Source organism: Neovison vison, chromosome 2 (assembly GCF_020171115.1).
Source record: "Neovison vison isolate M4711 chromosome 2, ASM_NN_V1, whole genome shotgun sequence".
Classification (NCBI taxonomy): Eukaryota; Metazoa; Chordata; class Mammalia; order Carnivora; family Mustelidae; genus Neogale; species Neogale vison.
Genome location: NC_058092.1, coordinates 156,591,219 through 157,167,934, shown reverse-complemented (window position 1 = coordinate 157,167,934; position 576,716 = coordinate 156,591,219). Strand labels below are relative to the sequence as shown.

General features: G+C 44.5%; 2 protein-coding genes, 1 long non-coding RNA gene and 1 pseudogene across 3 annotated transcripts; all 4 read right to left on the bottom strand.

The window, feature by feature from the left end:
- Positions 1-201,491: 201,491 nt before the first annotated feature.
- LOC122899229 lies at positions 201,492-254,115 on the bottom strand (annotated as a pseudogene).
- A 5,288-nt stretch (positions 254,116-259,403) lies between these two features.
- LOC122900614 lies at positions 259,404-450,850 on the bottom strand. The gene is made up of 17 exons (XR_006383272.1): positions 450,307-450,850; positions 441,002-441,105; positions 431,707-431,810; positions 415,681-415,784; positions 406,393-406,496; positions 397,101-397,204; positions 381,075-381,178; positions 371,785-371,888; positions 362,492-362,595; positions 353,198-353,301; positions 337,186-337,289; positions 321,146-321,249; positions 311,839-311,942; positions 302,534-302,637; positions 293,238-293,341; positions 277,214-277,317; positions 259,404-260,460 (listed from the first exon to the last, which is right to left on the bottom strand). It is a non-coding gene; the product is annotated as an uncharacterized LOC122900614 (long non-coding RNA).
- A 15,377-nt stretch (positions 450,851-466,227) lies between these two features.
- Positions 466,228-467,559, bottom strand: LOC122898884 (zinc finger protein 33B-like). The gene has a single exon (XM_044236551.1). It carries the CDS (start codon positions 467,547-467,549, stop codon positions 466,494-466,496), a length of 1,056 nt encoding a protein of 351 aa, XP_044092486.1. The 5' UTR covers positions 467,550-467,559; the 3' UTR covers positions 466,228-466,493.
- Positions 467,560-536,128: 68,569 nt separating this feature from the next.
- On the bottom strand, positions 536,129-536,676 carry LOC122900613 (ubiquitin-60S ribosomal protein L40-like). The gene has a single exon (XM_044239388.1). It carries the CDS (start codon positions 536,605-536,607, stop codon positions 536,221-536,223), a length of 387 nt encoding a protein of 128 aa, XP_044095323.1. The 5' UTR covers positions 536,608-536,676; the 3' UTR covers positions 536,129-536,220.
- Positions 536,677-576,716: the final 40,040 nt, after the last annotated feature.

The window sequence follows — 576,716 nt, the reverse complement described above, 5'->3', positions numbered from 1 at the left end:
AAGCCTCAGTCTGGGTGCAGAAGCTGAATAAATTCCCCCTTGTCCACTGGCAGTGCAGGTTCCAAGTTGCAGACCCTGGGGGCACAGGATCTTTTGCTTTTACCCAAAGCCAAGGCAGTGGCGGCTGTCTGGGAGCTCCCAACCACCAGAGAGGTTCCAAGCCGCAGTCGCACACTGAGATTTTGCCGCCGGCCTGGGCTGGGAGTGCCCGGCTTGCGCGCACCTCTTTTCAGAGGCGACTGTGTGTTGGGTGCACGTCTGGGGCACTGAGAACGGGGCGCTGGTCCGTAAGCCCCAGGCTGGGCTTTTGTGCGCCTCTGTCAGGGGAAGAGTTTCGCGCGCACGCGGCTTAGACTTTGAAACAATGGCGTGGGTCAAAGAGAGCCGGCCAGGCCTCTGGAACTCAGGGGAGCTTGAGCGACGTGTGCTCTTATCTCGAGCTTCATGGTAGGGCTAGCGCGCGTTCTGCAGACTCGCACGGCTCCCATCCCTTCACAGGAGCTGGAAACCACGCGCTCTGGGGCGTGCTGGCAGCTTAGGGACCAGGAGCTGGTTTCTCCGCCGCACTCTCTCTGCCTCAGCGCCGGTGAGGCCATCTGGGACCGGGGACTTAAACCCCTGTCCCTAGCTGCCCCGATTCCCACAATTTCCCCCCACGATCCTTTGCTCTTTCGGAGTGCTTTCAACAAGTCTCCAAGTTAATGCTGGTCCCCAGACGCAGGGCACTCTCGCTCGTATTGGGGTATTACTTTCCCACAGGTCGCCACTGGTGGCTCCCTCCCCCTTTTGTTTATCTTCAGATATCAGTCCGCAGTTCCCATTCCGCTTTACCTGCCCACTGGCGTCTTCTGCCCCTGTAGAGATCCAGACGTGTATAATTCTGATCTCAGGCTGATTTCATGGGTAATCGGAGTTCTTTTGTAGGTAATCAGCTCACTTTGGGGTACCAGCTGAAAAGGCGCCTCTTCCTATTCCCCGCCATCTTGTCCCTCCATATGAAAGCCTTTTACTGAAAAAGTGTAAGTCTGCTGTTCTTCCCTGTCCACTGGCTGAAGTAAGGTGAGGTAGTGAGTGATGCCAGTTTGTGCAACGGTAAAGGCTGAGGTGTAATCATTCAGGAAAAGGTGAAGCTCTGGGTCTTTCATCTTTGAAAAAAAGAATGCCATTATTTAAAATGTTGAATAAACAATGTAGCTATTAGCTCATTAACTGGAGATTAATTTCGCAAATCTATTACAAAACTATGCATGACTATAATAGTCCAAAGATAAGATAGGTTTCACTAGACATTCACTCATCACTGAGCTGAATTATGCAAAGACAATGACCACTTTGTGGAAAACACCATAGCAAAGTGAGTACAAGTACACTTAATGTAAATAAAAGGAAAAGAATAGGATAGGTAACAATCCAATTGAATATATTCTTTTTGGTTATTTAATATCAATATTCTCCAGAATTTCATCGGACTTGAGGAATAAGAAATAAATGCAAGAAAAGAAAACTGCAGCCCCAAATTTTAGCTGTAGGATTGTACAACTACTTCATTTGTAGTAATAAACTGCACATATGCCTATTACTCTTCTGTTTTCACATTTAATGTAAAATAAATAAAATGGGTTATGTATAATTCATTACCTATCAATGTTTGCTTTTTCTTATTTTAATGCTGCAAAGACTCTCCAAAGGGAAACATAATGTTTATTTTAATTTAAAAATTTCAGATGATTTGCCCACGGAATGGGAGAAGATATTTGCAAATGACAGTACAGACAAAAGGCTGATATCCAGGATCTATAATGAACTCCTCAAACTCAACCCACAGTAAACAGACAAACACATCAAAAAATGGGCAGAAGATATGAACAGACACTTCTCCAATAAGGACATACAAATGACTATCAGACACATGAAAAAATGCTCATCATCATTAGCCCTCAGGGAGATTCAAATTAAAACCACATTGAGATATCACCTTACACCACTTAGAATGGCCAAAATTAACAAAACAGGAAACAACATGTGTTGGAGAGGATGTGGAGAAAGGGGAACCCTCTTCCACTGTTGGTGGGAATGCAAGTTGGTGCAGCCTCTTTGGAGAACAGTGTGGAGATTCCTCAAGAAATTAAAAATAGAGGGGAGGAGTCAAGATGGCGGAGAAGTAGCAGGCTGAGACTACCTCAGCTAGCAGGAGATCAGCTAGAGAGCTTATGTAAAGATTGCAAACACCTGCAAATCCATCGGCAGATCGAGGAGAAGAAGAACAGCAACTCTAGAAACAGAAAAACAACCACTTTCTGAAAGGTAGGACTGGCGGAGAAGTGATTCCAAAGCGACGGGAAGATAGACCCCGGGGGGAGGGGCCGGCTCCCGACAAGCGGCGGAGCAACGGAGCACAAAATCAGGACTTTTAAAAGTCTGTTCCGCTGAGGGACATCGCTCCGGAGGCTAAACCGGGGCGAAGCCCACACAGGGTCAGCGTGACCTCAGGTCCTGCGGGGTCACAGAAGGATCGGGGGTGTCCGAGTGTCGCAGAGCTTGCGGATATTGGAACGGGAAAGCCGGCTGCAGAGACAGAGCCGACAGTGAGCTCGCAGCTCGGAGTTGCCTTGAATCAGCCGCAAGCTCGGTGAGCTCCGAGCGCGGCTGTAGGTTGGGCAGACGCGAGTTACTGGGAGCTGTTCGCTGAGGGCGCGCAGGGGAGCGGGGCCCCGGGCTCTCGGCTCCTCCGGGCCGGAGACCAGGAGGCCGCCATTTGTATTCCCGTCCTCCGGAACTCTACGGAAAGCGCTCAGGGAACAAAAGCTCCTGAAAGCAAAGCCGAGCAGATCACTCAGCCCGGCCCCTGGTAAGGGCGGTGTAATTCCGCCTGGGGCAAAGACACTTGAGAATCACTACACCAGACCCCTCCCCCAGAAGATCAACAAGAAATCCAGGCAAGACCAAGTTCACCTACCAAGGAGTGCAGTTTCAATACCAAGGAGAGAGCAGCAGAATTCCAGAGGAGGAGAAAAAAAACCACGGAACTCATGGCTTTCTACCTGTGATTTTTTAGTCTTGCAGTTAATTTAACTTTTTTCTTTTTCATTTTTTTTCTCTTCTTCTGCTAAAATTTTTTATAACTTTTACCCTTTTCTCTTTTAACGTTTTTTAACTAGATTATCTAATATATATATTTTTCTTTTTTATGCTGGTCCCCAGACGCAGTTTATTCATTTTCTTTTTTTTTTAATTCTTTTTTTTTTCTTTTTTTTCTTTCTTTCTTTTTGAACCTTTTTTTTTTATCCCCAAATCAGAAGAGATCCTAATCTCTTCAATCTTTTTTTCTTAATTCTTTTTAAATTCTTGATTGAATTTTTAATTCAATCTCTTTTTTTTAATTCTTTTTTTCTTTCTTTCTTTTTCAACCTCTTTTTATCCCCAAATCAGAAGAGATCCCAATCAGAAGAGATTGGGAGATCCCAATCAGAAGAGATTGGGAGATCCCAATCAAAGGAGATCCCAATCAGAGGAGATCCCTCACCCAATCGTGAGGGGGGAGAAATCCCCCCTCACAATTTGGGATCTCTTCTGATTTGGTTAAAGCATATTTTCCTGGGATTGTTGCCACCCTTTTAGTATTTTACTTGCTCCTTCATATACTCTTAGCTGGACAAAATGACAAGGCGGAAAAATTCACAACAAAAAAAAGAACAAGAGGCAGTACTGAAGGCTAGGGACCTAATCAATACAGACATTGGTAATATGTCAGATCTAGAGTTCAAAATGACAATTCTCAAGGTTATAGCCGGGCTTGAAAAAGGCATGGAAGATATTAGAGAAACCCTCTCCAGAGATATAAAAGCCCTTTCTGGAGAAATAAAAGAACTAAAATCTAACCAAGTTGAAATCAAAAAAGCTATTAATGAAGTTCAATCAAAAATGGAGGCTCTCACTTGTAGGATAAATGAGGCAGAAGAAAGAATTAGCGATATAGAAGACCAAATGACAGAGAATAAAGAAGCTGAGCAAAAGAGGGACAAACAGCTACTGGACCATGAGGGGAGAATTCGAGAGATAAGTGACACCAAAAGACGAAACAACATTAGAATAATTGGGATTCCAGAAGAAGAAGAAAGAGAGAGGGGAGCAGAAGGTATACTGGAGAGAATTATTGGGGAGAATTTCCCCAATATGGCAAAGGGAACGAGTATCAAAATTCAGGAGGTTCAGAGAACGCCCCTCAAAATCAATAAGATAGGCCCACACCCCGTCACCTAATAGTAAAATTTACAAGCCTTAGCGACAAAGAGAAAATCCTGAAAGCAGCCCGGGAAAAGAAGTCTGTAACATACAATGGTAAAAGTATTAGATTGGCAGCTGACTTATCCAGAGAGACCTGGCAGGCCAGAAAGAGCTGGCATGACATTTTCAGAGCACTAAACGAGAAAAACATGCAGCCAAGAATACTATATCCAGCTAGGCTATCATTGAAAATAGAAGGAGAGATTAAAAGCTTCCAGGACAAACAAAACCTGAAAGAATTTGCAAACACCAAACCAGCTCTACAGGAAATACTGAAAGGGGTCCTCTAAGCAAAGAGAGAGCCTACAAGTGGTAGATCAGAAAGGAACAGAGACAATATACAGTAACAGTCACCTTACAGGCAATACAATGGCACTAAAATCATATCTCTCAATAGTTACCCTGAATGTTAATGGGCTAAATGCCCCAATCAAAAGACACAGGGTATCAGAATGGATGAAAAAACAAAACCCATCTATATGTTGCCTCCAAGAAACTCATTTTAAACCCGAAGACACCTCCAGACTTAAAGTGAGGGGGTGGAAAAGAATTTACCATGCTAATGGACATCAGAAAAAAGCAGGAGTGGCAATCCTTATATCAGATCAATTAGATTTTAAGCCAAAGACTATAATAAGAGATGAGGAAGGACACTATATTACACTCAAAGGGTCTTTCCAACAAGAAGATCTAACAATTTTAAATATCTATGCCCCCAACGTGGGTGCAGCCAACTATATAAACCAATTAATAACAAAATCAAAGAAACACATCAACAATAATACAATAATAGTAGGGGACCTTAACACTCCCCTCACTGAAATGGACAGATCATCCAAGCAAAAGATCAACAGGGAAATAAAGGCCTTAAATGATACACTGGATGAGATGGACATCACAGATATATTCAGAACATTTCATCCCAAAGCAACAGAATACACATTCTTCTCTAGTGCACATGGAACATTCTCCAGAATAGATCACATCCTCGGTCCTAAATCAGGACTCAACCGGTATCAAAAGATTGGGATCATTCCCTGCATATTTTCAGACCACAATGCTCTGAAGCTAGAACTCAACAACAAGAGGAAGTTTGGAAAGAACACAAATACATGGAGACTAAACAGCATCCTTCTAAAGAATGAATGGGTCAACCGGGAAATTAAAGAAGAATTGAAAAAAATCATGGAAACAAATGATAATGAAAATACAACGGTTCAAAATCCGTGGGACACAACAAAGGCAGTCCTGAGAGGAAAATATATAGCAGTACAAGCCTTTCTCAAGAAACAAGAAAGGTCTCAGGTACACAACCTAACCCTACACCTAAAGGAGCTGGAGAAAGAACAAGAAAGAAACCCTAAGCCCAGCAGGAGAAGAGAAATCATAAAGATCAGAGCAGAAATAAATGAAATAGAAACCAAAAAAACAATAGAACAAATCAACCAAACTAGGAGCTGGTTCTTTGAAAGAATTAATAAAATTGATAAACCCTTGGCCAGACTTATCAAAAAGAAAAGAGAAAGGACCCAAATAAATAAAATCATGAATGAAAGAGGAGAGATCACAACTAACACCAAAGAAATACAAACTATTATAAGAACATACTATGAGCAACTCTACGCCAACAAATTTGAAAATCTGGAAGAAATGGATGCATTCCTAGAAACATATAAACTAACAAAATTGAACCAGGAAAAAATAGAAAGCCTGAACAGACCCATAACCAGTAAGGAGATTGAAACAGTCATTAAAAATCTCCAAACAAACAAAAGCCCAGGGCCAGATGGCTTCCCGGGGGAATTCTACCAAACATTTAAAGAAGAACTAATTCCTATTCTCCTGAAACTGTTCCAAAAAATAGAAATGGAAGGAAAACTCCCAAACTCATTTTATGAGGCCAGCATCACCTTGATCCCCAAACCAGACAAGGATCCCATCAAAAAAGAGAGCTATAGACCAATGTCCTTGATGAACACAGATGCAAAAATTCTCACCAAAATACTAGCCAATAGGATTCAACAGTACATTAAAAGGATTATTCACCTCGACCAAGTGGGATTTATTCCAGGGCTGCAAGGTTGGTTCAACATCCGCAAATCAGTCAATGTGATACAACACATCAATAAAAGAAAGAACAAGAACCATATGATACTCTCAATAGATGCTGAAAAAGCATTTGACAAAGTACAGCATCCCTTCCTGATCAAAACCCTTCAAAGTGTAGGGATAGAGGGCACATACCTCAATATCATCAAAGCCATCTATGAAAAACCCACCGAGAATATCATTCTCAATGGAGAAAAACTGAAAGCTTTCCACTAAGGTCAGGAACACGGCAGGGATGTCCATTATTACCACTGCTATTCAACATAGTACTAGAAGTCCTAGCCTCAGCAATCAGACAACAAAAGGAAATTAAAGGCATCCAAATCGGCAAAGAAGAAGTCAAATTATCACTCTTCGCAGATGATATGATACTCTATGTGGAAAACCCAAAAGACTCCACTCCAAAACTGCTAGAACTTATACAGGAATTCAGTAAAGTGTCAGGATATAAGATCAATGCACAGAAATCAGTTGCATTTCTCTACACCAACAACAAGACAGAAGAAAGAGAAATTAAGGAGTCAATCCCATTTACAATTGCACCCCAAACCATAAGATACCTAGGAATAAACCTAACCAAAGAGGCACAGAATCTATACTCAGAAAACTATAAAGTACTCATGAAAGAAATTGAGGAAGACACAAAGAAATGGAAAAATGTTCCATGCTCCTGGATTGGAAGAATAAATATTGTGATAATGTCTATGCTACCTAAAGCAATCTACACATTTAATGCAATTCCTATCAAAGGACCATCCATCTTTTTCAAAGAAATGGAACAAATAATTTTAAAATTTATATGGAACCAGAAAAGACCTCGAATAGCCAAAGGGATATTGAAAAACAAAGCCAAAGTTGGTGGCATCACAATTCCGGACTTCAAGCTTTATTACAAAGCTGTCATCATCAAGACAGCATGGTACTGGCACAAAAACAGACACATAGACCAATGGAACAGAATAGAGAGCCCAGAAATAGACCCTCAACTCTATGGTCAACTAATCTTCGACAAAGCAGGAAAGAATGTCCAATGGAAAAAAGACAGCCTCTTCAATAAATGGTGTTGGGAAAATTGGACAGCCACATGCAGAAAAATGAAATTGGACCATTTCCTTACACCACACACAAAAATAGATTCAAAATGGATTAAGGACCTCAATGTGAGAAAGGAATCCATCAAAATCCTTGAGGAGAACACAGGCAGCAACCTCTTCGACCTCAGCCGCAGCAACATCTTCCTAGGAACATCGCCAAAGGCAAGGGAAGCAAGGGAAAAAATGAACTTTTGGGATTTCATCAAAATCAAAAGCTTTTGCACAGCAAAGGAAACAGTTAACAAAACCGAAAGACAACTGACAGAATGGGAGAAGATATTTGCAAACGACATATCAGATAAAGGACTAGTGTCCAAAATCTATAAAGAACTTAGCAAACTCAACACCCAAAGAACAAATAATCCAATCAAGAAATGGGCAGAGGACATGAACAGACGTTTCTGCCAAGAAGACATCCAGATGGCCAACAGACACATGAAAAAGTGCTCCATATCACTCGGCATCAGGGAAATACAAATGAAAACCACAATGAGATATCACCTCACACCAGTCAGAATGGCTAAAATCAACAAGTCAGGAAATGACAGATGCTGGCGAGGATGCGGAGAAAGGGGAACCCTCCTACACTGTTGGTGGGAATGCAAGCTGGTGCAACCGCTCTGGAAAACAGCATGGAGGTTCCTCAAAATGTTGAAAATAGAACTGCCCTATGACCCAGCAATTGCACTACTGGGAATTTAGCCTAAAGATACAAACGTAGTGATCCAAAGGGGCACGTGCACCCGAATGTTTATAGCAGCAATGTCCACAATAGCCAAACTATGGAAAGAACCTAGATGTCCATCAACAGATGAATGGATCAAAAAGATGTGGTATATATACACAATGGAATACTATGCAGCCATCAAAAGAAATGAAATCTTGCCATTTGCGACAACATGGATGGAACTAGAGCGTATCATGCTTAGCGAAATATGTCAAGCGGAGAAAGACAACTATCATATGATCTCCCTGATATGAGGGAGTGGTGATGCAACATGGGGGCTTAAGTGGGTAGGAGAAGAATCCATGAAACAAGATGGGATAGGGAGGGAGACAAACCATAAGTGACTCTTAATCTCACGAAACAAACTGTGGGTTGCTGGGGGGAGAGGGGTTGGGAGAAGGGGGGAAGTTTATGGACATTGGGGAGGGTATGTGCTTTTGGGTAAATTGGAAGGGGAGATGAACCATGAGAGACTATGGACTCTGAAAAACAGTCTGAGGGGTTTGAAGTGGCGGGGGGGTGGGAGGTTGGGGTACCAGGTGGTGGGTATTATAGAGGGCACAGCTTGCATGGAGCACTGGGTGTGGTGAAAAAATAATGAATACTGTTTTTCTGAAAATAAATAAATTGGGAAAAAAAACAATGAATACTGTTACGCTGAATAAATAAATAAAAAGAATATTAGTAAAAAAAAAAAAAGAAATTAAAAATAGATCTTCCCTATGACCCTGCAATTGCACTCCTGGGTATTTACCCCAAAGACACAGATGTCGTGAAAAGAAGGGCCATCTGTACCCCAATGTTTATAGCAGCAATGGCCACGGTCGCCAAACTATGGAAAGAACCAAGACGCCCTTCAACGGATGAATGGATAAGGAAGATGTGGTCCATATACACTATGGAGTATTATGCCTCCATCAGAAAGGATGAATACCCAACTTTTGTAGCAACATGGACAGGACTGGAAGAGATTATCTGAGTGAAATCAGTCAAGCAGAGAGAGTCAATTATCATATGGTTTCACTTATTTGTGGAGCATAACAAATAGCATGGAGGACAAGGGGCGTTAGAGAGTAGTAGGGAATTTGGGTAAATTGGAAGGGGAGGTGAACCATGAGAGACTATGGACTCTGAAAAACAGTCTGAGGGGTTTGAAGTGGCGGGGGGATGGGAGGTTGGGGTACCAGGTGGTGGGTATTATAGAGGGCACAGCTTGCATGGAGCACTGGGTGTGGTGAAAAAATAATGAACACTGTTTTTCTGAAAATAAATAAATTGGAAAAATAAAATAAAATAAAATACATATTAGTTTTTTAACTAATTAATATGTACAAAGAAGTCTGATTAATAAATGTTCTTTTTTCCTTCAGACAAATGGTAGATTATTTTGTCTAAAGTATACATTCGGTATATATCATAAGTATATCATTTCACTGATTTGTGTATTATTTTCTGGGAGGGTAAAATAAACTCTAATGTTCACTTACAGCACAAAATTGAAAAAAAGGAAGGGAAGGTAAGCATATATGCAAATGTAAACAAAGAGGTGAATGTAGAACTAGAAATCCCATCATATAGAAGAAAGACATTCAAAATAATAAGTAATTGGATTAAAGCCAACTTTGGGTTTCCAACAAGAATTAAAATATCATATCACACACACACACACACACACACACACACACACACACACGTTTATATGCATTCTCATATATTTATATGTATATATAACACAGAAATGTGAATATATGTGCATATACATACATATGCATACTTATGGGCATACATAAATTATAAAGTATAATAACAAATAACGAAAAAAATTAATCTCATCTATCAATTTGAATTGGTCAGCAGTGGTTGTCTTCAGAGAAACTTGTTCAAAAAGGTTCAGATCCTGAAGCTGTTTCAAATAATTGAAACAAAAGGAAAACTTCCAGACTCTTTCTATGAAGCCAGCATTACCCTGATCCCCAAACCAGGAAAGGATCATACCAAAAAGGAGAATTTCAGACCAATATCACTGATGAATATGGATGCTAAGATTCTCAACAAGATCCTAGCCAACAGGATCCAACAGCACATTAAAAAGATTATCCACCATGATCAGGTGGGATTCATCCCTGGGCTACAAGGATGGTACAACATTCGCAAATCAATCAATGTGATACAACAAATTAATAGGAGAAGAGAGAAGAACCACATGGTCCTCTCAATTGATGCAGAAAAAGCATTTGACAAAATCCAACATCCGTTCCTGATTAAAACGCTTCAAAGTATAGGGATAGAGGGAACATTCCTGAACCTCATCAAATCTATCTATGAAAGACCCACAGCAAATATCATCCTCAATGGGAAAAAGCTAGCAGCCTTCCCATTGAGATCAGGAACAAGACAAGGATGCCCACTTTCACCACTCTTGTTCTACATAGTATTAGAAGTCCTAGCAACAGCAATCAGACAACAGAGAGAAATAAAAGGTATCCAAATTGGTAATGAAGAAGTCAAACTCTCTCTCTTCGCAGATGACATGATTCTTTATATGGAAAACCCAAAAGACTCCACCCCCAAACTACTAGAACTCATACAGCAATTCAGCAGCGTGGCAGGATACAAAGTCAATGTGCAGAAATCAGTGGCTTTCTTATACACTAACAATGAAAATACAGAAAGGGAAATTAGAGAATCGATTCCATTTACTATAGCACCAAGAACCATAAGATACCTGGGAATAAACCTAACTAAAGAGGTAAAGGATCTATACTTGAGGAACTATAGAACACTCATGAAAGAAATTGAAGAAGACACAAAAAGATGGAAGACCATTCCATGCTCTTGGATCGGAAGAATAAACATTGTTAAAATGTCTATACTGCCTAGAGCAATTTATACTTTTAATGCCATTCCGATCAAAATTCCACCGGCATTCTTCAAAGAGCTGGAGCAAATAATCCTAAAATTTGTATGGAATCAGAAGAGACCCCGAATCGCTAAGGAAATGTTGAAAAACAAAAATAAAGCTGGCGGCATCACCTTACCTGATTTCAAGCTTTATTACAAAGCTGTATCACCAAGACAGCATGGTACTGGCATAAAAACAGACACATAGACCAGTGGAACAGAGTAGAGAGCCCTGATATGGACCCTCAACTCTATGGTCAATTAATCTTTGACAAAACAGGAAAAAATATACAGTGGAAAAAAGAAAGTCTCTTCAATAAATGGTGCTGGGTAAACTGGACAGCTATATGTAGAAGAATGAAACTCGACCATTCTCTTACACCGTACACAAAGATAAACTCAAAATGGATAAAAGACCTCAACGTGAGACAGGAATCTATCAGAATCTTAGAGGAGAACATAGGCAGTAATCTCTTTGATATCAGCCACAGCAACTTCTTTCAAGATACGTCTCCAAAGGCAAAGGAAACAAAAGCGAAAATAAACTTCTGGGACTTCATCAAAACCAAAAGCTTCTGCACAGCAAAGGAAACAGTCAAAAAAACAAAGAGGCAACCCACAGAATGGGAGAAGATATTTGCAAATGACAGTACAGACAAAAGGTTGATATCCAGGATCTATAATGAACTCCTCAAACTCAACCCACACGAAACAGACAAACACATCAAAAAATGGGCAGAAGATATGAACAGACACTTCTCCAATCAAGACATACAAATGGCTATCAGACACATGAAAAAATGCTCATCATCATTAGCCCTCAGGGAGATTCAAATTAAAACCACATTGAGATATCACCTTACACCAGTTAGAATGGCCAAAATTAACAAAACAGGAAACAACATGTGTTGGAGTGGATGTGGAGAAAGGGGAACCCTCTTCCACTGTTGGTGGGAATGCAAGTTGGAGCAGCCTCTTTGGAGAACAGTGTGGAGATTCCTCAATAAATTAAAAATAGAGCTTCCCTACGACCCTGCAATTGCACTCCTGGGTATTTACCCCAAAGATACAGATGTCGTGAAAGAAGGGCCATCTGTACCCCAATGTTTATAGCAGCAATGGCCACAGTCGCCAAACTATGGAAAGAACCAAGATGCCCTTCAACGGATGAATGGATAAGGAAGATGTGGTCCATATACACTATGGAGTATTATGCCTCCATCAGAAAGGACGAATATCCAACTTTTGTAGCAACATGGATGGGACTGGAAGAGATTATGCTGAGTGAAATCAGTCAAGCAGAGAGAGTCAATTATCATATGGTTTCACTTATTTGTGGAGCATAGCCAATAGCATGGAGGACAAGGGGCGTTAGAGAGTAGTAGGGAATTTGGGTAAATTGGAAGGGGAGGTGAACCATGAGAGACTATGGACTCTGAAAAACAGTCTGAGGGGTTTGAAGTGGCGGGGGGATGGGAGGTTGGGGTACCAGGTGGTGGGTATTATAGCGGGCACAGCTTGCATGGAGCACTGGGTGTGGTGAAAAAATAATGAATACTGTTTTTCTGAAAATAAATAAATTGGGGGGGAAAAAAAGGTTCAGCTCCACACTTAGAATCTTTTAAAAAGAATACTGTGATGAATTATGCATTGTTGTCATGGGCTGCAAAAACATTTAACAGCTGAATAGTCTTTGCTAAAGTTCAGCTGCACTTTGGGTTCTGCACAATTCATTCTACTCTAACCAATAACATGAGGAACATACATTTCAATTACATCTACAAACATATACATATTTATGGTAGTTGTAGGTTTCTGTATAAGTGATCATGAATTAACAGTCTACTTGTTGTGGTAGAAAATCGAAAAAGAGCTAAGAAATAACCACAGCAATTCACAACAAACTCAAAATAAACACCCAGTACCTACAGGAACTCCACCAGTTGGGACCTATTTGCAAATTTAACATCAAGAAAAAATAATGTAAGCATATATGACCACAAACACACATATGGCATCCAAGTATACACTAGTGAGAAACAGACAACAATGACATTTTCTAGTACATTTAAACTAATAACTTTTTTCAACTTTTTTCTTCATACTCTGACATAACTTACATACAATGGCATATCAATATGTATAAAGCATATAAACACATATCAGCACCTTGAAGTGTTTTGTACTAGAGTCAAGGATGTCTTTATCTCGAAACAGTAACACTTGATGCAGGAACATGAACCCAGCTGGAATTGTTAAGTGACTCACTGCCTTTCTAAAAGCTGAATGAGTAACCTCTGTTGATTCCTGTTCCTTGTTACTTACTTATATTTTTGTAACCAGAATTCAAGAACCAACTTCTGGTAGTTCTGCTTCTGAAAACCCAGTGGTTTCTGACATCCTCCTGAAAACCTTGGCCATGTCTTGTTTACCTATCTTCTGAGCTATTTTGAAAGTATAAGCTAAGAGTACTTGAAAAAAAACACATAAAGGTGATTCATATCTCTCTCTGTATATAATATATGTATCTAGATGTTGCTATTTATAAAACTATGGAAAAGAAACACTAACACAATTTTTGTACTCTTTTTTTCAGGTTCATTGTGACTCAAGATTCTCTCTGACTCGGAACATACACCATTAATAACACCACAACTCACCAATCCTTGCTACTGTGTTTTAAAACTTTGTCTTATTTTCCCCCGAGTTAAAGGAAAGAAACAAAGCTTCATTTTTAGACAAATAATCCAAGTCCTTTCTCCTCTTGGCATATGCCCCGTGGTAGAGCTATTCTTGAAACAACTCAGGAAACTGACTGCTACCGTGAGGACTTCTTTTCATGCCTGATACGGAACCTCCATTTCTGTTAATGACGTCTGCATGTGGTGACATGTCTGTCTTTATTCGTAAATCCTATTATCCCTGTCCTGATTGATTTCACTAATTCTGACATTCAGAAACAGCAAGAATTTACCATGCAGTAAAATTCTTGCCTGTGAACTACCAGGGCCTTAAAATTTCTTTTGTTAACACAGACCTTAAAGTAACCTAGCAATGAACATATTTTACTTTTTAAAAACAAACAGTAGTTGGCCTGGAAAAAGAGATGATTCAGAAGGACATCAATGTATCTTGAAACATATTAGTGACTATTCTACAAATATATTCTGTGTGCTGCACAGGAAAGCTGTAAGGAATACTGGATGAACTCCAAGAATGTTAGTTCCAATTCAATATGACAAAGAGCTTTCTAGGAATTAGTCATCCAACCATGGAATGGGGCCATGTTGTAACACAGTTAAATCAATATCACTAGACTTTTTTAAGCATATATTAGATGTCATCATCCCTTTACTCATGCTCGAATGCATGAGCTCATTAAACAATCACTAGAACCTATTAAGTTCTGGGAACTGCATTAGATCTTCAAAATACAGAAGTCACTGAGATGTAGGCTCTATCCTCCATTTATATTCAGAGGGAGCAAGGCATCTACAATGATGTGAGTAGAGCACTAGAGAAATGCACAGAGGTGAGAAAGTCAGCTTATCTGGGAGGAAGCAGAGTCTGGACAAGATGCTTGGATGAGGGAAAGTCTGAGTGAAATTCTAAACGCTGAGCTTAAGTTGTCCAAGTCAGCTTGGGAAATGAACGATTAAACATTTCAAAACATGAAAATGTCATAAACAATGGAAATGAGATGAGAAGCAGGTTGGCATGTGGAGGAGACTACAAGTAATTGTTAAAGGTAACAGGTGAGCCAGGGAGTTTGAGCACGTGATGGGGTAGGAATGCTCAGGCATTGAGCAACACTGTCCATTCTCTTGTATGGGGTATGCAATGTCCCACCAGCATGCGAAGCAGACAGATGGCACAGTCCCATGTGAGCTCTTGAAGAGATCACCATTAGTGGCCAGGTGAGAGAGAGGCCTGAGTCAGAAAAAGATACAATGGCAAGCACGTCAGGAGGCAATTCTAATGAGAGGCGAGTAGGGTGATGGTTGTAAAGATGGGAAAAGAAAAGAGAGTCGTGAAACATTCAGAGGACAAAATAGGAAGGATGTTTTGGAAACATTTATAACTAGATTAGAGATATTGGTTCCCTTTCAGGGCACCTCATGGCATTCATTGCTATTAATTTCAGAAAGAGGATGGGCCTACATAAGAAATGAGTGGCCAGATACACAGTGTTCAAGTATGTGATATTTTAATGAGATGTGGTAATGGCGCCACTCTCCATCTGTATGGCCTCATCTATGGGAATGGTGCTCTCCCCACCCATCCACACCAGCCCCGAGTAAAGTAGCAGGCCAAGGCAGCGATCATTGACCTTTTGGATCACAGGTGATTAAGCAAATGGAGCAACTGGTGAAGCAACTGGTGAATGAGAGCCCCTCCATATGCTACAACCATTACGCAGTAGGACCAAGAGTCAAACAGGGCTGTTTAACTCCAAAGCACAAACTCCCCAGAACCACAGCCCGCTGCCCCACCCCTGGAAACACCCAGATCATTTAATAGGCTCACTGGATTTGTCAGCGCTCAGAGCACAATGTTAATCATGTTTCCCAGGTGTTCTAGACACAGGACCTCTTCCACATGCTTCAGTGACACCCTGCAAGTCCCACCATTCTTGATAGGTTCTTAGAAGCAATCTAAAAATCTTTAAAGGGAATGATAATGCAGAAAAGTTGGCCTGTACACAAGCTAGTGTAGGGCTTAGTGTGCAACCATTCAGAAATATAAATACATCAAGCAAAATAATAATAATAATAATAAATACATCAATGAGTACAGACATGTACATTTTGAAATTATGGAGAAACTAAAACTTCTTCAGGATTTAGCCTTTTTTTTTTCTTCAGGACTTAGTTGTTTGTTTTTTCTTTTTCTTCTTCAGGATTTAGCTTTTGCTTACCACTGTGTTCATGAAGGTGTGACATAAACCATGATAATCTCACAAATTAGCTAGTCACTGCTCAAAGTATGATTATGAATTCCAATTTAAAAATGAAATAGGAGCCATACCAAGATTTATGGGACAGCACTCGTTCTACCAGTAACTTAGCCTATATAAAACGTTATTAGGGTGACTCTGAGTTTTCTAGCAAGCATTCACTAAATGAAGACATTCAGGGGATCCCTAACCCCTTAAAGCTAGGATGGGAAGTTGTGCATGGATATGCACTTTTTGGAAGAAATTCTGTAGCATTCATCAGCCATTATAATAGTCAGATTAGAGCCAGACCATAGCAAAGAGATAGGGGCTTTAGTTTGGTGCTTAAAATCAAGAACTTCACTTCCCATAGACCTTGGCTCAAGGACCAGCTCCACCATTTATGAACCCTGTGATCACTGTTAGGCATTTAAAATAGCTTCCATCTCCCCTTTTGCTATATGGGAAATTGCATCTATTATGTTTGCCATGAGATTTAAGAGAATTAATACAAGATAAAGCAATTACTATACTGTCTGGCAGGTACTTAGCACTCAGTGACAGCTACTGCTGTGATATTTGTGACATGTGATAACATGATGAGATGGAAGAGGATAAATAAGAAAGACAAGAACGGTGGATGAGAGAAGAGAAAGGACTGGGAGGTAGAAAGGGACCTGGGAAGAGGAGTGTGCACATGGAGTTGTCAAAGCCTTGGTGAAGTGTTACACACTTTTTCCAGAAAGAGAAAAAAAAAGTCTGGAAGTACATTTACCAGACAGATGACAAAACCCATGGAATGAGATCTGGGGGGACACTCCACAGCTGCGCTGTCCAATTAGTGACAGGGGATGATTTACACTTAAGTTAATTAAAAAAAAAAAACACTAAAATGGTGTTCCTAGTCCAGTTCACGCTGAGCACTGCACAACCACACGGGGCTCACGGCTCCTGGGGTGAACAGCACGGATGCAGAACACCTCCAACCTCTGGGAAAGTCTTATTGGACAGCCCCAACAGGACTCTTTTCTGCCCCTTCTTCCCTGCTGGTGACAAACTGCTGCCATGAGGCCAGCACATTTGGCTCCGGTGGCTCAAGAGTCCTTTCCACTTCTTTAATACATCATGCCAAAACCTTCCAGCACCAGTCCCTTGTTTTTCCTTTCCTGGAAGTGCTCAGACTGGCCTGGTATAGATTTTCTGTCTGTTCTTTACAACCAGAGAGGGACTGAAGGGGAAAACTAGGTGATCCGCCCAGCCTGGAACATTTCCCAATGTGTAAGCTAGTGTCACCACCACGGACTACTATGTGTAGAGAAGACCATCTAAGTTTCAGCAGAGCCACCAGCAGAAGCAGGAGCAAATCAGCTGCCCCCAAATAACATAGTGTCAGCAACGTCCCCCAAATCATACTCCAGCACTGCCTTTGTGTTTTTGTAGACTCATTGTCTAATGCCATGACTGTTCCCTATCAGCAACCATATGCACAGTTTTTAACCCATATTAATAAAAAAGATTCCTGGGGGGTTAGCAAATATAAATGAAACATTTGTTTTCTTCCCTATATGCACTATCTATAAAACTGAAAAAAGTCACTAAATTCAAATATGCTCTTTTCTTATAGTATTCTTGACATGAAATATAATTACAACACTAAGATTGTCATTTATGAGACTCTTATTCACAAGGACTCTGTTCTCTATTCCATAGCTCCCATTGCAACGTCTTTGTCAAAGTTCCTGTTGACATAAATATAATAAGTTGCATCAAGGAAACAAGAGCAACATTTATACTGAGCTTACATCTTCTATATCCTTGTCCAGAATCACGATTCTTAGAGGGGAGGTCAAGTTTAGACTGTCAGAGATGGTTGCTCCCACAGGGGTGGATTCCAGGATATAGCCTTGGTAACTGGGCATTGTGAAATACAGACTCTGATTATTTTCATCCAGGATTTCAATATGGAGACTGGCAAAGGCAGGCAAAGGATGGCCATTGTCCTGTTCAGCCTAGAAAATAATTTTTAAAAAGGTTAAAATGTTGTATGTTCTTGGATCATCTTAGAGGGTCACTTTTCATGCTATTTATTTCCAATTTATTTATTTTCAGAAAAACAGTATTCATTATTTTTTCACCACACCCAGTGCTCCATGCAAGCCATGCCCTCTATAATACCCACCACCTGGTACCCCAACATCCCACCCCCCCGCCACTTCAAACCCCTCAGACTGTTTTTCAGAGTCCATAGTCTCTCATGGTTCACCTCCCCTTCCAATTTACCCAAAAGCATATACCCTCCCCAATGTCCATAACCCTACCCCCCCTTCTCCCAACCCCCATCCCCCCAGCAACCCACAGTTTGTTTCGTGAGATTAAGAGTCACTTATGGTTTGTCTCCCTCCCTATCCCATCTTGTTTCATGGATTCTTCTCCTACCCACTTAAGCTCCAATGTTGCATCACATGCTATTTTTGAGGATTCTTTTTCGAATGGGTGTCAGTACAGAAAGAAGAAATGCTTTAGAGTTGAGGGGCCCTTAGAAAGCATAAATAAGGAAGAGAAAGTCCACAGAGGCTTCATCAACTTTTGGTCTCCTGTCCTAAAATTCAGCATATATTTAACAAATATATATTAATAACCACTTCTGTGAGTTATTGTATCTGCTGCTGAATGTTGTTAGAAGAGATAACTGTGGGCTCCTGGGTGGCTCAGTGGGTTAAAATCTCTGCCTTCAGCTCAGGTCTTGACCCCAGGGTCCTGGGATCGAGCCCCACATTGGGCTCCCTGCTCAGTGGGGAGCCTGCTTCTCCCTCTACTTGTGCTCTCTGTCTGTCAAATAAATAAATAAAAATCTTTAAAAGAAAAAAAAAAGAAGAAGAGAGAGCTATGCTTTCACATAAGTAGACAGAAAACCAAGAAATAAGACATGTGGTAAATTGCTGATAAAATATGTAAGTCCGGGTGCCTGGGTGGCTCAGTGGGTTAAAGCCTCTGCCTTCGGCTCAGGTCATGATCCCAGGGTCCTGGAATCGAGCCCCGCATCGGGCTTTCTGCTCAGCTGGGAGCCTGCTTCCTCCTCTCTCTCTGCCTGCTTCTCTGCCTACTTATGATCTCCGTCTATCAAATAAATAAATAAAATCTTTAAAAAAATATGTAAGTCCAAGGAAAAAAGATTCATAAAGTATCATATTTACCTTATTCTCCTCTGTGTCTTCTAACTCCACATGAATGATCTAATCCCCAAATAATTCATATTTCCATATAAAATTAATAGATTAAGACTACATTTCTGCCCATGGAAAGTCCTCAAAAGCTTCATATATGGGACAGAGATGATTTCAATGAAATACTTTTAGTAGTTATAGAATTTCAAATATTATTTAATTGCATACATTATTCAAGTAAAATTGATATTCATGTCCTAGAAATTTGGTTTTTTTCCTGTTTTTTTCTCCTCTTTAGTATAAAAAAATTGATGACAATTGATATTTTTAATATATTTTCTTTCCATGGCCATGTAGTCATGTTGGGAATTAGGGAAACACCAACCCCTGACTTTTTGTTTTATTAAGAAAATTTGTCTTATTCTATATGAATCTAAAAGTTTTATTTGAGAGAAGATTTCATCACATCTGAATTCTGGAAAATTTCCTCCACCTGTTAGGGGAAACCTTGATACAACCCAATATAATGTACATTTATTAAAATAAATTTAAAGTCCCCACTGTCAATTTTTATTAATAAGTTTTCCCTATAACCACAATAGCTGTATTTTGAAATCAATTCCAGGTGAAAGTTAAATATTTTACATTAAATAGTGGAGTGCTTTCCTGGAAGAAATAATAACATTTTGTTCATGAAAATTTATAAAAAGCTCAGATACATATCTCTGATTTTTCAACCCAGAGGCAAGAACCTAGGCCTTCTAGAAGACAGTTGTGCACTTTCCTCCAATTGTAATTTAGCATTTTCGTCAACTAATAGGGTAAGTAACAAATCACAGTGATGTTTAGCAAGGCTGGTAACTCTGAACCAAGAAAAATCACAATACTTTCTTCCCTTCACATTAGTATTAATATTGAAGATATTCTGAAATATCATTTATGCTAATTACTAATTTGAATTTATGGTAATTAATAAAGTCACTGTAGCATTATGTTATTTAAAGCATGGATAAAAACTCTTTTTAAAAAATATTTTGGTAACTCCATCTCAATGAATTAGATTCCCTCTATAACATTATCCCATTCATTTTGTGCATTTGAATTTTCTTTGGGAACAGACTGCTAAGAGGGGTCCACAGTGTAAAACATTCATGAGCTCTGCTCTGCACTGAGGACAATAATCCTGAAATAATGTGTAGCTTTTTCTAGAATTATGTATTCCTCCCACACATAGCCCATATGTGCTGTTGACATCATGGGTAGCTCCTTCTGCATCCAGAGGTTATGATTAATTTGTGCTGAACCATGGACACTCTTCTAGGCTTCCCCTCTGTGAAACACAGCAGGCTCCTTGAGCACAGCTGATCGGGGTGAGAGGTACAGTCGAAGACCAGAAAACATTGCTTTTATACTGGATGAAACTAATTGGTCCGCATGGGGTTCCGACCCAGCAACTGTGATCTGATTAAAGCAGGAGCAATTCGTACATGCAAGTCATTCTGAACAGGACCTTTTCTCTCTTGCCTTTATTTTATTTTTTTTCTAAAGATTTTATTTATTTTTCGACAGAGATCACAAGCAGGCAGAGATAGAGGAGGAAGCAGGCTCCCTGCTGAGCAGAGACCCCCCCCCATGCGGGGCTTGATCCCAGGACTCTGGGATCATGAACTGAGCTGAAGGCAGAGGCTTTAAACCACTGAGACACCCAGGAGCCCCTATCTCTCACCTTTATTTTGTGGCTAATTATTCCAAAAGCCATTATGTCCTATCCATATGGACATACTAGTGATGTCATGTAAGGTCACAAAATCTATCATTTGTCCCCACCCCCCTCGCCCAATAAACACACAGGAAAACAATTTATGGACGGTGACAGGAAAACGAAAAGCCAAATTTTATTCCGGTGAAAGAAGTTTATGTTTTACATTCAGCTTGTTAATTTTTACTGCCTGTTGTGAAGCCAAGAAAACATGTTATTATCTGCATGATGAAAACAAAGTAATCCAATGAAAAGGAAATAAAACTCAAATCAGATCTATGAGAAGATTCTAATTCTGCACATCTTTAAACATAACATGTGAAACTCTTTTAACCCTCACATTAGTTTGTCATTAGTATGGTCAGTATATTTGGATTGCTATCACATACTTTGTCTGATTTCAATGTTTCAGGGGAGCTGGCCAGGTATCTGTCTCCAAGGTCCACATTCTTAACCCCTACTCTCTTTTGTATACCCCTCTCTAAACACAAAAACATATTCCTTTGTGTTCATGGAGAAGGAGAAGGATAAGTTTTAAGTTCAAGGCCGCATCACATGTAAGAAACAGACAGGAAAGCACCCAAATTCAGGTGTCTTGATTTATGAGAGGCTATGGAGGGAAATTCACAACACGTTTGTCTAATTCAGAGAATGCAAATGAATATACAAATGTAAGACGGATGGAAGAGATTAGTGGCAGGAAAGAATATTAATAACGTGGATACTGCAGATTAATTAGAGGTAAAATATGGCACTTAACACAAATTAATACTATTACACTTTGCTCTGCTGCAAGACCATGCATCAGACCTGTCATCCTACCCTCTCTGCTTCTAAACAACATAAGTAGAAATTCTCAAAAATCTGACTTATTTGGTTCCCCTGTAATCACTGGTGAATGAGATGAGAAGCACAAAAACAGGTCAAGTGAAATGAGCCGGCGTTTTTAAGAGATCACTTCATCCCATAAAGGTAACTTTATTTATATCTACCGCATCTGTAGTTACAAGTTAAGCATTATATTTAAAAGCCAGATTTTGTTTGGACTATTTCTGGGCATGAGTCCCATTTTCAGTAATGAAACTAAAAGCCAAGAAAGCAAAAGTAGAAGAAAAATACACTATTTAGTTACTTTGGAGAGCAAAACACTGAAAGAGACAAACTACTCCTTTTTCAATATTAAAACGAGCAAGTGTGGATAATCCCTTCCCTCCCTGCACCTGAGGACTGGTGGCAAGCAGTCTCAACATCTCTAACATGAACCCTTTCAAGTAGATAGTAGGATTTAGGGGAAAAAGTGAAAATGGGGGCAATGATCAAGACATGGAAATAATCTGAGGGGTTTGAAGTGGAGGGGGGTTGGGAGGTTGGAGTAGCAGGTGGTGGGTATTATAGAGGGCACGGCTTGCATGGAGCACTGGGTGTGGTGAAAAAATAATGAATACTGTTTTTCTGAAAATAAATAAATTGAAAAAAAAAAGACATGGAAATAAATTCTAAGAAAGTAAGAGGAGATCATTTTCTCCTTGGCAGTCAGGAGATCTTTGTGGTGAACCTGTAAGATGCACTCGTCACACCCATGTGTTCACCACTGGTGGGGGGTCCCTCCTCACAGCTGTTCCTGAGCCCCCCACTCCACCCCACCCCCTCGCCTAGGTCAGGCTCGGCCCTGGCCTCACACACCTGTTCTTGGAAAACCATCAGGACGCTGACCTGGATGCAAGAAGGCATTGTTCTCAGGCCTTATCCCTGCGACCTATCTTCAGCATTTCAAGCACTGTTCAGCAGCCTTTCCAGATAGCCCTTTCTCCTGGTCTCCTCCTGGCTTTGCTCCCCACATCTCCTCATTCTCCTTTGCTGATCTGTCCCTTTCTCCACTGCTCCTGACAGCTGGAAAGGCCAGGAGGGAGGGCTGGACTGTGTCCTCCTCCTCCCACTCAGGTCCTGGTGGACCCTGGCCACATGTCATTGTCTGAGAAGTGTCCATAACCTCATGACTCGCAGCTGACCTCTCCTGTCTATCTCAGCATGTAGGTCCACCTCATACCTCTGTGTGGGGATCGACAAACATTTCTAAAGGGAGTTCTCACCCTCATAAACCCGCTCCATGGCTGTTTACGAGTCACGGCGGCCAAGTCTTCAGGCTCCTCCGCCTGCCTCCACTCCTGCTTCTGTGCCCATGTCATGGGTAATCTGAGAGAATACTTTACTGACTATAAACTAATATACGGGGCACCTGGGTGGCTCAGTCAGTGAAGCATCTGGCTTTGGCTCAGATCATGATCCCAGAGTCCTAAATTGGGTGTGGGGGAGGTGGTCCCTGCTCAGCAGGGAGTCGGCTTCTCCTTCACCTCTGCTTGCTGCTCCCCCTGCTTGTGCTCTCTCACTCTCTCTCAGTGTGTCAAATAGGGGCACCTGGGTGGCTCAGTGGGTTAAGCCTCTGCCTTTGGCTAAGGTCATGATCCCAGGGTCCTGGGATCGATCCCCGCATTGGGCTCTCCACTCAGTGGGGAGCCTGCTTCCCCCTCTCTCTGCCTGCCTCTCTGCCTACTTGTGATCTCTGTCAAATAAATAAATAAAATCTTTTAAAAAACAGTGTCAAATAAATCAACAAAGGCTTTAAAAATCACTTGTGGAAAAAGAATAGGAGCAATACCACACTTTAAAATAAAATATAAAATACAAGCTGAATCTAACGACTTCTCACCTCCTGCCTGGTTACCACCCTGATTTCACTACCACCATCTGCCCCTGATCACATTAACTTCTCTGTCTGCGTCCACCCTGGTCAACACCCTAGGCCCATAAGGGGAGCCTGTGCTTTTGTGAAAGACCAGCCAGACTGGGTCACTTCTCTCACCCAAGCTTTCAGGGCCTCCATCATGCTCCTGTCCTTCTCACTCCATGAACTCCGTCTCTCTCCTAGACCCCAGGAGAAGACTGTCCTCTTCAATCAAGCCTTCAGGAGACAAAGGATTCCATTCGTCAAGCCTGCCTCTCCTGCAGGAGCACAGGCTGCTTATTTGGCTCAGTCAGAGGCTGACTCTGAAAACCAGACATGCCCATGCCACCCAGGCTTCACACCCCCCTCGTTGCCACTCCTCAATGCAACTTGCAAGTAAACCCGAGAAAGAGGGTTGGTTTTGGAGAATCTTGCTGGAAAGCTCAATTTATACTCCCATTTTCTCTCTTTGATCAGAAATTACCCTCACTTTTTCCTAACCGATTTAGATTGTTAAAATCTATTTACTCATGTTTTCAACCAATTTATTTATTAGCATCAACAACCTTACTCGTTTACACCTTTCCAAGAGCCAGGCATTGAGACACACCTGCCTTGGGATTCAAACAAGAATGACGGACTTCTGTTTGGAAGCAGATGCTTATGAAAGTTGGAACATTACCTTTACGACACATTGTTACTGATAATTTCGTAAGCGGCCAGTATATGGTTGTGAAAGGTATACCTCAGAGGTTAGCAACGGTTAAAACAACAACAACAACAACAAAAAAAAAAAACCCAAACTATCGAACAAAAGGAAAGGTGCACAATGCTATTACGATTCTGGTACAAGATATGATACTTCACCGTGATTATGAAAACAATTTTAGCACCGCCTGGGTGGCTTTGTCCATTGAGTGCCTGACTCTTGATTTTGGCTCAGGTCATGATCTCAGGGTTGTGAGATCAAGCCCTGTATGGGGCTCTGTGCTCAGTGGGAAATCTGCCTGTCCTTCTCCCTCTGCTCTTTCCCCCAGCTTGAGCTCTCTCTATCAAATAAATTAATACATTAAAGGGGCACCTGGGTGGCCCAGTGGGTTAAAGCCTCTGCCTTAAGCTCAGGTCATGATCCCAGGGTCCTGGGATGGAGCCCCAAATCGGGCTTTCTGCTCAGCAGGGAGCCTGCTTCCTCCTCTCTCTCTGCTTGCTTTTCTGACTACTTGTGATCTCTGTCTATCAAATAAATAAAATCTTAAAAAAATTAATACGTTACAAAGTTTAGGATTATTTGCTCCAGCTCTTTGAAGAATGCCGGTGGAATTTTGATCGGAATGGCATTAAAAGTATAAATTGCTCTAGACAGTATAGACATTTTAACAATGTTTATTCTTCCGATCCAAGAGCATGGAATGGTCTTCCATCTTTTTGTGTCTTCTTCAATTTCTTTCATGAGTGTTCTATATTTCCTCAAGTATAGATCCTTGACCTCTTTAGTTAGGTTTATTCCCAGGTATCTTATGGTTCTTGGTGCTATAGTAAATGGAATCGATTCTCTAATTTCCCTTTCTGTATTTTCATTGTTAGTGTATAAGAAAGCCACTGATTTCTGCACATTGACTTTGTATCCTGCCATGCTGCTGAATTGCTGTATGAGTTCTAGTAGTTTGGGGGTGGAGTCTTTTGGGTTTTCCATATAAAGAATCATGTCATCTGTGAAGAGAGAGAGTTTGACTTCTTCATTACCAATTTGGACACCTTTTATTTCTCTCTGTTGTCTGATTGCTGTTGCTAGGACTTCTAATACTATGTTGAACAAGAGTGGTGAAAGTGGGCATCCTTGTCTTGTTCCTGATCTCAATGGGAAGGCTGCAAGCTTTTTCCCATTGAGGATGATATTTGCTGTGGGTCTTTCATAGATAGATTTGATGAGGTTCAGGAATGTTCCCTCTATCCCTATACGTTGAAGGGTTTAATCAGGAACGGATGTTGGATTTTGTCAAATGCTTTTTCTGCATCAATTGAGAGGACCATGTGGTTCTTCTCTCTTCTCATATTAATTTGTTGTATCACATTGATTGATTTACGAATGTTGAACCATCCTTGTAGCCCAGGGCAAAGGAAACAAAAGCGAAAATAAACTTCTGGGACTTCATCAAAATCAAAAGCTTCTGCACAGCAACGGAAACAGTCAAAAAAAAACAAAGAGGCGGGGGACAAGATGGCGGGGTACTAGGAAGAGGCGTCTTTTCAGCTGGTACCCCAAAGTGAGCTGATTACCTACCAAAGAACTCTGATCACCCATGAAATCAGCCTGAGATCAGAATTATACACGTCTGGATCTCTACAGGGGCAGAAGACGCCAGTGAGCAGGTAAAGCGGAATGGGAACAGCGGACTGAGATCGGAAGATAAACAAAAGGGGGAGGGAGCCACCAGAGGCGACCGGTGGGAAAGTAATACCCCGATACGAGCGAGAGTGCCCTGCATCTGGGGACCAGCATTAACTCGGAGACTGGTTGAAAGCACTCCAAAAGAGCAAAGGATCGCGGGGGCAAACTGTGGGAATCGGGGTGGCTAGGGACAGGGGCTTGAGTCCCCGGTCCCAGACGGCCTCCCCGGCGCGGAGGCAGAGAGAGTGCGGCGGAGAAACTGGCTCCTGGTCCCTAAGCCGCCAGCGTGCCCCAGAGCGCGGGGTTCCGGCTCCTGTGAGGGGATGGGAGCCGGTCTGCAGAACGCGCGCTCGCCCTACCACAAAGCTTGAGATGCGCGTGCACGTCGCTCCAGCTCTCCTGGGTTTCTAAGGCCCTGGGGCGCTTCTAGACCCGGGCCATTGTTTCAAAGTCTAAGCCTCGCGCCCGCGAAACTCTTCCCGGGTCAGAGGCGCGCAAAAGCCCAGCCTGCGGCTTACGGACCAGCGCCCCATTCTCAGCGCTCCAGACGCGCGCCCGACCCACAGCCGCCTCTGAAAAGAGGTGCGCGCAAGCCGGGCACTCCCAGCCCCGGCCAGTGGCAAAATCTCAGTGTGCGATCGCTGCTTGGAACCTCTCTGGCGGTCAGGAGCTCCCAGACAGCCGCCACTGCCTTGGCTTTGGGGACGAGCAAAAGATCCTGCGCCCCCAGGGTCTTTAACTTGGAACCTGCACTGCCAGCATCCAAGGGGGAATTTATTCAGCTTCTGCACCCAGATTGAGGCTTCTGAGACGGAGATCAGGAAGTGTTCCAGGGTGCACCTTGACTGCACCAGAGTTGATACATCCAGCTACATCTGTTCAGTCCTCTCCCACCAAAATGACTAGGAGGAGGAATGCCCAACAGAAGAAAAATACAGAGGATGGACCTTCTGCAACAGAGCTAACGGCTATCAACATAGACAATATGTCGGAAAGAGAATTCAGGCTAACAATTATCCAGGCAATAGCTAGGTTGGAGAAAGCCATGGATGACCAAACAGAATTGATTAGAGCCGAACTGAAAGCGACCAGACAGGATGTTCACAATGTTAGGGCGGAGCTTAAAGCTACCAGGGAGGAGGTCCACAATGCTCTCAATGAGTTCCAATCCAATCTAAACTCTCTCAAAGCTAGGGTAACTGAGACAGAAGATAGAATTAGTGATCTGGAAGACAAACAGATAGAGAGAAAGGATCAGGAGGAAGCCTGGAACAAACAGCTTAGATCCCACGAAAGCAGAATTAGGGAAATAAGTGATGCCATGAAGCGTTCCAACGTCAGAATTATTGGAATTCCTGAAGGGGAGGAGAAAGAAAGAAGTCTAGAAGATGTCGTGGAACAAGTCCTTCATGAAAACTTTCCGAATCTCGCGAATGAAACCAGCGTTCATGTACTAGAGGCTGAACGGTCTCCACCCAAGATTATACACTCCAAAAAAACATCACGACACCTGATAGTCAAATTGAGAAATTATAATTGTAGGTATAATCTCTTGAAAGCTGCCAGGGCAAAGAGGCTCCTTACTTACAGAGGGAAGCCCATCAGAATAACGTCAGACCTGTCCACAGAGACCTGGCAAGCCAGAAGAGGCTGGCAAGATATATTCAGGGCACTAAATGAGAAGAACATGCAGCCAAGAATACTTTATCCAGCAAGACTGACATTCAAAATGGATGGAGAGATAAAGAGTTTCCAAGACCGGCAAGATTTAAAAGACTATGCAACCACCAAGCCGATACTGCAGGAAATATTAAGGGGGGTTCTATAAAAGAGGAAAAATCCCAAGAATAGCATTGAACAGAAATATAGAGACAGTCTACAGAAAGAAAAACTTCAAAGGTAACTCGATGTCAATAAAAACGTATCTATCAATAATCACTCTCAATGTGAATGGCCTCAATGCACCCATAAAACGGCACAGGGTTGCAGATTGGATAAAACGACAGGACCCATCCATATGCTGTCTACAAGAGACCCATTTTGAACCTAAAGATACACGCAGACTGAAAGTGAAGGGGTGGAGAAGCATCTTTCATGCCAATGGGACTCAAAAGAAGGCTGGGGTAGCGATTCTCATATCAGATAAATTAGACTTCAAACTAAAGACTGTAGTCAGAGATACAGAAGGACACTATATCATCCTTAAAGGGACTATCCACCAAGATGATCTAACAATTGTAAATATCTATGCTCCCAATATGGGAGCAGCCAATTACTTAAGAAAACTGTTAATCAAGATAAAGAGTCATATTGATATGAATACACTAATCGTAGGTGATCTTAACACGCCTCTTTCAGAATTAGACAGATCATCGAAGCAGAAAATCAATAAAGAAACAAGAGCATTGAACGACACATTGGACCAGATGGACCTCATAGATATATACAGAACATTCCACCCTAAAACAGCAGAATACTCATTCTTCTCAAGTGCACACGGAACCTTCTCCAGAATAGACCACATACTGGGTCACAAATCAGGACTCAGCCGATACCAAAAGACTGAGATTATTCCCTGCATATTCTCAGATCACAATGCTTTGAAACTGGAGCTCAATCACAAGGAAAAGTTCCGAAGGAACTCAAACACCTGGAAGCTAAAAACCACCTTGCTTAAGAATGCTTGGATCAACCAGGAGATCAAAGAAGAACTGAAACAATTCATGGAAACCAATGAGAATGAAGACACTTCGGTCCAAAACCTATGGGATACAGCAAAGGCGGTCCTAAGGGGGAAATATATAGCCATCCAAGCCTTGCTCAAAAAAATTGAAAAATCCAGAACACACCAGCTGTCTCTACACCTTAAAGAACTGGAGGATCAACAACAAATCAAACCAAATCCACACATAAGAAGGGAAATCATCAAGATTAGAGCTGAGATCAATGAGGGAGAAACCAGAGATACAGTAGAACGTATCAATGAAACTAGAAGCTGGTTTTTTGAAAGAATCAATAAGATCGATAAGCCACTGGCTACACTAATCCAAAAGAAAAGAGAGAAATCCCAAATTCATAAAATTATGAATGAAAGGGGAGAGATCACAACTAACACCAAGGAAGTAGAAACAATCATCAGAAGTTACTACGAACAGTTATATGCCAATAAGCTTAGCAACCTTGATGAAATGGATGCATTCCTGGAAAAATATAAACTACCAAAATTGAACCAGGAAGAAATCGACAACCTGAATAGACCGATATCTAATAACGAGATTGAAGCAGTGATCAAAAATCTCCCAAAAAACAAGAGCCCAGGACCTGACGGATTCCCTGGGGAATTCTACCAAACCTTCCAAGAAGAAATAACACCTATTCTCCTGAAGCTGTTTCAAAAAATTGAAGCAGAAGGAAAACTTCCAGACTCTTTCTATGAAGCCAGCATTACCCTGATCCCCAAACCAGGCAAGGACCATACCAAAAAGGAGAATTTCAGACCAATATCACTGATGAATATGGATGCTAAGATTCTCAACAAGATCCTAGCCAACAGGATCCAACAACACATTAAAAAGATTATCCACCATGATCAGGTGGGATTCATCCCTGGGCTACAAGGATGGTTCAACATTCGTAAATCAATCAATGTGATACAACAAATTAATAGGAGAAGAGAGAAGAACCACATGGTCCTCTCAATTGATGCAGAAAAAGCATTTGACAAAATCCAACATCCGTTCCTGATTAAAACGCTTCAAAGTATAGGGATAGAGGGAACATTCCTGAACCTCATCAAATCTATCTATGAAAGACCCACAGCAAATATCATCCTCAATGGGAAAAAGCTTGCAGCCTTCCCGTTGAGATCAGGAACAAGACAAGGATGCCCACTTTCACCACTCTTGTTCAACATAGTATTAGAAGTCCTAGCAACAGCAATCAGACAACAGAGAGAAATAAAAGGTATCCAAATTGGTAATGAAGAAGTCAAACTCTCTCTCTTCGCAGATGACATGATTCTTTATATGGAAAACCCAAAAGACTCCACCCCCAAACTACTAGAACTCATACAGCAATTCAGCAGCGTGGCAGGATACAAAGTCAATGTGCAGAAATCAGTGGCTTTCTTATACACTAACAAGGAAAATACAGAAAGGGAAATTAGAGAATCGATTCCATTTACTATAGCACCAAGAACCATAAGATACCTGGGAATAAACCTAACTAAAGAGGTCAAGGATCTATACTTGAGGAACTATAGAACACTCATGAAAGAAATTGAAGAAGACACAAAAAGATGGAAGACCATTCCATGCTCTTGGATCGGAAGAATAAACATCGTTAAAATGTCTATACTGCCTAGAGCAATCTATACTTTTAATGCCATTCCGATCAAAATTCCACCGGCATTCTTCAAAGAGCTGGAGCAAATAATCCAAAAATTTGTATGGAATCAGAAGAGACCCCGAATCGCTAAGGAAACGTTGAAAAACAAAAATAAAGCTGGCGGCATCACCTTACCTGATTTCAAGCTTTATTACAAAGCTGTGATCACCAAGACAGCATGGTACTGGCATAAAAACAGACACATAGACCAGTGGAACAGAGTAGAGAGCCCTGATATGGACCCTCAACTCTATGGTCAATTAATCTTCGACAAAACAGGAAAAAATATACAGTGGAAAAAAGACAGTCTCTTCAATAAATGGTGCTGGGAAAACTGGACAGCTATATGTAGAAGAATGAAACTCGACCATTCTCTTACACCGTACACAAAGATCAACTCAAAATGGATAAAAGACCTCAACGTGAGACAGGAATCTATCAGAATCTTAGAGGAGAACATAGGCAGTAATCTCTTCGATATCAGCCACAGCAACTTCTTTCAAGATACGTCTCCAAAGGCAAAGGAAACAAAAGCGAAAATAGACTTCTGGGACTTCATCAAAATCAAAAGCTTCTGCACAGCAAAGGAAACAGTCAAAAAAACAAAGAGGCAACCCACGGAATGGGAGAAGATATTTGCAAATGACAGTACAGAAAAAAGGTTGATATCCAGGATCTATAATGAACTCCTCAAACTCAACCCACACGAAACAGACAAACACATCAAAAAATGGGCAGAAGATATGAACAGACACTTCTCCAATCAAGAAATACAAATGGCTATCAGACACATGAAAAAATGCTCATCATCATTAGCCCTCAGGGAGATTCAAATTAAAACCACATTGAGATATCACCTTACACCAGTTAGAATGGCCAAAATTAACAAAACGGGAAACAACATGTGTTGGAGAGGATGTGGAGAAAGGGGAACCCTCTTACACTGTTGGTGGGAATGCAAGTTGGTGCAGCCTCTTTGGAGAACAGTGTGGAGATTCCTCAAGAAATTAAAAATAGAGCTTCCCTACGACCCTGCAATTGCACTCCTGGGTATTTACCCCAAAGATACAGATGTCGTGAAAAGAAGGGCCATCTGTACCCCAATGTTTATAGCAGCAATGGCCACAGTCGCCAAACTATGGAAAGAACCAAGATGCCCTTCAACGGATGAATGGATAAGGAAGATGTGGTCCATATACACTATGGAGTATTATGCCTCCATCAGAAAGGACGAATATCCAACTTTTGTAGCAACATGGACGGGACTGGAAGAGATTATGCTGAGTGAAATCAGTCAAGCAGAGAGAGTCAATTATCATATGGTTTCACTCATTTGTGGAGCATAACCAATAGCATGGAGGACAAGGGGCGTTAGAGAGGAGTAGGGAATTTGGGTAAATTGGAAGGGGAGGTGAACCATGAGAGACTATGGACTCTGAAAAACAGTCTGAGGGGTTTGAAGTGGCGGGGGGGTGAGAGGTTGGGGTACCAGGTGGTGGGTATTATAGAGGGCACAGCTTGCATGGAGCACTGGGTGTGGTGAAAAAATAATGAATACTGTTTTTCTGAAAATAAATAAATTGGGAAAAAAAAAATAAAAATAATAAAAAAAAAAAAAAAAAAAAAACAAAGAGGCAACCCACGGAATGGGAGAAGATATTTGCAAATGACAGTACAGACAAAAGGTTGATATCCAGGATCTATAATGAACTCCTCAAACTCAACCCACACGAAACAGACAAACACATCAAAAAATGGGCAGGCAAGGAGTCAAGATGGCGGAGAAGTAGCAGGCTGAGACTACTTCAGCTAGCAGGAGATCAGCTAGAGAGCTCATCTAAAGATTGCAAACACCTGCAAATCCATCGGCAGATCGAAGAGAAGAAAAACAGCAATTCTAGAAACAGAAAAACAACCACTTTCTGAAAGGTAGGACTACTGGAGAAGTGAATCCAAAGCGACGGGAAGATAGACCCCGGGGGGAGGGGCCGGCTCCCGGCAAGCGGTGGAGCAACGGAGCACAAAATCAGGACTTTTAAAAGTCTGTTCCGCTGAGGGACATCGCACCGGAGGCTAAACCGGGGCGAAGCCCACGCGGGGTCGGCGTGACCTCAGGTCCCACGGGGTCACAGAAGGATTGGGGGATTCTGAGTGTCGCAGAGCTTGCGGATATTGGAACGGGAAAGCCGGCTGCAGAGACAGAGCCAACAGTAAGCTCGCAGCTCGGAGTTGCCTTGAACCGGTCGCAAGCTCGGTGAGCTCGGAGCGCGGCCGGAGGTTAGGCAGACGCGAGTTACTAGGAGCTGTTCACTGAGGGCGCACTGGGGAGCGGGGCCCCGGGCTCCTCCGGGCCGGAGACCAGGAGGCCGCCATTTGTATTCCCATCCTCCGGAACTCTACAGAAAGCGCTCAGGGAACAAAAGCTCCTGAAAGCAAAGCCGAGCAGATCACTCAGCCCGGCCCCTGGTAAGGGCGGTGTAATTCCGCCTGGGGCAAAGACACTTGAGAATCACTACACCAGGCCCCTCCCCCAGAAGATCAACAAGAAATCCAGGCAAGACCAAGTTCACATACCACGTAGTGCAGTTTCAATACCAAGGAGAGAGCAGCAGAATTCCAGAGGAGGAGAAGACAAACCACGGAACTCATGGCTTTCTGCCTGTGATTTTTTAGTCTTGCAGTTAATTTAATTTTTTTCTTTTTCATTTTTTTTCTCTTCTTCTGCTAAAATTTTTTATACTTTTACCCTTTTCTTTCTTAACGTTTTGTAACTAGATTATCTAATATATATATATTTTTTCTTTTTTATATTTTTCTTTATTCATTTTCTTTTTTTAATTCTTTATTTTTCTTATTTTTCTTTCTTTATTTTTGAACCTCTTTTTATCCCCAAATCAGAAGAGATCTTAATCTCTTCAATCTTTTTTTTTCTTTATTCTTTTTTAAATTCTTGATTGAATTTTTAATTCAATCTCTTTTTTTAATTCTTTTTTCCTTTTTTTCTCTCTTTCTTTTTGAACCTCTTTTTATCCCCAAATCAGAAGAGATCCCAATCAGAAGAGATTGGGAGATCCCAAACAGAAGAGATTGGGAGATCCCAATCAAAGGAGATCCCAATCAGAGGAGATCCCTCACTCAATCGTGAGAGGGGAGAAATGCCCCCTCACGATTTGGGATCTCTTCTGATTTGGTTAAAGCATATTTTCCTGGGATTGTTGCCACCCTTTTAGTATTTTACTTGCTCCTTCATATACTCTTAGCTGGACAAAATGACAAGGCTGAAAAATTCACAACAAAAAAAAGAACAAGAGGTAGTACCAAAGGCTAGGGACCTAATCAATACAGACATTGGTAATATGTCAGATCTAGAGTTCAAAATGACAATTCTCAAGGTAATAGCCGCGCTTGAAAAAGGCATGGAAGATATTAGAGAAACCCACTCCAGAGATATAAAAGCCCTTTCTGGAGAAATAAAACAACGAAAATCTAACCAAGTTGAAATCAAAAAAGCTATTAATGAAGTTCAATCAAAAATGGAGGCTCTCACTGCTAGGATAAATGAGGCAGAAGAAAGAATTAGCGATATAGAAGACCAAATGACAGAGAATAAAGAAGCTGAGCAAAAGAGGGACAAACAGCTACTGGACCATGAGGGGAGAATTCGAGAGATAAGTGACACCATAAAACGAAACAACATTAGAATAATTGGGATTCCAGAAGATGAAGAAAGAGAGAGGGGAGCAGAAGGTATACTGGAGAGAATTATTGGGGAGAATTTCCCCAATATGGCAAAGGGAACGAGCAGCAAAATTCAGGAGGTTCAGAGAACGCCCCTCAAAATCAATAAGAATAGGCCCACACCCCGTCACCTAATAGTAAAATTTACAAGCCTTAGTGACAAAGAGAAAATCCTGAAAGCAGCCCGGGAAAAGAAGTCTGTAACATACAATGGTAAAAGTATTCGATTGGCAGCTGACTTATCCACAGAGACCTGGCAGGCCAGAAGGAGCTGGCATGATATTTTCAGAGCACTAAACGAAAAAAACATGCAGCCAAGAATACTATATCCAGCTAGGCTATCATTGAAAATAGAAGGAGAGATTAAAAACTTCCAGGACAAACAAAAACTGAAAGATTTGCAAACACCAAACCAGCTCTACAGGAAATACTGAGAGGGGTCCTCTAAGCAAAGAGAGAGCCTACAAGTGGTAGATCAGAAAGGAACAGAGACAATATACAGTAACAGTCACCTTACAGGCAATACAATGGCACTAAAATCATATCTCTCAATAGTTACCCTGAATGTTAATGGGCTAAATGCCCCAATCAAAAGACACAGTGTATCAGAATGGATAAAAAAAACAATACCCATCTATATGTTGCCTCCAAGAAACTCATTTTAAACCCGAAGACACCTCCAGACTTAAAGTGAGGGGGTGGAAAAGAATTTACCATGCTAATGGACATCAGAAAAAAGCAGGAGTGGCAATCCTTATATCAGATCAATTAGATTTTAAGCCAAAGACTATAATAAGAGATGAGGAAGGACACTATATCATACTCAAAGGGTCTGTCCAACAAGAAGATCTAACAATTTTAAATATGTATACCCCCTACGTGGGCGCAGCCAACTATATAAACCAATTAATAACAAAATCAAAGAAACACATCAACAATAATACAATAATAGTAGGGGACCTTAACACTCCCCTAACTGAAATGGACAGATCATCCAAGCAAAAGATCAACAGGGAAATAAAGGCCTTAAATGATACACTGGATGAGATGGACATCACAGATATATTCAGAACATTTCATCCCAAAGCAACAGAATACACATTCTTCTCTAGTGCACATGGAACATTCTCCAGAATAGATCACATCCTCGGTCCTAAATCAGGACTCAACCGGTATCAAAAGATTGGGATCATTCCCTGCATATTTTCAGACCACAATGCTCTGAAGCTAGAACTCAACCACAAGAGGAAGTTTGGAAAGAACACAAATACATGGAGACTAAACAGCATCCTTCTAAAGAATGAATGGGTCAACCAGGAAATTAAAGAAGAACTGAAAAAAATCATGGAAACAAATGATAATGAAAATAAAACGGTTCAAAATCTGTGGGACACAATAAAGGCAGTCCTGAGAGGAAAATATATAGCCGTACAAGCTTTTCTCAAGAAACAAGAAAGGTCTCAGGTACACAACCTAACCCTACACCTAAAGGAGCTGGAGAAAGAACAAGAAAGAAACCCTAAGCCCAGCAGGAGAAGAGAAATCATAAAGATCAGAGCAGAAATCAATGAAATAGAAACCAAAAAAACAATAGAACAAATCAACCAAACTAGGAGCTGGTTCTTTGAAAGAATTAATAAAATTGATAAACCCTTGGCCAGACTTATCAAAAAGAAAAGAGAAAGGACCCAAATAAATAAAATCATGAATGAAAGAGGAGAGATCACAACTAACACCAAAGAAATACAAACTATTATAAGAACATACTATGAGCAACTCTACGCCAACAAATTTGAAAATCTGGAAGAAATGGATGCATTCCTAGAAACATATAAACTACCAAAATTGAACCAGGAAGAAATAGAAAGCCTGAACAGACCCATAACCAGTAAGGAGATTGAAACAGTCATTAAAAATCTCCAAACAAACAAATGCCCAGGGCCAGATGGCTTCCCGGGGGAATTCTACCAAACATTTAAAGAAGAACTAATTCCTATTCTCCTGAAACTGTTCCAAAAAATAGAAATGGAAGGAAAACTCCCAAACTCATTTCATGAGGCCAGCATCACCTTGATCCCAAAACCAGACAAGGATCCCATCAAAAAAGAGAGCTATAGACCAATATCCTTGATGAACACAGATGCAAAAATTCTCACCAAAATACTAGCCAATAGGATTCAACAGTACATTAAAAGGATTATTCACCTCGACCAAGTGGGATATATCCCAGGGCTGCAAGGTTGGTTCAACATCCGCAAATCAGTCAATGTGATACAACACATCAATAAAAGAAAGAACAAGAACCATATGATACTCTCAATAGATGCTGAAAAAGCATTTGACAAAGTACAGCATCCCTTCCTGATCAAAACCCTTCAAAGTGTAGGGATAGAGGGCACATACCTCAATATCATCAAAGCCATCTATGAAAAACCCACCGAGAATATCATTCTCAATGGAGAAAAACTGAAAGCTTTCCACTAAGGTCAGGAACACGGCAGGGATGTCCATTATCACCACTGCTATTCAACATAGTACTAGAAGTCCTAGCCTCAGCAATCAGACAACAAAAGGAAATTAAAGGCATCCAAATCGGCAAAGAAGAAGTCAAATTATCACTCTTCGCAGATGATATGATACTCTATGTGGAAAACCCAAAAGACTCCACTCCAAAACTGCTAGAACTTGTACAGGAATTCAGTAAAGTGTCAGGATATAAGATCAATGCACAGAAATCAGTTGCATTTCTCTACACCAACAACAAGACAGAAGAAAGAGAAATTAAGGAGTCAATCCCATTTACAATTGCACCCCAAACCATAAGATACCTAGGAATAAACCTAACCAAAGAGGCACAGAATCTATACTCAGAAAACTATAAAGTACTCATGAAAGAAATTGAGGAAGACACAAAGAAATGGAAAAATGTTCCATGCTCCTGGATTGGAAGAATAAATATTGTGATAATGTCTATGCTACCTAAAGCAATCTACACATTTAATGCAATTCCTATCAAAGTACCACCCATCTTTTTCAAAGAAATGGAACAAATAATTTTAAAATTTATATGGAACCAGAAAAGACCTCGAATAGCCAAAGGGATATTGAAAAACAAAGCCAAAGTTGGTGGCATCACAATTCCGGACTTCAAGCTTTATTACAAAGCTGTCATCATCAAGACAGCATGGTACTGGCACAAAAACAGACACATAGACCAATGGAACAGAATAGAGAGCCCAGAAATAGACCCTCAACTCTATGGTCAACTAATCTTCGACAAAGCAGGAAAGAATGTCCAATGGAAAAAAGACAGCCTCTTCAATAAATGGTGTTGGGAAAATTGGACAGCCACGTGCAGAAAAATGAAATTGGACCATTTCCTTACACCACACACAAAAATAGATTCAAAATGGATTAAGGACCTCAATGTGAGAAAGGAATCCATCAAAATCCTTGAGGAGAACACAGGCAGCAACCTCTTCGACCTCAGCCGCAGCAACATCTTCCTAGGAACATCGCCAAAGGCAAGGGAAGCAAAGGCAAAAATGAACTTTTGGGATTTCATCAAAATCTAAAGCTTTTGCACAGCAAAGGAAACAGTTAACAAAACCAAAAGACAACTGACAGAATGGGAGAAGATATTTGCAAACGACATATCAGATAAAGGACTAGTGACCAAAATCTATAAAGAACTTAACAAACTCAACACCCAAAGAACAAATAATCCAATCAAGAAATGGGCAGAGGATATGAACAGACGTTTCTGCAAAGAAGACATCCAGATGGCCAACAGACACATGAAAAAGTGCTCCATATCACTCGGCATCAGGGAAATACAAATGAAAACCACAATGAGATATCACCTCACACCAGTCAGAATGGCTAAAATCAACAAGTCAGGAAATGACAGATGCTGGCGAGGATGCGGAGAAAGGGGAACCCTCCTACACTGTTGGTGGGAATGCAAGCTGGTGCAACCGCTCTGGAAAACAGCATGGAGGTTCCTCAAAATGTTGAAAATAGAACTGCCCTATGACCCAGCAATTGCACTACTGGGAATTTACCCTAAAGATACAAACGTAGTGATCCAAAGGGGCACGTGCACCCGAATGTTTATAGCAGCAATATCCACAATAGCCAAACTATGAAAAGAACCTAGATGTCCATCAAGAGATGAATGGATCAAGAAGATGTGGTATATATACACAATGGAATACTATGCAGCCATCAAAAGAAACGAAATCTTGCCATTTGCGACAACATGGATGGAACTAGAGCGTATCATGCTTAGCGAAATAAGTCAAGCGGAGAAAGACAACTATCATATGATCTCCCTGATATGAGGGAGTGGTGATGCAACATGGGGGCTTAAGTGGGTAGGAGAAGAATCCATGAAACAAGATGGGATAGGGAGGGAGACAAACCATAAGTGACTCTTAATCTCACGAAACAAACTGTGGGTTGCTGGGGGGAGGGCGGTTGGGAGAAAGGGGTTAGGGCTATGGACATTGGGGAGGGTATGTGCTTTTGGGTAAATTGGAAGGGAAGATGAACCATGAGAGACTATGGACTCTGAAAAACAATCTGAGGGGTTTGCAGTGGCGGGGGGGGGTGGGAGGTTGGGGTACCAGGTGGTGGGTATTATAGAGGGCACAGCTTGCATGGAGCACTGGGTGTGGTGAAAAAATAATGAATACTGTTTTTCTGAAAATAAATAAATTGGAAAAAAAATTGGGCAGAAGATATGAACAGACACTTCTCCAATCAAGAAATACAAATGGCTATCAGACACATGAAAAAATGCTCATCATCATTAGCCCTCAGGGAGATTCAAATTAAAACCACATTGAGATATCACCTTACGCCACTTAGAATGGCCAAAATTAACAAAACAGGAAACAACATGTGTTGGAGAGGATGTGGAGAAAGGGGAACCCTCTTCCACTGTTGGTGGGAATGCAAGTTGGTGCAGCCTCTTTGGAGAACAGTGTGGAGATTCCTCAAGAAATTAAAAATAGAGTTTCCCTACGACCCTGCAATTGCACTCCTGGGTATTTACCCCAAAGATACAGATGTCGTGAAAAGAAGGGCCATCTGTACCCCAATGTTTATAGCAGCAATGGCCACAGTCGCCAAACTATGGAAAGAACCAAGATGCCCTTCAACGGATGAATGGATAAGGAAGATGTGATCCATATACACTATGGAGTATTATGCCTCCATCAGAAAGGACGAATATCCAACTTTTGTAGCAACATGGACGGGACTGGAAGAGATTATGCTGAGTGAAATCAGTCAAGCAGAGAGAGTCAATTATCATATGGTTTCACTTATTTGTGGAGCATAACAAATAGCATGGAGGACAAGGGGCGTTAGAGAGTAGTAGGGAATTTGGGTAAATTGGAAGGGGAGGTGAACCATGAGAGACTATGGACTCTTTATATGGAAAGGGGTTTGAAGTGGCGGGGGGATGGGAGGTTGGGGTACCAGGTGGTGGGTATTATAGAGGGCACAGCTTGCATGGAGCACTGGGTGTGGTGAAAAAATAATGAATACTGTTTTTCTGAAAATAAATAAATTGGGAAAAAATTAATACATTAAATTAATAAACTGATAAATACAATCTTAAAACCAATTTGAAACAGACAAAAGTAACTTACATTGTTATAATCATGCAGTTGGGGGTTTTGGGGTGTGTGGGGAGTGGTGGCCAGGAGAGGGTGGAGAGACAGCTGGTCTTTTTTTTTTTTTTTTTTTGGTATATCTGGGTGTCTTGTTTTGTAAAAACCCAGCAAGAGGGACAGTTTCCAATAAAAAGTTTACTAAAACCTGCTATACACTTGCTCTCCCCAAATTTGCACATGCTCCCACCACAGTGAACTAGTAAACTAGTTTGTGGCCACTAGTTTATAGTGTTAGGGTCGAGAAGACCTCAACCTAGGGAGGCGCAAAGGAATGACACCAAGGCAGCTCTTTCTGCAACAGCACGGGCTTTATTGTTCCAGCATGCTGGGGCTCTGCAACATACCTGAAGATCAGGCAGAGGCTGAGAGCCCTGATCAAGGGGAGCATATGATTTTTATACATTTTTTAGACAAAGGCTTGGTACAAAGCCACAATCACAGTGACCTCTTTACACAGTTACAGTTCCTGGTATGCTCTGCACAGTTTACATTTTTCAGGTAGCTATATCTTACCATCCAGGTGTACACCATCCAGGTGTAGCTGGGGTCAGGCGGCTGTGAAACTAGGACAAAACAGTTCTCTTCTTTGTTAACCACAAGCATAATTCAAGGACATCTCTTAAGCAGGAAACATGCTCAGGATGTGGGGCCTCAGGGGTTTGGAGGGGAACACAAGGGGAAGGCCATGCTCCTACTTCTCAAGGTTCAACCCGCAAAGCAGCAGAGCAGTTACAGGAAAGCAAGTTTACTTTCCTGTAACTTTCCTCCACACAATTTAACTCTTTCAGCTCTGGATCTCTTCATTCCCCACTTCTTCTTGTGGGTATCTCTAACCTTAGAGATTGTGAAGATCATCCGAGTGTAATGCTTCATACTGTTGCCTTATTACCATTAACTTGATCTGTCCTATCCTGTCTTGCACAAAGACTATCAACTTATTTAAAATACAGGGTCCTATAGTCAAAAGCAGGAGGAGAATAAGTAAGGGTCCCCCAAGAGCTGACAAAAGAGTTGTCAGCCAAGGTGACTGAGAAAACCAAAATTTGAACCATCCTCTCTGAGCCTCTCTTTCTCGTTGGTGATCCTCCAGGTGTTTCCTAAGTTTGGCCATGGATTCCTGGACCACTCCAGAGTGGTCTGCATAAAAGCAACATTCTTCCCCAAGAGCGGCGCATAGGACACCCTCTTTCATAAACAGGAGATCTAAGCCCCTTCTATTCTGGAGGACCACCTCAGCTAGGGAGGTCAGAGAGTCCTGTAAGGCAGTGATAGAGGTTTCTAATGCCTTAAGGTCTTGATCAATGGCAGCCTGTAGGTGGGCAATTTGGCTGGAAGTATGCACCATGGAACCTACTCCCGTTCCCCCTCCTGCTGCAACCCATAGGCCCATGAGAATAGCCAGAGAAGTAGAAATAGGCTCTCTTTTGTAGCGAGTGACCAGGGGCCTGAAATGGTCTTCAAAGCTGTCGGAGGAGTGATATAGAATGCGGGGATATAGTTGTACCATCACACAGAAATGAGCAGAGATATTGAAGATGCCAGTAGAGATGCAAGGGGTGAGCCCTGTGTCACAGGCCCACCATAGACCAGAGCTAGGTGCCAGATAGGGATCAGAAGAATTAGAGTCCATGGTTTCAGCGTGCAAATCTTGCAAGGTAGTAGGAGCGGTCCCCATGCAGGTTCTCTTGCCTCTCACCTCAGGGAGGGTCAACCGGGATTTTGCATCCCAATTACAGGCCATGGTGGAACTACTGGTTCCATTACTGGCTACACCTTCATAATAGGGAGGGGAAGCTGATACGCAGAGCCAGCAGGAGGTCGTTAGCTCACTATGAGTAGCGTTCAGGGCAAAATAGGCCCCCTCTATTAAGTGAAATAATGCTGGACTGGGGGGAGACTGAGTAACGGGGGATGTTAGAGGGAATTGGGTTGAGGATGGTGAGGTGGGAGAAGAGGTCCCCGGAGCTAGAGTTCCCAAAGGGGGGCTGCCGGTTGTGGGCAGAGAGTGGGGCTCCGAAGGGGGGTCCTGGCATTGGGGCTGGATGAGATGGTTTGAGACCTGGATTAGGGCCTACCAGTTTAGGAGTCTCTATGGTCCGCAAGCAGATGGTAAACCATAGACCATCATCATAACCCTCTTTATATAACCACAGTCCCCATGTCCTTCCTTTATACCATTGAGTTAAAGTAGAAGGGTCTCTCCCAGCGGGTGTAAAGGTAATATTTAAGCCATTACACAGTGCCGACTTCTCACATCCTGATACTCCAGTCCAACAGGCCAGCATTGGATCCCTTTTGTTGTGATGGGTACTATTTCTCTGGACTTGGATCCAATCCCATGAGGATGAGGGTCACCAATAGGCATATCCCGTGGTCTCGCACCCCCAAGCCTTACAGTAGAAAGATTCTGGACCACCACATTTTAGAACTTGGGCTCGCTTCTGCCCGTCCTTAGGACAAACATAAAAATCTAGGGAGCTAAGTGCACATCGGACCTGGGCAGTTGAGCACCCATAATAGGGCTCCTTATCAAGAGTGTAAGGCATGCAAACGGGCATTTTATTCGGGTCTTCTTGGTCTGGTATGTCCCAGGTATCTAACCCCATGAATAACTGGCAAAGATCAGGGGTTAATGATGGCCACCACACACCAGGGGTATGAGTCCTATGTATCTTCTATACGACCTGGCCCGTAGGATTTGAAATCTCCCATGCCATTTTTTGGGGTGCATGGTGATTGCTATAAATCATTCTAAGTTGGCTGCACAGAGTTAGTGCTGCTAGGAGCGAAAGGACTGGCCCAAGAAGCAGAGTCATGTTGTGGGATTCTTACGGGCCAGCTTGATGTGGAGGGGGTTGGTTGGGTGCCGACAGGCAGTCCACCGGTTTCCTGCACTTGGAGTAGAGCCTGTAGACTGGTGAAGGTCAAAAATTTTGTTAGCTTCTCTGACCAAATCTCTAATAGTTAATTCTTGTAATCCCTCCAGCCTCTGCAGCTTCCTTCTTATGTCTACTGCAGACTGCCCAATGAAAGCCATGGCTATTGATGCCTGCTGTTCCTCCGACTGAGGGTCAAAGGGAGTATACCTCCGGTAGGCATCAAGAAGCCTCTCTAGAAATAGAGAGGGGCTTTCAGTAGGGCCCTGGATCACATCTCTTACCTTAGCCAAATTAGTGGGCTTTTGGACCACTGCCCTGAGACCTGCTGCTAGAGTCTGGCGATAGATTTCAAGGTGTCTCCTACCTTCAGGCAGATTAGGATCCCAGTCAGGGAACGTCAGAGGTGAATATTCATCAATCAGATTAGGAAGCTGGGTAGGTTGCCAGCCAGGGCCAGGCACATTCTTTTGGGCATTCAGGAGGACATTCTCTTTCTCCTCAGAGGTGAGGAGGACTGAGAGCAGCTGCTGGCAGTCGTCCTATGTGGGCTGATGGGAGTTCATTAGAGCGGTAATTAGATCTGTTATGCGGGCAGGGTCCTCAGAGAAAGGAGAGTTATTATTTTTCCAGTTATAGAGATCAGAGCCTAATTCCTCATTAAGGAAGCTCACCTTCCTATTTATGGCATATTTCTTTGAATGATTTTGGAGCTAAGAAAACAGATGTAATTTTAGAGTTATGACCCTCAGTATCCCCCAAGAGGTACTGGAAAACCATGTTGCTCTTGTACAAACTAGGCTATGTGGTAAGATATTTTAAATAGTTCTTTTGAGTTAAATCTGAAGTTAGAAATGGAGGAACACTCTGACAGGATCTATCTTGCTATCCAGAATACAAATCCATGTTAAAAGAACCAGAAACTTAGAAAATACAGAAAAATAAGTTTCAGAAGATGGATTTATTTCATTAGGACCATTAATTCTATCCCATTTTATTTTATCATCTCCTTTCTCTTATATAATTCTTCCTGCAATCCTTATTAAATAAGGAACTTTGCTTACTCATTTTTTGAAATGGGGCATGTCTACCTGGAAACTGCTTGGGTCTTAACTAAAATTGGGAAGGGTCACAGCACTTATTTCTGTACATAGCAATTCCATGTGATTATCACGTTCTTCTGTCAAACTTTTTTTTTTGGTCTTATATTAAGTGGCTTTTACTCTAAATGTAAAAAAAAAAAAAGAAAGAATGTTACTGCATTTTGAAGGTGGTAAGACAGAGCAGCTGTAATAAAGAAGGCTCTGTGTGTCCTGCATATTGGCTATGACATGGGGAAGTAAAAGGAGGCACTGGCTCAAGACCCTTCCTCCTAAGCTCTAGAATCTTCTTTCAGTTAATTTTTCATGTCCATCCATTCAGCCGCTACCCTCATGCTGTCTACACTAAGAGGTAACCGATGCTGAAGGAAACCCCAAAATGACAGTTCCACACACCACACAGAGGCAAGATGAGCAGGTCGGACAGCTCTAGAACACTTTTGTTCTAGTTCTCTCAGAAGAGTGACCGTGAGATAAAGATTCAACTGCAGGTAGTTTAATTTGGAAAGTGACCCCATGACCCTAAGGGAAGTAACTGCGTTATCAAGTGAGTTGCCTGTGTGGGTAGCTAATCCCACTGGGGATCCTAAGGGACAGTTTAAATGCAGGACTCAGTTCTCCCGAGGATGGAGGAAGTAGGGAGTTCAGCCACCAACTTCCATCTGTCATGGGTTCGAGGCTGCTCCTAGGGGACAGGAATTCCCTAGCCCTTCAGGCCTGCCCTGTGCACTGGTATAGCAGAATCTAGTGACCAGAGAAAGCCCTCCAAGATCGGTCACAAGTTGGACAGCTGGAAGTTGGGAAAAATGCTAAGTGTTAAGGATACACTGGTGGGACACTGACAACATAGAGAAAAGAGGCCACTTTGAGAAGATACATTACCTGATGATCTGAGTGTACAGATTCGATTTAGACAGCAGGCAGAGGCTGAGAGGGAGCTGGTTATAGAAACTATTTTAAAAAGCCTAACAGTGGGGCACCTGGGTGGCTCAGTGCGTTAAAGCCTCTGCCTCAGGTCATGATCCTAGGGTCCTGGGATTGAGCCCCGCATCCGGCTCTCTGCTCAGCAGGGAGCCTGCTTCCTCTCTCTCTTTCTGCATGCCTCTCTGCCTACTTGTGATCTGTCTGTCAAATAAATAAATAAATAAATTATTAGAAAAAGAAAAAAAACCTGACAGTAACTCCAAAGGGGAAAAAAGTTGTACATAAAAGGAAAAGAAAACTACAAATTACTGACCATGTGGCTTTTCTGGGATTAGCTTTTACATGTACTGGGCTAATAAAGATGACAAAATAATTGCACTAGGAAGATGGAGAGGGTGTCCAAGTTTTAACACAGGCTCAGGAGAGCTATACTGTGGAATTACTTGAGTCTTTCAACTGTATGCACACCAGACTTTTATAAAAAAGGAAACAGGAAGAGCCAATGTTGACCTGGCCAACCTCTGTCCCCAGCCACTTGCAGGACCCAGGGCAGGTGCTAACACAGTAACAGATCACTTCTGTTATGAAACACGTAGGTGTCTTGGGGCCAGCCGGCTGAGCAAATGCCATTCCCAGTTTCAAATAAAGGACCGACAAATCAGTCGAAAGATAGTCCTTTGCCAGGTCAGGGAGTCCTTTGGATGTCAGCCATTCCTCCAACCACCACCGCACTCCTCACGGCTTCCCCTCCACTTGTAACAATAAAATTCCGGTCTACGATATTATTAAGTATGGCCTTTCCTGCTTAAGGCAAACCGTAACCATTAAAATCACGTGAAAGACAATTCCAGGCCAGGAATGACCTCCTCCTCAAGGCTCCTCTGCGGGAACACGATGCCATCCACTCGCAGTCCCGCAGGGTTGAGGGCTTTGCCAAAGACTGGCATCAGGAGGGTCGGGCACAGACACAGGATCTGAGACAGGCTTCTCACCCTGCAGCCTTGCCCCTGCAGAAGCCTGGGAGGGGGCAGGTCTCCTCTTGGGTTTCACTACCCTTCAGGCGAACACCCCCGCTTCCTTTCCTGAGTGGGGTCCGGACCCGAGCACCTGCGGCGCGCACCGGCGATACAGACAGACAGGCCACGTCCTGTCAGTGCCCGCGAGGCAGGCGGCCTGAAACACCGCTGGCGCCCACCGCAAGTTGGGTGCCATGGAGCAACCCTGCCGCCGCGGCCCGCTCTCCCACACTGTCACGGAGAAGCCAGCCCGCCACCCAACCACAACTTTCTTCTTAACCAGCGTCTGCCTCGTTTCTAATCCGATCTTCTGTAGGTAAAATCGCGCTTTCAGGGAAGTGGCACGCAGGCTTCCGCTCACGAGCCTGTAATTTCGGTCGGGAGCTTCAGCGGCCGCAGCCAGAGCCCTGCAGCCCGCCGCGCCTCCGCGAGAGCACGGGTCGCCCCCACCCCGGGCGCCCCCCGCGCGCCCCCCGTGCCTACCCCCGCGGTCCCCCGGAAGCGAACACCTGGGCGAGGTTACCCGGGGGCCCCATCAGGAACACGTGCTGGGCCATAGCGGTGGGCCCGCAGGGGGGTCGCGACCTGGGTCGGGGTCGGGTCCGGGTCGGGGTCAGGGTCGGGGTCAGGGTCGGGGTCTGGGTCAGGGTCGGGGTCTGGGTCGCGGACTGGGTCCCGCCCCCCAGTGCAACACAGGCCCCGCCTCCGCTGGCCGGAAGCGCCGCCTTCGCGACTGCGCATGCGCCTCAGGGTCCCGCTTCAATCTGGTCCTGTACCTCTGTTGGACTCATCCTTCCCGCAAGAGCTTTCGGTTCTCGGTCTTGGCGCACGCAAATGTCGGTCCCTAGAAGGGTCGGGAGGTTGGTGATCCCCTTCTCTCCAGGCTCATGGCTTTGAGCCTCAATGTCTGGCTCATGCAGGGTGTCTCCAAGGAGACGTGGGCGAGAATGTCTATCACTAAGCCGGTGCTGAGGCACCTGAGCGCCGTCCCTTGCCGCTGACCTCCAGACCTGCGAGCTGAAATTCCCCCAGGCTGCGGGGGCAGCCCTTCTACAAGTTTGGTCTCAGGACCCTTCTTTCAAAGGGAAGAGGCTTTTACCCATTTGAATCTGCCCAGCGCTGTCAACCACAGCTGCCAGTAGAATTGCCCGATTAAACGGGTTTGATGCCTGGGCTCTACATCCCTAAAATTCGGAGTGTTTGATCTTGGGTGTATCCTGAGTATCTGGGCCTTTTTTGTTGTTTTGAACTCCCCAGCAATTTCTCAAGTCCAGTGGGGTTGAGAACCACTTAATCAGGCTGACTTCCCAACCTCAGTCGTGCATATGAACACCAGAAGTTGGTCTTTCTTACCTCCGTACCTTAAGTGAAAACCAACACAAGACCCAGCTGGAGGGTCTCGTTGTACAAAGAATTAAGTGGCTTTCCCCCACTCACTTAACCACTTGAAGTATTTCAGCCGGAGAAATGAAGTGGCAATGGCCTTGGGCCAAATTTACCTGTAAACTCTTCCAGCCTGACACGTGTACGATTTGAATTGTGATCAATCATTCTCCATCCTGGCTGAGAAAGCAATTTCACTGAGTGCTCAACTTAATTGGTTTGTGCCCACACAGGCCCTCCAGGGCTCCCCTTAGTCTGCTGTATACATCAGTCAGATGGTCTCAGTTTTTTAGCTATTTAAAAAGTAATCATCTAAAAAATAAGAATTGTACTGTGCAGCTCTTACCATCATTTTGGCAACATTTATAAAGCTGCATCACTCATAATGTAGGGCCTTTCATCTACATTTATCTTTAACCTATGCAAACTGGAATCAAGAACAGCTGATGTAGCCAAGTAAACCCATAGTAGTAGTTTCCAAAAGAAAGGAAATATGTACACTGTCATAAATACACTCGTTTTTATAAAAAACATTCAATCGGGAACACTTAAATGTTAAATGCTAATTATGTAAAAATTTCCATCATTGGAAAACCATTTATAATTCATAAGGATTGCTAGGAGTTGGATTATTTTTCTTTTGTTCTACCTGGCATTCTGGTAACTAATAATGGGCATCAGTTTAGGTAGCTCAAAGAACATACAGTTTCCAGATGTAGAGAATTGATGTCTTAGAGAACAAAAAGAATATTCTTCTGTAATTGGATGTGGGTTCTTCCCCACTAAAAACGATTTATTTGGGTGGTGATTACATGGTGTCTTAACTTCATGATAATCCATTGATTTAAATCTTTTGATTTGTACAGTTGCCTCTATGTGTTGTACATCAATAACATGAAATAATTTATAATAGAGAATAATTAGAAACATACTTCAGAATAAATAGGTGATTAAAATATTGTGCTGAATCTAACTTTTGCTTACAATTGAACCATGGGATAATTACTTAAGGAACAGGTGATTTCAATTCTTTCCTCCTGCAGCACTTAGGAGTGGTCTCCCTTTTGGCAAGAAGCAGTATAGTGCTTTATTAAAGCAGTTTGTAAGTACATGCTTAAATTTTCCATGATTTCAGAATCCTGAAACTCCTAAAAACACAGGTGTTTTTGTTTGTTTATTTGTTTTCATAGCTCTGCTTTGCCAAGACTATATTAGGTTTTTTTTTTAAAGATTTTATTTATTGGACAGAGAGAAATCACAAGTAGGCAAAGAGAGAGAGAGAGAAGGAAGCAGGCTCCCCGCAGAGCAGAGAGCCTGACTTGGGGCTCGATCCCAGGACCCTGGGATCATGACCTGAGCCTAAGGCAGAGGCTTTAACCCACTGAGCCACCCAGGTGCCCCAAGACTGTCTTAGTTTTAAAACTGTTTTTGGAACCTCTTCTGTCCTGGGCAAACCAGGATGGCTGGTTGTTCTACAGCTGAAGGACAGAGGAGGATTTAAGAAGCAAAGCAAAGGGCAAAGCAAAGGTTGAATGCTTGTGTCCTCCCAAAATTTATATGTTGAAAATTAATGTCCAAAGTGATGGTGTTAGGAGGTGGGGCCTTTGGGAAGCGATTAGGTCATTAAGGTGGAGGCCTTGTGAATGGGATTGTGAATGAGACCCCGGAGAGATGCTTAGTCCCTTCAACTGTAGTCCCTCCCTCACTCTCTTGAGGACCCTAGAGAAGTCTACCACCCAGAAGAGCACCCCCAGCCAATTATGGCACTCTAATCTCAGACGTTCGGCCTCCAGAACTGTGAAAAGTGTCTATTATTTATAAGTCATCCAGTCTGTGTTGTGTAATAGCAAAGGTAACAGACTAAGGCACTATGCAAGCTGTTTTCTTCTTTAAGAGTTCAGTTGCTCTGAACATAGGATCCTATTCCAGAATAACTTACCTTGTCAGTAAATAACTGAAAAGCCTATTTAACAGTCTGTAGGTAAAGCCTGCTCTGTTGGTACTCCCGGCCTCCTCACTATAGGGACCTGGGATGGATTTACACCCTCAACACTCGCTCTCTGTGCCCAGCATGACCAGATGTTTCCCCCACATCGCACACACAGCCCCTCACACTGGTGTCCAGGGGCCTCTCCCCGGCCTGGATACAGAACAAAGGTTCCAACATGTAGTGTGTGATGGGTCCTGAGCACAAGAAAACTGAGACCAGAACACAGATTAGGCTACCGGGGATATGAAAAGAAGAAAGTGGTTAAATCAAAAGTGGTAACCGTGTTTTGTGCCCAGCATGTATTTCCCCATATGGAAATAGCATCTGATCTACCCTTTTGGCACCAGGGCTTCTGCATGCCCAGTCCCCAGGACTGAAGAGTTGATTTCCTTCCCCACCCTTTCCCACCAGGTGGGAGGGCGGGGTAGAGGCACGTGACTCGGGCCTGGCCAATGAGAGCATTCCATCTTTCTCCTTCAGTGATTGGTTCCAGCAAACACATGATCGTAGCTAACCCAGAGGCCCATAAACCTAAATCTTTTATCTGACGTGTTCCTCTTCCTTTTAACCGTGTCATTCCCTGGACCTCAGGATTGAGGACAGCCACAAGCCGGTGTGACTGAAGCAGAAGGACAAGGGGAGGTTTGGGGAACCCTCCCTCTCTCCCCAGTCAGCTCTTACCGTGCAAGACAGGCTCCAATGTCCCTACTCATGGAAAGCTTTTCTGATTCACCTGGCCCCTCACCAGGGCTCCCTGAGCACCCCATGCCGTGACACCACAAGGATCTGTTTATATAAACCTCTTCTCCTGCCACCTAAAAGGCAAGATCCTGCGGGATCTTTTCTTACCCATCTCTTTTTATACACAACATGCCATATAGTAGTTAGCACATTCCCCCACCCACTGAGTGCCAGGAACTGTTCTAGGTGCTGGGGGACATGGCAGTAAAGAAAACAGAGTCTGTCCTGATGTATGTCATGTTCTAGTGTGGAGAGCAAATAGACAAGATATATAGACAGAAAGCCACGAGGTGGTAAGGGCATGGAAAAAATTTTTTTTAAGAATGGGGAATGCAAAGGGTGTGTGTGCATTTTACAGAAGGTGATCAAGGAAGATGTCCCCGAGAAGATACTTCCTGAGCAGAGCTCTGAAGGAAGCGAGCCTTGTAGAAGAAGTCTGGGGGATGGCAGTTTAGAAAGACAGAACAAGGTGTGCAAAGGTCCTGAGGCACGAGTGCTTGGCTGAAGAAGGGACAGCAAAAGCCAGTGTGGCTGGAGAAGACTGGGAGAGACAGATGAGTCAGAGATTAAGTCCAAGTGGCAGTGGGGGCCCAGATCGTTCAGGCTTTATAGGGTTTGGTGAGGACTCTGGCTTTTACTGTAGCAGAGTGGGAGAGCCACTGGAGGGTTTTGAACAGAGGAGTAGCATTACCTAAGTTATTTTTAGGAGAAGATCCTAAGACATCTGTGTGGAAAATAGACTGCAGATGGGCAAGGTGGAAGCAGGGAGACTGTCAGAAGGCTACTGTAACAATTCAGATGAGAGATGATCATGCGTTCACTGACCCATAAAATAGTTTCTTGGTAGATGGTTTATTTTATTTTATTTTGTGTAAGTGAGTGAATAAGAAGGCCATTCCCACAGACAGCACCAGCCTGTCAAGGAAGGAGTAGAACAATGGCAGAGGGGCAGGAGAGTCACACAGGCTTTCCCTGCCTTGCAGAGTTGGTGTAATTGAGGTAATATTGACCAGTCATGCTCAGGTAGTAATATCCTTGTAGTAGTCACAAGATTTTGTGTGACCAAGTTGGACAGGACACTCACATCCTACAAGGAATCCTATAAGGATTCCCATTCTAATACAGATGATGGGGTTGGTTAGTGTCCCTAAGTACTGGGACAGCAAAGCCCCACTAGAAAGCCCTAGTCACAGCTCTGTGGTACCCCATAGGGTCAAACACATCCATCCACCTCTCTTTGCCAAGGTCACCTGAAATTATAGAGGTTGATTGGGGGAGGGAGTGCCAGTGCACTGGCTAGAAGAATTGCTCTGAGGAGCTCCCAGATGTAGTGTGGGGAGAAGCAGCAGTCCTACTTGTTGGACAAATAACCCTCCAAATTCCATGTCCCTCAAACTCTATCCACAATGTATATAGTTTATATGAAATCACCTTAAGTGGACCCTTAGCCAGAAAGGAAAGGCGACCTCACTCCTACAACCTCAAAAACCTGAATTTTGTTGAAAATAAGGATAAGTTTCAGTGTGGATTTCCCTCAAAGCCTCCAAATGAGAACTCACCCCAACACACACCTTCTGGGCAGAAAAACCAGCTTCACTAGTGACTGGATTTTTGGTCTCCAGAGCTGTTAGCTTATAAAGGAGTGGGATAGTAAATTGTTGAATTTGTGGTAATTTGTGACCCAGCAATGGAACCGGATAGACCATGTGAGCACTCACCTGTGTCCCCATCCTAGAACTTTCCAGGTCAGCTTCAGTCCTGGCATGTTATACCTGGAGGCATAGGGAGGACATAGACTGTACCTTCCAACTGGATAATTGTTAAAGATTTTGTGAATGTATTTTAAAACTACCTTAAAATTGACCACCCATGAACTAAACACTTGATCAATATTAATACCCTGCATTTTTATATGTCTTACAAGCAGAGATTGTCACACCCTCACTTTATACCTAAATCAAGCCTTAGAGAAAGAGTGACTTTCCTAACCAAAGTCAGAAAACTCTTAGATTCCAAGGGTGAGACCAGAATCAGATTTGGTGGCTTTGAAACCATCCTGTGTTACACAATGACTTTTGTGACAGACTTTGTCTAGGGTTTTCATTTTCCCAGAGGGGAAGTGTACCTTGATTCCTTTCCCATCACCCCTTCCTAACACCTTGTGTGGTCTGAAAGCCAGTGGGGTTGGATGTATGAAGTGTCAGTTTGTGACAGAGAAGTAACTGGGGGCATTTGAAGGCAAGTTCTGTTCTTACGCCTTATAAATAACACCCTACTGGCTAGTGAAGCAACGATCCTGGATACTTGATTTTGGTCACCCCAATGTGAGATAGGGCAAATGTTCATACAGATGAGGACAGACAAAGTCCACTCTACCTGAAGACCCCTACCTCTAGTCCTTATTTCATGATGATACTCCAAACAGAGGCAAGAGTAGATAGAGTAATGAGTTAGTGGGAAGGCACTCAAGGCCTGGTCCTGTTTACTGTTCCATAGACCCTCATGTTTGAGGAGCTGAGAGTAATTGGCTTCTTGGCTTCCCTGCCTGGAAATAACTCAACAAGATACCAAGAGCACACTCACACCATCTTGGTGGAGGAGAGTAGAGATGACAGTATTGCTGTAGGGAAGGACTTGTCCAACCATGGGTTTCCTAGAGCTCCTGCTTGGTAGGGACGAGGTGCAAAATATTCTCACATGTGCAGAGGAATCACATGCTCTCTGTCGCAGGGCCTTTGCATATGCTATTTCTTCTGTTTTAAAGTCTCTCTCTGTCCTTTATCATCTTCCCCTAGCTAACATTTATTCATCATTCCCAATCCCCCAGAACATGCCAAATGCCCCTGATATAGTTCCTTTAGCTTCCCGAACTTCCAGTTCATTTCACTGACCATAGTCATAACTGAATAATTGGTTACTTAAATTAATGTAATGACTTTCTCCTCTGCTGGAATAAAAATGAAAGAGGAGACTGAATAAGACTTATTCACCACTCTATCCCCAGCATCTAGGTGTTCAGTAAATGTTTGATAAATAAATGAGTTTCTAACTTATTTTTCAGTGCAATACTTTTGAAAATCTTCCTCTCTGTTAAAGATACTTGGAAAAGAAATACAAATCAATGGTAGCAACTTACTGCTCATAATGGCATTTTGAAGAAATAAAATGTCATTGTCATCAATTGTATTTCTCACCTCTGCTTACAGAGGGTGACATGTATACAATAGGCTCTTTGACCTAAAATATATATATATAATCTATTTTGGAAACCATGTCAACACACCCAACACAATTAGGTAATGACAAAAAAGGAAATCTGTACAAAAATCAGTACTATGGACACCTTATAACATTAGTTTGGCTACTAGTAAACAAACAAAAGCAGAAAAGAACAAGTGTTGGCAAGGATGTGGAAAAACTGGACCCCTCATGCACTGTTTGTGGGAATACAATATGGGGCAGCCACTGGAGAAAACAGTACGACAATTCCTTCAAAAATTAGAAGTGCCACCAAATCCAGTAATTCCATTCCCAGTTTATATCCAAAGGAACTGAAAGCAGAGACTTGAAGAGATATTTGTACAGCCATGTTCACTGTAGCACTGTTCACAACAGAGAGTCGGTGGAAGCAACTCAAGTGTCCACGAATGGATGAATGGATCAACCATGTGATCTGTCTGCAAAATGGAACATTAGTGAGTCTTCAGAAGGCACGAAATTCCAACATGTGATAGAACATGGGTAAAACTGGAGGACGTTGTGCTGTATGAAGTAAGGCATAAAAAGACAAACAGAATTCACCCTTGAATGACACAGGAGTTAGGGGTACCAACCCCCTGAGCAAGTAAATACCCACATATGACTTCTGACTCCCAAATTTAACTACTAACAGCCTCCTATTGACTGAAAACACAAGTAGTCCACTAACACTTACTTTGTATGTTTCATATACTACATACTGTATTCTTACAATAAAGTGAGATGGAGGATACAAAGTGTTGTTAAGAAAATCATAAGGGGGTGCCTGGGTGGCTCAGTGGGTTAAGCCTCCGCTCAGGTCATGATCCCAGGGTCCTGCATTCCAGCCCCACATCCTGCTACTTGCTCAGGAGGGTGTCTGCTCCTCCTTCTCTGTCTCCCCCAACTCATATTCTCTCTCTCTCAAATAAATAAATAAAAGTCTTTAAAAAAAAGAAAATCATAAGGAAAAGAAAATACATTTACAGTACTGAACCATAAAAATTCCACGTATAAGTGAGCCTGCACAGCTCAATTCTAGGTTGTTCAAGCAATGACTGTACTGTATGATTCCACTTACATGAGGTCCCTAGAAGAGTCAAATTCATGAAGATTCATGGAGACAAAATGTAGAAGGGTGACTGCCAGTGGCTGGGGGAGGGAAAAAAGGAAGATACTCTTTAACAGAAACAGTTTGAGCTTTGCAAGACGGAAAGAGTTCTGTGCGTGGGTGGTGGCCGGGTTATAGAACACCGTGAATGTACTTAGTGCCACGGAACCACACACTTAAAAATGGTTAAGACGGTGTATTTCGTGTTATGTGTATTTGGCCATAATTATTTTTTTTTAAAAATCAATATGTAGAAAGTCAGGCAAAAGAGAAGAGATTGGTAAGGGCTGAGGTGGTCAGAGAAGGGGTTTTGAGTGGGGCTGCAGGGGACACATCGCCAATGGGATGAGCACGGGAAGGGGAGGCAAGCCAAGGGGCAGATCCTCACTAATTGTGAGTAACTCCCATGTCCAAGGGCAGAGCTTCTGTCCAATGGGGGCTTTCACAGTAGCTGGAATGCTGGCAAACTGGTACCTGAATTTAAAGGCTGGTGAAGATCCTTGAAAGGAAGAGCTCCAGGGCCTCCCTCTGATGCCTCCTCCCCACACCGACCCAGGCCTGGTTATGATAAGGACATGCGTGTCCCCTCCTTGTCCCTAGAAAACAGTTCCCGCTGGAGACTTCCGGCACAGACAGCTGGGAGATCCAGGACTCTGCTTCTTTCTTACAGCTCCCTCAAGTCCAAGTGAGTCTGAAGGGCTGACAGAGGGCTTTGGAGGACCATTCTCCCCCTTGTGCAGACTGGGAGGCAAGGAAGCCAGTGTGGGAGGAGCTGTGGGAAAAAATAGGACTAGTGTGGCGGAGCGTGAGCTCATGGGTCCAAGGAGTTCTGGGTGCGTAGTGCCTCACTGGTTCTTTGGGCCCCGGCGTCCATGACAGAAAAATAAAAATAAAATACCTGCCCAGCAGGACACTCACATATGAAGTAAGAAGGATGTGAGATTATTCATAGAGAAGCTTGTACAAAGGCTGAAGTCAATCAAGGTTCCTACCTGCCCGGAAGGGGAACATGCTAGGTATGTAACTGGCACTTTCTCTTAGGACTTGAACTGTCCCCTTGAAGCATTTCTTAAACTTGTTTTTATACACCACGGTTGTTCCCCCCTGCTTTTCTAATTTGTCATCATGTAAAATTTCAAACACGTAAAAATGTAGAGAGAGTCGAATCAGAGGCCCTGCAGACCCAAACCCTGCTTAAGTGATTATCGATCACCTCATGGCTAATAGGATTTTTTCTGTGCCCCCACTACCTGCCTTTCCCTCCTCAGGCTTTTTTCCAAGAAAAATATCAGACCTCACACGATTTCATCAACAAATGTGTTATATGCCAGGTGCTGAGCTGCACTCTTACAGACATGATTCCTTTCTGTTTTCCTGAATTCAACACTGATTTTTGCTGCCTAGCACGAATACCCTTTTTATTTCTGGGGGACTACTTCCTTCTCTGCTGCAGCCTGGGGGGCCAGAGTGGGCCAGCTGTCCTGCGAGATTCCTCCCGAGTCGGTCCCTGAGCCCCCACTGGAGTCCCCCATGAACACGCGGAGGCCAGAAAGAAGCTGGGTTTGCAGACTGCAGCAGAGAAACCAGAAACCTACTCCTTGTAATGAGCCCCCAAATTACAGGCACCCAGAGCCAACCCTGCCTCAGGGCATATGAGAGTGTAAAGCCCTCATGTCACTTAAGTCATTGGCAATCAGAAAAATTTTCACTGATAGGATGGAAAGATACTACCGAGTAATATAAAATAAAGGAACAGTGTAGGATATTACAAGTATAATGGGATTACAACTACACAGAAATGAAATGAAATTCAAAACGGCCGCATGAAAAAATGGTTGGGAAGAAGTAATTCAAAATTAGGCGTGGTGCAGATGAAAGTGGGAAAATGAGTTCACTTCCATCATTACACTTGTCAATATTTGGTGTTTTCCCAATCATGAATAATGTTTTCATGATTGGGATTTCACAGCCAGGAATTAGGGCCCTAATTCCCCACAAGTGCACTGCATCAGGCGAAGAAAGGACATCCTCTGGCTTGCTCTAATGCATAACTTGATAATTTGATTTTATTTCCCAATTTGTGAGGGCTTCATTGAAATCCAAATGTGTTGTGTTTGGATCCATCACTCAGTGCGGCACAGTCACTGCTCTGAAAATGGCTAGTACTGGCACGGCTGCAAGCGTCTAGATGGGCTCTGCGCAGTGACCTGGGACAGCAGCTGCAATTTTACAGGGACACTGGAGATGCACGAGGAGATGCGGAGCAGCGCCCGCGGGCACGTGTGCGCAGGCGCAGACCTGACCATGGTCAAAATTCTGTTGCGGCCGGCCACTCCTCAGATCAGTTCCCTGTCCCGGCTAGACTCCGGGGGTGCCATGCACCCTCCCACCCCCCCGGACTGTGCTGCCTCTGCAGAACCAGAAGCTCCTCAAAAAGGACCTGGTCACGGACTCCGCAAATACTTGAGGACCCGAAGCCTAACTAGCACCTCTGCCACATTAGTCCTGGGGGAGCCCCAAAGTGAGGGCACTTATCCCAGAAGCATTGCAATGGAAACAAAAATCAGAGTCTGAAGCCATGTTTTCTGTAGTCTTTACGGAAATTTAGGGAACAGACGGCCCAGAATTGGAAGAAGGGGCTGGAGGATAAAGATGGTCAGTGTCTCTGGATGCAGTGTTGGGGGATGTGGAGTTCGTGACCCAGGGCAGCAGGATGCCTGGGTTTGCAGTGTGCACCCGCACCCCCATTTGCTAGAAAACACAGGTAGACAGGCATATTGTTTTTTAGCCATTTCATATTCGAGAACGTTCTGAAACTAAAAAGTTATTGTTTCTCTGAAATTCAAATGAAGTGTCCTGTATTTTTCTTGGCTAAACCTGGCAATTCTAACACTGACTGTGGTCTGATGAGTGTCCCCTCCCTCCCCCTCTCACTGGCAGCACGAGGAAGTCGGACCAGAAAGCCTCTATGGGGGTCCTTGGCTCTCAAATTCTGTTTCTGAAATACAGTTAGGAGAAGGAAAAGCAAAACCTGGGGCTTAGAATATCTATAAAGGCAAAAAAAGAAGAAGGAAAAAAAAGAAAGAAAAAGAAAAAAAATGACACATTGTAACAGGAAATTTAGCTAATATTTTTACAGTACCAAACTATTCACTGAAATTTTCTCTTTTCATAATTCTCTTTACATTTGTAGGCTTAGCTTCAGGTAAAAAGGCAAGGTTAGTATTCAAATATTAAAGAGGCTTGTGTCAAAATATAAAAAAAATAGAAGGGATTCATGTCAAATATTTATGAACAAATCGCTCACCTTATTGTTATCGCTTATGATGAAAAAGTGGAAATGATTTAAACGTCCTAAAATAAAGGTCTTGTTAGATATGTTATGACAGAATCATATAGAATATTCTGTGTCATGTAACCAGGAAAAATTTCTGCTTATGAAGAATTTTAATGAGCCTAAGAAAACATGTTAAGCTTTTAAAATAAAGGAACCAAACTACACAAAATCTAAAGGTTTAGCTGTATATATTACATATGTCTAGAAATAAATAAATAAAACATAAATAAATAAAAGCTGAATGATTAAAATCTTGGTATTGCTTATCTCTGGATACTTGGGATTTTCAATGACTTTGATTTTTCTCACATATGTTTTACTGTATCTCCCTGTTTTCTACAAAATAATGCATCACTAAGTGGGCTTGAATGTATCACTTTTTTTTCCAATTTATTTATTTTCAGAAAAACAGTATTCATTATTTTTTCACCACACCCAGTGCTCCATGCAAGCTGTGCCCTCTATAATACCCACCACCTGGTACCCCAACCTCCCACCCCCACGCCACTTCAAACCCCTCAGATTGTTTTTCAGAGTCCATAGTCTCTCATGGTTCATCTCCCCTTCCAATTTACCCAAAAGCACATACCCTCCCCAATGTCCATAACCCTACCCCCCTTCTCCCAACCCCCCTCCCCCAAGCAACCCACAGTTTGTTTCGTGAGATTAAGAGTCACTTATGGTTTGTCTCCCTCCCTATCCCATCTTGTTTCATGGATTCTTCTCCTACCCACTTAAGCCCCCATGTTGCATCACCACTTCCTCATATCAGGGAGATCAACAGATGAATGGATCAAGAAGATGTGGTATATATACACAATGGAATACTATGCAGCCATCAAAAGAAACGAAATCTTGCCATTTGCAACAACATGAATGTATCACTTTTTAAAAAAAGATGTCATTTATTTATTTTAGAGAGTGGGGAGGTCAGAGGGAGACAGTGGGGGAGAGAGAGAAATCTGCACCCAGCAGACCCAGTGCTGCTCATGGAGCCCACTGAGGGCTGGATCCCACCACCTTGAGTTGGAAGTTGAACCAACTGAGCTACTCAGGTGCCCTTCAAATGTGTCACTTTTCTAATCAGACAATATTGACATTCTACAAGTGGAGAACCCTTTGACAAGAAATAGAAGGTAGCTCTACACAGGTATCAGTGTAGAAACCAGTTAATATGTGTTTAAAATCTAATCTAATATGTGTTTAAAATTAAATTCTAAAATAGCAACTCTATGAAACAGATTGAGAACTGGAAATGCTATTATTGAGATATAAATCCACATTTTGGGGCCAATTCTCTCTCTTCTAGTTTTTATGAGATCTCATGATCAGTCACATTTGCTGTCATTTTCCACCTGCAGAAAGGAAGTCTATGGTAAGCAGCGGGCCTTCTGGGTGTCTGGGGAGTCTTTGTGAACCCAGAGGAGCAGGTGGCAGGGAGAGTGTATTTCAGATGAGTGAAGGGTAAGGAAAGCCTCTGTACATGCATCTGAGCAATGATCTGAAGAAAGCAAGGGTGCAAGCCATGCAGGTATCTGAGGTAAAAGCATTTCCAGTAGAAGGAATAGCAAATGTGAAGTTTTGGGGGGCATATTTGAAGAGTGGGAGGCTAGGATGGCTAGAACAGAGTAATCTAGAGAGGGAATATTAGAACAGGATCATAAAACATTGTGTAATTTAAAAGAGTACTGACATGTAACAAATCAAATTTTCAAACAGAAATGCAATGTAATGTAACTGTGCTTCTTTTCACAAAATAATCACAATAATTTTTCAAAATTAATCCTTACTTCACCAGGGGTTTATCGGTCAGGGTTCTCCAGAGAAATGGAATAAAATCACATTATAGGGACTAGCAAGTTAAAAAATCTGCTGGGTAGTCCACCAGACTGGAGATCCAGGGAAGAACCAGTATTACAGTTCTAGTCCAAATGACTCCAGGCTGGAGAAGTCCATCTTACTTTATGTACGTCATTTTTTGTTCTAGTCAGGACTTCAACTGATTGGATGAGGCCCACCCACATTATGAAGGAGAAACTGGCTTTTCCTCAAAGTCCACTGGTTTAAATGTTAATCTCAGCCCTTAAACCACCCTCACAAAAACATCCAGAATAACATTTGGCCAAATATATGGGCCCTATGGCCCAGCCACTTTGACATATAACATTAATCATCATGGTGCATGATGTGGACTGCTAATGATTTCAAGTTGGCCATTATGGTGTCTGTCTTCATCAAGTCTTACCAGTGTGTTGCTGTGGCTGTGTACTAGGAGATAATTTCAGGCCAGAGGCAAATGGTCTTCCGGTGTCCTTTTGTGAAGGACCTTTTGCACACACACACACACACACACACACACACTCACACATGAACTTGCGCACTCTCACCCACTCTCACTGAGGGCCCAGCCAGCACAAAGACCCTTACTCAATGCTTTTCTCTGTGGCCTTGAGGGAACCTCTCACTGCCACACAATTACTGTTCTTGTTCCCTCATACATATTTCCTCTTCTAGCAAATTCTATCTTCTCTATTTAAAGATGACCCCGTTAATAATGTCACCTTCTGGATCAGATATAGTTTGGTCAAAGAAACCAAGCTTCTGTGGGTGACATAGAGTAAGGGGATAAGAGTTAGAGCTCATAAAGAGCCAGCTTGCCTCTGCTTCTGGTGTTCAGCCTGAAATCCCTAAAGGTCACTTAGACTAATGTCAGGAAGGGAAACAGGACAAGGACAAGGGCAAGGGCACACTGCTTCTCACAACCTCCAGCCTCGGTGGTATGGGTGACCAAGGAAGGAGTCTTTGCCTTGGAGCCACACCCTCAGACCCTTGGATCCAGGGGAGATAATGGCCCAGCTCTGCACCCAGCCACAGGGGGAGCTGGGAGATCAGTGACGACATGCAGAGCTGACCGCATGTCTGGGGCGGTGAGCTGTCTCTTGGTGGGTGAAACACACAGCTGATGCTTTACTTCTCCTTTCTTCCTGAGATGATTCCTGAGGCCAAAGCTAACCCAGAAAAATGGACAAGAGCTGAGAATTCTGGAAAATGGAATTCCAGTTTAGTTAAGGGGACACAGCCCAAAGTCATTGCAGTCTACCCCATGTGAGCCTGGCTTCAGCCACAGGCTCATTCCCATGGAATGGGCATGCACAGGGCTTTGCCAGATGTGAGCTCCAAGTCAAGATAATTGGGAGCTCAGGCATCTGCTTAGTGTGATTTAGCAATTCCTAGTGAGATGGAAACAAAGGAGGGTATGCTAACTCTTTATTCACCTTTCTGTGGTCATCTTGTTCTAGCTGGGCCTCACGGGCCCTCACGTATCCTGTAACTAGTGCTGAGATCAGAGTTAACCCATACGGAGACTTATATTAGATAGTAGGGAAATAGAAGAGTTTAAGAAGAAATGGTTAATTTACACATATTAAAAGAAAGAAATAATGCTCAGACCATTGCAGTCTTCATGTCTATAATTGGTCACATGGCCACAGCTGGCATTTAAGACCATCATTTTTTACTACTCATTCTGAATTCCTTTTGCCCTCAACAAACCCTTCTGCTAATTGTGATTCCTTGCCTGGTGAAGTGACCCAAATCTTCCTTCCTGTGCTTCATTTCAGAAGTTTCTGGTCATTAGCAGTCCTGCTACAGTTAAGTTGCTGGTGCTCCATTGATTATGCCCAATAGATACATTCCTGACCTGCTTTTCCTCCTCCTCCACCCACAGTATATAGTAACACCCCCCCTTTTTTTTCTTTTTTTGATAGATGAGATCCATCACCCCAGTCAGTACAGTAACCCCTTCCTTTGCTGGTTGATTCACTGGCACAGGGAAGCCCAAAGTTTTACCTTCCATTTTAACGGAACCATTCGTGTGTCTCCTTGTGAAGACCTCCTGACCAAAAGAGCCCAAAGTCATGGGGATGGAAGAAAACATATGTCATTAGGGATAATAATGAAAGGACCCACTCCCATTTCCACTCCTTGATTTCCAGGCCCCAACATTCTGGCTATGGAGAACAGTATCATATTTGGTTGGTTGATTTAAAAAGTATATTACACACTCTATGGATCCAGCTGACAATATAACTGAGTTTCCAGATGGTTCTTCATTGTTCTATAAAGTCAGGTACTGGGAGTTATGGGAAACATAGTACAAGTAGCCAATTCCATGGGAATGAGCCTGTGGCTGCAGTTCATTTACTGAAAAGTGAGTCCCCTGGTCAGAAGCAATGCTGGATAAAATGAAATGTGGGAGAATAAGCCTTTCCATAATTCCACAGTGTTGTCAGCCCCACTCAAAACTGGCAACTTTTCAGATCACTCAATAAATGGGTGGGAGTAGCAAGAGCAGGTGAGTCATGTCCTGCCTGTTTTTCAGTGAGAAGAAGGACTAAGATTCCAATTTGTGTGTGTGTGTGTGTGTGTGTGTGTGTCTGTGTGTGTGTGTGTGGTGGGGGTGAAGGGTGTCCACACCTCCAAACTGTTCTCACATACCAGCTGAGTGTCCTACAATTCAACTCAGTTCTGATGTGATCTACCCAGAGACAGCACAAGATTCCTCAAGTTTCGGTTCAGTTCGGCAAGACTGTGCCTCTCCCTGACTACAGAGGCCAGTCTCAAGTTCAGGTTGCCTCCTGGACTTCTGACCAACAGCTATCAGGAAGTTCTAAGCACCCCTCTTGGGTTTGATTAATTTGCTCTAGTGGTTCACAGAACTCAGAGGAACATTTTTCTTACTAGATTGCATTTTTTTAAAGATTTATTTATTTATTTTAGAGTCAGGGTGAGGCAGGGAAGCAGCAGAGGGAAAGGGAGAGAGAGAATCTCAAGCAGACTCCCTGCTGAGCACTGAGTGCAGAGCCCAACATTGGGCTCAATCTCAAGACGCTGAGATCATGACCTGAACTGAGGTCAAGAATCAGACACTTTACTGATTGAGCCACAAGGTGCCCCTAGGTCATTTATTATAAAAAGACACAACTCAGGAAGAACCAGATGGAAGAGATGTACAGTGTAAGATCTGGGGAAAAGTGACGCTCTGAGCACCACTCTCCCCAAATTTCTACAGGTTCACCAACCCAGAAATTCTCTGAACTCTCTCGTTTCAGGTTTTTATGGAAGCTTCACTAGATAGGCATGGTTGGTGAGATCATTGGACATTGGTGACTGAACTTGATCTCCAGGCCCTCTTCTTTCTCCAGAGGTCAGGTGACATGGAACTGAAAGTTTCAATTTTTCTCGTTTTTTAAAAATTTAATTTTATTTTTTCAGTGTTCTAAGATTCCTTGTTTATGTATCCCACCCAGTTTATGCAGCACACACGCAGTGCTCCATGCAAAAGTTTCAACTTTCTGATCCCATGATTGGCTCCCCTGGCAACCAGCCTCCATCTTTAGATGCTTTCTAAAATCACCTTGTCAATGAAACAAAAGACACTTTTACTGCTTTTCTCATCTAGGAAATTTCAAGGGTTTTGGGAGCTCCGTGCCAGAAACAGGAACAAAGGCCAAATACATCTTTCTTATTATGAATCGAAATATCACAGGGGACAAATGCGGCAGCTTATTCTTCATTTTGGAAGGGATATCCCAACAGAGTCCAAATCCCTGGTCTCCTGAAAATTAAATCAAGGGGGTGGTACCCTTCTGGATTTTTGTGGGATTCATTTCCCACCTTTTGTGTCTTATCAAGATATCTAGACTAATTGCTGTTAATAACTGTGAAGGCTCTAAGATTTTATGCTACTCCTCAGCTAACAAGTTATCTGCCATAGTTTCATGGATGCTGATAGAAGACATGAGATTCCTAGGTCAGAGACAAAGGACTTTATTACTCAAAATCATAATAGGAGAGTATCAGCATTTCTTGTACTGGTTCCTGAAGCTCAAGTTTCTATAGGGAAGCACAAAGAGGACCACTTGACAGCTGAAAGCTGTACACAGTTGAACCCTGAAGAACCCTGAAATCAGGGAAGCTGAATCTTTTATAATGAGCAGTAAGTGTGTCCACCCCTTGCTCCAGTAGGAGACATTATCATTGTTATACTATCCTGTAAGCATGCTTACCTTTTGCTTTGAAGAGACATTAAGACATTATCTCTATCTTCTTCCAAGGCTAGTCATTATACAAATTTCCTTGAAAAGATAGAATAAAGGCAGTCAGTGCTTCTGCTCATAAGACATGCAAAAATGTGAAAAGTATTATCTCCCAATGGTCACTTCTTTTGTTCACCAGGAAAAAATCAGCATGACAGCACTAATATAATGGACTGCCATGATATCCTGTGTGATGGAAAGGAGTTTAGAATATGGTTTAGGACTGGCGCTCTGAGATAGGACAGTTAAGATATGTTTCTAACTCTGCCAGTCGAAAGCAAATGGGTTCTTGTGGTCTCTGCTAACAGGTTCAGAGAAAAAAAAGTATTCACTAGATCAACAGCTGTATACATTGGCTTGGGGGATGTATTGATTCAATACAGCAATAAAACCACTTCTGCAATAATAACTGTAATTGGGAGTCCCAGCATGACTAGGTTTGTGATAACCCATCTTCATTCTCCCAGACTCATCTGTCTTTTGCACAAGCCAGATAGGTGAGTAGAATGGGGTCATGTCAGAATCACCTACTCGTGCATCTTTTTTTTTAAGATTTTACTTATTTATTTGACATACAGAGATCACAAGTAGGCAGAGAGGCAGGCGGAGAGAGAGGGAGGGGGAAGCAGGCTCCCTGCTGAGCAGAGAGCCCAATGTGGGGCTCAATCCCAGGACTCTGGGATCATGACCTGAGCTGAAGGCAGAGGCTTTAACCAGCTGAGCCACCCAGGTGCCCCTACTCTTGCATCTTTTAAGACCTTGGTCAGGTAGCAGTGATCTCTGAAATCTCTCCATGAATGTAGTTTTGCTTTTACTATTTCGTTCAGTGGAGGCAACGTCAGCGGCTTCTATTTGATCTTGTTTTACCCTAACATCCTCACTCCAGAGATCAGGGAACCAATGTGGAGAGTTTGCCTATTGCTGAAGATGCCCCAGTTATGCATTCCTTATGCAAGACCTGTAGCTATATCCCACTCCTACGTTCCAAACTGAGGAAATCACCAAAGGGTGGTCTGGGGGCTCATTGGGTTCACTGCGAAACTTATATCAAAACTTAATTGGTCACCTGATTTCATAAACCCTGGTTCTGATTAGTGGAGTATAGTGCTGCTTTGCTCCAGAAATGAGTTTCTGTTCAGAGTCCATGTCCTGTAAGCCCCGGAAGGTCTGATTATTTACCTTTCCCCAAAACGCAATTGCTCTGGTAAATGGCCACAGTTCCTTGTGGAGAAGGATTCACAGTACCAATGTTTGCAGTGTAGCCTGGCCCTTCCTTTAGAGGGCTTAGCCTCCTTTTCATTCAGGGAGAATCTGTTAATCAGGGCTAAGGTGAGCCAAGAGAGACCTGTGTGCAGGATTTAAGGAGGTGAGTATTCCCGGGGTCCTGCAGGGGCTGGTCCTGCACTTATATAACCCTGAGAGTGAGTGCCTCCTTAAATCTAAGACCTTAACTTGTGTCTTTTCTGCTTCACCCCAGACCAGGCCCTGGCTGGATGTGAGCTGGCACCAGTCTGAGAAATGGTTGAGAGGCTGCAATATTCTCTTGTGGTGGTGACTCAGCTCAGACTTCTGCTCACCAGATGTAGAGCTTTTCTGCTTCTAGAAATTAAGATTTCAGTACATATTTCAGTTCTGGGGTGTCATGATTAACACTGAAGACATTGCAGTACCGATTATTTTGATTCCTAAAGAGTCTGATCACTGAGTGGCTTGTGTTTCTGCTGTCCTGTTATGAGTCCTTGTCTGTGGCTCAATGCTTCTGTCTAATCCCCAAATCCCAGGACTCCAAAATCCCCACTGAATGCAGAGCGTCTAGTTCAGTGACAACAGTTCTCACGGGCCTTTCTGGCCTAAAGAGAATGTCACCACCCATTCTCTCCAACCAAAGAGTCAAGTGATTTAGTCAGAAATGTCCCCAAAGGTGCAGATGCATGGTCTGCAAAACACAGCCCTGTGTGTAGGTGGAAAGTTGGCCTTTGGCTTTGTGACACAGATCGCACTTGTGAAACATGTCAAATTTGCAGCTGAATCAGGTTGCAACACTAACACTTGACTCAGAGAGGCCCTTTCTCATTGTCTGGCTGTTTGGCGGCTGCCTGTTGGTGTTGCTTTGCTTTGTAGGAACCCAGGCTTTCAGTAGAGGCCAAGTCTGGCTGGAGAGGGGACACCAAGTGCCCACGATGGCACTCAGGGGGTGTCCCAGTGCCCTTTATCCTAAGAGCAGTTGATAAGACAGTAAAGTACCAAGTCTTGTTTAGTTCAGACCCTGGGATGGTCTTGGGTACATCTTTGGGGGACCCATTGGTATCAACCCAGCTATAAAAGCTGGAGAAAACAAAAGGAAGAAGAAGGAACATGGGCAGATGCAGGGCTCAGAAATATAATTAACTCTATGAATTGATTTCAAAGAAATTCTCAGAATCACTTTTATACCAAGGAATATGGCAGAAATCTGCACTTATGCTAGAAATCTCTTTTTGGACAAAATAACCACTTTTGAATTCCCCTTTATACATTTTAAAGGCTAACCTAGTTTTTCCCCAGTGCCAAGTTTGATTTGTTCCAGTGGTCTCCGAATTTTGGAGTAACTAAGCATCTGTGTGGGTTTAAATTACTTTTAAGCTGCTCCTGGACTCTAAGCCTAGAGCTCTTTTTAGAAAACTGAAGGATTTCACTGAACTGCCTTGTTGTAATTTAAAAAACCAAACAAACTTATAATTAATGCTTTTCTTGTTTTATTTAAAACATGTTTTGTTAAATTGCAAATTTTGAGTGTGTACAATTTGCCCCTCTACTAAGGCTTACAAATAAGTGGTACTTTAATTATACAAACAAAGAGACTATTTTAAGTTGCAAAGAAAATTAATCCTTCCTTTGTTCTTATCTAAAATGGAGAAGCTATTTGCCATTTTCTTCCTTCACTTAATTCATTCTCCTTAATGCTCTTAGACAGGCTTTTGTAAGTCCTGAATGCTTGGGGAGAAGTTTTAAACTGACAGATAACTTTCATAATACATGTTTTTCTTTAATTAATTAGGGTTTCCTTTTTTTCCCTTTGGTTTTTATTTAAATTCTAGCTAATAAACATACAGTACAATATTGGTTTTGTGAGTTGATTCATCACTTACCGTCAATATCCAGGGCTCATCACAAGTGCCCTCCTTAATCCCGTCACCCATGGAACACATCCCCCACCTTCCTCCATCAGCCCTCAGTTCTTTATCTTTAAGAGTCTCTGATGGTTTGTTTTCCTCTCTCTCTCTTTTCCCTCCCTTCCATATATTCATCTGTTTTGTTTCTTCAGTTGTACATAGTGAAATCATATGGTATTTGTCTTTCTCTGGCTGACTCATTTTGCTTAACATAATAACAGTCTAGTCCCAGCCATGCCATTATGAAAAGCAGGATTTCATTCATTTTGATGGCTGAGTAATATTCCAATGTATATATGTACCACATCATCTTTATCCATTCATCAGTCGATGGACATTTGTGCTCTTTTCCGAGTTCGGCTATTGTTGATAATGCTGCTATAAACATTAGGGTTCATGTACCCCTTTGTATCTGTGTTTTTGTATCCTTTGTGTAAGTACCCAGTATTGCGATTGCTGGGTTGTAGGGTAGCTATATTTTCAACTTTTTGAGGAAACTTCATGCTGTTTTCCAGAGTGGCTGTACCAGTTTGCATTCCCTCCAGTAGTGTCCGTGTAGGAGGGTCCCCCATTTTCCGCATCCTTGCCAACACCTGTTGTGTCTTCTGTTGTTAATTTTAGCCATCTGTCAGGAGTGAGGTGATATCTCATTGTAGTTTTGATTCACATTTCCCTGAGGATGAGTGACGTTGAGCATCTTTTCATGTGTCTGTTGGCCATCTGGATGTCTTCTTTGGAAAAAATGTCTATTCATGGCTTCTGCCCATTTCTTAGTGGATTATTTGTTTTTTTTGGGTGTTGAGTTTGATAAGTTCTTTATAGATTTTGGATACTAGCCCTTGATCAGATATGCCATTTGCAGATATCTTCTCCCATTCCGTAGGCTACCTTTTAGTTTTGTTGAATGTTTCCTTCACTGCTCAGAAGCTTTTTATCTTGATGAAGTCCCAAGAGTTAATTTTTGCTTTTATTTACCTTGCCTCTGGTGATGTGTCTGGTAAGAATGGCCAAGGTCAAAGAGATTTCTGCCTGTGTTCTCCTCTAGGATTTTGATGGTTTCCTGTCTCACATTTCAGTCTTTCATTATGGTTTCCATTTTGAAACCAGAAGCTTCTAACACTACTTCAGAAACCAGATGTGTTATGTGTTGGGATCTCTGCTTAATGCTTTACAGGCATCATCTCATTTAACCCACATAACAACACCACTGAAGTGGGCACTTTTTAAATTAGAGGATGAACATCCTTTAATCAGTTTCGAGAAATGGGTGGCAGAGAGCAATTTCCATCACCTCAGAAAGTTCCCTTGTCCTTGTTCCAGATAGTCACTGCCACACATACACCAAACAAAACCTCATCTGATTTCCATCAAAATAGGTTAGTCTTTACTCTTCAGAATGCTATGTAGCATATATCTCTGTGTGTATTTGACTATATTCACTTATAATACACACAGTGCTGGTTCCACGAGTTATGACCTAGGAGGTCCATCTATATAAATTCAGTTACAAAGCCTGAGAAATCAAAGAGGGAGAAGGGCCACAAGCTGACACTGTACAAGGTAAAGAAAGAAATGGCCCTATGAATTGATTTCAAGGAGTATTTTATTCATTCCATTTTTTTTCTATTCTATTGATATACCAGGGTTTGCTCACCTGCTAATGGACATTTGAGCTATCAAAAAAGAAAGAAAGAAACAAAGAAACAAAACCACCATAAATATTCATGCACCGTCTTTGTGTGTCTATGTCTTTATCTCTTGGGTATTCACTGAAGAGTAGAGTGGCTGGGTCACATGGCAGGTGTCTGTGAACTTTATGAGAAATTGCCAAATAACCAATGTGATTGTAAAATTTTACATCACTACTGGAAATGCATGACAGCTCTGGAGGCTGAGCATCCTTGCCAACACTTGGTATTGTCAGGCCTTTTTTTTTTTAAAGATTTTTTGTTTATTCGACAGACAGAGATCATAAGTAGGCAGAGAGGCAGGCAGAGAGAGAGGAAGGGAAGCAGGCTCCCCCCTGCCCAGCAGGGAACCAATGCAGGGCTCAATCCCAGGACCCTGGGATCATGACCCAAGCTGAAGGCAGAGGCTTTAACCCACTGAGCCACCCAGGCACCCCATCAGGCCTTTTCAAAAAATGTTATCCGGTGAAACATTTTTATGTGTTCACTTTACATTCTCTGCTGACCAGTGATGTTAAGCATCTTTCATATGCTAATCAGCCATTCATATATCTGCCTTAGGGAAGTATCCAATAACCACTCCCATTTTTAATTAAGTTCTTTGTCTTCCTGTTACTGAGTTATAATCGCACTTTGTATATTCTCTATAAAAATTCCTTGTCAGAGAAACAGCAAATGTTGGTTCTGGCCCTAATTAGCTATGCTAGAATTTAAGCAAAGCCTTTAAGTAGACATAGTGGAAACTTGCTGAAATCTTAATCAACTAAGCATTTACAGACCTAAGACAACACATTGCATGTGGGAGGAGTATAAGACAGGAGGGAGTCAAACTTCCCGGTTCAGAATGCTTTTGCAATCTCCATAGACAAGAGGTCACAGGCAAAGCTCATCGCTGCTGAAATCAAAGGTATTGACTCATGCCATGGCCATGCAAAAATTAAATTAGCAAGATTATTGTGCAAGTCCATTCTGGTTAAATCTGGGGCAGGGGGAGAAAGCTGACTCCAGAAGGTCATAGCATTTCATTATATAACAAAGCATAAACTTGAGGGTAGCTAAGCAGAGAGGTCATCCAGGGATACAAAGATGCCATGCATAGGCACAGCCCTGCCCACATGCACAACCGATGGGAAACCAACCAGGGGATCCTTCGGTAAAAAATTATGAAGTAATAAAATAAAATAATACTCATGGTGGTGGGGAAATGGTTTTGAAGATGTGGGCACTACCAGTTCTTCTACTCCAGGACCCACTGACCAAGAACGAGCAGCCTTCTAAAGGAAAGAACTGGCCTATAGATTGTTGCTGAATTTAGACAGCTCTTGGCTGCCTGTAGCTCTCTGCCTAGAACACTGAAAAGACTTCTAAGGATGATTTTGACTAGGTATATTTATCTCCTTAATCACCACTTGAAGGGTCAGGAGCTTTTACAAAAGGGTGAGGTGTCTTCATTCCTCACTGAATCTGTGGTCTAGAGATCTGTGAAAGGGTCAGTCAGAGATTGGAAAATAGAGAGCATGGGGTTGTTAAACTGATGTAAGTCCTTGAGAAGGGTGGCTTTTTTGAGTAGAACATGATATGTCTTCCTCTCCTTTTTAGGTAGTACTCCAATTTGATTTCCAGGGATTTTTGCTAAATATTATACATTAAATTAAAGTCATAAATAAAGTTACAGTAAAATTTTTTGAAATATTTCTTTTTAGAGAGAGGGAGAGAGCATGAGTGCATGGGGAGGGGCAGAGGGAGAGACTCTTCAAGCAAGATGCTTCCCTCCCATGCCACCCCACCCCATCCCACCCCACCTCCCCACCCCTCCACCCCTACCTCCTCACCCTCACCTGGACACTGAGAATGGAGCTGCATATGGGACTTGATAACAAACCCATGAGATCATGACCCAAACTGAAAGCAAGAGTAAACACTTAACCGACTAAGGCACCCAGGCACCCCACAAATAAAATTTTTAAATTACAATAATTTTCAAACACCACACTTTCAGCTAAATCACCCTTCACTTGGATGTACTTGGCCATTTATATATGGTCAGCTGTTCTTGATGGTCCACACAAGAATCCAACCCAGTGGTACATTAGCACCAGCATGGAGGCACTCCTTACTCTCCTCTGCTCCATGGTGGGCATGGCTTGAATGATGGAGAGACATTCTGTACTTGCATCTCTTGGGTGTTGCAGGGAGATGGGGCTCATGTCCACTTGACTCCATTCTTCTAAAGATAAGAGTTATGGCCCCTCTAGATCCTAGGGAAGCCTTTACATGCAGAAGACCTTCTACCACCAGGTTTCTCCAAATGGGTGCACATATCTTTCAGGGAAAGGACGGTTAACAAATTGAGCACGTATCATATGCCTGGCATGGGCCTAAGTGTTTTGATGAGCATTAACTCAAGCCATCCTCATACCAAAGTCCAATGAGTTTGGTGCCTTATTATCCTTTCTTATGGAGGAGGAAACAAGCCACTGTCCACCTCCCTGTGGTTCTGAATAACCAATCCTGGGCTCCTCCTCTCTCATTTTCACAGAGAAAAAGTCACTGGTGTCTTGTTTCTCCCCCTGGAACTCAAACCACTCTGAATACTGTAGATCCACTAGCAAGTGTATAGGGTTAATGAAGTGCATTCTTTTCTCAAGGTGGAAGCTCTCACTTTTACTCACTTTCTGGTGACATCATTGTTGGCCTAGCTATATTTTAGGAGGCAGGATAAGAGGTACCAGCAGTGCAATTGCAAAGCCTTGACCTTCGATGTCCCAACTTGCATGATACATTCCTGATTAAGTTTCAATCAGGGAGTTTGGTTCTTTAAAAAAAGAAATTCTGAAAGAATTTATATTGTACATTAGCTCAGTTCTACTTGGGCAGTATATTCATCACGCCATGATCCCATTTTCTTCTCCTGTCACAAACTTCGCTGATTGCTCAACTTCTACCTTTGGCTTCTCTGTGACCTCGGAAAGCCATGTCACCTCCATGTATCTCAAATTTCCTCACCTGTAAAATGAGAAAACCCTTTGCTTCATTGCATGTCCCCTAAGGCTCCCCTGGGGTGCTGTCATTTCTTTAAAATGCTGAGGGAGATCAAAGCGCCCAATGAATGTTTCATGGCAAGTTGCTCTGAGCTTTTCATGCTGAAGACCCTAAGATTCTTCCACGAGCTCCCCACTGCCCTGAAGACAGAGTCAAGACTCTTGGCATGCCTACAAGGCCTTCAGCAACTGACTGCTGCTCAGCCCTCTGAAATAACCTTTGGGCTTCTGGAACATGGCCGCTCCCCCAGCCTCTCAGCCCTTTTACATACACTCCTATCTGGTCAGAAGCCGCTCTCCTCCATCAACCTCTATGGGACCATCTCCTACTCACTGGGTTCAGCTTCGATGTCACTTTGGGATTTGTTCCTTTCACCCTAGGTTGGGCACCATGCGTGTAACAGAGTATTTCCACAACCTCTTTACTTTCCTCTATCCCTTCACTTGACCTCCAATGTTTTTATTGACTCTCCTGCACCTACACACAGCAGGTGCTCAATTAAATATCATTGAATTATAGAATGAACACAGGAATGAGTATAATTTGGGGAAAGGGTGGATTGTTGCAACTGTTCCCAAGAATAAAAAAGACGAGAGCTCCATAAATGTCCAGGTACAGCAAGAGGTAAACAGAAGTTCCATAAATGTCCTTTTTCGTGAACCTGGAAGATTACTTGGAAAGTAAGGACGAGGTTCAGTGCAGAAGTGAAGAAAACCGTAACTCGCATGGCAGTGACACTAGGCATCGCGGGGCTATTTGTCAGAAAGTCAAGGGCAGAGCCATCGTGGAGGCTGTGCTGTGTGGCCGGAAATCATGGCAGTCTCCTGCATGACCCTGAAAGACTGCTGAGACCTAAAAACAGGCCATCGCATCATTAATCTTGTGTTTCCTTTTGTTTGTACTGGATCCCATCACAGAGGAATCGCTGTCTGCGACAGTCAGGTGGCTCTTAACTCCTTCCCTAAACGAATAAAACCTCAGTTGTTCACAGTACACAGATATAAATGCCATCTAGCAAAGTCCGTGCCAAATGGAAAGCTGTGCCGGGCCAGGCCACTCTCTCCCTTCTCGGACCCACAGCAAACAATGTTACTCGTTCAGTGAATCACGGTGCTTGGATATCCCTTCTTGAAATAGCATTTTGGCCCTTATTCTTAAATTTCTAATATGTCCGTGTTTTAGTCGGACACCTATGTGATAAAGGAGTTGGTTGAAAGTTACAACCACCTCTTGAGGGCAAGCATGGCCCAGCCTTTTGCTTCTTACCCTTGGGAGGTTCTAGGAAAATATTTATTGACTTGAGTCCATTGATTCCTCTCTCTGGCTTGGCACATATGAGTCACAGCAGACACCCATCTTCTATCTCATTATTTGGCTTCTTAAGAGCCCTTTCTTCAAGGAGCCCATTTGCCCGTGTGTGAAGAATTTGGCTGTTCCTCCCCTGTTTCCAGCCTCTGGCCAACAGCCTTGCCCAAGTGGCCTTCTGTGGTTGAGTTTTTCCCACTTACTTCAAAGGTCTAGACTTTTGAACAAAAGGCCCAATGGGACAGGCAGGGCAATCCTGCCACAGAGCTGAACATAAATGCATCTGAGAATGAGACGCAGATTGCCATCCTCATCACAGCACGGTGCTTTGAGGGCCCTTGGCGTGCTTGAAGAAACCCCAGATCCCCTTCTTGGAGCTCCGATGTGCCACTGGAACTAATGCACGACAAGGCACTGCACCCTGGTTTGAATTTAAGCCGTCCTGTTGAATTTGAGCAGAACTCCCTTTACAGGAGAATTAAACAATAACCACATCACAGGGACGTCTTCAAGTAGCAGCAGACATCTTGTGCAAGTGGATGGACAAGCACATGGCCCTCATGGCCCCCAGCTCCCAGGAAGAGTTTTGTTTGTGAGATACTTTTTCTCTGGGCTTGTTCTCTGGCTCACGTTAAATGGGGTAATTTAGCAAACTAGTGAAAGAAGCCGTTTTGTCTCTACCCTGCAGGGGCAAATTGTTCCCTTGCTCCTCTGGCTTCCTGACTGCTGAAGTAAGTCTGGGGCTATCTCAGCTGGAAAGTGGAGCATCGTCAGCATGACCAGACCTATTGTTGCTGGCAGGGCAGAGCAGTCTTTAAATACAGCCCAGGTCAGCCCAGTGATGGGTATTACAGAGGGCATGGATGGCATGGGGCACTGGTGTCATACGCAAACAATGAATCATGAAATGCTACATCAAAAAATAAGGATGTACTGTGTAGTGACTAACATAACATAATAAAAAATAAAAATAAATTAAAAAATAGATAAATAAAGCCCAGAGTTGGAGTTCAGATCTGGATTCTAGTCCCTCCATCGCCTCCATTAGCTGTGTGGTCCAGGGTTAGTCATTAGTCTGACTGTTTTGGATTTCCAACTGTATAAATCAGCAGTGGGACCAAGTGGTGTCTGTGGTTTCTTCCAGCCTTAACACCTGGCCTTTCCCAGGCCTGGCTCTGGGATAGAGAATTATTAGTGTGAGACTGGATCAAGGAAACCTCATTTAAGAGGAAGCTGGGAAGCCAGAAGGGGGAGCTCTCACGCCTCCCTGCCTGTCTGTACCAATGGCAGACCCACCAGGAAGAAAAGTGCTTTGAATTCCCAATGGGAAAAAACTTACCCGACTATCCCCCAGGGGAAAGAAAGATTTTCTTCTTGCCCAGCAACAGCCCAGTCAAAGACAGACTGTCACAACTCAGCCAATGAAAAGCTAGCACACTTCTGGCTCTCAGTTTACATCAACGGACTTTTTGTTTATAACAGCCAGTCCCCCATCCCCTCTGTCCTCTCCTTTGTTCTGCAGGCTTGCCTATGGTTTTGCCGTAGTTCACATGTCCCAAATTTCAATTCTCTGCTCTTCTCAAATTAGCCCATTTTTGCCAGTAAAGTAACTGGCAGTTTTATTTTTTTCAGGTTAACATTAGAAAATTTCAACCCTACTCACACCACGGATACGGCATCTGTCCATCAAGAGGTGACATGGAGCTGTGGGAATGACCTGGGAAATTCAGTCAATTCATTTTCATTTTTATTTATTTACTTATTTCCGAGATAGAGAGAGAGCGCACATACATGTCAGGGGAGGGGCAGAGGGAGAAGCAGACTCCCTGCTGAGCCAGTAGCCAGATTCTGGACTTGATCCCCGGATCCCAGGATCAAGACCTGAGATGAAGGCAGATGCTTAACTGACTGAGCCACCCTGGCATCCAGTGAATTCATTTTAAATCACCAAAGGGGCTTAATCAGGCTCTAGAACCTAGCTCTGAATGGTATGTTTTTATTGTCCGTCTTGGAGATGTTCATGAGATATTTTCCATGTGCATTTCCCTGGTGTGGTGTAGTCTCTGGGAGTAAATTGGGGGGCAACAAAAGCAGAGGTCACAGGAATGTGAGGTCATTGCAACTCACTGCAGTTTGTCTGCAACCCAGAAATACAGAGTCGAGCGAAGCAGAGGATTGTTCCCATCCACTCTATCCTGGCTCATGGAGACATCACCAGACAGATGACTCTGTGGCCTCCCACCCTAAATTCTCTTGATATCCATGTCCCGTGGGTAAATTATATCCACAGTCCCTGGTCCTAAACCAAGAGTGAAAATGTTAGAAACCTCAATCCCCTTCCAGATTCTATAGAAGTCCTTTGCTGACCAAGCTATATCCTTTAACAAGTCATCCCTATGAAAATGGAAGATGGAGGTTTGCAGCCATTTTACATTGGCTACCACCAAGTCCAAGGCCCAGCCCCATGTTGTTGCTTTGGGATATCCTAATCACAGTGTCTGCATTTGGGAGTTCCTAATTAGAGTGTCTGCATTTACTAACACCCTTAAAGAGTCTTTGGAGCCTAAAGGTAACATCAGGGTCAAAGTCATTTTTGTTGCCCTAAGCCCAATCAGAAAGTCAGAAAGGAGAAATTGCTCACAGGGCACTGTTTTCCCTCCTTTCTGAACTGTGTTTTGATTTAGTGAATGGCTTAGAAATTAAGGATGGTTATGCTTATCTCCACCAGCTTCTAGAGACTGAAATGGTAGCTGTAACCCAGTTGGTCTCTAGTAAATTCTAGCCTCATTGGTGCCTAATACCCATCAGGCTGTGCCTAACTTAACATGTGACAAAAATCAGTGTCACAGAATCTGATCCCATCACTAGGAGATACTCCTCTTTTGGAAAGGCGTTCCTGCACCTTTGCTCCAACCTCACAGTAAATGCCAACTTCCTGCCCCTTCAGAGCCACAACAAGGAAAGAGATATCAGCTGCACAACCTAGTAACCCATGGATAGGGATGAGGGTTGGAACGTTCCCTTTGCCATGGGGGTGGTGGCATGTCCTTACTTGCCCTTGCTCCAGGCCTGCCACCCACTCTCAGCACATAATCAAAGCTGAGTGAGTCAGGTCCTCCCCTGAGCCTGAGGGCCTAAATTGCCTGGAGCAATTTACTACATGGGAAAAAAAAAAGAATGACCTGGAAGAGCTAATGAACGTCTACCATTGCTTGACTTTGCTCCCTGATGTAGCCTTCCACATTGTCATCTCTATTCAAGATCTGTCAAGTGCTCAAGCATAAACAAATGTTTCCCCAGATTCCCCTTGTTACCAAGAAACACACCAATATTTTTGAGAAAGGAAAACAAATACTTTAGCAGAGTGTTATTTGCTTTGCTTAAAACACAAATGGAATACCCGCTGTATCGCTGGAATGGCAGAATTAGCCATCATTATGCCAAAATATGAATTCTTTTGGGCCAATCAAGGGAGGGAACTTCAAAAATCAACTTTTTCCTTGATTAAGTCATCAGGCAAATTTGCTCAAAACAAGCAAATTACCACTCCTAAGTAAATACATACAAGATGCCTTTGAGAATTAGATGTCTCTTATCTCAATATCTCTAGTAAACTTCTGAACTCTTGAAGTCAGAAAGCTATTTTTGTTTGTGCTAAAGTCTGTACTTCTAGAAGATTGCCCAGCACATAGTAGGTGCCCCCCCAATTTTTTTTACATAAGAAAGGCAGAATGGGCATAACCAACTGGAGTTAATGAAGACATTAGGTGATTACAGGCCCAGCCTTAATCATAGATATCATAGACATTATTAGACATGACATAGGTATTAGTTAGGCTTCTCCAGAGAAACAGAATGGACAGGAAGTGTGTATATGGAGAGGTATATTTTAAGGAATTGGCTCACATGATTGTGGGGGCTGGTGAGTCTAAAAGCTGCAGAGTAGGCTAGCAGGCTGGAAACCCAGGGGAGATCTGATGCTACAGTTTGAATCTGGAGACTATATGGAGGTAGGATTCCTTCTTCCTCAGGAGGATCTCGGTCTTTCCTTTCAAAGCCTTCAACTGATTAGATAAGGCCCACCAAATTCACAGGCTTTACTCAAAGTCAACTGATTTAAATATTAATGCCATCAAAAAATGCCTTCACAGCAACATCTGGAGTTGGATTAGAGCTATGTGACACTATAGCCTAGCTAAGCTGACGCCTAGAATTAACCAACGTGATGTGATTTGAGTTGCACAGGATGAAATACTCAAGTGAGGAGCATCTCTCCACCAACAGCTAAAAGTCCCCCTTTAGAGCAGTGTTTTTCAAACCTTAATGTACATCCAAGTGACCAGGAAGCATAATAAAGATGCAGATTTCCGGACCCCACTCTAGGACAATCTTCCTCAGAAGCTCACAGCTGGGGTCCACACATTGAAGCATTCCAGAAACTACAGTAAAGACACTTCTGAAAGGCATACCTTGTGTGGCACGCCATCATGAAGTAATTCTGTTATCTTAGTGACTTCTTAGTACTCATAAATTCCCTTTGAAATTACAACAAGTAAACAAAACCACCTAATATTCTCTGTTACTGGTAATCAGAGAGAAGCAAATTAAAACATGGTTCCATTAGGTTGCTAGAGGTTCCTTAACATAATACCATAGACTGGCTGACTTGAAAAAAAAATTATTGTCTCACAGTAGTGGAGGTCAGAAATTCAAGATCAAGATGACAGCAGGGTGAGTTTCTTCTGAAGACCGTGAGGGAAGGAACTGGCCCATGCCTCTCTCTTAGCTCTGTCCACCTTTGATGTTCCTTGGCTGATATAAGCATCCCTCTGATTTATGCCTTCATTCTCATATTGCATTCTCGTGTGTGTGTGTGTGTGTGTGTATGTGTGTGAGAGAGAGAGAGAGAGAGAGAGAGAGAGATTTTTAAAGGACACCAGTCCTATCTGAGTAGCGTCTAGTGTAATAATTTTTTTCTTAACAAAATACATCTGCAAATGACCCTGTTTTCAAATAGGGTCACATTCTGAGGCCCTGAGACTTAGGATTTTAACATAGGGGTATTTTTGGAGGCGGGGGGGAAACACAATTCAGTCCATAACAATAATAATTGTATTGTACCAATTTCCCTCGGATATGTTCAGTAAATATTTGAAGACCCCATCTGTAGGGAATGACACAAGGAAAGGAGTCAAAGCTCCCTACATGGTCTAGGGGGTGGGGTGGGGAGTTCTCTATCATCTCTGTAGATTCTTTTTGGATGATTTTTTTGAGATCTTGATTATCCTGGAGGTAAGTAGGATAAAAAAAAATCCAAACATTTCCCTAGAACCCTATTCTAGAGATATTTCCCATGGAAATTTCTCTCTAAGGTTTACATTAGGCCAGTTCTGCTCTAAACCTTAAAGAGAAACTCTTTCCTTATTTTCCTGGAAACAATCCTGCCACATTCAACCTTGGCTCATCAACAAGGCTGCAGATTGAGGTGGTGAAAAGTACTGATGTCGTCTGAATGTCTTAGGTAGCACAAAAAAAAAAGAATAAAATAAATAAAGATTTAGAGATGGATAAAAAACAATCAATGTCATTACTCACAGGGAACATGATTGTGCATGTAGAAAATCCAAAGGCAACTCTAGCTAAAAATACTAGAATTGAAAGAGAATTCAGCAAGGTCAGTGAATATCACATCCATTGTATTTCTATATAACTGCAAAAAGCAATTCAGGAATAAAACTGCAAAAATGGTATCTTTTCCTACAGTATTAAAGGATCACATACTTAGGAATAAATCTAATGAAAGCATACAAGATTTCAAAAAGAAAAAAAGAAGAAACTCATATTATTAAGAGAAATTAATGAGGGCCTAAATGTGAAAATAAACCAAGTTCAGGAAGCACAAGATATAGTATTGTAAACAGGTGCATTTTTCAATTTCTTTTCTGCAGAGTCAATGCTATCTGGATCAACATTCCAACAGGATTTTGTGAAATTTTACAAGCTGGTTCTAAGATTTGTGTGAAAATACAGATGGTTAATAATAGCTATGACAATCTCGGGGAAGAACAAAGTAGAGAGACTTTCATTGCCAGGTTTTGAGAATTACTGTGGGCTGCAGGAAGTTAAGAGGGTGGTATTTGGGCAAGGAGAGACAAATATGCTGACAGACCAGAAAACAGAATCCATAAGGAGACCCACTCCTATATGGACATTTGGTTTATAACCAGATTACACTGTAGAACACTGGGGAAAGTGTGGTCTTTTCAATAAATGGTGAAGAATCAAATGCATCTCTATATGGAAAAAGGGGAAACCTGATTCCAACCTCACACCACACAAAAAAAATCAGCTCCAGGTGGATATTAGAACTCAACAAAAGGTTAGAGCAATAAAATTTCAACAAGCTAACAGGAGAATATCAATAGCATCTTGGGATAGGAAAAGATTTGTCAAGCAGGGTAAAAAGAAAATACCAAAAACCTAGGGCATCTGGATAGGTCAGATGGTTAAATATCTGCCTTCGGCTCAGGTCAGGATCCCAGAATCCTGGGATGGAGCCCAGAGTCAGGCTCCCAGCTCAGCAGGGAGTCTGCTTCTCCCTCTCCTTCTGCCTCTTTCCCCGCTTGTGTTCTGTCTCTCTCAAATGAACAAATAAATAAGAAATCTCAAAAAAAAAACCCAAACCAGAACAAAACCCCACCAACCATAAAATAAGAGACAGAAAAATTGTAATGACTACATTAAAATTCATAAGTCAAGCAGAGAGAGTCAATTACATATGGTTTCACTTATTTGTGGAGCATAACAAATAGCATGGAGGAGAAGGGGTGTTAGAGAGGAGAAGGGAATTTGGGTAAATTGGAAGGGGAGGTGAACCATGAGACACTATGGACTATGAAAAACAATCTGAGGGGTTTTGAAGTGGCGGGGGTGTGGGAGGTTGGGGTACAGGTGGTGGGTATTATAGAAGGCATGGCTTGCATGGAGCACTGGGTGTGGTGAAAAAATAATGAATAATGTTTTTCTGAAAATAAATAAATTGGAAAAAAATAGAAATAAATATACTGCCTAGAGCAATCTATACTTTTAATGCCATTCCGATCAAAATTCCACCGGCATTTTTCAAAGAGCTGGAGCAAATAATCCTAAAATTTGTATGGAATCAGAAGAGACCCCGAATCGCTAAGGAAATGTTGAAAAACAAAAATAAAGCTGGCGGCATCACCTTACCTGATTTCAAGCTTTATTACACAGCTGTGATCACCAAGACAGCATGGTACTGGCATAAAAGCAGACACATAGACCAGTGGAACAGAGTAGAGAGCCCTGATATGGACCCTCAACTCTATGGTCAATTAATCTTCGACAAAACAGGAAAAAATATACAGTGGAAAAAAGACAGTCTCTTCAATAAATGGTGGTGGGAAAACCGGACAGCTATATGTAGAAGAATGAAACTCGACCATTCTCTTACACCGTACACAAAGATCAACTCAAAATGGATAAAAGACCTCAACGTGAGACAGGAATCTATCAGAATCTTAGAGGAGAACATAGGCAGTAATCTCTTTGATATCAGCCACAGCAACTTCTTTCAAGATACGTCTCCAAAGGCAAAGGAAACAAAAGCGAAAATAAACTTCTGGGACTTCATCAAAACCAAAAGCTTCTGCACAGCAAAGGAAACAGTCAAAAAAACAAAGAGGCAACCCACGGAATGGGAGAAGATATTTGCAAATGACAGTACAGACTAAAGGTTGATATCCAGGATCTATAATGAACTCCTCAAACTCAACCCACACGAAACAGACAAACACATCAAAAAATGGGCAGAAGTTATGAACAGACACTTCTCCAATCAAGAAATACAAATGGCTATCAGACACATGAAAAAATGCTCATCATCATTAGCCCTCAGGGAGATTCAAATTAAAACCACATTGAGATATCACCTTACACCAGTTAGAATGGCCAAAATTAACACAACAGGAAACAACATGTGTTGGAGAGGATGTGGAGAAAGGGGAACCCTCTTACACTGTTGGTGGGAATGCAAGTTGGTGCAGCCTCTTTGGAGAACAGTGTGGAGATTCCTCAAGAAATTAAAAATAGAGCTTCCCTACGACCCTGCAATTGCACTCCTGGGTATTTACCCAAAAGACACAGATGTCATGAAAAGAAGGGCCATCTGTACCCCAATGTTTATAGCAGCAATGGCCCCAGTCGCCAAACTATGGAAAGAACCAAGATGCCCTTCAACGGATGAATGGACAAGGAAGATGTGGTCCATATACACTATGGAGTATTATGCCTCCATCAGAAAGGACGAATATCCAACATTTGTAGCAACATGGACGGGACTGGAAGAGATTATGCTGAGTGAAATAAGTCAAGCAGAGAGAGTCAATTATCATATGGTTTCACTGATTTGTGGAGCATAGCCAATAGCATGGAGGACAAGGGGCGTTAGAGAGGAGTAGGCAATTTGGGTAAATTGGAAGGGGAGGTGAACCATGAGAGACTATGGACTCTGAAAAACAGTCTGAGGGGTTTAAAGTGGCAGGGGGGTGGGAGGTTGGGGTACCAGGTGGTGGGTATTATAGAGGGCACAGCTTGCATGGAGCACTGGGTGTGGTGAAAAAATAATGAATACTGTTTTTCTGAAAATAAATAAATTGGGAAAAAAATGAAAAAAATATACCAATAGAAAAAAAAATTTTTTAGCAGTTTTCAAATTACCCCCCCCCAAATAAAAGAAAGAAGTAAATAAAATTTTCAAGATTGGGAAAAAAAAGACAAATTTTAAGAAAAAAATATCAAAACATAAAAAAGAGTTAAAAGAAAACAACTTCTGCATAAAAAATCGAAATACATACATAGTGGTAAGACCATACTTCTTCAGAGAGCCTATTAAAATTTCATAGCCTTTTAAACTTTATTATTATTATTTGTTTAAACTTCTTGTTCAAGTTACATAAAAAGTTGCTCTTATTTCTACAAATACTGGCTGGTAGATCACATGGCAACATACCAGGATTTTCATATTACCTTATTTTTTCTCCATTTTTTTGATAGAGACTGTAACAAACAGCAAGAGGTCAAAAGTAAAACACCTAGACACGGAAGAAAATTCTAAAAAAGGAAAATCTTGGATCATCTATTCCTGAATAACTAAGGGTGGGCACGTGTTCATAAGATCTGCTGAATGACCTAGAGAGACTCTTGTCTTTGAATACTAAACTCAACTCTTTCTGATGGTCTCCAGTTTATGGAAACTTAGACTCAACTTGTTAAATAAAAATTCAAGCTGATTTCTCAGTTCGTATAATAAAAATAAGGTGTGCTGTCTCAAAAAAATAAATAAAATAAAATAAAATAAAATTCAAGATTTCTATTGATCAAAGACACAATTAAAAAAAATAAACATGAAAGGCTAGCCACCAAACAAGAGAAAATAACCACAACTAAGGGATCTTATCAAGATGATACTACAGGGGGGGACAAGATGGCGGGGTACTAGGAAGAGGCGTCTTTTCAGCTGGTACCCCAAAGTGAGCTGATTACCTACCAAAGAACTCCGATCACCCATGAAATCAGCCTGAGATCAGAATTATAACGTCTAGATCTCTACAAGGGCAGAAGACGCCAGTGAGCAGGTAAAGCGGAATGGGAACAGCGGACTGATATCGGAAGATAAACAAAAGGGGGAGGGAGCCACCAGAGGCGACCGGTGCAAAAGTAATACCCCGACACGAGCGAGAGTGCCCTGCGTCTGGGGACCAGCATTAACTTGGAGACTGGTTGAAAGCACTCCAAAAGAGCAAAGGATCGCGGGGGCAAATTGTGGGAATCGGGGCGGCTAGGGACAGGGGCTTAAGTCCCCAGTCCCGGACGGCCTCCCCGGCGCGGAGGCAGAGAGAGTGTGGCGGAGAAACCGGCTCCTGGTCCCTAAGCCGCCAGCGCACCCCAGAGCGCTGGGGTTCCGGCTCCTGTGAGGGGATGGGAGCTGCGCCGGTCTGCAGAATGCGCACTAGCCCTACCACAAAGCTTGAGATGCGCGCGCACGTCCCTCCAGCTCTCCTGGGTTTCTAAGGCCCGGGGGCGCTTCTTGACCCACACCATTGTTTCAAAGTCTAAGCCGCGTGTGCGCGAAAATCTTCCCCTGACAGGCGCGCAAAAGCCCAGCCTGCGGCTTACTGACCAGCGCCCCATTCTCAGTGCCCCAGAAGCGCGCCCGACCCACAGCCGCCTCTGAAAAGAGGTGCGCGCAAGCCGGGCACTCCCAGCCCGGGCCGGCGGCAAAATCTCAGTGTGCGATCGCTGCTTGGAACCTCTCTGGCGGTCAGGAGCTCTCAGACAGCCGCCACTGCCTTGGCTTTGGGGACGAGCAAAAGATCCTGCGCCCCCAGGGTCTTTAACTTGGAACCTGCACTGCCAGCGTCCAAGGGGGAATTTATTCAGCTTCTGCACCCAGACTGAGGCTTCTCTCTGAGACGGAGATCAGGAAGTGTTCCAGGGTGCACCTTGACTGCACCAGAGTTGATACATCCAGCTACATCTGTCCAGTCTTCTCCCACCAAAATGACTAGGAGGAGGAATGCCCAACAGAAGAAAATTACAGAGGATGGACCTTCTGCAATAGAGCTAACGGCTATCAACATAGACAATATGTCGGAAAGAGAATTCAGGCTAACAATTATCCAGGCAATAGCTAGGTTGGAGAAAGCCATGGATGACCAAACAGAATTGATTAGGGCCGAACTGAAAGCAACCAGACAGGATGTTCACAATGTTAGGGCGGAGCTTAAAGCTACCAGGGAGGAGGTCCACAATGCTCTCAATGAGTTCCAATCCAATCTAAACTCTCTCAAAGCTAGGGTAACTGAGACAGAAGATAGAATTAGTGATCTGGAAGTCAAACAGATAGAGAGAAAGGATCAGGAGGAAGCCTGGAACAAACAGCTTAGATCCCACGAAAGCAGAATTAGGGAAATAAATGATGCCATGAAGCGTTCCAACGTCAGAATTATTGGAATTCCTGAAGGGGAGGAGAAAGAAAGAAGTCTAGAAGATATCGTGGAACAAGTCCTTCATGAAAATTTTCCGAATCTCGCGAATGAAACCAGTGTTCATGTACTAGAGGCTGAACGGTCTCCACCCAAGATTATACACTCCAAAAAAACATCACGACACCTGATAGTCAAATTGAGAAATTATAATTGTAGGTATAATCTCTTGAAAGCTTCCAGGGCAAAGAGGCTCCTTACTTACAGAGGGAAGCCCATCAGAATAACGTCAGACCTGTCCACAGAGACCTGGCAAGCCAGAAGAGGCTGGCAAGATATATTCAGGGCACTAAATGAGAAGAACATGCAGCCAAGAATCCTTTATCCAGCAAGACTGACATTCAAAATGGATGGAGAGATAAAGAGTTTCCAAGACCGGCAAAGCTTAAAAGACTATGCAACCACCAAGCCGACACTGCAGGAAATATTAAGGGGGGTTCTATAAAAGAGGAAAAATCCCAAGAATAGCATTGAACAGAAATATAGAGACATTCTACAGAAAGAAAGACTTCAAAGGTAACTCGATGTCAATAAAAACGTATCTATCAATAATCACTCTCAATGTGAATGGCCTAAATGCACCCATAAAACGGCACAGGGTTGCAGATTGGATAAAACGACAGGACCCATCCATATGCTGTCTACAAGAGACCCATTTTGAACCTAAAGATACACGCAGACTGAATGTGAAGGGGTGGAGAAGCATCTTTCATGCCAATGGGACTCAAAAGAGGGCTGGGGTAGCGATTCTCATATCAGATAAATTAGACTTCAAACTAAAGACTGTAATCAGAGATACAGAAGGACACTACATAATCCTTAAAGGGACTATCCACCAAGATGATCTAACAATTGTAAATATCTATGCTCCCAATATGGGAGCAGCCAATTACTTAAGAAAACTGTTAATCAAGATAAAGAGTCATATTGATATGAATACACTAATCGTAGGTGATCTTAACATGCCTCTTTCAGAATTAGACAGATCATCGAAGCAGAAAATCAATAAAGAAACAAGAGCATTGAATGACACATTGGACCAGATGGACCTCAGAGATATATACAGAACATTCCACCCTAAAACAGCAGAATACTCATTCTTCTCAAGTGCACACGGAACCTTCTCCAGAATAGACCACATACTGGGTCACAAATCAGGACTCAGCCGATACCAAAAGACTGAGATGATTCCCTGCATATTCTCAGATCACAATGCTTTGAAACTGGAGCTCAATCACAAGGAAAAGTTCCGAAGGAACTCAAACACCTGGAAGCTAAAGACCACCTTGCTTAAGAATGCTTGGATCAACCAGGAGATCAAAGAAGAGCTGAAACAATTCATGGAAACCAATGAGAATGAAGACACTTCGGTCCAAAACCTATGGGATACAGCAAGGGCGGTCCTAAGGGGAAAATATATAGCCATCCAAGCCTTGCTCAAAAAAATTGAAAAATCCAGAACACACCAGCTGTCTCTACACCTTAAAGAACTGGATGATAAACAACAAATCAAACCAACTACACACATAAGAAGGGCAATCATCAAGATTAGAGCTGAGATCAATGAGGGAGAAACCAGAGATACAGTAGAACGTATCAATGAAACTAGAAGCTGGTTTTTTGAAAGAATCAATAAGATCGATAAGCCACCGGCTACACTAATCCGAAAGAAAAGAGAGAAATCCCAAATTCATAAAATTATGAATGAAAAGGGAGAGATCAAAACTAACGCCAAGGAAGTAGAAACAATCATCAGAAGTTATTATGAACAGTTATATGCCAATAAGCTTAGCAACCTAGATGAAATGGATGCATTCCTGGAAAAATATAAACTACCAAAATTGAACGAGGAAGAAATCGACAACCTGAATAGACCGATATCTAATAACGAGATTGAAGCAGTGATCAAAAATCTCCCCAAAAACAAGAGCCCAGGACCTGACGGATACCCTGGGGAATTCTACCAAACCTTCAAAGAAGAAATAACACCTATTCTCCTGAAGCTGTTTCAAAAAATTGAAGCAGAAGGAAAACTTCCAGACTTTTTCTATGAAGCCAGCATTACCCTGATCCCCAAACCAGGCAAGGACCATACCAAAAAGGAGAATTTCAGACCAATATCACTGATGAATATGGATGCTAAGGTTCTCAACAAGATCCTAGCCAAAAGGATCCAACAACACATTAAAAAGATTATCCACCATGATCAGGTGGGATTCATCCCTGGGCTACAAGGATGGTTCAACATTTGTAAATCAATCAATGTTTTACAACAAATTAATATGAGAAGAGAGAAGAACCACATGGTCCTCTCAATTGATGCAGAAAAAGCATTTGACAAAATCCAACATCCGTTCCTGATTAAACCCTTCAACGTATAGGGATAGAGGGAACATTCCTGAACCTCATCAAATCTATCTATGAAAGACCCACAGCAAATATCATCCTCAATGGGAAAAAGCTTGCAGCCTTCCCATTGAGATCAGGAACAAGACAAGGATGCCCACTTTCACCACTCTTGTTCAACATAGTATTAGAAGTCCTAGCAACAGCAATCAGACAACAGAGAGAAATAAAAGGTATCCAAATTGGTAATGAAGAAGTCAAACTCTCTCTCTTCGCAGATGACATGATTCTTTATATGGAAAACCCAAAAGACTCCACCCCCAAACTACTAGAACTCATACAGCAATTCAGCAGCGTGGCAGGATACAATGTCAATGTGCAGAAATCAGTGGCTTTCTTATACACTAACAATGAAAATACAGAAAGGGAAATTAGAGAATCGATTCCATTTACTATAGCACCAAGAACCATAAGATACCTGGAAATAAACCTAACTAAAGAGGTAAAGGATCTATACTTGAGGAACTATAGAACACTCATGAAAGAAATTGAAGAAGACACAAAAAGATTGAAGACCATTCCATGCTCTTGGATCGGAAGAATAAACATTGTTAAAATGTCTATACTGCCTAGAGCAATCTATACTTTTAATGCCATTCCGATCAAAATTCCACCGGCATTCTTCAAAGAGCTGGAGCAAATAATCCTAAAATTTGTATGGAATCAGAAGAGACCCCGAATCGCTAAGGAAATGTTGAAAAACAAAAATAAAGCTGGCGGCTTCACCTTACCTGATTTCAAGCTTTATTACACAGCTGTGATCACCAAGACAGCATGGTACTGGCATAAATACAGACACATAGACCAGTGGAACAGAGTAGAGAGCCCTGATATGGACCCTCAACTCTATGGTCAATTAATCTTCGACAAAACAGGAAAAAATATACAGTGGAAAAAAGACAGTCTCTTCAATAAATGGTGTTGGGAAAACTGGACAGCTATATGTAGAAGAATGAAACTCGACCATTCTCTTACACCGTACACAAAGATAAACTCAAAATGGATAAAAGACCTCAACGTGAGACAGGAATCTATCAGAATCTTAGAGGAGAACATAGGCAGTAATCTCTTTGATATCAGCCACAGCAAATTCTTTCAAGATACGTCTCCAAAGGCAAAGGAAACAAAAGCGAAAATAAACTTCTGGGACTTCATCAAAACCAAAAGCTTCTGCACAGCAAAGGAAACAGTCAAAAAAACAAAGAGGCAACCCACGGAATGGGAGAAGATATTTGCAAATGACAGTACAGACAAAAGGTTGATATCCAGGATCTATAATGAACTCCTCAAACTCAACCCACACGAAACAGACAAACACATCAAAAAATGGGCAGAAGTTATGAACAGACACTTTTCCAATCAAGAAATACAAATGGCTATCAGACACATGAAAAAATGCTCATCATCATTAGCCCTCAGGGAGATTCAAATTAAAACCACATTGAGATATCACCTACACCACTTAGAATGGCCAAAATTAACACAACAGGAAACAACATGTGTTGGAGAGGATGTGGAGAAAGGGGAACCCTCTTACACTGTTGGTGGGAATGCAAGTTGGTGCAGCCTCTTTGGAGAACAGTGTGGAGATTCCTCAAGAAATTAAAAATAGAGCTTCCCTACGACCCTGCAATTGCACTCCTGGGTATTTACCCCAAAGATACAGATGTCGTGAAAAGAAGGGCCATCTGTAGCCCAATGTTTATAGCAGCAATGGCCCCAGTCGCCAAACTATGGAAAGAACCAAGATGCCCTTCAACGGATGAATGGATAAGGAAGATGTGGTCCATATACACTATGGAGTATTATGCCTCCATCAGAAAGGACGAATATCCAACTTTTGTAGCAACATGGACGGGACTGGAAGAGATTATGCTGAGTGAAATAAGTCAAGCAGAGAGAGTCAATTATCATATGGTTTCACTCATTTGTGGAGCATAACCAATAGCATGGAGGACAAGGGGCGTTAGAGAGGAGTAGGGAATTTGGGTAAATTGGAAGGGGAGGTGAACCATGAGAGACTATGGACTCTGAAAAACAGTCTGAAGGGTTTGAAGTGGCGGGGGGGTGGGAGGTTGGGGTACCAGGTGGTGGGTATTATAGAGGGCACAACTTGCATGGAGCACTGGGTGTGGTGAAAAAATAATGAATACTGTTTTTCTGAAAATAAATAAATTGGGAAAGAAAAAAAAAAGATGATACTACATAGTTAAGGAGAAAGATAGTCCACCAAGTAGAAAAATAGGCAAGAGCATTGAACAGGTAGTTCATAAAAGAAGATCTCCAAATGGCTAGCAAAGATTTAAGAAATTGTTCAAACTTATTAGTAATCAGGAAAGTGCAAATTAAAGCTATAATAAGACTCAGACACTCAAATGGAAAGGATAGATGGTACCAAGTATTAGCAAAGATATGGAGAAACTGAAACTCTCACATGCTGTCAAAAGGAGGGAAAGTTTATACAACTCTTAGACACAGTTTAACATTTCTGAACTTTGATAAACTCATGACCAATGACAACAATTTCAGGTGTGCGTGCATGCAATTCTTGTAGAAGAATCATGATAGTAATGCTGCTAGTACTGACCAAGAGCTAAAATGACCTAAATGTCAATGGAATACCTAGATAATAACCTACTGTATATATTTATACAATAAAATACTATAAAGCAAAGCCAAGAAACAAATATTTGCTGCTATGTTTAACAACATGGAAGTATTTCACAGTCTTTACGTTGAGTGAAAGAAACCAGAAGTGAAAGTCTTCATACAGTATAATTCAATTCATATAAAGTTCAAAAGTACACAGAGTTAAAAGTTGGAGTTTTACTCAGAGCTGCCTCCGTCTTTGGAGAGGAAGGGGAATGCAGTGCCAGAGAAGGACTCACGGACTCTTCTTGGATGGGGATGTGGTTTTATTTCTTGATATGAGTGATGGTAATAAGGTAGATTAAATTGGAGCTAACTCTCCAAGCTACACATTCAGTTCCATGTTACACTTCAGAAAAAGAACTTTTGGATTCCTTAGAATATTTGGTAGAAAAAGTTGAGGAAACTTAAAATAGAGAATAAAATAACAAAGAAACTGTAAAAAGTAGAGAAAGCTTAGAAAGTTGAAGGATTCTTCTTGAAATCCACATCAGAGTCCTAAGCATTTCAGGAATAGTTTCAGAGGAAAAGTGGAGGAGGAAATTATCCAAGAAATAATCCAATAAAACTCCCTAGAACTGAAATTCAAAGTAGCCTCCTAATGTCCACTTAAATAGGCAAAGAAAGTAATATACCAAGGCCCATGGTTTTGGAATACTGGGAACAAAGAGTAGATCTTTGTTGAGGAAGTTGAGGAGTGCCTGCCCCAAGCCCATGCACCTTTATCAGTGCTGGGCTGAACAGTCTGCAGCAGACCCAGATAGCTATTAACCCTGTTAAAGACTTATTTTGTATCTTAGCATCTCGTGGAGGTCCACTTCAGGGAGACATATCAGTATAGGGCTGGCAGGTCTCCCCGGGGTCTTCTGTGCTGATAAAGAATGGGTATTTTCTGCAAGTTTGTCAAGACCACTAGCTCCATTCTTGGTGGGGAAACTTTCTGCTCCCATTTTCCTAGACCCCTTTCCTCTTCTCCAGCTCTGTTCCAATGCTTTTCCTCTTGTGCACAGCCTCCTGGTTGGTTTCTACACCAAATGACATCTTAAGGCAGGGTCTTCCTCTTCAGTGGTCTGCTCGGTGTCCCTGCCTTTTCGTGTCCTCCTGTCTTCATCACTCCTCATGGTGTCTCTTCCCTACCTTGTGCATCTCTTAAGGCTCCTCTAGTTTGGTCAAGTCCCTCAGAGTCCGGCTCATCTTCCTACAACTCTGAGTCCATTCCGTGGTGGTGGGGAAAGTCTTCCCTGACTAAAGACATTTTTAGATGGCAATATCTGAGAAAACAAAGACTTAAAAACAAAATAAAGCAGAAAACCCTTCCATGCATGCACGCTCTCTTAAGAAGCACCATAGGAGATTATGCTGAGTGAAATAAGTCAAGCAGAGAGAGTCAATTATCACATGGTTTTGCTTACTTGTGGAGCATAAGGAATAACACGGAGGACATGGGGAGATGGAAAGGGGAAGGAAGTTGGGGGAAATTGGAGGGGGGAGATAAACTGTGAGAAGCTGTGGACTCTAAAAAAACAATCTGAGGGTTTTGGAGGGGCAGGGAGTTGGGGGTTGGGTGAGCCTAGTGTTGGGTATTCAGGGGGGCACGTATTGCATGGAGCACTGGTGTGGTGCATAAACAATGAATTCTGGAACACTGAAAAGCAATTAAAAAAATAAAAATTAAAAAAAAGAGAAACATCATAGGTACTTTGCTGGAAACAAAGATATATAGGAGAAAGACACTGACTTCACAGATCAGAAATCCAACAAGAGAGAAATGAAACAATCTGCAGGAAATGCTGGAGAGATATCACGAGCTTCTTGTTGTGAAGCAGACCCAGAGAGCAGAGCCTCTGCACATGGGCAGGACGACCAAAGTGTCCTGGGGGAAGGGCTCTAGAAAAAGAACTAAACTGGTAGGAGACCTCTTTTACAGTATTCGGACGGATGTATAGATCCAGCAGAGACATTTACTAAATCCAGGGAAAGCATGATTTTTTCAAGAAAGGAAATGTCCTCAGAGCTCAATAAAGAGTTATGTTGCAAGTATTTACAGGATCACAATAGGAACACCGAGTCAAAATATTATTATGTAACACAAGAGTGTGGAAGACTGTGGAATTCTTCCTGAGAAAGTGGCCGATCTACTTTCCAAGCCACATCTGAGCTAACTGGCAGAAGTCCCTCGTGCTCACAATCTGGGCAGCCTTCCAGACGTGCAACTTTTTTGAGCAGTTATTGCTGATGTTGTGCCCTTGGTAAATGAAATCTGGGGCTGCCTGGAAGGTCAGCTCTAATCTTTTCTCTGAAACCCCCCTTCTCACCCTGGCACTCTCCTCTTCTGACCTAAGGCTAGATGATCTCAGATGGTGAGAATTCATCTTTTTTCTTCGCTTTTGCCTTCCCAAATCCATACTCCCTCCTTACCTACACAAACTGTACACTCAGTACTGAAACCTTCTTAAAAAGTCCTTTACTAGGTAAATGTGGATACATTCCCATGGCTGTTCTTTGTTCATGTCTTGAGAGATTTTATTTCATGAGCAAACCTAAGCTGTTTGGTATACCAGGGCTTGGAACAAAGTGGTGATGGCAAGAGAGGAAGTCTAGTTTTGCTGGAATCTGAAGGTGACCGGGGTGTGATTTCTGGTCCTGTCTTAGTGAACATAGTTGTTAACTGTTTTCTGACTCAGCTGACCATTCCTTTTCCCTGGCAGGTTTGGAGTTCCTGAAGGGAATAAACATTTTATTTATCTTTAGTGTTCGTTTTCATGCCCACCAAACTGCCCATAATACGGCACCTTCTCAAAAATACTTCTTTTTGAATTGAATTGAGTCAACTTAGTCCCCCTGTCAGTAACACGAATATAACCCTCCCCCAACCCCAGGTTGTAAGGGGCAGAATCTGGGGGTTCTTTTACCAATTAAATTACCTGCTGATTTTCCCCCCTCCTTAACTCTGTGTCACGTTTGTTCTCTGTTGATTTATTTTTCCCTGCAGGCTCTGTGTCCTTTCATCCTTTGAATACTGCCTTAAAACTCTGATTCTCAGCCTGTGGTAATAGCTCCGATTATGTAAAAGGATATCGTAAAAGTGCCTAGAAATTTTTAGAACAATAGTTTAAATTCCCACCCTTAAATATTAAATAAATTAAGCATGTTTAATCTGGGTGGAGGGAACCGGAGAGAAAGCTACAGAATCAAATCAACAGGATGTTGCAACTTCCAGAATGTTGGGGAATGCTTGTTCCAGAGGACCAGAAATAAACCCGTGTCCTTTTATTAGTCCTGGGCCCAAAAGTCTGCAGCAGACCCTGATAGAAATAAATCTTGTTAAATCAGTATTTTTTTATTATTTATTTTCTGCGTAACAGTATTCATTGTTTTTGCGCCACACCCAGTGCACCATGCAATCTGTGCCCTCTCTAATACCCACCACTTGGTTCCCCCAACCTCCCACCCCCCACCCCTTCAAAACCCTCAGATTGTTTTTCAGAGTCCATAGTCTCTCATGGTTCACCTCCCCTTCCAATTTCCCTCAACTCCCTTCTCCTCTCCATCTCCCCTTGTCCTCCAAAGCAGTATTTGTTTTGCAATTTTTTAAAGCAATTGCAAATAGGCTTTCATGTGGCTTGATGTGTCCATTCAGAGGACACTATCTGCTAGGATTTTGTCATGGGGGTTTAAAAGCAAAACAAAATCAGAAAAGCAGACTAACTCACACGTTCGCCAGAAAGGGTCCATACTTTTGCACAACTATGAAAGAAGCAGGTGCTGCTCACTGGTTTTGTCCATACTGGGTGTTGGAATCACAACAGCCATCATCACAAAGTGGCCTCAGGGTTCAGGAGGTCATTTTAACAATACCCAGAAGGGTTTCCAAAATACAGTTATTCTGAAGTCAACAAAACGTTCCGGAAAATGCTGGAACTTTTTTTTTTTCTGCTTATCTTTAAAACTTTGGGAAATACCCGTGCTATTTTTATTTGGTTCATGGTGACACTCAAGACGTAGATCAGGAATACTTCTCTATTCTCAACATCTGGACTAGAACAACACCCTTCATCTTCTCTTAAGTTTCTTCGCTCCCAGCCTGGATTTATCTGGGAACAAAGAGCTGTGGCTCCCACCACACACCCAGCAATAGGACCACGAAAGCCACGTCCTACCGGCATGCATGCCACACATATGCCATACTGGAGTGTGGACCATCCTTCTTGGGCTTCACTACACTCCCTGCCTTTGGTGTCATTCCTTTTGTTCTGAATATGATCTGAGGAATATGATCTGATTTCTGACAATCAATCAGAGCTATTTGAAAATTTAGGTCCCTTTTGTATCATCTCGTCCAATGAGGATGTTGGCCTTTGTATCCTATTAGAACAGGATCAAAAGAATTCGTGGGCTTAGCCAACCCTGTTTCATTGGTATTAGGCTGAATACAGTTCTCTTTCTCAAAGTTAAGTTTAATTCATCGATCAGTTGGCTAGTGTGTAGAAAGAAATGATTGTTTTAGGGAGAGTATGGAGTATTGTATTTTCTAGATCTTTCTATGGTTTAAGATGTCTTCTTATTAACATGACACATAAATGACAGTTTGGCTAGACATACAGCATTCCATGGTAACTCCATTGTTCTGGAAGAGAACTCGAAGAGAAGTCTGTTCATTCCTTTGCAGATAGCTTTTTAAATTCTGTTTCCTCAGTTATTCCTGCCTGGATATATATATATATATATATATATTTTACTTTATGTTTGAAATTCAAATTCTTCTCCTTTCCTTTATTTTTCTATGGTACTACAAGTCTTTCTTTGCTGTGTTTAGAAAGCTTTCTTACAATTATTATTATCTCTTTTCTTATACTTTCTCTTTTCTCTTTTTCGGGATCCCTCTACATCGCTTGCATTGTACTCTTCCTGTCTTATATTTTTCCTTTTGTGTGTATGTGTTCTGGTGGTATTTCTCTTTCCTGGTTTATAGCCGCTTAGTTGATATTCTATAATATCACCCCTGTGCCCTGCCTTCCCTGGGGTTCTCCATTTAGGGGTAAATGTGTTCACCTATCAGATCATTTACCACCTTCATCTAGTGCTTTATGATTTTAGAAAGCTGTCTTCTCTAGGTTTATAGACATAAAGTTCCATTACATCTTTTGAAGATCTGTATTTGAAAATTTCCAACTTTTTCTTGTGTTTCTTGTAAGTGGCATCTTCAGAAACCTCTGTTCTAACTCCTGGGAATGCACCTCTTAGCTTTAACTGGGTTATCTTTTGGGGTCTCAGTTAGGTTTTCTTCTCCGTCACCCTGAGAAGGAGGTCCATATTTGTTTAAGTGCTTGTCAACACTTGTGGGACAATCTTTCAGCCCAGGAAAAGGGAGGTTCAAAATCTTTAGGCCCCAAAAAAGGAAGGAAAGAAAGGATATATTTTTCTATCATTTTCCTTTGTCAGGTCAGAGCCTCAAAAATGGGAAAGGAAGGAACTGGAAATTGAGCCATTTGGTCCAGGAGTCAAGAATTAGCTGAGACAGTATCCTTCAACATCCCTGCATGTCATTCTCCTTAAATTCAGTGATGAGGTATCTCAACTCTGGCCACTGATGGCTGAGAACAAGTATGGCTCTCAGAGGCTATGGGCCAGGTTCAAGGATGCAATCAGGCACAGTCCATCCTGATGAGGCCCAGGTCATGGCAGGGATCAGATTCTGGACATATTTTAAAACAAAATGGACAGGATCTGCTCTTGGCTGGGAAGTGGAGAATAGGAGACTCTAGAATTATTTATCCAAGCAACATGAAAAATGATTTTGCCATTTGCTGACGTGGGGAAGGACTATGAGAATGAACATGTTTGTGGATTAAAATAATAAGTTTGGCTTTGAACCTGCCAAATTCGAGAGGTTTATAGATCCTCAGGGGAAATGTCAGGTATGTGAGTGTGGAATTCAGGAGGAAGGTCCAGGATGGAGGCATAAATATGGAAGTCTTCCTTCTGTATATGCCTTTGAAGCCCAGGGAAAGAGAGTGAGCCCAGAAAGGAAAAAGGATTCTCTTTGTAAAGGACTCTAACAAAGGGCAAAGAACAATAGAGTCCTAGGAAGGCTGTTCTCAGAAGTTGGGAAAAGGAGGGAAAACCAGCAAACATGAGAGGCCAAAAAGCTATAGGGGACAGGAAACAGTATGTCCTAGAGGCCCAGAGGAGAAAGACTTTCAAGAAAGAAGGAGCCATCAGAGACAGAGTGGGTACCCTGCAGAGAGCAGGTGAAGTCGGGGGGAATGCAGGCTTGGTCAGGGCCAGCGGTGAGACCCTGAGAGGGGTGCAGGTGGAACAGACAGGTGAGCCACCCTCTGGGGGGGGTAGCTGGAAACAAGTAAAGAGAAGACCAGCAGTGGGGAGAGGTGGTGGCCCCAGTGAGTTTCATATGGTCCTGTGCTGCCATTGTTATGATGAGAGCTTGGGGAGGGGTGTTTACAAGGTGGGGGCTAGATGAGCATCAAGAGGAGGGATGACTGAAGGCCAAGTCCTCAGAATGAGGGAGGGCTCCGGGACTCTGCACCAGAGACATACAGAAGTGGGCAAAGGCTGGCAACATGGCGCTTTCATGGAGACATGCATGGAAGTTCTTATCCTCCATTTCCTCAGGGACATAGACAAAAGGCCGGGAGAGGAGGGCATGGGGCCCGGCAGGTCTGGAGCTCCCTTCAGTTCCTCCTTCATGACCTGCTCTTGACTTCTTTATTAAAAACAGTCTTTGTGAGCTGAGTCTTCGCCAGTTGATGATTTCTAGAAAATTCCTATCACTAATATACTTTGGGAAGTGCTGCTACTTAACGAGTTAATTAGATGACTCTTGAAGTGGCAGGTCTCCACTACTGTGCTATGCTTTTGTAGGGCTTCCTCCAAGCCCTACTTGGAGGAAGAATCCATTCAATTCAGTAACTCAGGTCAGCGGCTAATTACTGAGTACCATGTGCCCAGCACTTCCGGCCCAGTGTCCAGCTAGAGGCTGTCCCCCCAGACTGTGACTTCGTTTGTTTTTATGTGGCAGTTAAATGGCCCTAGGGAGCAGTAGCCATGACCGTGTCCTTCCCAGCACTCTCTGCTCAGCCAACGTCTGCTCGGGCTTCAGGGACAGACATGAGAGCTCCCTGTCCTAGGACTTACCTGGAGGGCCATTTGCCTCTGGGGAGAAAAGGAGAAAAAGGAAAGAAAATAAGGTGACTTCCTGCCATTTTTCTCTTGGCCTCTTGTTTTGGAAGGTAGGAGTCTTCACCTTCTGTCTACAAGAGAAAGAGAGCTTCCACTGCTCTCTCCCTTAAAGTCTCAGAGCCAAATCTACTCAGAGACTTAAAAAGCACCATTTAAAAAACCAGACTTGCAGAGACATGATTTTATGTCACTTTGTACCTGGTTACCACTGCTGGCTGCTGTCCAAAAAACAGGAAACAGTCTAAAAATTACAGTTTTAGAAAAGGCTATCCTTGATAATAGATCCCATTATTCATCACTGAGACCTAAAAGGTTAGGGCATTTGAGAATGTTTCTTTTGAGCAGTGGCAAGATTGAGGTGAGAGGGAGAGGACTAGAAGGTTGGGAGGAGTGGAGGGGAGGAAGGAGGGAAGGGCAGGGAGGGAGCAAGGGGGTGGGGGAGGAAGAGGAAGATGGAAGGGAGGGAGAGGGGAAGGGAGAGGAAAAGGAGAAAAACAAGTTGATCTGTTTGACTGGGGACAAGAACTTTCTGGAAGAATTGCAAAGAAAAAATATAGAGATAATAAAGAGGCTGTCGGGAAATGGACTCATCTTGAATTACTGGAAAACATTTAATTTCCTAATCTACTGGGTACTGTGTGTCTGCCATCGTGATTGATAAAATTAAAAGGAAAGGAAATAGTTAACTTGTAGGCACCCTTCACGCTTCTTAAAGTTGCCTTTTTAAGTCAAATAATGAAAGCCTAGAAAAAGCAAATTAAAGTACCAGAAAAAAAAAGAACATCCAATTGTGGTTAAATCTTCCACAAAATGATTCTTCATTTCCACAGAAGGATTCTTTATCCTTATCACCCCCATCCCCCTGATTTCTTTTTAATATTCCACTCCTTTAATATATTTACATTATATATATATAGGTATATATATATAGATCTTATTCCATTCCATCAGTCTTTCTTGGTGTATCAATATTACCACTTTAAAATAAACAATGAACTGTTTCACTTTAGCAGTTGATGTTATTCTTATTTTTTGAAAAACATTCTCTGATTATTCTCATATTTCCCCCAAAGATGAATTTTAGAGTCCTTGTTACTACCGCATAAAACAGCCCTGCCTGCCGGAACATTGGTTTCCAGTGACTGAATGGTTGCCATATCTCTTTTTCTTTTGGGTATGCCTATAAATTTCCATCTCTGACTCAATTTAAATGAAGATAATTCTGAAAATTTTATTATACTTTTCAGGTTCACTTGAAGTAATTGGCTTTTATCCTTTAAATGTATTGGGGCTTTTTGTTAACATACATTATTTGCCCCAGGGGTACAGGTCTGTGAATCACCAGTCTTACACAATTCACTGCACTCATCATAGCACATGCCCTCCCCAATGTCCATCACCCAGCCACCCTCTCCCTACTCCCCCACCCCCCAGCAACCCTCAGTTTGTTTCCTGAGATTAAGAATCTCTTATGGTTTTTCTCCCTCCCTGATCCCATCTTGTTTCATTTTTTTCTCTCTTCCCTCCATGAACGCCTGCCCTGCCTCTCAAATTCCTCACATTGAAGAGACCATATGATAACTGTATTTCTCTGATTGACTTATTGAAAAAAATTGATGGTATTTTGATAAGGGTTGAGTTAAATGTGTAATTTGCTTTAGGTAGCATAGACATTTTCACAATATTTGTTCTTCCAATCCATGAGCATGGAACATTTTTCCATTTCTTTGTGTCTTCCTCAATTTCTTTCATGAGTACTTTATAGTTCTCTGAGTACAGATTCTTTGCCTCTTTGGTTAGGTTTATTCCTAGTTATCTCATGGTTCTGGGTGCAATCATAAATGGGATCGACTCCTTAATTTCTCTTTCTTCTGTCTTGCTGTTAATGTATAGAAATGCAAGTGATTTCTGTACATTGATTTTATATCCTGACACTTTACTGAATTCCTGTATGAGTTCTAGCAGTTTTGGGGTGGAGTCTTTTGGGTTTTCCACATAGAATATCATCTCATCTGCAAAGAGTGAGAGTTTGACTTCTTTGTTGATTTGGATGCCTTTTATTTCTTTCTGTTGTCTGATTGCTGAGGCTAGGACATCTATTACTATGTTGAAAGGCAGTGGTGATAGTGGACATCGCTGCCGTGTTCCTGACCTTAAGGGAAAGCTCTGTTTTTCCCCATTGAGAATGATATTTGCTGTGTGTATTTCATAGATGGCTTTTATGATATTGAGGTATGTACTCTCTGTCCCTACACTGTGAAGAGTTTTGATCAAGAAAGAGTGCTGTTGGGGCTGCCTGAGTGGCTCAGTGGGTTAAGCCTCTGCCTTCAGCTCAGGTCATGATCTCAGGGTCCTGGGATCGGGTCCCACGTCAGACTCTCTTCTGGGTAGGGAGCCTGCTTCCTCCTCTCTCTCTCTCTCTCTCTCTCTCTCTCTGCTTCTCTCTCTGCCTACTTGTGACCTCTCTCTGTCAAATAAATAAAATCTTAAAAAAATGAAGGGTGCTGTCTTTGTCAAATGATTTTTCAACATCAATCAAGAGTATCATATGGCTCTTGTTCTTTCTTTTATTAATGTCTTGTATCACACTGATTGATTTGTGGATGTTGAGCCAAACTTGCAGCCCAGGAATAAATCCCACTTGGTAATGGTGACTAATCCTTTTAATGTACTGTTGGATCCTACTGGCTAGTATTTTGGTGAGAATTTTTGTATCAGTGTTCATCAAGGATATTGGTCTGTAATTCTCTTTTCTGATGGGGTCTTTGTCTGGTTTTGGGATCAAGATAATGCTGACCTCATAAAATGAATTTGGAAGTTTTCCTTCCATTTCTGTTTTTTGGAGCAGTTTCAGGAAGCTGTCTGGCCCTGAGCTTTTGTTTGTTGGGAGATTTTGATGATGGGTTGTACATCATAGTGATTCTGCAAGTTTATATGAGCTACACCCTGTCTTCTCCAAGTTGTCTCCTACACCAAAGCCACTTCATGGTCCAATGTGGCTGCTCCAGCCCCAGTCATCACATCATAGGCTCGTTCCAAATGGCAGAAGCATGGAAGGGAAGAGCATGACTTGGCATCTTAAGGACCTTCTCCAGAAGTCATTCATCATACTCCATTGGCTAAAATTCAGTCATATAGTCACACCGAAGCAGCAAAGGACACTAAAGACTAAAGCAATTTTATGCTGAGTAGCTGTATAGATTAAGATGGAGTTTAGTGTCCCTATTCCTACAAAAAAAGAAGAGGACAGCTAGAAGGTTCTCTCCCTCCCCTTCTTACCAAGGAATCACTGAGAACTCTAGTGAGATATGATAGAGTTCTGTGCAGTTTTCCAAATTCCTATTTCTCCCCATCCCAGCTGTGGATCTCAGCGATTCTCCTCTGTGATCCCTGGGGAACCCTGTCCATGCAGGCCGGCACTGAAATAACATTTCCCAGTATTTTCAAGAGGGAGGAATGGGGGACTTCGGTTCTTAACAACCATTAGAGGAATGTGAGTTGTGATGCCTGGAAAGGCTGACCTGTCTTGGAGGACCCCACAAAAGGCAGATTTTGGTGATTTCTGTTCCTGAATTAGCATCATCGAGTAGATTCTTTCTTGGATTTTCTGTGCATTCCCTCTAAAGGGAAAGCTGTGGCTGTTGCTTATTGCCAGGGTATGATTGTCTGTCTTCTGCTTCTCTTTCTGTCTCCATAGTCTGAACAGTTGGAATGGTGGCAGGGGCTGGCCTGGCTATTGACAGAAAGAGAGTAGCTTCTAGGTGGTGGAGCACAAGAGACTGGCCCTCTTGCTTTGCTGTGATTGGCTCAAAACATCAAGCATCCTTCCATCCCTTGTAAATTTCTTCTCTGATCAGTTTGTATGTATTCTATCTCCCTACCCCCTCCTTAGCTTTCCAGAGTCAGCAGGCCAGACTTGGAATTCCAGAAAGAACTGAAAAGGACACTGTAGCACCTAACAAAGCAATAGATCGAGCTTCCAAGTGTAACAGTGAGAACCTTTTGTGCTGAAATTGCCCAAAAGCCACAATGCAGCATCACACTCAAGACATGGCAGGGCTGGCAGTTCCAGGAACCCACAGGTGGGTGAGAGAAACTTTTCCTATCCCTGCTTTCTGAACCACCAGGTAGGGTGGGTCCAGCTCCCTCCAGTAAAGGCAGCTTGGAAGCTTGGAAGGATTCCATGAGACCCCGGGAGGGGGAAAGGGCTGGATGATCACCCAGTCCCAGGACTCACTGTGGTCCCCACCCTATCCCCCAAGAGACTGCATCCCCAGGGGCTCCACAGTATTCATGCCCTGAGCGAGGGCTTTATTCAGTCTCAGTGCATGAGGGAGAGGACTGAAGTTCAGAGCTCTGGATCCTAGCTTTGGTCAGTTAGTAATAGGTTCGTAAGAAAACCCTTTTTCCTCTCCAAAATGTTCACTGGGTGAATAAAAAAACACCCTATTCTTTTCTCCGGGCCTAGATTTTCCCAAGAGATTTGAAGTCTTTGTTTTCCATTATTATGTTGCCACATTTCTATGTAGAAATACCTCCCAGACATTTCTCCCACGTCCAGGGCTGTAATGTCAATTCCATGTCCATTAACTTCACAACAGCCTTTCACCAGAAGTGCTTTTTAGTGTGGTGGTCCTGTCTTCTGACCCGCAAATCAGGATTCATTATCTAATATATGTTTAGAAACAAATAGTTTGTAAACAGAGGCTCATCTGGAAAATCTGGGACATTTGGTGGACAGATCTCTCAGGTCGGGCTAGCCAAGACTGCCTTGTTCTGGGGCTCTGCCCTGCAGCAGGAGAAACAGTAACATTTATTGTGTCCTCGCCATGTTCCCAAAGAGTGAGCTAAATGCTTGAAAGACAGCTCTTTGACAGAAATGTTGTTACTGGCTATGGACTGGCAATGTGAAAGAATGACCTACATGCCACATGGACCCTCCCCTCCTCCTTCTCTAATTCCAAGACTGGCAGCAAACAGAACAACTTCCCAGAATCCCTTGCAGCCAGGGATGACTGGGCGACATTGAACTGATACAATGAATCCAAGCATTTCTGAGTTTTTTCTCCTCTGGAGAAAATAGTGAAGCTTTGCAACAGAAGGCTTTATCTTTCCTGCCTTCCCCCTACCTGGGACTTCAGACACCAAGCCTGGAGGGATGTCATGAGAACAAAGGGTACAAATCAAAGACAGCCGAGAAGGAAGGTGGAGCCTGAGTCCCTGATGGGGCTGCTGAGCCATCCCATCAGCTCTGTAGTGCAGTCCCTGGGAATTCTGTTTGTGCGAGATGAATAACACCCTTTCTGTTTAAGCCTGGGGTAATTATGGCAGGTACATAACTTGTTTTCACCGAAGGAGTCCAAGGTTCAAAATATTTTCTCTTGCTCCATCCACATAGCCCACGGTGATAATGCCGGGAGTCCAGGGATGTCCAATTTCTGTGCCTGCGCTGAGTCTGCATGTTCTTTCCCTACTTAAGAACTAGAAATCTGGAGTTATCCCAGTCTTAGGAGCTTCCTGAGGCAATCTTACCCATTCTCACCCTATTCCCCTATAGTCGGTGACTTCAGCTTCCCCAAGGAAACCCAGTCTAGAACCTTCCAGGAGTGGTTGGGTGGATTTTGTCCTACCTGTGCGCTCCAGAGAAGGCCGATGTCCCCAATCCCAGCCATGCTTATGTTGGGCAATCTCCCTTTTCCCTTTACTGATTCCATGGTGTACATGGCCTTTAGGTCAATGTTTCTTTTCTAAGGAGAAGAACCCAGTTTTTGGTTACCTTGAACGGACTCTTATTACATTTTCAAAAATCCCTCAGGGTGCCACAGGCAAGGCTGAACCCTTGCTAATGATCTGTCTATGCCCCTTGAAAGAGGTCAGCACATTCAAATCCTCTGGTCCCTGACTGTGTGGGTGCTATCAGCGGTTGAGCTGAGGAGGCCCATCTATGTCATGCCAGACCTCAAGAGTTCCCGACTTCCAACCCTTGTCACTGGCCATCCCAGTATTTTCTACATCAGGAGGTCGGTGAGGAAAATGTCCACAGGCAACATTCTCTCCATAAAGACCCTTGGGAAAAATACGTTTTGAAGTCTGATGGTAGGAAAAAATGCTTTTCCCATGAGGAACTGACTGAATTATATCTCATGAACACTGGGTTATATTTTCCTGACTGAATTGTCTGAAAGGAAACTCTGTGCCCAATTAATATTTCATTAATTCTTTTTGTTCTTATTTTCCCTCATTTAGATTTTTTTTAAATTCTGCTACACATGTATTTTGAGAGTCCACCTGAAACCCCCTTTTTGTGAGAGTGGTGTACAAATAAATAAAATTCCCCTCCCCCCAGGACCTCGGGCACTCCTTTCTTCATTGTCAACTTTCCTGCAACCTAGAAGGACCTCCTGGCACTATCTAAAATTGAATGGGTTAGCGACAGTCTGTCCATCATTCACACAGACTGAAGCCAATATCAGCTGAGAGTTCTGGATCTAAGAAGAGAACATGGAGGACACCTTGTCAAAATGAAAGATGGACACAAAGCTTCTCAAATGCAATTACATGTGTTGACAGGCAATTATTTTTTTCATTCAACCTGACATAAAAATTCGCAGCTTGGCAGTGGGTGTGTAGGTCAACACTCTTATCAGCGGAGGGCCTGCTTCTCTGATACCTAGTGAGTCTGGCCACTGGGCCTCAGAGATTAGAGACAGAGGCAGCAATGTTGCCTGCAGTCTGAAACCAGAAGAGGCTGGCAAGGTCACCATCTTTGCCCCGTGGCTCTGCCATTGAGCTGGGTTTTCAAAATATGTGCCGAAGACCCTGGGATTTTCAGAGTGGATCAAAACGTTAAATGAGGGGACAAATAAGATGAACAGAGGTCTTGATCCAGTTCCTATTATCTATGGTCTTATCTCAAGAACATCTCAGCTTCCCATTGTAAATGGGACCATGATCTATTTAGTGAAATGATATTGTGGGAGTTCTCTGTTTCTCTTTTTAATATGGTGGGTTATTGAGGCATGAGCACTTTGAGCAGAATCTTAAGATGCTTCTCATATTTTTGGTTGATAAAAGTCACCTTCCATGTAAATTATTGCCAAGGAACATTCCCTTGTTCTTGGAGCCATGCTTATTTTCACTTGTGATACTGTGGTAAATTGTAATACTAGTCAAAATGTCTCCTTCCTATCAATCTCACCTATGTGTGTAGCTTTCTAGCTCCTTCCATCAGGAGATGAAGTCTTCTTCCACCCCTTATGTCTGGGCTAGCCATGTGGCCTTCTTTGGCCAACAGAACAGAAGCAAATGTGACAGAAGTAGAGACTTGAGAAGCATTTTCCCCAGTGCTACACTTGGAGCCTTTCCATACCATGTTTATAAGCCCAAGTTAGCGAGCCTATTGGATGATGATGGATATCAGTAACAGCCCCTTCATTTCTGTTGTGCAGTTTCCAGAAGCCCACTCCCCAGTAACCGAGCCCAAAGGGCAGTGGACAGATCACAAACATATGAGTGAGCCCAGCCAAGCCCAGCCAAGCCCAGCAGAGAAGAACCAATCAGTAGAACCCCACCCATATTGGCAACCCACAGCATTGTATGATAATAAATTGTTATTACTGAAACAACTGAGTTTTGGAGGGGTTTGTTACACAGAAAAAGTTGACTAATTTAAATATTCAAACTCTCATCTGGAAAAAAAATTGCAGTATGGGTTTTTTTTAAAGCCCATGCTATAGGATACCGTGGCTGTCTTCATTGAAATACATAAAGTGTCTAGTTTGGCGTCCAGGACTAAGAAATAATATTTAAGCACTATTTAAATTATTGCATCTCCTCCCTTTGTCATTCAAGGGCTTGCCTGGGACAGCATAATAGTTCAGTAGAATTATTTTCTAATTTCCTCTGTGATAAAATACACATATCAAAAAATTTACCATCTCAACCATTTCTGAATATATTCATAATGTGGTACAATCATCACCACTATCCTTCTACAGAATTATTTGCATCTTGGAAAACTGAAACTCTTTACCCACAAAACAACAATTCCCCATTCCCTTTCCCTCAGCCCCTGGAAAACACAATTCTGCTTTCTGTCTCTTTGGTTTGTCTGCTCTGAGTAGCTCTTGTAAATGGAATCAAACTCAATTTATCTTTTTTCATGACTGCCTTGTTTCATTTAGCCTAATGTCCTCAAGTTTCAACCATGTTGTAGCCTGGGTCAGAATTTCCCTCCATTTCAAGGCTGAGTAATATTTCATCGTATGGAAATATTACATTTTGCTTATCTATTCATCATCTGTGGACACTTACTTTGCTTTCACATTTTGGTCATTGTGAATAATGCTGTGTGAATCTGAGCAAATATCTCTTCAAGACCTGTTTTCAGTTCTTTTGAGTATATACCCAGAAGTGGAATGGCTAGATCATAGGATAGTCCTATTTTTAATTTTCTGAGGAGTTGCCATACTGTTTTCCACAGAGCTGTATCACTTTACATTCCCACCAACAGTTCCTGAGGGTTCTCATTTCTTCACAACCTTGCCAATATTAGTCCCCACCTGAGGTTTTCTTTTTTGTTTTTCTATAGTGGTCATCCTGGTGGGTGTGAGGTGTTATCTCATTGTAGTTTGGATTTGCATTTCCCTGATGGCAAGTGATGTTGAACCTCTTCTCAGGTACTTATTGACCAAATAGAGAAATATTCTTTGGAAGAATGTCTATTCAAGTCTGTTGTACATTTTCTCATTGAGTTTCAGGAGTTCTCTATATAGTCTAGATATTAATTCCTTACCATAGGATTTGCAAGCATTCCATCCAATTTTTCAGGTTGACAAGTGTTTGCTGACATTGTCTTTCATTGCACACCATTTCTACCTTTTCATGAACTTGAATTTGCCTATTTTTTCTCTTGTTTCCTGTGCCTTTGGTATCATATCCCATATACCAGTACAAAATCAATATTGTGAAACATTTGTCCTATGTTTTCTTCTAAAATTTTTATGGTTTTACAACTCACACTTAGGTTTTTAATCTGTTTTGAATTAATTTCTGTATGTGGCATTAGGCATTTGTTTACATGTGAATATCCAGTTTTCCCAGCACCATCTCTTGAAAAGAATGCAGTGAGTTCAAAGATGTATAAAATAAACAATACCTGCCATTTGAGGCAATTGATACATACTGATGACTTGCTGTGCAAACCAAAGAGGGATGTCAATCATCTTGACCAGTTGGTTTTTCTAGCCCTCTACTTCCTAATCTTAAAAAAAAAGTCATCAGCTGATTTAGATGATCTTCAAAGTTTCTTCTAGTGCTGACTTTCTGTGGTTTGAAAAAGCATCCTGTCTGTGAGTAGACAAGACAGACCCATGAAATAAATGGGAATTTGACCAAGTGAATATACTGGCTATGTAGGAATTCCCAAAGATAGATGCAAAGAATGAAAAGTTATCATGTCCAGTTCTGACCTCAGGACCTTACAAACAATGTCACTGTCATTCAACGGCATTGCTTTTAACAAGTCCTTTGGACTCACGGTCTATCTTTGGCCCTAAAGACTCCATGGACTGGGACAAAATGGCAGACAGCTGATTCGAAGAGAAGCTGCACAATAAAACACATAGGAGGCAGTCACTCCAACCATGAAAATGGGCCAAAAAGGAAGTGTTTAATACAATTGACTTAGCATGGAGCTAAATTATAGCCCCTGGAATTCCAGCAGTGCTGAGCCGGCTAACCGACACTAATGAAAATCAGCCATTGTTCCCAATATTTTCTGATACATTTTGGGTTTTGTCCTTCTGTCTGAGAAATAACAGGAGGATTTCAGCTTGGGTGCCATTGGATTCAAGGCTTTTTTTTTTTTTTTTTAATGTACAATTGTCTACGAGATCACGGCCCGAACAAATGATGTGTCAACCAATGGTTTCATAACAGAACCAATTTCCATCTGAAGAAAGGGGATGAAAGGTGGCAGCGTATTCCTCCTCAGGAACATCCTTTCACGCAGAGTGATGGGCTCTGGTACAAAGCTTCGGCAGATCAAGCTCAGAAACAGCCAGAGGAGATAGGTTGTGAATTAGAGGCTGCCCACGGTGACAGCTCCCTAACGGAGTAAGAAGGGCTGGAAAGATGAGTCTGGGGAGGGCAACTGACATCTGTTTGTGTAATTCTAACAGGAGAGCCAGCAAACTCAAGCTCCATGGAAAATAAATAGCCTATGTCTGGTACTCCCAAGGAGAGAGGAGGTCGTAAGCGCGGGCCTTAAAGAGTTTGGGAATTCAGAGCTTTTCATTCATAGGGATGCACAATAAATTCTAGCTGATGAATATTTACAGATGACTCATTCAATCTACGCTGTTGGGTTGTCTCTCACGTCCCACAGGGAGGTCCTGCTATCAGAATTGGCCTGCCCAATGTCCGGACAAAGATGGTGCAGATAGAGAAACAAAACAGGTTTTACGGTTTCTCTTCTACATCTCGTTCTAATTCTAATCCAGCTAACAGTGATAGGGAGTTGATCAGAAACCATTTCTCAAGGAATTAATTATAGAAACAACCTCTATTTCCCTGTCTTTGGGGCTTTGCCTCTTCCGTGACCCAAATTGTCACCTTGCATTTTTGTTGAGGCATTTCCAAAGGGAGATGGAGAAACACCTGAGAGCATTGTAGAAGTTTTACTTTTAAGACAATTGCCTCGGCTCTTTTCCTTTTTGGTTGGCCCTGGGATTAGATTGAGATGGGGGCAGGTTTCCAGCTCGCTCAGGGTCACAGCAATCTACAAAATTGGCCTCTTTATTTCTAGCTCTTCTTCTCCAGGTCCCAGGGCATGCATAGAAGTTTGTTTATGTGATGCTTGGTTTTTTAGCAATCTTAAAGAAAGATGCAATTGGGTAAAAGTGAAAATACCATTTAGAATGTTTGCTTTGTGTGGAGTTGATCACCAGTAAATATTTACGTGATGAGAGTAAGTATGACAAGACAGAAAGAGAGGTTAGAAGGAAGGAGAGGAAGGAAGGAAGGAAGAGGCGGATCCAGGGAGGGTGGAAGGGAGGGCAAGGGAACTGGGGAACTTCCTGCCTAAAAGTAGCTGCTTCTAATCGCCATCTAATGTACTGGTATTATTTTTAGAAAATCACTTTCAATCTAATCAGAACCACATTTTATGCTGGGAAGTCCACTGGACTCAGACTTGACTCTGTTCTGAGAGTAGTGTTGTTGTTGTTTTTTAAAGATTTTATATATTTGTTTATTTATTTGATGGGGGAGAGGAGAGCAGCAGAGGGAGAGTAAGAAACTTTTTTTTTTTGACAGTTTCCCACTAGAGTGCTTTTATTAAACTCCAGATTGTCTTTCCTTTTTTGTGTGTGTGTTTCCTTTTTTTATTTCTTTATATGTTTTCTTTTTTTTTCCAATTTATTTATTTTCAGAAAAACAGTATTCATTATTTTTTCACCACACCCAGTGCTCCATACAAGCTGTGCCCTCTATAATACCCACCACCTGGTACCCCAACCTCCCACCCCCCCGCCCCTCAGATTGTTTTTTAGAGTCCATAGTCTCTCATGGTTCATCTCCCCTTCCAATTTACCCAAAAGCACATACCCTCCCCAATGTCCATAACCCTACCCCCCTTCTCCCAACCCCCCTCCCACCAGCAACCCACAGTTTGTTTCGTGAGATTAAGAGTCACTTATGGTTTGTCTCCCTCCCTATCCCATCTTGTTTCATGGATTCTTCTCCTACCCACTTAAGCCCCCATGTTGCATCACCACTCCCTCATATCAGGGAGATCATATGATATTTGTCTTTCTCCGCTTGACTTATTTCGCTAAGCATGATATGCTCTAGAGTAAGAATCTTAAGCAGACTCCCCCACAGAGCACAAGACCTGAGTTGGGACTCGATCTCACCAGCCTGAGATCATGACATGAGCCAAAATCAAGAGCTGGATATTCAACTCACTGAGATACCCAGGCGTCCCAATTGTTTTATTTGTTTGTTTGTTTTCAAGTATCTTTAAGGGATGCCTGGGTGGCTCGGTCAGTTAAGCATCTGTCTTCAGCTGTTCATGATCTCAGGTTCCTGGGATTGAGTCCCACATCAGGCTCCCTGCTCAGTGGGGAGCCTGCTTCTCCCTCTGCCAGCCACTTCTCCCATTTGTACACATACTCTCTCTGTCTGACAGATAAGTAAATAGAATCTTAAAAAAAATAAAGTATCTTTAACATCAAAGCTTTTTTTTTTATCCCTTCACCTTCAGCTATCCAGAAAGAAGACATTGATTTCCCTATATACCTTCCTATTCACCTCTTTCTTATCCTGTGTCTCTTGATCTCTTAATTATTATGGGCAGAGACTCAAGGGAGGCTTCCTAACTGGGTTGCCAAATAAAAGATGACACCAAGTTAAATTTGAATTTCTAATAAGCAGCAAATTCGGTTTAGTATAAGAACATCTCCAAGATTCTATGGGACATACTTATACTAAGAAAATATTTGTTGTTCATCAGAAATTTAAATTTAACTGGGTGCCCTATATTTTCATCTGCTGAATCTGGTAACCCCTTCAAGCCTTTCTACCACATATGGCGATCCTGTCCTTGAGCTCCCCACCTGGAATCATGAGGCCAATGCCCCCCAACCCTGGAAAGGGATCCCCCCACATCTCTGAGGTGCCGCAAACCTGGCAAGACTCCTTCCAGCCTGAGGAACAAACATTTCTTTTGTAGCCCCTTGCTTTTCCTGCAGGATTTCCTGTCTCTTAAAAACTAGCCTTTGTCTCCAAGTTGCATCTCATGAAATGACATGCTACACATAAATCATTCCTGCTGGACTTTTTATTTAATGCTGTATTTTGTTTCTTTTTCTGCTCATGATCTGAATTCGAAAGCACACATATGTAGAAGCATCTGAGCTTTTACAGAATAGCAGAGGTCTCCTTACCAGTGTCCTTCCGCTTGATGGCCACAGTCTTGCTCCCTAGAAGCTCCCCAGCAGCTCTCTGCTCCGTGCCAAGAGGATGGCCAAGCATCGTGTCTGCGTCACTCAGGGCACATGGGACTGCACAGTGTCCAGATGAGAAGAGAGAACCACCCAGTCCTAAATTTCCATTCTGGAATCTGCACGAGAGCCTGAAAGACACTAATACTCATCACTTTGGTTTCTTAGGAATTATGGAAACATAGCATTATTGTTTTTTTAACCAACTTAGTGTCTACACAGCAGTGACATGGGCACAGCCAGTGATTTGGAAATACTTTTGAATCCAAAGCTGACATGCATACACGTAGAAGTAGACAGCCAGGCACACGTCTTACCATGCTTCTGAGACTGTCCGTCAGTAGGTGAGGGGGTGCAGGGGCCCCAGACATCACACACCCCTCCCGCCGCAGGGGACCCCTACCCTAACCCTGTAGGGGATTGTCCACAAGGAAAATCAGGGGCCACGAAACCAGAATGGTTTAGTGACTATTTCTTTGTTGGTGAGGACATGGGAGAAGCCGCTATCCTCGTGGTCTGTCACAGCAGGCTTCTGTTCAGACTCGAGATAAATGGAAAAGTCAAGGAGTCTGTCTCAGATGTCCCTGGAGTCAAGATGGCCCACATATGTGAGAGCATGGGGCATCGCAGGGAAGATGGAAAGGGGCAGCAGGAAAGCAGATGCGGTCTCTGATGGTTGACAGGAGGAGGCTGGACCTGAGCAAGAGTGAGTGGGGAGAGCTTGGACATCCTGTCTCTGAGCTCTGTCTTTCTGGGCCACTCCAGGCACGAGTGAGAGCAAGACCAGTGAGGCGCTGCAGGTGAGACAGTGAGGCCAGCAGAAGGAGCCCGGGCTTGGCAGGCAGACCTTCTGGATCTACTTTTTGGCATGACCTTATCCAAATCTGCAGCCAGCTCTCAGAGAATCAGTGGAATGACACAAAAATAGCAGAAAACAAGCAGCACCTCCGGAGATTGGGTTTGGTCAGAGAGCCAGTCTTGGAGATCTCAGAAAGCTGGTGGGCAGGGGCTCCCCTGCTTTCTTGCTGCTCGTCCTGAGACAGCTGTCTTACTTCAAGAAGCCTCCAAAACCCTCATTTACCAAAGAGCAAGAGATGGGAATGATCTGCTCCCTGAGAAGACTGGACTAGGCAATGGAGGGCGAGTGCTAGCTCAGTGCCTGGAAGACGTGCTGTGATGTGATGATTACAGCCTCTCTCCGACAGGGCCCCTCATTTTGTCCCCAAATGCTTACTTGGTCATTTATGGGGAACAGCCAGGAAGAGGGGGAGCAGTTAAGTAAATCACAAATCGCTCTGTGAAGAGCAAAGAGGGGGGCTGGAATCCACTCTTGGACATGCAGCATCTGCCCAGATGCCCACAAGCTCCACACTTGGGGCACCTTTTTCTAGATTTGCACCATGGCACTCTATGGGTTAACAGAGGCCATAGAATGGAATTGGGGTGAGGAATATGGTTGTGGGGTTTCAGTACAGTAAGGATGATTCTAAGTGAGACTCTCTTTTCCTGGGTGCCTCCAGCTCTCCGGGTCTCCCTGACACAGTGCTAGCCCCGTTATTACACTCCCACACCATGTCTGGGTGACTACAGTGGAGGTAAGTCCAAGTTCCTGGTCAACGAGATAGTCAAATCTCCAAGCAGAAGTTGTAACTTCGTCCCCCACGGGTTCCCTTGTACCACATGGGCGCTGGGACCCGTATGCTCAGATGTGAAAGGGAGGCGCCTCTCAAGTTTCTGTCTCTCCATCTGGCACTCCACTCCTCTCTGCCAGGTCTGTCAGCCTGGGACCTCCAACCCTTCCTTCAGGAGACTGACATTTGCCCCAAGATGAGCTTCTGAAGGTCCCTCTTCAAGCCTGAAGCCTCCGGTTCCATTGATGGGCACGATTCCCTCCTTCAGGTGTTCTGTGCTTGTTTTAATTAAAGGGGGGTGGGGAGGGGGACTTGAGTCTCAGGAGGTGGGGGGAAGGTCCCATTTCTACATCTGTGTCCAGATTGGCCGGACCGGAGGCCAGTTACCTCAGGAGTGTGAGAAGAAGCACAGGGACTCAAAGCAGGCATTGACTTTCTGGGAGCAGCTGAGTCTCATTTTCTTTTTTTTTTCTTTTCTTTTTCTTTTTTTAATGATTTTTTATAGATTATTTATTTATTTATTTGACAGAGAGAGATCACAAGTAGGCAGAGAGGCAGGCAGAGAGAGAGAAGGGGGAAGCAGGCTCCCTGCTGAGCAGAGAGCCCGATGTGGGGCTCGATCCCAGGACCCTGAGATCATGACCTGAGCTGAAGGCAGAGGCTTAAACCACTGAGCCACCCAGGTGCCCCTGAGTCTCATTTTCTTATGGGAAGAGGGCATTCCTCTGTTCCCATGCATGGGACCTCATCCCTTGTAGAATAAAAACCCCAGCCTTATCGGGCTAAGAGGTACTTGAGTCTTTCCTAGACCTGGCTTTGGCTCTAAGTAAGAACTCATCAGCTGACAGGTGTCCCATCCTGCCAGGGCAGCCCAGCTCATATTAGCTTACATGTTTTTAATTCCAGAATATTCTTCCTGGTTAATGGATTCTCGGTTTTTTCCCCTGTAAGTTTACTCTGTCACTATTATTCATGACCATCTGTCACCCACTCATGGTCCATAATCTGAGAGAGTCTGGGAAAGATAGAAACTCTTCTTTCCCTGACAGTTCCAGAGGGATCACCTCAGGCAGAGGTCTAGGACTCTGTCTGTGAGAGAGGGCAGGGGAGCTCCTCCTTCCTCTTCCATGGGCCTACAAATGGATGAGGGGGACTAGCTGGAGAGGCAGGGGCTCCTCAGAAGACCATGTCCATGTAGGGCTTTGGCCTTTAAGTTAAAATGGGCATTCAGTCCATGTACTCTACTCATGTGATACTGTTTATGATATATTAGCATGGCAGTGTCTGGGCCACAGTTTGTGCTGACTTACGCACCATGACTGCTTACCTTCTAACCAACCACTCTGCAGAATGACCTGGAATGAGTTATGTGTTGGGTGAGAAGAGAGGATCTCCTCCTTCTGGGTAGACTTCTTCTGCAGGGTCCCCAGTGCAGAGACCTTCCAATTACCTTGTGTGGTGTCCTCAACACAGACTCTGGGCTTAGCCACGTGACCGTCTTTGGCCAACAGTCACAGACAGCCTATAGCATGGGTGCTGAGGGGAACACGGATGTAAGGTCCTAGAAAAGTAGCCCAGAGGGGGCCTTAGGGGAAAATCAGAAAGCTTCTCTTCATCTTGCCATTCTCCAGCCTAAAGCACCCAGCAAGGATGTCCCTCAAACCCACCTAAGCACCCTGGAGCTCATCTGTGCCAGTATTAGCTACAATTCCCAGATGAGTTGGCCAGGGAAAGGGTTGGGGCTACAGAGCTGCAGGTGATTCTAAAACATCAGAGAATTGGGAGTGAAATGTGGATGGGCAGAAGCTGAAGTCATGTTGTCATGTGAAATGATGTGTGACCTTGTTAGTCAATGTCCATTTATTTATTTATTACATTTATTTCAGGTCACCAGACCCTGCACATAAAAGTGCTGGCTGGAGTCCCTTGGAATTCCAGGAGCTGGAGGAATCCCTGACAAAGAAGTTTCCTCCATTCCTTAAATAAGCATTGGCAAAACGAGCTGTTAGGTTAAGGTATTCTGTGGAATCAAGACAGTGTGATGGTCTTGTCATGGGCAGAACTTTCAAGTTTATGGCAGGGTGCCTGGGTGGCTCAGTTGGTGAAGCATCTGCCTTCGGCTCAGGTCATGATCCTGGAGTCCCAGGATTGAGTCCTGTGTCGGGCTGCCTGCTCAGTGGGGAGTCTGCTGCTCCCTTTGACCCTCCCCCCTCTCGTGATCTCTCTCTCTCTCTCTCAAATACATAAAATCTTTAAAAAAAATTATGGCAATTTCTTCTCAGGACCAGCAGGATGAGTGGTTCAGTGGTAGGTTTTGTCAGAGTATAAAGGAAAGTGACCAGCGGAAACTAGGTGTTGGAACCAAACCCTACAGTCCCCCAATCATCGGTTTCTGATCAGCCTGATGCATACCCTTGTAAGGGCTAGAGGGGGTTTCTAGCTGCCCTGAAGCTGCACTTAAAGGCCAGTCTGGAGGCCAGTTTCCCCAGATTGTGTCACTGGCAAGCTGCGGTCTGATTCCCACTTGGGGACCCAAGGTGCTCTATCCCTCCCTGGTGCTCATGAGACCCCAGGCAGAGGATGATGACTATCCCCTGGTGCCCAACACTGCTGATTAGGATGGGCTTTTCACAATTGTGAGGTCTTGCTCTCATGATTCAGGACCTGGGTGGAGCTGACTTTCCAGATGGCAAACATCACTTTAGGCCTTTGGTGCAGGCTGTGGAATGTGAATATGGAGATGAAGCGCTCTCCAGATGGAGAAAAGGTGTTAAGCAAATGAACCAAAGCAGGAAGGCTTAGAGTGTGTTGGGAAGACAGGAAAGGGTCTTCTAGTTAGGAAGCCCACAAAGTCTACGGCCAGAGACATAAATCTGGGTGTGATTCAGAGAGCTTGGAATTCAGGATGTGGCTTTCTATTTATAATTATTACAATCTCTAGTTTTCTTTGTAGCATCAGGGGGACCCAGGTAGGGATAGTACTAAGTTCAATTTCAGCGTGGGAAATTAGTTTTCAACTCCACTGAACAGATCTCATAGTAACAGATCCCAGAATAATTTCTTCAGTGAGATGTGTGTCCAGAGCTGCACTCAGTCCTTCTCTGTGCCCGCAAACATCCATGCATCTGACCCGGGAGAGACTGGGATCATTCTTCTTATCGCTGGTGAGTCCTGAATGGGCAGAGACCCTTGACCTCTACTCAAAGAGCCAGGGTAAATTGGATACCTTGACATTTACTCTGTAAAGATTAGCTGGATAGAGAAATGTAGAATGGAAAAGGATAAGAAGGAGGGGACTCTAGGGGTTTTCAAGCTATTTTTGACAGCAGAGTCTTTTCTGTCCCCAGTGAACTCTTGCACAGAAGCCTGATGCTGGATGGGAAAACAGAGCTGCTCTGGGTGGGGTCACGGAGGTTCCGCTGCCCCCCCAACCCCCCATGAGCCCTGTCATCACCCAGGCAGCAGCCTCTGAGGGAGTTTCAGTCTGGTTATCCTCTTAGCAAAAGGAGGAACCCTTCAGGAATTTTATGCTTTAAAGTTCTCTTATGCATTCCGCCTCATGAGGAAGGGAAGTCTGACACTTGCCACAACATGGATGCAGCTTGGGGACAGGACGCTAAATAAAAAAAAAAAAAAAAAAAAAAAACAGTTACAGAAGGACAAAGACTGAATGAGGCCGCTTCTGTGAGGTCCCATAGGAATCAAATTCACAGAGACAGGGAGCAGGATGCCACATGGTGGCCAGGCACTAGGGGCGGGAGGGAAGGCGAGTTGGTGTTTCCTGGGTAGATGACTTGAGTTGGGGAAGATGAGAAAGTTCTAGAGATGGATGGTGGCAATGGTTGCACAGCAATAGGAATGTGCTACCCAGTGCTGAACTATACACTTGAACATGGCTAAGATGGTAAATTTCATGTTCTGTGTGTTTTAACACAATACAACAAATCTATGACTAAGAGTTGGTGAAGAATGTAAAGGAGTGATGGCCCCAGTATCACTTGAGATTGTCCCTTCAGTGACATCTTCAGAGCTGAAGCCAATGGCCCGAGTGCTTGTCTTCCCACTGAAAACACTCAGCCTCTTCTTATGTGTCCCAAAGGCTTGGCGGTTCATTGGCATGGTGGGCCTTGCATGCTATCAGCCGACCCCGGACCCTGCCTGCCTCCTCTCTGAGCGGGAAGTGTTGACCATGTCCTCAAGAGATCCCTCTACACCTCAGTGCAGCCCACCCTGTGGGTGAGAAACAGCATCTGACAGAAACAGGACCCTATGATCCCTGTGTGTTCTCTTGCTTCTTCTATTTCTTTGGTCAAAGCCATGGTTGGATTTGGAGAAGGTACACTGGGATTAAATCAAAAACTGTTTCTAGCTTTCATTTGACCATAAACCCCTGACTCTCAGAGGCTGAGAAGGGTCTTTGTATGGAAACCCCATATCTCCTCCTACTCATGACATGGGAGTCATCACAGCCCTTGCTCTAACTTGGATCCTTAAATATCAGGGCCAGACCCTGGACTGCCCTAGAACCACGTTAAAGTCTCCCCACGATGAGTCAGCATGGTTCCCTGAGGGCTCATGACATTGACATTGAGACAGTGGGCTTTGGGGACTCCCAAGAGGAAGGGGACAAGTCCTCAACTTCTAACAATCCATAACCTTAAGATTATAAACATATATGTGTGACGGGGACAGAGAGCATGGTAAAAATCATTATTTTATGAAATAATTGGGTAAATACAAAATCCTTTTTAGACAAGCTGAGGTATATCTCCTTTGAACAATCAGAATTTATCAATATTTTAATGGAAGCATTTTACTGCTTTCAGGTTTACCAACTAGTAGCAAAATGCTGCCACAGATTCTGGGCAACAATTAAGACTCTTTCTGTTGCAGGTTCTAGAAAACCTGCTCCACTTGAGGCAAATCAAAGATGGCGTGTGTTCTCACGTGACTTGGAAGCCTAGAGGGAAGGCATACTGGATTCACATCTCCCCCCAGGGGCTTGGCTATAGTAACCAGGACCCTACACTTCGTCATCTTTAAGGGAAAGCACATGAACAACATGGGCTTTATTGAGAAATAAAACTCATGGGCCCTATTGACTGAGCAACAATGAAGAATGATTCTTTTATCTCAAGAAAGAAAACGCAAACCAAGAAGACTGTAGATTATCTTTGGAAGAGACCAGCAATGCTACATTCAGTCCATGAACTCACTATCCTGTGCCCACAATTACTCCTTCTGAACCAAAACCACACCAAGACTCAACCTCTTGCCCATTTACTGGTGCCCAAGACTCCTGTCCCAGTTTCCATCTTGGCTTATTCTAAGACACCCCCAGGTAGGTAGGGAGTGATGGATGGGGCAATCAGAAGGATATAGGGTGTCTTGGCATGGGTTCTTCAGAAACACTGCCTGAGGCCAAAGCTCCTGTTTCTTGAGGCATTGCTCTCCCACGGAAGCAGGAAAGACAGGAAGGGGAGCGGGGCAGGGAAGGTTGGAGAGCTACACCAGATGTGTTATCAACTGATGCCAACTGATGGCATGGTCCCTGTGGGGCCAATAGAGGCTACGAGAATAAATGTGTCTCAGGACAATTGCTGCAAAGAAGAAGAAGGGAGAAGAAATTTTCCTTAGTGTTTGGGTCTTACAGGTCATAATTTGCCCATAGGCATGGACCCTCCCCACTTTAGGCTGAGCCAGTGGAGGCCCCTAGCGGGTCATAGGGCATCCATCAGCTGGGAAGCAGATGTGGGGCATGTGCACAGGGGAGGAAATGTGAGGCATCAGCTGGGAAGGAGATGTGGGGCATGCACACAGGGGAAGTCCCTAGGACTATGCTGGTGGGAGCTGGTCGGAGCACATGCAGAGTTGCTCACCTGATGGGGACTGGTCAGAAGAGTGGCCAACAGCCCCTCGAGGAAAGGGAGGTCAGGATATCGGAATTGCCTGCAAGAGCTGTCTGGTTCACACACACAGGGAAGGAGAATTGACCAGAAAAGGGCCAGATGCAGGCTAGAGAAGCTGTGGCACCAGCTGCCTTGGGGGTCAGAGGAGGCAGGCCAGAGGGTTGGCCTGGGTCAGGGGGGTAAGGGGGTTGCTGGTGATAGAGGCTTTTGGGAACAGGAAAGAGAAGGGTCCGCGTGTCTCGTGCACCAGCAGCTACATCTGTTGAGGGACTTGAACTAGGCCCCTGAGCTGAGATAGCATTTGGCAGATTGTCCTCTTTATTAAACTAAACATCCATGTAATTTTTTTGTCAGTATTCATTTGTTTTGTGGAAACCTTTCTTCGTAAAACATAAGCCACAATAAAGCTCTGCTCAGCGCAGATGGAATTTTTGGGAATTCCAAATGAGTGGAATCTGAATCACACGTGTGCCCAGAGCTGGGTCATCAGGAGGTAGGGAACCCAGGGGGACCCCAGGCTGAGGGTGGTGACTGGAGTCAGTGGAGCCAGCTGAGGAAAGGATCTTGAGGGGGAAGCCATGCTGAGTTGAGGTGGGGAAGGACAAGGATTGGCAGGAGAAAGCCTGGATGACATCCAGCTGACAGACAGCAGAGGACCCTGGAAAGAGGGAATGCTCCAGATCCTCTCCTGGCAAAGACAGTGGATCCTTTCCTCTTAAAGATGACTTCAGGGGACAATACAAGTGGAGTGGCTGGTAAACGGAAACCAGATGAACAGGCCGAGCACGTTCGTTCTGTGTCCTTGCTGCCCTTCAGAGCCCATCACGGGGCTGCCGGGCCTTCCTTCTCCATCTGGGGCAGGGACCACAGTGAGGTCTGGAGAGAGAAGCAAACTGAAATGACCAGCAATGTGATTGTTTCTGCAGAGAACCCCATGCCTAAGTCCACAACCAGGTCCATTCCAGGAATGCAGCGGGAGGATGGTCCCCCTGTGCCATGGGTGTACAGTCTTTAGTGATGAGTCAGGGCACAGGGCCAGGGAAGCAGGCAGTTTTAGAATCAGGAAAGTGAAAGGGACAAGCTCCCCAGGGGCTTTCTCTGGGGGAAACCATGAGGAAGGCAGGCTTTACCCAGTGATCCCTTCACCGCCTTTGTTGAGCCTTCCCCTGTGGTGACCATCTGTCCCACTTTACTAAGAATTTCTCTGGCTTTAGCACTGAAAACTCCTCATTTCAGAAAATCGCTCAGATCCAGGAAAACTGGGACAGTGGGTCACCCCAGCCCCTTCTCAATTCAGAAGCTCTTTTCTGTGAGCCCAGAAACTTGCCCTACCCTAGACAGCCCAAGAAGTCCTCCAAAAGCAAATACCAGGAAGGGCAGAGAGGTAATATAAACAGGTATAATTGACCAATGTGCTTCATAAAAGCTTCTTAAGTTGTGTTATTTAAATACTCTCTGTTTGCATATTAAACACAAAAGAGCACTTGTCACCTCCACAAGGTGACTGCCTTCTGATCTTTGGGGTGGGACATACACTAGTGCAGGTGTAGCAACAAATAGAGGTGGACACCTGGGCTACATGCTGGAAGATGAGACAGCAGTGCGATTTACACATCCTGGAGAATATCTTCTCCCATTCTGTGGGTTGCCTCTTTGTTTTTTTGACTGTTTCCTTTGCTGTGCAGAAGCTTTTGATTTTGATGAAGTCCAAAAGATTATTTTCGCTTTTGTTTCCTTTGCCTTTGGAGACATATCTTGAAAGAAGTTGTTATGGCTGATATCAAAGACATTACTGCGTATGTTCTCCTCTAGGATTCTGATGGATTCCTGTCTCACATTGAGGTCTTTTATCCATTTTGAGTTGATCTTTTTGTACAGTGTAAGAGAATAGTCGAGTTTCATTCTTCTACATATAGCTGTCCAGTTTTCCCAGCACCATTTATTGAAGAGACTGTCTTTTTTCTACTGTATATTTTTCCTGTTTTGTTAAAAATTAATTGACCATAGAGTTGAGGGTCCATATCTGGGCTCTCTACTCTGTTCCACTGGTCTATGTGTCTGTTTTTATGCCAGTACCATGCTGTCTTGGTGATCACAGATTTGTAATAAAGCTTGAAATCAGGTAAGGTGATGCCGCCAGCTTTATTTTTGTTTTCAACATTTCCTTAGCGATTTGGGGTCTCTTCTGATTCCATACAAATTTTTTTTCCAATTTATTTATTTTCAGAAAAACAGTATTCATTATTTTTTCACCACACCCAGTGCTCCATGCAAGCTGTGCCCTCTATAATACCCACCACCTGGTACCCCAACCTCCCACCCCCCCCGCCACTTCAAACCCCTCAGACTGTTTTTCATACAAATTTTAGGATTATTTGCTCCAGCTCTTTGAAGAATGCCGGTGGAATTTTGATCAGAATGGCATTAAAAGTATACATTGCTCTAGGAAGTATAGACATTTTAACAATGTTTATTCTTCCGATCCAAGAGCATGGAATGGTCTTCCATCTTTTTGTGTCTTCTTCAATTTCTTTCATGAGTGTTCTGTAGTTCCTCAAGTACAGATCCTTTACCTCTTTGGTTAGGTTTATTTCCAGGTATCTTATGGTTCTTGGTGCTATAGTAAATGGAATCGATTCTCTAATTTCCCGTTCTGTATTTTCATTGTTAGTGTATAAGAAAGCCACTGATTTCTGCACATTGACTTTGTATCCTGCCACATTGCTGAATTGCTGTATGAGTTCTAGTAGTTTGGGGGTGGAGTGTTTTGGGTTTTTCATATAAAGAATCATGTCATCTGCAAAGAGAGAGAGTTTGACTTCTTCATTACCAATTTGGACACCTTTTATTTCTCTCTGTTGTCTGATTGCTGTTGCTAGGACTTCTAATACTATGTTGAACAAGGGTGGTGAAAGTGGGCATCCTTGTCTTGTTCCTGATCTCAATGGGAAGGCTGCAAGCTTTTTCCCATTGAGGATGATATTTGTTGTGGGTCTTTCATAGATAGATTTGATGAGGTTCAGGAATGTTCCCTCTATCCCTATACTTTGACACTTCTCCTATCAAGACATACAAATGGCTATCAGACACATGAAAAAATGCTCATCATCATTAGCCCTAAGGGAGATTCAAATTAAAACCACATTGAGATATCACCTTACACCAGTTAGAATGGCCAAAATTAACAAAACAGGAAACAACATGTGTTGGAGAGGATGTGGAGAAAGGGGAACCCTCTTACACTGTTGGTGGGAATGCAAGTTGGTGCAGCCTCTTTGGAGAACAGTGTGGAGATTCCTCAAGAAATTAAAAATAGAGCTTCCCTACGACCCTGCAATTGCACTCCTGGGTATTTACCCCAAAGATACAGATGTTGTGAAAAGAAGGGCCATCTGTAGCCCAATGTTTATAGCAGCAATGGCCACAGTCGCCAAACTGTGGAAAGAACCAAGATGCCCTTCAACGGATGAATGGATAAGGAAGATGTGGTCTATATACACTATGGAGTATTATGCCTCCATCAAAAAGGATGAATACCCAACTTTTGTAGCAACATGGACGGGACTGGAAGAGATTATGTTGAGTGAAATCAGTCAAGCAGAGAGAGTCAATTATCATATGGTTTCACTTATTTGTGGAGCATAACAAATAGCATGGAGGACAAGGGGCGTTAGAGAGGAGAAGGGAATTTGGGTAAATTGGAAGGGGAGGTGAACCATGAGAGACTACGGACTCTGAAAAACAATCTGAGGGGTTAAGTGGCGGAGGGGTGGGAGGTTGGGGTACCACGTGGTGGATATTATAGAGGGCATGGCTTGCATGGAGCACTGGGTGTGGTGAAAAAATAATGAATAATGTTTTTCTGAAAATAAATAAATTGGAAAAAATATTTTTAAAAACTGCAAAAAAAAAAGAAGATATGGAGGGTGCAGAGAAGGGGCTATTGGACTGGTGCCCCCAGGGGACATGCCAAGGAAATGAATATCTTCAGGCCAGCCCAAGTACTTCATCTTCCTTGGATCAGCAACTATGAGATAGACATTGCTAGAGTGGGCAGAGCTCGGATCCAAAGTCCTGATGAGCCAGGAAGGTATCCACCATCTCCGTCCTGGAGGAAATGACTCATTTCTGATTGTACTTTATCATTATTACCTATCTGAGGGATCCACCCAGATGTTTAGTCAAGGCAGCAGGAGGGGCAAAGCACAGACACAAAATGGAAGAGTCCCTTCCTCCCCTCTGGAGGGCTGTGGGAAATCCAAGGGATAAATCTCAGTGTTGGGTCCTGGCATTTAAACCTGGAGCACTGGTCATAAACAGGGGGCCTCTGTCCCATGACCAGGGTCAATAGCATCCTGGTGACTAATTTGATTGCCCTGGGGTGGTTGAGGTAATGGGAGGAAAAGGCAAAACTCGATTGTGTGGCAGTTCAATAAACCAGGGAACCAGGGAAATTATGATGATGATGCTAATTATGGTGATGGTAATGGTATCTTGTCTAACTCTTGGAAGAGGATGGAGGTGAGGACCTTGTGAAGGTCTTGTTAAGGCCTCGTGAAGGGCTTCCTTTCTGAGAAAAGAAACATCAGGATAGAGCTCTTACCCTTGACTGGAATGCTCTGTGTGCAGCAAGACAAGTTTCTTTTCCTTCTGGCCCCATAGCTGAGATACTCTTTCCAACCTCACTCACAGGAGTGGCCAAAGAATGAAGGTAAGTACTATGCTGCACTTCCAGGTCCTGTGACAACCTGTGCTCTCTTCTCCCCTCTGCTGGTGACATGAAGAGCATCCAACTTTGGATGCCGAGGCCCTAAGGAATGAAGATAAAATATGGAAAGAGCCTGGGTTCCTGGACGACCCCTGGGAGCAGAGTACCATCTCCAGCCCACCACCAACCTCACTGACCCCATTTACAAGAGCAAGAAATAATTTTTTGTGTCAAGCCACAAAATGAAATAAAATAAAATAAAATCTGCTTTGAAATGGGAATGTACACCCAAAATTTTTCTTTAAGATTTATTTATTTTAGAAAGATGGCACAGTGGGGAGGGGCAGAAGGAGAGGGAGAGAGAAGCACAATGGGGGCTCGATCTCACGACATGGAGATCAGACTTGAGCTGAAACCAAGAGATGGATACTCAGCCAACTGTGCCACCCAGGTGCCCCTAAATCTATTTTTTAAGATTTGTTTACTTATTTTATTTTTTTAAAATATTTTATTTATTTATCTGACAGATAGCTGCCTCACAAGTAGGCAAAGAGGCAGGCAGAGAGAGAGAGTGGGGGAAGCAGGCTCGCTGCTGAGCAGAGAGCCCAATGTGGGGCTCCTGAGATCATGACCTAGGCCGAAGGCAGAGGCTTAACCTACTGAGCCACCCAGGCACCCCTGTTTACTTATTTTAAAGAGGAAGGGAACACAGAGGGAAGGGGCTGAAGGGGAGGGAGAGAAATCTCAAGCCGACTCCACGCTGAGCTCCGAGCCTGATGCAGAGATCAATCTCACCACCATGAGATCATTACCTGAGCTGAAATCAAGAGTCAGATGCTTAACCGACCATGCCTTCCAGGAGATCTAACTGAATTGTTTAAAAACACAGTGTGGTCTAACTTTGTGGGGGAAAACCAAAATATATCCATGGGTCACATCTAGCCCCCAGGCTTCTCATTTGTGTGCTATAGATTAAACTCCACAACACTTAGTTAATTTCCACCCACCTCCAATGCCTAAAGTGTGATGTTGGCACCTTGACACTTTAAATCTTGTCTGCTGGGGCACCTAAGTGACTCAGTGGTTGAGCATCTGCCTTTCGATCAGGTGATGATCCCAGGGTCCTGAGATCAAACCCTGCATCAGGCTCCTTGCTCAGTGGGGAGCCCACTTCTCCTTCTCCCTCTGCCTGCCGCTCCTCCTGCTTGTGCTCTCATTCTCTCTCTGCATGTCAAATAAGTAAAATCTTTAAAAAAAATAAATCTTTTCTGCAAAACTCAATCTACCAATCTCATCCATAGACATCTGCTGGTTTTCAGAAAGGGTCAGTGTGGTGGGCTTGGGGGGGGGGAGTGGTAGCCCTCTCCCACCATACTGTCTTCCCCCAGGGACAACCATGAACACACCTGTAGTCCTAGAGCACACCTGCTCAGTCATCCTTCCATGTCTTCCAAAACATCCAAGAAAAAAGAGTGAGCAGGTGAAGGAACTCTACAGTCTGGGGCCACCAGGATACCAGCCTGAGACATCTTCCCTGCTCTACGTATCTGTAGAGAACCATGCCAGAGTCACAGCCAGACTCCTGAGCTTAGAAACCTCCGCCTCCAATGGGACATATAGTGTCCTGCTTCCAAAGTCATGACCCATGGAGGTGCCTCATCAGGCAGAGGCTAATTCCTTCCAGTCTGGACAGAAAGGATTTGAGAAGTCAGCTATTAACATGGGATGGAGGAAGCAGTCTTATTTGGATACTTAATGATTTTTAGCCTAGGGTAGGAGAGAAGGAAGGAAGCACTTCAACATAGTCAAAAGAATTTTCTGGCAAAATGATCTCTGGTTGGTCTTCTAGAGGAAGGTACCGTCTTCTCTAGCAAAACAGTAGCAGCCCGAGCAGAAGCATGGTTCCAGGTTGGGATCGCTTGGATAATGGGCCACTGTGATAGGCTGAACATTTGTAGGTGCTTTGTAAAAATAATCATTAGAAACTCATTTCAAAGATCATATCAGTGTAGAAAATTAGCTTATTAGACTGTGTTAACTGGGATCTGTGTCTTCTGACTGGGAGCCAGCAGTGACATCACAACATTTAACGAGTTAGTCAAACCAGATCTTAAAAGCAGGAATTGACTTGCTGTGGTTGTTGACCCAAGCCTACATCTGCACATCACCTTTGTTTATAAGAAGCCAAAACCTGCTGCCAACATCATCTCATTGGTCTAGAAACAGTGTCTCTGTGTGTGGTCCGCCATCATTGAAGAGAGCCCTTTCTCGACACATCTAGGGAAAAGAGACACGGACTTTCCCTCCAGTGGCAAGTTTCAAGAGCACAGACAGCAGTCAGGTATTTTCTTGGAGGTTCAAGGGCTACCCGGTCCTGCGGGCTGCCATTCTAGGAATGGGGGCCCATACTCCCAAGATTAGATCAGAGGACTGCCCAGCCATTTTGCCAGATTTCCCCTTAACTTTAAGCTCCCTTCTTTAATCTCCCTTGAACACAGCTTCTCTCCCTAAAAGTTATTCCTCAAAATTCATTGCTGACAGACAAGATCCTCTCTTGGTATTTTGAAATAAGTGATATAATTCCTTCACTTGCAAATAGACCACAGTATCTGCTGTACTAGGGATATGTGGTAGCCTGTGTGGGTCAAATATTCCAAGATCTACTGAATTCAATGATTGCTGCAAGAATAGGTTTGCAGTTTATGCCACAATGTCTAGAAAATTGAGTGACTGATAAGTCAAACACCACTTGAAAAAAGTCTAGCCAGTCAAGCAACCTCAGTTCCGCATTACAGTTGCCCTCACTAAAACCCATTTTGAGATTGAACTGGGAAGGTCTTGGGATCTGCTTTAATGTGGAATACGTCCTAACATGTACATGCATACATAGAACACACACACACACACACATGCACACACATCCCTTCCCTTTTCTGGTGTTCAATAAACACAGATAAGCTGCAACAATCTCAGAAATTTATTGTGTAGATATTTATCTGATGAGTAGATCACATAGTAACTAAATAAAAAATTTAGTTACTAAGTATTACTAAATATATGCTAAATATAAATACATTTTACATTTACATATATTTAAATATATACTAAATATACACTAAATAAAAAAATCCCAGAGTAATGCTTTAATGTACCATGTATGTCAGAGCACTGTGTATGTGCTATGGTGGATTAAAAAAAAAAGAGGCATAATTCATGACATTAAGGAGCTGACATCTGTATCAGACAGAGTTTAACCAGAGGCAGAACCAATAGGAGAGATGGATGATAGGTAGAGAGATCATGGCTGACCAGACAGATGGATGGATCGATGGTTCTATGACAAGAAATTGGCTTATGCAATTGTTGGGACTGGAGAGCAAATCCAGATTGTTAATGCAGGTCATCGGGAGGGGAAACTCAGGAGCAGCCGAAACCCCATGGGCTGAAACCATCTTCCAAAGGGAAGAATCTCTTTCTCTCCAGGGAAGACCCATGTTCCCACTGAAGAAAGTTCAACTGATTAAGTAAGGCCCACCCAAGATGATTTCCCCGAACTGAAGGTCCATGGATTAAAGTCTTCCATGACATCCGCAAGGCCCCTTCACAGCAGCACCAGATTCATGTTGGACTAAATACCTGGGAGCAAGGGGGGGTGGGCTATAGGATGCTTGCTGCTTCTCTGCTGTACCTCTCATGAGAGAGCCTCTCTTATACCTCACCCTTCCCACCTGCTACGAAGGGAATTTGGGGAACATGGTTTACCCTCACCCAGCTGACAAACCACAAAGCTGTCATAACAGCATAGTTTAAACAAAGTATAAACACTCAAAACAAGACAGGAAAAAGCACAAGGCAAGGGACTTACCAGAATGAACAGGGTCTAGAGTGGATGAGCGCATGCAGGTTCCCGTGCGTTCATGACCTTGCTTCCTCTGGCCCTTACAGGAATGGGCCTTCTGTCAGCCTGGCTGAGGTGAGAGATGGAAGCGACTTCTGCCTTGGCCACTCTCAGGAGGCAAAAGATGCTTCCCGAACTCCAGCTCAACTGTCTGGGATTCTTGCCCATGGGTATCAGATGGCTGTCATTCTGAACAACAATAACCATAAAATCTAGAGTGAAACATATTGAAAATGTCCACAGTAGCTCCCCTGGGCCTGGTCGGACCTACCAAGTGTGAGTTTTTCCTTGGAACACTGCATCTCTTTTTGGTTGGGACACGTTTGTTGTCATTTCCCAGCCAGGCCAGAGAGGCACTGTGTTCTTCTGTTACCATGGCCCCTCCTGGGGAGACCATGGGTTGCTGAAACTTGTCTTGTGCTGAGGCTGTAATCTAGAAGGCAGCACTGGATTCTAGGTGCTTCGAGGCACATCTACTCTAGTGCACCATTGACGGGAAATGGCGCCATCGCATTCCTGGTTACTAAACACCCCATCAGGTCAGAGAATTGAAGCAACACCGTTCAAAGAGGGAGGGCAGGGAGGAGAGAAACCACAGCACTCCGAGCTGTGGGATAATTATTTCTTAGCACACACCAAGTATCAGTGAGAGCATGGTGGCCATTACTGGTCTGCCTGCTTGAAAGTTTCTGGAACTCACCCTAACCTAATTAAGTGTCTTTTTACCCTTGGGCCTGGCACTTTTACTAGATGAGGCAACAAATGCAGCGCTGCAAGAAGCCACATGAAGGGCAAAATATTTCTTGTTTGTTGCTATTTTCAGCCTTGCCAGCATAAACCATGATGGGCTTAGCCCTATTGGCTCATTTTTAAAATGTGACTGAGTGGTGCTGGCATGCCTTCTGGTGAGATGCCTACATCCTTGGTCATAGCTCAGGACAGTGGCAAGGGCTTGCTGAAGAACACTAGTGGGGAAAAGGAGCAGGAGCCCAACTTATTCCGCCAGAGTCGGAGCCAAGGAGGGATTGCATATGTGGTCCCATTTAGGCAAAGTGTACAAAGGAGAGTCTTCAGCCTCATACTGGATATATACAACACCTGTAGGAATTCATTTACCTGCAGGTTTCTCGTGCCTTCTCAAATATTCTTACTCAGATTTGAGGGAGACCTGGGAAAGTGCATTTTTACAAGTATTTTACCATATGATTCTTTTCTCCCCCAACCATGTGATTCTGATGGAAGTTGTTGAGAAACACTATTAAAGAACAGAGAGTTTGGAATGTCAACACTGCACAGGATCTTGAAAGACTATTTTTAACCTTTAAAAAAGTTTTTCATCTATGAGGACAGCATCACCCTAATAACAAAAACTAGATAAAGACTCTTAAAAAAAGAGAACTACAGGTCAATATCTTTGATGAACAAAAAACAAAAATCCTCAAGAAAATCTTAGCAAGCCAAATCCAAAAATGCATTTAAATATCATTGATTACAATCAAGTGGGATTTGTTCCAAGAAGGGTAAGTGTGGTTCAGAATTTGCAAATAAATCAACATGATATACCACATCAACAAGAGAAAAGATAAAAACCATATGATCATTTCAATAGATGCAGAAAAGCATATGACAAAGTACAACTATCATTCATGATAAAAACCCTCAACAAAGTACATTTAGAGGGAACATACCTCAGCATAATAAAGGCCATGTATGAAAAACTCATAGCTAATCTCATTCTCTGTTGTGAAACACTGAGAGTTTTCCCTCCTAAAGTTAGGGAAAAGACAAGGATGTCCACTCTCACCACTTTTATTCAAGATAATACTGAAAAACTTAGCCAGAGCAATCAGATAAGGAAAAGGAATAAAAGGCATTCAACTTAGTAAGGAAGAAGCAAAACTTTCACTATTTTTATTTTATTTATTTTCTTTTTTAAAAGATTTGTTCTTCTGATATATATATATATATATAATATAATATATATAATATATATATATATCATATTATTCAGCCACAAAAAAATGAAGTCTTGCCATTTGCAATAGTACGTATGGATCTAGGAAGAGAATAATGAAAGAAATAGAAGTACCATACAATTTCACTTGCACTTGGAATTGAAGAAAAAAAAACCCTAATGAGCAAAGGAAAAAGAAAGAGAGAGAGAAACCCAAAATAAACAAACAAAACACCAACAGCCAGACCCTTAACTATAGAGATCAACTGATGGTCACTGGCTGGAAAGTGGGGGGAGATAGTGGAAGAGGTAAAGGGGATTAAGAACACACTTACGGGGTTGAGCACTGAGTAAAGTATGAAAGTGTTGAGTTGCTGTATTGTACACTTAAGACTAATACAACACTGTAGTTAACTACACTGGAATTAAAATAAAAAGAAAATATCTAACATTAAAAACAATCCATTGACATTTATATAACACAACTCCTTCCACTTTCATTATGTATTTATATGGGAACATGATTTTTGGTGTTTATATTTAGAGAATGAAAATGCAAATTAAAGTGATATCCAGCCCTATTTTTCAAAGATTTTTTTTAAAATTTATTTATTTGACAGAGAGAGATCACAAGCAGGCAGAGAGGCAGGCAGAGAGAGATAGAAGGAAGCAGGCTCCCGGCTGAGCAGAGAGCCTGATGCGGGGCTCAATCCCAGGACCCTGCAATCATGACCTGATCCGAAGGCAGCGGCCCAACCCACTGAGGCACCCAGGCGCCCCTCCAGCCCTATTTTTATTTTAGCAATGAGTAATATTTATTTGTAGATTCATAGGCTGACTTATAAAATAAATCTTATTTGTTTTGTTAAGAGATAAGTTTTCTCAAAAACTTTACCTTTTGTGTTTCAAAGTCACTCATCAAAATTTTTAATTAGTTATCTTATTTTGACTAATGGTTATCTTAATTTGATTAATAATCATTGTTGAGGTAACTCAATCCAAATGAAAGGTTTTTTTTTCCCCAAAAAAATTTTTAGATAGGATATGATGGTAAGGTTAAATTTAGGAAAAGAATTTAATTTCAATTTCTATAAATATTTTTCTTATAGAGACATATGGTAGAGTGATCAATTAAAAAAAATTCCAAGTGGAAAAAACATTACATCAGGATAAAATTCTCTGCAGGAAGTGGAATGGAAAAGCAAGTCCAGTATAAATGGAGTGATGTAACATTTCAGTGAAAGGAAACTTCGTATATCTCTTGTAAATAGAAGATGGAAAGGATCCAGTCTCTAAGGCTGGAATTGTTTGTGGGCAACATAACAATGACAGTGCACCAGAAATTATAAATTTTCAAAATTCTTTTTGTGGATTTGAGAGAAAAAAATGTTTGTAACTGTCACTCAAGTGGATGTTTCTCCCCACTACTCTATTTAGGAAGAGCTGAATTCCTTTGTTTGTCAAACAGGACTCCCTTGGTTAGTGTTTATTGCCTGGGTTTAAGCCCCAAAGAAGGAGAATAGATTTCAATTTTGAATTACCACTCTGCCTTTGATGCCCAGGAAAGATCATAAAAGGACACAATGATCCATGATCAGAAATCCCACGCATAGGCTCAGCTAGAGACCAAGAGCATTGAAACTTTCCACCTTCAGACAGAAGGTGGAAGCAAGGAGGTAGTTTTTAAGTATTGTTTAGATACTATGCTTACTTAGAAATAAGTGTAGTTCATTCTGAATGAGATTTTAAAAACAGGAACAGTTTGACATAGAGAAATTTAGGCAGTATATATATTTAGAAAGCATTTTGGTTTGAAGGTAGAGATCACCTTGAAGTCTCCTACTAAACAAGAGATCCCCTGTAAATGATCTGAGAAAAAATTTAACTCTTTCAAATGTCATAGAAATTTTGGAATTCTTGGGAATCTTGAGTAAGTAAATATATACATAAATCAAAATAAAAAAGTAAGTATACTTTTTAAAAAAGATTTATTTGTTTATTTGACAGAGATCACAAGTAGGCAGAGAGGCAGGCAGAGAGAGCAAGGGGAAGCAGGCTCCATGCTGAGCAGAGAGCCCGATGTGAGGCTTGATCCCAGGACTCTGGGATCATGGCCTGAGCCGAAGGCAGAGGCTTTAACCCACTGAGCCACCCAGGTGCCCCCCCCCAAATAAGTATACTTTTAACATTTAGCAGGAAAAGGATGGGACCCATGGAAGCAAACTATAATATCTTATCAAAAGACTTAAAATAAGAACTGGAACCAACTAAAAGGTTTACATAGTGTCTGTTGAGAGAACTTTAAGTGGTAAAGAGAGAGACAGAGGCAGAGATAGAAACCGAGAGATTTCCATATACATAAAGTCATCAAAGGACACACACCAAAGTGCTATCTATAGGTAGGATTGAAGGGAAATCAGGTGAGATTAACATCTTTTTCTTGGTCAGCGTTAGATTGGGCAGCATGCATTAAGAGACTGATTAAATTAGAATAAGATCAGGGCACATGGGTGGCTCAGTTGGCTGAGCTTTTGGTTTTGGCTCAGCTCGTGGTCTCAGGGCCATCAGATCTAGCCCTGTGTCAGGCTCCCTGCTCAGCTGGGGTCTGCTTTTGATTCACTCCCTCTCTTTCTATGCCTTTCCCTTGCTTTCCCATTCTCTCTCCAAAATAAATAAATAAATAAATCTCGAAGAACATCATGATAGGACTGAAACAGAGTAACCAAGATGGAGAAGGTTGGTGTCAGATCGAGAAAGACCTAAAACAAGCCGAGCCTATTGTAAACACTGATAGCAAACACTATTGTAAACACTGATAACAATTGGCATAGGTTTTTTTTTAAAGATTTTATTTATTTATTTGACAGAGAGAGATCACAAGCAGATGGAGAGGCAGGCAGAGAGGGAGATAGAGGGAAGCAGGCTTCCTGCTGATCAGAGAGCCCGATGCAGGACTTGATCCCAGGACCCCGAGATCATGACCTGAGCCGAAGGCAGCGGCTTAACCCACTGAGCCACCCAGGCTCCTGGCATAGGTTTGTTTAAAGAAGCTCCCAGTTTAACCTGAAGGACAGACAATAGTAGAGGAAAATCCAATACCTGTTCTCAAACATCTGCAGAGCTGCCTTCTGTCCACACTGACTGGTGGTTGTCAGAACTAGGTTGCAGGGCACTAAAAGGAAGGATTTCCACTCCTGCAGCCAGTTCCCATGATGTGCTACCATCTCCATCACTAGCTAGGCTCCACAGGGACAACCTGCCCCAGCTGCTGCATGGGTCGGTGGTCCAGGCTGTGTGGGCAGGTGGGGAGCACATTCCAAGTCAAGGCTTGCATCAGTATGCATCAGTTCAAAACAAGTTGGTAGATTGGAAAGTGCATCGAAGATTCATCCCATGCTTATCCATCCTACTTACAGTCAATCAGTATTAGGAAAGGAGAATTAGAGGATCCATTATCCATAGTTTCATGCCAAGGCTTTCTGACTTGCCTCAAGTGGTTATTTTTACTGTTAATGAGCTAGTTAACATACATAACAGTATATGCTGGCCCCCAATATTATATGCATAGTATTTTATAAAATGTCCAAAGGATTTTATTAATCAGGTGGGTTTGCAACTTTAAAAGGGTAGTGAAGGCATGGCCTTATAAGGTAGTTGGGGCCATTTACTTCTCACGGTCAAGAGATGTCACACTAGGAAAGCCCTAGAGAAACAGTGGTTACAGGTGACTGACCGGTTGTCTGTGTCCCATCAGTCTGCCTTATTTTCTCTAGAAACTGGGAAATAATGCAGTGGGGTACAGTGGAAAGAGTTAGGTTCAAGATCCAGGTCTGCTGAAGGTTAGTCACTCATCGTGAGCAACGCTGGGTCAGGGTCTGTACCAGCAAAATAGGAATGACCCTCAATAATGAGGAAAATAAATGAGACAACACACACATCAAATATCTAAGCCATAAAAGACACTTGCTAAACATTAGTCTCTTTCTATTCTCTTTTTTAATAGGACATTCCTGACCACCACTGTTTTCTCAGGAAATCAAAGTGGAAGGTTGCAGTTGTCCCAGCTGACCCCAAGAGCACTCCTTAGTGCTTGCTGGGACCCTTCAGGGCCACAGGGACACCCTGTAAATGAGTGCAGGGGTGCATTACAGCTGTACACACCATGGGAGAGACAGCCATAAGGCTATGTAGGGATTCCCATGGCTTTTGTAATTGAGATAGGCATACACCACTTACGCTCCCATAGAAATCCTGCTTTCAGTATACAAAGGGTTTTTTTTTTTGAATTTTTGAATCAAGAATACGCTTTACTTGGATAATAATTTTTAACATGTTAAAAAATTTTAGCATGTTAAAAATTATTACACAAATAAAGTGTATTCTTGATTCAAAAATTTTAAATGGCCAAACAAAGCAAATATGCCCAGTGAGATAAAATTCACCCATAATTAGACCCCTTAGAAAGACCTTCAATATTTAAATAAGTATCCTTTGGCTCATATGTATGAATAGAAATACAGACACATATCTAAATGGGGGTCGAAAAGCAAGTGCAGTAGAAATACACATGTGCTATTTGATATGAATGTTCTCTTGTAAATACTGCAAACAGGAACTACAAACAATTCTGCCTCTGGGAAGAGGTAAGCTTAATGATACTCACCTATTCTCTCCCCATGAAGTGCCAAATTGAAAGGATGATTTTCAGTAGGAAAAAATGAGAGAAAAACCACCATCTGGCCTTCTTGCCCCCATACAGAATGTGATTTCTTCACATTGGCCAATGTGCAGCAGGGCTAGAACATTCAAATTTAGAAATAGTGGTAAGTGGGATTCCAATCAACAGTTTATGATATTTTTCTTGCAGATATTTAAGTGACAACCTCTTCTCTGGCTCTTGTTGAAGAGAGAAGAGAATTTTGTTGTGCAGTAAGAGTGTTTAAGAACACGTGATCTATGTTTAAAGTCACTGATTGTTTAGAATGCTGGGGGGCCATGTGCTTCCAAATAAGAGACAGTTGACAACAAGGAATAACCGTTTACAAAATGGAGGGGCCATTTTGTAATGGAGGCCAAAATGGAGCAGCCACAGCATGACGTGGAGAAAGCCCTGGGAACTAGGGTTGGGGAAGGTTGTTGAAAAGATGTAACTGCTGGTTGGCCCATGAACTGGACTGGGACACTCAGAAGGCTCCTCAGCTCCTCCCCTGTCCTTGGAGTGTGGGTTCCACTTGCCGTTCTCGCTCCCAGAGACTGCTCCAAGGACACAGCCTTGAGATGATGTTATGCTGTTGAGAACATCTGCATGGTCTGCTTGACTAAACCGGGTTAAGGCCTCTTTCTCTAAACAAACTTTTGAGGTTTGTTGGATAGATGTGGGGATCCACATTCTTTGCTGCCATTCAAGAAAAGTCTTGTATGTAAGTTCCCTTTGCTTATTAAAACTACCATCTACCAACTTGGAGTGGCCTGCCTCTTTTCCCCCACCCTCTGAATAAAGGGAACCCATTTCATATTATACCCAAGAAGCTTCTGAGAGGATTGTGAACCAATGACTAGGTTAAAAAAAATGCTGTCATGGATAAATAAGGCAGCCTGTTTCACAGAGTCCAGCATATTCTAACCACAGAGATGGACTTTAGAGACCACAATAACTAAATGTCCGTTTTTGTGACTAATGATATGATAGCATATGGGCATATATCCTGGGAGATGAATATTTCATCCACTTATTCTTATTAAAACAGCTTGGATGAGTAGATTCCTTCAGGCAGTTTTAAAAGCATTATTCTGTGTCTAGGAAAGAAAACGTCTTCTGGCTATTGTGTGAACAGATGGGAAATGCTGTGAAAATCTGGAGATCATACAATTTGGCAACTTGATCCCCTAATAAATCGGTTTATACCATGATGAATACTCATAGTAAACTAACAAGGTGGTTTCTGATGTAGCCAGCATTTGCTTATTTGCTTTTTGCCACTTGAAATATAAAAGAAGTACAAATAATCTGTGAATTTGTCTTTAGGTGTATCCTTTAAAGGTGAGAGAAAGAATAGGGAAATGCAGGGGCTCTCTTGTAATTCTAAGGTCATCTTTGCCCTGATTCCAAGAAACTCTTTCATCAGCTTCACACTGCCCAACCCTTCCACTAGCTCATGCTGAAGGAAGTGGTGCTGTACCCAGCAAGCAACTTCCCAAACCATCAATCATTTAATGCATGTTAATTATGAAAAGAACAGAACCATGTTATTCAAAAAGATAGGAACTGCGTTAGGACAAATCGATCCATTTCTAGACCATATCTCGAGTGGATATGTCTAACCACCTAATTAGAGGCCAGAGGTATCAGAAGTTGCTGATGAGGGCTAATATGATCAATGCTATTCTATTCCACTACAAAGCGAAACCTACGTGGAATCTGGATACCCTTGACAAGACCATTTTATTGAGCAGAAACTATAGTCAGGACATCAATTGCTTTGCCTTTCACATCAAGTCATTAATTTATTGAACCCTTCAAAAGGACCATTTGTATTTGAATGACCCTTTAAGAGATCACAGCAGATATATCTTGAAAGCCATAATGGATAGAGAGATTTTAGAGACCCTTGGGTTGATTCCTAAGTGATCATGGCCCCGCTTTATTTTCTGTAGAACTTAGCAAATCATGGACCCTCTGTTCTGCTCCCATTTCATAGCATCAAGAAGGAAGGTGTTGCTTAAATTCTGCAGATGGAAGTAAAAAAAGACCATATGCTATTATTAGCATCCACTTTCCACCCTTTCTGAGAGTCAGACCTCTAGCACATTACAGGTTTGGTCAATTACAAGAATCTGCATTCGATGTGGCAAACACAGCATTCTTGGGCTACTAGAACTCTTACATATTAAACAATTTTAAATTAAATAAGGATTAGGATCCTCAAAAGAATGGCATTCCTAAATAAAATAATTCCTGGTTGGGTGTTTGAGTATACCTTCTGGTTTCTTTAAGTGAAATCAGTCATGTACCGTCCTGTACAGACATCAGCTCTGCCCCATGGTTCACTAATCACTGTTAGAACAAGACTTAGCAGTCAAGGATTTCAAACACTTTTCTATCACTGAACATTTTTGCACTTTCAGGGCTTGGCCTACAGAAACAAAGCACTGGTTTGCCACTATATAAACCACCAAATAAGAATTGTGACATTTACCCAGGCTGTTTTGCAAGAATGCCCACAAACTCTGTAGAGAGACTGTGAGCTTAGGCTGTGAGTCTCCATCCCATGTCTCTGTAATTGTTCTCTCCTCCATGGATGGAGCCAGGCCATCCTCATCAGCAGGATCAGCAATGTGCTTTGTGCTCAGAATCAGTTCTGGTTGGAGGCAGAAAGCATTAGGCCAATTCGTAAGGTGATATTTTAAATAGATGATAGAGAGATAGAGAGAGAAAGATAGATGATAGATGGATAGATAGATAGATGACAGATAGATGGATAATAGATTATAGATAAATAGCTAGATGATAGATTGATAGATAGATGATAGATGGATAGATATATAGAAGATAGACAGAAGATGGACAGATGATAAATAGATAGGTATGTATACAATTGTCCTTACTGCTAGCTTGACCTGGTGTCGTAGTCTCCCAGTACCACTAAGTTTCTGTCCTAATTTTACTTCCAGGTTCCTGTCTAGGATCCCACTACACTGCTAGTCCTGGGTCTCTAGTTGGATCCTGTCTTGTTAGGCTTTCTCCTGGGACCAGAGCCCACAGCCTATTGACAGATATCCTATGTGTTGACCACTAACCAGGAAACTCCTAGGTTGACACACCCTGGAGTTGCTTCCTTTCATGAGGTCTTCTTATGGGACACGAGCATCTCTTTTGGAAGCCATTTTTGAACCTTTGGCTTGTAGTGAAAACCCATGGCTGTGCCTAGCAGATGCTGTGTCTTTCCCATCAGACCACCACTGTGGAGCTCTTTCGGGGGCTCCATTCATCAATGTCCAGGGGGTTCTGATTCCAGTTCCCAGCCATATCCCACTTTCCAGGCTAGCATTTTAGAACACATTATTAGAAAGTCACTGGGAATGAGAGTTACAGATTTAACACATAAAGGTAGAGGACATTCAGGTAAGTTTGAATTTCAGGTAAAACCAACACACTAATTTTTAATATAAGCATGCCGGATGCAATCCTAAGAAGTTTGTCATTGTTTATGTGAACTCCGAATTTATCTAGATATCTTGTGACTTATCTGGAAACCTTAATTGGAATGTCAGCTGAATTCACAAATGCTTTTTGGAGACTGCTGCCCTGACACCTGTTCCAGTCTAGAAAGTTTTGCTTGCTAGAGTTGGCTCTGCCACCCTCCGCATCACCTCCTACAGAAAGAACATGGTCTGTCCTGTCTGGCAGCATTGCTGTCCTGTGAAGAAATCCCGGGTCTTCAAAGCTTATCTTGCCTTTGGGTTTGTTAGAGAATTTTGGAGTTGTTCTCTTAATATCTTTGTCTGATGGGACCATTTTTCACTGAGGTTTGAAGTTTCTTAGGGATCCCCTCTGCTCAAAGAATTTCAACAGTATCCCAGCTCTTTGGCTGTGTCTCTGGGTTTCAGGGTGTCAGGAGAAGTGATGCTTCAGCTCTCTTTCCCATTTGAACAAAATGTGAGCGTTCTCCAGCTCCTCTGTATGAAACCTACAATGTCCTGCTCTCCTGTCTTGATTTTTTTTTCCTGGCCCCATTCCCACTGGCCTCATCTCTGCTCTTTTTTCACAGACAGTGCCACAAGCAATTTCATTTGCTCTTCTGTGTCTCCCAAGGGCAATGGTCCTCTGCTTTTTCTGCAAATTGCAATTACCTGGAGAGGTTTGAGAAAATAGCTAGGCCTGGTCCCCATCCCCAAAGATACTACTTAATTGGTGTAGAGTGGACCCCAGGTGTTATAGCTTTAAAAGGCCCCCAGGTGATTCTAACATTCAGTGGAGTTTGGAAACACTGCCTTAGGGCATCCCTCCTGAACAAGGGCTCACAGGTGCAGCCGCAGACCAGGTGTAGAGGAAGACTGCTGACCCAGCACCTTCCAGCCACCACACTCACGACATAAGCACCGTCTCCCGATGCCATTATAAGTGATTTCCAACAATATCAACAAACATCCTCAAATCCGTCCCAGTCAAACAAAGGAAGAAAATTATAGAATTACAATCCTTCAGATTTTTAAATAAATTCCATCGCCATTTGGGTACAGTTGCTCAGATTTTGGGTGTGGTCTCAGTAATCCCTGTCTGCACCGCCAAATTAAGACTGGGTTTGTATATTCAATACAGAATATGAACCCAAATGCCTAATCCTATAGGAAGGATTACATTCTAAAATGTATCCAATTTTATAGCAATTAAAATAAAATCTTCACAGCTCAATTCACAGCCCTCTGTTGTACTAGAATAGTTTCTATGTTGCTCTCTGTCACTGTCTTTCTGCCCTTTAAAAATATTTGCCTTCAAAATGATTCACCAAAATTAATTCAGTTTTCCATGCTGATTGCTCTTTTCTTCTATACCATGGAGCATTTCTCCCCACAAAGGACTCTTTTATAATTCTCATTAGCCTCAATCCCAGAAAGAAATATTCATTTAGGAAGGAAGGAAGAAGGGAGGTAGGGAAGGAGGAAAGAAGGGAGGGAGAAAAGGAGGGAGAAGGGGAGAGGGAAGGGAGGAAGGAAGAAATTTCACTTAGCAAAACCTGGAAATGGATAATACTTAGTAAAAAAAAAATTAAGTAAATCCAATTTTCAACAACTTCTATTCCAGTGGTCTTGAAATTTTAGTGTTCTCACTAAATGTGTTTGGGTTGAGATTCAATCAATGTCTCATAGCTGAAACATTAAAAACCTTCATTGGTTCCCAAAGAAAATTAAAGGGTCTTCAAACAAATTAACCAACACTAAAAGTCCAACCACCCCATGGTCTTTGCCATACAAGGGTGACTCAAACCAGAAGTGGCTATCATGATATGCATACATTTTCAGGCCAGTGCATGGCTCATAATACAGAAAACAACTGATTGTATCAAACCATTGACTATTTCTTGCAGTTCAACTTCTTGATGCTCAAAGACATCCCTTGGGGGTTACCCCTTTCTTAACCCTATCACTTCAACTTAGATCAGAGCGTTCACTGGATTTGTTCACGCACTGTCACTTTCATGTCTGATTTTGTTTGAGAGAGTGCCCTCTGCATCATTGTAGATCGTCCTGTCCACCAGAGATTTGGGCTCTGTTCTGACCAAGGCAGAGAAGACACAGTCAGATCTTATTGTATTGGGAATTTAGGATTGGAAAGGAAGAAGTCACTATTATTCTGCCTACCCTAATCTCTACAACCCATCCCAAGATCTTGAAGAAAAGTATATATCATGCTAGCTCTGATAAGCTTACTGGTCCGTGGTTTAGCTTGTTGCTCTTAATTAAGAGGAGATATTGTTTTTGACACCACCTTTAGCTTTGAACTTCCCACATTGTATATCAAATCAAGTCAGTTCCTTTGGAGAACTTTGGAACTTTGGAATACTCTTCTCATTGGTTGCTTCTCTCTAGAGACAAAACATCTGAGCTCTGTAGGCTGGCTGTAGACAAAACATCTGAGCTCTGTATCCTTTGTTTTCTTGGCTTTGCCCTGCTAATGGAGAATCTCTTTATTATGAAGGTGGGGGGGAGCAATCAGGGCTCCAGTATTTTTCGCTTGCCCACTTGTGGTAGAACATCAATTCGTTGGGGATTGACTGAGTGAAAAAAGGTAGCCCCAGCTTCTCAGGCACACTCACCAGTAATGTAGCATCTTTAACTTGGAGTCCGAGGAGATGACAAATGCTGAGAGCCTTCTCCCAGTGGAATACTATAAACCTTGATTGGGAGCTGAGGAGAGAAGGAGCCCTGTCTTTTTGGCCACAACCTACCTGTAACAACAGTTCTATCAAACTGAGCTGAGTGGTGCGTGGGGGAGAGGGAAAGGTCGGTCATTGCTCAAAGATCACAGACTCGTGCTCTTCTTACTGACTTTTAGTAGATTTCTTGAATAAATGTTTCTTCATTTGCTGTATGCCCTTAGGAAAACTTTCAGAGACTTTAAATGGCTGGATTTTAAAAATAGTTTTCACTAGTTTTGTTTGTTTCCCTGGGAAGGTGATAAAAATCAGATCAGTGGTTGCCTGGGAGCAGGGAATATAGTGACTGATTGGAAAAGAACACAAGAAAACTTTCTGGTAAGAAGGAAATGTACTACATATTGACAGGGGTGTGAATTACATGAGTGTATCTTTTGTCAAAAGGAGACTTATGGTCTGTGTATTTCACTGCTTGTAAATAGCATCCCCATAAAAAGAGTCTTAAAAATTGAGTCAAAACTCATCTGCAGTCTTGATGTCTGCCTGTCCTCCTGGGGGCCATGGCCTGACTGCTGCATATAGAGCTTACTACTCTTTCTACAGCACTCCAAAACACATGAGGACTTCCACAGCCTGAATCCAAGTAAAAGTTTATTTATCTTGTTCTTGTCATCTGCCTATTCTCTTTCAAAAGGTAATACCAAGAAGGAAAACAAAACAAAACAAAACAAAAAACACTATGAAACCCCAAAACATCAACTCCATTAACAGCCAGGGGCTCCTGGGTGGTTCAGTTAGTTAAGTGTCTGCCTTTGGCTCAGGTCCAGATCCTAGAGTCTTGGGATTGAGCTGCACATCAGGTTACCTGCTCAGTGAGGAGTCAGTTCACTTCTCCCTCTGCTCCTCCTACCCACGTTCTTGCTCTCCCTCTCAAATAAATAAATAGATAAATAAAATCTTTTAAAAAAAGCCAGAAGATCAGAATTAACGGTAAAATCATTGGAGAATTTATTCTCTAGAATGTGACATTCTTTCAGTAACCTTGAACTGTGGCAGTATTTGGGCCCAGAGGACATAGGTCACCCAGTTTGCAAATGCCTCTGGCAAATCCTGTCCAGTGCTAGATTCTGGCTACTGTATCATGCAACATTACTCAGCAAAAGTCCTGGAAGTCTCTGAATAACATTCCAAGGGTCCACAGCTGCTGCTGATGCTCTACTTAATTATATGTTTTTCAGAAGAGAAATGGCTTGAGATTATTTTTAGTTTATTTATGGGAATGAAAATTTGACTTCTTGTTGACAGCTCTCCAAGTTATTAATTGAGCAAGTAGAATTTGGATATGTTTGCTTATTTGATTACTTATTTTCCTATCCAGGGCCATAATAGATATTAATAATGATGACAGGTTGGAAAGTAAGGAGGCCGTTTGATGAGTTATGAGACCCATTTCATGGCCAAAAGCTACAAGCCCATTTGTTCTCTTGCTAATAACCCAGGCCCTTGTCCCAACACTTGCTAATAGCATGAGATGTTCTCCTGCCTGGGATGATGGGGAAACCACATCTGAACCACTGGTGGAACATGACATCTCTTCCTTCAAGTTGTGAATTGGTCTTCAGGCCTTGGATATGTGGCTTCCTGCAAATCGCCACTTCTTAGAGACTTTTGAGCTACGATTACTGTTTCTCCATTTTCAGATCATCCTTTTATCTCACGTATGATTTAACTCCAGGCTCTCCAGCTAAAGTGGAGAATCAACATTAACCAGACGACTCTGGACTGTGTTGTACAACCATTTCAATTTGCCTCCTATATGGGCATCTCTTAAAAAACAGTCACCATGCTCACCAGCAGTACTCGTTTCCAAGAGCTGGTGAACAAACACATTATTTACAAAGTATGTAATCAGGGAACCTGATCCAACTCATTAACTGTATGACATCCTACTCTTTATTTAGACAGTTTACTGGCTATGGACTTTCGTATGGGATCTGTCATTTACACTTCCTGATAATAAAACTTAATTGAAATTTCATTCCTGTACAAGCAAGATGCCAGTTTAACAGATGGTCTGTAATTGTTATGTCCACATATTTTATATTGGATGGTATCACACACAATTTCGCACAACTGCTATTCATTTAAATGCTAGGTTCATTTAAGGCATTACTTTCATATTTAAAAACTTATTGTTTAATAAGATTATAAAATTGATCATTAAAATGAATCAGTTAAAATGGAAAGAATGATTAAAGCAGTCCTACTGAAACTAAAGAATAATTAATGATTAAAACTTGGTCTATGTTCTTGAGGAGACTGGGAATATTTCTACAGAAACCTCTAAGTCTGTGTGTATAAGACAGGAATTGACACATGGGAAAGGCAGAGTGTGTTATACACTGGAGATGTCATAATTTTTTTAAAGGTTTTATTTATTTATTTGACAGATAGAGATCACAAGTAGGCAGAGAGGCAGACAGAGAGGCAGGCAGAGAGAGAGAGAGGAGGAAGCAGGCTCCCTGCTGAGCAGAGAGCCCGATGCGGGGCTGGATCCCAGAACCCTGAGATCATGACCTGAGCCGAAGGCAGAAACTTAACCCACTGAGCCACCCAGGTGCCCCTGGAGATGTCATATTTTAACAAGCGACCTGTCTCTAAATTTCAGTACTTCTTTGATCACTGAAAAATCCTTTTTTCTGTTTTTCTTTAATCTTGATTTTGAGTCCACTGACCTCAGTGTTCTTACTCAGAATGTCAGGAATCCCCGCCATTAAGATTGGGGTGGGGAGGGGTTTGCAAGAAGGAATACATTGGAGATGTTGAATATAAAGGAGAGATTCCGAATTCTGTCATACAACCCATGTCATTCTACACCTGAGGGTTATATTCAGTGGCATTTGAGTAGTTATCATGAAGCTAGTTTTAATGGCTAATTCGTGTTTCAGAGAGCATTTTTAAAGGAACATGGTGATATAGTTTGGAAGTACAGTAAGTTGAGTTCAGCTTGAATAGCAAGCATATTTCCCTTTATAATGATGGTATCTTCAACTTATCCTTCTCTACCTCCTAATAATAATTTCAGTTATCCCCAGTCCATGTTTTTTTTTTTATCTGTTTCCAAACAAAACCTGTTCTTAGGAAAGGTTTAAATAAACTCATTCATGCCCATGTGGAAAAATCTTATATGACTTCAAACAATGATTTCCCCAGGGGTATTTACATTTTTGCCAGAATCCACACCTTTCCAAAACAAGAATCTCTAATTATGAAATATCAGGCATCAGTGAGTAAGGGAAGTCCTGCCGTCTCTGAATGGGATCATCCCCTCGGTGGCATTCTTTGTATATTTCCTACATCCGACCCCGCCCTCCATATTTAAGGGACAAACAACTTCAATAAGGATACATGTCAGTGTGTTTTTCTTAGAGGGACTGAGAAAGAACAAAATAAATGCAAAAGAGGAGAAAAGTGGAAAGAATCTACAGAAGGAATGGAAAGTCCATATCAGGATTCTTGAAGAAATGAGATACCAAGTAGCCAAGAAACAGGAGCAAAATACAGGAGAGTTATTTGAAAATGTTTTCCATTTCTCCTAAGAATTTGCTGTGTACCAGAAGATATTCTAGTGATAGTCTAACAGTATGCATCTATTTCCAGAAGATTTTGAATAAGGTACTCTGGTGATTCCATTTTCATTTTCTGCTTGGATTAAAATTGCTATTTACTTCTTAAGAGGGGAGCAGACCATGCTTATCTTTGTCACATCATGGCCCCAGTACCTAACATAATGCCTGGCACAGAGTAAGTACTCAATACATATTTGTTAAATAAATGAAGAAATGAAGAAATGAGTGGATGGTTTAACAGCTATCAAAGAATTGTAACACATTACAATCATCTTGAAAGAAATAGTTTCCCACTATTGTTTTTAAAAATATATTTCAGAATGGATTTCAGGCTTTTGTGAGGTATCAAGCTTATTATTAATTTGGTTGTTATAAATGTTCAGAGATTTGGAAATTGTGCTATATCTATACTAAACCAGATATAGGCTGTGGTATACCAAAATTATAAAGACATTTCGTATCTCAACTGAAAAGTCTGTAAAATTTCCATAGATCATTGACCGCTTCCTGGTCTCTAACAGAATATAACCCCAGGCTCAGCCCAATGTTGGCCGCAGGGACCTTCCCTTTTCCCAGTTGAATTATAAACTACAGAGCACAGGGCACTAGTATATGAACACACAGCTAGGACAATTTTTTTTACTTTGTTCATCTGACATGTGCCAGACCCAGGACTAGGATCTGTGGATAAATAGTGAGCAAGGAAATTCCCTGCTATTTCAAAGTTGAGAAAATGTTGAAAACTTTTAAATTCAGAAAAGAGAAGCTACCTCTTCTATTTTAAGCTGTGTACCTATAAAATTAGAGAGGTAAATTGGAGGAAATTCTGAAGTTACTTCCAGCCATGACATATATAAATAAATTTGGGTGTATGATGTAGGTGGAAATGGCCAAGTAAGAACATCTGAAAATATGCTCCTTTCTGAAATCAGTAAGAACATTGTGGGGGGGGGAAAGGCATGTAAACTTTGAGAACACAGGAAATTAATCAGAGGGCTGCAATGTTATAACTTCTTTGCAGAAGCTGACAGAATGATTCTGAATTTCTTTTGGAAATAAAAGGCACCCACAATAGCTAAAGCATTATTGAAAAAGAAGAACAAAGTCAGAAGATTCATTTTCCAAATTTCAAACTTACTACAAAGCTACAATTATCAAGATAGTATGTTAATGACAAAAGGATAGACATATAGATTAATAGAGTAGAACTGAGAATCCAGAAAGAAAAATGTATTTATGGTCAATTTATTTTTAACAGTGGTACCAAGAAAATTCAATGGGGGGTCTTTTTGACAAACGTTGCTGAGACAACCGGATATTCACTCATAAAAAAAGGAAGTTGTATGCCTTCCTTATACCATATGCACATACAAAAAGCTCAAAATGTGGGGCGCCTGGGTGGCTCAGTGGGTTAAGCCTCTGCCTTCAGCTCAGGTCATGATCTCAGGGTCCTGGGATCAATCCCTGCACTGGGCTCTCTGCCCAGCAGGGAGCCTGCTTCCTCCTCTCTCTCTCTCTCTGCCTGCCTCTCTGCCTACTTGTGGTCTCTGTCTGTCAAATAAATAAATAAATAAATAAATAATCTTAAAAAAAAGCTCTAAATGGATCATAGACATAAATGTAATAGCCAAAACTATAGAAACCCTTAGACGAAAATAAGAATTTTTGTAATATTGGATTGGGTAATAGTTTCCCAAATATGACACCAAAGACATAAGTTATGAAAGAAAAAAAAATGGATAGATTGTACTTGTCAAAATGAAAAACTTTTGTGCTTCAAAGGATATCATTAAGAAAGTGAACAGCCAACCAACAGAAAGAGTGCAAATATTTGCAAATTACACACTTCATAAGGGACTTATATATATTTTATAAAATGTAAAGAACACTTACAATTCAACAACAAAAAGACAACCAGCCCAATTTAAAAATAGGCAAAGTGAGGCTTCCATGGCTATGTATTTCCTCCTTAGGGACAACTTTGCTGTATCTCATAGGTTTTGGACTAATGTGTCTTTGTTCTCATTGTTTTCCATGATCTGTTTAAGTTCTTCTTTGATCTCCTGGTTGATCCTAACATTCTTCAGCAGGATGGCCTTTAGCTTCCAAGTATTTGTATTCCTTCCAAAGCTTTTCTTGTGGTTGAGTTCCAGTTTCAAAGCATTGTGGTCTGAGAATATGCAGGGAATAATCTCAGTCTTTTGGTATTGTTTGAGCACTGATTTGTGACCCAGTATGTGGTCTATTCTGGAGAAAGTTCCATGTGCACTTGAGAAGAATGAGTATTCTGTTGTTTTAGGATGGAATGTTTGTATATATCTATGAGATCTATCTGGTCCAATGTATTATTCAAGGCTCTTCTCTGCTTAGGTGATCTATTACTGAGAGTGGCATGTTAAGATCCCATACTATTAATGTGTTCATATCAATATGACTCTTTATCTTGATTAACAGTTCGCTTATGTAGTTGGCTGCTCGCATATTGGGGACATAAATCTTTACAATTGTTAGATATTCTTGGTGGAGAGACCCTTTAAGAATGACATAGTGTCCTTCTGTATCTCTGACTGTAGTCTTTAGTTTAACATCTAATTTATCTGATATGAGAATTGCTACCCCAACTTTTTTTTGAGGCCTGTTGGCATAAAAAATAGTTCTCCATCCCTTCACTTCAGTCTGGATGTATCTTTAGGTTCCAAATGTGTGTCTTGTAGACAGCATATGGACAGGTTCTGTCATTTTATCCAGTCTGCAACCCTATGCTGTTTCATGGGAGCATTTATGGTGTTCACATTGAAAATGATTATTGAAAGAAAAGTTTTTATTGACATCATGTTGCCTGAGAAGTCCTTGTTCTATAGATTGTCTCTGTAAATTTCTGTTCTATGTCACTCTTGGGTTCTTTCTTCTTTTATAGAACCCCACCCCCACCCCACTCAGTATTTCCTGTAGTGCTGGCCTAGTGGACACATACTCTTTTCAATCTTGCCAGCCTTGGAAGCTCTTTATCTTTCCATACATTTTGAATGTAAGCCTTGCTGGATAAAGTATTCTTGGCTGCATGTTCTTCCAATTTAGTGTCCTGACTATGTCTTGCCAGCCTTTTCTGGCTTGCCAGGTTTCTGTGGACAGATCTGACATTATTCTGATGGTCCTTCCTCTGTACATGAGGAATCTCTTCCCCTTACCTGCCCTTAATTTTCTTATCTAAAATTATGGTTCATGAATTTCACAATAAAGCGTCTGGAGGTCTTTCTAGATTCATTGATCTTGCAGGGGGTGGGTATCATTTCTGCCTCTAGGACATGAACATTTGTTCCATTCCCCAGATTAGGGACATTTTTTTCAGTATTTGTTCAACTATATCTTCCAGTCATCTCTCTTTCTCTACCCCCTTAGGGATTCCAATAATTCTGATGTTGGAACATTTCATGGTGTCATTTATTTCCCTAATACTGTTTTCATGGCTTCTAAGCTGTTTGTTCCAGGCCTCCTCCTGATCTTTCTTTTCTATCAGGTTGTTTTCTAGGTCACTAATTTGATCTTCTGCCTCGGTTACCCTAGCTGTTAGAGTATTTAGGTTACATTGGATCTCATTGATAGCATTTTTCATATTGCCAGATCAGCCCTCACTTCTACCCTTAAGAGTTTCTGTGTTGTCACTAATGATCTTCTCCAACCTGGCCATTGCCTGGATAATTGTTACCCTGAATTCCCTTTCTGACATACTCTTCATGTCCATATCCATGTCCATGTCCATATCAATAGCTCTGATGGAGAAGCCCAGTCTCTGAATTTTTCCTTTGTTGGGTGTTCCTCCTCCTAGTCATTTTGGTGAGAGGTGGTTGAGAGGATGTATAGCTGAATATATCAACCACGATCCAGGCAAGGTCCACCCTGGAAAGTTTCAGAGCAATTGGAAGTCACCACCAAAAAGAAGAGAGAGAAAAAGATAAAAATAGAAAACCCAGCTAAAATGAGCCCCAAAGTAAGATTTGTAAGGTACATAAACAAAAACAAACAAAATGACCAAAAAAGTGAAAGACAAGGAAAAAAGAGAAAAACCTAGCCAAAATGAATGCCAAGAATAAGATTTACATAGTACAAAACAAAAACAAATACACAGAAACACTAACAGAAAACTAAGATGGGAGGGTGGTTATAAACCCTCGATGTGGGCAAGGAAGGTTATTGCAGTTCTTCCTGAGTGAATCTTGTTATCTTTGTTAAAATATTCAACTTTCCAGAGATACAGGGAAATTAAAACTGGTTTATGTATAGGGGTAGTATTGAATAGGGAAAAAGGATTACCTTGAAGCTTATATCTATATGTATATAAAAAAAGAAGAAGACATGAACAGACACTTCTCCAAAGAAGACATACAAATGGCTAACAGACACATGAAAAAAATGTTCATCATCATTAGCCATCAGGGAGATTCAAATCAAAACCACATTGAGACACATCCTTAGACCAGTCAGAATGGCCCAAATTAATAAGACAGTAAACAACTTGTGTTGGAGAGGAAGTGGAGAAAGGGGAACCCGGTTACACTGTTGTTGGGAATGCAAGTTGGTGCAGCCAATTTGGAGAACAGTGTGGAGATTCATTAAGAAATTAAAAATAGAGCTTCCCTATGACCCTGCAATTGCACTAATGGGTATTTACCACAAAGATACAGATGCAGTGAAAAGAAGGGCCATCTGTACCCCAATGTTCTTAGCAGCAATAGCCACAGTCACCAAACTGTGGAAAGAGCCAAGATGCACTTCAACAGATGAATGGATAAAGAAGATAGGGTCTATATATACAGTGGAATAATATGCAGCCATCAGAAAGGATGAATACTCAACTTTTGTAGCAACATGGACAGGACTGAAAGATTATGCTGAGTGAAATAAGCCAAGCAGAAAGAGTCAATATCATATGGTTTCACTTGTGGATATAAGAAATAACACAGAGAACACGGGGAGATGGAGAGGAGAAATGAGTTGAGAGAAATCAGAGGGGGAGACAAACCATGAGAGTCTGTGGACTCTGAGAAACAAACTGAGGGTTTTGGAGGGAAGGGAGGTGGGGGTTGGGTGAGCCTGGTGGTGGGTATTAAGAAGGGCACATATTGCATGGAGCACTGACTGTGGTGCATAAACAATGAATATTGGAACACTGAAAAAAATAAAATAATATTTTTAAAAAATTTAAAAAAATAAAATGAGCAAAGGATCTGAATGGACATTTCTCCAAAGAAGATATATCAATGGTCAATAAGCACATGGGAATATTCTAAACATTATTAGTCATTAGGGAAATGCAAATCAAAATCACAAACTCATATCCACTAGGATGACTATGTTAAAAAATATGGACAACAACAAATGGGGATGGGGAGAAATTGGAAACTTCATAAACTACAGGTGGGATAATAAAATGCTGCAGTCACTTTAGAAATAATTTTACAGTTCCTCAAAAATTTAAACATGGAAATATCATATAACCCAGCAATTCCACTCCTGGATATACTCTGGAGAAAGGAAAACCTGTCCACACATATATTATACATGTACATTCATTGCAGCATAAATCATCAGAGCCAACAAGTGGGTATAATTCAAATGTCCATCAACTAATGAATGAATAAAAATATGGTATATGCATACAATGAAATATTATTCATCCAATATAAGGAATAAAGTGTTGGTACATACTACAACACAAATGAATCTCGAAAATTTATGTTCAGTGAAAAGGTTAGTCACAAGGTATCACATCTTGTCTACTTTCATTTATGGGGACGTTTAAATGTCCAGAGTATGCAATATGAAGATATGGTAACATAATCACCAACTTTATCATACTCGACAAGGAAGACATGGCCCATGCTCTTTGGAGCTTACGTTTTAGTACAGGGAAACAGGATAAACAAGTAAACACATAAATTAAAAGATTTATTGCCTTTGACTTGTCATCATTTAAGATTATGTATCTATGGGGCACCTGGGTGGTACAGTTGGTTAAGCATCTGACTCGGTTTGGCTTGGGTCATGATCTCAAGGTCATGAGATCAAACCCCTCATCAAGCTGCAAACTCAGCTTGGAGTCTGCTTCGGATTCTCTTTCTCACTTTCCCTCTGCCCCTTCCACATGCGCTCACTCTCTAAAATAAATAAATAAATATTTTTTAAAAATGTGATGTATCTATATAAAGAGCTGGAGGATAAGTCTAAGCCAAGATGAATACATCCCGTTTACCCTGATGTATCCTGCACATACTATGGATCTATGTGTGTCATGGCATGAAAACCTTTGTGAGAGAAATGAACAAAGCAGAGGGCATAAGGTGATGCTGGAAAGGGGAGGGCACAGATGATCCAAGAAAAGCATAGATTTTGCAGAAGGACAGAGGCCCAAATAAAAAGGGTGGGTTTTAAGTGCAGAAAAGTCACTGAAAAAAATTTTAGGAAGCAAATTGTTTCATTCATTAATGTGTGTATTCATTTAACAAGTATTCTTTAGTCTCTGTTCTGCTTTTATAGTTGTATTTTTAACAGTTAACTGAGGCTGGTATTCAGAGAATGAATTATAAAGTAAAAGCAAACAAACCAAAAATCCTCATAAGTCATTTTAGCCTCTGTGATTTTAAAACAAAACCACCAAAAGCAAAAAGTATAAAACAAAATTTCTGAAGCCAGTTTTTATTGGTTTGTGCTCAACTGAAAGAATAGGAGAGAGAAACCAGACCAAACAACATATTTTTCATGGCCAAAAAGGAAGTCACAATAGAAATTTAAAAATATTTGAAATGAAAGAGACTGAAAACATGTGCTTCAAATTCACAGGATGTAGCCTTAGCAGAACTTACAGGGAAATTTACAGCAGTGATGTTTATCTTAGAAAAACAGAAAAAGGTCTATAGTCAATGATTTAACCCTTAGAAACTAGAATAAGAAAAGAATTTAACCCAAAGCAAACAAAAAAGAAAATAATAATAAGATCAGAAATCAATGAATGAGAACAGAAAAACAGAGAGTAAATGAGAAAGTAAATTTGAAAATTGATAATCTACCATCTTTGTATCTCTTCTTTATCTGTTCTTTCTTTTTCCCTTTTCATCTTTCTTCATAATCATTTTATTCCACTCTTCTACTATGTATGCCTCTTTTAAATATTTTTCAATGGTTGCTCTAGGGTTTCCATTTTCCATCCCTAATTAATCACAGTGTCCTTTAAATCATTTTATACTTAATCACTTACAACTATGTGATCTCAATTCCTCCCTTCTAGTCTATCTTCAATATAGAAGACTACAAATTTCTAGAATATATTTTACTATCAATATGCTTGAGATGCAATTACCATTCAGGAATTGAAACCTTAGCTGAACGATGTGGCCAAAACTCAGTTCTAGGGTTACGGATTGGAGACATAAAATAGATTTATTTTCATATAACACTTTTCCTCTCCAAATCTCTGGCCTTTGAAACTCAAGTTTAAGTCAAAATGAATTTCCATAAAATGCCTAAGATTACTTTTCAACTATTCTGAGTGTGAAAATGGACCAATACAGATTGTCTGCAGTATGCTAGGCTAGTGTTTATCAAGTTGGTGTGTACAGGAATCACAGGAGAGACTTAGTAGAAATGCAAAGAATCATACCCTATGTGGGCTTCCACATTCTTCATTAATTTCTAAGTATTCAAAATACACATCAGTGTTTGAGAACTGCTGTGCTGGGCACTTATTATACATGATCTCATTTAATCCATAACTTTACTAAAGTAAATAGTGTTACACTTATTTTATTTATGTATTTATTTATTTGAGTGCGAGAGTGAGAGAGCGGGGGGTGGGGAGGAATAGAGGGAGAGTGAGAAGCGAGCAGGGAGCCTAATGTGTGACTTGATCCCAGGACCCTGAGATTATGACCTGAGCTGAAGGCAGATGTTTAACCAACTGAGCCACCCAGGCACCCTATACTTATTTTTTTTTTAAGATTTTATTTACTTGGAGAAAGAGAGGGGGTACAGGGGAGAGGGAGAGAATCTCAAACAGACTCCACACATGCGCCGAGCCTAATACAGGGCTTGATCTCACCACCCTGAGATCAATACTGGGCTGGAAACAAGAGTGTGACGCTTAACTGACTATGTCACAGGGTTGTATTTACTTTATAAATGAAGAAACTGGGGCTCAGAATGACTAAAGAGCCAGGTCAAAGCCACACACAAATAAGAAGCAGAGGCAGCATTAAAACCCAAATGCATCTCCCTCTAACTGCCTCCTTGTTTACCTCTACCGCACAGAGAGCCAACACTTCCACTATCTGCTGCATAAGGAAAGGCAGCAGAAGGCAGTCTGTCTCCACAGAGCCTGCAAAGCAAACCAGTACTGTTTTCCAAGACTAGTAACAATTATTTTGTTTTGCTCTTTTTGAAATACAAGCACAGTGGATCATAAAGGTCTTTTCTCCTAGGTCATCCATTAATTGAGGCCCACTGCACCCCCATCCGCGTGTCTGTAGGAAAGCTGAAGAACTTTCAGAAATACAAAATTAAGACCCAGAGAGCAAGCCAAGATGGAAAAAAGAGCTTCCAAAGGATAGAGTGACTGCCAGCGAAGCTTCACAGGGGAATGGCCAGAGACAAATGAGGTGTGAACATAGGTAGTTTCTTAAAAAACCACCAGGAAGGAAGAGGGATAAGGGATCCCCAGGAGTATAAACAGCGTAAATTAAGGACAGGAAAGAGAAGGAAGATATTTTTGTCAGCCTGAGGGAGAAAGGGAAGTATGATGCCCTTTCACTGTTGTGTCAGGAGAGAAATGAATCCCGGATCATTCTAAACCTATTAAGAAATGAAGGGAGAATTACATCAACAGGCCCATTAGGAAGCTAAGACAGCAAAATGGCTCTCTGTGTGCCTGCCAGTGCAGAGAGCAACAGAAAACCAGAACAATTTATACACATATTTATCTTAGAGATGTGGACTACAGGGATTATATAAGGTTGTAAGAGGAGATGGTCTCTGAGAAAAAAATCTGGAATGTAAAAACTTGGTGTGATGGATGTCTAATCCTCAAATTCAAACCAACTTTGACTAAGATTAGAAGGATCATGATATATTTTCTGCCAAAAAGAGAAAAGATACTAACCTTTTCTTTTGAAATTCTTGCAGTTTGCTGAGCTATCAAAACAATCCACTGGGAATTTCGTTGATTCCCACACCCTGAGTCCCCTAATAAGTTTCCGAAAAATGTCCAGAGGTCTGTGTTATGAGGGATATAAAAGTCCGACAACCACCCTGGCAGGTTCAAATGCCAATTTTCATGGTTTGTTTCATGTAATGGTACTTTCCTCCCCACTTTAAGAAAAACTGTATTTCACTATGTTCCTCAAGAATATATCCTGCTCAGGGGACAAGATGGCTGGAGAGTAGGAGGAGGCACCTTTTCACCCGGTACCCCAAAGTGAGCGGATTACCTACCAAAGAACTCCGATCACCCATGAAATCAGCCTGAGATCAGAATCATACACATCTGGATCTCTACAGGGGCAGAAGATGCCAGTGGGCAGGTAAAGCAGAATGGGAACAGCGGACTGATATCGGAAGATAAACAAAAGGGGGAGGGAGCCACCAGAGGCGACTGGTTGGAAAGTAATACCCCAATACGAGCGAGAGTGCCCTGCATCTGGGGACCAGCATTAACTTGGAGACTGATTGAAAGCACTCCAAAAGAGCAAAGGATCGCGGGGGAAATTGTGGGAATCGGGGCGGCTAGGGACAGGGACTTAAGTCCCCGGTCCCAGGACAGCCTCCCCGGTGCTGAGGTGGAGAGAATGCAGTGGAGAAACCAGCTCCTGGTCCCTAAGCTGCCAGTGCACCAGAGAATGCATGGGTTCTAGCTCCTGTGAGGGGATGGGAGCCGCACCAGTAGGCAGAACACGCACTAGCCCTACCACAAAGCTTGAGATATGCGCACACATCCCTCATGCTCCCCGGAGTTACAAAGGCCCGGCGGGCGCTCTTTGACCCACGCCATTGTTTCAAAGCCTAAGCCGCGCGCCTGAAACTCTTCCCCTGACAGAGGTGCACAAAAGCCCAGCCTGGGGCTTACAGACCAGCGCCCCGTTCTCAGTGCCCCAGACACACGCCCGACCCATAGCTGCCTCTGAAAAGAGGTGCGCGCAAGCCGGGCACTCCCAGCCCGGGCCAGCAGCAAAATCTCAGTGTGCGATCACTGCTTGGAACCTCTCTGGCGGTCGGGAGCTCCCAGACAGCCGCCACTGCCTTGGCTTTGGGTACAAGCAAAAGATCCTGCGCCCCCAGGGACTGCAACTTGAAACCTGTTCTGCCAGCGGCCAAGGGGGAATTTATTCAGCTTCTGCACCCAGACTGAGGCTTCTCTCTGAGAGGGCGATCAGGGTGTGGTTTGATTTCCTCTAATTCTACAAAAACCATCAAAGGTGGTCAAGGTGAGAGGAAAAAAAAGTGAACAAGCATAAAAACCGCCAGAGAACAAAAGCCTGAAAAAAACCAGTTTCCTCAGAGCCCACCCCCTTGAGAGGGGCGGGAGGACTTAACTCAGGAAACATCATGGACTGACAACCCATAAGGCAGGCCCCTCCCCCAGAAAACAAACCAAGAAAGGGGAAAAAAGGACTACAAGAGAACAACCACTACTTCATAGGAAAACTTGTATTGTTCACTCGTTCCCATTATTCCATTATTTTTTTTTTAAAAAAAGGTAGGTAATTTTTTAACCTATTTACCATCACAGCAAGTTGTACAGTACATCAAATTCCATAATACCTTTCTAACCTGAACTTTTTGATACATACACCTATGTTTTTCTTTGCATTTTTATTTTTTGAATTCCTTGTTTAAAATTTTAGTTTAGTTTAGTTTAGTTTATTCCTTTTTATTTTTATCCTCTAATATTCATATAGCGTTAACTTCAAAGTAATCCCCTTTCCCCAATCAATACTACCCCTATAGGTAAATCAATTTTTAATCCCCTTTATCTTAGGAAAGTTGAGTCCTTTAACAAAGATATCAAGATACATCCAGGAAGAACCAAAACAACCTTCCTCGCACACACTGAGAATTTATAAGAACTCTCCCATCTTCTTCCACCAGTGTTTCTGTGTTTGTTGTGTTTGTCCTGATAGCATATAAATTTTACACTTGTGGTTCTTTTTGACGAGGTTCTTTCTTTATTTGCATATATATATTTTTTTCTCTTGTCATATACTTGTATCAGTCTTTTTATCTCTTTTTGTTTGTCTACTTCATAAATCTTACCTTGGAGCCCATCTGGGCTGAACTTTCTTTTTCATCTTCCCTTTCTTTCCTGTCTGTCTGTCTCTCTCTCTCTCTTTTTTCTTTTTCTTTTTCTTCTTCTTCTTTTTTTTCTTTTTCTTTTTCTTTTCTTTTGTCTCTCATTTCAGTGGGGAATCCTGATTGCTCAGAAGTGTTCCAGGGTGCACCTTGACTGCACCAGAGTGGATACATCCAGCTACATCTGTTCAGTCATCTCCCACCAAACTGAATAGGAGGAGGAATGCCCAACAGAAGAAAAATACAGAGGATGGATCTTCTGCAATAGAGCTAACGGCTACCAACATAGACAATATGTCAGAAAGAGAATTCAGGCTAACAATTATCCAGGCAATAGCTAGGTTGGAGAAAGCCATGGATGACCAAACAGAATTGATTAGGACCGAACTGAAAGCGACCAGTTAGGGCGGAGCTGAAAGCTACCAGGGAGGAGGTTCACAATGCTCCCAATGAGTTCCAATCTAATCTAAACTCTCTCAAAGCTAGGGTAATTGAGACAGAAGATAGAATAAGTGATCTGGAAGACAAACAGATAGAGATAAAGGATCAGGAGGAAGCCTGGAACAAACAGCTTAGAAACCAGGAAAGCAGAATCAGGGAAATAAATGATGCCATGAAGCATTCCAACGTCAGAATTATTGGAATCCCTGAAGGGGAGGAGAAAAAAAGAAGTCTAGAAGATATCATGGAACAAGTCCTTCATGAAAATTCTCCCAATCTCACAAATAAAACCAGCGTTCATGTACTAGAGGCTGAAAGGTCTCCACCCAAGATTATACATTCCAAAAAAACATCACTACACCTGATAGTCATATTGAGGAATTGTAATTGTAGGTATAATATCTTGAAAGCAGCCAGGGCAAAGAGGCTCCTTACTTACAGAGGGAAGCCCATCAGAATAACGTCAGACCTGTCCACAGAGACCTGGCAAGCCAGAAGAGGCTGGCAAGATATATTCAGGGCACTAAATGAGAAGAACATGCAGCCAAGAATACTTTATCCAGCAAGACTGACATTCAAAATGGATGGAGAGATAAAGAGTTTTCAAGACCGGCAAGGCTTAAAAGACTATGCAACCACCAAGCCGACACTGCAGGAAATATTAAGGGGGATTCTATAAAAGAGGAAAAATCCCAAGAATAGCATTGAACAGAAAAATAGAGACAGTCTACAGAAAGAAAGACTTCAAAGGTAACTCGATGTCAATAAAAACGTATCTATCAATAATCACTCTCAATGTGAATGGCCTAAATGCACCCATAAAATTGCACAGTGTTGCAGATTGGATAAAACGACAGGACCCATCCATATGTTGTCTACAAGAGACCCATTTTGAACCTAAAGATACACGCAGACTGAAAGTGAAGGGATGGAGAAGAATCTTTCATGCCAATGGGTCTCAAAAGAAGGCTGGGGTAGCGATTCTCATATCAGATAAATTAGACTTCAAACTAAAGACTGTAGTCAGAGATACAGAAGGACACTACATAATCCTTAAAGGGACTATCCACCAAGATGATCTAACAATTGTAAATATCTATGCTCCCAATATGGGAGCAGCCAATTACTTAAGAAAACTGTTAATCAAGATAAAGAGTCATACTGATATAAATACACTAATTGTAGGAGATCTTAACACGCCTCTTTCAGAATTAGACAGATCATCGAAGTAGAAAATCAATAAAGAAACAAGAGCAGTGAATGACACATTGGACCAGATGGACCTCATAGATATATACAGAACATTCCACCCTTAAAACAACAGAATACTCATTCTTCTCAGGTGCACACTGAACCTTCTCGAGAATAGACCACATACTGGGTCACAAATCAGGACTCAACCGATACCAAAAGACTGAGATGATTCCCTGCATATTCTCAGATCACAATGCTTTGAAACTGGAGCTCAATCACAAGGAAAAGTTCCGAAGGAACTCAAAACCTGGAAGCTAAAGACCACCTTACTTAAGAATGCTTGGATCAACCAGGAGATCAAAGAAGAACTGAAACAATTCATGGAAAACAATGAGAATGAAGATACTTTGGTCTAAAACTGATGGGATACGGCAAAGGTGGTCCTAAGGGGAAAATATATAGCCATCCAAGCCTCCCTCAAAAAAATTGAAAAATCTAGAACACAACAGTTGTCTCTACACCTTAAAGAACTGGAGAATCAAAAACAAATCAAACCAACTCCACACATAAGAAGGGAAATCATCAAGATTAGAGCTGAGATCAATGAGGGAGAAACCAGAGATACAGTAGAATGTATCAATGTAACTAGAAGTTGTTTTTTTTTGAAAGAATCAATAAGATCGATAAACCATTGGCCACACTAATCCAAAAGAAAAGAGAGAAAGCCCAAATTCATAAAATTATGAATGAAAAGGGAGAGATCAGAACTAACACCAAGGAAGTAGAAACAATCATCAGAAGTTATTATCAACAGTTATATGCCAATAAGCTAAGCAACCTGGATGAAATGGATGCATTCCTGGAAAAATATAAACTACCAAAATTGAACAAGGAAGAAATTGACAACCTGAATAGACTGATATCTACTAACGAGATTGAAGCAGTGATCAAAAACCTCCCAAAAGGGACGCCTGGGTGGCTCAGTGGGTTAGGCCGCTGCCTTCGGCTCAGGTCAAGATCTCAGGGTCCTGGGATCGAGTCCCACATCGGGCTCTCTGCTCGGCAGGGAGCCTGCTTCCCTCTTTCTCTCTCTCTTCCTGCCTCTCTGTCTACTTCTGATCTCTCTCTTCAAATAAATAAATAAAATATTAAAAAAAAAAACCTCCCAAAAAACAAGAGCCCAGGACCTGATGGATTCCCTGGGGAACTCTACCAAACCTTCAAAGAAGAAATAACACCTATTCTCCAGAATCTGTTTCAAAAAACGGAAGCAGAAGGAAAATTTCCAGACTCTTTCTATGAAGCCAGCATTACCCTGATCCCCAACCAGGCAAAGACCCTACCAAAAAGGAGAATTTTAGACCAATATCACTGATGAATATGGATGCTAAGATTCTCAACAAGATCCTAGCCAACAGGATCCAACAGCACATTAAAAAGATTATCCACCATGATCAGGTGGGATTCATCCCTGGACTACAAGGATGGTTCAACATTCGCAAATCAATCCATGTGATACAACAAATTAATATGAGAAGAGAGAAGAACCACATGGTCCTCTCAATTGATGCAGAAAAAGCATTTGACAAAATCCAGCATCCGTTCCTGATTAAAACGCTTCAAAGTATAGGGATAGACGGAACATTCCTGAACCTCATTAAAACTATCTATGAAAGACCCACAGCAAATATCATCCTCAATGGGAAAAAGCTTGCAGCCTACCCATTGAGATCAGGAACAAGACAAGGATTCCCACTTTCACCACTCTTGTTCAGCATAGTATAAGAAGTCCTAGCAACAGCAATCAGACAACAGAGAGAAATAAAAGGTATCCAAATTGGTAATGAAGAAGTAAAACTCTCTTTCTCCGCAGATGACATGATTATTTATATGGAAAATCCAAAATACTCCAACCCAAACTACTAGAACTCATACAGCAATTCAGCAACGTGGCAGGATACAAAGTCAATGTGCAGAAATCAGTGGCTTTCTTATACACTAACAATGAAAATACAGAAAGGGAAATTAGAGATTCGATTCCATTTACTATAGCACCAAGAACCATAAAATACCTGGAAATAAACCTAACCAAAGAGGTAAAGGATCTGTACTTGAGGAACTACAGAAAACTCATGAATGAAATTGAAGAAGACACAAATAGATGGACGACCATTCCATGATCTTGGATCAGAAGAATAAACATTGTTAAAATGTCTATACTGCCTAGAGCAATCTATACTTTTAATGCCATTCTGATCAAAATTCCACCGGCATTCTTCAAAGAGCCTGAGCAAATAATCCTAAAATTTGTATGGAATCAGAAGAGACCCTGAATCGCTAGGGAAATGTTGAAAAACAAATATAAAGCTGGCGGCATCACCTTACCTGATTTCAAGCTTTATTACAAAGCTGTGATCACCAAGACAGCATGGTACTGGCATAAAAACAGACACATAGACCAGTGGAACAGAGTAGAGAGCCCTGATATGGACCCTCAACTCTATGGTCAATTAATCTTCGACAAAACAGGAAAAAATATACAGTGGAAAAAAGACAGTCTCTTCAATAAATGGAGCTGGGAAAACTGGACAGCTATATGTAGAAGAATGAAACTTGACCATTCTCTTACACCATACACAAAGATCAACTCAAAATGGATAAAAGACCTCAACGTGAGACAGGAATCTATCAGAATCTTAGAGGAGAACATAGGCAGTAATCTCTTTGATATCCGCCACAGCAACTTCTTTCAAGATACGTCTCCAAAGGCAAAGTTAACAAAAGCAAAAATAAACTTTTGGGACTTCATCAAAATCAAAAGCTTCTGCACAGCAAAGGAAACAGTCAAAAAAACAAAGAGGCAACCCACGGAATGGGAGAAGATATTTGCAAATGACAGTACAGACAAAGGTTGATATCCAGGATCTATAATGAACTCCTCAAACTCAACACACACGAAACATATCAAAAATAATATCAAAAAAAATATCAAAAAATGGGCAGAATATATGAACAGACACTTCTCCAATCAAGACATACAAATGACTATCAGACACATGAAAAAATGTTCATCAGCATTAGCCCTCAGGGAGATTCAAATTAAAACCACATTGAGATATCACCTTACACCAGGTAGAATGGCCAAATTAACAAAACAGGAAACATGTGTTGGAGATTATGTGGAGAAAGGGGAACCCTCTTACACTGTTGGTGGGAATGCAAGTTGGTGCAGCCTCTTTGGAGAACAGTGTGGAGATTCCTCAAGAAATTAAAAATAGAGCTTCCCTATGACCCTGAAATTGCACTCCTGGGTATTTACCCCAAAGACACAGATGTCGTGAAAAGAAGGGCCATCTGTACCCCAATGTTTATAGCAGCAATGGCCACGGTCACCAAACTATGGAAAGAACCAAGATGCCCTTCAACGGATGAATGGATAAGGAAGATGTGGTCCATATACACTATGGAGTATTATGCCTCCATCAGAAAGGATGAATACCCAACTTTTGTAGCAACATGGATGGAACTGGAAGAGATTATGCTGAGTGAAATAAGTCAAGCAGGGAGAGTCAATTATCATATGGTTTCACTTATTTGTGGAGCATAACAAATAGCATGGAGGACAAGGGGTGTTAGAGCGGAGAAGGGAGTTGGGAGAATTGGAAGGGGAGGTGAACCCCGAGAGACTATGGACTCTGAAAAACAGTCTGAGGGGTTTGAAGTGGTGGGGGGGAGGGATGTTGGGGTACCAGGTGGTGGGTATTATAGAGGGCACGGATTGCATGGAGCAGTGGGTGTGGTGAAAAAATAATGAATACTGTCTTTCTGAAAATAAATAAATTGAAGAATAAAAAAGAATATATCCTGCTTTTTGGGTGGCATCCGGTTGTAATTCATTGGTTATTTATCGGTGTGTTCAAACAAATGGATGGGACCCATTAGTAGCCAGTCATGAAGTCGATTTAGTGTATCCTACCCAATATTATGGATAATAATAAAATAAAATAAAAAAGCAATTTCAAACCATGGCATACTAATATTTTTCTGTGTCTTGTTTTATGGCAGACATGTGAATGGTAGTGTGGGTGTGTGTAAATCGAGTTACAACAAAACACACATTTTTCACTCAGAAAAAATGTTTGAAAGCTGGTCCTCTGTGTCATGCTCTACCAGGCCTCTCAATCGCTGTCTCAGCTCTGGGTTCTCTCTCTTCGAATCCATCCTGCTCCTTACTGTGAAACATGTCTTCGTCATAGCTACGCTTTAATGATGTTATGCTTATTTGTCCATCATTCTTTCATTTAACAAATGTTCAGCAAATCGTCATTCTCTGCCAGATGCTGGGTTTTTATAGACAAGTGGCACCTTGGCCTGTCCCCTCTTCCTCCCACAGAAAGAGAGATCACAAGTGAAGACATACATCCCAGTGTGCCAAGTCAATTCTATGTTTCATGAACTCTCTCTAGCACCCTATTAACCATTCTATTCCAGAGTAAACTCTTCTCAAATCCAGGAAGTTCCTTTGTGATCTAAATCTACTCTTTCCAACCAATGGAAAAGCTTCTTTTTCAATTGTCAGTGTTTGGTGCTATCCAGCCTTCTCTACTAATCTGAAAATCCTTGGCTGTGTTAATGTTCATTCAGAGTCTTGCGTTTCTCCCACCATTACTGGCATGGTCTTGCTTCTCTCCTAAACACATTCTCTTCAGGACTTCCGGATCTCAGCCCGCCCTCCTCCTTTCAGACCTCCCAGGCGGTCTATGGGCCACATCTGGTCATTATCCTATTCCCCTGCCCCCTTCCTTTTCCAGCTATCAATGCAGAATTCTCCCCTGCAAAGTACTTAGCACATTGTCCCTTTATTTAGAATGTCTCCGGGGATTGTGTTTCCATCACTTTACTTGAAAGCCTATTTCACAGTCTAGTAGGTCTCCCTGTCTGGAGGATTTTTCTTATCTTCCTCTAAAAATGTTCTTCTCCTAATTTTAATCTGTTATTCCTAGTTATGTCACTGATAGGACCATAAAGAATACTTTGAGTTTGGGCTCTCAAGAACCTTTTGCTCACTTAACTTAAGATCGTCTACTTAAATTCCTCCCCAGTCACCACTTCATCTCACAGTCCATTATTGAATTCTAGCAGTTAATCATCATACATGTTGCTGAAAACAGAGCAGCTCAAACTGAAAGCAGCTGCAGTCTAACATGAGAATGGTCATCTTCCTCTTGCCGGAAAAATCCAGGAAAGAAAATGAGCTATCCGATCTTTGATGACCTGGCCTCCTTTGGTTTTCATCTGGCTTCATCATAAAAGGAAATGAAAACATTTTAAATGAAACATTTAAAAATGTTGTTACAACATAGTTTCTTCGTATTTCATCATCTACGTGCTTCATTAGTTCATTTGACAACATTTATTGAGTTGCTACCTGGTCCTAGTCCTTTTAGTAAGTTCTGGGGATCAAAGGTGAGTCCGACCACTCACTCAGGCTGCTCACTGCCTTATGCAGAAACAGATTTGTCTTGCCAGCAGCAGATTATGCAACTTGAAACAGGAGAGGGAGAATGGTTGCCAGGTGGGGGAAAAATCAGCTCTGGTGTGAGAGTCAGGATAATTTCCTCAGAAAAGCTGACATATGTACTAGATCTTAAAGGGAGGAGTGGAAACTTCTTAAATAGAAAGAGGAGAAATAATCTTCTGGACAAAGGGGCACAGTGTATACAAATGTGTAGAGATTTGAAAGATATTCCATACCCAGGGAAAAAGAGAGAGTCTGAACCTATGGTACATAACTAGGAGTGTTTGGAAAGACCTTGAATATCTTTGAAGGACGTTATGTGTGCTAAGGAGTTTAGCACTCACCCTGAAGCCAACTGAGCAGCAGTGGAGGTCTTTCAATAGGGAATGGAGTGGGGGCTTGTCCAGGTTTATTTTTAGGTAAGCCTTTGTGAAAGCACTACAGAGAGCACACAGGAGAGAGCATTACGTGAGTACCATAAACGTGAAGACTGCTGCAATATTGTGGGTCAGATAGTATTTTAGAAAGAAAAAAAAACACAATCTGCCTTGAGGGAAAAAATAGTTTGTTTTTTTTTAAAGAAAGTAGTGCTTCTTTTCAAAAGAAATTTGTTGAATGGAAAGAACATCTTGAAAATGGATGTTTTGAAATGTTTCCATCGCTCTATAATTTTATTGCTGTGAATGTGTGTGTCACCTATAACAACTCTCTTTGGATACAGAATTTTTAAAAACATTTAAGGATCTTCCATTTGAATAGTCTCAATGTTTTTTTTAAGATTTTATTTATTTGACAGACAGAGATCACAAGTAGGCAGAGAGGCAGGTAGAGAGAGAGAGGAAAGCAGGTTTCCTGTTGATCAGAGAGCCCGATATGGGGCTCAATCCCAGGACCCTGGGATCATGACCTGAGCTGAAGGCAGAGGCTTTAACCCACTGAGCAGCCCAGGCGCCCTCTCAATGGGTTTTAAACACGTTTTTTCTGTGTGTATACTTGTGCTTGTGCAGGCATATGTATGTGTGCACACATTAGATATGAATTATGCACATACTGGGGTGCCTAGGTGGTGTGGTCGGTTAGGTAGCTGATTCTCGGTTTCAGCTTAGGTTGTGATCTCAGGGTCATGAGACTGAGCCCTGAGTCAGCCAGTGCACTCAGTGAGGAGTCTGCTTGGGATTCTCTCTCCCTCTCTCTCTGCCCCTCTCACTCATGCTATCACTCTTTCTCTCTCTCAAATAAATACATGAATCTTGTTTTAAAAAAGAATTGTACACATACGAAACATGTCTCTGTCTCTAATGTTTATATACTTTCAGATCAGGCTGCACAGTAACTGATTCACATCAGAGGGCATAGAGGAAGTTAGAAGGCAAGTACTGTATATAAAGTAGTAGGTAGGATAAAAAATCATTTAAAAAAAAACACCACAGTGATATAAGGCATCAGCAATGTATGACCTCCATTTTGACGAATTTGTATTCATGCAGTAATTTATTCAGCTATGACAGGGATTAAAACACATCATTAAATTCTAAAAAAAAATTGAAGACCTCTGTCCAATTAGGATGTAGCAAATCATACATCTTTGGCTTATGATAACAACAAAAAACTCGGAAAAATCAAATAATATTTCTCTATGGGGTGAACAAATAGCTCCAGGCACAGGTGATTCTGGATGAATGGAATCGAATAGTAAGCCAGAAAAAAAGCTCTTCACAGCAGTTTAAAGAGCTGAAGCAGCATTTTTACCTGAGGACGGCGGACACAGAAATAGGTCTGCCTTAGATGAAATGATTTGGAGGGGACAAGGAGAAATCATGTAAGTCTTAAATGACAGTGTAGGCTGGAAGGACATTTTGGGATCTGGAAGAGTCCAAATGTAGAAAAAAATCACTCAATCTAAAAATTCTCCTCTCCCACCCCAAATTATGTCAAGAATATGGCAGTGGAGCATAGCTTTGAGCACTCTCATGTTGTGGCTATATGAGTTTCACTCAGTCATGTGAGAGATCTTGGAAAATTCAAGTGTTAAAGGGAGATCCACAGATACCATAGTAGTAGCACAAGTCTACTCCTGGAAAAAAGACCATGCCAGAATTATAACAAAGTGTTCAAAATAAGCTGTGGAAGGATCAAGAAACTAAGCTTCCTAACAAAACACACTTCAAGATTTTTTTTTTAAAGAAAGGCAATCGCACCCATCAAATTACCATTAAAAATGTTCAGCATCCTATCAAAACTCTTATCAAAAATTTCCAGGCATGCCAAGAAGCATACAAATGTAATTCAAAACTAGAATTATAATTAAACAATAGAAACAAACCAAGAAATGTCATAAACAATGGAACTAGCATTCAAATTCATATTATAAGTATGTTCAACAATTTAAAGGAAAACAAATCGGATGAAGAAAGAAACAAAAGCTCTAACAAAGAACTAAATAGGTACTTTAGATGTGAAAAATACAATGCCTGAAATTAAAGAAAAAATCATTGAGTACACTGAATAATAAATTCAATATTCCAGAAGAAAAGATAAGTGAACTAGAAGACATCACAATAGACATATTCAAATTGCACCCTGTGGGACAATGTGAAATAGTGCAACATACATGTAATTAAGAGTTTAAGAAGGAGGGATAGCAGACAAAACATTTAAGAAAAAAATGCCCAAAATTTCTCCAAATTTCATAGAAATGATGTAACTACAGATCCACTCCAAAAAAAAAAAAAAAAATCCCTGGCAGAAAAAATGCAAGTAAAACTATAATAATGCACATCAAAACCAAATTGGTGAAAATCACTGGTAAACAGAGAATCATAAATTGGTAAGGGTAAATGGCACATCACCAACAGGGGAACGAAGCTAAGCATAACTCTGGCATTCTCACAAAACCTCATAAGCCAGAAGGCAGTGGAATGGCTCCATTAAATTACTGAAAGAAAAAACAATGCTGACACTATTTCTACATACAGCTTAAATATCCTGCAAATTAAAGATGAAAAATAGATATTGTAATGTAAAACAAAAGTTGAGAGAGTTGGTCTCCGGTAGACCTACACTTCAAAAAATATTAAAGTTCTTTAAGCAGAAAGAAAATGACATCAGGTGGAAATAAGAGTCCACACAAAGAAATGAAAATCACAGAAAATAATAAATATGTAGATAAATATGAGACTTTTTTGTTTTAAATGTTTTTATTTTGTTTTATGCTTTTTAATTTTTTTATTTTTTATTTCTTTTCAGTGTTCCAGAATTCATTGTTTATGCACCACACCCAGTGTTCCATGCAATAAGTGCTCTCCAAAATGCCCATTACCACTCACCCAACCCCCCTCCAAAACCCTCAGTTTCTTTCTCAGAGTCTAAAGACTCTCATGGTTCATCTCTCCCTCCAATTTCCCCCAACTCCCTTCCCCTCTCCATCTCCCTATGTCCTCCATGTTATTTCTTATGCTCCCTAAATAAGTGAAACCATATGAAAATTGACTCTCTCTGCTTGACTTATTTCACTCAGCATAATCTCTTCCAGTCCCGTCCATGTTGATACAAAAGCTGGGTATTCACCCTTTCTGATGGAGACATAATACTCCATAGTGTATATGGACCATATCTTCTTTATCCATTCATCTGAAAGGCATCTTGGCTCTTTACACAGTTTGGTGACTGTGGCCACTGCTGCTATGACCATTGGGTTACAGATGGCCCTTCTTTTCACTACATCTGTATATTTGGGGTAAATACCCAGTAGTGTAATTGCAGGGTCATAGGGAGCCTCTATTTTTAATTTCTTAAGGAATCTCCACAGTTTTCCAAAGTGGCTTTACCAACTTGCATTCCCATTAACAATGTAAGAGGGTTCCCCTTTCTCCACATCCTCTCCAACACTTGTTGTTTACTATCTTGTTGATTTTGGCCATTCTGACTGGTGTAATGTGGTATCTCAATGTGGTTTTGATTTGAATCTCCCTGATTGCTAATGATGATGAGCATATTTTCATGTGTCTGTTAGCCCTTTGTATGTCTTCTTTGGAAAAGTGTTTGTTCATGTCTTCTGCCTATTTTTTGATATGATTATCTATTTTGTGTGTGTTAGTGTGGGTTCTTTATTGATCTTGGATATCAGCCCTTTGTCTGTAATGTCACTTGCAAATATCTTCTCCCATTACAAGGGTTGTCTCTTTGTTTTGTTGACTGTTTCCTTTGCTGTGCAGAAGCGTTTGATCTTGATGAAGTCCCAAAAGTTCATTTTTAATTTTTTTTTCCTTTGCCTTTGGAGACATATCTTGAAAAAAGTTGGTGTGGCCAATGTCAAATTGGTTACTGCCTATGCTCTCCTCTAGAATTTTGATAAGATTCCTGCCTCACGTTGAGGTCTTTTATCCATTTCGAGTTTATCTTTGTGTATGGTGCAAGAGAATGGTTGAGTTTCATTCTTCTACATATAGCTGTCCAATTTTCCCAGCACCATTTATTGAAGAGACTGTCTTTTTCCCACTGTATATGCTTTTTAAAAATTTTTAAACTTTATTTTAGTTTTTCAGTGTTCCAAGTTTCATTGTTATGCATCACACCCAGTGCTCCATGCAATATGTGCCCTCCTTAATACTTTATTACGCTAATTACCACACAATACATCATTAGTTTTTGATGTAGTGCTCCACAATTCATTGTTTGCATAAAACACCCAGTGCTCCATGCAAAATGTGCCCTCCTTAATATCCATCACTGGGCTAACCCATCCCCCTACTCTTCCCCTCTGAAACCCTTGGTTTGTTTCCCAGAGCCCATAGTCTCTCATGGTTCATGTTCCCCTCTGATTTCCTCCCCTTTGTTTTTCCCTTCCTTCTCCTAATGTCCTCCATGCTACTCCTTATGTTCCACATATAAGTAAAACCATATGATAATTGTATTTCTCTGCTTGATTTATTTCTTTTAGTATAATCCCTTCCAATTCCATCCATGTCGATGGTATTCATCCTTTCTGATGGCTTAGTAATATTCCATTGTATATATGGACCACATCTTCTTTAACCATTCATCCGTTGAATGGAATCTCAACTCCTTCCAACTGTGGAAGGAGCCAAGATACCCTTAAATATCTTAGAAAGATAGATGAGTGATTAAGCCCAAATAAAACTGTGGAAAGAACCAAGATGACCTTCAACGGACAAATGGATAAAAAAGATGTAGTCCATATACACTATGGAGTATTATGCTTCCATCAGAAAGGATGAATACCCAATTTTGTATCAACATGGATGGGACTGGAAGAGTTTATGCTGAGTGAAATAAGTCAAGCAGAGAGAGTCAATTATCATATGGCTTCACTTATTTGTGGAGCATAAGAAATAACATGGAGGACATAGGGAGATGGGGAGAAGAAGGAAGTTGAGGGAAATGGGGAGGGGAGGTGAACCATGAGAGACTATGAACTCTGAAAAACAACCTGAGGGTTTTGAAGGGGCGGGGGGGTGGGAGGTTATGGGAGCCAGGTGGAGGGTATTACGGAAGCACGAATTGCATGGAGCACTGGGTGTGGTGCAAAAACAATGAATTCTGTTGATGTTGAAAATAAATAAAACAAACAAACAAAAATAATCTAACATATCCTGGAGATTGTGAAATACATAGTAGTAAAATGTATGGCAGAAGGAATAGGAAGAAAGAAAGTGGTACACTGGCTGTGGAGTACTTTCCTCATAGGTAGGTGGTAAGTTGCAGTTAGAGATAGACTATGAGAAGTTAAAGATACATACAATTAATGCTACAGAAACTATGGAAAATAAAAGGTAAGCCACAGAGGCAATAAATGAAACCCTGAAAAATACTCAGTGAATCCAAAAGGAAGCAGAAATCTAGAAAAAGAAAGAAACATAGGATAGGAAAATGGAAAATATAAGCAAGATTTAATGCAAGCATATTGATAATTATATTAAGTATACATGTCTTAAATTGTCAATGAAAAAGCAGGAATATCAGACTGGATCCAGAGGCAGGACAGAAAGATATGCTAAATAAAAGGAAGTGTGTTTTTTTTGTAGGTTTTTTTTTTTAGGGAGGGTTAGGGGAGGAGGAAAGGAAAACTTAAGCAGGGCACATGTGCACCTGGGTGGCTCAGTGGGTTGAAACCCCTGCCTTCAGCTCATATTGATCCCAGGGACTCTGGAATTGAGCCCTGCTTTGGGCTCTCTACTTAGCAGGGAGCCTACTTCCCTCTTCTCTCTCTGCCTGCCTCTCTGCCTACTTGTAATCTCTGTCTCTCAAATAAATAAATAAAATCTTTTTAAAAAAAGAGGCAGATGCTTAACCAACTAAGTCACCAAAGTACTCCAAAAGAAAGTAATTTTAAGTATAAATACATAGATACTCTAAACATAAAATGATGAAGCATAGACTATATAAATTATAATCATAGGAAATATAATGCAGCTCTATAAATATCAGGAAAAGTAAATTTCAGAACAAGAACTATTTCTCAAGATAAAAAGGGTTATTTCATAAAGATAAAGGGTCAATTATTCAAGAGGGCATAACAATTCTAAATATATAATGTGCTAAGCTAATAATAAATCTTCAAAATACTTGAAGCAGAAAAAAATACATGAAGCAAAAACTGATAGAACTTAAAAGAGAAATTGACAATTTCACAATTTTGCAGATTTAAACACTCCATTCTCTGTACCTGATGGAATATGTAGGCTGAAATCAGCAAGGATATAGAAGATATGAATAATACTACCAGTCATCTTGACCTAATTGCAATTTTCATCACTAAAACTGACAAAAGTAGAATACATATTCTTTTCAAGTGTACATGGAACATACATCAATATAAATAATATAGTGAGTCATATAAATTTTCAACACATTTATAAGGCTTGATATCTTCTACAGTATGTTCCAGAATCATAACAGAATTAAGACAGAAAGCAGGACAAAAAACACATCTGGAAATCCTAAATATTTAGAAATTACACAAAATACTTCTTACCAGAACATGGGCCAGAGATGGAATTAGAAAAATTTTTGAACTGAATAAAAATGAAAACATAGGACCATCAAAATTTATGTGCTGTCACTAAATCATTGCCTGAGGAGATAAATTATAGTATGTGTACACAGTGGAATGCTTATTTTGGGGAGAGAAACCAGGTCAGAGAGAACTTTTAAACTTTTAAAAAGGGACAGTATCTCTGCTTTTAAAACTTTGTGTAGAAGTCCAATAGTTACAACAGATAGAAAATGAAACCAGTACAAGAGGACCAGGTGTTCCCATGTCTTCATCCATACTCATGACTTTCCCTCAGCCTGACCCCACCTGTCCCCCACCATCGTTCCTGAGACATTAATTGGGGTTCTTGAGTTTTCAAACATGGTGAGAAAAGTTCTACATTAAAACCAGTTGTTTCCACTGGTCAAGCAGCTCAAAGCCCAAGCCATTTTTAGAGTCATTCAGAATGCCTCATCTGAACGTGAAGGGCAGGGAATGACTGATCATTCATTTAGCTGGGAGAAAAGCCACATTTCCAAGAGGTACCTGCAGCCTGAAAGCACTTCTTAAAATATATAAAGTATGATACATGCAGAGATGACAGAATATTAAAACTATCACATTTTGATGTCATCCCATAAAACAAATTCAGATGAAAAACCTCGGCTTTACAACACACCGTAAAAATCATCTCCATATACCTGTGTGGTTTTGTGAGATGCACTCTTTTCATGCATCATGAAAGAAAGGCTCTTGGAGGAGCAAGATGGTGGAGGAGTAGGAGACCTAAATATCATTGGGTCACTGGAATTCCCCTAGTTATCAAATCATCCTGAAGACCTACAAACTCGACAGCAGATAGAAGAGAAGAGCAGCAATTCTAGGGACAGAAAATTTACCACTTCCTGGAAGGTAGGACATTTGGAGAAGTGAATCTGAGGTGATATATGGGAAGAGAGACCACAGGAGGGAGGGATCAGCTTCTGCAAGTGGTAGAGCAGCGGAGCACAAAATCAGAACTTTTAGAAGTCTGTTCCACTGAAGGATGTTGCTCCACAGGCTAAGCTGGGGGTGGAGACTTCACAGGGACAGTGTGATCTCAGGACCTGTGGGGTCTCAAAAAGACCAGGGGTGCCTGAGTGTGACAGAGCTTCCAGGTACTGGAGTGAGGAAGCTGGCTGCAGAGATGGAGCTGAGGGGATCTTAGCTTGGGGTTACCTTAAACCATGATCCACAGCAGTCAGGCCATTACTATTTGAGCAGGGACCCCACAAGTGGCAGATCTAGGGGACTCACCTTCCTCCTCCAGGAGGAGCAGCATGGGAGTGCACAGCAGGAATTGCTGGGTTTGGAGACTCCAAATGGGGCCATGTGCCAGAGATAGAAATGCTCGATCACAGGCCAGGTGAGCTAGAGTGTGGCGGGAGACCAGGGAGATGGGAGGGATCGACTGCTTCTCTCTGAGGGTGCACTGAGTAGTGGTGCCCTGAGCTCTTGGATCCTCTGTCCAGAGACTGGGAGGCCGCCATATTCATTCCCATCCTCCAGAGCTGTACAGAAAGCAATCAGGGAACAAAAGATCCAGAGAGTGAACCTGAGCAGATTGGTTAGCCTGGCCCCTGGCAAGGGTGGTGCAATTCCGCCTCAGGCAAAGACACTTGAGGATCACGGCAACAGACCACTCCCCCAGAAGATCAGCAAGAACATCCAGCCAAGACCAAGTTCACTGATCAATGAGAACTACAAAAGATCAGAGCTACTGGAATACAGTACATAGAATTCATAGCTTTTTTCTCCATGATTTGTTAGTCTTTCAAAGTTAAATTTTTTTTTAATTTTACTTTTTTCTTATCCTATTTTTTTGAAAACTTCCCCTTTCCTATTTTAATGTTTTTTTTAACTATTTTATCTTATCTATACCTTTTTAAAAGTGTTTTTCAATTTTCATTGGTATGGTCATATTCTACTCCTTCCTTATATTTAGCTTTATTTTTTGTACATATATAGGTTTTTCTCTCTTTAAAAATTTTGGGATATAGTTTCTTGTAATAGATCAAAATATACCCTAAATCTAGTGCATGGCTTCATTCTGGTCTCCAGCTTGATCACATTCTTTCCCTGTTTTTTTCTGATCACATTCTTTCCCTTTTCTTTTTCCTTTTTTCAACCAACTTCTTATCTTATCAATTACTTTTTCATAATCTTTTAAAATTTTTATCTTTACAGTTTTATTCTATTCCTTCATCATGTTTACTCTTATTTTTGTATATATATAAGTTTTGCTTTCTTTAAAATTTTGAGAAGCAGTTTCTTCTAACAGACCAAATACACCCAAAATCGAGTGGCTCTGTCATTCACCAGTCTAATATATATATTTATATTTTTCTCCCCCCAATTTTGGGTCTCTTTCTATTTGGTTAGTGGGTTAGTGTATGTTTTTGCTATCCTTTTAGCAGTCTGTTCTCTCATTCATCTATTCTTATCCAGATAAAATGAAAAGGAAGAAAAACTCGCCTTGAAAAAAAGAATAAGAGGCAGTTCCAATAGCTAGGGATCTAATCAATACAGACATCAGTAAGATGTCAAACCAGAGTTCAGAATGATGATTATCAAGGTGTTAGCTGGGCTCAAAAAAACATGGAAGATACTAGAGAATTCCTTTCTGGAGAAATAAAATCCCTTTCTAGAGAAATAAAAGAACTAAAATATAACCAACTTGAAACAAAAGAGCTATTAACGAGGTACAATAAAAAAACGGAGGCTCTTACTGCTAGAATAAATGAGCCATAAGAGATAATTAGTGATATAGAAGACCAAATGATGGAGAATAAAGAAGCTGAGGAAAAGAGGCACAAAAAACTACTGGACTCCACAGGGGAATTCAAGAGATAACTGATAGCATAAGATGAAACAATTTTAGGATAATTGGGATCCCAGAAGAAGAAGAAGAAAGAGAGAGAGGGACAGAAGGTATATTGGAGCAAATTATAGTAGAGAATATCCCTAATTTGGCAAAGAGAAGGGGCGTCAAAATCCAGGAGGTACAGAGAATCCCCGTCAAGATCAGTAAAAATAGGTTCACACCTTGTCATCTAATAATAAAATGTACAAGTCTCACTGACAAAAAGAAAATTCTGAAAGCAGCTCAGGACAAGAGGTCAGTAACATACAATGGTAGAAATATTAGATTGATGGCAGACTTATCCACAGAGACCTTGCAGGCCAGAAAGAACTGGCATGATATATTCAGAGCACTAAACAAGAAAAATAATAAGCCAAGAATACTATAACCAGCTAGGCTGTCATTGAAAATAAAAGGAGAGATAAAAAGCTTCCAGGAAAAACAAAAACTTAAAAGATTTGCAAACACGAAACCAGCCCTACAGGAAATATTGAAAGTGGTCCTCTAAGCAAAAAGATAGCCTAAAAGTAGTAGACCAGAAAGGAACAGAGACAATATACAGTAACAGTCACCTTCCCGGCAATACAATAACACTAAATTCATATCTTTCAATATTTATCCTGAACATAAATGGGCTAAATGTCCCCAATCAAAAGACAAAGGGTATCAGAATGGATAAAAAAACAAGACCCACTGATATGCTGTCTGTATGAAACTCATTGTAGACACAAAGACACCTCCAGATTTAAAGTGAGGGGGTGGAAAACAATTTGCCATGCTAATGGACATCAAAACAAAGCTGGGGTGGCAATCCTTATATCAGATAAATTAGATATGAAGCCAAAGACTGTAATAGGAGATGAGGAAGGACACTATATCATTCTTCTTTTTTTTAAAGAAGACTATTTATTTGACAGAGATCACAAGTAGGCAGAGAGGCAGACAGAGAGAGAGGAAGGGAAGCAGGCTCCCTGCTGAGCAGAGGGCCTGACGTGGGGCTCAATCCCAGGATTGAGTGGCTTTAAACCACTGAGCCACCCAGGTGCCCCACTATATAATTTTTAAAGGGTCTGTCCAACAAGAAGATCTAACAATTTTAAATATCTATGCCTCTAACATGGGAGCAGTGAATTATATAAACCAATTAATAACAAAATTAAAGAAACATAGACAATAATACAATAATAACAGGGAACTTTTACACCCCCCCCGAAATGGACAGATCATCTAAGCAAAAGATCAGCAATGAAATAAATGCCTTAAAAGACACACTGGACCAGATGGACATCACAGATATATTCAACATTTCGTCCCAAAGCAACAGAATACACATTCTTCTCTAGTGCCCATGAGACATTCTCCAGAATAGATCACATCCTGGGTCACAAATCAGGTCTCAACAGGTACCAAAGTATTGGGATCATTCCCTGCATATTTTTTTAAAGGTTTTTTATTTATTTATTTGACAGAGAGAGGTCACAAGCAGGCAGAGAGGCAGGCAGAGAGAGAGGAGGAAGCAGGCTCCCTGCTGAGCAGAGAGCCCGATGCGGGCCTCGATCCCAGGACCCTGAGATCATGACCTGAGCCGAAGGCAGCGGCTTAACCCACTGAGCCACCCAGGCGCCCTCCCTGCATATTTTTGATGTCCAGAATTTTCGGACCACAATGCTTTGAAACTAGAACTCAACCACAAGAGAATGTTGGAAAGAACTCAAATGCATGGAGACTAAAAAGCATCCTATTAAAGAATGAATGGGTCGGGGTGCCTGTGTGGCTCAGTTGGTTAAGCAACTGCGTTTGGTTCAGGTCATAATCCTGGAGTTTCTGGATGGAGTCCCACATTGGGCTCCCTGCTCAGCGGGAAGTCTGCTTCTCCCTGTGACCTTCTCCCCTGTTATGCTCTCTCTCCCCCTCTCTCTGTCTCTCAAATAAATAAATAAAATATTTTTAAAAGGAAGAATGAATGGGTCAACCAGGAAATAAAAGAAGAATTTTAAAATTTCATGGAAACAAATGAAAATGAAAAGCAACTGTTCTAAATATTTGGGACACAACAAAGGTGGTCCTGAGAGGAAAAAATATACCAACAGAAGCCTTTCTCAAGAAACAAGAAAGGTCTCAAATACACAAACTACCCTACACCTAAAGGAGTTGGAGAAAGAACAGCAAATAAAACCTAAAAACCCAGCAGGAGAAGAGAAATAATAAAGATCAGAGCAGGAATCAAAGGAATAGAAACCAAAAGAACAGTAGAACAGAGCAGCAAAACTAGGGTTGGTTTTTTGAAAGAGAACATATTATGAGCAATAGTACATCAGCAAAATTGACAATCTGGAAGAAATGAATGCATTTCTGGAGACATATGAACTACCAAAACAGAACCAGGAAGAAATAGAAAACCTGAATAGATCCATAAGCAGTAAAGAGATTGAAGCAGTCATCAAAAATCTCCCAACAGGGGAGGCTTGGGGGACAAGATGGCGGGGTACTAGGAAGAGGCGTCTTTTCAGCTGGTACCCCAAAGTGAGCTGATTACCTACCAAAGAACTCCGATCACCCATGAAATCAGCCTGAGATCAGAATTATACACGTCTGGATCTCTACAGGGGCAGAAGACGCCAGTGAGCAGGTAAAGCAGAATGGGAACAGCGGACTGATATCGGAAGATAAACAAAAGGGGGAGGGAGCCACCAGAGGCGACCACTTGGAAACTAATACTCCAGTACGAGCGAGAGTGCCCTGCGTCTGGGGACCAGCATTAACTTGGAGACTGGTTGAAAGCACTCCAAAAGAGCAAAGGATCGCGGGGGGAAATTGTGGGAATCGGGGCGGCTAGGGACAGGGGCTTAAGTACCCGATCCCAGACGGCCTCCCCGGTGCGGAGGCAGAGAGAGTGCGGCGGAGAAACCAGCTCCTGGTCCCTAAGCCGCCAGCGCGCCCCAGAGCGTGTGGGTACCGGCTCCTGTGAGGGGATGGGAGCTGTGCCGGTCTGCAGAACGCGCGCTAGCCCTACCACAAAGCTTGAGATGCACGTGTGCGTCCCTCCAGCTCTCCTGGGTTTCTAAGGCTCGAAGGCGCTTCTTGACCTGCGCCATTGTTTCAAAGACTAAGCCCCGCGCGCGCGCGAAACTCTTCCCCGGACAGAGGCGTGCAAAAGCCCAGCCTGCGGCTTACGGACCAGTGCCCCGTTCTCAGTGCCCCAGACACGCGCCCGACCCACAGCCGCCTCTGAAAAGAGGTGCGCGCAAGCCGGGCACTCCCAGCCCAGGCTGGCGGCAAAATCTCTGGCAGTCAGGAGCTCCCAGACAGCCGCCACTGCCTTGGCATTGGGGACGAGCAAAAGATCCTGCGCCCACAGGGTCTTTAACTTGGAACCTGCAGTGCCAGCGTCCAAGGGGGAATTTATTCAGCCTCTGCACCCAGACTGAGGCTTCTCTCTGAGACGGAGATCAGGAAGTGTTCCAGCATGCACCTTGACTGCACCAGAGTGGATACATCCAGCTACATCTGTTCAGTCTTCTCACACCAAAATGACTAGGAGGAGGAATGCCCAACAGAAGAAAAATACAGAGGATGGACCTTCTGCAACAGAGCTAATGGCTATCAACATAGACAATATGTCGGAAAGAGAATTCAGGCTAACAATTATCCAGGCAATAGCTAGGTTGGAGAAAGCCATGGATGACCAAACAGAATTGATTAGGGCTGAACTGAAAGCGACCAGACAGGATGTTCACAATGTTAGGGCGGAGCTTAAAGCTACCAGGGAGGAGGTCCACAATGCTCTCAATGAGTTCCAATACAATCGAAACTCTCTCAAAGCTAGGGTAACTGAGACAGAAGAAAGAATTAGTGCTCTGGAAGACAAACAGATAAAGAGAAAGGATCAGGAGGAAGCCTGGAACAAACAGCTTAGATCCCACGAAAGCAGAATCAGGGAAATAAATGATGCCATGAAGCGTTCCAACATCAGAATTATTGGAATCCCTGAAGGGGAGGAGAAAGAAAGAAGTCTAGAACATATCATGGAACAAGTCCTTCATGAAAATTTTCCGAATCTCCCGAATGAAACCAGCGTTCATGTACTAGAGGCTGAACGGTCTCCACCCAAGATTATACACTCCAAAAAAACATCACGACACCTGATAGTCAAATTGAGAAATTATAATTGTAGGTATAATCTCTTGAAAGCCGCCAGGGCAAAGAGACTCCTTACTTACAGAGGGAAGCCCATCAGAATAACGTCAGACCTGTCCACAGAGACCTGGCAAGCCAGAAGAGGCTGGCAAGATATATTCAGGGCACTAAATGAGAAGAACATGCAGCCAAGAATACTTTATCCAGCAAGACTGACATTCAAAATGGATGGAGAGATAAAGAGTTTTCAAGACCGGCAAGGCTTAAAAGACTATGCAACCACCAAGCCGACACTGCAGGAAATATTAAGGGGGGTTCTATAAAAGAGGAAAAATCCCAAGAATAGCATTGAACAGAAATATAGAGACAGTCTACAGAAAGAAAGACTTCAAAGGTAACTCGATGTCAATAAAAACGTATCTATCAATAATCACTCTCAATGTGAATGGCCTAAATGCACCCATAAAATGGCACAGGGTTGCAGATTGGATAAAACGAAAGGACCCATCCATATGCTGTCTACAAGAGACCCATTTTGAACCTAAAGATACACGCAGACTGAAAGTGAAGGGGTGGAGAAGCATCTTTCATGCCAATGGGACTCAAAAGAAGGCTGGGGTAGCGATTCTCATATCAGATAAATTAGACTTCAAACTAAAGACTAGTCAGAGATACAGAAGGACACTACATAATCCTTAAAGGGACTATCCACCAAGATGATCTAACAATTGTAAATATCTATGCTTCCAATATGGGAGCAGCCAATTACTTAAGAAAACTGTGAATCAAGATAAAGAGTCATATTGATATGAATACACTATCGTAGGAGATCTTAACATGCCTCTTTCAGAATTAGACAGATCATCGAAGCAGAAAATCAATAAAGAAACACGAGCATTGAATGACACATTGGACCAGATGGACCTCAGAGATATATACAGAACATTCCACCCTAAAACAGCAGAATACTCATTCTTCTCAAGTGCACACGGAACCTTCTTCAGAATAGACCACATACTGGGTCACAAATCAGGACTCAGCCGATACCAAAAGACTGAGATGATTCCCTGCATATTCTCAGATCACAATGCTTTGAAACTGGAGCTCAATCACAAGGAAAAGTTCTGAAGGAACTCAAACACCTGGAAGCTAAAGACCACCTTGCTTAAGAATGCTTGGATCAACCAGGAGATCAAAGAAGAACTGAAACAATTCATGGAAACCAATGAGAATGAAGACACTTCGGTCCAAAACCTATGGGATACGGCAAAGGTGGTCCTAAGGGGAAAATATATAGCCATCCAAGCCTTGCTCAAAAAAATTGAAAAATCCAGAACACACCAGGGGTCTCTACAATTTAAAGAACTGGAGGATCAACAACAAATCAAACCAACTCCACACATAAGAAGGGAAATCATCAAGATTAGAGCTGAGATCAATGAGGGAGAAACCAGAGATACAGTAGAACGTATCAATGAAACTAGAAGCTGGTTTTTTGAAAGAATCAATAAGATCGATAAGCCACTGGCTACACTAATCTGAAAGAAAAGAGAGAAATCCCAAATTCATAAAATTATGAATGAAAAGGGAGAGATCACAACTAACGCCAAGGAAGTAGAAACAATCATCAGAAGTTATTATGAACAGTTATATGCCAATAAGCTTAGCAACCTAGATAAATGGATGCATTCCTGGGAAAATATAAACTACCAAAATTGAACCAGGAAGAAATTGACAACCTGAATAGACCGATATCTAATAATGAGATTGAAGCAGTGATCAAAAACCTCCCAAAAAACAAGAGCCCAGGACCTGACGGATTCCCTGGGGAATTCTACCAAACCTTCAAAGAAGAAACAACACCTATTCTCCTGAAGCTGTTTCAAAAAATTGAAGCAGAAGGAAAACGTCCAGACTCTTTCTATGAAGCCAGCATTACCTTGATCCCCAAACCAGGCAAAGACCCTACCAAAAAGGAGAATTTCAGACCAATATCACTGATGAATATGGATGCTAAGATTCTCAACAAGATCCTAGCCAACAGGATCCAACAGCACATTAAAAAGATTATCCACCATGATCAGGTGGGATTCATCCCTGGGCTACAAGGATGGTTCAACATTCGCAAATCAATCAATGTGATACAACAAATTAATATGAGAAGAGAGAAGAACCACATGGTCCTCTCAATTGATGCAGAAAAAGCATTTGACAAAATCCAACATCCGTTCCTGATTAAAACACTTCAAAGTATAGGGATAGAGGGAACATTCCTGAACCTCATCAAATCTATCTATGAAAGACCCACAGCAAATATCATCCTCAATGGGAAATAGCTTGCAGCCTACCCATTGAGATCAGGAACAAGACAAGGATGCCCACTTTCACCACTCTTGTTCAACATAGTATTAGTAGTCCTAGCAACAGCAATCAGACAACAGAGAGAAATAAAAGGTATCCAAATTGGTAATGAAGAAGTCAAACTCTCTCTCTTCACAGATGACATGATTCTTTATATGGAAAACCCAAAAGACTCCACCCCCAAACTACTAGAACTCATACAGCAATTCAGCAGCGTGGCAGGATACAAAGTCAATGTGCAGAAATCAGTGGCTTTCTTATACACTAACAATGAAAATACAGAAAGGGAAATTAGAGAATCAATTCCATTTACTATAGCACCAAGAACCATAAGATACCTGGGAATAAACCTAACTAAAGAGGTAAAGGATCTATACTTGAGGAACTATAGAACACTCATGAAAGAAATTGAAGAAGACACAAAAAGATTGAAGACCATTCCAAGCTCTTGGATCGGAAGAATAAACATTGTTAAAATGTCTATACTGCCTAGAGCAATCTATACTTTTAATGCCATTCCGATCAAAATTCCACCAGCATTCTTCAAAGAGCTGGAGCAAATAATCCTAAAATTTGTATGGAATCAGAAGAGACCCCGAATCGCTAAGGAAATGTTGAAAAACAAAAATAAAGCTGGCGGCATCACCTTACCTGATTTCAAGCTTTATTACAAAGCTGTGATCACCAAGACAGCATGGTACTGGCATAAAAACAGACACATAGACCAGTGGAGCAGAGTAGAGAGCCCTGATATGGACCCTCAACTCTATGGTCAATTAATCTTCGACAAAACAGGAAAAAATATGCAGTGGAAAAAAGACAGTCTCCTCAATAAATGGTGCTGGGAAAACTGGACAGCTATATGTAGAAGAATGAAACTCGACCATTCTCTTACACCGTACACAAAGATCAACTCAAAATGGATAAAAGACCTCAACGTGAGACAGGAATCTATCAGAATCTTAGAGGAGAACATAGGCAGTAATCCCTTTGATATCAGCCTCAGCAACTTCTTTCAAGATACGTCTCCAAAGGCAAAGGAAACAAAAGCAAAAATAAACTTCTGAGACTTCATCAAAATCAAAAGCTTCTGCACAGCAAAGGAAACAGTAAAAAAAACAAAGAGGCAACCCACGGAATGGGAGAAGATATTTGCAAATGACAGTACAGACAAAAGGTTGATATCCAGGATCTATAATGAACTCCTCAAACTCAACCCACACGAAACAGACAAACACATCAAAAAATGGGCAGAAGATATGAACAGACACTTCTCCAATCAAGACATACAAATGGCTATCAGACACATGAAAAAATGCTCATCATCATTAGCCCTCAGGGAGATTCATATTAAAACCACATTGAGATATCACCTTACACCAGTTAGAATGGCCAAAATTAACAAAACAGGAAACAACATGTGTTGGAGAGGATGTGGAGAAAGGGGAACCCTCTTACACTGTTGGTGGGAATGCAAGTTGGTGCAGCCTTTTTGGAGAACAGTGTGGAGATTCCTCAAGAAATTAAAAATAGAGCTTCCCTACGACCCTGCAATTGCACTCCTGGGTATTTACCCCAAAGATACAGATGTCGTGAAAAGAAGGGCCATCTGTACCCCAATATTTATAGCAGCAATGGCCACAGTCGCCAAACTATGGAAAGAACCAAGATGCCCTTCAACGGATGAATGGATAAGGAAGATGTGGTCCATATACACTATGGAGTATTATGCCTCCATCAGAAAGGACGAATATCCAACTTTTGTAGCAACATGGACGGGACTGGAAGAGATTATGCTGAGTGAAATCAGTCAAGCAGAGAGAGTCAATTATCATATGGTTTCACTCATTTGTGGAGCATAACCAATAGCATGGAGGACAAGGGGCATTAGAGAGTAGTAAGGAATTTGGGTAAATTGGAAGGGGAGGTGAACCATGAGAGACTATGGACTCTGAAAAACAGTCTGAGGGGTTTGAAGTGGCGGGGGGGGGGGTGGGAGGTTGGGGTACCAGGTGGTGGGTATTATAGAGGGCACAGCTTGCATGGAGCACTGGGTGTGGTGAAAAAATAATGAATACTGTTTTTCTGAAAATAAATAAATTCGGAGGAAAAAAAAATCAAAAGCTTCTGCACAGCAAAGGAAACAGTCAAAAAAACAAAGAGGCAACCCACGGAATGGGAGAAGATATTTGCAAATGACAGTACAGACAAAATGTTGATATCCAGGATCTATAATGAACTCCTCAAACTCAACCCACACGAAACAGACAAACACATCAAAAAATGGGCAGAAGATATGAACAGACACTTCTCCAATCAAGACATACAAATGGCTATCAGACACATGAAAAAATGCTCATCATCATTAGCCCTCAGGGAGATTCAAATTAAAACCACATTGAGATATCACCTTACACCAGTTAGAATGGCCAAAATTAACAAAACAGGAAACAACATGTGTTGGAGAGGATGTGGAGAAAGGGGAACCCTCTTACACTGTTGGTGGGAATGCAAGTTGGTGCAGCCTCTTTGGAGAACAGTGTGGAGATTCCTCAAGAAATTAAAAATAGAGCTTCCCTACGACCCTGCAATTGCACTCCTGGGTATTTACCCCAAAGATACAGATGTCGTGAAAAGAAGGGCCATCTGTACCCCAATATTTATAGCAGCAATGGCCACAGTCGCCAAACTATGGAAAGAACCAAGATGCCCTTCAACGGATGAATGGATAAGGAAGATGTGGTCCATATACACTATGGAGTATTATGCCTCCATCAGAAAGGACGAATATCCAACTTTTGTAGCAACATGGACGGGACTGGAAGAGATTATGCTGAGTGAAATCAGTCAAGCAGAGAGAGTCAATTATCATATGGTTTCACTCATTTGTGGAGCATAACCAATAGCATGGAGGACAAGGGGCGTTAGAGAGGAGTAGGGAATTTGGGTAAATTGGAAGGGGAGGTGAACCATGAGAGACTATGGACTCTGAAAAACAGTCTGAGGGGTTTGGGGTGGCGGGGGGGGTGGGAGGTTGGGGTACCAGGTGGTGGGTATTATAGAGGGCACAGCTTGCATGGAGCACTGGGTGTGGTGAAAGAATAATGAATACTGTTTTTCTGAAAATAAATAAATTGGGGGAAAAAAAAGAAACAGCAGAGATGTATTTGTGGATCACCTTAGAAATTCTAAGATATATAATGATCAGTATGTATCTATAAGCCAACCTGGCCTTGCTCCTGATGTTACTTTATATTTTTCTGTAAAGTTAGATTTTTATCAATTACTAATTTTCCCAATCTTAACATATGGAATCCTACCAATCTCACAAAGTCCACTGTAAAAAAAAAAAGGTGGGGAATGAACAAATAACTTACCTAGGACTTGTTCATTTTCTGCTGTCTTGGATAAATGCAGACAACTCTGAAGATGTGCTGGGTTACAAGAGGGAAGGGGCCATGGAAGATCTGGCATGCCTAGCAGCTCCAGAACCCTCCTGCCCTAAAAACTACACACATCCAACAGACAGGAAGAACGTCAGTACCTCCGACCTTTGGATGCTGAAACACCCCTTATATAACATGGCTGATATTATCATGTAGTAGCTCCTGGACAAAACGTTTTTCACTGGGTAAATGTAAATATTTGTTCCCTGAGGATTTAACAGTTTAAACCTCCCCTGATGCTCACACACACAAAAATTTTTAAATAAACTAGTTCAGACCAAACAATACACCCAGTGAAATAACATTAACTCTTCAACAAAACTGTTCAAAAAATACTCCGACTAACCCGTTTATCAATTTCCCTACTGTTAGTAAACCCATGGTTAGTGATTCCGCAGAAAGCTACAAAAAGCAGTGCTTTAAGGAAAGGTCTAGGTTTCAATTTCTGTATGTTTGTTGCCATTTTTCAAAAGGAACTTTAAATATAATTTGCTTTTCCTTGCGTGTAAAAGCAGACAGTTCTCTCTCACGAGTCAGGAGACACGACTTTTAGTCTTTGCCTCTAACAGGGTGATTCTGAACAAGTCGCTAACCTTCAAGAGGGGAATTATTTTTTTTTAATTTTTTTTATTTTTTTTTCCGTTAAATAAGACAAAAGCAGAAAATTCTTGAAGACACTTCGTGAATGCCAGGGCAAGTCAGGACTGATTAACAGCGCACATCGGGATGCCGTGATGGGCACGGCAGGTGGGCAGCTCAGCCTCCAGAAAGAATAAAGGGAGAGCGGAGGGAACGGATCTCCCCTAGGCCGGGCGGTAATCGCACAGCCCTGGTGGGCGCGCCCCGCTTCCCCGACCACCGCACCTAAGCACCCACCATGCACGCGCACACGCCCTCCTCCTTCGGCATCCAAAATGGGGCTCCACGAACAGCTCCACACGCTCCCTGCAGGGGCCAATCACGTAGGGTCTCCGACCCCTAGTCTTTTGTTGTCGTTGTTGTTGTTGTTTTTGTTTTTGTTTATTTGACAGAGAGATCACAAGCAGGCAGAGAGGCAGGCAGAGAGAGAGAGGAGGAAGCAGGCTCCCTGCTGAGCAGACGACCCCTAGTCTTTTTTTTTTTTTTTTTTTTGGCAAGGATTAACTTTTTTTTCCAATTTATTTATTTTCAGAAAAACAGTATTCATTATTTTTTCACCACACCCAGTGCTCAATGCAAGCTGTGCCCTCCACAATACCCACCACCTGGTACCCCAACCTCCCACCCCCCCGCCACTTCAAACCCCTCAGATTGTTTTTCAGAGTCCATAGTCTCTCATGGTTCATCTCCCCTTCCAATTTACCCAAAAGCACATACCCTCCCCAATGTCCATAACCCTACCCCCCTTCTCCCAACCCCCCTCCCCACAGCAACCCACAGTTTGTTTCGTGAGATTAAGAGTCACTTATGGTTTGTCTCCCTCCCTATCCCATCTTGTTTCATGGATTCTTCTCCTACCCACTTAAGCCCCCATGTTGCATCACCACTCCCTCATATCAGGGAGATCATATGATAGTTGTCTTTCTCCGCTTGACTTATTTCGCTAAGCATGATACGCTCTAGTTCCATCCATGTTGTCGCAAATGGCAAGATTTCGTTTCTTTTGATGGCTGCATAGTATTCCATTGTGTATATATACCACATCTTCTTGATCCATTCATCTGTTGATGGACATCTAGGTTCTTTCCATAGTTTGGCTATTGTGGACATTGCTGCTATAAACATTCGGGTGCACGTGCCCCTTTGGATCACTACGTTTGTATCTTTAGGGTAAATTCCCAGTAGTGCAATTGCTGGGTCATAGGGCAGTTCTATTTTCAACATTTTGAGGAACCTCCATGCTGTTTTCCAGAGTGGTTGCACCAGCTTGCATTCCCACCAACAGTGTAGGAGGGTTCCCCTTTCTCCGCATCCTCGCCAGCATCTGTCATTTCCTGACTTGTTGATTTTAGCCATTCTGACTGGTGTGAGGTGATATCTCATTGTGGTTTTGATTTGTATTTCCCTGATGCCGAGTGATATGGAGCACTTTTTCATGTGTCTGTTGGCCATCTGGATGTCTTCTTTGCAGAAGTGTCTGTTCATGTCCTCTGCCCATTTCTTGACTGGATTATTTGTTCTTTGGGTGTTGAGGTTGTTAAGTTCTTTATAGATTTTGGACACTAGTCCTTTATCTGATATGTCGTTTGCAAATATCTTCTCCCATTCTGTCAGTTGTCTTTTGGTTTTGTTAACTGTTTCCTTTGCTGTGCAAAAGCTTTTGATTTTGATGAAATCCCAAAAGTTCATTTTTGCCCTTGCTTCCCTTGCCTTTGGCGATGTTCCTAGGAAGATGTTGCTGCGGCTGAGGTCGAAGAGGTTGCTGCCTGTGTTCTCCTCAAGGATTTTGATGGATTCCTTTCTCACATTGAGGTCCTTAATCCATTTTGAATCTATTTTTGTGTGTGGTGTAAGGAAATGGTCCAATTTCATTTTTCTGCACGTGGCTGTCCAATTTTCCCAACACCATTTATTGAAGAGGCTGTCTTTTTTCCATTGGACATTCTTTCCTGCTTTGTCGAAGATTAGTTGACCATAGAGTTGAGGGTCTATTTCTGGGCTCTCTATTCTGTTCCATTGGTCTATGTGTCTGTTTTTGTGCCAGTACCATGCTGTCTTGATGATGACAGCTTTGTAATAAAGCTTGAAGTCCGGAATTGTGATGCCACCAACTTTGGCTTTGTTTTTCAATATCCCTTTGGCTATTCGAGGTCTTTTCTGGTTCCATATAAATTTTAAAATTATTTGTTCCATTTCTTTGAAAAAGATGGGTGGTACTTTGATAGGAATTGCATTAAATGTGTAGATTGCTTTAGGTAGCATAGACATTTTCACAATATTTATTCTTCCAATCCAGGAGCATGGAACATTTTTCCATTTCTTTGTGTCTTCCTCAATTTCTTTCATGAGTACTTTATAGTTTTCTGAGTATAGATTCTTAGCCTCTTTGGTTAGGTTTATTCCTAGGTATCTTATGGTTTGGGGTGCAATTGTAAATGGGATTGACTCCTTAATTTCTCTTTCTTCTGTCTTGTTGTTGGTGTAGAGAAGTGCAACTGATTTCTGTGCATTGATCTTATATCCTGACACTTTAATGAATTCCTGTATAAGTTCTAGCAGTTTTGGAGTGGAGTCTTTTGGGTTTTCCACATAGAGTATCATATCATCTGCGAAGAGTGATAATTTGACTTCTTCTTTGCCGATTTGGATGCCTTTAATTTCCTTTTGTTGTCTGATTGCTGAGGCTAGGACTTCTAGTACTATGTTGAATAGCAGTGGTGATAATGGACATCCCTGCCGTGTTCCTGACCTTAGTGGAAAAGCTTTCAGTTTTTCTCCATTGAGAATGATATTTGCAGTGGGTTTTTCATAGATGGCTTTGATGATATTGAGGTATGTGCCCTCTATCCCTACACTTTGAAGGGTTTTGATCAGGAAGGGATGCTGTACTTTGTCAAATGCTTTTTCAGCATCTATTGAGAGTATCATATGGTTCTTGTTCTTTCTTTTATTGATGTGTTGTATCACATTGACTGATTTGCGGATGTTGAACCAACCTTGCAGCCCTGGGATAAATCCCGCTTGGTCGTGGTGAATAATCCTTTTAATGTACTGTTGAATCCTATTGGCTAGTATTTTGGTGAGAATTTTTGCATCTGTGTTCATCAAGGATATTGGTCTATAGCTCTCTTTTTTGATGGGATCCTTGTCTGGTTTTGGGATCAAGGTGATGCTGGCCTCATAAAATGAGTTTGGGAGTTTTCCTTCCATTTCTATTTTTTGGAACAGTTTCAGGAGAATAGGAATTAGTTCTTCTTTAAATGTTTGGTAGAATTCCCCCGGGAAGCCGTCTGGCCCTGGGCTTTTGTTTGTTTGGAGATTTTTAATGACTGTTTCAATCTCCTTACTGGTTATGGGTCTGTTCAGGCATTCTATTTCTTCCTGGTTCAATTTTGGTAGTTTATATGTTTCTAGGAATGCATCCATTTCTTCCAGATTGTCAAATTTGTTGGCGTAGAGTTGCTCATAGTATGTTCTTATAATAGTTTGTATTTCTTTGGTGTTAGTTGTGATCTCTCCTCTTTCATTCATGGTTTTATTTATTTGGGTCCTTTCTCTTTTCTTTTTGATAAGTCTGGCCAAGGGTTTATCAATTTTATTAATTCTTTCAAAGAACCAGCTCCTAGTTTGGTTGATTTGTTCTATTGTTTGTTTGGTTTCTATTTCATTGATTTCTGCTCTGATCTTTATGATTTCTCTTCTCCTGCTGGGCTTAGGGTTTCTTTCTTGTTCTTTCTCCAGCTCCTTTAGGTATAGGGTTAGGTTGTGTTCCTGAGACCTTTCTTGTTTCTTGAGAAAAGCTTGTGCCGCTATATATTTTCCTCTCAGGACTGCCTTTGTTGTGTCCCACAGATTTTGAACTGTTGTATTTTCATTATCATTTGTTTCCATGATTTTTTTCAATTCTTCTTTAATTTCCCGGTTGACCCATTCATTCTTTAGAAGGATGCTGTTTAGTCTCCATGTATTTGTGTTCTTTCCAAACTTCCTCTTGTGGCTGAGTTCTAGCTTCAGAGCATTGTGGTCTGAAAATATGCAGGGAATGATCCCAATCTTTTGATACCGGTTGAGTCCTGATTTAGGACCGAGGATGTGATCTATTCTGGAGAATGTTCCATGTGCACTAGAGAAGAATGTGTATTCTGTTGCTTTGGGATGAAATGTTCTGAATATATCTGTGATGTCCATCTCATCCAGTGTATCATTTAAGGCCTTTATTTCTCTGTTGATCTTTTGCTTGGATGATCTGTCCATTTCAGTGAGGGGAGTGTTAAAGTCCCCTACTATTATTGTATTATTGTTGATGTGTTTCTTTGATTTTGTTATTAATTGGTTTATATAGTTGGCTGCGCCCACGTTGGGGGCATAGATATTTAAAATTGTTAGATCTTCTTGTTGGACAGACCCTTTGAGTATGATATAGTGTCCTTCCTCATCTCTTATTATAGTCTTTGGCTTAAAATCTAATTGATCTGATATAAGGATTGCCACTCCTGCTTTTTTCTGATGTCCATTAGCATGGTAAATTCTTTTCCAACCCCTCACTTTAAGTCTGGAGGTGTCTTCGGGTTTAAAATGAGTTTCTTGGAGGCAACATATAGATGGGTTTTGGTTTTTTATCCATTCTGATACCCTGTGTCTTTTGATTGGGGCATTTAGCTCATTAACATTCAGGGTAACTATTGAGGGATATGATTTTAGTGCCATTGTATTGCCTGTAAGGTGACTGTTACTGTATATTGTCTCTGTTCCTTTCTGATCTACCACTTGTAGGCGCTCTCTTTGCTTAGAGGACCCCTTTCAGTATTTCCTGTAGAGCTGGTTTGGTGTTTGCAAATTCTTTCAGTTTTTGTTTGTCCTGGAAGCTTTTAATCTCTCCTTCTATTTTCAATGATAGCCTAGCTGGATATAGTATTCTTGGCTGCATGTTTTTCTCGTTTAGTGCTCTGAAAATGTCATGCCAGCTCTTTCTGGCCTGCCAGGTCTCTGTGGATAAGTCAGCTGCCAATCTAATTCTTTTACCATTGTATGTTACAGACTTCTTTTCCCGGGCTGCTTTCAGGATTTTCTCTTTGTCACTAAGGCTTGTAAATTTTACTATTAGGTGACGGGGTGTGGGCCTATTCTTATTGATTTTGAGGGGCGTTCTCTGAACCTCCTGAATTTTGATGCTCGTTCCCTTTGCCATATTGGGGAAATTCTCCCCAATAATTCTCTCCAGTATACCTTCTGCTCCCTCTCTCTTTCTTCTTCTTCTGGAATCCCAATTATTTTAATGTTGTTTCGTCTTATGGTGTCACTTATCTCTCGAATTCTCCCCTCATGGTCCAGTAGCTGTTTGTCCCTCTTTTGCTCAGCTTCTTTATTCTCTGTCATTTGGTCTTCTATATCGCTAATTCTTTCTTCTGCCTCATTTATCCTAGCAGTGAGAGCCTCCATTTTTTATTGAACTTCATTAATAGCTTTTTTGATTTCAACTTGGTTAGATTTTAGTTCTTTTATTTCTCCAGAAAGGGCTTTTATATCTCTGGAGAGAGTTTCTCTAATATCTTCCATGCCTTTTTCAAGCCCGGCTATAACCTTGAGAATTGTCATTTTGAACTCTAGATCTGACATCTTACCAATGTCTGTATTGATTAGGTCCCTAGCCTTCGGTACTTCCTCTTGTTCTTTTTTTTGTTGTGAATTTTTCCGCCTTGTCATTTTGTCCAGCTAAGAGTATATGAAGGAGCAAGTAAAATACTAAAAGTGTGGCAACAATCCCAGGAAAATATGCTTTAAGCAAATCAGAAGAGATCCCAAATCATGCGGGGGGATTTCTCCCCCCTCACGATTGGGTGAGAGATCTCCTCTGATTGGGATCTCCTTTGATTGGGATCTCCCAATCTCTTCTGATTGGGATGTCTTCTGATTTGGGGATAAAAAGAGGTTCAAAAAGAAAGAAAGAAAACAAAGAAAAAAAGAATTAAAAAAAAGAGATTGAATTAAAAATTCAATCAAGAATTTAAAAAAGAATTAAGAAAAAAAAAGGATTGAAGAGATTAGGATCTCTTCTGATTTGGGGATAAAAAGAGGTTCAAAAAGAAAGAAAGAAAAAAAAAGAATTAAAAAAAAGAAAATGAATAAAGAAAAGTATAAAAAAGCAAAATATATATATATTAGATAATCTAGTTAAAAAACGTTAAAAAAGAAAAGGGTAAAATTATAAAAAATTTTAGCAGAAGAAGAGAAAATAAATGAAAAAGAAAAATAAAATAAACTACAAGACTAAAAAATCACAGGCAGAAAGCCATGAGTTCCGTGGTTTGTTTTCTCCTCCTCTGGAATTCTGCTGCTCTCTCCTTGGTATTGAAACTGCACTCCTTGGTAGGTGAACTTGGTCTTTCCTGGATTTCTTGTTGATCTTCTGGGGGAGGGGCCTGTTGTAGTGATTCTCAAGTGTCTTTGCCCCAGGCGGAATTACACCACCCTTACCAGGGGCCGGGCTGAGTGATTTGCTTGGCTTTGCTTTCAGGAGCTTTTGTTCCCTGAGCGCTTTCCGTAGAGTTCCGGAGGACGGGAATACAAATGGCGGCCTCCTGGTCTCCGGTCTGGAGGAGCCGAGAGCCCGGGGCCCCGCTCCCCAGTGCGCCCTCAGCGAACAGCTCCTAGTAACTCGCGTCTGCCTGACCTCCGGCCGTGCTCCGAGCTCACCGAGCTTGCGACCGGTTCAAGGCAACTCCGAGCTGCGAGCTTACTGTCGGCTCTGTCTCTGCAGCCGGCTTTCCCGTTCCAATATCCGCAAGCTCTGCGACACTCAGACACCCCCGATCCTTCTGTGACCCCGCGGGACCTGAGGTCACGCCGACCCCGTGTGGGCTTCGCCCCGGTTTAGCCTCCGGAGCGATGTCCCTCAGCGGAACAGACTTTTAAAAGTCCTGATTTTGTGCTCCGTTGTTCCGCCACTTTCCGGGAGCCGGCCCCTCCCCCCGGGGTCTATCTTCCCGTCGCTTTGGATTCACTTCTCCGCCAGTCCTACCTTTCAGAAAGTGGTTGTTTTTCTGTTTCTAGAATTGCTGTTCTTCTTCTCTTCGATCTGCCGATGGATTTGCAGGTGTTTGCAATCTTTAGATAAGCTCTCTAGCTGATCTCCTGCTAGCTGAGGTAGTCTCAGCCTGCTACTTCTCCGCCATCTTGACTTCTCCCCCGACGACCCCTAGTCTTGATGCAGACGTCCCCATCCTGCCGTGGGCAGGCCGCAGATTTCCTCCACACTACTGGCCACAGACCCCCTACCAACTCGTGACCCCCCGCGGCAGCGCAGCGCCACACCTCGGCCTTTGTCCAGCTGTTCCGGGCTCACCTTTCGCTTCCTCGTTGGGAGGGACTGGCCCCGGAAAAGCGCGGGCACTCAGCAACGCAGGAATTGCCTCCCACGCGAGACCTGAATAGAAGCGGGGGACCGAGCGGTGGAAGGAAGTGCACAGAGGCAGAGGGCGGAACTAGGCATGCGCAGAAATAGGCATGCTCAGAACCTGGCAGTCCGGGCAATCAGTGATACCAATTGAAGTACCTTTCCCCGCTTCCCCTGGTGCGAGATTGGCTGAGAGTGCAATCTTCTATGGAGCACGAGAAAGTTTGGGGCACTTGAGATAGCTCTCCAAGCAGTCAGAGCCCGTCAGGGACTCCCCACAGCTTACAGATTATAGCTGAGTTCTCTGCAACTGTGCAATTTAGAGCTGTCAGGGAATGGAAACCTGCAGTAACGTTCACTTTTTCAATGCTAGGAAGTAGATTCCACCAATACAGTAAAAGAATGCTTACAGGCGCCTGGGTGGCTCAGTGGGTTAAAGCCTCTCTGCCTTCGGCTCATGTCATGGTCTCAGGGTCCTGAGATCCAGCCCCACATCGGGCTCTCTGCTTGGCAGGGAGCCTGCTTCCCCCACCCTCTCTGTCTGCCTCTCTGACTACTTGTGATATCTGTCAAATGAATAAATAAAATTTTTAAAAAAAAAACCCATAAAAGAATGCTTAAAAAAATTGTATCTGACACCATCAGCGATTCTCTCCGAAAATGAAAAGCCAGGGGGTGAGGGTGGGGTCAAGAAAGCTAGTTCATCAAAAATCATGAAAGCAAGAAACGAAAATTGTAGATAAATCATAAAACAGTCCAAAAATATATATATTCATTTACATAAACATATTCTTTCCTCTGCGACATTAAGGTTATTGAATAAATGAAGATCTACCCTTTCAGAGAATCAATATTCTTTGAAAACATTCCACTATGAATCTCATAAACTTTTATATACAGCTTTTTCTCTTTGATTTTTGTATACCTTAAGTGTACTTCACAAAAAGAATTCTCAACTTCATCTGGAATATGTAAAAATCCAAAGTAACAGAAAACATTTTAAAAAGAGGAATTCCTAATAAGTATCAATATGCATAATTTTACTCAACTAAAGATAGTTTGCCATCTACTTCATGGAAACAGAGCCATGATTAGGTGTATGTTTTGAATGTAGTATAATAAATGTAGCACTTCAAAGTACTGAGGAAACAATGGAATATTCCAAACAACAATCCCTTCCTAACAGTTTGGTGTAAAGTTATGTACATAGATCACACATGGTACAATTCACATGGATTCAAGATTTAAAATAAAACACTAAGTTAATAAAAATAGAGGTGACACGTTGTGTCACCAAAATTAGAAACCATAAATTAAGTATCTGATACATTAGAAAAATAACAACTCAGTTCTATTTTCTTAAAAGCTAAAAACAAATAAACCAGGAAATTCTAATTTTACTATTTGAAAGAAAAGATGTATTAATTTAAAGAGAGATCTTTAAATCAATAGAAAGAAAATTTTAAAACAGGGTACAGAACTAAGCACTAATATAATTAATGACAATATATAAAGTGAAAATGAATGACAAATGTATATAAAAGTCCATTATCAGAATTGAAACAATGCAAATGCTTAAATAGAAACATGTAAGATATCATTGGGATTTAATTTTTTAAAAGTTCTGTACACAAAAATTCATTCTGTAGTTTTATGAATTTTGACAAATGCATAGGTCTGTGTAACCACCACCACAGTCAAAATACAGAACTGTTTGATCACAGCCCCCCAAATTCCTTCATGCTACCCTTTTGAAATTAAACTTTCTCACCACTCTTCTCCTTTGGCAGCTACCATCTCTTCTTCATGCCTACAGTTTGCCTTTTCTGGAAAGTCACATACATGGAATCTTACCATGTGTAATCTTATGAATCTGATATCTTTTACTTAGTACAATACATTTAAGATTCATCAATGTTGCTTCGTATACCAATACACTTTTGACTTTTATTTCCCAGATCCTACTCCATGGTATGAATTCACCACACTTTACTTATTTCTTCCCCAGCCAAGCGACCTTAACTTCCAATCTGGGGAAATTATAAATAAGTAAAATTCCATTTTGAAGTATAAGACTCATATTTTTTAAAAAAGAGTTGAGATATAATTCAACTTGAGAAAATTCAAGTTGAAAAAATACTTATTCCTACTCACTTTTACAGAGGGTTTAATTCACGTAAACTCACTGGAGGTTCATTTTTTAAAAAGATTTTATTTATTTATTTGACAGAGAGAGATCACAAGCAGGTGGGGGTGGGGGTCGGAAAGCAGGCTCCCTGCCAAGCAGAGAACATGCTGCAGGACTTGATCCCAGAACCCTGAGATCATGACCTAAGCTGAAGGCAGAGGCTTAACCAACTGACCCATCCAGGTGCCCCAAGAGAGGAAATTTAACAGAATAGATTAAAGCAGGTATTTTATTTTATCTTAAAGATTTTATTTACTTATTTGACAAAGATCAAGTAGGCAGAGAGGCAGGCAGAGAGAGAGGGGGAAGCAGGCTCCCCACCCGAGCAGAGAGCCCAATCCCAAGACCCTGGGATCATGACCTGAGCCGAAGGCAGAGGCTTTAACCCACTGAGCCACCCAGGCGCCCCCAAAGCAGGTATTTTAAAGGCAAAAGTGAACAACGGGGCAACAGGGATAATGGCAGATGGCAGCTACCGCCCCAGGGTAACATGATGGAAGAAGTTGAAGAATCCAAACTTAGCCCTCAAGAGAGGATTCCACACCTGAAGCAGGGGAGGTGCCTGGGGCATGTTATCATACATAGGGAGAGAAGAACCCAGCAGAACTGGAATTCAGACCTTCAGAGGGAGGCCGTCCAGCTCCTGCAGGCCTGTCAGAAAGGTATGGGGGGGAGGATAACACCTATGAGGGGTATCCTGCTCAGCTGGTGCTGCCTGTCAGAGAGGGATCAATATGGCTACATGTGAGAGAGCTAAAATAAGCTGGAGAGTGAAAGAACCTGCTGGGATTAGATACTAGTGTTGGTTGCACAACTTTGTGAATATATTTGAAACCACTGAATTTTCTGCTCTTAAGGGAGTGAATTTAAAGATTTGTGAATTACATCTCAATTTTTAAATAATTCAATAAAAGAAGATGTAGTGTACCACTAGTAACCAAGGTGAAGAGCCACTGCTGGGGTGCTGTTAAGGAACCATTCTGCAAACAGGAAGAAGGAAGTTGGTCCTCCAGTAACCTTGTCCTCCAAAATTCCTGTAGGATCTCCTAGGGAAAAGCCTAACAGGCATCAGGGTAAGTATAAAATGTGGTTTACACAGTCCAAGCACCAATATTCCTATGCACAGTAGAGAATTCTACGTTTAGTGCAACTAAGCTATAACAACATAGCTATAACTAAGAGGATTCTGTAAAACTTAATTTGTAAAAGCAAATACTAGAAACAAAATGTCCTTTTAGTTTGTGTAAGTAAAATAAAATTAATATCATATAGTGGAATGCTAAGATGCTATGATGTTCAACAAAAAGAAACTGGTAATGCAGAGGTGTACTAACTTACACAGAGGGTTGATTACAAAATACCTTGAAATTAAGAATTTGGTTTATATAATAATATTTAAGACAAGATCACATTAAAAATAAAACATAGAGAGGGGTGCTTGGCTTGTTTTGGCTGCTTGGCAGGCAACTCTTGATACCAGAGTCATCGAGCTCGAGCCCCACACTGGGCATAAAGATTACTTAAAACAAAAGTGGAAAACAAAAATGTTCTAGAGAGTGACATCAACATGATGCTGTAGTATAAGACGTTGGTTCCTCCTTTTTCTCTCTCTTTTTAAACAACTAATTTGACATCCATCCATGAACAAAAATGCCTTGGTGGTAGTTGTAGAACCCAACACTATATGCTAGGAGACCCAGAATGAGTCTCCTCTACCTGTGTACTTATTAATAGGCAGGCAGACCTTGTTAAGAACTGCAGAACCAGCAGAGCCAGCAAACCTGCCTCAGTCCCTTTTGCCTTGGGAAAAAACCTTAAAGAATGCTCACTTAGGACAGATGGATGGCAAACAAAACATATAAATACATTCATAAACAAACACACACACCAATATTATTCAGCCACAAAGGGAAATCTTCCATTTGCAATATTGGCTACACATTGAGGGCATTATGCCAAATGAGGTAAGTCAGACAGTGACAGAAAAAATGTTGTATGATCTCACTTATATGTGGAATCTTTAAACAAAAACAAAAAAAAACCAAAATCATAGTACAGATGAGAGGTTGCCGGAGGCAGGGTGTGGGGAGTGAGTATAATGGGCAAAGGGGCTGAAAGGGTATAAACTGCCAGTCACAAGATAAATAAGGCTGGGGGACATAATGTCTGGCATGGTAATCATAGTTAACAATACTGCATTGTCTTTTGAAAGGTGTGAAGAGAGTAGATCTTGAGTGGACCTTGAACCTGGATAAAGGTTCCGTGCCAAATGAATTTTTCCTACAGACTCAGGTCCCAGCACAATGAACAGGAATCCAGCTTGGAAGATAAAACTCTCTTACCTGAGCGCTCTCTCTCTCTCTCTCGAGCTAAATCACAAAGACAGAACCCCCCCCAAAAGAGCTTACCTTGCATTTCTGTGATCAGAATTTGTTATTTATCTCCCAAGAAGTGGGCAAAACCTTCAGGATGTCGCCATTCTCAGAAGCCATCAAAGACTATGATCCCAGGTTCAGAAAGGAGGACCCGCTGGAGCTGCAGGATGTGACATCAGCAGTCTGTGCGGGATATGTCACTTGACTGAAGGGACATCTCCTCAGTCCTCCTGGTCTTTCACAACCTTGACACTTTGATGAATAGTTACTGATTACTTTGTAGAATGTCCCCCATTATGTTTGCCTGATGTTTTTTCGTGATTGGGATGATGTATGTGTGGGACAATATACCACTAGAGAGATGTGTGCTTGTCAGAGCATCCTATCAGGGATTTCATCATGTTGCCATGTCATATGACAAGATATGTTAACCACTCTGTTAAAGTTATGTCTGCCAGGGTCCTCTGCTGTAAAGTTACTACGTTTCCCATTGTAAACTTAACTAATATCTCAATATGAGCATCTATCTTCAGTAATCATTGATGCGTGGTTTGCCTTATGATGGCTTTCTTATTTCCTTCATTTAGATGACTTTTAAAGATTTTTAAGAAATATTTTCAATTTTAACTTGTAATTTAGAAGAAGCCCAAATCATTAAATCACCCATAAAACCTCCTATGCACTTATGTAAGAGTGGGGCTCATTCACAGGATAACAACAATTATAAAATTTAGGCTTATTAGTTAAAATATCATTACCACATGGCAACCAGAGGCACAGTTTCATTTGGGAAGTTATTTTTAACATTTTATAATAACTATTAATTATTAATAATTAATTAATAATAATTAATAATTCAGCAATTGTATTATTTTAACATTCCTAATAATAAATACCAGACTTCATGAATGTTGTTATATTATTTAAAATTTGCATACCAAAAATAATCTTAGACATGGTATTCTTATTATATATTCTTTCTATATACATATATGTGGGTTTTAAATATACAGGAAAGAAAGATGTTAAAGGTTACACACTGAACTAAAAGCAATGGTTACGGCAAAGAAGACTACTGATGTATAAGGGGGGGTCCAGAGAAACTAATTATTTAATGGTTTATTTTGAAATAATCTCAAACTTTAGGAAAGTTGCAAGAACAGTGCAAAAAATTCCCATATCCCCCATTCCCACATTCCCCAACTGTTAACATTTCTCTTCATTTGTTTCATATCTGTCTGATCAACTATCCTATCAGAATTATTCTTTTCCTGAGTATATTAGTTATAGCTGCAAGTGTCATACACCACACTTCCTAAGGGCTCCACTAGGCATGCTCCTAAAACAAAGACACTGTCTTACAGAACCACCAACCAAATAAGCAAGTCAGAAAATCAACCTTGATAGAACACCTTTGTCAAATCCACCAACCCCATTCCAAACTCAACAATTGTCTCAACAAAGTCTTTCCTTTCTAGTCCTGGATCCCAGCAGTCTGGATCTGTCCTGTTGTTTCTTCATTATCAGACTTAGGTCATGCTTTCTCGGTAGTCACCACAGAAAAGATGGACCAGTCAGTACCATGTCAGGGACCACACAGTGCTGATGACCATGGTGTCATTAGCCTGGATCATCTTGTCATTTTGGTATCTTCCAGGATTCCCTGCCATTATACCACCATTAAGCCCTTTGAAATTAGTAATTGTGGAGATATATATTCTGAGATTATGCCAATAATCCATTCCTCATTCACTCACCAATCTAAGTATCTATTAATAATCTCACCTGAATCAATCACTATAATGGTTACCAAATACTGGTTTTCCATTTCCATTATTCCTCTTACATTTACTAGTAAGGAAGAAACTTCCATTCTCCCCACTTATTTCTGTATCAATATGGATTCATAGCTTTCCGTTTTATAATGCAGGTTATATTCCAAAGTTACTATTCATTTTTATGATCAAGTTGTTCCATATTTGGCCAATAGAAGCATCTTCAAGATGGCTTTTATGTACTTTTGCTATGCCCTCCATTATTCCTTGAGGCATTCTTTGCCTTCTCTCACAGGAAGATGTTTTAGGCTCATCAGCTTTTCCAAGTCCAGGCCTGGAATCAGGCATTTACCAAGGGGTCTGCTTCCTTCAAGTGGAAAATAGTATCTAGAAACCAAACTCTAAAAGCCAGGCCTCATTGCTACTGGGATGGAGTTGCTCCTAAGCAATTTCAATTCCCTAGCATAAAGAGCTGGGATATCTGTGTAAGGAGGACATTCACACACACACACACACACACACACACACACACACACACGTATACCTGCATGTGCATGTGCATGTGTCTACACACATATGTACACATACACCCATAAATGGATCTAACAGTGCATTTATATTTAAAAAATGATCAGCTCCTACCAATACCTCTAATTCTGATTCAACAACTCGGGGTTCTGTTCAGTTTTCTGCCTTTCTATATTTATAAATACTTTCAACAGGAAGAAACTTGGCTCCTATTTTCAATACATTCATCTTCCCCTCAATGTAATCCATCTCCAACCATGCCAGTAATTTCCTCTATAATCTCCTTAGCCACCAACTCCCAGTGTCCCATGTATCTGTGATAGGAACAGTTGTATTACTCTGCTCCTCTGTGTGGACATTCTCTCTTCAGAGACCTCAAGAGAGTTCTTGACCTCACTGACCTCCAATGGGACTGCTGTCCCTGTGCTGGGAAGGGAAGGGAAGGGAAAAGAAAGGAATAGATGTAATTTTAAAAAAGAACCCACTCCAGTATTATCTGTAAAATAGAAATAATAAAAATGAAGAAATAACACTATAAATTGTTTATGTCCCATATCAGCTGTTCCCTCCAAAACAAATCATGTGGCAAAACTAATTCCAATGTGTTAATATTTAGAGGTGGGGCCTTTGGGGGATGATTAGGTCATGAGAGTAGAACCCTCAGTGAATGGGATTGGTGCCCTTATATAAGAAATCCCTGGGGCGCCTGGGTAGCTCAGTGGGTTATAGCCTCTGCCTTCAGCTCAGGTCATAATCCCAGGGTTCTGGGATTGAGCCCCACATTGGGCTCTGCTCAGTGGGGAGCCTGCTTCCTCCTCTCTCTTCCTGCCTCTCTGCCTATTTGTGATCACTGTCAAATAAATAAAATCTTTAAAAAAGAAAAAAAACCAAGAGATCCCTTACCATGTCTGCCTTGTGAGAACACAGGGACAAACGGGGCTTCTATGAACCAGGAAGTAGGTCCTCAGCAGACACAAATTCTTCCAGTGCCATGATCTTAGACTTCCCAGCATCCAGAAGTGGGAGAAATAAATATCTGTTGCTTATAAACCACCTAATCTATGGGCTTCGTCATAGCAGCCTGAATGAACTAAGATGTACAATTATACAACATGGGTCTAGAGTTTTTGGTCACTTTAAGGATTCTAGGAGGTTCCTACCCTTAGCTCCTACATTCCACAGGCTGCTGACAGTGGTCTCTCCTCTCTAACTCACATTCTCATCATCATTACTACAGCCATTCATTCACTGGCTCAGAATGAGTTAAATTTGACTATTTCTAGCCAAGACCTGACACGAAGTAAGTGTTCAGTAACATATGTTTAGTTACTATACAGAGAGTCCAGAGAGGGACAGTTACCTTAGATAACCCAGCCACTCCCTTCATCCACACAGGACATTCGCAATGACTCTTACTCCCAGTACAATGGCTGGTGCCAGCCCAGGAACAAAATGCCTGAGCCCAGAGACCAAAAACTCAGGAGTAAACATGGGTACCAGTCACAGCTGCCAATGTCCTCCAATTTCATTTACATTTTTTAAAGATTTTATTTATTTATTTGACAGAGATCACAAGTAGGCAGAGAGGCAGGCAGAGAGAGAGAGAGAGAAAGAGAGAGAGGAGGAGGAGGAAGCAGGCTCCCCACTGAGCAGAGAGCCTGATGTGGGGCTCGATCCCAGGACGCTGGGATCATGACCTGAGCCGAAGGCAGAGGCTTTAACTCACTGAGCCACCCAGGTGCCCCTCCCTTTTTTAAAAAAGAGATTATGCTGAGTGAAATAAGTCAAGCAGAGAGAGTCAATTATCATATGGTTTCACTTATTTGTGGAGCATAACAAGTAGCATGGAGGACATGGGGAGTTAGAGAGGAGAAGGGAGTTGAGGTAAATTGGAATGGGAGGTGAACCATGAGAGACTATGGACTCTGAAAAACAATCTGAGGGGTTTGAAGTGGTGGGGGGGGTGGGAGGTTGGGGTAACAGGCGGTGGGTATAATAGAGGGCATGGATTGCATGGAGCACTGGGTGTAGTGAAAAAATAATGAATACTGTTATGCTGAAAATAAATAAAAATTAAAAAAAAATTTAAAAAGTGACCCAAAGACCCATGTGTGAGGAATAACACATGGAAGAGATATGAGTTCTAAGTACACAGTAATCAGCTCAGAGTCCAGGCTCTTCTGCTCAGTATACTTGAGCTTCCTCTAGAGAAGCCTCTTAGAACCAGTTTAATTTTTAACCAAGCCTAAAATTAACCAATTTTAATTTATAGCTTAACATTATTAACAAAGTTAAAGAAACAAAGATTAGGTGAATTATCTATCAAGCACAAACTATATTATTCTTTGAAAATAATCTTAAACTTAGGAAAAGTTTGCAACAATAGTGCAAATGACCTTTTATTCTCCAAATTACTGAGAGCACATTGTGGACATGCTCCAAATACTTTAGTAACAAGCATATGTAATCACATTTCAAACATCAAATTCAGGAAACTAACACTAACACCTACCACCTAATCCTCGGACAACATTCACTTTTCAAATCATTTTCTTTACAGCCGAATGATTTAATCCAGGATCACACGTTGTGATTTCATATGTCTTCAGTCTTCAACCTGGAACACTTTCTCAGTTTTCTTGACTTGCGTGAACTTGACATGTTTGGAGATTATAAGCCACTATTTTAAAGAGTGCCCCTCACTGTGAGTTTGTTTGATGGTCCCTCCTTCTTAGACTCAGGTTAGACACTTTTGGCTGTATTCTCATGGTCTCCTATTAGATGGCACACAAATTCAATACTATTGAGTGACACCAAACATCAGTATTATTCATGTTAATTTCAATCACTTGACTAGGTTGAGCCCGCCTCCTTTTTCTACTGTAACCACACTTAGGCTTTACCGGCTGTCATGCTGGCCAGAAGTACTCGCTTGAGGGCTGCAAGGATGGAGGAGGGCAAAGGGACATGCTTCTTCCCGTTGGTCTCCTGTGGGCTTCCTATCAGCATCCTGAGCCATCAGCACCTTAGCAATACTGTGTCATGCCAGACAGGCACAGGGTCTTCTGAGAGCAGCAGCTAAATTCAGTTTGTGGTTTTGGTAACATGTGGATACTGGCGTCATCATGCCCCATCAGAGAAACCAGTGCCAGGCAGCCAGCACTCTCTCTTCAGCCAGTATGGGCCCTAATTCCGTGAGGCCCCTGCTCTGGGCTTGGACACCCACATGAGTGGAACAGGTTCCTTTCAGAGGCCTGCACTTCAGCTCTGAGGGATCCTCCCATCCCCTACATTTGACCAGTCTAGAGCTGGTAGCTGCTGCCTGCAGTTGCTACTTTAGTGGTACACTTGACTTTTATTCTTCCCTTTCAGATTCCTGCCATCTTCATGATACTCAGTGTTCCTTTTACCCTTTCAGATCCCTAGTTAACAACTGTACATCAAGTTAACAATGCTCTCTATCATATTGTTTTTGTTCAAATCACTGCTATGGTTTCTGTCTTCTGACAACTCTGATACATCTCACTGGAACTGAATCTCAGGAATAGGAGAACTTTTGTTTTATTTACTGCTGTACAATGCCCTCTAGTTAGTAAGTGATTAATAAATACTGATCGAATCAACAAATATTTGTATTTACAGTCACTAAAACCTTATTTCTCACTGTGGGTTAAGGATTCAGCTCTACTCTGTATGAAATACTCAATGTCCAAAATAGTATTGTTCATAATTGTGAAAAATTAGAAACAAGAGGCCTTTCAACAGAATTAAGTTATTTTAATAGAATGGAATATAAGATGCTAAAAAGTAGTCAGAGCTACATATATAAACATGGATGTAACCTAAAACCATTTTGCCTGTTTTTTAATGATTTTATTTATTTATTTATTTATTTGACAAACAGATCACAAGTAGGCAGAGAGGCAGGCAGAGACAGAGGAGAAAGCAGGCTCCCTGCAGAGCAGAGAGCCTGATGTGGGGCTTGATCCCAAGACCCTGGTATCATGTCTTGAGCCGAAGGCAGAGGCTTTAACCCACTGAGCCACTCAGGTGTCCCCATTTTGCTGATTTTAGTAAAGGAATAGTGCTCAGGATAAGGCACAAAGTGTGACATGACAAAATGTTACTAGAACCACTGAAATTCACAATGAGTTTATACACAGCAGCAAAAAGCAGAGAGTGAAGAACAGTGAAATCATCAGTGTGGGGTAGTAGGGTGGTATCCTATGGTTGGCCCATCCACATTGTGTACCACCAGTAGAATGGTGGGGACAGGAATGCAGGGCCTAAAAATGTAACAGCCACACCAAAGAATACATCTGTATACAATAAAAATGTGGTTTGAAATCGGTGAAATAGGGGTGAATGAATCAAAAGGTGAAAGATCAATTGGCTATTCATTTGGAAAAAAACAAAGTTGGGGTTTTTAGTTTACACCATATTTAATCGACAACAGAAAGAGATCAGTAGATTATTCCATTTACCTTAAACACATTTGTTTCGTATGTTTTAAGGACAGACCTGACAATACAGAAGGCTTTAATAAGAATCTTCTCGTACCAACTCAAGAAGCAGAAACACATTTCATACTGCAGGAAGACATACCATTTTATTTCTAATGTTCAAATTCTAAACATAAATGTCTTTAGCTCTAATAACAGAAAACTCTGACCCTAACCGTACAGTATCTGTGAGGTAGATAATATTATCTGCATTTTGCAGATGTGGAAATTGAGGCAGAGATTAAATCACTACATAGGTCACTCAAATAATAAGTGACACACAGAATGGCTTGTCTGAAAAGACCTTGTATAACTGTAGGAGGAAACATGTGTCATTCTACCACACTAAATACAAATGCAGACAGTTCTCTGCTCACATAAAATTTGAACTTCACTCTTAAAACTTATATAAGTATTCTTCGGACATAACACAAATATAAAGTGGGGAAAATTTCTTCAGTGGGCACTGCTTTCAATCTGTACAGTATAATAAGTAACTAATGTTCAAGACCAATGTTGAAAATTTCAGATATGTATTTTAAAGATGTACTGAATCACTGTATACATCAAGTAAATCTTGATTTTATCAGTCATTATTTGGCTTATTTACTAAAAGAACGGTTTATTAACAATGCCTGTACTGATTTAAATGTGCCACCAGAAAGCAGAAAACATACATGACATGTAGTATTTCACACATTCAACATTTCTTTAAAAAATACATATTGTGGTAAAAGTATGTGATGGGACAATACCAGTTGGTGTCAGAAAACATAATGTATGTCACAAAAATTACTTAGGTAAGAGTGCATTGTTCCTACTATAACTATTTGGGAACCTAAAACAAAAATCAAGCATACAGAATGTAGCCGTTGAAGGGGGCACACTCCTATGTTTAAGCCTGATTAAGCTCATAGGCTTATTATTCACCTAAACACATAATGCTGTTAATTGATTCACACTGACACTTAGTTCTGTTACTTTATTTACATATATTATTCACATATATAATTACTGCTATTACTTTATTCATATATACACTTAGTGCTGATGTTTACAAAGTGCTGCTATTTTAGTCACATACACACTTAGTACTGTTACTTTGATGTTTCAGCTCACTTGTGCAGTCTCAAAGCCACATGTTGACCATTGTGGTCAAATAAATATCCCATGGTAGATTATTAATAAGATTATTTAGTGTTGCATCCAAAACATTGCTTCTAGAATAAGATTATTTCTAGACAAGGATGTTTTCCTCACTTCCTAAACTCACAATTTTCCTTTGTTATGCATTCTCTGATAAATAAATTTTGAAGTGTTTTTCAAGTTATTAGCTTCTATTCTCAATTATATGATGGCCAATCAGAAGCAGATTGTGAAAATTCTCCTACATTCATTTCATTTTAGGGTGTCCCAATTTGTAAACTTCTGACTTACAAAATGCTTGACTTGTTCATCAAAGTTTATTAAGATGCAGAATACTGAGAGCAATTTCCCCCTAATGAATTCTCTGACATACAGTGTTTCTCATGCCTTCATTAGATTCACAGGGTATATGAAATAAGGGATGGCTAGGATATACTATGACAACAAAAAGCCCTAACTGTGTAATGTCTGAACAAATCTGAAATTTATTTCTGGTTCATGAGAAGACTTACAAGGAATGTTAGAGAAGGCAGAACTCTGCCAAGGACCCTGGTTTCTTCAAACCTGTGAAACTATAATCTCTAATGACTAGCTCCCAAGTACCCTGAGGATGATCCCTATGCCCTTTGAGATGGAAAGAAAAATATAAGTAGGAAAAGTTTCAAACAAGGTCCTTTACAGGCTTGGAATTTATGCCAGAGGTCACATGGCCTCATGTGAATGGAAAGCCAGAAAATCTTGACTATTAGGTAACCACAAAGAAAAATGGGTATGAGCAAAAACCCAGGAAGTTTTTGCTACAGTTTCTGCCCTAGGTGAAATCCTTGATGATTAGTAAGGGCTGATTTCCGGCCAAAAGTTTTTCCACATTCACAGTACTTATAAGGTTTCTCTCCTGAGTGAATTCTCAGATGGGTTGTGAGGGTAGATTTATGATGAAAACTCTTCCCACACTCATTACATTCAAAGGGTTTTTCTTCTGTGTGAGTTCTCTGATGATTAATAAGAGTCGACTTTGTAAGAAAAGATTTCTCACATTCATGACACTGAAAGGGCTTCTCTCCTGTGTGAGTTCTCTGATGTACATTAATGGCTGACAGATGACAGTAAGTTTTACCACATACATTACATCAAAAAGATCTATTTCCTGTGTGAGTTCTCTGATGTTGAGTGGGGGCTGATTTCTGGCAGAAGGTTCTCCTACATTCATTACATTCATAGGGCTTTTCCCCTGTGTGAGTTCTCTCATGTCAAGTGAGGGATGATTTCTCATAAAAGGATTTCCCACATTCATTACATTTATAAGGTTTCTCTCCTGTGTGAATTCTCTGATATGTGTTAACATCGGACTGCCAATAAAGTTTTACCACAGTCATTACATTGAAAGGGATTCTGTGATTTCTCTGATGAACATTAACTTCTGCCAATAGAAAGTTTTACCACATTCATTACATCAAAAGCGTTTCTCTCCTGTGTGAGTTCTCTGATGCACATTAACGTCTGACTGACAATAGAAAGTTTTACCACATCATTACATTGAAAGCGTTTCTCTCCTGAGTTCTCTGACAAACATTAACATCCAGCTGCCGATGGAAAGATTTACCACATTCATTACACCGGAAGGGTTTTTCTCCTGTGTGAGTTCTTTGATGTGCATGAACGTCTGATTGTCAATATAAAGTCTTACCACATTCATTACATTGAAAGCGTTTCTCTCCTGTAAGAATTCTCTGATGTGCATTAACATCTGCCTGCCGATAGAAAGTTTTGCCATATTTGCTACACTGAAAGGGTTTCTCTCCTGTGCGAATTCTCTGATGTAGCTTAATGTCTGACTGCCACTGGAAAGTCTTGCCACATTCATTACATTGGAAGCGTTTCTCTCCTGTGTAAATTCTCTGATGTGCCTTAATGTCTGACTGGCGATGGAAGGTCTTACTGCATTCATTATGTTGGAAGTGCTTCTCTCCTGTATGAGTTCTCTGATGTTGAGTGAAGGCTGACTTCCTGAAGAAAGTTTTTCCACAATCATTGCATTCATGGGGCTTCCTCCCTGTGTATGTTTCCTCATGTCGAGCAAGAGATGACTTCTTGCAAAAGGACTTCCCACATTCACTACACTTATAAAGTTTCTCCCTTATATGTGCTAACTGATGGTCTGTGAGGGGTGACTTATGACTAGTTTTCCCACGTGAATTAAATTCATGGGGTTTCTCTCCCATATGTGTTTTCTGATGCACTGTAAGGTTTGACTTGTAGTTGAATGTTTTCCCACATTCATTACATTTGAATAGACCCTCACATCTCTTTTTTTTCTGAACTTGAGTAACATGTGACATCCTGCTGAAATTATTTTCAATTGGATTGCCTTTTCATTGTTTCATTTCAAAGGAAATCCCATGACATTTCAAAAGAGATGACTTCTCACAGGTTTCTCCATGTCTATTATATTCACAGAGTTCCTCTCCTGTGTCAATTTGCCTGTGTGGGATTATTGTGGTCTTTTTTCCTAAGGATTTTCCACCATCATATTTTAAAGTCTTCTCTGAAGACTGTGTATTTACATGCTGAATAATACCATTCTTATGACCAAGGGCTTTCTCATATTGATTATTTTCATGAGAACTCTCTTGAGTATGAGCTTTTTCCTGCTTAATATCAAGTAACTGCTCATACACATTTAATATGTGAGGCCTTTTCCTTGAAGAATGTTTATTACTACCAATTGATACTAAAATATTTTTCCAAATTCATTTCACGTAAGTCATGTTTACAGAGTATTTTTCTTGAAGGAATAAAATCTATACTTTCATTAGATGATTTTCTTAAAGCATAAACTTTCTCTGAGGTCACTTTTTTGTTGTTGAATAAAACTTGTGGCAAGTATTTGTCTTGGTTTTTCTGGATTCTCTCTGCTACATAATAAGCTCTGCTGTCTTCTAGAAATGAAAATATTGCTGAGTGAAATAAGTCAAGCAGAGAGAGTCAATTATCATATGGTCTCACTTATTTGTGAAGCATAACAAATAGCATAGAGGACAAGGGGTGTTAGAGAGGAGAATGGATTTGGGAGAAATTGGATGGGAGGTGAACCATGAGAGGCTATGGACTCCGAAAAACAATCTGAGGGGTTTGAAGTGGCGGGGGGGTGGGAGGTTGGTGTACCGGGTGGTGGGTATTATGGAGGGCACGGATTGCATGGAGCACTGGGTGTGGTGAAAAAATAATGAGTACTGTTTTTCTGAAAATAAATAAATTAATTTATTAAAAAAAAGAAAGAAAATATTGAACAAACCGTAAGAATTTTACAGTTCGAATGGAACTGGATTAACACACAAATATGCTTTTATATATTTGACTTTGGTTTCAATAGTGTCTCAGGATCAAAGTGCCTCTTTCCCTACCTAGTTTGAGAAAACATGTGGAAAAAGGAAGAAAAGCTATTAACATGCAGACATATAATTATTCAGCACTTTATAAGTAAGACATTCAAAATGGACAAAAATGTAGATTTTTTTAAAAGATTGTATTTATTTATTTGACAGACAGAGATCACAAGTAGGCAGAGAGGCAGGCAGAGAGAGAGGAGGAAGCAGGTTCCCCACTGACCAGAGAGCCCTATGTAGGGCTCGATCCCAGGATCCCGGGATCATGACCTGAGCCGAAAGCAGAGGTTTTAACCCACTGAGCCACCCAGGCACCCCAAAAATGTATATTTAACTTCAAGAATCAGTGAAGAGAGGATGAAAGATTCTACAGGAGTGACAGATTCAGGTAGGAGAAAAATCACAGGAAATAAGATGGGTCCAACTGAGCTAATGAAAAGTAATTGGAATAACAAGAAAAATGAGTAGGAAAAGATGTTCGTGGAGGAAAATGTGACATTAAGGAGACAGAGTGGGTCTAATATGCTCCAACCTGTATTGTTTTAGTAATATCCAAACAAGTTCTCATGCTTCCAGTTAAATTTCCCTCCCACACAATAGCAGGATAAATTTCTGAAAGCACCAAAGGCCTTATGTTCAAGGAGTCATCAGACTGTACTCAAATTCCCCTCCCAATAAGAATGCCAATGTCCCAAAATGAAATACAAAATAATGACAAAAGAAGTAATAGATTCAATGATACATAGATTCAAGGTATCTCCCTATTTTGGCTTTGATACACATATTGCTCTACTGTAGCCACTCAACAGGTGAACCTATGTTCACTTATTTTTTCCTTAAAATAGCATTACCTATGCCAAAATACTAATATTTAATTTTCCTTTATCTTTCACATCTCACACTTGCACATTTCGGGTTTCTTTTTATTATCAAAACTTAAGGATCATATGTTTCCAAACAAATCTCAGGAAATGAGTAACATTTATATTGATTTACCACTTAAAAAATATTGTCCATGTTTGCTACCCACTGCAACAAATTCTATCCCAATCTAAAAAACCACTGGCCTGACCCAAGTACCACATGACGATTCTTACAAGTCATCATTCTAGCAAATAAAATTTATACCAACTAAATCCACATCACATCTTCAAACTGCCATCTTACAACTCCTCAATCAACATCCTCTCTTCCAGTTTAGTCAGTTCTTTGTCTTACTAAATTACTCACTCTTGACCATAAAGTCAAAGTATGTTCTTTTACTCAGAGCCACGGCTAGGGTATAGGCTATCTACTATCTAGGAAAATGACATAATAATACCATTATTTCAACCCTTCAAGAATGCTTTTTCAAATCTTCATACTTTTAAAACTTTCAAACTTATATTCGTTCTAAATCTAAAAGCAGTTTCAATGTAGATGAGCTCTTTCTAACACAGTCATACACAGCACTGCTTTGTAATATACTGTATTTCTTGAATATACACATATCTAATGTTCTAAAATCTAAAATCGTCCAATATAATATACACATATTTAACTTTCTAAAATGCCTCTTATAATTGATCACATATCTGTGCTCAGCAGGTCACACTATAATGAGTAAGATATTTTTTACTTAGTGGTTCATCACATAATGATCTAGTTACAACCTATGGCTTCTTAGAGTTGATGGAATGACAATTTTTTCTTAATTAAATGCTGAATTTAAAGCGTTTCATGCAATTTTATTCTCATTCTTCAGTCCAAAGGATGGCAAACTTTTCCTTAAAAGGCAAAACAGTACACCTTCTAGGTCTTGCAGGCCATACCCATCTATCACAATATCAAACTCTGTGACTAGAGCATGAAACTGGCAAAAGCCCGTATGTAAACGAAGGAGTATGGTTGTGTTGCAAAACCATTTTATTTACAAAACATGCGGTAGGTCTACAGACCATACTTTATAATCACTGCTCATAACAGGTGTTGTTAAGTCTGATTTTAAAAAAAAATCTGAGTAATTTGAAATCAATAGACTTCAACCAGCTATGTGTATCAGCATTACCTAGAAAGATTTTTCAAACACAAATCTTTAGACCCTATGCCATTTTATACCTGATGAATCAGGAACTATAGGTTCATGTAAGTAATCAAAGATCCTTCACAATGTTTTCAGAATATGAAATTTTTCCTTTTCTTGATCATGTTAATCAAATGTTCATTTCAGATTATATGCCAAAGTAAGAAAGAATAACACGATTGCCGTTCTCTTTGTTAGATCATACCTCAGGTATTATCAGGTAACAGATAATTTACTTTTGTTTCTTCTGAAAGACCCACTACATGCTAAGCATTGAGAGAAAGAAGACATTACACTGGCTCAAACATTCAAAGTCTCTTCCTTCTTGGAATCAGGTACACTTAACTTTTACTGTAACAACATTCAATATAATAACAGTAAAAATAGAGTTTTACTTATATACTAAACAATGTTGTGAGTAATTTTCATTTATTAATGCATTTAGTATCTAGGCAAGGAAAGCACACAATGAAGAAAGGTGTGATATGGGAAAGCACACAGGATGCCCAAGTGACATTTAATGCGAGTGGATCAAATGATGTTTAGCTTGAGTATTAGCAACCTTAAAATAAAACTGGAGCAGCCAAATAAGGTCAGAATACAGTCGTCAATAAAAGGTACATTAATTTAAATTTCATGAAATAAACAGGAGGAGCACAGATTTATTTTGTCATGCTACTGAAAAAAATAGATGTTCTAGGCAAACAAAAGCACAAAACACCACCATCAACAACAAAAGAATTCTCACTATGATTAGGAATGGGACAAAACAAAAGTATGAGGGACTATAGTTCTTACTGATACTGACATAAAGCAAGAACATGAAAACTATTAGAAATTTACAAATAAAAAATACTCAAAAATAAAAAAATATAAAAGAACAAGTTTATCAGGTATGTTTAATATTTTTTAGCCAAGCTCTACTTTTATCAGACTATAACTAGGGAATGTTTTATTTCCTACTTCCTACGACTTACCGAGGGTTTCCTCTTAGCATCATATACTTCCACTTGTTTGCAAATGTTTTTTAAGTACTAAAACAGGTCTTTTCCCCATTTTCTTAAGGTACCAACAGAAGTATGACTGTAAAATTAAGGCTGTAATTTTGTTACATTAATCTGGTAAATATGAATTTGTAATCTTATTAATTTATAGGTAATTTTTAAAAATAGTACCAAGTACTACAATACAACATGTAACACTGAAAACAGTGTTTCCTCCCTTCTCCTCAAGAACCAAATTTTAGTAGATTTTCTCACTTTTCTTAGTCTTACCTTTGTGCTATTAAACACAATAAAGCCAGTAATACTTGCTTATCTGCATAAATGATATACTTGGACCCCTAGTTTGAATAATCAGAAAACCAGTTTACATTCCTCGGTAGCACTAAACTTTTCTCTTCCAATTTTAGCGCATATATATTATATATATTATATATAATAGATACTTTACATTTCTCTACTTCTAAAGTAGGTGCCACTAGGAAGAGATTCTTAGAAAACATTTTAAATAATTTCTAACTCCTAAACTGACTGCCTAGATTATAATTTCCCCTCGCTTCCTCACTAACCTTTCTGGTACTCACTAACTCACCTGGATAGTTCTGGTATAGAAATTCTTCCTCTAATATCCATGGCTCCTTTCCTTCTTCTAACTTGAAGATCACGTCTGGCTTTTTAATGGGATACCCTGTAAAAGGAAAGACGACACAGAATTTGGACATGGGCTACAGCAATAATAATTCTTCTTCTTCTTCTTCTTCTTCTTCTTCTTCTTCTTCTTCTTCTTCTTCTTCTTCATAGCAATTCTAAAGGAGAGAGAAGACAGACTTTCTGGAGCTGCACGTTGATGAGGCTTATTTAAACATTTATGGGATGTGAGCATACAAAAATTCTTCCTTGTGCTCAAAAGAGATTAACAACTGCAGATCCTGAAGCAAAAGTCTCAACCACATAAATTATAAAAGACCAAACATTTTGGTATCTCAGAAATGAAGTGCATGTTATACATAATTTGACATGAAAACTGCTTACCCACTGAGACAAAGTTGTAGTAGTTCTCCAGCATCACATCCCTGTACAGGGTCCTCTGAGCAGGGTCCAGGTGCTGCTACTCTTCCTGGGAGAGGTCCATAGTCACATCTCCAAATGACAGTGACCCCTGAAAAAGCACATTTCTGTTCAGTCTGAAGTCATCAGAACTGGGGTGGCACAGGAAAGAAATATGGAAACAAATTCTTCCCAGGTTCACTGTTGAGAACTGATGTTAAAATATGCCTATTGCATACATTACCTTGTATTAGGTTTTGTAGAAGTAAAAAATAAAAGCAAAGTAAAAGTAAAAATTATGCTTATTTTACTTTATTAATGCTCTAAGCCTTGAAATGTGAATATTAACAAGAATAAAACACTGTTCTTATTCTCTAGAAAGTTAAATACTACACAAACACAACATACTCCAAAACTAAAAATAAGGTATTACTAGAACATATTAGCATACATAAAAAAGCAAAGGAAAGAAAATGTAAAATGTATATTAAAGTCAGAAAAGAAAAAAAAGTAACTATTTTGTATCACAACTTGTGCTTAATTAAAGAGTTAAAGCAGTAGGGCCTGAAATGTGATGGATAAATGTTCTTTATGACTATGAGGCAACACAACATAAACTGAAGGCATTAAAAACACGTGGGTTGACTTTGCTTCTGCTCCAGGATGCATAAAGCAAGGAAGTAAATAACTTTTCTTTCCTACAATGAAAATGAGTCAGACTAATTTCAAATTCACAATTTTTTCCCTTACAGGGAGGCATGATTACAAAGCACCCAAGTACTCCAAATCTAGGAAGACACAATACACACAGGAAGAGAGAAAATGTCTATTTTTGCCTACCTGAGTTGGACCACAGGTAAGAAATCAACCAGAATAGAGGGAATTTAATTAATGAAAACGGAGTGTGAGCTGACACAACAATGAGAAAGCCCTTCAGACCACAGACATGGAGGAGACTTGTACCTTTTTACAAGCATCTTTCTTTCTTTTCTTTTCTATCTTTTTTTTAAGGATTACTAATTTATTTTAGATAGTAGAGGATGGGTAGGGGGTGAATGAGTCTCAAGCACATTCTACACTGAGCAGAACTTCCTGAAGGGCCCAATGTCCTGACCCTGAGATTAAGACCTGAGCCAAAACCAAGAGTAGGATGCTCAACTGACCATGCTACCCAGATGTCCATTTACAGGCTTTTTCTCTGTGAACCCCACTGGGCACTTACTCTATTACTGGGGAAGAGCAGTATTATGGATTGAGTTGACAACTACAGCTGGATGGGTGGTGGGGACAAAGAGAATCAAGAAGGACACATCCCCATGACCCAAGGACACAGGGACAACTTAACACTAAGGCCATATTGGAGTAAGAGAACATATTCCGCCCATAACTTCTCACCACCAAGATAACAAGCCTGGAATAACAAAAGGACTAATGGAATATTGCTGACAGAAAGACAAGAGATAAATAAAAGCATGTAAAGAGACCCTCTCTGAGATACACAACAAGAAGAACCCTTAAAACTCAAATGAACAGAGAGCTCTGGTAAATGAACCTGTATCTTAAACACAAGGTAACTCTTTAGAAAGTGAAAGCCTATTCTGCCCTGAGAGTAGTAACAGAAAATTAATTCTCAAATTCTGCCCAACTCCTAACTAGTTAAACTCGAACCTGAGGACTAAAAGCCTCATAGGGAATTGCTATTTCTAGCAATAAAATCTAGTTATCCCAGTTTAGAGTCTGACCCAAGACATATACACTTAAACAAATAATCAAAAAGCATATGAAAATTAAAGAAACTAATAAAATACTAAAAGGTTATAAGGTAACCATCAGAAAGCCACTGGTTTCTGCACATTGACTTTGTATCCTGCCACGTTGCTGAATTGCTGTATGAGTTCTAGTAGTTTGGGGGTGGAGTCTTTTGGGTTTTCCATATGAAGAATCATGTCATCTGCGAAGAGAGAGAGTTTGACTGCTTCATTACCAATTTGGATACCTTTTATTTCTCTCTGTTGTCTGATTGCTGTTGCTAGGACTTCTAATACTATGTTGAACAAGAGTGGTGAAAGTGGGCATCCTTGTCTTGTTCCTGATCTCAATGGGAAGGCTGCAAGCTTTTTCCCAATGAGGATGATATTTGCTGTGGGTCTTTCATAGATAGATTTGATGAGGTTCAGGAATGTTCCCTCTATCCCTATACTTTGAAGCGTTTTAATCAGGAACGAATGCTGGATTTTGTCAAATGCTTTTTCTGCATCAATTGAGAGGACCATGTGGTTCTTCTCTTTTCTCATATTAATTTGTTGTATCACATTGATTGATTTGCGAATGTTGAACCATCCTTGTAGCCCAGGGATGAATCCCACCTGATCATGGTGGATAATCTTTTTAATGTGCTGTTGGATCCTGTTGGCTAGGATCTTGTTGAGAATCTTAGCATCCATATTCATCAGTGATATTGGTCTGAAATTCTCCTTTTTGGTAGGGTCCTTGCCTGGTTTGGGGATCAGGGTAATGCTGGCTTCATAGAAAGAGTCTGGACGTTTTCCTTCTGCTTCAATTTTTTGAAACAGCTTCAGGAGAATAGGTGTTATTTATTCTTGGAAGGTTTGGTAGAATTCCCCAGGGAATCCATCAGGTCCAGGGCTCTTGATTTTGGGGAGATTTTTGATCACTGATTCAATCTCGTTACTAGATATCGGTCTATTCAGGTTGTCGATTTCTTCCTGGTTCAATTTTGGTAGTTTATATTTTTCCAGGAATGCATCCATTTCATCTAGGTTGCTAAGCTTATTGGCATATAACTGTTCATAATAACTTCTGATGATTGTTTCTACTTCCTTGGTGTTAGTTGTGATCTCTCCCTTTTCATTCATAATTTTATGAATTTGGGCTTTCTCTCTTTTCTTTCAGATTAGTGTAGCCAGTGGCTTATCGATCTTATTGATTCTTTCAAAAAACCAGCTTCTAGTTTCATTGATACGTTCTACTGTATCTCTGGTTTCTCCCTCATTGATCTCAGCTCTAATCTTGATGATTTCCCTTCTTATGTGTGGAGTTGGTTTGATTTGTTGTTGATCCTCCAGTTCTTTAAGGTGTAGAGACAGCTGGTGTGTTCTGGATTTTTCAATTTTTTTGAGCAAGGCTTGGATGGCTATATATTTTCCCCTTAGGACCACCTTTGCCGTATCCCATAGGTTTTGGACCGAAGTGTCTTCATTCTCATTGGTTTCCATGAATTGTTTCAGTTCTTCTTTGATCTCCTGGTTGATCCAAGCATTCTTAAGCAAGGTGGTCTTTAGCTTCCAGGTGTTTGAGTTCCTTCAGAACTTTTCCTTGTGATTGAGCTCCAGTTTCAAAGCATTGTGATCTGAGAATATGCAGGGAATCATCTCAGTCTTTTGGTATCGGCTGAGTCCTGATTTGTGACCCAGTATGTGGTCTATTCTGAAGAAGGTTCCGTGTGCACTTGAGAAGAATGAGTATTCTGCTGTTTTAGGGTGGAATGTTCTGTATATATCTCTGAGGTCCATCTGGTCCAATGTGTCATTCAATGCTCGTGTTTCTTTATTGATTTTCTGCTTCGATGATCTGTCTAATTCTGAAAGAGGCGTGTTAATATCTCCTACAATTAGTGTATTCATATCAGTATGACTCTTTATCTTGATTCACAGTTTTCTTAAGTAATTGGCTGCTCCCATATTGGGAGCATAGATATTTACAATTGTTAGATCATCTTGGTGGATAGTCCCTTTAAGGATTATGTAGTGTCCTTCTGTATCTCTGACTACAGTCTTTAGTTTGAAGTCTAATGTATCTGATATGAGAATCGCTACCCCAGCCTTCTTTTGAGTCCCATTGGCATGAAAGATGCTTCTCCACCCCTTCACTTTCAGTCTGTGTGTATCTTTAGGTTCAAAATGGGTCTCTTGTAGACAGCATATGGATGGGTCCTGTCGTTTTATCCAATCTGCAACCCTGTGCCATTTTATGGGCGCATTTAGGCCATTCACATTGAGAGTGATTATTGATAGATACGTTTTTATTGACATCGAGTTACCTTTGAAGTCTTTCTTTCTGTAGACTGTCTCTATATTTCTGTTCAATGCTATTCTTGGGATTTTTCCTCTTTTATAGAACCCCCCTTAATATTTCCTGCAGTGTCGGCTTGGTGGTTGCATAGTCTTTTAAGTCTTGCCGGTCTTGGAACCTCTTTCTCTCTCCATCCATTTTGAATGTCAGTCTTGCTGGATAAGGGATTCTTGGCTGCATGTTCTTCTCATTTAGTGCCCTGAATATATCTTGCCAGCCTCTTCTGGCTTGCCAGGTCTCTGTGGACAGGTCTGACGTTATTCTGATGGGCTTCCCTCTGTAAGTAAGGAGCCTCTTTGCCCTGGCGGCTTTCAAGAGATTATACCTACAATTATAATTCCTCAATTTGACTATCAGGTGTCGTGATGTTTTTTGGAGTGTATAATCTTGGGTGGAGACCGTTCAGCCTCTAGTACATGAACGCTGGTTTCATTCGCAAGATTCGGAAATTTTTCATGAAGGACTTGTTCCATGATATGTTCTAGACTTCTTTCTTTCTCCTCCCCTTCAGGGATTCCAATAATTCTGATGTTGGAACGCTTCATGGCATCATTTATTTCCCTGATTCTGCTTTCGTGGGATTAAGCTGTTTGTTCCAGGCTTCCTCCTGATCCTTTCTCTCTATCTGTTTGTCTTCCAGATCACTAATTCTATCTTCTGTCTCAGTTACCCTAGCTTTGAGAGAGTTTAGATTAGATTGGAACTCATTGAGAGCATTGTGGACCTCCTCCCTGGCAGCTTTAAGCTCCGCCCTAACATTGTGAACATCCTGTCTGGTCGCTTTCAGTTCGGCCCTAATCAATTCTGTTTGGTCATCCATGGCTTTCTCCAACCTAGCTATTGCCTGGATAATTGTTAGCCTGAATTCTCTTTCCGACATATTGTCTATGTTGATAGCCATTAGCTCTGTTGCAGAGGGTCCATCCTCTGTATTTTTCTTCTGTTGGGCATTCCTCCTCCTAGTCATTTTGATGGGAGAAGACTGAACAGATGAGCTGGATGTATCAACTCTGGTGCAGTCAAGGTGCACCCTGGAACACTTCTGAGCAATCAGGATTCCCCACCCAAACGAGAGACAAAAGAAAAGAAAAAGAAAAAGAAAAAAAGGAAAAGAAGAAAAAGAAAAAGAAAAAAAAGAGAGAGAGAGAGAGAGACAGGAAAGAAAGCGAAGATGAAAGAGAAGGTTCAGCCCAGATGGGCCCCAAGGTAAGATTTATGAAGTAGACAAACAAAAAGAGATAAAAAGACTGATACTATTATATGGCAAGAGAAAGAAAAAAAAAATATATATATATATATGCAAATAAAGAAAGAACCTCGTCAAAAAGAACCACAAGTGTAAAATTTAAATGCTATCAGGACAAACTCAAAAAACACAGAAACACTGGTGGAAGAAGATGGGAGAGTTCTTATAAATTCTCAGTGTGCAAGGAAGGTTGTTTTGATTCTTCCTGGATGTATCTTGATATCTTTGTTAAAGGACTCAACTTTACTAAGATAAAGGGGATTAAAAATTGGTTTACCTATAGGGGTAGTATTGATTGGGGAAAGGGGATTACTTTGAAGTTAACTCTATATGAATATTAGAGGATAAAAATAAAAAGGAATATACTAGACTAAACTAAACTAAAATTTTTAAAAAAGGAATTCAAAAAATAAAAATGCAAAAGAAAAACATAGGTGTATGTATCAAAAAGTTCAGGTTAGAAAGGTATTATGGAATTTGATGTACTGTACAGCTCGCTGTGATGGTAAATAGGTTAAAAAAATTACCTATGTGTAAAAAAAAATATATATATATGAACCGGAATAGTGGAAACGAGTGAATAATACAAGTTTTCCTATGAAGTAGTGGTGGTTCTCTTGTCATCCTTTTTTTTTTCTTTCTTGGTTTGTTTTCTGGGGGAGCGGCCTGCCACGTGGGTTGTCAGTCAATGATGTTTCGTGAGTTGAGTCCCCCCGCCCCCCTCAAGGAGGTGGGCTCTGGGGAAATTGTTTTTTTTCAGGCTTTTGTTCTCTGGCCGTTTTTTTGCTTGTTCACTTTTTTCCCTCTCACCTTGACCGTCTTTGATGGTTTTTGTAGAATTTGAAGAAATCAAACCGCACCCTGATCTCTGTCTCAGAGAGAAGCCTCAGTCTGGGTGCAGAAGCTGAATAAATTCCCCCTTGGCTGCTGGCAGCGCAGGTTCCAAGTTGCAGACCCTGGGGGCGCAGGATCTTTTGCTCGTCCCCAAAGCCAAGGCAGTGGCGGCTGTCTGGGAGCTCCCGACCGCCAGAGAGGTTCCAAGCAGCGATCGCACACTGAGATTTTGCCGCCGGCCCGGGCTGGGAGTGCCCGGCTTGCGCGCACCTCTTTTCAGGGGCGGCTGTGGGTCGGGCGCTTGTCTGGGGCACTGAGAATGGGGCGCTGGTCTGTAAGCCGCAGGCTGGGCTTTTGTGCGCCTCTGTCCAGGGAAGAGTTTCGCGCACGCGCGCCTTAGGCTTGAGACAATGGCGGGGGTCAAGGAGCGCCGGCCAGGCCTCAGTAACCCAGGGGAGCTCGAGGGACGTGCATGCGCATCTCAAGCTTTGTGGTAGGGCTAGCGCGCGTTCTGCAGACCCGCTAGGCTCCCATCCCCTCACAGCAGCCGGAACCCATGCGCTCTGGGGCGCGCTGGCGGCTTATGGACGAGGAGCTGGTTTCTCCGCCGCATTCTCTCTGCCTCAGCGCCGGGGAGGCCGTCTGGGACCGGGGACTTAAGCCCCTGTCCCTAGCCATCCCGATTCCCACAATTTCCCCCCGCGATCCTTTGCTCTTTTGGAGTGCTTTCAACCAGTCTCCAAGTTAATGCTGGTCCCCAGATGCAGGGCACTCTCGCTCATATTGGGGTATTACTTACCCACCGGTCGCCACTGGTGGCTCCCTCCCCCTTTTGTTTATCTTCCGATATAAGTCCGCCATTCCCATTCCGCTTTACCTGCTCACTGGCGTCTTCTGCCCCTGTAGAGATCCAGACGTGTATAATTCTGATCTCAGGCTGATTTTATGGGTGATCGGAGTTCTTTGGTAGGTAATCAGCTCACTTTGGGGTACCAGCTGAAAAGACGCCTCTTCCTACTACCCCGCCATCTTGTCCCCCCCCAAAGTAACCATCAGAAATAGATATTATGTAGATGTTGAAACTATCTAACAGGATTTTAAGTAATTATAAGTTTATGTTAAAGATTCTAATGTATGTTAAAACTCAAAAGGTATAGGACATGCAAAATCAAATGGATAATTTCAGCAGAGAGAACCAAATGGAAATCTAGAAATGTGAACACAGTAAGAGATGAAAAACAAATACAATGGGACAAAACTAGAAATCAATTACAAGAAAAAAACAAATATGTGGAAATCTAAATCTAAACCTAAATAACACGTTCCTCAAAAATGAATGCATCAATGAAGAAATCAAAGAGAAAATCAAGAAATATCTGGAGAGACGTGAAAGGAAAATGAAGAGCAGTACTAAAGGAAATATACAGTGCTCAGGACCTACATCAAAAACAAGAAATAACTCAAATACATGATCTAACCTTACACCAAAAGGAACTAGAAAAACAAAAAACAAAACCCAAAGTTACCACAAAGAAATAAATAATAGAGGTTCCTGGGTGGTTCAGTCAGTTAAGCATCTGAGCCTTGATTGTAGCTCAGGTAGTGAGCCCTGTGTTGCGTTCTGCATTCAGCAAGAAGTCTAATTCAGATTCTCTCTCTGTGTGTCCCTCTGCACCTTCCTCCCCCTTTTCACTCTCTCTAAAATAAATAAATAAATAAATCTAAAAAGAAAGAGAGAGAGAAGGAAATAATAGAGATCAGAAAGAAAGAAATGAAACAGATGACAAAAGAAAGAACAAAAAAAAGATCAATGAGGCTAAGTACTGGCCCTCCAAGAAGATAAACAAAACTGATAAAACTTTAGCCAGATTAATCAAGAAAAAAAGTGAGAGGACACAAATATATAAAATTAGAAATGAGAGAGGATAAGTTAAAGTTGATACCATGTAAGTACAAAGAACTGTTAAGAGATTACAATAAAAAAAATTTCATTGGAAAACTAGAAAAAACTAGACAATCTAGAAAAAATGGACAAATTACTAGAACATACAGTCTCTTCTGAGACTGAATCATGAAGAAATAGAAAAATCTGGGGAAAAAACACAATTACTAAAAATAAAATTGAACTGTTAATAAGAAAACTTTCAACAACAACAAAAAAATGTCTAGGACCAGATGGCTTCACAGGTGAATTCTACCAAGGATTTAAAGAGCTAATACCTATCATTTTTAAACTATTTCAGAACACAGAAGAGGAAGGAATGCTTCTTAACTTATCCTATGAAGTCAGCATTACTCTCACAGGAATCCCAAAGTCACTACAAAAGAAAATTATATACCAATATCCCTCAGGAAGACAGATGCAAAAATCCTCAACAAAATATTAGCCAACCAAATCCAACATACATTAATAGTACTTCCCTATGACCCTGCCATTGCACTCCTGGGTATTTACCCCAAAGATACAGATGTAGTGAAAAGAAGGGCCATCTGTACCCCAATGTTTATAGCAGCAATGGCCACGATCGCCAAACTATGGAAAGAACCAAGATGCCCTTCAACAGATGAATGGATAAGGAAGATGTGGTCCATATACACTATGGAGTATTATGCCTCCATCAGAAAGGACGAATGCCTAGCTTTTGTAGCAACATGGACGGGACTGGAAGAGATTATGTTGAGTGAAATAAGTCAAGCAGAGAGAGTCAATTATTATATGGTTTCACTTATTTGCGGAGCATAACAAAAAACATGGAGGACATGGGGAGTTAGAGAGTAGGGGGTTGGAGTAAATTGGAAGGGGAGGTGAATCATGAGAGACTATGGACTCTGAAAAACAATCTGAGGGGTTTGAAGTGGTGGGGGGGTGAGAGGTCGGGGTACCATGTGGTGGGTATTATAGAGGGCACGGATTGCATGGAGCACTGGGTGTGGTGAAAAAATAATGATACTGTTATGCTGAAAAAAAAACCAAACAAAGCAAAAAACGATTTGCCAGGATCAAGTGGGATTTATTCCAGCAACGGAAGAATGGTTCAATATACGCAAATCAATCAATGTCATATTCAATGGTAAAAAGCTGAAACCTGTTCCCCAAGATCAGGAACATAGAAGGATATCCACTCTTAATCACTTTTATTCAACATAGTACTGGCATCCTTAGCCATGTCAATCAGACAAGAAAAAGAAATAAAAGACATCTGAGTTGATAAGGTCCAAGTAAAACTGTATTTCAAATGATATCATACTATGTATAGAAAAAACTAAAGACACCATCAAAAAAATATTAGGCCTAATAAATGAATTCAGTAAACCTATAGGATACAAAATCGATATACAGAAATCTGTTCTGTTTCTATACCCAGAAAAAGACATTTTTAAAATAGTTTACAACTGTATCAAAGAGAGTAAAATACCTAGAAATAAATTTAACTTAAAATGTAAAAGAGTAGTATTCTAAAAATTTAAGACATTAATGAAAGAAACTGAAGGCAACACAAATAAATTGAAAGATATACTCTCCTCATAAACTGGGAGAAGCAATATTTTTAAAATTAAAATGTCCATATTACACAAAGCAATCTATATATTGAAGTCTACAGATCTGTAATCCCTATCAAAATACCAAGAGTATTTCAGAACTGGAACAAAAACATCTTAAAATTTGTATGGAACCATGAAAGACCTCAACAAAGCTTGAGGTTTCACAATCCTAAATTTCCAGAAATACTACAAAGTTACAACAATGAAAACAGTATGATACTGTTGCAGAAATACTTACATAGGTCAATGGAATAGAACTGTGAGTCCAGAAAAAAAATACATACACACATAAATACAGCAAGAGAGAACAACAATTAATCAATGACAATGGAGGGAAGAATATACAATGGAGAAAAAAGACACTCTCTTCAATAATTGGTGCTGGGAAAACTGGACAGCTACATGCATAAGCATGAAATTGGGCCACTTTCTTACACTACAGACAAAAATAATCTCAAAATAGATTTTGGACGTAAATGTAAAATCTGAAAAGAAAGTACAGGTAGTAATCTCTTGGATATCAACCTCTAAAATACTTTTCTGATTCAGTCTCCTGGTACAAGGGAAACAAAGGCAAAAATAAACAGGAATATATCAAACTGAAAAGCTTCCACACAATTAATGAAACCATCAACAAGATGAAAAGGAAACCTAATGAATGGGAGAAAATATCTGCAATGACATGTCTGAGAAGGGGTTAATATCCAAAATATATAAAGCATTCACACAAACATAAAAAAAAACCCAAACCCAAATAACCCAATTAAAAAGTAAGCAGAATGGTGGAAAAGTAGGTGTTGCTCCCACTAAGATAAACAGTATGGAGGGTCCCCCAAAAATTAATATATTAATATAAACCAGTAATTCCACTACAGGGTATTCATACAAAGAAAACAAAAATACTAATTCAAAGATACATGCATCCCTATATTTATTTACCATAGCCCAGATATGGTAGCAGCAGCAGTGTCCACTGATATACTAATGGATAAAGATAAAGATTAATGGATAAAAATGGATAAGGTTGAATGGAATATTATTCAGCCATGGAAAAGAACTGGAGCTTAACATTTGTGACATAGATGAACCTGGAGGGTATTATGTTAAGTGAAACCAGACAAAGACAAATCCATATAATTTCATTTATGTTTCACTTACATTTAGAATCTGAAAAATAAAACAAATGAGCTAACAACAGCAAAAGAGAAACAGACTCGGGGCGCCTAGGTGGCTCAGTGGGTTAAAGCCTCTGCCTTCGGCTCAGGTCTGTCTGTCAAATAAATAAATAAAATCGTAAAAAAAAAGAGAAACAGACTCATAACAAGAGAGAGAAACAGACCCATAAACACAGAACTAACTGGTGGTTGCAAAGAGTATAGGGGAGGAGAAGTGGGAGAGATTAGTGAAACAGATTAAGAAGTACAAACTTCCCAACTGTAACATAAATAAGTCATGAGGATGAAAAGTACAGCCTAAAAAATATACTCAAAAATACTGTAATTTACTTACAATGATGAACATTTAATGTTATATAATAGTCAGGTCACTCTGCTTTTCATCTAAAATTAATTTAATATGTCAACAATATTATATTAAAAGTTAAAAAAATTCAAAAATAAAAAATAAAAACAAAGACACACACACACATAAAATAACTTCAACCAAGAATTATTTATGGAAAACATCTTCAAAAATGGAGAGACAGGGGCGTGTTGGTGACTCAGTCAGTTAAGCATCTGCTCAGGTCATGATCTTGAGGTCCTGGGATCAAGCTCCATGCTTGGCTCTTTGCTCAGCAGGGAGCCTGCTTCTCCATCTCCCTCTGCCCTTCCCCTTGCTTATACTATCACTCTCTGTCAAATACATAAATAAAATATTTTAAAAAGAAGAAATAATGCCTTCCCAGAAAAACAAAAATTTAAGCAATTCTTTATCAGCAGAACTACTCTGCAAGAAATATTAAAGGAATATGGTGCCAATGAAACTTGAATCTACACATAAAAATGAAGAGTATATAGAAATAGAATAAAAAATAGAATATAGAATATAGAAATAGAATTTAAAAAGGAAAATTTAAGTTAATTCCTCCCGTCCCAATTTTTAAGTGTTCTAAAGCAAAGGTTAGAAATTTTTTTCTGTAATGAAGTAGATAGTAAACACTGTATTGTGAAGGTAGCCCCAGACAACACATAGAAGAAAGCATGAGGCTGTGTTCCCAGGAAACTTAATTTGTAAAAGCAGATAGGGAGCTGAATTTCACCCATGGGCTTCAGGTTGCCAATAATTACTCTAAAAGATAACTGTCTAAAAAATAAATAGTATTATTGTATCATGTGTATATAGCGCATGTTAACATAAAATATATGGTGCAAGAACTTAAAGGACAGGAAAGAAGAATTGGGAATATACTGCTATAAGGTTGTTATACTATAACATCATGTGGTTTAATACTTGAAGGGAGGCTCTGATTAATTAAAAGTAGCTATTATAAGCCATTCTCTAACTATTTTAAAAGTAAAAAAGGAAGGTATAAATAATAAATCAAGGAATGCCTAGGTGGCTCAGGTGATTAGGAGTCTGCCTTCAGCTCAGGTTTAGGTCATGATCCCAGAGTCCTGGGATCAAGCCCCAGGAAAGCATTTCCTCTCCCATGGCAACCCTCAGCATCTCCTGATGTTCCATGAGAATCTCTTCTCCTTGGAATGGGGCATCACTGGAAACATGGCTGATCTGATCAAGGCTTGGATGGGACTGTCCTACGAAGACAGCTAGGCAGAGACCCAGATGGGACCAACTGGCTTTAAGAGACTGAGGCTGACTTTTGGGAAGCTGGCGGCCAGCAAGCCCCTTGGGAATGCTGGCCTGACCCCTTGCATCCAGACTACCCACCACCTCACCAGGAGCGGAAAGAGTGTCACTTCCTGGCAGGAGTGGGAACCCCAGGATCTATCAGGCACCTCAGGGAAAGGAACCTTCCCAAATCCACAGGTATCACAGGCAAGTCCGATGGCAAGCCCTTCCCTTGGCTTCTGGCCTTGAGAGACAAGGGTTCGCAGTTCCTCGGAAATGTCCCAGCGATGCAGATTCTAAGCTATCACTCCGGATCAATCACAAGGCTTGCTGAGCTTAAGTCGATAATCGTGCCACGTGGGTTAAAGCGGGGCTTGCTTTCCAAGGACATGAGCCCTGAGTTGGCTATCTCTGGAAAGGACTGTTCTTTTGAAGAGGAAAAGTCGGTTTGAAGAACCCACCTTTGTGGACGTTCACATCTAACTCTGGTGGACTTTCCAAATGTGTTGCTTACCTAAGCTAGACAACTTGAGGTCACCCTCAGAAACATGGCCACATTAGCTCGTGGGCGGGCAGTCCCCTTGCTTCTTATTCTGCGGGCCTAATACTGGGACCCCATGGGTTCAGGGTTCATTCAGCAACTGGACCATGCGATTGATTCCCCCATGGCTTTGGAACTCAACGAGCACCTTGACAAGCTGGATGGGGATGGGATGAGGAATTCTTTCCCCCAAAGCCAGAGAACACACACCACTCCACAGAGTTCTCTGAGGACTTATGGGGACAATGAAGGATCCCGCTCTCTACATGGAGTGGAGGGTGCACCTGGGGTGCCCTTATCACCCAGACAAGTTTTGTCCCACTTACCAGCAACTCCTACTAACGAGGATCTTCTGGCGGGACCTCCAATCAAAAGGGCTTCTTGGAATGGTTTCTTCCCTCCCAGTCCTACTGATCCAAGAAGTCATCCTTATTCAGGTACACTGGCAAACAAAGGCTTTAGCTAAGCATCCAACTGCCCTCGGGGTAAAAGGAACCTCCCAATTAATACGGGGATGGATCCTGACTCTAAGGACTTGGCATCAGCTCCAGAGCATCACAGAGAACAAAGGCCACCAAACCATGACAGCCAGCCAATGATATTATCAAGTACCACCTTACGCTTCCAGATACATCTGAACTAACACCCAAAACCAACCCAACTGGAAACCCAGCACCCTTAAGCCTGGACCTGACCACTTTACACCCATGGCTCCTAACTCTGGAAAGGTTCTGAAGTCCACCAGACTGAAGATGCCCCTACAAAAATGCAGACAACAGGTGCTTTAGCAATGGCAACAGTTTCAGGGAAAGGGACTAAGAAGAACCATGTATGCTCTCATCAGTCAAACTCGGACTGCTGAGGCCAAAGCCTGTCAGCAAACCTGTCTGCCCCCAGGGAAGAGATCCTAGTGCCCACCTTTTGGTTCTCACTGGCAACAAATCATACAAGCATTTATCCAGACTCCAACAGGCCTTCCTCGTCCTCTTCGCCCATGAAGCAATTGACAGAAATGGCTCTTCTTCCCAAGCCAGAACCCTCCAACCCGATATGGACCTGGAATGGTTGCATGTTCCAAGAATGGCCCTCCCAATCCGAGGAGCCCTTGAAAGCCTGACTGTGGTTCAAGGAGACTCGGGATTGGATAAGGGACACTAGCTGGGACGCAATGGCCATGAAGCACTAACCTGGGCTCATGGCTTTCCCAAGCTCCAGAGGCCACCAGACATTTGGGATGGGCTAAATGCGTGGGTGCATCACAGACCCAGCCGATCTTCCCCATTTCAAGCAACGGTGCACGGGTGCTCTGTTCTCCTAACGTGGCCACCTAGCATCCATCATTGTCCCTCTTTGGGAATGGAGGATGTCGTGGGGCATGGGGAAGTCCTTACTGAGTACACATTCAAGGCCCACCATATCACACCAAACAGGATTTCTCAATGAAATACGGGAATGATCCCAACGCATAAAGCAGTTCTACAAAACACAAAGGCTTCAGAGGTGGTAACTGCTGCACAATGTGGAGCCTTTGCCCATCGAAAGACACAGTGCTGTGCATACATTCCCCATGATCTCAAAGAGTACTCTGGGTCCCTAAAGACACCACTGCTCAAATCCCCCACTTCCAAGGATCCCTCTTCTTAAGGGCTGGCTCAACTGTTGGCCTGAGGGAGGGTTCTCACCCACTATCAGGGGACTCTTCATGGGGATTCTCCTTCTCTTTCTTCTTCTAACCCTGTTGTGTTGTTTCCCACCCCATCTTCCAGAGGACAGATGGTCCTTTCCGCTCAGGAAGATCCAGTCACAAGTTCTCCCCTGCACTCAGTGGCCTCTTCCTTTTACAACTCTGACAGCTGACGCCTCCCCCAGCTGGGCCTACTCCACCTGACCAGGAACGACCCACACATAGGGACAGTTCTACACTCCTATTCAGCAGGAAGAAGTTACAGAAGGTGAGACCATCCTCCTTCAACAACCTTAAACATGCAAGGCTCTGCACTTGTCAGGGGGCACACGAGGAGGAAGGAGAAGGCTAGCTGAGCACCAAGCAGGAGCTGGCACGCCACACCGCCCCTCAACTTGTGATACAGGGGACATTCCTCAGGCGCTCTGACTGCCCTGAATCTGAGGAAAGGAAAAAAACAGATTCTGCACAGATGGGGATCAAAACCCATCAAGACTGGAGTCTCCCTCAGTTTGTAAAAGTCCTTGTGATTCTTCAGGAAGAGGCTCACTGAACGAGAGGCTAGCAACCTTCCAGAGGCCCAGACCTCCGTTTCCTGAAGCCCTGACATCTCCCTTCCCTCCACGACACTGAGGGAGGCTGAGGCTGTAGGAAATGTCCGTAAGACAGAGTTTCCTTTCAAAACTGCAGTCCCTTGAGAAGGACCTTTGAGAGGAGGAAGGTAACATTCCTCCAGGAAACTCCCAACCATCTTTCAATTAACGCCTTCGTAGAAGGAAAATCCACCTTCCCTTCACAAGAGCAAAGCCTCCCATATCCTGGGTGTTCTCTGTCCTTCTGCCTCGTTCTTGCAAAACCTCCCTTTTGCCTGACCTCCCCCAATGCCCTCCCAGAGCATCAGCCTCCCGTCATGACCCCAGCAAACAACCCTTTCTACCCAAGAATCATTTCCCTGTGCTTTAATAGAAATCACCTGCTGCCAGCGAAGCTGTCTCAAGACTTCTTTCTTTTCTACATCAGTCCTGTCTCTTGTAGGTTTCCTGTGGAAAAAACCCTGCAACATTGGCCCATTTCTGTCAACTCTTCTGACTCCACCCACCTAACCCACCGCACATTTTGAGTCCTCCGAGGACAGGACACTTCTGTGATTCTTGCACTGAAACTCTCACATGGCACCTCTTTCAGTTCTCGACATGGTTGACTTTGCCTCTCCGAAACTCCCCAGCATCCCATCCTCACTTTCTTTGTTTCACAGGTTTATCTGGTCCATAGATTCTCATCACTAATACCCTATAACCAGTTTCTGCTCCTGAGTAGAGGACCCATTTCTTTCCTTTGTCATCAAGCTCAAATTTTAACTCTCAGATGTTTGTCTCACAACTTTCAAAATTCTTCTTTCCCCTAATGCCTCTCTACCAGTTTCTCTTATCCTTTTTTCAAGCCCACCATCCGTCCCTCCCTCCCTCCCTCCCTCCCTTCCTTCCTTCCCTGAATCTTTTTGTTCTTTGTATTCCTTCCTTCCTCCCTTTCTTTCCTTTTCTCGTTCTGTTCTGTTAGTCCCCACACAGCACTTCAGTACTTTTTCACCTAGTGTTCCGGGACTCTTTCTGTGTGTACAAGACCCAGGAGCTCACGGCAATACGTTCCCTATTATAAAGGATGAAGGGAGACCCACATGGGGGCATCTCAAAGGTCTGCTCTGCAAGTCAACGGGAAGCTTCAGGGTCATGAACCCTGGCCATCCACATGAGAGCTGGACACGGGCTACGCTAAGCATTCCCCACAATCCCCTGTCATCCAAGACTCTGAGAACATGGGCTGTCCCACCAGAAACCTGAAGAGTTTCATTTCTCAGCTGAAATGGGCCTCAAGTCAAGCCACCACCCGAGTATCTGGAAAAGTCACTGGCTTCAGCACGACTCACGGGTATATAGTCTTTGAAACGGAAACATCAAAAATTTAATCAGCAGTTGACGTGGGGGTGAGGCTACCATGTAGAAAGATCTATCTGAATTCCGGAAAGGAACACGGCACCCAACTACAAGTGGCTTGCAGGGGTAGATGCAGTGACCATTCCTGAAGGAAGGGGCTGGAATGTGTACCTTGAGTCAGGAAGGGAGGAACATGAGTGAGCAATCCTGCCACAGCCCCTGCTGTTCTGGCCATTAGCAGAGGGATCACACTGCACAGGAACTCGGCCAATGCTGGGGAACAGCACTGAGATGTCTCACGTCCCTCACCTCACTCCATGTATGCTGTGTCCTGGGAAGACAAACCTTGTATTTGTTGACAATGTGGAAGAGCCTTCAGCCATGTGTCCCTGGTGCCAGGGACATCAGGGCTTGCCCATCCTGGATCGCAGCACACCCATCTCCCCAGTGTGGGAGAGCCTTTGGGCGGGGCTCTAACCTCGGGAGACACGAGAGAACCCACCCTTCTGAGGAATGGAGACATGACACACATGGGGGGAACAACTCCAGGGCAGTGCTCAGCTCTTTACCCAGCAAGACCACCGGAGATGCACCTCAGGGATGAAACGAAGGTGGGAGACCCTTCCTTCAGAGATCTCTGATCTTTTTCATGTCCAGGACCTCACACGGGATAGAAGCCATGTGCTGGGATTGCTGCACAAGAGCTCACAGCAACATGCATCCCTTCGAGGCCATGGACACGTTCCCACAGGCAGAAACCAGTTGAATGCCATCTTCAGGGGAAAACATTTAGGCCAGCCACACCCTTAGCCAGCATCCGAGGATCCACACTGGCGGGAACCCTGATAAATGCGGTCAACGTGGAAGAGCTGTTAGATACAGCTCTCACATTTGGAGACACCAGAAAACTCAGAGCAGCGAAATCAGTGTCTGTCATCACTGGGGTCCCGCCTGTACCCAGACATGCCAACTTTCTCACCGCCACAGAGATCACACAGTACAAACCCCTTGTCTCTCGTCACTGAGTCAGAGCCTTTAGCCAGTAGTGGGCCCTTTCCCAACACCAGAGAACTCACACGGGGAGAGCCACAAGCGCTGTATCCTGGTGGGAGAAGCTTCAGGTGGGCTCAGGCCTGAGGCTCCCGCTACCATCTCAGAATGTGCTTCATCCCTCACATGGGATTGAAGTTGCAGGCACCTCCTGGGACCCCCTGCATCATTGCTATGGCTAAATGCCGAGGAAATCCCATATGGGGATCCCATTCCTCACGGAGCCAACAGAGGAAGGACCTGGGAGGATTCGCACACTAGAAAATCCTCTCGGTCTGATGTGGAAAGGAATGGGCTCAGGTATCCCTTCTTCCCTAGCCAGCAATGACACCCTCACACCGAGGAATCACTGATCCCAATGCAATGGGGGGAAATTCTTCCCCAGACACTCCCATCAGAGAATCACTGGGCAAATACCTCCTAAGGAATTCCTTGGGGTGACACTGTGATACAAACTCAGACACTGCAAACACATACAACAGGGCGCCGTTCTGAGGGATACAGAATGCACTATTCCAGTAACCAATAACCAGAAATCAAGCACATCTGCTCTGATCCATCAGTACTTGCATAAAGGCCAGTCTCACCAAACAGGCAGGGTGTCACAACCATGCACACTATGCCAAGTAAGAACGGGGGATGTTTCCTTTACGACCTCTTACAAATGACACAGGTACTGTCTCTTGCTAGCAAGTGGGGTCACAGGAAGTAACACTGCCGGGGATCCATGAGAACATTAAGTCGAGGGTGAACTCAGAATCTCAGAACACAAGGCGATTAATGGATGTTCACGAAAACACGAACCTATCGAAGTATATAGATCACAAGGATGAACAGCCACAAGATTCAACAAACATATGGTTTGTGATCTGCCTCTCATGTGTCCTTCATTCTACTAATACTGTCTCACAAAGTGAAAGGATTTACAAATTAATTACACGCTTAGGAATATCTCTATTTACTTCACTTATTGGATAGTGACAGAGCTAGCGAGCGAGCAAGAATAGTCGGGGTCGGGCAGCGAGGAAGAGGGAGAAGGGTGCCCAATACAGGGCTTGAAACCCCAAGATCCAGGGATCCTGACCTTAACCAAGGGCAGATGCTTACCCAACTGCGCCACCTGGGGGCTTGCAAATTAATTTCATCTTATAGAAAGGTGCTGTATGAGTAGTTTGGGGGTGGAGTCTTTTGAGTTTTCCATATAAAGAATCCAGTCATCTGCGAAGAGAGAGAGTTTGACTGCTTCATTGCCAACTTGGATACCTTTTATTTCTCTTTGTTGTCTGATTGCTGTTGCTAGGACTTCTAATACTATGTTGAACAAGAGTGGTGAGAGTGGGCATACTTGTCATGCTCCTGATCTCAATGGGAAGGCTGCAAGCTTTTTCCCACTGAGGATTATATTTGCTGTGGGTCTTTCATAGATAGATTTGATGAAGTTCACGAAGCATTTTAATCAGGAACGGATGCTGGATTTTGTCAAATGCTTTTTTCTGCATCGATTGAGAGGACCATGTGGCTCTTCTCTCTTCTCATATGAATTTGTTGTATCACATTGATTGATTTGCAAATGTTGAACCATCCTTGCAGCCCAGGGATGAATCCCACTTGGGCATGGTGGATAATCTTTTTAATGTGCTGTTGGATCCTGTTTGCTAGAATCTTGTGGAGAATCTTAGCATCCATATTCATCTGTGATATTGGTCTGAAATTCTCCTTTTTGGTAGGGTCCTTGCGTGGTTTAGGGATCAGGGTAATGCTGGCTTCATAGGAAGAGTCTGCAAGTTTTCCTTCTGCTTCAATTTTTTGAAACAGTTTCAGGAGAATAGGTGTTATTTCTTATTTGAAAATTTGGTAGAATCCCCAGGGAATCCGTCAGGTCCTGGGCTCTTGTTTTTTGGGAGGTTTTTGATCACTGATTCAATCTCGTTACTAGATATCGGTCTATTCAGGTTGTCAGTTTCTTCCTGGTTCAGTTTTGGGAGTTTATAGTTTTCCAGGAATGCATCCATTTCATCTAGGTTGCTTAGCTTATTGGCATATAACTGTTGATAATAACTTCTGATGATTGTTACTACTTCCTTGGTGTTCGTTGTGATCTCTCCCTTTTCGTTCATAATTTTACGAATTTGGGCTTTCTCTCTTTTCTTTTGGATTAGTGTGGCCAATGGTTTATTGATCTTATTGATTCGTTCAAAAAACCAGCTTCTAGTTTCATTGATACATTCTACTGTATCTCTGGTTTCTATCTCATTGATCTCAGCTCTAATCTTGATGATTTCCCTTCTTATGTGTGGAGTTGGCTTGATTTGTTGTTGATTCTCCAGTTCTTTAAGGTGTAGAGACAGCTGCTTTGTTCTGGATTTTTCAATTTTTTTGAGGGAGGCTTGGATGGCTATGTATTTCCCCCTTCAGACCACCTTTGCTGTATCCCATAGGTTTTGGACCGAAGTGTCTTCATTCTCATTGGTTTCCATGAATTGTTTCAGTTTTTTTTTTTTTTTTTTTGATCTCCTGGGTTCAGCTACGTGGCAGGATACAGTGTCAATGTACAGAAATCAGTGACTTTCTTATACACTAACAATGAAAATACAGAAAGGGAAATTAGAGAATCGATTCCATTTACTATAGCGCCAAGAACCATAAGATACCTGGAAATAAACCTAACCAAAGAGGTAAAGGATCTGTATTTGAGGAACTACAGAACACTCATGAAAGAAATTGAAGAAGACACAAAAAGATGGAAGATCATTCCATGCTCTTGAATCGGAAGAATAAACATTGTTAACATGTCTATACTGCCTAGAGCAATCTATACTTTTAACGCTATTCTGATCAAAATTCCACTGGTATTCTTCAATGAGCTGGAGCAAATAATCCAAAAATTTGTATGGAATCAGAAGAGACCCCGAATTGCTAAGGAAATGTTGAAAAACAAAAATAAAATGGGGCGCATCACGCTACCTGATTTTAAGCTTTACTACGAAGCTGGGATCACCAAGACAGCATGGTACTGGCATAAGAACAGACACATAGACCAGTGGAGCAGAGTAGAGATCCCAGATATGGACCCTCAACTCTATGGTCAAATAATCTTTGACAAAACAGGAAAAAATATACAGTGGGAAAAAGACAGTTTCTTCAATAAATGGTGCTGGGACAGCTATATGTAGAAAAATGAAGCCATCTTATACAAAGGTGTTCTTTGGGAGACCTGTTGCGACCAGGGCAGGAAAACATTGACAGTTCAGCATCAGGCAGTGAGGGCTTCCTCCCTGTCTATGAGAACGTGGGAGCCAAGGGCTTTTCTCCACCACCAAGAACAGCTACATATCTCTGGACCTGAGAGGGTATACAACCACTGAAGATGTGGAAATACTCCCCAATTCAGAAGATTTTAGAACAGGAGGGGGTTCTTATGGTCCCTTCGATAAAGACAAACACAAATCCTGTCCAGGAATGCCTGTGAGGTTCTTTCAGTTAAGGGACCAACGTTTGGCTTTGGCTCAGGTTATGATGTCAGGGTTATGGAATTGAGCCCTGAGTCAGGCTATGGAAGGCATGGGGAGCCTGCTGAAGGGTCTCTCTCATCCTCTGAAACTTCCACTCCCCCCCCCAAAAAAAAGAACAGGAGTGAGAGAGAGAGAACGTGTGCCAAAGTCCACTCAGACATCCATTTGTAAAGATGCCCTGGATTTTTTACTCAAGATGAATGGTCCAATAAAACAAGTGTGGGCAGAATGTCGATCACCGAGAAAATGTTTATTTATAAAGTTAGGCTGCAATAACTCAGGACTCTGCTACCAGGGGCAACCTGGAGTTCAGAAGTTTTGTGTGGGGCAGGGACTTGCAGAACCTTCTCCATATGTGCCAAGAAGTAATTTTCCCCTGCAGCCAACTCTAGACATTCTGGTTAAGGGTACATCACCAAGTTAATCAACAAGAAGAGGCTAACTTTTCCTCCTGAAGAAAGACAGAAGCTAGTAAGAAAGATACCCAGGTCAAGGCCTGAACCTCAGCCCAGGCGGGAGGTTCAGAATAAGACAACTTACCACTGAGATGCACGTGCACCAAGGAGATGACAGCGGTCACACTCCTGGATGTGCTGCACTTCCATCTGCACCAAAGACACAGAGGCCAGATAATTTGGATGCTGCCCAGGAGGCCACGCCCCCTAAGTCTTGAAGCACCACCTGTAAAAACAAAGAGAGCATTAACTCGAGGTCTCAGGACCTGCAAGTGGGGAAACACAAAGTCTGCCATGACGGAAAGCAGGCTCCTCCATCCCAGCAGGGAGTGCAGGATCAAGGAGGCCAAAACCAGGGCCCCACCATCTGTCAAAGTCTTAACATAGCTTCTGGAAGAACTCCCCCTAATACATGCTTAGAGATTTGACTGCCAGGAGTTCCATGAGGCTGAAATGGGCCTCTGGTCTTTACTTGCTAAGACATGGCTCTTGTGGACCCTGGAACTCAACAAGAAAAACAACAATAACAACTGCCTTCGTCTTCCCCAATACCCTTCCACTTCAGGGCCCTGGCTATGACAGATGTCACACTGTGCACATTTTGCCCTGATAAACACCAACCCTCCAATAAAGCACAGAGCATAGAGCCAGGCTTGGGAACCCCGGTGACCTGGCTGGCTGCCATGGCTGCCTGGGTCTGCCTGCCTCCGCCCCTCCCTCCCTGGCTCCAGTCCTTTCCTATGAGCATCTGTCTGGGCCCTGGGACTCTGGATGTGCCCCAGGGGCCCTGGGCCCTGGGTGCAGGCCATCAAAAAGCAGTTGAGGGGCCGCAGACTCCAGCAGGCCAGCGATGTGCTCCCTCAACACAATTACCGTGGTGATCAACGTGGGCCCAGGTGCTAGATCGAACTATAGCCCCGCCTTCCTGCTCAAACACAGGGGGCGCCTCAGAAGCAAGGCACATTGGCCCCAAATAACCTGCCCCTTAGCCCCCAGCCCACCGGCCTGAATATCCCCTGGGGACAGAAGCCCCAGACACCAACATAACCTCCACTCCAGGCAGCACATTTCACTCGTCCTCACGTCTTGCACAGGATGTCTGATGGGTCCAGAAAAACCCACCTACGGTATGGCCTGTGTGCTGCTGTGATGTTAGGAACCCTTCACCTCCCCAGAGTTTGAAAGGTCACCTGACCCATTTCAGAGGGCTGTCCCAGCGACCATGCCCACTTCTCCTGCCAGCCTGGGACTCTCCCTGCAGAAGGAATGCCCATGATGGCTGGCCAGAGGCATGACACTCTAACTGCCCCAGCTGACCCTAGCAGGAGCCCCAGCAGAGGAGGGGAGAAGGGACAGGGCCTTTGTCTCAGAATGAGCCCACATAGTGCTCCACGAGACATGACATCCCTCTGGGAGGCACCAAAGAAAGGGCAGCTAGGACAACAAACTCAGGGGCTTCATCATATCACAAAGGGCTATAAACAATGAGCCACGGGGCTTTCTCAGACCTGAGAAGGGACTGTTACCAGCTGACGTGGATATCGGGTTGCTACAGGCCCACCTGGCACCGTGGGCCACCGAGCACAGACTTCTCAGCAGAGGCCAAGGTCCGCACATGCCTGGATTCCCCAGGAGGCATTCCCTGCCTCTCTCTGGCAGCACATCCTGGGAAGCAGGAGGATACCTCCAGGGGTGAAATAATCCTTCAGTTCTGAGGGCAAGACTGGAAGCATCTCTCTGTCCATTGGGTTGGTCCAGCCCTCCACAGATCTCCTCATTCCCAGCAGGGATCTGGAACCCACAGTCTCCCCTTCCCACAGTTCCCTGGAACCATGCTTCTCAACAGGGGCATGCAGCCATACCCCTGAGAGAGGCAGCCCAGGACTCCCAGAGGGCAGGGGCACCCAGAGCATACCGGTCTCCCTCACAAACACCTCCACGGCACGCTAGATGGGCTCAGGCTGATGATCTCGGAGGCTGGTGGGATGACCCCAAAGGGCCGGTATTTCTTCACACCTACAGGTGGAAAGAGACAAGGATCAGGGGGTCGGGAACCACCTCCTTCTCTTGGAACTGCACTGAGCTTGTGCGGGCAAAGCCCTGGGCATCCCCAGAGGGTGTGTGGTGCGGTGTCCTCCTCCTTCCCTGACCAGGGACTTTCATCCACCCAGCACAACAGCAGACCCACACAGCCCCTAGGAGCTGAGGGTCAAGGGGACAGCAGGCTTGCTTCCAGAGGAAGAACACCGGTGCCAGAACACATCGGCATGGGTCTTGCCATTCCTCCAGAATCTCTCTGTGAGAACGGATGAGGAAAGGCCCAGCATCGGAGCAAGAAATGCACTGCTTGGCCTCTTGATTATTTTAAATGGTCGTCTTCCAGTGGCTTCTACCTTGCGTTTCTCCTTGCAGTACTACTGAAAATGTCAAAATCAGTTTTCCTCCAAGAATGCAATTCAGCCATCAGGACTATCCAGAAATGAGACCCTAAGTCCCATCGAGATGGGCCGTCCTCAAGTCTTCTTCTTAGCGGGATGCAGTCTGAAGACTCAACTAGCTTGGATGATGCAGGAACTAGGAACCTGCCACCTTCCAGGGGCAGAAGGTACCTGAAGCAGGATGCCACCCACCCAGACAGTGAGAAGATATGGTAGGAAATCACACTCGGATTGTTGCTGTTTTCCTGTTAGAAGGATGGCAGAAAAGATATAGACGAGAATTCTCAAGGAAGATTCATCACGATGGAAGCTTTGCTAAGAGAGCCACTCTGAAACTAGAGTGTGAAGGACGATCAGGAAGGAAAGTATAGGCACATCTCTTGTGTCAAATGTCCGAGCACCGTGAATTTTTGACGTCCGGCCCATGGACCTGCTCAGTGACAGATCTCCCACCACCTGGTACACATCCCTCTACTCTGGACTGAAAGAGAGACACCTGTTAGCTGCCAGCACTCATCGTTGTCCTTGCAAAACATGTGCCTGTTCTTTTCCCTCCTGAACCTGTACTCCCTGCTCAAAATCGGGAGCACACCTGATTTATCTCCACTCTGTGTCTCCCAGATGACCATCCCTAATTCCCCAAACAGAAGTGTCCCATTTTTTTTTCTTTTCTTTTCCATCACCCACTTCTTTACTGACACAAAGATGCACCAAGGCAAAGGGCCACGGTAGGCTATTTATACATCGTCAGGTGACGGCAAACATCAGAGGAAATGTTCAAATGCCAAAGTCCACTTCACCTTAAATTCAGATTCCTGAAATAAGTGGGTTTCCAATTCAGTCTTTTTTGGAAAATTTCTTTCCAAAGAACCATCCCTGGCGGTCAGAAATAAAATGTCTGTTTTGGTGGTGCCTGGATGGCTCAGTGGGTGAAAGCCTCTGCCTTCAGCTCAGGTCATGATCCCAGGGTCTTGGGATCGAGCCCCACTTTGGGCTCTCTGCTCCACAGAGACCCTGCTTCCTCCACTCTCTCTGCCTGCCTCTGCTTACTTTTGATTTCTGTCTGTCAAATAAATAAGTAAAATCTTAAAAAAAAGTCTATTTTGACAGAACATCAAAATCCATCCAATTTCCTCCACTGTAGTCTCTAAGATACTCTAAATAGCTAGACTTGTCTTCACACCACCACCACCAAGGAAACCCTCGCCAAGTCTTAAACTCCAATTAATTGTTATCTGACATTTTCCAAAAGGACAGAGATGACTGGGTATTATTCAAAACTTCTTAAAAGTACATATTTTTATAACATTATTAAGAAAGGTTTCCAAAACTGTGCCAGAAAAATGATCTATTTAGATATCAATGGGGTAAAAGGGTCTAATTTTGTTACCTGAAGCAGCATGACGATTGTATTGTCCTGTGTAAATAAATGCTGTTACTAGTTTGGTTTTGTTCTCCTACCATCGAATTATGTTCCAGAACTCATAAAATATCTTCATTTTCGTATCATTTCCATTAACTTGTTGATTTATATTGTAAGGAATTTATTCACTTCTTTGGCAGAGAGAGAGAGAGCTCCCAAGCAGGCCGAGCAACAGGCCAATGCAGAAGGAGAAGCAGGCACTCCTTCCCTGAGCAGGGAGCTTGACTCGGGCTGGATCCCAGGGCCTGGACCTGAGGCGAAGGCAACTGCTGAAGCGACTGAGAAACCCAGGTGCTCCAGGTAGAAACTACTGTAAAGAAATCATGTTATATTTGCTGCCTGTAAATGCCTACATCCCCTGGGTTGTTGCCAAGGAGTTATCAATGGTCACTTTCCAAGAGACCACATGGCAGTGGCCAGGCCCGCAGGGACTTACAATGGATGTGGCCCCCTGCATGCAGGCTCCCGGGAGTGCACGCACAAGGGGTGAAACGAGCAGAGAGGTTTTGGTTCCAAACACTCCAGAGTGCACAGACTGACCTCGGCAGACAAGAGGGTCCTACCAGCTGTCAGATGCCTCATCCTCTGTGTCCATGCAGGGACACCACATGTGCATGCCATGTATGCAGGTCATGGAGGTGCCATCCAGTGCTGGAGACGACCCGCTGTCCACAAAGGGCAACCCTCCCTGCAGACCAGAAATGGAGGATGGGGGGCTGGCAAGAGGGTGGTCAGTGCACTAAGGGCCTTTGAAAATGGACAGCCAGGGAGAATCCAGGGTTTTCAAAAGGTATCTCTCTGTCCCCTGCAGAAAGGGCACCTTGTGATCCAAATTAATGCAGCTCACTGAAAAATGACAAACGTATGTTTGTATCCTTAGCTTGTGGCTCAGGCACTCTGCCCCACAGAGATTAGGAACTGTCACCCTTGGCCCCAAGGGGCTCCTGGAAGGCACACAGGGCCTTCATGGGGAGGGGAGCCCTGCAGGAAGCCCTTTACATATTTTCCTATTTTTAAAAAATTTATTTTTTATTTTCAGCATAACAGTATTCATTATTTTTGCACCACACCCAGTGCTCCATGCAATCCATGCCCTCTATAATACCCACCACATGGTACCCCGACCTCCCACCCCCCACCCCTTCAAAACCCTCAGGTTGTTTTTCAGCGTCCATAGTCTCTCATGGTTCACCTCCCCTTCCAATTTACCCCAACTCCCTTCTCCTCTCTATCTCCCCATGTCTTCCATGCTATTTGTTATGCTCCACACATAAGTGAAACCATATGATAATTGACTCTCTCTGCTTGACTGATTTCACTCAGCATAATCTCTTCCAGTCCCGTCCGTGTTGCTAGAAAAGTTGGGTATTCGTCCTTTCTAATGGAGGCATGATACTCCATAGTGTATATGGACCACATCTTCCTTATCCTTTCGCCTGTTGAAGGGCATCTTGGTTCTTTCCATAGTTTGGCGACCGTGGCCATTGCTGCTATAAACATTGGGGTACAGACGGCCCTTCTTTTCACTCCATCTGTATCTTTGGGGTAAATACCCAGTAGTGCAATTGTAGGGTCCTTATTCAACACAGCAGGAATGACTAAGGTGAGGGGCAGAGGGAACAGTACTCCCCCTAAGTAGGGAGCCTGATGCTAGTTTGGTCCTGGACTCCAAGAGCAGGACCTGCGCCGATGACCAATACTCAACCTATTGAGCCACCCAAGAACTTCTGGAGAGACTGTGAAATAATCTCGTATTAATAGGAGTTTTCCAGAGTAGCAGATAGTAAAATGAACATTTCAGTCTCTTAGGTGCCCTCAGGAGTATCCTTTTTTAATGTCCAAAAATGCAGTTAGTTAGCTTACAGCACAGTATTGTGTTCTGCAGTACAACTCAGGACTCATCACTTCTCTCCACCACTCAGAGCTGACCATAACAAGTGCCTTCTTCAATGCCCATCATCAATTGGCCCCTCCCCAACCCACTTCCCTCCATGACCCCACAGTGTGCAGGGATACCTTCACCCTGAGAGTTCTGTCATGAGCCATCACCACGGTGACCTGATGACACGCATCCATCCTTCTGTTTCAACTGTCACTATGTGAGCTGAGCCCCTGGCATTTGGGTGAACGGGTAAAAAGGTCCCCACAATGGGAAATCTCAACTGCTGTTCTACGGGTATGTGCCTATCAATTTTCTCAATTCTCTTCTCTCAAGCTGGCTGCCTCCCTTTTTCAGAGACCAGCTTCTTCTCTTTGGCTTTTCCTAACCACCCTCTGATTCCTCCTCTGGGTTCGATACCTGTATTTGTTCATTTGTCTGTGTTATTTCATTGGGATTTCATGGGGAAGCTGCCTTCCTTAAATCGCTTCTACTTTCAGAAAACCATACTCTTTCTGAATGCCAATTTTGGACACAGTCCTACAGGGACAACACACATCACACGCCACACTTCTCTCCCTGGATCAGGAGAATCTTGTGTGATCAAGGCACCACATTTGAGGGGAGCGAATTGCCGGTCACCTCTTCCTGATGGACATGACAAAATCAGAGAGGAATGGTCAGTGGTCAAAATGCAGCTGTTGTTAGAAGGAGAGACACTGGAAGATAGTGGGGTGTTCTCATGGGTTGATGTGGAGGGCTTCACAGGCCGTCTGCTTGATGCCTGGGAGTGGATGGAAATGGGCTGTGCCACTGGGTGGATGGACAGAACACACGGCAGCTGAACAATGGACTGTCTCCTGCTTTCAAAGGTACTGCTGGCTGGGTTCTCCAGGCCCGGCCTAGGGAGGGAGACAGGAGACTGTCCGCTAAACCTACAGTCTCCAGAGGGGATCAAGAGACCTGAGAGTAGACAGGGGATGCTGGCAAAAAATAAGAGAGTAGGGAGGGACTCAGTCCAGCCAGCGTAGCCTCACTTCCATCCAGGCTCCTCAGAGCAGTCTGCACATCAAGTGTGGGCCACTCACATTCATCCGTCTCCTCCCTGAAACCAACCACCCCCAGCCCACATGGCCACCTCCATGTTTGTTTGTACCATCAACTGCTCCTCGGGATTGGCGAGTGAGTTCTTGGCAGGGTCAAAGTGTGACCTTTGGGAGCGGAAGGCAAGAGAGTTCTCGGCAGGGTCCTATGTGACCGCTGGGAGTTTGAATCAGCTTGGGAGCCAAGCAGAACCCCAGGAGCCGTGAGCTTCAACTGGCCTTCAGGACGGCCTTGGGCGACTGTGCTGACCTTGCAGAGAAGTGAGGGAACGTGGCCCATGCTACACATTCCTGGTCCTTCACTAGGGCCCCATTGGTCAGAAACCGCCACATAGTTGATGTCAAGGCCCCAACACAGAGGAAACTCCCACTCTTCCTCAGGTAAACTCATTTTTCCTCAAGATTTTATTTGAAAGACAGAAAGACAGAGAAGGAGAGAGAGAGAGACAGAGAGTGCCAAGATCGCAATCTGGGGGAGTAGCAGAGGGAGAGGAAGAAGCAGGCTCCTCTTTCGAGCAGCGTGCACAATGTGGGCCTCCATCCCAGGACCCTAGGATCAGGTCCTGAGCTGAAGGCAGAAGGTTCAATGTCTGAGCTGCTTGGTCACCTCGGTAACGTCATTTTTTGCTTCTGAGGGACAACCAGTGTTTGATTTCTCTTTTCATTAACATCTGAGCATGGACATGCCAGAGGAGAGAGACAATGTCCTTGGTGCTGAGAGCCTGCCGTGAAAGGACATGAAAGGACAGCGGATTGAGACAGGCACTGGGCAAACATCACCACCATTGCTTAGGCAATGGATGGTCCTGAGCATTTTCCACCAGGTCATTCTATGGGAAATGACTTTGAAATGGGTTGCCCAAGAAAATGGGATGTGGGAGTTTTGACATAACAAGCCAGAGCCATTTCTGGAGGTCATTTTCTCCTTCTCTGAATCATGGTGATGAAGTTCTAGACCTAGGTGAGGTTCAGTGGGCTGAGGTCCAGAGATGATGACCCAAGAAATAATTCTTGAGACATCTTTGGTGCAAAATAGTGGTTTATTAAAGCACGGGGACTGGACCCGTGGGCAGGAAGAGCTGCTGCCCTGGGTTGGGAGACATGGTAGGTTATGGGGAGGGGAAGGGAGATTTCAACAGAGCTTTCATATGCTAAAGAGGGCCTACAAGGTGCTGGCATACCAGAGGCCTTGAGGCTTGATCAATGCCTTTTGGCAAGCCATTCATATTTCTGCTATCAAGCGTCTTTGTTAGTGAGATTTGGTTTAGAAGAAACTTAACTTTATTTAGGGCTTGACGAATAGAGTTATTTGCCTCTGGAAATTGTGCTATTGATAAGGTAACTTCTTTGTAGATCTCTAGGACATTTGTAAACCAAGGGAGACTCTGTCTTGCAGGATTGTGATCTCTGCAAGTTAACTGTTTCTTATGGCGGTCAGGGGTGCCTGAGGAATGCTACACATATTACTGAGGGTGAGTGGATGGAGAGGGAGTGCAAGGTTCCAGCTTTTTCTTTGTCTTCAGCCAGCCTCCTGCTCCCTCATTATTCCCCCCTGAACAATTTTGACCCTTAGAATCTTTAAGGTAGTTGAAGATGGAAGGTCTCATCTTCTGTAAATGCTTCCTGCTGAATAGGGGCGTAGAGTCGTCCCTGCCTATTCGAGTCAACATTGATCAGGTGAGGAACGTATAGGGGAGTTATGAAAGGTGGAGGCAGCTGAATCCAGCGCGGTCAGTGAAGAAGTGTCTCTGTGCGTGGTCAGGATCATCTGTCGTGGTGAAATCATTGCAGCAATGGAGTCTCTGCAACAAGTAGAGAAACACTGAACAAAGCAACATATTAAGATTAGTAAGGCTTGGGGCGCCTGGGTGGCTCAGTGGATTAAAGCCTCTGTCTTCAGCTCGGGTTATGATCCCAGGGTCCTGGGATCGAGCCCTGCATCGTGCTCTCTGCTCAGCAGGGAGCCTGCTTCCTCCTCTCTGCCTCTCTGCCTCCTTGTGATCTCTGTCTGTCAAATAAATAAATAAAATCTTTAAAAAAAAGATTAGTAAGGCTATAAGAATGAGAAACCCAAGAAAGAGATTTTTAATTGATGGCCACAGTCCTCCTCCAAACCAGGAACTTAAACCACTCACTGAGAGAGAGAAGGATCTTGTAAGGGCCTTGATCTGAGTATTCATATCTTTTATTAGTCCTGTGATATTTTTGTGATAGTCTGAGATGTACACGCAACATTCTGCTTTGATAGTTGCACATGTGCCACCCTGTGTTGCTGTCAGGACATCTAAGGCCATTCTATTTTGTAGGACTGCCTTGCATATCTGTGAGACTTTGGTATTAAGTAGGGAGATGTTATTTAGTGAATCATTGAGTGCCTTTGTAGTATATTTACTAAGGACTTCTACATGCCACATGACATCCTTTAGTCCCCTAGATGGAACAAAAATGGATGCTAAGTGATCATACCATTTAAAAACAGATCATATCCATCTTTGCTTTAAATTGGGGAGATTAGCTGGAGTGGTGATAGTCTTAGTAATACACACATGAATCCAGGCAAATTCTAAAGAACAGTGACTTATCCACCCTTGAGGAAGGCAGGGCCACAGGTTAGTTCCACATATCCAGTGGGTTCCGTTTGAAGCTGACCATCTAATGCCAGGTTGCCTTACCCAATCAGTAGCAAACCAGTCAGTAGCCTGGAGTACTATTATTTGGGAACACATTTCTAATGATAGCCATCCTAGATATCGTGTGCTATTTGCCCAAGTATCATACGTATGATTCTTTGTTCCCAGCAGAAAACTGTCTTTTGACTGAGCTGTCCAATAATGGGTGTGAAGCCACAAATATGTATCCCAGATTTGATATATGCCATCCTCAGTATAGCAATAAGGAGAGATTTGTAACTTAGGCCCATATTTGATTGGGAGTTATAACTGGCTTGACAGCAATCTCCTTTCCTTCCAAATAGCTCCATGGGCATGTAGTACCAGGAAGGCATATTTGGAGTCAGTGTTAATGTTTATTTTTAAGGCTTTGGCAATTACAAAGTGCTAGTGAACACTATGGCATATATAGCTTTTCTTATTCTTTTTATGAAAACTATTGTCATCAGTAATCCAACTGTCATTTATATTTTCAACAGGGGCTTCTTAAATCTGACCAAATAGAGTAAGCAAGATCAATAACCTCTGAACAGTTTTTGCTCTATAGAGAAAGAGGTACAATGGTCAGGTTCAGGCATAGAGGTAACTAGGTTTAAAGTTTGACAACTTTTAAGTATTATTTCTGGCATATCTGTAAGTATGGCCCAGTATTTAATAAGTCAGCCTCCATCATCCATTGGTGGCCTTTGGCTTCTAAGACAAATCTGGACCTGATATGAAGTCATTATAGTCAGGGACTGTCCCATAGTGAGCATTGAGGCTCTTTTTACAAGGAATGCTGTTCTATGCTTAGCTAAAGCATCTATTTGCAATTGTACCTCAACAGAGGTGGTCTCTAGGATAAATATGACTAAGAGATGAAACCATTAAGTGCCCTTTGAGTGGCCCAGCCTTAACAATATCCTGAATACAGAGGATCACTGGCAAGTGGGAGAAAACTGGCAAGTGGGGAGATAAGGGGAGTCCCACATGCATCATCCAATCCATTCAAAGAAAGTGGGGTCATCCATTATCTGCACAAGTCCTAATAACATAGTTAATCCTATGGAGCAGGTACGCTGGCTTTTAGGCAACTTCATTATCCCAGCCACACAAAAGGTTTTAGTTAAGTTATACAATTGTAGGGGAATCAATCCCATTTTCCAGTTGTTTAATCATGTGCCATGGGGTTCTGCTAATATCCCCACAAAATAATAAGATCGACTAAAGAAGCTATTGTGCAACTTCTCTGAAGTTTACCACAAATTGTTTAGCTTAGATAAACAAACATTTAAAGACAATCAAATCTAGAATTTAACATCCATAAAGGTGTGTTACTAAAACATAGTTTTTCTCTTTAAATTAACCCTCATTTCCAGAGATAGCCAAATCAGGACTAATTCACTTGAGAAGTCCAGTTTTAACAAACTTGGCCTATTATTTACATAAGCTCAGCAAGAACAGTGAGTGTGATAATATAGATCTTTTAGAATCTGCTTTGCTGGAACTTCTTATAAGGAATCTCTAGGTTGAACTTTTAGTAGCCTCTCCAGGCCAGAAGCCAAGCCACATACTTGCCATCAGGCATGCCTGCCATACCTGTCGATTTGGGTGAATTCTTCTTCCTGAGGTTCCCAAAGTATCCTGCCAGGAAGTGACATTCTTGACTCACCTGGTGAGGCTGCTGACAACTCTGTAAGCAAGGTATCAGGCCAACAGTCCCAAGGGGCTTTATGGCTCCAGGTTTCATAAAGTCAACCTTAGTTCCTTAAAGCTATCTAGTCATATCTGAGTCTATGCATGTCTTTCTCAAACATGACATTCCAGTCAAAGCCTTGGTAAAATAACCCATGTTTCCAATGCTGTCCTGTTATAAGGAGAACAGACTCTTATTGAATTTATGCAAATGACTGATTGCCAAGGAAGAAAGAATACTTACTGAGCCTTTTTTGTTTCAGAGGGTTCAGACAGAGAGAAAAGTTGAATGCCTTAATTTGTTTACAAATCAATACTTTTACATCTCTGTAAGTTACAGATAACTTAAGAAAAAATATCCCTAGTCTGGAAGAGCAAACATTAGAGAACAAGCAATGTCTAAAATAAGACAAAACATTAAGAGACACAACACTATAATCTTTTAATTCATTTAGTCCCATGTTACTAAATCTGGTGAATGCAGCTTTAGTTAGTTTTGGAAATTCTTACCCATTTCAGTTTTAGGATTTTCAAGTATATCAAATATCTGTATTTGTCCTGAAAGTCCTTTATATGAATCTCCTTGAAGATAAAACTCATTTTACAAGAGAATTAAAACAATTACAAATGACAAAAACTCAGAATGGATATGGTTAGAGCTGACAAGACGAGAGTTTACAATTTAGCTGGCAAGGAAATCAGGTTATTTCTGTGACACATAACGTTTCCGTAATTACAATATCAAGTGATGATCTCTCAAAACATTAAAACTTTAGGAAATGCATAATCTCTATAATAGTTGTAGCATTTTCCCAAATGTAACCCAAGGTTTATCATTAGTTTAGCAGTATTTCAAGAGTAACTTAGCATACCAAGGAAAAGCCTGAGATACCAAGGAAAAGCCCGAGTTAAAGAGATTTACAACTTAAATCTTGTCAGTATTTGCTAAAATAATATAAAGTTTTAAAGCACATGCCTAAATATAATTAGGGATGTTAAACACGTGATAAAACAAAACATAGAAACTGGGTTTTCGGGGCTGGTGAAGAGAAAACCATTTACATTTTCTTAACAGCAGATCAATTAATCTAAGAAATCTTTGTCCTTTTTTTTTGTTGTTTATTTGACAGACAGAGATCACAAGTAGACAGAGAGGCAGGCAGAGAGAGAGAGAAGCAGGTTCACTGCTGAGCATAGAGCCCGATGCGGGACTCGATCCCAGGACCCTGAGATCATGACCTGAGCCGAAGGCAGCGGCTTAACCCACTGAGCCACCCAGGCTCCCCCAGAAATCTTTGTCCTTTTGAACAGAGACAATTTCAGTCTTACACCAATGTACTTTTAAAACCCATTTATTTCAATCTTAGTCCGTCCTGACCATAGCTAAAATTCCTTTTATGAAGATTTCTCTTCACAAACCTTCTACAACTTTCTTTTGCATTCAGGTTTTGTCCCAAATAATTTCTTTCCAAACCACCATCTCACTTAGGACAAAATTACCTTCTCTTACCCTCAAGAAAATGTATTCCCATTACTTAAATCTTTCTTACATATCATCTACTTTCCTACATACAGAGTTTCCCTTATTTCCATAGTCTTAGTTACACTAAGCCGAATTTTATACTCTTAGAAACACATTTAGTTATTAAGCAATTGTGATCTGTTACAACAGAATTCTTCAGATGGCAAATTTATGAATCAGTTAAGCGCAAAACATGTTTACCAATAGATTTAAATACTCTTAGTTTCTTTGCAGTAAGAAGTCAAAAGCACAAACCTACATCTAGTAATTAATGACTTAGCATTTTACCCTGTTTGGTTAAGACCTAGATGTCCATAATTTAATTATATTTGTTTTCCAAGCAAAACTTTAAACTTTCAGATTATCAAAGACTTTGAAAGCTACTTCAGCAATTATCCATTAAAAGTTTGAGACAGACAATTAACCATCAGTTTAGTCATCTCTTTGCTAACAAATTTTAACAAATAACACAAGCTTATTTGACCTTCAGTAAACTTTGATTGAATAAAAGCTTCACATTTACTGCTGTAACTTCAAAGACATGTCTATCTTAATTAAACCAACAAACTTAACTTAGTTCAAATACTGATTTACATTCCACCTGGGCCCACTCCACTTCTTTGAATGTTTACCTGAGACATGCATGGGAAGATCTAGAGTGGGAGGGGTGTTAGATCTAAGGACTGTTCTTCTTGCTCCTTGACAGTGAACAGAGAAGGAGCTGTGGTGCATGATTTAGAGGCTAGTCATGCAGGCCACACACACATTGGTACAGAAACAGGAGTAGGGGGAAACAGAGGAAACAAGGTGCTGCCAATAGGCAGAGAAAGAATTCTCGGTTTTAGAGCTCATAAGTCCCAACAGAGGAGCAGACGCCATGCTTTCCCACCAGTGAGGGGGAAGGGGTTAAGCAGTCCAAGTCGGGCCAGAGAAGACAGGGAAACTTCCCCGAAACAAAGGGAGTTTCAGCAGCTGCTTGGGAATATTCCTTACAGTCTTTGTCTCAAGTTAGACTAACCCCAATTGGCTCCAGTTATAGCCATTAACACGGGAAGTGAGTGAGGGAGAAGCCCCCACATCTATTAGGAGAAACAGAGAGAAATAAGGTCAGAGTCCACTTTGCTAGGGATGGCCCAGCAAACTGGGCTTATCTGAAGTTCTACTAACATAATTATCATCCAGCATGTCAAAACTAAGTTTACTAGCTGACTCATTTGGGCAAACACATTCTGCAAAAGCCCCTTAGTCTGGGGTCCTGGTGCAGAGCAATGAAGGCCTAGGTATGAGCAATGAAGGTGTCCTAGGTCCATTTTCCCCATTTCCTGCAGAGGAGACCTAACTGATAGATCCCACTGAGCCCATGCAGTGTTACAGGAGCTCAGTCCTTTCCTAGGTTTTGCAATCCAAATTATTTCCAGTGGGTTAAAAGGCACCCCAAGGTAGAATCCTTGGGAACTGAAGACGCCTACTGAGGCCATGCTCCCAGAAAAGTAAAGAATGTCCATTACCAAATCCCCCCCAACTCCAGGATATGTCAGAGGTTCCCCTGTGTCAAAAGCGACCGGAGGCATCCCTCAAAAAAAATCGATATTCATCACCAGTCTGCCTTCCCCGGGAAGGCATTCCTGCCATAAAAGGCCCTGGAGGGGTTCCGGCATCCCTCCCCTTCCCCATCACATCCTAGGCTGCCGATGGGTGCCTGGTGAATGAACCAATACACTGTGCCATGCCATCGTCTGTCCCGACGACTGCATACTGTTTTGCCATTTTTTTAAAAGATTTTATTTATTTATTTGACAGACAGGATCACAAGTAGGCAGAGACACAGGCAGAGAGGAGGAAGCAGGCCCCCTGCTGAGCAGAGAGCCTGATGTGGGGCTCGATCCCAGGACCCTGAGATCATGACCTGAGCTGAAGGCAGAGGATTAACCCACTGAGCCACCCAGGCGCCCCTTGCTATTTTAACCCATGGAAATACTAGGAAGGTTTTTACAAGGGGAGTTTCATAGCTATAAGAAGTCTGTAGAAGACACTGGCAAGAAACAGTAAAGACTGAAATCCATCATGGTCTATGCGACATTCCAACACAAGTGGTCCTTACAGCCAACTTCCCTAGGAAACAGTCCCCAGTTGCATTTTAATTCAATCGGGTACTGGTTTCATCTGGCTCCCAGTGGAGGTCTTTCGGACAGAAGCGGCTAGACCAGGGATGTGGAGGGGATCACATGATATCAGTCAGGAGGAAACCTCACACGAGAGTACAAGATTGGAAGCCGACCTGGTGACTTAGGTGGCTGTCGCGTGCCCAAGAGAGACAACTTTATATAAGAACAGGAATAAAGAAAGGGTATCAAGTTTCTGGGTCTTATTGTCATTCGGGCCAGGGTACAGACTTGCAGCCAAAAGGCAGAAGCTCTCTTCCCCATAGAGCAGCCACGGGCAAGAGGATTACAGCCTGAGCAATTGACATGCAAGTGTTCCAATAAGACCATATTCCTTGAAAAGCCCTGAAATGAAAGTAAAGGAGAGAAAGTACTCACCAATTTTGCACCAAAGCTTAGAATCCAAATGTAAAAACTCATAGCCCCACGTTCAGGCGCCATATGATGAAATTCTAGAACCTAGGTGAGGTTCGGTGGGCTGAAGTCTGGAGCCAATGACCAAGAAATAATTCTTGAGATATCTTTGGTGCAAAATGGTGGTTTATTAAAGCATGGGGACAGGACCTGTGGGCAGGAAGAGCTGCTGCTCTGGGTTGGGAGAGATGACAGGTTATGTACCTTGCCAGGAGGGGAAGGGAGGTTTCAATGGACCTTTCATATGCTAAAGAGGGCCTACAAGGTGCTGGCATACCAGAGGCTTTGAGACTTGATCAATGTTGTCTTTTGGCAAGCCATTCACATTTCTGCTATCAAGCATCTTTGTTAGTGAGATTTGGTTTAGAAGAAATTTAACTTTATTTAGGGCTTGACGAATAGAGTCATTTGTCTCTGGAAATTGTGCTATTGATAAGGTAACTTTTTGTTTGTAGGTCTCTAGGACATTTGTAAACCAAGGGAGACTCTGTCTTGCAGAATTGTGATCTCTGAAAGTTAACTATTTGTTTCTTATGGCGATCAGGGGTGCCTGAGGAATGCTACACATATTACTGAGGGGGAGCGGATGGAGAGAGGATGCAAGGTGCCAGCTTTTGCTTTGTCTTCAGCTGGCCCTCTGCTCCCTCATCAATAGATGCAATGACTGTATCCCATCTAGCTTTCTTATGACAACAAGGGCACAGAGATGTGTGCACATGGTGTGCAAAGGGTGCTGGGATCCTTACTGGGTTTCCCTATCTCCAAGTGCAGGAGGCAGCAACTGGATATGTCCCATATGATTATTCTCCCATCACTCCCTTTAGGGGGACAGATCTAGCTGAAGAACAAGGTAGGGCTTTCTCTCCTCCTTTGGTCTGGAGAGCTTCCCCCATTCTGAGTTCCTCCTGGGAATGGAGGCTGGGGCGGACTGAACAAGCAGGAGCATCCTGTAGAAAACCAGGACCCTGTGCTACAGTCCCTGCAAACCAGTAGGTCATTCTGGTGGTATGCTTGGTGCATCTGAGGGATGGGGCTTGTTTTCACGTGGGTCTATGCGACGGGACCGGGCATGTGGGTGTGTTGAGTGCATGCGTTTCATCAGAGGACATCTCCTGCTGAATGGAGTTGAAGGCATGGGTCAAAGTTTCAAAGCCAAACCTCCTTCATCCCCACTATGCACACTCCCCTAGGACACCACATTCCTCCCTGAACACAGCTCCACCTGGAGGGCTGCTCAGGATTCCCTTTCCTCAGACAGGGATGGGGAGAAAAGAAGGGGCCCACATCTGTCCTAGCTCGGGATGTTTCTCAGACAGGGTCAAAACACAAAGGAGTCAGAAGCTACTTTAGTCGACCAAAACATCATCACCAGCCTTACAAAAATGCTCCCATATTGAATGCACAGAGGGAAGGCTCACTGGCAGATGGCTACTGCCAGGAAAGCTTCATCACTAGCTCCGGGCCCGATCCGATTTCCTGACAATCTGCTACATGGCCAGGTTAGAGAGTGCCCTTCTCTCGCCTGGTTCCTGACTGGGGGGGCTGGGTCCTGGGAAACTGGGTCCCACGGACTCCAAGGACACATCGGCATGCCACAGGAAAGGAAGACTGGGAAGTATCAGCACTTTGTGGATGGGGACTCTGTTGGAACGTTCAGATGTCAGTATGTAGAAATCCTGGGTCTTTGGTTTTCTTGACCCTGCATGACTCAGGAACAAATAGAAACCTCTAGGGTACTTGTGCTTGCATTGAATGCAACCCTGCCACACAGTGTTTTTCTGCAAAAATACAATCTCCTAGAAGAGGTGAGAGATAGGTGGGAGCGGCCAAGAAACGGTCTTGACAATGACCACGACACAGTCGTTGGTTGGAAGAACTTACCTGTCAGTACAATGGACTGTGCCTCTTAGTGTTTACCCTCTTTTGGCTTGAAGAGGTCACCCAGATTCCATTCCCTGTAGCTCAAGTTCAGAGTCAATATTTCTCTCTCCACTCCTGCTCCTTGCTCTGACCTCTCTTGATGCAGCAGCAACATGCTCAGTCCATACCTGCATAACCCAATGTCGCCATACACTCCTGGGCATGCCCACCCCAAGCGAAACTCCCTGAGCTCTTCCTGCCAAGCCGCACTGGTGGACTGACCATTCTATGGATCTCTCCCTAGCTTGGCTGGATGGACAGGCGGGTGAATGTTCAACAAAAAATAGAGAGGAAGACACCCTGTTTTACACCAGAGCGGTATGCTGGCCTTTCTTTGGGGGAGACACAAAAGTCTTCTGGCTTTTTAAATCAAGGTTACATAAAAAAAAATCTCAGCATGCACAATTGACAGGGTAGGGAGAAGTTTGAGAATCAGTTACCAAATGCTACCTAACCCCGAAGGCATTGCAGGGGGGCGGGGACAACCACAGCAGGATCACCTACCATCTGGAGGGCAGGGAGCTTGGGTACAGGTAGCAGCTATTCCTCCTTGCCACCTATTTTGTCCAGTGGGACCCGGAACATGGGACCTCTAGGAAGACTGGGCGCACCTGTGGAGAACTCATTTTTCTCATCATACTTTGGGGCTCACGGGCCTCTAGCACACTTCCCCATCTGGCTTCCTCCCATCCCCCAGGGAACAAAAGAGCCATGAAAACAGGAAAAGCCTGATTTGATGTTCATATGGTTTTCTTTTCTGAAATCACAGGTGTCCCTGCTGGAAGGGGATGGCCGTAAGTATTCTGTACTCTAGAGTCACTCACTTGTTTGCAACAAACTGGAAAAGGGGCTTCCTCGCAGGCTCCATGATGAGAACCACCCTGATTCCAGGTCCGGCGGGACTGAGAAGAAGGGTCGGAGTAACAGAAAGGGATTTTCTGGGGAAAGACCCGTGGCCTCATGGCCCTGTCCCCAGAAACTACTGCGCTGCTCTTAGGTGGTGCAGGTTTGGGGGCAGGCAGTAGCTGTGCCTTGGAGATGGACTATTTCACAGCCACCCTAGGCCCCGTAGCTCCAACAGGAGGCAGAGTTTCTATTCACATCCCTGCTCCTCTCCAGGACCTTTCATCCTCCATCCAGGAAGGGCCCACTGAAGCTCAGTCCATATTGATGAGCTCCCCACCTCCACACACTTGTCCACACGTGCACGCCAAGCAAAGCTCCCCGAGCGATTCCCAAAGAGTCCCGTCAGGGTCCTGACACTCTAGGTGTATCCACCTAGATCCCCTGGCTAGCCTGTACTATGACCTTGACATGGACAGCACAGAAGGAGAGGTCCCATTGTTCACCAAGGTGGTGGTAAGTTAGCCTTTCTTCAGGTGAGGTACAGCATCCCTTGTTTCTCTGATACTCGCAATCAGATCCGAACACGTCAGCACGTACAATGTCCTTGGTGAGGAGATTCTTGAGGAAGCGACTCTTACCCAGGGAGATCCCATTCCAAAGACCCTGCAGGAAACAGCAGGTTCGGTTAAAGTCCATAGGGTCATGAGCTTTTTCATGGGTGCTACTGACACCGCTGTGCCACCCAATGGACCCAGGGCATGCGACCTCTAGGTGGATTCCACATCACTGCCCATGACCCTGCCCATCACCAACAGAACAAAAGAGCTGTGCACACAGGACAAGGCATGACTTGATGTTCACCATGTTTTTTTTTTTTTTTTCTGAAATCGCAGGTGGCCCTGCTGGAAAGGGAGCGTGGTAAGTATACTGTCCTCTAGAGTCACTCACTGCTTTGGAGCAACCTGGAAAATGGGCAAGGTGGGGCTTCCTTGCAGGCTCCATCTTGAGAGCCACCCAGAATCCAGATCCTGTTGCAATAAGACTAAGGGTCATGTTCCGGACCGAGACCTGAGGCCTCGTGACCCTGCCCCCTGAAGCTACCGAGCTGCTCTTAGGTGCTGTAGGATCAGGTGCTGGGCACGAGGTCTGTTTCCATGGGAATCCATGCACTGTGATTCGCAGGGTTGGTGTGGGTGTCAAGTGGGTGAATGCTGTGCCCTCAAATGTGTCTGGTCCCCTCAAAATGGCAATTAATGGTGCCCACGTTCTCAGGGAGATTTCCCATCACTGTCACGTCATGAATGTCCATTCATGGGAAAACTCTTCAACACCTACAATTGAAAGAGGTGTTCTTTCCTTGCAAGTACACATCAATTCCCCCAGAAAACAAACCCCGTCGCTAACTAGGAAGGGTTAGACTGTGCCCCAAAGACACAAGTGTGTCCCTGTTACTGAGTCAGTGTCCATGGGGCTCTCCCACCAAGGTAGGTCTCGGGCAAGAATGGTCACAGCACCTCCCTCTTGACACTGCGCACACACACACACACACACACACACACACATCTCTGCATCAGAGGCCCCACGATGCATCTTCCCAACCTCATCGGAAGCACTGAGTGCTGCGACACACTTCCGCCCTTCTGCAGGCAGCTTCCGGGGCAGCCGTGTGCAACAGCCCGTTTGGGGAGGACCCGCGCAAAGGGGCAGTGGCCAGGGAACAGATGGGGCCAATTCACTCCATGTTTCTCCATGGAGATCTACCATTTCCCTGAAGATACTGTGTCTAAGAATGCAACTGGCCTTCTCCCAAGGAAATCCCACACCCACCACTGGTCCTTGCTGGGGCTCTTGGAGGTGGGCCCAAAAGGTGTCCTATCCAAGGGGGAATGAGGTGGTCTTCAGTGACTGAGCATCACTGGGGGCACCTGGGCCCCCTCCATGTAGGAACGAAGGGTGCTCTGTGCATTGCAAGGTGGCCAAAGAGAACCTCAAACCTCAACAGGTGTGACAGGACAATCACTACCCATTTCGCTAGCCATATGTCCATGCAAGAAGGCCTTGTTAGATTCGGAAGGTTTGGGTCAATAGACAACTCAAGGGAGTTCAGTGCCTGGGAATGGAAACAGAGCCAAATCAGGGTTTCAGGGTTCTTTGGCAGCCAACAAGACTTTCTCTCATGAGAAACATGTATTGGAACAGAATCTGATTTTCCAACATCTCTTTTCCTCACTCGCACGTGCGGGATCCACGGGAGTACCTTTTGCTGCTCTCTGAGGACACTCAACGGGCTTTTCCAGGGTAGTTGCACCAGTCTACATTCCACGAATTGCATACAAAGTCTCCAATTTTCTGCCTCCTTCCAACATGGGTCCTGGGTTTGAATTCCTGGTTTGGGTCCTCACTACCCTAACTGACAATGCCACAGTTCAGCATCCTTTGGATACACATAACCCTCACGATGCCTTACGTTCAGCATCTTTTCATAGGACGTCTGTCTGACTGGCCGAGTTATTTGTTCCCTTTGCAGCACAGACTATTACAGTCTTTTTCTCAATTCTTTCATTTGGTGAAATCCCGGTCTTCTTTTGTTTGGTTGGTTTTCTTTGTTGTTTTCCCTTTTTGTCAGTGAACACACATTTTCTGAAATAAGGATTGCCAAAGGTGTCTCCAGTCTGTGGGCTGCCTTTTCACTCTGTTCGCTGTTTCAGAAGAGGATGCTTTTTCTGGGCGGTCCTCTTGGGAAGCATCGTGATGCCAACATGAGCGCATTTCCTTGGGCATTTCTCTTCTGTTCCCAGGTGCCCCTGCCTTTTTGTATGCCAGCACCCTCCTGTTGTCTCAGGGGAGTCATCCAAGGTATTGGAAGGTCAGCTTCTAGGGACCCGCCACCAACTTCTTCATATTCAGAAATGTTGTGGCTCATTGTGTTCCTTTGTGGTTCCCTTATCTATTCTAGCAGCTTCTCTGTCCCGAGAACATCACATTGTATGCTTTAGATCAGTGCTGCACGGAATCTGTTCCCCATTTATTCTAGGAACTGGGGCTTCACCTTAATCTCTTCGGGTCCAAAGACCTCCAGCAGCACCTGGTGGGTGTGTGTGAGCCCGGAAACGTCTTCCCTTGATCAACATCCCTGTCAGGCCAGCCACTGATGCCCAAGCAATACGCGGGAGAGCAGGCCTTGTCTCTCGCTCCTGGTTGGTTTCTAGCGCTGAGCGATCCAGGAAAGAGTCTGTCTAGTATCCATTGTACACAGTCATTTATTATCTCAGCACAGTACACGGAAATCATCAAGGGAACAAAAACATCCAGTTGCTCACTCCCACTAGCCACACGTCAAGAGTCCCATAATGACTGGAGTTTCCAATGGTTGTGCTGGGAGGGGACAGCAGTCATGGGCATGCAGAACTGACACTGAGGTGACTGCTGCAGCATCCTGGTCACATTAGAAGGCATGAAACTCCAATCCCCGTCTCCTCCAAGGGCTCCGGCTCCACCAGCCCTGTGAACTTCTGAGAGCACAGCAGAAGGGTCAGGCAGATGCTGGCCCAGAGACATCTCAACACACTTGGGATGAATGGGTGAGGCGGTTTCTCTCCTAACGGCATTGCTCCTCTTTCAGTTCTTACAGATCTACTGGTAGAGAGCATCGAGTACTACTCCACCAGTGAGGACGGAGTCTTTTCAGGTAGGGAACAGCACTGAGGAGGGGAACACTGGGACACGGCTCCCGGGAACATGGGGTTGACCCTGCCGCTCTGGAGAATGAAGAAGGTGGGTCAAAAACCACCAAGGAAAGGGATGCTCTGCCACAGGCATGATTTGCTCATGTCACGGTTTCGGGATGAAAAGAACAGACGAGGTGTCCATGGGCCTTTAGGGTAGGCTAGGTTTGTCATCCCCACGTGACTCCTTGCGCAGCTCCTTGAAGGATCTTTACCCTCAAGGCTGCTTGTGCCTCCCTTGGCCGCTGCCACATGTCAAAGCTTGGTCTCTTTGCTCATGGCCTCTCGGGAATGGTGCACAAGAGATTCTGCCATCTTTCTTGGCACAGGCCCAGACCTGGTCATGCTCAGGACTTGGCGGCCCCAACCGCACTCTCCTGGGCAAAAGAACCGCGACATTACATTCTGGTCTGAGCCAGGAGGTGGAAGACAGGTCTAAATTCTCTCCCTCATAACCTCCACTACCAAACCATCCTGGTTCTCTCCAAGCTGCTGTACCTTCAAGGGGATGCCCAGAGCTTCAGAAGGGAAAGCGTACTTCCCCTGGGTTCACTACACAGGTTCCCGTAAATCGTACCTTCTGCCAGCCTTCACACCCCAGCCAAGTCTGACCTGTGGACATGTTCCTAAGGGTAGGACGCCCCCATGCAGCTGCCCTGGAGAACCCCTTTCGTGGGCCATGGTCCCCCGAGCCTGTGTGAAGGGGCTGCTGGACTTGCTTCACACACTTGCTGCCCCGGGTCCACTACACCTCTCACCAGCTGGCATCGAGGCATAGCACAGAGCCTCTTGGGAGTAGGGCCAGGGAGTCACGGTTCCTCTCACAAACCCACCTCGCCGGCACACAGTGCTGACTGTGCTCCGCACTCTTTAGTCATGCCCAAACGGCAAACATTCCTCAGGCCTGCCCAGGGCCCTACACACACCCCTACCCTGTCCATTCCCTGCAAGCCTCAGGACGAGCACTGGCAGGGATCCGGTGTTTGAGTGACCACTCCACTGGACGTTTTCCAGGGCTGATCTGCACAGCTGAGGGCACCTGCATACTTTCCCGTGCTCCCGTCTCCATTCAACCTCTGAAACACTTAAGGAAACAGAGGGTGTTGTGTTCCCTGAAACACGTCCTTGGGAAGGTCATCTCAGTCCCTGGGCAGACAAGGGCTGTGGGGAGGTGGTGGGCCATCTCTCCCTGCACTTCCCCAGCAATCCCAGACCCATGACAGCTGCTCCCTGCACCGAGGGATCAGGGGATTGATTCCAGGGAACCCAGGATATCTCCTGTCTTTCCTTGGTTGCCACCTCCTGGACAATAATAGGACTGGTGGAGCTTAGCAGTGGGAAGGACATGGAGCATTTCTAGGGGGGGAGGAGGAGGAGGAGGAGGAAGAAGCAGAGCAGGGAGAGACAGGAACAAGGACAGAGGAAGACAAAGTCCCGCAGAGGCAGTCTTAGGGACAGTAATGGCCTCCAGGGTGGAAAGGATCACACAAATGGGCTTCCAGGTCTTGGACAGAATTGGAGGTGGGAAGAGCAGGTGGACAACCAGACACCCTTCTGCACCCTGCGGAGCCAACCCAGCATCATCGCTGCTCTCTGACCCAGAGCAGGATTCCACAAAAGATGACGATTCCAACGGAAGGAGACATCCTGCACCTGTAATTCACTTCCACCTCCATCTCTTAGGCTTCCTCTCTTCTCTGTCCATAAGTGCCTCCTCCCAGCTCTTCCCCTTTCCCTGCTTTGACGATGCCCACCCTGGAGGCCCTCGTCTCCAGCAGGCACTCAGGCTTTGCATCGGAACTGCTGCATGAAATCCCTGGGCAGCCCTCCTCACCCCTTTCCTACCATCACCCTGACCCCTCACCACTGACTCTGGGAAGCAGCTCCAGATAGCAGAGCAGGGAGGAGGGCTGGGAGTCGGCAGGGCATGGCTCACCCTGCTGGACAGGCCTCAGGAAGGGAGGCTGGCCTGGGTGTCCCCACTTGGTTCTCTGCGGCCTGGGAGTCTGTGCTCATGCACAGTTCTGCTCTTGCTCTCAGCTCTCAAGAAGCTTCCCTTCTGTGCACTTGACACAAACAACAAGGGAAGCAGAAGAGGAGGATGAATCGGGAACAGGGTGAGTCGGGCAGGAAAAGGGGCCAATGAACATGGACACATGTTCTCCCTCATTGCCCCGTCCTTGTTGTGGGCACCTCAGCAAACCGCACAAAACCTGGGGTGCTGCCCTAGCCTCTGACCACAAAGAGGAGAGTAGAGGAAGGTCCCAATCCCTGCAAAAGTCAGCAGACGGCTTTCTCCCAGACGACACTTGTTGGGAAGAAACAGTGGCGGGTGGCCTCATTTCCCACTTCAGGCACCTGATAAATGAGCAAACAAGGCAAGCCCCCAGGCTCACAGGAACAGGACAGCTCACCTGACCCAGAGAGCATCCCCGTGGGCACGGAGTCAGGTCCGGTCTCCAGCTGAATCATCTCCGCCAGACACTCCCATATGATCTGACCAACACCTCCAGTGCCCTGAGCCTCCAAGACACCTCGTGGGAGGTAGTGGGTCCCCTCATGGCACTATTTCACTATGTGAGTTTCATACTCTAGAGACTCTGTTCAATCCCTCAGTCGTCAGGGAAGACCCACCAGGAAAAGGCCACCCTGCCTGCTCCCAACTTACCCACCACCTACCCACAGACCATGGACTGTGAAAACTCACTTCCTGTGGGAGTTGGGAGCATGTCGTCTCTGCCATGCCACCACAACACTCGTGTGGGCAAAGGTTCCCCCCACAGAGAAGGGCATGTCCAGGGTTCTCAGAAAGGCTGGGGAAGGAACAGCCCAGCAGGAGGAGGACCCCGCCGTTATGGAGGAGGACGGTGAGGGAAAGGGCCTGAGTGACCCTGGCAGTGTAGCCTTCATTCAGCCCCAGGGGGCTCTCGGGAAACTTCCCTTTTTTCAGGTCACGCATGGGTCCTGCAGGGAAACCTCTACCTCAACACCTCAGAAGACACGTCCCGCAAAACCCCACAGGCCTCTAGTAAGACCTGCCCCAAGCCACATGCCACTCGCTATCTCACACCACTCCATCCGTTGTCTAAACAGCTGTGCCACAGGACAGTCTGCCCACGACTCTGAGGCACCAGAGGCTCTTGGGGTGCTCCAACAAAGGGAACCAGGAGGGCCCTGGGCCCCCAATTGTGGCTCCGATTTGGGTCCGGAGGAGGATTTGGCGTGAACATACAAGGAAACACACCTGCAGGAATGGCTCTCTTATGCCTGACCTCCGTAGGCCAAAGAGAAGACTTCTGGGCAGCCCACCAGAATACAGCACTGGAACACTGAGGATGAGACAAGAGGACCCTCTGAGTCTGCCACCACACCCAAGTTGGCTGCCTGGACCCTGCCGATGACTGCCACTTAGAGCACGAGGCAACCATCTGGGCCCGCAACAATCCATTGTCAGGTGAGACAGGGCCCACCTGGGAGTGGGCGGGACAGCAGCCTTCCCGTCATCTCCCCTGTCTGCTGCAGGGGCTGCTTCTCCTTCCACTGTCCCCTGCAGTCTCCGGCAACCCTGCAGAGCATGACACATGCAGGAAAAAGCAGCACTGCCAGGGCCCCTTGACTACCCTGGGATCGTCTCAAGGGACAGCAGCCCTACCCCTGCTGGATTCCCCGAGGGTGCTGCCCCGGAACCACTGCTGTCACTTCCACGCACACGACCGTGACCAATGCTGGGCTCAACACTGGCAGTGACCTCACAAAACGGGCCCCGCTCAGCCTGTGTGTTTGGCAGCAGCAAGAGGTGTAGGGAGGAGAGGCTGCCCCTCATCTGAGCTCCAACTCTGGAGCACCCAGACACCATGCCAGAGGAACTAGGGACCCAAGTACCATGCTGCACCTCAGGGAACACCTGGCCTAAAGGACGGCAATGCTAGACATCTAGGACGTACGAAAATGGGATCAAACATTCCTTCAGAAGCACGTTAAAGCATGGCACATTTGACCCTGCCTGAGCGCTCTGTCAAAAAGTCTCAGGAAGCATTTCCTCACCACGGCAACCCTCATCATCTCCTGGTGTTCCATGAGAATCTCTTCTCCTTGGAACGGGGCATCAATGGTAACATGGGTGATCTGACCAAGGCTTGGATGGGACTGTCCTAAGGAAACAGCTATGCCAAGACCCAGATGGGACCAAAGGGCTTAAGGGACTGAGGCTGACTTTCGGGAAGTTGGTGGCCAGCAAGCCCCTTGGGAATGCTGGCCTGACCCCTTGCCTCCAGACTACCCACCACCTCCACAGGAGCGGAAAGTGTCACTTCCTGGCAGGAGTGGGAACCCCAGATCTATCAGGCACCTCAGGGAAAGGAACCTGCCCAAATCCACAGTCCGATGGCAAGACCTTCCCTTGGCTTCTGGCCTTGAGAGACAAGGGTTAGAGATTCCTCGGCAAAGTCCCAGTGATGCAGATTCTAAGCAATCGCTCTGGATCAATCACAAGACTTGTTGAGCTTAAGTCGATAAGGGTGCCACGTGGGTTAAAGCGGGGCTTGCTTTCCAAGGACATGAGCCCTGAGTTGGTTATCTCTGGAAAGGACTGTTCTTTTGAAGAGGAAAAGTCGGTTTCAAGAACCCACCTTTGTGGACGTTCACGTCTAACTCTGGTGGACTTTCCTATTGTGTTGCTTACCTAAGCTAGACAACTTGAGGTCACCCTCAGAAACATGGCCACATTAGCTTGTGGGCGGGCAGTCCCCTTGCTTCTTATTCTGTGTGCATAATACCGGGACCCCATGGGCTCAGAGTTCATTCAGCAACTGGAACATGCAATTGATTTCCCCATGACTGTGGAACTCAACTAGCACCTTGACAAGCTGGATGGGGATGGGATGAGGAACTCTTTCCCTCAAAGCCAGAGAACACACACCACTCCACAGGGTTCTCTGGGGACTTATGGGGACAATGAAGGACCCCGCTCTCCACCTGGAGTGGAGGATACTCTTGGGGTGCCCTTATCTCCTGGACAAGTTTTCTCCCACTTACCAGTGACTCTTACTAACAAGGATCTTCTGGCGGGACCTCCAATCAAAAGGGATTCTTGGATTGGTTTCTTCCCTCCCAGTCCTACGGATCCAAGAAGCCACCCCTACTCAGGGACACTGGCAAACAAAGGCTTTAGCTAAGCATCCAACTGTCCTTCTGGGAAAAGGAACCTCCCAATTCATACGGGAATGGCCCCTGACTCTAAGGACTTGGCATCAGCTCCAGAGCGTCACAGAGAACAAAGGTCACCAAACCATGACAGCCAGCCAATGATATTATCAAGTACCACCTTACACTTCCAGATACATCTGAACTAACACCCGAAACCAACCCAACTGGACACCCAGCGACCCTTAGGCCTGGTCCCGACAGCTCTACTCACATGGCTCCTAACTCTGGAAAGGTTCTAAAGTCCACCAGACTGAAGATGCCCCTACGAAAATGCAGAGGACAGGTGCTTTAGCAACGGCAACAGTTTCAGGGAAAGGGAGTAAGAAGAACCAGGTATGCTGTCATCAGTCGAACTCAGACTGCTGAGGCCAAAGCCTGTCAGCAAACATGTCTGCCCCCAAAGCAGAGATCCTAGTGCCCACCTGTTGGTTCTCATTGGCAATAAACCATACAAGCATTTATCCAGACTCCAACAGGCCTTCCTCATCCTCCTCGACAATGAAGCAATTGACAGAAAAGGCTCTTCTTCCCAAGCCAGAACCCGCCAACCCGATATGGGCCTGAAATGCTTGCATGTTCCAAGAATGGCCCTCCCAACCCAAGGAGCCCTTGAAAGCCCGAATGAGGTTCAAGGAGACTCGGGATTAGATAAGGGCCCCTAGCTGGGATGCAATGGCCATGAAGCTCTAACCTCGGTCCATGGCTTGCCAAAGCTCCAGAGTCACCAGACATTTGGGCTGGGCCAAGTGCGTGGGTGCATCATGAAAACCATCACCGACCCTGTCGACCATTCCCATTTCAAGCAACGGAGCACGGGTGCTCTGTTCCACTGACGTTGCCACCTAGCATCCATTGTTGTCCCTCTTTGGGAATGGAGGATGTCGTGGGGCATGGGGAAGTCCTTACTGAGTACACAGTCAAGGCCCTACATGACACCCCGAACAGGATTTCTCAGGGAAATACGGGAATGAACCCAATGCATAAAGCAGTTCTACAAAACACAAAGGCTTCAGAGGTTGTAACTGCTGCACAAGGTGGATCCTGTGCCCATCGAAAGACACAATGCTGTTTGTATATTCCCCATGATCACAGATAGATTTCTGTGTTCCTACCAGACACCACTGCTCAAATCCCCCACTTCCAAGGATCCCTCTCCTTAAGGACTGGCTCAACTCTTGGCCAGGGGGAGGGTTCTCACCCACTATCAGAGGACTCTTCATGGGGATTCTCCTCTTTATTCTTCTAACCCTGTTGTGTTGTTTCCCACCCCATGCCCCATCTCTGCAGGAACCCTTCACACTGCAGTAACTTCCAGAGGACAGATGGTCATTTCCGCTCAGGAAGATCCATTCACAAGTTCTCCCCTGCACTCAGTGGCCTCTTCCTTTTACAACTCTGACAACAGAGGCCTCCACCAGCTGTGCCTCCACCACCTGACCAGGAATGACTCACAGGGAAGGACAGCTCTATGCCCCTATTCAGCAGGATGAAGCTACAGAAGGTGAGACCGTCCTCCTTCAACAACCTTAACCATGCAAGGCTCTACACTTGTCATGGGCACACGAAGAAGGAGAAGAAGGCTAGCTGAGCACCAAGCAGGAAGCTGGCACACCACACCGCCCCCCAACCTGTGATATGGGGGACATTCCTCAGGCGCTCTGACTGCCCTGAAGCTGAGGAAAGGAAAAAACAGATTCTCCCCAGATGGAGATCAAAACCCGGCCAGACCGGATTTTGTAAAAGTCCTTGTGATTCTGCAGGAAGAGGCTCACTTAACGAGGCTAGTGACCTGCCAGAGGCCCGGATCTCCGTTTCCTGAAGTCCTGACATCTTCCTCCCCTCCACAACACAGAGGGTGTCTGAGGCCGAAGGAAATGTCCATAAAACAGAGTTTCTTCTCAAACCTGCAGTCCCTTGAAAAGGACCTTTGAGAGGAGGAAGGTAACGTTCCTCCTGGAAGCTCCCCACAATCTTTCAATTAATGCCTTCCTAGAAGGAAAAACCACCTTCCCTTCACAAGAGCAACGCCTCCCATATCCTGGGTGCCCTCTGTCCTGCAACGTTCTTGCAAAACCTCCCTTTTGCCTGACCTCTCCAAAAGCCCTTCCAGAGAGTCAGCCTCCCATCACGACCCCAGCAAGCAACGCTTTCTACCCAAGGGTCGTATCCCTGTGTTTTAATAAAATCACCTCCTGCCAGCAAAGCCATCTCAAGTGCACCCTCAATGTATGTTCAAGAAAACATTAACCTATCGATGCACGTAGATCACAAGGATGTATGGCCAAAAGACTCAACAAATACATGGTTTGTGATCTACCTCTCCTGTGTCCTTAATTCTACTAATATTGTCCTCACAAAGTGCAAAGGATTTACGAATTAGAAATATTTGCTTAGAAATGTTTCTATTTACTTCACATATTGGAGAGCGACAGAGCTAGAGAGGGTGCAAAAACAGTCGGGGTCGGGCAGCGGGGAAGAGGGAGAAGGGTGCCCAATACAGAGCTTGATATCCAAGATCCAGGGATCCTGACCTCAGCCAAGGGCAGATGCTTACCCATCTGTGCCACCCGGGGGCTGGCAAATTAATTTCATCTTTTACAAAGATGCTCTTCTGGAAGACCTGTTGGCACCAGGGCACAAAAACCTCGACAGTTCAGCATCAGGCAGTGAGGACTTCCTCCCCATCTATGAGAACATGGGAGCCAAGGGCTTTTCTCCACCACCAAGAACAGCTATGTATCTCTGGGCCTGAGAGGGTATACGACCACTGCAGACGTGGAAATACTCCCCAATTCGGTAGATTTTAGAACAGCAGGGGGTTCTTACGGTCCCTTCCATAAAGACAAAGACTGTCCAGGAATGCCTGCGAAGTTCTTTCAGTTAAGGGACCAGCTTTTGGCTTTGGCTCAGGTAATGACATCAGGGTTATGGTTGAGCACCGTGTCTTGCTATGCAAGGCATGTGGAGCCTGCTGAAGGGTCTCTCTCATCCTCTGCAACTCCCATTCTACCCACAAAAACAAACAGGATATATATATATATATATGGAGAGAGAGAGAGAGAGAAAACATGTGCCGAAGTCCACTCAGACATCCATTTGTAATGATGCCCAGAATTCTTTGCTCTAGATGAATGGCCCAATAAAGCAAGTGTGGGCAGAAACTTGACAGTCGAGAGAATATCTATACAAGGTCAGGCTGCAATAACTCAGGATTCTATTACCAGAGCCAACCTGGAGTTCAGAAGTTTTGTGTGGAACAGGGACTTGCGGAACCTTCTCCATATATGCCACTAAGTCATCTTCCCCAAGCATCAAACTCTAGACATTCTGGTTAAGGGTACATCTCCAGGTTAATCAACAAGAAGCGGCTATCATTCCCTCTGGAAGAGAGACAGAAGTCGGCAAAAAAAGATACCCTAGTCAAGGCCTGAATCTCAACCCTGGTGGGAGGTTCAGAACCATGACAACTTAATACTGTGATATACATCCACCAGGGAGATGACAGAGGTCCCACTCCTGTATAATTGCACTTGAATCTTCACTGAAGAGACAGAGGCCAGACACGCTGGATGCTGCCAACGAGGTCAAGTCACCTGAGGTTCGAAGCACCACCTGTAAAAACAGGGAGAGCTTTTAGTTGAGGTCTCAGGAACCGCACTCAGGAAGACACAATGTCACACAAAACTGAAAGCATGCCCCTCGCTTCCAGCATAGAGCACAAGCTCAAAGAGGCCAAAACCACAGAATCCTGAAATTTAAAGATTTAGCAATGCTTCTGGCAGACCTGCAAATGATACATGCACGGTCAGCTGGCTACTGGGAGTTTCATGATATCTTTGCCAGACCCAAGCAGGAGGATGTGGGCCAGGAAATGGCCCAGAGGTCAATCACCTAGTGACAGGAGTCTAAATAAAGTTTCTGCTGCTCCCAGAACCCGAACAGAAGATCTGCATAAACCCTATTTCAACTGCATTTTGCATGACCGCCCTAGGGTTGCTTACTTCTCCTTGAATCTCCGTTCACCTTTGACATGCATTCTCATTCTTCTACCCTGTAACTTCAATGACACGGAACTCCCATTGGAGATAAGCATATACTCTACCTTTTCAATGTCTTTTCTACTCTATGTGAGTAACTCTGTTAGTCTTGCCTCCTTTCTTTTCTCACAACTCTATTTGGCTGAAATGAGCCTCTGGTCTTTCCTTTCTAAGACATGCCTCTCATGGACCCTAGATCTCAAAAAAAGAATTAAAAAAACCAACAACTAATCACCACCCAATATGAATGTAACCTATACCTTGGAGATCAAAGTTGTTTCACTCCTAACCAGAGACTATGCTACTGAACTAAAGGGCAAGCCCTCCAACAACCAACTTCTAGAGGATTCTGGGATGATTTGGGGTATGGTTCTGATAGGATTTTCCCAATCAAAGAACATTGCCACCCTCCAAAGTGAGGTCCCCAAACCTGATTGTGAACTAAACAGATTCAGAGCTTCATGGGACCCATTCATCGTGAGGCACAGAAACGTCTGGTAGTGGTGGCAGTGGGTGCCAGTCCACATGGGTGATGGCTTTCAGTTCAACAGATTTGGGATGGTTTCTTAGATGCAAGGAGGCAGCCACAAGCACACTTGGTTTCTTAGCATCTATTTTAACTAAGCCTGGCAGGCATAGTGATGGACTGTTCCATACAGATTTTGAAACCCTGCTGTGCTGGAACTTCTCATAAGGAATCTCTAGAGTACTGTGTCCTAACTTTCAGTAGTGTGTCCAGGCCAAAGCCAAGCGCAATACTCCCATCAGACTTGACTGCAATATCTGTCGATTTGGGTGGATTCCTCTTCTCGAGGTCCCCCAAATATCCTGAGCTTCCTCTACCTGCCAACAAGTAGGTTCCTACTCCTAAGACCCCACAAGACACATCACCGTGTATAGTCACAGGCATTTAATGGCAGAGTAGGAATGAAAGGCCTGCGGACACACACTTAATGAGATGTATTTTCACCAAACATAGAAGGCAAGACATCAACATGGAAGCAGAAAGGCCACAAGACCTGCATCCTGGTCGCTAGGGCATGGCGTATCCATGAGTTTCTGTATCTCCAAGCCAAATACGCTCATGTCTTCTGAGCCAAGGTTTCTGCTTCTAGAATTTTCTCCCAAGGAGAAAACCAGAGGGGTTGTAAAGGATTTGCAGCAGTGTTTATGGAGGCTTCCTGGATAATGACGAAGCCCTGCAGCTCACTGCCTTGACCAAGGCCCACAAACCTGTTCAGTGCCCCCTTTGCATCCACCATGGTCAGGCAGGTCTAGCCCTTTCTCCCCCGGTTGCACAGCACACCCTCTCCTAGGGTCTACCAGGTCGCTCGGCCTCTGTGTTCCATGTCCTCAATGGATCTCTTTGGAAGAAGATACCCCGCACAGTGGTGGAAAGAGCAAATATACTCCTTCCCACCCTTTCTCCCTCCTTGCACCCATCCAAGGTTTGTGCAGGGGGAGCAGAGCTGCAAGAACACGCAGATGGGGTTCTTCTTCTGTGGCGCCTCCAAGAATCCCCTTGCACAAAACCTGAGCCTTAGTGCTTAGCAGGCTATTTTGGTCTCTACCCCCACCACCCACCCAGCCACAGGGCAGCATTCCACCTGCCAGCTTCCTCAGAAAGAACTCCTGCACCCTAGCTAGCTGCTCTCCATCCAACGCCCAGGTGCTGAAAGGAGACTGAATGAGGAGACACGCCTATCGCACCCAGGTGCCTGAGTGTACGCCACACCACACTGTCTACTTCAGGGTTGTGTGATGGCAGACTTCCCACTGTGTGCTTTTGCCCTGAGACATGGCAACCCTCCAATGCAGCAGAAAGCACAGAGCCACACTCTAGCCCCCCAGTGACCTGGCTGGCGGCCATGGCTGCCTGGTCCTGCCTGCCTCCCTCTCTCCCTGGCTCCAGTCCTTTCCTATGAGTATCTACCTGGGTCCTGGGACTCTGGCTCTGCTCCATTGCCCCGACCCCTGGGTGCAGGATATCAACAGGCAGTTGAGGAATCACAGACTCTGGCAGGCAGGCCCTGTGCTCCCCTCAACCCAACCACCATGGTAACCAACGTGGGCCCAGGTGCCAGATCAGACTGCAGCCCCCGCCTTCCTGCTCAAACACAGGGGGCTCCTCGGAAGCAAGGCATGTCAGCCCCAAATACCTGCTCCCTAATCCCCCCACCCCCGCCGAATAACCCCTAGGGACAGATGTATAGAGAAGTCAACATAATCTACACCCCAAGCACCAAATTTCACTCAGCCTCTCATGGTACGCAGGTGGGTCAGAGGAGGATTCAGCATAATAGCGCAAATAACGCTTGAGTAGCAAGCAAACGTGTTTCTCCCAGGGCGGCAACATTCCAGATACCCTGCAGCAGGCCTGCTTGTAGCCTACCTGTGCTCCAGTAAGAGCCCTGCTCTGACATTGATGAGAAAGCCACAGACCAAGAGTACCTCTGCAGGTAAGTGGGCCCAAATGTAACCTGGATCCTTTCATTTTGTTGTTTTGATTTTGCTCCAAGTCCAGGGAGATAGCTCTGGGGTATGGATGGGGCTCTCCATTCAAGAGCACAGGCAGTAAATGAGCCATATGTTCCCCTCAACACCACTCCTGGGATAGGTCGAGTCAAGCTACCTACTATCCGTGTGCTACCCTGTGGCCTCAGCAGGGCCAAAGCACAGCCTGCTCCCTGGATGTGGAGAGAACAGGGATGCAGTCCCTGAGCCACACATTCTGAAGCCAGAACTCTAAGGGAACTATGCAAGTGGACTGGTTGTAGTGCTGAAACTGGCAGGCACCACACTGCCCTGATATCCACACAGGCTCCTGGCAGCCTCAGAGTGGGGCTTCAGTGCCTGCTCTGCATTCCAGATTGCGCCTAGTCTGTCCTGACTCAGACCTAAGCTGGAACCCTTGTGGTCCCTTCAAGGTCAGGTGGCATAAAAAGGGCCTATAGTAGTTGGGGTGGCCCTGGGAAGGGAACCCCCTGAGGCAGATCCCGGGATGAGGCTGGATGGTATATCAGGGGATCACTGATATGGGAACCCACAGCAGATTGCTGTGGGAACAGGGAGCCCAGTGTCTGTGGAGGGTGTCCACATCACTGCCTCAACAGCTCTGTCCCTGGCAAATGACTGAATCTGTCTGTGCCCCATGTCTTCTGTAGAACTGGGCCTCAGAGCACTTTCTCCCCCAGAAACTGGCTGAGGATAAACCAAGACAATGAATAAGCACCTTACCAGTGATTGGAACAGAAGCGCCATCCATGAAGACACATCTCCCTAGGATTGCTTGGTAGGAAACCTGTTTTGGAACCCCTGGCTCAGCTGACCATGTGGTCTTGAACATCAGAGAAAAAGTACCTGGCTTCAGGGAGCCTCCCTCCAACATGGTGACTCAGAGCCACCCTGATCCAGTTACACAACCTCCTGTCCAGGGACATTCCTGCCTATCTGGTAAATATCGGGCTATGTAGACACACTACCCTGCAAGCCCTGCCCCAGGAAGCCATCTACCCATCAAGTTTGTGGCTCCCACTTGGGCCCAGCTGTCTTGCCACATCACCAGGACAATGGACCTGGGCCTCTGGCCTTATCTTGCTTCTCAGTGGTGATGATGGTGGCCTCTAGGTGCTCCCCCAGCCCTGCCTCATCTTGATCATCAGCCTGAAGATGTACGCTGACTCTGGGGCCAGCTGAGTGGCCATGAATTGCCTCACCATAGCACCCATCTGTGGTGAATGTGCTACAGTTGCTGTTGGCCAGGCAGTAGGCAATCTGATACCCTATGGGTGGGACAGGAGGGCCATGCATCAGTCTCATCACCCTGCTCAGACCCCACATTCCTGCTACCACCACTCTGCCGTGTTTCCACCATGCTCTGCCAGCATCTGAGAGGATTGGCACAGCCGCAATGGCAGATGGAGCCTCTGAGTGCTCGGCCCCCATGACTCTTGTTCCCCTTCATCCGTCCCACCACCAAGATATGGAAACAGTTTCATCTTTAGCGATTCAATACTTACCTAAAACACCAGTACTCATCATATCAGCCATTTAAAACCTCCCAAAATACCAAGTTCCAGAACCAGATGCCTTTCATGGTAAACTCTACCATTCAGGGAAGAATTCATACCAGTCCTTTGCCCGCTTTTCCAAAACATAGGAGAAAGCTTCTAAACCCACTTGCTGAGGCCAACATTACTCTGATACAAAAATAAATGAGGACACCCCAAGAAAAGAATCTTACAGTCCAATATCCTTGGTAACCATAGATGCAAAAATGTTCAACAAAATACTAAAAACACAAGTTCACCAATATGCTGAGATGATCATATACTATGATCAAGTGGGATCTTGCAGGAATTCAATGATGGTTTACAGGTGCACATTGATCAATGCGATATAGCACATTAACAACATAAAGATTTAAAATGATTTGATCATCTTGAGATGCAGGAAAGCATTTGACAAACTTTAATATCCGTTTGCAATCAAAATTCTCAACAGAGTACATAGACCAGGAACATACCTCAACACCAAAAAGACCATATATGGGCCACCTGGGTAGATCAGTGGATTAAAGCCTCTGCCTTAAGCTCAAGTCATTATCCCAGGGTCGTGGGATCGAGCCCTGCATCGGGCTCTCTGCTCAGCAGGGATCCTGCTTCCCCCTCTTTCTGCCTCTCTACCTACTTGTGATCTCTATCTCTCTCTCAAATAAATAAATAAAATCTTTTTTAAAAAGGGCCATATGTGACAACCACACAGATTACGTCACATCCCATACTGAAAAGTTTTAGCTGCTCCTATTTCCTCTAAGATCGCCGAAGGTAGGAACACTGCCACTCTTTCCTTGCCACTTTTACTGAACACAATATTAAAAATCCAAGGCAGAACAATTATGCAAGAAGATAATCAGAAGGCATCAAAACTGGAAAGAAAGAAGTAAAATGGTCACTATTTGCAGATGATACAGAATATAAGGAAAACCTCGAAGAAGCCAGTTAAAAATTGTTCAAACTATGACTAAATTCAGTAAAGGGACAGGATACAATATCACTACCCCAAAACCTGCTGCATTTCTATACACTAATAATGAATCCTCAGAAAATAAATTAGGAAGATCATCCCACCTGAAGTTGCATCAAAAGCATAAAATACCCAGGAATACACTTCACCAAGAGGTAAAATCTTGTATAATGAAAACTACAAGACAGTAAGGAAAGAAATTGAAGGCAACACACATAAACTGAAAGATATCTCATATTCATGGGTGAGAAGAATTAATAGTGGTAAAATGTCCATACTTCCCTCAACCATCTACGTTGTAATTCCTATAAAAATTCTAAGGACATTTTTCACAGAAAGAGAACAAAAGGATCTAAAAATTTGCATGATGCCACAAAAGACTCTGAATACCAGAGCAACCTAAAGAAAGAAGAGCCACACTAAAGGCATTGCGCTTGCTCATTTGAGACTAATGACAAAGCTTGAGAATCAAAACAATCTAGCATTGTCATAAAAACAGACACACACATCACCAGAAGACAGGAGAGAGCCCAGAAGTAAACACACATATCTATGGTCTGGGATCTTTATGACAAAGGAGCCAAGAATAAACAAGTGGAAAAAAACAGTCTTTGTCATCAATGGTGCTGGGAACACTGGAAAGCCACATGCAAAAGAACAAAACTGCACCATTCTCTTACACCATACACAAAATTAACTCAAAATGGGTCAAATACTTGAATATAAGTCCTGGAACTATAATACTTGTAGCAGAAAACACAGGGTTTGGAAAGGTCCTTGACATAGGTCTTGGTAGTGGTGCTTTTAAGTTGATACCAAAGTAAAAACAAACAAAGAAGCAAATTGTGGGCCTACATCAAACTAAAAAAATGTCCAAACAACAAAGGAAACCATCAACAAGATAAAACAGTAACCTAAGGTAAAACATTTGTAAATTGTATATCCAGTAAGAGGTTAATATTTAAAATATAAAGAACTCATGCAACTCAACAGCAAAACAAAACAAAACACACAAAAGCACCACAAGTAATCTAATGTAACAGCAGCAGATCCAAATTGACATTTTCCTAAAGAGGAAATACAGATGTTCTACACGAACATGAAAAGATGCTCATCATCATTAATCATCAGGGAAATGCAAATCAAACCAGAATGAGGCACCACTTCACACCTATCAGAAGGGCCATTATCAAAAAAAACAGGAAATAGCAAGTTTTGGTGAAGATCTGGAGTAGAGAAAAACTCCAGTGCACCATTACAAGGAGTATAAATGGGTGCGGCCACTATGGAAAACAGTACTGAAGTTCCTCCAAAAAATGATAAACAGAACAACCAAAGGATCCAGCAATTCCCTTTCTGAGTATTTAACTGAAGGAAATGAAAACACTAACTCACAAAGGTATATTCACCCCTGTGTACACTGCAGGATTATTTACAACAGTGAAAATAAACAACCTAAATGCCATCATGCCATCAGTGGATGAATGAATAAGGAAACTGTGGTCGATAAACACAGTGGAGTTCTACTCAGCCATAATAAAGGATGAAATCTTTTGATTTACAACATGGTGGCCCTTGAAGGCATTATGCTAAGTAAAACAGGCCAGACAGAAAGACAAATACTAGAAATCACATGTAGAACCTTAAAACAAAAACAAAAACAAAAATATGAGCTCACAGACAGAAGAGATGGGGGTGGCAGAAGTTTGGGGTTGGAGGTGGGAGAAATGGGTGAAGGGGTCAAAAGGAAAAAAGAAAACAATCCCAAATACAGCATCTTTTTTTTTTTCAATTAAGTAATCTGTACTCCCAACATGGCTTAAACTCATAAGCCAGAGATCAAGAGTCAGACACTCCACCGACCCAGGCAGCCAGGGTCCTGGAATTGTAGCATCTTCTGATACCCAATGTATGGAGAAAGGGGAAACTAATTTAATCTATGGTATTTTGAGGGCTAGGTATTTTCTGGTAAATGTAAAAGTAAAGAACACATTCTTCAGGGTCATACACTCAGGACTATATCTAGTTCTAATATTTATCATGACACTGAACGAGTAACTTACCTTTTTAATTTAATTATTTATTTGAGAGTCACAGGTTGGACATAAGCAGGGGGAGGGATAGAGGGAGAGGGAGAAGAAGACTCCCCACTGAGCAGGGAGCCTGACCTGGGGTTCGATCCCATTATGTCCTGAGCCAAAGGCAGAAGCTTCAATGACTGAACCACCCCAGTGCTTCTACTTAAACTCTTTTCTGCCTATTTGCCCACCTCTGAGGATATTATGAATATTTGCTTTTAGAGTAGCTTCTATTTTTAATTTAAGAATAGATTTTAGAATTGAATGAAATAGAGATCACTTAGAATAGTACTTATAAGAATAAGCCCTCAAAAAATGTTTCTAAAAATCTTATTCTGGGGGTACCTGGGTGGCACAGTCAGTTAGGCAGCTGACTCTTGATCTTGGCTCAAATCAAGAACCCAAGCTCCTGAGAGAGAGCCCTGCACCAGGCTCCACACTCAGCGGGGACACTGCTAGAGGATTCCCTCTCTCCCTCTGACCCTCCCCTCTCTAGCATATGCTTGTGCACTCTATTTTCTGTCTCTACAACAAATAAATATGTCTTTAAAAATCTTATCCTGAACATTTGGTGGTTTCACAATCATTTTCATAATTGGGCAGTATCTCCTAGTTTATAAAGCCCTTTTATACACATTCTCTTATTGGAGTCAGGATATGGTCATGGAAGAAGAATTTATTGTGTTTATTTACAGAGGGAAAAAAAAGAAAACCAGACTTAGAGCAGGGGTGTGCCTTGTTCATGGCTGCAGAGCTAACAGATGATCTTCTGATTTTCAGTCCAATGGAGGAGAAAAAGAAAAAATCCGAACACTATAACAAGAGCCAGTGAAGGGCACTACAACTGATAATGGAATTAATGCAGTAAAATGATGCAACATTTATAAATATTTACCCACCCAGCAGTGGAGCAACTAAATATGTAGAGCATATATGAACAAACCTAAGAGAAGCAATCAGCACCAACATCATAGGGAACTTTAATACCTCACACTTCTCTCAATGATCCCCCATCCAGACAGAAGATCACAAAGGAAACATCAGCCTCAGACAACCCGTTACTTAGATGGACTTGACAGATACACACAGAACCCTCCATCCAAAAGCAGCAAATGGAATACACTCCTCTCAAGTGCCCCTAGAACATTCTCCATCATAGGTCATATGTAAGGCCACAAGACAAGTCAATAAACTCCAGAAGCCTACAATTTTCCCAAATGAGGACTGAAATCAAATCAACCATCTTTTCCAACCACAGTGGTATAGAACTAGAAATCAATTACAAGAAGAAAACTGGAAATTCATAAACAGAGACTAATCAACATGCTACTGAACAACCAACTGGGGTCATGGGCAAACTAAAATAGGAACACAGAAATACTTTGAGGTAAATGAAAAAATAATACAATGAAACAAAATTTATGGACTGCAGTAAAACAGGTTCTAAAATGGGGCACCCAATTAGTCGATTAGTCTAGTCAATTAGTCGGTGGAGCTCTGTGACTCCTGATCTTGTGGTTTAGAGTTTCAACCCCACAGTGGGCATAGAGCTCACTTTATTTTTTTAAAGATGTCATTTACTTATTTGACACAGAGCAGGAGAGAGAGACAAATAGATAAGACTGAGCAAAGTGGAAGGAGCAGCAGGCAGTAGAAGAGGGAGAAAGTGGCTCACTGTGCTGACCAGGGACCTCATGCAGGGCTCAATTCCAGGACCCTAAATTCATGACCTGAGCCAAAGACCAACACTAACAGAATGAGCCACACAGGCAACCCTTAGAGCCAACTTTAAAAAAAAGTGTTGTTCTAAGAAGGAAGTTTATAGTGATACAGGCCCAACTCAAGAAACAAGAAACATCTCAAATAAGCAACCTAACCTGATATCTCAAGGAAACAGAAAAGAGCAAATAAAGTCCAAAATTAGTAGAAGAAAGGGGAGAAATCTGAACAGACCAATGAGCAGTAGAGACATTAAATAAGAAATCAAAAACTTCCAAAAAGCAAAAATCCAGGACCTCATGGTTTCACCAGTGAATTCTACAAATCATCCACAGAAAAAAAATGAATACCAATCCTTCTTCAACTCTGCCAGAAAAACAAGAGGAAGGAACGCTCCCCACTTCATTTTAGGAGGCCAGCATGTCCCTTATAGAAACCTCCCAAGGTGCCCCAAGAAGTTTACAGACTAGTATCTGTGATGAAAATAACAAAATCCTCACACAAATATCTGCGAACCAAATTCTACAATACAGGAAGAGGTATGATCCAGTAAGATGTATTTCAGGAATACAACATCGCTTTAACATCCACAAATCAAACTACTGTGCCGCATTCATAAAACAAAGGATCAACATCATAAGACCATCTCAACAGATGCAGAAAAAGCATTTGATAGCACTGCTATCAAATCACTGCCCCCCCATGCTTCTGCCCCCTGGCTGGTCCCCACACCCTGTACCACTGCCACCCCACTGTGCCATCCCCCACTGCCACCCTGCTGCACCCTACACACCCGCCACTGTCCCTTCTACCACCCATTCCTGACAGGCCGCTGCCACCAGCGCTGCCACCCTCCACCCTGGTACTCCACAGCAGTTCTCCTTTGTTCCACAATGGCTAACCCTCACCACAGCTGCCCTGTTGCCCTGCCCATTGCAACTGATGCCCTGCTGTGCCACCTCCAGTGCCCTTATCGTTCCCTTGTGCAACCCCCGGGACTCTGCCACCCTGCTGCGCCACCCTCCAGTGCTTCTACTGCCCTGGTACCTGTGTTTCCAACAGCACCACCACTGCTACCGTGGTCACCCTGCTCCTGCCCATCTCCACTGCCCCACCCAGCCCCCCAGCCATGCTGTGCCACTGCCATGTAACTGCTGCGCCACTGGTCCTCCCAGCCACATGCAGGCCAATCCCTCCCCACTTCACCTCCCTGCTTTGCCTCCCCATGTGCTGCCATCTCAAGTCACTGCCTTCCTCAAATCACTGCTGCCTCACTGCCCTGCCCCCGCCATTTCTTCACTGCATACTCTCTCCTTGCTGCCGCGGCTGTGCAGAGCCCCTGCCCTGCCCACACAGCTATGAACCTGATGCTTTTGCCCTGCTGGTCCCACCAAACACCCCCGAACTGCTCCCGCCTGTCGGCCCGCCACCCAGCCCCAGTGCCTCCAGATTCCCTACCCGTTGACCTGCTGCTGCCGCCCCACGCATACCAGCCTTCTCCCAATGCTGCTACTGCCTGGGTGCCCCCGCCTCGTGACCCTGCCGTCCGCAGCACACCCCTCATACTGTCCACCTTACCACCGCTGCTGCAGCTAAGCTGCTGCCCTGTGCCCCAGGCCACTGCTGACCTTCACTGTCCAGCCCCACTGACATGCACTAAGGCCCTACCCCGCCCTTCATGCCCTACCTGAGCAGTTGCTGTGCCACTGCCTCTCAGCTGGTTCCGTCCCCCCATCTCCGCATGCCACCACCCGCCTGCCACCCCACATGCACCCGTGCAGCCGTGCTGTCCCACCCCGCCCACCACCATGCTCATTCCTGTCCTGATGCCCGACCACCCCTCTCTGCTACTACCACCCCTCTCTGCTCTCCCCACATCCCCACTACCAATCCCCTGAACACCCCCTCGCCGTCACTGCCCCCTTACCGCTACCCTGCTTCTGATCTGCTGCCACCCTGGGTCCCACTCTTGCCCTATGTCCTGCTGCTTCCCTGTGTCCTGCAGCTGCTGGTCTTCATAGTACAGCCCTATGCAGCCCTGCCCTGTTGACTTGCATGATTGCCCCACCTACCACGCTGGCCCCTGCTGTTCCTGCCCACCCCTCCCTGCAGATACCACCTAGATGTTATCCCTTTCCCCCACTCTGGAGCCTTCCCGATCCCCTACCCCTATTGCCGCGCTGAGTCATGAGTCCATGAGCCGCCCCATGAGTACTAATCCACCTTCCGTGCACTGGTACCGGCAGGCTGCCCTCACAACGTGAGCCGCTCCCACCGCACTGCACAACCGTCCACAGCTCCCCCACTTAAAACCACCATTGCCTCTCGGCTGCTACCCTGGGTCCCCGCTACTGCTGCTGCTAACAGTGGTCCCGCCCTGTAGACAAGCACCAAGCCCAGCAAAGCCAGGCCCTTGCTTTGCTGCCTGACCCACCACACCATGACATTGAGACCCTGCTCATACCCGGCTAGTCCTGCCCACCCCCAAGGACACTACCGCCTAGCTACTCCCCTCCCCCCACTCCAATGCCTCCCGGCTGCCAAGCATGTGGCTGCCCAGCACGTCCACCACCCCCAGCGCGGCTACCAACTTGCTGCTCCCCAGAAATGCACCCCTGCCACCCTGCTGTGCCCCCACAAAGGCCCCTTTACTGCCAAGCCACATCTGTGTCCTGTGCCTCGGCCTCTGCTGTGATTCGCTTCCCCGCCTCATTGGCATCACTATGAGCAGGTCCAGCAAGCCAGCCAAGCTGTCTCTGTGCTGCGCCTCAGGGATGGTCCCACCCTCCCTATGCTGCCCTGCCACCTCTATTCCAACACCCCGTCCAGGTGCCACACTGCTGAACCCCTCAGATGGCACACAGCTCCCGACCCACGGGCCTCTACCTCTCCCTGCGCCACTACTGCCTGGTTGCCCCCTCCCCCGACTCTGGTGACCCCAGGTCTCTCCCCTACTGGTTCCACCCCCATACCTGAGCGTTTTCATCTCTCTGACACCTCCTGGCACCCTTGCAGCCCTGCCACCCCCGCCCACCACGCCGAGACACTCACCTCCCGATGATGCCAGGCTGGTCCCTCCCCTCCACCCTCCAGAACCACCTAATTGCTTCCCCCTCCCCCGGTTCCGTTGTCTCCCTGCTGCCAGCCGCATTACCATGCTACTGGCACCCTATCCACCACCTCCCCATGCTTCCACCACATTGCTACCGCCCCCATACATCCCTGCCCCCCTTACCTCAGCTGCCGCCGCTCCACTGCGGCCCTGTGCCCCAGGCCACTGTGTTGCTTTGCCCTCCCGCCCCTTTGACGCGCACGATGGGCCCGCCCACCACCCCCTCCTAACTGTTGCTGCCCCACTGCCTGAGGCTTCTCCCACCCCCTCACCCCCTCACCCCCTCTGCTGCCGCCTAGATTCCGACAATCCACACAGGTGCCACACAGCTCCCACCCCTCCCTGTGCCACTACTGTCTGTCCCCTTCCACGCCTCTGGTGACCCCTGCTCCCTCCTCCGTGATCCCGTCCCCCTACCTCAGTGTTGTCTCCCAGCTGCCAACCCCTCAGGCCCATGCAGCCCCACCCACCACGCCGTGACGTTTACGCCCGGCTTAGGCCCAGCTTGTCCCGCCACCAACACCCGCCCCCCAATACTGCCTGACGGCTTTCCCCTTCCCCGCGCTCCGTTGCCTCCCTACTGCCAGGCACATTACCGTGCTACGTCCACCCTGAATATCTGACCTCCTCTCCAACGCAGCTCACACTGCTACCATCACATGCACCCCTGCCGGCCTGCTGTGCCCCTCACGCTGCCGCCCTTACCTCAGCTGCTGCTGATCCCAGGCAGCCCTACGCCCCAGGTCTCCGCTGTGCTATGCGTCCCCGCCCCCTTGATGTGCACTGTAGGGTCACCCACCACGCCCACCCCGCTGAAGCTGCCCCGCCCCCTTGAAGTGCATGATGGACCCACCCACCACGCCATCCTAACGGTCGCTACACTGCTGCCTGGGGCTGTTCCCACCCCCTCGACCCCTCTGCTGCCGTCTAGATTCCACCCATCCCCCAGAGGTGCCACACAGCTACCCCACTGGGCTGACACGCAGATCCCACCCCTCCCTGTGCCACTTTTGCCTGCCCCCATCCCTGCCTCTGCTGACCCCTACTCCCTTCCCTGTGATCCCGTCCCCCTATCTCAGTGTTGTCTCCTGGCGGCCAACTCCTCAGACCCATGTAGCCCCGCCCACCGTGCCGTAACGTTGACGCCCCGCGGATGCCGAGATTGTCCTGCTCCCCTCCACGTGCCACTATCGTCTAACTGCTTTCCCCTCCCCCCTGCTCCGTTGCCTCCCCGCTGCCAGGCATATTACTGTGCTACTTCTGCCCTGAATATCTGCCCCCCTCCCCACGTGGCTCACATTGCTATCCCCACTGGCACCCTTGCCAGCCTGCTGTGCCCCGCACACTGCCCCCCTTACCTCAGCTGCCGCTGCTCCCAGGCAGCCCTAGGCCCCAGCCTCCACTGGGCTACGCCGCCCCGCCCCCTTGACGTGCACTCTGGGGCCGCCCACCACGCCAGTCTGTTGTGGACCCGCCCACCATGCCCTCCACTGCTGCTGCCCCACGCCCCTGACGTGCATCATGGGCCCGCCCACCACGCCCCCCGCCCCGCCTCCGCTGCTGCAGCTGCTGAGCCACTGCCTCTGGGCTGATCCCACCCCACTCCCAGTTGCTGCTGCCTAGATTCCATACCCCCCTCACAGTCGATGCAGGGCTGCCCCACTTGGCTGACACAGCTCCCCCACCACGGCCTGCTACAGCTCCCTGTGCCACTACTGCCCAGTTGTCCCCTCACCTGGCTCTGGTGACCTCTGCTCCCTCTCTCACTGGTCCCGCCCCCTACCATAAGGTCATCACCTGGCTGCCACCTCCTCCCACCTGGGGAGCCACACGGCCCCACCTACCACCCCATGCCATGACAGCCCCATTGCCCCACTGAGTTGCCCTTGATTCCTTCTGCCAAGGCCCGCCCCCCACAGCTACCCCCCCCCAGGAACCTGCTGTCCTGCTGCACATCCACCCAGCGCCACTGCAGCCTTCCCCAAGCTACTGCCCACGTTGCCCCTTCTTGCAGCCCTGCCCCTGCCCCCAATCCCCGCCCCGCCACCCGTTGGCCTGGTGCTGCTGCCAGCGTTTCAGCCCACCGCCCCTTCCATGGTTGCCCTGCTGCCGCTGCCTTGCCCCACTACCATGAGACCGACACCCCGCTGATCCTGCCCACCCCCCACCATTAGCCTCCAACCCACTACCATCCTGCTTAACCCCCCCACTCTGCTGCTGAACCACTATGCCCCACCAACGCCACTGCCACCCCACTGCACCTCCCCAACATCGCTCTGACTGCGACCCAGTGACATTGCTTCCCGCTGCCCTGCCCTGTTGCTGCTGTCCTGCTGCACCCACCCTCCACTGCTACCTGGCTGGACTGCACACCCTGCCCTCGATGTGGCCCCAACAAACCCTACCCCCACCACTTCTCTGCCCCTGGGACCCTTACCGTCACCTCACTGCCCATCGGCTGCTGCCCCAGGTTCACACGCTGCCCTTGCACTGGCTTCGAAGCCCTGCCCCCCTCCATGCCCTGTTGTCCTGCTCACCACGCCAGGCGTGGACTCGCCTCCATCCCCCTCACAGGTCCTCTCTCCTAACCGCAAGCTACTGTCTAGCATCCCTCCCCACCCCAAGGGCTTCCCTGCCTGCTGCCCTCCCCCGTTTTCAAGGGCTCCCACCCCACTGTTCCCACCTCCCGTCCCCCGCTGCTACTGCCTGGCTACTCCACCAAATCCTTGCCTCAGCCGCCATACCTCCCTTGTGCAATACTCTACTTTTCTTGAGGATATGCCAGGCATCAACCTAAATATTTTACATATACCATCTTAATGAATCCTCACAACTACTCTGAGAAAAATGCTATCCTCTATCACATTGTAAATGAGGAAACTGAGGCTTAGAAAGATTCAATATTTTGGGGCACCTGGGTGGCTCAGTGGGTTAAGCCTCTGCCTTTGGCTCAGGTCATGATCCCAGGATCCCCTGGGATCGAGCCCCGCATTGGGCTCCCTGCTCAGCAGAGAACCTGCTTCCGCTCTCTCTCTGCCTGCCTCTCTGCCTACTGTGATCTGTCAAATAAATAAAACAAAATATTTAAAATAAAAGAAAGTTAAAAAAAGAAAGAGAAAGAAAGAAATGAAAGAAATAAGGAAGGTTGGTTCAATATCTTGCCTGCAAAGAGTATGAAACAGCTGAAATTCAGACTCAGGTGGGTCTGACTCTTGAGCACAGACTCACTCCCATACTGCCTCTCACTCTTTCTCCACAGAGAACAGGTCCGTCTCTACCTGTCTCTGAAACCTTACAGAATTCGGCTGCTTTGTTTTCTCTCCAATGCAAAGGAGCCTGTATTCTGTACCTCCAGAGCCATTTCCCTCCCATACTCCAAGTCTGAATTTCCACCTTGAACTCCTCTTGTCCAAAACTGAACCTTCCTATATTCCTCCAAATATGCTTCACCTTTGGTGCCCCCTGTTGACTCCTCTGCCATGCATTCTTAGAAACATCACGGCATTTTTTATTCACCTCTGCCCCTGGCCCCTTTTCATAATCAGTTTCCAAGTTGTGTTAATTTTACTCCTGAATGACTAAATTATCCACTTGTCTCCATTCCACCAGCCTGAACCACCCCCACATCGCCTCTGAACTTTGCTTTATAGTCTATTTCTATTCATCTTGAATCATTACCACTTCCTACCCTCTATTCCAGTGACTGGTCTACATGTCTTATATCCCTCACCAAACTATGAGCCCCTACAGGGTAGGAAACGTGATTCATCTCGGAATTTGCCATAGCACTTAACACAGTATCTAGCATATGGCGGGTGCTTAGCTAGTATTGACTGGCTTAATTTGTAAATTCTCTATGTAAATCAATATATTAGCCAAACTGCCTATTAGACCATTTGAAATCCACAGAGCTCAGAGCAGCAAAACCGTGAAAGTAGATTCAAATCATCAAAATTGCCAGGAGATCTGATTCACCTGAGTCCCATTCTGATCTTGTCGAAATTTGTCATTAGGCTCAGCAATCCTGCTTTTTTGTTCCTGTGGAACACTCCAGGATAAACCATCCACTGGCACCAAAGCCCTTTTCTCATCATTCCCACCACACCCTGCAAGGTCAGAATATGTCATTTTCCTTCATGTCTCAGTCTATGAGATGCTAGGTGGTACCTAAACCCCTTTGCAGTGATAATAACTCTTGCCAAAGTACTTTGAACTTGGCAGGTCACCCTGTTGTTACAAGCATTCCCATGCCCAGAGGCCACCACTAGGAGGCTCCAGCATGTCCCTGAAACCAGGCTGTTCAGCAAGTCTCTGGGAATGACTGGGGGAAAATTCCAAGCCTTGATTCCAAACTCTATATAAGGGAAAGCAGGGCAATCCCGATGACCACTCACCTCAGTATATAGCTGGATGTCCCAGGGCCTGATGCAGAACAGGTGTTATCTTGTCCCTGCATATTGGAGATTCCTGGTGTGGCAGTTATGTGGATGGCCCCTGCCTGCAAAACAAAAGAGAAGCATAAGATCTAATCATCTCACAAAGGGAAGAGGGGCTTCGAAGAGTGCAACATTTCGCTCTCTCTCTCTCTTTTTTTTTTTTTTTTTTTTGGCTTTGGTCAACTAACTATGCATACGAAGAGCATCTTGGTGCTACTGTTAGTGTTTATGGCACAAACACACATAACCAAGTACCCCTTCTAAAATGCTTAGTGATTGCAGCCTTTGACATTTTACATATATCAAAGGGATCAAAGGTTCTTGTGTAGAAGTAGAAATCCAGACCCATGAAGTATTTCATTCTTGGAATGACTGTAAAGAAAAAGGCAAGATCAACAGCTTTATTTCCTTTACAAGCTTGATTTCATATGAGGTATGGCAACTAAAATCATTCGCAAATTTTTGTAAATTAATATTTAGCATAATCAGAGAGGTGCTTCTGAATTGTAGGAAGAATCTAAAACATCTGGGAAGTAATATATTCTACAAATTGAAAACCCTTAAGTCAGTTTTCCAGTAAGCTCAGAAAAGGAACATTTGCGCATGCCTCTAAACTGTCTTAGCATTTATACATGCAAACTGAGAAAAATGTTGTATATTGTGGGAAACATAAAAACAATATTTTAAAAGAAGAAATAACCTTTCAACAACAATTCCACCATATACTATGATATCATATCTATACTCACACTAATCAAAAGTATCAATAAAATTTAATATAGCATGACTTTATTACAACACAGGAACAATGTACAAATAATATTTAAGATCCTGAGTTCCCAAGTAGTAAGCTTTGAGCCTTAAAAAAAGCATTTGGAGTAATATAAACTTTACTGCTTAAACAAGAGCAAAAAAGACTAGGTAATGTAATTGGGAACTTAAGCAATCATCTACAAAAATACTCATATTTCTAAATTGTGTAATGTTTTAGAATAAGCACAGTTTTAATAGCTAAGGATCAGACTCTAAGTTTTTTTTTAAATCAGTATTTCTCATATGGTAAGGCTGTTGACAAGACATCAAAACTTTCAGGGATAAAATTAAAATATGGTCATTTTTACATTTGCCAAAATCCCTCTTTATAAACCACCAGTGAACAAATTTTTAACTATTCAGTTGTTTCTTATAAATAGATATAGTCCTACTGAGGATAGCTGCATTTTTTTTATTTTATTTATTTATTTGGCAGAGAGAGATCTCAAGTAGGAGAGGCAGGCAGAGAGAGAGGAAGGCAGAGAGAGAGAGGAAGGGAAGCAGGCTCCCTGCTGAGCAGAGAGCCCGATGCGGGGCTCGATCCCACGACCCCGAGATCATGACCTGAGCCAAAAGCAGAGGCTTAACCCACTGAGCTATCCAGGTGCCCTGATAACTGCATGTTTTAAAAACTTTTATTCCGGAAAGGTGGACAACGAACACTATTTTCTATTCTTACTCAAAATGGATGTCAGTTAACATTGCCTTATGTAATTGTTGGTAACTCAGTGTTAACATCCCAAGAAATTGCTGTTTGCCCCAATTCCCCAGCTCATTTTCTTCAATTTTAAGCAATTAAAAAAATGCTAAAATTCAAAATTACATGTGTGTACGTGTGTGTATTCTGCTGCAATTTTTTTCATTTTTTTGGAGGTTTTTTTTTTGTTTTGTTTTGTTTTTTTTGGAGACTATTTTCTTTGGAACTGCCACACCAGAAATCTCCAAAAAGCGATAGCAGGGGGAAGGGTCAGAGGGAAAGGGAGAGAGAATTTTTTTTTCTTTCTTAAGATTTTATTTATTTGACAGAGAGAGCGCAACAGGCAGAGCAGGAGAGGGAGAAGGAGAAGCAGGCTCCCCGCTGAGCAGGGAGCCAGATGTGGGGCTTGATTCCATCCCAGGGTCCTGGGATCCTGACCTGAGCTGAAGGCAGATGCTTAACTGACTGTGCCACCCAGGTGCCCTGGAAGAGAGAATCTTAAGCAGGCAGCAGACGCCACACCCAGGATCGAACCCTCAGGCTCCATCTCAAGACCCTGAGATCATGACCCGAGCCAAAGGCAGGAGTCCATGCTTAACCGACTGAGCGACCCAGGTGACCCTAGATTTTTAATTTTTTTAAATAAAAAAAAACACTGAAATATGAAAAAGGAAAAACTCTGCTTTAAATTTGGATTTGCTCATATTCCCGCATAATTTCTAGGGTGAAACTTTTGTCCTGGTTATTTTCACTCACAGCTTTCTAGGAATATTTGTATCATGGTCCCTTTTTAAGAAGAATGATTAATTCCATCTTGCCATTAAGTCACTATACCCTCATCTTCATTATTACCTTCTACAAGGCACACAGTCTCCAAAACATTTTTAGGAGTCCCGTGTGCCCCATCACAAGCATCCAACAATTTGATAGCGCTGCTACCAAATCACTGCCCCCCCATGCTTCTGCCCCCTGGCTGGTCCCCACACCCTGTACCACTGCCACCCCACTGTGCCATCCCCCACTGCCACCCTGCTGCACCCTACACTCCCGCCACTGTCCCTTCTACCACCCATTCCTGACAGGCCGCTGCCACCAGCGCTGCCACCCTCCACCCTGGTACTCCACAGCAGTTCTCCTTTGTTCCACAATGGCTAACCCTCACCACAGCTGCCCTGTTGCCCTGCCCATTGCAACTGATGCCCTGCTGTGCCACCTCCAGTGCCCTTATCGCTCCCTTGTGCAACCCCCGGGACTCTGCCACCCTGCTGCGCCACCCTCCAGTGCTTCTACTGCCCTGGTACCTGTGTTTCCAAAAGCACCACCACTGCTACCGTGGTCACCCTGCTCCTGCCCATCTCCACTGCCCCACCCAGCCCCCAAGCCATGCTGTGCCACTGCCATGTAACTGCTGCGCCACTGGTCCTCCCAGCCACATGCAGGCCAATCCCTCCCCACTTCACCTCCCTGCTTTGCCTCCCCATGTGCTGCCATCTCAAGTCACTGCCTTCCTCAAATCACTGCTGCCTCACTGCCCTGCCCCCGCCATTTCTTCACTGCATACTCTCCCCTTGCTGCCGCGGCTGTGCAGAGCCCCTGCCCTGCCCACACAGCTATGAACCTGATGCTTTTGCCCTGCTGGTCCCACCAAACACCCCCGAACTGCTCCCGCCTGTCGGCCCGCCACCCAGCCCCAGTGCCTCCAGATTCCCTACCCGTTGACCTGCTGCTGCCGCCCCACGCATACCAGCCTTCTCCCAATGCTGCTACTGCCTGGGTGCCCCCGCCTCGTGACCCTGCCGTCCGCAGCACACCCCTCATACTGTCCACCTTACCACCGCTGCAGCTAAGCTGCTGCCCTGTGCCCCAGGCCACTGCAGACCTTCACTGTCCAGCCCCACTGACATGCACTAAGGCCCTACCCCGTCCTTCATGCCCTACCTGAGCAGTTGCTGTGCCGCTGCCTCCCAGCTGGTTCCGTCCCCCCATCTCCGCATGCCACCACCCGCCTGCCACCCCACATGCACCCGTGCAGCCGTGCTGTCCCACCCTGCCCACCACCATGCTCATTCCTGTCCTGATGCCCCACCACCCCTCTCTGCTACTACCACCCCTCTCTGCTCTCCCCACATCCCCACTACCAATCCCCTGAACACCCCCTCGCCGTCACTGCCCCCTTACCGCTACCCTGCTTCTGGTCTGCTGCCACCCTGGGTCCCACTCTTGCCCTATGTCCTGCTGCTTCCCTGTGTCCTGCAGCTGCTGGTCTTCATAGTACAGCCCTATGCAGCCCTGCCCTGTTGACTTGCATGATTGCCCCACCTACCACGCTGGCCCCTGCTGTTCCTGCCCACCCCTCCCTGCAGATACCACCTAGATGTTATCCCTTTCCCCCACTCTGGAGCCTTCCCGATCCCCTACCCCTATTGCCGCGCTGAGTCATGAGTCCATGAGCCGCCCCATGAGTCCTAATCCACCTTCCGCGCACTGGTACCGGCAGGCTGCCCTCACAACGTGAGCCGCTCCCACCGCACTGCACCACTGTCCACAGCTCCCCCACTTAAAACCACCATTGCCGGGAGGAGTCAAGATGGCGGAGATGTAGCAAGCTGAGACTACCTCAGCTAGCAGGAGATCAGCTAGAGAGCTTATCTAAAGATTGCAAACACCTGCAAATCCATCGGCAGATCGAGGAGAAGAAGAACAGCAATTCTAGAAACAGAAAAACAACCACTTTCTGAAAGGTAGGACTGGCGGAGAAGTGAATCCAAAGCGACGGGAAGATAGACCCCGGGGGGGAGGGGCCGGCTCCCGGCAAGCGGTGGAGCAACGGAGCACAAAATCAGGACTTTTAAAAGTCTGTTCCGCTGAGGGACATCGCTCCGGAGGCTAAACCGGGGCGAAGCCCACACAGGGTCGGCGTGACCTCAGGTCCTGCGGGGTCACAGAAGGATCGGGGGTGTCCGAGTGTCGCAGAGCTTGCGGATATTGGAACGGGAAAGCCGGCTGCAGAGACAGAGCCGACAGTGAGCTCGCAGCTCAGAGTTGCCTTGAACCGGCCGCAAGCTCGGTGAGCTCGGAGCGCGGCCGGAGGTTGGGCAGACGGGAGTTACTGGGAGCTGTTCGCTGAGGGCGCACAGGGGAGCGGGGCCCCGGGCTCTCGGCTCCTCCGGGCCGGAGACCAGGAGGCCGCCATTTGTATTCCCGTCTTCCGGAACTCTACGGAAAGCGCTCAGGGAACAAAAGCTCCTGAAAGCAAAGCCGAGCAGATCACACAGCCCGGCCCCTGGTAAGGGCGGTGTAATTCCGCCTGGGGCAAAGACACTTGAGAATCACTACACCAGGTCCCTCCCCCAGAAGATCAACAAGAAATCCAGGCAAGACCAAGTTCACCTACCAAGGAGTGCAGTTTCAACACCAAGGAGAGAGCAGCAGAATTCCAGAGGAGGAGAAAACAAACCACGGAACTCATGGCTTTCTGCCTGTGATTTTTCAGTCTTGCAGTTAATTTAATTTTTTTCTTTTTCATTTTTTTTCTCTTCTTCTGCTAAAATTTTTTATAACTTTTACCCTTTTCTCTTTTAACGTTTTTTAACTAGATTATCTAATATATATTTTTCTTTTTTATACTTTTGTTTATTCATTTTCTTTTTTTTAATTCTTTTTTTTCTTTTTTTCTTTCTTTCTTTTTGAACCTTTTTTTATCCCCAAATCAGAAGAGATCCTAATCTCTTCAATCTTTTTTTTCTTAATTCTTTTTTAAATTCTTGATTGAATTTTTAATTCAATCTCTTTTTTTTACTTCTTTTTTTCTTTTTTTTTCTTTCTTTCTTTTTGAACCTCTTTTTATCCCCAAATCAGAAGAGATCCCAATCAGAAGAGATTGGGAGATCCCAATCAGAAGAGATTGGGAGATCCCAATCAAAGGAGATCCCAATCAGAGGAGATCCCTCATCCAATCGTGAGGGGGGAGAAATCCCCCCTCACGATTTGGGATCTCTTCTGATTTGGTTAAAGCATATTTTCCTGGGATTGTTGCCACCCTTTTAGTATTTTACTTGCTCCTTCATATACTCTTAGCTGGACAAAATGACAAGGCGGAAAAATTCACAACAAAAAAAAGAACAAGAGTCAGTACCGAAGGCTAGGGACCTAATCAATACAGACATTGGTAATATGTCAGATCTAGAGTTCAAAATGACAATTCTCAAGGTTATAGCCGGGCTTGAAAAAGGCATGGAAGATATTAGAGAAACCCTCTCCAGAGATATAAAAGCCCTTTCTGGAGAAATAAAAGAACTAAAATCTAACCAAGTTGAAATTAAAAAAGCTATTAATGAAGTTCAATCAAAAATGGAGGCTCTCACTGCTAGGATAAATGAGGCAGAAGAAAGAATTAGCGATATAGAAGACCAAATGACAGAGAATAAAGAAGCTGAGCAAAAGAGGGACAAACAGCTACTGGACCATGAGTGGAGAATTCGAGAGATAAGTGACACCATAAGACGAAACAACATTAGAATAATTGGGATTCCAGAAGAAGAAGAAAGAGAGAGGGGAGCAGAAGGTATACTGGAGAGAATTATTGGGGAGAATTTCCCCAATATGGCAAAGGGAACGAGTATCAAAATTCAGGAGGCTCAGAGAACGCCCCTCAAAATCAATAAGAATAGGCCCACACCCCGTCACCTAATAGTAAAATTTACAAGCCTTAGCGACAAAGAGAAAATCCTGAAAGCAGCCCGGGAAAAGAAGTCTGTAACATACAACGGTAAAAGTATTAGATTGGCAGCTGACTTATCCACAGAGACCTGGCAGGCCAGAAAGAGCTGGCATGACATTTTCAGAGCACTAAACGAGAAAAACATGCAGCCAAGAATACTATATCCAGCTAGGCTATCATTGAAAATAAAAGGAGAGATTAAAAGCTTCCAGGACAAACAAAAACTGAAAGAATTTGCAAACACCAAACCAGCTCTACAGGAAATACTGAAAGGGGTCCTCTAAGCAAAGAGAGAGCCTACAAGTGGTAGATCAGAAAGGAACAGAGACAATATACAGTAACAGTCACCTTACAGGCAATACAATGGCACTAAAATCATATCTCTCAATAGTTACCCTGAATGTTAATGGGCTAAATGCCCCAATCAAAAGACACAGGGTATCAGAATGGATAAAAAAAACAAAACCCATCTATATGTTGCCTCCAAGAAACTCATTTTAAACCCGAAGACACCTCCAGACTTAAAGTGAGGGGGTGGAAAAGAATTTACCATGCTAATGGACATCGGAAAAAAGCAGGAGTGGCAATCCTTATATCAGATCAATTAGATTTTAAGCCAAAGACTATAATAAGAGATGAGGAAGGACACTATATCATACTCAAAGGGTCTGTCCAACAAGAAGATCTAACAATTTTAAATATCTATACCCCCAACGTGGGCGCAGCCAACTATATAAACCAATTAATAACAAAATCAAAGAAACACATCAACAATAATACAATAATAGTAGGGGACTTTAACACTCCCCTCACTGAAATGGACAGATCATCCAAGCAAAAGATCAACAGGGAAATAAAGGCCTTAAATGATACACTGGATGAGATGGACATCACAGATATATTCAGAACATTTCATCCCAAAGCAACAGAATACACATTCTTCTCTAGTGCACATGGAACATTCTCCAGAATAGATCACATCCTCGGTCCTAAATCAGGACTCAACCGGTATCAAAAGATTGGGATCATTCCCTGCATATTTTCAGACCACAATGCTCTGAAGCTAGAACTCAACCACAAGAGGAAGTTTGGAAAGAACACAAATACATGGAGACTAAACAGCATCCTTCTAAAGAATGAATGGGTCAACCGGGAAATTAAAGAAGAATTGAAAAAAATCATGGAAACAAATGATAATGAAAATACAACGGTTCAAAATCTGTGGGACACAACAAAGGCAGTCCTGAGAGGAAAATATATAGCGGTACAAGCTTTTCTCAAGAAACAAGAAAGGTCTCAGGTACACAACCTAACCCTACACCTAAAGGAGCTGGAGAAAGAACAAGAAAGAAACCCTAAGCCCAGCAGGAGAAGAGAAATCATAAAGATCGGAGCAGAAATCAATGAAATAGAAACCAAAAAAACAATAGAACAAATCAACCAAACTAGGAGCTGGTTCTTTGAAAGAATTAAGAAAATTGATAAACCCTTGGCCAGACTTATCAAAAAGAAAAGAGAAAGGACCCAAATAAATAAAACCATGAATGAAAGAGGAGAGATCACAACTAACACCAAAGAAATACAAACTATTATAAGAACATACTATGAGCAACTCTACGCCAACAAATTTGACAATCTGGAAGAAATGGATGCATTCCTAGAAACATATAAACTACCAAAATTGAACCAGGAAGAAATAGAAAGCCTGAACAGACCCATAACCAGTAAGGAGATTGAAACAGTCATTAAAAATCTCCAAACAAACAAAAGCCCAGGGCCAGACGGCTTCCCGGGGGAATTCTACCAAACATTTAAAGAAGAACTAATTCCTATTCTCCTGAAACTGTTCCAAAAAATAGAAATGGAAGGAAAACTCCCAAACTCATTTTATGAGGCCAGCATCACCTTGATCCCAAAACCAGACAAGGATCCCATCAAAAAAGAGAGCTATAGACCAATATCCTTGATGAACACAGATGCAAAAATTCTCACCAAAATACTAGCCAATAGGATTCAACAGTACATTAAAAGGATTATTCACCACGACCAAGTGGGATTTATCCCAGGGCTGCAAGGTTGGTTCAACATCCGCAAATCAGTCAATGTGATACAACACATCAATAAAAGAAAGAACAAGAACCATATGATACTCTCAATAGATGCTGAAAAAGCATTTGACAAAGTACAGCATCCCTTCCTGATCAAAACCCTTCATAGAGGGCACATACCTCAATATCATCAAAGCCATCTATGAAAAACCCACTGCAAATATCATTCTCAATGGAGAAAAACTGAAAGCTTTTCCACTAAGGTCAGGAACACGGCAGGGATATCCATTATCATCACTGCTATTCAACATAGTACTAGAAGTCCTAGCCTCAGCAATCAGACAACAAAAGGAAATTAAAGGCATCCAAATCGGCAAAGAAGAAGTCAAATTATCACTCTTCGCAGATGATATGATACTCTATGTGGAAAACCCAAAAGACTCCACTCCAAAACTGCTAGAACTTATACAGGAATTCATTAAAGTGTCAGGATATAAGATCAATGCACAGAAATCAGTTGCACTTCTCTACACCAACAACAAGACAGAAGAAAGAGAAATTAAGGAGTCAATCCCATTTACAATTGCACCCCAAACCATAAGATACCTAGGAATAAACCTAACCAAAGAGGCTAAGAATCTATACTCAGAAAACTATAAAGTACTCATGAAAGAAATTGAGGAAGACACAAAGAAATGGAAAAATGTTCCATGCTCCTGGATTGGAAGAATAAATATTGTGAAAATGTCTATGCTACCTAAAGCAATCTACACATTTAATGCAATTCCTATCAAAGTACCACCCATCTTTTTCAAAGAAATGGAACAAATAATTTTAAAATTTATATGGAACCAGAAAAGACCTCGAATAGCCAAAGGGATATTGAAAAACAAAGCCAAAGTTGGTGGCATCACAATTCCGGACTTCAAGCTTTATTACAAAGCTGTCATCATCAAGACAGCATGGTACTGGCACAAAAACAGACACATAGACCAATGGAACAGAATAGAGAGCCCAGAAATAGACCCTCAACTCTATGGTCAACTAATCTTCGACAAAGCAGGAAAGAATGTCCAATGGAAAAAAGACAGCCTCTTCAATAAATGGTGTTGGGAAAATTGGACAGCCACGTGCAGAAAAATGAAATTGGACCATTTCCTTACACCACACACAAAAATAGATTCAAAATGGATTAAGGACCTCAATGTGAGAAAGGAATCCATCAAAATCCTTGAGGAGAACACAGGCAGCAACCTCTTCGACCTCAGCCGCAGCAACATCTTCCTAGGAACATCGCCAAAGGCAAGGGAAGCAAGGGCAAAAATGAACTTTTGGGATTTCATCAAAATCAAAAGCTTTTGCACAGCAAAGGAAACAGTTAACAAAACCAAAAGACAACTGACAGAATGGGAGAAGATATTTGCAAACGACATATCAGATAAAGGACTAGTGTCCAAAATCTATAAAGAACTTAACAACCTCAACACCCAAAGAACAAATAATCCAATCAAGAAATGGGCAGAGGTCATGAACAGACGTTTCTGCCAAGAAGACATCCAGATGGCCAACAGACACATGAAAAAGTACTCCATATCACTCGGCATCAGGGAAATACAAATCAAAACCACAATGAGATATCACCTCACACCAGTCAGAATGGCTAAAATCAACAAGTCAGGAAATGACAGATGCTGGCGAGGATGCGGAGAAAGGGGAACCCTCCTACACTGTTGGTCGGAATGCAAGCTGGTGCAACCACTCTGGAAAACAGCATGGAGATTCCTCAAAATGTTGAAAATAGAACTGCCCTATGACCCAGCAATTGCACTACTGGGAATTTACCCTAAAGATACAAACGTAGTGATCCAAAGGGGCACGTGCACCCGAATGTTTATAGCAGCAATGTCCACAATAGCCAAACTATGGAAAGAACCTAGATGTCCATCAACAGATGAATGGATCAAGAAGATGTGGTATATATACACAATGGAATACTATGCAGCCATCAAAAGAAACGAAATCTTGCCATTTGCGACAACATGGATGGAACTAGAGCGTATCATGCTTAGCGAAATAAGTCAAGCAGAGAAAGACAACTATCATATGATCTCCCTGATATGAGGGAGTGGTGATGCAACATGGGGGCTTAAGTGGGTAGGAGAAGAATCCATGAAACAAGATGGGATAGGGAGGGAGACAAACCATAAGTGACTCTTAATCTCACGAAACAAACTGTGGGTTGCTGGGGGGAGGGGGGTTGGGAGAAGCGGGGAAGGTTATGGACATTGGGGAGGGTATGTGCTTTTGGGTAAATTGGAAGAGGTGGTGAACCATGAGAGACTATGCACTCTGAAAAACAGTCTGAGGGGTTTGAAGTGGCGGGGGGGTGGGAGGTAGGGGTACCAGGTGGTGGGTATTATAGAGGGCACAGCTTGCATGGAGCACTGGGTGTGGTGAAAAAATAATGAATACTGTTTTTCTGAAAATAAATAAATTGGGAAAAAAAAAAAAAAACCACCATTGCCTCTCGGCTGCTACCCTGGGTCCCCGCTACTGCTGCTGCTAACAGTGGTCCCGCCCTGTAGACAAGCACCAAGCCCAGCAAAGCCAGGCCCTTGCTTTGCTGCCTGACCCACCACACCATGACATTGAGACCCTGCTCATACCCGGCTAGTCCTGCCCACCCCCAAGGACACTACCGCCTAGCTACTCCCCTCCCCCCACTCCAATGCCTCCCGGCTGCCAAGCATGTGGCTGCCCAGCACGTCCACCACCCCCAGCGCGGCTACCAACTTGCTGCTCCCCAGAAATGCACCCCTGCCACCCTGCTGTGCCCCCACAAAGGCCCCTTTACTGCCAAGCCACATCTGTGTCCTGTGCCTCGGCCTCTGCTGTGATTCGCTTCCCCGCCTCACTGGCATGCACTATGAGCAGGTCCAGCAAGCCAGCCAAGCTGTCTCTGTGCTGCGCCTCAGGGATGGTCCCACCCTCCCTATGCTGCCCTGCCACCTCTATTCCAACACCCCCTCCATGTGCCACACTGCTAAATCCCTCAGATGGCACACAGCTCCCGACCCACAGGCCTCTACCTCTCCCTGCGCCACTACTGCCTGGTTGCCTCCTCCCCCAACTCTGGTGACCCCAGGTCTCTCCCCTACTGGTTCCACCCCCATACCTGAGCGTTTTCATCTCTCTGACACCTCCTGGCACCCTTGCAGCCCTGCCACCCCGCCCATAACGCCAAGACACTGACATCCCGATGATGCCAGGCTGGTCCCTCCCCTCCACCCTCCAGAACCACCTAATTGCTTCCCCCTCCCCCGGTTCCATTGTCTCCCTGCTGCCAACCGCATTACCATGCTACTTGCACCCTATCCACCACCTCCCCATGCTTCCACCACATTGCTACCGCCCCCATACATCCCTGCCCCCCTTACCTCAGCTGCCGCCGCTCCACTGCGACCCTGTGCCCCAGGCCTCTGTGTTGCTTTGCCCTCCCGCCCCTTTGACGCGCACGATGGGCCCGCCCACCACCCACTCCTAACTGTTGCAGCCCCACTGCCTGAGGCTTCTCCCACCCCCTCACCCACTCACCCCCTCTGCTGCCGCCTAGATTCCGACAATCCACCACAGGGGCCACACAGCTCCCACCCCTCCCTGTGCCACTACCGTCTGTCCCCTTCCACGCCCTGGTGACCCCTGTTCCCTCCTCCGTGATCCCGTCCCCCTACCTCAGTGTTGTCTCCCAGCTGCCAACCCCTCAGGCCCATGCAGCCCCACCCACCACGCCGTGACGTTTACGCCCGGCTTAGGCCCAGCTTGTCCCGCCACCAACACCCGCCCCCCAATACTGCCTGACGGCTTTCCCCTTCCCCGCGCTCCGTTGCCTCCCTACTGCCAGGCACATTACCGTGCTACGTCCACCCTGAATATCTGCCCTCCTCTCCAACGCAGCTCACACTGCTACCATCACATGCACCCCTGCCGGCCTGCTGTGCCCCTCACGCTGCCGCCCTTACCTCAGCTGCTGCTGATCCCAGGCAGCCCTACGCCCCAGGTCTCCGCTGTGCTATGCGTCCCCGCCCCCTTGATGTGCACTGTAGGGTCACCCACCACGCCCACCCCGCTGAAGCTGCCACGCCCCCTTGAAGTGCATGATGGACCCACCCACCACGCCATCCTAACGGTCGCTACACTGCTGCCTGGGGCTGTTCCCACCCCCTCGACCCCTCTGCTGCCGTCTAGATTCCACCCATCCCCCAGAGGTGCCACACAGCTACCCCACTGGGCTGACACGCAGATCCCACCCCTCCCTGTGCCACTTTTGCCTGCCCCCATCCCTGCCTCTGCTGACCCCTACTCCCTTCCCTGTGATCCCGTCCCCCTATCTCAGTGTTGTCTCCTGGCGGCCAACTCCTCAGACCCATGTAGCCCCGCCCACCGTGCCGTAACGTTGACGCCCCGCGGATGCCGAGATTGTCCTGCTCCCCTCCACGTGCCACTATCGTCTAACTGCTTTCCCCTCCCCCCTGCTCCGTTGCCTCCCCGCTGCCAGGCATATTACTGTGCTACTTCTGCCCTGAATATCTGCCCCCCTCCCCACGTGGCTCACATTGCTATCCCCACTGGCACCCTTGCCGCTGTGCCCCGCACACTGCCCCCCTTACCTCAGCTGCCGCTGCTCCCAGGCAGCCCTAGGCCCCAGCCTCCACTGGGCTACGCCGCCCCGCCCCCTTGACGTGCACTCTGGGGCCGCCCACCACGCCAGTCTGTTGTGGACCCGCCCACCATGCCCTCCACTGCTGCTGCCCCACGCCCCTGACGTGCATCATGGGCCCGCCCACCACGCCCCCGCCCCGCCTCCGCTGCTGCAGCTGCTGAGCCACTGCCTCTGGGCTGATCCCACCCCACTCCCAGTTGCTGCTGCCTAGATTCCATACCCCCCTCACAGTCGCTGCAGGGCTGCCCCACTTGGCTGACACAGCTCCCCCACCACGGCCTGCTACAGCTCCCTGTGCCACTACTGCCCAGTTGTCCCCTCACCTGGCTCTGGTGACCTCTGCTCCCTCTCTCACTGGTCCCGCCCCCTACCATAAGGTCATCACCTGGCTGCCACCTCCTCCCACCTGGGGAGCCACACGGCCCCACCTACCACCCCATGCCATGACAGCCCCATTGCCCCACTGAGTTGCCCTTGATTCCTTCTGCCAAGGCCCGCCCCCCACAGCTACCCCCCCCCCCAGGAACCTGCTGTCCTGCTGCACATCCACCCAGCGCCACTGCAGCCTTCCCCAAGCTACTGCCCACGTTGCCCCTTCTTGCAGCCCTGCCCCTGCCCCCAATCCCCGCCCCGCCACCCGTTGGCCTGGTGCTGCTGCCAGCGTTTCAGCCCACCGCCCCTTCCATGGTTGCCCTGCTGCCGCTGCCTTGCCCCACTACCATGAGACCGACACCCCGCTGATCCTGCCCACCCCCCACCATTAGCCTCCAACCCACTACCATCCTGCTTAACCCCCCCACTCTGCTGCTGAACCACTATGCCCCACCAACGCCACTGCCACCCCCACTGCACCTCCCCAACATCGCTCTGACTGCAACCCAGTGACATTGCTTCCCGCTGCCCTGCCCTGTTGCTGCTGTCCTGCTGCACCCACCCTCCACTGCTACCTGGCTGGACTGCACACCCTGCCCTCGATGTGGCCCCAACAAACCCTACCCCCACCACTTCTCTGCCCCTGGGACCCTTACCGTCACCTCACTGCCCATCGGCTGCTGCCCCAGGTTCACACGCTGCCCTTGCACTGGCTTCGAAGCCCTGCCCCCCTCCATGCCCTGTTGTCCTGCTCACCACGCCAGGCGTGGACTCGCCTCCATCCCCCTCACAGGTCCTCTCTCCTAACCGCAAGCTACTGTCTAGCATCCCTCCCCACCCCAAGGGCTTCCCTGCCTGCTGCCCTCCCCGTTTTCAAGGGCTCCCACCCCACTGTTCCCACCTCCCGTCCCCCGCTGCTACTGCCTGGCTACTCCACCAAATCCTTGCCTCAGCCGCCATACCTCCCTTGTGCAATACTCTACTTTTCTTGAGGATATGCCAGGCATCAACCTAAATATTTTACATATACCATCTTAATGAATCCTCACAACTACTCTGAGAAAAATGCTATCCTCTATCACATTGTAAATGAGGAAACTGAGGCTTAGAAAGATTCAATATTTTGGGGCACCTGGGTGGCTCAGTGGGTTAAGCCTCTGCCTTTGGCTCAGGTCATGATCCCAGGATCCCCTGGGATCGAGCCCCGCATTGGGCTCCCTGCTCAGCAGAGAACCTGCTTCCGCTCTCTCTCTGCCTGCCTCTCTGCCTACTGTGATCTGTCAAATAAATAAAACAAAATATTTAAAATAAAAGAAAGTTAAAAAAAGAAAGAGAAAGAAAGAAATGAAAGAAATAAGGAAGGTTGGTTCAATATCTTGCCTGCAAAGAGTATGAAACAGCTGAAATTCAGACTCAGGTGGGTCTGACTCTTGAGCACAGACTCACTCCCATACTGCCTCTCACTCTTTCTCCACAGAGAACAGGTCCGTCTCTACCTGTCTCCGAAACCTTACAGAATTCGGCTGCTTTGTTTTCTCTCCAATGCAAAGGAGCCTGTATTCTGTACCTCCAGAGCCATTTCCCTCCCATACTCCAAGTCTGAATTTCCACCTTGAACTCCTCTTGTCCAAAACTGAACCTTCCTATATTCCTCCAAATATGCTTCACCTTTGGTGCCCCCTGTTGACTCCTCTGCCATGCATTCTTAGAAACATCACGGCATTTTTTATTCACCTCTGCCCCTGGCCCCTTTTCATAATCAGTTTCCAAGTTGTGTTAATTTTACTCCTGAATGACTAAATTATCCACTTGTCTCCATTCCACCAGCCTGAACCACCCCCACATCGCTTCTGAACTTTGCTTTATAGTCTATTTCTATTCATCTTGAATCATTACCACTTCCTACCCTCTATTCCAGTGACTGGTCTACATGTCTTATATCCCTCACCAAACTATGAGCCCCTACAGGGTAGGAAACGTGATTCATCTCGGAATTTGCCATAGCACTTAACACAGTATCTAGCATATGGCGGGTGCTTAGCTAGTATTGACTGGCTTAATTTGTAAATTCTCTATGTAAATCAATATATTAGCCAAACTGCCTATTAGACCATTTGAAATCCACAGAGCTCAGAGCAGCAAAACCGTGAAAGTAGATTCAAATCATCAAAATTGCCAGGAGATCTGATTCACCTGAGTCCCATTCTGATCTTGTCGAAATTTGTCATTAGGCTCAGCAATCCTGCTTTTTTGTTCCTGTGGAACACTCCAGGATAAACCATCCACTGGCACCAAAGCCCTTTTCTCATCATTCCCACCACACCCTGCAAGGTCAGAATATGTCATTTTCCTTCATGTCTCAGTCTATGAGATGCTAGGTGGTACCTAAACCCCTTTGCAGTGATAATAACTCTTGCCAAAGTACTTTGAACTTGGCAGGTCACCCTGTTGTTACAAGCATTCCCATGCCCAGAGGCCACCACTAGGAGGCTCCAGCATGTCCCTGAAACCAGGCTGTTCAGCAAGTCTCTGGGAATGACTGGGGGAAAATTCCAAGTCTTGATTCCAAACTCTATATAAGGGAAAGCAGGGCAATCCCGATGACCACTCACCTCAGTATATAGCTGGATGTCCCAGGGCCTGATGCAGAACAGGTGTTATCTTGTCCCTGCATATTGGAGATTCCTGGTGTGGCAGTTATGTGGATGGCCCCTGCCTGCAAAACAAAAGAGAAGCATAAGATCTAATCATCTCACAAAGGGAAGAGGGGCTTCGAAGAGTGCAACATTTCGCTCTCTCTCTCTCTCTTTTTTTTTTTTTTTTTGGCTTTGGTCAACTAACTATGCATACGAAGAGCATCTTGGTGCTACTGTTAGTGTTTATGGCACAAACACACATAACCAAGTACCCCTTCTAAAATGCTTAGTGATTGCAGCCTTTGACATTTTACATATATCAAAGGGATCAAAGGTTCTTGTGTAGAAGTAGAAATCCAGACCCATGAAGTATTTCATTCTTGGAATGACTGTAAAGAAAAAGGCAAGATCAACAGCTTTATTTCCTTTACAAGCTTGATTTCATATGAGGTATGGGAACTAAAATCATTCGCAAATTTTTGTAAATTAATATTTAGCATAATCAGAGAGGTGCTTCTGAATTGTAGGAAGAATCTAAAACATCTGGGAAGTAATATATTCTACAAATTGAAAACCCTTAAGTCAGTTTTCCAGTAAGCTCAGAAAAGGAACATTTGCGCATGCCTCTAAACTGTCTTAGCATTTATACATGCAAACTGAGAAAAATGTTGTATATTGTGGGAAACATAAAAACAATATTTTAAAAGAAGAAATAACCTTTCAACAACAATTCCACCATATACTATGATATCATATCTATACTCACACTAATCAAAAGTATCAATAAAATTTAATATAGCATGACTTTATTACAACACAGGAACAATGTACAAATAATATTTAAGATCCTGAGTTCCCAAGTAGTAAGCTTTGAGCCTTAAAAAAAGCATTTGGAGTAATATAAACTTTACTGCTTAAACAAGAGCAAAAAAGACTAGGTAATGTAATTGGGAACTTAAGCAATCATCTACAAAAATACTCATATTTCTAAATTGCGTAATGTTTTAGAATAAGCACAGTTTTAATAGCTAAGGATCAGACTCTAAGTTTTTTTTTAAATCAGTATTTCTCATATGGTAAGGCTGTTGACAAGACATCAAAACTTTCAGGGATAAAATTAAAATATGGTCATTTTTACATTTGCCAAAATCCCTCTTTATAAACCACCAGTGAACAAATTTTTAACTATTCAGTTGTTTCTTATAAATAGATATAGTCCTACTGAGGATAGCTGCATTTTTTTTATTTTATTTATTTATTTGGCAGAGAGAGATCTCAAGTAGGAGAGGCAGGCAGAGAGAGAGAGGAAGGGAAGCAGGCTCCCTGCAGAGCAGAGACCCCGATGCGGGGCTCGATCCCACGACCCCGAGATCATGACCTGAGCCAAAAGCAGAGGCTTAACCCACTGAGCTATCCAGGTGCCCCGATAACTGCATGTTTTAAAAACTTTTATTCCGGAAAGGTGGACAACGAACACTATTTTCTATTCTTACTCAAAATGGATGTCAGTTAACATTGCCTTATGTAATTGTTGGTAACTCAGTGTTAACATCCCAAGAAATTGCTGTTTGCCCCACTTCCCCAGCTCATTTTCTTCAATTTTAAGCAATTAAAAAATACTGAAATTCAAAATTACATGTGTGTACGTGTGTGTATTCTGCTGCAATTTTTTTCATTTTTTTGGAGGTTTTTTTTGTTTTGTTTTGTTTTGTTTTTTTTGGAGACTATTTTCTTTGGAACTGCCACACCAGAAATCTCCAAAAAGCGCTAGCAGGGGGAAGGGTCAGAGGGAAAGGGAGAGAGAATTTTTTTTTCTTTCTTTAGATTTTATTTATTTGACAGAGAGAGCGCAACAGGCAGAGCAGGAGAGGGAGAAGGAGAAGCAGGCTCCCCGCTGAGCAGGGAGCCAGATGTGGGGCTTGATTCCATCCCAGGGTCCTGGGATCCTGACCTGAGCTGAAGGCAGATGCTTAACTGACTGTGCCACCCAGGTGCCCTGGAAGAGAGAATCTTAAGCAGGCAGCAGACGACACACCCAGGATCGAACCCTCAGGCTCCATCTCAAGACCCTGAGATCATGACCCGAGCCAAAGGCAGGAGTCCATGCTTAAACGACTGAGCGACCCAGGTGACCCTAGATTTTTAATTTTTTTAAATAAAAAAAAACACTGAAATATGAAAAAGGAAAAACTCTGCTTTAAATTTGGATTTGCTCATATTCCCGCATAATTTCTAGGGTGAAACTTTTGTCCTGGTTATTTTCACTCACAGCTTTCTAGGAATATTTGTATCATGGTCCCTTTTTAAGAAGAATGATTAATTCCATCTTGTCATTAAGTCACTATACCCTCATCTTCATTATTACCTTCTACAAGGCACACACTCCAAAATATTTCTAGGAGTCCCGTGTGCCCCATCACAAGCATCCAACAATTTGATAGCGCTGCTACCAAATCACTGCCCCCCCATGCTTCTGCCCCCTGGCTAGTCCCCACACCCTGTACCACTGCCACCCCACTGTGCCATCCCCCACTGCCACCCTGCTGCACCCTACACTCCCGCCACTGTCCCTTCTACCACCCATTCCTGACAGGCCGCTGCCACCAGCGCTGCCACCCTCCACCCTGGTACTCCACAGCAGTTCTCCTTTGTTCCACAATGGCTAACCCTCACCACAGCTGCCCTGTTGCCCTGCCCATTGCAACTGATGCCCTGCTGTGCCACCTCCAGTGCCCTTATCGCTCCCTTGTGCAACCCCCGGGACTCTGCCACCCTGCTGCGCCACCCTCCAGTGCTTCTACTGCCCTGGTACCTGTGTTTCCAACAGCACCACCACTGCTACCGTGGTCACCCTGCTCCTGCCCATCTCCACTGCCCCACCCAGCCCCCAAGCCATGCTGTGCCATTGCCATGTAACTGCTGCGCCACTGGTCCCTCCCAGCCACATGCAGGCCAATCCCTCCCCACTTCACCTCCCTGCTTTGCCTCCCCATGTGCTGCCATCTCAAGTCACTGCCTTCCTCAAATCACTGCTGCCTCACTGCCCTGCCCCCACCATTTCTTCACTGCATACTCTCCCCTTGCTGCCGCGGCTGTGCAGAGCCCCTGCCCTGCCCACACAGCTATGAACCTGATGCTTTTGCCCTGCTGGTCCCACCAAACACCCCCGAACTGCTCCCGCCTGTCGGCCCACCACCCAGCCCCAGTGCCTCCAGATTCCCTACCCGTTGACCTGCTGCTGCCGCCCCACGCATACCAGCCTTCTCCCAATGCTGCTACTGCCTGGGTGCCCCCGCCTCGTGACCCTGCCGTCCGCAGCACACCCCTCATACTGTCCACCTTACCACCGCTGCTGCAGCTAAGCTGCTGCCCTGTGCCCCAGGCCACTGCTGACCTTCACTGTCCAGCCCCACTGACATGCACTAAGGCCCTACCCCGCCCTTCATGCCCTACCTGAGCAGTTGCTGTGCCGCTGCCTCTCAGCTGGTTCCGTCCCCCCATCTCCGCATGCCACCACCCGCCTGCCACCCCACATGCACCCGTGCAGCCGTGCTGTCCCACCCCGCCCACCACCATGCTCATTCCTGTCCTGATGCCCCACCACCCCTCTCTGCTACTACCACCCCTCTCTGCTCTCCCCACATCCCCACTACCAATCCCCTGAACACCCCCTCGCCGTCACTGCCCCCTTACCGCTACCCTGCTTCTGATCTGCTGCCACCCTGGGTCCCACTCTTGCCCTATGTCCTGCTGCTTCCCTGTGTCCTGCAGCTGCTGGTCTTCATAGTACAGCCCTATGCAGCCCTGCCCTGTTGACTTGCATGATTGCCCCACCTACCACGCTGGCCCCTGCTGTTCCTGCCCACCCCTCCCTGCAGATACCACCTAGATGTTATCCCTTTCCCCCACTCTGGAGCCTTCCCGATCCCCTACCCCTATTGCCGCGCTGAGTCATGAGTCCATGAGCCGCCCCATGAGTACTAATCCACCTTCCGTGCACTGGTACCGGCAGGCTGCCCTCACAACGTGAGCCGCTCCCACCGCACTGCACCACCGTCCACAGCTCCCCCACTTAAAACCACCATTGCCTCTCGGCTGCTACCCTGGGTCCCCGCTACTGCTGCTGCTAACAGTGGTCCCGCCCTGTAGACAAGCACCAAGCCCAGCAAAGCCAGGCCCTTGCTTTGCTGCCTGACCCACCACACCATGACATTGAGACCCTGCTCATACCCGGCTAGTCCTGCCCACCCCCAAGGACACTACCGCCTAGCTACTCCCCTCCCCCCACTCCAATGCCTCCCGGCTGCCAAGCATGTGGCTGCCCAGCACGTCCACCACCCCCAGCGCGGCTACCAACTTGCTGCTCCCCAGAAATGCACCCCTGCCACCCTGCTGTGCCCCCACAAAGGCCCCTTTACTGCCAAGCCACATCTGTGTCCTGTGCCTCGGCCTCTGCTGTGATTCGCTTCCCCGCCTCATTGGCATCACTATGAGCAGGTCCAGCAAGCCAGCCAAGCTGTCTCTGTGCTGCGCCTCAGGGATGGTCCCACCCTCCCTATGCTGCCCTGCCACCTCTATTCCAACACCCCGTCCAGGTGCCACACTGCTGAACCCCTCAGATGGCACACAGCTCCCGACCCACGGGCCTCTACCTCTCCCTGCGCCACTACTGCCTGGTTGCCCCCTCCCCCGACTCTGGTGACCCCAGGTCTCTCCCCTACTGGTTCCACCCCCATACCTGAGCGTTTTCATCTCTCTGACACCTCCTGGCACCCTTGCAGCCCTGCCACCCCCGCCCACCACGCCGAGACACTCACCTCCCGATGATGCCAGGCTGGTCCCTCCCCTCCACCCTCCAGAACCACCTAATTGCTTCCCCCTCCCCCGGTTCCGTTGTCTCCCTGCTGCCAGCCGCATTACCATGCTACTGGCACCCTATCCACCACCTCCCCATGCTTCCACCACATTGCTACCGCCCCCATACATCCCTGCCCCCCTTACCTCAGCTGCCCCCGCTCCACTGCGGCCCTGTGCCCCAGGCCACTGTGTTGCTTTGCCCTCCCGCCCCTTTGACGCGCACGATGGGCCCGCCCACCACCCCCTCCTAACTGTTGCTGCCCCACTGCCTGAGGCTTCTCCCACCCCCTCACCCCCTCACCCCCTCTGCTGCCGCCTAGATTCCGACAATCCACCACAGGTGCCACACAGCTCCCACCCCTCCCTGTGCCACTACTGTCTGTCCCCTTCCACGCCTCTGGTGACCCCTGCTCCCTCCTCCGTGATCCCGTCCCCCTACCTCAGTGTTGTCTCCCAGCTGCCAACCCCTCAGGCCCATGCAGCCCCACCCACCACGCCGTGACGTTTACGCCCGGCTTAGGCCCAGCTTGTCCCGCCACCAACACCCCCCCCCAATACTGCCTGACGGCTTTCCCCTTCCCCGCGCTCCGTTGCCTCCCTGCTGCCAGGCACATTACCGTGCTACGTCCACCCTGAATATCTGCCCTCCTCTCCAACGCAGCTCACACTGCTACCATCACATGCACCCCTGCCGGCCTGCTGTGCCCCTCACGCTGCCGCCCTTACCTCAGCTGCTGCTGATCCCAGGCAGCCCTACGCCCCAGGTCTCCGCTGTGCTATGCGTCCCCGCCCCCTTGATGTGCACTGTAGGGTCACCCACCACGCCCACCCCGCTGAAGCTGCCCCGCCCCCTTGAAGTGCATGATGGACCCACCCACCACGCCATCCTAACCGTCGCTACACTGCTGCCTGGGGCTGCTCCCACCCCCTCGACCCCTCTGCTGCCGTCTAGATTCCACCCATCCCCCAGAGGTGCCACACAGCTACCCCACTGGGCTGACACGCAGATCCCACCCCTCCCTGTGCCACTTTTGCCTGCCCCCATCCCTGCCTCTGCTGACCCCTACTCCCTTCCCTGTGATCCCGTCCCCCTATCTCAGTGTTGTCTCCTGGCGGCCAACTCCTCAGACCCATGTAGCCCCGCCCACCGTGCCGTAACGTTGACGCCCCGCGGATGCCGAGATTGTCCTGCTCCCCTCCACGTGCCACTATCGTCTAACTGCTTTCCCCCTCCCCCCTGCTCCGTTGCCTCCCCGCTGCCAGGCATATTACTGTGCTACTTCTGCCCTGAATATCTGCCCCCCTCCCCACGTGGCTCACATTGCTATCCCCACTGGCACCCTTGCCAGCCTGCTGTGCCCCGCACACTGCCCCCCTTACCTCAGCTGCCGCTGCTCCCAGGCAGCCCTAGGCCCCAGCCTCCACTGGGCTACGCCGCCCCGCCCCCTTGACGTGCACTCTGGGGCCGCCCACCACGCCAGTCTGTTGTGGACCCGCCCACCATGCCCTCCACTGCTGCTGCCCCACGCCCCTGACGTGCATCATGGGCCCGCCCACCACGCCCCCGCCCCGCCTCCGCTGCTGCAGCTGCTGAGCCACTGCCTCTGGGCTGATCCCACCCCACTCCCAGTTGCTGCTGCCTAGATTCCATACCCCCCTCACAGTCGCTGCAGGGCTGCCCCACTTGGCTGACACAGCTCCCCCACCACGGCCTGCTACAGCTCCCTGTGCCACTACTGCCCAGTTGTCCCCTCACCTGGCTCTGGTGACCTCTGCTCCCTCTCTCACTGGTCCCGCCCCCTACCATAAGGTCATCACCTGGCTGCCACCTCCTCCCACCTGGGGAGCCACACGGCCCCACCTACCACCCCATGCCATGACAGCCCCATTGCCCCACTGAGTTGCCCTTGATTCCTTCTGCCAAGGCCCGCCCCCCACAGCTACCCCCCCCCCAGGAACCTGCTGTCCTGCTGCACATCCACCCAGCGCCACTGCAGCCTTCCCCAAGCTACTGCCCACGTTGCCCCTTCTTGCAGCCCTGCCCCTGCCCCCAATCCCCGCCCCGCCACCCGTTGGCCTGGTGCTGCTGCCAGCGTTTCAGCCCACCGCCCCTTCCATGGTTGCCCTGCTGCCACTGCCTTGCCCCACTACCATGAGACCGACACCCCGCTGATCCTGCCCACCCCCCACCATTAGCCTCCAACCCACTACCATCCTGCTTAACCCCCCCACTCTGCTGCTGAACCACTATGCCCCACCAACGCCACTGCCACCCCACTGCACCTCCCCAACATCGCTCTGACTGCAACCCAGTGACATTGCTTCCCGCTGCCCTGCCCTGTTGCTGCTGTCCTGCTGCACCCACCCTCCACTGCTACCTGGCTGGACTGCACACCCTGCCCTCGATGTGGCCCCAACAAACCCTACCCCCACCACTTCTCTGCCCCTGGGACCCTTACCGTCACCTCACTGCCCATCGGCTGCTGCCCCAGGTTCACACGCTGCCCTTGCACTGGCTTCGAAGCCCTGCCCCCCTCCATGCCCTGTTGTCCTGCTCACCACGCCAGGCGTGGACTCGCCTCCATCCCCCTCACAGGTCCTCTCTCCTAACCGCAAGCTACTGTCTAGCATCCCTCCCCACCCCAAGGGCTTCCCTGCCTGCTGCCCTCCCCGTTTTCAAGGGCTCCCACCCCACTGTTCCCACCTCCCGTCCCCCGCTGCTACTGCCTGGCTACTCCACCAAATCCTTGCCTCAGCCGCCATACCTCCCTTGTGCAATACTCTACTTTTCTTGAGGATATGCCAGGCATCAACCTAAATATTTTACATATACCATCTTAATGAATCCTCACAACTACTCTGAGAAAAATGCTATCCTCTATCACATTGTAAATGAGGAAACTGAGGCTTAGAAAGATTCAATATTTTGGGGCACCTGGGTGGCTCAGTGGGTTAAGCCTCTGCCTTTGGCTCAGGTCATGATCCCAGGATCCCCTGGGATCGAGCCCCGCATTGGGCTCCCTGCTCAGCAGAGAACCTGCTTCCGCTCTCTCTCTGCCTGCCTCTCTGCCTACTGTGATCTGTCAAATAAATAAAACAAAATATTTAAAATAAAAGAAAGTTAAAAAAAGAAAGAGAAAGAAAGAAATGAAAGAAATAAGGAAGGTTGGTTCAATATCTTGCCTGCAAAGAGTATGAAACAGCTGAAATTCAGACTCAGGTGGGTCTGACTCTTGAGCACAGACTCACTCCCATACTGCCTCTCACTCTTTCTCCACAGAGAACAGGTCCGTCTCTACCTGTCTCCGAAACCTTACAGAATTCGGCTGCTTTGTTTTCTCTCCAATGCAAAGGAGCCTGTATTCTGTACCTCCAGAGCCATTTCCCTCCCATACTCCAAGTCTGAATTTCCACCTTGAACTCCTCTTGTCCAAAACTGAACCTTCCTATATTCCTCCAAATATGCTTCACCTTTGGTGCCCCCTGTTGACTCCTCTGCCATGCATTCTTAGAAACATCACGGCATTTTTTATTCACCTCTGCCCCTGGCCCCTTTTCATAATCAGTTTCCAAGTTGTGTTAATTTTACTCCTGAATGACTAAATTATCCACTTGTCTCCATTCCACCAGCCTGAACCACCCCCACATCGCCTCTGAACTTTGCTTTATAGTCTATTTCTATTCATCTTGAATCATTACCACTTCCTACCCTCTATTCCAGTGACTGGTCTACATGTCTTATATCCCTCACCAAACTATGAGCCCCTACAGGGTAGGAAACGTGATTCATCTCGGAATTTGCCATAGCACTTAACACAGTATCTAGCATATGGCGGGTGCTTAGCTAGTATTGACTGGCTTAATTTGTAAATTCTCTATGTAAATCAATATATTAGCCAAACTGCCTATTAGACCATTTGAAATCCACAGAGCTCAGAGCAGCAAAACCGTGAAAGTAGATTCAAATCATCAAAATTGCCAGGAGATCTGATTCACCTGAGTCCCATTCTGATCTTGTCGAAATTTGTCATTAGGCTCAGCAATCCTGCTTTTTTGTTCCTGTGGAACACTCCAGGATAAACCATCCACTGGCACCAAAGCCCTTTTCTCATCATTCCCACCACACCCTGCAAGGTCAGAATATGTCATTTTCCTTCATGTCTCAGTCTATGAGATGCTAGGTGGTACCTAAACCCCTTTGCAGTGATAATAACTCTTGCCAAAGTACTTTGAACTTGGCAGGTCACCCTGTTGTTACAAGCATTCCCATGCCCAGAGGCCACCACTAGGAGGCTCCAGCATGTCCCTGAAACCAGGCTGTTCAGCAAGTCTCTGGGAATGACTGGGGGAAAATTCCAAGCCTTGATTCCAAACTCTATATAAGGGAAAGCAGGGCAATCCCGATGACCACTCACCTCAGTATATAGCTGGATGTCCCAGGGCCTGATGCAGAACAGGTGTTATCTTGTCCCTGCATATTGGAGATTCCTGGTGTGGCAGTTATGTGGATGGCCCCTGCCTGCAAAACAAAAGAGAAGCATAAGATCTAATCATCTCACAAAGGGAAGAGGGGCTTCGAAGAGTGCAACATTTCGCTCTCTCTCTCTCTCTCTCTTTTTTTTTTTTTTTTTTTGGCTTTGGTCAACTAACTATGCATACGAAGAGCATCTTGGTGCTACTGTTAGTGTTTATGGCACAAACACACATAACCAAGTACCCCTTCTAAAATGCTTAGTGATTGCAGCCTTTGACATTTTACATATATCAAAGGGATCAAAGGTTCTTGTGTAGAAGTAGAAATCCAGACCCATGAAGTATTTCATTCTTGGAATGACTGTAAAGAAAAAGGCAAGATCAACAGCTTTATTTCCTTTACAAGCTTGATTTCATATGAGGTATGGCAACTAAAATCATTCGCAAATTTTTGTAAATTAATATTTAGCATAATCAGAGAGGTGCTTCTGAATTGTAGGAAGAATCTAAAACATCTGGGAAGTAATATATTCTACAAATTGAAAACCCTTAAGTCAGTTTTCCAGTAAGCTCAGAAAAGGAACATTTGCGCATGCCTCTAAACTGTCTTAGCATTTATACATGCAAACTGAGAAAAATGTTGTATATTGTGGGAAACATAAAAACAATATTTTAAAAGAAGAAATAACCTTTCAACAACAATTCCACCATATACTATGATATCATATCTATACTCACACTAATCAAAAGTATCAATAAAATTTAATATAGCATGACTTTATTACAACACAGGAACAATGTACAAATAATATTTAAGATCCTGAGTTCCCAAGTAGTAAGCTTTGAGCCTTAAAAAAAGCATTTGGAGTAATATAAACTTTACTGCTTAAACAAGAGCAAAAAAGACTAGGTAATGTAATTGGGAACTTAAGCAATCATCTACAAAAATACTCATATTTCTAAATTGCGTAATGTTTTAGAATAAGCACAGTTTTAATAGCTAAGGATCAGACTCTAAGTTTTTTTTTAAATCAGTATTTCTCATATGGTAAGGCTGTTGACAAGACATCAAAACTTTCAGGGATAAAATTAAAATATGGTCATTTTTACATTTGCCAAAATCCCTCTTTATAAACCACCAGTGAACAAATTTTTAACTATTCAGTTGTTTCTTATAAATAGATATAGTCCTACTGAGGATAGCTGCATTTTTTTTATTTTATTTATTTATTTGGCAGAGAGAGATCTCAAGTAGGAGAGGCAGGCAGAGAGAGAGGAAGGCAGAGAGAGAGAGGAAGGGAAGCAGGCTCCCTGCTGAGCAGAGAGCCCGATGCGGGGCTCGATCCCACGACCCCGAGATCATGACCTGAGCCAAAGGCAGAGGCTTAACCCACTGAGCTATCCAGGTGCCCCGATAACTGCATGTTTTAAAAACTTTTTTTCCGGAAAGGTGGACAACTAACACTATTTTCTATTCTTATTCAAAATGGATGTCAGTTAACATTGCCTTATGTAATTGTTGGTAACTCAGTGTTAACATCCCAAGAAATTGCTGTTTGCCCCAATTCCCCAGCTCATTTTCTTCAATTTTAAGCAATTAAAAAAATGCTAAAATTCAAAATTACATGTGTGTATGTGTGTGTATTCTGCTGCAATTTATTTCATTTTTTGGAGGTTTTTTTTTTTTTTTTGGAGACTATTTTCTTTGGAACTGCCACACCAGAAATCTCCAAAAAGCGATAGCAGGGGGAAGGGTCAGAGGGAAAGGGAGAGAGAATTTTTTTTTTCTTTCTTAAGATTTTATTTATTTGACAGAGAGAGCGCAACAGGCAGAGCAGGAGAGGGAGAAGGAGAAGCAGGCTCCCCACTGAGCAGGGAGCCAGATGTGGGGCTTGATTCCATCCCAGGGTCCTGGGATCCTGACCTGAGCTGAAGGCAGATGCTTAACTGACTGTGCCACCCAGGTGCCCTGGAAGAGAGAATCTTAAGCAGGCAGCAGACGCCACACCCAGGATCGAACCCTCAGGCTCCATCTCAAGACCCTGAGATCATGACCCGAGCCAAAGGCAGGAGTCGATACTTAACCGACTGAGCGACCCAGGTGACCCTAGATTTTTAATTTTTTTAAATAAAAAAAAAAAACACTGAAATATGAAAATGGAAAAACTCTAATTTAAATTTGGATTTGCTCATATTCCCGCATAATTTCTAGGGTGAAACTTTTGTCCTGGTTATTTTCACTCACAGCTTTCTAGGAATATTTGTATCATGGTCCCTTTTTAAGAAGAATGATTAATTCCATCTTGTCATTAAGTCACTATACCCTCATCTTCATTATTACCTTCTACAAGGCACACACTCCAAAATATTTCTAGGAGTCCCGTGTGCCCCATCACAAGCATCCAACAATTTGATAGCGCTGCTACCAAATCACTGCCCCCCCATGCTTCTGCCCCCTGGCTAGTCCCCACACCCTGTACCACTGCCACCCCACTGTGCCATCCCCCACTGCCACCCTGCTGCACCCTACACTCCCGCCACTGTCCCTTCTACCACCCATTCCTGACAGGCCGCTGCCACCAGCGCTGCCACCCTCCACCCTGGTACTCCACAGCAGTTCTCCTTTGTTCCACAATGGCTAACCCTCACCACAGCTGCCCTGTTGCCCTGCCCATTGCAACTGATGCCCTGCTGTGCCACCTCCAGTGCCCTTATCGCTCCCTTGTGCAACCCCCGGGACTCTGCCACCCTGCTGCGCCACCCTCCAGTGCTTCTACTGCCCTGGTACCTGTGTTTCCAACAGCACCACCACTGCTACCGTGGTCACCCTGCTCCTGCCCATCTCCACTGCCCCACCCAGCCCCCAAGCCATGCTGTGCCATTGCCATGTAACTGCTGCGCCACTGGTCCCTCCCAGCCACATGCAGGCCAATCCCTCCCCACTTCACCTCCCTGCTTTGCCTCCCCATGTGCTGCCATCTCAAGTCACTGCCTTCCTCAAATCACTGCTGCCTCACTGCCCTGCCCCCACCATTTCTTCACTGCATACTCTCCCCTTGCTGCCGCGGCTGTGCAGAGCCCCTGCCCTGCCCACACAGCTATGAACCTGATGCTTTTGCCCTGCTGGTCCCACCAAACACCCCCGAACTGCTCCCGCCTGTCGGCCCGCCACCCAGCCCCAGTGCCTCCAGATTCCCTACCCGTTGACCTGCTGCTGCCGCCCCACGCATACCAGCCTTCTCCCAATGCTGCTACTGCCTGGGTGCCCCCGCCTCGTGACCCTGCCGTCCGCAGCACACCCCTCATACTGTCCACCTTACCACCGCTGCTGCAGCTAAGCTGCTGCCCTGTGCCCCAGGCCACTGCTGACCTTCACTGTCCAGCCCCACTGACATGCACTAAGGCCCTACCCCGCCCTTCATGCCTACCTGAGCAGTTGCTGTGCCGCTGCCTCTCAGCTGGTTCCGTCCCCCCATCTCCGCATGCCACCACCCGCCTGCCACCCCACATGCACCCGTGCAGCCGTGCTGTCCCACCCCGCCCACCACCATGCTCATTCCTGTCCTGATGCCCCACCACCCCTCTCTGCTACTACCACCCCTCTCTGCTCTCCCCACATCCCCACTACCAATCCCCTGAACACCCCCTCGCCGTCACTGCCCCCTTACCGCTACCATGCTTCTGATCTGCTGCCACCCTGGGTCCCACTCTTGCCCTATGTCCTGCTGCTTCCCTGTGTCCTGCAGCTGCTGGTCTTCATAGTACAGCCCTATGCAGCCCTGCCCTGTTGACTTGCATGATTGCCCCACCTACCATGCTGGCCCCTGCTGTTCCTGCCCACCCCTCCCTGCAGATACCACCTAGATGTTATCCCTTTCCCCCACTCTGGAGCCTTCCCGATCCCCTACCCCTATTGCCGCGCTGAGTCATGAGTCCATGAGCCGCCCCATGAGTACTAATCCACCTTCCGCGCACTGGTACCGGCAGGCTGCCCTCACAACGTGAGCCGCTCCCACCGCACTGCACCACCGTCCACAGCTCCCCCACTTAAAACCACCATTGCCTCTCGGCTGCTACCCTGGGTCCCCGCTACTGCTGCTGCTAACAGTGGTCCCGCCCTGTAGACAAGCACCAAGCCCAGCAAAGCCAGGCCCTTGCTTTGCTGCCTGACCCACCACACCATGACATTGAGACCCTGCTCATACCCGGCTAGTCCTGCCCACCCCCAAGGACACTACCGCCTAGCTACTCCCCTCCCCCCACTCCAATGCCTCCCGGCTGCCAAGCATGTGGCTGCCCAGCACGTCCACCACCCCCAGCGCGGCTACCAACTTGCTGCTCCCCAGAAATGCACCCCTGCCACCCTGCTGTGCCCCCACAAAGGCCCCTTTACTGCCAAGCCACATCTGTGTCCTGTGCCTCGGCCTCTGCTGTGATTCGCTTCCCCGCCTCATTGGCATCACTATGAGCAGGTCCAGCAAGCCAGCCAAGCTGTCTCTGTGCTGCGCCTCAGGGATGGTCCCACCCTCCCTATGCTGCCCTGCCACCTCTATTCCAACACCCCGTCCAGGTGCCACACTGCTGAACCCCTCAGATGGCACACAGCTCCCGACCCACGGGCCTCTACCTCTCCCTGCGCCACTACTGCCTGGTTGCCCCCTCCCCCGACTCTGGTGACCCCAGGTCTCTCCCCTACTGGTTCCACCCCCATACCTGAGCGTTTTCATCTCTCTGACACCTCTTGGCACCCTTGCAGCCCTGCCACCCCGCCCACCACGCCGAGACACTGACCTCCCGATGATGCCAGGCTGGTCCCTCCCCTCCACCCTCCAGAACCACCTAATTGCTTCCCCCTCCCCCGGTTCTGTTGTCTCCCTGCTGCCAGCCGCATTACCATGCTACTGGCACCCTATCCACCACCTCCCCATGCTTCCACCACATTGCTACCGCCCCCATACATCCCTGCCCCCCTTACCTCAGCTGCCGCCGCTCCACTGCGGCCCTGTGCCCCAGGCCACTGTGTTGCTTTGCCCTCCCGCCCCTTTGACGCGCACGATGGGCCCGCCCACCACCCCCTCCTAACTGTTGCTGCCCCACTGCCTGAGGCTTCTCCCACCCCCTCACCCCCTCACCCCCTCTGCTGCCGCCTAGATTCCGACAATCCACCACAGGTGCCACACAGCTCCCACCCCTCCCTGTGCCACTACTGTCGGTCCCCTTCCACGCCTCTGGTGACCCCTGCTCCCTCCTCCGTGATCCCGTCCCCCTACCTCAGTGTTGTCTCCCAGCTGCCAACCCCTCGGGCCCATGCAGCCCCACCCACCACGCCGTGACGTTTACGCCCGGCTTAGGCCCAGCTTGTCCCGCCACCAACACCCGCCCCCCAATACTGCCTGACGGCTTTCCCCTTCCCCGCGCTCCGTTGCCTCCCTGCTGCCAGGCACATTACCGTGCTACGTCCACCCTGAATATCTGCCCTCCTCTCCAACGCAGCTCACACTGCTACCATCACATGCACCCCTGCCGGCCTGCTGTGCCCCTCACGCTGCCGCCCTTACCTCAGCTGCTGCTGATCCCAGGCAGCCCTACGCCCCAGGTCTCCGCTGTGCTATGCGTCCCCGCCCCCTTGATGTGCACTGTAGGGTCACCCACCACGCCCACCCCCGCTGAAGCTGCCCCGCCCCCTTGAAGTGCATGATGGACCCACCCACCACGCCATCCTAACCGTCGCTACACTGCTGCCTGGGGCTGCTCCCACCCCCTCGACCCCTCTGCTGCCGTCTAGATTCCACCCATCCCCCAGAGGTGCCACACAGCTACCCCACTGGGCTGACACGCAGATCCCACCCCTCCCTGTGCCACTTTTGCCTGCCCCCATCCCTGCCTCTGCTGACCCCTACTCCCTTCCCTGTGATCCCGTCCCCCTATCTCAGTGTTGTCTCCTGGCGGCCAACTCCTCAGACCCATGTAGCCCCGCCCACCGTGCCGTAACGTTGACGCCCCGCGGATGCCGAGATTGTCCTGCTCCCCTCCACGTGCCACTATCGTCTAACTGCTTTCCCCTCCCCCCTGCTCCGTTGCCTCCCCGCTGCCAGGCATATTACTGTGCTACTTCTGCCCTGAATATCTGCCCCCCTCCCCACGTGGCTCACATTGCTATCCCCACTGGCACCCTTGCCAGCCTGCTGTGCCCCGTACACTGCCCCCCTTACCTCAGCTGCCGCTGCTCCCAGGCAGCCCTAGGCCCCAGCCTCCACTGGGCTACGCCGCCCCGCCCCCTTGACGTGCACTCTGGGGCCGCCCACCACGCCAGTCTGTTGTGGACCCGCCCACCATGCCCTCCACTGCTGCTGCCCCACGCCCCTGACGTGCATCATGGGCCCGCCCACCACGCCCCCCGCCCCGCCTCCGCTGCTGCAGCTGCTGAGCCACTGCCTCTGGGCTGATCCCACCCCACTCCCAGTTGCTGCTGCCTAGATTCCATACCCCCCTCACAGTCGCTGCAGGGCTGCCCCACTTGGCTGACACAGCTCCCCCACCACGGCCTGCTACAGCTCCCTGTGCCACTACTGCCCAGTTGTCCCCTCACCTGGCTCTGGTGACCTCTGCTCCCTCTCTCACTGGTCCCGCCCCCTACCATAAGGTCATCACCTGGCTGCCACCTCCTCCCACCTGGGGAGCCACACGGCCCCACCTACCACCCCATGCCATGACAGCCCCATTGCCCCACTGAGTTGCCCTTGATTCCTTCTGCCAAGGCCCGCCCCCCACAGCTACCCCCCCCCAGGAACCTGCTGTCCTGCTGCACATCCACCCAGCGCCACTGCAGCCTTCCCCAAGCTACTGCCCACGTTGCCCCTTCTTGCAGCCCTGCCCCTGCCCCCAATCCCCGCCCCGCCACCCGTTGGCCTGGTGCTGCTGCCAGCGTTTCAGCCCACCGCCCCTTCCATGGTTGCCCTGCTGCCGCTGCCTTGCCCCACTACCATGAGACCGACACCCCGCTGATCCTGCCCACCCCCCACCATTAGCCTCCAACCCACTACCATCCTGCTTAACCCCCCCACTCTGCTGCTGAACCACTATGCCCCACCAACGCCACTGCCACCCCACTGCACCTCCCCAACATCGCTCTGACTGCGACCCAGTGACATTGCTTCCCGCTGCCCTGCCCTGTTGCTGCTGTCCTGCTGCACCCACCCTCCACTGCTACCTGGCTGGACTGCACACCCTGCCCTCGATGTGGCCCCAACAAACCCTACCCCCACCACTTCTCTGCCCCTGGGACCCTTACCGTCACCTCACTGCCCATCGGCTGCTGCCCCAGGTTCACACGCTGCCCTTGCACTGGCTTCGAAGCCCTGCCCCCCTCCATGCCCTGTTGTCCTGCTCACCACGCCAGGCGTGGACTCGCCTCCATCCCCCTCACAGGTCCTCTCTCCTAACCGCAAGCTACTGTCTAGCATCCCTCCCCACCCCAAGGGCTTCCCTGCCTGCTGCCCTCCCCGTTTTCAAGGGCTCCCACCCCACTGTTCCCACCTCCCGTCCCCCGCTGCTACTGCCTGGCTACTCCACCAAATCCTTGCCTCAGCCGCCATACCTCCCTTGTGCAATACTCTACTTTTCTTGAGGATATGCCAGGCATCAACCTAAATATTTTACATATACCATCTTAATGAATCCTCACAACTACTCTGAGAAAAATGCTATCCTCTATCACATTGTAAATGAGGAAACTGAGGCTTAGAAAGATTCAATATTTTGGGGCACCTGGGTGGCTCAGTGGGTTAAGCCTCTGCCTTTGGCTCAGGTCATGATCCCAGGATCCCCTGGGATCGAGCCCCGCATTGGGCTCCCTGCTCAGCAGAGAACCTGCTTCCGCTCTCTCTCTGCCTGCCTCTCTGCCTACTGTGATCTGTCAAATAAATAAAACAAAATATTTAAAATAAAAGAAAGTTAAAAAAAGAAAGAGAAAGAAAGAAATGAAAGAAATAAGGAAGGTTGGTTCAATATCTTGCCTGCAAAGAGTATGAAACAGCTGAAATTCAGACTCAGGTGGGTCTGACTCTTGAGCACAGACTCACTCCCATACTGCCTCTCACTCTTTCTCCACAGAGAACAGGTCCGTCTCTACCTGTCTCCGAAACCTTACAGAATTCGGCTGCTTTGTTTTCTCTCCAATGCAAAGGAGCCTGTATTCTGTACCTCCAGAGCCATTTCCCTCCCATACTCCAAGTCTGAATTTCCACCTTGAACTCCTCTTGTCCAAAACTGAACCTTCCTATATTCCTCCAAATATGCTTCACCTTTGGTGCCCCCTGTTGACTCCTCTGCCATGCATTCTTAGAAACATCACGGCATTTTTTATTCACCTCTGCCCCTGGCCCCTTTTCATAATCAGTTTCCAAGTTGTGTTAATTTTACTCCTGAATGACTAAATTATCCACTTGTCTCCATTCCACCAGCCTGAACCACCCCCACATCGCCTCTGAACTTTGCTTTATAGTCTATTTCTATTCATCTTGAATCATTACCACTTCCTACCCTCTATTCCAGTGACTGGTCTACATGTCTTATATCCCTCACCAAACTATGAGCCCCTACAGGGTAGGAAACGTGATTCATCTCGGAATTTGCCATAGCACTTAACACAGTATCTAGCATATGGCGGGTGCTTAGCTAGTATTGACTGGCTTAATTTGTAAATTCTCTATGTAAATCAATATATTAGCCAAACTGCCTATTAGACCATTTGAAATCCACAGAGCTCAGAGCAGCAAAACCGTGAAAGTAGATTCAAATCATCAAAATTGCCAGGAGATCTGATTCACCTGAGTCCCATTCTGATCTTGTCGAAATTTGTCATTAGGCTCAGCAATCCTGCTTTTTTGTTCCTGTGGAACACTCCAGGATAAACCATCCACTGGCACCAAAGCCCTTTTCTCATCATTCCCACCACACCCTGCAAGGTCAGAATATGTCATTTTCCTTCATGTCTCAGTCTATGAGATGCTAGGTGGTACCTAAACCCCTTTGCAGTGATAATAACTCTTGCCAAAGTACTTTGAACTTGGCAGGTCACCCTGTTGTTACAAGCATTCCCATGCCCAGAGGCCACCACTAGGAGGCTCCAGCATGTCCCTGAAACCAGGCTGTTCAGCAAGTCTCTGGGAATGACTGGGGGAAAATTCCAAGCCTTGATTCCAAACTCTATATAAGGGAAAGCAGGGCAATCCCGATGACCACTCACCTCAGTATATAGCTGGATGTCCCAGGGCCTGATGCAGAACAGGTGTTATCTTGTCCCTGCATATTGGAGATTCCTGGTGTGGCAGTTATGTGGATGGCCCCTGCCTGCAAAACAAAAGAGAAGCATAAGATCTAATCATCTCACAAAGGGAAGAGGGGCTTCGAAGAGTGCAACATTTCGCTCTCTCTCTCTCTCTCTCTCTTTTTTTTTTTTTTTTTGGCTTTGGTCAACTAACTATGCATACGAAGAGCATCTTGGTGCTACTGTTAGTGTTTATGGCACAAACACACATAACCAAGTACCCCTTCTAAAATGCTTAGTGATTGCAGCCTTTGACATTTTACATATATCAAAGGGATCAAAGGTTCTTGTGTAGAAGTAGAAATCCAGACCCATGAAGTATTTCATTCTTGGAATGACTGTAAAGAAAAAGGCAAGATCAACAGCTTTATTTCCTTTACAAGCTTGATTTCATATGAGGTATGGCAACTAAAATCATTCGCAAATTTTTGTAAATTAATATTTAGCATAATCAGAGAGGTGCTTCTGAATTGTAGGAAGAATCTAAAACATCTGGGAAGTAATATATTCTACAAATTGAAAACCCTTAAGTCAGTTTTCCAGTAAGCTCAGAAAAGGAACATTTGCGCATGCCTCTAAACTGTCTTAGCATTTATACATGCAAACTGAGAAAAATGTTGTATATTGTGGGAAACATAAAAACAATATTTTAAAAGAAGAAATAACCTTTCAACAACAATTCCACCATATACTATGATATCATATCTATACTCACACTAATCAAAAGTATCAATAAAATTTAATATAGCATGACTTTATTACAACACAGGAACAATGTACAAATAATATTTAAGATCCTGAGTTCCCAAGTAGTAAGCTTTGAGCCTTAAAAAAAGCATTTGGAGTAATATAAACTTTACTGCTTAAACAAGAGCAAAAAAGACTAGGTAATGTAATTGGGAACTTAAGCAATCATCTACAAAAATACTCATATTTCTAAATTGCGTAATGTTTTAGAATAAGCACAGTTTTAATAGCTAAGGATCAGACTCTAAGTTTTTTTTTAAATCAGTATTTCTCATATGGTAAGGCTGTTGACAAGACATCAAAACTTTCAGGGATAAAATTAAAATATGGTCATTTTTACATTTGCCAAAATCCCTCTTTATAAACCACCAGTGAACAAATTTTTAACTATTCCGTTGTTTCTTATAAATAGATATAGTCCTACTGAGGATAGCTGCATTTTTTTTATTTTATTTATTTATTTGGCAGAGAGAGATCTCAAGTAGGAGAGGCAGGCAGAGAGAGAGGAAGGCAGAGAGAGAGAGGAAGGGAAGCAGGCTCCCTGCTGAGCAGAGAGCCCGATGCGGGGCTCGATCCCACGACCCCGAGATCATGACCTGAGCCAAAGGCAGAGGCTTAACCCACTGAGCTATCCAGGTGCCCCGATAACTGCATGTTTTAAAAACTTTTTTTCCGGAAAGGTGGACAACTAACACTATTTTCTATTCTTATTCAAAATGGATGTCAGTTAACATTGCCTTATGTAATTGTTGGTAACTCAGTGTTAACATCCCAAGAAATTGCTGTTTGCCCCAATTCCCCAGCTCATTTTCTTCAATTTTAAGCAATTAAAAAAATGCTAAAATTCAAAATTACATGTGTGTATGTGTGTGTATTCTGCTGCAATTTATTTCATTTTTTGGAGGGTTTTTTTTTTTTTTTTGGAGACTATTTTCTTTGGAACTGCCACACCAGAAATCTCCAAAAAGCGATAGCAGGGGGAAGGGTCAGAGGGAAAGGGAGAGAGAATTTTTTTTTTCTTTCTTAAGATTTTATTTATTTGACAGAGAGAGCGCAACAGGCAGAGCAGGAGAGGGAGAAGGAGAAGCAGGCTCCCCACTGAGCAGGGAGCCAGATGTGGGGCTTGATTCCATCCCAGGGTCCTGGGATCCTGACCTGAGCTGAAGGCAGATGCTTAACTGACTGTGCCACCCAGGTGCCCTGGAAGAGAGAATCTTAAGCAGGCAGCAGACGCCACACCCAGGATCGAGCCCTCAGGCTCCATCTCAAGACCCTGAGATCATGACCCGAGCCAAAGGCAGGAGTCGATACTTAACCGACTGAGCGACCCAGGTGACCCTAGATTTTTAATTTTTTTAAATAAAAAAAAAAAAACACTGAAATATGAAAATGGAAAAACTCTAATTTAAATTTGGATTTGCTCATATTCCCGCATAATTTCTAGGGTGAAACTTTTGTCCTGGTTATTTTCACTCACAGCTTTCTAGGAATATTTGTATCATGGTCCCTTTTTAAGAAGAATGATTAATTCCATCTTGTCATTAAGTCACTATACCCTCATCTTCATTATTACCTTCTACAAGGCACACACTCCAAAATATTTCTAGGAGTCCCGTGTGCCCCATCACAAGCATCCAACAATTTGATAGCGCTGCTACCAAATCACTGCCCCCCCATGCTTCTGCCCCCTGGCTAGTCCCCACACCCTGTACCACTGCCACCCCACTGTGCCATCCCCCACTGCCACCCTGCTGCACCCTACACTCCCGCCACTGTCCCTTCTACCACCCATTCCTGACAGGCCGCTGCCACCAGCGCTGCCACCCTCCACCCTGGTACTCCACAGCAGTTCTCCTTTGTTCCACAATGGCTAACCCTCACCACAGCTGCCCTGTTGCCCTGCCCATTGCAACTGATGCCCTGCTGTGCCACCTCCAGTGCCCTTATCGCTCCCTTGTGCAACCCCCGGGACTCTGCCACCCTGCTGCGCCACCCTCCAGTGCTTCTACTGCCCTGGTACCTGTGTTTCCAACAGCACCACCACTGCTACCGTGGTCACCCTGCTCCTGCCCATCTCCACTGCCCCACCCAGCCCCCAAGCCATGCTGTGCCATTGCCATGTAACTGCTGCGCCACTGGTCCCTCCCAGCCACATGCAGGCCAATCCCTCCCCACTTCACCTCCCTGCTTTGCCTCCCCATGTGCTGCCATCTCAAGTCACTGCCTTCCTCAAATCACTGCTGCCTCACTGCCCTGCCCCCACCATTTCTTCACTGCATACTCTCCCCTTGCTGCCGCGGCTGTGCAGAGCCCCTGCCCTGCCCACACAGCTATGAACCTGATGCTTTTGCCCTGCTGGTCCCACCAAACACCCCCGAACTGCTCCCGCCTGTCGGCCCGCCACCCAGCCCCAGTGCCTCCAGATTCCCTACCCGTTGACCTGCTGCTGCCGCCCCACGCATACCAGCCTTCTCCCAATGCTGCTACTGCCTGGGTGCCCCCGCCTCGTGACCCTGCCGTCCGCAGCACACCCCTCATACTGTCCACCTTACCACCGCTGCTGCAGCTAAGCTGCTGCCCTGTGCCCCAGGCCACTGCTGACCTTCACTGTCCAGCCCCACTGACATGCACTAAGGCCCTACCCCGCCCTTCATGCCTACCTGAGCAGTTGCTGTGCCGCTGCCTCTCAGCTGGTTCCGTCCCCCCATCTCCGCATGCCACCACCCGCCTGCCACCCCACATGCACCCGTGCAGCCGTGCTGTCCCACCCCGCCCACCACCATGCTCATTCCTGTCCTGATGCCCCACCACCCCTCTCTGCTACTACCACCCCTCTCTGCTCTCCCCACATCCCCACTACCAATCCCCTGAACACCCCCTCGCCGTCACTGCCCCCTTACCGCTACCCTGCTTCTGATCTGCTGCCACCCTGGGTCCCACTCTTGCCCTATGTCCTGCTGCTTCCCTGTGTCCTGCAGCTGCTGGTCTTCATAGTACAGCCCTATGCAGCCCTGCCCTGTTGACTTGCATGATTGCCCCACCTACCACGCTGGCCCCTGCTGTTCCTGCCCACCCCTCCCTGCAGATACCACCTAGATGTTATCCCTTTCCCCCACTCTGGAGCCTTCCCGATCCCCTACCCCTATTGCCGCGCTGAGTCATGAGTCCATGAGCCGCCCCATGAGTACTAATCCACCTTCCGCGCACTGGTACCGGCAGGCTGCCCTCACAACGTGAGCCGCTCCCACCGCACTGCACCACCGTCCACAGCTCCCCCACTTAAAACCACCATTGCCTCTCGGCTGCTACCCTGGGTCCCCGCTACTGCTGCTGCTAACAGTGGTCCCGCCCTGTAGACAAGCACCAAGCCCAGCAAAGCCAGGCCCTTGCTTTGCTGCCTGACCCACCACACCATGACATTGAGACCCTGCTCATACCCGGCTAGTCCTGCCCACCCCCAAGGACACTACCGCCTAGCTACTCCCCTCCCCCCACTCCAATGCCTCCCGGCTGCCAAGCATGTGGCTGCCCAGCACGTCCACCACCCCCAGCGCGGCTACCAACTTGCTGCTCCCCAGAAATGCACCCCTGCCACCCTGCTGTGCCCCCACAAAGGCCCCTTTACTGCCAAGCCACATCTGTGTCCTGTGCCTCGGCCTCTGCTGTGATTCGCTTCCCCGCCTCATTGGCAGCACTATGAGCAGGTCCAGCAAGCCAGCCAAGCTGTCTCTGTGCTGCGCCTCAGGGATGGTCCCACCCTCCCTATGCTGCCCTGCCACCTCTATTCCAACACCCCGTCCAGGTGCCACACTGCTGAACCCCTCAGATGGCACACAGCTCCCGACCCACGGGCCTCTACCTCTCCCTGCGCCACTACTGCCTGGTTGCCCCCTCCCCCGACTCTGGTGACCCCAGGTCTCTCCCCTACTGGTTCCACCCCCATACCTGAGCGTTTTCATCTCTCTGACACCTCTTGGCACCCTTGCAGCCCTGCCACCCCCGCCCACCACGCCGAGACACTGACCTCCCGATGATGCCAGGCTGGTCCCTCCCCTCCACCCTCCAGAACCACCTAATTGCTTCCCCCTCCCCCGGTTCTGTTGTCTCCCTGCTGCCAGCCGCATTACCATGCTACTGGCACCCTATCCACCACCTCCCCATGCTTCCACCACATTGCTACCGCCCCCATACATCCCTGCCCCCCTTACCTCAGCTGCCGCCGCTCCACTGCGGCCCTGTGCCCCAGGCCACTGTGTTGCTTTGCCCTCCCGCCCCTTTGACGCGCACGATGGGCCCGCCCACCACCCCCTCCTAACTGTTGCTGCCCCACTGCCTGAGGCTTCTCCCACCCCCTCACCCCCTCACCCCCTCTGCTGCCGCCTAGATTCCGACAATCCACCACAGGTGCCACACAGCTCCCACCCCTCCCTGTGCCACTACTGTCGGTCCCCTTCCACGCCTCTGGTGACCCCTGCTCCCTCCTCCGTGATCCCGTCCCCCTACCTCAGTGTTGTCTCCCAGCTGCCAACCCCTCAGGCCCATGCAGCCCCACCCACCACGCCGTGACGTTTACGCCCGGCTTAGGCCCAGCTTGTCCCGCCACCAACACCCGCCCCCCAATACTGCCTGACGGCTTTCCCCTTCCCCGCGCTCCGTTGCCTCCCTGCTGCCAGGCACATTACCGTGCTACGTCCACCCTGAATATCTGCCCTCCTCTCCAACGCAGCTCACACTGCTACCATCACATGCACCCCTGCCGGCCTGCTGTGCCCCTCACGCTGCCGCCCTTACCTCAGCTGCTGCTGATCCCAGGCAGCCCTACGCCCCAGGTCTCCGCTGTGCTATGCGTCCCCGCCCCCTTGATGTGCACTGTAGGGTCACCCACCACGCCCACCCCGCTGAAGCTGCCCCGCCCCCTTGAAGTGCATGATGGACCCACCCACCACGCCATCCTAACCGTCGCTACACTGCTGCCTGGGGCTGCTCCCACCCCCTCGACCCCTCTGCTGCCGTCTAGATTCCACCCATCCCCCAGAGGTGCCACACAGCTACCCCACTGGGCTGACACGCAGATCCCACCCCTCCCTGTGCCACTTTTGCCTGCCCCCATCCCTGCCTCTGCTGACCCCTACTCCCTTCCCTGTGATCCCGTCCCCCTATCTCAGTGTTGTCTCCTGGCGGCCAACTCCTCAGACCCATGTAGCCCCGCCCACCGTGCCGTAACGTTGACGCCCCGCGGATGCCGAGATTGTCCTGCTCCCCTCCACGTGCCACTATCGTCTAACTGCTTTCCCCTCCCCCCTGCTCCGTTGCCTCCCCGCTGCCAGGCATATTACTGTGCTACTTCTGCCCTGAATATCTGCCCCCCTCCCCACGTGGCTCACATTGCTATCCCCACTGGCACCCTTGCCAGCCTGCTGTGCCCCGCACACTGCCCCCCTTACCTCAGCTGCCGCTGCTCCCAGGCAGCCCTAGGCCCCAGCCTCCACTGGGCTACGCCGCCCCGCCCCCTTGACGTGCACTCTGGGGCCGCCCACCACGCCAGTCTGTTGTGGACCCGCCCACCATGCCCTCCACTGCTGCTGCCCCACGCCCCTGACGTGCATCATGGGCCCGCCCACCACGCCCCCGCCCCGCCTCCGCTGCTGCAGCTGCTGAGCCACTGCCTCTGGGCTGATCCCACCCCACTCCCAGTTGCTGCTGCCTAGATTCCATACCCCCCTCACAGTCGCTGCAGGGCTGCCCCACTTGGCTGACACAGCTCCCCCACCACAGCCTGCTACAGCTCCCTGTGCCACTACTGCCCAGTTGTCCCCTCACCTGGCTCTGGTGACCTCTGCTCCCTCTCTCACTGGTCCCGCCCCCTACCATAAGGTCATCACCTGGCTGCCACCTCCTCCCACCTGGGGAGCCACACGGCCCCACCTACCACCCCATGCCATGACAGCCCCATTGCCCCACTGAGTTGCCCTTGATTCCTTCTGCCAAGGCCCGCCCCCCACAGCTACCCCCCCCCCAGGAACCTGCTGTCCTGCTGCACATCCACCCAGCGCCACTGCAGCCTTCCCCAAGCTACTGCCCACGTTGCCCCTTCTTGCAGCCCTGCCCCTGCCCCCAATCCCCGCCCCGCCACCCGTTGGCCTGGTGCTGCTGCCAGCGTTTCAGCCCACCGCCCCTTCCATGGTTGCCCTGCTGCCGCTGCCTTGCCCCACTACCATGAGACCGACACCCCGCTGATCCTGCCCACCCCCCACCATTAGCCTCCAACCCACTACCATCCTGCTTAACCCCCCCACTCTGCTGCTGAACCACTATGCCCCACCAACGCCACTGCCACCCCACTGCACCTCCCCAACATCGCTCTGACTGCGACCCAGTGACATTGCTTCCCGCTGCCCTGCCCTGTTGCTGCTGTCCTGCTGCACCCACCCTCCACTGCTACCTGGCTGGACTGCACACCCTGCCCTCGATGTGGCCCCAACAAACCCTACCCCCACCACTTCTCTGCCCCTGGGACCCTTACCGTCACCTCACTGCCCATCGGCTGCTGCCCCAGGTTCACACGCTGCCCTTGCACTGGCTTCGAAGCCCTGCCCCCCTCCATGCCCTGTTGTCCTGCTCACCACGCCAGGCGTGGACTCGCCTCCATCCCCCTCACAGGTCCTCTCTCCTAACCGCAAGCTACTGTCTAGCATCCCTCCCCACCCCAAGGGCTTCCCTGCCTGCTGCCCTCCCCGTTTTCAAGGGCTCCCACCCCACTGTTCCCACCTCCCGTCCCCCGCTGCTACTGCCTGGCTACTCCACCAAATCCTTGCCTCAGCCGCCATACCTCCCTTGTGCAATACTCTACTTTTCTTGAGGATATGCCAGGCATCAACCTAAATATTTTACATATACCATCTTAATGAATCCTCACAACTACTCTGAGAAAAATGCTATCCTCTATCACATTGTAAATGAGGAAACTGAGGCTTAGAAAGATTCAATATTTTGGGGCACCTGGGTGGCTCAGTGGGTTAAGCCTCTGCCTTTGGCTCAGGTCATGATCCCAGGATCCCCTGGGATCGAGCCCCGCATTGGGCTCCCTGCTCAGCAGAGAACCTGCTTCCGCTCTCTCTCTGCCTGCCTCTCTGCCTACTGTGATCTGTCAAATAAATAAAACAAAATATTTAAAATAAAAGAAAGTTAAAAAAAGAAAGAGAAAGAAAGAAATGAAAGAAATAAGGAAGGTTGGTTCAATATCTTGCCTGCAAAGAGTATGAAACAGCTGAAATTCAGACTCAGGTGGGTCTGACTCTTGAGCACAGACTCACTCCCATACTGCCTCTCACTCTTTCTCCACAGAGAACAGGTCCGTCTCTACCTGTCTCCGAAACCTTACAGAATTCGGCTGCTTTGTTTTCTCTCCAATGCAAAGGAGCCTGTATTCTGTACCTCCAGAGCCATTTCCCTCCCATACTCCAAGTCTGAATTTCCACCTTGAACTCCTCTTGTCCAAAACTGAACCTTCCTATATTCCTCCAAATATGCTTCACCTTTGGTGCCCCCTGTTGACTCCTCTGCCATGCATTCTTAGAAACATCACGGCATTTTTTATTCACCTCTGCCCCTGGCCCCTTTTCATAATCAGTTTCCAAGTTGTGTTAATTTTACTCCTGAATGACTAAATTATCCACTTGTCTCCATTCCACCAGCCTGAACCACCCCCACATCGCCTCTGAACTTTGCTTTATAGTCTATTTCTATTCATCTTGAATCATTACCACTTCCTACCCTCTATTCCAGTGACTGGTCTACATGTCTTATATCCCTCACCAAACTATGAGCCCCTACAGGGTAGGAAACGTGATTCATCTCGGAATTTGCCATAGCACTTAACACAGTATCTAGCATATGGCGGGTGCTTAGCTAGTATTGACTGGCTTAATTTGTAAATTCTCTATGTAAATCAATATATTAGCCAAACTGCCTATTAGACCATTTGAAATCCACAGAGCTCAGAGCAGCAAAACCGTGAAAGTAGATTCAAATCATCAAAATTGCCAGGAGATCTGATTCACCTGAGTCCCATTCTGATCTTGTCGAAATTTGTCATTAGGCTCAGCAATCCTGCTTTTTTGTTCCTGTGGAACACTCCAGGATAAACCATCCACTGGCACCAAAGCCCTTTTCTCATCATTCCCACCACACCCTGCAAGGTCAGAATATGTCATTTTCCTTCATGTCTCAGTCTATGAGATGCTAGGTGGTACCTAAACCCCTTTGCAGTGATAATAACTCTTGCCAAAGTACTTTGAACTTGGCAGGTCACCCTGTTGTTACAAGCATTCCCATGCCCAGAGGCCACCACTAGGAGGCTCCAGCATGTCCCTGAAACCAGGCTGTTCAGCAAGTCTCTGGGAATGACTGGGGGAAAATTCCAAGTCTTGATTCCAAACTCTATATAAGGGAAAGCAGGGCAATCCCGATGACCACTCACCTCAGTATATAGCTGGATGTCCCAGGGCCTGATGCAGAACAGGTGTTATCTTGTCCCTGCATATTGGAGATTCCTGGTGTGGCAGTTATGTGGATGGCCCCTGCCTGCAAAACAAAAGAGAAGCATAAGATCTAATCATCTCACAAAGGGAAGAGGGGCTTCGAAGAGTGCAACATTTCGCTCTCTCTCTCTCTCTTTTTTTTTTTTTTTTTTGGCTTTGGTCAACTAACTATGCATACGAAGAGCATCTTGGTGCTACTGTTAGTGTTTATGGCACAAACACACATAACCAAGTACCCCTTCTAAAATGCTTAGTGATTGCAGCCTTTGACATTTTACATATATCAAAGGGATCAAAGGTTCTTGTGTAGAAGTAGAAATCCAGACCCATGAAGTATTTCATTCTTGGAATGACTGTAAAGAAAAAGGCAAGATCAACAGCTTTATTTCCTTTACAAGCTTGATTTCATATGAGGTATGGGAACTAAAATCATTCGCAAATTTTTGTAAATTAATATTTAGCATAATCAGAGAGGTGCTTCTGAATTGTAGGAAGAATCTAAAACATCTGGGAAGTAATATATTCTACAAATTGAAAACCCTTAAGTCAGTTTTCCAGTAAGCTCAGAAAAGGAACATTTGCGCATGCCTCTAAACTGTCTTAGCATTTATACATGCAAACTGAGAAAAATGTTGTATATTGTGGGAAACATAAAAACAATATTTTAAAAGAAGAAATAACCTTTCAACAACAATTCCACCATATACTATGATATCATATCTATACTCACACTAATCAAAAGTATCAATAAAATTTAATATAGCATGACTTTATTACAACACAGGAACAATGTACAAATAATATTTAAGATCCTGAGTTCCCAAGTAGTAAGCTTTGAGCCTTAAAAAAAGCATTTGGAGTAATATAAACTTTACTGCTTAAACAAGAGCAAAAAAGACTAGGTAATGTAATTGGGAACTTAAGCAATCATCTACAAAAATACTCATATTTCTAAATTGCGTAATGTTTTAGAATAAGCACAGTTTTAATAGCTAAGGATCAGACTCTAAGTTTTTTTTAAATCAGTATTTCTCATATGGTAAGGCTGTTGACAAGACATCAAAACTTTCAGGGATAAAATTAAAATATGGTCATTTTTACATTTGCCAAAATCCCTCTTTATAAACCACCAGTGAACAAATTTTTAACTATTCAGTTGTTTCTTATAAATAGATATAGTCCTACTGAGGATAGCTGCATTTTTTTTATTTTATTTATTTATTTGGCAGAGAGAGATCTCAAGTAGGAGAGGCAGGCAGAGAGAGAGGAAGGCAGAGAGAGAGAGGAAGGGAAGCAGGCTCCCTGCTGAGCAGAGAGCCCGATGCGGGGCTCGATCCCACGACCCCGAGATCATGACCTGAGCCAAAAGCAGAGGCTTAACCCACTGAGCTATCCAGGTGCCCCGATAACTGCATGTTTTAAAAACTTTTATTCCGGAAAGGTGGACAACGAACACTATTTTCTATTCTTACTCAAAATGGATGTCAGTTAACATTGCCTTATGTAATTGTTGGTAACTCAGTGTTAACATCCCAAGAAATTGTTTGCCCCACTTCCCCAGCTCATTTTCTTCAATTTTAAGCAATTAAAAATGCTAAAATACAAAATTACATGTGTGTACGTGTGTGTATTCTGCTGCAATTTTTTTCATTTTTTTGGAGGTTTTTTTTGTTTTTTTTTTGTTTTGTTTTTTTTGGAGACTATTTTCTTTGGAACTGTCACACCAGAAATCTCCAAAAAGCGATAGCAGGGGGAAGGGTCAGAGGGAAAGGGAGAGAGAATTTTTTTTTTCTTTCTTAAGATTTTATTTATTTGACAGAGAGAGCGCAACAGGCAGAGCAGGAGAGGGAGAAGGAGAAGCAGGCTCCCCGCTGAGCAGGGAGCCAGATGTGGGGCTTGATTCCATCCCAGGGTCCTGGGATCCTGACCTGAGCTGAAGGCAGATGCTTAACTGACTGTGCCACCCAGGTGCCCTGGAAGAGAGAATCTTAAGCAGGCAGCAGACAACACACCCAGGATCGAACCCTCAGGCTCCATCTCAAGACCTTGAAATCATGACCCGAGCCAAAGGCAGGAGTCCATGCTTAACCGACTGAGCGACCCAGGTGACCCTAGATTTTTAATTTTTTTAAATAAAAAAAAACACTGAAATATGAAAAAGGAAAAACTCTGCTTTAAATTTGGATTTGCTCATCTTCCCGCATAATTTCTAGGGTGAAACTTTTGTCCTGGTTATTTTCACTCACAGCTTTCTAGGAATATTTGTATCACGGTCCCTTTTTAAGAAGAATGATTAATTCCATCTTGCCATTAAGTCACTATACCCTCATCTTCATTATTACCTTCTACAAGGCACACAGTCTCCAAAACATTTTTAGGAGTCCCGTGTGCCCCATCACAAGCATCCAACAATTTGATAGCGCTGCTACCAAATCACTGCCCCCCCATGCTTCTGCCCCCTGGCTGGTCCCCACACCCTGTACCACTGCCACCCCACTGTGCCATCCCCCACTGCCACCCTGCTGCACCCTACACTCCCGCCACTGTCCCTTCTACCACCCATTCCTGACAGGCCGCTGCCACCAGCGCTGCCACCCTCCACCCTGGTACTCCACAGCAGTTCTCCTTTGTTCCACAATGGCTAACCCTCACCACAGCTGCCCTGTTGCCCTGCCCATTGCAACTGATGCCCTGCTGTGCCACCTCCAGTGCCCTTATCGCTCCCTTGTGCAACCCCCGGGACTCTGCCACCCTGCTGCGCCACCCTCCAGTGCTTCTACTGCCCTGGTACCTGTGTTTCCAACAGCACCACCACTGCTACCGTGGTCACCCTGCTCCTGCCCATCTCCACTGCCCCACCCAGCCCCCAAGCCATGCTGTGCCACTGCCATGTAACTGCTGCGCCACTGGTCCTCCCAGCCACATGCAGGCCAATCCCTCCCCACTTCACCTCCCTGCTTTGCCTCCCCATGTGCTGCCATCTCAAGTCACTGCCTTCCTCAAATCACTGCTGCCTCACTGCCCTGCCCCCGCCATTTCTTCACTGCATACTCTCCCCTTGCTGCCGCGGCTGTGCAGAGCCCCTGCCCTGCCCACACAGCTATGAACCTGATGCTTTTGCCCTGCTGGTCCCACCAAACACCCCCGAACTGCTCCCGCCTGTCGGCCCGCCACCCAGCCCCAGTGCCTCCAGATTCCCTACCCGTTGACCTGCTGCTGCCGCCCCACGCATACCAGCCTTCTCCCAATGCTGCTACTGCCTGGGTGCCCCCGCCTCATGACCCTGCCGTCCGCAGCACACCCCTCATACTGTCCACCTTACCACCGCTGCTGCAGCTAAGCTGCTGCCCTGTGCCCCAGGCCACTGCTGACCTTCACTGTCCAGCCCCACTGACATGCACTAAGGCCCTACCCCGTCCTTCATGCCCTACCTGAGCAGTTGCTGTGCCGCTGCCTCCCAGCTGGTTCCGTCCCCCCATCTCCGCATGCCACCACCCGCCTGCCACCCCACATGCACCCGTGCAGCCGTGCTGTCCCACCCCGCCCACCACCATGCTCATTCCTGTCCTGATGCCCCACCACCCCTCTCTGCTACTACCACCCCTCTCTGCTCTCCCCACATCCCCACTACCAATCCCCTGAACACCCCCTCGCCGTCACTGCCCCCTTACCGCTACCCTGCTTCTGGTCTGCTGCCACCCTGGGTCCCACTCTTGCCCTATGTCCTGCTGCTTCCCTGTGTCCTGCAGCTGCTGGTCTTCATAGTACAGCCCTATGCAGCCCTGCCCTGTTGACTTGCATGATTGCCCCACCTACCACGCTGGCCCCTGCTGTTCCTGCCCACCCCTCCCTGCAGATACCACCTAGATGTTATCCCTTTCCCCCACTCTGGAGCCTTCCCGATCCCCTACCCCTATTGCCGCGCTGAGTCATGAGTCCATGAGCCGCCCCATGAGTCCTAATCCACCTTCCGCGCACTGGTACCGGCAGGCTGCCCTCACAACGTGAGCCGCTCCCACCGCACTGCACCACTGTCCACAGCTCCCCCACTTAAAACCACCATTGCCGGGAGGAGTCAAGATGGCGGAGATGCAGCAAGCTGAGACTACCTCAGCTAGCAGGAGATCAGCTAGAGAGCTTATCTAAAGATTGCAAACACCTGCAAATCCATCGGCAGATCGAGGAGAAGAAGAACAGCAATTCTAGAAACAGAAAAACAACCACTTTCTGAAAGGTAGGACTGGCGGAGAAGTGAATCCAAAGCGACGGGAAGATAGACCCCGGGGGGGAGGGGCCGGCTCCCGGCAAGCGGTGGAGCAACGGAGCACAAAATCAGGACTTTTAAAAGTCTGTTCCGCTGAGGGACATCGCTCCGGAGGCTAAACCGGGGCGAAGCCCACACAGGGTCGGCGTGACCTCAGGTCCTGCGGGGTCACAGAAGGATCGGGGGTGTCCGAGTGTCGCAGAGCTTGCGGATATTGGAACGGGAAAGCCGGCTGCAGAGACAGAGCCGACAGTGAGCTCGCAGCTCAGAGTTGCCTTGAACCGGCCGCAAGCTCGGTGAGCTCGGAGCGCGGCCGGAGGTTGGGCAGACGGGAGTTACTGGGAGCTGTTCGCTGAGGGCGCACAGGGGAGCGGGGCCCCGGGCTCTCGGCTCCTCCGGGCCGGAGACCAGGAGGCCGCCATTTGTATTCCCGTCTTCCGGAACTCTACGGAAAGCGCTCAGGGAACAAAAGCTCCTGAAAGCAAAGCCGAGCAGATCACTCAGCCCGGCCCCTGGTAAGGGCGGTGTAATTCCGCCTGGGGCAAAGACACTTGAGAATCACTACACCAGGTCCCTCCCCCAGAAGATCAACAAGAAATCCAGGCAAGACCAAGTTCACCTACCAAGGAGTGCAGTTTCAACACCAAGGAGAGAGCAGCAGAATTCCAGAGGAGGAGAAAACAAACCACGGAACTCATGGCTTTCTGCCTGTGATTTTTCAGTCTTGCAGTTAATTTAATTTTTTTCTTTTTCATTTTTTTTCTCTTCTTCTGCTAAAATTTTTTATAACTTTTACCCTTTTCTCTTTTAACGTTTTTTAACTAGATTATCTAATATATATTTTTCTTTTTTATACTTTTGTTTATTCATTTTCTTTTTTTTAATTCTTTTTTTTCTTTTTTTCTTTCTTTCTTTTTGAACCTTTTTTTATCCCCAAATCAGAAGAGATCCTAATCTCTTCAATCTTTTTTTTCTTAATTCTTTTTTAAATTCTTGATTGAATTTTTAATTCAATCTCTTTTTTTTACATCTTTTTTTCTTTTTTTTTCTTTCTTTCTTTTTGAACCTCTTTTTATCCCCAAATCAGAAGAGATCCCAATCAGAAGAGATTGGGAGATCCCAATCAGAAGAGATTGGGAGATCCCAATCAAAGGAGATCCCAATCAGAGGAGATCCCTCATCCAATCGTGAGGGGGGAGAAATCCCCCCTCACGATTTGGGATCTCTTCTGATTTGGTTAAAGCATATTTTCCTGGGATTGTTGCCACCCTTTTAGTATTTTACTTGCTCCTTCATATACTCTTAGCTGGACAAAATGACAAGGCGGAAAAATTCACAACAAAAAAAAGAACAAGAGTCAGTACCGAAGGCTAGGGACCTAATCAATACAGACATTGGTAATATGTCAGATCTAGAGTTCAAAATGACAATTCTCAAGGTTATAGCCGGGCTTGAAAAAGGCATGGAAGATATTAGAGAAACCCTCTCCAGAGATATAAAAGCCCTTTCTGGAGAAATAAAAGAACTAAAATCTAACCAAGTTGAAATTAAAAAAGCTATTAATGAAGTTCAATCAAAAATGGAGGCTCTCACTGCTAGGATAAATGAGGCAGAAGAAAGAATTAGCGATATAGAAGACCAAATGACAGAGAATAAAGAAGCTGAGCAAAAGAGGGACAAACAGCTACTGGACCATGAGGGGAGAATTCGAGAGATAAGTGACACCATAAGACGAAACAACATTAGAATAATTGGGATTCCAGAAGAAGAAGAAAGAGAGAGGGGAGCAGAAGGTATACTGGAGAGAATTATTGGGGAGAATTTCCCCAATATGGCAAAGGGAACGAGTATCAAAATTCAGGAGGCTCAGAGAACGCCCCTCAAAATCAATAAGAATAGGCCCACACCCTGTCACCTAATAGTAAAATTTACAAGCCTTAGCGACAAAGAGAAAATCCTGAAAGCAGCCCGGGAAAAGAAGTCTGTAACATACAATGGTAAAAGTATTAGATTGGCAGCTGACTTATCCACAGAGACCTGGCAGGCCAGAAAGAGCTGGCATGACATTTTCAGAGCACTAAACGAGAAAAACATGCAGCCAAGAATACTATATCCAGCTAGGCTATCATTGAAAATAAAAGGAGAGATTAAAAGCTTCCAGGACAAACAAAAACTGAAAGAATTTGCAAACACCAAACCAGCTCTACAGGAAATACTGAAAGGGGTCCTCTAAGCAAAGAGAGAGCCTACAAGTGGTAGATCAGAAAGGAACAGAGACAATATACAGTAACAGTCACCTTACAGGCAATACAATGGCACTAAAATCATATCTCTCAATAGTTACCCTGAATGTTAATGGGCTAAATGCCCCAATCAAAAGACACAGGGTATCAGAATGGATAAAAAAAAACAAAACCCATCTATATGTTGCCTCCAAGAAACTCATTTTAAACCCGAAGACACCTCCAGACTTAAAGTGAGGGGGTGGAAAAGAATTTACCATGCTAATGGACATCAGAAAAAAGCAGGAGTGGCAATCCTTATATCAGATCAATTAGATTTTAAGCCAAAGACTATAATAAGAGATGAGGAAGGACACTATATCATACTCAAAGGGTCTGTCCAACAAGAAGATCTAACAATTTTAAATATCTATACCCCCAACGTGGGCGCAGCCAACTATATAAACCAATTAATAACAAAATCAAAGAAACACATCAACAATAATACAATAATAGTAGGGGACTTTAACACTCCCCTCACTGAAATGGACAGATCATCCAAGCAAAAGATCAACAGGGAAATAAAGGCCTTAAATGATACACTGGATGAGATGGACATCACAGATATATTCAGAACATTTCATCCCAAAGCAACAGAATACACATTCTTCTCTAGTGCACATGGAACATTCTCCAGAATAGATCACATCCTCGGTCCTAAATCAGGACTCAACCGGTATCAAAAGATTGGGATCATTCCCTGCATATTTTCACACCACAATGCTCTGAAGCTAGAACTCAACCACAAGAGGAATTTTGGAAAGAACACAAATACATGGAGACTAAACAGCATCCTTCTAAAGAATGAATGGGTCAACCGGGAAATTAAAGAAGAATTGAAAAAAATCATGGAAACAAATGATAATGAAAATACAACGGTTCAAAATCTGTGGGACACAACAAAGGCAGTCCTGAGAGGAAAATATATAGCGGTACAAGCTTTTCTCAAGAAACAAGAAAGGTCTCAGGTACACAACCTAACCCTACACCTAAAGGAGCTGGAGAAAGAACAAGAAAGAAACCCTAAGCCCAGCAGGAGAAGAGAAATCATAAAGATCGGAGCAGAAATCAATGAAATAGAAACCAAAAAAACAATAGAACAAATCAACCAAACTAGGAGCTGGTTCTTTGAAAGAATTAAGAAAATTGATAAACCCTTGGCCAGACTTATCAAAAAGAAAAGAGAAAGGACCCAAATAAATAAAACCATGAATGAAAGAGGAGAGATCACAACTAACACCAAAGAAATACAAACTATTATAAGAACATACTATGAGCAACTCTACGCCAACAAATTTGACAATCTGGAAGAAATGGATGCATTCCTAGAAACATATAAACTACCAAAATTGAACCAGGAAGAAATAGAAAGCCTGAACAGACCCATAACCAGTAAGGAGATTGAAACAGTCATTAAAAATCTCCAAACAAACAAAAGCCCAGGGCCAGACGGCTTCCCGGGGGAATTCTACCAAACATTTAAAGAAGAACTAATTCCTATTCTCCTGAAACTGTTCCAAAAAATAGAAATGGAAGGAAAACTCCCAAACTCATTTTATGAGGCCAGCATCACCTTGATCCCAAAACCAGACAAGGATCCCATCAAAAAAGAGAGCTATAGACCAATATCCTTGATGAACACAGATGCAAAAATTCTCACCAAAATACTAGCCAATAGGATTCAACAGTACATTAAAAGGATTATTCACCACGACCAAGTTGGATTTATCCCAGGGCTGCAAGGTTGGTTCAACATCCGCAAATCAGTCAATGTGATACAACACATCAATAAAAGAAAGAACAAGAACCATATGATACTCTCAATAGATGCTGAAAAAGCATTTGACAAAGTACAGCATCCCTTCCTGATCAAAACCCTTCAAAGTGTAGGGATAGAGGGCACATACCTCAATATCATCAAAGCCATCTATGAAAAACCCACTGCAAATATCATTCTCAATGGAGAAAAACTGAAAGCTTTTCCACTAAGGTCAGGAACACGGCAGGGATGTCCATTATCACCACTGCTATTCAACATAGTACTAGAAGTCCTAGCCTCAGCAATCAGACAACAAAAGGAAATTAAAGGCATCCAAATCGGCAAAGAAGAAGTCAAATTATCACTCTTCGCAGATGATATGATACTCTATGTGGAAAACCCAAAAGACTCCACTCCAAAACTGCTAGAACTTATACAGGAATTCATTAAAGTGTCAGGATATAAGATCAATGCACAGAAATCAGTTGCACTTCTCTACACCAACAACAAGACAGAAGAAAGAGAAATTAAGGAGTCAATCCCATTTACAATTGCACCCCAAACCATAAGATACCTAGGAATAAACCTAACCAAAGAGGCTAAGAATCTATACTCAGAAAACTATAAAGTACTCATGAAAGAAATTGAGGAAGACACAAAGAAATGGAAAAATGTTCCATGCTCCTGGATTGGAAGAATAAATATTGTGAAAATGTCTATGCTACCTAAAGCAATCTACACATTTAATGCAATTCCTATCAAAGTACCACCCATCTTTTTCAAAGAAATGGAACAAATAATTTTAAAATTTATATGGAACCAGAAAAGACCTCGAATAGCCAAAGGGATATTGAAAAACAAAGCCAAAGTTGGTGGCATCACAATTCCGGACTTCAAGCTTTATTACAAAGCTGTCATCATCAAGACAGCATGGTACTGGCACAAAAACAGACACATAGACCAATGGAACAGAATAGAGAGCCCAGAAATAGACCCTCAACTCTATGGTCAACTAATCTTCGACAAAGCAGGAAAGAATGTCCAATGGAAAAAAGACAGCCTCTTCAATAAATGGTGTTGGGAAAATTGGACAGCCACGTGCAGAAAAATGAAATTGGACCATTTCCTTACACCACACACAAAAATAGATTCAAAATGGATTAAGGACCTCAATGTGAGAAAGGAATCCATCAAAATCCTTGAGGAGAACACAGGCAGCAACCTCTTCGACCTCAGCCGCAGCAACATCTTCCTAGGAACATCGCCAAAGGCAAGGGAAGCAAGGGCAAAAATGAACTTTTGGGATTTCATCAAAATCAAAAGCTTTTGCACAGCAAAGGAAACAGTTAACAAAACCAAAAGACAACTGACAGAATGGGAGAAGATATTTGCAAACGACATATCAGATAAAGGACTAGTGTCCAAAATCTATAAAGAACTTAACAACCTCAACACCCAAAGAACAAATAATCCAATCAAGAAATGGGCAGAGGTCATGAACAGACGTTTCTGCCAAGAAGACATCCAGATCGCCAACAGACACATGAAAAAGTGCTCCATATCACTCGGCATCAGGGAAATACAAATCAAAACCACAATGAGATATCACCTCACACCAGTCAGAATGGCTAAAATCAACAAGTCAGGAAATGACAGATGCTGGCGAGGATGCGGAGAAAGGGGAACCCTCCTACACTGTTGGTCGGAATGCAAGCTGGTGCAACCACTCTGGAAAACAGCATGGAGATTCCTCAAAATGTTGAAAATAGAACTGCCCTATGACCCAGCAATTGCACTACTGGGAATTTACCCTAAAGATACAAACGTAGTGATCCAAAGGGGCACGTGCACCCGAATGTTTATAGCAGCAATGTCCACAATAGCCAAACTATGGAAAGAACCTAGATGTCCATCAACAGATGAATGGATCAAGAAGATGTGGTATATATACACAATGGAATACTATGCAGCCATCAAAAGAAACGAAATCTTGCCATTTGCGACAACATGGATGGAACTAGAGCGTATCATGCTTAGCGAAATAAGTCAAGCAGAGAAAGACAACTATCATATGATCTCCCTGATATGAGGGAGTGGTGATGCAACATGGGGGCTTAAGTGGGTAGGAGAAGAATCCATGAAACAAGATGGGATAGGGAGGGAGACAAACCATAAGTGACTCTTAATCTCACGAAACAAATTGTGGGTTGCTGGGGGGAGGGGGGTTGGGAGAAGCGGGGAAGGTTATGGACATTGGGGAGGGTATGTGCTTTTGGGTAAATTGGAAGAGGTGGTGAACCATGAGAGACTATGGACTCTGAAAAACAGTCTGAGGGGTTTGAAGTGGCGGGGGGGGTGGGAGGTTGGGGTACCAGGTGGTGGGTATTATAGAGGGCACAGCTTGCATGGAGCACTGGGTGTGGTGAAAAAATAATGAATACTGTTTTTCTGAAAATAAATAAATTGGGAAAAAAAAAAAAAACCACCATTGCCTCTCGGCTGCTACCCTGGGTCCCCGCTACTGCTGCTGCTAACAGTGGTCCCGCCCTGTAGACAAGCACCAAGCCCAGCAAAGCCAGGCCCTTGCTTTGCTGCCTGACCCACCACACCATGACATTGAGACCCTGCTCATACCCGGCTAGTCCTGCCCACCCCCAAGGACACTACCGCCTAGCTACTCCCCTCCCCCCACTCCAATGCCTCCCGGCTGCCAAGCATGTGGCTGCCCAGCACGTCCACCACCCCCAGCGCGGCTACCAACTTGCTGCTCCCCAGAAATGCACCCCTGCCACCCTGCTGTGCCCCCACAAAGGCCCCTTTACTGCCAAGCCACATCTGTGTCCTGTGCCTCGGCCTCTGCTGTGATTCGCTTCCCCGCCTCATTGGCATCACTATGAGCAGGTCCAGCAAGCCAGCCAAGCTGTCTCTGTGCTGCGCCTCAGGGATGGTCCCACCCTCCCTATGCTGCCCTGCCACCTCTATTCCAACACCCCGTCCAGGTGCCACACTGCTGAACCCCTCAGATGGCACACAGCTCCCGACCCACGGGCCTCTACCTCTCCCTGCGCCACTACTGCCTGGTTGCCCCCTCCCCCGACTCTGGTGACCCCAGGTCTCTCCCCTACTGGTTCCACCCCCATACCTGAGCGTTTTCATCTCTCTGACACCTCTTGGCACCCTTGCAGCCCTGCCACCCCGCCCACCACGCCGAGACACTCACCTCCCGATGATGCCAGGCTGGTCCCTCCCCTCCACCCTCCAGAACCACCTAATTGCTTCCCCCTCCCCCGGTTCTGTTGTCTCCCTGCTGCCAGCCGCATTACCATGCTACTGGCACCCTATCCACCACCTCCCCATGCTTCCACCACATTGCTACCGCCCCCATACATCCCTGCCCCCCTTACCTCAGCTGCCGCCGCTCCACTGCGGCCCTGTGCCCCAGGCCACTGTGTTGCTTTGCCCTCCCGCCCCTTTGACGCGCACGATGGGCCCGCCCACCACCCCCTCCTAACTGTTGCTGCCCCACTGCCTGAGGCTTCTCCCACCCCCTCACCCCCTCACCCCCTCTGCTGCCGCCTAGATTCCGACAATCCACCACAGGTGCCACACAGCTCCCACCCCTCCCTGTGCCACTACTGTCGGTCCCCTTCCACGCCTCTGGTGACCCCTGCTCCCTCCTCCGTGATCCCGTCCCCCTACCTCAGTGTTGTCTCCCAGCTGCCAACCCCTCAGGCCCATGCAGCCCCACCCACCACGCCGTGACGTTTACGCCCGGCTTAGGCCCAGCTTGTCCCGCCACCAACACCCGCCCCCCAATACTGCCTGACGGCTTTCCCCTTCCCCGCGCTCCGTTGCCTCCCTGCTGCCAGGCACATTACCGTGCTACGTCCACCCTGAATATCTGCCCTCCTCTCCAACGCAGCTCACACTGCTACCATCACATGCACCCCTGCCGGCCTGCTGTGCCCCTCACGCTGCCGCCCTTACCTCAGCTGCTGCTGATCCCAGGCAGCCCTACGCCCCAGGTCTCCGCTGTGCTATGCGTCCCCGCCCCCTTGATGTGCACTGTAGGGTCACCCACCACGCCCACCCCGCTGAAGCTGCCCCGCCCCCTTGAAGTGCATGATGGACCCACCCACCACGCCATCCTAACCGTCGCTACACTGCTGCCTGGGGCTGCTCCCACCCCCTCGACCCCTCTGCTGCCGTCTAGATTCCACCCATCCCCCAGAGGTGCCACACAGCTACCCCACTGGGCTGACACGCAGATCCCACCCCTCCCTGTGCCACTTTTGCCTGCCCCCATCCCTGCCTCTGCTGACCCCTACTCCCTTCCCTGTGATCCCGTCCCCCTATCTCAGTGTTGTCTCCTGGCGGCCAACTCCTCAGACCCATGTAGCCCCGCCCACCGTGCCGTAACGTTGACGCCCCGCGGATGCCGAGATTGTCCTGCTCCCCTCCACGTGCCACTATCGTCTAACTGCTTTCCCCTCCCCCCTGCTCCGTTGCCTCCCCGCTGCCAGGCATATTACTGTGCTACTTCTGCCCTGAATATCTGCCCCCCTCCCCACGTGGCTCACATTGCTATCCCCACTGGCACCCTTGCCAGCCTGCTGTGCCCCGCACACTGCCCCCCTTACCTCAGCTGCCGCTGCTCCCAGGCAGCCCTAGGCCCCAGCCTCCACTGGGCTACGCCGCCCCGCCCCCTTGACGTGCACTCTGGGGCCGCCCACCACGCCAGTCTGTTGTGGACCCGCCCACCATGCCCTCCACTGCTGCTGCCCCACGCCCCTGACGTGCATCATGGGCCCGCCCACCACGCCCCCGCCCCGCCTCCGCTGCTGCAGCTGCTGAGCCACTGCCTCTGGGCTGATCCCACCCCACTCCCAGTTGCTGCTGCCTAGATTCCATACCCCCCTCACAGTCGCTGCAGGGCTGCCCCACTTGGCTGACACAGCTCCCCCACCACGGCCTGCTACAGCTCCCTGTGCCACTACTGCCCAGTTGTCCCCTCACCTGGCTCTGGTGACCTCTGCTCCCTCTCTCACTGGTCCCGCCCCCTACCATAAGGTCATCACCTGGCTGCCACCTCCTCCCACCTGGGGAGCCACACGGCCCCACCTACCACCCCATGCCATGACAGCCCCATTGCCCCACTGAGTTGCCCTTGATTCCTTCTGCCAAGGCCCGCCCCCCACAGCTACCCCCCCCCAGGAACCTGCTGTCCTGCTGCACATCCACCCAGCGCCACTGCAGCCTTCCCCAAGCTACTGCCCACGTTGCCCCTTCTTGCAGCCCTGCCCCTGCCCCCAATCCCCGCCCCGCCACCCGTTGGCCTGGTGCTGCTGCCAGCGTTTCAGCCCACCGCCCCTTCCATGGTTGCCCTGCTGCCGCTGCCTTGCCCCACTACCATGAGACCGACACCCCGCTGATCCTGCCCACCCCCCACCATTAGCCTCCAACCCACTACCATCCTGCTTAACCCCCCCACTCTGCTGCTGAACCACTATGCCCCACCAACGCCACTGCCACCCCACTGCACCTCCCCAACATCGCTCTGACTGCGACCCAGTGACATTGCTTCCCGCTGCCCTGCCCTGTTGCTGCTGTCCTGCTGCACCCACCCTCCACTGCTACCTGGCTGGACTGCACACCCTGCCCTCGATGTGGCCCCAACAAACCCTACCCCCACCACTTCTCTGCCCCTGGGACCCTTACCGTCACCTCACTGCCCATCGGCTGCTGCCCCAGGTTCACACGCTGCCCTTGCACTGGCTTCGAAGCCCTGCCCCCCTCCATGCCCTGTTGTCCTGCTCACCACGCCAGGCGTGGACTCGCCTCCATCCCCCTCACAGGTCCTCTCTCCTAACCGCAAGCTACTGTCTAGCATCCCTCCCCACCCCAAGGGCTTCCCTGCCTGCTGCCCTCCCCGTTTTCAAGGGCTCCCACCCCACTGTTCCCACCTCCCGTCCCCCGCTGCTACTGCCTGGCTACTCCACCAAATCCTTGCCTCAGCCGCCATACCTCCCTTGTGCAATACTCTACTTTTCTTGAGGATATGCCAGGCATCAACCTAAATATTTTACATATACCATCTTAATGAATCCTCACAACTACTCTGAGAAAAATGCTATCCTCTATCACATTGTAAATGAGGAAACTGAGGCTTAGAAAGATTCAATATTTTGGGGCACCTGGGTGGCTCAGTGGGTTAAGCCTCTGCCTTTGGCTCAGGTCATGATCCCAGGATCCCCTGGGATCGAGCCCCGCATTGGGCTCCCTGCTCAGCAGAGAACCTGCTTCCGCTCTCTCTCTGCCTGCCTCTCTGCCTACTGTGATCTGTCAAATAAATAAAACAAAATATTTAAAATAAAAGAAAGTTAAAAAAAGAAAGAGAAAGAAAGAAATGAAAGAAATAAGGAAGGTTGGTTCAATATCTTGCCTGCAAAGAGTATGAAACAGCTGAAATTCAGACTCAGGTGGGTCTGACTCTTGAGCACAGACTCACTCCCATACTGCCTCTCACTCTTTCTCCACAGAGAACAGGTCCGTCTCTACCTGTCTCCGAAACCTTACAGAATTCGGCTGCTTTGTTTTCTCTCCAATGCAAAGGAGCCTGTATTCTGTACCTCCAGAGCCATTTCCCTCCCATACTCCAAGTCTGAATTTCCACCTTGAACTCCTCTTGTCCAAAACTGAACCTTCCTATATTCCTCCAAATATGCTTCACCTTTGGTGCCCCCTGTTGACTCCTCTGCCATGCATTCTTAGAAACATCACGGCATTTTTTATTCACCTCTGCCCCTGGCCCCTTTTCATAATCAGTTTCCAAGTTGTGTTAATTTTACTCCTGAATGACTAAATTATCCACTTGTCTCCATTCCACCAGCCTGAACCACCCCCACATCGCCTCTGAACTTTGCTTTATAGTCTATTTCTATTCATCTTGAATCATTACCACTTCCTACCCTCTATTCCAGTGACTGGTCTACATGTCTTATATCCCTCACCAAACTATGAGCCCCTACAGGGTAGGAAACGTGATTCATCTCGGAATTTGCCATAGCACTTAACACAGTATCTAGCATATGGCGGGTGCTTAGCTAGTATTGACTGGCTTAATTTGTAAATTCTCTATGTAAATCAATATATTAGCCAAACTGCCTATTAGACCATTTGAAATCCACAGAGCTCAGAGCAGCAAAACCGTGAAAGTAGATTCAAATCATCAAAATTGCCAGGAGATCTGATTCACCTGAGTCCCATTCTGATCTTGTCGAAATTTGTCATTAGGCTCAGCAATCCTGCTTTTTTGTTCCTGTGGAACACTCCAGGATAAACCATCCACTGGCACCAAAGCCCTTTTCTCATCATTCCCACCACACCCTGCAAGGTCAGAATATGTCATTTTCCTTCATGTCTCAGTCTATGAGATGCTAGGTGGTACCTAAACCCCTTTGCAGTGATAATAACTCTTGCCAAAGTACTTTGAACTTGGCAGGTCACCCTGTTGTTACAAGCATTCCCATGCCCAGAGGCCACCACTAGGAGGCTCCAGCATGTCCCTGAAACCAGGCTGTTCAGCAAGTCTCTGGGAATGACTGGGGGAAAATTCCAAGTCTTGATTCCAAACTCTATATAAGGGAAAGCAGGGCAATCCCGATGACCACTCACCTCAGTATATAGCTGGATGTCCCAGGGCCTGATGCAGAACAGGTGTTATCTTGTCCCTGCATATTGGAGATTCCTGGTGTGGCAGTTATGTGGATGGCCCCTGCCTGCAAAACAAAAGAGAAGCATAAGATCTAATCATCTCACAAAGGGAAGAGGGGCTTCGAAGAGTGCAACATTTCGCTCTCTCTCTCTCTCTCTCTCTTTTTTTTTTTTTTTTGGCTTTGGTCAACTAACTATGCATACGAAGAGCATCTTGGTGCTACTGTTAGTGTTTATGGCACAAACACACATAACCAAGTACCCCTTCTAAAATGCTTAGTGATTGCAGCCTTTGACATTTTACATATATCAAAGGGATCAAAGGTTCTTGTGTAGAAGTAGAAATCCAGACCCATGAAGTATTTCATTCTTGGAATGACTGTAAAGAAAAAGGCAAGATCAACAGCTTTATTTCCTTTACAAGCTTGATTTCATATGAGGTATGGCAACTAAAATCATTCGCAAATTTTTGTAAATTAATATTTAGCATAATCAGAGAGGTGCTTCTGAATTGTAGGAAGAATCTAAAACATCTGGGAAGTAATATATTCTACAAATTGAAAACCCTTAAGTCAGTTTTCCAGTAAGCTCAGAAAAGGAACATTTGCGCATGCCTCTAAACTATCTTAGCATTTATACATGCAAACTGAGAAAAATGTTGTATATTGTGGGAAACATAAAAACAATATTTTAAAAGAAGAAATAACCTTTCAACAACAATTCCACCATATACTATGATATCATATCTATACTCACACTAATCAAAAGTATCAATAAAATTTAATATAGCATGACTTTATTACAACACAGGAACAATGTACAAATAATATTTAAGATCCTGAGTTCCCAAGTAGTAAGCTTTGAGCCTTAAAAAAAGCATTTGGAGTAATATAAACTTTACTGCTTAAACAAGAGCAAAAAAGACTAGGTAATGTAATTGGGAACTTAAGCAATCATCTACAAAAATACTCATATTTCTAAATTGCGTAATGTTTTAGAATAAGCACAGTTTTAATAGCTAAGGATCAGACTCTAAGTTTTTTTTAAATCAGTATTTCTCATATGGTAAGGCTGTTGACAAGACATCAAAACTTTCAGGGATAAAATTAAAATATGGTCATTTTTACATTTGCCAAAATCCCTCTTTATAAACCACCAGTGAACAAATTTTTAACTATTCAGTTGTTTCTTATAAATAGATATAGTCCTACTGAGGATAGCTGCATTTTTTTTATTTTATTTATTTATTTGGCAGAGAGAGATCTCAAGTAGGAGAGGCAGGCAGAGAGAGAGAGGAAGGGAAGCAGGCTCCCTGCAGAGCAGAGACCCCGATGCGGGGCTCGATCCCACGACCCCGAGATCATGACCTGAGCCAAAAGCAGAGGCTTAACCCACTGAGCTATCCAGGTGCCCCGATAACTGCATGTTTTAAAAACTTTTATTCCGGAAAGGTGGACAACGAACACTATTTTCTATTCTTACTCAAAATGGATGTCAGTTAACATTGCCTTATGTAATTGTTGGTAACTCAGTGTTAACATCCCAAGAAATTGTTTGCCCCACTTCCCCAGCTCATTTTCTTCAATTTTAAGCAATTAAAAATGCTAAAATACAAAATTACATGTGTGTACGTGTGTGTATTCTGCTGCAATTTTTTTCATTTTTTTGGAGGTTTTTTTTGTTTTTTTTTTGTTTTTTTTTTTTGGAGACTATTTTCTTTGGAACTGTCACACCAGAAATCTCCAAAAAGCGATAGCAGGGGGAAGGGTCAGAGGGAAAGGGAGAGAGAATTTTTTTTTCTTTCTTAAGATTTTATTTATTTGACAGAGAGAGCGCAACAGGCAGAGCAGGAGAGGGAGAAGGAGAAGCAGGCTCCCCGCTGAGCAGGGAGCCAGATGTGGGGCTTGATTCCATCCCAGGGTCCTGGGATCCTGACCTGAGCTGAAGGCAGATGCTTAACTGACTGTGCCACCCAGGTGCCCTGGAAGAGAGAATCTTAAGCAGGCAGCAGACAACACACCCAGGATCGAACCCTCAGGCTCCATCTCAAGACCTTGAGATCATGACCCGAGCCAAAGGCAGGAGTCCATGCTTAACCGACTGAGCGACCCAGGTGACCCTAGATTTTTAATTTTTTTAAATTAAAAAAAAACACTGAAATATGAAAAAGGAAAAACTCTGCTTTAAATTTGGATTTGCTCATCTTCCCGCATAATTTCTAGGGTGAAACTTTTGTCCTGGTTATTTTCACTCACAGCTTTCTAGGAATATTTGTATCACGGTCCCTTTTTAAGAAGAATGATTAATTCCATCTTGCCATTAAGTCACTATACCCTCATCTTCATTATTACCTTCTACAAGGCACACAGTCTCCAAAACATTTTTAGGAGTCCCGTGTGCCCCATCACAAGCATCCAACAATTTGATAGCGCTGCTACCAAATCACTGCCCCCCCATGCTTCTGCCCCCTGGCTGGTCCCCACACCCTGTACCACTGCCACCCCACTGTGCCATCCCCCACTGCCACCCTGCTGCACCCTACACTCCCGCCACTGTCCCTTCTACCACCCATTCCTGACAGGCCGCTGCCACCAGCGCTGCCACCCTCCACCCTGGTACTCCACAGCAGTTCTCCTTTGTTCCACAATGGCTAACCCTCACCACAGCTGCCCTGTTGCCCTGCCCATTGCAACTGATGCCCTGCTGTGCCACCTCCAGTGCCCTTATCGCTCCCTTGTGCAACCCCCGGGACTCTGCCACCCTGCTGCGCCACCCTCCAGTGCTTCTACTGCCCTGGTACCTGTGTTTCCAACAGCACCACCACTGCTACCGTGGTCACCCTGCTCCTGCCCATCTCCACTGCCCCACCCAGCCCCCAAGCCATGCTGTGCCACTGCCATGTAACTGCTGCGCCACTGGTCCTCCCAGCCACATGCAGGCCAATCCCTCCCCACTTCACCTCCCTGCTTTGCCTCCCCATGTGCTGCCATCTCAAGTCACTGCCTTCCTCAAATCACTGCTGCCTCACTGCCCTGCCCCCGCCATTTCTTCACTGCATACTCTCCCCTTGCTGCCGCGGCTGTGCAGAGCCCCTGCCCTGCCCACACAGCTATGAACCTGATGCTTTTGCCCTGCTGGTCCCACCAAACACCCCCGAACTGCTCCCGCCTGTCGGCCCGCCACCCAGCCCCAGTGCCTCCAGATTCCCTACCCGTTGACCTGCTGCTGCCGCCCCACGCATACCAGCCTTCTCCCAATGCTGCTACTGCCTGGGTGCCCCCGCCTCATGACCCTGCCGTCCGCAGCACACCCCTCATACTGTCCACCTTACCACCGCTGCTGCAGCTAAGCTGCTGCCCTGTGCCCCAGGCCACTGCTGACCTTCACTGTCCAGCCCCACTGACATGCACTAAGGCCCTACCCCGTCCTTCATGCCCTACCTGAGCAGTTGCTGTGCCGCTGCCTCCCAGCTGGTTCCGTCCCCCCATCTCCGCATGCCACCACCCGCCTGCCACCCCACATGCACCCGTGCAGCCGTGCTGTCCCACCCCGCCCACCACCATGCTCATTCCTGTCCTGATGCCCCACCACCCCTCTCTGCTACTACCACCCCTCTCTGCTCTCCCCACATCCCCACTACCAATCCCCTGAACACCCCCTCGCCGTCACTGCCCCCTTACCGCTACCCTGCTTCTGGTCTGCTGCCACCCTGGGTCCCACTCTTGCCCTATGTCCTGCTGCTTCCCTGTGTCCTGCAGCTGCTGGTCTTCATAGTACAGCCCTATGCAGCCCTGCCCTGTTGACTTGCATGATTGCCCCACCTACCACGCTGGCCCCTGCTGTTCCTGCCCACCCCTCCCTGCAGATACCACCTAGATGTTATCCCTTTCCCCCACTCTGGAGCCTTCCCGATCCCCTACCCCTATTGCCGCGCTGAGTCATGAGTCCATGAGCCGCCCCATGAGTCCTAATCCACCTTCCGCGCACTGGTACCGGCAGGCTGCCCTCACAACGTGAGCCGCTCCCACCGCACTGCACCACTGTCCACAGCTCCCCCACTTAAAACCACCATTGCCGGGAGGAGTCAAGATGGCGGAGATGCAGCAAGCTGAGACTACCTCAGCTAGCAGGAGATCAGCTAGAGAGCTTATCTAAAGATTGCAAACACCTGCAAATCCATCGGCAGATCGAGGAGAAGAAGAACAGCAATTCTAGAAACAGAAAAACAACCACTTTCTGAAAGGTAGGACTGGCGGAGAAGTGAATCCAAAGCGACGGGAAGATAGACCCCGGGGGGGAGGGGCCGGCTCCCGGCAAGCGGTGGAGCAACGGAGCACAAAATCAGGACTTTTAAAAGTCTGTTCCGCTGAGGGACATCGCTCCGGAGGCTAAACCGGGGCGAAGCCCACACAGGGTCGGCGTGACCTCAGGTCCTGCGGGGTCACAGAAGGATCGGGGGTGTCCGAGTGTCGCAGAGCTTGCGGATATTGGAACGGGAAAGCCGGCTGCAGAGACAGAGCCGACAGTGAGCTCGCAGCTCAGAGTTGCCTTGAACCGGCCGCAAGCTCGGTGAGCTCGGAGCGCGGCCGGAGGTTGGGCAGACGGGAGTTACTGGGAGCTGTTCGCTGAGGGCGCACAGGGGAGCGGGGCCCCGGGCTCTCGGCTCCTCCGGGCCGGAGACCAGGAGGCCGCCATTTGTATTCCCGTCTTCCGGAACTCTACGGAAAGCGCTCAGGGAACAAAAGCTCCTGAAAGCAAAGCCGAGCAGATCACTCAGCCCGGCCCCTGGTAAGGGCGGTGTAATTCCGCCTGGGGCAAAGACACTTGAGAATCACTACACCAGGTCCCTCCCCCAGAAGATCAACAAGAAATCCAGGCAAGACCAAGTTCACCTACCAAGGAGTGCAGTTTCAACACCAAGGAGAGAGCAGCAGAATTCCAGAGGAGGAGAAAACAAACCACGGAACTCATGGCTTTCTGCCTGTGATTTTTCAGTCTTGCAGTTAATTTAATTTTTTTCTTTTTCATTTTTTTTCTCTTCTTCTGCTAAAATTTTTTATAACTTTTACCCTTTTCTCTTTTAACGTTTTTTAACTAGATTATCTAATATATATTTTTCTTTTTTATACTTTTGTTTATTCATTTTCTTTTTTTTAATTCTTTTTTTTCTTTTTTTCTTTCTTTCTTTTTGAACCTTTTTTTATCCCCAAATCAGAAGAGATCCTAATCTCTTCAATCTTTTTTTTCTTAATTCTTTTTTAAATTCTTGATTGAATTTTTAATTCAATCTCTTTTTTTTACATCTTTTTTTCTTTTTTTTTCTTTCTTTCTTTTTGAACCTCTTTTTATCCCCAAATCAGAAGAGATCCCAATCAGAAGAGATTGGGAGATCCCAATCAGAAGAGATTGGGAGATCCCAATCAAAGGAGATCCCAATCAGAGGAGATCCCTCATCCAATCGTGAGGGGGGAGAAATCCCCCCTCACGATTTGGGATCTCTTCTGATTTGGTTAAAGCATATTTTCCTGGGATTGTTGCCACCCTTTTAGTATTTTACTTGCTCCTTCATATACTCTTAGCTGGACAAAATGACAAGGCGGAAAAATTCACAACAAAAAAAAGAACAAGAGTCAGTACCGAAGGCTAGGGACCTAATCAATACAGACATTGGTAATATGTCAGATCTAGAGTTCAAAATGACAATTCTCAAGGTTATAGCCGGGCTTGAAAAAGGCATGGAAGATATTAGAGAAACCCTCTCCAGAGATATAAAAGCCCTTTCTGGAGAAATAAAAGAACTAAAATCTAACCAAGTTGAAATTAAAAAAGCTATTAATGAAGTTCAATCAAAAATGGAGGCTCTCACTGCTAGGATAAATGAGGCAGAAGAAAGAATTAGCGATATACAAGACCAAATGACAGAGAATAAAGAAGCTGAGCAAAAGAGGGACAAACAGCTACTGGACCATGAGGGGAGAATTCGAGAGATAAGTGACACCATAAGACGAAACAACATTAGAATAATTGGGATTCCAGAAGAAGAAGAAAGAGAGAGGGGAGCAGAAGGTATACTGGAGAGAATTATTGGGGAGAATTTCCCCAATATGGCAAAGGGAACGAGTATCAAAATTCAGGAGGCTCAGAGAACGCCCCTCAAAATCAATAAGAATAGGCCCACACCCTGTCACCTAATAGTAAAATTTACAAGCCTTAGCGACAAAGAGAAAATCCTGAAAGCAGCCCGGGAAAAGAAGTCTGTAACATACAATGGTAAAAGTATTAGATTGGCAGCTGACTTATCCACAGAGACCTGGCAGGCCAGAAAGAGCTGGCATGACATTTTCAGAGCACTAAACGAGAAAAACATGCAGCCAAGAATACTATATCCAGCTAGGCTATCATTGAAAATAAAAGGAGAGATTAAAAGCTTCCAGGACAAACAAAAACTGAAAGAATTTGCAAACACCAAACCAGCTCTACAGGAAATACTGAAAGGGGTCCTCTAAGCAAAGAGAGAGCCTACAAGTGGTAGATCAGAAAGGAACAGAGACAATATACAGTAACAGTCACCTTACAGGCAATACAATGGCACTAAAATCATATCTCTCAATAGTTACCCTGAATGTTAATGGGCTAAATGCCCCAATCAAAAGACACAGGGTATCAGAATGGATAAAAAAAAACAAAACCCATCTATATGTTGCCTCCAAGAAACTCATTTTAAACCCGAAGACACCTCCAGACTTAAAGTGAGGGGGTGGAAAAGAATTTACCATGCTAATGGACATCAGAAAAAAGCAGGAGTGGCAATCCTTATATCAGATCAATTAGATTTTAAGCCAAAGACTATAATAAGAGATGAGGAAGGACACTATATCATACTCAAAGGGTCTGTCCAACAAGAAGATCTAACAATTTTAAATATCTATACCCCCAACGTGGGCGCAGCCAACTATATAAACCAATTAATAACAAAATCAAAGAAACACATCAACAATAATACAATAATAGTAGGGGACTTTAACACTCCCCTCACTGAAATGGACAGATCATCCAAGCAAAAGATCAACAGGGAAATAAAGGCCGTAAATGATACACTGGATGAGATGGACATCACAGATATATTCAGAACATTTCATCCCAAAGCAACAGAATACACATTCTTCTCTAGTGCACATGGAACATTCTCCAGAATAGATCACATCCTCGGTCCTAAATCAGGACTCAACCGGTATCAAAAGATTGGGATCATTCCCTGCATATTTTCACACCACAATGCTCTGAAGCTAGAACTCAACCACAAGAGGAATTTTGGAAAGAACACAAATACATGGAGACTAAACAGCATCCTTCTAAAGAATGAATGGGTCAACCGGGAAATTAAAGAAGAATTGAAAAAAATCATGGAAACAAATGATAATGAAAATACAACGGTTCAAAATCTGTGGGACACAACAAAGGCAGTCCTGAGAGGAAAATATATAGCGGTACAAGCTTTTCTCAAGAAACAAGAAAGGTCTCAGGTACACAACCTAACCCTACACCTAAAGGAGCTGGAGAAAGAACAAGAAAGAAACCCTAAGCCCAGCAGGAGAAGAGAAATCATAAAGATCGGAGCAGAAATCAATGAAATAGAAACCAAAAAAACAATAGAACAAATCAACCAAACTAGGAGCTGGTTCTTTGAAAGAATTAAGAAAATTGATAAACCCTTGGCCAGACTTATCAAAAAGAAAAGAGAAAGGACCCAAATAAATAAAACCATGAATGAAAGAGGAGAGATCACAACTAACACCAAAGAAATACAAACTATTATAAGAACATACTATGAGCAACTCTACGCCAACAAATTTGACAATCTGGAAGAAATGGATGCATTCCTAGAAACATATAAACTACCAAAATTGAACCAGGAAGAAATAGAAAGCCTGAACAGACCCATAACCAGTAAGGAGATTGAAACAGTCATTAAAAATCTCCAAACAAACAAAAGCCCAGGGCCAGACGGCTTCCCGGGGGAATTCTACCAAACATTTAAAGAAGAACTAATTCCTATTCTCCTGAAACTGTTCCAAAAAATAGAAATGGAAGGAAAACTCCCAAACTCATTTTATGAGGCCAGCATCACCTTGATCCCAAAACCAGACAAGGATCCCATCAAAAAAGAGAGCTATAGACCAATATCCTTGATGAACACAGATGCAAAAATTCTCACCAAAATACTAGCCAATAGGATTCAACAGTACATTAAAAGGATTATTCACCACGACCAAGTTGGATTTATCCCAGGGCTGCAAGGTTGGTTCAACATCCGCAAATCAGTCAATGTGATACAACACATCAATAAAAGAAAGAACAAGAACCATATGATACTCTCAATAGATGCTGAAAAAGCATTTGACAAAGTACAGCATCCCTTCCTGATCAAAACCCTTCAAAGTGTAGGGATAGAGGGCACATACCTCAATATCATCAAAGCCATCTATGAAAAACCCACTGCAAATATCATTCTCAATGGAGAAAAACTGAAAGCTTTTCCACTAAGGTCAGGAACACGGCAGGGATGTCCATTATCACCACTGCTATTCAACATAGTACTAGAAGTCCTAGCCTCAGCAATCAGACAACAAAAGGAAATTAAAGGCATCCAAATCGGCAAAGAAGAAGTCAAATTATCACTCTTCGCAGATGATATGATACTCTATGTGGAAAACCCAAAAGACTCCACTCCAAAACTGCTAGAACTTATACAGGAATTCATTAAAGTGTCAGGATATAAGATCAATGCACAGAAATCAGTTGCACTTCTCTACACCAACAACAAGACAGAAGAAAGAGAAATTAAGGAGTCAATCCCATTTACAATTGCACCCCAAACCATAAGATACCTAGGAATAAACCTAACCAAAGAGGCTAAGAATCTATACTCAGAAAACTATAAAGTACTCATGAAAGAAATTGAGGAAGACACAAAGAAATGGAAAAATGTTCCATGCTCCTGGATTGGAAGAATAAATATTGTGAAAATGTCTATGCTACCTAAAGCAATCTACACATTTAATGCAATTCCTATCAAAGTACCACCCATCTTTTTCAAAGAAATGGAACAAATAATTTTAAAATTTATATGGAACCAGAAAAGACCTCGAATAGCCAAAGGGATATTGAAAAACAAAGCCAAAGTTGGTGGCATCACAATTCCGGACTTCAAGCTTTATTACAAAGCTGTCATCATCAAGACAGCATGGTACTGGCACAAAAACAGACACATAGACCAATGGAACAGAATAGAGAGCCCAGAAATAGACCCTCAACTCTATGGTCAACTAATCTTCGACAAAGCAGGAAAGAATGTCCAATGGAAAAAAGACAGCCTCTTCAATAAATGGTGTTGGGAAAATTGGACAGCCACGTGCAGAAAAATGAAATTGGACCATTTCCTTACACCACACACAAAAATAGATTCAAAATGGATTAAGGACCTCAATGTGAGAAAGGAATCCATCAAAATCCTTGAGGAGAACACAGGCAGCAACCTCTTCGACCTCAGCCGCAGCAACATCTTCCTAGGAACATCGCCAAAGGCAAGGGAAGCAAGGGCAAAAATGAACTTTTGGGATTTCATCAAAATCAAAAGCTTTTGCACAGCAAAGGAAACAGTTAACAAAACCAAAAGACAACTGACAGAATGGGAGAAGATATTTGCAAACGACATATCAGATAAAGGACTAGTGTCCAAAATCTATAAAGAACTTAACAACCTCAACACCCAAAGAACAAATAATCCAATCAAGAAATGGGCAGAGGTCATGAACAGACGTTTCTGCCAAGAAGACATCCAGATCGCCAACAGACACATGAAAAAGTGCTCCATATCACTCGGCATCAGGGAAATACAAATCAAAACCACAATGAGATATCACCTCACACCAGTCAGAATGGCTAAAATCAACAAGTCAGGAAATGACAGATGCTGGCGAGGATGCGGAGAAAGGGGAACCCTCCTACACTGTTGGTCGGAATGCAAGCTGGTGCAACCACTCTGGAAAACAGCATGGAGATTCCTCAAAATGTTGAAAATAGAACTGCCCTATGACCCAGCAATTGCACTACTGGGAATTTACCCTAAAGATACAAACGTAGTGATCCAAAGGGGCACGTGCACCCGAATGTTTATAGCAGCAATGTCCACAATAGCCAAACTATGGAAAGAACCTAGATGTCCATCAACAGATGAATGGATCAAGAAGAGGTGGTATATATACACAATGGAATACTATGCAGCCATCAAAAGAAACGAAATCTTGCCATTTGCGACAACATGGATGGAACTAGAGCGTATCATGCTTAGCGAAATAAGTCAAGCGGAGAAAGACAACTATCATATGATCTCCCTGATATGAGGGAGTGGTGATGCAACATGGGGGCTTAAGTGGGTAGGAGAAGAATCCATGAAACAAGATGGGATAGGGAGGGAGACAAACCATAAGTGACTCTTAATCTCACGAAACAAACTGTGGGTTGCTGGGGGGAGGGGGGTTGGGAGAAGCGGGGAAGGTTATGGACATTGGGGAGGGTATGTGCTTTTGGGTAAATTGGAAGAGGTGGTGAACCATGAGAGACTATGGACTCTGAAAAACAGTCTGAGGGGTTTGAAGTGGCGGGGGGGGTGGGAGGTTGGGGTACCAGGTGGTGGGTATTATAGAGGGCACAGCTTGCATGGAGCACTGGGTGTGGTGAAAAAATAATGAATACTGTTTTTCTGAAAATAAATAAATTGGGAAAAAAAAAAAAAACCACCATTGCCTCTCGGCTGCTACCCTGGGTCCCCGCTACTGCTGCTGCTAACAGTGGTCCCGCCCTGTAGACAAGCACCAAGCCCAGCAAAGCCAGGCCCTTGCTTTGCTGCCTGACCCACCACACCATGACATTGAGACCCTGCTCATACCCGGCTAGTCCTGCCCACCCCCAAGGACACTACCGCCTAGCTACTCCCCTCCCCCCACTCCAATGCCTCCCGGCTGCCAGGCATGTGGCTGCCCACCACGTCCACCACCCCCAGCGCGGCTACCAACTTGCTGCTCCCCAGAAATGCACCCCTGCCACCCTGCTGTGCCCCCACAAAGGCCCCTTTACTGCCAAGCCACATCTGTGTCCTGTGCCTCGGCCTCTGCTGTGATTCGCTTCCCCGCCTCATTGGCATGCACTATGAGCAGGTCCAGCAAGCCAGCCAAGCTGTCTCTGTGCTGCGCCTCAGGGATGGTCCCACCCTCCCTATGCTGCCCTGCCACCTCTATTCCAACACCCCCTCCATGTGCCACACTGCTAAATCCCTCAGATGGCACACAGCTCCCGACCCACAGGCCTCTACCTCTCCCTGCGCCACTACTGCCTGGTTGCCTCCTCCCCCAACTCTGGTGACCCCAGGTCTCTCCCCTACTGGTTCCACCCCCATACCTGAGCGTTTTCATCTCTCTGACACCTCCTGGCACCCTTGCAGCCCTGCCACCCCGCCCACCACGCCGAGACACTCACCTCCCGATGATGCCAGGCTGGTCCCTCCCCTCCACCCTCCAGAACCACCTAATTGCTTCCCCCTCCCCCGGTTCTGTTGTCTCCCTGCTGCCAGCCGCATTACCATGCTACTGGCACCCTATCCACCACCTCCCCATGCTTCCACCACATTGCTACCGCCCCCATACATCCCTGCCCCCCTTACCTCAGCTGCCGCCGCTCCACTGCGGCCCTGTGCCCCAGGCCACTGTGTTGCTTTGCCCTCCCGCCCCTTTGACGCGCACGATGGGCCCGCCCACCACCCCCTCCTAACTGTTGCTGCCCCACTGCCTGAGGCTTCTCCCACCCCCTCACCCCCTCACCCCCTCTGCTGCCGCCTAGATTCCGACAATCCACCACAGGTGCCACACAGCTCCCACCCCTCCCTGTGCCACTACTGTCGGTCCCCTTCCACGCCTCTGGTGACCCCTGCTCCCTCCTCCGTGATCCCGTCCCCCTACCTCAGTGTTGTCTCCCAGCTGCCAACCCCTCAGGCCCATGCAGCCCCACCCACCACGCCGTGACGTTTACGCCCGGCTTAGGCCCAGCTTGTCCCGCCACCAACACCCGCCCCCCAATACTGCCTGACGGCTTTCCCCTTCCCCGCGCTCCGTTGCCTCCCTGCTGCCAGGCACATTACCGTGCTACGTCCACCCTGAATATCTGCCCTCCTCTCCAACGCAGCTCACACTGCTACCATCACATGCACCCCTGCCGGCCTGCTGTGCCCCTCACGCTGCCGCCCTTACCTCAGCTGCTGCTGATCCCAGGCAGCCCTACGCCCCAGGTCTCCGCTGTGCTATGCGTCCCCGCCCCCTTGATGTGCACTGTAGGGTCACCCACCACGCCCACCCCGCTGAAGCTGCCCCGCCCCCTTGAAGTGCATGATGGACCCACCCACCACGCCATCCTAACCGTCGCTACACTGCTGCCTGGGGCTGCTCCCACCCCCTCGACCCCTCTGCTGCCGTCTAGATTCCACCCATCCCCCAGAGGTGCCACACAGCTACCCCACTGGGCTGACACGCAGATCCCACCCCTCCCTGTGCCACTTTTGCCTGCCCCCATCCCTGCCTCTGCTGACCCCTACTCCCTTCCCTGTGATCCCGTCCCCCTATCTCAGTGTTGTCTCCTGGCGGCCAACTCCCCGCCCACCGTGCCGTAACGTTGACGCCCCGCGGATGCAGAGATTGTCCTGCTCCCCTCCACGTGCCACTATCGTCTAACTGCTTTCCCCTCCCCCCTGCTCCGTTGCCTCCCCGCTGCCAGGAATATTACTGTGCTACTTCTGCCCTGAATATCTGCCCCCCTCCCCACGTGGCTCACATTGCTATCCCCACTGGCACCCTTGCCAGCCTGCTGTGCCCCGCACACTGCCCCCCTTACCTCAGCTGCCGCTGCTCCCAGGCAGCCCTAGGCCCCAGCCTCCACTGGGCTACGCCGCCCCGCCCCCTTGACGTGCACTCTGGGGCCGCCCACCACGCCAGTCTGTTGTGGACCCGCCCACCATGCCCTCCACTGCTGCTGCCCCACGCCCCTGACGTGCATCATGGGCCCGCCCACCACGCCCCCGCCCCGCCTCCGCTGCTGCAGCTGCTGAGCCACTGCCTCTGGGCTGATCCCACCCCACTCCCAGTTGCTGCTGCCTAGATTCCATACCCCCCTCACAGTCGCTGCAGGGCTGCCCCACTTGGCTGACACAGCTCCCCCACCACGGCCTGCTACAGCTCCCTGTGCCACTACTGCCCAGTTGTCCCCTCACCTGGCTCTGGTGACCTCTGCTCCCTCTCTCACTGGTCCCGCCCCCTACCATAAGGTCATCACCTGGCTGCCACCTCCTCCCACCTGGGGAGCCACACGGCCCCACCTACCACCCCATGCCATGACAGCCCCATTGCCCCACTGAGTTGCCCTTGATTCCTTCTGCCAAGGCCCGCCCCCCACAGCTACCCCCCCCCAGGAACCTGCTGTCCTGCTGCACATCCACCCAGCGCCACTGCAGCCTTCCCCAAGCTACTGCCCACGTTGCCCCTTCTTGCAGCCCTGCCCCTGCCCCCAATCCCCGCCCCGCCACCCGTTGGCCTGGTGCTGCTGCCAGCGTTTCAGCCCACCGCCCCTTCCATGGTTGCCCTGCTGCCGCTGCCTTGCCCCACTACCATGAGACCGACACCCCGCTGATCCTGCCCACCCCCCACCATTAGCCTCCAACCCACTACCATCCTGCTTAACCCCCCCACTCTGCTGCTGAACCACTATGCCCCACCAACGCCACTGCCACCCCACTGCACCTCCCCAACATCGCTCTGACTGCGACCCAGTGACATTGCTTCCCGCTGCCCTGCCCTGTTGCTGCTGTCCTGCTGCACCCACCCTCCACTGCTACCTGGCTGGACTGCACACCCTGCCCTCGATGTGGCCCCAACAAACCCTACCCCCACCACTTCTCTGCCCCTGGGACCCTTACCGTCACCTCACTGCCCATCGGCTGCTGCCCCAGGTTCACACGCTGCCCTTGCACTGGCTTCGAAGCCCTGCCCCCCTCCATGCCCTGTTGTCCTGCTCACCACGCCAGGCGTGGACTCGCCTCCATCCCCCTCACAGGTCCTCTCTCCTAACCGCAAGCTACTGTCTAGCATCCCTCCCCACCCCAAGGGCTTCCCTGCCTGCTGCCCTCCCCGTTTTCAAGGGCTCCCACCCCACTGTTCCCACCTCCCGTCCCCCGCTGCTACTGCCTGGCTACTCCACCAAATCCTTGCCTCAGCCGCCATACCTCCCTTGTGCAATACTCTACTTTTCTTGAGGATATGCCAGGCATCAACCTAAATATTTTACATATACCATCTTAATGAATCCTCACAACTACTCTGAGAAAAATGCTATCCTCTATCACATTGTAAATGAGGAAACTGAGGCTTAGAAAGATTCAATATTTTGGGGCACCTGGGTGGCTCAGTGGGTTAAGCCTCTGCCTTTGGCTCAGGTCATGATCCCAGGATCCCCTGGGATCGAGCCCCGCATTGGGCTCCCTGCTCAGCAGAGAACCTGCTTCCGCTCTCTCTCTGCCTGCCTCTCTGCCTACTGTGATCTGTCAAATAAATAAAACAAAATATTTAAAATAAAAGAAAGTTAAAAAAAGAAAGAGAAAGAAAGAAATGAAAGAAATAAGGAAGGTTGGTTCAATATCTTGCCTGCAAAGAGTATGAAACAGCTGAAATTCAGACTCAGGTGGGTCTGACTCTTGAGCACAGACTCACTCCCATACTGCCTCTCACTCTTTCTCCACAGAGAACAGGTCCGTCTCTACCTGTCTCCGAAACCTTACAGAATTCGGCTGCTTTGTTTTCTCTCCAATGCAAAGGAGCCTGTATTCTGTACCTCCAGAGCCATTTCCCTCCCATACTCCAAGTCTGAATTTCCACCTTGAACTCCTCTTGTCCAAAACTGAACCTTCCTATATTCCTCCAAATATGCTTCACCTTTGGTGCCCCCTGTTGACTCCTCTGCCATGCATTCTTAGAAACATCACGGCATTTTTTATTCACCTCTGCCCCTGGCCCCTTTTCATAATCAGTTTCCAAGTTGTGTTAATTTTACTCCTGAATGACTAAATTATCCACTTGTCTCCATTCCACCAGCCTGAACCACCCCCACATCGCCTCTGAACTTTGCTTTATAGTCTATTTCTATTCATCTTGAATCATTACCACTTCCTACCCTCTATTCCAGTGACTGGTCTACATGTCTTATATCCCTCACCAAACTATGAGCCCCTACAGGGTAGGAAACGTGATTCATCTCGGAATTTGCCATAGCACTTAACACAGTATCTAGCATATGGCGGGTGCTTAGCTAGTATTGACTGGCTTAATTTGTAAATTCTCTATGTAAATCAATATATTAGCCAAACTGCCTATTAGACCATTTGAAATCCACAGAGCTCAGAGCAGCAAAACCGTGAAAGTAGATTCAAATCATCAAAATTGCCAGGAGATCTGATTCACCTGAGTCCCATTCTGATCTTGTCGAAATTTGTCATTAGGCTCAGCAATCCTGCTTTTTTGTTCCTGTGGAACACTCCAGGATAAACCATCCACTGGCACCAAAGCCCTTTTCTCATCATTCCCACCACACCCTGCAAGGTCAGAATATGTCATTTTCCTTCATGTCTCAGTCTATGAGATGCTAGGTGGTACCTAAACCCCTTTGCAGTGATAATAACTCTTGCCAAAGTACTTTGAACTTGGCAGGTCACCCTGTTGTTACAAGCATTCCCATGCCCAGAGGCCACCACTAGGAGGCTCCAGCATGTCCCTGAAACCAGGCTGTTCAGCAAGTCTCTGGGAATGACTGGGGGAAAATTCCAAGTCTTGATTCCAAACTCTATATAAGGGAAAGCAGGGCAATCCCGATGACCACTCACCTCAGTATATAGCTGGATGTCCCAGGGCCTGATGCAGAACAGGTGTTATCTTGTCCCTGCATATTGGAGATTCCTGGTGTGGCAGTTATGTGGATGGCCCCTGCCTGCAAAACAAAAGAGAAGCATAAGATCTAATCATCTCACAAAGGGAAGAGGGGCTTCGAAGAGTGCAACATTTCGCTCTCTCTCTCTCTCTCTTTTTTTTTTTTTTTTTGGCTTTGGTCAACTAACTATGCATACGAAGAGCATCTTGGTGCTACTGTTAGTGTTTATGGCACAAACACACATAACCAAGTACCCCTTCTAAAATGCTTAGTGATTGCAGCCTTTGACATTTTACATATATCAAAGGGATCAAAGGTTCTTGTGTAGAAGTAGAAATCCAGACCCATGAAGTATTTCATTCTTGGAATGACTGTAAAGAAAAAGGCAAGATCAACAGCTTTATTTCCTTTACAAGCTTGATTTCATATGAGGTATGGGAACTAAAATCATTCGCAAATTTTTGTAAATTAATATTTAGCATAATCAGAGAGGTGCTTCTGAATTGTAGGAAGAATCTAAAACATCTGGGAAGTAATATATTCTACAAATTGAAAACCCTTAAGTCAGTTTTCCAGTAAGCTCAGAAAAGGAACATTTGCGCATGCCTCTAAACTGTCTTAGCATTTATACATGCAAACTGAGAAAAATGTTGTATATTGTGGGAAACATAAAAACAATATTTTAAAAGAAGAAATAACCTTTCAACAACAATTCCACCATATACTATGATATCATATCTATACTCACACTAATCAAAAGTATCAATAAAATTTAATATAGCATGACTTTATTACAACACAGGAACAATGTACAAATAATATTTAAGATCCTGAGTTCCCAAGTAGTAAGCTTTGAGCCTTAAAAAAAGCATTTGGAGTAATATAAACTTTACTGCTTAAACAAGAGCAAAAAAGACTAGGTAATGTAATTGGGAACTTAAGCAATCATCTACAAAAATACTCATATTTCTAAATTGCGTAATGTTTTAGAATAAGCACAGTTTTAATAGCTAAGGCTCAGACTCTAAGTTTTTTTTAAATCAGTATTTCTCATATGGTAAGGCTGTTGACAAGATATCAAAACTTTCAGGGATAAAATTAAAATATGGTCATTTTTACATTTGCCAAAATCCCTCTTTATAAACCACCAGTGAACAAATTTTTAACTATTCAGTTGTTTCTTATAAATAGATATAGTCCTACTGAGGATAGCTGCATTTTTTTTATTTTATTTATTTATTTGGCAGAGAGAGATCTCAAGTAGGAGAGGCAGGCAGAGAGAGAGAGGAAGGGAAGCAGGCTCCCTGCAGAGCAGAGACCCCGATGCGGGGCTCGATCCCACGACCCCGAGATCATGACCTGAGCCAAAAGCAGAGGCTTAACCCACTGAGCTATCCAGGTGCCCCGATAACTGCATGTTTTAAAAACTTTTATTCCGGAAAGGTGGACAACGAACACTATTTTCTATTCTTACTCAAAATGGATGTCAGTTAACATTGCCTTATGTAATTGTTGGTAACTCAGTGTTAACATCCCAAGAAATTGCTGTTTGCCCCACTTCCCCAGCTCATTTTCTTCAATTTTAAGCAATTAAAAAATACTGAAATTCAAAATTACATGTGTGTACGTGTGTGTATTCTGCTGCAATTTTTTTCATTTTTTTGGAGGTTTTTTTTGTTTTGTTTTGTTTTGTTTTTTTTGGAGACTATTTTCTTTGGAACTGCCACACCAGAAATCTCCAAAAAGCGCTAGCAGGGGGAAGGGTCAGAGGGAAAGGGAGAGAGAATTTTTTTTTCTTTCTTTAGATTTTATTTATTTGACAGAGAGAGCGCAACAGGCAGAGCAGGAGAGGGAGAAGGAGAAGCAGGCTCCCCGCTGAGCAGGGAGCCAGATGTGGGGCTTGATTCCATCCCAGGGTCCTGGGATCCTGACCTGAGCTGAAGGCAGATGCTTAACTGACTGTGCCACCCAGGTGCCCTGGAAGAGAGAATCTTAAGCAGGCAGCAGACGACACACCCAGGATCGAACCCTCAGGCTCCATCTCAAGACCCTGAGATCATGACCCGAGCCAAAGGCAGGAGTCCATGCTTAAACGACTGAGCGACCCAGGTGACCCTAGATTTTTAATTTTTTTAAATAAAAAAAAACACTGAAATATGAAAAAGGAAAAACTCTGCTTTAAATTTGGATTTGCTCATATTCCCGCATAATTTCTAGGGTGAAACTTTTGTCCTGGTTATTTTCACTCACAGCTTTCTAGGAATATTTGTATCATGGTCCCTTTTTAAGAAGAATGATTAATTCCATCTTGTCATTAAGTCACTATACCCTCATCTTCATTATTACCTTCTACAAGGCACACACTCCAAAATATTTCTAGGAGTCCCGTGTGCCCCATCACAAGCATCCAACAATTTGATAGCGCTGCTACCAAATCACTGCCCCCCCATGCTTCTGCCCCCTGGCTAGTCCCCACACCCTGTACCACTGCCACCCCACTGTGCCATCCCCCACTGCCACCCTGCTGCACCCTACACTCCCGCCACTGTCCCTTCTACCACCCATTCCTGACAGGCCGCTGCCACCAGCGCTGCCACCCTCCACCCTGGTACTCCACAGCAGTTCTCCTTTGTTCCACAATGGCTAACCCTCACCACAGCTGCCCTGTTGCCCTGCCCATTGCAACTGATGCCCTGCTGTGCCACCTCCAGTGCCCTTATCGCTCCCTTGTGCAACCCCCGGGACTCTGCCACCCTGCTGCGCCACCATCCAGTGCTTCTACTGCCCTGGTACCTGTGTTTCCAACAGCACCACCACTGCTACCGTGGTCACCCTGCTCCTGCCCATCTCCACTGCCCCACCCAGCCCCCAAGCCATGCTGTGCCATTGCCATGTAACTGCTGCGCCACTGGTCCCTCCCAGCCACATGCAGGCCAATCCCTCCCCACTTCACCTCCCTGCTTTGCCTCCCCATGTGCTGCCATCTCAAGTCACTGCCTTCCTCAAATCACTGCTGCCTCACTGCCCTGCCCCCACCATTTCTTCACTGCATACTCTCCCCTTGCTGCCGCGGCTGTGCAGAGCCCCTGCCCTGCCCACACAGCTATGAACCTGATGCTTTTGCCCTGCTGGTCCCACCAAACACCCCCGAACTGCTCCCGCCTGTCGGCCCACCACCCAGCCCCAGTGCCTCCAGATTCCCTACCCGTTGACCTGCTGCTGCCGCCCCACGCATACCAGCCTTCTCCCAATGCTGCTACTGCCTGGGTGCCCCCGCCTCGTGACCCTGCCGTCCGCAGCACACCCCTCATACTGTCCACCTTACCACCGCTGCTGCAGCTAAGCTGCTGCCCTGTGCCCCAGGCCACTGCTGACCTTCACTGTCCAGCCCCACTGACATGCACTAAGGCCCTACCCCGCCCTTCATGCCCTACCTGAGCAGTTGCTGTGCCGCTGCCTCTCAGCTGGTTCCGTCCCCCCATCTCCGCATGCCACCACCCGCCTGCCACCCCCACATGCACCCGTGCAGCCGTGCTGTCCCACCCCGCCCACCACCATGCTCATTCCTGTCCTGATGCCCCACCACCCCTCTCTGCTACTACCACCCCTCTCTGCTCTCCCCACATCCCCACTACCAATCCCCTGAACACCCCCTCGCCGTCACTGCCCCCTTACCGCTACCCTGCTTCTGATCTGCTGCCACCCTGGGTCCCACTCTTGCCCTATGTCCTGCTGCTTCCCTGTGTCCTGCAGCTGCTGGTCTTCATAGTACAGCCCTATGCAGCCCTGCCCTGTTGACTTGCATGATTGCCCCACCTACCACGCTGGCCCCTGCTGTTCCTGCCCACCCCTCCCTGCAGATACCACCTAGATGTTATCCCTTTCCCCCACTCTGGAGCCTTCCCGATCCCCTACCCCTATTGCCGCGCTGAGTCATGAGTCCATGAGCCGCCCCATGAGTACTAATCCACCTTCCGTGCACTGGTACCCGGCAGGCTGCCCTCACAACGTGAGCCGCTCCCACCGCACTGCACCACCGTCCACAGCTCCCCCACTTAAAACCACCATTGCCTCTCGGCTGCTACCCTGGGTCCCCGCTACTGCTGCTGCTAACAGTGGTCCCGCCCTGTAGACAAGCACCAAGCCCAGCAAAGCCAGGCCCTTGCTTTGCTGCCTGACCCACCACACCATGACATTGAGACCCTGCTCATACCCGGCTAGTCCTGCCCACCCCCAAGGACACTACCGCCTAGCTACTCCCCTCCCCCCACTCCAATGCCTCCCGGCTGCCAAGCATGTGGCTGCCCAGCACGTCCACCACCCCCAGCGCGGCTACCAACTTGCTGCTCCCCAGAAATGCACCCCTGCCACCCTGCTGTGCCCCCACAAAGGCCCCTTTACTGCCAAGCCACATCTGTGTCCTGTGCCTCGGCCTCTGCTGTGATTCGCTTCCCCGCCTCATTGGCATCACTATGAGCAGGTCCAGCAAGCCAGCCAAGCTGTCTCTGTGCTGCGCCTCAGGGATGGTCCCACCCTCCCTATGCTGCCCTGCCACCTCTATTCCAACACCCCGTCCAGGTGCCACACTGCTGAACCCCTCAGATGGCACACAGCTCCCGACCCACGGGCCTCTACCTCTCCCTGCGCCACTACTGCCTGGTTGCCCCCTCCCCCGACTCTGGTGACCCCAGGTCTCTCCCCTACTGGTTCCACCCCCATACCTGAGCGTTTTCATCTCTCTGACACCTCCTGGCACCCTTGCAGCCCTGCCACCCCGCCCACCACGCCGAGACACTCACCTCCCGATGATGCCAGGCTGGTCCCTCCCCTCCACCCTCCAGAACCACCTAATTGCTTCCCCCTCCCCCGGTTCCGTTGTCTCCCTGCTGCCAGCCGCATTACCATGCTACTGGCACCCTATCCACCACCTCCCCATGCTTCCACCACATTGCTACCGCCCCCATACATCCCTGCCCCCCTTACCTCAGCTGCCGCCGCTCCACTGCGGCCCTGTGCCCCAGGCCACTGTGTTGCTTTGCCCTCCCGCCCCTTTGACGCGCACGATGGGCCCGCCCACCACCCCCTCCTAACTGTTGCTGCCCCACTGCCTGAGGCTTCTCCCACCCCCTCACCCCCTCACCCCCTCTGCTGCAACCTAGATTCCGACAATCCACACAGGTGCCACACAGCTCCCACCCCTCCCTGTGCCACTACTGTCTGTCCCCTTCCACGCCTCTGGTGACCCCTGCTCCCTCCTCCGTGATCCCGTCCCCCTACCTCAGTGTTGTCTCCCAGCTGCCAACCCCTCAGGCCCATGCAGCCCCACCCACCACGCCGTGACGTTTACGCCCGGCTTAGGCCCAGCTTGTCCCGCCACCAACACCCCCCCCCAATACTGCCTGACGGCTTTCCCCTTCCCCGCGCTCCGTTGCCTCCCTGCTGCCAGGCACATTACCGTGCTACGTCCACCCTGAATATCTGCCCTCCTCTCCAACGCAGCTCACACTGCTACCATCACATGCACCCCTGCCGGCCTGCTGTGCCCCTCACGCTGCCGCCCTTACCTCAGCTGCTGCTGATCCCAGGCAGCCCTACGCCCCAGGTCTCCGCTGTGCTATGCGTCCCCGCCCCCTTGATGTGCACTGTAGGGTCACCCACCACGCCCACCCCGCTGAAGCTGCCCCGCCCCCTTGAAGTGCATGATGGACCCACCCACCACGCCATCCTAACCGTCGCTACACTGCTGCCTGGGGCTGCTCCCACCCCCTCGACCCCTCTGCTGCCGTCTAGATTCCACCCATCCCCCAGAGGTGCCACACAGCTACCCCACTGGGCTGACACGCAGATCCCACCCCTCCCTGTGCCACTTTTGCCTGCCCCCATCCCTGCCTCTGCTGACCCCTACTCCCTTCCCTGTGATCCCGTCCCCCTATCTCAGTGTTGTCTCCTGGCGGCCAACTCCTCAGACCCATGTAGCCCCGCCCACCGTGCCGTAACGTTGACGCCCCGCGGATGCCGAGATTGTCCTGCTCCCCTCCACGTGCCACTATCGTCTAACTGCTTTCCCCTCCCCCCTGCTCCGTTGCCTCCCCGCTGCCAGGCATATTACTGTGCTACTTCTGCCCTGAATATCTGCCCCCCTCCCCACGTGGCTCACATTGCTATCCCCACTGGCACCCTTGCCAGCCTGCTGTGCCCCGCACACTGCCCCCCTTACCTCAGCTGCCGCTGCTCCCAGGCAGCCCTAGGCCCCAGCCTCCACTGGGCTACGCCGCCCCGCCCCCTTGACGTGCACTCTGGGGCCGCCCACCACGCCAGTCTGTTGTGGACCCGCCCACCATGCCCTCCACTGCTGCTGCCCCACGCCCCTGACGTGCATCATGGGCCCGCCCACCACGCCCCCGCCCCGCCTCCGCTGCTGCAGCTGCTGAGCCACTGCCTCTGGGCTGATCCCACCCCACTCCCAGTTGCTGCTGCCTAGATTCCATACCCCCCTCACAGTCGCTGCAGGGCTGCCCCACTTGGCTGACACAGCTCCCCCACCACGGCCTGCTACAGCTCCCTGTGCCACTACTGCCCAGTTGTCCCCTCACCTGGCTCTGGTGACCTCTGCTCCCTCTCTCACTGGTCCCGCCCCCTACCATAAGGTCATCACCTGGCTGCCACCTCCTCCCACCTGGGGAGCCACACGGCCCCACCTACCACCCCATGCCATGACAGCCCCATTGCCCCACTGAGTTGCCCTTGATTCCTTCTGCCAAGGCCCGCCCCCCACAGCTACCCCCCCCCAGGACCTGCTGTCCTGCTGCACATCCACCCAGCGCCACTGCAGCCTTCCCCAAGCTACTGCCCACGTTGCCCCTTCTTGCAGCCCTGCCCCTGCCCCCAATCCCCGCCCCGCCACCCGTTGGCCTGGTGCTGCTGCCAGCGTTTCAGCCCACCGCCCCTTCCATGGTTGCCCTGCTGCCGCTGCCTTGCCCCACTACCATGAGACCGACACCCCGCTGATCCTGCCCACCCCCCACCATTAGCCTCCAACCCACTACCATCCTGCTTAACCCCCCCACTCTGCTGCTGAACCACTATGCCCCACCAACGCCACTGCCACCCCACTGCACCTCCCCAACATCGCTCTGACTGCGACCCAGTGACATTGCTTCCCGCTGCCCTGCCCTGTTGCTGCTGTCCTGCTGCACCCACCCTCCACTGCTACCTGGCTGGACTGCACACCCTGCCCTCGATGTGGCCCCAACAAACCCTACCCCCACCACTTCTCTGCCCCTGGGACCCTTACCGTCACCTCACTGCCCATCGGCTGCTGCCCCAGGTTCACACGCTGCCCTTGCACTGGCTTCGAAGCCCTGCCCCCCTCCATGCCCTGTTGTCCTGCTCACCACGCCAGGCGTGGACTCGCCTCCATCCCCCTCACAGGTCCTCTCTCCTAACCGCAAGCTACTGTCTAGCATCCCTCCCCACCCCAAGGGCTTCCCTGCCTGCTGCCCTCCCCGTTTTCAAGGGCTCCCACCCCACTGTTCCCACCTCCTGTCCCCCGCTGCTACTGCCTGGCTACTCCACCAAATCCTTGCCTCAGCCGCCATACCTCCCTTGTGCAATACTCTACTTTTCTTGAGGATATGCCAGGCATCAACCTAAATATTTTACATATACCATCTTAATGAATCCTCACAACTACTCTGAGAAAAATGCTATCCTCTATCACATTGTAAATGAGGAAACTGAGGCTTAGAAAGATTCAATATTTTGGGGCACCTGGGTGGCTCAGTGGGTTAAGCCTCTGCCTTTGGCTCAGGTCATGATCCCAGGATCCCCTGGGATCGAGCCCCGCATTGGGCTCCCTGCTCAGCAGAGAACCTGCTTCCGCTCTCTCTCTGCCTGCCTCTCTGCCTACTGTGATCTGTCAAATAAATAAAACAAAATATTTAAAATAAAAGAAAGTTAAAAAAAGAAAGAGAAAGAAAGAAATGAAAGAAATAAGGAAGGTTGGTTCAATATCTTGCCTGCAAAGAGTATGAAACAGCTGAAATTCAGACTCAGGTGGGTCTGACTCTTGAGCACAGACTCACTCCCATACTGCCTCTCACTCTTTCTCCACAGAGAACAGGTCCGTCTCTACCTGTCTCCGAAACCTTACAGAATTCGGCTGCTTTGTTTTCTCTCCAATGCAAAGGAGCCTGTATTCTGTACCTCCAGAGCCATTTCCCTCCCATACTCCAAGTCTGAATTTCCACCTTGAACTCCTCTTGTCCAAAACTGAACCTTCCTATATTCCTCCAAATATGCTTCACCTTTGGTGCCCCCTGTTGACTCCTCTGCCATGCATTCTTAGAAACATCACGGCATTTTTTATTCACCTCTGCCCCTGGCCCCTTTTCATAATCAGTTTCCAAGTTGTGTTAATTTTACTCCTGAATGACTAAATTATCCACTTGTCTCCATTCCACCAGCCTGAACCACCCCCACATCGCCTCTGAACTTTGCTTTATAGTCTATTTCTATTCATCTTGAATCATTACCACTTCCTACCCTCTATTCCAGTGACTGGTCTACATGTCTTATATCCCTCACCAAACTATGAGCCCCTACAGGGTAGGAAACGTGATTCATCTCGGAATTTGCCATAGCACTTAACACAGTATCTAGCATATGGCGGGTGCTTAGCTAGTATTGACTGGCTTAATTTGTAAATTCTCTATGTAAATCAATATATTAGCCAAACTGCCTATTAGACCATTTGAAATCCACAGAGCTCAGAGCAGCAAAACCGTGAAAGTAGATTCAAATCATCAAAATTGCCAGGAGATCTGATTCACCTGAGTCCCATTCTGATCTTGTCGAAATTTGTCATTAGGCTCAGCAATCCTGCTTTTTTGTTCCTGTGGAACACTCCAGGATAAACCATCCACTGGCACCAAAGCCCTTTTCTCATCATTCCCACCACACCCTGCAAGGTCAGAATATGTCATTTTCCTTCATGTCTCAGTCTATGAGATGCTAGGTGGTACCTAAACCCCTTTGCAGTGATAATAACTCTTGCCAAAGTACTTTGAACTTGGCAGGTCACCCTGTTGTTACAAGCATTCCCATGCCCAGAGGCCACCACTAGGAGGCTCCAGCATGTCCCTGAAACCAGGCTGTTCAGCAAGTCTCTGGGAATGACTGGGGGAAAATTCCAAGCCTTGATTCCAAACTCTATATAAGGGAAAGCAGGGCAATCCCGATGACCACTCACCTCAGTATATAGCTGGATGTCCCAGGGCCTGATGCAGAACAGGTGTTATCTTGTCCCTGCATATTGGAGATTCCTGGTGTGGCAGTTATGTGGATGGCCCCTGCCTGCAAAACAAAAGAGAAGCATAAGATCTAATCATCTCACAAAGGGAAGAGGGGCTTCGAAGAGTGCAACATTTCGCTCTCTCTCTCTCTCTCTCTTTTTTTTTTTTTTTTTTTGGCTTTGGTCAACTAACTATGCATACGAAGAGCATCTTGGTGCTACTGTTAGTGTTTATGGCACAAACACACATAACCAAGTACCCCTTCTAAAATGCTTAGTGATTGCAGCCTTTGACATTTTACATATATCAAAGGGATCAAAGGTTCTTGTGTAGAAGTAGAAATCCAGACCCATGAAGTATTTCATTCTTGGAATGACTGTAAAGAAAAAGGCAAGATCAACAGCTTTATTTCCTTTACAAGCTTGATTTCATATGAGGTATGGCAACTAAAATCATTCGCAAATTTTTGTAAATTAATATTTAGCATAATCAGAGAGGTGCTTCTGAATTGTAGGAAGAATCTAAAACATCTGGGAAGTAATATATTCTACAAATTGAAAACCCTTAAGTCAGTTTTCCAGTAAGCTCAGAAAAGGAACATTTGCGCATGCCTCTAAACTGTCTTAGCATTTATACATGCAAACTGAGAAAAATGTTGTATATTGTGGGAAACATAAAAACAATATTTTAAAAGAAGAAATAACCTTTCAACAACAATTCCACCATATACTATGATATCATATCTATACTCACACTAATCAAAAGTATCAATAAAATTTAATATAGCATGACTTTATTACAACACAGGAACAATGTACAAATAATATTTAAGATCCTGAGTTCCCAAGTAGTAAGCTTTGAGCCTTAAAAAAAGCATTTGGAGTAATATAAACTTTACTGCTTAAACAAGAGCAAAAAAGACTAGGTAATGTAATTGGGAACTTAAGCAATCATCTACAAAAATACTCATATTTCTAAATTGCGTAATGTTTTAGAATAAGCACAGTTTTAATAGCTAAGGATCAGACTCTAAGTTTTTTTTTAAATCAGTATTTCTCATATGGTAAGGCTGTTGACAAGACATCAAAACTTTCAGGGATAAAATTAAAATATGGTCATTTTTACATTTGCCAAAATCCCTCTTTATAAACCACCAGTGAACAAATTTTTAACTATTCAGTTGTTTCTTATAAATAGATATAGTCCTACTGAGGATAGCTGCATTTTTTTTATTTTATTTATTTATTTGGCAGAGAGAGATCTCAAGTAGGAGAGGCAGGCAGAGAGAGAGGAAGGCAGAGAGAGAGAGGAAGGGAAGCAGGCTCCCTGCTGAGCAGAGAGCCCGATGCGGGGCTCGATCCCACGACCCCGAGATCATGACCTGAGCCAAAGGCAGAGGCTTAACCCACTGAGCTATCCAGGTGCCCCGATAACTGCATGTTTTAAAAACTTTTTTTCCGGAAAGGTGGACAACTAACACTATTTTCTATTCTTATTCAAAATGGATGTCAGTTAACATTGCCTTATGTAATTGTTGGTAACTCAGTGTTAACATCCCAAGAAATTGCTGTTTGCCCCAATTCCCCAGCTCATTTTCTTCAATTTTAAGCAATTAAAAAAATGCTAAAATTCAAAATTACATGTGTGTATGTGTGTGTATTCTGCTGCAATTTATTTCATTTTTTGGAGGGTTTTTTTTTTTTTTTTGGAGACTATTTTCTTTGGAACTGCCACACCAGAAATCTCCAAAAAGCGATAGCAGGGGGAAGGGTCAGAGGGAAAGGGAGAGAGAATTTTTTTTTTCTTTCTTAAGATTTTATTTATTTGACAGAGAGAGCGCAACAGGCAGAGCAGGAGAGGGAGAAGGAGAAGCAGGCTCCCCACTGAGCAGGGAGCCAGATGTGGGGCTTGATTCCATCCCAGGGTCCTGGGATCCTGACCTGAGCTGAAGGCAGATGCTTAACTGACTGTGCCACCCAGGTGCCCTGGAAGAGAGAATCTTAAGCAGGCAGCAGACGCCACACCCAGGATCGAGCCCTCAGGCTCCATCTCAAGACCCTGAGATCATGACCCGAGCCAAAGGCAGGAGTCGATACTTAACCGACTGAGCGACCCAGGTGACCCTAGATTTTTAATTTTTTTAAATAAAAAAAAAAAACACTGAAATATGAAAATGGAAAAACTCTAATTTAAATTTGGATTTGCTCATATTCCCGCATAATTTCTAGGGTGAAACTTTTGTCCTGGTTATTTTCACTCACAGCTTTCTAGGAATATTTGTATCATGGTCCCTTTTTAAGAAGAATGATTAATTCCATCTTGTCATTAAGTCACTATACCCTCATCTTCATTATTACCTTCTACAAGGCACACACTCCAAAATATTTCTAGGAGTCCCGTGTGCCCCATCACAAGCATCCAACAATTTGATAGCGCTGCTACCAAATCACTGCCCCCCCATGCTTCTGCCCCCTGGCTAGTCCCCACACCCCTGTACCACTGCCACCCCACTGTGCCATCCCCCACTGCCACCCTGCTGCACCCTACACTCCCGCCACTGTCCCTTCTACCACCCATTCCTGACAGGCCGCTGCCACCAGCGCTGCCACCCTCCACCCTGGTACTCCACAGCAGTTCTCCTTTGTTCCACAATGGCTAACCCTCACCACAGCTGCCCTGTTGCCCTGCCCATTGCAACTGATGCCCTGCTGTGCCACCTCCAGTGCCCTTATCGCTCCCTTGTGCAACCCCCGGGACTCTGCCACCCTGCTGCGCCACCCTCCAGTGCTTCTACTGCCCTGGTACCTGTGTTTCCAACAGCACCACCACTGCTACCGTGGTCACCCTGCTCCTGCCCATCTCCACTGCCCCACCCAGCCCCCAAGCCATGCTGTGCCATTGCCATGTAACTGCTGCGCCACTGGTCCCTCCCAGCCACATGCAGGCCAATCCCTCCCCACTTCACCTCCCTGCTTTGCCTCCCCATGTGCTGCCATCTCAAGTCACTGCCTTCCTCAAATCACTGCTGCCTCACTGCCCTGCCCCCACCATTTCTTCACTGCATACTCTCCCCTTGCTGCCGCGGCTGTGCAGAGCCCCTGCCCTGCCCACACAGCTATGAACCTGATGCTTTTGCCCTGCTGGTCCCACCAAACACCCCCGAACTGCTCCCGCCTGTCGGCCCGCCACCCAGCCCCAGTGCCTCCAGATTCCCTACCCGTTGACCTGCTGCTGCCGCCCCACGCATACCAGCCTTCTCCCAATGCTGCTACTGCCTGGGTGCCCCCGCCTCGTGACCCTGCCGTCCGCAGCACACCCCTCATACTGTCCACCTTACCACCGCTGCTGCAGCTAAGCTGCTGCCCTGTGCCCCAGGCCACTGCTGACCTTCACTGTCCAGCCCCACTGACATGCACTAAGGCCCTACCCCGCCCTTCATGCCTACCTGAGCAGTTGCTGTGCCGCTGCCTCTCAGCTGGTTCCGTCCCCCCATCTCCGCATGCCACCACCCGCCTGCCACCCCACATGCACCCGTGCAGCCGTGCTGTCCCACCCCGCCCACCACCATGCTCATTCCTGTCCTGATGCCCCACCACCCCTCTCTGCTACTACCACCCCTCTCTGCTCTCCCCACATCCCCACTACCAATCCTGAACACCCCCTCGCCGTCACTGCCCCCTTACCGCTACCATGCTTCTGATCTGCTGCCACCCTGGGTCCCACTCTTGCCCTATGTCCTGCTGCTTCCCTGTGTCCTGCAGCTGCTGGTCTTCATAGTACAGCCCTATGCAGCCCTGCCCTGTTGACTTGCATGATTGCCCCACCTACCATGCTGGCCCCTGCTGTTCCTGCCCACCCCTCCCTGCAGATACCACCTAGATGTTATCCCTTTCCCCCACTCTGGAGCCTTCCCGATCCCCTACCCCTATTGCCGCGCTGAGTCATGAGTCCATGAGCCGCCCCATGAGTACTAATCCACCTTCCGCGCACTGGTACCGGCAGGCTGCCCTCACAACGTGAGCCGCTCCCACCGCACTGCACCACCGTCCACAGCTCCCCCACTTAAAACCACCATTGCCTCTCGGCTGCTACCCTGGGTCCCCGCTACTGCTGCTGCTAACAGTGGTCCCGCCCTGTAGACAAGCACCAAGCCCAGCAAAGCCAGGCCCTTGCTTTGCTGCCTGACCCACCACACCATGACATTGAGACCCTGCTCATACCCGGCTAGTCCTGCCCACCCCCAAGGACACTACCGCCTAGCTACTCCCCTCCCCCCACTCCAATGCCTCCCGGCTGCCAAGCATGTGGCTGCCCAGCACGTCCACCACCCCCAGCGCGGCTACCAACTTGCTGCTCCCCAGAAATGCACCCCTGCCCACCCTGCTGTGCCCCCACAAAGGCCCCTTTACTGCCAAGCCACATCTGTGTCCTGTGCCTCGGCCTCTGCTGTGATTCGCTTCCCCGCCTCATTGGCATCACTATGAGCAGGTCCAGCAAGCCAGCCAAGCTGTCTCTGTGCTGCGCCTCAGGGATGGTCCCACCCTCCCTATGCTGCCCTGCCACCTCTATTCCAACACCCCGTCCAGGTGCCACACTGCTGAACCCCTCAGATGGCACACAGCTCCCGACCCACGGGCCTCTACCTCTCCCTGCGCCACTACTGCCTGGTTGCCTCCTCCCCCAACTCTGGTGACCCCAGGTCTCTCCCCTACTGGTTCCACCCCCATACCTGAGCGTTTTCATCTCTCTGACACCTCCTGGCACCCTTGCAGCCCTGCCACCCCGCCCACCACGCCGAGACACTCACCTCCCGATGATGCCAGGCTGGTCCCTCCCCTCCACCCTCCAGAACCACCTAATTGCTTCCCCCTCCCCCGGTTCTGTTGTCTCCCTGCTGCCAGCCGCATTACCATGCTACTGGCACCCTATCCACCACCTCCCCATGCTTCCACCACATTGCTACCCCCCCCCATACATCCCTGCCCCCCTTACCTCAGCTGCCGCCGCTCCACTGCGGCCCTGTGCCCCAGGCCACTGTGTTGCTTTGCCCTCCCGCCCCTTTGACGCGCACGATGGGCCCGCCCACCACCCCCTCCTAACTGTTGCTGCCCCACTGCCTGAGGCTTCTCCCACCCCCTCACCCCCTCACCCCCTCTGCTGCCGCCTAGATTCCGACAATCCACCACAGGTGCCACACAGCTCCCACCCCTCCCTGTGCCACTACTGTCGGTCCCCTTCCACGCCTCTGGTGACCCCTGCTCCCTCCTCCGTGATCCCGTCCCCCTACCTCAGTGTTGTCTCCCAGCTGCCAACCCCTCAGGCCCATGCAGCCCCACCCACCACGCCGTGACGTTTACGCCCGGCTTAGGCCCAGCTTGTCCCGCCACCAACACCCGCCCCCCAATACTGCCTGACGGCTTTCCCCTTCCCCGCGCTCCGTTGCCTCCCTGCTGCCAGGCACATTACCGTGCTACGTCCACCCTGAATATCTGCCCTCCTCTCCAACGCAGCTCACACTGCTACCATCACATGCACCCCTGCCGGCCTGCTGTGCCCCTCACGCTGCCGCCCTTACCTCAGCTGCTGCTGATCCCAGGCAGCCCTACGCCCCAGGTCTCCGCTGTGCTATGCGTCCCCGCCCCCTTGATGTGCACTGTAGGGTCACCCACCACGCCCACCCCGCTGAAGCTGCCCCGCCCCCTTGAAGTGCATGATGGACCCACCCACCACGCCATCCTAACCGTCGCTACACTGCTGCCTGGGGCTGCTCCCACCCCCTCGACCCCTCTGCTGCCGTCTAGATTCCACCCATCCCCCAGAGGTGCCACACAGCTACCCCACTGGGCTGACACGCAGATCCCACCCCTCCCTGTGCCACTTTTGCCTGCCCCCATCCCTGCCTCTGCTGACCCCTACTCCCTTCCCTGTGATCCCGTCCCCCTATCTCAGTGTTGTCTCCTGGCGGCCAACTCCCCGCCCACCGTGCCGTAACGTTGACGCCCCGCGGATGCAGAGATTGTCCTGCTCCCCTCCACGTGCCACTATCGTCTAACTGCTTTCCCCTCCCCCCTGCTCCGTTGCCTCCCCGCTGCCAGGAATATTACTGTGCTACTTCTGCCCTGAATATCTGCCCCCCTCCCCACGTGGCTCACATTGCTATCCCCACTGGCACCCTTGCCAGCCTGCTGTGCCCCGCACACTGCCCCCCTTACCTCAGCTGCCGCTGCTCCCAGGCAGCCCTAGGCCCCAGCCTCCACTGGGCTACGCCGCCCCGCCCCCTTGACGTGCACTCTGGGGCCGCCCACCACGCCAGTCTGTTGTGGACCCGCCCACCATGCCCTCCACTGCTGCTGCCCCACGCCCCTGACGTGCATCATGGGCCCGCCCACCACGCCCCCGCCCCGCCTCCGCTGCTGCAGCTGCTGAGCCACTGCCTCTGGGCTGATCCCACCCCACTCCCAGTTGCTGCTGCCTAGATTCCATACCCCCCCTCACAGTCGCTGCAGGGCTGCCCCACTTGGCTGACACAGCTCCCCCACCACGGCCTGCTACAGCTCCCTGTGCCACTACTGCCCAGTTGTCCCCTCACCTGGCTCTGGTGACCTCTGCTCCCTCTCTCACTGGTCCCGCCCCCTACCATAAGGTCATCACCTGGCTGCCACCTCCTCCCACCTGGGGAGCCACACGGCCCCACCTACCACCCCATGCCATGACAGCCCCATTGCCCCACTGAGTTGCCCTTGATTCCTTCTGCCAAGGCCCGCCCCCCACAGCTACCCCCCCCCCCAGGAACCTGCTGTCCTGCTGCACATCCACCCAGCGCCACTGCAGCCTTCCCCAAGCTACTGCCCACGTTGCCCCTTCTTGCAGCCCTGCCCCTGCCCCCAATCCCCGCCCCGCCACCCGTTGGCCTGGTGCTGCTGCCAGCGTTTCAGCCCACCGCCCCTTCCATGGTTGCCCTGCTGCCGCTGCCTTGCCCCACTACCATGAGACCGACACCCCGCTGATCCTGCCCACCCCCCCCCCATTAGCCTCCAACCCACTACCATCCTGCTTAACCCCCCCACTCTGCTGCTGAACCACTATGCCCCACCAACGCCACTGCCACCCCACTGCACCTCCCCAACATCGCTCTGACTGCGACCCAGTGACATTGCTTCCCGCTGCCCTGCCCTGTTGCTGCTGTCCTGCTGCACCCACCCTCCACTGCTACCTGGCTGGACTGCACACCCTGCCCTCGATGTGGCCCCAACAAACCCTACCCCCACCACTTCTCTGCCCCTGGGACCCTTACCGTCACCTCACTGCCCATCGGCTGCTGCCCCAGGTTCACACGCTGCCCTTGCACTGGCTTCGAAGCCCTGCCCCCCTCCATGCCCTGTTGTCCTGCTCACCACGCCAGGCGTGGACTCGCCTCCATCCCCCTCACAGGTCCTCTCTCCTAACCGCAAGCTACTGTCTAGCATCCCTCCCCACCCCAAGGGCTTCCCTGCCTGCTGCCCTCCCCGTTTTCAAGGGCTCCCACCCCACTGTTCCCACCTCCCGTCCCCCGCTGCTACTGCCTGGCTACTCCACCAAATCCTTGCCTCAGCCGCCATACCTCCCTTGTGCAATACTCTACTTTTCTTGAGGATATGCCAGGCATCAACCTAAATATTTTACATATACCATCTTAATGAATCCTCACAACTACTCTGAGAAAAATGCTATCCTCTATCACATTGTAAATGAGGAAACTGAGGCTTAGAAAGATTCAATATTTTGGGGCACCTGGGTGGCTCAGTGGGTTAAGCCTCTGCCTTTGGCTCAGGTCATGATCCCAGGATCCCCTGGGATCGAGCCCCGCATTGGGCTCCCTGCTCAGCAGAGAACCTGCTTCCGCTCTCTCTCTGCCTGCCTCTCTGCCTACTGTGATCTGTCAAATAAATAAAACAAAATATTTAAAATAAAAGAAAGTTAAAAAAAGAAAGAGAAAGAAAGAAATGAAAGAAATAAGGAAGGTTGGTTCAATATCTTGCCTGCAAAGAGTATGAAACAGCTGAAATTCAGACTCAGGTGGGTCTGACTCTTGAGCACAGACTCACTCCCATACTGCCTCTCACTCTTTCTCCACAGAGAACAGGTCCGTCTCTACCTGTCTCCGAAACCTTACAGAATTCGGCTGCTTTGTTTTCTCTCCAATGCAAAGGAGCCTGTATTCTGTACCTCCAGAGCCATTTCCCTCCCATACTCCAAGTCTGAATTTCCACCTTGAACTCCTCTTGTCCAAAACTGAACCTTCCTATATTCCTCCAAATATGCTTCACCTTTGGTGCCCCCTGTTGACTCCTCTGCCATGCATTCTTAGAAACATCACGGCATTTTTTATTCACCTCTGCCCCTGGCCCCTTTTCATAATCAGTTTCCAAGTTGTGTTAATTTTACTCCTGAATGACTAAATTATCCACTTGTCTCCATTCCACCAGCCTGAACCACCCCCACATCGCCTCTGAACTTTGCTTTATAGTCTATTTCTATTCATCTTGAATCATTACCACTTCCTACCCTCTATTCCAGTGACTGGTCTACATGTCTTATATCCCTCACCAAACTATGAGCCCCTACAGGGTAGGAAACGTGATTCATCTCGGAATTTGCCATAGCACTTAACACAGTATCTAGCATATGGCGGGTGCTTAGCTAGTATTGACTGGCTTAATTTGTAAATTCTCTATGTAAATCAATATATTAGCCAAACTGCCTATTAGACCATTTGAAATCCACAGAGCTCAGAGCAGCAAAACCGTGAAAGTAGATTCAAATCATCAAAATTGCCAGGAGATCTGATTCACCTGAGTCCCATTCTGATCTTGTCGAAATTTGTCATTAGGCTCAGCAATCCTGCTTTTTTGTTCCTGTGGAACACTCCAGGATAAACCATCCACTGGCACCAAAGCCCTTTTCTCATCATTCCCACCACACCCTGCAAGGTCAGAATATGTCATTTTCCTTCATGTCTCAGTCTATGAGATGCTAGGTGGTACCTAAACCCCTTTGCAGTGATAATAACTCTTGCCAAAGTACTTTGAACTTGGCAGGTCACCCTGTTGTTACAAGCATTCCCATGCCCAGAGGCCACCACTAGGAGGCTCCAGCATGTCCCTGAAACCAGGCTGTTCAGCAAGTCTCTGGGAATGACTGGGGGAAAATTCCAAGCCTTGATTCCAAACTCTATATAAGGGAAAGCAGGGCAATCCCGATGACCACTCACCTCAGTATATAGCTGGATGTCCCAGGGCCTGATGCAGAACAGGTGTTATCTTGTCCCTGCATATTGGAGATTCCTGGTGTGGCAGTTATGTGGATGGCCCCTGCCTGCAAAACAAAAGAGAAGCATAAGATCTAATCATCTCACAAAGGGAAGAGGGGCTTCGAAGAGTGCAACATTTCGCTCTCTCTCTCTCTCTCTCTTTTTTTTTTTTTTTTTTGGCTTTGGTCAACTAACTATGCATACGAAGAGCATCTTGGTGCTACTGTTAGTGTTTATGGCACAAACACACATAACCAAGTACCCCTTCTAAAATGCTTAGTGATTGCAGCCTTTGACATTTTACATATATCAAAGGGATCAAAGGTTCTTGTGTAGAAGTAGAAATCCAGACCCATGAAGTATTTCATTCTTGGAATGACTGTAAAGAAAAAGGCAAGATCAACAGCTTTATTTCCTTTACAAGCTTGATTTCATATGAGGTATGGCAACTAAAATCATTCGCAAATTTTTGTAAATTAATATTTAGCATAATCAGAGAGGTGCTTCTGAATTGTAGGAAGAATCTAAAACATCTGGGAAGTAATATATTCTACAAATTGAAAACCCTTAAGTCAGTTTTCCAGTAAGCTCAGAAAAGGAACATTTGCGCATGCCTCTAAACTGTCTTAGCATTTATACATGCAAACTGAGAAAAATGTTGTATATTGTGGGAAACATAAAAACAATATTTTAAAAGAAGAAATAACCTTTCAACAACAATTCCACCATATACTATGATATCATATCTATACTCACACTAATCAAAAGTATCAATAAAATTTAATATAGCATGACTTTATTACAACACAGGAACAATGTACAAATAATATTTAAGATCCTGAGTTCCCAAGTAGTAAGCTTTGAGCCTTAAAAAAAGCATTTGGAGTAATATAAACTTTACTGCTTAAACAAGAGCAAAAAAGACTAGGTAATGTAATTGGGAACTTAAGCAATCATCTACAAAAATACTCATATTTCTAAATTGCGTAATGTTTTAGAATAAGCACAGTTTTAATAGCTAAGGATCAGACTCTAAGTTTTTTTTTAAATCAGTATTTCTCATATGGTAAGGCTGTTGACAAGACATCAAAACTTTCAGGGATAAAATTAAAATATGGTCATTTTTACATTTGCCAAAATCCCTCTTTATAAACCACCAGTGAACAAATTTTTAACTATTCAGTTGTTTCTTATAAATAGATATAGTCCTACTGAGGATAGCTGCATTTTTTTTATTTTATTTATTTATTTGGCAGAGAGAGATCTCAAGTAGGAGAGGCAGGCAGAGAGAGAGGAAGGCAGAGAGAGAGAGGAAGGGAAGCAGGCTCCCTGCTGAGCAGAGAGCCCGATGCGGGGCTCGATCCCACGACCCCGAGATCATGACCTGAGCCAAAGGCAGAGGCTTAACCCACTGAGCTATCCAGGTGCCCCGATAACTGCATGTTTTAAAAACTTTTTTTCCGGAAAGGTGGACAACTAACACTATTTTCTATTCTTATTCAAAATGGATGTCAGTTAACATTGCCTTATGTAATTGTTGGTAACTCAGTGTTAACATCCCAAGAAATTGCTGTTTGCCCCAATTCCCCAGCTCATTTTCTTCAATTTTAAGCAATTAAAAAAATGCTAAAATTCAAAATTACATGTGTGTATGTGTGTGTATTCTGCTGCAATTTATTTCATTTTTTGGAGGGTTTTTTTTTTTTTTTTGGAGACTATTTTCTTTGGAACTGCCACACCAGAAATCTCCAAAAAGCGATAGCAGGGGGAAGGGTCAGAGGGAAAGGGAGAGAGAATTTTTTTTTTCTTTCTTAAGATTTTATTTATTTGACAGAGAGAGCGCAACAGGCAGAGCAGGAGAGGGAGAAGGAGAAGCAGGCTCCCCACTGAGCAGGGAGCCAGATGTGGGGCTTGATTCCATCCCAGGGTCCTGGGATCCTGACCTGAGCTGAAGGCAGATGCTTAACTGACTGTGCCACCCAGGTGCCCTGGAAGAGAGAATCTTAAGCAGGCAGCAGACGCCACACCCAGGATCGAGCCCTCAGGCTCCATCTCAAGACCCTGAGATCATGACCCGAGCCAAAGGCAGGAGTCGATACTTAACCGACTGAGCGACCCAGGTGACCCTAGATTTTTAATTTTTTTAAATAAAAAAAAAAAACACTGAAATATGAAAATGGAAAAACTCTAATTTAAATTTGGATTTGCTCATATTCCCGCATAATTTCTAGGGTGAAACTTTTGTCCTGGTTATTTTCACTCACAGCTTTCTAGGAATATTTGTATCATGGTCCCTTTTTAAGAAGAATGATTAATTCCATCTTGTCATTAAGTCACTATACCCTCATCTTCATTATTACCTTCTACAAGGCACACACTCCAAAATATTTCTAGGAGTCCCGTGTGCCCCATCACAAGCATCCAACAATTTGATAGCGCTGCTACCAAATCACTGCCCCCCCATGCTTCTGCCCCCTGGCTAGTCCCCACACCCTGTACCACTGCCACCCCACTGTGCCATCCCCCACTGCCACCCTGCTGCACCCTACACTCCCGCCACTGTCCCTTCTACCACCCATTCCTGACAGGCCGCTGCCACCAGCGCTGCCACCCTCCACCCTGGTACTCCACAGCAGTTCTCCTTTGTTCCACAATGGCTAACCCTCACCACAGCTGCCCTGTTGCCCTGCCCATTGCAACTGATGCCCTGCTGTGCCACCTCCAGTGCCCTTATCGCTCCCTTGTGCAACCCCCGGGACTCTGCCACCCTGCTGCGCCACCCTCCAGTGCTTCTACTGCCCTGGTACCTGTGTTTCCAACAGCACCACCACTGCTACCGTGGTCACCCTGCTCCTGCCCATCTCCACTGCCCCACCCAGCCCCCAAGCCATGCTGTGCCATTGCCATGTAACTGCTGCGCCACTGGTCCCTCCCAGCCACATGCAGGCCAATCCCTCCCCACTTCACCTCCCTGCTTTGCCTCCCCATGTGCTGCCATCTCAAGTCACTGCCTTCCTCAAATCACTGCTGCCTCACTGCCCTGCCCCCACCATTTCTTCACTGCATACTCTCCCCTTGCTGCCGCGGCTGTGCAGAGCCCCTGCCCTGCCCACACAGCTATGAACCTGATGCTTTTGCCCTGCTGGTCCCACCAAACACCCCCGAACTGCTCCCGCCTGTCGGCCCGCCACCCAGCCCCAGTGCCTCCAGATTCCCTACCCGTTGACCTGCTGCTGCCGCCCCACGCATACCAGCCTTCTCCCAATGCTGCTACTGCCTGGGTGCCCCCGCCTCGTGACCCTGCCGTCCGCAGCACACCCCTCATACTGTCCACCTTACCACCGCTGCTGCAGCTAAGCTGCTGCCCTGTGCCCCAGGCCACTGCTGACCTTCACTGTCCAGCCCCACTGACATGCACTAAGGCCCTACCCCGCCCTTCATGCCTACCTGAGCAGTTGCTGTGCCGCTGCCTCTCAGCTGGTTCCGTCCCCCCATCTCCGCATGCCACCACCCGCCTGCCACCCCACATGCACCCGTGCAGCCGTGCTGTCCCACCCCGCCCACCACCATGCTCATTCCTGTCCTGATGCCCCACCACCCCTCTCTGCTACTACCACCCCTCTCTGCTCTCCCCACATCCCCACTACCAATCCCCTGAACACCCCCTCGCCGTCACTGCCCCCTTACCGCTACCATGCTTCTGATCTGCTGCCACCCTGGGTCCCACTCTTGCCCTATGTCCTGCTGCTTCCCTGTGTCCTGCAGCTGCTGGTCTTCATAGTACAGCCCTATGCAGCCCTGCCCTGTTGACTTGCATGATTGCCCCACCTACCATGCTGGCCCCTGCTGTTCCTGCCCACCCCTCCCTGCAGATACCACCTAGATGTTATCCCTTTCCCCCACTCTGGAGCCTTCCCGATCCCCTACCCCTATTGCCGCGCTGAGTCATGAGTCCATGAGCCGCCCCATGAGTACTAATCCACCTTCCGCGCACTGGTACCGGCAGGCTGCCCTCACAACGTGAGCCGCTCCCACCGCACTGCACCACCGTCCACAGCTCCCCCACTTAAAACCACCATTGCCTCTCGGCTGCTACCCTGGGTCCCCGCTACTGCTGCTGCTAACAGTGGTCCCGCCCTGTAGACAAGCACCAAGCCCAGCAAAGCCAGGCCCTTGCTTTGCTGCCTGACCCACCACACCATGACATTGAGACCCTGCTCATACCCGGCTAGTCCTGCCCACCCCCAAGGACACTACCGCCTAGCTACTCCCCTCCCCCCACTCCAATGCCTCCCGGCTGCCAAGCATGTGGCTGCCCAGCACGTCCACCACCCCCAGCGCGGCTACCAACTTGCTGCTCCCCAGAAATGCACCCCTGCCACCCTGCTGTGCCCCCACAAAGGCCCCTTTACTGCCAAGCCACATCTGTGTCCTGTGCCTCGGCCTCTGCTGTGATTCGCTTCCCCGCCTCATTGGCATCACTATGAGCAGGTCCAGCAAGCCAGCCAAGCTGTCTCTGTGCTGCGCCTCAGGGATGGTCCCACCCTCCCTATGCTGCCCTGCCACCTCTATTCCAACACCCCGTCCAGGTGCCACACTGCTGAACCCCTCAGATGGCACACAGCTCCCGACCCACGGGCCTCTACCTCTCCCTGCGCCACTACTGCCTGGTTGCCCCCTCCCCCGACTCTGGTGACCCCAGGTCTCTCCCCTACTGGTTCCACCCCCATACCTGAGCGTTTTCATCTCTCTGACACCTCTTGGCACCCTTGCAGCCCTGCCACCCCGCCCACCACGCCGAGACACTGACCTCCCGATGATGCCAGGCTGGTCCCTCCCCTCCACCCTCCAGAACCACCTAATTGCTTCCCCCTCCCCCGGTTCTGTTGTCTCCCTGCTGCCAGCCGCATTACCATGCTACTGGCACCCTATCCACCACCTCCCCATGCTTCCACCACATTGCTACCGCCCCCATACATCCCTGCCCCCCTTACCTCAGCTGCCGCCGCTCCACTGCGGCCCTGTGCCCCAGGCCACTGTGTTGCTTTGCCCTCCCGCCCCTTTGACGCGCACGATGGGCCCGCCCACCACCCCCTCCTAACTGTTGCTGCCCCACTGCCTGAGGCTTCTCCCACCCCCTCACCCCCTCACCCCCTCTGCTGCCGCCTAGATTCCGACAATCCACCACAGGTGCCACACAGCTCCCACCCCTCCCTGTGCCACTACTGTCGGTCCCCTTCCACGCCTCTGGTGACCCCTGCTCCCTCCTCCGTGATCCCGTCCCCCTACCTCAGTGTTGTCTCCCAGCTGCCAACCCCTCGGGCCCATGCAGCCCCACCCACCACGCCGTGACGTTTACGCCCGGCTTAGGCCCAGCTTGTCCCGCCACCAACACCCGCCCCCCAATACTGCCTGACGGCTTTCCCCTTCCCCGCGCTCCGTTGCCTCCCTGCTGCCAGGCACATTACCGTGCTACGTCCACCCTGAATATCTGCCCTCCTCTCCAACGCAGCTCACACTGCTACCATCACATGCACCCCTGCCGGCCTGCTGTGCCCCTCACGCTGCCGCCCTTACCTCAGCTGCTGCTGATCCCAGGCAGCCCTACGCCCCAGGTCTCCGCTGTGCTATGCGTCCCCGCCCCCTTGATGTGCACTGTAGGGTCACCCACCACGCCCACCCCGCTGAAGCTGCCCCGCCCCCTTGAAGTGCATGATGGACCCACCCACCACGCCATCCTAACCGTCGCTACACTGCTGCCTGGGGCTGCTCCCACCCCCTCGACCCCTCTGCTGCCGTCTAGATTCCACCCATCCCCCAGAGGTGCCACACAGCTACCCCACTGGGCTGACACGCAGATCCCACCCCTCCCTGTGCCACTTTTGCCTGCCCCCATCCCTGCCTCTGCTGACCCCTACTCCCTTCCCTGTGATCCCGTCCCCCTATCTCAGTGTTGTCTCCTGGCGGCCAACTCCCCGCCCACCGTGCCGTAACGTTGACGCCCCGCGGATGCAGAGATTGTCCTGCTCCCCTCCACGTGCCACTATCGTCTAACTGCTTTCCCCTCCCCCCTGCTCCGTTGCCTCCCCGCTGCCAGGAATATTACTGTGCTACTTCTGCCCTGAATATCTGCCCCCCTCCCCACGTGGCTCACATTGCTATCCCCACTGGCACCCTTGCCAGCCTGCTGTGCCCCGCACACTGCCCCCCTTACCTCAGCTGCCGCTGCTCCCAGGCAGCCCTAGGCCCCAGCCTCCACTGGGCTACGCCGCCCCGCCCCCTTGACGTGCACTCTGGGGCCGCCCACCACGCCAGTCTGTTGTGGACCCGCCCACCATGCCCTCCACTGCTGCTGCCCCACGCCCCTGACGTGCATCATGGGCCCGCCCACCACGCCCCCCGCCCCGCCTCCGCTGCTGCAGCTGCTGAGCCACTGCCTCTGGGCTGATCCCACCCCACTCCCAGTTGCTGCTGCCTAGATTCCATACCCCCCTCACAGTCGCTGCAGGGCTGCCCCACTTGGCTGACACAGCTCCCCCACCACGGCCTGCTACAGCTCCCTGTGCCACTACTGCCCAGTTGTCCCCTCACCTGGCTCTGGTGACCTCTGCTCCCTCTCTCACTGGTCCCGCCCCCTACCATAAGGTCATCACCTGGCTGCCACCTCCTCCCACCTGGGGAGCCACACGGCCCCACCTACCACCCCATGCCATGACAGCCCCATTGCCCCACTGAGTTGCCCTTGATTCCTTCTGCCAAGGCCCGCCCCCCACAGCTACCCCCCCCCCCAGGAACCTGCTGTCCTGCTGCACATCCACCCAGCGCCACTGCAGCCTTCCCCAAGCTACTGCCCACGTTGCCCCTTCTTGCAGCCCTGCCCCTGCCCCCAATCCCCGCCCCGCCACCCGTTGGCCTGGTGCTGCTGCCAGCGTTTCAGCCCACCGCCCCTTCCATGGTTGCCCTGCTGCCGCTGCCTTGCCCCACTACCATGAGACCGACACCCCGCTGATCCTGCCCACCCCCCACCATTAGCCTCCAACCCACTACCATCCTGCTTAACCCCCCCACTCTGCTGCTGAACCACTATGCCCCACCAACGCCACTGCCACCCCACTGCACCTCCCCAACATCGCTCTGACTGCGACCCAGTGACATTGCTTCCCGCTGCCCTGCCCTGTTGCTGCTGTCCTGCTGCACCCACCCTCCACTGCTACCTGGCTGGACTGCACACCCTGCCCTCGATGTGGCCCCAACAAACCCTACCCCCACCACTTCTCTGCCCCTGGGACCCTTACCGTCACCTCACTGCCCATCGGCTGCTGCCCCAGGTTCACACGCTGCCCTTGCACTGGCTTCGAAGCCCTGCCCCCCTCCATGCCCTGTTGTCCTGCTCACCACGCCAGGCGTGGACTCGCCTCCATCCCCCTCACAGGTCCTCTCTCCTAACCGCAAGCTACTGTCTAGCATCCCTCCCCACCCCAAGGGCTTCCCTGCCTGCTGCCCTCCCCGTTTTCAAGGGCTCCCACCCCACTGTTCCCACCTCCCGTCCCCCGCTGCTACTGCCTGGCTACTCCACCAAATCCTTGCCTCAGCCGCCATACCTCCCTTGTGCAATACTCTACTTTTCTTGAGGATATGCCAGGCATCAACCTAAATATTTTACATATACCATCTTAATGAATCCTCACAACTACTCTGAGAAAAATGCTATCCTCTATCACATTGTAAATGAGGAAACTGAGGCTTAGAAAGATTCAATATTTTGGGGCACCTGGGTGGCTCAGTGGGTTAAGCCTCTGCCTTTGGCTCAGGTCATGATCCCAGGATCCCCTGGGATCGAGCCCCGCATTGGGCTCCCTGCTCAGCAGAGAACCTGCTTCCGCTCTCTCTCTGCCTGCCTCTCTGCCTACTGTGATCTGTCAAATAAATAAAACAAAATATTTAAAATAAAAGAAAGTTAAAAAAAGAAAGAGAAAGAAAGAAATGAAAGAAATAAGGAAGGTTGGTTCAATATCTTGCCTGCAAAGAGTATGAAACAGCTGAAATTCAGACTCAGGTGGGTCTGACTCTTGAGCACAGACTCACTCCCATACTGCCTCTCACTCTTTCTCCACAGAGAACAGGTCCGTCTCTACCTGTCTCCGAAACCTTACAGAATTCGGCTGCTTTGTTTTCTCTCCAATGCAAAGGAGCCTGTATTCTGTACCTCCAGAGCCATTTCCCTCCCATACTCCAAGTCTGAATTTCCACCTTGAACTCCTCTTGTCCAAAACTGAACCTTCCTATATTCCTCCAAATATGCTTCACCTTTGGTGCCCCCTGTTGACTCCTCTGCCATGCATTCTTAGAAACATCACGGCATTTTTTATTCACCTCTGCCCCTGGCCCCTTTTCATAATCAGTTTCCAAGTTGTGTTAATTTTACTCCTGAATGACTAAATTATCCACTTGTCTCCATTCCACCAGCCTGAACCACCCCCACATCGCCTCTGAACTTTGCTTTATAGTCTATTTCTATTCATCTTGAATCATTACCACTTCCTACCCTCTATTCCAGTGACTGGTCTACATGTCTTATATCCCTCACCAAACTATGAGCCCCTACAGGGTAGGAAACGTGATTCATCTCGGAATTTGCCATAGCACTTAACACAGTATCTAGCATATGGCGGGTGCTTAGCTAGTATTGACTGGCTTAATTTGTAAATTCTCTATGTAAATCAATATATTAGCCAAACTGCCTATTAGACCATTTGAAATCCACAGAGCTCAGAGCAGCAAAATCGTGAAAGTAGATTCAAATCATCAAAATTGCCAGGAGATCTGATTCACCTGAGTCCCATTCTGATCTTGTCGAAATTTGTCATTAGGCTCAGCAATCCTGCTTTTTTGTTCCTGTGGAACACTCCAGGATAAACCATCCACTGGCACCAAAGCCCTTTTCTCATCATTCCCACCACACCCTGCAAGGTCAGAATATGTCATTTTCCTTCATGTCTCAGTCTATGAGATGCTAGGTGGTACCTAAACCCCTTTGCAGTGATAATAACTCTTGCCAAAGTACTTTGAACTTGGCAGGTCACCCTGTTGTTACAAGCATTCCCATGCCCAGAGGCCACCACTAGGAGGCTCCAGCATGTCCCTGAAACCAGGCTGTTCAGCAAGTCTCTGGGAATGACTGGGGGAAAATTCCAAGCCTTGATTCCAAACTCTATATAAGGGAAAGCAGGGCAATCCCGATGACCACTCACCTCAGTATATAGCTGGATGTCCCAGGGCCTGATGCAGAACAGGTGTTATCTTGTCCCTGCATATTGGAGATTCCTGGTGTGGCAGTTATGTGGATGGCCCCTGCCTGCAAAACAAAAGAGAAGCATAAGATCTAATCATCTCACAAAGGGAAGAGGGGCTTCGAAGAGTGCAACATTTCGCTCTCTCTCTCTCTCTTTTTTTTTTTTTTTTTTTTGGCTTTGGTCAACTAACTATGCATACGAAGAGCATCTTGGTGCTACTGTTAGTGTTTATGGCACAAACACACATAACCAAGTACCCCTTCTAAAATGCTTAGTGATTGCAGCCTTTGACATTTTACATATATCAAAGGGATCAAAGGTTCTTGTGTAGAAGTAGAAATCCAGACCCATGAAGTATTTCATTCTTGGAATGACTGTAAAGAAAAAGGCAAGATCAACAGCTTTATTTCCTTTACAAGCTTGATTTCATATGAGGTATGGCAACTAAAATCATTCGCAAATTTTTGTAAATTAATATTTAGCATAATCAGAGAGGTGCTTCTGAATTGTAGGAAGAATCTAAAACATCTGGGAAGTAATATATTCTACAAATTGAAAACCCTTAAGTCAGTTTTCCAGTAAGCTCAGAAAAGGAACATTTGCGCATGCCTCTAAACTGTCTTAGCATTTATACATGCAAACTGAGAAAAATGTTGTATATTGTGGGAAACATAAAAACAATATTTTAAAAGAAGAAATAACCTTTCAACAACAATTCCACCATATACTATGATATCATATCTATACTCACACTAATCAAAAGTATCAATAAAATTTAATATAGCATGACTTTATTACAACACAGGAACAATGTACAAATAATATTTAAGATCCTGAGTTCCCAAGTAGTAAGCTTTGAGCCTTAAAAAAAGCATTTGGAGTAATATAAACTTTACTGCTTAAACAAGAGCAAAAAAGACTAGGTAATGTAATTGGGAACTTAAGCAATCATCTACAAAAATACTCATATTTCTAAATTGCGTAATGTTTTAGAATAAGCACAGTTTTAATAGCTAAGGATCAGACTCTAAGTTTTTTTTAAATCAGTATTTCTCATATGGTAAGGCTGTTGACAAGACATCAAAACTTTCAGGGATAAAATTAAAATATGGTCATTTTTACATTTGCCAAAATCCCTCTTTATAAACCACCAGTGAACAAATTTTTAACTATTCAGTTGTTTCTTATAAATAGATATAGTCCTACTGAGGATAGCTGCATTTTTTTTATTTTATTTATTTATTTGGCAGAGAGAGATCTCAAGTAGGAGAGGCAGGCAGAGAGAGAGGAAGGCAGAGAGAGAGAGGAAGGGAAGCAGGCTCCCTGCTGAGCAGAGAGCCCGATGCGGGGCTCGATCCCACGACCCCGAGATCATGACCTGAGCCAAAAGCAGAGGCTTAACCCACTGAGCTATCCAGGTGCCCCGATAACTGCATGTTTTAAAAACTTTTATTCCGGAAAGGTGGACAACGAACACTATTTTCTATTCTTACTCAAAATGGATGTCAGTTAACATTGCCTTATGTAATTGTTGGTAACTCAGTGTTAACATCCCAAGAAATTGTTTGCCCCACTTCCCCAGCTCATTTTCTTCAATTTTAAGCAATTAAAAATGCTAAAATACAAAATTACATGTGTGTACGTGTGTGTATTCTGCTGCAATTTTTTTCATTTTTTTGGAGGTTTTTTTTGTTTTTTTTTTGTTTTGTTTTTTTTGGAGACTATTTTCTTTGGAACTGTCACACCAGAAATCTCCAAAAAGCGATAGCAGGGGGAAGGGTCAGAGGGAAAGGGAGAGAGAATTTTTTTTTCTTTCTTAAGATTTTATTTATTTGACAGAGAGAGCGCAACAGGCAGAGCAGGAGAGGGAGAAGGAGAAGCAGGCTCCCCGCTGAGCAGGGAGCCAGATGTGGGGCTTGATTCCATCCCAGGGTCCTGGGATCCTGACCTGAGCTGAAGGCAGATGCTTAACTGACTGTGCCACCCAGGTGCCCTGGAAGAGAGAATCTTAAGCAGGCAGCAGACAACACACCCAGGATCGAACCCTCAGGCTCCATCTCAAGACCTTGAGATCATGACCCGAGCCAAAGGCAGGAGTCCATGCTTAAACGACTGAGCGACCCAGGTGACCCTAGATTTTTAATTTTTTTAAATAAAAAAAAACACTGAAATATGAAAAAGGAAAAACTCTGCTTTAAATTTGGATTTGCTCATCTTCCCGCATAATTTCTAGGGTGAAACTTTTGTCCTGGTTATTTTCACTCACAGCTTTCTAGGAATATTTGTATCACGGTCCCTTTTTAAGAAGAATGATTAATTCCATCTTGCCATTAAGTCACTATACCCTCATCTTCATTATTACCTTCTACAAGGCACACAGTCTCCAAAACATTTTTAGGAGTCCCGTGTGCCCCATCACAAGCATCCAACAATTTGATAGCGCTGCTACCAAATCACTGCCCCCCCATGCTTCTGCCCCCTGGCTGGTCCCCACACCCTGTACCACTGCCACCCCACTGTGCCATCCCCCACTGCCACCCTGCTGCACCCTACACTCCCGCCACTGTCCCTTCTACCACCCATTCCTGACAGGCCGCTGCCACCAGCGCTGCCACCCTCCACCCTGGTACTCCACAGCAGTTCTCCTTTGTTCCACAATGGCTAACCCTCACCACAGCTGCCCTGTTGCCCTGCCCATTGCAACTGATGCCCTGCTGTGCCACCTCCAGTGCCCTTATCGCTCCCTTGTGCAACCCCCGGGACTCTGCCACCCTGCTGCGCCACCCTCCAGTGCTTCTACTGCCCTGGTACCTGTGTTTCCAACAGCACCACCACTGCTACCGTGGTCACCCTGCTCCTGCCCATCTCCACTGCCCCACCCAGCCCCCAAGCCATGCTGTGCCACTGCCATGTAACTGCTGCGCCACTGGTCCTCCCAGCCACATGCAGGCCAATCCCTCCCCACTTCACCTCCCTGCTTTGCCTCCCCATGTGCTGCCATCTCAAGTCACTGCCTTCCTCAAATCACTGCTGCCTCACTGCCCTGCCCCCGCCATTTCTTCACTGCATACTCTCCCCTTGCTGCCGCGGCTGTGCAGAGCCCCTGCCCTGCCCACACAGCTATGAACCTGATGCTTTTGCCCTGCTGGTCCCACCAAACACCCCCGAACTGCTCCCGCCTGTCGGCCCGCCACCCAGCCCCAGTGCCTCCAGATTCCCTACCCGTTGACCTGCTGCTGCCGCCCCACGCATACCAGCCTTCTCCCAATGCTGCTACTGCCTGGGTGCCCCCGCCTCATGACCCTGCCGTCCGCAGCACACCCCTCATACTGTCCACCTTACCACCGCTGCTGCAGCTAAGCTGCTGCCCTGTGCCCCAGGCCACTGCTGACCTTCACTGTCCAGCCCCACTGACATGCACTAAGGCCCTACCCCGTCCTTCATGCCCTACCTGAGCAGTTGCTGTGCCGCTGCCTCCCAGCTGGTTCCGTCCCCCCATCTCCGCATGCCACCACCCGCCTGCCACCCCACATGCACCCGTGCAGCCGTGCTGTCCCACCCCGCCCACCACCATGCTCATTCCTGTCCTGATGCCCCACCACCCCTCTCTGCTACTACCACCCCTCTCTGCTCTCCCCACATCCCCACTACCAATCCCCTGAACACCCCCTCGCCGTCACTGCCCCCTTACCGCTACCCTGCTTCTGGTCTGCTGCCACCCTGGGTCCCACTCTTGCCCTATGTCCTGCTGCTTCCCTGTGTCCTGCAGCTGCTGGTCTTCATAGTACAGCCCTATGCAGCCCTGCCCTGTTGACTTGCATGATTGCCCCACCTACCACGCTGGCCCCTGCTGTTCCTGCCCACCCCTCCCTGCAGATACCACCTAGATGTTATCCCTTTCCCCCACTCTGGAGCCTTCCCGATCCCCTACCCCTATTGCCGCGCTGAGTCATGAGTCCATGAGCCGCCCCATGAGTCCTAATCCACCTTCCGCGCACTGGTACCGGCAGGCTGCCCTCACAACGTGAGCCGCTCCCACCGCACTGCACCACTGTCCACAGCTCCCCCACTTAAAACCACCATTGCCGGGAGGAGTCAAGATGGCGGAGATGCAGCAAGCTGAGACTACCTCAGCTAGCAGGAGATCAGCTAGAGAGCTTATCTAAAGATTGCAAACACCTGCAAATCCATCGGCAGATCGAGGAGAAGAAGAACAGCAATTCTAGAAACAGAAAAACAACCACTTTCTGAAAGGTAGGACTGGCGGAGAAGTGAATCCAAAGCGACGGGAAGATAGACCCCGGGGGGGAGGGGCCGGCTCCCGGCAAGCGGTGGAGCAACGGAGCACAAAATCAGGACTTTTAAAAGTCTGTTCCGCTGAGGGACATCGCTCCGGAGGCTAAACCGGGGCGAAGCCCACACAGGGTCGGCGTGACCTCAGGTCCTGCGGGGTCACAGAAGGATCGGGGGTGTCCGAGTGTCGCAGAGCTTGCGGATATTGGAACGGGAAAGCCGGCTGCAGAGACAGAGCCGACAGTGAGCTCGCAGCTCAGAGTTGCCTTGAACCGGCCGCAAGCTCGGTGAGCTCGGAGCGCGGCCGGAGGTTGGGCAGACGGGAGTTACTGGGAGCTGTTCGCTGAGGGCGCACAGGGGAGCGGGGCCCCGGGCTCTCGGCTCCTCCGGGCCGGAGACCAGGAGGCCGCCATTTGTATTCCCGTCTTCCGGAACTCTACGGAAAGCGCTCAGGGAACAAAAGCTCCTGAAAGCAAAGCCGAGCAGATCACTCAGCCCGGCCCCTGGTAAGGGCGGTGTAATTCCGCCTGGGGCAAAGACACTTGAGAATCACTACACCAGGTCCCTCCCCCAGAAGATCAACAAGAAATCCAGGCAAGACCAAGTTCACCTACCAAGGAGTGCAGTTTCAACACCAAGGAGAGAGCAGCAGAATTCCAGAGGAGGAGAAAACAAACCACGGAACTCATGGCTTTCTGCCTGTGATTTTTCAGTCTTGCAGTTAATTTAATTTTTTTCTTTTTCATTTTTTTTCTCTTCTTCTGCTAAAATTTTTTATAACTTTTACCCTTTTCTCTTTTAACGTTTTTTAACTAGATTATCTAATATATATTTTTCTTTTTTATACTTTTGTTTATTCATTTTCTTTTTTTTAATTCTTTTTTTTCTTTTTTTCTTTCTTTCTTTTTGAACCTTTTTTTATCCCCAAATCAGAAGAGATCCTAATCTCTTCAATCTTTTTTTTCTTAATTCTTTTTTAAATTCTTGATTGAATTTTTAATTCAATCTCTTTTTTTTACATCTTTTTTTCTTTTTTTTTCTTTCTTTCTTTTTGAACCTCTTTTTATCCCCAAATCAGAAGAGATCCCAATCAGAAGAGATTGGGAGATCCCAATCAGAAGAGATTGGGAGATCCCAATCAAAGGAGATCCCAATCAGAGGAGATCCCTCATCCAATCGTGAGGGGGGAGAAATCCCCCCTCACGATTTGGGATCTCTTCTGATTTGGTTAAAGCATATTTTCCTGGGATTGTTGCCACCCTTTTAGTATTTTACTTGCTCCTTCATATACTCTTAGCTGGACAAAATGACAAGGCGGAAAAATTCACAACAAAAAAAAGAACAAGAGTCAGTACCGAAGGCTAGGGACCTAATCAATACAGACATTGGTAATATGTCAGATCTAGAGTTCAAAATGACAATTCTCAAGGTTATAGCCGGGCTTGAAAAAGGCATGGAAGATATTAGAGAAACCCTCTCCAGAGATATAAAAGCCCTTTCTGGAGAAATAAAAGAACTAAAATCTAACCAAGTTGAAATTAAAAAAGCTATTAATGAAGTTCAATCAAAAATGGAGGCTCTCACTGCTAGGATAAATGAGGCAGAAGAAAGAATTAGCGATATAGAAGACCAAATGACAGAGAATAAAGAAGCTGAGCAAAAGAGGGACAAACAGCTACTGGACCATGAGGGGAGAATTCGAGAGATAAGTGACACCATAAGACGAAACAACATTAGAATAATTGGGATTCCAGAAGAAGAAGAAAGAGAGAGGGGAGCAGAAGGTATACTGGAGAGAATTATTGGGGAGAATTTCCCCAATATGGCAAAGGGAACGAGTATCAAAATTCAGGAGGCTCAGAGAACGCCCCTCAAAATCAATAAGAATAGGCCCACACCCTGTCACCTAATAGTAAAATTTACAAGCCTTAGCGACAAAGAGAAAATCCTGAAAGCAGCCCGGGAAAAGAAGTCTGTAACATACAATGGTAAAAGTATTAGATTGGCAGCTGACTTATCCACAGAGACCTGGCAGGCCAGAAAGAGCTGGCATGACATTTTCAGAGCACTAAACGAGAAAAACATGCAGCCAAGAATACTATATCCAGCTAGGCTATCATTGAAAATAAAAGGAGAGATTAAAAGCTTCCAGGACAAACAAAAACTGAAAGAATTTGCAAACACCAAACCAGCTCTACAGGAAATACTGAAAGGGGTCCTCTAAGCAAAGAGAGAGCCTACAAGTGGTAGATCAGAAAGGAACAGAGACAATATACAGTAACAGTCACCTTACAGGCAATACAATGGCACTAAAATCATATCTCTCAATAGTTACCCTGAATGTTAATGGGCTAAATGCCCCAATCAAAAGACACAGGGTATCAGAATGGATAAAAAAAAACAAAACCCATCTATATGTTGCCTCCAAGAAACTCATTTTAAACCCGAAGACACCTCCAGACTTAAAGTGAGGGGGTGGAAAAGAATTTACCATGCTAATGGACATCAGAAAAAAGCAGGAGTGGCAATCCTTATATCAGATCAATTAGATTTTAAGCCAAAGACTATAATAAGAGATGAGGAAGGACACTATATCATACTCAAAGGGTCTGTCCAACAAGAAGATCTAACAATTTTAAATATCTATACCCCCAACGTGGGCGCAGCCAACTATATAAACCAATTAATAACAAAATCAAAGAAACACATCAACAATAATACAATAATAGTAGGGGACTTTAACACTCCCCTCACTGAAATGGACAGATCATCCAAGCAAAAGATCAACAGGGAAATAAAGGCCGTAAATGATACACTGGATGAGATGGACATCACAGATATATTCAGAACATTTCATCCCAAAGCAACAGAATACACATTCTTCTCTAGTGCACATGGAACATTCTCCAGAATAGATCACATCCTCGGTCCTAAATCAGGACTCAACCGGTATCAAAAGATTGGGATCATTCCCTGCATATTTTCACACCACAATGCTCTGAAGCTAGAACTCAACCACAAGAGGAATTTTGGAAAGAACACAAATACATGGAGACTAAACAGCATCCTTCTAAAGAATGAATGGGTCAACCGGGAAATTAAAGAAGAATTGAAAAAAATCATGGAAACAAATGATAATGAAAATACAACGGTTCAAAATCTGTGGGACACAACAAAGGCAGTCCTGAGAGGAAAATATATAGCGGTACAAGCTTTTCTCAAGAAACAAGAAAGGTCTCAGGTACACAACCTAACCCTACACCTAAAGGAGCTGGAGAAAGAACAAGAAAGAAACCCTAAGCCCAGCAGGAGAAGAGAAATCATAAAGATCGGAGCAGAAATCAATGAAATAGAAACCAAAAAAACAATAGAACAAATCAACCAAACTAGGAGCTGGTTCTTTGAAAGAATTAAGAAAATTGATAAACCCTTGGCCAGACTTATCAAAAAGAAAAGAGAAAGGACCCAAATAAATAAAACCATGAATGAAAGAGGAGAGATCACAACTAACACCAAAGAAATACAAACTATTATAAGAACATACTATGAGCAACTCTACGCCAACAAATTTGACAATCTGGAAGAAATGGATGCATTCCTAGAAACATATAAACTACCAAAATTGAACCAGGAAGAAATAGAAAGCCTGAACAGACCCATAACCAGTAAGGAGATTGAAACAGTCATTAAAAATCTCCAAACAAACAAAAGCCCAGGGCCAGACGGCTTCCCGGGGGAATTCTACCAAACATTTAAAGAAGAACTAATTCCTATTCTCCTGAAACTGTTCCAAAAAATAGAAATGGAAGGAAAACTCCCAAACTCATTTTATGAGGCCAGCATCACCTTGATCCCAAAACCAGACAAGGATCCCATCAAAAAAGAGAGCTATAGACCAATATCCTTGATGAACACAGATGCAAAAATTCTCACCAAAATACTAGCCAATAGGATTCAACAGTACATTAAAAGGATTATTCACCACGACCAAGTTGGATTTATCCCAGGGCTGCAAGGTTGGTTCAACATCCGCAAATCAGTCAATGTGATACAACACATCAATAAAAGAAAGAACAAGAACCATATGATACTCTCAATAGATGCTGAAAAAGCATTTGACAAAGTACAGCATCCCTTCCTGATCAAAACCCTTCAAAGTGTAGGGATAGAGGGCACATACCTCAATATCATCAAAGCCATCTATGAAAAACCCACTGCAAATATCATTCTCAATGGAGAAAAACTGAAAGCTTTTCCACTAAGGTCAGGAACACGGCAGGGATGTCCATTATCACCACTGCTATTCAACATAGTACTAGAAGTCCTAGCCTCAGCAATCAGACAACAAAAGGAAATTAAAGGCATCCAAATCGGCAAAGAAGAAGTCAAATTATCACTCTTCGCAGATGATATGATACTCTATGTGGAAAACCCAAAAGACTCCACTCCAAAACTGCTAGAACTTATACAGGAATTCATTAAAGTGTCAGGATATAAGATCAATGCACAGAAATCAGTTGCACTTCTCTACACCAACAACAAGACAGAAGAAAGAGAAATTAAGGAGTCAATCCCATTTACAATTGCACCCCAAACCATAAGATACCTAGGAATAAACCTAACCAAAGAGGCTAAGAATCTATACTCAGAAAACTATAAAGTACTCATGAAAGAAATTGAGGAAGACACAAAGAAATGGAAAAATGTTCCATGCTCCTGGATTGGAAGAATAAATATTGTGAAAATGTCTATGCTACCTAAAGCAATCTACACATTTAATGCAATTCCTATCAAAGTACCACCCATCTTTTTCAAAGAAATGGAACAAATAATTTTAAAATTTATATGGAACCAGAAAAGACCTCGAATAGCCAAAGGGATATTGAAAAACAAAGCCAAAGTTGGTGGCATCACAATTCCGGACTTCAAGCTTTATTACAAAGCTGTCATCATCAAGACAGCATGGTACTGGCACAAAAACAGACACATAGACCAATGGAACAGAATAGAGAGCCCAGAAATAGACCCTCAACTCTATGGTCAACTAATCTTCGACAAAGCAGGAAAGAATGTCCAATGGAAAAAAGACAGCCTCTTCAATAAATGGTGTTGGGAAAATTGGACAGCCACGTGCAGAAAAATGAAATTGGACCATTTCCTTACACCACACACAAAAATAGATTCAAAATGGATTAAGGACCTCAATGTGAGAAAGGAATCCATCAAAATCCTTGAGGAGAACACAGGCAGCAACCTCTTCGACCTCAGCCGCAGCAACATCTTCCTAGGAACATCGCCAAAGGCAAGGGAAGCAAGGGCAAAAATGAACTTTTGGGATTTCATCAAAATCAAAAGCTTTTGCACAGCAAAGGAAACAGTTAACAAAACCAAAAGACAACTGACAGAATGGGAGAAGATATTTGCAAACGACATATCAGATAAAGGACTAGTGTCCAAAATCTATAAAGAACTTAACAACCTCAACACCCAAAGAACAAATAATCCAATCAAGAAATGGGCAGAGGTCATGAACAGACGTTTCTGCCAAGAAGACATCCAGATCGCCAACAGACACATGAAAAAGTGCTCCATATCACTCGGCATCAGGGAAATACAAATCAAAACCACAATGAGATATCACCTCACACCAGTCAGAATGGCTAAAATCAACAAGTCAGGAAATGACAGATGCTGGCGAGGATGCGGAGAAAGGGGAACCCTCCTACACTGTTGGTCGGAATGCAAGCTGGTGCAACCACTCTGGAAAACAGCATGGAGATTCCTCAAAATGTTGAAAATAGAACTGCCCTATGACCCAGCAATTGCACTACTGGGAATTTACCCTAAAGATACAAACGTAGTGATCCAAAGGGGCACGTGCACCCGAATGTTTATAGCAGCAATGTCCACAATAGCCAAACTATGGAAAGAACCTAGATGTCCATCAACAGATGAATGGATCAAGAAGAGGTGGTATATATACACAATGGAATACTATGCAGCCATCAAAAGAAACGAAATCTTGCCATTTGCGACAACATGGATGGAACTAGAGCGTATCATGCTTAGCGAAATAAGTCAAGCAGAGAAAGACAACTATCATATGATCTCCCTGATATGAGGGAGTGGTGATGCAACATGGGGGCTTAAGTGGGTAGGAGAAGAATCCATGAAACAAGATGGGATAGGGAGGGAGACAAACCATAAGTGACTCTTAATCTCACGAAACAAACTGTGGGTTGCTGGGGGGAGGGGGGTTGGGAGAAGCGGGGAAGGTTATGGACATTGGGGAGGGTATGTGCTTTTGGGTAAATTGGAAGAGGTGGTGAACCATGAGAGACTATGGACTCTGAAAAACAGTCTGAGGGGTTTGAAGTGGCGGGGGGGGTGGGAGGTTGGGGTACCAGGTGGTGGGTATTATAGAGGGCACAGCTTGCATGGAGCACTGGGTGTGGTGAAAAAATAATGAATACTGTTTTTCTGAAAATAAATAAATTGGGAAAAAAAAAAAAAACCACCATTGCCTCTCGGCTGCTACCCTGGGTCCCCGCTACTGCTGCTGCTAACAGTGGTCCCGCCCTGTAGACAAGCACCAAGCCCAGCAAAGCCAGGCCCTTGCTTTGCTGCCTGACCCACCACACCATGACATTGAGACCCTGCTCATACCCGGCTAGTCCTGCCCACCCCCAAGGACACTACCGCCTAGCTACTCCCCTCCCCCCACTCCAATGCCTCCCGGCTGCCAGGCATGTGGCTGCCCACCACGTCCACCACCCCCAGCGCGGCTACCAACTTGCTGCTCCCCAGAAATGCACCCCTGCCACCCTGCTGTGCCCCCACAAAGGCCCCTTTACTGCCAAGCCACATCTGTGTCCTGTGCCTCGGCCTCTGCTGTGATTCGCTTCCCCGCCTCATTGGCATGCACTATGAGCAGGTCCAGCAAGCCAGCCAAGCTGTCTCTGTGCTGCGCCTCAGGGATGGTCCCACCCTCCCTATGCTGCCCTGCCACCTCTATTCCAACACCCCCTCCATGTGCCACACTGCTAAATCCCTCAGATGGCACACAGCTCCCGACCCACAGGCCTCTACCTCTCCCTGCGCCACTACTGCCTGGTTGCCTCCTCCCCCAACTCTGGTGACCCCAGGTCTCTCCCCTACTGGTTCCACCCCCATACCTGAGCGTTTTCATCTCTCTGACACCTCCTGGCACCCTTGCAGCCCTGCCACCCCCGCCCACCACGCCGAGACACTCACCTCCCGATGATGCCAGGCTGGTCCCTCCCCTCCACCCTCCAGAACCACCTAATTGCTTCCCCCTCCCCCGGTTCTGTTGTCTCCCTGCTGCCAGCCGCATTACCATGCTACTGGCACCCTATCCACCACCTCCCCATGCTTCCACCACATTGCTACCGCCCCCATACATCCCTGCCCCCCTTACCTCAGCTGCCGCCGCTCCACTGCGGCCCTGTGCCCCAGGCCACTGTGTTGCTTTGCCCTCCCGCCCCTTTGACGCGCACGATGGGCCCGCCCACCACCCCCTCCTAACTGTTGCTGCCCCACTGCCTGAGGCTTCTCCCACCCCCTCACCCCCTCACCCCCTCTGCTGCCGCCTAGATTCCGACAATCCACCACAGGTGCCACACAGCTCCCACCCCTCCCTGTGCCACTACTGTCGGTCCCCTTCCACGCCTCTGGTGACCCCTGCTCCCTCCTCCGTGATCCCGTCCCCCTACCTCAGTGTTGTCTCCCAGCTGCCAACCCCTCAGGCCCATGCAGCCCCACCCACCACGCCGTGACGTTTACGCCCGGCTTAGGCCCAGCTTGTCCCGCCACCAACACCCGCCCCCCAATACTGCCTGACGGCTTTCCCCTTCCCCGCGCTCCGTTGCCTCCCTGCTGCCAGGCACATTACCGTGCTACGTCCACCCTGAATATCTGCCCTCCTCTCCAACGCAGCTCACACTGCTACCATCACATGCACCCCTGCCGGCCTGCTGTGCCCCTCACGCTGCCGCCCTTACCTCAGCTGCTGCTGATCCCAGGCAGCCCTACGCCCCAGGTCTCCGCTGTGCTATGCGTCCCCGCCCCCTTGATGTGCACTGTAGGGTCACCCACCACGCCCACCCCGCTGAAGCTGCCCCGCCCCCTTGAAGTGCATGATGGACCCACCCACCACGCCATCCTAACCGTCGCTACACTGCTGCCTGGGGCTGCTCCCACCCCCTCGACCCCTCTGCTGCCGTCTAGATTCCACCCATCCCCCAGAGGTGCCACACAGCTACCCCACTGGGCTGACACGCAGATCCCACCCCTCCCTGTGCCACTTTTGCCTGCCCCCATCCCTGCCTCTGCTGACCCCTACTCCCTTCCCTGTGATCCCGTCCCCCTATCTCAGTGTTGTCTCCTGGCGGCCAACTCCCCGCCCACCGTGCCGTAACGTTGACGCCCCGCGGATGCAGAGATTGTCCTGCTCCCCTCCACGTGCCACTATCGTCTAACTGCTTTCCCCTCCCCCCTGCTCCGTTGCCTCCCCGCTGCCAGGAATATTACTGTGCTACTTCTGCCCTGAATATCTGCCCCCTCCCCACGTGGCTCACATTGCTATCCCCACTGGCACCCTTGCCAGCCTGCTGTGCCCCGCACACTGCCCCCCTTACCTCAGCTGCCGCTGCTCCCAGGCAGCCCTAGGCCCCAGCCTCCACTGGGCTACGCCGCCCCGCCCCCTTGACGTGCACTCTGGGGCCGCCCACCACGCCAGTCTGTTGTGGACCCGCCCACCATGCCCTCCACTGCTGCTGCCCCACGCCCCTGACGTGCATCATGGGCCCGCCCACCACGCCCCCGCCCCGCCTCCGCTGCTGCAGCTGCTGAGCCACTGCCTCTGGGCTGATCCCACCCCACTCCCAGTTGCTGCTGCCTAGATTCCATACCCCCCTCACAGTCGCTGCAGGGCTGCCCCACTTGGCTGACACAGCTCCCCCACCACGGCCTGCTACAGCTCCCTGTGCCACTACTGCCCAGTTGTCCCCTCACCTGGCTCTGGTGACCTCTGCTCCCTCTCTCACTGGTCCCGCCCCCTACCATAAGGTCATCACCTGGCTGCCACCTCCTCCCACCTGGGGAGCCACACGGCCCCACCTACCACCCCATGCCATGACAGCCCCATTGCCCCACTGAGTTGCCCTTGATTCCTTCTGCCAAGGCCCGCCCCCCACAGCTACCCCCCCCCAGGAACCTGCTGTCCTGCTGCACATCCACCCAGCGCCACTGCAGCCTTCCCCAAGCTACTGCCCACGTTGCCCCTTCTTGCAGCCCTGCCCCTGCCCCCAATCCCCGCCCCGCCACCCGTTGGCCTGGTGCTGCTGCCAGCGTTTCAGCCCACCGCCCCTTCCATGGTTGCCCTGCTGCCGCTGCCTTGCCCCACTACCATGAGACCGACACCCCGCTGATCCTGCCCACCCCCCACCATTAGCCTCCAACCCACTACCATCCTGCTTAACCCCCCCACTCTGCTGCTGAACCACTATGCCCCACCAACGCCACTGCCACCCCACTGCACCTCCCCAACATCGCTCTGACTGCGACCCAGTGACATTGCTTCCCGCTGCCCTGCCCTGTTGCTGCTGTCCTGCTGCACCCACCCTCCACTGCTACCTGGCTGGACTGCACACCCTGCCCTCGATGTGGCCCCAACAAACCCTACCCCCACCACTTCTCTGCCCCTGGGACCCTTACCGTCACCTCACTGCCCATCGGCTGCTGCCCCAGGTTCACACGCTGCCCTTGCACTGGCTTCGAAGCCCTGCCCCCCTCCATGCCCTGTTGTCCTGCTCACCACGCCAGGCGTGGACTCGCCTCCATCCCCCTCACAGGTCCTCTCTCCTAACCGCAAGCTACTGTCTAGCATCCCTCCCCACCCCAAGGGCTTCCCTGCCTGCTGCCCTCCCCGTTTTCAAGGGCTCCCACCCCACTGTTCCCACCTCCCGTCCCCCGCTGCTACTGCCTGGCTACTCCACCAAATCCTTGCCTCAGCCGCCATACCTCCCTTGTGCAATACTCTACTTTTCTTGAGGATATGCCAGGCATCAACCTAAATATTTTACATATACCATCTTAATGAATCCTCACAACTACTCTGAGAAAAATGCTATCCTCTATCACATTGTAAATGAGGAAACTGAGGCTTAGAAAGATTCAATATTTTGGGGCACCTGGGTGGCTCAGTGGGTTAAGCCTCTGCCTTTGGCTCAGGTCATGATCCCAGGATCCCCTGGGATCGAGCCCCGCATTGGGCTCCCTGCTCAGCAGAGAACCTGCTTCCGCTCTCTCTCTGCCTGCCTCTCTGCCTACTGTGATCTGTCAAATAAATAAAACAAAATATTTAAAATAAAAGAAAGTTAAAAAAAGAAAGAGAAAGAAAGAAATGAAAGAAATAAGGAAGGTTGGTTCAATATCTTGCCTGCAAAGAGTATGAAACAGCTGAAATTCAGACTCAGGTGGGTCTGACTCTTGAGCACAGACTCACTCCCATACTGCCTCTCACTCTTTCTCCACAGAGAACAGGTCCGTCTCTACCTGTCTCCGAAACCTTACAGAATTCGGCTGCTTTGTTTTCTCTCCAATGCAAAGGAGCCTGTATTCTGTACCTCCAGAGCCATTTCCCTCCCATACTCCAAGTCTGAATTTCCACCTTGAACTCCTCTTGTCCAAAACTGAACCTTCCTATATTCCTCCAAATATGCTTCACCTTTGGTGCCCCCTGTTGACTCCTCTGCCATGCATTCTTAGAAACATCACGGCATTTTTTATTCACCTCTGCCCCTGGCCCCTTTTCATAATCAGTTTCCAAGTTGTGTTAATTTTACTCCTGAATGACTAAATTATCCACTTGTCTCCATTCCACCAGCCTGAACCACCCCCACATCGCCTCTGAACTTTGCTTTATAGTCTATTTCTATTCATCTTGAATCATTACCACTTCCTACCCTCTATTCCAGTGACTGGTCTACATGTCTTATATCCCTCACCAAACTATGAGCCCCTACAGGGTAGGAAACGTGATTCATCTCGGAATTTGCCATAGCACTTAACACAGTATCTAGCATATGGCGGGTGCTTAGCTAGTATTGACTGGCTTAATTTGTAAATTCTCTATGTAAATCAATATATTAGCCAAACTGCCTATTAGACCATTTGAAATCCACAGAGCTCAGAGCAGCAAAACCGTGAAAGTAGATTCAAATCATCAAAATTGCCAGGAGATCTGATTCACCTGAGTCCCATTCTGATCTTGTCGAAATTTGTCATTAGGCTCAGCAATCCTGCTTTTTTGTTCCTGTGGAACACTCCAGGATAAACCATCCACTGGCACCAAAGCCCTTTTCTCATCATTCCCACCACACCCTGCAAGGTCAGAATATGTCATTTTCCTTCATGTCTCAGTCTATGAGATGCTAGGTGGTACCTAAACCCCTTTGCAGTGATAATAACTCTTGCCAAAGTACTTTGAACTTGGCAGGTCACCCTGTTGTTACAAGCATTCCCATGCCCAGAGGCCACCACTAGGAGGCTCCAGCATGTCCCTGAAACCAGGCTGTTCAGCAAGTCTCTGGGAATGACTGGGGGAAAATTCCAAGTCTTGATTCCAAACTCTATATAAGGGAAAGCAGGGCAATCCCGATGACCACTCACCTCAGTATATAGCTGGATGTCCCAGGGCCTGATGCAGAACAGGTGTTATCTTGTCCCTGCATATTGGAGATTCCTGGTGTGGCAGTTATGTGGATGGCCCCTGCCTGCAAAACAAAAGAGAAGCATAAGATCTAATCATCTCACAAAGGGAAGAGGGGCTTCGAAGAGTGCAACATTTCGCTCTCTCTCTCTCTCTCTTTTTTTTTTTTTTTTTGGCTTTGGTCAACTAACTATGCATACGAAGAGCATCTTGGTGCTACTGTTAGTGTTTATGGCACAAACACACATAACCAAGTACCCCTTCTAAAATGCTTAGTGATTGCAGCCTTTGACATTTTACATATATCAAAGGGATCAAAGGTTCTTGTGTAGAAGTAGAAATCCAGACCCATGAAGTATTTCATTCTTGGAATGACTGTAAAGAAAAAGGCAAGATCAACAGCTTTATTTCCTTTACAAGCTTGATTTCATATGAGGTATGGGAACTAAAATCATTCGCAAATTTTTGTAAATTAATATTTAGCATAATCAGAGAGGTGCTTCTGAATTGTAGGAAGAATCTAAAACATCTGGGAAGTAATATATTCTACAAATTGAAAACCCTTAAGTCAGTTTTCCAGTAAGCTCAGAAAAGGAACATTTGCGCATGCCTCTAAACTGTCTTAGCATTTATACATGCAAACTGAGAAAAATGTTGTATATTGTGGGAAACATAAAAACAATATTTTAAAAGAAGAAATAACCTTTCAACAACAATTCCACCATATACTATGATATCATATCTATACTCACACTAATCAAAAGTATCAATAAAATTTAATATAGCATGACTTTATTACAACACAGGAACAATGTACAAATAATATTTAAGATCCTGAGTTCCCAAGTAGTAAGCTTTGAGCCTTAAAAAAAGCATTTGGAGTAATATAAACTTTACTGCTTAAACAAGAGCAAAAAAGACTAGGTAATGTAATTGGGAACTTAAGCAATCATCTACAAAAATACTCATATTTCTAAATTGCGTAATGTTTTAGAATAAGCACAGTTTTAATAGCTAAGGCTCAGACTCTAAGTTTTTTTTAAATCAGTATTTCTCATATGGTAAGGCTGTTGACAAGATATCAAAACTTTCAGGGATAAAATTAAAATATGGTCATTTTTACATTTGCCAAAATCCCTCTTTATAAACCACCAGTGAACAAATTTTTAACTATTCAGTTGTTTCTTATAAATAGATATAGTCCTACTGAGGATAGCTGCATTTTTTTTATTTTATTTATTTATTTGGCAGAGAGAGATCTCAAGTAGGAGAGGCAGGCAGAGAGAGAGAGGAAGGGAAGCAGGCTCCCTGCAGAGCAGAGACCCCGATGCGGGGCTCGATCCCACGACCCCGAGATCATGACCTGAGCCAAAAGCAGAGGCTTAACCCACTGAGCTATCCAGGTGCCCCGATAACTGCATGTTTTAAAAACTTTTATTCCGGAAAGGTGGACAACGAACACTATTTTCTATTCTTACTCAAAATGGATGTCAGTTAACATTGCCTTATGTAATTGTTGGTAACTCAGTGTTAACATCCCAAGAAATTGCTGTTTGCCCCACTTCCCCAGCTCATTTTCTTCAATTTTAAGCAATTAAAAAATACTGAAATTCAAAATTACATGTGTGTACGTGTGTGTATTCTGCTGCAATTTTTTTCATTTTTTTGGAGGTTTTTTTTGTTTTGTTTTGTTTTGTTTTTTTTGGAGACTATTTTCTTTGGAACTGCCACACCAGAAATCTCCAAAAAGCGCTAGCAGGGGGAAGGGTCAGAGGGAAAGGGAGAGAGAATTTTTTTTTCTTTCTTTAGATTTTATTTATTTGACAGAGAGAGCGCAACAGGCAGAGCAGGAGAGGGAGAAGGAGAAGCAGGCTCCCCGCTGAGCAGGGAGCCAGATGTGGGGCTTGATTCCATCCCAGGGTCCTGGGATCCTGACCTGAGCTGAAGGCAGATGCTTAACTGACTGTGCCACCCAGGTGCCCTGGAAGAGAGAATCTTAAGCAGGCAGCAGACGACACACCCAGGATCGAACCCTCAGGCTCCATCTCAAGACCCTGAGATCATGACCCGAGCCAAAGGCAGGAGTCCATGCTTAAACGACTGAGCGACCCAGGTGACCCTAGATTTTTAATTTTTTTAAATAAAAAAAAACACTGAAATATGAAAAAGGAAAAACTCTGCTTTAAATTTGGATTTGCTCATATTCCCGCATAATTTCTAGGGTGAAACTTTTGTCCTGGTTATTTTCACTCACAGCTTTCTAGGAATATTTGTATCATGGTCCCTTTTTAAGAAGAATGATTAATTCCATCTTGTCATTAAGTCACTATACCCTCATCTTCATTATTACCTTCTACAAGGCACACACTCCAAAATATTTCTAGGAGTCCCGTGTGCCCCATCACAAGCATCCAACAATTTGATAGCGCTGCTACCAAATCACTGCCCCCCCATGCTTCTGCCCCCTGGCTAGTCCCCACACCCTGTACCACTGCCACCCCACTGTGCCATCCCCCACTGCCACCCTGCTGCACCCTACACTCCCGCCACTGTCCCTTCTACCACCCATTCCTGACAGGCCGCTGCCACCAGCGCTGCCACCCTCCACCCTGGTACTCCACAGCAGTTCTCCTTTGTTCCACAATGGCTAACCCTCACCACAGCTGCCCTGTTGCCCTGCCCATTGCAACTGATGCCCTGCTGTGCCACCTCCAGTGCCCTTATCGCTCCCTTGTGCAACCCCCGGGACTCTGCCACCCTGCTGCGCCACCCTCCAGTGCTTCTACTGCCCTGGTACCTGTGTTTCCAACAGCACCACCACTGCTACCGTGGTCACCCTGCTCCTGCCCATCTCCACTGCCCCACCCAGCCCCCAAGCCATGCTGTGCCATTGCCATGTAACTGCTGCGCCACTGGTCCCTCCCAGCCACATGCAGGCCAATCCCTCCCCACTTCACCTCCCTGCTTTGCCTCCCCATGTGCTGCCATCTCAAGTCACTGCCTTCCTCAAATCACTGCTGCCTCACTGCCCTGCCCCCACCATTTCTTCACTGCATACTCTCCCCTTGCTGCCGCGGCTGTGCAGAGCCCCTGCCCTGCCCACACAGCTATGAACCTGATGCTTTTGCCCTGCTGGTCCCACCAAACACCCCCGAACTGCTCCCGCCTGTCGGCCCACCACCCAGCCCCAGTGCCTCCAGATTCCCTACCCGTTGACCTGCTGCTGCCGCCCCACGCATACCAGCCTTCTCCCAATGCTGCTACTGCCTGGGTGCCCCCGCCTCGTGACCCTGCCGTCCGCAGCACACCCCTCATACTGTCCACCTTACCACCGCTGCTGCAGCTAAGCTGCTGCCCTGTGCCCCAGGCCACTGCTGACCTTCACTGTCCAGCCCCACTGACATGCACTAAGGCCCTACCCCGCCCTTCATGCCCTACCTGAGCAGTTGCTGTGCCGCTGCCTCTCAGCTGGTTCCGTCCCCCCATCTCCGCATGCCACCACCCGCCTGCCACCCCACATGCACCCGTGCAGCCGTGCTGTCCCACCCCGCCCACCACCATGCTCATTCCTGTCCTGATGCCCCACCACCCCTCTCTGCTACTACCACCCCTCTCTGCTCTCCCCACATCCCCACTACCAATCCCCTGAACACCCCCTCGCCGTCACTGCCCCCTTACCGCTACCCTGCTTCTGATCTGCTGCCACCCTGGGTCCCACTCTTGCCCTATGTCCTGCTGCTTCCCTGTGTCCTGCAGCTGCTGGTCTTCATAGTACAGCCCTATGCAGCCCTGCCCTGTTGACTTGCATGATTGCCCCACCTACCACGCTGGCCCCTGCTGTTCCTGCCCACCCCTCCCTGCAGATACCACCTAGATGTTATCCCTTTCCCCCACTCTGGAGCCTTCCCGATCCCCTACCCCTATTGCCGCGCTGAGTCATGAGTCCATGAGCCGCCCCATGAGTACTAATCCACCTTCCGTGCACTGGTACCGGCAGGCTGCCCTCACAACGTGAGCCGCTCCCACCGCACTGCACCACCGTCCACAGCTCCCCCACTTAAAACCACCATTGCCTCTCGGCTGCTACCCTGGGTCCCCGCTACTGCTGCTGCTAACAGTGGTCCCGCCCTGTAGACAAGCACCAAGCCCAGCAAAGCCAGGCCCTTGCTTTGCTGCCTGACCCACCACACCATGACATTGAGACCCTGCTCATACCCGGCTAGTCCTGCCCACCCCCAAGGACACTACCGCCTAGCTACTCCCCTCCCCCCACTCCAATGCCTCCCGGCTGCCAAGCATGTGGCTGCCCAGCACGTCCACCACCCCCAGCGCGGCTACCAACTTGCTGCTCCCCAGAAATGCACCCCTGCCACCCTGCTGTGCCCCCACAAAGGCCCCTTTACTGCCAAGCCACATCTGTGTCCTGTGCCTCGGCCTCTGCTGTGATTCGCTTCCCCGCCTCATTGGCATCACTATGAGCAGGTCCAGCAAGCCAGCCAAGCTGTCTCTGTGCTGCGCCTCAGGGATGGTCCCACCCTCCCTATGCTGCCCTGCCACCTCTATTCCAACACCCCGTCCAGGTGCCACACTGCTGAACCCCTCAGATGGCACACAGCTCCCGACCCACGGGCCTCTACCTCTCCCTGCGCCACTACTGCCTGGTTGCCCCCTCCCCCGACTCTGGTGACCCCAGGTCTCTCCCCTACTGGTTCCACCCCCATACCTGAGCGTTTTCATCTCTCTGACACCTCCTGGCACCCTTGCAGCCCTGCCACCCCGCCCACCACGCCGAGACACTCACCTCCCGATGATGCCAGGCTGGTCCCTCCCCTCCACCCTCCAGAACCACCTAATTGCTTCCCCCTCCCCCGGTTCCGTTGTCTCCCTGCTGCCAGCCGCATTACCATGCTACTGGCACCCTATCCACCACCTCCCCATGCTTCCACCACATTGCTACCGCCCCCATACATCCCTGCCCCCCTTACCTCAGCTGCCGCCGCTCCACTGCGGCCCTGTGCCCCAGGCCACTGTGTTGCTTTGCCCTCCCGCCCCTTTGACGCGCACGATGGGCCCGCCCACCACCCCCTCCTAACTGTTGCTGCCCCACTGCCTGAGGCTTCTCCCACCCCCTCACCCCCTCACCCCCTCTGCTGCAACCTAGATTCCGACAATCCACACAGGTGCCACACAGCTCCCACCCCTCCCTGTGCCACTACTGTCTGTCCCCTTCCACGCCTCTGGTGACCCCTGCTCCCTCCTCCGTGATCCCGTCCCCCTACCTCAGTGTTGTCTCCCAGCTGCCAACCCCTCAGGCCCATGCAGCCCCACCCACCACGCCGTGACGTTTACGCCCGGCTTAGGCCCAGCTTGTCCCGCCACCAACACCCCCCCCCAATACTGCCTGACGGCTTTCCCCTTCCCCGCGCTCCGTTGCCTCCCTGCTGCCAGGCACATTACCGTGCTACGTCCACCCTGAATATCTGCCCTCCTCTCCAACGCAGCTCACACTGCTACCATCACATGCACCCCTGCCGGCCTGCTGTGCCCCTCACGCTGCCGCCCTTACCTCAGCTGCTGCTGATCCCAGGCAGCCCTACGCCCCAGGTCTCCGCTGTGCTATGCGTCCCCGCCCCCTTGATGTGCACTGTAGGGTCACCCACCACGCCCACCCCGCTGAAGCTGCCCCGCCCCCTTGAAGTGCATGATGGACCCACCCACCACGCCATCCTAACCGTCGCTACACTGCTGCCTGGGGCTGCTCCCACCCCCTCGACCCCTCTGCTGCCGTCTAGATTCCACCCATCCCCCAGAGGTGCCACACAGCTACCCCACTGGGCTGACACGCAGATCCCACCCCTCCCTGTGCCACTTTTGCCTGCCCCCATCCCTGCCTCTGCTGACCCCTACTCCCTTCCCTGTGATCCCGTCCCCCTATCTCAGTGTTGTCTCCTGGCGGCCAACTCCTCAGACCCATGTAGCCCCGCCCACCGTGCCGTAACGTTGACGCCCCGCGGATGCAGAGATTGTCCTGCTCCCCTCCACGTGCCACTATCGTCTAACTGCTTTCCCCTCCCCCCTGCTCCGTTGCCTCCCCGCTGCCAGGCATATTACTGTGCTACTTCTGCCCTGAATATCTGCCCCCCTCCCCACGTGGCTCACATTGCTATCCCCACTGGCACCCTTGCCAGCCTGCTGTGCCCCGCACACTGCCCCCCTTACCTCAGCTGCCGCTGCTCCCAGGCAGCCCTAGGCCCCAGCCTCCACTGGGCTACGCCGCCCCGCCCCCTTGACGTGCACTCTGGGGCCGCCCACCACGCCAGTCTGTTGTGGACCCGCCCACCATGCCCTCCACTGCTGCTGCCCCACGCCCCTGACGTGCATCATGGGCCCGCCCACCACGCCCCCGCCCCGCCTCCGCTGCTGCAGCTGCTGAGCCACTGCCTCTGGGCTGATCCCACCCCACTCCCAGTTGCTGCTGCCTAGATTCCATACCCCCCTCACAGTCGCTGCAGGGCTGCCCCACTTGGCTGACACAGCTCCCCCACCACGGCCTGCTACAGCTCCCTGTGCCACTACTGCCCAGTTGTCCCCTCACCTGGCTCTGGTGACCTCTGCTCCCTCTCTCACTGGTCCCGCCCCCTACCATAAGGTCATCACCTGGCTGCCACCTCCTCCCACCTGGGGAGCCACACGGCCCCACCTACCACCCCATGCCATGACAGCCCCATTGCCCCACTGAGTTGCCCTTGATTCCTTCTGCCAAGGCCCGCCCCCCACAGCTACCCCCCCCCAGGACCTGCTGTCCTGCTGCACATCCACCCAGCGCCACTGCAGCCTTCCCCAAGCTACTGCCCACGTTGCCCCTTCTTGCAGCCCTGCCCCTGCCCCCAATCCCCGCCCCGCCACCCGTTGGCCTGGTGCTGCTGCCAGCGTTTCAGCCCACCGCCCCTTCCATGGTTGCCCTGCTGCCGCTGCCTTGCCCCACTACCATGAGACCGACACCCCGCTGATCCTGCCCACCCCCCACCATTAGCCTCCAACCCACTACCATCCTGCTTAACCCCCCCACTCTGCTGCTGAACCACTATGCCCCACCAACGCCACTGCCACCCCACTGCACCTCCCCAACATCGCTCTGACTGCGACCCAGTGACATTGCTTCCCGCTGCCCTGCCCTGTTGCTGCTGTCCTGCTGCACCCACCCTCCACTGCTACCTGGCTGGACTGCACACCCTGCCCTCGATGTGGCCCCAACAAACCCTACCCCCACCACTTCTCTGCCCCTGGGACCCTTACCGTCACCTCACTGCCCATCGGCTGCTGCCCCAGGTTCACACGCTGCCCTTGCACTGGCTTCGAAGCCCTGCCCCCCTCCATGCCCTGTTGTCCTGCTCACCACGCCAGGCGTGGACTCGCCTCCATCCCCCTCACAGGTCCTCTCTCCTAACCGCAAGCTACTGTCTAGCATCCCTCCCCACCCCAAGGGCTTCCCTGCCTGCTGCCCTCCCCGTTTTCAAGGGCTCCCACCCCACTGTTCCCACCTCCCGTCCCCCGCTGCTACTGCCTGGCTACTCCACCAAATCCTTGCCTCAGCCGCCATACCTCCCTTGTGCAATACTCTACTTTTCTTGAGGATATGCCAGGCATCAACCTAAATATTTTACATATACCATCTTAATGAATCCTCACAACTACTCTGAGAAAAATGCTATCCTCTATCACATTGTAAATGAGGAAACTGAGGCTTAGAAAGATTCAATATTTTGGGGCACCTGGGTGGCTCAGTGGGTTAAGCCTCTGCCTTTGGCTCAGGTCATGATCCCAGGATCCCCTGGGATCGAGCCCCGCATTGGGCTCCCTGCTCAGCAGAGAACCTGCTTCCGCTCTCTCTCTGCCTGCCTCTCTGCCTACTGTGATCTGTCAAATAAATAAAACAAAATATTTAAAATAAAAGAAAGTTAAAAAAAGAAAGAGAAAGAAAGAAATGAAAGAAATAAGGAAGGTTGGTTCAATATCTTGCCTGCAAAGAGTATGAAACAGCTGAAATTCAGACTCAGGTGGGTCTGACTCTTGAGCACAGACTCACTCCCATACTGCCTCTCACTCTTTCTCCACAGAGAACAGGTCCGTCTCTACCTGTCTCCGAAACCTTACAGAATTCGGCTGCTTTGTTTTCTCTCCAATGCAAAGGAGCCTGTATTCTGTACCTCCAGAGCCATTTCCCTCCCATACTCCAAGTCTGAATTTCCACCTTGAACTCCTCTTGTCCAAAACTGAACCTTCCTATATTCCTCCAAATATGCTTCACCTTTGGTGCCCCCTGTTGACTCCTCTGCCATGCATTCTTAGAAACATCACGGCATTTTTTATTCACCTCTGCCCCTGGCCCCTTTTCATAATCAGTTTCCAAGTTGTGTTAATTTTACTCCTGAATGACTAAATTATCCACTTGTCTCCATTCCACCAGCCTGAACCACCCCCACATCGCCTCTGAACTTTGCTTTATAGTCTATTTCTATTCATCTTGAATCATTACCACTTCCTACCCTCTATTCCAGTGACTGGTCTACATGTCTTATATCCCTCACCAAACTATGAGCCCCTACAGGGTAGGAAACGTGATTCATCTCGGAATTTGCCATAGCACTTAACACAGTATCTAGCATATGGCGGGTGCTTAGCTAGTATTGACTGGCTTAATTTGTAAATTCTCTATGTAAATCAATATATTAGCCAAACTGCCTATTAGACCATTTGAAATCCACAGAGCTCAGAGCAGCAAAACCGTGAAAGTAGATTCAAATCATCAAAATTGCCAGGAGATCTGATTCACCTGAGTCCCATTCTGATCTTGTCGAAATTTGTCATTAGGCTCAGCAATCCTGCTTTTTTGTTCCTGTGGAACACTCCAGGATAAACCATCCACTGGCACCAAAGCCCTTTTCTCATCATTCCCACCACACCCTGCAAGGTCAGAATATGTCATTTTCCTTCATGTCTCAGTCTATGAGATGCTAGGTGGTACCTAAACCCCTTTGCAGTGATAATAACTCTTGCCAAAGTACTTTGAACTTGGCAGGTCACCCTGTTGTTACAAGCATTCCCATGCCCAGAGGCCACCACTAGGAGGCTCCAGCATGTCCCTGAAACCAGGCTGTTCAGCAAGTCTCTGGGAATGACTGGGGGAAAATTCCAAGCCTTGATTCCAAACTCTATATAAGGGAAAGCAGGGCAATCCCGATGACCACTCACCTCAGTATATAGCTGGATGTCCCAGGGCCTGATGCAGAACAGGTGTTATCTTGTCCCTGCATATTGGAGATTCCTGGTGTGGCAGTTATGTGGATGGCCCCTGCCTGCAAAACAAAAGAGAAGCATAAGATCTAATCATCTCACAAAGGGAAGAGGGGCTTCGAAGAGTGCAACATTTCGCTCTCTCTCTCTCTCTCTCTTTTTTTTTTTTTTTTTTGGCTTTGGTCAACTAACTATGCATACGAAGAGCATCTTGGTGCTACTGTTAGTGTTTATGGCACAAACACACATAACCAAGTACCCCTTCTAAAATGCTTAGTGATTGCAGCCTTTGACATTTTACATATATCAAAGGGATCAAAGGTTCTTGTGTAGAAGTAGAAATCCAGACCCATGAAGTATTTCATTCTTGGAATGACTGTAAAGAAAAAGGCAAGATCAACAGCTTTATTTCCTTTACAAGCTTGATTTCATATGAGGTATGGCAACTAAAATCATTCGCAAATTTTTGTAAATTAATATTTAGCATAATCAGAGAGGTGCTTCTGAATTGTAGGAAGAATCTAAAACATCTGGGAAGTAATATATTCTACAAATTGAAAACCCTTAAGTCAGTTTTCCAGTAAGCTCAGAAAAGGAACATTTGCGCATGCCTCTAAACTGTCTTAGCATTTATACATGCAAACTGAGAAAAATGTTGTATATTGTGGGAAACATAAAAACAATATTTTAAAAGAAGAAATAACCTTTCAACAACAATTCCACCATATACTATGATATCATATCTATACTCACACTAATCAAAAGTATCAATAAAATTTAATATAGCATGACTTTATTACAACACAGGAACAATGTACAAATAATATTTAAGATCCTGAGTTCCCAAGTAGTAAGCTTTGAGCCTTAAAAAAAGCATTTGGAGTAATATAAACTTTACTGCTTAAACAAGAGCAAAAAAGACTAGGTAATGTAATTGGGAACTTAAGCAATCATCTACAAAAATACTCATATTTCTAAATTGCGTAATGTTTTAGAATAAGCACAGTTTTAATAGCTAAGGATCAGACTCTAAGTTTTTTTTTAAATCAGTATTTCTCATATGGTAAGGCTGTTGACAAGACATCAAAACTTTCAGGGATAAAATTAAAATATGGTCATTTTTACATTTGCCAAAATCCCTCTTTATAAACCACCAGTGAACAAATTTTTAACTATTCAGTTGTTTCTTATAAATAGATATAGTCCTACTGAGGATAGCTGCATTTTTTTTATTTTATTTATTTATTTGGCAGAGAGAGATCTCAAGTAGGAGAGGCAGGCAGAGAGAGAGGAAGGCAGAGAGAGAGAGGAAGGGAAGCAGGCTCCCTGCTGAGCAGAGAGCCCGATGCGGGGCTCGATCCCACGACCCCGAGATCATGACCTGAGCCAAAGGCAGAGGCTTAACCCACTGAGCTATCCAGGTGCCCCGATAACTGCATGTTTTAAAAACTTTTTTTCCGGAAAGGTGGACAACTAACACTATTTTCTATTCTTATTCAAAATGGATGTCAGTTAACATTGCCTTATGTAATTGTTGGTAACTCAGTGTTAACATCCCAAGAAATTGCTGTTTGCCCCAATTCCCCAGCTCATTTTCTTCAATTTTAAGCAATTAAAAAAATGCTAAAATTCAAAATTACATGTGTGTATGTGTGTGTATTCTGCTGCAATTTATTTCATTTTTTGGAGGGTTTTTTTTTTTTTTTTGGAGACTATTTTCTTTGGAACTGCCACACCAGAAATCTCCAAAAAGCGATAGCAGGGGGAAGGGTCAGAGGGAAAGGGAGAGAGAATTTTTTTTTTCTTTCTTAAGATTTTATTTATTTGACAGAGAGAGCGCAACAGGCAGAGCAGGAGAGGGAGAAGGAGAAGCAGGCTCCCCACTGAGCAGGGAGCCAGATGTGGGGCTTGATTCCATCCCAGGGTCCTGGGATCCTGACCTGAGCTGAAGGCAGATGCTTAACTGACTGTGCCACCCAGGTGCCCTGGAAGAGAGAATCTTAAGCAGGCAGCAGACGCCACACCCAGGATCGAGCCCTCAGGCTCCATCTCAAGACCCTGAGATCATGACCCGAGCCAAAGGCAGGAGTCGATACTTAACCGACTGAGCGACCCAGGTGACCCTAGATTTTTAATTTTTTTAAATAAAAAAAAAAAACACTGAAATATGAAAATGGAAAAACTCTAATTTAAATTTGGATTTGCTCATATTCCCGCATAATTTCTAGGGTGAAACTTTTGTCCTGGTTATTTTCACTCACAGCTTTCTAGGAATATTTGTATCATGGTCCCTTTTTAAGAAGAATGATTAATTCCATCTTGTCATTAAGTCACTATACCCTCATCTTCATTATTACCTTCTACAAGGCACACACTCCAAAATATTTCTAGGAGTCCCGTGTGCCCCATCACAAGCATCCAACAATTTGATAGCGCTGCTACCAAATCACTGCCCCCCCATGCTTCTGCCCCCTGGCTAGTCCCCACACCCTGTACCACTGCCACCCCACTGTGCCATCCCCCACTGCCACCCTGCTGCACCCTACACTCCCGCCACTGTCCCTTCTACCACCCATTCCTGACAGGCCGCTGCCACCAGCGCTGCCACCCTCCACCCTGGTACTCCACAGCAGTTCTCCTTTGTTCCACAATGGCTAACCCTCACCACAGCTGCCCTGTTGCCCTGCCCATTGCAACTGATGCCCTGCTGTGCCACCTCCAGTGCCCTTATCGCTCCCTTGTGCAACCCCCGGGACTCTGCCACCCTGCTGCGCCACCCTCCAGTGCTTCTACTGCCCTGGTACCTGTGTTTCCAACAGCACCACCACTGCTACCGTGGTCACCCTGCTCCTGCCCATCTCCACTGCCCCACCCAGCCCCCAAGCCATGCTGTGCCATTGCCATGTAACTGCTGCGCCACTGGTCCCTCCCAGCCACATGCAGGCCAATCCCTCCCCACTTCACCTCCCTGCTTTGCCTCCCCATGTGCTGCCATCTCAAGTCACTGCCTTCCTCAAATCACTGCTGCCTCACTGCCCTGCCCCCACCATTTCTTCACTGCATACTCTCCCCTTGCTGCCGCGGCTGTGCAGAGCCCCTGCCCTGCCCACACAGCTATGAACCTGATGCTTTTGCCCTGCTGGTCCCACCAAACACCCCCGAACTGCTCCCGCCTGTCGGCCCGCCACCCAGCCCCAGTGCCTCCAGATTCCCTACCCGTTGACCTGCTGCTGCCGCCCCACGCATACCAGCCTTCTCCCAATGCTGCTACTGCCTGGGTGCCCCCGCCTCGTGACCCTGCCGTCCGCAGCACACCCCTCATACTGTCCACCTTACCACCGCTGCTGCAGCTAAGCTGCTGCCCTGTGCCCCAGGCCACTGCTGACCTTCACTGTCCAGCCCCACTGACATGCACTAAGGCCCTACCCCGCCCTTCATGCCTACCTGAGCAGTTGCTGTGCCGCTGCCTCTCAGCTGGTTCCGTCCCCCCATCTCCGCATGCCACCACCCGCCTGCCACCCCACATGCACCCGTGCAGCCGTGCTGTCCCACCCCGCCCACCACCATGCTCATTCCTGTCCTGATGCCCCACCACCCCTCTCTGCTACTACCACCCCTCTCTGCTCTCCCCACATCCCCACTACCAATCCCCTGAACACCCCCTCGCCGTCACTGCCCCCTTACCGCTACCATGCTTCTGATCTGCTGCCACCCTGGGTCCCACTCTTGCCCTATGTCCTGCTGCTTCCCTGTGTCCTGCAGCTGCTGGTCTTCATAGTACAGCCCTATGCAGCCCTGCCCTGTTGACTTGCATGATTGCCCCACCTACCATGCTGGCCCCTGCTGTTCCTGCCCACCCCTCCCTGCAGATACCACCTAGATGTTATCCCTTTCCCCCACTCTGGAGCCTTCCCGATCCCCTACCCCTATTGCCGCGCTGAGTCATGAGTCCATGAGCCGCCCCATGAGTACTAATCCACCTTCCGCGCACTGGTACCGGCAGGCTGCCCTCACAACGTGAGCCGCTCCCACCGCACTGCACCACCGTCCACAGCTCCCCCACTTAAAACCACCATTGCCTCTCGGCTGCTACCCTGGGTCCCCGCTACTGCTGCTGCTAACAGTGGTCCCGCCCTGTAGACAAGCACCAAGCCCAGCAAAGCCAGGCCCTTGCTTTGCTGCCTGACCCACCACACCATGACATTGAGACCCTGCTCATACCCGGCTAGTCCTGCCCACCCCCAAGGACACTACCGCCTAGCTACTCCCCTCCCCCCACTCCAATGCCTCCCGGCTGCCAAGCATGTGGCTGCCCAGCACGTCCACCACCCCCAGCGCGGCTACCAACTTGCTGCTCCCCAGAAATGCACCCCTGCCACCCTGCTGTGCCCCCACAAAGGCCCCTTTACTGCCAAGCCACATCTGTGTCCTGTGCCTCGGCCTCTGCTGTGATTCGCTTCCCCGCCTCATTGGCATCACTATGAGCAGGTCCAGCAAGCCAGCCAAGCTGTCTCTGTGCTGCGCCTCAGGGATGGTCCCACCCTCCCTATGCTGCCCTGCCACCTCTATTCCAACACCCCGTCCAGGTGCCACACTGCTGAACCCCTCAGATGGCACACAGCTCCCGACCCACGGGCCTCTACCTCTCCCTGCGCCACTACTGCCTGGTTGCCCCCTCCCCCGACTCTGGTGACCCCAGGTCTCTCCCCTACTGGTTCCACCCCCATACCTGAGCGTTTTCATCTCTCTGACACCTCTTGGCACCCTTGCAGCCCTGCCACCCCGCCCACCACGCCGAGACACTGACCTCCCGATGATGCCAGGCTGGTCCCTCCCCTCCACCCTCCAGAACCACCTAATTGCTTCCCCCTCCCCCGGTTCTGTTGTCTCCCTGCTGCCAGCCGCATTACCATGCTACTGGCACCCTATCCACCACCTCCCCATGCTTCCACCACATTGCTACCGCCCCCATACATCCCTGCCCCCCTTACCTCAGCTGCCGCCGCTCCACTGCGGCCCTGTGTCCCAGGCCACTGTGTTGCTTTGCCCTCCCGCCCCTTTGACGCGCACGATGGGCCCGCCCACCACCCCCTCCTAACTGTTGCTGCCCCACTGCCTGAGGCTTCTCCCACCCCCTCACCCCCTCACCCCCTCTGCTGCCGCCTAGATTCCGACAATCCACCACAGGTGCCACACAGCTCCCACCCCTCCCTGTGCCACTACTGTCGGTCCCCTTCCACGCCTCTGGTGACCCCTGCTCCCTCCTCCGTGATCCCGTCCCCCTACCTCAGTGTTGTCTCCCAGCTGCCAACCCCTCGGGCCCATGCAGCCCCACCCACCACGCCGTGACGTTTACGCCCGGCTTAGGCCCAGCTTGTCCCGCCACCAACACCCGCCCCCCAATACTGCCTGACGGCTTTCCCCTTCCCCGCGCTCCGTTGCCTCCCTGCTGCCAGGCACATTACCGTGCTACGTCCACCCTGAATATCTGCCCTCCTCTCCAACGCAGCTCACACTGCTACCATCACATGCACCCCTGCCGGCCTGCTGTGCCCCTCACGCTGCCGCCCTTACCTCAGCTGCTGCTGATCCCAGGCAGCCCTACGCCCCAGGTCTCCGCTGTGCTATGCGTCCCCGCCCCCTTGATGTGCACTGTAGGGTCACCCACCACGCCCACCCCGCTGAAGCTGCCCCGCCCCCTTGAAGTGCATGATGGACCCACCCACCACGCCATCCTAACCGTCGCTACACTGCTGCCTGGGGCTGCTCCCACCCCCTCGACCCCTCTGCTGCCGTCTAGATTCCACCCATCCCCCAGAGGTGCCACACAGCTACCCCACTGGGCTGACACGCAGATCCCACCCCTCCCTGTGCCACTTTTGCCTGCCCCCATCCCTGCCTCTGCTGACCCCTACTCCCTTCCCTGTGATCCCGTCCCCCTATCTCAGTGTTGTCTCCTGGCGGCCAACTCCCCGCCCACCGTGCCGTAACGTTGACGCCCCGCGGATGCAGAGATTGTCCTGCTCCCCTCCACGTGCCACTATCGTCTAACTGCTTTCCCCTCCCCCCTGCTCCGTTGCCTCCCCGCTGCCAGGAATATTACTGTGCTACTTCTGCCCTGAATATCTGCCCCCCTCCCCACGTGGCTCACATTGCTATCCCCACTGGCACCCTTGCCAGCCTGCTGTGCCCCGCACACTGCCCCCCTTACCTCAGCTGCCGCTGCTCCCAGGCAGCCCTAGGCCCCAGCCTCCACTGGGCTACGCCGCCCCGCCCCCTTGACGTGCACTCTGGGGCCGCCCACCACGCCAGTCTGTTGTGGACCCGCCCACCATGCCCTCCACTGCTGCTGCCCCACGCCCCTGACGTGCATCATGGGCCCGCCCACCACGCCCCCGCCCCGCCTCCGCTGCTGCAGCTGCTGAGCCACTGCCTCTGGGCTGATCCCACCCCACTCCCAGTTGCTGCTGCCTAGATTCCATACCCCCCTCACAGTCGCTGCAGGGCTGCCCCACTTGGCTGACACAGCTCCCCCACCACGGCCTGCTACAGCTCCCTGTGCCACTACTGCCCAGTTGTCCCCTCACCTGGCTCTGGTGACCTCTGCTCCCTCTCTCACTGGTCCCGCCCCCTACCATAAGGTCATCACCTGGCTGCCACCTCCTCCCACCTGGGGAGCCACACGGCCCCACCTACCACCCCATGCCATGACAGCCCCATTGCCCCACTGAGTTGCCCTTGATTCCTTCTGCCAAGGCCCGCCCCCCACAGCTACCCCCCCCCCAGGAACCTGCTGTCCTGCTGCACATCCACCCAGCGCCACTGCAGCCTTCCCCAAGCTACTGCCCACGTTGCCCCTTCTTGCAGCCCTGCCCCTGCCCCCAATCCCCGCCCCGCCACCCGTTGGCCTGGTGCTGCTGCCAGCGTTTCAGCCCACCGCCCCTTCCATGGTTGCCCTGCTGCCGCTGCCTTGCCCCACTACCATGAGACCGACACCCCGCTGATCCTGCCCACCCCCCACCATTAGCCTCCAACCCACTACCATCCTGCTTAACCCCCCCACTCTGCTGCTGAACCACTATGCCCCACCAACGCCACTGCCACCCCACTGCACCTCCCCAACATCGCTCTGACTGCGACCCAGTGACATTGCTTCCCGCTGCCCTGCCCTGTTGCTGCTGTCCTGCTGCACCCACCCTCCACTGCTACCTGGCTGGACTGCACACCCTGCCCTCGATGTGGCCCCAACAAACCCTACCCCCACCACTTCTCTGCCCCTGGGACCCTTACCGTCACCTCACTGCCCATCGGCTGCTGCCCCAGGTTCACACGCTGCCCTTGCACTGGCTTCGAAGCCCTGCCCCCCTCCATGCCCTGTTGTCCTGCTCACCACGCCAGGCGTGGACTCGCCTCCATCCCCCTCACAGGTCCTCTCTCCTAACCGCAAGCTACTGTCTAGCATCCCTCCCCACCCCAAGGGCTTCCCTGCCTGCTGCCCTCCCCGTTTTCAAGGGCTCCCACCCCACTGTTCCCACCTCCCGTCCCCCGCTGCTACTGCCTGGCTACTCCACCAAATCCTTGCCTCAGCCGCCATACCTCCCTTGTGCAATACTCTACTTTTCTTGAGGATATGCCAGGCATCAACCTAAATATTTTACATATACCATCTTAATGAATCCTCACAACTACTCTGAGAAAAATGCTATCCTCTATCACATTGTAAATGAGGAAACTGAGGCTTAGAAAGATTCAATATTTTGGGGCACCTGGGTGGCTCAGTGGGTTAAGCCTCTGCCTTTGGCTCAGGTCATGATCCCAGGATCCCCTGGGATCGAGCCCCGCATTGGGCTCCCTGCTCAGCAGAGAACCTGCTTCCGCTCTCTCTCTGCCTGCCTCTCTGCCTACTGTGATCTGTCAAATAAATAAAACAAAATATTTAAAATAAAAGAAAGTTAAAAAAAGAAAGAGAAAGAAAGAAATGAAAGAAATAAGGAAGGTTGGTTCAATATCTTGCCTGCAAAGAGTATGAAACAGCTGAAATTCAGACTCAGGTGGGTCTGACTCTTGAGCACAGACTCACTCCCATACTGCCTCTCACTCTTTCTCCACAGAGAACAGGTCCGTCTCTACCTGTCTCCGAAACCTTACAGAATTCGGCTGCTTTGTTTTCTCTCCAATGCAAAGGAGCCTGTATTCTGTACCTCCAGAGCCATTTCCCTCCCATACTCCAAGTCTGAATTTCCACCTTGAACTCCTCTTGTCCAAAACTGAACCTTCCTATATTCCTCCAAATATGCTTCACCTTTGGTGCCCCCTGTTGACTCCTCTGCCATGCATTCTTAGAAACATCACGGCATTTTTTATTCACCTCTGCCCCTGGCCCCTTTTCATAATCAGTTTCCAAGTTGTGTTAATTTTACTCCTGAATGACTAAATTATCCACTTGTCTCCATTCCACCAGCCTGAACCACCCCCACATCGCCTCTGAACTTTGCTTTATAGTCTATTTCTATTCATCTTGAATCATTACCACTTCCTACCCTCTATTCCAGTGACTGGTCTACATGTCTTATATCCCTCACCAAACTATGAGCCCCTACAGGGTAGGAAACGTGATTCATCTCGGAATTTGCCATAGCACTTAACACAGTATCTAGCATATGGCGGGTGCTTAGCTAGTATTGACTGGCTTAATTTGTAAATTCTCTATGTAAATCAATATATTAGCCAAACTGCCTATTAGACCATTTGAAATCCACAGAGCTCAGAGCAGCAAAATCGTGAAAGTAGATTCAAATCATCAAAATTGCCAGGAGATCTGATTCACCTGAGTCCCATTCTGATCTTGTCGAAATTTGTCATTAGGCTCAGCAATCCTGCTTTTTTGTTCCTGTGGAACACTCCAGGATAAACCATCCACTGGCACCAAAGCCCTTTTCTCATCATTCCCACCACACCCTGCAAGGTCAGAATATGTCATTTTCCTTCATGTCTCAGTCTATGAGATGCTAGGTGGTACCTAAACCCCTTTGCAGTGATAATAACTCTTGCCAAAGTACTTTGAACTTGGCAGGTCACCCTGTTGTTACAAGCATTCCCATGCCCAGAGGCCACCACTAGGAGGCTCCAGCATGTCCCTGAAACCAGGCTGTTCAGCAAGTCTCTGGGAATGACTGGGGGAAAATTCCAAGCCTTGATTCCAAACTCTATATAAGGGAAAGCAGGGCAATCCCGATGACCACTCACCTCAGTATATAGCTGGATGTCCCAGGGCCTGATGCAGAACAGGTGTTATCTTGTCCCTGCATATTGGAGATTCCTGGTGTGGCAGTTATGTGGATGGCCCCTGCCTGCAAAACAAAAGAGAAGCATAAGATCTAATCATCTCACAAAGGGAAGAGGGGCTTCGAAGAGTGCAACATTTCGCTCTCTCTCTCTCTCTCTTTTTTTTTTTTTTTTTGGCTTTGGTCAACTAACTATGCATACGAAGAGCATCTTGGTGCTACTGTTAGTGTTTATGGCACAAACACACATAACCAAGTACCCCTTCTAAAATGCTTAGTGATTGCAGCCTTTGACATTTTACATATATCAAAGGGATCAAAGGTTCTTGTGTAGAAGTAGAAATCCAGACCCATGAAGTATTTCATTCTTGGAATGACTGTAAAGAAAAAGGCAAGATCAACAGCTTTATTTCCTTTACAAGCTTGATTTCATATGAGGTATGGCAACTAAAATCATTCGCAAATTTTTGTAAATTAATATTTAGCATAATCAGAGAGGTGCTTCTGAATTGTAGGAAGAATCTAAAACATCTGGGAAGTAATATATTCTACAAATTGAAAACCCTTAAGTCAGTTTTCCAGTAAGCTCAGAAAAGGAACATTTGCGCATGCCTCTAAACTGTCTTAGCATTTATACATGCAAACTGAGAAAAATGTTGTATATTGTGGGAAACATAAAAACAATATTTTAAAAGAAGAAATAACCTTTCAACAACAATTCCACCATATACTATGATATCATATCTATACTCACACTAATCAAAAGTATCAATAAAATTTAATATAGCATGACTTTATTACAACACAGGAACAATGTACAAATAATATTTAAGATCCTGAGTTCCCAAGTAGTAAGCTTTGAGCCTTAAAAAAAGCATTTGGAGTAATATAAACTTTACTGCTTAAACAAGAGCAAAAAAGACTAGGTAATGTAATTGGGAACTTAAGCAATCATCTACAAAAATACTCATATTTCTAAATTGCGTAATGTTTTAGAATAAGCACAGTTTTAATAGCTAAGGATCAGACTCTAAGTTTTTTTTAAATCAGTATTTCTCATATGGTAAGGCTGTTGACAAGACATCAAAACTTTCAGGGATAAAATTAAAATATGGTCATTTTTACATTTGCCAAAATCCCTCTTTATAAACCACCAGTGAACAAATTTTTAACTATTCAGTTGTTTCTTATAAATAGATATAGTCCTACTGAGGATAGCTGCATTTTTTTTATTTTATTTATTTATTTGGCAGAGAGAGATCTCAAGTAGGAGAGGCAGGCAGAGAGAGAGGAAGGCAGAGAGAGAGAGGAAGGGAAGCAGGCTCCCTGCTGAGCAGAGAGCCCGATGCGGGGCTCGATCCCACGACCCCGAGATCATGACCTGAGCCAAAAGCAGAGGCTTAACCCACTGAGCTATCCAGGTGCCCCGATAACTGCATGTTTTAAAAACTTTTATTCCGGAAAGGTGGACAACGAACACTATTTTCTATTCTTACTCAAAATGGATGTCAGTTAACATTGCCTTATGTAATTGTTGGTAACTCAGTGTTAACATCCCAAGAAATTGTTTGCCCCACTTCCCCAGCTCATTTTCTTCAATTTTAAGCAATTAAAAATGCTAAAATACAAAATTACATGTGTGTACGTGTGTGTATTCTGCTGCAATTTTTTTCATTTTTTTGGAGGTTTTTTTTGTTTTTTTTTTGTTTTGTTTTTTTTGGAGACTATTTTCTTTGGAACTGTCACACCAGAAATCTCCAAAAAGCGATAGCAGGGGGAAGGGTCAGAGGGAAAGGGAGAGAGAATTTTTTTTTCTTTCTTAAGATTTTATTTATTTGACAGAGAGAGCGCAACAGGCAGAGCAGGAGAGGGAGAAGGAGAAGCAGGCTCCCCGCTGAGCAGGGAGCCAGATGTGGGGCTTGATTCCATCCCAGGGTCCTGGGATCCTGACCTGAGCTGAAGGCAGATGCTTAACTGACTGTGCCACCCAGGTGCCCTGGAAGAGAGAATCTTAAGCAGGCAGCAGACAACACACCCAGGATCGAACCCTCAGGCTCCATCTCAAGACCTTGAGATCATGACCCGAGCCAAAGGCAGGAGTCCATGCTTAACCGACTGAGCGACCCAGGTGACCCTAGATTTTTAATTTTTTTAAATAAAAAAAAACACTGAAATATGAAAAAGGAAAAACTCTGCTTTAAATTTGGATTTGCTCATATTCCCGCATAATTTCTAGGGTGAAACTTTTGTCCTGGTTATTTTCACTCACAGCTTTCTAGGAATATTTGTATCACGGTCCCTTTTTAAGAAGAATGATTAATTCCATCTTGCCATTAAGTCACTATACCCTCATCTTCATTATTACCTTCTACAAGGCACACAGTCTCCAAAACATTTTTAGGAGTCCCGTGTGCCCCATCACAAGCATCCAACAATTTGATAGCGCTGCTACCAAATCACTGCCCCCCCATGCTTCTGCCCCCTGGCTGGTCCCCACACCCTGTACCACTGCCACCCCACTGTGCCATCCCCCACTGCCACCCTGCTGCACCCTACACTCCCGCCACTGTCCCTTCTACCACCCATTCCTGACAGGCCGCTGCCACCAGCGCTGCCACCCTCCACCCTGGTACTCCACAGCAGTTCTCCTTTGTTCCACAATGGCTAACCCTCACCACAGCTGCCCTGTTGCCCTGCCCATTGCAACTGATGCCCTGCTGTGCCACCTCCAGTGCCCTTATCGCTCCCTTGTGCAACCCCCGGGACTCTGCCACCCTGCTGCGCCACCCTCCAGTGCTTCTACTGCCCTGGTACCTGTGTTTCCAACAGCACCACCACTGCTACCGTGGTCACCCTGCTCCTGCCCATCTCCACTGCCCCACCCAGCCCCCAAGCCATGCTGTGCCACTGCCATGTAACTGCTGCGCCACTGGTCCTCCCAGCCACATGCAGGCCAATCCCTCCCCACTTCACCTCCCTGCTTTGCCTCCCCATGTGCTGCCATCTCAAGTCACTGCCTTCCTCAAATCACTGCTGCCTCACTGCCCTGCCCCCGCCATTTCTTCACTGCATACTCTCCCCTTGCTGCCGCGGCTGTGCAGAGCCCCTGCCCTGCCCACACAGCTATGAACCTGATGCTTTTGCCCTGCTGGTCCCACCAAACACCCCCGAACTGCTCCCGCCTGTCGGCCCGCCACCCAGCCCCAGTGCCTCCAGATTCCCTACCCGTTGACCTGCTGCTGCCGCCCCACGCATACCAGCCTTCTCCCAATGCTGCTACTGCCTGGGTGCCCCCGCCTCATGACCCTGCCGTCCGCAGCACACCCCTCATACTGTCCACCTTACCACCGCTGCTGCAGCTAAGCTGCTGCCCTGTGCCCCAGGCCACTGCTGACCTTCACTGTCCAGCCCCACTGACATGCACTAAGGCCCTACCCCGTCCTTCATGCCCTACCTGAGCAGTTGCTGTGCCGCTGCCTCCCAGCTGGTTCCGTCCCCCCATCTCCGCATGCCACCACCCGCCTGCCACCCCACATGCACCCGTGCAGCCGTGCTGTCCCACCCCGCCCACCACCATGCTCATTCCTGTCCTGATGCCCCACCACCCCTCTCTGCTACTACCACCCCTCTCTGCTCTCCCCACATCCCCACTACCAATCCCCTGAACACCCCCTCGCCGTCACTGCCCCCTTACCGCTACCCTGCTTCTGGTCTGCTGCCACCCTGGGTCCCACTCTTGCCCTATGTCCTGCTGCTTCCCTGTGTCCTGCAGCTGCTGGTCTTCATAGTACAGCCCTATGCAGCCCTGCCCTGTTGACTTGCATGATTGCCCCACCTACCACGCTGGCCCCTGCTGTTCCTGCCCACCCCTCCCTGCAGATACCACCTAGATGTTATCCCTTTCCCCCACTCTGGAGCCTTCCCGATCCCCTACCCCTATTGCCGCGCTGAGTCATGAGTCCATGAGCCGCCCCATGAGTCCTAATCCACCTTCCGCGCACTGGTACCGGCAGGCTGCCCTCACAACGTGAGCCGCTCCCACCGCACTGCACCACTGTCCACAGCTCCCCCACTTAAAACCACCATTGCCGGGAGGAGTCAAGATGGCGGAGATGCAGCAAGCTGAGACTACCTCAGCTAGCAGGAGATCAGCTAGAGAGCTTATCTAAAGATTGCAAACACCTGCAAATCCATCGGCAGATCGAGGAGAAGAAGAACAGCAATTCTAGAAACAGAAAAACAACCACTTTCTGAAAGGTAGGACTGGCGGAGAAGTGAATCCAAAGCGACGGGAAGATAGACCCCGGGGGGGAGGGGCCGGCTCCCGGCAAGCGGTGGAGCAACGGAGCACAAAATCAGGACTTTTAAAAGTCTGTTCCGCTGAGGGACATCGCTCCGGAGGCTAAACCGGGGCGAAGCCCACACAGGGTCGGCGTGACCTCAGGTCCTGCGGGGTCACAGAAGGATCGGGGGTGTCCGAGTGTCGCAGAGCTTGCGGATATTGGAACGGGAAAGCCGGCTGCAGAGACAGAGCCGACAGTGAGCTCGCAGCTCAGAGTTGCCTTGAACCGGCCGCAAGCTCGGTGAGCTCGGAGCGCGGCCGGAGGTTGGGCAGACGGGAGTTACTGGGAGCTGTTCGCTGAGGGCGCACAGGGGAGCGGGGCCCCGGGCTCTCGGCTCCTCCGGGCCGGAGACCAGGAGGCCGCCATTTGTATTCCCGTCTTCCGGAACTCTACGGAAAGCGCTCAGGGAACAAAAGCTCCTGAAAGCAAAGCCGAGCAGATCACTCAGCCCGGCCCCTGGTAAGGGCGGTGTAATTCCGCCTGGGGCAAAGACACTTGAGAATCACTACACCAGGTCCCTCCCCCAGAAGATCAACAAGAAATCCAGGCAAGACCAAGTTCACCTACCAAGGAGTGCAGTTTCAACACCAAGGAGAGAGCAGCAGAATTCCAGAGGAGGAGAAAACAAACCACGGAACTCATGGCTTTCTGCCTGTGATTTTTCAGTCTTGCAGTTAATTTAATTTTTTTCTTTTTCATTTTTTTTCTCTTCTTCTGCTAAAATTTTTTATAACTTTTACCCTTTTCTCTTTTAACGTTTTTTAACTAGATTATCTAATATATATTTTTCTTTTTTATACTTTTGTTTATTCATTTTCTTTTTTTTAATTCTTTTTTTTCTTTTTTTCTTTCTTTCTTTTTGAACCTTTTTTTATCCCCAAATCAGAAGAGATCCTAATCTCTTCAATCTTTTTTTTCTTAATTCTTTTTTAAATTCTTGATTGAATTTTTAATTCAATCTCTTTTTTTTACATCTTTTTTTCTTTTTTTTTCTTTCTTTCTTTTTGAACCTCTTTTTATCCCCAAATCAGAAGAGATCCCAATCAGAAGAGATTGGGAGATCCCAATCAGAAGAGATTGGGAGATCCCAATCAAAGGAGATCCCAATCAGAGGAGATCCCTCATCCAATCGTGAGGGGGGAGAAATCCCCCCTCACGATTTGGGATCTCTTCTGATTTGGTTAAAGCATATTTTCCTGGGATTGTTGCCACCCTTTTAGTATTTTACTTGCTCCTTCATATACTCTTAGCTGGACAAAATGACAAGGCGGAAAAATTCACAACAAAAAAAAGAACAAGAGTCAGTACCGAAGGCTAGGGACCTAATCAATACAGACATTGGTAATATGTCAGATCTAGAGTTCAAAATGACAATTCTCAAGGTTATAGCCGGGCTTGAAAAAGGCATGGAAGATATTAGAGAAACCCTCTCCAGAGATATAAAAGCCCTTTCTGGAGAAATAAAAGAACTAAAATCTAACCAAGTTGAAATTAAAAAAGCTATTAATGAAGTTCAATCAAAAATGGAGGCTCTCACTGCTAGGATAAATGAGGCAGAAGAAAGAATTAGCGATATAGAAGACCAAATGACAGAGAATAAAGAAGCTGAGCAAAAGAGGGACAAACAGCTACTGGACCATGAGGGGAGAATTCGAGAGATAAGTGACACCATAAGACGAAACAACATTAGAATAATTGGGATTCCAGAAGAAGAAGAAAGAGAGAGGGGAGCAGAAGGTATACTGGAGAGAATTATTGGGGAGAATTTCCCCAATATGGCAAAGGGAACGAGTATCAAAATTCAGGAGGCTCAGAGAACGCCCCTCAAAATCAATAAGAATAGGCCCACACCCTGTCACCTAATAGTAAAATTTACAAGCCTTAGCGACAAAGAGAAAATCCTGAAAGCAGCCCGGGAAAAGAAGTCTGTAACATACAATGGTAAAAGTATTAGATTGGCAGCTGACTTATCCACAGAGACCTGGCAGGCCAGAAAGAGCTGGCATGACATTTTCAGAGCACTAAACGAGAAAAACATGCAGCCAAGAATACTATATCCAGCTAGGCTATCATTGAAAATAAAAGGAGAGATTAAAAGCTTCCAGGACAAACAAAAACTGAAAGAATTTGCAAACACCAAACCAGCTCTACAGGAAATACTGAAAGGGGTCCTCTAAGCAAAGAGAGAGCCTACAAGTGGTAGATCAGAAAGGAACAGAGACAATATACAGTAACAGTCACCTTACAGGCAATACAATGGCACTAAAATCATATCTCTCAATAGTTACCCTGAATGTTAATGGGCTAAATGCCCCAATCAAAAGACACAGGGTATCAGAATGGATAAAAAAAAACAAAACCCATCTATATGTTGCCTCCAAGAAACTCATTTTAAACCCGAAGACACCTCCAGACTTAAAGTGAGGGGGTGGAAAAGAATTTACCATGCTAATGGACATCAGAAAAAAGCAGGAGTGGCAATCCTTATATCAGATCAATTAGATTTTAAGCCAAAGACTATAATAAGAGATGAGGAAGGACACTATATCATACTCAAAGGGTCTGTCCAACAAGAAGATCTAACAATTTTAAATATCTATACCCCCAACGTGGGCGCAGCCAACTATATAAACCAATTAATAACAAAATCAAAGAAACACATCAACAATAATACAATAATAGTAGGGGACTTTAACACTCCCCTCACTGAAATGGACAGATCATCCAAGCAAAAGATCAACAGGGAAATAAAGGCCGTAAATGATACACTGGATGAGATGGACATCACAGATATATTCAGAACATTTCATCCCAAAGCAACAGAATACACATTCTTCTCTAGTGCACATGGAACATTCTCCAGAATAGATCACATCCTCGGTCCTAAATCAGGACTCAACCGGTATCAAAAGATTGGGATCATTCCCTGCATATTTTCACACCACAATGCTCTGAAGCTAGAACTCAACCACAAGAGGAATTTTGGAAAGAACACAAATACATGGAGACTAAACAGCATCCTTCTAAAGAATGAATGGGTCAACCGGGAAATTAAAGAAGAATTGAAAAAAATCATGGAAACAAATGATAATGAAAATACAACGGTTCAAAATCTGTGGGACACAACAAAGGCAGTCCTGAGAGGAAAATATATAGCGGTACAAGCTTTTCTCAAGAAACAAGAAAGGTCTCAGGTACACAACCTAACCCTACACCTAAAGGAGCTGGAGAAAGAACAAGAAAGAAACCCTAAGCCCAGCAGGAGAAGAGAAATCATAAAGATCGGAGCAGAAATCAATGAAATAGAAACCAAAAAAACAATAGAACAAATCAACCAAACTAGGAGCTGGTTCTTTGAAAGAATTAAGAAAATTGATAAACCCTTGGCCAGACTTATCAAAAAGAAAAGAGAAAGGACCCAAATAAATAAAACCATGAATGAAAGAGGAGAGATCACAACTAACACCAAAGAAATACAAACTATTATAAGAACATACTATGAGCAACTCTATGCCAACAAATTTGACAATCTGGAAGAAATGGATGCATTCCTAGAAACATATAAACTACCAAAATTGAACCAGGAAGAAATAGAAAGCCTGAACAGACCCATAACCAGTAAGGAGATTGAAACAGTCATTAAAAATCTCCAAACAAACAAAAGCCCAGGGCCAGACGGCTTCCCGGGGGAATTCTACCAAACATTTAAAGAAGAACTAATTCCTATTCTCCTGAAACTGTTCCAAAAAATAGAAATGGAAGGAAAACTCCCAAACTCATTTTATGAGGCCAGCATCACCTTGATCCCAAAACCAGACAAGGATCCCATCAAAAAAGAGAGCTATAGACCAATATCCTTGATGAACACAGATGCAAAAATTCTCACCAAAATACTAGCCAATAGGATTCAACAGTACATTAAAAGGATTATTCACCACGACCAAGTTGGATTTATCCCAGGGCTGCAAGGTTGGTTCAACATCCGCAAATCAGTCAATGTGATACAACACATCAATAAAAGAAAGAACAAGAACCATATGATACTCTCAATAGATGCTGAAAAAGCATTTGACAAAGTACAGCATCCCTTCCTGATCAAAACCCTTCAAAGTGTAGGGATAGAGGGCACATACCTCAATATCATCAAAGCCATCTATGAAAAACCCACTGCAAATATCATTCTCAATGGAGAAAAACTGAAAGCTTTTCCACTAAGGTCAGGAACACGGCAGGGATGTCCATTATCACCACTGCTATTCAACATAGTACTAGAAGTCCTAGCCTCAGCAATCAGACAACAAAAGGAAATTAAAGGCATCCAAATCGGCAAAGAAGAAGTCAAATTATCACTCTTCGCAGATGATATGATACTCTATGTGGAAAACCCAAAAGACTCCACTCCAAAACTGCTAGAACTTATACAGGAATTCATTAAAGTGTCAGGATATAAGATCAATGCACAGAAATCAGTTGCACTTCTCTACACCAACAACAAGACAGAAGAAAGAGAAATTAAGGAGTCAATCCCATTTACAATTGCACCCCAAACCATAAGATACCTAGGAATAAACCTAACCAAAGAGGCTAAGAATCTATACTCAGAAAACTATAAAGTACTCATGAAAGAAATTGAGGAAGACACAAAGAAATGGAAAAATGTTCCATGCTCCTGGATTGGAAGAATAAATATTGTGAAAATGTCTATGCTACCTAAAGCAATCTACACATTTAATGCAATTCCTATCAAAGTACCACCCATCTTTTTCAAAGAAATGGAACAAATAATTTTAAAATTTATATGGAACCAGAAAAGACCTCGAATAGCCAAAGGGATATTGAAAAACAAAGCCAAAGTTGGTGGCATCACAATTCCGGACTTCAAGCTTTATTACAAAGCTGTCATCATCAAGACAGCATGGTACTGGCACAAAAACAGACACATAGACCAATGGAACAGAATAGAGAGCCCAGAAATAGACCCTCAACTCTATGGTCAACTAATCTTCGACAAAGCAGGAAAGAATGTCCAATGGAAAAAAGACAGCCTCTTCAATAAATGGTGTTGGGAAAATTGGACAGCCACGTGCAGAAAAATGAAATTGGACCATTTCCTTACACCACACACAAAAATAGATTCAAAATGGATTAAGGACCTCAATGTGAGAAAGGAATCCATCAAAATCCTTGAGGAGAACACAGGCAGCAACCTCTTCGACCTCAGCCGCAGCAACATCTTCCTAGGAACATCGCCAAAGGCAAGGGAAGCAAGGGCAAAAATGAACTTTTGGGATTTCATCAAAATCAAAAGCTTTTGCACAGCAAAGGAAACAGTTAACAAAACCAAAAGACAACTGACAGAATGGGAGAAGATATTTGCAAACGACATATCAGATAAAGGACTAGTGTCCAAAATCTATAAAGAACTTAACAACCTCAACACCCAAAGAACAAATAATCCAATCAAGAAATGGGCAGAGGTCATGAACAGACGTTTCTGCCAAGAAGACATCCAGATCGCCAACAGACACATGAAAAAGTGCTCCATATCACTCGGCATCAGGGAAATACAAATCAAAACCACAATGAGATATCACCTCACACCAGTCAGAATGGCTAAAATCAACAAGTCAGGAAATGACAGATGCTGGCGAGGATGCGGAGAAAGGGGAACCCTCCTACACTGTTGGTCGGAATGCAAGCTGGTGCAACCACTCTGGAAAACAGCATGGAGATTCCTCAAAATGTTGAAAATAGAACTGCCCTATGACCCAGCAATTGCACTACTGGGAATTTACCCTAAAGATACAAACGTAGTGATCCAAAGGGGCACGTGCACCCGAATGTTTATAGCAGCAATGTCCACAATAGCCAAACTATGGAAAGAACCTAGATGTCCATCAACAGATGAATGGATCAAGAAGATGTGGTATATATACACAATGGAATACTATGCAGCCATCAAAAGAAACGAAATCTTGCCATTTGCGACAACATGGATGGAACTAGAGCGTATCATGCTTAGCGAAATAAGTCAAGCGGAGAAAGACAACTATCATATGATCTCCCTGATATGAGGGAGTGGTGATGCAACATGGGGGCTTAAGTGGGTAGGAGAAGAATCCATGAAACAAGATGGGATAGGGAGGGAGACAAACCATAAGTGACTCTTAATCTCACGAAACAAACTGTGGGTTGCTGGGGGGAGGGGGGTTGGGAGAAGCGGGGAAGGTTATGGACATTGGGGAGGGTATGTGCTTTTGGGTAAATTGGAAGAGGTGGTGAACCATGAGAGACTATGGACTCTGAAAAACAGTCTGAGGGGTTTGAAGTGGCGGGGGGGGTGGGAGGTTGGGGTACCAGGTGGTGGGTATTATAGAGGGCACAGCTTGCATGGAGCACTGGGTGTGGTGAAAAAATAATGAATACTGTTTTTCTGAAAATAAATAAATTGGGAAAAAAAAAAAAAACCACCATTGCCTCTCGGCTGCTACCCTGGGTCCCCGCTACTGCTGCTGCTAACAGTGGTCCCGCCCTGTAGACAAGCACCAAGCCCAGCAAAGCCAGGCCCTTGCTTTGCTGCCTGACCCACCACACCATGACATTGAGACCCTGCTCATACCCGGCTAGTCCTGCCCACCCCCAAGGACACTACCGCCTAGCTACTCCCCTCCCCCCACTCCAATGCCTCCCGGCTGCCAGGCATGTGGCTGCCCACCACGTCCACCACCCCCAGCGCGGCTACCAACTTGCTGCTCCCCAGAAATGCACCCCTGCCACCCTGCTGTGCCCCCACAAAGGCCCCTTTACTGCCAAGCCACATCTGTGTCCTGTGCCTCGGCCTCTGCTGTGATTCGCTTCCCCGCCTCATTGGCATGCACTATGAGCAGGTCCAGCAAGCCAGCCAAGCTGTCTCTGTGCTGCGCCTCAGGGATGGTCCCACCCTCCCTATGCTGCCCTGCCACCTCTATTCCAACACCCCCTCCATGTGCCACACTGCTAAATCCCTCAGATGGCACACAGCTCCCGACCCACAGGCCTCTACCTCTCCCTGCGCCACTACTGCCTGGTTGCCTCCTCCCCCAACTCTGGTGACCCCAGGTCTCTCCCCTACTGGTTCCACCCCCATACCTGAGCGTTTTCATCTCTCTGACACCTCCTGGCACCCTTGCAGCCCTGCCACCCCCGCCCACCACGCCGAGACACTCACCTCCCGATGATGCCAGGCTGGTCCCTCCCCTCCACCCTCCAGAACCACCTAATTGCTTCCCCCCCCCCCGGTTCTGTTGTCTCCCTGCTGCCAGCCGCATTACCATGCTACTGGCACCCTATCCACCACCTCCCCATGCTTCCACCACATTGCTACCGCCCCCATACATCCCTGCCCCCCTTACCTCAGCTGCCGCCGCTCCACTGCGGCCCTGTGCCCCAGGCCACTGTGTTGCTTTGCCCTCCCGCCCCTTTGACGCGCACGATGGGCCCGCCCACCACCCCCTCCTAACTGTTGCTGCCCCACTGCCTGAGGCTTCTCCCACCCCCTCACCCCCTCACCCCCTCTGCTGCCGCCTAGATTCCGACAATCCACCACAGGTGCCACACAGCTCCCACCCCTCCCTGTGCCACTACTGTCGGTCCCCTTCCACGCCTCTGGTGACCCCTGCTCCCTCCTCCGTGATCCCGTCCCCCTACCTCAGTGTTGTCTCCCAGCTGCCAACCCCTCAGGCCCATGCAGCCCCACCCACCACGCCGTGACGTTTACGCCCGGCTTAGGCCCAGCTTGTCCCGCCACCAACACCCGCCCCCCAATACTGCCTGACGGCTTTCCCCTTCCCCGCGCTCCGTTGCCTCCCTGCTGCCAGGCACATTACCGTGCTACGTCCACCCTGAATATCTGCCCTCCTCTCCAACGCAGCTCACACTGCTACCATCACATGCACCCCTGCCGGCCTGCTGTGCCCCTCACGCTGCCGCCCTTACCTCAGCTGCTGCTGATCCCAGGCAGCCCTACGCCCCAGGTCTCCGCTGTGCTATGCGTCCCCGCCCCCTTGATGTGCACTGTAGGGTCACCCACCACGCCCACCCCGCTGAAGCTGCCCCGCCCCCTTGAAGTGCATGATGGACCCACCCACCACGCCATCCTAACCGTCGCTACACTGCTGCCTGGGGCTGCTCCCACCCCCTCGACCCCTCTGCTGCCGTCTAGATTCCACCCATCCCCCAGAGGTGCCACACAGCTACCCCACTGGGCTGACACGCAGATCCCACCCCTCCCTGTGCCACTTTTGCCTGCCCCCATCCCTGCCTCTGCTGACCCCTACTCCCTTCCCTGTGATCCCGTCCCCCTATCTCAGTGTTGTCTCCTGGCGGCCAACTCCCCGCCCACCGTGCCGTAACGTTGACGCCCCGCGGATGCAGAGATTGTCCTGCTCCCCTCCACGTGCCACTATCGTCTAACTGCTTTCCCCTCCCCCCTGCTCCGTTGCCTCCCCGCTGCCAGGAATATTACTGTGCTACTTCTGCCCTGAATATCTGCCCCCCTCCCCACGTGGCTCACATTGCTATCCCCACTGGCACCCTTGCCAGCCTGCTGTGCCCCGCACACTGCCCCCCTTACCTCAGCTGCCGCTGCTCCCAGGCAGCCCTAGGCCCCAGCCTCCACTGGGCTACGCCGCCCCGCCCCCTTGACGTGCACTCTGGGGCCGCCCACCACGCCAGTCTGTTGTGGACCCGCCCACCATGCCCTCCACTGCTGCTGCCCCACGCCCCTGACGTGCATCATGGGCCCGCCCACCACGCCCCCGCCCCGCCTCCGCTGCTGCAGCTGCTGAGCCACTGCCTCTGGGCTGATCCCACCCCACTCCCAGTTGCTGCTGCCTAGATTCCATACCCCCCTCACAGTCGCTGCAGGGCTGCCCCACTTGGCTGACACAGCTCCCCCACCACGGCCTGCTACAGCTCCCTGTGCCACTACTGCCCAGTTGTCCCCTCACCTGGCTCTGGTGACCTCTGCTCCCTCTCTCACTGGTCCCGCCCCCTACCATAAGGTCATCACCTGGCTGCCACCTCCTCCCACCTGGGGAGCCACACGGCCCCACCTACCACCCCATGCCATGACAGCCCCATTGCCCCACTGAGTTGCCCTTGATTCCTTCTGCCAAGGCCCGCCCCCCACAGCTACCCCCCCCCAGGAACCTGCTGTCCTGCTGCACATCCACCCAGCGCCACTGCAGCCTTCCCCAAGCTACTGCCCACGTTGCCCCTTCTTGCAGCCCTGCCCCTGCCCCCAATCCCCGCCCCGCCACCCGTTGGCCTGGTGCTGCTGCCAGCGTTTCAGCCCACCGCCCCTTCCATGGTTGCCCTGCTGCCGCTGCCTTGCCCCACTACCATGAGACCGACACCCCGCTGATCCTGCCCACCCCCCACCATTAGCCTCCAACCCACTACCATCCTGCTTAACCCCCCCACTCTGCTGCTGAACCACTATGCCCCACCAACGCCACTGCCACCCCACTGCACCTCCCCAACATCGCTCTGACTGCGACCCAGTGACATTGCTTCCCGCTGCCCTGCCCTGTTGCTGCTGTCCTGCTGCACCCACCCTCCACTGCTACCTGGCTGGACTGCACACCCTGCCCTCGATGTGGCCCCAACAAACCCTACCCCCACCACTTCTCTGCCCCTGGGACCCTTACCGTCACCTCACTGCCCATCGGCTGCTGCCCCAGGTTCACACGCTGCCCTTGCACTGGCTTCGAAGCCCTGCCCCCCTCCATGCCCTGTTGTCCTGCTCACCACGCCAGGCGTGGACTCGCCTCCATCCCCCTCACAGGTCCTCTCTCCTAACCGCAAGCTACTGTCTAGCATCCCTCCCCACCCCAAGGGCTTCCCTGCCTGCTGCCCTCCCCGTTTTCAAGGGCTCCCACCCCACTGTTCCCACCTCCCGTCCCCCGCTGCTACTGCCTGGCTACTCCACCAAATCCTTGCCTCAGCCGCCATACCTCCCTTGTGCAATACTCTACTTTTCTTGAGGATATGCCAGGCATCAACCTAAATATTTTACATATACCATCTTAATGAATCCTCACAACTACTCTGAGAAAAATGCTATCCTCTATCACATTGTAAATGAGGAAACTGAGGCTTAGAAAGATTCAATATTTTGGGGCACCTGGGTGGCTCAGTGGGTTAAGCCTCTGCCTTTGGCTCAGGTCATGATCCCAGGATCCCCTGGGATCGAGCCCCGCATTGGGCTCCCTGCTCAGCAGAGAACCTGCTTCCGCTCTCTCTCTGCCTGCCTCTCTGCCTACTGTGATCTGTCAAATAAATAAAACAAAATATTTAAAATAAAAGAAAGTTAAAAAAAGAAAGAGAAAGAAAGAAATGAAAGAAATAAGGAAGGTTGGTTCAATATCTTGCCTGCAAAGAGTATGAAACAGCTGAAATTCAGACTCAGGTGGGTCTGACTCTTGAGCACAGACTCACTCCCATACTGCCTCTCACTCTTTCTCCACAGAGAACAGGTCCGTCTCTACCTGTCTCCGAAACCTTACAGAATTCGGCTGCTTTGTTTTCTCTCCAATGCAAAGGAGCCTGTATTCTGTACCTCCAGAGCCATTTCCCTCCCATACTCCAAGTCTGAATTTCCACCTTGAACTCCTCTTGTCCAAAACTGAACCTTCCTATATTCCTCCAAATATGCTTCACCTTTGGTGCCCCCTGTTGACTCCTCTGCCATGCATTCTTAGAAACATCACGGCATTTTTTATTCACCTCTGCCCCTGGCCCCTTTTCATAATCAGTTTCCAAGTTGTGTTAATTTTACTCCTGAATGACTAAATTATCCACTTGTCTCCATTCCACCAGCCTGAACCACCCCCACATCGCCTCTGAACTTTGCTTTATAGTCTATTTCTATTCATCTTGAATCATTACCACTTCCTACCCTCTATTCCAGTGACTGGTCTACATGTCTTATATCCCTCACCAAACTATGAGCCCCTACAGGGTAGGAAACGTGATTCATCTCGGAATTTGCCATAGCACTTAACACAGTATCTAGCATATGGCGGGTGCTTAGCTAGTATTGACTGGCTTAATTTGTAAATTCTCTATGTAAATCAATATATTAGCCAAACTGCCTATTAGACCATTTGAAATCCACAGAGCTCAGAGCAGCAAAACCGTGAAAGTAGATTCAAATCATCAAAATTGCCAGGAGATCTGATTCACCTGAGTCCCATTCTGATCTTGTCGAAATTTGTCATTAGGCTCAGCAATCCTGCTTTTTTGTTCCTGTGGAACACTCCAGGATAAACCATCCACTGGCACCAAAGCCCTTTTCTCATCATTCCCACCACACCCTGCAAGGTCAGAATATGTCATTTTCCTTCATGTCTCAGTCTATGAGATGCTAGGTGGTACCTAAACCCCTTTGCAGTGATAATAACTCTTGCCAAAGTACTTTGAACTTGGCAGGTCACCCTGTTGTTACAAGCATTCCCATGCCCAGAGGCCACCACTAGGAGGCTCCAGCATGTCCCTGAAACCAGGCTGTTCAGCAAGTCTCTGGGAATGACTGGGGGAAAATTCCAAGTCTTGATTCCAAACTCTATATAAGGGAAAGCAGGGCAATCCCGATGACCACTCACCTCAGTATATAGCTGGATGTCCCAGGGCCTGATGCAGAACAGGTGTTATCTTGTCCCTGCATATTGGAGATTCCTGGTGTGGCAGTTATGTGGATGGCCCCTGCCTGCAAAACAAAAGAGAAGCATAAGATCTAATCATCTCACAAAGGGAAGAGGGGCTTCGAAGAGTGCAACATTTCGCTCTCTCTCTCTCTCTCTTTTTTTTTTTTTTTTTGGCTTTGGTCAACTAACTATGCATACGAAGAGCATCTTGGTGCTACTGTTAGTGTTTATGGCACAAACACACATAACCAAGTACCCCTTCTAAAATGCTTAGTGATTGCAGCCTTTGACATTTTACATATATCAAAGGGATCAAAGGTTCTTGTGTAGAAGTAGAAATCCAGACCCATGAAGTATTTCATTCTTGGAATGACTGTAAAGAAAAAGGCAAGATCAACAGCTTTATTTCCTTTACAAGCTTGATTTCATATGAGGTATGGGAACTAAAATCATTCGCAAATTTTTGTAAATTAATATTTAGCATAATCAGAGAGGTGCTTCTGAATTGTAGGAAGAATCTAAAACATCTGGGAAGTAATATATTCTACAAATTGAAAACCCTTAAGTCAGTTTTCCAGTAAGCTCAGAAAAGGAACATTTGCGCATGCCTCTAAACTGTCTTAGCATTTATACATGCAAACTGAGAAAAATGTTGTATATTGTGGGAAACATAAAAACAATATTTTAAAAGAAGAAATAACCTTTCAACAACAATTCCACCATATACTATGATATCATATCTATACTCACACTAATCAAAAGTATCAATAAAATTTAATATAGCATGACTTTATTACAACACAGGAACAATGTACAAATAATATTTAAGATCCTGAGTTCCCAAGTAGTAAGCTTTGAGCCTTAAAAAAAGCATTTGGAGTAATATAAACTTTACTGCTTAAACAAGAGCAAAAAAGACTAGGTAATGTAATTGGGAACTTAAGCAATCATCTACAAAAATACTCATATTTCTAAATTGCGTAATGTTTTAGAATAAGCACAGTTTTAATAGCTAAGGCTCAGACTCTAAGTTTTTTTTAAATCAGTATTTCTCATATGGTAAGGCTGTTGACAAGATATCAAAACTTTCAGGGATAAAATTAAAATATGGTCATTTTTACATTTGCCAAAATCCCTCTTTATAAACCACCAGTGAACAAATTTTTAACTATTCAGTTGTTTCTTATAAATAGATATAGTCCTACTGAGGATAGCTGCATTTTTTTTATTTTATTTATTTATTTGGCAGAGAGAGATCTCAAGTAGGAGAGGCAGGCAGAGAGAGAGAGGAAGGGAAGCAGGCTCCCTGCAGAGCAGAGACCCCGATGCGGGGCTCGATCCCACGACCCCGAGATCATGACCTGAGCCAAAAGCAGAGGCTTAACCCACTGAGCTATCCAGGTGCCCCGATAACTGCATGTTTTAAAAACTTTTATTCCGGAAAGGTGGACAACGAACACTATTTTCTATTCTTACTCAAAATGGATGTCAGTTAACATTGCCTTATGTAATTGTTGGTAACTCAGTGTTAACATCCCAAGAAATTGCTGTTTGCCCCACTTCCCCAGCTCATTTTCTTCAATTTTAAGCAATTAAAAAATACTGAAATTCAAAATTACATGTGTGTACGTGTGTGTATTCTGCTGCAATTTTTTTCATTTTTTTGGAGGTTTTTTTTGTTTTGTTTTGTTTTGTTTTTTTTGGAGACTATTTTCTTTGGAACTGCCACACCAGAAATCTCCAAAAAGCGCTAGCAGGGGGAAGGGTCAGAGGGAAAGGGAGAGAGAATTTTTTTTTCTTTCTTTAGATTTTATTTATTTGACAGAGAGAGCGCAACAGGCAGAGCAGGAGAGGGAGAAGGAGAAGCAGGCTCCCCGCTGAGCAGGGAGCCAGATGTGGGGCTTGATTCCATCCCAGGGTCCTGGGATCCTGACCTGAGCTGAAGGCAGATGCTTAACTGACTGTGCCACCCAGGTGCCCTGGAAGAGAGAATCTTAAGCAGGCAGCAGACGACACACCCAGGATCGAACCCTCAGGCTCCATCTCAAGACCCTGAGATCATGACCCGAGCCAAAGGCAGGAGTCCATGCTTAAACGACTGAGCGACCCAGGTGACCCTAGATTTTTAATTTTTTTAAATAAAAAAAAACACTGAAATATGAAAAAGGAAAAACTCTGCTTTAAATTTGGATTTGCTCATATTCCCGCATAATTTCTAGGGTGAAACTTTTGTCCTGGTTATTTTCACTCACAGCTTTCTAGGAATATTTGTATCATGGTCCCTTTTTAAGAAGAATGATTAATTCCATCTTGTCATTAAGTCACTATACCCTCATCTTCATTATTACCTTCTACAAGGCACACACTCCAAAATATTTCTAGGAGTCCCGTGTGCCCCATCACAAGCATCCAACAATTTGATAGCGCTGCTACCAAATCACTGCCCCCCCATGCTTCTGCCCCCTGGCTAGTCCCCACACCCTGTACCACTGCCACCCCACTGTGCCATCCCCCACTGCCACCCTGCTGCACCCTACACTCCCGCCACTGTCCCTTCTACCACCCATTCCTGACAGGCCGCTGCCACCAGCGCTGCCACCCTCCACCCTGGTACTCCACAGCAGTTCTCCTTTGTTCCACAATGGCTAACCCTCACCACAGCTGCCCTGTTGCCCTGCCCATTGCAACTGATGCCCTGCTGTGCCACCTCCAGTGCCCTTATCGCTCCCTTGTGCAACCCCCGGGACTCTGCCACCCTGCTGCGCCACCCTCCAGTGCTTCTACTGCCCTGGTACCTGTGTTTCCAACAGCACCACCACTGCTACCGTGGTCACCCTGCTCCTGCCCATCTCCACTGCCCCACCCAGCCCCCAAGCCATGCTGTGCCATTGCCATGTAACTGCTGCGCCACTGGTCCCTCCCAGCCACATGCAGGCCAATCCCTCCCCACTTCACCTCCCTGCTTTGCCTCCCCATGTGCTGCCATCTCAAGTCACTGCCTTCCTCAAATCACTGCTGCCTCACTGCCCTGCCCCCACCATTTCTTCACTGCATACTCTCCCCTTGCTGCCGCGGCTGTGCAGAGCCCCTGCCCTGCCCACACAGCTATGAACCTGATGCTTTTGCCCTGCTGGTCCCACCAAACACCCCCGAACTGCTCCCGCCTGTCGGCCCACCACCCAGCCCCAGTGCCTCCAGATTCCCTACCCGTTGACCTGCTGCTGCCGCCCCACGCATACCAGCCTTCTCCCAATGCTGCTACTGCCTGGGTGCCCCCGCCTCGTGACCCTGCCGTCCGCAGCACACCCCTCATACTGTCCACCTTACCACCGCTGCTGCAGCTAAGCTGCTGCCCTGTGCCCCAGGCCACTGCTGACCTTCACTGTCCAGCCCCACTGACATGCACTAAGGCCCTACCCCGCCCTTCATGCCCTACCTGAGCAGTTGCTGTGCCGCTGCCTCTCAGCTGGTTCCGTCCCCCCATCTCCGCATGCCACCACCCGCCTGCCACCCCACATGCACCCGTGCAGCCGTGCTGTCCCACCCCGCCCACCACCATGCTCATTCCTGTCCTGATGCCCCACCACCCCTCTCTGCTACTACCACCCCTCTCTGCTCTCCCCACATCCCCACTACCAATCCCCTGAACACCCCCTCGCCGTCACTGCCCCCTTACCGCTACCCTGCTTCTGATCTGCTGCCACCCTGGGTCCCACTCTTGCCCTATGTCCTGCTGCTTCCCTGTGTCCTGCAGCTGCTGGTCTTCATAGTACAGCCCTATGCAGCCCTGCCCTGTTGACTTGCATGATTGCCCCACCTACCACGCTGGCCCCTGCTGTTCCTGCCCACCCCTCCCTGCAGATACCACCTAGATGTTATCCCTTTCCCCCACTCTGGAGCCTTCCCGATCCCCTACCCCTATTGCCGCGCTGAGTCATGAGTCCATGAGCCGCCCCATGAGTACTAATCCACCTTCCGTGCACTGGTACCCGGCAGGCTGCCCTCACAACGTGAGCCGCTCCCACCGCACTGCACCACCGTCCACAGCTCCCCCACTTAAAACCACCATTGCCTCTCGGCTGCTACCCTGGGTCCCCGCTACTGCTGCTGCTAACAGTGGTCCCGCCCTGTAGACAAGCACCAAGCCCAGCAAAGCCAGGCCCTTGCTTTGCTGCCTGACCCACCACACCATGACATTGAGACCCTGCTCATACCCGGCTAGTCCTGCCCACCCCCAAGGACACTACCGCCTAGCTACTCCCCTCCCCCCACTCCAATGCCTCCCGGCTGCCAAGCATGTGGCTGCCCAGCACGTCCACCACCCCCAGCGCGGCTACCAACTTGCTGCTCCCCAGAAATGCACCCCTGCCACCCTGCTGTGCCCCCACAAAGGCCCCTTTACTGCCAAGCCACATCTGTGTCCTGTGCCTCGGCCTCTGCTGTGATTCGCTTCCCCGCCTCATTGGCATCACTATGAGCAGGTCCAGCAAGCCAGCCAAGCTGTCTCTGTGCTGCGCCTCAGGGATGGTCCCACCCTCCCTATGCTGCCCTGCCACCTCTATTCCAACACCCCGTCCAGGTGCCACACTGCTGAACCCCTCAGATGGCACACAGCTCCCGACCCACGGGCCTCTACCTCTCCCTGCGCCACTACTGCCTGGTTGCCCCCTCCCCCGACTCTGGTGACCCCAGGTCTCTCCCCTACTGGTTCCACCCCCATACCTGAGCGTTTTCATCTCTCTGACACCTCCTGGCACCCTTGCAGCCCTGCCACCCCGCCCACCACGCCGAGACACTCACCTCCCGATGATGCCAGGCTGGTCCCTCCCCTCCACCCTCCAGAACCACCTAATTGCTTCCCCCTCCCCCGGTTCCGTTGTCTCCCTGCTGCCAGCCGCATTACCATGCTACTGGCACCCTATCCACCACCTCCCCATGCTTCCACCACATTGCTACCGCCCCCATACATCCCTGCCCCCCTTACCTCAGCTGCCGCCGCTCCACTGCGGCCCTGTGCCCCAGGCCACTGTGTTGCTTTGCCCTCCCGCCCCTTTGACGCGCACGATGGGCCCGCCCACCACCCCCTCCTAACTGTTGCTGCCCCACTGCCTGAGGCTTCTCCCACCCCCTCACCCCCTCACCCCCTCTGCTGCAACCTAGATTCCGACAATCCACACAGGTGCCACACAGCTCCCACCCCTCCCTGTGCCACTACTGTCTGTCCCCTTCCACGCCTCTGGTGACCCCTGCTCCCTCCTCCGTGATCCCGTCCCCCTACCTCAGTGTTGTCTCCCAGCTGCCAACCCCTCAGGCCCATGCAGCCCCACCCACCACGCCGTGACGTTTACGCCCGGCTTAGGCCCAGCTTGTCCCGCCACCAACACCCCCCCCCCAATACTGCCTGACGGCTTTCCCCTTCCCCGCGCTCCGTTGCCTCCCTGCTGCCAGGCACATTACCGTGCTACGTCCACCCTGAATATCTGCCCTCCTCTCCAACGCAGCTCACACTGCTACCATCACATGCACCCCTGCCGGCCTGCTGTGCCCCTCACGCTGCCGCCCTTACCTCAGCTGCTGCTGATCCCAGGCAGCCCTACGCCCCAGGTCTCCGCTGTGCTATGCGTCCCCGCCCCCTTGATGTGCACTGTAGGGTCACCCACCACGCCCACCCCGCTGAAGCTGCCCCGCCCCCTTGAAGTGCATGATGGACCCACCCACCACGCCATCCTAACCGTCGCTACACTGCTGCCTGGGGCTGCTCCCACCCCCTCGACCCCTCTGCTGCCGTCTAGATTCCACCCATCCCCCAGAGGTGCCACACAGCTACCCCACTGGGCTGACACGCAGATCCCACCCCTCCCTGTGCCACTTTTGCCTGCCCCCATCCCTGCCTCTGCTGACCCCTACTCCCTTCCCTGTGATCCCGTCCCCCTATCTCAGTGTTGTCTCCTGGCGGCCAACTCCTCAGACCCATGTAGCCCCGCCCACCGTGCCGTAACGTTGACGCCCCGCGGATGCAGAGATTGTCCTGCTCCCCTCCACGTGCCACTATCGTCTAACTGCTTTCCCCTCCCCCCTGCTCCGTTGCCTCCCCGCTGCCAGGCATATTACTGTGCTACTTCTGCCCTGAATATCTGCCCCCCTCCCCACGTGGCTCACATTGCTATCCCCACTGGCACCCTTGCCAGCCTGCTGTGCCCCGCACACTGCCCCCCTTACCTCAGCTGCCGCTGCTCCCAGGCAGCCCTAGGCCCCAGCCTCCACTGGGCTACGCCGCCCCGCCCCCTTGACGTGCACTCTGGGGCCGCCCACCACGCCAGTCTGTTGTGGACCCGCCCACCATGCCCTCCACTGCTGCTGCCCCACGCCCCTGACGTGCATCATGGGCCCGCCCACCACGCCCCCCGCCCCGCCTCCGCTGCTGCAGCTGCTGAGCCACTGCCTCTGGGCTGATCCCACCCCACTCCCAGTTGCTGCTGCCTAGATTCCATACCCCCCTCACAGTCGCTGCAGGGCTGCCCCACTTGGCTGACACAGCTCCCCCACCACGGCCTGCTACAGCTCCCTGTGCCACTACTGCCCAGTTGTCCCCTCACCTGGCTCTGGTGACCTCTGCTCCCTCTCTCACTGGTCCCGCCCCCTACCATAAGGTCATCACCTGGCTGCCACCTCCTCCCACCTGGGGAGCCACACGGCCCCACCTACCACCCCATGCCATGACAGCCCCATTGCCCCACTGAGTTGCCCTTGATTCCTTCTGCCAAGGCCCGCCCCCCACAGCTACCCCCCCCCAGGACCTGCTGTCCTGCTGCACATCCACCCAGCGCCACTGCAGCCTTCCCCAAGCTACTGCCCACGTTGCCCCTTCTTGCAGCCCTGCCCCTGCCCCCAATCCCCGCCCCGCCACCCGTTGGCCTGGTGCTGCTGCCAGCGTTTCAGCCCACCGCCCCTTCCATGGTTGCCCTGCTGCCGCTGCCTTGCCCCACTACCATGAGACCGACACCCCGCTGATCCTGCCCACCCCCCACCATTAGCCTCCAACCCACTACCATCCTGCTTAACCCCCCCACTCTGCTGCTGAACCACTATGCCCCACCAACGCCACTGCCACCCCACTGCACCTCCCCAACATCGCTCTGACTGCGACCCAGTGACATTGCTTCCCGCTGCCCTGCCCTGTTGCTGCTGTCCTGCTGCACCCACCCTCCACTGCTACCTGGCTGGACTGCACACCCTGCCCTCGATGTGGCCCCAACAAACCCTACCCCCACCACTTCTCTGCCCCTGGGACCCTTACCGTCACCTCACTGCCCATCGGCTGCTGCCCCAGGTTCACACGCTGCCCTTGCACTGGCTTCGAAGCCCTGCCCCCCTCCATGCCCTGTTGTCCTGCTCACCACGCCAGGCGTGGACTCGCCTCCATCCCCCTCACAGGTCCTCTCTCCTAACCGCAAGCTACTGTCTAGCATCCCTCCCCACCCCAAGGGCTTCCCTGCCTGCTGCCCTCCCCGTTTTCAAGGGCTCCCACCCCACTGTTCCCACCTCCCGTCCCCCGCTGCTACTGCCTGGCTACTCCACCAAATCCTTGCCTCAGCCGCCATACCTCCCTTGTGCAATACTCTACTTTTCTTGAGGATATGCCAGGCATCAACCTAAATATTTTACATATACCATCTTAATGAATCCTCACAACTACTCTGAGAAAAATGCTATCCTCTATCACATTGTAAATGAGGAAACTGAGGCTTAGAAAGATTCAATATTTTGGGGCACCTGGGTGGCTCAGTGGGTTAAGCCTCTGCCTTTGGCTCAGGTCATGATCCCAGGATCCCCTGGGATCGAGCCCCGCATTGGGCTCCCTGCTCAGCAGAGAACCTGCTTCCGCTCTCTCTCTGCCTGCCTCTCTGCCTACTGTGATCTGTCAAATAAATAAAACAAAATATTTAAAATAAAAGAAAGTTAAAAAAAGAAAGAGAAAGAAAGAAATGAAAGAAATAAGGAAGGTTGGTTCAATATCTTGCCTGCAAAGAGTATGAAACAGCTGAAATTCAGACTCAGGTGGGTCTGACTCTTGAGCACAGACTCACTCCCATACTGCCTCTCACTCTTTCTCCACAGAGAACAGGTCCGTCTCTACCTGTCTCCGAAACCTTACAGAATTCGGCTGCTTTGTTTTCTCTCCAATGCAAAGGAGCCTGTATTCTGTACCTCCAGAGCCATTTCCCTCCCATACTCCAAGTCTGAATTTCCACCTTGAACTCCTCTTGTCCAAAACTGAACCTTCCTATATTCCTCCAAATATGCTTCACCTTTGGTGCCCCCTGTTGACTCCTCTGCCATGCATTCTTAGAAACATCACGGCATTTTTTATTCACCTCTGCCCCTGGCCCCTTTTCATAATCAGTTTCCAAGTTGTGTTAATTTTACTCCTGAATGACTAAATTATCCACTTGTCTCCATTCCACCAGCCTGAACCACCCCCACATCGCCTCTGAACTTTGCTTTATAGTCTATTTCTATTCATCTTGAATCATTACCACTTCCTACCCTCTATTCCAGTGACTGGTCTACATGTCTTATATCCCTCACCAAACTATGAGCCCCTACAGGGTAGGAAACGTGATTCATCTCGGAATTTGCCATAGCACTTAACACAGTATCTAGCATATGGCGGGTGCTTAGCTAGTATTGACTGGCTTAATTTGTAAATTCTCTATGTAAATCAATATATTAGCCAAACTGCCTATTAGACCATTTGAAATCCACAGAGCTCAGAGCAGCAAAACCGTGAAAGTAGATTCAAATCATCAAAATTGCCAGGAGATCTGATTCACCTGAGTCCCATTCTGATCTTGTCGAAATTTGTCATTAGGCTCAGCAATCCTGCTTTTTTGTTCCTGTGGAACACTCCAGGATAAACCATCCACTGGCACCAAAGCCCTTTTCTCATCATTCCCACCACACCCTGCAAGGTCAGAATATGTCATTTTCCTTCATGTCTCAGTCTATGAGATGCTAGGTGGTACCTAAACCCCTTTGCAGTGATAATAACTCTTGCCAAAGTACTTTGAACTTGGCAGGTCACCCTGTTGTTACAAGCATTCCCATGCCCAGAGGCCACCACTAGGAGGCTCCAGCATGTCCCTGAAACCAGGCTGTTCAGCAAGTCTCTGGGAATGACTGGGGGAAAATTCCAAGCCTTGATTCCAAACTCTATATAAGGGAAAGCAGGGCAATCCCGATGACCACTCACCTCAGTATATAGCTGGATGTCCCAGGGCCTGATGCAGAACAGGTGTTATCTTGTCCCTGCATATTGGAGATTCCTGGTGTGGCAGTTATGTGGATGGCCCCTGCCTGCAAAACAAAAGAGAAGCATAAGATCTAATCATCTCACAAAGGGAAGAGGGGCTTCGAAGAGTGCAACATTTCGCTCTCTCTCTCTCTCTCTCTTTTTTTTTTTTTTTTTTTGGCTTTGGTCAACTAACTATGCATACGAAGAGCATCTTGGTGCTACTGTTAGTGTTTATGGCACAAACACACATAACCAAGTACCCCTTCTAAAATGCTTAGTGATTGCAGCCTTTGACATTTTACATATATCAAAGGGATCAAAGGTTCTTGTGTAGAAGTAGAAATCCAGACCCATGAAGTATTTCATTCTTGGAATGACTGTAAAGAAAAAGGCAAGATCAACAGCTTTATTTCCTTTACAAGCTTGATTTCATATGAGGTATGGCAACTAAAATCATTCGCAAATTTTTGTAAATTAATATTTAGCATAATCAGAGAGGTGCTTCTGAATTGTAGGAAGAATCTAAAACATCTGGGAAGTAATATATTCTACAAATTGAAAACCCTTAAGTCAGTTTTCCAGTAAGCTCAGAAAAGGAACATTTGCGCATGCCTCTAAACTGTCTTAGCATTTATACATGCAAACTGAGAAAAATGTTGTATATTGTGGGAAACATAAAAACAATATTTTAAAAGAAGAAATAACCTTTCAACAACAATTCCACCATATACTATGATATCATATCTATACTCACACTAATCAAAAGTATCAATAAAATTTAATATAGCATGACTTTATTACAACACAGGAACAATTTACAAATAATATTTAAGATCCTGAGTTCCCAAGTAGTAAGCTTTGAGCCTTAAAAAAAGCATTTGGAGTAATATAAACTTTACTGCTTAAACAAGAGCAAAAAAGACTAGGTAATGTAATTGGGAACTTAAGCAATCATCTACAAAAATACTCATATTTCTAAATTGCGTAATGTTTTAGAATAAGCACAGTTTTAATAGCTAAGGATCAGACTCTAAGTTTTTTTTAAATCAGTATTTCTCATATGGTAAGGCTGTTGACAAGACATCAAAACTTTCAGGGATAAAATTAAAATATGGTCATTTTTACATTTGCCAAAATCCCTCTTTATAAACCACCAGTGAACAAATTTTTAACTATTCAGTTGTTTCTTATAAATAGATATAGTCCTACTGAGGATAGCTGCATTTTTTTTATTTTATTTATTTATTTGGCAGAGAGAGATCTCAAGTAGGAGAGGCAGGCAGAGAGAGAGGAAGGCAGAGAGAGAGAGGAAGGGAAGCAGGCTCCCTGCTGAGCAGAGAGCCCGATGCGGGGCTCGATCCCACGACCCCGAGATCATGACCTGAGCCAAAGGCAGAGGCTTAACCCACTGAGCTATCCAGGTGCCCCGATAACTGCATGTTTTAAAAACTTTTTTTCCGGAAAGGTGGACAACTAACACTATTTTCTATTCTTATTCAAAATGGATGTCAGTTAACATTGCCTTATGTAATTGTTGGTAACTCAGTGTTAACATCCCAAGAAATTGCTGTTTGCCCCAATTCCCCAGCTCATTTTCTTCAATTTTAAGCAATTAAATAATGCTAAAATTCAAAATTACATGTGTGTATGTGTGTGTATTCTGCTGCAATTTTTTTCATTTTTTGGAGGGTTTTTTTTTTTTTTTGGAGACTATTTTCTTTGGAACTGCCACACCAGAAATCTCCAAAAAGCGATAGCAGGGGGAAGGGTCAGAGGGAAAGGGAGAGAGAATTTTTTTTTTCTTTCTTAAGATTTTATTTATTTGACAGAGAGAGCGCAACAGGCAGAGCAGGAGAGGGAGAAGGAGAAGCAGGCTCCCCACTGAGCAGGGAGCCAGATGTGGGGCTTGATTCCATCCCAGGGTCCTGGGATCCTGACCTGAGCTGAAGGCAGATGCTTAACTGACTGTGCCACCCAGGTGCCCTGGAAGAGAGAATCTTAAGCAGGCAGCAGACGCCACACCCAGGATCGAGCCCTCAGGCTCCATCTCAAGACCCTGAGATCATGACCCGAGCCAAAGGCAGGAGTCGATACTTAACCGACTGAGCGACCCAGGTGACCCTAGATTTTTAATTTTTTTAAATAAAAAAAAAAAACACTGAAATATGAAAATGGAAAAACTCTGCTTTAAATTTGGATTTGCTCATATTCCCGCATAATTTCTAGGGTGAAACTTTTGTCCTGGTTATTTTCACTCACAGCTTTCTAGGAATATTTGTATCATGGTCCCTTTTTAAGAAGAATGATTAATTCCATCTTGTCATTAAGTCACTATACCCTCATCTTCATTATTACCTTCTACAAGGCACACACTCCAAAATATTTCTAGGAGTCCCGTGTGCCCCATCACAAGCATCCAACAATTTGATAGCGCTGCTACCAAATCACTGCCCCCCCATGCTTCTGCCCCCTGGCTAGTCCCCACACCCTGTACCACTGCCACCCCACTGTGCCATCCCCCACTGCCACCCTGCTGCACCCTACACTCCCGCCACTGTCCCTTCTACCACCCATTCCTGACAGGCCGCTGCCACCAGCGCTGCCACCCTCCACCCTGGTACTCCACAGCAGTTCTCCTTTGTTCCACAATGGCTAACCCTCACCACAGCTGCCCTGTTGCCCTGCCCATTGCAACTGATGCCCTGCTGTGCCACCTCCAGTGCCCTTATCGCTCCCTTGTGCAACCCCCGGGACTCTGCCACCCTGCTGCGCCACCCTCCAGTGCTTCTACTGCCCTGGTACCTGTGTTTCCAACAGCACCACCACTGCTACCGTGGTCACCCTGCTCCTGCCCATCTCCACTGCCCCACCCAGCCCCCAAGCCATGCTGTGCCATTGCCATGTAACTGCTGCGCCACTGGTCCCTCCCAGCCACATGCAGGCCAATCCCTCCCCACTTCACCTCCCTGCTTTGCCTCCCCATGTGCTGCCATCTCAAGTCACTGCCTTCCTCAAATCACTGCTGCCTCACTGCCCTGCCCCCACCATTTCTTCACTGCATACTCTCCCCTTGCTGCCGCGGCTGTGCAGAGCCCCTGCCCTGCCCACACAGCTATGAACCTGATGCTTTTGCCCTGCTGGTCCCACCAAACACCCCCGAACTGCTCCCGCCTGTCGGCCCGCCACCCAGCCCCAGTGCCTCCAGATTCCCTACCCGTTGACCTGCTGCTGCCGCCCCACGCATACCAGCCTTCTCCCAATGCTGCTACTGCCTGGGTGCCCCCGCCTCGTGACCCTGCCGTCCGCAGCACACCCCTCATACTGTCCACCTTACCACCGCTGCTGCAGCTAAGCTGCTGCCCTGTGCCCCAGGCCACTGCTGACCTTCACTGTCCAGCCCCACTGACATGCACTAAGGCCCTACCCCGCCCTTCATGCCTACCTGAGCAGTTGCTGTGCCGCTGCCTCTCAGCTGGTTCCGTCCCCCCATCTCCGCATGCCACCACCCGCCTGCCACCCCACATGCACCCGTGCAGCCGTGCTGTCCCACCCCGCCCACCACCATGCTCATTCCTGTCCTGATGCCCCACCACCCCTCTCTGCTACTACCACCCCTCTCTGCTCTCCCCACATCCCCACTACCAATCCCCTGAACACCCCCTCGCCGTCACTGCCCCCTTACCGCTACCATGCTTCTGATCTGCTGCCACCCTGGGTCCCACTCTTGCCCTATGTCCTGCTGCTTCCCTGTGTCCTGCAGCTGCTGGTCTTCATAGTACAGCCCTATGCAGCCCTGCCCTGTTGACTTGCATGATTGCCCCACCTACCATGCTGGCCCCTGCTGTTCCTGCCCACCCCTCCCTGCAGATACCACCTAGATGTTATCCCTTTCCCCCACTCTGGAGCCTTCCCGATCCCCTACCCCTATTGCCGCGCTGAGTCATGAGTCCATGAGCCGCCCCATGAGTACTAATCCACCTTCCGCGCACTGGTACCGGCAGGCTGCCCTCACAACGTGAGCCGCTCCCACCGCACTGCACCACCGTCCACAGCTCCCCCACTTAAAACCACCATTGCCTCTCGGCTGCTACCCTGGGTCCCCGCTACTGCTGCTGCTAACAGTGGTCCCGCCCTGTAGACAAGCACCAAGCCCAGCAAAGCCAGGCCCTTGCTTTGCTGCCTGACCCACCACACCATGACATTGAGACCCTGCTCATACCCGGCTAGTCCTGCCCACCCCCAAGGACACTACCGCCTAGCTACTCCCCTCCCCCCACTCCAATGCCTCCCGGCTGCCAAGCATGTGGCTGCCCAGCACGTCCACCACCCCCAGCGCGGCTACCAACTTGCTGCTCCCCAGAAATGCACCCCTGCCACCCTGCTGTGCCCCCACAAAGGCCCCTTTACTGCCAAGCCACATCTGTGTCCTGTGCCTCGGCCTCTGCTGTGATTCGCTTCCCCGCCTCATTGGCATCACTATGAGCAGGTCCAGCAAGCCAGCCAAGCTGTCTCTGTGCTGCGCCTCAGGGATGGTCCCACCCTCCCTATGCTGCCCTGCCACCTCTATTCCAACACCCCGTCCAGGTGCCACACTGCTGAACCCCTCAGATGGCACACAGCTCCCGACCCACGGGCCTCTACCTCTCCCTGCGCCACTACTGCCTGGTTGCCCCGTCCCCCGACTCTGGTGACCCCAGGTCTCTCCCCTACTGGTTCCACCCCCATACCTGAGCGTTTTCATCTCTCTGACACCTCTTGGCACCCTTGCAGCCCTGCCACCCCCGCCCACCACGCCGAGACACTGACCTCCCGATGATGCCAGGCTGGTCCCTCCCCTCCACCCTCCAGAACCACCTAATTGCTTCCCCCTCCCCCGGTTCTGTTGTCTCCCTGCTGCCAGCCGCATTACCATGCTACTGGCACCCTATCCACCACCTCCCCATGCTTCCACCACATTGCTACCGCCCCCATACATCCCTGCCCCCCTTACCTCAGCTGCCGCCGCTCCACTGCGGCCCTGTGCCCCAGGCCACTGTGTTGCTTTGCCCTCCCGCCCCTTTGACGCGCACGATGGGCCCGCCCACCACCCCCTCCTAACTGTTGCTGCCCCACTGCCTGAGGCTTCTCCCACCCCCTCACCCCCTCACCCCCTCTGCTGCCGCCTAGATTCCGACAATCCACCACAGGTGCCACACAGCTCCCACCCCTCCCTGTGCCACTACTGTCGGTCCCCTTCCACGCCTCTGGTGACCCCTGCTCCCTCCTCCGTGATCCCGTCCCCCTACCTCAGTGTTGTCTCCCAGCTGCCAACCCCTCGGGCCCATGCAGCCCCACCCACCACGCCGTGACGTTTACGCCCGGCTTAGGCCCAGCTTGTCCCGCCACCAACACCCGCCCCCCAATACTGCCTGACGGCTTTCCCCTTCCCCGCGCTCCGTTGCCTCCCTGCTGCCAGGCACATTACCGTGCTACGTCCACCCTGAATATCTGCCCTCCTCTCCAACGCAGCTCACACTGCTACCATCACATGCACCCCTGCCGGCCTGCTGTGCCCCTCACGCTGCCGCCCTTACCTCAGCTGCTGCTGATCCCAGGCAGCCCTACGCCCCAGGTCTCCGCTGTGCTATGCGTCCCCGCCCCCTTGATGTGCACTGTAGGGTCACCCACCACGCCCACCCCGCTGAAGCTGCCCCGCCCCCTTGAAGTGCATGATGGACCCACCCACCACGCCATCCTAACCGTCGCTACACTGCTGCCTGGGGCTGCTCCCACCCCCTCGACCCCTCTGCTGCCGTCTAGATTCCACCCATCCCCCAGAGGTGCCACACAGCTACCCCACTGGGCTGACACGCAGATCCCACCCCTCCCTGTGCCACTTTTGCCTGCCCCCATCCCTGCCTCTGCTGACCCCTACTCCCTTCCCTGTGATCCCGTCCCCCTATCTCAGTGTTGTCTCCTGGCGGCCAACTCCTCAGACCCATGTAGCCCCGCCCACCGTGCCGTAACGTTGACGCCCCGCGGATGCCGAGATTGTCCTGCTCCCCTCCACGTGCCACTATCGTCTAACTGCTTTCCCCTCCCCCCTGCTCCGTTGCCTCCCCGCTGCCAGGCATATTACTGTGCTACTTCTGCCCTGAATATCTGCCCCCCTCCCCACGTGGCTCACATTGCTATCCCCACTGGCACCCTTGCCAGCCTGCTGTGCCCCGCACACTGCCCCCCTTACCTCAGCTGCCGCTGCTCCCAGGCAGCCCTAGGCCCCAGCCTCCACTGGGCTACGCCGCCCCGCCCCCTTGACGTGCACTCTGGGGCCGCCCACCACGCCAGTCTGTTGTGGACCCGCCCACCATGCCCTCCACTGCTGCTGCCCCACGCCCCTGACGTGCATCATGGGCCCGCCCACCACGCCCCCCGCCCCGCCTCCGCTGCTGCAGCTGCTGAGCCACTGCCTCTGGGCTGATCCCACCCCACTCCCAGTTGCTGCTGCCTAGATTCCATACCCCCCTCACAGTCGCTGCAGGGCTGCCCCACTTGGCTGACACAGCTCCCCCACCACGGCCTGCTACAGCTCCCTGTGCCACTACTGCCCAGTTGTCCCCTCACCTGGCTCTGGTGACCTCTGCTCCCTCTCTCACTGGTCCCGCCCCCTACCATAAGGTCATCACCTGGCTGCCACCTCCTCCCACCTGGGGAGCCACACGGCCCCACCTACCACCCCATGCCATGACAGCCCCATTGCCCCACTGAGTTGCCCTTGATTCCTTCTGCCAAGGCCCGCCCCCCACAGCTACCCCCCCCCCAGGAACCTGCTGTCCTGCTGCACATCCACCCAGCGCCACTGCAGCCTTCCCCAAGCTACTGCCCACGTTGCCCCTTCTTGCAGCCCTGCCCCTGCCCCCAATCCCCGCCCCGCCACCCGTTGGCCTGGTGCTGCTGCCAGCGTTTCAGCCCACCGCCCCTTCCATGGTTGCCCTGCTGCCGCTGCCTTGCCCCACTACCATGAGACCGACACCCCGCTGATCCTGCCCACCCCCCCACCATTAGCCTCCAACCCACTACCATCCTGCTTAACCCCCCCACTCTGCTGCTGAACCACTATGCCCCACCAACGCCACTGCCACCCCACTGCACCTCCCCAACATCGCTCTGACTGCGACCCAGTGACATTGCTTCCCGCTGCCCTGCCCTGTTGCTGCTGTCCTGCTGCACCCACCCTCCACTGCTACCTGGCTGGACTGCACACCCTGCCCTCGATGTGGCCCCAACAAACCCTACCCCCACCACTTCTCTGCCCCTGGGACCCTTACCGTCACCTCACTGCCCATCGGCTGCTGCCCCAGGTTCACACGCTGCCCTTGCACTGGCTTCGAAGCCCTGCCCCCCTCCATGCCCTGTTGTCCTGCTCACCACGCCAGGCGTGGACTCGCCTCCATCCCCCTCACAGGTCCTCTCTCCTAACCGCAAGCTACTGTCTAGCATCCCTCCCCACCCCAAGGGCTTCCCTGCCTGCTGCCCTCCCCGTTTTCAAGGGCTCCCACCCCACTGTTCCCACCTCCCGTCCCCCGCTGCTACTGCCTGGCTACTCCACCAAATCCTTGCCTCAGCCGCCATACCTCCCTTGTGCAATACTCTACTTTTCTTGAGGATATGCCAGGCATCAACCTAAATATTTTACATATACCATCTTAATGAATCCTCACAACTACTCTGAGAAAAATGCTATCCTCTATCACATTGTAAATGAGGAAACTGAGGCTTAGAAAGATTCAATATTTTGGGGCACCTGGGTGGCTCAGTGGGTTAAGCCTCTGCCTTTGGCTCAGGTCATGATCCCAGGATCCCCTGGGATCGAGCCCCGCATTGGGCTCCCTGCTCAGCAGAGAACCTGCTTCCGCTCTCTCTCTGCCTGCCTCTCTGCCTACTGTGATCTGTCAAATAAATAAAACAAAATATTTAAAATAAAAGAAAGTTAAAAAAAGAAAGAGAAAGAAAGAAATGAAAGAAATAAGGAAGGTTGGTTCAATATCTTGCCTGCAAAGAGTATGAAACAGCTGAAATTCAGACTCAGGTGGGTCTGACTCTTGAGCACAGACTCACTCCCATACTGCCTCTCACTCTTTCTCCACAGAGAACAGGTCCGTCTCTACCTGTCTCCGAAACCTTACAGAATTCGGCTGCTTTGTTTTCTCTCCAATGCAAAGGAGCCTGTATTCTGTACCTCCAGAGCCATTTCCCTCCCATACTCCAAGTCTGAATTTCCACCTTGAACTCCTCTTGTCCAAAACTGAACCTTCCTATATTCCTCCAAATATGCTTCACCTTTGGTGCCCCCTGTTGACTCCTCTGCCATGCATTCTTAGAAACATCACGGCATTTTTTATTCACCTCTGCCCCTGGCCCCTTTTCATAATCAGTTTCCAAGTTGTGTTAATTTTACTCCTGAATGACTAAATTATCCACTTGTCTCCATTCCACCAGCCTGAACCACCCCCACATCGCCTCTGAACTTTGCTTTATAGTCTATTTCTATTCATCTTGAATCATTACCACTTCCTACCCTCTATTCCAGTGACTGGTCTACATGTCTTATATCCCTCACCAAACTATGAGCCCCTACAGGGTAGGAAACGTGATTCATCTCGGAATTTGCCATAGCACTTAACACAGTATCTAGCATATGGCGGGTGCTTAGCTAGTATTGACTGGCTTAATTTGTAAATTCTCTATGTAAATCAATATATTAGCCAAACTGCCTATTAGACCATTTGAAATCCACAGAGCTCAGAGCAGCAAAACCGTGAAAGTAGATTCAAATCATCAAAATTGCCAGGAGATCTGATTCACCTGAGTCCCATTCTGATCTTGTCGAAATTTGTCATTAGGCTCAGCAATCCTGCTTTTTTGTTCCTGTGGAACACTCCAGGATAAACCATCCACTGGCACCAAAGCCCTTTTCTCATCATTCCCACCACACCCTGCAAGGTCAGAATATGTCATTTTCCTTCATGTCTCAGTCTATGAGATGCTAGGTGGTACCTAAACCCCTTTGCAGTGATAATAACTCTTGCCAAAGTACTTTGAACTTGGCAGGTCACCCTGTTGTTACAAGCATTCCCATGCCCAGAGGCCACCACTAGGAGGCTCCAGCATGTCCCTGAAACCAGGCTGTTTAGCAAGTCCCTGGGAATGACTGGGGGAAAATTCCAAGCCTTGATTCCAAACTCTATATAAGGGAAAGCAGGGCAATCCCGATGACCACTCACCTCAGTATATAGCTGGATGTCCCAGGGCCTGATGCAGAACAGGTGTTATCTTGTCCCTGCATATTGGAGATTCCTGGTGTGGCAGTTATGTGGATGGCCCCTGCCTGCAAAACAAAAGAGAAGCATAAGATCTAATCATCTCACAAAGGGAAGAGGGGCTTCGAAGAGTGCAACATTTCGCTCTCTCTCTCTCTCTCTCTTTTTTTTTTTTTTTTTTTGGCTTTGGTCAACTAACTATGCATACGAAGAGCATCTTGGTGCTACTGTTAGTGTTTATGGCACAAACACACATAACCAAGTACCCCTTCTAAAATGCTTAGTGATTGCAGCCTTTGACATTTTACATATATCAAAGGGATCAAAGGTTCTTGTGTAGAAGTAGAAATCCAGACCCATGAAGTATTTCATTCTTGGAATGACTGTAAAGAAAAAGGCAAGATCAACAGCTTTATTTCCTTTACAAGCTTGATTTCATATGAGGTATGGCAACTAAAATCATTCGCAAATTTTTGTAAATTAATATTTAGCATAATCAGAGAGGTGCTTCTGAATTGTAGGAAGAATCTAAAACATCTGGGAAGTAATATATTCTACAAATTGAAAACCCTTAAGTCAGTTTTCCAGTAAGCTCAGAAAAGGAACATTTGTGCATGCCTCTAAACTGTCTTAGCATTTATACATGCAAACTGAGAAAAATGTTGTATATTGTGGGAAACATAAAAACAATATTTTAAAAGAAGAAATAACCTTTCAACAACAATTCCACCATATACTATGATATCATATCTATACTCACACTAATCAAAAGTATCAATAAAATTTAATATAGCATGACTTTATTACAACACAGGAACAATGTACAAATAATATTTAAGATCCTGAGTTCCCAAGTAGTAAGCTTTGAGCCTTAAAAAAAGCATTTGGAGTAATATAAACTTTACTGCTTAAACAAGAGCAAAAAAGACTAGGTAATATAACTGGGAATTTAAGGAATCATCTATTTGCACAAAAATACTCATATTTCTAAATTGCGTAATGTTTTAGAATAAGCACAGTTTTAATAGCTAAGGATCAGACTCTAAGTTTTTTTTAAATCAGTATTTCTCATATGGTAAGGCTGTTGACAAGACATCAAAACTTTCAGGGATAAAATTAAAATATGGTCATTTTTACATTTGCCAAAATCCCTCTTTATAAACCACCAGTGAACAAATTTTTAACTATTCAGTTGTTTCTTATAAATAGATATAGTCCTACTGAGGATAGCTGCATTTTTTTTATTTTATTTATTTATTTGGCAGAGAGAGATCTCAAGTAGGAGAAGCAGGCAGAGAGAGAGGAAGGTAGAGAGAGAGAGGAAGGGAAGCGTACTCCCTGCTGAGCAGAGAGCCCGATGCGGGGCTCGATCCCACGACCCCGAGATCATGACCTGAGCCAAAGGCAGAGGCTTAACCCACTGAGCCATCCAGGTGCCCCGATAACTGCATTTTTTAAAAACTTTTTTTCTGGAAAGGTGGACAACTAACACTATTTTCTATTCTTATTCAAATTGGATGTCGGTTAACGTTGCCTTATGTAATTGTTGGTAACTCAGTGTTAACATCCCAAGAAATTGCTGTTTGCCCCACTTCCCCAGCTCATTTTCTACAATTTAAAGCTCTGTCTCGCTTTCTCTCTCTCAAATAAATAAATAAATATTAAAAAAATAAAAATAAAATAAAAATAAAGCAATTAAAAATGCTAAAATTCAAAATTATACGTGTGTACATGTGTGTGTATTCTGCTGCAATTTTTTTCATTTTTTTTGGAGGTTTTTTTTTGGGGGGGGGACTTTTTTTTTGGAACTGCCACACCAGAAATCTCCAAAAAACAATAGCAGGGGGAAGGGTCAGAGGGAAAGGGAGAGAGAATTTTTTTTTTCTTTCTTAAGATTTTATTTATTTGACAGAGAGAGCGCAACAGGCAGAGCAGGAGAGGGAGAAGGAGAAGCAGGCTCCCCACTGAGCAGGGAGCCAGATGTGGGGCTTGATTCCATCCCAGGGTCCTGGGATCCTGACCTGAGCTGAAGGCAGATGCTTAACTGACTGTGCCACCCAGGTGCCCTGGAAGAGAGAATCTTAAGCAGGCAGTAGACGCCACACCCAGGATCGAGCCTTCAGGCTCAATCTCAAGACCCTGAGATCATGACCCGAGCCAAAGGCAGGAGTCCATGCTTAACCGACTGAGCGACCCAAGTGACCCTAGATTTTTAATTTTTTTAAATAAAAAAAAACACTGAAATATGAAAATGGAAAAACTCTGCTTTAAATTTGGATTTGCTCATATTCCCGCATAATTTCTAGGGTGAAACTTTTGTCCTGGTTATTTTCACTCACAGCTTTCTAGGAATATTTGTATCATGGTCCCTTTTTAAGAAGAATGATTAATTCCATCTTGTCATTAAGTCACTATACCCTCATCTTCATTATTACCTTCTACAAGGCACACAGACTCCAAAACATTTTTAGGAGTCCCGTGTGCCCCATCATAAGCATCCAACATGTTATAAAATACACTCAGCCCCTTTTAACAAGACCAGCTTCCTTTGTCCAACTCAAATCCAGAGGCTTTCATCCAAATCTACTTTCTTTCTGAAGAGCAAGGAGGTATATATGGCTGAAGAATGTAAGAAACCTGACTGGCCTCCTCTTGGGTACCCATGTGACTTCTGATTTTCGAGAGGATCTTAAGTTGCTCTGAGTGAGGTAGCTGTGCTCTTGAACTGCTTCTCCACTCAAAGATCTCTGCTAAACTTCTGCAGAATTGCATAATGGTGACTTCCTTCCCTACTTCCAACCCTAAAATGTTTGGGAGTTGCTAAAGACAAATAATTGCAGGGACTACTCTGACACCTAAGGAAAAGTGTCAAAAAATAAAAAGTCTTTTGAATTAGAGTTCTTGACTACGATCAAAACTGTTGCCTATTTTTCTAGTACTTGATGTGCCCGTTTGAGAAACCTGCTTATCTTTCAGACTCTCCACACAAATTTATCTTCTGAGTTACATGTTTCCAATTGCAGCACAGATAGACAGGATTTCAAAGGAAGCTCTATGCTACAGGGACAGCTGTTTATTTCAGGGATGGCAACAAGGCCCACAATGATTTCCTTTGTGTGCCCTTTTCTGTTGTTTGGAATCTGCTAGGATCCTATCATCAAAATAATATGAAGCAGTTTGAAGATCTTCATTGCAATTCTCCCTACAAGTACGGGCTATCTGGTGTTTGCTGGGTTCACCCTGACAGGCCCACATATATACTTACACAGCTCTTTTGGTCTTGGCTTGATTTACTTTCCTGGGGAGAGATGAGGTTTCTGTAAAATCTTTTATCAGTTATGTCTGACAACGGGTCTTGCTGAAGACTTTTTAGACGTGTTTTTCTTGTCTTTTTTCCTTTTTGTCAATAACTGACAAGAATAAAGATGAAAGAGAAAAGGATTGATCCTGATGAGTGACATCTTTGGTTGGCTTGATGTTGCCTACACACTTTTGTCACGTTTAGAATGTTTGTTTTTAAGAGTTGTATTCTTTTGACAAGACAAGGTATGAAAATATATGAGATGTTTTTCAAAATATTCCAAATGATGTGTTCTGAATTTTCCTTTACAGCCGTCAGTTTTCAAGCTGGTACGTTGCAACTGATGGTACTTAAGACATACGATAGTAAGCTCCATTCACCCACATAATAAACATTTAAGTCACCACTATCTGCACACAAACCAATGCCTGGTGCTATCTATGGTCATACCTCAAGAAGGTTCATTGGAGAAGGGGAGATCAGGTCCTCGAAAACAAAAAAATTAAGCCACTATATGAGCAAGTACATATTAGGTGGTCAGACTGAAGATGGTTGTATCTAAGAGTAAGTATGCAATAAATATTCTTTTAGTACTATATTACACATAGTACATATTACAATAATTTGATTTCAGTACAAGTAGTACTGGATATGCAACACTGTAAGATAATTCAGCTATAATGGATAGTGACTTGATGTACTTTGGGTAGAAATGATTACTTTCCTAAGCCTATGCTCCCTAAACAAAGTACAGGCAGCAATTTGATTTTTAAGCAGAAAAAAAAAGTTTGTTTCCAATTTGCCAATGTAGTGAAGTTTAAAGAAGAGACTGTTTCTGTTTGGTAAAGCAAATCAAAGAGGTATGTAATGTTTTGAGATCAATGTTCTTTGATCTCAAAGGATCAAAGAAAAAACTCCATCTGGGGATCATGCTTCTAAGAAGAAATATCTTTTTAAACTAGACACATCAAATCACCAAAAATTAAAGGTGCCAACTTACAATAACAGCTGTATTCATCTAATAACATGTCATAAAACCAACAAAGCCATACTCTGCTGGAAGGTACTAGCAAATATCTACATAAAGTCTCCCCTCAGACTTGCATATTATCTAGAATAGTAATTTACACTTGTATGGTGTTTCTGCTTTCAAATGTTTTCACATCCCATATCAATAACAATGAAAAAGGATGTTATATGATGTGCCAGATACAAACTGAGAGGGAAAATGTCTGGTCCATTAGGCAGTGGTTGCAGGCACGACAGCTTTTTCTTTTGTACACTGTATTATGTGAAGATAAACTCAAACTATGAAGCTGGACTCCAATCAAAACAAAATCAAAGAAGGCTGGCAAAACCACCTAAAAGCCAAGGCAAGAGAAGCATATTGGGTATGTGAATACCCATATTGGGTATGTGAATCAAATGTCTCCCTACTGACCTACACAAGAAAAGGGTAGGAATAAAAATAGAACACAGGTCTAGATTCCACTGTTTAATTTAAACTGCTTGTCATTTCATCTTTAAATCTGCAGCGCTGACTGATCAGGGTTGGCAACAAGGAAATCGAGTGTGGCTTGTAGAAAGGACCTAGTAGGAAAGAGAGAAAAAGCTGTGTACCAATATACTCACTAAACCACAAGGCAAAGCTAAACATAATGACCCCAGAAAACAAAACAAACTGTGAAGTGGCTAGGGCAGTCTTCTTCTCTCCCCCTTTCTTGGGCTATTTTTCACCTTGTCTACTACCTCCCTTTTATAATTTATTAGTCCCCCCAGTTAACAGTCATACTCCCCAACCCTCTACTCTCGGGCCTTGGAAACAAGAAAAATGCTTAAGTGTGAGACAACTGAGGTCAAATATTCTCAACCAAAATGTAACATATAATATCAGGTATTTGGAAGTGACTTTAAAAGTCTTTTTCCCCTAATTTTTCACCCTCCGCATCAGTTCTCCTATAATAATCTCCACACATGGAATCCAGCCCGAGTAAACACTTCCCCTGATTGTAAATCAAGGCTTCCTGGGGGCAGCCCATTCCATTTCTGGACTGCTCTAACCATTAAAAGGTTTTCAGTGATGCTAAACAAAATTAGCCCCCTACAGTTTCTTCTCACTTGAGAAATATAAAACAAGTCCTTCTCCTCCTGGCAGCCTTTTGCTTTACTTGAAGACATCTGTCACCTCTCCCACTGAGTACCTTGTCCCTGCAGTTCAAATAGGCCCAACTGCTCCTCATATGACATGATTTATAGGCTCTTAACCATCTCGCTCATCCTCTCTTGGACATGCTGCAGTTCAATTAAGTCCCTCTTCGAAAGTGTGGAAGACAATATTGCAGGGAGTCCCTCTTGCCCAGAATGAAAGAAAAATATTGTAGGAATGGCCTAAATATGGAATGAAAGCCTTTATCTACCATTAAAAGAATTGCAGGCACCAAGGATAGAATGAACAAGAAAGGGGTTCCGATTATTATTATCATTATCAGACTGGGGGGAGCATGGCAGGAAGGTGGGAAAGAGAGTTCGCTATGCTTTTCATTAGGTGATTTTGTCATTAGATTTCACTAGGCAAATGAGAACCAGATGAGTTCAATGCTCTCTGCTAGGGGTTTCTGGAAAAACAAATGAGTAAGATACATCCTTTGAAAGAATCCCACAAACCCAGCCTCTGCCCCCTGATCCACTCCTCTTCATGCGGATCACAATCACACAGGTCTTTTTCATGAGTCAGCCTTGAATTACTCATCCAGGTCAGAGCACCTGGGGGCGGTAAAGGCCTTCTCAGGAAGATGAGCTTGACCTGACCCCAGCAAAGGCGTTAACGTCTGTCCTCTTGGACCACAGAAGTATTTACTAAGCTTACATCACTGGTCCCATGGACACTCTCAACCCAAGCCTAGCTCTGTACATGGTACTCCCACTCCCCAGACTGAGAGCGCTCCCCCCTTCTCATAAACAGCCTTCTCCTCCTTCGTGGGCCCAGATCCCCTGATACTATCCATCTATTATCCATTCTCCCTGAGCCTGAGGGGGGTCCCCCAGTTCCTGCTGCCCGGCAGCTCCTGAGCACGGGTTAGTCTACCCGTCAGAGCCCTGAACACCTTGCATTCTCTTTGCCCTCGTCACTGTTTGAAGCCACCTATAAGGACACACACACTGAGGCTGTTCAGCTAGACCAGACAGTGACGGAATCCAGAACTGAAAGCCCTGCGGATCATTCGTTCTACAGCTGAATCATCCGGGAAACCCAGAAAGTTAGCCGACCCCTGTGAGGTAACAGGAGGGACCCTCGTGATAGGGTGTTTATTATCCTGATTTCCGGCTCAGGGCTCCTTCTGAGGGAGGACGTTTTTAAAATCTAAACACTTTCTGTGAATTTGAAGAATCGGCCTGGGAGTGGACGTGACTCTGTCTCGTCCTCTTAACATTTTAAGTCAGAAGTGTGACAAATCGACACCCACCACACCGCACAGAATCTGTTGCTCACTGCCCAGCAAATAGCTGGGCAGAGCGCTGGTCCCCACAGCGACTCCGGCAGACGGCGAGGATTCCAAGCGCAGAACTTGGCCGTCCAGGATTTTCGCTCACCAGGGCCTTCCCACGGCCCGGGCTCACCAACCCCACCACCAGGCCTAGGAGCCCGAGGCAAAGCTGCGGCTGCACAGGCGGCCGGGCCCCGCCTCTGCTCACCTGGCTGGGCCTTCCCTGGAAGGGGGGTGGGGCGCACTCGCTCCCGAGGGATCCTCGGGATTCTGACTCCGGGGCGCGCCGGACCCGCAGGCGTCCTGGGCTCCGTACCCTCTGCCCAGCGGACTAAGTGGACTTGGCCGGCCAGGACTCAGCGGAACCAGGGAGTCCGACTTGCCCACGCCGCGTTCCGGGCCACGTCCCCAGGCCAGGCCCGGCCAGGCCACGCCCCCAGCCCCGGCCTTCGCGCGCCCCCTCTCTGTTCCCGCCTCACCTCGCAGTCCAGTTCTTCCACCCTTGCGCCCCCACCCTTCCTCCCATGCCCTGTGCCTCTACCTCCCCGCACCACCTCGCACTCCTCAGAGAAGGCGCACTTCCGCTTTCCACAGCGGCTTCCAGGCCCCGCCCAGAGGGGCGCGAAGACCCCCGACCGTTAGGGCAGTACCCACTGGCAACAAGTCAGATTATCTCCTGGGTGCTCTGGGTTTGAGCCCCCATGAGGTAAGCATTCGTACTACCCAAGAGTGGTGGTACCCAAGACAATTAAATGTAATAATATGAGCTAAGATTAAACGTAATCGGAGCCAGGCTCTGTTCCAAGCACGTTACCAGTATTATAACCCTTTTACAAATTGGAAGACTGAGGTACGGATTGATTAAAAAGTTTAAGACTGATGGATAAATGGGAAAGTAGCATAGCTATACAGTGGAATATTACTGAGCAGTGAAAAGGAGCCAACCGCTGATATGTTGCAAAACTTGGATGAATCCTAAAACCATCATGCTAAGGGAAAGAATTCAGAAGAAAACACAATAATCCCCTGAACATGAAACTCTAGACAACCAAATAATTGTGACAATAAGCAAACCAGTGGTCGTCTGGGGCCAGAGATGGGGCAGGAAGGAAATTTTGGGGGTGATGGATATGTTCCAAAACTTTATTGTGATGGTGGTTGCACAGCTGTGTGTACACTTACTGAAGTGTATCAAGCTGTACGCTTCAGATGGATGATCTTTGTGGTATGTAATATGTACCTCAAAACTCTGCAAACAAACAAACAAACAAATAAAAAAGGAAGAAAGAGAAGAAAGAAGGACAAAAGAGAACTCTGGATAACACCAAGAATAAATTGAGGGGAAGCAGGAAAGGTGAAATGAAGTCAGAGAGGTGTGAGGAGTCAGAAAGAGAGATGGCATTGAAGCCAGAGTAGTGCCTAGTGCATTGTGGATGCAAAACAGATTCTTATTGAATGAATAAATGAACAGCATCTAGAGGGAGGAAGTGGTCAACATGCCACAGAGTGGTTGCTGAGGATGAGACCTCTAAAGAGGCCCCTGAGGGTTGAGCTAGAATCAGAGAGAGCAGCCTTAAGAGGAAAGGTGGCTTGGTTTTTTCCCTGCATCACTGTTCTGAAAGGCTCCAGGGAGAGAGTTGTAGGAGTATGGAATGCTATCAGCAGACCACTGGCTGTAGGTACAGTTCATAATCATAATACAGTTGCAAACAAAACTAATGGAATATTGGGCTCATTTGTGATTTTCCTCTTTATAAAATCCATCATTTTAAATTTATTAAAAGTGCTTATCTTTAATTGGGTTCAATTATATGAAAACATTTTGCAGTGTTTTCAATGCTTCTTGGCCAATGGCTTGAAAAGGTAATTAATGATGATCTGTCCCATGTTCTGAACTTTGAACTTTTGAAAACAGGCTCTAGGCTTTAGAAGAGTGAGAATCGTAGGAGACAGGTCCCCTACAGTGTGAATTTTCTGACAATGGTTTGCACATGTATGGTTACCTGTGAGCTGTGGTATTTAGTGAGGCCAGCCCACAGCATAGGCTTTAACTTGCAGGACCTGAGTCACAGTAACTGATGGAAGAGAGTGTTTCCCGTTAAGTTAAAGGCTGGTGGGCTGATTAATGGCCTCAGCATGAAGCTTCGGGCCAATAACCCTGACAGATCATTAGCTCCCAGAAAATGTCCAGCCTCTGGAGTTCACGGTTATTATTACAAACGAATAAATACATGAAAACATAAAACAGAGCAAATGGCCTTTTTATGTACTGGAGATATTTAAAAACCAAGCTGCATATTTCCATGAATATAGAGTCCTATTTGTAACATAAATCCTCCCTTAGCTTTTAGAAAGCAGGAGCAGAGACCATTAGAAGAGCCATACTTCACGGTTAATGTTGCATTAAATTTTAACCACCGAAGTCATGGTTAAGGAGATATTTTCATTATACTCAGGACCTTGCAGCTTAACTTAGTTCAACATTCTCTTTTGGAAAATTGATTATATTCATATTGGGTTCTTACTCAAAGGATGTGAATGTCTTAAGTTGGATAAAGCTTAATCAGTCCTTAAGGTAATTTAAAAGTTAGAGGAGATAAAATCCTCAGACACAGAGTAATACATATTATATAGGGAAAATATTAAGCCCCTGGAGGAAGAAACAGTTCAACCATTGTTTCTTTGTTATTAAGTACAATATGTTCCAGTGAAAAATACATACACTACCACTAGAAGGGGACAGTATGTAAAAAAAAAAAAAAAGAAAGAAAGAAAAATAAAGGAAACCGGAAGTTCGAGACTGCTGGAATCATTGTCTGTTTCTTTAATTTCTACTTTATATCTTCCTGAAAAAAAATATGAATTAGCTAACCAAAAGACAAATCCAGTAATGGGGAAATAATCACAGAAAAAAGTACAGACTACAACTATTCCAATAATGCCATTTCAGTCACTGGGATAAGGTTAGAGATCTGTCCTCCCTGGTACTGAGGCTCAAAGGGAAACTTGGTAACCTGACATGACTATCAAAAGAAAAGAGAAAGTAATGTGTGGGGTCCCCCAGGAAAACAAATCATTATATTTTAGAAACCTGTTAAACTTAAATCATGTCCCATTCTCTTTGACCGTTAGACCGTGGCTCTTTAGTGACATTTCGCTATGAGCTGAATTGTGTTCCCTCCCCTCAAAAAATAATACTTTGAAGCCCTAACCCGATTATGACTGTATCTGGGTAGGGTCTTTAGGAAGTATTTAAAGTTAAATAAGGTAATAAAGGTAGGGCTTAATTCCAGAGGACTGTGGCCTTATAAGAGGAAGAGCTCTCTCTCTCTCTCTCTCTCTCTCTCTCTTTCTCTCTCTCTCCAATGTGAGGAGACAGCAAGAAGGCAAGCAAAGAAGAAAGCACTCAATAGCCCCTGACCATGCTGGTACCCTGACCTTCCAGCCTCCAGAACTGTGAAAAAAAAATTCTATTATTTAAGCCACCCAGTCAATGGTATTTTGTTATGGCAGTCCATGCTGACTAATACACACTTTGACTAACAAATGCTGTCACCCGTAAGACATGAGAACATAGTATGCAAACTAGTGTCAGGAAAATGGAGTCTGATCCTAGCTCTGTATCTCCTTTCATGACTTGTCAGTACAGAAGACAGTAAGCTCTAATTAGATATTTTTACCTGCCCTATACACTGCAAATAGAGCTGGCTCAGCTTCAGTGTCATGCACTAAAGTCATCTGTTTTATTTAACAAACTATATGGTAAGCCTATTCATATCAATCTGTTTTTGACAAGTTAAAAAGGAAAAGCAAGTTGTCCACATAGATGTCCCAAAATATGAGACTGATTAATTAAATTATGATGCTTTGACTATATAACTGTGAAGTTTTACTTCAAGAAATCGTGAAAAAAAATTCTATATAATATTAAGTAAAAAAAAACTTTAAAAGATATACTCTGATTACAATGACAGAAAAGCTCTAAAGATAATATTAAAATGAAAGTAGCAGTAATAGGTGGTTGAAACATGAGTTTTGCCTACATTTTATCCTGTGAAATGTTGCTAGATATCCTTTTTTATTATTTACAGTTTTGAAAAATTCAAATCCCAAGACAAAAAGACAGTTGTCTTTTATTACAAAATTGACTGTGCATTTTGTTGGTTATTGAAGTTTCCAATTGTGATTAAAGTTTCATTTGATTGATAGTGCTGTCATTTTAAATACACAGAGTCAAAAATGACTGAATTGAAACAACCAAATGTTTTCATTTTAATGAGATCTGAAAGCTAATTTAGCTAAATACATTCAAGAGACAAGGTCAGGTTGAATACTGGAGGGATTGGATACATTCATCTCACTATAAATATCAAGACTGTCTAGTGTATCAAGATGAAATGACAAGGCATTCTTAGAAAAAGGAAAGCATCCAACCCCCACCAAAGCTAGATCCTGATCACCAAGCATACATGAATAACAAAGACCTCTTACCATTTATTCATTCATTTGCTTGTCATTTATTCAGTTGATATTTACTAATCAGAATGAGGTAGTGATTTGAGGCGTGGGCTTCAGAGTCAGACTGCCTGGATTTAAATCTCTGCTCTATCACTTACCAGAGTTCTGATCCCATGTATAAGTCAAGTTAAAGTTGGATTTGCTGTGGTGTCTCAATCAGTTTAGACAGTTATAACAAAAATACTATAATCTGGGCAATATATAAATAACAAACATTTATCTCTCAAGGTTCTGGAGGCTGGGAAGTCTGAGATCAAGGCACCAGCAAATACACTGTCTGGTGAGAGCTTGCTTCCTGGTTCATAGACAGCTACGAGGACAGCTTCTCACTGTCCTTCATGGCAGAAGCATGGGGGAGCTTCCTGGGTCTCTTTTATAAGGGTGCCAATCCCATTCATGAGAGGGATCTGCCTTCACGAGCTAATCACTGCCCAAAGTCCCTACCTCCAAATATCATCACACTGGGGATTAGGTTTCAACTAATTGAATTTGGAGGAGGAGCTATAAATTCCAATTTGTAGCATGTGTATTAGATGACAACCAAAATCTCAGCGACTTAAAACACCTTGATTTATTTCTCACTCAAGCTACATTTCCACTGTGGGAGAGAGAGCTGTGCTCCACGTAATCACTGAGCCATCCAGGGTAATGGAGACTCTCGCGTCTTTTAGCTGTGTATGCATGTCGGCTTTTTGAGCACTGGAGGGTCTCATACCAGCAATTAAATGCTTCAGCAGAGAAGTGATCCACAACACAGAAGTGACACATACCAATTCTACCCATAGCTTATTGCCCCTTACTAGCCACAAGACAACCTAACTGCAAGAAGGTAAGAAAACTATCCTCCTACATCCTTAGAAAGAGAGGAGACCCTGGAGGAGGGTGAGCACTAAAAGCTTCTATCACAACTTGGACAAATTGCTTAACCTCTTTGTGGATCTACTTCTATACCTGTAGAACAAAGATAATAATAGCTTATAGTTTATAAGTTATGGCAAGGATTAAGTTAATATACATAAAGCACTTTGAACTGTGCTTAACACAGTTCAAAATAATGCAATTATTATTAGGTACCAGTCATTCTGTTAAGTAGTTGGGACAAAATGATGAATTAGACAGCTCTCCCTACCCTAGGAATTCATACATTAGCAGAGAAGAGATACATATAAGTAATGATTCCACAGAAAATCTGATTAATAGCACTTGGGAAAATTATCTTAGTTCTGATTACTCAGCAATACACAAAAACAGAGCAGCATGGAAAAGTGGAACACAGGCTATGAAGTCAGTCAGTTCTTGATTTGACCCTTGGCTTTTACTGACTGTGACTTAGACAAATGACTTAACCTCTCTGAACCTCAGTATTCTTCTCTGTAAAACTGGAACTCAAAAACATTCACCCAAGGTTAGTTATGAGGATTAAATATGAAGCAAGTAGCATAATGTGCAACATGTAGTTCAATTAATAGGAGCTAGTGTTTTGAATATACACTTAAACATTCTAGACAGCAACTTTTTGTGATTGATTCATTCCAAGTCAGTAAACATATACAGAGCACTTGTGTGCTTACCCATACTCCTTGGGGAATGTAAGTTTATCTAGCTTGCTTTTTTCAGGTCACATCAGTAAAGCAAAAAATGAAAAATAAAACAGAACAAAAACCTGCATAATCTAGAGCAACATATTCTTTGATCTAGCCCTTACCGTGCTCCCACCCCTACTCTCCAAAATTGAGCCCCCTTTAGATTCTTCCTAGTTATTTTGCAAGTTGCCAAACTTGTGGCTTCTCTGAGATCTAGTCTTCTTTCCTTCCTCTTTGTTCATCTTCCTGCACTGGACCTCTAGAGAGGGCTCTCTGGCTCCCACCAGCTCCACTGCACTCCACCCTACCCCTCACTGAAATGCATAAGGTAGTACATACAGGGGAGGATGGGATACTTTGTGGTAAACCAGCTGTTGTGGATATCTTTAACTTTTAACTTATGAACAATGAACTCTCACATTCCTATGAATACCTACTTACTTGTCTTTGGTCAAGAATCTTCCCAATTTTTTATTTTGAGTAGTTGTGCAGATGTTAGTTAGCACAATCAGGATGAGTGTGCACTGTTAAAAAGTTCAGTTGCAAATCTACCCAACCAGATGACTCCTCTTCTATCCCAAGTTTTTTTTTTAAAAATGACACCAAATACCATAGAAAAGATAGGCAGTTGGTATTTTTTGATGTGTGTTTCTAATAAATAATTACCAATATGCTTTTCGATTGTTTAAGTCCTAATATCCTATAGATAACCAGTATATAGTAATAGCTTATAACATAGCTATAAATTATTGAAATATCCTCAGTGGAATTAGATTAGGTCTTCCAGAGCCTCCAGCCTGAGCGTAATGGCTATAAGCACTAGAAAATCAAGAGCATCAGAGGAGCTTCGGGCTAAAGTTTCTACCTCACTAATCCATTGAGCTTCTTGATGAACTCCCAGGAGTTGAGGGAGGGGTGTTTCCTGCGCTCTGCCCCTGGACACTGACAACCACCAAAGATAAAATGTGTTGCATTTGCCTGAAATCCATGGTGACCTCCTCCACAGAACAGTGCTGTTCTGAAGCCAAATCCTGGGCCTCTGGTTCAGGTTCAGCTGCTGAAATCAGTCCTTCCTCACCCATGTACCTAATTTAGAAAGAACCTCGGGCTCCTGTCTACAGATCTTTAGCCCCTGCATCCCAGGACACTTTACCTGCCTCTTTGCCTCTCTGGCATCAGCCAAATTCACTAGAAGCAGCACGAAAAGTCCTCCAGAGGAGGTGAGCCCCAGTGCCCCTGGCTAGGAGAAGCCTGTGACTCCCTTAGTTGGTGACTAACTAACTGAGGGCTTGGTCATCAACAACCAGTCACCTGATCTGAGACCTCCTGCTTCCTTCCTGTTCTAGCAAGATTTCTCTCATTGAAGCTGCATATGTTTTCCTTTTGTCTTTTTTTTTTTTGAGAGAGATATTGAACAGGAGTGTGAGTCTGTGTGGGGGTGTTTTCGTTTAGGGTGGTGTCTCATACTGTATCTTAGTATATATTTACATTTACTTAAAAAATGTGAACTCCACTTTCATGATTGGCATTTCACTTTAGTAACAAACATCTTTGGTTTAAGAAATTATTCTTATTTTCTTTATTCATTCAAGAGCTATTTATTCCTGCCAGTGCTATGACAGTGACGAATAAGCCAGCTCTAACAGAACTTACATTCTGTTGGGCTAGAAAAACATTGAAGAAATAATACCATAATTCCTTAAATTACAATTATGGTAAGTGCTAAAAAGGAGGAAAATGAATTGCTAAGAGAAGATATGACAAGGCACCTGACTTACCCAAAGAGGGGTAAAGGCTTCCTAGAAGGGGTACTGACTGAGCTGAACTCTCAGGGGTAGGTAAAAAATAACTGGGCAAAGGATGTGTGTGAGGTGTAGGAAAGCACCATACTAGAGAACATTGTAGGAAGTTTAAACAACAGGTGCAAAGGCCCTGGGGAAGGGAAACAATGATGACTCTCGGGAACTGAAAAATGTGACTGAAATGCAAACATTCAGGGGAAGCATGCCCAAGAGGAAGCTGGTGAACAGGCAGAAGCCAGATCCCGAAGGGCCTTGTTCATCACACCAAAGACTCTGGTCTTTATCTTGGGAGCTATGGAAAGAATTGGAAGACTGTAACTCTTTTTTAAAGAGTTAATTCTAATTGCTGTGTGGGAAAAGTATTGGATGGAGGGAGGGAATAGAATTAAGAAGTTATTTCATTAGTCTTAACTGAGAGGTGATAATGGGTTGGACTAACTTGTGGCAGTAGAGATAGGGAAAATTGGGCAGCCCTGAGATATGTTTAGGAGGTAGACTTCACAAACAACTAACACCTGAAACTTCAAACTAGTAGACATGAATTTAAGTTTTAAAAGGCAAAAATTTAGTAAGGTTGAGGAGTATCTCTGTTTAGAAAGGGTGGCAGTTTACTTTGAGATAATAATATTTATGCAAAGGCTAGCGGTGTTATGGCAAAGTCTGATTTTATGCCTAAAACCTAAAATTTAACGTTGTTTCATCTATCTATCCTTTATGCCATATAAAACACATTAATTTATATATTACACATTCCTTTCATAAATATTCATGTATTATATGAATACATATTCATATTATATTTATGAATATCTGTGTATTCAGAATGTGACCTTAAGAACAATGAGGAACTCAGATGTTCAGGTCACATTTCTCTTGAACATTGGGCTACAGTGGGCTACTCAGCCTGGTTAGTGTGCTTGAGAAATAATGGAAATAGAAGATGTGTTTATATTACATATTTTATTTTTTTAATTTTTTTTTAAAGTCATTCCTGCATTTATTGAATTTCTTTTTTCCTATGATTTCTTTGATTTTTCCATCCACTGCTTGGGGATGAAAAGTGACAACAAAGGTTCTTTGCTGTGTGACTCTCTTACACAAGGACTGGTAACATCTCACAGAAGCCGACCTCAAATTCGCAAACTGAACTAGCTACAATGGACTCACATTGTTGGAAATAGGTCACACATAGGATTCAACAGTGACTACTTCTCCCTCAGGTAAGTGCAGGTGAAGATTTGTGAGGCAGCGTTGGGAAGATCTTTGCCCTCCCCAGTCAGTCCTTTCTGCCTTAAGTCCTGGTTGCCATCTTCACCATGTGGCTCCAAAAACACACCTGTGGGTAATATGCATTCCAGAGCACAAGGAATGAAAAATCAGCAAAGGCAAGTAAGTGTTTTTGTGGCCAGGCATGGAAGTAATGTTCATAATTTGTGTTCATGATCTCTTGGCCAGAGCTCAATTACGTGCTTCCACCCACAGTAAACGGGAGCCGAGAAATGCAGGCGAACTGTGTGCCCAACACAAAGAGAAAGTGAGTTTTGGTGTACATATCACCAGTCTCTGCCACACATGGCTTCTCCCCAGTGTGAGTTCTCTGATGTTTGCTGAGGTGTGACTTCTGACAGAAGGTTTTCCCACATGCATTACATCCATAGGGCTTCTCTCCTGTGTGAGTTCTCTGATGCACAGTCAGGGCTGACTTCTGGTAGAAAGTCTTCCTACATTCTTTGCATCCATAGGGCTTCTCTCCTGTGTGAGTTCTCTGATGCCTATTGAGAGTTGACTTCTCACAAAAGGTCTTCCAACATTCGTTACATTTATAAGGTTTCTCACCTGTGTGAGTTCTCTGGTGTACAGTGAGTTTTGATATCTGGTTGAAAGTTTTCCCACATTCCTTACATTCATATGGTTTCTCACCGGTGTGAAGTCTCAGATGCACAGTGAGCTTTGGCTTTACACAGAAAGATTTCCCACATTCGTTACATTTATAAGGTTTATCTCTTGTATGAGTTCTCTGATGTACGGTAAGAGCTGGGTGATGGCCAAAGGATTTCCCACATTCTTGACATTCATAAGGTCTCTCCCCTGTGTGAGTTCTCTGATGTGCAGTGAGAATGGACTTCTTACAGAAGGTTTTACCACAATCATTGCATTCATGATGTGTCTCTCTATTGTGAATCCTTTGATGTACAGTGAGGGCTGACTTCTGGTAAAAGGATTTCCTACACTCATTGCATTCATAGGACTTCTCCCCTGTGTGTGTTCTCAGATGCACAGTGAGTTTGGTTTTTACAGAGAAAGATTTCCCACATTCATAACACTCATATGGTTTTTCTCCCATGTGGGTTCTCTGATGAACAGTTAGGTGAGACTTACGGCAGAAAGTTTTCTTACACTCGATACATGCGTAGGGTTTCTCCCCTGTATGAGTTCTCCAATGTACTGTAAGAACTGTTTTACTGATAAAGGTTTCCTCACACTCGCTACATTGATAGGGTTTCTCCCCTGTGTGCATTTTCTGATGTTTACGGAAATTAGACTTTTTGTGGAAAGTTTTGCCACATATGTCACATTCAAAAGTTTTCTCTCCTATCTGAGTTCTTGAAAGCCGAGTAAGTTGTAATTTCTTGCTGAAATTGTCCCCTCTTTGATCACGATCACAGTGTTGCTCCTCCAAATCAGCTCTGTGAAGATTCGATTGGGTTGGTTTCACACAGGTGTTCCCCCATTTGTTACACCTACAGTGACCCTCCCCTACATGAGTTCTCTCTCGGACAATGACAGCAGATTTGTCACAGGCTCTCCAACAGTCATCGTAGTTACAGGCAGTCTCTCCCACAGGAGCACTGCTATGTGTAAAGGTGGTTGTCTCCCTGTTCAAGTCATGCCCTTGCCCACCAAATTCAAAAAGTGGCTGCAAAATCTGACCCTTCTGATGAAAACTACGGTGTTCACACCTGAAGGGTTTGCCGCTCCCATTACGGTCCTCGGGCTTCTCTCCACCATGCATCTCATCAGGCTCACCAGGGAGAAACATGTTCTGACACACATCAAACTCCTCTGGCTTCATTCCTGAACATTCTCCATTATTTATAACCAGGTCTGAAATGTGGATTGCACTCAAATTAAATGGTTTTCCCAAGGCGGTTCTCTTCGTAGTTGACCTTTTGTTGCTGGAGAACCCAACTTGCCCCACATGTCTGCTTTGATGGTCCTGGCTGGTCTCCGTCAGGTCACCTGCACTCTGGACATCAGAGAGGTGTTCATTTTCCGCTGCTCTGGGAAACCACAGAGGGCTCTGGAGGGCTCCCTGGGACAGGAGGCGAATGGCCTGGCTGCAGGACCAGACGCTGGGGCTCGGCTCCCACACCTGGACTCTCCTGTCTGAAGCTCTCCACACTGGCTAGAGAAGAGGAGAGGAAGCGAGCGTGCAGCTCCAACAGTGAAGAGAAAGAATCAATTTAAGATCTTGAAGATGCTCATTAAAGCAACGACTGTTTATGCTCCTATTAGTAGAGATGCAGACTTAGGGCTTCACAGTCGTGTCTCCGTGAGGACACCCGCGGTGTAAATAGCTCGTCTTCACAGAAGTAGACACCCTGCAACAACACTGCTGGCCCGTGACTTTACAGGAAGAGACACCCGTAAGGGACATGGGACACTGTGCTGCAGGGCACTCTTGCAGTGATGGTTCTCCATGACCTGCTCCCCTCAGCTCACTTCCTCCAACACGGATGTGGGCTTTGCCACATGACCTGCTCTCGCCAAAAGGAACGCAGCGCACACCCTGGACACAGGTGGAGGAGCGCGTTTCCGCGGACATCCGTGAAGAGGCCGGGACTGGCCTGATACGAGGCTCAGCCAACAGCCAGCAGGAAGGAAACGGAATCCTCTTTCCAACCAACCCCAGCCTTGGCACCAGAAGATCACGGCCTCTCTTGGGAACCAGGCACCGACGGGACCCGACCGAGTATACCCAGCCCCAAGTGCGGAGCCCCAGGACCTCAAAACCTAAAATGACTGTTGTTTAAAGTCACTGAATGCGGTTGGCCTGTTACCCAGCAAATGCTAACGTGATACACTTGAAGCCCCGAACTCAGTATGTGCACGGGGAGAGAGTCTTGAATTACACACCAAGGACCATTGACAGAACCGGACAACCGCACACGGAACCTCTGAGGGGCGGGAAGACTGCCTGCTCCGGACTCCAGTGAGGCCCTGGAAGACCGGCCGTGGGGAGCCCGCAGACACCCGTCTTAACACCTGTACTTGGCTACACGAGTCTGTTGGTTACAGCTGGGCGCATGCGGGGTTTGATCTGCAGTCCCAAAATATGCGTTAGAGAAGAAAACTGCGTCCGATTTTCCCAGCTTACACAACGGAAAATGGAAAACAGGCTTCTGGCATCGCACTGTAGAGTCTTTGCTCTTCAGACAGGTTACTGGCATCCGGTGGGCACACCTGCCCCGTAAACGCCTTGAGCCCCCGCAGGACAGAGAAGACATAAGGGAAAGTGGGGCAGGCGTGTCTAAGGCAGCTCCCCCAAGAAGCGGCTGTCCTAAGTGCCGCATTTATCAAAAATGAGGTCAGAAACAGACATGGGCCGTGGCTTCACTGTGGCAAAAGAGAGAACGCACAGCATCCCAAGTCGGGTTCCCCGACGCGCGCAATCCGGTGAGCCCGCAGCCCACTCGTGTCCTGGAACCCCTCTGTCCCCCCACCCCGCAGACCCGGGCCACCGCGGGGAGCGCGGAAGGCAGCTCCAGCCGCGCAAGCGGAGGGAGTTCAGGCAACAGAAACCGGGAGAGGAGAACCGAGCCAGGCAGGGTTTGGGGCGAGTGGCCCTCAGCCTCAGCAGGTTACCCCTCCCCCTCCCACCAGGCCCCTCGGGCGCGTGACCCCTCGCGCCGTCGCCCGCCCCTCTCAGCCTGGCTCAGGTCCCCCGAGGGCGGGTCCACCCTTCCCATAACTCGCAGCCTCTGGGGCCCTCTGGGGGAGGTGGCACCCCCAACCCTGTTCCGCACGCGCTTGGCCATGCAGAGCTGGGGTCCTCTCCCCGCCGGGACTCTTGTGCCTCCGCTCAAGTCACAGGCGCCCCTTCCAGAGAAGACAGGACGGCCGTCGGGGGCCGCGCCATCGCTCCTGCAGCCAGCGGCGCCGGCAAACCGGGTCGTGCACACGGGGCCGCGAGCCCAGCGCCCGGCAGACTGCACAGCGCCGGGCAGACCGCACAGTGCTGGGGGCCCGACCCCCGGCCTCGGAGGGGCCTCAAGAGAGCCCGCGCACACGACCGCTGCCGGGACGAGCTTCGCGGACCCCGCCGCGGACCGGGGCCCCCGCGCTCCGCACCGAGACGCCCGCGCCACGCCCGAGCGGGAACGGGCACGCGCACGCCCGCAGACCCACCCCCGCCCTCGCCGCCGCCGGGTCCCCAGCAGCTCGCCTTCTCCGGCCAAGCGACCGCGGCCAGCACAGCCCGAGGGCGCCCGGCTGGCGCCCGACCCGCGGGCCCCAAAGCCCCGTCGCCCCGCGCACCGGGTCTCGCTCCACGGGTCGCGCCTGCACTTCAGGCCCCGCCCCCGCCGAGCTCCCGCCGGCCGCTGGGCTCCCCTTTCCCCCTCGCACCGACCTTCGGGGACACAGGACCCAACGCACCGGGGCCCGCAGCCACAGCCGCCCACACCCGCAGGGTATATTACATATTTTAAATTATATCTGCATTTTATTGCTATTTGTTTCTTCCTCATTCCTTAAAGAAGAAAGATCTATAACAACTAAAGCTATGGGTTCCCAGGGAAGCCAGACACAGATATAGTAGTTGGAGAGAAAGATCTCTAGCATCTCCATTTCCTTCACCCTTCTGGAATCAGATTCATTCCTTGCACTTGAGAAGGTCTGATGAGTGAGAGGTGAGTTGTGGCCGTCTGATACTTCTGACAAGGTGCCACTGGGTGAATGAGGACTTAGGAAATAGGAGCTCTACCTCCCACACTTGACCTGACTTCCTGGATTGCCTTGAGTGGATTACTTGACTCTAAACTAGATTGCATATGGGTTCCCCATAATATGTGTTCTATGATTCAAACGGAGACTACAAAGTCTCCTACCTCATAGTTCACAGACATGGTTTCTCTAATAATTTTTTAAAGATTTTATTTATTTATTATTTGAGAAAGAGAGAGAGAGATAACTCTAGAGAACTCAAGCGTTGGAGAGGTAGAAGCAGGGTCCCCGCTGAGCAGGAAGCCCAATGCGGGGCTCAATTCCAGAACCCTGGAATCACGACCTGAGCTGAAGGCGGCCACTTAACCAAATGAGCCATCTAGGCACTCATGGTTTCTCTATTCATTAATTCATTTGACAAATGAGAAGCACTTTGTGCCAAGTATTACTGTAGGCATCAGGCAAAGGGCAATGAACATAAGCAGACAAACATCCTCATGGAATTTACATTCTAGTGTTGGCAGTCACTCCATTCAAACTCTGGTGTCCTTAATAAGCAGTTAAAAGAGGTGTTTTTTTTTTTTAAGATTTATTTATTTATTTACTTGACAGAGAGAGATCACAAGTAGGCAGAGAGGCAGGCAGAGAGAGAGGAAGGGAAGCAGGCTCCCTGCTGAGCAGAGAGCCCGATGCGGGACTCGATCCCAGGACCCCGAGATCATGACCTGAGCCGAAGGCAGCGGCTTAACACACTGAGCCACCCAGGTGCCCCAAAAGAGGTGTTTTTTTTGTTTCTTTCTTTTTTTTTTTCTAACACTAGTCAGAGAAAGTTTGTTCTTCAGTATTTACCATACCAGGCAGCATCTCCTTCCTTCAGGAGCACATTCCTCTGAAGACTCAAGTAGGGTGAAGTAGTTCCTTCTTCTTACTTTTTATATGTGACTTACTTTAGCACCCACACCAGGCATGCATGTCTGATGACCCCTCAGCTTACTGTACCCAGGCCACTTTAAGGGAAAGAGGTCAGGGGAGTTTCCACAGTAAAGACAGGGTCACTGAAGGTTTGGTGAAGTAGATTTACAGAGTCCGTTATCTGGTTTTAACTAACTTGCCATCGCAAAATAGAAAGGTGGCTCTAAAAGATTTTTACCCAAAAAAAAGACAGTTAGAACTTAACGCCAATGATATATGGAATACTTACATGCCATTTACCATACACCAGTCACTGTCTTAAGTGCTTTGTCTCTATTAATTCATTTAACCTTCACAAAAACCCAGTGAGAAAGGGCAGAGAGATCATTTCTCCTCCTCTTGGTACAATACCTCAGTCATACATCTCGGGAAGTTAAAGTTTCAACCAGTGTGACAGTCAAACAAATTTTCATGAAACTATCAAGAAGGTTATTTGAAATATGGATTTGCATTCATTATCCTTAATGATGAACTTTTCCTTGTTTATTATATTTTGGGATATCAGGCCAATAATAGTAGGGCATGTGTTGAATGAATAAATGAATTAATTGATATGTATTAGTGTTTTCTTGAATAAGCACAAGGTAAGAACAATTTGGAGACCACTCCCCCAGAGATTAACAGATAGATAAACAACTTTCTTTGAGGATTCAGAAGCTTGCACTCCAAACTGCTTGTTGTGGTTACTTTTGGGAACTGGGATTATATGCAAGAAATAGTGTTAAGGTAAAATTTCCACTTAAAACCTTTAGATTTAAATAGTGTTGGAATTTTCCAAACTACCATGAAACATTTTACAAGAGCCCCCCAGATGCCCTGAAGTTTAGCTCACACTGTTCACCAGGTTGTGAGCCTAGAGGCACCTTCTAATTCACACATTGGATAATGCTGTTTTAACTATATTGTTAACTCCCAAGAGTAGAGAGCATTCTTGTTCATCTGGCACAGTTCCTGGCAACACGCCTTGTCGAAAGACTCTCAGTAAATACCTGTTGAATTGAATTTCAGAGTACATTTTCAGACATAAGGTTCTGACATGCTCCATCATTTTTAATCTCCTTTATTCAGTTATGCAGGAAATCAGCAACCACACTGACTTTATGCTCTTTTAAGCATCTCTCACAGTGTCAAATACCTTAGGGATATTTAGTGGCGATTAATTTATTATGATAAATGACCCTTATTTATTTCTGCTCTTTTCATCACATTTTCTTATCTATTTTATGATCTACTTTCTAAGTTTTACTTATTATGTTTTATCTTCCAAAGAGCCTTACATGATTATAGTGCTCACACACATAATAAATTCTGAAGTTTTTGTAGTTAAATCAAATGAGACATTGAATCCACCTAAAAATTTATGATTCCTTATAAACTACAGTGCCATAATACACAGCAGGAATCCAATAGATTTGATTGTTGACAAAATGAGATCACAGTTAAAGATCCTGAAAAATTTTTAAATTAAAAAAAGGCCAGGGTGCCTGGGTGGCTCAGTGGGTTAAAGCCTCTGCCTTCGGCTCAGGTCATGATCCCAGGTTCCTGGGATCAAGCCCCGCAATGGGCTCTCTGCTCAGCAGGGAGCCTGATTCCTCCTCTCTCTCCCTGCCTGCCTCTCTGCCTACTTGTGGTCTCTGTCTGTCAAATAAATAAATAAAATCTTTAAAAAAGGCCTAATTATCTATGTATGTAGAAAAATTCTATCAACAAGTATCCAGTGTTAATTGCATTGGCTTTTCTACTAGAGGTCTCATGTAAACCAATGAGAAAATATTACTTTACACACATGTATTAGTCTTTTGAAAGGTCTTGATAGGCAAATTTAGATGCTGTTATGCAAAACAAAACAAAACAAAAAAAACAACAACATCAACACCAACAAAAAACCCTTTACCTACTCTATACAAAGAGGGAAGAAGAGGAAGAGGAGAAAAGGAGTAACAAGTGCTATTTATCTTTTTAAAGAAAAAGTTGGGGCGCATGGGTGCCTCAGTCGGTAAAACACCCAACTCTTCATTTTGGCTCAGGTCATGATCTCAGGGTCAAGCCCCAAGTCTGGCTCAGCATGGAGTCTGCTTGAGATTTTCTCCTTCTCCCTCTGCACTAGCCACCTACCCACCCACTTCATACATGAGCTCTCTAAAATAAATAAATAAATAACTAAAACACACTCTCTGTGTTAAATAAATATATAAATAAATAAAACACACTCTCTGTGTAAATCTGGGATGCCTGGGTGGCTCAGTGGGTTAAAGCCTCTGCCTTCGGCTCAGGTCATGATCCCAGGGTCCTGGGATCAAAACCCGCATCAGGCTTTCTGCTCAGCAGGGAGCCTGCTTTCTCCTCTCTCTCTGCCTGCCTCTCTGCCTACTTGTGATCTCTGTCTGTCAAATAAATAAATAAAATCTTTTAAAAGTAAAAAAAAATTAAAAATAATACAGAATAAATAAATCTTTAAAAAAGAAAAGATTCACTGGTTATGTGGAAATTCATAATTTTCCAGAAGAGAGCAACTATAAGGATTAAATAACTGAAGCCTTTTTTTTTTAAGTAAGCTCTCTACCCAATGTGGGGCTTGAACTCACAACACCAATATCAAGATTTGCATGCTTCATCAACTGAGGCAGCCAGGCACCCAAAGGATTAAATAACTAAATCTTTTTAAAATGATCAAAAAATGGGATAATTTAGTGAAAACCATCAAATAATTGAAGACTAGCTGAACATTAAAGATGCAAAAGATCAAACCTCAAAGCTCATGTGCTGAAGTTTAAAGGAAATGTCCAGAGACTTTGAATCACCCAACTCAGTTTAAAGTTAAAAGTTATTAATCACTGCTTTCCTCCACTGAAACTGAATTATACTCATCATTTGATCATTAAGGAAGTTAAAATATAACTTACGAAAGTAAGATGTATTTTGTATGAAATATGTTATATATGTTAAAATATTTTCTATAGTATATATAGAAGCAAACAAGGCTTTCCATATGATCAAAGACTATGGAATCAGACTGCTTGGGCTCCAGTCCTGGCTACACCATTTATTAGCCTCATGACCTTGGCAAGTTACTTGATGTCTCCATTCTATAAAAAGGGGATAATAAATGTTCCCAACTCAGAGTGCTTTGGTGGGGGGAGCAATGAAATTTTATGTGTAAAATATTTAACACAGGGCCTGGACCATAGGAAATATCCAATAAAATTTTATGATTGTTATTAGAGATATGATAAAGAACTTATGAACCAAGCTGATAATAATAAAAAAAAAAGGTTTCAAATACTGAACATCCACAATTTATCAGTGACCACGTTAGTCATTTTCTGTACCTTATTTTTTTTAATTGGTTGTTTTTAAATCATAGAAGACACACATGCCCCGTGGCAAAAGAATGAAAAGAACACAACATGATTTAATGTGAAAGTGAAAATGAAAAGATCCCAGCCTACACCGATATTGAAGTTGACAATTTCTGTTCCAAGGACTCAGAGCTAACTGCTGTAAACTTTCTTTTTGGTAGAATAAGGTCATGTGCTCCTAGAGATTTCTATGCCTACAATAGCTTATACATATATAACCCTCATCTTTTAGTACACAAACTGCTATCCATACTATCCTGCAACTTGCTTTTTTCTATTTATTATATATTGATTTTCTTCCTATACCATTTTTAAAAAAAATAAACTTTTCATGCTGGGATAATTTTGGACTTAGATCAAATTGTAATATGAACTTACAAGTAATATGAGACATGAAATATGGATACATTACATGACAAAGGTACATTTGTCATCCATAAGAATTAATACTGGTACATTAGTACTAACTAAACTCTGCACTTTGTTCAGATTTCAATAGCTTCTCTGCTAGTGTCTCTGCATAGTGTTATATGGCATAAGTGTACCATAATATACATAATCCTATTGACAAATTTTCGTATTGTTTTTAGTTTTTGTTGTTGTTTGCAATAACTGTAATAAACACGAATTTGTGTACAGGCACGCCTCTTTTTATTGCCCTTTGCTTTATCGCACTTCACAGATCTGAAGTTCTTACCAGCTGAAGGGCTATGACAGCCCTATATCTAGGAAATCTATTGGCACAATTTTTTTCAGCAGCGTTTTCTCACTTTATGTTTTTGCATCAGATCTTGGCAATTCTTGAAATATTTCAAATTATTTCATTATTTTATTAATTTTGACCATGTGTGATCAGTGATCTTTGATTCTGCTACTGTAATTGGAGGTGGGGGCACGATGAACCATGCCCATATAAGACAATGAATTTAATTGATAAATGTTGTGTATCCTTTTCTTTTTTTTAAGATTTTATTTATTTATTTGACAGACAGAGATCACAAGTAGGCAGAGAGGCAGGCAGAGGGAGAGAGGAGGAAGCAGGCTCCCCGCTGAGCAGAGAGCCCGGGACTCTGAGATCATGACCTGAGCTGAAGGCAGAGGCTTTAACCCACTGAGCCACCCAGGTGCCCCAATGTTGTGTATTCTGATGGCTCCACCAACTAGCTATTCCCTTGGCCTCCCTATTCCCCGAGACACAACAATATTGATATTAGGTCAATTAATAACTATGCAATGGATTCTAAGTGTTCAAGTGAAAGGAAGTGTCACATGCCTCTCACTTTAAATCAAAAGCCAGAAATAATTAAGCTTAGTGAGCAAGGCATGTTGAAAGTCAAGATAAGCCCAAAATTAGGCCTCTTGCAACAGTTGCTCAAGTTGTGAATACAAAGGAAACATCCTTGAAGGAAATTCAAAGTGCTACTCCAGTGTACACATGAGTGATAAGAAAGCAAAAGAGCCTTATTGCTGATATGGAGAAGGTTTTTGAGATCTGGGTAGAAGATCAAACCAACCACACCATTCCTGTAAGCCAAAGCCTAATCCAGAGCAAAGCCTGAGCTCTCTTTAATTCTATGAAGGCTGAGAGAGGTGAGGAAGCTGTAGAAGATAAGTTTGAAGGTAGCAGATGTTGGTTCATGAGGTTTAAGGAAAGAGGCTCTCTCTGTCATATTAACGTGCAAGGTGAAGTAGCAAGTGCTGATACAGAAGCTGCATCAAGTTATCCGGAAAATCTAGCTTGGATTAGTCATGAACGTGGCTACACTATACAGGATTTTCAGTGCAGATGAAACAGCCTTCTGTTGGAAGAAGATGTCCTCGAGGAGAGGATAGCTAAGAGAAGTCAATGCCTGGCCTCAAAGCTTCAAAGGGCAGACTGACTCTCTTGTTAGGGGATAGGCAGCTGATGGCTTTGAATTGAAGTCAATGCTCACTGGCCATTCAGAAAATCCTGGGGCCCTCAGGAATTGTGCTCAATCTACTCTGCCTGTGATCGGCAAATGGAACAACGAAGCCTGGGTGACAGAACATCTGTCTACCACATGGTCTTCTGAATATTTTAAGCCCACTCTTGAGAGCTACTGTTAAGAGAAAAAGATTACTTTCAAATCATTACTGCTCATTGACAATGTGCCTGGTCACCCAAGAGCTCTGATGGAGATGTACAGTGAGATTAATATTGTTTTCACACCTGCTAACACAACATCCATTCTTGCAGCCCTTGGATCAAGGAGTAATTTCATCGTTCAAGCCCTGTTGTTTAATAAATACATTTCATAAGGCTATACAGTGATTCCTCTACTGGATCTGGGAAAAGAACTGAAAACTTTTGGAAAAAGTTCACCATTCTAGATGCCATTAAACATTTGTGTTTCATGGGAAGAAGTCAAATATCAACATTAACAGGAGTTTGGGAGAACCTGATTCTGCCGTCCTGGATGACTTTGAGGGGTTCAGGACTTCAGTGGAGGAGATAACTGCAGATTGGTGGAAAAGGAAGAGAAGAAGAATTAGAAGTGGAGCCTTGACTGAATTGCTACAATCTCATGATAAAACGTTAATGGATAAGAAGTTGCTTCCATTGAAGGGAAAAAAAAGGGGGTTTTCTTGAGGTGCAATCTATTCCTGGCACAGAGGCTGTGAAAATTGTTGAAATGGCAACAGAGGATCTAGAATGTTACATAAACTTAGTTGATAAAGCAGAGGCAGGTCTTGAAAGGATTAACCCTAATTTTGAAAACTTCACTGTGGGTAAAATGGTATCAAACAACATCACATGCTACAGAGAAATCAGTTATGAAAGGAAGAGTCAATCAGTATGGAAAACGTCACTGTTAACCTTATTTTAACAAATTGCCGCAACCATCCCAACCTTCCGTAACCACCATGCTGATTGGCCATCCACATTGAGGCAAGACCCTCCAGCAGCAAAAAGATTATGCCTCACTGAAAGCTCAGATGATGGTTAGCATTTTTTAGCAATGAAGTATTTTTTAATTAAGCATGCACATCAGTTTTTTTGACATAATGCTATTGTACACTTAATAGACTTCAGTATAGTATAAACAAAACTTTTAAATGCACTAGGAAACCAAAAAATTCATTTTACTTACTTTATTGAGATGTGCATTTTATTGTGGTGGTGTGAGGTCTGCAGTATCTTTGTTCATTTGTACGATAGGATAATCTTAGAAATAGAACTGCTAGGTTGAAAGATGTGTACATTTTGTATATAATTTTGATGTTCATATTACCATATTGCCTTCAGAGAAGTTTACACTAATTCATATTCTACAACATTTAAATGAGTTCTTATTTCCCCATGAATCTTGTTGATATGAGAGTGAAAATGACATTTTGGGTTTTTTTTTTTTTCATTTGCAGTTCTTTAATAATGAGTAAAGTAGAGGATCTTTTTAAATGTTTATTGGCAATTTGTATTTCATTTTTGTATGAGGTACCAATTTTTCTCCTTTATGCAGAAGTTGTTCATTTTTTCCTTATTGGTTTATGAGAGCTCTTTTATACTAAGGAAATTAGCCATTTGTTATATTTGTTGCAAATATTCTTCTAGCTGATATTTTGTCTTTTGACTTTATTTATATCAATATTTAGCTACACACAAAATGAAAAAATTTAATTACCATATTTCCTTTTACACTCTGGGTTTTATTTTTGTTCCATGACAATATTATTGTAAAATATTCACCTCTATATATATTATTTCTAATCATAATTTTGTAAAGTAATTGTTACAAGAACAAGTGATATTCTGAAGGAATATTGAGATGTCTTCAGACACAGCTTTATAAGTACTACTCTATTACAAAGATCTTATGAAATCATTTCAAAAGATTAACACCATGACTCTGACTTTGTTTTATTGGATTTCTCCTTATTTTGGACCTTGATATTGAAGGGTTTGCAGAAACCCAGAGAAAGCTAGGATGATTCATGGTCAGTTTGTCTTTGGTTGCGTTAAACTCTGGTATTTGTGTGTCTTCCTTTGATATATTTGCAAGGCAGGTTTTTTTTTGGTGTAAGCTTCTTTTTATGCTGTTGAACATACTGACCCATAAATCCTTTATCTCATGAACTTCTTCAGCTCAGAAAGAGGTGAAACGCACTTCCATGGCAATGATTTGTTTTATTTCTTTATTTCTTTATTTATTTTTAGTTTATGTCAATACAAAATGCTATGTCAGGTCCCTGAACCAATCTTTCTTTGAGGCCAAAGTGGGTTGACAGCTCCACTAAAGCCCTCTTGAAATGCTTCATTGAAATACATGTATATATTCCTAGGTTTCTCCTAGGTTACATTTTCTTGAGCGTGGTGCTTCCTATTCTTATCTTTATATCAAGATTTAGTCATCTTTTTAGTGTTTACTAGCTTTTCTACTTAGGTGATGCCAATTTTTATTTTATCCCAGTGGTAGAAGCACTCACTGAATATAGTTTCCCAAATTGTTTTTGTTTTGCTTCTTTGTTGATGAGGTCATTTCCATCACAAATATAAGCCTTTGACTAATTTACATTCCACTCTCTGACTCAATCAAATGGACTATCTCATGGCAAAGATCCATCACATTCTTCATTTCTTCAATCTCATTGCTAATAGTTAAATTTTGTTTCAGAGTCCTTTAAAAAAAAAAGAACATTTTTGATATTTTCATGGAAATAAGTGGAGAAGAGTAGGCAATAAAGAAACTATGCCAAAGTACAGTTGCTGGGCGATTAACAAGATTTATCCTGTAGCTAGATGGTTTATTTATTCATTTATTCCACAAATATTTAAAAGCACCTACTATATGCCAGGCATTGTCAGGGCTTCATGATCCCTCATGGACCTAAGTCAAGTGCTGGGATAATGATAGACAGTATATATTGATTATTTTGTCAGTGCTGGACAGTGTGCTGCATGCTTCAATAGCTCTATATCAAGTTCTTCACCTGTAAAGTGGGGATAATAGTCATAGTTATACATAAAAAGTTGAAAGAATTGAATGAAATAATATGTGTAAAGCTAGAGCAAGACTGAATATATACATATATATATGAACATACCTTAGTTGCTGTAGTTTTAGGATTATCATTATTTTCTTTGCTATTTAAAATACCTCACAAAGCTGGGCTATTGTTATCCTCATTTTACAGATAAGAAAATTGAAGCTTAGGGTACCTGAGTGGCTCAATGGGTTAAGCCTCTGCCTTCGGCTTAGGTCATGATCTCAGGGTCCTGGGATCAAGTCCCGCATCGGGCTCTCTGCTCAGCAGGGGGCCTGCTTCCCTTCCTCTCTCTCTGCCTGCCTCTCTGCCTACTTGTGATCTCTCTCTGTCAAATAAATAAATGAAATCTTAAAAAAAAGAAAAAAATAAAGAATGTTGAAGCTTAGTGAATTTAAGAAAGCTATTCAAGGAAGACCACACAGTTAATAATAACAGAAGTAGGATTCAATATCAGGTAAACAATTCTCCACTTATTCTTTCAACCACTCAGCTTTCTAGTTTCCTATACTCTGGATAATGTGTAAAATTTAAACTTCCTCTCTAGTACAATTATGGAAGGTTGTACATATCGTGGACTTTTCTGGTCAAAACTGCAAATATTAAGTTGGTAAATGCTAAAGGTCCTCTTTATTGCCCCCATTTTCTAATTGAGAAAAAGAGATTTAGAGAGGTCTTATACGGAAAAAGTGTCTGAGCTTAGATCTTAAAACAGGGGTCCAAGTCCATATCACACTGACTAAAGATCTTTTTAACCCTATTAAAACACAGTCATGGTAAAAATATCTATTCACATTTATGGAATACATTTAACAGTATTACTGATAGTTACAGTTATAGTGGTGAACATCATCACTAGCTCTTAAATTATACAATATGACTTTGACTATATGGCTTTAAAAATTGTCTAAAATATAGAAATGTTTGTGAATGTAATTTTTTTGAAACGTAAAAAAGAAAGAAATGTCTTAAGATTTCGAAAGACATTTCTAAAATATTTATTTATTTATTTATTTGAGCAAGAGAGAAAGCATGAGAAAAACAGTGGGATGGAGAGAGACAAGCAAACTCTCACTGAGCATGGAGCCTGATGTGGGGCTCAATCTCAGGACCCTGAGATCATGACCTGAGCTGAAATCAAGAGTAGGATGTTCAATTGATTGAGCCACACAGGCATTCCTTGGACATTTTGAAATACACTTTTTATTTTGGAGAAATTTTAGATTTGCAGAAAAGTTTCTAAAAAAACCCCTGAGAGTCTACATGTACCCCTCCCTGTTTCCCCATTACACTGCCAGTGTGCATTATCATCGCATATTTATCAAAGCTGAGAAACTGACATTGGAACATTATTGGTAACCAAACGACTGACTTTACTGGATTTTCCCAAACATTTTCATTAGTGTTTTCTTTCTGTTCCAGAATCCTGTCCAGGGTACAACACTGAATTTAGTTGTCATTTCTCCCCTGTCTCCTCTGGTCTGTAACAGTTTCTCAATCCTTCATTGTTCTTCTTGAGCTTATGTTGAAAGATACCAGCCAGGTATCCTGTAGAAGTTCCCCCCGCCTGAGTTTTCCTGATGTTTGTTTCATGTTTTGACTGGGGTTATATTATGAATATTTTAAAGTGGAGGGATTAGAAAAATAATCCACAAAATGTATAAGGAAAAGCAACAAGCTTCTGACCTACACCAGTCCGGGCATTTTTAAAAATGTGAGAACATAGGCAGAAATCTCTTTGATATCAGCCACAGCAACTTCTTTCAAGATACGTCTCCAAAGGCAAAGGAAACAAAAGCGAAAATAAACTTCTGGGACTTCATCAAAATCAAAAGCTTCTGCACAGCAAAGGAAACAGTCAAAAAAACAAAGAGGCAACCCACGGAATGAGAGAAGATATTTGCAAATGACAGTACAGACAAAAGGTTGATATCCAGGATCTATAATGAACTCCTCAAACTCAACCCACACGAAACAGACAAACACATCAAAAAATGGGCAGAAGATATGAACAGACACTTCTCCAATCAAGAAATACAAATGGCTATCAGACACATAAAAAAATGTTCATCATCATTAGCCCTCAGGGAGATTCAAATTAAAACCACATTGAGATATCACCTTACACCAGTTAGAATGGCCAAAATTAACACAACAGGAAACAACATGTGTTGGAGAGGATGTGGAGAAAGGGGAACCCTCTTACACTGTTGGTGGGAATGCAAGTTGGTGCAGCCTCTTTGGAGAACAGTGTGGAGATTCCTCAAGAAATTAAAAATAGAGCTTCCCTATGACCCTGCAATTGCACTCCTGGGTATTTACCCCAAAGACGCAGATGTCGTGAAAAGAAGGGCCATCTGTACCCCAATGTTTATAGCAGCAATGGCCACAGTCGCCAAACTATGGAAAGAACCAAGATGCCCTTCAACGGATGAATGGATAAGGAAGATGTGGTCCATATACACTATGGAGTATTATGCCTCCATCAGAAAGGATGAATACCCAACTTTTGTAGCAATATGGACGGGACTGGAAGAGATTATGCTGAGTGAAATAAGTCAAGCAGAGAGAGTCAATTATCATATGGTTTCTCTTATTTGTGGAGCATAACAAATAGCATGGAGGACAAGGGGTGTTAGAGAGGAGTAGGGAATTTGGGTAAATTGGAAGGGGAGGTGAACCATGAGAGACTATGGACTCTGAAAAACAATCTGAGGGGTTTGAAGTGGCGGGGGGTGGGAGGTTGGGGTACCAGGTGGTGGGTATTATAGAGGGCACGGCTTGCATGGAGCACTGGGTGTGGTGAAAAAATAATGAATACTGTTTTTCTGAAAATAAATAAATAAATAATAATTTTTAAAAAATGTGAATCTCACCTAAAAAAGGTCACTAATTCAACAAAAACTTCTTAAGCACCTACTATGTACTAGACACTATTCCAGGCACAGAGGGTATATTAAGGACAAGCAGCCTAGACTGAATGATTGTGAAAGGCCTCTTGGAGGAGGAAACATTTGAAAGGCCCAAATGACAAGATAGAACTAGATAAGAGCAGAGATTTGGGCGAAGAACATTTAGGCAAAAGGGTAACTAGTGCAAAGGCTTTGTAGCACAGAATAAACAATGTATTTGAAAAGCTTCAATAAGGGCAGAGTGACTGGGTCATTGGTATCAGAGGAAGAGGGGTAGATTAGATGAGCAAAGTGGCCAGGGGGTAGCTTGCACTGGACTTTGTAGGCCATGGCAAGGAATATGGATGTTATGCTGAGTAGGACAGAAAATCTTTGCAAGGTTTTAACTAAGATAAGATTTTAACTAAGAACTATATATAATCTTATATATTTTAAAAGGCTCACTCTGGATGCTTTGCAGAGTATGAAATTTGGGAGGGTAAGAGTAGTAGCTAGGAGCCCTGTTAGGAGACAATAGCAGTAGTCTGGGCAAGAAAAGATGATGATTGAGGTAGGAATGGAAAGTAGTGGACATAAAGAGAACTGGTTGGATTGGGATATGTTTCAGAAGATAAAGGGACGGAACTTAGTAATGGATTGAATGTGAGGTAAAGATTCTCAAGTTTTGGGCACCTGGGTGGCTCAGTTGGTTAAATGACTGCCTTTTGCTCAGGTCATGATCCTGGGGTCCTGGGATCAAGCCCCACATTGGGCTCCCCCTGCTCTGTGGGGAGCCTGCTTCTCCCTCTCCTTCTGCCTGCTACTCCCCATCTTGTGCTCTCTCTGTGTATCAAATAAATAAATAAAATCTTAAAAAAAAAGATTCTCAAGTTTTCAGCTGGATAAACTGAATTGATGATGGTGCAATTTATTGAGAGGGAGAGAACTGGCTCGGAAATAAAAAATGATCTGTTTAGATCAAATTATTTTGAAATGTTTCAAGTCATCACAAAGGTAGATATAAGTTTGGCATCCACAGGAGAAGTTAGGGCTGAAGACATAAAATCCATATACAAAATAAATGCATATGCATGCAATATTAGTAACTTAATTTACTAGGAAGAGTGGCCTTATATCAATATTTGCTCATTTATTTATTAATCAATTCATTGATTCATATACTTATTCCACAAATATTTATTGCAGAGCAAACCTATGAGGCTTTGGTACAGCCATGCCATTGGCTTTCAAAGAATACAGTCAGAGAAGGTGGAATATGGGAAAAAATATTGGAACCTTAAAAAATATTTATTTTTATCTAAAAATAGAAAAAAAAAACAAGTCTTGCCAATATTTAACATACAGATTGACACTGGGATCTCACTATTCATGAGTGAAAAGTGTGAGTTATGAAATGTGGGGAATAATACAGGGATTTCTTCATTTTCTTTCCCTTTACTATATTGTGATTTATTCCAGTTTATGTGTGCTGGGTTAAGTAGATTTACCAGTTACATTATTATTTCATTAAATGGACCACTTACTAAAATGAAAATAGCTAAAAGATTTCTGGAAAGAAAACATGAGTTGGAGATAATAATGCAAACAAGCGAAGAGATGATAAGAGATGATAGTCTACTTCCTGCATGAGCTATACAGGAACCAACTTATTAAGTAGTGGGGATAAAACTTTGAAATCAGAGATTTGGAAATATTTCTATTATGGGATTTTTTTTAATATTTTGTTTATTTATTTGGCAGAGAGATCACAAGTAGGCAAAGAGGCAGGCAGAGAGAGAGAGAGGAGGAAGCAGGCTCCCTGCTGAGCAGAGAGCCCGATGCGGGACTCGATCCCAGGACCCTGAGATCATGACCTGAGCCGAAGGCAGCAGCTTAACCCACTGAGCCACCCAGGTGCCCTCTATTATGGGATTTTGATGCAAAGATGATGTTTGTGTGCTACCTAAGGCTGAGACAATGGTAAGATAAGTGAGGCATTAACCTTGGGTGCTAAATTTAAGGGGGCAGCCAAACTCAGTAATCAAAATAAAGAATATCTTAATACCATATTTTAAAGATTCAAAATTAATTCGGCTCAGTGGGTTAAGCCGCTGCCTTCGGCTCAGGTCATGGTCTCAGGGTCCTGGGATCGAGTCCCGCATCGGACTCTCTGCTCAGCAGGGAGCCTGCTTCCCTTCCTCTCTCTCTGCCTGCCTCTCTGTCTACTTGTGACCTCTGTCTGTCAAATAAATAAATAAAATAAAATAAAATAAAATCTATGAACAAAATTTTAAATAAAGACAAGATCAGTGCCCTAAAAAAAAAAAAAAAACTTACCCATGTGCAATAAAATTTGAAGGCAGAATTTTCCCAAGTTATTGAAAACTCCTCCAAGCAACACATTCCAAAGAGTTCTGAACCCATTTGTTAAAAATATAAAAATGCAACATGTTCCGGCTGACATCAGGGCAGATAGAAAGTTAGTAGTTGAATTTCAATAAAAACCTTTCATGGTTGGTGGATGGAAGAGATAAAAATGGATTCTTGCATTAGTAAGAGCAGCCAAAGATGTACTTCTTCCATTAGGATCTACATATCTTTGTAAATTATCTTTTTCAGCTTATGACAGCTATTAAAATGAGGTACAAAAATAACCTGAACGTTGAATCAGACAATTTAGTAACTGCTTTGCAAAGTTTTAAAGATTTTAAAAACTATTGAAACCTAGTCAATCATATTTCTTTCACTAAACATTTTTAGTGAGAGTAACAATTCTTTATACCATTAATATAAAAAAATAACTCTTACAGTTACTTTAAAATGTTTATTTTTTTATCTTATCCTTTTAATATTTTAAAAAATGTTTTCCGTCACAAGTAGCAAGACGCCTATACAACTTACATAAGTATATAGACTTACAGAGTTGTGTTTTCTTTTTTTTTTTTTTTGTTTTTCTTTTGGTACTAGGGGCGTGCAATCAGAAAAAGTTTGGAGAGCACAAGGACAGGTAGGTGATACTGTGGGTGTTAGGAATATGGAAAGATTATTTTATCTCAGCATGATGTGAAATCACTGTACCCACGGAAGTCTTCAGGAGGGACACCCCACCGAGTCTTCATAAGGGAGGGTTTAATGAGTGAGATTTGGAAAAATAACTATTGCGTTATTTGTTTTCGTATAAAACAGCACAATGCTTACAGTCAGAGATTTAAGTACTCTGAAACATTCTTAAGGAGTTTGGTAGAGTTCAAACTGCAGCCCTACTCTCAGAAGCGATCTCAGTCCCAGGCTGGAACCTGTTGGAGGAGGAAGTTCCCATATAGGGGACGAGAGTGCCGCTCTAATGGGGGGGGGAGTGTGCGTGTGTGTTTTGGGGGGGCGGGGAAAAAATGACACCGTTTCTCCAAAGCGAGGGCTGCCCTCTCCCCTCGCAAGAGATGGTGTTGAGGTGCCTGGAGCCGGGCTGTCAGGAGTGCAGGCAGAGGGGGTGAAAAGAAAACGCAGTTCCCTCTGGCTGGGGCCGCCTCCGAGCCTGGAGGCCGGGAGACCGCCCGTGACGCTTTCTCTCCCAGGAGAGGCGAGGGCTTTGCGAAGAGGAGATGGAGTTAAGACGCTCTTCTAACGGGAAGGGAGGGCGGTGCTGGTTGGCGGTAAGGTCAGAGAAGGAGCTTTCGGCTCCAGTCTTTCCCTGGTGGGCAGAGTCCAAAGAGCCCAAGAAGCCATGGAGGGGTCCTTCCCTGCCGGCAGAGGTGATGAGGGAGCAGGAGGCTGGCTGAGGAGAAAGCAGGGGCTGGCCCTTTGCACCCCCTCTCCACCCTCGCCCCTTAATAATATGTGTGACATTCCTCAGGCACCCCTGACTGCCCTGAAAGAAGAACAAATGGTTATATTGCAGAGATCACAGTCCTGTAAGGCAGGAGTCTCCCTTTGTTTGCAAATGTCCTTGATATTTACAAACAAAGAAGTTACCTTATCAATAGCCCAATTTCCAAGGACACATAACTCAGTTCCTCAAGCCCTAATGCCACCCTCCCCTCCATAAGAAACCAAAGGAGGCGGAGGTAAAAAGAAAAGTAAATAAAGTTAAATTTCTTCTAAACCTAAATCTCACTCACAAGGATGCTTGACAGCAGGAATGTAACATTCCACCAAGAAACTCCCAATTGTCTTTATGTTAATGCCTCATTAGAAGGGAAGTGGCCTTGACTTGATAGTAACCAGGCCTTCAATATCCTGATAGTATTCTTTGCCCCAATAGCTCTTCTGAACACCCCTTTGTCCTCACCTACCCAACTCCTGTGTATATAACCAGACACTCCTCACAGGCTCGGGGCAGCCGCATCTCTTCCTGCCCACGGGTCCTGTCCCCGTGCTCTAATAAACCACATTTTTGCACCAGAGACGTCTTAAGAATTCTTTCTTTAGCCGTCGGCTCCGAACCCCACCCCACTGAACCTCACCTAGGTTCGAGAACTTCATCATTTTGGCGAGCCAGCCAGGAGATTTGTGAGTCTTTACATTTGGACTCTGAGCTTCGGTGCAAAATTGGTGAGTACTTTCTCTCCTTTTCCTTTACTCTCATTTCAGGGCTTTTCAAGGAGTATGGTCTTATTGGAACACTTGCATGTCAGTTGCTCTGGCTGTAATCCTCTAGCCCGTGGCTACTCTACGGGGAGGAGAGTGTCTGCCTTTTGGCTGTAAGTTAGTACCCTGGCCGGAATGGCAATAAGACCCAGAAACTTGATGGCCTCTCTTTATTCCTGTTCTTGTATAGAGTTGTCTCTCTTGGGCACGGGACAGCCATCTAAGTCACCCGGACGGCTGCCAATCTTAAGACTCCCGTGTGAGGTTTCCTCCTGATTGATCTAATGTGATCCCCTCCACATCCCTGGCCTAGCCACTTCTGGCCGCGCGACCTCCACTGGGAGCCGGCCGAAACCAGTACCCGATTGAATTAAAACGCAACCGGGGACCGTTTCCTAGGGAAGTTGGCTGCAAGGACCACATGTGTTGGAATGTCGCATAGACCATGATGGATTTCAGTCTTTACTGCTTCTTGTCAGTGTCTTCTACAGACTACCTATAGCTATGAAATTGGGTAATTTCCCCTTGCCAAACTTTTCTAGTATTTCCATGGGTTAATATGGCAAAACAGTATGCAGTCTTCAGGACAGACAATGGCATGGCATGGCACAGTTTCCTAGTCCATTCAGCAGGCACCCATCTGTAGCCTAGGATGCGATGGGGAAGTAGAGGGACGCCAGCAACCCCTCCAGGGCCTTTAAGGGCAGGAATGCCTTCTCAGGGAAGGCAAAACGGTGATCAATAGGGATTTTGTTGAGGGACGCCTCTGGTCCCTTTTGACACACAGGAACCTCTGATGTATCCTGCGTGGGACGGTACCCAGGAGTCAGGGGTGCCTGAGGAATGTCACACATATTATTAAGGGGAGTGGGTGGAGAGGGGGTGCAAGGCGCCAGCCCCTGCTTTCTCCTCAGCCAGCCTCCTGCTCCCTCATCAGAGGGACTCCCGAAATGGACTGTCCAGCATCCCTCCCGTGAAAGGCGTTTGTTTGCATGGCCGCTCAACCGATTTTGTACATCCCAGGGCTTAGTAAGAGCTGAGGTAATTAGACGAGAGCGACAGCTGCCTCGACAACTTGGGCGCCTAGCGCCGGGCTCGGAGCCCAACGGTTCGAATTCTCGAGAGAGCGGCCGCCGCCATTTTTCCATTGATTGCAGCGGGCTGGGGGAGGGGCCGACGACGAAGGCAACGGTGGCGGCCACGGCGGCGGCGGAGCAGCAGTGGGTCGGTGTCTGCGCGCTGAGGCCCAGGCTGAGGCCGCGGTTGCCAGAGGGCAGGCGGCGGAGAGGATGACTGCCGCTGCCGTTGTCTTCTGAAATAGAGAGCCGCCACCACCCTGCCCCCTCCCCCGGCAGGGCGGAGAGGAGCGGCCAGAGTCTGAGCCATGGTGCCTGGCGAGGAGAACCAACTGGTCCCGAAAGAGGTGAGGGGCCAGCGGAGGAGGCTAGGTCCGAGGCCTGTGTCGGCTCGAGGCGGTGCAGGCCCCGGCGAGGGGTCAGCTGCGGGCCCAGCTCGTGTGCGGGCCCGGCTGTGGGGGGAGGAGGGGGTGTGTGGTGGGGGCTGTACGGTGGGTGCGGCGAGCAGTTGGGAGACCCGACTGGATCTAGGGGCCGGGGGAGGGAGAGCCGAGACCGCCCCTCGCGGGTTTGTCGGGCCGGATGGATAAAGGAGCGGACTGGAAGGAATCAGGTCCAGCTTTGGGGGAGAAGGTGGCCTTTTAAGTACTTATTTAACATGTCGAGCCAAGATAATTTCAAAGAAAAATTTCTGTAACAGTTGTTGATGGGCACGACAGGGTGACGGTGCTGCTTCTGGTTTTGACAGTGGCAGTGTGTGTAGCTTTCAGGGCTTGTGAAATCTACACCCAACTTGAGAATCTGAGGGAGGGCAGAGTTAACTGTTAGGACTTTTTTGAACTCCTGTTACTTGGTAATCCTGTTGGCTTGCCTAAATGGGGCCTGTGGAAGATCGTTGAAAAAGTAAATGCGACTTTGACGGAAAGGTGAGAGATAGCTAAACATTACCATATGGAGAGCTGAACTACTTTTTGTAGCTGGGTTGTGTATGCTAGTTTGGGTGACTTCTTGAATTCTTTAAAGCAAGTGATATGAGAAGCCTTAACTTCTTGGCTTCTCTTGAATAGTAGTAGAAGATTAATGGTAGAATCCACCGCTGGCCAGTGGATTTCAATATATTAATAGTATCCCTGTTGGCTTTATAAATATCTTCAGCGTATCCAAATGTGTATTTTTAACTAGTTGATCATCAGGCTAATGCTTTGGATTTTTTTTTCTCATATACCTTAAATAGAGGCAGTGTCCTGTTGAAATGAGCTGTGTAGAATCTTGATGTTTATAAGCGATATCCATTAAACATCCTTTTTTTTTTTTTAGCTAGTTTGTAGCAATTTATTGCTACTTAAGCAAGCACTGACACTGCAAAAGTGATACTGGAGTTATGTATCTGATAAAATATTTTTCTTACATTATCAGATGGCAGTTGTTTTGTAAGGACAGTTTTTTTTTTTTTTTAACTTGGCTATCGTGTGTCAGTATTTATTCATCGAACATCACCAACTCTGTGCAAGGCAGATAAACATGAATTAGAGTTCTTGCCGTGGGAGCTTTCAAAGCTACTAAGAGAGTGTTGGTAATATTCGTTGAACTTCACTTAAAGGAGAGGTATTTTACTACGTAAATACGTAACTCTTGCAAAAGAACAGAAGTGATAGGTGCTGTAAGAAAGATAAACATGCATTTTCTTTTAAAGCTACATATTGCTGGTTTTCATTCTTACAAAAAGTAAAGTTAGTCCTTTCTTAATTTTTTGATTGTTAGAAAAATACAGTATAGGTGAAACTCTGCTTTAAGAAAATGCAACATCAGATTTATTTCCCTAATAATTTGATGTCTTAAAAAAACCCATGATATAAATATGCAGCTTTGCAGAACAATATCAGTTGTGTAAAAACAAATACTGTAATACCACTTTTACCTTTTGGATTTTAAAGATTAATTACCTCTCCTTTAAGACTAACTCCCTTACCTGAGGGTTCAAGCACATCGCAACTTTTTTTTTTTTTCTTTTACATTTTTTGGAACATATGTCTTCCCCTCCCCCCACCATTCTCTAGATTGATCTTCAGGCTGTTCTTTTTCCTTGGCTCGTCTCATGATTCCTGGTAGCGTGCACAGTGGTCTCAAGTCTTAAGACTATTACTTGAAGTTTTTGCCTTTTTTAGCTTGTTAACTAGTTCGTTCTTTTTTGATGACCATACTCCTCTTGCTGAATTTTTCTTTATTTTAGTAATTTAGTTGTTTAGTAATATTGTACTTTTTTGGTCTTATTCCTACCTGTTTTTCTTATCTGCCTGCTTATTTAGTCAGTATCCTTTTTATGTCCTTAATTACCACTTTTCTCTTTGTCATACCCTGTCTTTTTAAGTTGGAGTTGAATCATACAGTGCTAAAGGGAGAGTATAGTGATCATCTAGTAACTTAGTCCCTTTCACTTTACAAATGAGGAAATTAGGGCCAGAGGATTGAAAGTGACTTGTTTAGGGGGCTCTTGGGTGGCTCAGTGGGTTAAGCCTCTGCCTTCAGCTTGGGTCATGATCTCAGGGTCCTAGAATGGAGCCATGCATCGGGCTCTCTGCTCGGCAGGGAGCCTGCTTTCCCCTTTTTCTCTGCCTGCCTCTCTGCCTACTTGTGATCTGTCAAATAAATAAATAAAATCTTTTAAAAAAAAGTGACTTGTTTAGGGTCATGTAATGAGTAAATGACAGTGTAAGGGCTAGAACTCATATCCCTTTACTATTCCTTGATTATACCCTATTTTATAGTTACCTTCGTATAACTTGGAGGGTGTGTGAGACTAGTTTGTAACTCTCTAAGTACATTTACTATGTGAAAATAAATTGCAAAATTAAAACAAAAAATTGCTTCTGTTCTAATGGCTTATTATCAATAATATAGAGGGTTTTATTGTTTTTTGTTTGCTTAGGACCTTTGTATAGGGGACCCTGACCCCTGCTAGATTTAGATCTTGCTTAGGTGTGTGCATTCATGCATGTGTGTAGTTGTTGAATGAATACTATATTATTTTGGTCCCTGAAGCTTAAGGACAGATCTATCTTAGAGGACTCCAAAGAGGGCTGCTTTGTGTACTACAGGTATCCTAGCCTGTTTTTGTATGGCCCATGAGTTAAGAATGTCTTTTACATTTCCAAATTATAAAAGATAAGTAGAATAATATTCCATGACACATGAAAATATATATGAAATTCAAATTTTGGTATTCATAACAAAGGTTTTATTGGAACACAGCCATGCCCGTTTATTTACTATTGTCTGTGGCTATAGCAGAGTTGAGTAGTTGCTACCGATGCTGTATACAGGATAAATTTGAAACTACTTAGTTTGTATTCAAGGCCTAGTACAGTTGATTCTGGCCACAACCTTCCTTTTCAGCTTATCTTTTCTCCCATGAAACACATTTTTATTTTCTTTTAAAGATTTTATTTATTTATTTGAGAGAGAGAGACAGTGAGAGAGAGCATGAGCGAGGAGAAGGTCAGAGAGCGAAGCAGACTCCCCATGGAGCTGGGAGCCTGATGTGGGACTCGATCCCGGGACTCCAGGATCACGCCCTGAGCCGAAGGCAGTCGTCCAACCAACTGAGCCACCCAGGCGTCCCTGAAACACATTTTTAATGCAGCCAAATGGGGTTCTCTCTCACTTGCTTTTCACTTCTTTTCGTACTATCCCTGCTTTCTACTTCTCTGTTCAGAACCTTCATATACATTTTTCCATAAATACCCTATACCTTGTTTATTCTAAAAATCTGACCATTTTAACCTTAGGGATTTCTCCTTCTTTGAAGACCTTTTATGGGACTAGGATTTATTTGGCAATTCATTTGGCAATTATTAATAAATAGTGCTTGGTGACATATATTATGGTCCCAAACTGTAATATACATTTTATGTAATGTTATGAATTCCTTGGCAGCAGAGATGTTTGTGTGTTTCTCTCAATTTTCTGTTTTTGTATATGTTATAAGTCTAGGACAGTACCCTTTCTGGAGCAGATATTCAGTAATATTTATTGATGCGGTTACAGGGTGTGAAGAAACTTAGAATTCTAACCAATTATCCCCTACTTGGATGTTTTCTGCAGCACAGTTCATTGGCAAGCTGTTTTCCAACTCTTGCTTGAACACCTTCATGGCTAATCTCTGATAACATCTTTGTCTTACAAGAGATCTGTTATTTTAAGTTTTTGAGCTGAAAGAAGTCTAGACCTCTGACCTGCCATCTTTTGATAATTGTCTTGGACAACAGAGAAATCTTAAATCATTTCTCATAGGACAGCTTTTTCTTATTGCTGAAAATGGGAGAGGGGAAGGGAGGGCCAGCCCCCTCTGTTCTACAGTCTGTGGATCCTTAGTTCTTTACTTCTCACTTGCTCTCTTTTAGGCATAATCCAGTTTTTAGTATCCCTCCTAAACTGCTATACCCAGAGAAGAGCAAAGGGAGTGTGGCCTATTCATTGTGGTTCATAACAAAGCTTTTTACCTCACTATTTCATTCTACTCTGTCTTTGAATTGTATTGATGTTGGCTTTCAGGTCTCTTGCTTTTACTGTCTCCAAATTTTTATTTACTGCTTTGTTTTTATTCTCTTTATAAGGATTTTTGATACTAATATTTATTGAGTCTTTGCTGTGCATATTACTGTACTGTGCCATGTAAGGAACATTTTGAGGAAATAGCAAAAATTTATTCATCTCTCAAATATCTTAGAGTATAATTCAGGATAAGGTACATATCTAATTGTTTTAAAATAGTACTTTAAGTGATGTCCACAGAATATATAAACGTAGAGAAAATGGAAAAGTGGAAGAAAAAACAAAAGAGTAGTTTCATATCTCAGGTTTCTTTCAGCTCCTTTTCCATGCCATAAACAGTTTCTATATGAAACAATGGTGATGATAGTAATAACCAATATTTATTAAGCACTTATTGTATGTCAGATACTGTTATATGTGCTTCATGTATATTAACTCGTTTGAGCTTCACAGTGACCTCACAAGTATAAAAGACCATTAATGTTGAGAACTCCCAAAATATTAAAGCAAATTGTTTTTTATCTCTATTGTCTGGTTTTTAATAAAATCCATCAGGATTTATGGTTCGTATCAAATGAATATTCTTTTAATTTTATGTTTCCTAATTAAATTACTTAAGGAAATGTGTTACATTGGTCTTTCTTGTTTTTGATCATTCTTTAAAAATTAGTCTTTTTAAAAAAATTTGAGTGTTGATTCTCCTTTACCAGTAAGAAGCAAATATGACAGTTATGTCAAGTGACACTCATCTGTAGTTTACTTAAATTGGAGTGTTTAATTAAAAATCATTAGTATTTAAGATACCATTGGAAATGCTGACTTAATAAAGTAAAAAAGCTGAGTGCAGTTGTATCGGATTCCAAATTTGTCAGGGAAAAAATGGACAGTTTAGGGTTATAGGCATTGAAAGATTAGAAGAAATAGTCTAAAATATTAACAATTGTTATTCCTGGATATCTGGATCATTGGGCTATATTTAGATTTTCTTTACTTATTTCAGCAATGGGTATATACATTACTTAAAAAAAAGTTAGATACCCTAATTGTAGTTTTTTTTTTAAGATTTTTTTATTTATTTGTCAGAGAGAGGGAGAGAGAGCGAGCACAGGCAGACAGAGAGGCAGAGGGAGAAGCAGGCTCCCCGCTGAGCAAGGAGCCCCATGCGGGACTCGATCCCAGGACGCTGGGATCATGACCTGAGCCGAAGGCAGCTGCTTAACCAACTGAGCCACCCAGGCGTCCCCCCTAATTGTAGTTTTTGAGGTAATTATTGGTATCGTGTTATAATGTTGTTTTTTATGCTCATGATTTTTATCTTTCCCCTCTCTTCTTGCTCTGAGTTTGCCACAGAGTAATCTGATCCACTTGCATGGCTTCAGCCTTTGATTATAATATACCCATTTCTGTCTCCAGCCCTGACCTCTCTTCTAGATTCAGATTTTCACCTGCATACCTGATATCTCTATTTGGTTGTATGCTAGGACCCATAGATTACATGTAGGTAATATCAGGCTCATATCTCTTCTGTCGCCTCGTATTCTGTTCTCAACACAATTCTTTCTATGTTCTGTTCAGTTGGTGTTGTCAGCATCTATTTATTTAAGTTCCGAGATTTTTTTGACTCCTCTATTTTCCTTTTTTTCATATTTAAATGAGTTCAGGTCTCTGACTTCTAGGCTCTTTAGGAATCTGTCCTCTCTACAACTGTCAGTTACTTTCTAAAACAGGAGAGATTATGATTTATTTACTTTCTAAAGTTTATAGTTAATAACTTCTGATTGCAAATTGAGTAATAGGTACTATTTGTAAGCACTGTGTGCAAAATACTGTGGTAAACCTTTTGCATATGTTATCTTATTTAGTTCCTATCATACCCCTTTAAGACAGCTGCTATTCTTCATAATCTTATAGTTGAAGAAAGTAAGGCTTTGAAGAGGTTGAGGACCTTGCTCAAAGTTGTAGAGCTGTTTAGTTCTAAGTCAGTATGGCCTTAACCAGTGAAAGTACTTCATAATCTAGCTTCAGGTTTTTTTTTTTAATTTTTATCAAAGCTATATGTGTACATGTTTAAAAAGAGTTGAATAGTTCTGCAGGACTATTGACAAAACAGTCCTCTGCAAATTCCCTCTTCCTTTTGTTTTGGGCTCTTTAGACACAATCACTTTCAATTCATTTCTTTGATATTTATCTCCATATCTTAAAATGTTCTGTCTGTAGTGTTCTTTCTTGAGTTTTCAGTTTAAGGCATTATCTACTGACTTACTCCAAGTAGAAGATAAGGTGTACCGCTATCCCAAGCCATACCCAGACACACTTCTCAGTTCTGCTCAGTCTTCCCAGTATTGTCATATTGTAAGTAGTTTGGTTATACCAGTACTCAGAGTGTGTATCAATGTGACTATATTATATTCATAATTGAGTCTTGTAGTTTACTGTTATTGTTTTCCTTTGCTGTATATTTTGTTTTTCCTGTGTTAATGTTTTTTTAAAAAAAACTTTCTTTTGTTTAGTTTTCTGTGTACTTATCATTAATTTAGCAAGAGGTTCCCAACAGGGGGCAACACAGTGGACACTGGCAATGTTGGGAAGGCAGGGAGTGTGCTACTGATGCCTAGTGGTGGAAGCAAGCTCTGCTGCCAAACCTCATCCTACATCCCCAGCACAGACTCCCACAAGAAAGAACTGTGCAGTCCAAAATGTCAATAGGGACACTGTTGAGAAGCCGTGATTTAGTCCAGTTCTCTCAAGTGTATAAATCTCCTCTTACTCTGTTCAAACCTACTTATTTTTTATTTAAGTTTTCTTGAATTGCAGCTGTTGCCTATATTTGCCTTTACTATCATCTTAGTAGCCCCGCTCAGGACTCTATTATATTGGGGCCCTTAGTTCCATATCTGATGTCTTCTTTGCTCATTTTGTCATTTTGGAGGATCACTTTCAATAGCTTTCTGGACAGCATATACTTTTTTCCAAACCTCACATGTCTGAAAATATTTCTGTCCTCTTGCTTTATAGATCATTTGGCTAGGCAGAGAATTCTTAGTAAGAAATAATTTTCTCTCAGAATTTTTTTTAACATTGTTCCATTGTTTTCTTTATTTCAGTGTTGCTGTTGAGACATCAGATGCCTAGAAGATTCTTTTACCCTATTTTGAAACTTTTTTTTTCCCTTTCTAGAAGCTTTGAGAATCTTTTCTCCCAGAGTTTTGAAATTCCTATATTATGTGCCTTGGTATAGGTCTTTTTTTAAAATCCATTTCTGTCAAGTTCAGGGTAGTCTTATTCAGAAATTCATCAGTTCTGGGTAGTTTCCTTAAATACGTTCCCCCCCTCCCCATTTCTTCCTTTGGTTTTCTCTCTTCTCTCTCTTGAGTTCCTATGGTTTAGGTTTTGGGCCTATGGACTGGTTTCTCTAATTTTCTTACCTGTTTTCTTCTATTTTCCATTCCTTTCCCTCTTGCTTTATGGAAAATTTTTTTCAACTTTTATCTTCCAGTTCTTCTACTACAGTTTTATTTCTGCCATCATATTTATAATTTCCAAGCACTCTTTTTTTCTTATAAAAAAAATTTAAATATCCTTTTTCTGTCTTGTGGATACAATGTCTTATCTCTTTTAGGAAATTAGTAGTAGTTTTTTTCTCTACACATTCCCCCTTTCCTCCAAATTTCCTTTTTGTGTTTATTTGCTTGGGCTTTGTCTTTCATATGAGATGCTTTCCTTGGATGCCTGGTGATTCTTTGAAGTCAACTCTTACTTAAAAGAAGTCCCTTGGGCGCCTGGGTGGCTCAGTGGGTTAAAGCCTCTGCCTTTGGCTCAGGTCATGATCCCAGGGTCCTGGGATCAAGCCTCACATTGGGCTCTCTGCTCAGCAGGGAGCCTACTTCCTCCTCTCTCTCTGCCTGCCTCTCTGCCTACTTATGATCTCTGTCTGTCAAATAAATAAGTAAAAATCTTTTAAAAAAAGTGCCTTAAAAAGCTTAGCAGCCCTACAAGTGGATGATTATGGTTTTCCCTGTAGAGTAATATGGCTGAATAATTTCCTTGCAGACTCCCAATGACACTTTTCTTTTGGGCTGGATTGATTTCCCAGAAAAGATTTCTGATCTTATGCCTAGAGAGAACAAGTTTGGGGACTGAGTAGGAAAAAGGGATTTGGGTTTCATCATTAAGTATGCAAATACATTTTCATTTGTTCTCCAGTTTTCAGTATGGCATTCTTCACATTCATTTGAGACTAACGTCCTCTAGTGCAGAGATATCCAGTTTCACACTCTCAGAGGTCATGTAACCTTTTGCCAGAAAGGGTCAAGGAGTAGAAGAGAGGTCTGGGAGTTCTAACTGCTTCTTGAACAAATCTGTGTTCCTAGATGGACTCCACCCTTAACTCCCAGAGTGTCTGAAACTGACAGTTTCTGAGCATTTTAGGGTCCCCCCCACTATACTTTAAAAAAATTTTGGAAGAGTTGCAGAAATAATAGAGAATTGTCATATACCCTTCAGTGAGCTTCTCCTCATGTTAACATTTTATATAGCTATAAAACACTTGTCAAGAGTAAGCAATTAACCATATTTTACTAGTTTTTCCACAAATGGCCCTTTTTGTTCAAAGATACAAATTCAGGATCCTACACTGCATTTAGTTGTCTCATTTCCATAGGTTCTTTTTATCTGTGACAGTCCTTACCCTTTCCTTCTCTTTCATGACCTTGACGCTTTGAACAGATATTTTGTATAATGGCCCTCAATTTGGGTTTGTCTGACATTTTCTCATGATTTATGACCTCTCTCCTGAGGTTGGGAATTAAGAGAGGGATATTGCAGATGTGATGTGTTCTTCTCAGTATGCCATCTGGAAGGTGTGGGAGAATGTGATGTACTGCTAGTGATGTTAACCTTGATCACTTGGGTATGGTGCTCTCTGTTAGGTTTTCTCCACTATAAAGTTACTGTTTTCCTCTTTAATAATTACTAAATACTTTGAGACTGTGCAGATACCTTGTTGAGGCTTAAACTTCTGCCCACCAATTTTAGCATCTATCTATGGGTCTTGTCTTATTACTGGTGCATTCTAAGAGTAGTTTTCTATTTTCCTCATTTCTGTATTTATTATTGGACTTCTTTGGTGAGGAAGAGTTACTCCTTCTTCCCCATTTATTTCCCCATAATAATTTATCAGTATAGACTTTTGGATATTTACTTTATTCTTTGGATTATAATCCAATGCTATTATTATTTATTTTGCTTTTTAAGCTGTTCCAATATTGGCCAGGGGAGCACTTTCTGGTTGGCATCTGTGTGTTCATCCTTGCTTTCTGAGAACTTACTTTCTGGCGCCACATTATGCTTCAGCCCATGGTGTATTTTCTCTGCGCCAACTCTAGAAGCAACCACTTCTCCAGGGAGTTTATGGGAGTCCTTTGGTGTAAATGTAAATGTGATATAAACCAGGTGTCTTTGGTTTTCTTCTAAACTAATATAGAATTCAGCTTCTTTACATGTAATAGTCATTACCATTTGATCTGCTTTCCAGCTTTTGAAATCATGTTTCTGGTTCCTTATGGGTTTATGCTCTTTAAAAAATGTCTTAACTCTTGTTTTGAAGTTATCTTGAGAAGCTTCAGCGCTAAATGCTTATATTCAATCTATCCTCTTTAACCAGAAATTCCTAACTTAATGTATTTGTCTCCTGCCCCAGGCCAGTTTTGTTTTAGCCACATTTGGCTACATTAATTGCTGTTCCCAGATGTGCTCTATGCTTTCATGCGTCACTTCTATGCCCTTGCCCTGAGTGAATATTATGAAGTACTTTTTTATCATCTGTTTTCTAGGGAGTTTTAAATTGGTGAACTTTAATTTTGCATGAAAACTATTATTTAAGTGCTTTCTTAAGTACTTTCTTTAGGATTGCTTCTTTCTTATTTTCCAGTTTTTTGATTAGTCAAAGTTTTTGCCTCTCAGTATCAAGGTACTTATAATTTTTTTGCTGAAATTGAAGGGACTGGGTTAGTACATTTCCAGGGTACCATGATAGCCCAACTTGGAAAGAAAAGGTTATATTGAAAATAGGGGCTGAGAAAAATATATCACTGAATATATAAATTTAAAAATCTGTTGTCAGTTAAGATTACAGAAGACATCTACTTTTTTTTTCAATTTATTTATTTTCAGAAAAACGTTATTCATTATTTTTTTTTTCCAATTTATTTATTTTCAGAAAAACATTATTCATTACTTTTTCACCACACCCAGTGCTCCATGCAATCCGTGCCCTCTATAATACCCACTACCTGGTACCCCAACCTCCCACACCCCCCGCCACTTCAAACCCCTCAGATTGTTTTTCAGAAGACATCTACTTTTAAAATTGATTCATTTGTCTTTAAAGGTCATCTTCAATTTAGGCAACATGTTTAGGTGTCCTGGTATGCAGAGGCATATTCTTTTATGAGGTTTATTACACAGATTTTAAAGTGTTCTGTCCAGGTACTGTTGGCTTAAAATCTACTTTTGTACAAACACTCTCCATTGTATAAAGCCTTTGGGGCAAAATTATTGTGATTGGCAATGATGACAAATGATTGGCAAAACTGACGTAATCAAGATTCTTAAAGAGCACTCATTTCTCTTGAGAATGATTTGCTGTTGGTATAGTGTGGATGTAAGTGTAGGGTAAGTAAACAGAGGTCTCCTCTCTGCCTTTTTATGTATTTCCATTTACTTTATCTCTAGGGTTGAGAGCAATAATAATTTATATCTATTCTGTTGTTTAATCGAACTAAACTGAACCATGCATATATAAAGTAGGCATTGATATCAACATTTTTATTTATATAAAACTGTTGCTATACCCCACTGTTGAGAGATTACTGTTTTTGTGAAAATTACTGAGATAATGGGTGTCGAATTTTAATGTTTTTTAAAAACATGCTCTTAAAATATTATCCAGCCAGCAAAATCTAGCTCTTCTTACTTCCCACAAGTAACCATTTCTGATTCTCTTTCAACCTGATTACATTTTCCTAACCCTGAAACCCATTGCACTATATCTTTTGACATTTGAAAAATTATACCCCCTTATAAGTTACATGTTACTACATTATTACCTTTATTAGACTGGAAAATATTCAAAGGCAGGACATGACAACCCGAGTGCCTGGGTTCAAATAGTAGCTTTGTGACCTTGGGCAAGTTACTTATTTCTTGGTACCGTATTTAAATGAGGATACTAGTAACTACATCCTAGGCTTGGGAACAAGAAGTGAGTTAATACATGTAAGGTTTCTTGCACATAATAAGCACTCTATAATAATGTCAGCATACCCCTCCATTATGTTATTACTTTCATCTTATATTCTTTCTAGGGACCAGCGCAATGTGCTCTGCATTGTTGTCCAGTAAATATTGATTAAATGAAAATGAAGTCATATTTAGTTATTGAATATACTAGTCATTACAGTTACAGTTCTAATTATGACCTGTTAGCTAAATATCTATGTGTTTGCACAAATCCTGAATGATTGTTGGATTTGACAGGTTCTTTTATATCCTCAAATATTGCTGATATAAACATATTGCTAATTCTTACTGCTTTAATTGAAAACTAGAACATGTAAGAGTACAAATGTTAAAAATAAGTTTTTGAGTCTAATGAGGTTCTGAGAAAAATTGGTTTATATGTATAGGTAATTGTCAAGATGCCTTATAAGATTAACAGATTACAGCTTTATAAGATTCAGTGTGAGATGCTATTTTAAAGCAGGATCCATGTTAAGAATAGTTTGTTTCTGAAAGAACTTTATGTATGTGATAATTCTGACTTTTAACTCTAGAGTAGAGCCAGTCGACAGGGATGAAAGAGACTGTTCCTGTCAGTTGTACATTGATTGTGCTCTAGATATGATGCTGCGTTAGTTGACTCATATGAGACTTGCAGAGTCTTTCAAATATTAGCCTAACAAGCATAACATGCTTGTATTCAACAAATATAGTGGCTTTCGAGTAAATAAAAATTAAGGGCTATTAAGTAACATAATTAAGAAGAAGTCTAGAATTTAAATTTTCTGTATTTAGTGAATCTCATACCTTTGCTTAGATTAATAGGTTTAGCTTTAGGAAGACCATGGATCTCATTCATGACTTTATGTGAAGTTTTGTAGTATAACCAAAATATTGTAGTTTGACTATACAAATGATATTTTCCTGTTTCAAATCATACTTAGCTATTTTCATTTTTATCATAAATGTCCTTTAATTTTTCTTAGTGTAGGTTTCTATAGTTTCTGATTCAGTAGAATTCATTATTCAGTTAAACATTGAGTTAGTGGCTGCTAGAATCAGCTTCAAAGATAAATAAGATACCCGAACTAGTTCTAGTTCTAGATGCTAGTCTAGTTAATTTAATTAGAAGGAGTAGCATTTAAAACACAGAGGTTGGGGCACCTGGGTGGCTCAGTGGGTTAAAGCCTCTGCCTTCGGCTCAGGTCATGATCCCAGGGCCCTGGGATCGAGCACCCCATCGGGCTCTCTGCTCAGCAGGGAGCCTGCTTTCTCCTCTCTCTGCCTGCCTCTCTGCCTACTTGTGATCTCTGTCTGTCAAACAAATAAATAAAATCTTTTAAAAAAAAAAAACAACACAGAGGTTTGTAATGCATTTTAGGAATTGACAAAAGTTTAGTATAGATGGATAGATTGTTTGGGGTTGAGTAGTAAAAGATGGTTCTGGAAGATTGTGTCTTATAAGTGCTGAAGGCTTTGTATGCCTGTGAGGAGTTTAGATTTTTTACTGTGCAAGCATTAGGGGGCTTGAAATCAACTTTTTCCCAGAAAAAGTTAACAAGTTTGTGATAATATTTATAAATCTAATTCCTGAAACTTTTTCACTGAAACATATTTTACTTGCATGAATGTTTTATGTCCCTACTTTAATATTAAAAATCTACACACAAATGAAAATGGGGAAGGGCAAACTTGCTAATAATACCTTATTCTTTAACCTGTTTTTTTTCCCCCCTTTGCAATAATTTAATTAGGTACTTTTTTGTTTTTTAAGAATGAAATGTTTCCCATCATAATGCATCGTAAGTGCATTTCCCACATGTGAGTCATGCTGGCAGAATCTCTTTTGGCATACTTGTTACATTTTTATACGGGTAACACACAGGTAGGTGTCTTCAAATATGCTAAGCAGTAGGCCTCATTTGCGTCCAGAAAAGTGCCAGGAGCTGTACTCCTGGGAGTGTAGATATGTTTTGAAGTCCTGAGCAAATTCTCACATTTGATGCTAGAAGGGAAATTTGCAAGTGGGAAGTTCAGAACTTCTGATTTTCACTGACAGTACAAGGCTTATAATGATATGGTTTCTTCACATAAGGACATTTTGTGAGTGACTTTTGTAGTTGATAGTTTCCGAAGTGCTTTACCACTGATTTGTTTGTAGGCATTAGTCTTGGTAAGGGAGAACTAGTATGGAGTAAGTAGGATGTAGAACTCCAGTGTTCACCACTTTTCTTTCGGCTAAAGCTCAGCAGGGTAGAGGTGGCACTGGTACTGGAGAATGATGACTCTCCTGGGGACTCTGATGGTGGCAACCACACAACTGAGAACACCACAAGGACGGTTTTTAATTAGGGGATTAATGAAATCTTCCTGAGGAAATCTCTAATGTTCCAAATAAAATTAAGACTTTAATATTTAGCCCTGAGGAGCTCTTGATTATAACCCCAGTTCTAGGTTGCATTAAAAAGTCAAATTTTGTGGGACTCGCTTCCTAAAAGATACGTATTGCTTTACTCAATATAAATAAACTGTGAGTTTATATACATTTACCCATTTTTATTGATATAAAATGGCTACCATTTTATGTGCTTAGGTGCTTTCATTTTATTGCCCTTAATTTTAAATTTATAGCAAGTTGTATGATTTATTACATTACGTTTATTTATAGTACTTTGTGGTAATGGAAGGCAATTGGTGAAAAATTAGATACCTAACAATGAAGTCTCTTATTAAAGGACATTTGAGAAACATTATTGCTTTAATTTTGACATTTTATATTCACGTCTTTTAATATTTATTTGGCATTACATTATTTACTATTAACATGGCACACATCCAGACACAGAAAGAAACAGACACAGAAAACTTTTCTACAATTCAGTAGTATGATTTATTACTGGAAGGGATATAGTAGTTAGGTATTACAGTCCCTTCACTACCACCCCCCCCACTTTATTTTTGGATCAGAAAAATGTAAAGGCCGTAAAAGCTCAGGAACTTACTCACGGTCTCAGCTAGTGGAAGAGCTTGAATGAAACTTTTTTTTTTTTAAGTCAGATTTACCAAGGTATAATTATGTAATAAAGTTTGCCCTTTTATTGTATACAGCTTTGTGAATTTTGACAAACTTAATACAGTTGAGGCCCCTTGTAGACAGTGCCCTCCCCCTCCACGCTTCCGCTGTCCACCTCACACTCAGGGCTCTGCAACCACTGATCTGTTTTCTGTCCTCATATTTTGACTTTGTAGAACATCATATAATTCATATAGTATGTAGCATTTTGAGTCTGACTTCTTTCCTCTAGTATAAAACTATGAGAGTCATTCATGTTGTTTCATGTATCAGTAGTCTTCCTTCTTAGTGCTGAGTGCAGTGATTATTTCTCCATTCACCAGCTAATGGATATTTATTTCCAGTTTTTGATGGTTCTGAATAAAGCTGCTGCAAGTATTTGCATACTTGTTTTTTGGGCGGTAAATGCATCTTTAACTTTGTAAGAAAATGCCAAACTTCTCTGAAATGGCTGTACTATTTTGCATTCTGATGAGCAGTGTATGAGCATCTTAGTTGCTCTGCATCCTCCTTTTTGGTACTTGGTAATGTCAGGGTTTTTGTTTAGTTTTTGCTTTTTTTCTTTCTTGCTTTTTTTTTTTAGCATTCTAGTAAGTATATAGTGATTTTTGTGATTTTAATTTGCATTTCTTTTTTTTTTAAGATTTTATTTATTTATTTGATAGACAGAGGTCACAATTAGGCAGAGAGGCAGGCAGAGAGAGAGGAGGAAGCAGGCTCCCTGCTGAGGAGAGAGCCCAATGTGGGGCTCCATCCCAGGACCCTGGGATCACAACCTGAACTGAAGGCAGAGATTTTAACCCACTGAGCCACCCAGGCGCCCCTAATTTGCATTTCTTTAATGACTGTTGATGTAGAGCATCTTTTCATGTACTTGAGGATTTTTATTAATCCTGACCCAGAAAACATATTTTATGCAAGTATTATTACATTTGCTCGGTTCTGATAGGAGAGAGAGAAGACAGAAGAGTATGGGTTCCCAAGGAGTTTATGATTTACATATAGAAGACTGGTAATCATGTTAAATGGTGATGGTATTTGAAATCCCAGTTCACATAGCTGCTGGTTTGGTGAAAAGAAATGGTTTGGAAATCAGAAAACACAGTGGTTTGACTTTGCAGTAGTCGCTTAACACTTCTTTTTTTCTTCTTTCAAATAAGGGACTTGGACCAGATAAGGAATAAGATTTGTCTCTAAATTATAATCCTACGGGATCTTTTAAAGTAGTGGGTGTTTTTACTACTTTTACAATAGTAGGTTTTTACCCTTTGTGAGAAGGCCATGCAATCAGAAAACAAAAGATCTTTGCAGGTTTTTTCTGTCTGATGAAGTTCATATTATTCCCAAAAAATAATCTTTTGCAATTTCAAACATCATAAATTATAAATTTTACTGTAGTCAAGGATCTTTTTTTAAGTCTAAGGATAGTAACTGGTAGCTTCATAATACCTTCTGTGTGATATTATTATATTATAACTTGTAGGGTATTTTCAGGATATTTTCTTTTGATCTTCAGAAAAAGTCTTTGTGGACCTTGAAAACTAAATGACTTGCATAGGATTATACAGGTAAAAAAAAAAAAAAGTAGACATCTTGAACAGAGGGTAGTCTAGCCTTGATCTTTTGCCCTGTGCAGTACATTGCTCATTTGCACTATAGGCCTCTCCAGTAGGAAGTAAACGGTCATCTAATAGTTATGAGTAACCTATGTATTTTTTCAGTTGTACCGTTTCATGTTCAGAATATTATAAGAATGTAATATTCTTACATTAAAATTATTATCTATGCTTCTAAATAAGCACATGGTAACAGATAATACAATAAAAAAGCTTCTTTGATTTAGTAATAATACAGTAGAACATTCAAGACCTGTAAACAAGTCCGTTGTATCACGAGCTGAGTCACTGCTTGTCGACAACAGCCTACTCACAGAAGAAAACTTAGCTATAATCAAAAATAAAGATAACAGGAATAGTAAAGGGCTTATTATTGCCTCTCCTGAGAGTAGTTTATTTAGTTTCTAAGTTTAGATACCTATAGTATGTTATTAGTGGGATACCCATTACCAGTAGTAGAATAACTATTAAAAGGAGTAAAGCAGAAGTGGGAAGAGTTATTCCCCTTTAGACATAAGGGGGAAAATAATGTCATTATAACTTTATTGCCACAAATACATTAACATTATAAAGTTGTCAGTAAGCCTATATTTCTTAGGAGATCCATGTTCATATATGACCTTAAGGCAAGTCAGTTCAGGTCCCAGAATTTCTTTTTACCCATCTGTAAAATAAGGAGTTTCATTGGATGTCTAAACGTCCATCAGCTTTAAATATTATAATTTGTGTCATATTTGATGAGTTACGTGATTGATGGTTTCATAACTGTCAAGTAAAATATATTGCTCATAGTTAATTTTAACTTTTTTTTTAGGTTCTGAAACTTTGTTATTCATTTTTGACTAATTGAATGGGTACTTGATGTAATTGTTACAAGTAAAAATAGATTACATAGAATTCAGAGTTTTATATATTTAGTTTTCTGATTATAATATGGGGTTCTGGGAGCTTGCTTTATGGGTGTTTTAAAAGAAAGTAAAATTGTTAAAATGTCTATACTGCCTAGAGCATTCTATACTTTTAATGCCATTCTGATCAAAATTCCACCGGCATTCTTCAAAGACCTGGAGCAAATAATCCTAAAATTTGTATGGAATCAGAAGAGACCCCGAATCACTAAGGAAATGTTGAAAAACAAAAATAAAGCTGGCGGCATCACCCTACCTGATTTCAAGCTTTATTACAAAGCTGTGATCACCAAGACAGCATGGTACTGGCATAAAAACAGACACATAGACCAGTGGAACAGAGTAGAGAGCCCTGATATGGACCCTCAACTCTATGGTCAATTAATCTTCGACAAAACAGGAAGAAATATACAGTGGAAAAAAGACAGTCTCTTCAATAAATGGTGCTGGGAAAACTGGACAGCTATATGTAGAAGAATGAAACTCGACCATTCTCTTACACCGTACACAAAGATCAACTCAAAATGGATAAAAGACCTCAACGTGAGACAGGAATCAATCAGAATCTTAGAGGAGAACATAGGCAGTAATCTCTTTGATATCAGCCACAGCAACTTCTTTCAAGATACGTCTCCAAAGACAAAGGAAACAAAAGCGAAAATAAACTTCTGGGACTTCATCAAAATCAAAAGCTTCTACACAGCAAAGGAAACAGTCAAAAAAACAAAGAGGCAACCCACGGAATGGGAGAAGATATTTGCAAATGACAGTACAGACAAAAGGTTGATATCCAGGATCTATAATGAACTCCTCAAACTCAACCCACACGAAACAGACAAACACATCAAAAAATGGGCAGAAGATATGAACAGATACTTCTCCAATCAAGAAATACAAATGGCTATCAGACACATGAAAAAATGCTCATCATCATTAGCCCTCAGGGAGATTCAAATTAAAACCACATTGAGATATCACCTTATACCACTTAGAATGGCCAAAATTAACAAAACAGGAAACAACATGTGTTGGAGAGGATGTGGAGAAAGGGGAACCCTCTTACACTGTTGGTGGGAATGCAAGTTGGTGCAGCCTCTTTGGAGAACAGTGTGGAGATTCCTCAAGAAATTAAAAATAGAGCTTCCCTACGACCCTGCAATTGCACTCCTGGGTATTTACCCCAAAGATACAGATGTCGTGAAAAGAAGGGCCATCTGTACCCCAATGTTTATAGCAGCAATGGCCACAGTCGCCAAACTATGGAAAGAACCAAGATGCCCTTCAACGTATAAATGGATAAGGAAGATGTGGTCCATATACACTATGGAGTATTATGCCTCCATCAGAAAGGATGAATACCCAACTTTTGTAGCAATATGGACGGGACTGGAAGAGATTATGCTGAGTGAAATAAGTCAAGCAGAGAGAGTCAATTATCATATGGTTTCACTTATTTGTGGAGCATAACCAATAGCATGGAAGACAAGGGGCGTTAGAGAGGAGTAGGAAATTTGGGTAAATTGGAAGGGGAGGTGAACCATGAGAGACTATGGACTCTGAAAAACAATCTGAGGGGTTTGAAGTGGCGGGGGGTGGGAGGTTGGGTTACCAGGTGGTGGGTAGTATAGAGGGCATGGCTTGCATGGAGCACTGGGTGTGGTGAAAAAATAATGAATAATGTTTTTCTGAAAATAAATAAATTGAAAAAAAATCTGAAAAAAAAAAGAAAGTAAAATGCAGTTATCAGAAGGGCTCAGTAATACTAGAGCAGAAATGGCAGGTATGAACATAGGTATTTTTACAAAATTTTAAAATACTGTAAGTCATACTGTTTGTTATATTTTATCATAAGTAAAATAAGTCATACTGTTTGTTATACTTTATTATAGTGTGCTATATGATTTGGAAACATGTCATAAAGTGACAGACAATTGATATTCTATCTTATTCAGTATTAGTTTAAGTTCAGAAAATCCATATCCTGATACATTGAATGAGTACCTGTTAATATTGCAGATTCGTGGGGCACTGCATGGCTCAGTGGGTTAAAGCTTCTGCCTTTAGCTCTGGTCATGACACTGGGATCTTGGGATTGAGTTCCACATGGGGTTCTCTGTCAGCAGGGAGCCTGCTTCCTCCTCTCTCTCTCTTTCTGCCTGCCTCTCTGCCTACTTGTGATCTCTGTCAAATAAATAAAATATTTTTTAAAAAGTAATGCCGATTCTTTTATCACAGAATTTGTATTTGTGTATATATATGTACAACATAGAGTGTAGTTACAATTTTTTTTTATTTTTTTATTTTTTTTGTAGTTACAATTTTTTATGCTTTGAACTGAACTTTTATAGCAAGTACAAAGTTGTCTTTTAGAAAATTCATATATGAAGATTTGAATTTAGAAAGCAGGTTAAAGCAGATAGTGATTATTATCAGACTCCTTTATTTTTTATTTTTTTTCCAATTTATTTACTTTCAGAAAAACAGTATTCATTATTTTTTCACCACACCCAGTGCTCCATGCAAGCTGTGCCCTCTATAATACCCACTACCTGGTACCCCAACCTCCCACCCCCCCCCCGCCACTTCAAACCCCTCAGACTGTTTTTCAGAGTCCATAGTCTCTCATGGTTCACCTCCCCTTCCAATTTACCCAAATTTCCTACTCCTCTCTAACGCCCCTTGTCTTCCATGCTATTGGTTATGCTCCACAAATAAGTGAAACCATATGATAATTGACTCTCTCTGCTTGACTTATTTCACTCAGCATAATCTCTTCCAGTCCCGTCCATATTGCTACAAAAGTTGGGTATTCATCCTTTCTGATGGAGGCATAATACTCCATAGTGTATATGGACCACATCTTCCTTATCCATTTATACGTTGAAGGGCATCTTGGTTCTTTCCATAGTTTGGCGACTGTGGCCATTGCTGCTATAAACATTGGGGTACAGATGGCCCTTCTTTTCACGACATCTGTATCTTTGGGGTAAATACCCAGGAGTGCAATTGCAGGGTCGTAGGGAAGCTCTATTTTTAATTTCTTGAGGAATCTCCACACTGTTCTCCAAAGAGGCTGCACCAACTTGCATTCCCACCAACAGTGTAAGAGGGTTCCCCTTTCTCCACATCCTCTCCAACACATGTTGTTTCCTGTTTTGTTAATTTTGGCCATTCTAAGTGGTATAAGGTGATATCTCAATGTGGTTTTAATTTGAATCTCCCTGAGGGCTAATGATGATGAGCATTTTTTCATGTGTCTGATAGCCATTTGTATTTCTTGATTGGAGAAGTGTCTGTTCATATCTTCTGCCCATTTTTTGATGTGTTTGTCTGTTTCGTGTGGGTTGAGTTTGAGGAGTTCATTATAGATCCTGGATATCAACCTTTTGTCTGTACTGTCATTTGCAAATATCTTCTCCCATTCCGTGGGTTGCCTCTTTGTTTTTTTGACTGTTTCTTTTGCTGTGCAGAAGCTTTTGATTTTGATGAAGTCCCAGAAGTTTATTTTCGCTTTTGTTTCCTTTGTCTTTGGAGACGTATCTTGAAAGAAGTAGCTGTGGCTGATATCAAAGAGATTACTGCCTATGTTCTCCTCTAAGATTCTGATAGATTCCTGTCTCACGTTGAGGTCTTTTATCCATTTTGAGTTGATCTTTGTGTACGGTGTAAGAGAATGGTCGAGTTTCATTCTTCTACATATAGCTGTCCAGTTTTCCCAGCACCATTTATTGAAGAGACTGTCTTTTTTCCACTGTATATTTCTTCCTGTTTTGTCGAAGATTAATTGACCATAGAGTTGAGGGTCCATATCAGGGCTCTCTACTCTGTTCCACTGGTCTATGTGTCTGTTTTTATGCCAGTACCATGCTGTCTTGGTGATCACAGCTTTGTAATAAAGCTTGAAATCAGGTAGGGTGATGCCGCCAGCTTTATTTTTGTTTTTCAACATTTCCTTAGTGATTCGGGGTCTCTTCTGATTCCATACAAATTTTAGGATTATTTGCTCCAGCTCTTTGAAGAATGCCGGTGGAATTTTGATCAGAATGGCATTAAAAGTATAGAATGCTCTAGGCAGTATAGACATTTTAACAATGTTTATTCTTCCGATCCAAGAGCATGGAATGGTCTTCCATCTTTTTGTGTCTTCTTCAATTTCTTTCATGAGTGTTCTATAGTTCCTCAAGTATAGATCCTTTACCTCTTTAGTTAGGTTTATTCCCAGGTATCTTATCGTTCTTGGTGCTATAGTAAATGGAATCGATTCTCTAATTTCCCTTTCTGTATTTTCATTGTTAGTGTATAAGAAAGCCACTGATTTCTGCACATTGACTTTGTATCCTGCCACGCTTCTGAATTGCTGTATGAGTTCTAGTAGTTTGGGGGTGGAGTCTTTTGGGTTTTCCATATAAAGAATCATGTCATCTGCGAAGAGAGAGAGTTTGACTTCTTCATTACCAATTTGGATACCTTTTATTTCTCTCTGTTGTCTGATTGCTGTTGCTAGGACTTCTAATACTATGTTGAACAAGAGTGGTGAAAGTGGGCATCCTTGTCTTGTTCCTGATCTCAGTGGGAAGGCTGCAATCTTTTTCCCATTGAGGATGATATTTGCTGTGGGTCTTTCATAGATAGATTTGATGAGGTTCAGGAATGTTCCCTCTATCCCTATACTTTGAAGCGTTTTAATCAGGAACGGATGTTGGATTTTGTCAAATGCTTTTTCTGCATCAATTGAGAGGACCATGTGGTTCTTCTCTTTTCTCATATTAATTTGTTGTATCACATTGATTGATTTGCGAATGTTGAACCATCCTTGTAGCCCAGGGATGAATCCCACCTGATCATGGTGGATAATCTTTTTAATGTGCTGTTGGATCCTGTTGGCTAGGATCTTGTTGAGAATCTTAGCATCCATATTCATCAGTGATATTGGTCTGAAATTCTCCTTTTTGGTAGGGTCCTTGCCTGGTTTGGGGATCAGGGTAATGCTGGCTCCATAGAAAGAGTCTGGAAGTTTTCCTTCTGCTTCAATTTTTTGAAACAGCTTCAGGAGAATAGGTGTTATTTCTTCTTTGAAGGTTTGGTAGAATTCCCCAGGGAATCCGTCAGGTCCTGGGCTCTTGTTTTTTGGGAGGTTTTTGATCACTGCTTCAATCTCGTTATTAGATATCGGTCTATTCAGGTTGTCGATTTCTTCCTCGTTCAATTTTGGTAGTTTATATTTTTCCAGGAATGCATCCATTTCATCTAGGTTGCTAAGCTTATTGGCATATAACTGTTCATAATAACTTCTGATGATTGTTTCTACTTCCTTGGTGTTAGTTGTGATCTCTCCCTTTTCATTCATAATTTTATGAATTTGGGATTTCTCTCTTTTCTTTCGGATTAGTGTAGCCAGTGGCTTATCGATCTTATTGATTCTTTCAAAAAACCAGCTTCTAGTTTCATTGATACGTTCTACTGTATCTCTGGTTTCTCCCTCATTGATCTCAGCTCTAATCTTGATGATTGCCCTTCTTATGTGTGGAGTTGGTTTGATTTGTTGTTGATCCTCCAGTTCTTTAAGGTGTAGAGACAGCTGGTGTGTTCTGGATTTTTCAATTTTTTTGAGCAAGGCTTGGATGGCTATATATTTTCCCCTTAGGACCGCCTTTGCTGTATCCCATAGGTTTTGGACCGATGTGTCTTCATTCTCATTGGTTTCCATGAATTGTTTCAGTTCTTCTTTGATCTCCTGGTTGATCCAAGCATTCTTAAGCAAGGTGGTCTTTAGCTTCCAGGTGTTTGAGTTCCTTCGGAACTTTTCCTTGTGATTGAGCTCCAGTTTCAAAGCATTGTGATCTGAGAATATGCAGGGAATCATCTCAGTCTTTTGGTATCGGTTGAGTCCTGATTTGTGACCCAGTATGTGGTCTATTCTGGAGAAGGTTCCGTGTGCACTTGAGAAGAATGAGTATTCTGCTGTTTTAGGGTGGAATGTTCTGTATATATCTCTGAGGTCCATCTTGTCCAATGTGTCATTCAATGCTCTTGTTTCTTTATTGATTTTCTGCTTCGATGATCTGTCTAGTTTTGAAAGAGGCGTGTTAAGATCTCCTACGATTAGTGTATTCATATCAATATGACTCTTTATCTTGATTAACAGTTTTCTTAAGTAATTGGCTGCTCCCATATTGGGAGCATAGATATTTACAATTGTTAGATAATCTTGGTGGATAGTCCCTTTAAGGATTATGTAGTGTCCTTCTGTATCTCTGACTACAGCCTTTAGTTTGAAGTCTAATTTATCTGATATGAGAATCGCTACCCCAGCCTTCTTTTGAGTCCCATTGGCATGAAAGATGCTTCTCTACCCCTTCACTTTCAGTCTGCGTGTATCTTTAGGTTCAAAATGGGTCTCTTGTAGACAGCATATGGATGGGTCCTGTCGTTTTATCCAATCTGCAACCCTGTGCCGTTTTATGGGTGCATTTAGGCCATTCACATTGAGAGTGATTATTGATAGATACGTTTTTATTGACATCGAGTTACCTTTGAAGTCTTTCTTTCTGTAGACTGTCTCTATATTTCTGTTCAATGCTATTCTTTGGATTTTTCCTCTTTAATAGAACCCCCCTTAATCTTTCCTGCAGTGTCGGCTTGGTGGTTGCATAGTCTTTTAAGCCTTGCCGGTCTTGGAAACTCTTTATCTCTCCATCCATTTTGAATGTTAGTCTTGCTGGATAAAGTATTCTTGGCTGCATGTTCTTCTCATTTAGTGCCCTGAATAATCTTGCCAGCCTCTTCTGGCTTGCCAGGTCTCTGTGGGCAGGTCAGACTCCTTTTTTTTTTTATTTAAGATTTTATTTATTAATTTGACAGAGAGAGAGATCACAAGTAGGCAGAGAGGCGGGCGGGGGGGGGGCGGGAAGCAGGCTCTGCGCTGAGGAGAGAGCCCAATGTGGGGTTCGATCCCAGGACCCTGAGACCATGACCCGATCAGAAGACAGAGGCCCAACCCACTGAGCCACCCAGGCACCTCAGACTTCTTTTAAATAGTAAAAGCCCTTGCACTAAAAACTTTTAAAATTTAAAATCAGTTTGGAAAATTTTGTAACTTTCAAAATCAGTTTTTAGAAATTTATTTAAAAGTTTTAAGGCCATACTTTATACTTCCAGTAGCAGAAGCTATGTATTATGAAATTATTTTCCTGATTTATTTTGTTTAGCAAATTCCCTTAAAGACTTAGACTTTCCTCTTCTGTGGTTCATTTTTGGTAGTAAATATTATAGATTAGCCATTTCCATTTTTTAGCTAAGCAGAATCTTGCATATAAATCTGCCCTTTGTTTGTTCCTATATACTTACTGGTCTTTATTCATGTTCATATGGAATCTTTATGATTTTCTGAAGTAATATTTCTGACCAGTCTCCTAAAATCTTTGGGCATATTTGTTTTCTTTGAGTATATTAACAAGAGGATCAAAATTCTATTTTAAAAAAAAAACTGAAACAAATCTTACATATATGAAAGAGATTTCTTTTGAGAAATTTGAGCCTACAGTATAATTTCACACTGGTGAAAAGGTAGGGTTAAGAAGATGGAACCATTTGGGAGAAGTTGTAGAGAGATACTAGTGGGAATGGAGTTGAGGAAAATTGGATCTAAGAAAGTCTTGTATTTTTGTTGGTAAATGGAGTTTGTACCATTTTCTGATTATAATGATTTACAGAGATGTTTTGTTTAGAATGGCTTAACTGTTAGAAATGCTAAATAGCAAGAGGATGGGGAAATGTGATATATTTGAATGATTTACTTTACTGTATCTACAGTTTTCATCCACATTAAAATGGAAACAGGAAATGACTTAATTCTTGAGAAGCCAAAAATTGAAAAAATGACTAAAAAATTGTAATTTGATTCATGTTAAATTTGATAATGTCTTCACCCTTAATTCTCTTCTATTTATATACTCATTCCTAAATTAAATATTGGAAATACACTGAATAAAAAGTTCATGATCAGGTTTCTCTTTAAGTATGATTAAAATTTTTATATTTGGGAACTCAGCTTCTTGGCAGTTGACTTCTGCAGTTAACGGTTTTTAGGTGAACAAAGTGAGTTTTAAATTCTGAAAATAAATTTTGTTATAAGGGCATCTTAAGGAGTACTAGGTCAGTTGTAGCCATTCTGTAATTGCTTACTGCCCATCATCAATATTGTAATATTATTCAGGAAATAGGACATGTTTACTATTAAATTTTTAGCTTACCTATGTATATATTTTTAGTCATGTGATTACTTCCTATTTGATTAACCATCTTTTAATGTGAACTTTTAAGTTGAATAAATAATCTCTTTATTTTGATGTTCAAATTACTCTGGACTTGGCGGGTGAGAACCCTTTCAACTGGCTCCTGTGTCCTTTTGACATGTCTCACCATTCTGGGAGTGCTACCTTACTTTCTGGCAGTGCAGGATATTCCAAGCTTTCGATTGTACTTTTCCAACCCTAACACTAAGATCAGTCATTTGCAAAAAGATCTTTGAGTCCTTTTGGTGGAGAATGGTATTGAGAAATCATGATCTGGGGATTAGATGTGTTTATTGTTAACTGTTAGAAATGCTAAGTAGCAAGAGGATGGGGAAATGTGATATATTTGAATATTTACTTTATTGTAACTAAATTTAAAAAACAATTAAATTTTGGTAAAATATACATATGATATACTTAACCAGTTTTAGGTGTACTTTTTTTTTTAGATTTTATTTATTTATTCGTCAGACAGAGATCACAAGTAGGCAGAGAGGCAGGCAGAGAGAGAGGAAGAAGCAGGCTCCCCGCTGAGCAGAGAGTCCCACATGGGGCTTGATTCCAGGACCCTGAGATCACGATGATCTGAGCCAAAGGCAGAGGCTTTAACCCACTGAGCCACCCAGGCGCCCCTTAAGTGTACAGTTTGTTAGCATTAAGTACATTTGCATTGTTGTTCTACTCACCATCATCCATCCACAGAAATGTTTTAATCTTGGAAAACTGTACCCATTAGCAATAACTCCCTATTCCCTCCCTATTCCCCTCCCACCCTCACCCCCTCAACCACTGGCAACTATCATTCTGTTTGAATTTGAATTCTGTTTGAATTCTAGGTACCTCATATAAGTGGAATCCTACGGTATTTGTTTTTTTTTTTTTTTTTTGTGACAGGCTTATTTCACTTAGTATCATTTCCTCAAACTTCATCCACGTTATAGTTTGTGTCAGTATTGCCATCCTTTTTAAGGCTGAATAATATACCATTGTATTTATGTATATATGTAGATACACACTACACACACAAACATACATAACACCTTTATAGTCCCTAATATTTAATCATTTAATATATCTATATCTGTATAAGTATTTGCTTCCATCTTTTGGCTGTTATGAACAATGCTTCTGTGAACATGGGTGTGTAGCTATCTGTGAGTCCCTGCTTTCAATTCTTTCCTTTACATACCTGGAAGAGAAATTGCCAGATCAGTGAACAGTTTTAGCGCTCACGGTAGGTCATATATTTGGAAAACTTTTAAGCTGAAATGATGTTAAGTTGAATTTTATTTTGCAGCATACTTGTGGATTTTACTAAGACTTAATGATGTCTAGCTTTTTGTGGAAATAACCCAAACATCACATTGAGTCAACTCTAAATTATTTTATAGTATAGTTTTACGCAGTGTGTTGATTGGGCAGTGCTTTAATTATTTATTTAAAATAGTGCTTAACATTACCATAGAATATATAATTTTTTTTAAAGATTTTATTTATTTATTTGACAGAGATCGATCACAAGTAGGCAGAGAGGCAGGCAGAGAGAGAGGAGGAAGCAGGCTCCCTGCTGAGCAGAGAGCCCGATGCGGGACTCGATCCCAGGACCCTGAGATCATGACCTGAGCCGAAGGCAGCGGCTTAACCCACTGAGCCACCCAGGTGCCCCTAGAATATATCATTTTTAATACAAATGATTTCTTTCCATTATTATCATTTCTGTTTTGAGAACTTCCTTTAACTATTCTTTTAGGGTAGGTTTGCAAACAATGAATCTCTTAGTTTTCCTTCATCTGAAAATGTCTTTATTTCCCCTGCATTCCTGAAGGATATTTTCACTGACTATAGAATTCTAGCCCGACAATTCTTTTATTTCAGCTCTTGGAAATATTGTGGAAAATACCTACTTTTGTGATATTTGACAAGAAATCTGCTACATTTGGATTGGGGTTTTTTTGCCTTTGTAGATAAGATGTTTCTATTTTCAAAAGCTTTCTGTTTCTCTTTAGTTTCCAAAGAGTTGTCTTATGATATGTCTTGACATGAATTGCTTTGGATTTAATCTGTTTGGGATTCATTCAGCTTCTTGAATGTGTAGGTTTATGCCTCTTGCCAAATTTGAGGAGTTTTCAGCCATTATTTCTTCAGTTAGTTTTTCATGTCCACCCCCTTTCCTCTTTCCCTCCAGGACTTGGTTGACATGAATGTTAGTTAGGTCTTTTGTTATGGTCCTATGGATATTGAGAATGACTTTTTGGGGTCTTTTTTCTTTATTGTTCAGATAAAAATGTCTGCTGTTCTTATGTTCTGGGTCACTGATCCTTACCCTCCTTATCTGCATTCTGCTATTGAGCCCACTTAGTGAGTTTTAATTTTAGTTTTTTTTGTGATTTCTTTGCTGAGACGTTCTGGTTTTGTTTTGTTTTCGTATGTTTCATGTGTTTTTATAATTGTTGAACATTTTTATGACCGCCGCTTTACAATCCTTGTCAGATAATTCCAACATTTGTGTCATCTTGATGTTGGCATCTATTGATTCTCTTTTCTCATTCAAGTTGAAATTTTCTTGGTTCTTGGTATGACAGGTGACTTCAGTTTATCATGGACATTTAGGGTATATTATGAAACTCTGAATCATATTTAAACGTCTGATGTAACAGAGGTCTGACACCATGCCAACAGGAGAAAGTGTAAGCCTTCATTACTGAGAGGTGGGGATGGAAGTCCAGGTTCCTCATCTACCTTAATTTACAGCCTGGGGTGGTGCCTTGTTATTCCTGGGTGGGGATGAAGTTCAGGTTCACCTTAAACTTCTGTGGATACGGGGACAGGGAGAGTCACTTTGTTCTTTGTACCTTGAGGCCTTCACTGATAGAGAAGTGAGGAGGTACTTCTTAACCATTGGGCTGTGATGAAAGTCCCACTGCCCACTTGGTTTTTTTGTAATGCCGCTCTGGTGGAAGAGTGTGGGAGGGAAGGGAGTGCCTTAGACAATTTAAGTGGAAATCTCTTGGACCTTGATGGTGGGAGTGGAGGCAGAGTTAAGTTATTTTTTTCTTCCCCTATAATGTTTGGCTGTAGTATGATTAGTGTCTAAAAGTTGTCAGACTGTCCCTTTTCTGATCCTTTAGCTAGAGAAATGTAGTCTTATCTTGGGGCATTTTCAGTCTGCTGTATTAGGCAAAAAGAAATCCAGGGAATTAACCACCATGTCCTTCATTCTTCAGGTCCTGAGTCTCTACCCAGTCTGCTTCCTCTTCACTTTTCAGTGTCTTCTTATCTTTAATACATAATGCTTTTAGTTGTATTTAGCAGGTGGAATAAAAAGATGTGTATCTACTCCCTCTTGTCCCAGAAATGGAAGTGTTAGCTATTTTAATGTGTAGAATGTTATGTGTGGCTTTAAGACTATAAGTGACATTCATTTTTTTAACCACTATCTAAATAAATACTATTTTCTTTTTAATATCCTTTTAAGAGGCTTCCATTCTTCCTTCTGGCCTCTGTTTTTCCAGATAAATATTACTTGAAGTAGAAGAATCTTACTAGTAGTTCATTATTGTAAGTCTTCTGATTTTTGCTCTCTTTAGTTCCTTTAACTGTTTTCCTATGTACTACTCTTACATCACCAACAGTCTGCCTATTATCTGTTAATGGTACCTGATCTTGATTGTGCTAGTTTTTATTGTTTGTTTTCTATAGATACATCATTCTGTTTGTTGTACACACTGAGTATCGTTTTTTGAAATTTCCCTAGATATCTTTTCCATGTGTACTGCTGCCTAGGAAAATTGCTTTTGTTTTCTTATTGTGCGCTTGTAATTGAGCAGGTAGGTGTTTTGTCTCTTCTGGTTGAGAGGATAGGAGTAAGCTAACACTTTAAAAATTTTACTTAATATGTAAGTTGACTAAATTTGGCAAGATTATTTCTTATGATTTACATATAAATTATAAAAAGAAGTACATGTGCAATGCTAAATATTTGGAAACCCCAAAAAACATAAAGGGAAAAAACACCGCTAGCGCTAACCCTCAAAGACAGTACTGTTAATACTTTGATATAATTCTTAAAAAAATACTTTGATATAATTCTTTAATTCTGAAATTTTCCCTTCCTTTTCCTTTACAATATAGACTTTTTAAATTAATTATTTGTATTAACATATAAGGTATTATTTGCCCCAGGGGTGCAGGTCTGTGAATCGTCAGGCTAGCACACTTCACTGCACTCACCGTATGCACAATATAGACTCTTAATGTTTTAAGGCTAGCATTGTTTTTCTTCATGTTTTAAGGCTAGCATTGTTTTTCTTCATGTTCTAAGGCTAGCATTGTATTTTAGCAATATCTTGGTTATTTTTTCTTTTCTGCATTTCTCATATAATGTTATTTTAAAATATTTATTTATTTATTAGACAGAGATCACAAGTAGGCAGAGAGGCAGGCAGATAGAGAGGAAGGGAAGCAGGCTCCCTGCTGAGCAAAGAGCCTGAAGCGGGGCTCGATCCCAGGACCCTGGGATCATGACCTGAGCCAAAGGCAGAGGCTTCAACCCACTGAGCCACCCAGGCACTCCTCATATAATGTTATTTTTAAAGACTGCATGGTATCCCATTGCATGTATTTATTATAATTTTCCTGTAAATTATTTTCTTTTTTGACTAGACAGCTTTTGGTAGATTCTTATATTTACAGTAACATTCTGCTGAGTATCCTTTTATATTCACATCTGTGCATTCATTGACTAAACCCTTGGATGGATTCTTAAAGGTAGAATTGGTGGATTATCACCTATGTCTTGTTACTTTTTGGATGAAAAGAATGGGTTTATTTCTATTTAAAATTTTTGTTTTGGCCATATCTATTGAGATAGGTTTTAAATTGATACTTTTTATTGTATTAACTACTCCTTAGATTTTTCCTTAAATTTGATCATCTTTATTCGTGGCTTTGTCTAGGTAATTACTTAAAATGTTGAATACAACAGGACCAAAGATAGATAATCTTTTGGCATAATTTTTTAGTTTTGGTTTCAATTAAGAGTTATAATTGTTACTGTACATTTTATGTGTATCAGTGTTGTGGGTGACTTTGTCAGTGTGCTTTTTTAAGGTCAAGATTTTTTGTGTCTTTCATGTATGTTGGTTTATCAGTCCTACTGTCAAAAGTAAGATGTGGAGTGCCTGGGTGGCTCATTTGGTTAAGTGTCTCTTGTTTTTGGCTCAGAGCATGATCTTAGGGTGGTGAGATAGAGTGTGGAGCCTGCTTTAGATTCTCTCTCTCTCCCCTTCTTCCTCTGCTCCTCCCTTCCCCCTGCTTCCAGGTGTACACTCTCTCAGAGAAAATATTTTATTTTTTAATAAAATATTTTTAATATTTAATAAAATATTTTGTCATACATTTAATTTAAATTCAATTAGCCAAGATGTAGAACTTCATAAGTATAGAGTTCAGTAATTCATCAGTTGCATACAACACCCAGTGCTCATCACATCATGTGCACTCCCTAATGCTTGTCACCCAGTTACCCCATTCTCCCCACCAACCTCCCGTCTAAATAAGATATGTTTTTAAAAAAAGTAAGATGTGCATTATTCATAGTAAAATAATTTAAACTTAGTCATCTGTTTTGTTCCTATTTTGATTTTATTATGAAGAATAGAATACAAAAAATGAATATATTAAGTACAGTGTAAAGAATAATAACAAAATACCCAGGCATCTTTTTCAGAATATAAAACATTACCAGTACAACAGAAATGCTGTGTAACTCATTTCTCAGTTGGGTCCCTGCCTCTACCGCCATTCTGAATTTTTGATAACCATGTTTTCCTTTTGTTTCACTACCTGCTATGTTAATAAACAATAAAATGAGCTTTGTGTGAATTAGAATGATTTTGTGGCTGTTTATCTGTGTCATACATTTTGCTGTGACTTGGCTCTTTTACTTTGTTTTTGAGATACTTCCATGTTAACATAGGTAATAGTTCATTCATTTTGATTGTTACATAATCTTCTGTTCTATGAATATACTACAGTTTATCATTGAAGGACATTTAGGATGTTTACAGTTTTGTGCCATTTTGAGAAATGGTACTATAACATTTCTGAACATATCTTGTTACTTGGGGGCAAGAGTTTCTTTAGGAAGTAGATGATGGCTGGCTGGCTGGCTGGCCAGATACAGATAGATCAGATATAGATAGATCGGTCAAATATGGATAGATAGATAGATAGATGGATGCTCCTAGTGATGAGATTGATGGAATGTAGGATAAACATTTTCAGATTTATAAGTTATGTCAAAACTGTTTTCCAGGGGTTCCATTAGTTTACATCCCCACTAACGGTGAGCGAGAGTTGTTGGTTTTAGTCTTTTTCACTTACTAATAATACTGTGCATTGAAAAAATTCTTTGTGAGCTAATTCTTTTCTGAGAATGAAAATCTCCTGTTCGTGTCTTTGGCCATTTTTCCATTTGATTGTCTTTCTGTATTGATTTGTGGAATTTATTATTATCTTTGGATACCAGCTCTAGTTGTATTTGTTTTAAATGTCCTTTCCCAATTTGTTGTTTATTTTTCACCCTTTTAATTTTTTAAAATTGAGAAGTCCAAATTGATTGTAATCAATCTTATTCTGTGTGTGTGTGTGTGTGTTTAAAGGTTTTATTTATTCATTTGACAGAGAGAGACACAGAGAGGGAACACAGGCAGGAGGGGGAGTGGGAGAGGGAGAAGAGAAGCCAGCTTCCTGCGGAGTAGAGAGCCTGATACAGTGCTCAACCCCAGGACTCTGGGATCATGACCTGAGCTGAAGGCAGACAACTTAACAACTGAGCCACCCATGTGCCCCTCTTTTTGTGTTTTTCATTTACTTAAATATTTTCTTTCCTATCCTAAGATTTTAAAAGTTATATTACCTTTTAAAGGATGTATTGTGGGGTGTCTGGTTGGCTCAGTCTGTTAAGTGTTGTATTCTTGATTTCAGGGTTGTGATCTCAGGGTTGTGAGATTGAGCCCTGTGTCAGGCTCCATGTTGGGCATGTGGATTGCTTGGATTCTCTTTCTCCCTCATCCTCTGTCCCCCTGCAACCCCCTCTAAAAAATTTAAGTAGATAAAGTGTTTATAGTTTTGGCTTTCTTATTTGGGCTTTTAATTCATCTGGAATTATTTTTTTTAATGAGGTATGCATCAAATTTCTCTGGGTTCCTTTTTCTTTGTATACCTATGTATTCCAAGATCATTTACTGAAAAATATATTCTTTCTTTAGTCAAATATAGGTAGGTGTGTGTGTGTGTGTGTGTGTGTGTATCTGGCTCTGTTTCAGAGAAAACATGCTGTACCAATACCACCACCCTAATTCCTATAGTTTCTTATTAATTTTTAATTTTTAGTATCTGGTAGGACAAGCCCCTCAGCCCTGTTATACAGGAGTCTTGGCTATTCTTTTAACTTTGTACATTCATATTCATAAGATTTCAGACTTAGTCACCCCATACCTCCAGTAAACACACACACACACACACACACACACACGCACGTGGTTGGAATTTTGATTGCAATTACACTGAAACTATAAATTGGTTTAGGGAAAGTTGACTTCTTTACAATATTGAGTCTTCCAGTTGATAAACATGCATGTTTCATTAATCTTACAATTTATTCAGATCTTATTAATTTCTTACAAAGAGATTTTATAATTTTTCCATAAAAATCTTTAAAAGTTTTGGTTACTTCTATTTGAGTATTTTGCATTTTAAGATGCTATTGTAAATGGTATTTTGTTGGATTTTAAATGTATTGCTGACATGTTTTGTTAATGACATAGTCACTTTCATAAGCTATTATTGATTGTAATTTATATGTAAATTATTTGGGTTTTCTAGATAGACAATCATGGCATCTGTGTATAATGATCATATTCTTTCTTTCTAATCCATTTAGGTTGTTTTTCATTCTCTTGCTTATTGTACTATGCCTCCAGTAGAATGTTGATCACAGGTAGTGACTAGTGTGCAACCTTGTTTTCTTCCTAAAGTGAAAGATTTCAGCATTTCATCATTAACTATGTTTGCCGTAAAATTTTGTGGATGCATCTTATTAAGTTAAGGAGATTCTCCTTCTATCTTGTTATGCCATTATCATGAAAAGATGTTTAATTTTTTTCAAATTGCTTTTCTGTATTATATGTATTCTCTCAATCTGTTACAGTGTGGCATTATATAAGTTGATATTTCCAATGTTAAATGGACATAGTTATGATATATTAAGCTTTAATATTTTGCTGGATTTAATATCCTAAAACTTTTTTTCAGATTTTTGCAGTTGTTTTCATAAGTGACATGGTTTATAATTTTTCTTTCTTATACTGGTCTTCTTAAAGTTTACTATTACATAAGCCTCCTATGATTTAGAGAGCATCCCTCATCCATAACTGTGAACATTTTCTGTAAAAGTTGAATTATCTTTGAGTATTTGGGAAATATTCAGGTCTGGAATTTTTTTCTGTTCTTAGAGTCTTAACTACTGATTCAGTGTGTTTAATGAGTTAGCACATTTGTGGTTTTCTTTATTTCTGGGAGTTTATCCATTTTATTATGTTTTCTAGATATGCTGATTTGCAGATATTTCCTGCTATTCCATGGATTGACTTCTTGCTCTATTGTCCTTTGATACACAAAACTTAAATTTTGATGAAATCCAGTTTATCTGTTTTTGTTGTTGTCTCTGCTTTTGGTATCATAGCCAAGAAATCATTGCCATCCCCAAAGTTACGAAGTTTTTCTGTTGTTTTCTTTTAAGAGTTTTATAGTTTTAGCTCTTACATTTCGTTTTTTGATCCATTTTGAATTAATTTGGTAGGCATTTCTTTTTATATTTCACTTCCTTTGTTAAAGAGAAAATAATTAACTCTGGGACCAGAGTGTAAACACTGAGTAGAAAGCGTACTGCCCAGGAGGGAACCAAATCCAGTATAGGAGGTGCAAGTGCGAGTAAGTCTCAAGGCCCAGGAGAGTGAAAATGGCCGTTTTTTTAAACCTAAAATCCGTGCGTAGTCTCCATCCCATATTAGATAAGCAAAGTCTCTGCATACCTCTGATTTGCTGGCAATATACGAACTAACTGTCTGGGATTGTACATTTATTGAGTTTGTGGTGGTTTTTCCAGAAAATTGTTTTCATGGTGGACATGATTATGGTGTCACATGATTGTGGTAGTAGTAGGAGTTTAGTAGTAGTTTAGTACAAATTAGGTAAGCTTCATCATCATCAGCCTAGGTGGCCCAATCAGAATTCATTACCTTCCCTCTAGGATCACTTTTCTTTCTGCCTATAATACTTTTTTTTTTGAGGGGTTACTGTGAAATACAATGCTCTATATATTATAAATAGGAAACATGGTGTATTTCTTCATGTCTTTCAGTAAAGTTCTAAAGTATGTGATGCCCCAAACTTCTGTAGCTTTTTGTGATGATGAGGATCCCAGCCTCTTAGGGGTCTATGAATTGACCTGCCTCAAGTGAGTGATTCTCACTTGTAGTCTCATGTGTTTGCAGTCAGGTGTTTACTGGGATTTTAGCCCTCAGAAAAAATTCTTGGGTGAGAAAAAAACGTTGATTACCTCAGCAGAGGAAGTGTGAAGAAGGAAGAGAATACTGTTTTTAAAATGTCTTTAACAAGGATCTACTGATCACAAAAATCTCTACTTTTGCATTCCTGAAAGACACTTGCTATATCTGGGCTAACAGTTGTTTGTTTTTGTTTTTCTCCTCCAGAACATTAAAGGTGTGCTTAACTTCTGGTTTCTATTTCTCCTGTTGAGAAATCAGGTGTCAGTCTAATTATTGTTTATATTAAAGTAATCTATCATTTTTCTGGCTGCATTTAAACTATTTTTATTTTGCTTAACATTTGTTGGGTTTCTTCAATCTGATTTGGTGATCAGTTCTTGTAAGTTCTTAGCCATTATCTAAATATTCCCTCTACTTCCATTCTTTTCTCCTGAATGTATATTAGATCTTCTTACTATATCCTTCATATCTCTTAATGCCCTCATGTTTTACATCTCTGTGTCAATAAAAGTTGAGGAAATTTTAGTTCTGATGTGGCATTCATTAATTCTTTTTTCAAGTATTTTAAATACACTGCTAGACTTCATGTTTTTAATTTCTGCTGTATTCTTTTCTAAGACTCTTGTTCAGTACTTTTAAAAGCCTGCTGATTGCTAAGATCTACTTACAAGTTTCAAAGCTCTCTTTTATTTTTTGAAGCATATTAAACATAATCTTACATAATGTGACTGTAGTTTCAATATTGGAACTTTTCATGTGTGTCATCTGCTGTATTTGCTGACTCTCACTCGTGGTACCTTTTTCTTTATGTAATAAGTGATTTTTTTGTAATAAGTGATTTTTAAAAATGATTTGAGCTGTTCTTCTTTTGGAATTATGAAAAAAAAATTTAAGATTTTATTTATTTATTTGACAGAGAAAGAGAGATCACAGGTAGGCAGAAAGGCAGGCAGAGAGAGGGGGAAGCAGGTTCCCCGCTGAGCAGAGAGCCTGATGCAGGCCTCAATCCCAGGACCCCGAGATCATGACCTGAGCTGAAGGCAGAGGCTTAACCCACTGAGTCACACAGGCGCCCAGAATTATGAATATTTTTATGGAAATTATTTGAGCTTTGGGATACAGGTGAGTTCTCCAGAAAAAAAAAAAAGTGATTGTTTCTGTCATGTATTTGAGAATACTACTATTTTAGAACCCTTGGCTTGGAGTTTTTCATACCACCCAGACAGTGTGAATTGGAGCTGCAAATCAGCATGAAGGCCAACTTGTGACTACACATTCTCAGGAGTAGCCACTCCACATTCTACCTCCATTCAGTGTCAAGGTTTAAAATAAGCAATTCTCTTTGTCTATATATGAGAGAGGTAGAAGAGTAGTATAAAACTACTAATAAGTAGGACTTACTATTTTTAAAATTAACCTTTTTATTTTGAGATAACTGTAGACTCAATTATACATAATTGAGGTAACCATACTCTTTACCCTGTATCTCCCACTAGTAGCATCTTATAAAACTATAGTACATGGTGCCTGGATGGCTCAGTGGGTTAAAGCCTCTGCCTTAGCTCAGGTCATGATCTCAGGTTCTTGGGATGGAGCCCCACATGGAGCTCTCTGCTCAGCAGGGGGCCTGCTTCCTCTCTCTCTCTGCCTGTCTTTCTGCTTACTTGTGATCTAGGTCTGCCAAATAAATGAATAAAATCTTTAAGAAAAAAAAAACTATAATACAATATCACACTCAAGATATTGTCATCGATACAGCCAAGATACAGAACATTTTCATCTTCATAAGGATTTCTCATGTTGCCCTTTTATAACCTCATCCACTTCCCACTGCCAAGCCCTCTTTAGTCTCGCGCAGTCCGTAATTTGTTCTCCATTTTTGTACTTGGTCATTTAAAAAAATGTTGTGTAAATGAAGACTTACTGTATACAGACCCTCAGACTTGGCTTTTTAGACTTAATATATGTTTCTCAGGAGTTTATCCAGGTTTTTGCATGTATCAGTAGCAGATTCCTTTTAATTACTTAGTAATATGGATGGATTGATGTGCCACAGTTGTTTAGCCATTTAGCTATTTAACTACTTCTGGATTGTTTGCAGTTTCTGACTGTTAATGAATAAAGCTGCTGTAAAAACTGATGTATAGGTTATTGTATGAATGTAATTCTTCATTTCTCTGTGATAATTGTTGAACAGGGCAGTTGCTGTTTTGTATGGTAGTTGCATCATTAGTTTTTGAGAAATTACCAAACTAGAGAGCTGTACCATTTTATATTCCCACCAGGAAAAGTATGCAAGATCCAGGTTTTTTTTGCATCCTTGGCAGCATTTGATGTTATCACTATTTTAAATTTTAGCCATTCTGTTAAGTGTGTGGTATTATCTCATTATGATTTTAATTTGCATTTCCCTAATGGCTAGTGATATTGACCATCTTTTCATGTGCTTATTTGTTATCTGTTATGCCCTTTGTTGAAATGTCACACGATTTTTGCTTAGGTTCTAATTTTTTGGGGGGAATGGTTAGGTTCTCAGAATTCTTTATAGTCTAGATGTTAATTCTTTGTCAGTTATGTTGTTTGAAATATTTCCTCCCAGTCTGTTGCTTGTCTTTTCATCCATACAGAGTCTTTGTAAAATAGACTTTTTCAACTTCGATGACATTTATCAAATTATCCTAATATAGATCATGCTTTTGATACCATCTGAGAACTCTGCCTAGCCTTAGCTTTGGAAGATTTTCTCGTTATTTTTTCCTCCCTAAAAGTTTTATAGTTTTAAATGTTTATGATCCATACTCAGTTAATTTTTATATAAAGTAATAGGTTGAGGATTATTATTTTTTTGCATATGAATGGCCATTTGTTCCAGTATTGTTTATTAAAAAGACTATCTTTCCTCCATTGAGTTGTTTTTGTAAATCTAGTCAGGAATCAGTTGCGCATATTTGTATCCCTCTCTGTTGTGTTCTGTTGATCTATAGTACTATATAGTGAGTCTTGAAATTGGGTAGACTGATTTCTCCCACTTTGTTCCTTTGGGTATTTTAGCTTCTTTGCCTTCCTGTATAAATTTTAGAATAATCTTGTCTGGATCTTCAAAAAAACTTACTGGCATTTTCATAGGGCTTGTTTTGAAACTGTGTATCTATTTGGGGAGAATTGGAAACTTTTAATGTGTTGAATCTTCCAATTTAGGAAGATATCATATTTCTCTGTTTGTATTCAGATTTTCTGTTAATCCCATTGTGAGCAGAGAACACTCTCTGTAGGATTTCAGTTCTTTTAAATTTAAGTTTGTTTTATGGCCCAGAATGTGCTCTGTCTTGGTGTGTGTTCCATGCACATTGGAAGAGAAAATATATTCTGTACTTGTCAGTTGAAATGTTTTTTAAATGTTTAAATGTTGATTAAATCTTCTTGGTTGATGGTACTATTTTTTTCTGTCTTTGCTGATTTTCTTTGTTGTTGTTCTAGCAATTGTGAAGAGAGAGGTGTTGAAATCTAACTATAATTGTAGATTTACTTAACTTTTCTTTTTGTTTTATCAGTTTTGACTTCACACATTTTGCTACTCTGTTGTTTAGTTCATACACATGTAGGACTGTGGTCTTCTTGGTATGCAGACTCTTTTATCATAATTATGTAATTTTTTTTCTGTGTCTGATAATTTTCTTTGTTCTGAATCTACTTTATCTGATACTAATTTTTAAAATAGCTCTTGCTCTTGGTTAATGATTAGATGGTATATGGTTTCTTTTGCTTTCATATAAAGTACTTTGTATGATATATATGATTAGTAAGTACTTAAAATATTTTATATATCATATATTTGAAAATATATATTACGTGTGTGTGTGTGTGTAATATATGTGTGTGTAGGGATGGTGAGTTTCTTAGAGATAGCATATTGTTGGGTCATGTTTTTTAATCCACAGTGCCAATATCTATCTTTTAGTTGATATATTTAGATATTTTATATTTAATGTAATGATTAATATGTTAGAGCTTAAGTCTGTCATTTTATTTTGTGTTTTCTGTTCTCTGGGTTTCATTTTTCTGTTGTCTTTTTTTTTTCCTGTTGTCTTTTACTTGCATTCCTTTGTATTGTTTGAACTTTTAAAAAAAATTCCATTTTGGTTTATCTATAGTGATTTTGATTATATCCTTTATGACAGCTTTTTTAGTGATTCCTCTAGGTATTACCTTATATACACCAACTTACCACAGTCTACTGGTTCAGTTAAATGCAGTTATCAGTTCAGTTGAAATGCAGAATCCTTACTTCTTTATGTCTGTTTGTCTTCCTTATTTATAATATAATGGTGTTAGGCATTTCTCCTACATATCTGTAACCATATCAAGCAGTTTTTTTCATTTTCATGTCAACTGCCAAATATTTAATAAAAACTCAAGAGGAGAAGGAAAGTGTGTGGTAGCTGCCTTATTTTGCATACTGTCTCCTTTCTTCCTTCCTGATGTTCTGAGGTTCTTCGATCATTTCCTTTTTGTTAGAGAAATTCCTTTATCCATTCCATTAGAGTAGTTTTACTGGAGACAAATTCTTTTAGTTTTCCTTTATCTAAGAGTGTTTTGAATTCTGAATGATCCACTTTCTGGATCATTCCTGAAGGACCTTTTTTTTTTTTTCATTTATGATTCTGGGTTAACCATTATTTTCTATAAACACCTGAAAAATATTGTGCACCTTCCTTCTGGGCTTTATGGGTTTTGTTCCACTTTTTGTTTGTTTGTTTTTTGTTTGTGTATATGTTATTTTTTCCTCTGTGTTTCTCTCTCTCTCTCTCTCTTTTTTTTTTTTTGAAATTTAAGTATAGTTGACACAATGTTTCATTAGTTCCAGGGGTACAACATAGTGATTTTGATTATGCATTATGCTGTATCACCAAAGTTTATGCATTATGCTGTATCACCACAAGTGTAGCTACCATCTGTCCCATACACTGTTGTTACAGTATCATCGACTGTATTCCTTATGCTGTGCTTTGTATTCCTGTGATTTACTCATTCCATAACTGGAAGCATGTATCTTCCACTCCCCACAATAAAATGGGTAAACCATTTTGCTTACTCTCCCACCTCCCTCCCTTCTGTCAGCCATCAGTTCTCTGTATTTTTAGGTCTGACTCGGCTTTTTGCTTGTTTACTTATTGTTTTAAGATTCTACTTTGTCTTTCTTAGTCTGACTTATTTCACTTAGCATAATGCTCTCTAGGTTCATGCTTGTTGTCTCAAATTATGCACTATCATCAAACAAAACACTAGTATGAAAAGATATGTGCATCCCTATGCTTGTTGCAATTATTTACATTAGCCAAGGTGTGGAAACAACCTAAGTGCCCATCAATAGATGAATGGATAAAGAAGATTTGGGTATGTATGTGTGTGTGTGTATACACAGGAATATTATGAAACCATAGGAAAGATGAAATCTGTGTCTCATTTTTGATATTTCTTTTGCTTTATTTTCAGGTTTATTAATTTTGTATTCAGTGTACCTAGTCTGTTATTCCTATCCATTATTTCGTTCATCTCAGATATTGAACTTTTTCATTCTTAGAAATTTGAGTTGGGGGATGCCTGGGTGGCTCAGTTGGTTAAGCTGCTGCCTTAGGCTCAGGTCATGATCAGGATCCTGGGATCAAGTCCCACATTGGGCTCCTTGTTCAGCAGGAAGCCTGCTTCTCTCTCTGCCTCTGCCTGCCACTCTGCCTGCTTGTGCTCTCTCTCTCTCTCATATATATACACACAAATAAATAAATACAATATTTAAAAACATTTTTTTGAGTTTGATCTTTTTACTGTCTTCCATTTTTTTCTTAACATACTCATCTACCTTTTTTCTTTAAGATTTTATTTTATTTTAAATAATCTGTACACCCATTGTGGGGCTTGAACTCATGCCCCTGAGGTCAGAAGTCACATGGTCTACTGACCCAGCCAGCTGATGTCCCCCTTATCTACTGTCTTGAAATATAGAACAAAGTTATAAACTTTTTATATTCTTGTCTACTAATTCTATCATCTGTATCATTTCTGAGTTGGTTTTTATTGATTGATCCATTATAGTTTCCTGCTTTTTTACATGCCTATTTATGTTTGTTTGGCTATCAGACATTGTGAATTAGACCATGATGGGTGCTGGGTATTTTTTATTCCCTTAAGTGTGTTCTTGAGCTTTGTTTTTGAATGCGCTTAATTTACTTGTCAACAGTTTGATCTTCTTGAGGCTTGCCTTTCACCTTTGTAAGATTGGGTCAGAGTAGTCTGTAGACTAAGACTAATTTGGTTCTACTACTGAGACAGTACTCCTTGAGTTCTCTTATCTGATGCCTTGTGTATTATAGTTTTTTCCTTGTGGCTGGTGGGCTGAAACGAGCTGCGAGGGTTCTTTCCTATAGCTCCTTCCCCAGCCTCAGGTAGTTGTTCACATGCACTTGCTGTTAACTACTTCACCAAATACTCAAGGAGAGTCCTGCTACAGACTTCTGGAGCTTGCTGTTTGCACAGCTTCCCTTTCTTCAGTATTCTGCTTTGTAAATTTTAGCTGAATTGGGGCTCTCGGACTCCTACCTCATCTCTTCAACTCAGGAAATTGCTGGACTCTACCTGAATTCTCTCTCCCTGCACTGTAGTCTGGAAGGTAGCTCATCATGTTTGTTTTGCCTTCATAGTGATCACTGCCCTGTGTTGCTTGTTTAATGCTATCAAAAATTATTTTTTTCATATATTTCGTGTAGTTTTTTAGTTGTCTAAGATGGGGAGGGTAAGTCCAGTCTGTTATTTCATCTTGGCTCATAATGGAAGTTTCTTGGAGATAGACAATAAACAAGTAAAATTTAAACATATCAAGTGGCCAAAAATTCTGTGGGGGAACCTGAAGCAGGGAAGGGCAATGTAAATTATCAAGAGGATTGTAATTTTAAAAAGAATGATGTGAAACAGACCAAATTGAGAAATGGACTGTTCTGATTATCATCTGCTATATAACAGCCTGCTCCCAAACTTAGTGACTTTTTCTCATGAATATGCTATTTAAGAAGGGCTGGGCTGGGACTGCTCATTTCCACTCAGTTAGGCTTCACCTGGGCAGCTAAAAGGTTGGGGACTGGAATCATCTGAATGTTTTGTCACATGTATGGTGGTTCATGCTGGTTACCAACTGGGATCTTATTTGGGCTGAGGCTAGAACATCTACACATGAATTTCCTATGTGGCTACTTGGCTACCACACAGCATAGTGGCCATGTTCCAAGGACAAGCATCTGATAGAGAGCCAGGAAGAAGCTGTGTTCCCCTTTCTACCCTGGTCTTGAAAGTCATGTTGTATATCGCAGGAGGTCACTAAGACTGACCCATAGTTAAGGGGACTGGAATTAGACTCTTGTTCTTGCTGGGAGGCGTGTCAAAGAATCTGTGGACATACTTTGAAGCCATTGCAATGATACTTGAACAAAGGAAGTAAGGACTTCCAGAGGAAGAACATTCTGGACAGAATGGACAGAAATGCAAAGACTCTGAGGTTGGTGGATACCTGATGGCTTAGATTTGTTTATGATTGAGTTCCCACTGTAAAATGGCAGCTCCCTGAGGGCAAGGGTTTTGTTTTACTGCTATTGTCTGAGCAACTGGTTGACAGATAGTTGCAGTTCAGTTCTTATTTGTGGAAGAGATAGCCTTTTGGGACCATGTAGTAAAAATCCTAAAAATGAGTATATAACCTTTGATCTAGTAATTCTTTGGGAAATTATCTTTAGGAAGAAAATTCTACTCTAAGCAAAGCTGTAGTAAAAAAAATTTTTTTTAAAGATTTTATTTATTTATTTGACAGACAGAGATCACAAGTAGACAGAGAGGCAGGCAGAGAGAGAGGAGGAAGCAGGCTCCCTGCTGAGCAGACAGCCCGATGCGGGACTCGATCCCAGGATCCTGAGATCATGACCTGAGCCGAAGGCAGCGGCTTAACCCACTGAGCCACCCAGGCGCCCCTGTAGTAAAAATTTGAAGGTGTCTAAATGCCCATTAATAACCGGTCAGTTAAATAAATTATGGTTTTCTATATAATGGAATGCTACGTAGAAAGTAAAAACTAAATATTTTATTTAAAAGTAAAAACACTTTCAGAGCAGAATTCAAATGATGGTGTACAGAGTGAGCTTAATAATTAACAGTCTCCCTAATAAATAAATAAATGTATAGAATGGAGAGAGATCTGGTAGGATGTATACCAAATTGTTAATAATTGCTGTAGGGGTTATTTTACAGTTGCTTGTTAAAAGTTATCTACTGCTATAATAAAAGAAATATATTTCTTTTTTTTTTTTTAAGAGGTTGGATTCTTCTTTTTTTTTTTTTTGGACAGAGAGAGATCCCAAGTTGGCAAAGAGGCAGGCAGAGAGAGGGGGAAGCAGATTCCCTGCTGAGCAGAGCAGATGTGGGGCTGGATCCCAGGACCTTGAGATCATGAGCTGAGTCGAAGGCAGAGGCTTAACCCACTGAGCTACCCAGGCGCCCCCAAAGAAATATATTTCTATTGTAAAAGCAAATAGAGGAAAAATTTTAAATAAATAATAGTACCCAAGTTACTGTGAGTAATAAAAACCTTTTAAAATAATATATTGGTCTGTCTTTTTATTAATTAAGGTGAGGGAAAATGAGATTTGTACAGGAAAAAGTATACAAGATTTTTCAGAGATTAACTCTTGATTATAGGTTATGTTTATTTCCTTTTGCATATTTCTATATTTCCTCAATCGGAAAAATAAGCTCGTCTCATAATAAGGAAAATATTTACATTAAAGAAAATAGCTGTAGATAATAGTGTTAAGCAGCCTTACTTGAAGATTATTAATCACGTGGAAAATTCCAAATTTACAAACCAGCTAAATCAGGGATCTCAAGGTTTCCCCACAAAATTCCTTTAATGGACTCTAAATATTATGTGACTTAGGAAGAGAAAGACAAATACTGTCTGATCTCACTTACATGTGGAATCTAAAAAGAAAAAAAGAGCTCATGGAAACAAACTGGTGTTTGCCAGAGGAAGAGGGTAGAGGAAATAGGTGAAGGTGGTCAAAATGCATAGACTCCCAGATGTAAGATAAGTAGGTCTTAAAAGTTGTCACCACTAGGAGAAAAACGTTGTCACTGTGTGAAAGGATGGCTGTTGATTAAGCTTATTGGGTAATCATTTTGCAATGTTTACAAACCTTTATGTTGTATACTTCAAATTATTACAGTATTAGGTGTTAATTATATGTCAGTAAAACTGGGAAAAATATGTGGCTTAGAACATTTGATTTACACATAATTCTAAAGCTACTACTCTTTGTTAAAATGTGGTTTTTTTTTTTCCTGTGCTAATATTAATCTTTATCACTGTAGCACGGGTTTTCAGTAACCTTACAAGAGTAATTGAGGCCTAAGGTAAAATTTACAAATGTAGTTTAGGAATAAAATCCTAGGTGGTGTGCTACTTTAATACATATTTGTTGCAAAAATGTCTTAAGCTTAATTTTTCTCATTTCACACTCTTACCTCTTTATTTATTTATTTTAGATTTTATTTATTTATTTGACAGAGCAAGATCGCAGGCAGGCAGAGAGGCAGGCAGAGAGAGAGGAGGAAGCAGGCTCCCCACTGAGCAGAGAGCCCGATGCGGGCTTCCATCCCAGGACCCTGAGATCATGACCTGAGCCGAAGGCAGCGGCCCAACCCACTGAGCCACCCAGGCGCCCTTACCTCTTTATTTTAAAGAAACAATTTGTAATTCATTTTTTCTTATATACCATAGGATGTGTTTTGGAGGTGCAGACAAAATATCTTTGATGAAATGAAGAAGAAATTTTTACAGGTAGACTGCTGATGTAATTGCTTTAGTATGATAATCAGCATAACAAGTAAAAACATGTTAGTATTTTTATTTAATAACAAGGCATGTCTTAAGCTTTATGCTTGTTTGGCTTATTTTATTTCTACCTGATTTTAATAAGAAGAAAGTCACCTTAAATGAATGTGTCTAGATAGTCCCTTGTTTTTAACATGTGAGTGAGGGAGAAAACATATAAAAACTATAGGACCCTTTGTTTTGACTTTCAGGTATGGTTGTTGTTTGTTTTTTATACAGACATATTTTCATTTTCTGAAGTATTAATAATGCTGGGATGAAATCATTTAATAATTTACAAAGTCAAATCCCAAAAATCTTACTTTAATAATTAAAACTATTACCTTTCCAGCAGCCTGAATGCACTATGAAACAAAACTTTGTGATGTGTAGCGTCCTATCCTAATTTTTACTTAATACCTCATATTCCTCAGGTCCCTTCAACTCTGTCGTTTTCTTCAAGGTGCTTCCTCTGAATGGGACCACTTAGGAAAAGATAATATAATATTGTGGAGTTTGATGGGTGGGGAGGGGGTAGTAGAATGAAGTGGAAGGAGGATCTTAAAAATAAAAAAAATTTAAAAATGTAAGTTAGGACTTCCTTCACTGCCCCAGTTATTGTCACTTGTTAAAGCAAAAATGCAAATCTGAATGAGGTTGATAAATCTAACAGATTTCAATCAGCAAAAATACTCACATTCCCTAGTTCTCTTTTTTAACCTATGGCAGTATTAGCTGTGGATGACCAGAGGGTAATGTGCTAAGACCGATCTTCTTACTCCTAGTAGCTCCTGTATCAAGAAGCAGATAAGGGGCGCCTGGGTGGCTCAGTGGGTTGGGCCGCTGCCTTCGGCTCGGGTCATGGTCTCAGGGTCCTGGGATCGAGTCCCGCATTGGGCTCTCTGCTCAGCAGGGAGCCTGCTTCCCTCTGTCTCTCTCTCTGCCTTCCTCTCCATCTACTTGTGATCCCTCTCTGTCAAATAAATAAATAAAATCTTTAAAAAAAAAAAGAAGCAGATAAAACGTTTGTGCATGTGTGTTGTTTGCAGCCACAATACTAATCTTTGTAATAACTCTGAAAAGAAGGAAGTCTTAAAAGAAAATGCATTGACTGTTAAATTTAGAGGTAAAGAGGTCCCTTTGTAATGTTTTAATATTCTTTATATTAGTTTTTTTCTTAGAAAAAAATCTGAAGTTTGGTAATTTGAATTTGGCTTGATAATTGTTTTCTACATGCTAATACCATTCTGAATGTATGCCATCAGTTATACAAACTGCCTTTTAAGTAAGAAATACGGAGGAAGTGTTTTTTTCTGAAACAAGAATTATGGTGTTAATTTTAGAGAACTCAGATTTGAACTTGAAACTATTGGGAATGCCAGGAAAAGGAGATGACATGACTTAAGAGGTGAACATGCTATCAAGCAGGCTCTGAGATCCTCAGACAGAACTATCTCATGTGGACCTCTGCAGGATGTCGCTAGCAGTGAAACTGTCTTTGTAAGGAAATGTGTTTAGAGTGCTTTTATCCCACTGTGTTTTATCTGTTATAAATAAGACTGTGGTTTAATCCTTTTTTTCTTTTTTACTCTTTTTTCAAGGATTCTTTCTTCAGACTTTGTTAGGAAATCTAGCTTTGTTTTTGCAGTGAGCATAGATAGGCAGACAGAGCAGTCTCTTAGCATGCACAGTGTTATTGTAACTGTTACTGACTTTCCCCTTATTCTCACAAGTGTAATAGTGGTATGAGTTGTCCATAAAATAAATAGTTTTAATTTTATAATTTATGCCTTTTTTATAACTGGCTAGATTTTCTGTGTAGGGAACTCTGTGCCCGTGCAATAGCTCACCTAAGATACATTCAATATTTGCCCAAGTGGAACATGCTTTAGACTTTTCTAAAACTTTGCCTTTATTTTTCCCATTTTCTCTTATTCTTTATGAAATTCTTTGAACTAAAAAATTGTGCTCGCTTCCCTAAATTATGACATATCCTCAGATGTCTTACCTTATTGTTGGGCATAGTATTTATTTATTTATTTATTTATTTATTTTTACTGCTCCAGTCAATTAAAGGGAAACTTTATTGAGGCCCCAGGACCTTGGGGCTCGGGCAGGAGGCTGCCTTGTGGGCAAAGAAAGAGCCGGTGGAGGGGCCTTATTTGACCTTCTTTTTGGGGCGCAGGTTGTTGGTGTGGCCACACTTCTTCTTGCGGCAGTTGACGGCGCGGGGGTGCAGGCGAGCATAACACTTACGGCAGATCGTCTTGTCGCAGTTGTATTTCTGGGCCAGCTGGCGGAGCGAAGGCTCGATGATGCCACCCCGTAGGCGAAGCACCAAGTGCAGGGTGGACTCTTTCTGGATATTGTAATCTGACAGAGTGCGGCCATCTTCCAGCTGTTTGCCCGCAAAAATCAGACGCTGCTGGTCAGGGGGGATGCCCTCCTTGTCTTGGATTTTGGCTTTGACATTCTCAATGGTGTCACTAGGCTCAACCTCGAGGGTGATGGTCTTGCCCGTCAGGGTCTTCACGAAGATCTGCATCTCTGCGTCTGGCGCGAATCCGCAAGGCCGCCGCCACCAAACCGCTCCGCCACCTCGTTGAAGAGAAAGAGGGCGCTGGGCATAGTATTTAAAATGGGCACCCTCCCTCCTACTACCAACACCACCATTACTACATCCTTTCCACCTAGTGCTCAGGTGTGCTTCATTGTGTTTAAGTGTATTTTTGTTATCTCTTGCTATATAGAACAGTCTAAAAACTAGTTTATTCATAATTCAGTGGGATGGGATTTGGGCAGAGGCTCAGCTGTTTAGTTTCTCTGCTCCGTGTAGCATCATCGCGGATCATTATTTGGCTGCATTTAGCTCGTGTCTGGCTTCGGATAGAATGTACAAGAAGGCTTTTCTCCATTATTGGGCACTCCAGTGCTCCACTAAATGCTTTCTCTCCTTGTGAGTTGTTAGGGCTTCCTTGTAGCATGGTGGTCCCAGGGTAAGTGGATTTTTTTTTTCCTCATAAGAGGGAATCTTCTAAGAGGTACAAAAGCAAAAGCTGCTATTTTTTTTTTTTTAAATCCCGCCTTAAATCACACAGTGTCACATCTAGTACATTCTGTTGATCCTAGCTGGTCACTAGACCTGTCCAGATTCATGGGCAAAGGAAAAAGAAAATGAGTGGCAAAGAATTTGTAACTATTTTTCATTTAGCTCAGGGTGATACTGCTTTTCCCTTTGGGCTTAAGTGGAATCAACCAGAGGCAGAGCTCCAAAGAAGAAAGGTAGCTCTGCTATTTTACCAATTCTAAGAAATACCTTTTACATTTAAATGTTGTGTAAATCTGCATGTTTAATATAATATTGTAGAGGGGTTTTTTCTTCTTTTTTTGGAAAACTGTTGTAAAGTTATTGTTATACTTATCAATATCTGAGAATTAAAAAATAATTCTTTTTCTTAGCATTTCCCAGATTGGGTGGTTATAAGGGAACAAATAGACTTCATATGAGTGTGATTAGTGTTGGCAATAGTGCTATAAGAAATTTAAATGTAGTCCATGGATGATAGCCATATATTAAATTTAAAGTAACAGGTCAGAATGTAGACTGTGAAGTAATTAAGATTTATAAGGGGCCTTACAGAAGCCTTAGAGCCTTAAAGAAGAGCAGAGCTTTTTGTTTGTTTCAGTTATTCCAGAATTGAATTCAAGAATAAGGTGTGATTGGCCCAGAAATTCTGCTTAGAGGAATTTTAAGGAAATGGCAAAATGCACAAAGGAAATGGCAAAATGCACAAAGTTTTATGTAGGTGTTCATCACAGTATTATTACCAAAGTATAATAAAGTCTGCTTGAGCCAGTAAAATGGAACTGATAAAACAAATTATTATTAATCCATGTAATAAAATACTACTCAACTGTTAAAAATGATAAGTTAGAAAAAGTTTGGCAGGAAAAGTTTATATGATATGAGTAAAGAAAGAAATGACAAAATAGCAAGTATTCTAACCCAGTGTGTGTGTTCAAGAGTGTGCATGTGTATATGTGCATGTGTGTATATGCACAAAATATTTGGAAGGATGTGCTCCAAAATGTTAATTGTATCTGTGTGTTATGAGATTACAGATGAATTCCATTTTTTCCTTTATAGCCTCCTATTTAAAAAGTTCTTTATATGCAATATAGAGAAAAGAAAGCCATTGATATTCAGAAGAATGAAAGGCACACCTGAGTTTAAATTTTGTGTTTACTATAGTACATTTAGTCTTCAGATGATATTTCTTTGGGGATAATTTCCCCACATTTTTGGGTGGAAAGAGAGAAGGTATAGGAGTGTGTATACCTTGTGCTGACATATTTTGGGAAAGAACCAGGAATGGCTAATGTCTGGTCATACAATGTTGCTATATCACTATTCTGATGTATACAGATGTATTCTGATGTAAATCAGCACTCCAGATTTCTTAATTCTTTGTTTAAGTAATCTTCCTTGCACCATAAGCTCCAGCCTATCTGAGGTTTGTCTATTTATTTACTTACTAGTTTTTGATGCAGTGTTCCAAGATTCTTTCTTTATGTACAACACCCAGTGTTATCTGAAGTTTTAAAATCTGGCCCTGTGGTATTTTATACCTGGAAATCTTGAATTTACTTCTGAAGTATACTGTCGAAACTATGAAAATGGATCTTTTGTATTTGAAATTTATTTTTTTAAAAGATTTTATTTATTTATTTATTTGACAGAGATCACAAGTAGGCAGAGAGGTAGACAGAGAGAGGAGGAAGCAGGCTCCATGCTGAGCAGAGAGCCGGATGCGGAGCTTGATTCCAGGACCCTGGGATCGTGACCTGAGCCAAAGGCAGAGGCTTTATTTAGCCCATTGAGCCACCCAGGCGCCCCTGAAATTTATTTTGAATTGTTCATTCTTTTACTGTAAATCTTAGTTTTAAAAGGCTCACTCTTAATGTTTCTCAGTTTAGGATTAAAAGATGTAAAAACAACCATATATGTTAATATAACACCTTAAGTTTTTTTTTTTTTTAAAGATTTTATTTATTTATTTGACAGAGAGAGATCACAAGTAGGCAGAGAGGCAAACAGAGAGAAGCAGGCTCCCCGCTGAGCTGAGAGCCCAATGTGGGACTCTATCCTAGGACCCTGTGATCATGACCTGAGCTGAAAGCAGAGGCTTTAACCCACTGAGCCACTCCGGTGCCCCTATAACACCTTAAGTTTTTAGGTGAAGGCTTTTTTCCTCCTTTCTTAGAAGCTTATTAGTAATGTTCTTTTTTATTATCCTGTTTATCTTATAGAAATACATTTTCCTTTTCATTTTTAAGTGGATTTTTGTTTATAATTAAATATTTTGATTGGTCCAAAATATCATGGTAGCCAATATGTTTTAAACGTTACGCTTCTTTTGTAGAATTTATTTCTGTTCTAAACTACTAGGGTTAACCTTAATTTAAATAATCTCTTGCAAATCCAAAATTATATATAGCAGAAACAAATTATAATTGTATTACTCTACCAAACAAACCAGAAAACCTTGTGGCTATCCTGTCTTCAGCACTAGTCAGTGATAATTATTATTTTAAAATGGGTAATACAGAAGCAACAAAAGGATGGAGTTGATCTTACTGTGAAAGAGAAGGAAACAAATAAATTATTGCATATAGCACCAGTTTGTACAGGTCATATTCCTGTAAAGCCTATTATGGGGATGGCGAGACATACCCCAAATAAACGACTGCTGCACTTCATTTTGAGAGGAAAGAATGAGATTTATAAAATCAGATTTGCATGTTATTTTGGATTGACAGAAGATAAGAAGAGAAAAAGTTAAGCTTCTCCTGAAGGTGTCGTCATAATCTTGTGTAAGATTTTGATTGCTCCAGGCAGAAGTAAGGAGAAAGGGGATGGCTCAAGAAATAATTTTAAAAAGTGGAATTGGGGGCACCTGGGTGGTTCAGTGGGTTAAGCCGCTGCCTTGGCTCAGGTCATGATTCCAGTGTCCTGGGATCAAGTCCCGCATCGGGCCCTCTTCTCAGCAGGGAGCCTGTTTCCCTCTCTCTCTCTCTGCCTGCCTCTCTGCCTACTTGTGATCTCCCTCTGTCAAATAAATAAATAAAATCTTTTAAAAAAATAAAAATAAAAAGTGGAATTGATAGAATTTTGGGATTATGTGAGGTGAAGAAGAGGAAGGAGATGAGGAAGTTTCCAGAACTCTAGTTTCAGCAGTCAGTGGATAATGGTGCCATTCATAGAGTTTGGCATTATAAAAAAAGGAGGGAAAGAATTTCTTGCATTCAAGTATCTGATACAGCCTGCTACCACTGTGGAGAATTGAAAAAGGAGAGCAAGTGTCCTTTAACAGCTTGAAAGGGAAGCCAGAGCCTCTCTGATAAAGTCCCTTTGAAAACTTTTTGTGTTGATAATCATTAAGTCATGTGCTAGATGAATAAAAAAGGAAGGAGCGTTTGTGATCCTAACTTCCATATACATTGGTAATGGAAAAGTTTTTTCCCTTTGTTTTCCTTATCTGCGCCCCTGGCTGATCTGTTTAAATGAGCCTGTCAGCCCCTAGCACGTTGCTCAATGGGGCCTTTAGACATGTCTATAGGTATAGTAGTGTAAAGATCAGGAGGCCTTGTTGCCTGTGTCCCTTAGTTAGGGATTTTCAAGTTAAGAAATCCTTACAGTTCCCTTTCTGTTTCTTCGGGAAACCTAGAAATGGTTGATTTGACTGTGCTAGTGCGGTAATGATACAATTTTAAATATCAGATTTTATTACTTTCAATTGAAAATTACTTAAGTATACTGTCTTCTTGGCTTGTTGACCATTGAGGTACAGCCTTAAAAGACAAAAGCAAATACCCACAAGAATGTTGATTCTTAAATATGCCTCAGTTTTTCCCCAAAACAAACATGTATGGTACTGTCTGTGTTTGGCGTATCCATTACGTATGTTTCAGACATAACAAAGCAGTAATACTAGCTAGGAGAAAATAATATTTTGTGGGATATTTTCATATTTAATAATAGAAAATATGGCTAATTATAATTTTGTTTTTCTTTAAAGATAAATGATGTTTGTTTTAATTTCAGATAGAAAATGCTGCTGAAGAACCTAGAGTTTTTTTTTTAAGATTTTATTTATTTATTTGACAGAGAGAAATCACAAGTAGGCAGAGAGGCAGGCAGAGAGAGAGAGAGGGAAGCAGGCTCCCTGCTGAGCAGAGAGCCCGATGCAGGACTCGATCCCAGGACTCTGAGATCATGACCTGAGCCGAAGGCAGCGGCGCTTAACCCACTGAGCCACCCAGGCGCCCCAAGAACCTAGAGTTTTATGTATAATAGAGGATACTACTAATTCAAAGACAGTGAATGAATGGATCACTTTAAATTTACCAGCTTCTACTCCACTCAGGAAGCTCTTTGAAGATGTGGCCAACAAAGTAGGTGACATAAATGGAACCTTTGATTTAGTGTGGGGAAATGGAATCAATACTGCTGATATGGTAAAAACCTTAGACTTAAAGCATGTTTTCTTAAGCTGCTAATAATATCATAGTCATTATTGTTGTTGATACTAACAAATATATTAAATCCTGGAACCTTTTTTAATATCATAAGCAAAACTATAATAAGTAATTTAAGAGCCTGTGTATAACTCAATAATTGGATCCTTCTTCATCCCTTTGCCTTCATTCCTGATTCAGCATTTGCTTATCTTAAAGTCTGTATAAGGACATTTAATCAGTTTTTTTGCTCATGTAAAAGGACTGGCATGTTGTGTCAACTGTGGAAAATTTTCCAACGTTTACTTCATGGGATGTTATTCATCATGTGTGTGTGTGTGTGTGTGTGTGTGTGTGTGTGTATTTATTTATTTGTGAGAAAGAGTGGGAAAGCATGTGCATGAGTTGGGGGGAGGGCATTCAGACAGAGGAAGAGAATCTCAAGCAGACTCAGTGCGGAGCCCTACATGGCGCTTGAGGTCTTGAGATAACCTGAGCTAAAAAATCAAGAGTTACATGCTTAACCGAATGAACCACCCAGGTGCCCCTATTCATCTTATATTTTTAAGGGAAAAAAAGCAGGATATGGAATCATGTGTATTTTATAATCTAAATTTTGGAAAAGAAGAGAAAAATTTATATAGCAAGAAAAAGGAAAGGAAAGATACACACTCATGTTAATAGTAATTATGTACCAGATAGAGTGGTAGGCACCTGATCAAGAAGGTTGGTGGTATCATGACTTTTGAGTCAGAGATCTTACAGTCTCCAATTGTAGAAATGATTATACTGACAAATAATTACATTAGTATATTTTAAATACTATATTATAAGTTTGTTCCAAGTGAAAAGAGAAGACATTGATCACTTATGCATGGGAGAGTGGCAAAGGACACCACTGAGTTGGATCACATCTGCACTATTGTTGTGCAATCAACTATTCCTGAGAATAGTACTGGAAATAGTATTTTTATTTCCTGTCTCTCTGTCCAAATTACCCTGATGTTACTGTTAGAATTGTTTCCAGTCATCTTAAATTGTAGCACTTAGGTCACCTTCCAGTTCAGAAACCTTTGATGAGTGCTCTCTACCCAGAAATTAAAAAATCAGATTCCTGGGGTGTCTGGGTGATTCAGTCGTTAATCATCTGCCTTAGGCTCAGATCGTGATCCCGGCGTCCTGGGAGCTAGCCCTGCATTGGGTTCCCTGCTCCACAGGAAGCCTGCTTCTCCCTCTCCCGCTACCCATGCTTGTATTCCCTCTCTCGCTCTCTCTCTGTCAAATAAATAAATAAAATCTTTAAAAAAAAGAAAATTAGATTCCCTAGGTTAGCAAGCTTGTAGACAAACTACGATGGGTTCTTTAAGACTTTTGTAATCTCAACTCCCAGATACTGGACTAATTTGTTTTCTTATCACAGATTTCCTTGCTTTTCTATCTCGATGTTACTTCTTCCAGAGAATTCCTAGGGCTACTCAGAAAATATTTGGGAAGGGGTGCCTAGCTGGCTCAGTTAGTTGAGTTTCTGGCTCTTGAATTCAGATCAGGTCATGATCTCAGTGTCCTGGGATCGAGCCCCCTATGGGGCTCTGCATTCTGCTGCAAGTCTGCTTAAAATTCTCTCACTCTCTTTGTGTCTCTGTCTCCCTATGCCCATCCCCATTCTATGCACTCTATCTCTAAAATAAATAAACCTTTAAAAAAAGAAAGAAAGAAAATAGTTTGGACAATTTGGGAAGTGTTCATTTTGAAACATCAAGAAGTGATCTGAATGTGTTCTGAATGTGTTCATTTATTCAAGAGACAATAACCAAATATCTGCTGTATTCTGAGCAGTGGATTGATTGCTGTGTTGGATACGATGATGGAGAGAAAGCCTCCCTCTCAACCACCATCTAGTAAGCAATACAAGACCAAAGGTAAATGACTATCCAGTAAGCCAGTTTATTTATCACACAGTACAAGGTATTAAAAGAATTCAAAAATAGATAAAACAGACATTTCTGAGACAAAATGCACAATAATTCACTTCAGGTAACATATTTCAAAATTATAGGCACAATTATGGACATAATAATAATAATAATGATTACCTACAAATTTATTAAACTTATCATTTAAAAATCTTTACAGAACAATTTGAATTTTTAACATATTTAGGGGCCTTTTTTCATAAAATCAAGCAACTCTCCAGAAATAGTTGGTTTCCTTACTCTTGAAAAAGGGAAATCCAACATTTATAGGTAACATCATAGTTAAGAGGAAAGAAAACTAAAGGAATTGCAATAGTCTGCTTTTGTGAAGAAAAAAATGAAATGTCAAAGAGAAAAATTTTATGGTTCTTTAATCACAGGCATCAAATTGTAACAAATGGAACTTTCAATTGAATTCCTCACTTTGCCTGAATTGCACATGGGATTATGCCTGCAAACCAAGTGAAGAATCGTATTTCATAATGCATTTCATTGGGCTTCCAAAACAGTGATTCTGGTAGAGAGTTTTCTGTACAGCTTGTTAGATATAAAAACAAGCAATTTAATAAACACTATGATCAGATACCTATGCAATTCATCTCATCTTTTTTTTTTAATTTGAATGCCCAGAATCTCATTGCTAGAGTAAAGTGCATTATTTCCTCTTCACTCTGATTCATTAAACTGTGTTCATTGTTCTTTACAAAGTTGTTCTGGTACACCTCACTCACTGCCAAGTTGAGGAAAAGGTCAGTTGCTTTTGTTCAACAAAAATGCATGCTCTTTAATAACATTATTTCTTAAAAATACATATTGGCTTGTTTTCTTTCAGTCTCACATTTATCTGCATTGTTCCCCTTTGCTGAAGGCTAAGCTGGAAAACAACTTGAACTAATTATGTTTCTTATCTGAATTCCAAATTGCATTTCCAGTGGCTCATTTTGCCATGATTATGACATTGAAAGAGATGGCTTTACTTGGTGGGATTAGGAAAATGACCGAGACACACTTGGGTTTTAGTGTAGGCTATGTTTTGAGGGTTTTGGGAAATAGAGAAAGTATCAGCTACTAGATTGTACCTAAGGCAGATAGGGGATCAAAGTGTCTGTTATCTGAGACAGGTAGGGCATGCTCTTAAAAAGAAAAAAAATAAAGTCTTACATATTCTTCCTCTGATGATTCTTGGAAAATCCTATTAATCAAGGAACAGCTTAAATCAATGAAGATTTCCTTGACTACAAGACGCAATTAGTGATGTTCTTGACTCTTGCACTCAATAAAACATGTGATGAGAAAGAAGCTGGGGTGTGTGCTCTCCTGGCATCCAGCCCAGTGATGAAGAGACCAGACTCTAACAAATGAGTATCCAGTGAATAAATCAGGAGCTGAGATTCTGGTGTCTGAATGCCTTCTCTTCTGTGCAATCTCGTACAATATCTTCCACTCTCCCCCATGGGCAGTGTGGAAATCCATGCATAGAACAGAGAAGAGCTTTGCACCTCTATCAGCCTGAGCCACTAAGCCAGAGCTTAAACTTTCTCTGAGTGAGAAATAAGCATGTCTTACACTGGGACACAGAAATTTGAACATTGATCTTTTCTAGCAGTGAACAATAACTTATATATGTGGGGTATTTATTTGATTTCTAGGTAAGACAGAAGGAGGAATAGGGCTAACTTCCCATTCCATAGTCATCTCCTTGCATTTTGACCAGATTGGCAGGATGGAAAGACATGAGTCAGTGGTCTTCCTGGCTCATGCCTCTGGGATAGAGCTTGTTCTCACCTCCAGCATCCTGCACGGATGAATGTGCAGCTGTTCTCATGGGCCAAGCACCATGCTTAACACATTACACAATATAAAAAGGTTTCAGTCTGTTTTGAGGCCTGGACCATGCAAAGTTTCAATCTTCCTCTCTTCTCTATGCAAGAAGAACCATCTTGGGACCAATTTTTTTTCTACCCAAAGATCCTAAAAAAAGACCACAGTCATGAGAAAGGGAAAGGGTGCTTTACTGCCACTGCCATGTTGGTTCTTAAGACCCATGAACAGTGGAGTGAGTAAATGATGCATTTGTGTGATAAATGACTTTAAGTTAACTAGGCAGGAAATTTTAAACAGTTGGGTCCTTCTTCTGGGTGGAAACTAATTCCACACCATGTTGTTTGTTGTGATTCATTTTACGTCTTAAAAGGAAGGAAATAAGACCTGTGGGGAAGGAAACAAAGATTTTTTGACATTCTACCACCCAGCAATAGTTGCTTTTTTTCCATTTGTGCATTTATATATATGTAAAATCAGATAATTTTGCACAGATTCATACTTGCTGTTTTGTTTATACAAACTGTTCTTGTGTGTGTTGTCTTTTTGCTATCTTTTCTTCTCCCAACACCGGCCAATTTGCATTTCAACATTTGATTCTAAACACGTGTATACTAAAGTGTGTAACATGTGTGTACATGTTAAGAATAGATTCATTATGGGTGCCTGGGTGGCTAAGTGGGTTAAGCCTCTCCCTTTCTCTCAGGTCATGATCTCAGCATTCTGGGATTGAGCCCCGCATTGGGCTCTCTGCTCAGCAGGGAGCCTACTTCCCCCTTTCTCTCTCTGCCTGCCTCTCTGCCTATTTGTAATTTTTCTGTCAAATACATAAATAAAATCTTTTAAAAAATGAATAGATTCAATATATATGTATATATACACATGATTCAGTATCTTGCTTTTCTTTTTAAGGAATACCTGTAGGAAATCCTCATATGTACTCAGGTATAGATCTAATATATCATTTTAATGCTTGCATCCATTATATCCAAAAATCTAATGAATCTGAATAGTTATTTATTCATTTTTATTAACATATAATGCACTGTTAGTCCCAGGGTTACAGGTCTGTGAATTGCCAGGTTTACACACTTCAGAGCACTCACCATAGCACATACTGTCCTCAATGTCCATAACCCAACCACCTTCTCCTGACCCCCCTCCCCCCGGCAACCCTGTTTGTTTTGTGAGATCAAGGATCTCTTACGGTTTGTCTCCCTCCTGATCCCATCTTGTTTCATTTATTCTTTCCTACCCCCAAACACCCCATGTTGCTTCTCGACTTCCTCATATCAGGGAGATCATATGATAGTTGCCTCTCTCTGATTGACTTATTTTGCTAAGCATAATACCCTCTAGTTCCATCCACGTCATCTCAAATGGCAAGATTTCATTTATTTTGATGGCTGCATAATATTCCATTGTATGTATATACCACCCCTTCTTTATCCATTCATCTCTTGATGGACATCTAGGTTCTTTCCATAGTATGGCTATTGTGGACATTGCTGCTATAAACATTCACAGGCACATGACCCTTCAGATCACTACATTTGTGTCTTTAGGGTAAATACCCAGTAGTGCAATTGCTGGGTCATAGGGTAGCTCTATTTTCAAATTTTGAGGAGGCTCCATGCTGTTTTCCAGAGTGGTTGCACCAGCTTGCATTCCCATGAACAGTGTAGGAGGGTTCCCCTTTCTCTGCATCCTTGCCAGCCTCTGTCATTTCCTGACTTGTTAATTTTAGCCATTCTGACTGGTGTGAGGTGCTATCTCATTGTGGTTTTGATTTGTATTTCCCTGATGCCGAGTGATGTGGAGCACTTTTTCATGTGTCTGTTGGCCATCTGGATGTCTTCTTTGCAGAAATGTCTGTTCATGTCCTCTGCCTATTTCTTGATTGGATTATTTGCTCTTTGGGTGTTGAGTTTGCTAAGCTATTTGTAGATGTTGGATACTAGCCCTTTATCTGATATGTCGTTTGCAAATATCTTCTTCCATTTTGTCAGTTGTCTTAGTTTTGTTTACTGTTTCCTTTGCTGTGCAAAAGTTTTGATCTTGATGAAGTCCCAATACTTCATTTTTGCCCTTGCGTCCCTTACCTTTGACGATGTTCCTAGGAAGAAGTTGCTGCAGCTGAGGTCGAAAAGGTTGTGTTCTCCTCAAGGATTTTGATGGATTCCTTTCTCACATTGAGGTCCTTCATCCATTTTGAGTCTATTTTCATGTGTGGTGTAAGGAAATCGTCCAGTTTCATTTTTCTGCACGTGGCTGTCCAATTTTCCCAACACCATTTGTTGAAGACACTGTCTTTATTCCATTGGACATTCTTTCCTGCTTTGTCAAAGATTTGTTGACCATAGAGTTGAGGGTCTATTTCTGGGCTCTCTATTCTGTTCCATGGATCTATGTGTCTGTTTTTGTGCCAGTGTGTCTCTTGATGATGACAGCTTTGTTATAGAGCTTGAAGTCTGGAATTGTGATGCTACCAACTTTGGCTTTCTTTTTCAATATTCCTCTGGCTATTCAAGGTCTTTTCTGGTTCCATATAAAATTTAGAATTATTTGTTTCATTTCTTTGAAAAAAAATTTATGGGATTTTGATAGGGATTGTATTAAACTTGTAGATTGTTTTAGGTGGCATAGACATTTTCACAATACTTATTTTCCAATCCATGAGCATGGAAACTTTTTTCCATTTCTTAATGTCTTCCTCAGTGTTTTTCATGAGTACTTTATAGTTTTCTGAGTACAGATTCTTTGCCTCTTTGGTTAGGTTTATTCCTAGGTATCTTATGGTTTTGGGTGCAATTGTAAATGGGATTGACTCCTTAATTTATCTTTCTTCTGTCTTGCTGTTGGTGTATAGAAATGCACCTGATTTCTGTGCATTGATTTTATATCTCGACACTTTACTGAATTCCTGTACAAGTTCTAGCGGATTTGGAGTGGAGTCTTTTGTGTTTTCCATATATAGTATCATATCTGCAAAGAGTGAGAGTTTTACTTCTTTTTTGCTGATTTGTTTGCCTTTAATTTCTTTTTGTTGTCTTATTGCTGAGGCAAGGACTTCTAGTTCTATGTTGAAGAGCAGTGGTGATAATGGACATCCCTGCTGTGTTCCTGACCTCAGCGGAAAAGCTCTAAGTTTTTCTCCATTGAGAATGATACTTGCGTTGGGTTTTTCATAGATGGCTTTGATGATATTGAGGTATGTGCCCTCTATCCCTACACTTTGAAGAGTTTTGATCAGGAAGGGATGCTGTACTTTGTCAAATGCTTTTTCAGCATCTATTGAGAGTGACATATGGTTCTTGTTCTTTCTTTTATTGATGTGTTGTATCACATTGACTGATTTGCGGATGTTGAACCAACATTGCAGCCCTGGAATAAATCTAACTTGGTCGTGGTGAATAATCCTTTTAATGTACTGTTGGATCCTATTGGCTAGTATTTTGGTGAGGATTTTCGCATCTGTGTTCATCAGGGATATTGGTCTGTAATTTTCTTTTTTGATGGGATCCTAGTCTGGTTTGGGGATAAAGGTAATGCTGGCTTCAGAAAATGAGTTTGGAAGTTTTCTTTTCATTTCTATTTTTTGGAACAGTTTCAGGAGAATAGGAGTTAATTCTTCTTTAAATGCTTGGTAGAATTCCCCTGGGAATCCGTCTGGCCCTGGGCTCTTGTTTGTTGGGAGAGTTTTGATGACTGCTTCAATCTCCTTACTGCTTATGAATCTGTTCCAGTTTACTATTTCTTCCTGGTTCAGTTTTGGTAGTTTATATGTCTCTAGGAATGCATCCGCTTCTTCCAGATTGTCAAATTTGCTGGCATATAGTTGCTCATAATATGTTCTTATAAGTGTTTGTATTTCTTTGGTGTTGGTTGTGATCTCTCCTCTTTCATTCATGATTTTATTTATTTGGGTCCTTTCTCTTTTCTTTTTGATAAGTCTGGCCAGGGGTTTATCAATGTTATTAATTCTTTCAAAGAATCAGCTCCTAGTTCTGTTGATTTGTTCTATTATTTTGTTGCTTGTTTCTATTTCATTGATTTTTGCTCTTATATTTATTATTTCTCTCCTTCTGCTGGGTTTAGGCTTTCTTTTTCTCTCTCCAGCTACCTTAAGTGTAGTGTTAGGTTGTGTATTTGAAATATTTCTTGTTTCTTGAAAAAAGGCTTGTACCGCTATATATTTTCCTCTCAGTACTGCCTTTGCTGTGTCCCACAGATTTTGAGCCATTGTGTTTTCATTATCATTTGTTTCCATGAATGTTTTCAATTCCTCTTTGATTTCCTGGTTGATCCATTCATTCTTTAGAAGGATGCTCTTTAGTTTCCATGTATTTGGATTCTTTCCAAATTTTCTCTTGTGATAGAGTTCTAGCTTCAGAGCATTGTGGTCTGAAAATATGCAGTGAATGATCCCAATATTTTGATACCAGTTGAGACCTGATTTAGGACCCAGGATGTGATCTATTCTGGAGAATGTTCCATGTGCACTAGAGAAGAATGTGTATTACTGTTGCTTTGGGATGGAATGTTTTGTATATATCTGTGATGTCCATCAGGTCCAGTGTGTCATTTAAGGCCTTTATTTCCTTGTTGATCTTTTGCTTGGATGATCTGCCTATTTCAGTGAGGGGAGTGTTTAAGTCCCTTACTAATATTGTCTTATTGTCGATGTGTCTTTTATTTTGTTATTAATTGGTTTATGTAGTTGGCTGCTCCCATGTTAGGGACATAGACATTTAAAATTGTTAGATCTTTTTGTTGGACAGACCCTTTGAGTATGATATAGTATCCTTCCTCATCTCTTATTATAGTCTTTAGCTTAAAATCTAATTGATCTGATATAAGGATTTCCACCCCAGCTTTATTTTGATGTCCAGTAGCATGGCAAATTGTTTTCCACCCCCTCACTTTAAATCTGGAGGTGTCTTTGGGTCTAAAATGAGTTTTTTGTAGATAGCATATTGATGGGTTTTGGTTTTTTATCCATTGTGATACCCTGTGTCTTTTCATTGGGGCATTTAGTCCATTTACATTCAGGGTAACTATTGAGAGATATGAATTCAGTGCTGTTGTAATGCCTATAAGGTTACTGTTAATGTATATTGTCTCTGTTCCTTTCTGGTCTACTACTTTTAGGCTCTTTCTTGGCTTAGAAAACCCCTTTCAATATTTCCTGTAGAACTTATTTGTTGTTTACAAATTCTTTTGGTTTTTGTTTGTCCTGGAAGCTTTTTTTTTTCTTTTTTAAATTTTTAATTTTTTATAAACATATATTTTTATCCACAGGGGTACAGGTCTGTGAATCGCCAGGTTTACACACTTCACAGCACTCACCAAAGCACATACCTTCCCCATTGTCCATAACCCCACCCCCCTTCTACAAACCCCCCTCCCCCCAGCAACCCTCAGTTTGTTTTGTGAGATTAAGAGTCACTTATGGTTTGTCTCCCTCCCAATCCCATCTTGTTTCATTTATTATTCTCCTACCCACTTAAGCCCCCATGTTGCATCACCACTTCCTCATATCAGGGAGATCATATGATAGTTGTCTTTCTCCGCTTGATTTATTTCGCTAAGCATGATACGCTCTAGTTCCATCCATGTTGTTGCAAATGGCAAGATTTCATTTCTTGTGATGACTGCATAGTATTCCATTGTGTATATATACCACATCTTCTTTATCCATTCATCTGTTGATGGACATCTAGGTTCTTTCCATAGTTTGGCTATTGTGGACATTGCTGCTATAAACATTTGGGTGCACGTGCCCCTTCGGGTCACTACATTTGTATCTTTAGGGTAAATACCCAGTAGTGCAATTGCTGGGTCATAGGGCAGTTCTATTTTCATCCTTTTGAGGAACCTCCATGCTATTTTCCAGAGTGGTTGCACCAGCTTGCATTCCCACCAACAGTGTAGGAGGGTTCCCCTTTCTCCGCATCCTCTCCAGCATCTGTCATTTCCTGACTTGTTGATTTTTAGCCATTCTGACAGGTGTGAGGGGATATCTCATTGTGGTTTTGATTTGTATTTCCCTGATGCCGAGTGATGTGGAGCACTTTTTCATGTGTCTGTTGGCCATCTGGATGTCTTCTTTGCAGAAATGTCTGTTCATGTCCTCTGCTCATTTCTTGATTGGATTATTTGTTCTTTGGGTGTTGAGTTTGTTAAGTTCTTTATAGATTTTGGACACTAGTCCTTTATCTGATATGTCGGTTGCAAATATCTTCTCTCATTCTGTCAGTTGTCTTTTGATTTTGTCAACTGTTTCCTTTGCTGTGCAAAAGCTATTGATCTTGATGAAATCCCAATAGTTCATTTTTGCCCTTGCTTCCCTTGCCTTTGGAGATGTTCCTAGGAAGATGTTGCTGTGGCTGAGGTCGAAGAGGTTGCTGCCTGTGTTCTCCTCAAGGATTTTGATGGATTCCTTTCTCACATTGAGGTCGTCCTTCATCCATTTTGAGTCTGTTTTTGTGTGTGGTGTAAGTAAATGGTCCAATTTCATTTTTCTGCATGTGGCTGTCCAGTTTTCCCAACACCATTTATTAAAGAGGCTGTCTTTTTTCCATTGGACATTCTTTCCTGCTTTTTCGATTAGTTGACCATAGAGTGGAGGGTCTATTTCTGGGCTCTCTATTCTGTTCCATTGATCTATGTGTCTGTTTTTGTGCCAGTACCATGCTGTCTTGATGATGACAGCTTTGTAATAGAGCTTGAAGTCCGGAATTGTGATGCCACCAAATTTGGCTTTCTTTTTCTATATCCCTTTGGCTATTCGAGGTCTTTTCTGGTTCCATATAAATTTTAGAATTATTTGTTCCATTTCTTTGAAAAAGATGGATGATACTTTGATAGGAATTGCATTAAATGTGTAGATTGCTTTAGGTAGCATAGACATTTTCACAATATTTATTCTTCCAATCCAGGAGCATGGAACATTTTTCTATTTCTTTCTGTCTTCCTCAATTTCTTTCATGAGTACTTTATAGTTTTCTGAGTATAGATTCTTAGCCTCTTTGGTTAGGTTTATTCCTAGGTATCTTCTGGTTTGGGGTGCAATTGTAAATGGGATTGACTCCTTAATTTCTCTTTCTTCTGTCCTGTTGCTGGTGTAGAGAAATGCAACTGATTTCTGTGCATTGATTTTATATCCTGACACTTTACTCAATTCCTGTACAAGTTCTAGCAGTTTTGGAGTGGAGTCTTTTGGGTTTTCCACATAGAGTATCATATCATCTGCGAAGAGTGATAATTTGACTTCTTCTTTGCCGATTTGGATGCCTTTAATTTCCTTTTGTTGTCTGATTGCTGAGGCTAGGACTTCTAGTACTATGTTGAAGAGCAGTGGTGATAATGGACATCCCTGCCGTGTTCCTGACCTCAGCGGAAAAGCTCTCAGTTTTTCTCCATTGTGAATGATATTTGCGTTGAGTTTTTCATAGATGGCTTTGATGATATTGAGGTATGTGCCCTCTATCCCTACACTTTGAAGAGTTTTGATCAGGAAGGGATGCTGTACTTTGTCAAAGGCTTTTTCAGCATCTATTGAGAGTGTCATATGGTTCTTCTTTCTTTTATTGATGTGTTGTATCACATTAATTGATTTGTGGATGTTGAACCAACCTTGCAGCTCTGGGATAAATCCCACTTAGTCGTGGTGAATAATCCTTTTAATGTACTGTTGAATCCTATTGGCTAGTATTTTGGTGAGGATTTTCGCATCTGTGTTCATCAAGGATATTGTTCTATAGCTCTCTTTTTTGATGGGATCCTTGTCTGGTTTTGGGATCAAGGTGATGCTGGCCTCATAAAATGAGTTTGAAAGTTTTCCTTCCATTTCTATTTTTTGGAACAGTTTCAGGAGAATAGGAATTAGTTCTTCTTTAAATGTTTGGTAGAATTCCCCCGGAAAGCTGTCTGGCCCTGGGCTTTTGTTTGTTTGGAGATTTTTAATGACTGTATCAATCTCCTAACTGGTTATAGGTCTGTTAAGGCTTTCTATTTCTTCCTGGTTCAGTTGTGGGTGTTTATATGTTTCTAGGAATGCATCTATTTCTTCCAGATTGTCAAATTTGTTGGCGTAGAGTTGCTCATAGTATGTTCTTATAATAGTTTGTATTTCTTTGGTGTTAGTTGTAATCTCTCCTCTTTCATTCATGATTTTATTTATTTGGGTCCTTTCTCTTTTCTTTTTGATAAGTCTGGCCAGGGGTTTATCAATTTTATTAATTCTTTCAAAGAACCAGCTCCTAGTTTCGTTGGTTTGTTCTATTGTTTTTTTGGTTTCTATTTCATTGATTTCTGCTCTGATCTTTATGATTTCTCTTCTTCTGCTGGGCTTCGGGTTTCTTTCTAGTTCTTTCTCCAGCTCCTTTAGGTGTAGGGTTAGGTTGTGTACCTGAGACCTTTCTTGTTTCTTGAGAAAGGCTTGTACCGCTATATATTTTCCTCTCAGGACTGCCTTTGTTGTGTCCCACAGATTTTGAACCGTTGTATTTTCATTATCATTTGTTTCCATGATTTTTTTCAACTCTTCTTTAATTTCCCGGTTGACCCATTTATTCTTTAGAAGGATGCTATTTAGTCTCCATGTATTTGGGTTCTTTCCAAACTTCCTCTTTTGGTTGAGTTCTAGCTTCAGAGCATTGTGGCCTGAAAATATGTAGGGAATGATCCCAATCTTTTGATACCGGTTGAGTCCTGATTTAGGACCGAGGATGTGATCTATTCTGGAGAATTTTCCATGTGCACTAGAGAAGAATGTGTATTCTGTTGTTTTGGGATGAAATGTTCTGTATATATCTGTGATGTCCATTTGGTCCAGTGTGTCGTTTAAGGCCTTTATTTCCTTGTTGATCTTTTGCTTGGATGATCTGTCCATTTCAGTGAGGTTTCAGTGAGGGGAGTGTTAAAGTCCCCTATTATTATTGTATGATTGTTGATGTGTTTCTTTGTTATTAATTGGTTTATAGAGTTGGCTGCTCCCACGTTGGGGGCATAGACATTTAAAATTGTTAGATCTTCTTGTTGGACAGACCCTTTGAGTATGATAGAGTGTCCTTCCTCACCTCTTATTATAGTCTTTGGCTTAAAATCAAATTGATCTGATATAAGGATTGCCACTCCTGCTTTCTTCTGATGTCCATTAGCATGGTAAATTGTTTTCCACCTCCTCACTTTAAATCTGGAGGTGTCTTTGGGCTTAAAATGAGTTTCTTGGAGGCAACATATAGATGGTTTTGTTTCTTTATCCATTCTGATACCCTGTGTCTTTTGATTGGGACATTTAGCCAATTAATATTCAGGGTAATTATTGAGAGATATGAATTTAGTGCCACTGTATTGCCTGTAAGGTGACTGTTCCTGTATATTGTCTCTGTTCCTTGCTGACCTACTACTTTTAGGCTCTCTCTTTGCTTAGAGGACCGCTTTCAATATTTCCTTAAGTGCTGGTTTGGTGTTTGCAAATTCTTTCAGTTTTTGTTTGTCCTGGAAGCTTTTTATCTCTCCTTCTATTTTCAATGATAGCCTAGCTGGATATAGTATTCTTGGCTGCATGTTTTTCTCGTTTAGTGCGCTGAATATATCATGCCAGCTCTTTCTGGCCTGCCAGGTCTCTGTGGATAAGTCAGCTGCCAATCTAATACTTTTACCATTGTATGTTACAGACTTCTTTTCCCGGGCTGCTTTCAGGATTTTCTCTTTGTCACTAAGGCTTGTAAATTTTATTATTAGGTGACGGGGTGTGGGCCTATTCTTATTGATTTTGAGGGGCGTTCTCTGAACCTCCTGAATTTTGATGCTCGTTCCCTTTGCCATATTGGGTAAATTCTCCCCAATAATTCTCTCCAGTATACCTTCTTCTCCCCTCTCTCTTTTTTCTTCTTCTGGAATCCCAATTATTCTAATGTTGTTTTGTCTTATCGTGTCACTCATCTCTCGAATTCTCCCCTCGTGGTCCAGTAGCTGTTTGTCCCTCTTTTCCTCAGCTTCTTTATTCTCTGTCATTTGTTCTTCTATATCGCCAATTCTTTCTTCTGCCTCATTTATCCTAGCAGTGAGAGCCTCCATTTTTGATTGCACCTCATTAGTAGCTTTTTTGATTTCAACTTGGTTCGATTTTAGTTCTCTTATTTCTCCAGGAAGGGCTTTTATATCTCCGGAGTGGGTTTCTCTAATATATTCCATGCCTTTTTCGAGCTCGGCTAGAACCTTGAGAATCATCATTCTGAACTCTAGATCTGACATATTACCAATGTCTGTATTTATTAGGTCCCTAGCGTTCGGTACTGCCTCTTGTTCTTTTTCGTATGGTGAGTTTTTCAGCCTTGTCGTTTTATCCAGATAAGAATATATGAAGGAGTGAATAAAATACTAAAAGTGTGGCAAAGGCCCCAGTAAAATGTGCTTTAACCAAATCAGAAGAGACCCCAAATCATGGGGGGAAGAAAGAGGGTAAAAAGACATTCAGAAAAAAAAATTAAAAAGGGAAAAAATAAAGAAAAAAATATAAAACATGTTCACCCACTTAATTTTGGAGTATTTCAGTCTCTTAGAGGAAATTACCTCCCAACATTTTAAAGAATGAAAAACATATGTATGGGTAAACATGATGAAGGGATGTAATAGGACTATAAAGAAGAAATTTTATTTTTAATTTCTAAGAAAGGAGTTGATAAGATAAGTTGGTTGGGAGAATAAAGGAAAAGAAAAGATAGAGTTTGCTCAGGCTGGGGACTAGATCAAAGTCCTGAGCTAGATGTAGGGTGTATTTTGATCTATTAGAAGAATTTGTATCCCAAATTTTTTAGAAGGAAAAAACTCTAGCTGTATACAAAAAATAAAGTTAGATACAATGTAGGATAAAATATGACTATAAAAATGAAGGTTCAAAAAAGATTTTTTGGAAAGGTATTTATAAGATAAACTAGTTAAAAATCCTTAAAAGATGAAAGGATAAAAGTTAAAAAAAAAGTAGCAGAAGAAAAAAATAAAATTAAAAAAAAATTAACTTTGCAAGACTAAAGAATCATGGGGAGAAAGCCATGAATTCCATACTTTGCTTTCTCCTCCTCTGGAATTCTGCTGTTCTCCTTGGTAAGTGAACTTGGTTGTGGCTGAATTTCTTGCTGATCTTCTTGGGGAGGGGCTTGTTGTAATGATTCTCAACTTTCTTTGCCTGAGGCGTAATTGCACTGCTCTTACCAGGGTTCAGGCTAAGTAATCTGCTTGGCTTTGCTTTCCGGAGCTTTTGTTCCCTGAATGCTTTTCGTAGAGTTCCAGAATATGGGAATGAAAATGGTGGCCTCCCAGTCCTCTGCCCGGAGGAGCTGAGAGCTAGGGGCTCCACTCCTCAGTGTGCCCTCAGAGAAAAGAGCTTAATCACTCCCATCTCCCTGGCCTCTGGCTGTGCTCCGAGTTCACCCAGCCTGTGACCAAGCGTCTCTGTCTCTGGCACACAGTCCTGCCTGGAGTCTCCAAATCCCACAGATTCCTGAGCTCTTCTGGGGGAGTCTCCCCAGGTCTTGTGGCGTTCCCACTCACAGAGAAGTGACCTGTGCCATGGATCACGATAAGGTAAGCCCGAGTTGAGAGCTCACGCCTGGGCTCCATCTCTGTAGCCACTTTCCCTCTCTGATACCTGCGAGTTCTGTGGCACTCAGACACCCCCGATCCTTCTGTAACCCTGCAGGACCTGAGACCACACTGTCCCTGTGTGGGCTCTACCCCGGCTTAGCCTCTGGAGTGATGTCCCTCAGAGGAGCAGACTTTTAAATGTTCTGATTTCGTGGTCCCTTGCTCTGCCACTTGCAGGGAGCCAGCCCCTCCTCCCGCGGTCTATGTTCCCGTCGCTTTGGATTCACTTCTCCGCAGGTCCTACCTTTCAGGAAGTGGTCGATTTTCTGTTTCTAAAATTGCTGCTCTTCTACTCTTTGATCTCCTACTACCTGATGTCGCCTCAGCCTGCTACTTCTCCACCATCTTGACTCTCCCCCATCTGAGCATTTAAGTAATATTTATAGACTGCATGATTTCTTCATCTATGATTTATCAGTTTATTTTTTTTTCCCTTTTTTTAAACTGGTCATTTGCTTTTTAGCTATATAAAACAGTAGTATTATTAATTTAATTTATATTGGTATTATTATAAGTATTAGGCCTTATTCTGATAGATAATAATATTTCCATAATATATAATTTATTTTTTGAATCTATAATTTATTTGTTGATTGTATTAATATCTTTGAAACAAATGCTTCAAACGTTTTATAATTAACATTTTTAATCTTTTTTTTCCATTTGTTTATTTTCAGAAAAATAGTATTCATTAGTTTTTCACCATACCCAGTGCTCCATGCAATCCGTGCCCTCTATAATACCCACCACCTGGTACCCCAACCTCCCACCCCCCTGCCACTTCAAACCCCTCAGATTGTTTTTCAGAGTCCATAGTCTCTCGTGGTTCACCTCCCCCATCCAATTTACCCCAACTCCCTTCTCCTCTCTAACACCCCTTGTCCTCCATGCTATTTGTTATGCTCCACAAATAAGTGAAACCATATGATAATTGACTCTCTCTGCTTGACTTATTTCACTCAGCATAATCTCTTCCAGTCCCGTCCATGTTGCTACAAAAGTTGGGTATTCATCCTTTCTGATGGAGGCATAATACTCCATAGTGTATATGGACCACATCTTCCTTATCCATTCATCCGTTGAAGGGCATCTTGGTTCTTTCCATAGTTTGGCGACCGTGGCCATTGCTGCTATAAATATTGGGGTACAGATGGCCCTTCTTTTCACGACATCTGTATCTTTGGGGTAAATACCCAGGAGTGCAATTGCAGGGTCGTAGGGAAGCTCTATTTTTAATTTATTGAGGAACCTCCACACTGTTCTCCAAAGAGGCTGCACCAACTTGCATTCCCACCAACAGTGTAAGAGGGTTCCCCTTTCTCCACATCCTCTCCAACACATGTTGTTTCCTGTTGTGTTAATTTTGGCCATTCTAACTGGTGTAAGGTGATATCTGAATGTGGTTTTAATTTGAATCTCCCTGAGGGCTAATGATGATGAGCATTTTTTCATGTGTCTGATAGCCATTTGTATGTCTTATCTTTTTTAATAGCTAATGGTTATCTATTTTATCCATGGGCTATGGGTAAGATCTCCCAAACTTTATATTTTGTATGTAGTGATCTATATTTTCTTCTAGAATCTTATTTCTTTATATATTTTTTTCTAAATCATTTCCTAATTTTGTTGATTTTTGTCTCTAAAAGGCTAAAGCCACAAAAATAGTCAATATTTAGATAAAAAGAATGTTCATAAATATAGCATTAGAAGGTTAACTGTCAAATAAATAGTATACATCATTATAGACAAGGAAACGTTAAACTGTTTTAAAATGTAAGAACAGGGTGCCTGGGTGGCTCAGTGGGTTAAGCCTTTGTCTTTGGCTCAGGTCATGATTTCCAGGTCCTGGGATCAAACCCTGAATCAGCGCCTTAATGGGGCTCTCTGCTCAGTGGGAAGCCTCCCCCCCCACCACTGCCTACTTGTGATATTTCTCTCTCTGTCAAATAAATAAATAAATAAATTTTTAAAAAAAACAAACAAAACAAAAAACTAAGAACATAATACACACTATTGTCAACTCAATCTATTATTAACAATTCTTTTGAAGGTCATATGAAATTTGGAAGTTAAAAAAATGAATTTTTTTTAAACTGAAAAGCAAATTTGGTGATGAGTGGTGGCAAATCTGAATATCCATAAGATTCTCTTAAATGAAAAAAAAAACTACTAAAATTAATAGCAATGCAGTGAACTTAATTTGGTGACCCTTGAGTGCATATAGATTAAACCTTTAAAAATAAGTTAATAGGCTTCCTATAGTATTTTCCAAGAATGGACATGACATATATCATAATAGTGAGAAAACCAGGGGCACCTGGGTGGCTCAGTTTTCGGCTCTGCTTTCGGTTCAGGTCATGATCCCGGGGTCCTGGGATCGAGCCCTGCATCGGGCTCTCTGCTCCGCGGGGAGCCTGCTTCCTCCTCTCTCTCTGCCTGCGTCTCTGCCTACTTGTGATCTCTGTCAGATAAATAAATAAAATCTTTTTTTTTAAGGTTTTTATTTATTTATTTGACAGACAGAGATCACAAGTAGGCAGAGAGGCAGGCAGAGAGAGGGGGAAGCAGGCTCCCCGCGGAGCAGAGAGCCCGATGCAGGGCTCGATCCCAGGATCCTGGGATCATGACCTGAGCCGAAGGCAGAGGCTTTTAGCCACTGAGCCACTCAGGTGCCCCAATAAATAAAATCTTTAAAAAAAATAGTGAGAAAACCATAGTCAGTTTTAACATAAAGTTAATACAATATATGGTAATCTGTTATTCATTTTGTTTGAAAATAGTATTTTATTCTCCAGTATTCATTTAAATCTTATTGTGATTTTATATTACTTATAAATATTATTACTGTCATTATGTAAGTAAATGACTTTTCAGAGTGAATTGTTTTTGCTCTCCCTTGCTCCTAATGGCATGAAATTAACAGCTATGCTCCTGATACTATCACAGAATCCTTATAATTCTTAAGTTTTTTTTTTATTTTAAACTAGATTGATGCCATATTTACATTTCTTACACAAGCAATCATCATTTCCTTTTCCTTGATCTTCTCTGAAATGCTCTGAAGCCTATTTTAGGTTAAATTTATTACCAGTTGACCTAGGGATTTCTGAAAGTGATGGAGAGTAAAGAATGGAGTATGGAAAATGAGTTTCTAGAACAAACTTGAATCCATATCCCACAGATTCCTCTAGGTTCCAGGAAGCACCCAGAGCAGTTCCATTGATAGCCATGCCCATGGCTTTTCCACTTTGGTTTATCAGGATGATGCATCCCTTCACGGGAGAGAGTGGCAGTCTTGATGATAAAGCTTGCTGAACTCTGCTCCCTCCCTGCCATGCATCTCTCCTTGCTTCCTGCCTCATCTCTCCTCCTCAACTGTCTGTTTGCATCTCACTTGGCTTTGCTGGATTACCACTGTCCTGATCTGGCAAGGTTGGAATTGGTTACTTTCATTCTCACTCAGATGACATCCTGTGCTATTCATGATGCCTCCTTACCTCTCCCTGCTGCCACCACAGGCAAGGTGCATCCTGAATATGAACCTGTCAGGGCCCTCAGGACACAATGCCAGAGAACCTACCAGAGGCAAGCTGGAGAATTCAGTGCCCTGGCACGGGCTTGGGTGTTGAGAGTAATTTTCTTTCCAAGGCTGTGGCCTGTTTAGTCAAGGGCTATTAAATGCATGCAATTTATTATTCTCTAAAAGTGAAACTTTTAGCCCTTCTGTGGCATTCCATTATGGTGAAGATTACTTTTAAAGTAATTCTAGGTCACTGTGTCTTCAAATGCAGAAATTATATAATTTCTCAAGAAGCTTTTCTTTTCTTTTTTTAAGATTTTATTTATTTATTTGACAGACAGAGATCACAAGTAGGCAGAAAGGCAGGCAGAGAAAGAAGGAAGCAGGCTCCATGCTGAGCAGAGAGCCCAATGTGGGGCTCCATCCCAGGATTCTGGGATCATGGCCTGAGCAGAAGACAGAGGCTTCAACCCACTGAGCCACCCAGGTGCCCCAAGAAGCTTTTCTTTTTCTTTTTTTTTTTTAAAGATTTTTATTTATTTGACAGACAGATCACATGTAGGCAGAGAGGCAGGCAGAGAGAGAGAGAGGAGGAGGAGGCAGGCTCCCTGCTGAGCAGAGAGCCCCATGTGAGGCTTGATCCCAGGACCCTGGGATCATGACCCGAGCCGAAGGCAGAGGCTTTAACCATTGAGCCACCCAGGTGCCCCCCAAGAAGTTTTTCTTAATGCATACATTTTATAAGATTGAAAGTGAACAAGAAACTTTGAAAGGATACACAGCAAAAGAAGAAGTAGCCTTTTAACTTGTTTATATTAGCATACATTTCTTATTTTAAGTAGAAATAAGAAACACAAATGCTAAATGGAAATTAAGTAGGCTTTTTAATGTTTTATGTCAGGATTTTGTGTTGTGAGCTAAACATTATAATTAGTGTTCTAAGATTTTGCTCAATGAGGTTTTTTTGAGAAATATGACTGTACATTTATTGAAAAATGTGTTCTTTTTAAATTTGGGGATGTTACTAATACTGGTTCTTATTATTTTGGTGTGTTTATTTTTTTATCAAATTATTTTTATCAGAAGAAAAACCAAGTGATGAGACAAGTGTTTCAAAAAAGAAAAAAAAAAAGGAGATACCTATGTTGTTCAAGTTCATATGGAGAGAACTCAGGATTTAGCCCCATTGTACTTCCCACTGCCTTTAATCCAGTGTGATGATGTGATTTTGCTAACCCTCTTGCATCCATTTGTACTGAAGGTTAGTCTGGGAATTTGTCTCAGATGAATTTGGCAATTCATTTGGCAGAAGAAATAGTAAATGTTTAGGTTCACAGACTCTCTATTCTAAATGGATTATTACTATAATGGTATTCACTGTACTTTTCCTTATATCTATTACTTCTTAGTGAATTACACCTTACACCAAAAATAATATATCTTCCCTTCCTTGACGATCCATAGTCTCCACCTCCGTCAGCAAAACAGATAAATTCTGTTTTCAAGCAAGAACAAGACATCAATCTAATTCACTCTTTGACCTTCAAGGTCCCCTTGGCTCTACAGGATTTGCGGTTTCTAAGCAACCTCGTCTCGACTTTCTCATCACTGGCACAATGGCTCTGGAATATTGGGTAAAAATCAGAGCACAGAGAAATGTCCCCAGAAAGGAAAAGAATCACTGACGGACTGTGAATGTGCCAATTTACCAATTATCTTCTCCATGCACAGCACCTGAGATTCTTTCCCTCTCCAGGCTCTTGTACTACTGAGCAAACGTCTGATAGGTCCTGGGCTGGCCGGGTGAGCGGCGCAATGCTTGTGAGGCTGTTCTTAGCTACCTTTGAACTGTTTATCTGTCCGTATAAAATGGGAAAATAGGGGTTTCTTCCACGTTATGCCCCTTCGGCAAGTACGTTGTTTGAAAACAAACGCTTCCATTGTATGATTTATTTTAAACCGGTAGCTAACTGTATTGGCGGGGCATCTTATTTTGGTGACACTGATTTACTAGAATACGCGGAAAGCATGTGCGTCCGCCCTCTACCGGTACCTGCACATATAAACCCACACATTTTCCTAGGTTGGCAAACAGGTCTTTCTGTGATGCTTTCCCCAAGCTAAATACCAACAAGTACCATGCATATTTTAACAGTAGCAGATATCCTATTTTAGCTCCTCATTTGGCCTACTTTGCCAAATTAAGAGTAACTCTATATTTCTGAAAAATAAACAAAGGAGGGTAGCATTTCCACAAGTTCTGTCTTCATTAAGGAGCCTTTTATTACAAACTGGATTTGTGCTTTTGATGTCATTTAACCTTTCTTTAAAAAAAGATAATTCTCTTTTTATCACACTGCTCCTAGGACCCCCAAATTAAATAAAATATAAGATAGGGCGTAAAACTCTTCAGAAATGTGAGGTAATATTCACATTACTAGGGTTTAGTTACCACCTAGCCCTCAGCCCTCTGAATAATTCAGTAGAAAATAAGTGCCTCAGGATGTGCTTTTCATTATTAGCTACATATTAATATCAGTTGATTTGTCTTTCAATTATATCTTAATTTCTTGACAAAGGAAATCCTTTTTTTTTTAAAGATTCTACTTATTTTATTTGACAGAGATTACAAGTAGGCAGAGAGGCAGGCAGAGAGAGAGAGGAGGAAGCAGGCTCCCTGCTGAGCAGAGAGCCCGACGCAGGGCTCGATCCCAGGACCCTGGGATCATGACCTGAGCCGAAGGCAGAGGCTTTAACCCACTGAGCCACCCAGGCGCCCCAGGAAATCCTTTTTTTAATCACAAAAAAGAATCAGCCCATCTATTGTAGATATATACACAGTATATCTCTGTCTATCAGAATAAGAGAGAAAGAGAGAATAAAAGGGAATAAAAGAGAATAAGAGAGACTTTTATTACAAAACAGTATTTTGGGTGCTAGGGAGATAGAGATTGTGATCATAGCTTTCAGAGAACTTACATTTTAGTACAAGAGACAGAAAATTGAAATTTAAATGAATATGATAAGTGTAGATACTGATGCATACTATGGAGAACATGATAAATAGTAAGAGGAATGCTAATGAATGAAGGAGTTTTCACAGGTAGAACAGTCGGGGAAGGCTTCTCCGAGCAAGGGGCTTTGAGACCCGATTTATCGGGTAGAAGGCTAAAGAGATAGCAAAAGCAAAAAACCTGGGAATGAAAATGTTTGACATATTTTAATAAGAAAAATAAAAACTTGTGGAAAGCTCCTGTAACTCATGGCTTTGGGGGCTTCTTGGTCCCTGTGCTGCCCTTCCTTTGACGGATGACTGAGTGCATAATTCTCATGGTTTGTGTGCACTACTTAGGTTAATTACATCTGTCAGGGTCCATGGAGAGAAACAGAGCCCGTGGCATTTAGTTAAACAGAAGGGATTTGAGGGAGGGAGCTCATTAGAAGGGGCCTGGCAGTGCACCAGGAGATGGGGAAGCAAGTATGAAGCTTCCTCTCGACTTCTCCTCCTCCGTGCTCACTCATGAACTCCCCAGCCATTTGCTGGACATCTCTCTATGTCCATGCCGAGGGAGCCACACAAACGAGCAAGACCTAGGACTTGTGTTCAAGGATCTCAGCGTCTAGTCTGGGAATAATATGCGAGCTAGTGATCAGAAGCAGGTAGTACCTGTCTCTATGAGTATTCAGAGGGAGAAAAGATCAACTCCACCCAGAGGCTCACAAAGAGCCTCAAGAAGGTGTGGTGTTGGGACGCCTGGGTGGCTCAGTTGGTTAAGCAGCTGCCTTCGGCTCAGGTCATGATCCCAGCGTCCTGGGATCTAGTCCCACATCGGGCTCCTTGCTCGGCGGGGAGCCTGCTTCTCCCTATGCTTCTGCCTGCCATTCTGTCTGCCTGTGCTTGCTCTCTCCCCCCCTCTCTCTCTGATAAATAAATAAAAATAAACAAAGAGGCAACCCACGGAATGGGAGAAGATATTTGCAAATGACAGTACAGACAAAAGGTTGATATCCAGGATCTATAATGAACTCCTCAAACTCAACCCACACGAAACAGAAAAACACATCAAAAAATGGGCAGAAGATATGAACAGACACTTCTCCAATCAAGACATACAAATGGCTATCAGACACATGAAAAAATGCTCATCATCATTAGCCCTCAGGGAGATTCAAATTAAAACCACATTGAGATATCACCTTACACCACTTAGAATGGCCAAAATTAACAAAACAGGAAACAACATGTGTTGGAGAGGATGTGGAGAAAGGGGAACCCTCTTACACTGTTGGTGGGAATGCAAGTTGGTGCAGCCTCTTTGGAGAACAGTGTGGAGATTCCTCAAGAAATTAAAAATAGAGCTTCCCTACGACCCTGCAATTGCACTCCTGGGTATTTACCCCAAAGATACAGATGTCGTGAAAAGAAGGGCCATCTGTACCCCAATGTTTATAGCAGCAATGGCCACAGTCGCCAAACTATGGAAAGAACCAAGATGCCCTTCAATGGATGAATGGATAAGGAAGATATGGTCCATATACACTATGGAGTATTATGCCTCCATCAGAAAGGATGAATACCCAACTTTTGTAGCAATATGGACGGGACTCGAAGAGATTATGCTGAGTGAAATAAGTCAAGCAGAGAGAGTCAATTATCATATGGTTTCACTCATTTGTGGAGCATAACCAATAGCATGGAGGACAAGGGGCGTTAGAGAGGAGTAGGAAATTTGGGTAAATTGGGAGGGGAGGTGAACCATGAGAGACTATGGACTCTGAAAAACAGTCTGAGGGGTTTGAAGTGGCGGGGGGGTGGGAGGTTGGGGTACCAGGTGGTGGGTATTATAGAGGGCACAGCTTGCATGGAGCACTGGGTGTGGTGAAAAAATAATGAATACTGTTTTTCTGAAAATAAATAAATTGGGGGAAAAAATTAGTACCTTGACATTTTCATAATAAATAAATAAATAAATGAATGAATAAATAAATAAATAAAATCTTTAAAAAAAAAAAAAGAAAGTGTGGTGTTTTAAGAAGATCCTTGAACTTTTCTTGATATTAAGAAGTCTTGGGAGCTACAGCAGGGACAAAGACGTGGACTCAGGGAGTGAAGCGGTTTCCCGTGAATGATTAACATGTTTTGTTGGGCGAGACCAGTATGTGAATAGGTACAGTGACAAATAGATATGGAGAGGTAGTAAGGTCCAGCCAAATTTTGGAGACCCTTTGCATACCGAGCTTCAGAATAGAAACTTGAAGCACTGAGCCTCGGGTTGGCAGACTATGGCCCACGGGGCAAGTCTGGACTGACCCTGTTTGTGTTAGACAGGTGGATTCTGTATATGGGGAAGGTGTGTGTTCTATAGATGAGCATTTGCAATCTGGTGATAGAGAACACTATCCCCAATTAGCTGAAATCTCTTCCCTGCGAAAATAATTCATTCTCCTCTTTAATAGATCTGTACCACCAAAAAGTACTCTTATTATTACATGTTGAATTTTTTGTCAGTAATAATTTTGGGGGGAAAAAAGGAAGAGAAAACCAGAGATACTTGAGTGGAGACATTGGAAACATGGTGGGTGACACAATAGGGCAGGCAGGGGAAGGCCTGGGACATCAAAGTGCTCCACGCTCCTCCTCATGGCACACCACTCCCGAGGCTTCGGATGGCATTTCCAACTATGATGTTGTGAGAATTAAACAGAACCAGGCACAGGTAGAATATCAATAAATGGGATTCTATTTTTTTCCACTTTCTTTCAATAAGTAGTTGTGGGTCAGTTCATTAGAACAACCAATCTCAAATATTTTCTTTTTTTTTTTTTTTAAGATTTTATTTATTTATTTGAGAGAGAGATACAGTGAGAGAGAGCATGAGCGAGGAGAAGGTCAGAGAGCGAAGCAGACTCCCCGTGGAGCTGGGAGCCTGATGTGGGACTCGATCCCGGGACTCCAGGATCACGCCCTGAGCCGGAGGCAGTCGTCCAACCAACTGCGCCACCCAGGCATCCCTCAAATATTTTCTAAGTAAGTAAAGCTAACCATCTTATTCCCTTCATTTAAAAAAATTACTTATTAGTTTCCTTGTTTTTCTTTAATGACCCCTGTGGAGTAGTTCAAATTCTTTTTCCATTTAAAACTCCACTTTTTGCCCATTTTGAATTACCAAACTTCTTGTCACTATACTTGCTTGTTGACCAGCTTACTGAACTCAGTTGAAGGGTATCGTGTACAATTCAGTTGAGTTCTGGGTCTGTGGATTCCTTCTCATCCCTTTTTCCTAGTTTGAATACTTCCAGTTGGTATTTGGGAATATAAACATAGCAATAGGGTTCTGAAAGTAGGCTTGGGGTTATTAAATTTTGATATCTAGAAATGTTTTATCACAAGAGTAAAATCCTGGTTTTCAACAATGAGAATAAATAGAATAAGTACGGAGTCCTAGGTGAGAAGAGCCGTAGCATAATGTAAATTAAAATGCAGTGTGAAATGTTCAGTATGGCTGTGAAGGACAGACCATGGGTGTGCCACGCCCATGAGACATTACCCAAGGTTGAGATTTAGGAAAGATTGTCAGAAAGGGCTAGAAAGGAATAAGTGATCTGCAAAAATCTTTATTGCACACAAAAATTTCCTGAGTTGTGTTTCCAAATGCAGATAACCTGAAGTATTAACAGCATCCTCACATATGAGGACTATATTTGCTTTCTGGTGTCAGGCTCAGCAGTTGTGATTGATCAATTTTTATTTATTTATTTATTTATTTATTTAATTTAAGAGAGAGAGAATGAGAATATGCTCATGAGCTGGGGGCAAGGGGCAGAGGCAGAGGGAGAAGCGGACTCCCTGCTGAGCAAGGAGCCCAACGTAGGACTCGATCCTAGGACCCTGGGATCATGACCTGAATTGAAGGCAGACATTTAACTGATTGAGCCACCCAGGCACGCCAGTTGTGGTTTTTTTAAAATGACCTTCATGCCAGTGTGATAGTACGTGCACTTTGAAAAATTTCGGCAGAGTGGGAAATAAGCACATTCTATATGGAAGACATCAAAGTAGGATCAGGAAAGAAAAAAAAAATACTATTATCTTGAACTTCTGCAGGAAAATTGAAAAGTTTAGTAGATGGTTCCAGAGACCCTGTAACAAATACCACAAAGGCCATCTGAAGGAGACATAAGAAGCATCTCTATTGGTACCCTGCACATTAGCATCCAGTTACCAACGGCTCCCCCGCTGTGGTTTAAAGTAGCCTCTACTGCTGGACAGAATGGAAGTCCGGAAACAAGCCTGGGTTATACTTCTTTCACACATTCAAACCGAGTGTTTTCGTTTGCACTTCCACAAAGAGCCACATCTTCTGGAGACCCCAGTGTGGTGAGGATTTAAATGTTGCTGATGGTTTTGTTTTGGAGGAGGTCATACTCTGCATTTCAGAAGCTAACAGCAGCCATGGATGAGAGTGTGTGAGATCCGGGCTGTAGGGTGGTGTTGTCTGTGCTCTGTTAAGTGTTCATTCTGTTAACTGAAGCAGACTCAATCCCGCCAAGAGATAACAAGATGCTTCCATCTGTCATCTTTCTCACCTCGTATTTTCAGGAAAAGCACACAGCATGAGCTCTATAAAGCACTAGAACCTCGATCAGTGTATTAATCAGCATCGGAAAATTAATATTAGAATGATGAAATAAGTCCATTGCTCTTTCTCTTCAGTTGTTCCAGCTGTGAATTATGAATTTAAAGTTCACTTTTTTCCAGTAAACCCAACCCCCAGTAAAATTTACCACCAGTTGAGCCTGTTTCCTAAGTTTATCTTGTCCTTTGGATTCTCCAGTACCACAGCTCCATCAGGCTGTGATTAGTCTCCTTCCAGAATTCACCTAATAGCCAAAAACCTGGTTTTCTTATCAAGTGAATGGTATTTGAGTATCTGTACTATGTTAAGACACCAAGTGAGATATAAACAATGAAAGAAATGTACGACCCAGTAATTGCCCTAGTAGGTATTTACAAAGGGATACAGAAATACTGTTGAAGGGGCACATGCACCTCGATATTTACAGCAACAACATCTACAACAGCCAAACTGTGGAAAGAGCCCAAATGCTTATGGACTGAGAAATGGATAAGGAAGATGTGGTATGTATGTATGTATATCTATATCTATATCTGTATATACATATATATGTATATACATATATATATGGAATATGACTCAACCACCAGAAAGAATGAAATCCTGCCATTTGCAACAATGTAGATAGAAAAAGAGGGCATAATGTTAAGTGACACAAGTCAGTCATAGAAAGACAAACACCATATAAGTTCACTCATGTGTGGAATTTAAGGAACAAAACAGACAAACAGAGGGAAAGGTTCAGTGGCCGGGGGAAGAGGGGAATAAACCATAAGATGCTTTTAACTGTAGAGAAAAAACTGGGGGTTGATGAAGGGATGTGAGTGGGTGATGGACATTAAAGCAGGCCCTTGTGGGACGCCTGGGTGGCTCAGTTGGTTAAGCAGCTGCCTTCGGCTCAGGTCATGATCCCGGCATCCTGGGATCGAGTCCCACATCGGGCTCCTTGCTCGGCAGGGAGCCTGCTTCTCCCTCTGCCTCTGCCTGCCTCTCTGTCTGCCTGTGCTCGCTCTCTCTCCCTCTCTCTCTGACAAATAAATAAATAAAATCTTAAAAAAAAAAGCAGGCCCTTGTGATGAGAACTGGGTGTTATATGTAAGTGCTGAATCCCTGAATTCTACAGCTGAAACCAATTTTACCATATATATTAACTAACTAGAATTAGAATAAAACATTGAATTAAAAGAAAAACACTGTGGTCCCCTTCAGTGTATTTATATTCTAGATCAGAAAGAAATTTATATGTAAACAGAATAATGAGATTTTAAAAACAAGTGTTTATTGGATATTAAAATGCAATAGTTACTTCAAGGGACTGGCAAAGGCTACTTTTTTTTCTTTTTTCTTTTTTTTTTTTAAGCTGAGACACCTCTATGACTAAGTGGAGATATTAATGGGTGTAATTGGATATCCTATAATGTTACTGTTGCACATTTAAAAGGTTGATCTCAGAGAGGATGGGTATTCTGCAGTTGAGAAGTTGTGGAGCTCAGTGTGAGACTTCATCCCTTCCCTGGACTTCTGTTCTAGCTGTGGATGAGCGAGCGCTGGGTGCGGCCCCTTGCTGGTTCATGAGCACAGCCTGGAGACTCTGCTACTCTGTCCAGAAAGGCCAGAGGAGAAGGCTTTCCCACAATATGGGATCTCATCCACAGATGAAAACATGGTTTTCTCTGACACCTCCTTTGTCCTGTCTTTTGTCTGCTTGTTCCGCCGGAGCAGGAAGGTCTGGGTTGCCATTGCGGGTGGCCCTGGGAGCCTGCTTTACCTGTATTGATGACCAAGAACAGAGGAAATGTGGCATCAACTCTGGAGACAAGGGGAAGGCAGAGTTTTTGCCAAGATGGCCACAGTCCTGAAAGAGAGAGAATGAAACAGTCCAGACAGAGACAAGGATGGATTTCGGGGTCTCTGCTACAGAAACAGAGGATCTCCCTGTCTCAGAGGGGTCGGTCATCCACCCAGTGCACTGGTGCAAACACACATGGGCTCCACAAAAGATTCCACAGCATTCAAGAGGAAGAATATTTTATTTTCAAGATAAAAGGGGGGAAAGTCTTTAAGAACATTTATAAAAAAACACACACAACATATTTATTAAAAAAATATGAGTTTCAAATGCAACTCGAGAAAAAATGAAATTTATAAAACATGACTGACAGTGAAATAAAGATAGGGACTGAGAATAAAGTAAAACTAAAGAGATTAAAGATGGAAAATGTAGGACTAAAGATGCAGGAAAGGAAGAATGCTTTATTAATCACAAACAACTATTAATACTTACTTAGAACTTGCTGGGAGCATTGAAATGGGTATTCTACAAACACTTCTGCATTTAATTACCAAACCTCCTAACCAAGACACTGATATTCCTTTTCTTTATGGGCTAGTAAAGGGTGCAGCCCCAGGAAGAGAGCTAACCAGAGAGGCAGATTCAGTCTGTCCAGGCCTGGTTAATCCAGGACTCCACTCACTGCCCTGTGGAGCTCTGTCACATGTGTGTGACAATATCCAGAGTGCAGGTGGGTCCTGGAGGGGTCAGGCAGTGACGTCAGATGGCCAAATAGCTACTCAGTGTTGACATAGACATTGGATAAAATGAGCTTGTACAATAACAAAAACACTGTAGAAAGAATCAGAATAAGAAAAGAACTTTAGAATTTTGTAAAGACCCTATGTTTACAGATCCAAGGTGTTCAAATGATGAAACACAGTGAAGGCAAGGGAACTAATCCTTGGAAAGCCCCTGGTATACTATGTTCATTCCAAGATAAAAGAGAATTTCTACCAGATAGTTAAAGCAAACGAACAGAAGAAGAAAGCAAATATTAGTTACAATTCAGAAATATGCTCCATAGGAGAAAATAGAGGAAATTTTGTGAAGAGAGAACCTCAAATTCAGTCAAATTTTCATTCAGATGTGTAGCACCTGACATTCTAACATCTACATGGACTCATATGTTCTTACTGGAAAAAATAGTCAAGCATGTGTCAGTTGGCCGATTGTTAAACAAAAATAAAGAATTTAAAAATAAGTAAATCATGATAGAAATGTTTAGATGTGAGCATTAAAACTAATAAAACAAAATGTAGTATAAATGTAACCCAGTAAAACTTTATTATAAATTTATAAATGTATACATGTATAATACATATGTATGAGAGCAGGAGTATAAAATAATTCTTAAAGGAAATGTAAAATATGAAAGGAATAATAGTAAGCTATAACTAATAATTTTTAATAGTAGTTTTCAATTCTCAAATTTTATTATCAAGGGCAACTGTGTGTGTGTGTGTGTGTGTGTGTTTGGGACTAGAAGGTAGAAATGTCACAAATTAGAGACAACAAATGCAGTTAGATGGTATTTTCTTGTTTAGAATTCCATCTTATTTATTTCTATGAATCTTGTTGCCAGTTTTCTATAAACCTAGATTATCTGGATCTAATTCCTTATTTTAAATCATCATATGTTCTTCCAATGTCTACTTTCCACACACATATGTTCCTGACCTTCACAGGTCTTATACGATAAAGCAAGTCTGAATTGCTATTTTAAATCATCATAGTCATGGTCAAATTAAGATTTGTAAAGCACTGTATGATAGAATGTGATAGAAACCTAGGATTGTTAGGTTTTGAAAGAGATTAAATTTTCTATGACGTCTGTTTAAGGCAGAGAGGAAGGGTGAAAACAGAGTGTTTAGAACTAGTTAAACAAAAGGAGGGGGTAAAATTCCAACCACAGTTTGATGAACATTAAATTCTTACTATTCAACTTTCTTGATAGATTGAAACATTAAACTTAAAATGTTGCAACCATAATACTTGAAAGTAAATAGAATGCAGCCTTTATATAACTATCAGATGGCGAAAGACTATCTAAGCAGAAGTCAAAAAAGGAAAGAGGGATATATTTGAATACATAAAAATGCCAAGCTTCTAGATGTCAAAAACAAAGAACATTAAAAGGCAAATGACACACTAAAAAAAATTGTAAGATTACTAACCAAGTGTTGATTTCTGTCCTAGGCACATATGCCATGGAAATAAAATTTTAAAATACCCAAATTTAAAAAAAAGACAAAATAAATGAACAGAAGAATCAGAGATTAAATATATCACATAAATTATGCTAGCAACCAAAGAAATGCAGAATTAAACCTCACATTTATTTTGCAATTCCCTAGGCATATATCACACTCAATATTGACAAACATGTGCTGTTACAAACACTCACACACTACTGAGGAGGAAATAAAACATCACAGTCTTTCCGGAACACCATCTGGCAATTTGTACAAAGGATTTCAACATGCTCTCATTCCTTGATCCAGAAATTCCACGTCTAGGAATTTAACCCAAGGAAATAACTAAAGACACAGAACAATAATGAACACAGTCCAAACAACTCAAGTGTATAGCTAGAGAGCCTAATTTATAACATTAGTGCAGGCTGCATATTATTGCAAATTGTGTTTTCAAAACATATGTATTGGCTCAGAACAGGATTATGAAGTAATGAGAGGTAAAAGACTCAACAAAATTTATACACATGATGTCCTGAAAGATCACCTAAGTAGGTACATAGATGACAAAATACATAGGTGACAAAAGCTGATAGAAGATACCTGAACATGTTAGCACTGGTTTGCAGGGTTTAAAATATTTTCTCTTTGTATCTATACTTAGAGGACACTCTGTGATAATTTTTTCTTCATCAGAAAGTTAAAAACATTTTTTTGCTATTTACCTGTAGATGTTTTCCATCACCAACAATATGAAAATTAAACTATATTGTTTTTAAGTTACTTGAATTACTCTCCCCAAATTATTGATTATCAGTTTCTCATCCATCTATCTACCTATTGATTGTGGGTTGTGGGTTGTTTTATTTGTTTTAGCTCCCTTGTCCACACTCCATCAGATGCACACGTAACCTGTATCTCTACCAGCCTCACCCCAATACATGGATCGAAGTGTGCTTTATTCAAGCTACACATACTTGAATTTCTCTGATTCTTGTTATTTTGAATATTTGACTCATAACACTTGAACATGTGAGTTTTCTGTCAGAGGGTTCTCTTAATATTCATCAATATACATCTTTATAAAAGAAATTCTAGAGGAAACTGTGTACATATGCTTTGAGTCGCTGTGACTATGAGCCTCTCCACAGGAACTTATTAATAAATTAGGGAGTTATCACAACATTTCTGTAATCAAAGCATAGGGAATGTGTTTATAAATTAGATGTAAGACTAATGTATCTGAGTGTATAGGAAAGAATTTCACTGAAGCTTCAATTTAATAAAGTGAAATGTTCATTTTAAGTGAATATTCAAACTCTCTGATACACTATCTTAAAATTATGGTAAAGTATAATCATTAGAAATTTGATTTGCAGGTTTTGCATCTAAATCTTGGTTTAAGATAAAATAGTAATGAGAGTCCCCCTTCATTCCCTCAAACATTTGATCAGTTATGCGATTTTAAGTAAAACCTTCAAAATTAATGTCGGTGTCATTTTTTCAGAAAACTGAGCAAGATATGCTCAAATTAGCTTCCAACTTGACATGAAAAAATTTCCATCTCTCTCTGCTTTTAACTTGGAGTTATTGGTAGAATGCTTTTTAATGCCAACTAAATTAATGAGGTAATTTTAATAATACTATAATAATATCCATCACTAAGCATGACACTTATTTTTTTAATATACTGTCTTTCATGAATCCTTATTCCAATTAATAGAATGTAGATATTGTTAACCTCACTGTGAAAATTATGATTCAAGATCTGAGGGATTAAATAACTTACTGAAAATTGCTACAGCTACTTCTTTAGCGAGTTTGAAATGCTTTCCTGCAGGATGCTGGAGCTCACCACTCAATCTATTGCAATGTTTGTGAAACTGTTGGTGTCACTGAAAGGCCATCTCCATGAAGCACTTTGAACCCACATCTGTGTATTTTGAGATACTCTCGTGAAGACCCCATTTTTCAGTTTAGTTGGGTGCAGTAATTTTGTGAGCTCGAGATAGATCTTCGTATAGTAAGGAAATGCTTATAAAACATCAGTATGTGTATTTGGAGGTCTTACAGGAATGCAGAAAGCAAGGCTAGGTCTGTGAGGCTCAAGAATCCTTGGAATACTATAGAATGGAGAAGTCCTTTATTCAACAACTTTTTTTTTTCTCCCTAAGATTTTACTTATTTATTGGAAAGAGAGAGAGAGCAAGAGCGGCAGGCAGGAAAGAAGCAGACTTCCCCCAGAACAGGAGCCCAATGTGGGACTTGATCCCTAGGATTGTGGCCCTGTGATCATGATCTGAGCCAAAGGCAGACATTTAGCTGACTGAGCCACCCAGGCGTCCCTAGTCAACATTTCTTAAGTGCCGATGTGCCCTAAATATTTCTGGTACTTTCCATATGGCCTTTCCTCGCATTCAGGAAAGCTATAGGCAAGCAGACTCAGACATACAGCTAACATGAGTGTTTGATAAATCTTAATAAGGAAGAGTACAGTATTCTCTGTATAGAAATACATAAAGAAAATTATCAACTATACCTCGTGTCAAAGTAGCGTACAGGTAGAGGAAAGAGCCAAGTATAAATGAAAAGAGAAAGGGATAAATGGGATTATATTAAAATTAGGAACTTTACTTCAACATAACAACCTTAATAGGGTCTAAGTATAAGCAAGAGAGTTGGGATATAATGTCTACCAAACAGTAAGCTGACAAAAGACTTAACACTGTAATATATAAAGAGCTCTAATTAGCCAGTGAGAAAAAGATAGAAAAATGCACAAAAGACATGAACCAACACCTCACAAATGTCACACATTGTAAAAGAGTTCAAATCACTCTGAGATAACAGTACAGACTTACCAGAATGGTTAAGTCTTAAAACAGCTGGAATTATGAACTGTCTGCAAAGCTAGGGAGCACTCAGTAAAGACTGTAAGCCAGTAGGTTTAGCTTAGAAAAATGTGTGGCAGGGACCTAGCTCGTCAGAACACATGCATGTCCAGCAATTGGATTCTCATATTTAACCCAAATATATTCGTGTGTAAGAAGACATGCAGAAGGGCACGGCACACTGTGTTAATTAAGCATGTGCTAGAAACAACCCAAACGCCATCACCAGTGTGAAGGGGAGAGAAAGTTGGCTATGTCTCTCTCATGGAACACAGTACTTCCACTGAAATGAGTATGTGGAGACGACACTGCATGGTCCTAACTCTTGTACGCATGCATATCATGTAAGACCTAATAATAAATGAAGAAATAAATAATTATATTTATAACACCTTAAGAAAAATAAATGTTTTTAAATTAAAAAATACTATTTATGATATTAGAAGGCAGGTTATCTTTAGGATGGAAGGGACAGTAGCAATTCATAGAAAATAGATAATATAGGGCTTCTGATACATGGGCAGTATTCTATTTCTTCATGTCAGTAGCATTTAGAATTAAATTTAACTGTGATAATTCATCATGCTATGAATTTATGATTTATAAAAGTCTGTTATATATAGTACTTCCATATAAAGTGTATTCTTAAAAGGCAAGTTGTAGGTTGTAACAAATAATCCTTATAAACACATGTCTGAGCATATATTTCATAATTTTTGTAAAATAAATAGCTCAAACTACATTTCTTAAGTCTAAGCAAAGAAATGATTTTAAAAGGCAAAGATTAGAAGAAATGTTTTGAAAAGAAGGGCAGTATTAGTAAAAAAATCAAATATTAGTAAAATATGCAATTGCAATTATGTTCAAATGCACATGTTCAACACAGCATGCCATCAGGGTATATTACGTAAAAATATGTAAAATGTTTTGTAATATGTAAAATATAAAAATATATCTCAAACAATTTTTCAGAGACACATCAGAATAAGAAAGAGCCTGACATTGAAGCTGGTCTGGTGTGCTCATGAAAATGATACAACAAAGTATCTGTTTTGCAGGGTAGTTTTGCTTGTTTCCCTTAATGTGTGATATAAAGTTTCAGTGATCAGGAGAAGCTGACGCTCTTCGTGGATCATGGCGGTCAGAGTATTTCATGTGGGCTCTCGGCTCTTCTATTCTAGAGATGATTATTATTAAAATTGGAAGACTGAAAAGAATCAGACATCAAAGTATATAAGGTTCAAAGGCGTATGTGAATGTTCTACTGTGTTTCTTCTGTGATTCCATAGGAAGGAAGTTCAACTTACTTGGTTTGGCCCACGTCACCCACCTTAATACTGTTTTGTTTTGTTTAGTGTTCACAGAGAATAGAACATTTTAAAATGTTTTTTCTATACTTATATGTAAATATATACTTATATATAAATCTTACACTTTTTTTTCAATCAATCCAGTATTTCTGCCACTTGAAAGAAAGCAAAACTAATCAAAGAAAAAGCAGAAATGGTGGTTCGGCATCTTGAGGGAGTGTGTTAAGGTTGTATGTGTTTATATGAGAGTATGCGTGAACATAGCCATTCTTCCTTTCTGTGTCAGTTAATGTATAGAAACAAACA

Excerpts from the sequence above, each read along its gene's own strand:
- LOC122898884 (XM_044236551.1), bottom strand. The coding sequence starts at position 467,549 with ATGCACACAGGGGAGAAACCCTATCAATGTAGCGAGTGTGAGGAAACC.
- LOC122900613 (XM_044239388.1), bottom strand. The coding sequence starts at position 536,607 with ATGCAGATCTTCGTGAAGACCCTGACGGGCAAGACCATCACCCTCGAG.